Raw genomic sequence first — 539,508 nt, forward strand, 5'->3', positions numbered from 1 at the left:
TTACCTCTGAAGTTCTCTGGAATATATCTTTGTGTGCATAGTTTTAAATGAATCATTTTGTAAGATAGGGTGAACCCTGTTTATCTGTACATCTGGTCTTATTTCAAAAGATTTATCTGCTATTATATATTTTTATATTTTTTCTGTGGCCCTTTTGTAGTTTTCTCTTCATTAACTAGAGTTGTGTTTTCAGTCATGTTGACTAAGTTTTTCTTTTCTAAACAGCTTTCATCTCTACAATATTTTTATTTTTCTCTTCCATTTCTTTCCCGATAACTGCAACCTCTCTTCTCAGCTTCTGCTGTTTTAGGTTGTTTTTTGCCCTTGAAAACTAGCATTTTTTTGAGACTTTTTTTGAACAGAGATCAAGTGGCCTACATTTTCTTAAAACTGAAATTTTTGCCTTTCACTATTTAATTACTGCTGCCCTATATTTTTTCATTTGCCCTCTTATTATGTTTTTTTTTCTGTTTTGTCATGTAGTTTATGTTTGTAGGCCCCATGCTAGTTCCTCTGTGATTATTACCCATCTTAAAATGTAGCTAGCTATTTATGCAAGAATACTGTGAGGAGATGAAAAGCGTTAAGTCAAGGCAGTCAGCAAATTCTATGGGATGTGTGTCTTAAACACTCTCCTAACAAGTCTGCTATTGCCTCGAAAAAATAGCAAAGAGATAAGCAAAAGGAGTTGCTGCCCTTGAGCACATTAAAAAAAAATAGTACCTTTCAATGACATTTTTAAAAATAGGTTGAAATGAAGCCTAAAATGAAAAGACTTTGGGGTTGGTCTTCTCATTGTACAATTGAAATGTCAATGTTCAAACTGTGCTGGCTCATCAAACTGTATCACATCCCTTTTACAGTTGTTTGCACCACCCCTCCTTCACCTGATAGCATCACTTCTTTACTATAGAGGGTTAAAAAATGGAGAATAAGAGGGTTTGTTGACCTGTGTCTCTCAGTACCATCTCCCCACTTCTTTTCTTGGCCCACCCATACTCCTAAATCTCATCTGTAATGCAAAGATCCTTATAAAAGATCATTTCAGTAAAAGGACATTTACTATTAGGGAAATAATAGGTTCTGCTCAGCCTCTTCCTCAACTCTCTTTCAGACTACACATTAGAGCGGTGTGCTTATGTATGCAAGTTTTCAGTTATAGCTGATACTTTGTTTTTTTATATGGAATGTCTTTTTCTAGTTTAAATTTTTATAGTTTTTATTGGTGGGTTTTGAGGGAAAGAAATAGAAAAAAATGCTTTTACTTAGTCATTTTTAACCATCACTCTCAGATAATATTTCTTAAACCAAAAATAAATGAAACCCTTGGTTATAGAATTGGGGTAGAATCTGGACATAGGTAAATAACCTAGATATTAGAATGATAATCATTAAATGACAAAATGGAAAGAAGTCAATGCCCATGGGAATTACCAGAACAAAGAAGTTTTTAAAATGCAGCATATTCAGGTTACAGCATTTTTTTAATCTGAGGAATGATGTGGTGGAAAAAACAATCTTCAAAAACAGTAAATGTAATTTATACTCTTGATTTAGCTTTTTAAACAGCAGATAGATCTCCAGTAATATTCTGAAGGGGTCTTGGACTTGCCGCACAAAAAGCATGAGGGGTTTCAGCTGCAGTTTCAGATCATTTCCATCAAATAGGAGTGTCAGTTGGCCCATCACAGCTTTAAACCTTGTTTATATCATATTTTCAGGCATCTTATTCTAAAATAGATCAATTTCATCTATGTTGAAGATCCATTGAAGCAAATAAACCTTTTCGTGATAATCACAGCAAGGGTAATAGGGAACTTCTTGGCAGTAACATTTCCACCTTCAGCGTGCTGACCACTCACTTTGATGTTGTGCAGATTGGAGTAAGTTCCATCTGGGGCTTGATGAAAGTTTCATCAGTGTTCCACTATGCTTAGCTTTTAGGTTCTCAAATTCTTAACCTTCCATTGAATTTACATTAAGATAATGCACACTCAGAATTTACTTTGATCCTCTAGTCACACACTCAAAAGATTTTCCATCAATCACATTTTTTCATCTGTTAATTATAGTTGAATATATATGTGCTGTACGTTTTTGCATTATGACTGATTCACTCTGTATTTCAGAATTTTCTCACTGTCAAATGATTAATTCACAACGCATTACAATTATTTACATTGCCTCACCCCTTTCCACTTTTTAATTATCTCAATTCTGTTTGCACCATAACCTATAACTCTCCTTACTAGAATTTTTAACATTGCAATTATTGTTATGTTGTGATTAATAATATTCCCCAAACTCCTCAAAACTAAACAAGATCACTGGAAACATGTAGGCCTACACAAATGACAATGACAGAGGATAAGATGCTTTTTGTTGTCAATACCACACCTGATGGTTTAGGAGAATGTGCACTAGTACACAGATGTCTTGGTCAAGGGTTTGTGAAAATATATCTTTTTGAGCCTTGAAAGACACATTTGGTAATTCTGCTAAGTCACTAGCTGATTTAATAATACTGCTTTTCTGGGTCAGTGATCTCAATTAGGAATATGAGCAACTGGTAGGGGAGTGCGGTGGCTCACGCCTGTAATCCCAGCACTTTGGGAGGCCCAGGCAGGTGGATTCACTTGAGGTCAGGAGTTCGAGACCAGCCTGGCCAACATGGTGAAACCGAATCTCTACTAAAAATGCAAAAATTAGCCAGTCGTCATGGTACGTGCCTGTAATCCTAGCTACTGGGGAAGCTGAAGCAGGAGAATCTCTTGAATCCAGGAGGCAGAGGCTGCAGTGAGCTAAGATCACGCCACTGCACTCCAGCCAGGCTGACAAAGCAAGACTCCATCTCAAAAAAGAAAAAAAAAAAAAGAAAGAAAGAAAAGAAAAGAAACATGAGCAACTATTGCTATGTTCCTGAAAAAGTTAGAATATTTGGCTAAAAATGGAGTCTACTGGCATTACAATAGTTTTATTTGTACCTCAGCTTTCACATAAGGAAAATCTTGACCTCTTACTCTAAGGAGACAGATCTTATTTTAATGACTACCTAACTCCTTCCACATGGTAGCATCCTCTCCTTTAAAAGTTTAGAGATGTGCTGCTTAATACTCTTCAAGTTAGGCAGTAGATTGTTACATTTTTATTTCCATCTGCATAAATGTGAAGGTTACTTATGGAGAAGACCTCAGTATCACTGACATTTAGAGAGAAAGCCTACAGTATTCATTCACTTCCCATTCATTAAACGATTAAGCTAGATGATTTAAAACATACTTCCCCATTTCCCCCTTCTTATCCCGGCATCTTACACAAGGCAAAAAAAGACATAGTCAAATATTTTTATGGTAAGAAAGAGGGCATTACTTGGTATTTGTAGCTATCGTGCAATATAATGACATTAAAATCTTCTAATTCTCCGCTTGGGCTCCAAAATGTTGGCCTCGGAATTAATAAGAATCTATTTATTACCAGCATTTATCCACAAGGTCCTTGGAAATCCCACAGTACTAGCTTCTGATAGGTCCATTACAGCTGTGAAAAATGAAAATGCATGTATCATGACGTTATTTATTCCTTCTCAAATACACACTTTTCCAAATGGAATTCTATGGTTTGGTTTTCTTAGAAGGAAAAGAAATGTGACCTATAGTATGATTGCTGTTATTCGGAATATCATTGAAATGCATTTAACTAGGCATCTACTGTTTGGGGAATTTGCAGTGATTGAGTTTCAGTTCATTACTTTCAGGGCTACGGTGCTATTGTCAGGGCCTCAAAATCAGTGAGATAGCCTCAACCCAGGTCAGGGAGGCTACAATAGCACAAAGGCAATTATGCTGCAAGAAAAATGTTGTCCACTAATCAGCTGGCAATCAATTACTAAGAAGAGAAGATAACCTTCTCCCCACTCCAGCTCTTCAGTATCAATAGTGCCATCGTGTAATGACTTTAGGCTTGCGCAGGTGCATGAAAGGACAGACTCTATAGCACACTGCATCGAAGATTAATGAGTTCTGTCAATTTGCCCAGCAGACATCTGATTCTCCAGCTTTCTGTAGCTACTAGTTTTACACTTGCCTCAGGGTTTTTCCCCCTGAAAAAATTAGCTAGTAATTTAAATACATTCAATAAGCGTACATCCTTATGGCAGGAAAAAAACACCCTAATTTTGCAATGAAGTATGAACTGAAAAGACTCTTCATCTGAATATTAACACAGCAAGTGGTTTATAATGGCAGTATTCTTTTAGTCATACTTTATTTTTAGTTGTCGCAATTAGTGATATACAGGATTCAGAGGCTATATAAACCCCTCAAAGTGGAATCATGTAAATCCAACATCCCTGATATTCTCCATTCCCCTGCTGAAAAGGAAACAACTGTGAGAGCTTCAGTAAGTTACGGAACTGTTTTAAAGCCTCCTGCAATACAAATGGTTTGACGAAGGAGACTTTTAGCCCACTGATTTTCTGGGTAAAAGCCATTGAGACCTTCCCCACACCCCCACCTCGAAGGAGAATGCAGCATTGGCCCAGAGGACTTGGTCACCCAGGCCTATACATTTATGTCAGAACAGGAATTGCCTATAAACTGAAATGAATATCAGGAAATTTGCTGTTGCTCTAAATTGATATTTTATAACCCAACTACTGTAAAATCTCATAATCTTTAAATACACGAGGTCAATGTTCTAAATGGCTATTTTATGATGCTCCCTAAAACCTGCGATTTGTTTCTCGTGAGGACCTAAGTCTTCCTAGTTCATGACTCTCCCTCGATTGCTCTTTCAATGAGTGTATGAATAAAAGGAGAAAAGCCTCTGACTCAGAAACATTATTTGTTCCTTTACCTTCCTACCTCCATTCAATGTCACAATCACCCATCCATGAAATCTTTTTCCAGACTACACTGATTGGATATTAGATTTTGCTAATTAATTCTTTGTATTAATGTCTTCTGATGAAATGTTATCAACCGTTTGCAGTAAAAATAAATAAACAAAGACATTTTTAAAAAGGAAAAAAACTCAGCCCCATTATAACTTGATTTTCATATAAATGGATTTAAGCCTACCTAAATGTTATAGTTATGTTGATCATTGATCCATGTTCAATGGCTGATGCTGTTTAAATTATTATTTTTTAGAGTAAGAAACAATAGATTAGGAAATACTTTTGATCTGGAGAAACTATTCCTAAGAAGATACCACTACCTGTGCTTCCTTGAAAAAATGAAAAGTCTCGTGTTCTCAAGCCACTAATCTTCAAAGTTGGAAACATTTTGAAACCCACATCAGTCACAGATTCTTCATCCAAAAGAAATGAGAGACACATAATTGAAGCCATGACCTCATATGAGTCAGCAAGGACTAATGTCACCTCATCTCCACTATAAAAAGATCTTAGCTGCTTGAATTTTGCTCTGCATAGTTTTACCTACGTCAATATCTGTTTATCCATCCAGGATATGAAAATGAGATTATTTTTCCCAAATATCTATTACCTTTGAATGAAGTCTTTGGCAGGCCTTTCATATGGGTCAACTATAAGAGTGTCCTGCTCAGAGCTGAGAGCTGTTCTGCCTGGAGACATAATTCTGGGAGCCTAACCCTGACGCATAAGAACCCAGGCTGCTATTTGGAGTGCTCCTACAGGTATCAAAGACAGAGCTAATCTCAATCACATTTAATCGCAAATTGAAATATATGCTTATGCATGCATATGTAACCAAGTTCTTAAATACCATTTGACTACTAATTTTGGGTCAAAATTAATGGGGTACTTTAGAAACCAGTATCTAAGATCTATTTGGATGTTCTGGCTAAAAAATAGAACTGTGTGAATTGAATGGATATGCAAGGAAATTAGACAATACTATGCACAATATTAGCACTGTCTTCCAAAAAAAATCTAGGTTCATTAGTCTCTTAATATCACTGTTTTGGGATTGGATAGTATTGTCTGATCCTCAGGTATGTACTAATCATTATCATTAGATTAAAAAAAAAGACAACTCTTATAGAGATAAAAAACCTCTGGATCCCTGCAAACTCAGACTATGGAGGGCAGAAGAAAAACTGAATTTAATTTCAAAATATCTTTAAGGAGGAGGGGGCAGAAACTTAAATAAATATAAGCAGAAGAAAAGGTCATAGGAGAACAGAGTGATTTCCTATCTCTGCTCCATACTAGTCCTGGGTGTGTTTTATCTGGATGGTTTTCAGTCATCAGGCAGAGCACTTCTCAGGCAGGGGCTGCCTTTAACTGGAAAGGGCCTACTATGACAGCCAATGCCAGCCTGTCCCTTTGATGCACATCCTGCAGGTGGCTGCATGATTACATATAGAGGTAAGCCTGGTGTCTACTTAAACATAAAGATATTTCCTGTAGACACCAATCTCAGTTTATTGCAGCCAAGAAAGAGATTTAATTAGCCTGCCATGAAATAAAATGGCTGATAGAAACAAACACCTTGTCTCTGTTTCCCACTCTGTGAAACCAATCACCTCTTCGAAAGCATCTATTCAGAACTTACCTAGTACACATGCTAGGATAAATCCCCAAAGCAGGGCACGTTAAAAATGTAGGCCTCAGAACGATTTTTCAGCCTGTCATCCAATACTCAGAAACATCAGAAATATCAGAAACACCGTCATTAAATACTCCAAATATGAAACCATTTAACTGTAAAATAAAATTTTATATTTAAATTCAAAGAAAAGCCTAAAAGCTTTTTCAACTTTTAAAATAATGATAACTAACAGTGTTCATTGAAGTCAGACACTGTTCCAAGTACTTTACATGTGCTAACGCTTTTAGTCTTCCTGACAACTTTATAAAATAGGTACTATTATTGTCCCCTTTTTACAGATGAGGAAACTAAACTGGAGAAAGGTTTAGTCATTTGGACAAGGTCAAACAGCTGATACATAGCAAACCCAGGGAGTTTCTCTTCGGTCTATGCTTTTTTTTTTTTTTTTTTACCACCACATTATGTGTAGAAGTTTTAAATGATCATCCTACAATAAAAGATAAAAACCAAAGAAATAATTTTTAAATTGTATGAAATAATAGACAATAATGAGCATAGCATATAATTGGGCAATATCGTGATAGAGCTATTTAATCAACCTGACATATCAAAACTCTCGACTTGTAAGTCCAAGGCTGAGTCAATTAAATTTCCTGAACTCACTAGAGTTTCTCTTCAGTGTTCATCTTGGATGTCCATTTTTCATGCAAAGAATTTTTGTGGTGAACTTGTGCTGTGCATCCTGGGATTTCAGCCACATGACATACAGCTATTGGACTTTTTCTGGTAAGAGCATATATGAGAATCAGCCTGGACGGAAGATCATCTTTTTCTCAGAGGACCTACTAAGGACTGCAGAAAGTCCTCAACACCCTCCAGTACTCCCACATTGCCTACATGTTCTCCCTCTAATACCCCAAGCTTGGTAGGCTTTGGATGGAGTATTAAGATACACTAGCAACAGTTTAAGCAACTGCCTTGATGTATCATTTTGGTAATAGGCTCAGCTACACATAACAGAAAATTGGATTTATGGTGGGTAAACCAAATAAAAGTTGTCTTTTTTTTTTTCATACAATAAGAGATCACAAAGTTGACCGTCCAGGGCTGGTGTGGCAGTAGCATGATGTCATCGGTGAAACAGCTTTCTTCTCTCTTCACTACATGTTAGGGATGTGGACCCACTCTGCATAGCCTTAGACACTATGATTTGGACACAGACAGGATGAAGGGAGAAGAGCAAGGTGAAAAGAATGTGCCAGCTGAGCCTGGCTGTTATCTAAGGAACTTCCCTGAGACTCCTGCTCTGAGATTTCTGTTTATATCTCATTGTCCAAAACTGCATCACATTGTCATCCTCAGTCGACAAAAAAGTCTGGGAAATGTGTTTTTTAGCTGGGCATTTTGCCACCAGGAAAAATAATTTCAATTATGACAGCAATAAAGAAGAAAAGAATAGAATTAGGTAGTCAACTCTCAGTCTGCCACATTCACATTAGTCATGGATGGAAGAATCCTCACATTGCTGCATCTCACCCCTACTTAACCAATTCCTCAATTTAGAATCTGTCATCTGCAGCTCAGATATGTAAGAATACTTTTGGTTATAAGTAAAAAAAAAATAATTCAAACTAGCTTACATGTAAAAGGAAATTTAATAAGTTTACATAACTTAATCGTATAGGGTATACTGGCATCAGCTACAGCTAAATCCAGGAGCTTAAACAGTCTCACAGAGCCCTTCTCCTCTACCTCCTCCTTCTCCTCTTCTTCCTCTTAGATAAGCTTTCTCTATGTAGTATAGGAAATGGCTTCTGACCATCTTACCCTATAAACTTAGCTTTCCCAGTGGAAAGATGATTTTGTATAGTACTGAGGTTCCAAAGATAAATAAAATAGTATCCTACATTTAAGAAGTTCATAAGTGCGATGGAAAAGCTTTAATTTTCTTGAATGAATCAAGCTATGTGAAATAAAGTATTATACCCCTATTTACTTTAAGTATTTTTTGAAATTTATCTTTCATCCCTAGTTTGTACTAGTATCCATCACTGTTAGATAAATATCCCTTGAACTCTAAAGTCATAAGACTGGGCATCATGTCCCAGAGTGTATTCCAAAAGCAGAAGTTCTAGCATGCTACCTAAATGTACCATACCTAACAAAGTGTCAGAAATCATGCATGCTACATCTTATTCTTACAGACTGTAAACGTTCATTAGCATGTTAAAGATTCCAGTAGGTCCTAAAGTAAGAACATCTGTATAATTTATATAATCCAGCATTTTCCAAATTGTAGCACACAATAGTTTTGTTGTTGTTGTGGTTGTTATCGTTTTACTTGAGTAGAAGAAACTCAGCCCTACAAAACTAGTCCTTGGATTTATAAGGAAATTTTAAAAGGCAGGAAATAAATGAGAATTATAATTCACATTTTATAATACGTCACACATTATCTGCCACAGTAAAGACAAAATTCCATGTTCATGTCATAATATGCATCATAACTACACCAAAGGTAAACAGTGACCAAAGCAATGAAAATAGGAGAGAAAAGTTCACTTTTGTATGTACTGGGAGACTGAGTTATTTCTTTCGGAAGCAGCTCTATCTTCCAACAGGAATCTAAGTGCATTTTGACAGCAGAATGCTGAATGGTTCATGTTGTTTACTCTACTTAATTACACACTGAAGTACCTGGAAATGAAATACGTCTTTTTATGCGCAACATACCTAATGCAGCAGTGTCTAAGTTGAAACTACATGGTGCTCTTTGTGTCTGGCATGTTGTTCAGTGGCTTTCACATTAATAGGCTCCCTGTGTACTTCAAACTGACAATAACCATAAGCCTCAGCAACATCTAAACTCATCTAGTTTCCCTCCATTGGTACACTTTCTGCTTCCCTACATTCACGCCACTGTGTAAGCCATTTCTGCTTTGCCAATGCCCTATTCTGAAGCTGATGCAATGCCCCCCAACTCAAATCCCACTTCCTCTGTGAAGTCATCCCTGACAATAATATTGGTTAATATTTACTGGGCACTTACCATGTGCCATGCTGTAAGTGCTTTGTACACGTAATTCATTTCATCCTCACATATCTTGAAGTCCAATGGGGTCAATTTGATCATTTTTTTCCATCTTATGTGAGTCCTAGCCATCACATCCTGGTCACTTCCTTTTCTAATTGAAAATTAAAGCACTATTTTAGAAAATTTCCATTGACATGTGTGTTTATTGATAGAACAGGAACTGTTCCCATCCCTTGACCATTTGACACAGCACTAGTTGCAGGTGTTTTGTGGCAGACTGTAAATATAAAAGGTTATATAGAGTGTATTGAACTAAGGCTGCCTCTGCCTCTGTTGAGGGATATGTTAGGTTGTTAAAATCAAGTAAATAGAAGCTTACTGGGACACATGGACATTGAACATCATCGTAATCTAACCACACTCTAAGCTGTCCAAAGTCTGAATCAGATGTTTTATATATATAAAGTCTGTTATATAAAAAGAAAGAGGCAGGAATCCATTCACTGAAACTGATATTGTGCCTTTAAAAAGTATTTGATTTGAGCATTTAAAATGCTGTGCTCCACTGCTGGTTTAATTTTTATAAATGTTCTCTCCCTTATAGATCTTCTCAATAGCCACATCAGAGGAGTGTGAAGCAAGAATAAGCTCCTCATTCAGGCACTCAGTACACTCCTGCTTGATTGGAATGGATATTGTACATAATATGTCCCTACAGATGTTTCCTCCAGTGGGGCACATTGAATTTCATTTAAATGCCAAGGCACAAAATCTAAAACAATGTGACTTTAACAAAAAATCTGATGAGGAATTTGATGAGAAAATGGCAAGAATTCCTGTGGCATTTGGGTAACAATTTCAAGCCTTCATTTTAATAGAATAAACAGGATCATATTTCATTCAAATCTGGCAATGAGATGAGCTTTGGGTATTACATTGATATAAACCAATAAAGAATTTGCAAATTTGAAGCACTAATTAACAGACACAATATTAAATGAAAAAAGTTTGCTCCAGGGGCAAATATATTTTGAAGACTCTAAACTTTTATTAAAAGACATTTTTGAATCACTTCTTTTGTAGTTTATGCTTTTGCTGGTTTTTACAAAATATAGGAGTACTGTGACATTTTCAAACTGACACCTATAATATGGCATCTGATATTCCTTTTTTTCCCACCTTTTTGGAGGCAATACATCAGTGTCACAATGTTTTGAAATGTAGAGAAAAATAAGCCAAAAAATGAACCCCAATATCACAGAAGAGTCAAAATAAGTTTCATTTAAAATATTCTGTCAGTGTTTAGAGTTCAATAAACTGCAGATGTTCAAGTTGACCATAGTAGGTACATCCCAGAACAATTATCAAAGCTATTCCCAGGGTATAACAAATTAGGCCAACTACCTCAAGAGTAGGGTGAGTACTCAGAAAGATAGTCAGAAGGGCAGAAGCACATGGTTCTACTACCTTGTACTGGAAGAGACCTCAAGATTTTACTCGTGTAGTCAGGTGATAATTTCACCGCCACCATCAGCATGCCAATGGCATCTACCCACACATCACATGAATGTCTTTGTGCCTTGCTGTATCCTAGATGTCTCTGGGGTGCTAATATGAGCCTAATTTCCCCTGGAAAAATATGTGAAGGGAGGTAAAGGGATGGGTGTAAGGAGACAACGGTGGATTTAACTTGGGTCTTGCAAGCAGATAATACTTCTTAAATGAATGATCTATTAATTTTTAATTCTATATGAATAAAGTTATTTCATGATAGTTCTAGAGGAAGAACTCTCTGAAGCCTTTGCTTACTGGTCACAAGTGCACTACAGAAAGAGAATTTTCTCTACCTAATTGCAATGCTGCACAGTTGCTTTCTTGAGACTACAATATCTAAGACATATGTATCTAAAGACTCATACTTCAGAAAATGGGAATGTCAGCCAGAATGTTAAAGAATCAAATATACGAGACAAACCTTCACCTGAGATGATGTGATCTGGCTGTGTGTGTGTGTGTGTGTGTGTGTGTGTGTGTGTGTCTTTTGCTGTGTATATTTTTAAGTAGTTATTTTATCCTAAACATGTATTCAGCAGAAGTCAGCTGGTGTTAATATTACCTGCACCAATAATTCTGCAATCTGTGCCTCACTTACAGGTTTTCACAGAGACTTAATTTGTTTGCATTATGTCTAAATACATTTTCCTTCTAAGGAAGGAAAAGGAAGGAGGATTGAGATAGTACAAGGAGGTTTGTATACACTTTATTGTCACAACTACCCCATGAGCAAGATATTACCGCATCTATATCACAAATGAGGAATTTAAGACCCAGAAAGGTTAAGCAACTGGCCTAAGATCACACAACCAACAAATGAAGGAGCCAGCATTTCAAATCAACCCAAGCTTTTTCCCACTATACCAGAGCACTGGTAAAATTGGTTGAAAAGTGAAAGATTTAATCCAATTAGTTAAACCATCAAAAAACTAACTTAAGTCATTTTCACTCAGAAGAAATGTAAGAATGTCTGTGTTTCACAAAAATTGTGAGCCAGCTTTTCAGCAGAAAGCTTAGGAACAAATTTGTACTTGCCCACCCACCCTCTTTGATGCATCATGTTATCAATTAGAACCTTATTCCTAGCTCCATTTCACCTGACCTTTTTTACTATTTTGCCAATTTGTCATATTTTACATACTGTTAGCCATAAGAAACGCTTTCTGGAATAAACATGCTATAAATAAATAAGCAACTAAATACTTTTCTTCTAATGCATTAATCAGTCATTGGGTGGAACTTAAATGGCCGGCCAGTGTTTTGAGTACCATGTTCCCTCCTCCCCCTCAGTTTTTAATTTAAGGGATATTTCATTGGCAGGTCTACATTGTTCTTAACATAAACAAATGAGACTACCCTTTTAAAGGCCAGAATGGAATTCTGCCAGTTGCTGAGTATGTCTATCCCATTATGAATTCCAGAACTGGGGAAATAATCACAGGATGAGTTCGTGAACACACTGGACCCACTGTGAAACAGACCTCAGCTAAAATTCCATTAATCACCTGACCTACATAACCTTCTACTCTAACTGGTAAACTGCAGTGACGTTTGGGGTCTCCTGAAATTAGTGTTGGTTCACAGCCAAAGCCCAGCAGTCACCCAAAACCATGATTATTTCCTTTTTCTCAATTTGCAGTAACCCTGGTAAAAGGACATAGGTCCTCTTGGGGAAGACTAAAAGAAAGGCCAACAGTCTAAATTTTGGGCAGTGTATCCGTGTTCTTCCTCACAGGAATGTGGCCTCCCCCTCATTCAAAGGGTTCTGTTTCTGTAAACTGGCTCAAGTCTGGGAACTGATTGAGGGACTGTGACTCTATGTTTTGATTATTTTGGTTTGATTTCTGTTCACTTGACCTTGAACTCTCCCACTTATACAAGTCAAGTAAGAATTCGGTAGACTGCCACCTATGTCACTGCTAGGGACAACATGATCAACTGGCCAACACCACATACAATTTTCTGCAAGTCAGACTCTTCTGATTACTGCTTTGACTCCAGTGTCCATTATGGTAACCACACCCATTTTGCCTTTGGTTATTAAGTGCCACCACATGGCCCGTGCCACTCTGGGATCCAATGATCCCCATTGCATTTATGTTTCCAATTCAGTGGCAGCAGCTCCCACTATAATTTCTGATTTAAAGAGAAGAGTGACCACAGACTCTCCAAGGGTGCTGGGGCTCCCTTCACACATTTATTTCTCACAGTGGTATGAAAGATATGTCTTCTGGACCCTCCCAGGATAGGTAAGCAGAACTGATGTGATAAATCCCCCTCTAACAGGCCAGAGTGGTACAAGGAAATGTGTGAGTATACAGACCAGACAGCATGGGACAGAGGATGGCATTTTAAAATTAAAACAAACAGAACTCACGGGTAAAGTTTTTAACAATAAAGTGCTTTAATCCTCACTGTACTAATTCTATCAAATCACAGTCACAAACCACAAAACATAAGAACTCAGCTTTTCCTTTTGATAGAATATAGTCTTTCCAAGTTTGGGACATCTCAGTGCCCTTCACACTAATTCTCCCTATCTTCCACAGAGAGTGACACAAGTCCCCCACCACCACCATTTTTTAGCAAGAGTTAAGCACATACAAATATAAATGAGCTACAGCTCACAGATGAAGGGCTTGATTGTCTTTTTAGACACTGGCATGAATCAAAGTGAAAAGGAGAGGAAAGTGTTAAAGTCCAGCATTGATACTATCAACAAATCTTGAAGAAAATGGAATTCTATATTTAAAATGTCATGAACTATGAAATTAATTGAACCAGAATACAAAAATACAAAAAAAACTATAAAATGTTTACCCAAATACCCATTCTAATAGTTTAGCCTTGCTACTTCAGTATACAGAGTAATACAGAGCTGTTTTTTAAAAAATTCAACTTGCAAACCTTCAAATAAAAAAATCATCTGGGAAAATGATTTGCATATTCTACAATTTAAGTGCTAAGACTGCAATGGCTTTGCCTCCTAGGCTACTGCATTTGAAATATAAACATATTTCAACTTAACTTAGTGAATACTGTTTACATCTGCATTCTGATAACATATAAGGCTATTTTCCTTGGAATTTTTTTAAAACATTTGGCTTTACATAATGAAAAAAGGAAACCAAAGAGGTTTTTTTTTCCTTCACTTATAGATAGACTTTAGGTTTATGAATATTAGTGTCTAAGAGTCACTCTATATCACTGAAGAACTAATAGACAAAGGTCAAATTTTGAATATTAAACATTATTTTTTAAATTCCAATTGATATCTACCAATGCATATACCACATTTATTTTAATTACGTATTTATGTTCTGTAATTATGTATTGATGATCCACTAGACCAGTGGTCCCCAAACTTTTTGGCACCAGGGACCTGTTTGGTGGAAGACAATTTTTCCATGGACTTGGACTGGGGGTGAGCAGGCATTAGATTCTCATATGGAGTGCACAACACAGATCCCCCACATGCACGGTTCACAATAGGGTTTGCACTCCTATGAGAATCTAACGCAGCCTCTGATCTGACAGGAGGCAGACCTCAGGCAGTAATGCGAGCAATGGGGAGCAGCTGTAAATACAGATGAAGCTTCATTGGCTTGCCCACTGCTCACCTCCTGCTGTGCAGCCTGGTTCCTAACAAGCCAGGGACCAGTAGCAGTCCATGGCCCAGGGGTTGAGGACCCCTGCACTAGACTGTAAGTTTTTTGAAGGCAGAGATTCTGTCTTACTCAGTTTCTCACATCCCAATGATTAGCACCATCCCTAGTATGAATCTCTACAGCTGGACTGTTTTCCAGCTCAGGACCTCCATGTGAACATTTTTCTTCAGTTCTTACAGTGGGATGGAATGCAATTCAGTGAATTAGAATTTACATTAAAAAACTGGCCACAGTGCAGTCTAGCTAGCAAGCTGGCTGCTCCCTTCTCTGAAACTGCAACCACTGTTAGTATGATGAAAATAATACTTTGTAGTAATCAAATCCTAGAAAATCTCCATTTCCATTTAATATAGAGGCCAGTGCAGTAGTCTGGGAGCACTTCTGGAAATACTGCTACTGCCTCTGAGACCTAAACAGTCAACGCCATCCCCAGCTTCTTACCTTTTTTAAAAAATCCTAGTGCACAAAATTTAGTTATACACTTTAGTTTATGGCACACTATCATCATCTGTCTGTACAAAAAGCCTCTCATTTTATTTCCTTTTCACCCACTATATATATATATATATCACCCATATTAGATATATATGTCCCTAGATACACAAATTTCCTTGAAAAGTAGTGTTGCTTAGTGTAAATAAATTTAAAACAGGTTTATTATACATTAACATCAAGTTATTGTACTAATAATCACATGTTGTTTCTTAATATGTTCACTAAAATTTTTTTTAGTTCTGTTCATTTTGCTGGATATATTTCTGGCTTCTGCATTCCATCATATGTATATACCACAATTTACTTTCCACATTTTTAATACATCCTAATCTTTACTACCTCAAATAATCCTGAAATGAACATATATTTCCACTTGTAGGTTTTTTGTACATGCCTCGTTACACAGAATACTTCCAGATTTCCCTTCAAGATGGCTGCACTAGTTTATATTTCCATCAGCAGTTCATAAAAGTTCTCATTTCTCCACATCCTTGCCAACACTTGATATTATAAACTTTTTAACCCTTGCCAGTTTGATAGATATAAAATGATATATCACGGTTACAGGCTGAACATCATTTCATATAATTAATTGGCTTTTTAAAAATTTCTCCTTCTTGGAAGTGTTGATAATATACTTTATTTTTTCCTTTTGGATCCTATGTTTGTGATAGTCAATTTGTAGGAGTTTATTACATAATCTAGATTTCTCTTTTAGTTTTAGATATTATAAGAACTTTTCTCAATCTGTAATATGCCTTTAATTCAGCTATGGTATTCTTAATTAACAAAAAGATCTTTAGTTTTGATTTTTTCAAACCCATAAGATTTTCCCCTTTGATTTGTCACAGCTTACCACAAAACCATAGACAAAAATGGAACCAAGAGATCAATGGAAAATATGTGCTTGTCTCTCTCTGCACTGGTTCCATTTTTGGCAAATGGTTCCATGGTTTTGTGATATGCTTTCCAATCTGTTAGGGCATACTCCCTGAATTAGTAAGAGTTCTACAGAGAAACAGACCCAATAAGATGTATAGAGATATACATAAAGGGAGATTTACCCTACGAATTGGCCCATGCAGTTATAAAGGCCAAGGAGTCCTACAACATGCCAACTGCAAGATGGAGACACAGGAAAGCTGCTGGTTTAATTAAGTTTGAGTACAAAGGCCTAAGAACCAGGAAAGCTGATGATGTAACTCTCAACTGAAAACAAAGGACCTGAGAATCAAAGGGGGCAATGGTGTGAGTCTCCAGAGTCTCAAGGCCAAGAGATTCTTTGTGCAAGAGCAGAAGATAAATGTCCCACCTCAAGGAGAGGGTCAGTTTGCCCTTCTTCTACTCTTGTTCTATTCAGACTTTCAATGGATTGGGTAATGCCTGCCCACATTGGTGAGGGTGGACCTTCTTTACTCATTCTACCAATTCAAATGGTAATGTCTTCCAGAAACACCCTCATAGACACACCCCAAAATAATGGTTTACCAGCTATCTGGGCATCCCTTAGCTTACTGAAGTTGACACATAAAATTAACCATCATACCCTCCCCAACTTTTCTCTTAGTTTTTAAAATTGTTTAGTTAACTTATTTTTGCCCATATTAATTGTGACTTGTGTCTTATTTTCTAGTTAGAGGTTGCTACACTAAAGGGATGCTACTGATTTTTGTTGCAATGATTGCTGGCATTCTAGTCTTCCTCCCATTCTCAAAACAAAAATGTTTAATATTTTTCCGAGGAACATGACACTTGCTGTATTTTTTCAGTGGATAGACTTTATTAATTTAACAAGTTTTCTTCTATTCTTATTTTTGATAGATTTATTCAGTAAGTATTGAGAACTTCCTGTGTAATACTCACTGTTCTAGGACCTGCAGACACAATAGTGAACAAAACAGACATAAATCTTTGCACTCAAAGATCTTATGGTAAGAGAAACAAACAAACAAACAAATATAATTAAGTCACATAGTAAAATATATTAGATGCTAAAGTAGCACAGTTTCTGGGCCCTTCCCACAAGTCCAATCCCACTTAAAAAAATCACAATATTGAAAAAACCACTATGGCATTGCTGGGAAAGGGAATATTATGTTGAACTTGTTCATGTGGAATAGCAGCATTCGCCTGAGGCAGGATGCCACTGGGTAGGACTATAGAATAAGAAGATAAAAGAGAGAAAACTCTCCTGGGGTTCTGTTCTTGCTTTCCCTCCCATTTTGCTTCTGCCTATCCTCCTTGTTCCCATATGTGCATGACTCAGACTTCTGGTCCAGGTATTCTCAGAGGTTAAGTCAGAGCCAGATAAAAGTCTTGTGCTTGTGAGCCACTGTAAGAAACAGGTGAGAACCTCAAACAAGTGGCTTCTCACTCTTACCCCTCTAAACCCTCAAGGCTGGTAAATTATAATCTATGCATGTCTCTTACTGAAGCTGCTTCTCCCCGGAGTGCAAGGTGTGAAGATCTGATCTAAGGAATTGCTTAGTAGGCTATAGTTTTCTGGTGTCTGGTCTCTTCACCCTACATCACACACACACACACACACACACACACACAAAGACACACACTCATACACACACACACATTGACATCTTTGGGGCTGATCTTAACAAGGGCCTGGCCTTTCTCTATTGGCATTATCTAACAGCATAGCTGGTACTTCCAGATGAAAATTACTGGCAGGCCCAGATAACAAGACAATTAAGGAGCACAGCTATTTCAATGTACCACAACACAGATACAAAGAGAAGGAGAAATATTAGAATAGACAGACCAAGATTTTGAAATTGAAAAAAATTTTAAAATACATAAAGGAAGGTATTAGTAGCACAGAGCAAAAACATTTAAAAGTGGCAAGAAGGGAAGAGCTGACAATTTCAAATAGAGTGTCCAGGAATGGATTCACTAGAAAGGTAACATTTCTCCTTCAAAAGACTCCTAGATTTAGGACTCCTAGATTCGAGTTACAAAATCAAGATACACAAATCAATAGCACTGCTATACACCAACACCAACCAAGTAGAGAATCAAATCAAGAACCTTTTCAAAATAGCTGCAAATAAAATCAAATACCTAGAAATATATCTAAACAAGGAAGTGAAAAATCTTTACAAGGTGAACTACATAACACTGCTGAAAGAAATCACAGATGACAAAAACGGAAACACATCCCATGCTCATGGATTGGCAGAATCAATATTGTGAAGATGGCCATACTGCCCAAAGCAATCTATAATTCAATACAATTCCTATCAAAATACCAATATCATTTTTCACAGAATTAGAAAATACAAACCTAAAATTAACATAGACCCAAAACACAACCCAAATAACCAAAGCGATCCTAAGCAAAAAGATCAAATCTGGAGGCATCACTTTACCTGACTTCAAAATTATACTACAAGGCTATAGCAACCTAAACAGCATGGTACTGGTATAAAAGTAGATACACAGACCAATGGAACAGAATAGAAAACGCAGAAATAAGGCCAAATACAACCAACTGATCTTCAATAAAGCATACAAAAACCTAAAATTGGAGAAGGAACACTTTATTCAATAAACGGTTCTGGGTAAACTGGTCAGCCACATGTAGAAGAATGAAACTGAATCCCTATTTCTCACCACATACTAAAATCAACTTAAGATAGATTGAAGACTTAAATATAAGACCTGAAACATAAACATTCCGGAAGAAAATGTAGGAAAAACTCTCCTGGACATTGGCCTAGGCAAAGAGTTTATAACAAAGACCCCAAAAGCAAATGCAACAACAACAACAAAAACAAATAAATGGGACCTAGTTAAACTAAAAAACTCTGCACAGCAAAAGAAATAATGATCAGAGTAAACAGACAACCCACAGAATGGGGGAAAATATTTACACACTATGCATCTGACAAAGGATTAATGTCCAGAATCTACAAGGAACTCAAACAAATCAGCAAGAAATAAAACAAATAATCCAATTAAAAAGTGGGCAAATGACATGAATAGACATTTCTCAAAAAAAGATATACAAATGGCCAACAAACATGAAAAAAATGTTCAATATCACCAGGGAATCATCAGGGAAATGCAAATTAAAACTGCAATGCGATATCACTTTACCCCAACCAGAGTCGCCATTATTAAAAAGTCAAAAAACAATAATGTTGGTGTGGATGTGTTGAAAAAAGAACACCTACTTATACACTATTGGTAGGAATCTAACTTAGTACAACCTCTATGGAAAACAGCATGGAGATTTCTTAAAGAACAAAAAGTAGATCTATCATTTGATCCAGCAATCCCACTACTCAAAGGAAAAGAAGTTATTATGTCGAAAAGACACCTGCACACATGTTTACTGCAGCAAAATTCACAATTGTAAAGATATGGAACCAACCTAAGTGCCCATCAACTGATGACTGCATAAAGAAAATATGGTATACGTATACCATGAAATACTACTCAGCCATAAACAAGAACAATGTAATGTTTTGCAGCAACTTGGATAGAACTGGAAGCCATTATTCTAAGTGGAGTAACTCAGGAATGAGAAACCAAATACCATATGTTCTCACTTATAAGTGGGAGCTAAGTGGGTACACCAAGGCATACAGAGCAGTATAATGGACATTGGAGATTCAGAAGGGGGCAGCGTGGAAGGGGGGTAAGAGATTAAAAACTACAGATTGGGTACAATGTATACTACTTGGGTGATGGATGCACTAAAATCTCAGACTTCAACCACTATACAATTCATTTAAGTAACCAAAAACCCACTTGTACCCGTAAAGCTAGTGAAATAAAAATGTTAAAAAGACCAGAATAAATGGAGGAAGTTTGCTGCGTGGATATCTGGTCAGAGAGCAAAGCAATCCATGCTGGTGAAAGTCAAGTGCTGAGTGGGAGGAAGACAGGGGAGAAAGTGGTAGAACATGAGGCCCATGAAGCAAGAAGGCAGACCACAGGGGTCTTAGAAGGCCATCGTCCGAACTTGGTTTTATTTTTCTTTAATTTTTTAAATTTTCACTTTTTTTAAAACATAGTAGCTATATATATTTATGGGGTACATGAGATATCTTGATGCTGGCAAACAGTGAATAATAATCCCATCTGGCTAAATTGAGTACCCATCCCCACAGCAAGTATTCGTCATTTTTTTTGTGTTACAAACATTCCAATTGTACTTGCTTTTATTCTCAGGGAGTAAAGAAAGCCATTGGAGTGTTTTGAGCCAAGGAGTAGCATGATCTAACTTATGTTTTAACAGGATGATTCTGTTAAAAATAGAATGTAAAGGAGGTTGATAATGGAAAGTTGATAACAGAAAGACTGTCTAACAGACTACTCCAGGTGAAACGAGGGCAACTCGGGTTGCAGTGGTCACAGTAGAGGCGTTCACAAATGGTCAGATTCTGGATGGAATGGAGGAAAAGACTGGCCATTTACTGAGTTAGGGAACACTAAGAAAGAATCAGGTTTTGGACAAAATACCAGGAACTCATTTCTGGATATGTTAATTCTGAGAATGCTTATAAAACATCCAAATGTAGATGTCAATTATACAGATGGATATAGAAATTTTGTAGTTCAGATGGAACATCTCAGTTAGATATAAACGTTTTGGAAGTGATATGATATTAAAGAACTTAAAAGTTCCTTAATGCGATGAATTAAATGGATAGATTTTTTGAATTTAAACAATCATTTTATTCCTGGGATTAAAAACTACTTGGTCATGACATATTAGTTTTAATATAATGTAATATTCAGTTAGCTAATATTTTATATGGGATATTTGTATCTCTGTCCATGAATGATCTTGGCCTATTAGTCTCTTTCCTTGATCTCTCTTTATCAAGTGTTGGTAACGAGATTTTAGTTACTGCATAAAATGAATCTGGTAGCTTTTCCTCTTTTGCTATATTCTAGAGCAACTTGTATAAGATAGAGTCCAGGCTGTTATGGGCCAAAAAAAGAACTTGGGTTTTATTCTAAATATCTTGTGAAGGCACTGAAGGGTTTTGATTAAAATAATGACAAAATTCAATTTGACTGATGAGATTAATTTGACTATGAGGTGGAGAATAAATTAGAGGGAGCTATTGCAATAATCCAGGTGAGAGATGATGATGCCTTAGACCAGAATGATAGTAGAGATGATGGAAGAAAGTAGATAGATTCACAATATAATTTGGAGAATATGATTGGTGACTGTGTATGTACATTTGAGTTTTTAAAAGAAGAAGTAGGACTGGGCGCAGTGGCTCACGCCTGTAATCCCAGCACTTTGGGAGGCCAAGGTGGGTGGATGACGAGGTCAGGAGTTTGAGACCAGCCTGACCAACATGGTGAAACCCCCTCTCTACTAAAAATACAAAAATTAGCTGAGCATGGAGGCATATGCCTGTAATCCCAGCTACTCGGGAGGCTGAGGCAGGATAATTGCTTGAACCCAGGAGGTGGAGGTTGCAGTGAGCTGAGATCACACCATTGCACTCCAGCCTGGGCAACAGGGTGAGACTCTGTCTCAAAAAAAAAAAAAAAAGAAGAAGAAGAAGTGGCAACTATTGGACTTCTTAAAATCCAAGATAATCACGTGAGAGCACAACAACAGCTGCAGCAGACACATGACATCTTTATCTACCCCTACTGCAACTATAAATTAAATGTACCAATGATATTAAAATTGACATTAACTTAAGTAGGATTGATCACAAATCTCCCAATAATATAGTGTGAGAAGATATGTTTAGGTGCATTTTACGTTATCGCCAAGTGTACATAACAATTTCAAAAAATTCTTGATTGGAATTTTTAAATTAAAAAAATTCTGTTTATTTTTGTCAAGCAGGAAGATCCAGCTATCAATCCCAGATAAGGATTCCCAACCTTTTGAGGATGGCAAAGAGTATAACAATGCCAACCACCAGAAGTAGGAGCCCACAGAACTCAGGCCCACTGCATCACCCACGGGCACAGAGTTACCAAGAAGAACACACAGGCACTGGTTAAAACAAAGCTTTGCTCATGCAAGGAAGAAAGAACATAGCAAGATCAGCATCTATGGGGTGCACTGGTCTACCATGACTAACAGACCCCTCCCAAGGGGGATGTACTGCACACCACCCATCTAATCATGCTGGTGAAGACCTCTTTTTTTTTCCTGGGGCAGAAAAAGGGGTGAGGCAGATATAAGTGCCATATGACACACACACTTATGCACTGCAAAAAATTTCGCTGTGTAACCAGAACATGGAAAGATTTTCTCCCAGTAAGGAAGAAGAGTCTGGAACCAAGCAGCAGCACCACCCCAGCCTCTACATAAGAGGGTATGTTCCAGGCCCAGATAACTGATTGGGCAATCCTGGGGTGGGGCAACAGGTGGCACAATGGCTTATTTCTCATCAATTTTTATAGCAAGTCCCTATTTATTCTAACTTTTCCATTCTCAAGTAGTTTTTTACATGCACATTACAAGGACTACTGATAGGAAATCACAAAACATCACTGAGAAAATGCTATCCTAGTGTGTTGTGTGCTGAATTCAAATTTTCTACCCATCCTTCTTCTCCAACACATGTCATATTGATTAAGAAAAAATACTGATTTTGAAAATAGTAAAAAATAATTGCTATACTGCTTTGTAAAGCATCACAAACAAACCTATCACAGATAGTCAAAGGTAGAAAATGCTCATAAAACCTCACTGAAAACAAATATATCTATAAAAAAAGTTTTTCAACCTTTCAAAAGCAGTAGGTGGGTTATGGAATTCCACCATCTCAAGTAATTTCAGACTCTGTTTGGAGATGAAATTGCTTAAATTTTTACCACTATTGCACATACCCGTAACACATATTTGAACCAGAGCAGACTTTGTATCTGATAAAAGCTTCTCTCAAACTTAAGAGCTTATTGTCACTCATCTTCAGAGGACTATTATTCACTTTTATGAGTTTACATATGCATGTCATATCTTATTTAATAGGCTTTATCAATTTAAGACAATCAACAAAACTTGAATCAAAATGCAGACAAGCCAAAAAGTCTAATATACTACCAGAGACATCATCCATGAAAATGGATTGAAAAGGTCAAAAGGAATTTACTGCAGGCTTTCTTTAAGCACTATGTTTGTTGAGAAAAGCAGTCTATGTATTCATGAGAAAGAATAAGAGGTCTAATTTCCAAGTATATAAAACTAACATAATTCAACTATATGGTTTCTGAAAACATACTGAGAAAAACAGGACCTAGACTTATAAAAGGCAAGATACACTGCTCCTAAAATATAAAAGTCATGCTATCAGAATATGTAACGCAATCAGGCACTGTAATCTCCTGTTTACTGCTATAATTTGGGGGGAAAACAATGTTACTAAGATGACATTTATTTTTCAATTACACTCTTCCCACATTTGAGGCTATTTATGTTTCTCTCACTTTAATGTGGCTGTTTAGGGCAGAGAATCTGATATACTGGAAATAAGATGGATCCCAAAGTTGGAAGACTTGAGTTTGATTCCCAAATCTGACACTTGTTATATTCTAAAATTTAGGCAAGTCACTGAGTCTGTTTTCTTCTCTGTTAATGGGGTAGCCATTATACCTGCTTTCCAAGATTTTAAATGAGAAGAGGTCTGAGAAATGAATGTGCAAACTTTAGAATGCTCTACAAATATTATTATTATTGCATATTATTGAATCCCCCAGCATGAAACACGTTACTCTGAATATTAATAGTATTCAACACTTGCTTATTGAGCGCAACACACTCAATTGAAATGGTGAATTAATCTTATACGGTCAGAATTAGGAAGCTTACTCTTCATGAGACACATTTCAGAAGGTGAGAAAACTCAAATTGTGAAGCAAGCTTAGTTTTCCTTAAGATGTACAGTATGTTTAATGGCCTCGAACTGTCCCTCTGGCATCCAAAAGCTTATTACTTCCCTGATTTAACCCAAACCTCTCTTTTATCCTCATTATCTACTTCTCAATAATCTTTTTCCCTAAAATGTGAACTGTCGGCTAGCCAACCGGGTACACTAAGCTTTGTAAATAGGGAAGAAAGGAGTCATGGATCAATGACACCTCCCTTCCTGCAATTTTCTCAACATTTACCTTTGTGTGTTCATCAATTAATTTCTCATAAATCCTGAGGCCCACCCTGATTGATATTAAAAGCCTGCTTTACGAACAACATTTAAAATATATATTCAGTTATTATATTTAATGAATATTGCTGTAGCCTTCTAAGTTTCCATAATTGTTATGAAAATTCAAGGTTCTACCTGGCCAAATTTGGCCAGTATACTACTAGTACACTGACGACCAGTGTAACTTTTATGCTCCGTTTCTTTTTGTCTGTTTTGTTTTTGTTTTTTGAGACAGAGTTTCGCTCTTGTTGCCCAGGCTGGAGTGCAATGGCGCGATCTCGGCCCACTGCAACCCCTGCCTCCCGGGTTCAACTGATTCTCCTGCCTCAGCCTCCCGAGTAGCTTGGATTACAGGCATGCGCCACCACGCCTGGCTAATTTTGTATTTTTAGTAGAGACAGGGTTTCTCTATGTTGGTCAGGCTGGTCTTGAACTCCTTACCTCAGGTGATCTGCCCACCTTGGCCTCCCAAAGTGCTGGGATTATAGGTGTGAACCACCGCGCCCAGCCGCTCTGTTTCTTTTTTAATTATAAGTTTTGATTTTAAGTCATTCCTTTACTGTTATAGCTGAGCATAAGCTGCTAAAAGTAACCATGCCAGTTCTTGAGTGCTTTGCTACTTAGAAACTTCTTCTGCCAGATATTCTTAAGTCATAACTCTATGTTTGGCCTTCCATAAAGCCCCAGGGTATGAACACAGGTCTGCCAAGCTCTTTGCTACTTTACAGCAAGGGTGAGCTTTGCTCCAGTGTACAAATAAATACTCCTCATTTCCATCTGAAGCTCATCAGATTGGCCTTTATTGTCCATACTTCTATCTGCATTTTGGTCATGACAACCAAACTTTCCCTTGTCTTTCTGTCTTCTTCTGAGCCTTCACCAGAATCGCCCTTACTGCTTCATTCACTGTCACTGCAGTAGTCTCTTTCTAGCCTCGTCCTCCAAACTCTTCCAACCTCTGTCCATATCCCAGTTTCAAGGCCTCTTCCACATTTTCAGATATCTGTATAGCAAGAGCCCCATTCCTCGGTACCAATTTTTTGTCTTCGTCCATTTAGTGTTGCTATTAAATAACAGAATACCTAAGGGTGGGTAATTTATAAAGAAAAGAGGATTAATTAGCTTATGGTTCTTCAGGCTGGGAAATTCAAGGGCATGGCTGAGCTTCCAGCCAGGGCTTTCATGCTGAATCATAAGATGGTGGGGAAAATCAAAGGGCAAGCAGACATGTGCAAAGAGGCAAAATCTGAGGGACATCCTGGCTTTGTAACAACTCACTCTGATCAGATCTAATCCATTCCCTTGAGAACTAATTCAGCCTCACCAGAGTGAGAACTCACTGACTACCGTGAGAACAGCACTAAGCCATTCGTGAGGGATTCCATTAGGTCTCACCTCCCAGCAGCACCACACTGGGGATAAAGTTTCAACATAGGTTTTGGTGGAGACAAACTCAAACCACAGATACCCACACATGCACACACAACCACATTTATAACCACCACTGTGAATAATGCTCCTTACAATTTATGCGGTGCACACCCTGCAAAGCCACATATGGTAATCACCTCTTCCTCATAAGTAAATAAGACTTACCTTGCCATTTAAGGCATTTACGATAATTTCAATAAATAGCTATGATCATTATTATTCATATTATCTATAGTAATGCCTAGCCTATATGTCCTTGATACAAAAAGCTTATAACTGATATTGCCATTCCCAGACAATAATATAACATCACTACAATAAAGTTCTACTGTACCATTATTTCGCACTTTGTAAATGAGAAAAGCAAACAACAGGAGCATAAATGGTTTTCTAAGTACTTTTCAATATTTTGGAATCTGGTAAAATTTCTAGTCAGTTAAAAATGTTTGCACTGGCCAATATATGTCTACCAATGCCACCCAAAATTTTTCTTTATTTTTTTGAGACAGAGTTTCCCTCTGTCACCCAGGCTGGAGTGCAGTGGTGTGATCTCAGCTCACTGCAACCTCTGCCTCTCAGGTTCAAGCGTTTCTCCTTCTTCAGCTTCCTGAGTAGCTGGAATTACAGGCACCTGCCAACCACACCCAGCTGATTTTTGTATTTTTAGTAGAGACGGGGTTTCACCATGTTGGCCAGGCTGGTCTTGAACTCCTGATCTCAAGTTATCCTCCCATCTCAGCCACCCAAAGTGCTGGGATTACAACATAAGCCACTGCGCCCGGCCTCATATTTCCTACATTAATGAAAAACCAGCATATGGCTACAGCAAAGTCTACTTGTGGTTCAAATCTGGACTTAGATTTCCAGGAAAAGCAAGCACGAAAGAAATATTGAGGTGTAATAAAATATATTTAAATTACATTAGGTTCTTCTGTTGAACTGAAATTAAAACTTCCTAAAACTGCTGAAAGAAATCATAGATGACACAAACAAATGGAAACACATACCATGCTCATGGATGGGTAGATTCAATATTGTGAAAATGACCATACTGCCAAAAGCAATCTACAGATTAAACACAATCCCCATTAAAATACCACCATCATTCTTCACAAAATTAGAAAAAGCAAATTCACATGACACCAAAAAAGAACCCGCATAGCCAAAGCAAGACTAAGCAAAAAGAACAAATCTGGAGGCATCACACTACCTGATTTCAAACTATACTATAAGGCCATAGTCATAAAAACAGCATTGTATTGGCATAGAAATAGGCACATAGACCAATGGAACAGAATAGAGAACCCAGAAATAAACCCAAATACAGCCAACTGATCTTTGACAAAGCAAACAAAAACATAAAGTAGGGAAAGGACACCCTATTCAACAAATGGTGCTGGGATAATTGGCTAGCCACATGTACAGGAATGAAACTAGATCCTCATCTCTCACCTTATACAAAAATCAACTCAAGATGATTAAAGACTTAAACCTAAGACCTGAAACTATAAAAGTTCTAGAAGATAACATCAGAAAAATCCTAGACGTTGGCTTAGGCAAGGATTTTATGACCAAGAACCCAAAAGCAAATGTAATAAAAACAAAGATAAATGGCTGGGACCTAATTAAGGAGCTTTTGCATGGCAAAAGGAACAGTCAGCAGAGTAAACAGACAACCCACAGAGTGGGAGAAAATCTTCACAATCTATACATCCGACAAAGGACTAATATCCAGAATCTACAATGAACTCAAACAAATCACTAAGAAAAAAACAATCCCATCAAAAAGTAGGCTAAGGACATGAATAAACAATTCTCAAAAGAAGATATACAAATGGCCAATAATCGTACGAAAAAATGCTCAACATCACTAATGATCAGGGAGATGCAAATAAAAACCACAATGCGATACCACCTTACTCCTGCAAGAATGGCCATAATCAAAAAATCAAAAAACAGTAAATGTTGGCATGGATGCGGTGATCAGGAAACACTTCTATACCACTGGTGGGAATGTAAACTAGTACAGCCACTAGGGAAAACAGTGTGGAGATTCCTTAAAGAACTAAAAGTAGAACTACCATTTGATCCAGTAATCCCACTACTGGGTATCTACCCAGAGGAAAAGAAGCCGTTATCTGAAAAAGACACCTGCACACTCATTTTATAGCAGCACAATTCACAACTGCAAAATCGTGGAACCAATCCAAACGCCCAACAATCGACCAGTGGATAAAGAAACTGTGGTGTGTGTGTGTGTGTGTGTGTGTGTGTAGATAGATAGACACATACATATGATGGAATACTACACAGCCATAAAAAGGAATGAATTAACAGCATTTGCAGTGACCTGGATGAGGTTGGAGCCTATTATTCTAAGTGAAGTAACTCAGGAATGGAAAATCAAGCATCATATGTTCTCACTGATATGTGGGAGCTAAGCTCTGAGGACACAAAGGCACAAGAATGATACAGTGGACTTCAGGGACTTATGGGGAAGAGTGGGAGGTCAGGCGAGGGATAAAAGACTACAAATATGGTGCAATGTGTACTGCTCAGGTGATGGGTGCACCAAAATCTCACAAATCACCACTAAAGAACTTACTCATGTAACCAAATACCACCTGTACCCCAATAACTTATAGAAAATTTTAAAAAATTTAAATAAAACTTCCTTAGTTAAAATTTGCCTATTTGGTGTGGTTTTGTTGATTTGATTTCCTTGTGGGGTAGAGGAGGGTTGTTATGGATTTGGAACAGGTGTCAAGAACCTTTAGTTTTTAAACAGAATGGGTTTATATATCATTATTAATTTGTATATAGAAGGGCTAAAGAAACCTTAGCTTAGCTGTTGAGCTCCAGTCACATGGTCATACACTAGTCTAAAAGTATTTTCGCTCATATTAAATGTAAAAACATCTCGGTCCTTCTTTTGCTCTCTTGGTCTAACACATCTCTCCTTGATAAGCTGGTCTGACCACAGCTGGGCTTTACATTTCTGTAATTAGCACAGCAGAAGCCCAACTAGGGCACAGCTTTTCTTCTTGTATTGTTTGCACACTGGGGGGCAGAATTTTAAATGTCAGGATTCTAAATGCTTCTTCTTGTTATAAAGTGGCCCACTAGCTCCTCAAAACCAGTTTGAAAACCATTCAAGAATCATTGCATTGGGCCCCATATCACACATTAGATAGGTATTCTACCAGCAGGGACCTCCAAAGGGCTTAGCAGTTTTCGTAGGCTAGAAAAATATAAGAATGAAAATAAATGAGCTTTTTAGATTGCCTTGTGGAAAGCTCTGATATAAATTTAGGTGTACTGGCCCCAACCCTTTGATTTCCTTTTTATGTCATTTCATTGAAGGAGAGATGCTTTCTTTTAAATCAGCAAAGAAAGCTGGTGTGTGGGGAAGGCGGAAGGCATTTGGGGTGTGGGGGGAGGGGTAATTGTGACATTTTTTTGAAAGTTTCATAATGCCCTGACACCAATTTTCATACCTACTTACTGACAACTAGATTTCCTAAGTCAGTAAATAAGCTAAGAAGAAAGAGTTTGGCTCTTGTTTTCCTGACAGTTATATAATATGTAGAACCAGTAAAACACCAGGCATTGGTTTTATATCATTAGAAAATTACTGGCTATCCTGACACCTGAAAGTTTTATATAGTCCTAATTACTGGAGTGTAGTGTGGCAGGAAACTAAATCAACCCTTCCATTTTTCTCTCCCTGTGAGGTTCCAACACCTGGACATAAAACTGAGGATTAACTTAAAGGGAAAGAAACCCAATGTTGCTTAGATTATTTGAAAGTCTATGCAACTTGGGCCGGTCGCGGTGGCTCACACCTGTAATCCCAGTACTTTGAGAGGCTGAGATGGGCGGATCACGAGGTCAGGAGATCGAGATCATCCAGGCTAACACAGTGAAACCCCGTCTCTACTAAAAAAATACAAAAATATTAGCTGGGCGCGGGGGCGGGCGCCTGTAGTCCCAGCTACTCAGGGGGCTGAGGCAGGAGAATGGCGTGAACCCTGGAGGCGGAGCTTGCAGTGAGCCGAGATTGTGCCACTGCACTCCAGCCTGGGCGACAGAGCCAGACTCCGTCACAAAAAAAAAAAAAAAAAAAAGCAAAGTCTATGTAACTTGGACACCACACTTTCATCTTCTTCCTTATTTTTTTAAGTTAGATCAAACTCTAGAAACCGTGATGAAAACAGAAGAGTTATTACTGTTCTGGGATCTGTGCAGACCAGCCTTGTCCAAGGCTCTGTGACTCATTAGTATGTAACATGGTATAAAATTGACTGAGCAAAGCTCAGTACAAACCAAACAATAAGACTACAGGTTCATAACATAAAGGGCAAGAATTGGAGTGATGGGGAGAAGGAGGGTGAAGAGTATCAGTATCATGTAGGACTCAGTTTTTCATCCCTAATAGGTAATGCTCCCATCCCCAAATTAAGAACCATCACACTAGATAAAATTTCCCAGACACTCCTCTACTTTTCTTCTACCTAGAAAGGGAAGAACTTGGTGTCACCACCACTAGGACAGTATTGATAGAAAGGAATAATCATATCCAGCAGGAACCATTCTACTAACGAATAGGAATTTCATCCTCACATTTCAGTTGTCTAATTAAGTAACCAAGTGCTCACCTATGCAGCAGTTTTTCATTTTTGGAGAATGAAATGGAGTAGACAGTTTAAGGAGAGAGAAGAGAAATTAAAGAGTAGAGCCTTATACTCACTTGGTTCTACTCCATTCTTAACAGTAATGCCCATCACCCCCTTCATGAATTTCCATAATTTTGATTCAAATCAACATATTATTTGGTCTACAATAGAAAGGACACTGTGGATAGTCACAACACAATTTAGGTATTTGGATTCATTACCTTTCCTTCCTGGCTGTAAAATGTGTATATGTTTATCTATTAATATATGTATGTTTGTGCATGTGTGCGTATACAAAGTGTTCAAAGTGTACATGTGTACCTGTATAAGCATAATATTCAACAGTACAGCTCAGTGCTCTCCATTAGAATTTTTTTCTATGATTGTGAAGATGTTCTATGTCTCTACTGTCCAATATGGTAGCCACTAGCCACATGTGGCTATTGAACACTTGAAGTGTGGCTAGTATGACTGAAAAATTACATTTTTACTTAAGTAAAAATAGTCGCACATGACTAGTGGCTACCATATTGGACAGAGCAGATAGAGATGATCAACATCTTTACTAGATATGACATTAGCATGTATGTGTGTGTGTGTGTGTGTGTGTGTGTGTGTTTTCTGATTGTTCACACATCAGTCTCAAATACATAGAACAGTAGTCCTGGCATATAGTAATTGTCTTAGTCTGTTTGGGCTGCTATAACAAAATACCATAAGCTGAGTGGCTTATGTTTTGGAGGCTGGGAAATTCATTCGGTGTGCCAACCGTTTCAGTGCCTGATGTGGGACCTTTACCCGATTTATAGACGAAGACTTCTCACTTTGTCTTCAAATAGTAGAAGAAGCAAAAGAGCTTCCTTGGGCCCATTTTATGAAGACATTAATCCCATTCATGAGGATTCTGCCCTCATAACCCAACTACTTCCCAAAAGCCCCCACCTCCTAATACCATCACCTTGGGGGTTAGGATTTCCACATGAATTTTGACAAGACCCAGGAATTCAGACCTTTGCATTCCACCTCTGGCCTGTAAAATTCATGTCCTTCTCACATACAAAGTAAACTTATTTCATCCCAATAGCCTCCAAAGTCTTAACTCATTCCAGTATCAACACAAAAGTTTAATGTCCAGAGTCTCATCTAAATGTCATCAAAATCAGATATGGGTGGAACTCAAATTACTAATCATTCTGAAGCAAGTTGCTCTCTAGTTGTGAACCTGTGAAATCAAACATGTTATGTGTCTCCAAAATACAATGGTGGGAAAAGCACAGGATAGACATTCTCAAACCAAAAGGGAGAAATAGGGAAGAAGAAAGTGTTAACAGTTCCCTAGTAAGATCAAGACCTTAACGTTTAACAGTAAGCTTCTTTGACTTGAAGCTTTGTCTTCCACGCCCACTGGGGTAGAGGTTCTACTTCTGCAGTATTGCTGGGCAGAGTATGGGCCCACAAGACTCAAGGAAGCCCTGCCTCCAGGGCTTTGGGCAGCCCTGTCCTCTCTACAGCTCTCACAGGTTGAAGTCTCTTGCCTGTAGCACTCTTGAACTGGAATTGCATGCCAATGGCTCTACCAGTCTGGGGTTACAGGGGTAGCCTTGCTCCCAAAGTTCCACTGAGCATTGCCTTAGTGGAAACTCTCTGTTGTGGTCTCACCCCTTAAGCAGTTCTCTGCCTAAGTCTCATGCCTGAGGCTCCAGGTGACTCAAGCCTTGGAAATCTAGATGGTGGTAGCCAGACACACCCCATGGCTTCCACACTCTGAGAGCAGCAGAGGTGGACCTGAACTGACACTGCCATGATTTATCACCTGTGCCCTCTGGAGAGGCAGCAACCAAGGCCAGTGCTGCACCTAAGCCTACTGGGGCCAAACCTGGAGGAAATGAAAAGCTCCAGCATGGCACAAGAATTTGGAGAGTAGAGCCAAGTGGCAGCCTGAGGCAGCTTGCACTGAAGTCCCCCCAAATGCCTTCAGTCTTTCCTTTGAAATCATTGTGCCCTCAAGGCCTTGGCACTATAGGCCCATTATGGTGTTAATGTTTGTCCCCTCCCAAACTCATGTTAAAATTTAATTGCCATTTTAACAGTATTAAGAAGTGAGATCTTTAAGAGGTGATTAGGCCATGAGGGCTCTGTCTTCATGAATGGATTAATGTCATTATTATGAGAGTGGGTTCATTATCACTGGAGTGAGTTCCTTACAAAGAAATTAATTCAGCCACCTTTCTCTCTTTTTTGCTCTCTGCCCTTCCACCTCCCAGTATGGGATGAGTCAATAAGAAGACCCTCACTAGATGCTGGCACCTTGATCTGGGAGTTTCCAGCCTCTAGAACTGTGAGAAAATAAATTTCTATTCTTTATAAATTACCCAGTCTGAGATATTCTATTACAGCAACACAAAGTGAACTAAGACAGGGCCTGTTATGACAGCAGCACCAGTGATCCATTGTCTTGATGAATACCACCAGACCCATCCATATTAATCTCCTTATCAAATGGTCTCTTGGTCAAACCCTTGTGTTCTTTCCCAAACATACTTTCTCATATTTTACAATATAAACAGGCTGAGAATTGTCAATATCTTGTAGTTCTGCTACCCTTTTGATTAAAATTCTATCTTTAAATCATTTATCTTTTCATATTTTACTATAAGCATTCAAGAGAAACTATTCTGCACCTTCAACACATTGCTTAAAAATTTCTTCAGCCAAGCATCCTATTTCATGACTCACAAGTTCTACCTCCCACAAAACACTAAGGCATGAATACAATTTAGGCAAAGTTCTTGCCACTTTATAACAAAGATCTCCTTTCCTCTGGTTTCCAATAATATATTCCTCACTTCTGTCTGAGATTTCATCACAATGGCCTTTACCATCCATATTTCTATCAACATTCTGTTCATGACCACTTAGACAGTCTTTAAGAAGATTGAGGGTTTTTTCTAGAGCTCTTCACTTCTTCTGAGCCCTTATAAGAATTACCCTTTCTGGTGCATTCGTGACAATGCAGGCTTTTTCTAACATGCAGCTAAAAACTTTTTCAGCCTCTGCCCATTATCCAGTTCCACAGCCACTTCCACATTATAGGTACTTGTCACAGCAGCACCTCACTCTCAGTACTACTTTCTGTTTTAGTCAGTTCAAGCTACTGTAAATAAATAAATAAATAAATACTATAGACTAGGTGGCTTATTGACAAAAGAATTTATTTCTCACAGTTCTGGATGCTGACAAGTCCCAATAAAGTCACAAGCAGATCTGGTGTCTGGTGATGGCCTGCTTTCTCATAGATGCTGCCTTTTCACTGTGTCCTCACATGGTAGAAGGGGCAAGGCAGCTCTCTGGGGCTTTTTTTACAAGGATATAAATCTCACTCATGAGGGCTCTGCCCTCATGATCAAATCACCTCCCAAAGGCCCTACCTTCCAATACCATCACTTTGGGAGCTAGAATTTCAACATATGAATTTATAGAAAACACTAACATTCAGATGATAGCAGTAATATATGATATTATAAAATAATATATCATATGAATGGATGAGTCTTAACTAGCTCATTGTCAGCAAAAAGATATGAATTCATTTAGGAAGCCAGGATTCCAGTGACCTCCAAGGTTATCCTAGAGGATTGCTATTCCATGTAACTATAATTAAAAAGCAGAGGGGAGGTTGTATCCAGGGCTTTTATAGGTCAGACCTCGAAATAGGACACTTCCACTTATGTTCTATTGACTAGATTCAGTCACATGTGCATCTATCATCAAAGAAGTCCAGAAATATAACAGTAGATTCAAAAAAAGAGAAAATAGATGTTGGTCACTAGCTAGTAGTACATTCCACCACAAGTGCTCATATTTTTCTTTCTATACTTCTATATTTTGCAAATCTTCAATAAGAGCATGTATCTCCCCAAAACCAGAGAAAAACAAAGTATGTTTTATTTTTGAAAGGAATACTGAATATCTTTCCATAAGAAGATCACACTAATCATTATTTAAAATTGAAATACACCTTTTAGGTCCTTCAAAATGATTACTCTGGGATCATAAGCTTTACTTACAAAAGATATAGGAAATTAAGGCTGAAAAAGACATTAGACATTATCTTCTCTTTGTCATATAATGCAGTGTTTCTCAACATTTTTTGCATTATTGTCCCCCTAAAGAAAGAACATTTTTAAACCTTTTATTCCTAATCATCCTCCTATAATTTTGGTGACACAGATATGCTGTATATCTATTTTCAACCCCTTTGGGAGCAATATCACAATGAGATAAGAAATATGAGTCCAGAAAAGTTAAATTCACTCTCAAAAGTCACAAAACCAATGAATTCATTAATCAGAAATGATACCCAGTTGTCCTGAGTACCAATCCAGTGATATTTTACTATACTATATGCATGCTAGTATTCCAATTATCCACAATGTATAAAGGAAAAGAAAAAAAAAGCAGTGTCATAATGATGTAGATGCTGGTTGGAGGTGTTTTGTTTGCTTGCTTTTTGGCTTATTTTATTTTTCTTTTAGATTTGTTTTTTCCTGTGTCATAAATAACACAGGCAGAGCTATATCTAGATTTTCAATAACCATCGTTTGTAAAAATGCTATGAAAGAAGAAATGAAAATCAAGCCAAAGTGAAACTCACACTCAGTCATCTATCTAATGATCTGATGACTAATTCAGTTCACAAAATGTTTCCTCTCTCTACACTTTTTTCAGTGACAAAGAATGGTAAGGACCAGAAAGTGTGGCCTTCTCAATACAAATTCAAGACTTGTTTCTTTTTAAAAGTGTCTCAATGTTGCCAGTACCAATGGGATCAAGATGGCTTACTTTTCTAAGGAAATTGCATTGTCACTCTTTCCAACCAAGCACTAGCCAATGGAAAAAAGTAAAATACAACCTCACCTCACAAGCACCTACCTGAAACATGCTCTGTGTTCAGACAAAAGACAAGAGGCCAATGTGTGCTACACTCAAAATGGCTTTCCAGTTCTATGAAAGTAATTTTTAGAGTGACTTTAAAATATTGTATACAGGAAAGATGATAGTACTGCCATATACATTAGAATAATTTAACTAGAACAAAGTTAATGATCCTAATGTTTCATCTGGTTGATAATAATGACATTTTTATCAGATTTTATTATAGAATATTATAACTGTATTTGAGAGTGAGAAGAAACTGCCAAATATCAGAATTATTTAAAGTCTTTTAAAGTACCTCCAGAAATAAGCATAATTCAACGTTTTCTTTTTGTAACTGCTCATTCTTACATGGCAAGAAAAGTTATGTTCTTTCCTTTTAGTAGGACAGGTAAAATTGTCACTTAGAACATCAAGTCATTACATTTGTTTTTTAAAAGTATCATCTCTTAGATTCCATAACTAGTATTCTAAATAATTTTTTACTACCTTTTCAATTAAAAAAATCTGGCTAAAATTACTCTCTGACCTTTACATTAATATTCCTGCCTAATAAAGAGTTTGGGGAATCCTAAAGACTCATCTGGAAATGATAGAATTTCTGTTTTTGTCTTTCTTCCGTGGACACTAATGGCTTTTTGTCAGCCCTCTTCACTCAGTGTATGACACGTGAAGCCATTCCATTTAGTTGTCCATTAACCTCAAGCATAGTGACAAGAACAAAGCAACCCCCTAAAGAAACTGAGCTCAAACACTCATATTAAATTTCCCCAATTCCTTAGCTTATAAGGTGCTGTTTTCAATTGTCAATAATGTTCATGGAGTAAGCGATATCCATTACTAATTAAAACAAGCTGTTTAAACAAACACAAAAGGTCACCAAGCCTGTAGATCAACATATCCATGCTATTGTTTGGTTTCTTGGTGCATTACCATCTGATGATTTATTTCTATCTTCTATTCACCTATTTTTCTAAGTAACAAATATAGAGAATAAACACGCAGAAAGCAACCTTCCACAATAGGTGCCATGAGGCCCAGGGCTCCAATGTTGCACTGGATATTGTTTCCTTAAGATCAGTAATGTGCATCATATCACTGCAAATGAAAGCAAAGAAATTTTCATTTATTTTTTCTGAGTTTGTAGGGATCAAAGGCATAAACCACATGGAAAATGCAGTTTTTATTAGGAAAAGTGACACCTGTGGTTTTCTGCAAGATTTTTAAACAATCTTCTATCTACATGGATGTGCTATTAAGGCACAAATAAAATATAATACCTTGTCTGCCATGCTGAACAATGGCTTATTTTTGAAGTTTTCTTTATTTTTATGCCACTAAGTCCCCTACAAAATATTTTGAAACTATTTGCTCAATCTTTGCTTGAGCTCTGACATTTGAAACTGACTTTTCTTTTACAATTGTATTCCCTGACAGTATATTAATTACATAGAGGGTATAATCTCTGAATTAATATCAAACCAACTGAGTAAGCTAGTATAAAAGTCAGATAGACTTTTTAAGCTATTTAATATTAAGTTGTATAATTCAGTTATTATAATCATTTCCAAATTATCAACAGAAGTGGAAGGTAAGAATAATTTAAATTTACAAAACCCAGCACTAATTCCCAAACCTCACTTTAGTCAACATTATCAACATTGTCCTCCAAAGCTTTTATCCAAAATGCTATAATGCACAATTATGTTGTTAATTTACAGATTTTTAACTCATCTTATTTAATTTTTTTCGGACCCAAACTATAGCAGATGAATTAATTTTTAAGAAAGGAAGAGTGAAAAATAATTTTTGATGCTCATCTACTACATCTCTGAATGATAAACTCTTCACATACATCATCTCATTTAACTCTTATGCTAGTTCTATGAGTCTAGTAATATTGTCCACAATGTACAAATTAGGTTACTAAAGCTCAAAGAGTTTATATAACTTATTCAAGGTCATCCAGCCAGTAAGGAATAGAGTCCACGCCGAGACTACAACTATATAATCAAGCCCAGCAGCCCTAGAAGGGCTAAATTCAATGTGATACTTTTATTTTAGCAAAAAATAAGACATACTGAGCTTGAAAGTTTTAAATAGTGTTTAGTTGCAATACGTAATGGAGTTGCCCTATTCCATTCTGACTCTATGATTACACATATTGTGACTTTGCTTCCAACTTTGCAACATGGTAGTTCTTTGGTGCACGGAAGCACTTCATTAGTTACCATATGGTAAAAACAGTACAGCTGTATAGTAATGTTGACTTGGCTGTTCAACGCAATTTTTTCAGATGTTTGTATCTTGAGTGTTCAAACATTTAGACCTTTGAAAATGTTTTTCTTTGTCATATTCTGAGATTCTGCAAACTTATACCCATCACTTAAACTGTATTCAACCATATTCTCATTTTCACAGCCTGCACAATTAAAAAGCAGGCACATTTTTTGGTACATACAACACTGTGAAAAATAAGCAGCCTCAAAGGCAGAATCTGCAGGACGGTGCACTGAAAATTAAATTTGATACTTTTCCTGCTCATCTAAGTACTTGCCAGTTAAAAAGCTATTGTATCAAGTATAAACTATGCCAAAATGAACAAGTTTTCCCAACTTCTGAACCGGCTTATACATCACCATTTTGTTTTGACAAATTAAGTTTAAAACATTTTGAGTGATTAAAAGAATGAGAAACTGTACTAAATATTTCTATACCTTCAAAACATTTAAGCTTCATAGATATCCAAAATAACTTAAAAATAGAATGTGTGATTTAAGTATAAAGAAATCAAATTACTGAATTAAATGTCCTTAAATAACCTTAGTTTCTAAAGTATAACGCAAAATATATTTTAAATTTTTTTAGATGTTCTGAAACACAAAACATTATAAAAGGAACTGGAAATACTTTTAATAACAAAACAATTTATCTAGGTTACTATGGTCATGCAATTTCTCCATTGTCTTGAACTCCTGGCCTCAAGTGATCCACCCGCTTCAGCTTCCCAAAATGCTGGGATTACAGGCGTGAGCCACTGCGCCGGGCTCTCCATTGTCATTCATTTTTGTTTTCCTTCCCACTTAACTGGATATTAACATCTTCACCAAAGCCTTAAGAAAATTCCAAGGAAATGAAATTCAAATCCACTGATTCATGCTATATCTTTGCTATTCTTGTAAAAGGTTTGATGGGCGACAAGGTTTAAACTGCAGAGTAGAGAGCATTATTTGATGATTTGTAAGACTGAATTTCTTCAGGTAATTCAGGGCTAGCTATAGACCACTTTACCCCTGATACTATTAGAAAGAAAGTAACTCCAGTGTGACATGCTTTGTGAACATTTTTGAGAACATGCTTTGTGACATGTATAATTGTTCATTAAACCCTAAGAAAATAAAAGGACTTCATTACACAACCACCTCTGAATGTCAGTCTTCCTAAAGAACTTCCCAAAGAATATAAGAGGCCTAGTTTAAAATCCCCGCTCTCCTACCTTTTATATGACCTTAGACCATAGAATAATCATTTAACATTTCCAGAACTTAATTTCTTCACACATAAAGTTGAGATAATAATACAGTAATGTATTTCAAGAATTAAATGAGATAACACACTTAAATCATCCAGCCCAGTACCTGGCAATCAAAAGGTATTTAATAAATGCCAAGGATAATTCTAATAATGCAATTATTCTAATAAAATGTGTAAGTCAGTGAACATGATCCAAAGACTTTATTCTTATCCATCTTAATTCCCATAAAAATGGTCTAGGTAAGAAATTCTACCAGATTATACTGCACAGTAGGACAACCCAGAGGAAAAAAATAGGATTCAGATATACTACATTGAAAATTCTAGATTTTTACCACAAGCTTATATGTACACATTCATGGATTCGTGGTCAAGTCAAGGAGAGAATAGGGTAAGAATATTTTCACCCTGTTTTTAATGAAAAATCAAGTGGCCATTTTATTATGCAGAATATCTTCGGTGGCAAGGTTTACAAACTTGGTGGTCAGTTACTAATTTAACAGTACATAATAGATACACATGTGGCTCTGTGAGAGACCACCAAGTCATAAAAAATGTTACATATTAGCACATATTATGAGTAAAGTGATAAAAGTGAGTGATTCCTGTGATTTGCAGAATGGATTAGAAAATATAGTATTAACTAAATATTAAATATAGGTAATTTTAGTGGTGTTAATGAGAAAAAGTTCAACTATATAATATAATAATATAATAATGGAAATTTTATTTCATAGCAGGGAAGGCTGAAGTGAGAAAAAGAAAGAAAATAAAATGAAAAATTTTATGACTGGTTATTTCAAGAGAATAAAAATTTATATGCGTTCTGCAATGCCATTTTCTGTAGCAATATGTAATACCTGACTTTAATAAGACATTGCATTTGATATCAACAAAAATGTACAGCTAATTACTATATACTAAAAATAAGCAGGTATGATTAATGTGGAATTTCACAGTACAAATATTATAAACACAATATGCCATATATACTTACAAAGGGCCCTCAATGATCCTTGCAATCAAATTTCCTCACCATTTCTTATTCATAGTAGTTAGACTCCAAAGGCCATTTTATTTTGAACTTTCCCTATCCCTTTTAGTTCAAGTTGTCAATGGTTCTAATAAATACAATTCTCTGGCTAGGCATGGTGGCTCACATCTGTAATCCTAGCACTTTGGGAGGCCGAGGTGGGAGGATCACTTGAGGCCAGGAGTTCAAGACCAGCTTGGCCAACATGGTGAAACCCTGTCTCTACTTAAAAAGATACAAAAATTAGCTGGGCATGGTGGCACATGCCTGTGATCCCAGGTACTCAGGAGGCTGAGGCAGGAGAATCACTTGAACCTGGGAGGTGGAGGTTGCAGTGACCTGAGATTTCACCACTGCACTCCAGCCTGGGCAAGAGAGTGATACTCTGTCTCAAAAATTTAAAAATAAATAAATAAATAAATACAATTATCTTAAAAACTTTGTAGGTGTTCTACAAATCTTATTAAGGTTCACTCTATTAGACAAAAGCCATACCCACAAATCTTGTTGAAATAAGTCCTTCTGTGCCTTAAGCTTACTGTAATGCTGCTGCAAAAAAGGACCCTAAAAATTCTTAGGGCCTCTGTTGTGTAATAAAACAGTTTTACAAATAATGCCTTTAAAGTCTTTATGGGAACTTTTTTCTGTTAAAGGCACTACCTTAAATCTTTTGGAGGCTTTTACAAATGGTTTTGTAGTCACCTACTTGGGTTCATCTTTAGACTATGGTTTTCCTGACAATATCTGGATATAATATTTTCTCAGAAGCTTTTCTTATTTTTAGCATTATTTGCCATTTGGAGAGCATAAGAATAAGAAATAATGTTACTTTTTGAACCCAGCCCCTTACTATTTAACTGAGCTTCTTTGAATTTATATTGCTTTTCTTGCATTTTACTATAAGTGCAAGAAATGATCAAGTGGCACTTCAACACTCTGCCTGTAAATCTCCTTAGTTAGATCGTCAAGTTTATTAAGCACATTTTCCATTTTCAGTGTTGCCACAAGAGACACTTATAACATTTTTCTTACTTGCTTTAAGCCCTCACCAACAGCTTCCTCAAAGGCTTCCCCTAACAATCCCTTCGAGGCCCTTCAACTTCCACTCACCATTGCTCAGTCCCAAGCAACTGACACATTTTTAGTTTTTCCATTCAGCAAAACCCCACTTCTGGTACCAGAATTTGTATCAGTTACTACAGTTGTACAACAAGTTTCCCTAAGACACAGTGACTTACTACCACAATAATCATTTAGTCTCTCTTACGATTTCTGTACATTATGAATTCAGAAAGGTCTCAGGTGGAAAGTAATCATTTGCAGTCTCTCATGTGACTTCAGTCAGGTGTTCCCTGGGGATTCAGTCATCATATTTTTTATTGAAAAGGAAGGACAACTCAGGAGGTAGAACCAAGAGCCCAGAGGCCGAAGTGAATTATTCCCAGGCTGTAGGACTGGGCATTAATCAAGGGACTGGCAACATGTGCCTAACTAGGCTTCGGGATGCTTTGGAACAGTGACTTTATGTGCCTCTCTTTTTCCTAATTTGTACAGGAGACTCTACAGTGGTTAACCTTGCATGGAACACCATGGTAAGGTGGTTAGATGGGGAATCAGATAACATATTGCTCTTATTTCACATGTCTTCAAAAAAGTACTACACTTGACAAGAATTCGTTGTGGAGCCTTAGTCACATCTGGATCTGATATAGATGACAAGATCCTGGACCTAGAGCTTGAGCTGATGCTGTAAGACAGTAGTCCCCAAACTATTTGGCACCAGGGACCAGTTTCATGAAAGATAATTTTTACACAGATGAAGGAGGGAATGGTTTCAGGATGGTTCAAGTGCATTATATTTATTGTGCACTTTATTTCTATTAATATTCCATTCTTATATAACAAAGTAATTATACAACTCACCATAATGTATAATCAGTGGGAGTCCTGAGCTTGTTTTCCCACAACTAGAGAGTCCCATCTGGGTGATGGGAGACAGTGAAAATCATCAGGCATTAGATTCTCATAAGAAGCAGGCAACCTACATGCCCACATGTGCAGTTCACAATAGGTTTCACACTGCTATGAGAATCTAATGCCACTGCTGATCTGACAGGAGGTGAAGCTCAGGGAGTAATTCAAGTGATGGGGAGTGGCTGTAAATGCAGATGAAGCTTTACTTGCTCACCTGCCACTCACCTCCTGCCATGTGGCCCGGTTCATAACAGGCCACCAACCAGTACCAGTGTGTGGCCCCAGGGTTGGAGACTCCTGCTGTGAGAGACTAGATATTTTTGGAGCCTTGAAAGGGACAGCCGTATTTTGCATCTGGGTGAGATCTGAATTGTCAGGGGCCTGAGAGAAGACTATGATTGCTAACCCCAAAAATCCTTTCCTTCTAGTGTACATGTCCTCATGTATTACCCTCCCACACTGAATTAGGGCTGGCCTATAGGACCAATAGAAAGGATAGAACTGGTGATGTGTGACTTCCAAAGCCAGATCATAATATATAATTCAGCTTCTGCCTTAGCCTCGTGGATCTCTCACTCTAGAGCAGTGGTGTCCAACGTTTTGGCTTCCCTGGACTACACTGGAAGAAAAAGAATTGTCTTGAGCCACACATAAAATACACCAACGACAGCTGATGAGAAAAAAAAAAAAAAAATCACAAAAAAATCTCATAATGTTAATAATGTTTTAAGAAAGTCTACGAATTTGTGTTGGGCTGCATTCAAAGCTGTCCTGGGCCACATGTGTCTCATGAGTCACGGGTTGGACAGGCTTGCTTTAAAAGAAGCCAGTCACCATCTCATGAGGGCATCCAAGCAGCCCTGTGGGGAGGTCCACATGCAGAGAAACTAAGGCTGATGGCCAAATGTCAGCACCAGTGAATAAGCCACCTTGAAATTTTGGACCCCCTGGTTAAATCAAGCCCTCAGAGCAACACAATCCTATAGCCAACATCTGACTGCAGTTGCTTGAGAGATCCCAAATGACTACCCAGCTGAGCCCTTCCCACATTTCCAACTCACAGAAAACACAACAGATAATAAATGACTGTTGTTGTTTTGAGTAACTAAGTTTTGGGACAATTCGTTACACAGTGATAGGAACCTATACAGAAATATAAGATAAATCCAATATTGAAAATAGATAATTACTCGAGTAAAAATATAATAAAGAAAACAGATTATATTTTATAGCAGATAAGGTACACTGAGCAAAATGGAAAATATGACATGAGGAAAGATATTGTGAATGAAGAAAGGAAAATTTATGTGTACTTTGCAATGTATTTTGAGTAATAAGATATAATTTGGGACATTAACAAAACTCTGTATATGAGTTAACTTAAAAAATACATATGATAATTGCATACTAGATGTTAGTAAGTATAGTTAACCTAGAATTTCATAGTACGAACATTATAAATACGTTAAAGTCATACATAGTAACAAAGTGAACAGAATTCATTTTTTTAAATGGGTCTAAAAATGCACAATTCACAAATAGAGACCTTATATAATTTCAGAATGTAAGCTAAGTTAAACTTATTTATAATTTTATTTGGGGGATACGAAGTTATTTTTTATTATTATTAAGGAATCCATTTCTACAACTGTCATGAAGGCCAGACTGAGTTAACAGAGACGAGCTCTAGAGTTAACTACATCCCAGTCTGAATTCTCTGGTTACAATCCCTGTCTTCTCTCATGACCTCACCTGAAAACTCAGACTCAGGAGGCCTCAATCTCTTCCCTTCTATTTTTGGCAAATGACAAAGCCCAATATGTAGGAGGCCTTTTTCGGAGAAGACAAACCCTACACTTTGCTTTATGAGGCAGATAGCAGCCCCAAACCACGGTCAGGTGGGGACTATGCAGGCTTCAATTAACCTTATTTATTATTTTAACAGGATTTAAAATATAACAAAATTTCTTTTAAACAAACCTGTATTTACACAACATCAAAAGTTTGTTTACTTTTATTTTGCCTGCAACAGGCAATATGTATTAACCTATCCAACTTTACATATAAACTAATTGTAATTATTACAATCCATATAATTTAGCATATTTTTTTTTAAAAATTACACCCAAGCAACACCTTTCCATATGGCCAATTAGTACAGTCGTAAAATGCAGCAAATATATGATGCTGTATTGAACATCTGTGTTGGTTATCCTATGGGAATTTTTAATAAAGGACCAAGCAGCATATTGATGTTAATTCTACATTACCGGGACTTTAAATAAAAAACTAAAATAAATAGCATCCATTAAACTGATCATACTGTTGTAACTCAAATTGTGTTTATTATGCTAATGGAACATGAAATTAAGAAAAAGACCTTTATGCCAGTGGAATTAATTAATGAGCTTTATGAAGGCATTGGGATGTAATTTATTTCTAGATAAGTAAGTCTAATTTGCAGTTCCATGGGTCTCTGCAATGCTGATTCTAATAGTTATTCCTGCAGATGTGCTGCTCACAGCATGTCTTTCCATTAGAACTGAACACCTCATTATATAAACTGTACCTAATTAAACATAATACAGTGGTGACTTGTTAAACTGGCCTTTTTAAGTCAGCAGCTGCCTAAGCTAATAATACTGTACACAAGATTTATATCATCTTCCCTAGAATACTGATATTAAAATATACTGCCCAAGGGATTGATAACTAATTTACCAGTATGTAGCAGGTACATTTCTGATTCTGTGATAAGAGATTAAAGACCAGCAGTCCATAAAAATAAAATGAATTCAAGTCCATTTGGAACTTAAGAGTACTCGGGAAACTTTATTAAAACTACATACTTTTAAAAAATCAATAAAATAGTCATGAAAAGAAAGTGAACAATAAAAGTAAAAAATATAAATAAATAAATGTGAAAGATCTGGAAGTCCTTTAGGTATTTTTCCAAAGGCATACAAAATTTTTTCAGACTTGACACGCTGAAATTACATTTGTCACTTATTCTCATATCTGGATTGGATATATACAATCCCTATCTTTATGGCATTTGCTACTAAGGATAAGGTAAATACTTATACTACCAGACTTGCTCTATGCCCCTACTTAGATTAGGTTTTGAACTAATATTCTTAACAAATACTACACTATTCTTTCTTTTTCTAATTTTTGGCTGGTAAGATGAAAATGCAGTAATATAAAGTAAGCCATATACAGCAATATCCACGCTAATTCATGTTCTTCTCCAATTCTACATTCAACTGGTTATACCTATTCATCCTTCAACACTCAATTCGGGCCTCAAGTGCTCTGAAAAGTTGTCCGTGACTCATCCAGTCTGTTTTAGGTGTCTCTTGTTTTATCTCTTAATTACCCAGTGCTTTTATCTGATTATTGCAGAGATAATGCTATAGTGTAGATGTCCAGAATATATGTCCGTCTCCTCACTCTTACTACCAACAGCTTATGAGACAAGGGCTATCTATAATTTATCATTGCAACCCAAGTCCAACTGGAACATTGTGGTGCTTAATAAATATTAGTTGATTGAATGATTCAAACAATCCTCAACTTGTGACTTTGCTGTCAATACCTTCTACATTCAACTCCAACAACTTTCTAGGAAGTTAGTAGGTCGCTTGGTAAATATTTGTGAATTTAATCCACTGATGGGCGTTATTAAAATCAAAGTCTACTTAACTTATGAGTCGAATATTAATTCAACATCAAATTTAGGGATTCCACACTTCATTCAACTTGGTAATTCTAGATTGTCTCTTTCTGGTCCCCAACAGCCATCTCCATTTAAAATACATATTATTTGGGTCTTGAGATAATTTCATTTTAGCAGTCTCAAATATCATCTACTAGAAATTTTGAAAAGTGCCCATATGGCCACTTTGAAACATTTAAACATAGGCATAGTAAGTTTGGATAATTATAAATTGATATTTAGTTGCAGTATATAGTATAAGGCACCATAATCCCTGCTGTTAGCTCCTCCTGAAATATTTGTGAGCTCTGCCACTCTCTTTTCAGGTTATCAAAGGGCATTAAACCAAGGTAAATACATACAGACACATGCGCGCGCGCGCGCGCGCGCACACACACACACACACACACACACACACACACACACACACACAGGCTAGCTGAAGACCTATGGCACACATTAACTGACTAAAAAAGATAAACTAGGCAAACCAGATTTCATTTTGGAGAACACTGGAAAAACAAACATGGTTAGTCACTTAGAAATGAAGCTGAAGTGAAAATATTCACAAAATTGTGTAAGTTCCATGGCAGGCCAAAGTTATTTAGAAGCTAAACATATGAAAGAAGAGAAAAAGCAAAGAAGAAAAGAACAGAAAAGGTGAGGAAAACTTCATCAGTCAAGAAGAATACAGTTGCTCAATTGGAAGTAGATATGCTACATGGAACTACTGAGATTTCCTGCCATTACATCAATTTACACAGGAAAAAGTCTCCTTTTCTTGAGACAACCTAAGTGGACCTCTGTTTTTTTACAGAGAGACAAATTCAAGTGCATTGTTCAAGGGGAGGCATATAAATTACATAATGCATGTAAATTAAGATAATGCTAGCTACTGTAACAAGCTAAGCTCAAAACTTCAATAGCTGTTCTATTAAGTAGCTGTTCTATTAAAAAGTAGTCTCACAGAAACCATTGCTTCCAAACCATTTGCAATGATTGGAATAGAAGTGTTTGTTTCAATAGGGAATGAAGATATTGACTATACCAAGAAAAAGTGATAATTCTATCAAAGACACAGGGGATGGGGAGGATGGTGGGGAGAAGAGAGATTGATTTTTAAGTTCTATTTGTTTTTAAATAAAATTTCCATCTTACAATGACTTGGGAAGGTAGGTTGTGAAATTTGATGAATGTGAAAACTTGACTGAATGCAACTGACACCAGCAGAAAGTAAACTTCATATTCCAGACACTGAAGGAATGCAGTTTAATTGTAGATACTCTTGCTACCAGTTCTTTTCTTCACTGTTCTGTTGATCTGCCTTAGAGAAGAGCTAACAGGGCATAATAAGTGAAGTCAGAGACATGATTTAATCCTGTCTTTATAATTATGTAACTTCTAGCAAGCTTTTTGAATATTTCTGGGCCTCAGTTTCTACATCTGAAAATGAGACAACATCTACCTTTCAACTGTTGTGTAAATTAAGGGGACAATACATATAAAGCTCCTATGACCTGGTAGACTATAGATCTTTACTTTAAAGGGCATTGACTAGTTCAGCTTTGAAATGTAACCTGAGTATGGCACTATTACTTTGATAAAGTGTTACATGTAGATTCCTGGAAGGATCAAAATTGTTCTGCTTTCCAAAATAACTGAGGCCTCAAATTGTGGATATGCCAACTACTCTTAGATTAAAAACACAACTCTTCAAATTGTGACCTCAGCCCTGAGTTATACAGGCACCAAACTAACAGTTTAAATTATTGTCCCAATCTGTCTCTATCCATGATCCATTCAGTAGAATATTAACCCCCATTCTAAATTTTAAAAAGACAAGCATATAGTAATTATAATCCAAACTTACCCTAAGCCTCTCCAAACAGCAGATAACAATGAGGTTATCTGAAGAGCAGCCACTCAAATTTCATGGTCACCCTCGCATAATGCTGAAACTCAGGCTCCGATGAAACTCCTCAAAGTCATCTATGAAGATTGGAATCAACTTTTTCAAAATTCCTGTTAATGATAATATTTTGACCTCCTCCCTTGAATCACAAAAGTTCTAAAATGGTGAAACTTTCCAGAAGGCTTTCAATTTACTTTGCCCAGATTCATCAAAGTAATTACTATCTATGGTACTTATAGCCTTATGAAATGTATTTCTTAATAAGACTTGAAAGTCAACATTACTCCATGATCCATGGGTTTCACAATAGATATTGTGTTAACAGGCATGACAACAACATTAATCTCCTTGTATTATACATCTTCATCAGAGCTCTTGAATGACCAGGTACATTGTCAATGGGCAGTAATATTTTGAGAAAATCTTTCTTTCTGAGCAGTAGGTCTCAACAGTGGGCTTAAAATATTCAGTGAACCGCACTATAAACAGATGTGCTGCCATCTACACTTTGTTATTCCATTTGCAGAGCACAGGCAAAGTAAATTTAGCATAATTTTTAAGGTCCCTAGGACTTTTTGAAAGATATGTTAGCACTGGCTTCAAGTTAAAGTCACCAGATGCATTAGTTCCTAACAAGAATTTCAGCCTGTTCTTTGAAGATTTGAAGCGAGACATTGTTTTCTCCTTTTTAGCTATGACAGTTCCAAATGGTATCTTCTTCTAATATAAGGCTGTTTCATCTCCATTAAAAATCCATTCTTCAGTATATCCACCTTCATCAATTTTCTTAGGTAGATCTTCTGAATAACTTGCAGCTTCTACATTAGCACTTGCTGTTTCACCTTGCACTTTTATGTTGTAGAGATGTTTTCTTTCCTTAAACCTTATAAACCAACCTCTGCTAGCACCAAACTTCTTCTGCAGCTTCTTCACTTCTCTCAGCCATTATAGAATTAAAGAGAGTTGGGGCTTTGCTTTGAATTAGGTCTTGCCTTAAAGGAATGTTGTGGCTAGTTTGATCATCTATCCAGATCACTATAACTTTCTCCATATCAGCAATAAGCTTGTGCCACTTTCCTATCATTTGTGTGTTCACTGGAGTAGCACTTTTAATTTCCTTCAAAAACTTGACTCTTGCATTCACAACTTGGCTATTTGGCACAAGAAATCTAGCTTTCAGCCTATTTTAGCTTTTAATAAGCCTTCCTCACTAAACTTATTTCTAGCTTTTGATTTAAAGCAAGAGATATGCAATTCTTCCTTTCACTTGAACACTGACAGGCCATTGTAGGGTTATTAATTGGTCTAATTTCAATATTGTTGTATCTCAGAAAATATAGAGGCCTGACAAGAGGGAGATACATGGAAAAATGTTTGTCAATGGAGCAGTTAGAACACACGCAACATTTATAAATTAGTTCACCATCTTACATGAGCACAGTTCATGGTGCCCCAAAACAATTACAATAGTAGCAACAAAGATCATTGATCACAGATCACCACCACAGGTTTACCAACAATGAAAAAGTTTGAAATATTATGAGAATTACCAGCATGGAATAAAGAGACACAAAGTGAGAACATGCTGTTGAAGAAATGAGATAGATTTGCTCGATTCAGGATTGCCACAAACTTTCAATTTGTAAAAAGTAAAGCAAAGCAAATAAAATAAGATATGCCTGTACAAAGAAAGAACCTTAAAAGCACCAAAAGAGAAGCGATTCATCATATACAAGTGATCCTCAATAAGATTGTCATCAGATTTCTCATCAGACACTTGAGTGGCCAGAAGGTGGTGGGCCAACATATTCAAAGTGCTAAAGGAAAAAAAAACTGTCAACAAAAATCCCTTATTCAGAAAAATTGTTCTGTAAAAGTAAGGGAGAAATTAAGTAACTCCCAGATAAATAAAACCTGAAAAGAGTTTATTATTACTAAATCTGCCCTGCAAGAAAAGTCCTACAGGGTGAGATGAAAAAACACCAGACAGTAACTCAAAACTATATGAAGGAATAAATATCTTAATAAAGGTAAATACATGTGACATTATAAAAGCTAGTTATATTCTAAAAATGGTTTGTAACTCCACTTCTTATTTTCTACATGATTTAAGACATTATATCTTAAATCTTTAATTTAGAACTTTTTAATTTAAAAAGTTTTACTCTAGAACTTTTTAATTTAAAAAGTTTTACTCTAGAACTTTTTAATTTAAAAAGTTTTACTCTAGAACTTTTTAAAAGTTATTCATCTAGGCCAGACACAGTAGCTCATCCCTATAATCCCAGCACTCTGGGAGGCCAAGGTGGGAGCATTGCTTGAGCCCAGGAGTTCCAGTCCAGCCTAGGCAACATAGTGAGACCTCGTCTCTACAAAAAAATTTTAAAATTAGCCAGATATGGTGGCATGTGCCTGTAGTCCCTGCTACTCAGGAGGCTGAAATGGGGGAATCATTTGAGTCTGAGAGGTCAAACCTGTAGTGAGCAGACATTAAACCATTGTACTCCAGCCTTGGTAACAGAGCAAGACCCTGTCTCAAAAAAAAAAAAATCATCTAAAAACTAGCAATATTTTATAACTTTGGTTTATAACTCCACCCATTGTTTTCAACATAATTCAAGAAAATCATACATTTAAAATAATTATAGCTTATTTGAGGGGCACACAATGTACAAGAATGTAATTTTGTTACATCAAAAACTGAAAGAGGTGCGACAGAGCTATAAAGAAGCAGAGTTTTTGTATGTTAGTGAAGTTAAGCTGGTAGAAATTCAAATTAGAGTATTATAAATTTAGGGAGTTGATTGTAATCCTCATGGTAACTACAAAGAACATAAAGCTATAGATTATACACAAAAGGAAATAGGAAAAGAATTTAAACATTTCACTATATGAAACAACTAAACACAAAGTAATGCAGGAAATTGGAGATAAAAAAGCTATAAAACATATAGAAAACAAATTACAAAATAACAGAAGTAAGTCTCTTATCAGTAATTACTTTAAATATAAATGGATTAAATTCTTCAATCAAAAGACAGAGACAGGCAGAGTGAATTTTAAAAAATGGATACAACTGTCTACAATAAATCCATTTTAGATCCAAAACCACAAAGTAATTGACAGCGAAAGAATGAAAGCATATTCTATGTAAATAGTAACCAAAAAAAAGCAGGATTGCTATATTAAGGTTAGACAAACTAGATATTTAATCAAAGAAGGTCACAAGAGACAAAGAAGAATATTATATATTAATACAAGATTCAATATCACCAAAAACACAATAACCATAAACATTTACATACCAAATGACACACCATTAAAAAGAATAAAGTAAAAACTGACAGGATTGAAGGGAGAAATAAACAGTTCTGCAATAATAGTTGGAGATTTCAATGCCCTACTTTCAATAATAGATAACAACCAGACAGGTGATAAGTAAGGAAAAAGAGGTCTTAACACAATAAACCAACTAGATCTAACAAATAATATAGAACACTCTACCCAACAACAATAGCATACACATTCTTTTCAAGTGCATATGGCAAGTTTTTCAGGATAGACCATATGTTATAACACAAATTAAATCTCAATAGATTTTAAAGGGTAGATACCATAGAATGTATCTCCTTTCAGCACATTGGGATGAAATTTGCTATCAATAACAGAGAAAAGAAGAAAATTAACAAATTTGTGGAAATTTAACAATCCACTCTTAAACAAACAATGGATCAAATAAGTAATCACAAATGAAATTAGAAAATACTTCGAAATAAATGAAAATGAAAACACAACATACCAAAACTTATGGGATATTATGAAATTAGTACAAAGAAAGAAATATGCAGCTATAAATTCTAACATTAAAAAATAAGAAAGTTTAGGAAATGTATACACTAAAAGTCCAGACTCCAAAACTCAGCAACTCAGTTGCAGAGTTGAAATGCATGTAAGAAATCTGCATTTGTACTCCCTAAATCTAAAAAAATTTTAAAAATTAAAACAAAATAAAAATAAAAAACAAGAACAATCTAAAACCAACAGCCTAACTTTACAACTTAAAGAACTGTATAAAGAAGAACAAGCTAAACTCAAAGGTAGTAGAATGAAGGAAAACAGAGATTAGAGTACAGATAAATGAAATAGAAAAAGAGTAAAGAAAATCATTGAAACCAAAAGTCAATTCTTGGAAAAGATCAACAAAATTGACAAATGTTTAATTAGAAGCACTAAGAATAAAAGAGAGAAGACTCCATTTACTGAAATCAGAAATGAAAGTTGAGACATTACTACTGATTCTACAGAAGTTAAAAGAATAAGAGAGTGCTATGAAAATTGTACATCAGTAAATTGGACAATCTATATAAAATGAAAAATTCCTAGAAGGAAAAAAACCTATGAAGCAAACTAAAAAATAAATAGAAAATCTGAAAAGACCTATAACTGGTAAGAAGATTGAATTAGAATCAAAATATTTCAACCCAAACAAACAAAGCAACAACAAAAAACCCCTGGACATGATGGCTTCACTGGTGAATTCTACCAAACGTTTAAAGAAGAACACCAATACTTCCTAAACTTTTCCCCCAATAAATTGATGAAGAAAAAAACATTTTCTAGTTCATTCTATAAGATCAAAATTCTATGAGACCGCTTTATGAGATCTCTGATGTCGATGCCAGACAAAGACACAACAAGAAAAGAAAACTGCAGACCAATATTCCTTATGAACATTGAGCCAAAAATTCTCAACAAAATACTAGCAAACTGAATTCAGCAACATATTTGAAGGATTACAAACTATGAGCAAGTGGTATTTATTCCTGGAGTGCAAGAATGATTCAACTCAATACATCAATCATTTATTCCTGGAGTGCAAGAATGATTCAACTCAATAAATCAATCAGTGTAATACACCATTATAACAGAATGAAGGAAAAAAACATATGATCATCTCAACTGACACAGAAAAAGCATTTAGCAAAATTCAACAATCTTTCATAATAAAAACCCTGAATAAACTAGGAATAGAAACTACCTCAACATAATAGAAGTTATATATTTAAAAGCCCAGAGTAAACATCACACTCAACAGTGAAAGACTGAAAGCTTTTCCTCTAACATCAGGAACAAGACAAGGATGCCCATTTTCCCCATGTCTAAGATAGCTTTGGCTATTCTATCTTATTTTTTTCTTGCTTTATTTTCCAGATGAATAAAGAAAATGTGACACATATGCACAATGGAATACTGTTCAGCCATGAGCAAGAATGACAGTCATTTGCAACAACATGGATGGAACTGAAGATCATTATGTTAAGTGAAATATGCCAGACACAGAAAAGCAAATATCACATGTTCTCAATTATTTTTGGAATCTAAAAACCAAAACAATTAGACTCATGGACACAGAGAGTTGAAAGATGGCTACCAGAGGCTGGAAAGCATAGTGGGGAGCTGGTAGTGGGAGGTGGGGGTGGTTAATGGGTACAAAAATATAGTTAGAAAGAATGAATAAGACCTACTATTTGATAGCACAACAGGGTGACTACAATCAATAATAACTTAGTTGTGCATTATAAAATAACTTAAAGAGTGTAACTGGGTTGTTTATAATTCAAAGGATAAATGCTTGAGAAGATGGATATCCCATTGTCCATAATGTGTTTATTTCACATTGCATGCCTGTGTCAAAACATCTCATGTAGCCCATAATAATATACACCTACCATGTAGCCACAAAAATTAAAAATAAAAAAATTTAAAAATAAAAAAGATCCACATTGGATAGAAAGAAGTAAAATTACCTCTATTTGCACATGACATGATCTTATATGTAGAAAACTCTAAAGATTCCTCACCAAGAAACTGTTAAAACTAATAAGTGAACTTATCAAATTAGCAAGATGTAAAGTCAATGCACAATAATCAGTAGCATTCCTATACATTAATAATTAACAACCTAAAATAATTAAGAAAATTCCGTTTATGATAGCATCAAAAATAATAAAATACTTAGAAATTAACTTAAGGAGAAAGACTTGCATGATAAAAACTATAAAACATTGCTAAAAGAAATTTTAAAATATATAACTGAAAACATATCTCATGTTCAAGGGTTGGAAGAATTAATATTGCTAAGATGTCAATACTACTGATAGATGCAGGAAGCAGATAAGGGAGGGTCCCCAGAGAATCTTCAACCTTCCCCAATATCAGGAGCCCACAACCTGTATCAGTGTGTCCTGGATGTGAGACACGGAGTCAAAGGTTATTATTTTGGAGCTTTGAGATTTAGTAACTGCCCTGCTGGGTTTTGGATTTGCATGGGTCCTGTAGTGCCTTTATTTTGGCCAATTTCTCCCTTTTGAAACAGGAATGTTTACCCAGTGCTTGTACCCCCATGGTATCTTGGAGGTAACTAACCTGTTTTTTTATTTTACAGGCTGGTAAGTGGAAGGGACTTCTCTTGTCTACGATGAGACTTTGGACTCTGGACTTTTGAGTTAACACTGGAATGGGTTAAGATTTTGTGGAATTATTGGGAAGGTATGATTGTATTTTGAAATGTGAGAAGGACATGAGCTTTGAGAGGGGCCAGGAACAAAATGATATAGTTTGGATGTATATCCCTGCCCATATCTCATGTTGAAATATAATCCCCAGTGTCAGAGTTGAAGCTTTGTATTAGTCCGTTTTCACACCACCATAAAGACACTACCTTAGACTGGATGATTTATAAACAAAAGAGGATTAATTGACTCACAGTTCTGCATAGGTGGAGGGGCCTCAGGAAACTTACAATCATGGCAGAAGGCAAAGGGAAGCAAGACATGTCTTACATGATGGCAGGAAGAGCAAGAGCATGGAAGTGCCACACTTTAAACCATCAGCTCTTATGAGAACTCACTAATTATCACGAGAACAGCATTGAGGGAAACTGTTCTCATGATCCAATCACCTCCCACCAGAACCCTCCCTTGACATGTGGGGATTACAATTCCAGATGAGATTTGGGTGGGGACACAGAGGCAAACCATATCAGGCTTGGTGGAAGGTGATTGGATCATGGGGGTGGTTTTCTAATAAATGGTTTAGCATCGTCTTTTTGGTGCTGTCCTCATGATAGTGAGTGAATTCTCATGAGATCTGGTCCTTTAAAAGTGTGTGGCACCTTTCCCTATTCTCTCTTGCTCGCGCTCTGGCCATATGATGTGCCTGCTCCCCCTTCATCTTCCAGCATGATTGCAAGTTTCCTGAGGCCTTTCCAGAAGCTGAACAGATGCCAGCATCATGCTTCCTGTACAGCCTACAGAACTCTGAGCCAATTAAATGTCTTTTCTTTATAAATTACCCAGCCTCAGTAATTTTTAAAAGGCAAGAACAGCCTAAAATACTAACCAAAGTAATCTACAGATTCAATGCAATACCCATCAAAATCTCAATGATGTTTTGCACAAATAGAAAAAAAATTCTAAAATTCATTTGGAATCTAAAGGGATGCAGATTCGCAAAAACAATCTTGAAAAAGAAGAATAAAGCTGGAGAACTCACACTTCATGATTTAAAACTTACTACAAAACTACAGTAATCAAAAGAGTGTAATGCCTTCATAAAGAAAGATTTATAGACCAGTGGAATAGAAGGGAGAACAAAAAAAAAACCCTGCATATATAGTCAGTCATTTTTGACAATGATGCCAAAAACCACTCAATGTGGAAAGAACAGTCTTTTCAGCAAATGGTACTAAGAAAACTCAATATTCACATGCAAATAATAAAATTAGACCCCTACCCAACACCATATGCAAAAATTAACTCAAAATGTGTTAAAGACCTAAGTGTAAAACCTAAAACTGTGAAACTTTTAGAAGAAAAGATAGGGCAAAAGTTTTATGCCATTGGATTTAGCAATGACTTTGAATATGAAAGGCATAGACCACAAAAACAAAAATTGATAAATTGGACTCCATGAAAAGTAAAACGTTTTGTGCATCAGAAAATACTATCAACGATGTAAAAAGGCAACACACAGAATGAGAGAAAATATTTGCAAATCATATATTTGATAAGGGATTAATACCCAAAACATAGAGAGAACTTCTAAAACTCAGTAATAACAAAAACAAACACCTAGATTCAAAAATGGGCAAAGGACTTCAATAGGCACCTCTCCAAAGAACATATACAAATGGCTAAAAATGACATGAGAAAATATGACTAATCATTAAGTAAAGCAAATCAAAACTATGAGACACCACATCACATGCATTAAAGTTTTATATTTGCTACCCACAAAAATAAAATAAACTAACAAGTAAGTGTTGGAGAGAATGTGGAGTAACTGGAACCCTTACACACTGTTGATGGGAATGTAAAATGATTCAGCCATCATAAAAAAAAGACTGGTTTCTTAAAAACTAAAAATAGCGGAGGCTTCAAATGGCTGAATACAAGCATCTCTTATTCACCTCCTCTACTAAAAAGAGCTAAAATAGTGAGTAGATAATTACAGTTCAAATAGATCAGCCAAGAGAGAACACTGGAGTTGAATAGAAAGGTGCCAGGAAATACCTTAAGCAAGGAAGAAAGGAAAATGAGGCAGCCTGCTTGGCCAGGATCAGCTAAGATCCCAGAGAGACTGCAATATTGGGAAAGGGTAAGTGAGAGACCCCTAGTGATCTACATTCCCACCATAGACCTCTGCAATCCTAGCCACAGGAGAGCACCTAGACCCTTGAGGGCCCTGAAACAGACAAGACATAGAGAGCTGTCTGGAGACTACATGACCGCACTGCCTCAGGGAAGGAGCCTGCACTGGTCCCACAGTTTCCTGAGTCCTAAGCAGCAGCCCAATGTGCCATTTTGAGAGCCCAGCTCACAACAGACTGTGCACTGTTCTGGGGCCCAATGGCACCAGAGCTGAGGCATGAGCAAAGTGCAGTCTGCTGCAAGGGCTGAAACACAAGCAAGGCACGGACTGCCGCAACTGGAACTGAGGCATGAGCAAGGCAGAGGCTACTATATGCAAGGCTGAGGCACAAAAGGGGTGCATGTTTCCCACTCACCAGCATAGGATGCCACCACTGAGGGTAGCCTGCCCTCCCCAGTAGCAAGGCCACAGCACAGTCTCTGCTGCCCCCAGCCCAAATATTCTGCTGAGGGTCTGGGAATTGCCTCACTGCTACCAACCATGACAGGTGTCTGCATACACCACAAAGGGGCCTGAATACAAGCCTGCCCCGCCTAGCTCACCCTCACCTGTACCAGATCAGGTAGTCCGGAGGCCTGGAGATTGCCCAGCCCAGTCCAACACTGTTGGCACCTGAGAATTCTTTCCAGGTACCTGAGGTTGGGCCTATCCACCCTGCCACTACCACCATACCTGGCACCTACCTGCACATACAACCTATAGGCCTGGAGACTGGCCTGCCCAACTCATCACCACCACTGCCAAAACCAATGTACACCATTCAGAACCAGAGAGTAACCCCACCACTACTATTGCTATCATCCATGCCACATGCCTTTCTGGAGACCTAAAAACCCTCCCGCCTACCCAGCCTGCCACTGCCACTAACAGCATCTGAGCAAGCCACCTAGAAGCCCAAGAATGGGCCTGCCTGTAGCCACTGATACCAATGCCAGTATATGCTGCCTGGGAGCAAAGAACGGGAACAATCAGTCCACCACTCCCAGCAATGGGGCATGAAGACAGGCCCACCTGGCATTCCACTTCCCATCAAAATTTTACTACAACCTCCAATAATAAGCATAGCCTAAATCACCAAGGAAATTATAGACATCACTAATGCTATTCACAGTTGAAAAAATAATACAGAGAAAATGCTACTGCACACACTCAGAGCCAAAACCAATATACCCTACCCTGCTAACACCATAGACAAATCATTAGGAAAAAGTCTTCCCCTATGAAACCAAATTTAAAAAAATAAAATGGAAGAAGTGACTGTTACACCAAATTCACAGACATCAGTGTAAGGACATGAAAAAACAAAACAACAAAAAATTACACCTCCAGAGGAACACAATAATTATTCAGCAACAGATCTCCATTGAAAAGAAATTTATGAAATTCCAGAAAAAATTCAAAATATTGGTTCTAAAGCTCAGTGAGATATAACAGAATTCTAAAAGACAATACAAACAAATTAGAAAAACAATTCAGGATATGAATTTGTAATTTAACAAAGAGATTTTTTAAAGAAACAGAAATTCTGGATTTAAAGAATTTATTGAATGAAATACAAAATTCATGTAAAAGCTTCAACAATAGATTAGATCAAGCAGAAGAAAGAATGACAAGTCTTTTGAAATAATTCTGATATAAAAATAAATTTAAAAAAGAATAGAAAACAATAAGCAAAGACTTTATGACATATGGGACATTATAAAGCAACCCAATATACAAATTTTTGGTGTCCCAGAATGCAAAGAGAAAATGAAAAAGTTAGAAAACCTATTTAATAAAATAATAGATTAAAACTTCCCAAGTTTAGCAAGAGATATAGACATCCAGATAGAGGAGGCTCAAAGACTCCCAAATAGATACAATGCAAAAAGTTATTCTCCAAAGCATATTATAGTCAAATGATCAAAAGTCAAAAACAAAGAGAAAATTTTAAAATCAGGAAGAGAAAAACATCTAGTCACCTATAAAGGAATCCCCATGAGACTAACAGCAAATTTCTCAGAAGACAAAGAGAGAATGAGATGATATATTCGAAGTGTTGGGTTAAAAAAAAAAGCCAACCAATGATACCATATTCCAGCAAAATTATTCTTCATAAATGGAGGATAAATAAATACAGTCCTTCTCAGACAGGCAAAAGCTGGGGGACTTCATCACCACTAGAACAGCCCTATCATAAATGTGTAAGGGACAAAATGGGTAGAGTAAGATAGTTGAATAGATGGCCCCACTGATTTTTCCCCCCGACGACAGGAATACCAAATTCAAAAACCACCATCATAAGCACCATCATAAGAAACAAAAATTAGGTGAGCACTCGAAGTACCTGGTTTTAACTTCCTCTCACTAAAAGACGTGATGAAAAGGGCAGAAAATACAGTCTTGAAATGCTAATGCCACCCCTCTCCCATCCCCCTACAACAGACACATGGCAAAAAAGAGATCTGTGTGCTTGGGAGAGGGAGAGCTCAGTGACTATGAGACTTTGCATTGAACTCAGTGCTGCTCTGTCACAGTGGAAAGCAAACCATGCTGAAATCAGCTGACACCTGTCCATGCAGAAAGCATTCAGATCAGCCCTAGCCAGAGGGTAATTACCCATTGCAGTAGTTGAAACTTGAGTTCTGGGAAAGCTGAGGGCTCAAGTATTATGGGGTCCTAAATAACCTCGAAAGGCAGTCTAGACCACAAGGACTGCAACTCTCCTACTGGGTTCAGACACAGTGGACCTAGGGGACTTGTGACTTGCTGAGACACCAGCTGGGGAAGTTAAGGGAGTGGTTGTGCCATCACTCCCACAACTCCAGGCAACACACCTCATGGCTCCAAAAGAGATCCCTTCCTTCAGCTCAAGGAGAGGGAAGAGTAAAGAAGCCTTTTGTCTTGCATGTTGGATACCAATATGGCACTGGCCAGAGTTGTAAAGCCCCCATTCCTCACCCTAGCTCCCGGACAGCATTTCTAGACACACCCTGGGCCAGAAGGAAATTCACTACCTAGAAGAGAAGGACCCAGTCCTGACAGGATCCATCATCTTCTGACTTAAGAGCCCTTGAACCCTAAAAACCAGCAATGATATTCAGGTAGTATGTCGTGGGTCTTAGGTGAAACTGTAAGACACACTGGCTTCAGGTGTGACACAGCATATTCTTAACTGTGGTGGCTACAATGAGAGATACCTTCTCCTTGACAAAAGCAAAGAGAAAAGTAAAGAAAGCTTTGTCTTCCACCTTAGGTACCAGCTTGGCCACGATGGGGCAGAGCATTAAGTGGGCTTTTGGGATCCCTGATTTCAGTACTTGGCTCTTAGATGGCATTTGTGGAGCTCCCCTGGGCCAAAGGGGAGTCAACTGCCCTGAAGAATGAGTCCCAGGCCTAGCGGCATTCACCATAAGCTCACTGAAAAGCCTGTGGGCATCAAGTGAACATTGGTGATAGCCTGGCAGTACTCCCCATGGGACCTTGGATGTGATGGCTATGGGGTGAGGCTCCTCTGCCTGCGGAAAGTGGTGGAAAGAGTGGGAAGAATTACATATTATGGTTTGAGAACCAGCTCAAGCACAATAGAATAGAACACCAAGCAGATTTCTAAGATTTTTAACTCCAGTCCCTAGCTCCTAGAAGCATCCCTGGGCCCAACTGGGGCCTGGGGGAACATGCTGCCTTGAAGAGAAGGATGCAAACCTGGCTGGCTTCACCACTTGCTGATTGCAGAGGCCTAGGCCTTGAAGGAACAAGGGTGGTAGACAGGTAGTGGTTACAGTGGGCTTTGAGTGAAATCCATTGCTGTGCTGGTGTCAGGTCTGACCCAGTGCAGTCCCAGTGGTAGTGGCCAAAAGGGTGCTTGTGTCACGTCACCACAAGCCACAGGTGGCTCAGCATGAACAAGGAGACACCATTTGTTTGGGGGAAAGTAAGAAAAGAAAACAAGAGTGGCTGCCTCTTCCTGATAACCCAGAGAATTATTCCAGACTTTATCCAAGACCACCAAGGTGGTACTTCTACAAGTCTGCAAGAACCACAGTGTTACTGGGATTTGGTGCCCCCTAATGCAGACACAACTTAGATCACAACACCCAAATCCTTTCAAATATCTGGAAAGCCTTCCCATGAAGGAAGGGTACAAACAAGTGCATACTGCAAAGACTAAAATAAATACCTACCTCTTCAATGCCGAGACACTGGTGAACATCAGCAAGCATAAACACCATCCAGGAAAACAAGACCTCACCAAACAAACTAAATAAAGAAGCAGAGATCAATCCTGAAGAAACAAAGATATGTGACCTTTCAGACAGATAATTCAAAATATATGTTTTGAGGAAACTCAAAGAAAGTCAAGACAACACAGAGGAGGAATTCAGAAATCTCTCAGATAAATTTAATTAAGGAAATTGAAATAATTAAAAAGAAGCAGACATTCTGGAGCTGAAAAATGCAACTGACACACTGAAGAATGCATCAGATTCTCTTAATAGCAGAAATGATCAAGCAGAAGAAAAAATCAGTGAGCTTGAAGACAGGCTATTTGAAAATACAGTTAGAGGAGACAAAAGGACAAAGAATAAAAAAGAATGAAGCACACCTAAAACACCTAGAAAATAACCTTAAAAGGACAAACCTAAAATGTATTGGCCTTAGGAGACAGAGAAAGACATTGAGCTAGAAAGTTTATCCTCAGGGATAATAACAGAGAACTTCCCAAACCTACAGAAGGATATCAATATTCAAGTAGACAAAGGTTATAGAACACTAAGCAGATTTAACCCAAAGAAGACTACCTCAAGACATTTAATAATCAAACCAGCAAAAACCAAGGATTCTAATACCAGCAAAATAAAAGAACAAATAATATACAAAGGAGTTCTAATGCATCAGGGAGCAGACTTTTCAGTGGAAACCTTACAGGCCAGGAAAGAGTGCTGATGATATTAACCTTATATCTAGAAAAACCTAAAGACTTTCCCAAAAAACAAAAAACACTTCTTAGCTAAGATTTGATAAATGAATTCAGTAAAGTTTCCGGATACAAAGTCGACATACAAAAATCAGTAGCATTTCTATACACCAACAATTAAGTAACCAAGAAAGAAATCGAGAAGACAATCCCATTTACAAGAGTTACCAAAAAAAGTGCCTAGGAATAAGTTTAACCAAGGACGTAAAAGACCTCCACAAGGAAAAGTACAACACACTGATGAAAAAAAGTTGAAGATGACACAAACAAATAGAAAGACATTCCATGCTTATGGATTGGAATAATTAATATTAAAATAACTATATTGCCCAAAGCAATCTATAGATTCAATGTGATCCCTATGAAAATACCAACATCATTGTTTACAGAAATAGAAAAAAAGAAATCCCAAAATCTTTATGGAACCAAAAAAGAGCCAAAATAGCCAAAGCAGTCCTGAGCAAAAAGAACAAAGCTAGAGGCATCACAATTCCTTACTCTATATTACAAGGTTATAGTAACTAAAACAGCACAGTATTGGTATAAAAACAGACACATGGACCAATGGAACAGAATAGAGAATACAGAAATAAGTTCACATATTTACTGTCAACTGGTTTTTCTAAAAAAATGCCAAGAACATACCTGGGAAAAAGACAACTTTTTCAATAAATAGTGCTGGGAAAATTAGATATCCATATCCAAAAGAATGAAACTGGACCCTTATCTCTCATCATATACAAAAATCAACCCAAGATGGATTAAAAACTTAAACATAAAACCCAAAACTATTAAAATACTAGAAGAAAACCTAGGGAAAACACTTCAGGACATTGGTTTAGGCTAAGACTTCAAAAGCACAGACAGCAAAAACAAAAATAGACAAACAGGACTATATATATTAAACTAAAAAGTTTCTGCACAGCAAAGGAAACAATCAACATAGAGAAGAGACAGTCTGTTGAATGGAAGAAAATATTTGTAAACTTATTTCTCTGACAAGGAGCTAATATTCAAAATATACAAGGAACTAAAAGAATTCAACAGTAAATAATAATGATAATCCTGTTAAAAAGTGGGTAAAAGCTGGGCATGGTAGCTTGTGCCTGTAATCCTAGCTACTTGGGAGGCTGAGGCAGAAGAACTGCTTGAGGCTAGGAGTTAAAGACCAGCATGTGCAACAGAGCAAGAACCTGTCTGTAAAGAAAAAAATTAAATTATCTAGGCATGGTGGTGTGCACCTGTAGTCCTAGCTACTCAGGAGGCTGAAGTAGGAAGATCACTTGAACCCAGGAGTTTGAGACTGCAGTGAGCTATGACTGTGCCACTGCACTCCAGCCTGGGCAACACAGCAATATCCTGTCTCAAAAAAAGTGGAGAAAAGACATAAATAGACATTTCTCAAAAGAAGACACACAAATGGCCAACAGACACATGAAAAATTGTTCAACATCACTAATCATCAGAGAAATGCAAATCTAAACCACAATGAGATATCATATTATCCCAATTACAATGGCTACTATTGGGAAAAAAAAATGGGCCGGGCACAGTGGCTCACTCCTGTAATCCCAGCACTTTGGGAGGCCGAGGAGGGTGGATCACCTGAGGTCAGGAGTTCAAGACCAGCCTGGCCAACATGGCGAAACCCCATCTCTACTAAAAATACAAAAATTAGCTGGGCGTGGTGGCATGTGCCTGTAATCCCAGCTACTTCAGAGGCTGAGGCAGGAGAATTGTTTGAACCCAGGAGGCGGGGGTTGCAGTGAGCCGAGATTGCACCACTGCACTCCAGCCTAGGCAACAGGAGTGAAACTCCGTCTCAGAAAAAAAAAAAAAAAAAAAAAGTAGCAGGTGCTGGTGAGGACATGGCGAAAAGGGAACTCTTATACACTGTTGGTAGGAATGTAAATTAGTACAGCAAAGGGGTATGTTGTATGTTTATTGGACTATTCATAATAGCAAATATATAGAACCAACCTAAGTGTTTATCAATGGGTAAAGGATAAAGAAAATGTGGTATATATACATAATGGGATATGACTTGGCCATAACAAAGAATGAAATCATGTCATTTGCAGCAACATGGATAGAACTAAAGATCATTGTGTTAAGTGAAATAAGCTAAACACAAAAAGATAAATTTTGCATGTTCTCACTCATATATGGGAGCTAAAACAGTTTACCTTATGGAAGTAGAAAATGGAATAACTAGCACCAGTAGTCATTCCACTATAGTTAGCAACGATGTATCATATATTTCAAAGTAGCTTGAAGAGAGAACTTGAAATATTCCCAACACAAATAAATGACAAATATTCAAGGTGATGGACACCCTAAATGCCCTGACTTGATCATTACACCTTCTATGCATGCAGCAAAATATCACATGCATCCCATCCATATGTAAAATATCATGTATCAATTTTTAAAAATAAAAATAAAATTACTATATGCTCCAGCAATTTCACTTCTGGATATATACTCAAAAGAATTGAAAGCAAGGTCTCAAAGAGATATCTGTATACCTGTGTTCATAGCAGCATGTTTTACAATAGTAACAACATGGAAGCAACCCAGGTGTCCATCAACAGCTAAATGGATAAGCAAAATGTAGTGTATACATATAGAGTGGAATAATATTTAGCCTTAAAAAGGAAGAAAAATCTAACATATGCTACAACATCCATGAACCTGAGGACATTATGCTAAGTGAAATAAGCCAGTCACGAAAAGATAAATACTGTGTAATTCCACCTACCTGAGACAATTAGTGTAGTCAGTAGTCAAATTTTTAGAGACAGAAAGTAGAATGGTGATTGCCAAGGGCTGAGGGAGAGGGAGCATGGTGAGATGTTGTTTAATGGGTATAGAGTTTCAGTTTTACAAGATGTAAAGAGTTCTGGAGATTGATGATGGTGATGGCTGCTCAACATTATGAATGTAATTAATTCCATTGAACTGTACATGTGAAATGGTTAAGATCATAAATTTTGTTATGTGTATTTAACACAATTTTTGAATTGAAAATAATAAATAAAATCACAACTGAAGATAATAAGTTCTTATTTCAGTGCTTGAAAGTGGATTACTACTATCCTGAATCTATCCATTTCTCTCCAATTACAGTTCTATTGACACCATTTTTGCCTAAGCCAGCCTTATTTCCCATCTGGACTACTGTAACAGCCTCCAACTTGGTGACCTGCAATCTCCTCTGTATTTCTATTTTCTTTTCACCTATCCAATTCCCATGTATTTTTTGAGCTTCAATGAAAATGTCAATATCTCAAAAATAACCTTTCCTGACCACTCCTGTTGTAGATAAATTATGACCCATGTTGGTAGGTAGAATAATGACCTCCCCTACCCAAAATGCTCTAATCCCTGTAAAGTGGATCATGTTCCATTACATGGAAAAGAAGGAAATAAAATTGCAGATGAAAGCAAGGTTGCCAACCAGCTGACCTTAAAATAGAGTATCCTGGACTATCCAGGTGGGTGCAATGTAATCACTCAGTTGTGGAAAAGGGAGCAGAAGAGGATCAGAGTAAATATGAAAATAACTCAGCCCACCATTGTTAACTTTGAAGATGAATGAAGACAGTCACAAGCCAAGGAATGCAGATGACCTCTAAAAGGCGGAATGAACAAGGAAACAGTTTTTCCCCTAGATCCTCCAGACACTTTGATTTTAGCCCAGTGAGCCCCACTTTGGGTTTCTAATGTCCAGAACTGTAAGATAATAAATGTATATTCTTTTAAGCCATAAAGTTTGTGGCAGTTTGTTACAGCAGCACTTGAAAACTAACACATCCCTTTAACATAAATTATCATAGGACAACTTTGGGTGAACTTGTTCAAATTGTGAATTACACTAATTATTTGGTCAATATCTCTAAGCTTACAAAGTGTATTTCCACTCTGTCCTGCTCATAACTGGCTTAGGACATTGCCTGGTACATAGTAGGCTCTCTACAAATATTTGTTGAGTGAATGAACTGTATTGTAGCAAAATATCCTGACCCCATACAACCAAAACAATTGCACTCCAAGAAATGTACAATCCAGCCCAAAAGCTGAAGTTCCTTGGCTAAATGATGTGAACAGAAACACTTCAATTTATAAACATTAAGACAATGCAATAATGAGTGAGAAACATTTAGGAAAGGCAAAGAAGATCCAATATACATATATGTCACCAAAGAATATAATCAAAGCAGAGGAACAGAACAAATACTATAAACTATAACTAAAAAAAATTTAAAAATATTGAAACTATATATTGAAAGAATACAATATGACATCTGAAGATGTCAACTTAGAACAACCTTAGGCATATATTAGTAATTATGAAATATTTTAATTCTATCCATCTCTATGTCCTTTAGAAACATCATTCTTAGGGTGGAAGAAAAGAAATAAATACAAATATAAGTAAAACTGTGTGTGGAGGTGGAGCAAGATGGTGAAATAGAAAGTTCCACTGATTGTCCCCCCAACAAGGACAGTAATTTAACAACTATCTACACAGAAAAAAAAAAAAAAACCTTCATAAGAACTAAAATTCAGGTGAGCCCCTCATAGTCGTGGTTTTAACTTTATATTGCTAAAAGAGGCACTAAAAAAAAAAATAGAAGAACAGTCTTGACTCACCAATGCCACCCCTCCCACCCCCAGCAGTGGCAGCTTGGTGCAGAAAGTGTCTCTGGATGCTGAGGGAGGGAGAACACAGTAATTGTGAGGCATCAAACTCAGTGCTGTCTTGTTAGAGCAGAAAGGAAAACCAGACCAAACTCAGCTGACATCCATCCATGGAGGGAGCACTTAAACCAGCCCAAAACAGTGGGAAATCACTGATCCTAGCAATCCAAACTGGAGTTCTCGCAAACCTGGCCACTACAGGCTAAACTGCTCTGGGTCTCTAAGTTAACCTGAAAGGTAGTCTAGGCCATAAGGACTGCAACTCTTAGGTGAGTCCTAGTGCTAAACTGGGCTCAGAGACAGTATACTGGTTTGTGTGTGTTGGTTGGGGGTGGGGGTGGGTAAGGGAATACAACCTATTAAGACACCAGCTGGAATAGCTAAAGGAGTACTGGCACCACCCCTCACCTAACCCCAGGCTGCACAACTATAGTCTTCAAACAAGACCCCTTCCTTCCACTTGAGGAGAGGAGACAGAAGAGTGGGGAGGACTTTATCTTGCATCTTGGATACCAGCTCAGCCACCACAGGATAGGGCACTGATCAGACTTGTGAGGCCCTCATTCCAGGGCCTAACTCCCAGATGACATTTCTAGACCCATACTGGGCCAGAAGGGAACCTGCTGCCTTGAAGGGAGGGACCCAGTTCTGGCAGCATTCATCACCTGCTGAATAAACTGAAGAAACTATGGGCCCTGAATAACCAGCAGCGATATCCAGGTACTAACATCAAGGGCCTTGGGTGACCCCTCTGAGATGTGCTGGCTTCAGGTGAGACTCAGCACATAACCAGCTGTGGTGGCTATGGGATGAAACTCCTTCTGCTTGAGAAAAGCAGAGCGAAAAACAAAGGAGGCTTTGTCTTGTACTTTATCTACCAGCATGGCCATAGGTGGGTAGAGAACCAAGTGAGTCCTTGAGGTTCCCAATTCCAGGACTTGCATCTTGGATGGCATCCCTGGACCTGCCCTGAGCCAGAGAGGAGCCCACTGCCCTGAAGGGTGAGGCCAGCCAGGCAACATTCACCACAAGCTGACTTAAGAGCCCTTCAAGAGAACATCAGCTATAGTCTGGCAGTACTCCCCAGGGCCTATGGTGGCAGTGGCTACAGGCAGTGGCTACAGGCAGTGGCTACAGGCAGTGGCCACAGGCAGTGTCTTTGGAAAGGGAAGGGAAGGGTGGGAAGAGCTGTGCTTCATGGTTTGAGTGCCAGCTCAGCCACGGTACAATAAAACACCAGGTAAACTAGGGTTTTTTCTCTAGTCCCTAACTCCTAGATAGCACCTCTAGACCTGCTTGGGGCCTGGAGGAACACACCACCATGAAGGGAGGGGCACAGTGTGGCTGGCTTTGGGCCTTCAGGGCCTTCAGTAAACATAGGCAGTAGCCAGGGAGTAGTTACAGCAGGCCTTGAGCAAGATCCATGCTATGCTGGCTTCAGGTCTGACCCAGCACAGTCATAATGGTGGTAGCCAAAGAGGTGTGTGTGTCACTCAACCCCCAGCTGTAGGTGACTCAGCACAGAGAGAGAGAGAGAGAGACTCTGTATGTTTGGGACAAAGCAAAGGAAGAGAACAAGGGTCTCTCCCTGGTAATCCAGAGAATTCTCCCAGATCTTGTCGAAGACCATCAGGGTGTTACCTCTATGAATCTGAAAGAACCATAGTGTTACTGGGCTTGGGGTGCCCCCTAAAGCAGATAAAGCTAGATTACAATACCCAAGACTTCAAATATCTAGAAAGCCTTCCCAAGAAGGACAGCTACAAAAAAGCCCAGACAGTGAAGACTACATAAATACCTAACTCTTCAATGCGCAGACACCAACAAACATCTACTAACATCAACACCATCCAGGACAACATGACCTCACCAAATAAATTAAATAAGCCACCAGAGACCAATCCGGGAGAAACAGACGTATCTGTACTTTCAGAGAGAATTCAAAATAGCTTTATTTAGGAAACTGAAAGAAATTGAAGACAACACAGAGAAGAAATTCAGACTTATATCAGATAAGTTTAACAAAAAAAATGAAATAATTAAAAAGAATAAAGCAGAAATTCTGGAACTGGGAAATGTAATTAACATACTAAAGAGTACATCAGAGTTTCCTAAAAGCAGAATTGATCAAGCAGAAGAAAGATTTAGTGAGCTTGAAGACAGGGTATCTGAAAATACACAGTCAGAGTAAACAAAAGAAAAAACCATTAAAAACAAGGAAGCACACCTACAGGATCTAGAAAATAGCCTCGAAAAGGCAAATCTAAGAGTTATTGGCCCTAAAGTGGAGGTAGAGAAAGAAACACAGGTAGAAAATGTTTTCAAAGGGATAATAACAGAGGACTTCCCAAACCTAAGAAAACAAATCAATATCCAAGTACAAGAAGGTTACAGAACACTAAGCAGATTTAACCCAAGGAAGACTACCTCAAAGCATTTAATAATCAAACTATCAAAAAACAAGGATAAAGAAGGGATCCTAAAAGCAGCAAGAGAAAGAAAACAAATAACATACAATGGAGCTCCAATATGTCTGGCAGCAGACTTTTCAGTGGAAATCTTGCAGGCCAGGAGAGAGTGGCATGACATCTTTAAAGTGCTGAAGGAAAAAACTTTTACCCTAAAATAATATATTTGGTGAAAATAACCTTCACACATGAAAGAGAAATAAAAACTTTCCCAGAAAAACTAAAGCTGAGGGATTTCATCAACCCCAGACCTGTCCTACAAGAAATGCTAAAGGGAGTGCATCAATCAGCAAGAAAGAATGTTAATGAGTTATAGGCAATCACCTGAAGGTACAAAGTTCACAGGTAACAGTAATACACAGAAAAACACAGAATATTATAACACTGTACCTGTGGTGTATAAACTACTCTTATCCTAAGTAGAAAGGCTAAATGATGAATGAATCAAAAATAACAACTACAACTTTTTAAGACATAAACAGTACAATAAGATATAAATAGAAACAACAAAATGTTAAAAAGCATAAGACAAAGTTAAGGCATAGAGTTTTATTAGTTTTCTTTCTGCTTGTTTGTTTATGCAAAGTGTTGAGTTGTTATCAAGTTAAAATAATGGGTTATAAATATTTGCAAGCCTCAAGATAACCTCAAATCAAATAACATACAATGGATACACAAAAAATAAAAAGCAAGAAACTAAATCATATCACCGAAGAAAATTACCTTCACTAAAGGAAGAAAGGAAAAAAGAAGAGAAGACCACAAAACAACCAGAAAACAAATAACAAAATGGCAGGAGTAAGTCCTTACTTATCAATAACAACATTGAATGTAAATGGACTAAACTCTCCAGTCAAAACAATAAACATACTTCACCTATAAAATCACACATAGACTGAAAATAAAGAGATGGAAAAAGATAGTCCATGTCAAGGGAAACCGAAAGAGCAGGAGTCACTATACTTATATCTGACAAAATAGATTTCAAGATAAAAACTATAAAAAGAGAAAAAAGTCATTATATAATGATAAAGGGGTCAATCCAGCAATAGAATGTGACAATTTTAAATATATATGCACCCAACACTGGAGCACCCAAATATATAAAGCAAATATTATTAGAGCTAAAGAGAGAGATAAGCCCCAATACAATAATAGCTGGAGTCTTTAACACCCCACTTTCAACATTGGATAGATCCTCCAGACAGAAAATCAATAAAGAAACATTGGACTTAAATCTGTACTATAGAGCAAATGGATCCAATAGATATTTACAAAACATTTCATCCAACAGCTGCAGAATACACATTCTTTCCCTCAGCACATGGATTATTATAAAGGATGGATTATGTGTTAGGTCACAAAACAAGTCTTAAAACATTCAAAAAATTGAAATAATATCAAGCACCTTCTCTGACCACAGTGAAATAAAACTAGAAATTAATAACATGCAGAATTTTGGAAACTGTACAAATACACGGAAATTAACAATATGCTCCTGAATTACAGTGGGTCAATGAAGAAATTAAGAATAAAGTTGAAAAATGTATTGAAGCAAATGATAATGGAAACACAATGTACCAAAACCTATTGGATACAGTGAAAACATACTAAGAGGGAAGACTGTAGCTATAAGTGCCTCCATTTAAAAAGAGGGTAAAGTTCAAATAAACAATCTAATGACGCATCTTAAAAAACCAGAAAAGCAAGAGGAAAGCAACCACAAAATTAGTAGAATAAAGGAAATAATAAAGATCCGAGCAGAAAAAAATGAAATTGGAATGAAGAAAACAACATAAAAGATCAATGAAATAAAAAATAGCTTTTTTGAAAAGTTAAACAAAATTGATATATCTTCAGCCATACTTAGAAGAAAAGATTGAAGATACAAATAAAATCAGAAATGAAAAAGGAAACATTACCACTGATACTGCAGAAACTCAAAGTATCATTAGTGGCTACCATAAGCAACTATGTGCCAATAAATTGGAAAATCTAGAAGAAATGAACAAATTCCTAGACACATACAACCTACCAAGACTGAACAATGAAGAAACCCAAAACCTGAACAGATCAACATCAAATAATGAGATTGATGCCATAATAAAAAATCTCTCAGTAAAGAAAAGTCCAAGACTTGATGGCTTCACTGCTGGAATTTTACCAAACATTTATAGAAGAACTAATATCAATCCTATTCAAACTATTCCAAAAAATAGAGGAGGGAATAGTTTTAATCTCATTCCATAAGGCCAGTATTACCTTGATACCAAAACCAGAAAAAGACACATCAAAAAGAGAAAACTACAGGCCAATATATCTAAAGAATAGTGATGCAAACATCCTCAACAAAATACTAGCAAACTTAATACATTAGAAAGACCATCATCATGACGAAGTGGGATCCATCCGTGGGATGGTTCAACATATACAAATCAATCAATGTGATACATCATATCAACAAAATGAAGGATAAAAACCATATGATCATTTCAATTGATGCTGAAAAAGCATTTGATAAAACTCAACATCCCTTTATGATGAGAACCCTCAAAAAAATGAGTATGGAAGGAACATACCTCAACATAATAAAAGCCATATATGACAGGCCCACGGTAGTATCATATGGAATGGGGAAAAATTGAAAGCCTTTTTTCTAAGATTTGAAACACGACAAGTATGCCCACTTTCACCAATGTTATTCAACATAATACTGGAAGTCCTAGCTAGAGCAATCAGACAAGAAAAAGATATAAAGGGTATTCAAACTGGAATGGAAGAAGTAAAATTATCCTTGTTTACAGATGATAGAATCCTATATTTGGAAAAACAAGACTCCAGAGAAAAACTATTAGAACATATAAACAAATTTGGTATAGTTGCAGGATACAAAATCAACATACAAAAATCAGTAGCATTGCTATTTGACAACAGTGAACAATCTTAAAAAGAAATAAAAAAGTAATCCCAAATACAATAGCCACAAATAAAATTAAATACCTAGGAATTAACCAAAGAAGTGAAAGGTATCTACAATCAAAAGTATAAAACAGTGATGAAAGAAATTGAAGAGGACACCAAAAATGGAAAAATATTCCATGTTCATAGATTAGAATAATCTATATTTTTAAAATGTCCATACTACCCAAAGCAATCTACAGATTCAGTGTAATCCCTATCAAAATACCAATGATATTCTTCAAAGTAGTAGAAAAAAAATCCTGAAATTTATATGGAACTGCAAAAGATCCAGAATAGCCAAAGCTATCCTTAAGCAAAAAGAACAAAACTGGAAAAATCACATTACCTGACTTCAAATTATACTACAGAGCTATAGTAACAAAAACAGCATGGCACTGGCTAAAGAAAGACATATTGACCAATTGAATAGACTAGAGAACTCAAAAACAAATCCTTACATTTAACAGTAAACTCATTTTAGCAAAGGTGTTAAGAACATAAACTGCAGAAAAGACAGTCTTTTCAATAAATGGTGATGGGAAAACTAGATATCCATATGCAGAAGACCCCTATCTCCTGCCATATACAAAAATCAAATCAAAGTGGATTAAAGACTTAAACCTAAGACCTCAAACTATGAAACTACTACAAGAAAATATCGGGAACCTCTTTAGGACATTGGTTTGGACAAAAATTCTTTGAGCAATACCCAACAAGCACAGGTAACCAAAGCAAAAATGGACAAATGGAATCACATCAGGTTAAAAAGCTTCTGCACAGCTAAGGAAACAACAAAATTACAAGACTTCCCACAGGATGGAGAAAATATTCACAAACTACCCATCTGACAAGAGATTAATAACCAGAATATATAAGGAGCTCAAACAACACTATAGGAAAAAATCTAATAATCCAATCAAGGGTCAAAAGATTTGAATAGACATTTCACAAAGGAAGACATACAAATGGAAAACAGGCACATGAAAAGACACTGAATATCATTAATCATCAGAGAAATGCAAACCAACACTACAATGAAGTATCATCTCACCCCAGTTAAAATGGCTTTTATTTAAAAGTCAGACAATTACAAATGCTGACAAGGATGTACAGCAAAGGGAAGCTTCATACACTGTTAGTGGGAATGTAACTTAGTACAACCACTATGGAAAAGAATTGGGAGGTTCCTCAAAAAAACTAAAAATTGAGCTACCATATGATTCAGCAATCTCACTGCTGGGTATATACCGAAAAGAAAGGAAATCAGTATATCAAAAAGATATCTGCACTTCCATGTTTGCTACAACACTGTTCACAATAGCTAAGATTTGAAAGCAACCTAAGTGTCCATCAGCAAATGAATGGAAAAGAAAATGTAACACATATACACAGTGGAGTACTATTCAGCCTTAAAAACAAATTAGATCCTGTCATTTGCAACAACATGGATGGAACTGGAAATCATTATGTTAAGTGAAATAAGCCAGACACAGAAAAACAAACATTGCTGTTCTCACTTACTTGTGGGATCTAAAAATCAAAACAATTGAACTCATGGACATAGAGGATGGTTACCAGAGGCTGGGAAGGGTAGTGGGAAGCAGGGGGAAGTGGGGAAGTGGGGATGGTAAACGGATACAAAAAGAAAAAAATGAATAAGACCTACTATTTGATAGTACAACAGGGGAATATAGTCAATAATAACTTAATTGCACATTCTTAAATAACTACAAGAGTGTAATTGGACTGTTTGTAACACAAAGCATAAATGTTTGAGGGGATGGATACCCCCATTGTCTATGATGTGTTTATTTCACATTGCATGCCTGTATCGAAACATCTTATGCACCCCATAAATATACATACCTACTATGTACTCACAAAAATTTAAAATAAAAGAAAAACAGAGTAAGAAAAAGCCTTTTAGTTCTGAATTTGAATTGAAATTATCAGTATAAACTCATGAGGCATTTAAATGTTAAAGGTAGATACACATGCATACATTTCCTAGATCAGTCCACTAAAAAGTTCTAGAAACTACCACCAATCCAGAATCAATGAGCAACTCTGGGGCCCAGACTGATGTCACCACATAATTTCCCTTTAAAATAAACCATAACCTTTTAAAGAAATGGCTAATTTCAGGCTAGGGACAATAAATGTACAAGATTGACATGGAATATCTTTACATACCAGATAGCAAGAAAACTGTCAAAGACTATCAGAGTGATATCAAAAACAAAACAAAACTCAGGAGACAACTTAAAAATGGAATCCAACGGTTCCAAGATAGGAAATTTTGAGCTTTAATAATGCTAATATTGCAATGGATTGAAATCCATAAATCATGCTTAAATCCATCCATGAGTTCATAATAATATTTATGAACAAAAATACACATTTTATCATCATCTGGGAATGATAAGAAATTGATTCATTATCTTGAAAACTGAACAAATAAGGGGAAAAGACGAAGAATTTATCCTGTTTTCTCTTTGTGAACTGTACCAATGGGTAACCAAATAGTAGACGAGGGGAAGTATATTTTTGTAAAATTATTACAGCTAATAAATATAAGCAACTTGAAAAAATTAGAATACAACCCTGTATAATAAATTAAGAGATCCAGGTATGAGCATCAATAGCTGTTAACAACAATAGCCAAAAAAGAGCAAAAACCAGATATCATGTCTCCTGATAAAAGAACATACTACCACCTATAATACTGACAAAAGATTAAACCCCAATATCAACCAGTCTCTTGATCCAAATTCCAATTTGCAGGAAATATAAAGGATAGGGTGTCACGTAGACCTGTTTCATAAGTATGTAATCAAGAAACTCTGCCTATGGGAAATTCTCCAAGCCCAGTTATTTGAAAGATGGGAGAGAGAGATAGGGAGGGGGAGAGAGAGAGAGGAAGGGTGAGACAGAGAGGGAGAGGGAGAGAGAGAGAGAGAGAGAGAGAGAGGAGAGGGTGAAAGAGAGGGAGGGGGGAGAGAGAGAGAGGAAAATAGAAGAAGAAGAACAAGAAGAGGAAGAAGAAGAAGGAGAAGGAGAAGAAGAAGGAGAAGCAGGAGTAGGAGAAGGAGGAGAAGGAGAAAGAAGGAGGAGGAGAAGGAGGAGGAGGAAGAGGAGGACGAGGAGGAGGAAGAGGAGGACGAGGAGGGGGAGGAGGAAGAGAAAAAGGGAAGGAGGAGGGGAGGGAGGAGATTTTTTTGATTGATTCAAAAAATCAATCAGAGGAGGAGAAAGAGAAGGAAGGAAGAAGGAAAAAGAAGATGAAGAAGAAGGAGAAAGAGAAGAGGAGGAGGAGAAGGAAAAGGAGAAGAAGGAAGAAGGAAAAAGAAGACGAAGAAAAAGGAGAAAGAGAAAAGAAGGAGGAGGAGAAGGAAAAGAGACAAATTATAAAATTTTAATTGCAGATTAAAAGTGACATAAAAGGCATATGAATTTTTTTAATGGGCAAGACTAAACTATAGTGTTTAAGGATGCACACTTGCGTAATAAACCATAAAGATTTCAAAAGAAGTGATGACTGCAGAAGCCAGGATAATAATTACTTTTGGAAGGAGGATGAGACTGTGATGAGGAGAAGGTATTGGGGTTTCTGTAAATGTTCCAATTTTTTTTGTCCCAGATGGTGGTTACAATAATTTTCACCTTATGATAATTTGCTGATTATGTATTTTGGTGTGGTTTCTTATACCTGCATTTTATTTTACAATAAAAAGATCTAAAAATACTAATGCTGTTTTTAAGAACACAGATAACAGAGAAATACAGAAGCAACTTTTTAATCCCTGAATGGGTTAGGCAGGTATCTTGCAAGACATCAATTATGACCAAAAGCTAGTAAGAAAACTACTTAAAAGAAAAATAAAATTTCTCTGCCTAGGCCTATGACATTATTCTGGAATAAATACCTCAGACTTTGGGAAATATATTGTTGCATACATTTATGTCTAATATCTTGCACTGATCAAAGAATGGGTAGATATATGGGAAGAATAACCCAGCAGGTAGAATGTGAGATTTTTCCAAATAATCATGGTCATTTCGCCTGGTAGATGAAGGAAAGCTCCCTCTTGCAAAGGAAGAAGAGGCAGGCTTCCCATCTGAAAAAGCTAAAAAAAAAAAAAAAAAAAAGGACAAAATAAACCTAAGGCAAGCAGAAGGAAAGAAATAATAATGATAAGAGCAGAAATTAGTTAAGCCAATGAAAAAATAAGGATAATCAATGAAACAAAGAGCTGGTTCTTAGAAAAGATCCAAAAAAATTGACACACTTTTTCAAGACTGATAAAAATTACCAGTACCAATGATTAAACAGGGGATATGACTTACAGATTTTGCAGACATCAAAAGGACAATAAGAAAATACTATGAACAACCCCACACACATCAATGTGGTAATTTACAAAAAGGGACTAATTCCTCAAAACCACAAGCTACAAAATTCACCCAATATAAAACAGACAATTTGAATAGCCCTATAACTATTAAGACAGTTGCATTCATGATTTTAATACTCCCAAAAAGAAATCTCCAGGTCCAAATGGTTTCACTGGAGAATTCCACCAAATACTTAAAGAAAACTAACGTCAATTCTATGCAATATCTTTCATAATATATGAGAGGAGGGTACACTTCTACATTCATTTTGTAAAGCTAGTACTACCCTGATACCAAAACCAAACTAAAACAGCAGAAGAGCAAACAAAGAAACTACAGACCAATATCCTCAAAAATATAGATACAGAAATTCTTAACAAAATATTACCAAATAGAATTTAATAATATGTAAAAAACAATTATACATTATAACAAAGTGGGGTTTATTTCAGGGATGCAAGGCTAGTTCAATATTCAAAAAATCAGTCAGAGTAGACTACTACATTAACAAGCTAAAGAAAAACAGCACATTATTATATCCAATGCAGAAAAAGCATTTAACAAAATCCATTTATGACAAAACCTGTGAGAAAAATAGGAATAGAGGAGAACTTCCTCAACTTTATCCACAAAGAGCATCTACTAAAAAGCATATAGTCTATATTACATTTGATAGTGAGACTGAATGCTTTCCCTCTAAAATCAGGAGCAAGGCAAGGATGTTCATTCTCACCACTCTTATTCAACATAGTACTGAAAGTTCTAGACAGTGTGATAAGGCAAGAAAACAAAATAAAAGGCATACATATCGGAAAGGAAGAAATAAAACTAGCCCTATTTGTACATGACGTGATTGTCTACAGAGAAAATCTCAAGAAATTTACAAAACCTCCCATAACTAACACGTGAGCTCAGAAAGCTGACAGGATACAAGACAAACATACAAAAAAAAATTGTATGTCTATAATGTCTATAATAAATAGTAATAAACATGTGAACACTATAATTAAAGTACAATACCACTTAATTGATCAAAAATGAAATATTTAGGAATAAATCTAACAAAATATGTATAGGACTATATGTTGAAAACTTCAAAACTCTGATAAAATAAACCAAAGAAAATCTAAATAAATGGAGCAATACACCATGTTTATCTATAGGAAAACTCAACAAATTGATATATAGGTTGAACACAGTTCTTATCAAACCCCTAGCAAGATTTTTTGTACATATAGAAAAGAGCTTTCTAAAATTTACATGGAAAGGCAAAGAAATAGAACAGCTAAAACAGTTTTCTAAAAAAAAAAAGAGCAAAGTGAGAAGAATCAATATAACCAATTTCAAGACTTTTATTATATAGCTATAGTAATCAAATTGAATGAACCTGCCTCACTGTTATTCTGATCTTTCCTATTTCAAGAAATGGCAATGATTTCTGATTAAAGTGACTTCTCACTATTACATGTATTTCTAATAGACATTAATAGCACATTACACATATTAGATCCATTAAGTGAAACACACATCAGCAAATTTGTGTGCTGCATGCCTCGAATGGAGCAGACATGATAGCATACTTGATTAAAATACTGGGTAAAAGTGCTTGTATCCAAGAAATCTCTAGTACAGATTTCATTTAGTTTATGTATATATAAATTATATTAACTGCTTTGGTTTCTAAGTGTTTACGTGTGATGCTACAGTGATTTTCAGCAACCGGTACCTCTACTACATTTTTCATGCCACTACAGACTAGATATGTCTTCAAAACATAAATTTAACAGCAGAATTTTATCTAATCTTCTGGCTGCTATCTATAAACCAAACACTTCAATAATGTTTTCTACATTCAAACAAAACTACTACAGTTTTTGCATTGGAAATCTTAAAGACAAAACTAGGCTTTAATTGCATTCTCGCTGATCCTGATTATTTGAAAAGCATACAAAAGTTTACTTATAGTAAATGCTTAAATCTTACATTTATTTGCATTTGTTTTAAGGCCAGAGATTTATTGAAACAATATCAAAAAAACATTTTTAAACTTTAGTAAATACAGTATCTCATTTTATAAAGCAAAATACTCAAAATTTGTGCCAGTTTTCCTGTGGTTTGTAAAATCTGGTGTACAGTATGTTTGGTGAGTAAAGCCAAATCACTGGGACAGAAAATACAGTCCCAAGCTAATACATCACTTTACCATCTAGCATTTATCAAACACCTAGGAGGAAGCAGGAAAACAGTGCTAGGCATGTTTTACATTTTAAGGTAGCAAATACATTGAAACATTCTCTTAAAGTTAGCTATCTTTCTCTGAAATAAACAAATTCTCATTGTAAAAAACAAAAATAGGAAATTTCTTGAAAATGACATGAAAATAAATTGCCAGAGAGGTTTATCTGTGATGATTTTCTGCTTCCTGAATAGGGAAAAGTGGAACATATTCCTACTGTCACAATCCCTTTCAGCTATGTGACTTCAGTCACACAGATATTTAAAAAGCAGAATTTGAAACAGTTAAGCCTTACAACATGAGCCTAAGCCCTGGGCATTCTTACTTCCTGATTTTTTTCATGCCAGGACATTATTTGAAATACATTGTTTGACCTAGTTATAGACATTCTGATGGACAGCACTAAGAGGTTGTCAAGTTTATTAATTCTTTCTCCCTTTTTTCCTATGACATTTTATGTTTATTTCCTTCTGATTTCCAAAAGTCACCTTTTTGCAAGAGACTACAATTTCCTCCGTTAATTGTGTGTGTGTGTGTGTGTGTGTGTGTGTGTGTGTGTGTGTGTGTGTTTTGAGGCAGAGTCTCACTCTGTCACCATGCTGGAGTGCAGTGGCGCGATCTTGGCTCACTGCAACCTCCGCCTCCCAGGTTCAAGTGATTCTCCTGCCTCAGCCTCCCCAGTAGCTGGGATTACAAGCATGCCCCACCATGCCCAGCTAATTTTTTATTTTTAGTAGAGATGGGGTTTCGCCATGTTGGCTAGGATGGTCTCGATCTCTCTACCTCATGATCCACCTGCCTTGGCCTCCCAAAGTGCTGGGATTACAGGCATGAGACACCGCACCAAGCCAATTCTGTATATTTTTAACTAAACTCACAAACTTAATGTACCAAGTAACTTGTAACACTGATCAGCATGTTATGAAGTCACTAGATGTGTACTGAAACCTGTTTCCAACATGAGTTGTCATCTTGTAATAATCAGATAGTTAAACTCAATACATAATCTAATTATCGCACTCATTTTATAAATTCATCTAGCCTAAACTTTGGCTATGAATCACTCTACTTGTCAAGACACACTGATTAAAGTAAAAAGGATATCATATGTGACAAGGAATGTGTCAAAATATAAAACATTCACTGTTTTATATTATCAGGTATGATTCTTCACCGAAATCAGCAAGGCCTGCTTGAATTTAATTCCCCTGAGGGCAAGACCTTTATCTCATTCACCACTCTATCCCCAGCACCTAAAACAGAGTCTGGCACATATCAAGGGTTCATTACATATGCACTAGTTAAATGACTTACTAGTGAATTCATAAATAAATGAAATCCATAATAATTGATACCTGTATCGATAATGCCTCATGTAAATACTTAAAACTTTAATGCATAGAGAGACAGCATAAAATAGCTGTGAGTGTTAAAATTTTTTTAAATACCCAGAGTGAGTGAAAATGTAGAAAAATGAAAGAGGAGCTATCATCTGCTGCTGGTGAAAATGTAAATTAATAAATTTGTGGAGGATAATTTACAATATATGCTGTAAGTTTTACATCCAAAAACTCTATGCTTACAAATTTATCTTAAGAAAATGATCAGATTTGGGCATAAAGATTTATTGACAAAGATAGTAGAATTTTTATAATAATAATAAAATTAAAATGTTCTATACATCCAAAATAATGGAGTGGTTAATTAAATTATAGCATACCCAAAGAATGGAATATTATGCAGCTAGTAAAAATTGTCATTCAGTGAAATTAAAAAGATGTACCATCAATTTTTTAAATTCAAAATGCATATTAATAAAAAAGAGTGGAAAACACATAAAAATACTAAGTAATCTGTTGCTTCTTGGTAGAATTACAAGTGATATGTATTTTCAGTATTTTGTAATTGCTCTTTTCAATATTTTCTAAATTTTCTACAAGGAAAAAATGTTTACTGTTAGGGTAAGATTATTTTAATAAAATTAATTTAAAATCAAAACACAAAGGAAAAAAACTAGTATTAAAACCAGAAAGACCTAGGTTTGAAATTAGGCTTGGGCACAGCTTCCTCAACCCTCTCATCCTGTTTCTTCATGTATGTAACACTGTCTACATTGCAGGGCTTAGCATAGTGCTGTGCACATAGTAGATAATCAATAAATGATGCCCCAAAATAACTACATTCAGTTAATATGAGACATAAGGATTTGTAAATGAAGACTATGAAATATATTTTTGCAAAAATTTCCCTTTTAATACCTTTATCCTTACCAAAAATTTATTTCATTGCCTGTTGCATGGGTCAGTTCAAAAAACAATTAATTACATATGGAAGGATTATATGAAGTTGCAATCACAGCAATTACTAATGTAGTTCACCAATACATTTTTGAGCATATTGCTCAAATGCTTAAAATGTGGTTTTTAAAAAAAATCTATCTAAAACATTTTATAACTGGCTAGCTTTTATGACAATTTAAATTTTTCCATATGGCCAACAGCTGACAGTATTATGCCAGCTTTAATGTTCCTCTCTTTTTTTATATAAATATGCACTTTCAAAAACAGATTTAAATTATTGAGAAGAGAACCATGAATTTTTATAGAGTTCGTGTTGACATAGGGCTTTGTAATACTTAAACTAAACCTTTATGGTATATCGTTTACGTCACTTTTCTCCATTGCACAAATGAAGCTTTAACTCTATGCGATTGTTGAAGAAGTGGGTTTAAAGTCTCTTTAACATGATTGATTCTTCTATAACAAATGTGCTAACAGCCTACATCAATCTGGGCTTTTGACCTTTGAAGATCCAGACTTAGAGTTTGAGTATCTACATTTGGGTCTTAACCCCATAACTTCTAACTTAGTTTTAGCATGAGGATCAAATAAGCTCAAACACAAGCGAGCACTCTGTCAATGGTAAAAGCATATTTATGGTCTCTCGGCCCCAGCTCTGCATGAAATTGTGGTTCTGTACTCATGCGAGCTTGGGAAACTATTTCCATGTTGGAGAACCACAGGTACATTAGCACAAATAACCTGTCATTCTCAAGGTTAGAGAAGCGTTTGCTGGAGAGTGGTAGAAATAGCTCAGAACTGCCTAGAGAATGTTATCAGAATAAACATGCAGTCTCATTCCCCTCCACCTCCCATAACTACCGATCAGATCTGGACTCACCCTTGAGGTGAAGATATATTGTTGAAGTGAGGAAAAGAAACCTGTTTTTCAAAAGTATCTTAAGGGTTTCTGATATATGGTTATGCCATGAGTACCTGATATATGGTTATGCCATGAGTACTAAGGATGATAATTTCTACATTACCATATGGTCTTGACTTTATAATTCCATTATTTTGCATACTGTTTCGAGTAATATCTATTAATGCCCCCACAAAATTTGGAATTGTGATTCTTTCTCAATTCTGTTTTTTCTACCCATTTCTTTCTTCTTCACTTCACTGAGGCTTCTGGGACAAAATACAACCATTATTCACTTTCTGATGTAGTGAGACATATTTTCACCAAAATGACAGACTGGATGTTCAGGTGAGAGTAACTGCAATATCTTGAACATAGTAGGAAATAGATAATAATTTAATATGATTTACTTGATATTTTAAAGTAGCAACTTTACTGAGATATAATTCACACACTCTTTCACCCATTTAAAATATACCATTCAGTGACTTTTGGTATATTCAGAGTTTTGTGATCACCACAATCAATTTTAGCACATTTCAGCATCTCCAAATAAAACACTGTATCCATTAGCTATTACTTTCCATTTCCCCTCAACGTCCACATTTGTGTACACATTTCTGTTTGCAAATATATTTTAAATCCCTGTGGGCATTTGCCTAGGAGTAGGATGATGGGTCATACCGTCACTCTATGTTTAACCTTTTGAGGAACTGTCAGATTGTTTTGACAGCCATTGTGACTACTAATTCCTACTAATAAATATAATTGTTGCAGGAAAATCTATATAAAAATGATAACTAGTATGTAAGTCTCTGAAAATAAAATCCCCTCTAAAGCTGCATGATTTTACATTCCCTCTAGCAAAGTATGAGGATTTCACTTTCCACATTCTCATCAACACTTGCTATTGTCTGTCCTTTTTATTATAGTCATCGGAGTGAGTATAAAGTGGTATCTCATTGTGGTTTTGATTTGCATTTCCCTAATGGCTAAGAACGCTGAGTATCTTTTTGTGTTTTATTGGCCATCTCTATACCATTTTTGGAGAAGTGTCTATTCAGAATCTTTGCCCCATCTTCAGCTGGATTATGTCCTTTTATTATTGAGTTGTAAGAGTACTTTATATATTCCAGATACAAGTCTTCTATCAGATATTTGCTTTTTTTCTCCCATCTGTGTGTTGTCTTTTCACTTTCTTGATGGTATCCTTTAAGCACAAAAGTTTTAAATTTTTAATGAAGTCCAATTTATCTATTTTCCTTTTTGTTGCTTGTGCTTTTGGTGTCATAACTAAGATGTCTTTGCCTAACCCAAGGTCACAAGATTTACTTCTCTGTTTTCTTCTAAGAGTTTATAGTTTTGCTCTTACATTGAGGTCTATGATGCATTCTGAGTTACTGTTTTTCAAAAGTAGGTCCTTTTACTTATAAAGTCATTAAAATACATTGATTTGTGTAAATGTGATCAACAGAGATTATGTCCCATTTCAAGGATTAACAACTGGGAAGAGGAAAAAAAGGCAATCCAAAAACATGCTATGAAACAGTATTTCCAATTTATGGAGTCCCTGAAGGATATATTCTGTATCCTCTATGTCATGAGCATTAAAGCAATCTACTCATTGAGGCTGATTCTTAATATGTGTTTTGGCATGGACTTCTTTGGGTTTTCCTATTTGGGGTCAGCTCAGCTTCTTGAATTTGTTTGTCTTTTGTAGGTTTTTGTAGGTTTGTGGGTTTTGTGGGTTTGTCTTCTGCCAAACTTTAGAAGTGTGCAGCTCTTATTATATATCTTCAAATACTTTTTCAACACCATGCTTTTTCTCCACTCCTTCTGGGACTTAGTTGATATGATTATTAGATCATTTTTTTACAGTTACACAGGTCCCTGAGGCTTTGTTCACTATTTTCTAATCTATTTTTTCTCTGTTATTTAGATAGGATGATTTCTATTGTTGTATTTCCAAGTTTGCTAATTCTTCTCTTTGTCTTTTCCATTTTACTGTTGAGCCCATCCAATGACTTTTTAATTTTATTTATTGTATTTTTCAGTTCTAACATTTACTTTTGGTTCTTCTTTATATATCCTATTTTTCTGCTGATACTTTCCATTTTTTCATTTGTTTCAAGTGTGTTTATAGTTGCTCCCTGAAGCATTTTTATGATGGCTGCTTTAAAATCCCTGTCAGATCATCCCAACATCTATGCCATGTTGGTGGTGTCTTCTGTTTCAAGTTTAGGTTTTCCTGGCTCCTTGGTATGACAAGTGATTTTTACTGTATTCTGGACATCATACTTATTATCATATTAGACTTCGGATCTTTCTTAAATCTTATGTTTTAACAAGTTTCCTCTGACACAACACTACAGGGGAAGGGGATGCTGCCTCATTTCTGCTGAATGGCAGTGGAAGTTCAGATTCCATTCATACCACCATGGAAAGAGAGTGGTTCATGACCTCCGGGAAAAGACGCAAATCCTACTTTCTACTCTCTGACACACCCCGGCAACCAGTGGAAGAGGTACCTCATTACCTCTAGGTGAGGGTGGAAGTCCAGGCTTCCCACTCAGCCTTTGCTGACAAGGGTCGAAATAGGACTACCATTTTTTTCTGTGATGTATGGATAAAGTAGGGCAGCAATTTTCCAAAATGTTTGTTTTGCCAGCATGAGCTTTTCCTGGTTCTTTGGCTAAATAGACAAGACTTTTATTGGAGCTTTTTTTGTTTGTTTGCACTTTTAGCATTTCTATGTTACTGCCCTCTGGGATATATGTGGCAAAAATAAAACTCAGGGAGTTCACTGAGATGTTGTTCCTCAAGTTCCAAGGTCCCTAATTCATCTGTCTTCTCTCCATCCTTCAGACTTTGCTTGTGTTTACTTTATGCATAATGTTCATAATTTGTAATAGCATTTAGCAGAAGGAATAGAGAAGAGTGTGTGTATCTTATCTTTTTCAGAACCAGAATGTAATATATTTGATGTGAATGTTCTCTATATGTTTATTATTTCTCTAAAAATTTTTATGGTCTGATACTATTGTGATTTCACTCATTCAGGGCTCACTTAGAAATGTTTTTCATTATTACTATATCTTTGCATATTTCTCTGAGAAATTTTAATTTTATCATTAAAATTTTCATAATCTCCATAGCACATCCAATTGCATTTTTGCCACAAATCGATGTTTGCCACATATCTATGTGGCATAGATATGTTTGCCACAAATCTATGTGGAAGGTATAACATCCACAGCCACAAAACCCAATTTTAATGAAAGTACAAAGGTAGTATATGATCATTCCACATGGGTGAAGGATAAGATGCTACTCATCATATCTTGCATAGACTTTTTCCAAATGCACACGACCAGAGCTTGATTATTCTCTTAATTTCAGCCTCACCTGAACAGATGTTCCTAGTTGATTTTCTTCTACTTGTGCACTGATAGTCTCATTTATTCTGATTATCATTTTGTGTTTTTATTGAGCATGATCTTCTATTTGCTCATTTTCATTCCCCATTCCTGTTTGAGCACCTCCATCATCTTTCACACAGTTTGCTTTTGATGTCTGAAAAAGCCAATAATACCCACAAATCTGCTGTGGCTCAGATGCTCACTACAAAAGTCTTTTCCTTTTCAGTCCATCTCCTGAAGATATTTTCCTGGCAGGCAATAAAACAACTTTAGAGAAATAATGTCGCATTTACTTCTCTCCACTTAATTTGGTTTTTAATTCTTTCTCATCTTGGGAATTTGTATGGGAGAAAAACTTCATTGTTTTGAGCCTGTCTCATGAACTAAACATAACCTTTGACAACATTTCAGTGATACAATGCTCATTTGGAAATTTTACTAAAAATGTAAAACCTGTTTGGTGCGGCATGCTTTGCTAACCATTGTTACTTTCACATCTGCAATATTTTGAGACAAAGGATTATAAAATCCAAGTAATCTTGTCCCTGGCTGTTCTTTTGGTTAGCAAAGGGGTTTCATAAAACTTAGTAGGAGGTAATATAAATTCACACAAGTAAACTAACACAAACTGATTTGAAGTCTCCATACCACCACTCCTTTTATTTTCTCCAATCACCTGGGAAAGGGTAAAATAACTAAAAAACAAACAGAAACATCAAGCCTTCTACATTGTTTTTTCCTGTTCCTGGCATGAATAGAATTGCTACTGAAATTCTCTTGGCTCTTATGATGTCATGATAGAAATGCCCTCTCACAGATCATTCCCATTTGTCTCCTTCCCTGCCTGCTCTGTAGTTGAAATAATTCTTTTCAAAAATAATTTATAAATTGTTTTGTATGACACCAGTGACATTTATTACAGGCATCAAGTTCAGCAAAAAATAACAAAGTATTTCTACTTAATTCATTTATCAAATGCTAAGGGCTATGGTAAGAATTTAGAGGTTATGTCACTTAGCATCTTACAGTGAGTAGAACAATTTTGTTCCCAGTCAGATGAGTTAACTTGGAAGGCACTGGTCAACAAGAAGTCTGCCAGAAAAGAAAGAATGGTGGCATTGAACAGAGAAGTTCCAGACAGAAGCCAAAGAGGAACCACAGTACAGTTAGTTGATTTGATTTGTTGTCATTCTTTCCTTTAATTTTAGAAAGTGGTTATTTTCCATTATTTCTTTAAAATTGTTTTACTTGGGTTTTTTTTTTTTTGCAAATTGTTATATCACATGGGTAAAACTGATTCTTTGATTAAATCTAACTCTTCAACCTTAATTATTATTTAACTGGTATACCACTATATACACACTAGGATTATATTTGAAAGGTAGGTCGAAGCCATGTGCAATTTTCCTAACTGTACTGCACACCATAAAGTTTTAATGTAATGCAAGTATTTCCCCAAGTACTTTTCTCCACTGGAATTATATCAGAAGAATTTATCATAACAGGATGTGTTTGTAGAACTCAGCATCTCTCTGTAAGACAATGGGATTCCTTTTCCTCCCTCTTTGCCTCTACTCATTTGAGAGCATTTTCAAAACCATAGAAATCAGTCTCTGCTTTAGTTTCATTGATTCCACCCAATGTAAGAAAAAAACAATTGTTTCATAAAACTGGAGCATCACTCTCTTATCAACTTCCACACTTACTATACTTACATCTGTAGCTGTAAAACTGGCCATACCATGTTTTAGATGTAGTGATGCTCAACCTCAAAGGAGAAAATATTCCAAGATCTGTATTAAATGACATCTTAAATTGAACTATTTTAAATTGAACTATCCTAACTCAGGTTCCAACATTAATTTTTAATATATTATGGGTATTGTGGGTTAACTAAAGAAAAAATTATCTGGGCAGAAATGAAGCTCTTCAGTGGTCCTCACAAATGAGAAAGGATTCTGAAACCGATAAGCAGGAATTTCTACATACTGGGATCTTGAGGAATGAGTGAGAGAGATGTCACTTGGAAATGTAACAAAGACCACTAATGAGTGAAGGCTCTTACTAAAGTCACCTGAAGCACCCTGTTCAAAGGGATCACTAGCTGAAGAGATAACATTGTACCATCATGTAAACTGGCCTTTGACTATTACTAAGAATTCTCCACTGTACCAACCCCACACTGGCACCTGCCCTCAAGAGCCTTCTCTTCTTGCAAAGTGGGAAAGTAGGAATTATTCATTCCTCATGCTTAATGCATTCGTATTAATTCTTCACATACTATTCAAACACTTTCATGTTGATAGTACCTTGAGGTTTTTGATGTTTATTTCTGTGCATTTTCTTGTCTCCTGGCCCACATATTCCCTTTTCTTCGTCCATCTGCCTTTATTTCTCCCACCATATCTATCTATATCTTGCAAAGAAAAGGGACTTTAACATTTTCGCTTGCAGTACTCTTTCCCTAGAATCGGTGCCAACAAATTGCAACCATTGACGGGCCCTGGTGTGCTCATACGCTTCTGTACATCACCACTAGAAACAGTAAGAGACGACAAGCAACTGCAGATTGAGCATCTAGTGTGGATATATAGAGCTAACATCCACCACTTGGCAAGCTGTGTTCAGGGAGGCTTACTTAGCTCTCATTCCGGGATTATTATAAAAATAAATCTTTTAACATTTGTTTGGGATTAAAAGTGAGGGAATCTAGACTCACATTTTAAAATGCACATCCTGATGAATAATAAATACACTTAGTAAATATACATTAAGGGAGAATTATATTTTCTGCAGCTTGTTGTGTTTCACTGAAGGCATTCTCCACATAACAATGAATTAACAGAACCCAAATATCAGACCAAGATTGGAGTAGGGCGTGTCTAACTTGTAAATTTCTAAATACGTTAGAAATTTAAAAGAAAAAATGCCTAAAACAAGAGCAGACGAAAATGAAGGAGATGCGAGGTATTTATGAGAGGAAAGAGAGGCCTGAAAGACATTCCAGGGCAACGGATAGGAGGCTGTCTGGGTTGTGCTGGAAAAAGCACCAAGATCAGAGCAAACAATGTGAGTTCCAGTCTTACCTTGGCCACCAATCCTCTGCCTTGGATTCCTCTACTGCAAAAGGGTATTAGAATGCCTGTGAGGATCACAAGACCTCATGGATACAGAATGACATGCAAACTATTTGACTGACACATGTGTTTGACAACCATGAAAGAAGGATAGAGATCCTACAATTTCAGGATCAAGGGAACATCTAAGAAAATGAATCTGTGAGGTTAGCCATAAGCAAATCTGAAAAATTAACTTTCAACCCCTTTAGCTTCTCCCATTTTCCTATATTCATTTCCACTAGTCCTTCCCTTCCAACCCCTCCGTGATGGTCCACTCATGCTGCCCACCTTCCCTCTACTTAGTTTTCCCCTCATCCACACTCCCCTATCCAGCCTTGTCTGTTGGACAACACTATCTCCAGCTGACCACATCCAAGTTTAATTGTCCTCTAATACTCTCTTTTCTCTGGACCCCATTCTCTGTTAATGCAAATCTGATGAACACACGGGCTCAGGAGTTAGCGAATCTAGGGTGAAACCATAACTCTTCGTCAACTATAAAACTTGGCAAAATAAAATAAAATAAAATAACACCCTAAGTGCCTTTGTCTCCTCATCTGTAACCTAACAATAATAATAGCACTGACCTCATCGCACTCGTCTGAGGTTAAATGAGAAAATAAGGGTAAAGCCTCTAGTGCAGTAACTGGCACATAAATAGTCAGTTAGTGTTAGGTATTATTGGGGCTCATATGTTACTGATGGATATCAGTTTAATGCCCCCGCTCCAAAGCAACTCTTGATTTTATCAGTAGCCTTAATATTAAAGGACAGCACAATTGTGTGATTTTTAAATGCCATGACAAGGTGCGGATTCTTGATGGCAGGGGACATGGTGCCCTTGGACCAGGCTACCAAACTTTCAGTGCAGGATGTTCCATCACACTAGACCAGCCCTGCTTGCTGTGGCTGCTATCCTGTAGTGTCTCCTTCATTTACATAACAACAGAAAATGCAGGAACCCGCACCAGAAGACAGACGAGAATATTGGGATATTGTTTACTCTGGGGCCTTGTCAAATGATCTGCTCTTTATCCAGAACTGGGTAAATATAAATATTTTTGCAGAAACAAGTAAACACTGTACTGTGCAGTGATTTCACAAACAACTATTTAATAGTCCATTACCAGCTTTTCCAGGCAAACAATCACCAAACCTCCTTTTTCATGGAAAGGGCTGTCGTCGCCTTGTTTATGGCTTGGTAGGGTGAAGGTGTTGGGAAGGCAGCAGGTACAAAACAGGTGACGCTAAAATTACTTGTCCCTCTTTGAAGCTTTTCAGGTAAGCTGTGTCCAGACTCAAGGACACTGTGTTAAGACTGACTCCTGTGTCGCCCCTGAAAAGCCCTGGGAATTTTAATTGAAATTACTTTTCAGCACTGGCACTCTGCCTTATTTGCAATTTGTATTATGAAGGACAATGCTAAATAACAAGGGTGACTTTTTTTGAAATACGGACTCCAAAACTGTATGTTGGCAACCCTCCCCTCCTCACCTAAGAAATAAACACAAGATTTCTTTTTTCCTTTTTTCACTAAAGGACAGTAAACATCTTTGGTTATCGATATTCAAAAGCCAACTAAAACAGCGTGGCAAGCTGGAGTGGGAGAAGGTCCCCAAAGTAGAAGGCTATTCATGGAAATGGAAACAAGCAGAAGAACAAACAGAAAAATCTCCATGTTTTCATCCTACATTTCAAAGCTGCATTGAAACCGCAGTTCCTCTCGTCACAAGGCATTTCCTAAAAATTCATGAAACTCTTTAAAACAGGAAGTTCACACTTTTACTTTTTCAATATGATTCTTCCCCCTCAGTTCTACTTTAGCTCATTTACTCACTTAACAGAATACTTTTTAAACTAAGAACTGATACTTCCCATAAATATCTTTCCTGCAAAGCACCCCCAACCTCACCCCAGAGCAGCCCTCTCCCTTGCGCGGTTTTCCAAGCGGTGTCCTGCTGCTTTCCTGCGACTTAGGACTGGTTTTCCCTAGAAGGTAATACCAGATGAACAAGATGTAGCATTTCAAAAATGCAACCAAGTGAGGGAATACGTAATGCTTAGCTAATTATGAAATTTGATGGCATCTTAGGGGAAAAATATCAAATCCTGCTATTGAATAGAAGCAATCTCAATAAACCTCCAACTTCTTAATGTATGAACATGGAAACCCTTTGCTCAGGGCCCAGATACGTGCCAGAGATAATACGCCAAGAGAATAATTATTTCCCCGCGATGGGCTACTCTGATTATCTATCCCATTATGAATCAAGCCCTTGAAAATCCAAAGGTAAGCAGCAGTTAAACAGCTATAAACAGTGGTTAATGAGAATTTTGAGGAAATATGATGGGTGACAACACTGTGAAACCCACTGCAGAAATGAGTTCCTAAGTGTGAAAAATATATGGTTTCCTGAACTTCAGACCCTATATGCCCTCTCTCCTTTTCCTTCTCCCACCCTGCGTCCATCCCTCCAGTTTATTTTTCTTTCTCCTTGCTTCCCCTGTCTCTTTTCCTCTTCCCATCTTTGTCTCCTCCACTTTCCTTTTAACTCCACACCTCACCACTTCACTCTCCCAAAGACTTGTCACAATATTCACATGGACGTTTACCGTAAGCATATTTGATTCCTTGTTGGTATTTTTTAAATCAAATTTAACTCTTTCATATCACACTCTTTCTGTGTCCAAAATAAAACCAAGTTAAGATGCTTTATATTTTCCTATGATATCCCTGTTTATTTGAAAGCCATTAGCTACTGATGGGGTGGGGGTACGGGAGACAGAATAAAATTAATGATTCTGACTCTAAAAAAAATACTAAAGCTCTAAAAGCCTCTTTGAATTAGGTTCATTTTGTTCCATCTGCCTGTTTCTCAACTTTTTTTTTAACATTTGTTCATCATAAATTTATTGAGTACTTAATGTTTGCCAGGAAGTTTAAGCATACAAACAATAGGTTGGTGGAAAGATTATAAGGAAAGGGGGAAGGTTTTTATACATTTTTACTTTTTCCTCCAAAATTTATTCCTTATCTTTTCTTTGCAAGAAAACCAGTACAGAAAAAAATCAAAGGGCAAGAACACACACACACACACACACACCACACAAATCATACATACCAAACACATCACACACCAAAAACACACCACACACACCACACACCAAAAACACACCACACACACCACACACAAAAAACACACCACACACACCACACACATCACACACCAAACACACACTATACACACACTGCACGCCACACACACCTCACACACCACACACCATACACCCCATACAGACCCTACACACCATGCACATACGACATACTACACACACCATACACACCACCATACACCACACACACACCATATACACACTGCACACCACACACGCCTCACACACACACCGCACACCCCAAACATACCACACACCCCACACCATACAGACCCCACACACCAAGCGCATACCACATACCAAACACACCACACATCACACTCACACATACACACACCATACACATACACTGCACACCATACACACCTCACATACACCACACACCCGAAACATACCACACACACCACACACCATGTACACCATACACCCACACACACACCAATCACACACCCATACACAGATCACACCACACACACACCACACACACACACACACACACACACACACACACACAAAGCCAAGCATGTATGAACTTCCACTTTCCTCCGTTCCCCAGTTCCTGCCTCTATGTAGACTTCACTCTGAAATTTGACTTCCCTCTAGGCACACTGAAGGGGAAAAATATAGGGCAGAAATAGTACCCAGAGGCCAAATTCTTTCCTTTCCAAATCTAAGAACTTTGAGCAAGATGTTGGTACTCTTGCTCAAAGTACAGATGGTGGTACTCTAAGAGACATGGAGTATATGACCACATGCTCTGCAAGGTAGATGCCATTCTGTCAACTGAGTTTCAGAGGTGGAACACTTGGCTCAGCAGGTACGCAGCAGATCCTAACCCAGCTATCTGACTGGGAGAGCCATGTCCTTGCCATTCTTCTCCATCGCTGCCTTCTGGGCCTTCACAAACTCCAGCTGATTCCTTAACACTCAGGTTACATTTCTTTCCTACTTGAGTGATCCTACCCTTTCTTTCCTCAGAGCCCTGTTTCCATTATAACACTTATTATATTGATGATAAGTATTTCCTTCTCTGTCACCTTAACCACTCACATACGAACTGCTTGAGGGCGCAGTAGCCCTCCTGGCCATGTTTGTAGCTCTCAAGATCCTTCAGATGGTGCCTTACAAAAATTCATTCAATAAATGTTGGTTTCATCTAATTAAATTAACCATGAAAGTACAGTAAAGAATGCTGGGTTTAGAAAAGCTGTTTTATTCTACAAGAATAAGTCGCAAAGCAGTTAGATTATCACAGAAAGAAAAGAGACACAAAGTCCAAATAGCACTTACATTGCCTCAAACTGAGAGATCTTTCAAGAGGAACCTGTAAGAGATGCAAACACAAAGACAAGAGAACCCAGTGGATGGATTTGGGGTTGCAAAGTTGATAAATAAGGCAGAAAACGTGTATTGGTCAAGACTGACAAGACAACTGCTGAAGTCCTCAGAAGAAAAGTAATGAAGAGATGTTCTCTCATCAGGGTCCCCGGCTAACGTCCATCAGTGGGGGTTCTAACATTACACCAGATTCACTGGCCATCTGAAAGCCCCATAATTTCGGACGCAAGTTGCCCTTACACACACTTAGAACTTTTCCAAGCAGTTGTTTTCATTCAGCTTAAGGTGACAGGTGCAGAAGAAAATCCTTACTCTTTTACCCTTAACCGAAGCTCGAGCAGATCTTTAAATCAGTCTCTCTGAATTGAATCACGCATAAATAATAAACATAACCTTCACTCTCAAGTGATATCACGTCTCTTAAGACTTTCAATTTTCTAATACTTCCTTTAACATATTCTTTAAACCGATTTTTTAACGCGATGAACTCTTATCATTGAAATTATGTAACTGTGTCTGAAATTTTTTATCTTAATTGGAAGAAAATATCATTGGTTTTATCTGTAATGATTTTATGTATGCTACTTTAATATTTACCTTAGTTTTCCTACACAGAGGATTGAAAACTCAATTTTATAGGTCTGAAAGTAAGAAAATAGACTTAGTAAGCTAATTTATTTAGAATGGTGGGGAAATGCAGTATTCTGATTAATTCAATGATCTAATTAACTGAGCAACTCTGCTCACCAAAAAATTGAAGGCTGATTCTTAAAAAATTAGTACGATACTCCAACAAGACATAATATACAACTTTATCTGTTTTGATTTCATTGGGGCATTGAGCTCTTACAGAGTCGTTCATTACAAACTTTACAAATTCTTACTATATAGTGTTTCTGAGGTAGAAGTTGTAAAATTCTAGCCATTATCAGTGAACAGAAGGGGCAGAGATGATTTTAACAAACCAAGGTTTCAAATTCTAGACAAAGCTCGGGATAGACAGTTTATTTCAGGAACCTCCTTCCCACCTTCATCAGTGTCTTCATTCCTCATTCTCTTTTCGTCCTCCCATTTCCTGTCCCCATTCCATCCTCCAAATTCCTCTAACCTCCTTTACATTCCAGCTAACAACTGCTGAAGTACTAAGCAATAACTAATATATTAGTTAATAAGCGATGAAAATGAGATAACCATGATTCAAGGAATATCTGTACTCAGTGAAGCTACTTAGACAGGCCCTCCAAACTGAAAGGTTAAATGACTTATCCTTAATACAAAAAAGACTTAAGGGTCTCCTGACCCTCGGCCTTGTAATTCAACTGCCCAACATTTCCTGGCACAAAACTTCAGCCATCCATCCACAGGGTTTTCCTCCTACCTGGTGAAGCCTTCCTTGCATCCACCCTACCCCATGCTACCACCGCCTTCTTCACTTTGGTAAGCTGCCTTTGGAGGCAGGGCTCAAGGAATCACTGCATGGAGAAGTTTTTCCTAGGTTTCCTGGTCTGCCTTAGATACCCCCAGTGTGGCCCTTCAGTGCTCTGTGCACACATTAGAACATTTGCTATTTCATACAATAATTATTTCATACAATAATAAGTGTTTTCCCCCACTAGCTACACTGTAACCTCCTTACCAGACTTATCAGTCTTTATATTTTCAACATCTAGCAAATTGTCTGGTGCTCTCAGCCCATTAAGGTTAAACAAATGAAAGATTGCAATGAAACGAAAGGGGTTTGGGATACCCACATCTCAGTGGGGGTGGGATAAAAAAATACTGAAAATAGTAATTTAAAATGTTGCCAACCCCCACCATTAAAGATACAACTTCATATGTACAGAGCATATAGCACTATAGTGTTTCTGGCTTTTTTTATTTAAAAACACTCTGATATTAGCCTATTAACTTTTCATTTGTTCCTCTCTCACTAAAGCAGAGCACAAAACAATCCCGTTTATTTAGGCTTCCCAATTGTCTGAGACGCAGATAAATAGGCTTACCGCATTTGTGTGTGCTTTTATGCACTTTAATCCATATATTTCCCAGTTTGAACAAGACAATAAATTAATTCCTGTCTGTTTTAAACTAGTTTCTACTTACTCAAAGATGTCACTACATAACTTGGAGTGGAAAATTTGAATAGTGAAAAAGAATTCCTTGGTCCAGAAGTTAGTATACCTGCAAGTTTTAGAGCTCTCTCTGTCTCTGGCTGACTCTGTGGCCTTGGGAAAATTACATAACATTCATGGACCTCGGTTTCCTCATCTATAAAACCATCTATACAACACAGGAGTTGAACCAGGTGATTTTTAAGAGCCCTGTCCATTTTTAAATTCTATTATTATATAAGTCTTTAATTCTAACATAGAGCAGGTAGACTCTGAAAGTACTGGGAATAACGATACTGTACTGTCAAACAAGGAAGATAATCTCCATCACATGCATTTCAATTTAAAATTCACAGCAAAGTCGAATTTGCACACACTATGTCTGAGTGGCCAAGAGTAATAGAACAAGTATGTGAAAGGAGCAGGAAGCAGGCAGAGGGAACCCATGCACTCTGGGAAACAGTACACAGCCTAAATGTATTTTCTCTCACTGATGTATTTTAAATTTGTGACTATGAATATACCACAGTGAACAGCTTGAAGTTCTTTGGAACAAACATCTTCTAAGGTCACTCCTGAAGGAACTGCAATAATAACATTTGGCATATGCAGATAGAGTGCTTTGCAGACTGGAGCATGGAGAATTATGCTCGGCATGTTCCAGAAAAGATGATCCATGATTCAGGTGAAAAAAATGTCAGGTACATTTTTGACAGTGGCAGCAAACCCAAACAGTGTAACCAAACAATCAATATGGACGCCCTCATTAAAATCCCCCAGTAGCTGCGAGTTTGATTTTCAGCAGGGTCTGGACAGGAATAATAGATTTGGTGGCCTGGAGGAACATTAGAGGTTTTAATAAAAGGAACTTAAAATTACCATTGTTGGCCCTGGTTCCAAGGAAGCCCTGGTTGGGTGTCTGTAACAACACAGGATGAACCTAATTCCTCGCCTCTCGGATTCTTGCTATTCAGCTTAAAATGCCATTTTATGTAAGCCTGATAATTTCTCCTCAAAAATAAATTCATAAAAATTGCTTGAAAATTCCTGATCAATGTTTTCAGCTCACATAGATATTAAACCGAATTTCCTAAAGCCTGAAAAGTTAATTATGCATTCAATTAGAGTTTCTTAATAAAGATTAAAACTCTGAAGTCTATTACAAGCCCATATTTAATTCAACTGCCATTTTATCCACGCCATGTAAGTGTAAGTGGTAACAATGAATATAAATTATAATACACGCCATAGAAAGAATGCTATTTGTCCAAGAACGTTACTATAAAGAATTAAATTTTGCTATCAGTTCCATGATCTAGTTAAAATTGGTATTCTTTATTTGGTCTTTCAATGTAGTCCAATTTCCTACTTTGAAAAACAAATTCTGGGGAATAAAGAAAAGAGATTAATTTATCATTAAGACTCTGCTTAATTGAAGTCAATTCCGAACAAACTTGAATTCAATTTCTGCTCATTAAATTGAATGTGCTCTGCGTTCCTCTCTGCATTGCTTTGAGCAAGCAGCTGAGAACAAGGGACTAACATCAAAATTATTAAATTGAGGAGATTTTATTTGGTCTTCACATGCCAGAGCCGCTTTGATGAGGAGCTGTTTTGGCACTGAAAGGAAAGAAGAGCAGCTGGAGGAAAAATCAAATGAAACTAAGCCTTGGAAAATTGAAGAAAACGCAAGCTTAATAATATTTAATAATTAAATTTCCACAAACAATAGCGGCAAATGAAGTAATCTGCAAAGTCTGTGAACTCATTTGCATAATTGATGCCGGTCCCCTGTAAATGAATAATGAAGATAATAAAAGATGTTGCTAAAAATGGGCACAATAACAGCAAATTTCATCAAGCCGCGCTCTCTGATTAATCTGCTCTTGCAAATCAGCACCGAGAGGGGAGCGCGTGATTAACCGCGCCGAGGACTGCAGCAGGCGGCGGCGCTGCCCTTTCTCTGCGTGTCTCTGGGCGCGTCCTGCCCGCTCCCCGCGCCGCCCGCGCTCCTCTCGCCGCAGCTGCCGCTGGGGCTGCCGCGGGCGCCGCTCAGCCGGAGCGCGCCTCCGCCCGGCCCGCCCGCGCCCCGCAGCAGCGCGCTCGCTCCTTAACCACTTCGCCGCTGCCTTTCGTCGGGGCCGCGAGCGGGGCGACGGCCGCCCAGCGCCCCTGGCACCCCTGATCTCCAGCCGGGGCTCCCGGCCCGCGCCTTGGTGGCTGGAGGCCCAGGATGAGCCTCGATGGCGAGAGGCCCAGGATGCGCCACCAGGCCGGGCTCACTTCTTTGACGCCGAATAAACTGACAAAACAATTAGCTGGCCGGCTGGGGAAGGTGGTGGGTGACTCAAATGCCAGTCGGCTGCGTGCCCCCGCGCTTAGATGAGTCTGGGATTCTGGGCAGTTGGGACTTTCTTTTCAGGAAAGGAGGTGAGAGGTGCCGGGGAAGCCCACACGAGCAGCCACTCTTGGAGAAATGGGGAATGGCGCTGTAAAAGCGCAGGCCCTCCTCCTCCTCCTTTCTCCCCATCACACAAAAAGGATGGGCCTTGAAAGGGATGAGTTTATTATGCACTTTTAAATGCCTATTCAGAAAAGAACAGGAGGCAAAAATAAAGATGCTTCCCACCCCACCAATTCCCTTCCCTCGAAGAAAAAAGGAAAGAGAAAGCAACCCACAAAGGTAAGCTGGGTATTTCAGATTTTGTGTCTTTTTTTTTTTTTTTGGAATCAAAATAACATTTTCCAGTTTGCCACTTACATTTTCGAGTGTATTTTTCTCAGGGCTAACTCTAGGGGTAATAAAATCTCTGGAAGCTATTATGCCCATATACGTTTTAAGCAGGAGTTTGTGAAAGCAACTTTGCTGAGTGCAAACTTGAGACGATGAAACTGAAAATACTTTGAAAAACACACTATCCTGTTCCAATGGAAATGCTGCACTTTACCAGCTCTCTAGGACAAAGTTGTCTCAGGAAAATGAAATTGTTGATAAACCATAGTTCCAGACTGTTACTTCACAGCCCTCAGATTGCAATCAATCGTAGCCCGGGCCTAACAGGACTGACTCCAGCTTTTCATTTGTTTATAGTGTGTGCAATGTTTTATGCTTCAAATGCACCATGTCAACTATGCAAAATGATGCATAATTTTTGTTTGCATCCTGGATCCACCTCCACAATGGTTTTTGTTTAAAATAAAGGTCATGATTGTTTCCCATTATTACAGAATGGAAACCGATCCTAGACATCTGTGAAACGTATCTTAAAAATTCCACTACTGAGTTGGGAAAAGCAGAGAGTTCATGTTTACTTCATTGGCGAAGTCCAGTTGAATCTACTTAACTCGACCAGCTTTAATCCAATCTAATAAACCATGAGCTTGTTCCTGTGTCAAAAAAAAAAAAAAAAAAAAAAGCCAATATGCTGCCCTGAGCCTGTGAAAGTTGTCAGAAACAAAATGGAGTCACTTGTGTTAAAAAATTAATTAATTAATTAATTAAAAGAACCCTGACAAATATAGCTGCAGAAGGCTATGAAAAAAAAGGTTCTCATGCATAAATGCCTGATAACAAAAACTATCACAAAAGACCCTGCAAAAACCACAGTCCTTGCTCAAAAATGATTACAACCTTACACAAAAAATACTTCAGCAAGAACATCCGCCCAGTGACTGCCTATCCAACCTTCGACTGGCATCACCCTTGCTATTGTTATGGGTCTTCATAGCCAAGGATAATTATCTCAAAACAATGATATAATCCTCATTTTTCCTTTAAAAGCCTTTGTCTTTCTTTACCTCCCTGCATGCCTGTAGTTTACTATGGCATGTGTATTCCCATTCCAATGCTCTGTTCCCAAATAAATGTAATTTCCTTTTAGACAGCCTCTCTCTGTTAGTTACTTAGGCTGATAGCCCCAAATTCCATCTTTCGCATTGCCATGTCATCAAATAAACCTGTGATTTTCTTGTTTTTGCTAAGCAAATGGCTTGTGTTGTGGTTAGTGTCTCTAGTGTAACAATCACTTTGTGTTTCCCTGACTCTCCTAAGTACAAAGAAATAGGAACCCCCGCACTTTATGTGGGAAAAAAACAGAGACTGAAAAATTAATTAACTGCCCACTCTCACATGGGTCTACCACCATCTTCCAGGTCTTTCTTTCCAGACCTGTGGTCTCTCCCCACCTCCAGCCTCTTATGGAGAGCAAAGGAAGGAAATGGGAACAGGACTCAACAGCAACATTCCAGGAAAATGAATAGAATGTGGGAACGGTTCGAAATGATAAATCCAGGTGATAGAACGAGTTTCAAAGAGCAAGAGCCTGATGGTAATAGGGAAGCCAGGGGAACGGCAGAGGTTGTGCAGAAGACGACTCTGGCAAAATAAGGACTGTGGAGAGAAAGTAAGTGGCTTTTAAGATCTTAAACATGGGGTCAAAATTATACCATGAGAAGAAAGAAAAAGTCCCTGGGAGTGTTTGTAGACAGACCAAAGGACAGAACGTGAAGAAGGGCCTATGAGAGAATTGGTATCCGGAAGATTGTTTATGTGCAACACTTCTGAGGAATAAAGGGTGATAAACTGTCTCGTGAGAATGAACTACTGGAAGGACGGAGAGACACAAGGAATGGCTGCAGTCAAGGTGAAATGTAGGCCGTTGTGAGAGTTTCATCCCAGGGCATGATGAGAATGCCAGGGCCTGATGCGTGTCAACGGTGCTTCATCTGCTCAGAGAGTGTCCTAAAACCAGTCAGACCCTAGATGTAGAAGTATGCCACCCAATGTCACCTAGCAGTTCAATGCCAGGGAGAGAAAATTCAGGCTTTCTTATCCCCCTTCTAGTGCAAGCCCATGGAATATGCCACTTTCCTAGTTAGGATTTGGAATTGGTCATTGGGAAGGGCTCCGAAGAGAAACTCTGAGAATTGTTGATTTCCATTTCAAATCCCCCTAATGCATAAAATAAGAATGTGTTCTGCGGTGTTCCTCAGCTTATTAACTTTTATAAAAGAAAGGAATGATCTTTGTTGTTACTTGAAAACAGCCACATTTGGAAAGGTCTACGCTACCCAAATGTAATAAAAATAAATTTTAGTTCAATTGGTCAGTCTTGAAAGCTAATTGAACAGTCATGCTTTGTTCTAATTATTCCTGGCTACCATTAAAGTGATGGAAAAGTAAGTACGTTTTTATTGCCAACTCCTTGGGTTTTTTTCTCTTTTTTTAATTTGTTTGTTTTGTTTTTAAATAAGACTAACCAGTTTGGGCAAGGACCTAATGCTCTCTCAGCAGGTAAATTTTGCAACAATGTTTCTGAAACCCTGGGTTCTGGGATGCCGTGTGGGTCTTCATCACTTGCAAAAGCTGTACTCATGGAGCCTGAAATCTAGCTGAATTCTGCATGGGTACAAAATATGGTGTTCTGGTTGACTGGATACCATGATTAACTGATGGTGACAACACACATCATAAACCATTGTCTGATTCTTAAAAAATTCAAAGATCGTTAAAGGAGAGTTAGATGCCAGCTCATCTTACACAGAGCATCAGGCAGAAATTGTTGGTAATCTGGCAAATGAAACTACTCATATCCTATGATGTTCGGTTTGTTTATAGACTGAATTTGCACATAATCGAGAGTTATTTCCTCACAAATAATTTATCTCTAATGAATAATGATGTCTTTGTTGTGAGCTCATGGTCCAAATAGCAAGTTTCCCCTAGTCATAATTATCTACAACTATTATGTTTTCCCATTCAATTAAACTTTTCTTACAGAAACGGAAAATTTTATTAAACTACTCAGAAATGATTAAGAAATTAGCATATAAACTAAAGAAGGCAATATTTAAGTAGGATACCCACAAGCCATTTAAAGAATAATTTATGGATATACAGACACTTTAAACGAGTAAAGATTTTCCCCTACTGGTTATTCGTCCTTTTTCGTGGTAATTTTGCCATCTATGCTCCTCCCAAGCTAAAGCACAAATTATTTATCTTCCCCGATTTGTTCAGGATTTCCCAGGATTTATTTACCACCCGCTAAAAGCAAGTGTCAAAACCCCTGTATCTGCCCTGTTATTTACCCTTCCCTCTAACTGGAAAACCATAAAGAAAATGAATCAAAAGAAAAGCTTGCAATTCTAAATTCTACTCTTACTTTTTTCCTATTGAGAGGTGACAGCGTTCTGGCAGCCCTTGCAGCGCTCGCTCGCTCTTGGTGCCTCCTCGGACTCAGTGTCCGCTCTGGCCATGCTCGGGGAACCCTTCAGCCCGCCACTGCGCTGTGGGGGCCCCTCTCTGGTCTGGTTGAGGGCGGAGCCTGCTCCCTCAGCTTGCCCGGAGGTGTGGAGAGAGGCACGGGCGGGAACTGGGGCTGCGCGCCGCGCTTGCAGGCCAGCTAGAGTTCCGGATGGGCGTGGGCTTGGCGGGCCCCGCACTCGGAGCTGCCAACCGGCCGGCCCGGCCCGGCCCGGCCCCGGGCAGTGAGGGGCTTAGCACCGGGGCCAGCAGCTGCGGGGGGTGCGCCAGGTACCCCAGCTGGGCCAATCCACCCGCGCTGCGCTCGATTTTTCGCGGGCCTTAGCTGCCTCCCCGCGGGGCAGGGCTCGCGGCCTGCAGCTCGCCATGCCTGAGCCTCCCCAGCCCCCGGCGCCGTGGGCTCCTGTGCAGCCTGAGCCTCCTGGACGAGCGCCGCCCCCTGCTCCACGGCGCCCGGTCCCATGGACTGCCCAAGGGCTGAGGAGTGCGGGCGCACCGCGGGACTGGCAGGCAGCTCTACCTGGGGCCCCAGTGCCGGATCCACTAGGTGAAGCCAGCTGGGCTCCTGAGTCTAGTGGGGACTTGGAGAACCTTTATGTCTAGCTAAGGGATTGTAAATAGACTAATCAGCACTCCATATCTAGCTCAAGGTTTGTAAACACACCAGTCAGCACCCTGTGTCTAGCTCAGGGTTTGTGGATGCACCAATGGGCACTCTGTATCTAGCTAATCTGGTGGGGACTCGGAAAATCTTTTTGTCTAGTTAAGGGATGGTGAATACACCAATCAGCATGCTGTATCTAGCTCAAGGTTTGAAAATGCACCAATCAGCACTCTGTGTCTAGCTCAGGGTTTGTAAATACACCAATCAGCACTCTGTATCTAGCTAATCTAGTGGGGAGGTGGAGAACTTCTGTGTCTAGCTCAGGGATTGTAAACACACCAATCAGCACCCTGTCAAAACGGACCAATCCGCTCTCTGTAAAACAGACCAATCGGCTCTCTGTAAAATGGACCAATCAGCAGGATGTGGGTGGGGCCAGATAAGAGAATAAAAGCAGGCTGCCCTAGCCAGCAGTGGCAACCTGCTGGGGTTGCTTTCCACTCTGTGAGCGCTTTGTTCTTTGGCTCTTTGCAATAAATCTTGCTGCTGCTGACTCTTTGGGTCCACATTGCCTTTGTGAGTTGTAACACTCACCATGAAGGTTTGCAGCTTCACTCCTGAAGCCAGCAAGACCATGAACCCACCAGAAGGGAAAAAGTCCAAACACATCCCAACACCAGAAGGAACAAACTCCAGACATGCCGCCTTTAAGAACTGTAACACTCACCGTGAGGGTCTGCGGCTTCATTCTTTAAGTCAGTGAGACGAAGAACCCACCAATTCTGGACACGCTACCACACCAGATTTGATTCAATCAATGTGTACTGAGCACCCACCATGTGACAGACAGACACTCAGGAAACGGGTGAATAAATATGGGCACTGCCTTCCAGGAGTTTTCCCCCACCTGGGTACCTACGTGTACACAAATAACGTTTAGGTAATGTAGTAAATGCAATAGCTGAGCCTAAAAGTTCTGGGATGGTGTCATGAGAAGAAAAATGGGAAAATTATGTGGTAGCTTAATTCATAACCTCGTTGTTAATTTTGTGATGATTTTTTTTCCAACCACAAATGCTATAATCCCTCACCTTCAACAGGTGTGAAGAGGCTCCCTTATTAACAGTTCTAGTAGGCTATTGACAATCACATACTTCATTCTAGATTGTCCCACAGAATGACCTTCTCATTGAACATACCTTGTTCAGCATTCTCCTATACAACGTTGATTTCTTAAGTTGCTATATACTGTATATTGGAAATATTTTAGATATATATCTATGTATACCTAAATATCTACATGTTTCACTCTGGGCATTAGATTACAAGTTTCACAGTGGCTTGAGATGCCATTAAGAAACAAATATTAAAATTATCAGGCAATTAGTAATTGGTGGAAATTCTTGGACCTTGTGATTGGCATTATAAACATCACTGTAGCCTGAGAGGATTGTCCAACAAACATATGATCAATAGCTGCAGGAAACTACAGCTGGAGTGTGTTATAACTTTAAGGGATATGAAGAAAATGTAAAAGTGACTGCCACAGTAGAGTGCCACGAACCTTTATCTGCAGAGACAATGCTCTAACAAGCCTGTGTGCCAGACTCTATTACCTTCACCTGTAACAGGAACCCTACTAAAATGGCTTAACCAAATAAGGATTTGTTTTTCTTTTAAGGGGAGGCATGTGAGGGCTAGTTCAGCAGCCCCACAATTCTATCAGAGACCTAATTTTCTCTCTCTTGTTCATCATCCTTACCATGTAGCTTTTTTCCTTATAGTCATAAGATGGATGCTTTACCTCCATGCATTTTTCTGCATTCTAAGCAGAAAGAATAAAGAAGGGGCAAAGGTGTGTGTGATCTGAGTTTGTCCCTTTTTATAGGAAAATAATAGCTTGCCCAGGGCCTCACCTGGTAAGGTTTTGCATACAAATTATTGGGTAAACTACGTCACACAGCCTTAACTGTAAAAGAATCTGGGGAAGTGAGAAATTTTAACTGGGCACGTAGTTGTCCCAGACAAATCCAGGTAAGGAAAAAAGGGGAAACGGATATTGGTAAAGAACCAGTGTTTATTCAGTTTGTGTTTCCAGTTCTTATAAGTATCCCCTGAGACAAACTAGTGTGTACAACTACCTTGTATTTAAATTCCATGTACTACTGTTGTAAAATAAAGATTCTAAATAATTTTCATTGTATCTTCACTTATCATCACTTTCACATATCATCACTTTCCTTGGGTAGAAGGTAATGTTTTTGTAAATGTATTAAGTGGCCTGACCATTTTTGAAGGCTTGTCAATACAGCCAATATTACTGTAACTAAATATACACACACACATATATGTAAGTTTAAACATATATATTTAAACTTTATTCTGGATCTTGATCTCACACTATGCTACATTTTTGGAAGGACTTTGTGTCCATCCTACTGCCAGAAGTTTATTGGCTAATTTAGAATAAATGAATGAATAACATTAAGAAATGGCTTAATACACAAGACGGGTATGAAAGTAGTTAAGTAACTGCAGGATTGTGATGTGGGTCAGCAAAAGAAGTAGAAGAGTAAGGTGGATGATATATTTTTATCGCTGTATATCTGTCTTCTTAAAAAGCATTAAGTACCTGCACATAGCGCAGTTGTCAAAAGAGATGTTTTACTTGAGTGAACTCTTGATTTTATTAATTCTGGTAGCTACTTTTTTTTGTTGTTGTTGAGATGGAGTTTCACTCTTGTTGCCCAGGCTGGATGCAATGGCGCGATCTCAGCTCACTGCAACCTCTGCCTCCCAGGTTCAAGTGATTCTCCTGCCTCCTCGCCCCGAGTAGCTGGGATTACAGTTGCCCGCCACCATGCCTGGCTAGTTTTTTGTATTTTTAGTAGAGATGGGGTTTCACCATGTTGGCCAGGCTGGTCTCAAACTCCAGACCTCAGGTGATTCACCCGCCCTGTTAGCTATTTTTTAAACTATTTTTCCACTTAGCAGTACCTCAACCAGAGTGGAGGTGGAGGAAGATAAAGCCCAAACTTGTAGAAAAGTTGGGCTGAATAAATACTTTTTGACACTAAATATCATTTAACCAGCTCAAACCAGTCAACCTAATTATGTTAGCTCCAGTTAAAGGTTTACTGAGGGAGGAGATTGAAGCTATTTGTAAAGTTAGGTTTATGTTTGTCTGTGGATTTCAATTATCCATGCTGTTTCTAGCCCCTCTTTCCAGTGAATAATCAAGAGTTGGATGAATCGCAAAGTATTGTTTTGGAGTACGACTTGGTTACTATCTGTCAGAAATGATAATTAGCATCAAAAAGCATTTATTCAACCCAACTTTTGTACAAGGCACTGTACTAGCTCGTAGCAGTGGGGCATTTGGAAAAAGCAATGAATGGTATAGCAGCCTCTTACCAGATGCACATTTTCTTAGAAAAGGCAAGTAATGAGTACATAAGCCTATAACCTTCAACATAATGGGAGGAACGAGTACAAGTATTTTTTCCTCAATAATTAGATTCACATTCTTAAGAGTCTGGCTGAAGGCATCAGCAGACATATATCATCTCATCCAGTTATCCTAAAAGGGAAGTCTGAATGTTCAGTTTACACAAATGTGTTGACTTAGGTTTTGCAAATGAGGGACTTTTTTAAACATCTCATGCTATCTTCCACATTAGGCTCTGCTCTCCATCTTCCTTTGATTGCAGTGCAAAGACACTTAGCTCTGCCAATTACTATGTGATTCTAGGCAAGTCACTCAGTCTTTCTGAACTTCCTTCCCTTCCTCCATCTTTAAAATGGGGACGACAAAATCTACTCCACGGGGTTGTTAAGGGGAAGAAGAAAAGTCATTTTAGATATAAAATCATCTGGTAAAATGTAATGTGTTATACTAATATAAGATATTATTGTTTTGTTAATCTGAAAATAATATTGAGGAACCTTTGTCTAGTGTTGACATCATTGAGCATTTGAATGACTTTGAGCTTTGAATAATTTTGTTGAAGTAACACATGGTCTGGTCTCAAAGACCAGTCAGTGATGGCCAGCTCATTGGAAAATCTCTGGTTTTTGAAGTAAAGCCAAGGGAGTACATAATACACTTCTACTTCAAAAACCCTTCCAATGGTAATCCTCCTTTGGAAGTAGTCACAAACTATTTTTCAAGATTGCTGAAATAAATGGTTCTTGGGCTTCAGAAAGAACTGATAGGCAAGTAGACATGGTCGTCCTCTATTTACTTAGTGTAGAGTGCTACTAGTATCTGTTAAATCTATTAGAAGAAACATTTGCTTTTTACATGCATTTGCCCTTTTAAGGAATATAACAAAATTAAGAAGACATTGCTGAAATCGGTGTGTTAGTCTTCACAAATTGCTACCACCCCAAAGCTGGTTATTGTTTTCTCCTTTATAACCTAAGTTTCAGTGTTGCCCAACTCAAGGACTCTCCACTGATGAATATCCCAAGTAATTATTGCCTAGTATTTTGTATTAAATCATGCATTTTCTTTCATTTATTGTTATCACAATAAATCTTCTCAAGTACCCAATTTTTGTATCAAGTATATACAATTTCACAAACATAATTAGATTAAAGGCATTTTTAATTATTATTTCTTTCTAAACTTCTGCTCAATTCTGGTGATTTGTAATGGTAGGTTCATGCTGAATAACATCAGATATTGTGCTAAACTGTTTTTCATACATGCTTCCAAATATTTGTGGGTAGTTTCTACAACAGGTTCTAAGCACAGGGTCTTAGAGAGGAAAAAGTATCCTTAGTATCTCTCCTCAGCTAATGTAGCCAAGTACATTCCACAACTCTCCCAATCAGTATGTTAAGCAGATGTGGTCTTTGTCCACCTAGTAAGTTGCGTTAGACCTTTCAACACACTGCAGTCTTTTTATCACTCAGCTGCCAAGTTCCCTAGGGTAATCATAGACAGCTTGTCAATTTAATTGCAAAGAAACAGGCTTTCTCGTGACCATTCCAATTTTAGCTGCTACTTCAAATTGTACATGATAGTTCTTCCATGCTGTCTGCCCTTTAAAGAGTGTGGACCTCTGCAAGCCTCTTAATGGTGATGGGAAGAAGAGGCAAGGCTGAAATTTTGGCTTACTGATAAAGCCTATAACATGCCTTTTATTAAGTTGCTGCTTTAGGAAAAGAAGCTTTTTCTCAAGCTCTGTATGTTGTCATTACATAGCCAAAGCTAAATTATTTTTTTCTTTTAAATGTTCCACTTTCATGCACATTTTCCTCCTTTCTGGGTGATAGAGGATTCTTAGGCCATCTGGATTCTGAAACATCTGGACACTGAATTTCTGCAGAGAATTGGAAGGAAGAGACAATCAGTGGTACAGGGTGTCTCCAGAGAGATTTAAATCAATGATGATATTTTGGTTGTGTCCCTTTTGGAAAGTTAACACAAAAAGTGAAAGGAAAAAACAACACATTACGTGAACTCAGTGTTCTAGGAATACCAAGAGTACACTGCATAAGAAGGTTGGACTTTTAGATATGAATATAGATCAGTAACTAAATACATGTTTATGTTAGATATCATTCCTAGAATCTCCGCCTATTTTTTCAATTGTTATGGAATTTGGATTTAATTTATTTAGACATACTTTTAATAGTTCTAGATTTCGATGGTGCATCATTTGAACATACTTATTTTACCTTAAACTGAGTATAATTCAGTTCACTTTTATTAAGCATCTATGACTTGAAACTCATAAAACTATCATATTAAAAATGTCATATTCAACTAAATAGAAAGATTAGACACAGATACCACTTGGTAAACCAAGAAGAGTTACTTTCAAAGATGTGCAGAAGAAAATAAGTGCAAAAGGGATAAACCATATTTCCCAGGACAGCTGGAGTTGTGAGCTTCTGGACCCAGAAATCAAAGATCCAAGATGATAACATGAGTGAGAGTGAGACCCAGTGTGTCTTACTGGGACTTTATAGAGTGCTCCCCTACAAGCTGAGCTTCGTGTGTGTGTGTATGTGTTCACACGCGTGCATAAAGACCTACAAAGAGGCTGCTCTGGCAATGTGCAGGGGACCACCTCTTCTAGCCCATCAATCTCAGTAGTATACCATGTATAATATGACTACACAGTTCAGTACAGTCTGGTGAGGCATGAGTACAGTGCTTATTTATCACCCTCAGCCTTTCCCTGCTAATACAGCCTGGTCCAGTCTTCCCTGAACTTAAAGCTGCAGAACCAGAACAAGGGTCGATTGCCCAGATTGCCCAGTGAGCACAGCCCTTAGTCCAGTCTTAAAGCTTCTCCTTTAAGTCCACAAAGGTACTAGACTTACCATGCAGACAGCTGGGAGGAAATGTTTAGATCATGTGATTTTATTTTCTCATGTTATTGAAAAAAATTATTGTTTCCTTTCACTGTATTTTCTCTGTTAAATATTTGAGCTCTTAATTAATAGATTTTCTTTCCTGAAAAAAATTAAAATTGTCACAGAGTACACTTAAAGAGATGTGAGTTTGAAGCAACTAACCTTGGGTACTTTTCATGCGGTTTTCCTGAAGTATGTGAGCTTCTTCTACATATTAAAAAAAAAAATCTTCAGTGAAAGTTGATTTCTAGGAAACCAGAACAGTTCAAAAGATTAAAAAATCCAACAGCAAAATTTTATGTAGCAACTATTTTTTTTTAAATCAGACATACCCACATTTAAATAAAGTAACTGAAATAAGGGACTATAGACTTATTCTCCGGTTTCTGCCAATTCATTGTGTCCTTAATTTCCTCTAACTGCATCTTCACTGAGCACCACAATGAAGTACAATATTAGATGTTCACTTGTATGATATCACTCTTCTATGAAGAGAATGAATAAAAAATGAAGTTCTTAGCTGTGATCTATTTCAGATTAGCCATTTTCATTTATAAAATTGTTTATTTTACTTTGTCAGCTTGAAGGTCAATCTAACTTTAAATTGCATATTGCAGAATTTCAACAAAGATCTGAGACCCATCTCTGCTTTCTTTAAGACTAAAGGTGAAAAGCTGATTCTTAACCGGAATATTAGGCAGAGCTTTATGAAATGGACCAGATCAGATTGATATAAGACTTGCAAAGGCACTTCACTTTGAAACCAAAACATCAGGGCCTAGCCAGGACTACAGATGGCATCAGAATTAGCAAATATTAGCTATGTACATTAACCCAGGGCAAACTATGAGAGCAAGTTCAAGGGAATACTTGCTGCATGCTAAGGAAAGAATAAACAATAACAATCATAATAGATACCATTTTTTCTATACTTACTGTGTAATAGGCACTATTCTAAGCATTTTAAATAGATTATCTGACTATATCTCCACAATAGCTCTTTGAGGTAGGTATATTGTATCATATTTTACAGATGAAGAAGGTGAAGGATCAGGAGGTTAAGAATCTTGGCCAAGATCACACAGCAAGTACATGATGGAGCAAGGATTTAAAGCCAGGCAGAAAGACTCCAAAGTCCATATTCTGAATGATGAGGCTATGTGCATATGCAGTGAGACAGATACTAGGAAAGTCACTACTCAGTATGCTCAAGTATTGACATACATTAAAAAAGAAACAGCCCCTAAGTAGCACACTTGCATCATCACACCTTACTATAATTATGTAGTTCAAACCTGCCCCACTTAATTGTAAATTTCACATAGGTGGAGACCATGTCTGTTTTGTTCAGGACCATAATGCAAGTGCATGGCACATTACTTGTCACACGGTAGCTTTTTGATTAATATTTATTGAAAGTGAGGGACTGTCTATTCCTTACAGTGGCTTTAAATAAGGCCACAGATTCTAGTAAAAAGGACATGGGATTTGGACACGAATAACTTAGGTTCTATCTTAATACTGATACTGCAACGTTCTAGTTCTGTGGTCTTAGCCAAGCCACTAAACCTCTGGAGTCTCTATTGTATCATCTGATCAGTAAACACAATGAAGACCAACACATTCCTTCAAAAAGTTTTGGGTGCCACACAAATTAGCATTGTTATAGGTTCTTCTATTTGATGATAAAATACCTAAAAAGATAAATACAAATGAAGAGGCCAAATCTTTTTTTGTAGATTTGGAGGACAGGAACACAGAATAGGAAGTCACAAATGCTAAATGCTCATTTCATTGAAAAGGCCCTGTGTCCTCAAGCTTAGCCTGAATAGGCCTGGTTGGTTTTCTTGTTACGTGTCTTTCTTGTGCTGAAAGAAACTACAGGCTGAGTATGCCTCTGGGATTAAAGTATTTTTTAACTTATTCAGGTCATCAAGCCTTCTGCCCCTTAACACATTCTGGCTATTTAAAAATTTTAAAATGTACCCCAAATTCTTTGCCTAGAACTTAACTCCCTAAAGGCTTCTTATAATTTTACTAAAGTAGATCTCAACATTCCAACCATGCTTCCTGAAGATACAGCCTCCTCTTAGGTTGGTTTATTTGGGAAGCAGTCTTTTGTCTCTAGTAAGGAAACACATTTTCTTTTTCTGAAAGGACCAAACTCAGAAACTACTGAGAGATAAAATCATAGATGCCCTATTTCATATGGAGTGAACCCAGATTTATCTTTTCCTTGATGGGAATTTTAGTAATACCCACAGAATATATAGCTTTCCTAAATCAGTCAGTTATGAAAAAGAAGTATGTCTGTATTTGGCAGGTAAATTTTAAAACGTTGTTATAATCCCTTCAAAAGTGGAGTTACTTATTAAAATAATTTTATCATTTTAACCCTACCTTACATAATTAGCAGTCCATTCAGCTCTAGTTGAAACCCATAACTTTTAAAATATTTTTTTAAACTGCTCTATAACAAAAATAATGAGGCCAGGCACGGTGGCTCACACCTGTAATCCCAGCACTCTGGGAGGCCAAGGCAGGTAGATCACCTGAGGTCAGGAGTTCAAGACCAGCCTGGCCAACATGGTAAAACCCCATCTCCACTAAAAATACAGAAATTAGCTGGGTGTGGGAGCGGGTGCCAGTAATCCCAGCTACTCAAAAAACTAAGGCAGAAGAATCATTTGAACCCAGGAGGCGGAGGTTGCAGTCAGCCAAGATCGCGCCATTGCACTCCAACCTGCATGACAAGAGTGAAACTCCATCTCAAAAAATAATAATAATAATAATAATGAACAATTATTTGTTCTTAAGTATAATAATAACTGACATTTTTATGATCATAGCATTGTTAAATTATTAAAACAGTTTTTTTGGTTGAAAACACATCTTAAAAGGTAACCTGTCTAGGGATTCTTAACTTGGGGTTCATGCATAACATTTTTAAAGTCTTCAAATTTGGATAAAAACAAAAATTGTGCTTTCATTTTAGTAACTTCTAACTAAAATTTTGCATTTTCTTCCATTATGAATGTTAAGAATCAATCACAATAGTATTAGCAATACCTGTAATTTGTCACCAATAAAAATCACAGACATTTTCAAATTCTATTACAGTTACTACAAATATTTCAAAATATCAGTTTTATCCATCATTATATCAAAATTATGGTGGTTATTAGAGAAACCACTAGAGCATGTTATTTAATGTATTAATAATAAAGAAACACATCTGTTTCTGTATCACAGTGTTTTAACAATTTGCCAACTGCTTTTACATTTAATTAGTTTTCTTCATAATCCTATGTAATGTATATGTTTGTAAACTTTATTCTGGGAGGGACTCCACAAGTTTTTTGGCACCAAAAAACATTATGAACTCCTGTTTTAAAACTTATAGTATGGTATGGACTGAATCATCTCCCCTCAAAAAACAATGTTTATGTTGAAGCCCTAACCCCCAATGTGATTGTTTTGGAGATAGGGCCTTTGAAGAAGAAATCGAGGTTAAATGAGATCATAAGCCCATGAAGCCCTGAATCAATAGGATTAGTGTCCTTACAAGAAGAGAAGCCTGAGACCTCACTCCCTCTCTCTGCCATGTCAGGACACAGGGCAAGGGCCATTGTCTGCAAACCAGGCAGACAGCCCTCACCAGAACCTAACCATGGGCACCCTGATCTTGGACTTCCAGCCTCCAAAACTCTGAGAAATAATTTTCTGTTGTTTAAGCCACCCAGTGTATGGTACTTTGTTATGACAGCCTAAGCTGATGGATATCAAAATAATACTAGCTTTTTTCTTTCTTTCTTTCTTTCTTTCTTTCTTTCTTTCTTTCTTTCTTTCTTTCTTTCTTTTTTTGTTTTTGTTTTTGTCTCTTTTTAAAGACAGGGTTCTGACTATGTTGCTGAGGCTGGAGTGCAGTGGCTGTTCACAGATGCAATCCCACTACGAATCAGTGCAGGAGTTTTCACCTGCACCATTTCCAACCTGAGCCGGTTCACCCCTCCTTGGGCAACCCGGTGGTCCCCTGCTCTCAGGTGGTCACCATATTGATGTCAAACTTAGTGCGGACACCCAATTGGAATAGCACACTACATCCTAGAACTCCTGGGCTCAAGCAATCCTCCCTCCTCAGCCAACTGAATTGCTGGGGCTGCACTTGCTGGCTACCTTTTTCCTTTTTGAAGGCTCTCTTGCTTCTCCCTTTAGTCGTAAATGTGGGTGCTATTGGACAATTCACTCTACTTCTTCAGTATTTAAGACCTGGAACCACTTTGAAGCCCAAAGTCTTGTAAGTTGTTATGTAAATAAATATCATAAAAAGCAACTAACCTATTAGAAAAGAATACAGAACATTTTAAATACAGTTGTCCTTTGTCTGAGACTTAAGTGACAATTGCTGCAACTGCTTTCAGATTCTACTTCTGTCAGCAACATTGTTTTCTTTTACAAGTCCTCTGTGATCCAACTGCTTTATAAGATACTCAACAACTCCAGGTATACACAGTGATTTTGCAGGCCCCTACCCCACAGGGGACACCATGATTTACCCAATTAGGCAGCTGAGTGTCCCGATCGCAGGTGGCTAGTGGTGAAAGGGATTTTTGTGAGGGACCCATATTCCTACATCAACACTTATAACCTACTTCAGGAAGCACACCATACCATTTCTGGTTAACCTTAAAACAATCACATTAAAATAAAGAGGACTGTCAGTAGAGCAATTTTATAAATAGCTAAAATTAAACAGAGCAAGACTGGCGATGCTAATGCATAAGCAAAGAACTGACTTCCTGCATTTCATCGAGAATTCCTGATAGCAAACTGCAGTATGTTTATTATACATTAATTCAACACAGCATTCAAAATGAATTTATGCCCTGGCTGAAGGGTGCTATATTGAAACTAAATATTATTTATTATCTTAATATTAGTAACCATACTAAAAAAAATCATGTTAACAATTCAGTGTTCAAAAAGCTAAGAATACCATAGCTCTACTTACCAACCAACTGCTCTTGCCTTAATTTATGCAAGTGTAGCCTATAGCTAAAAGCTTTGTATATTTGTTTCCCCATGGTATTAGTGCTCAAAAATAGGTCACTCTTTCAAGGGCACCTTATAAACACAGAACTATAATTTATTTGGCAAATTAAAGCTCATATAAAATGTGCACACTGAGGTACAGATTAACATATTTAATTTCAATATTACCTGCAAACCTATTTTTTCCCATACACTGTTCTAATTAGTCATATAAAATCGAGTCTGTGTATTATAAGCAATTATTTTAGTGGAAGTAGAAACTGAATCTGAATTAAATATACTGTAAAAAGATAACATTTTTATGGAAAATAATATATCCATTTGTATCTAGAAAACTGTTCTAGTTAAATAGCGCGAGAATGTTGAGCATTCAAAAACCTGATTGCGGTAAAAGTTGAGATTTTTGTGATTTAATAACAGAATAATACGCAATCATGGTAATATACTAATATTTATATTTTGATGATAGTTCCAGGTTTCCAAATCCCTAGTAACCATTATATTCTCTTTATGCAGTGGTATTTTTCCTATTATGAATATTCACTCCCCCTACAGTTGAACATGCAAATTGTTTGTGAATATTTTATTTAGCAAATGATTCTTTTCCTATTAAACCTGTACTGGGAAGTAAAGTGGTGTAGACAGCAAGCTTGCATAGCATTAGAATAGTTATAAATAGGCATTGATGAAAGATTATGCCCGAAAGTAAATCAAAACTATCACTTTAGTGGCAGGATTGTTAGGCTTTCTGAAAGTTGCCATAAACTGACATAAAGGCTTCACCACTTAAGAAGATTTTTGAAAAGGTCAAAATTAAATTGAAACCACTGGACTGGGGATGATCAACACCTGGGACCATATGGTCCTCATTCTTAGATCTCAGCTCAAATGTATCCTCACCAGATAAACCTGCACTGACCCCGCATTCCCATGTGGTTTCCCTACTCCAGCCCAACCCAGGACTTCTACATCCGCTTGTGTGGTACTTTTACAGGACAAATCAAATTTGTTTATTTCCTCATTCATTATTTTTCCCCACTAGAGTAAACTCCATGAGGGCAGGGATCAGTCAAGCATTGAGCACTGTTCCTGGCACAAGCGGGGAGAGCTCAATTACCATTTTTGAATGAATGAGTGTCTTTGTCTGTTTGGACTGCTATAACAAAATACCATAAATTGGTTGGCTTATAGACAACAGAAGTGTATCTCTCACAGTTCTAGAGGCTGGTAAGTCCCAGATCAAGGTGCTGGCAGACTCAGTGTCTGTTGAAGACCCACTTTCTTTCATATATGGTGCCTTATCACTGTCCTTACATAGTGCAAGAGTCAAACAAGCTCCCTTGGGTTTCATAGGGGCACTAATCCCATTCATGAAATCTCCGCTTTCATGACTAATCACCTCTCAAAGGCCCCACCTCCTAATGCCATCACCTTGAGGGTTAGGATTTCCACATATGAATTTTAGGGGGACACAAAACATTTAGGCTATAGCAATAAGCTACTGTGCATTTTCTTCAAGATGTTTCTAGAGGATTATTTTGTATTTTGTTGTCAAGAAATCTCAGACTTCTTAAGAGATTTTCAAATATTCCCTTTGATTCAGAATTAGCTGTCCATTATATTCACAAAAACATGTCCATCCCTGTTTCATGTACCCTCTCAAGAAGGTAAGAATCTGTCTCACATATTTAAATGCATAGTGTGGGCCAAAGCAGGTACGTTGCTTGAGCCCAGGAATTCGAGACCAGCCTGGGCAACATGGTGAAAATCTGTCTCTACAAAAAATACAAAATATCAGCTAGGCATGGTGGCACACACCTGTAGTCCCAGCTACTTGGGAGGCTGAGGTGGGAGAAGCACCAGAGCCCAGGAGGTCAAGGCTGCAGTGAGCAGAAATCATGCCACAGCAGTCCAGCCTGGAAAATCAGAGTGAGACCCTGTCTAAGTAATAATAATAATAATAACTATTATTATTATTATTATTATTATTATAAATGCATAGTGTATAAGGAAAGCCCATGGATCTTCATGAATGATACACTACTGCTTTTATGGCTATCTCTCATCATCCCAAGTCATTCTTCCTGCAAAATACTGCAAACCTGCAGATATCACTTCTCCTACCTCTCATATACACTGCTCTCCCACACTTCTGGAAAGTTTTTCTAGTTTGGGGCTGTTATAGGCTGAATTGTGCTCCCCAAAAATTTATGTGTTGAAGTCCTCTAACCCTCAGTACCTCACAATGTGACTCTATTTGGAAATAGAGTCTTTGAAAAGGTAATTAAGTTAAAATGAGGTCACTAGTGTGGGCCCTAATGCAATATGACTGGCTCCTTATAAGAAGAGGAGATGAGGACACAGACACATAGAAAGAGAAGACCATGTGAAGACTCAGGGAGAAGGCAGCCATCTGCAAGGCAAAGAGAGGAGCCCCAGAAGAAGCCAACCCTGCTGACCCCTTGACCTCAGTGTTCTACCTGGCAGGATTGTGAGAAAATTACTGTTGTTTAAGCCACAGAGTCTGTGGTACTTTGTTATGGCATCCCTAGAAGACCAACACAGTGGCAGTTATAACTAATAAGTCAACCTGCAAAACACACTAAGTCACCATAGTTGTTTGTCTTAGGCATTGTCAACCTTTGGTCTGTCCAGCCTCCAAAGACCTTCAGAAAAGGTAAGCCCACGAAATCCATTCTAATACCTTATAATGTCAAAAAATTCTTCCTCCTACCCCTCCTAAATCCTAAATCCTCCTACTAAGGAGTCTTTTTCTCTTGGATTCTCGGGGTAGATAGGGAACAGCTTGTCACCACTCATTAACTATGACCTGTTCTAACATTTCAACACAGGACAAACAGGACCAGCCACCTGGTCTTTTCCTTATCACCCATTATTTTACATGCCTGGTTCTATTCTTTTATCCAATTTTAAAAAGGCTTTCACAACTCTCAATATGAGGATTACACCATACTTGGTTTCTATTATCCTCTTCAGCCTTTTGTGTTTCTTTCATATTTTTAAAAATAAAATGACTGTAATATTAACTATTACTCACAGTTCTACCTTGTTTTGATTGAAATCATTGATACCTCATAAGCCCACTTTGCAACTTTGCCATTCATCCTGCTTTTTCCCACATCTTTAACATAAATTTGCAGCAGAAACTTCCATTACACTGTCCTTGAAACACTTTATTATCAAGTTCTTTCCAGAGAAAGGATTTTAATTCATTGCTTTATAGTCTTTTTCTTCTTAGCATTTTGAAAGGCTTCACAGAGTTCAAAATCCTCACATGGCCATTGCTTGATCTGGCCCTACCTTTCTCTTCAACTTCATGCCACATCACCCTCCTCCTGGCACACAAAGTTCTTGCCACACTTACCCGCACTGTGTTCATCAAACACACCCCATCCTGCCCTAGGTAATTTGCTCATGCTACCTCTCTGCCCTCTCTCTCCTTCACTCAACCTCTCTCCTCCCTTTTTCAGGCTAACTCTTCCTATGTATCCTTGAAAGAGCCATGTCCTATGAGAGGCTCACCTTGAGCCTCTTTTACCCTATACCTCCATGAGGTTTTCCTTTATAGCATTTTGTCACAATTGCAATTACACGTTTATTTCTGTATGTGTGTGTTTAACATCTGCGGCATGAAGAGACCTTGAATCCTTGGTCCTTTTGTTCCCTCCATGCTTAATCCCTTGGCAGTTTCATCGGTCTTTGGACTTTAGATATCATCAACATGCTGACAATTCTCAGATGCACATAGCTACTCCAGACTTCTCTCCCAAACTTCAGGTTCATACGTCTAACTGCCTGCTTGACAGTTGACCTCGATATACATATAGAACTATCAAACTTCACATGTCCACCTCTAAACTCCTGACCTTCCCCTGCCAAGCCTGCTCTACCTGCAGCCTTCCCTCATTTCAATTGATGGCACCTCCATTCTTCCAAGTGCTCAGGAAACCAAAAAACCTCAGAGTCCCCCACATGTCTTTCTCTCATACCTTAAACCAATCTCTCAGGAAGTTCTGTTGGCTCTGCCTTCAAAATAAGTTAAAATGTGGCCATTTCTCACTATTTCCCCTGCCCCTTCCTGTTCTAAGCCACCGTCACCCCTCTCCTGGATTACTGCCTTGGTCTCCTGACTGGGCTCCCGGCTACCCCTGCCCTTTGCACTCATCTTGACACAGCAGCTGGGTGTGACTTTTAAAACCTAAGTGAGGTTTTAAAACCCACTTAGGTTGCATCACTCCTCTGCTCAAAATCCTGCAGTGGCTCCCATTTCCCTTTGAGGAAAGAGCAAAAACCTTACAATGGCACACATTACCTGTCCAACCTTACCTCTTCCCTCTGCTCCACCTGCACCAGCCACCTTGCATTTCCTTAAATTGCCAGCCACGCTCATTGCTTGAGACTTTGCACTGGCTGTTTCCTCATCTGAGAATGCTCTTCACCCAGACATCCCCATGATTAAGTCTTCAACTTCTTCAAAGCTTTGCTCAAAAGTCAGCTTCTCAATGAAGCCAACACCAAGTGTTCTATTTATGATAATATTCCATCCAGCAATGCTCCCCATTCCATATCCCCCTCACTCCATTCTACTTATTTTTCTATAGTAATTATCACCTTCTAATGTCCTATATAATTTTTACCTTTTTTACATTATTATTTATTATCTGTACTCCCCACTAGAGTGTCATCTTTATGAGGCCATTGATATATCTGAAGTAGCTGAAATATAACAGACTCCCAGCTATTTGTGAAATGAACATAGAGGAACTTCCTATACAAACTGCAGTTTATAAGAGTTTACAGGGTTCTTTTAAGGATAAATGAAATAGCATATGTGAAAAGGCTTTGTAAGCTAAAGTCTCCTTTGACAAATACCTAAATCTTTATTCTTTCCACAGAAGTTACCAGTATTACCAGTGGTGTATTTTTTCACCTAGCTATGTAAATATACTCATTAAAATATCATATTATTTTATATGAACTTTTTAAAATAGTGAATGGCATAATAATATTAAAAACAAAAACACTCTGTGATATGTAAAGTTCTGTCTATGTGTGAGATTATTATTACTTGGGAGTAGGAATTAAGGGACTCAAAACAGATGACAAATTACACATTTTTGCAGTAACTGTGTACCCTAACTTCAGAATTACCCTGAATATCCCTCTTTGGAGAATGGAGCGCCTTATAAAATTAGAAATAAATGCAATTTCCTTAAGTTTGAGGCAAAGATTGGGAAGATGAAATTAACTTTCCTAAGAGATAGTCTGTTTCGTTTGCCATTCTCCGTGTGTTCTGAAGGATTCTGGTAAGATTTATATTCAATTTCTGAAAAAAAAATGCTGATAGTTATACATTCAGAACATCACAAAACAAGATATTTTCTCAGTCTTCTAGACAGTCAATTCTTGTATCTACTTCTAGATTCTGATGTCAAAGTTGATGTAAATTATAACTCATTGCTACTTGTTTCTAAAACATTTGACTATTTCTAAACTACCTCACTGAATATTTTACCTCTATTTTCTGTGTATGATAACATATAGCACTAACTTCAACATTTTCTTGCATTAATAACATTAGTTGGCTTTTTTGAAATGCTTTTTCCCTGTTGAATGCTGCTTATTACCTTAAAGGTAGATTGTGCCACTTTCTCATTTAAAGACCTTGTACTATTATTGTTTTTGTACTTTTGCCAATTTTTATATAATTTTGAGGTCTCCATCAATATTTTTAAATTAATTATGATTTCTAAACAAGTTAAAATAGGCCTATAATTGGTTCATTGTAGTTTAACCCAATAAATCTAGCAAGTAAAATTGAAGGATTGAGTCAATGAAGCCATACTGGGATATCATTGCCAATTTAGCTATCAAAAGTAATCCATTATGATGTAGTTTATTATAAAGTACATTTTACACATTAATTATTAATCCACAGTGCAAAGCTTTTACCAAAAGCCTGTCCTTGATTGCTTTGTTTTCCCATACTTAAGCAGTTAGATTCCACAGTTTTGTAATCTAAGATTAGTATTCGGCGCCTTGATCAAATTCCCAAAGTTCTGTAATGTCTCCTTTTATTGCCAGTAAATCCAGATGGAAGCCGCTTTTAGTGTGGTTATTAAGTGTGAGTTTATTAATGTTATCTATTAAGCCCACACTACACATTGCTCATATAAGGACTTTCAGAATCACACTTGATAAATGCACCGTGCAAGTCTAAAAGGTTTAAGAACAAAATTAAGACTTTAATATATAAATTAGAACACTGGTGGTGCGCAAAAGCATCTTGGACACGGGGTTCTGACTCATTAATTATATATTAGAGTGGAGCCTCTCATCAGTAAAGTTTCTTAAACTATAAGCACAAGTTTCCAAAATGGACCTTAACTAAAACTCAAGGAAAAGGAGAGAAATTAAGCTAGTCAGAAAAATATTAGTTCCTCACATGGGATTTGGAATGAGGGATGGATGGGGCCCCTGTGTCAGGTGGCAAATTTATATTTGTCCACTGTCAGGAGGCAACTTATGCCAAGCTGCCGGAATTATCTGTTTTTGTCAAGCATTTCTACATGAGACTAACATAAAATTAATATTAGCACATCCTACATAGTTGCCCAGAAAATAACTTTCACAGGGGGAAGCATGTGGTCTCCAACTGTTGATCCTTTCACTATAGACCTGGAAAAAGTCACCTTGTTTACATCTCAAACTTTAACCAACATACTAAGAAAAAAAAATAAAATCAACAGTAGATGGAGTGTTTATTATGTTTTAATGTCCCTAGAATTCTTCTGATATTATTTCGTTGAATCGTTTTACTTTAAAAATCAAGTTCATTTAAAAAGCTAGGAAAGACAGTGGCCATTATTGTTGCAGAGATCCTGGAATGAAGTCCTGACATGTGCACTCACTGGAAAATCAAACTTGTCTAGAACTCCATCTCATGGGTGATGGTACTGGAGATCAGCCCACCCCAACTCTACTGCATTCCTCCTCAGAAAGACTCTGAGCTCAGTGGAGATCAAGGACACCTGTGTCCACCCAGGCAATGTGGGAAAAGGTCAAGGAGGCACAGGGTCAGGCTGACTTCCCCACCTAGGGGCAAGGGCTGGAGGAGAGACTGGTTTTTAGAATAGCATGATATGGAACAACAAGATGGTCCTCTGCCTGCACCCCACCTCCTCGCCAGAGTCCACAGCCAAAGCCACAGATATGAGACACCCATAATAAACAATGAGTGGAATAAAGCCCTGTGTTATTGAAGGCTCTGTAAGAAACAGAGCCCAAGCCAAATGTGTTTTGTGGCCTGGTACCAGGTCTTGACACAGGTGAGAGGAAGGTGTGCATCCACTTTGACAGGGGCTGGGGGCTGCACGGGTGTGCAGCTATGGCAACACCTAAAGTGATGGTGGTGTCACAGTCCCATCCGCAGGTGTAGGAGCCCCATTTGGGAACAGGAAGAGATAATGTCATAACGTTGTCATACAGAAGATTCTTTTCCCTTACCCCTACCCCTACTCAGAGACTTCTTGCAAAAGTCAGAAAGGATTTAGGGCATGGGTGAAAGAGATTAAACCAAAATTTACTCTTTGACTCTTCCTGGGGCCTTATTATACACCCTTGATTGTGTGCCATAGAACATTCGAATTGCATTTCTCTTTCCTCCTCTGAACATGTAGCATTCATTAGCGGCATCTAAAGTAGCAGAGAATTCAACCTGAAATGTGGAATCCAAACAGAATCCCCATACTTAAACCAACACGCTGCTCTGAGAAATGTTCTATGAATGATTGTTGTTCATGACACTACAGCAAGTCATTTGCTTAATGTACGGTCATAATAAAATGTTGGGATGATTGGCTTTTAAATTTACCTCTATTTTTTGCTTCTTATTTTTCTAGTCTTTGTCACTTCTTGAAAGTGCTTAGATAAGGAATCATTAATCTAAAAAGAGTAAAGATTTGTTACTTTACCTGATATTTGTCAGCAGGATTCACCCCCAAATCTACAAGTCAAAATAACTCTGGGCAGCTGTAGGTGACCTCTCTGGCCATCACAAGAGTAAAATGAGGCCCTCTCTTTCTATTGTAAAGGGACTTAAGATAGGACAGTTGAACCAATGCCTCACCATAAAGTGCAAAGGGAGTGACAGGAAGAGTGACAGACAGATTAAAGAGTAAGTAGTGTTTAGCAATTTGGGGTGACAGCACTAAAAATTTTCAGCACCAGGCCTGTTTAGGAATGACAGTATGCAGCTGAGAACAAGGCAGCTTACCCATTATAAAGAGGAATTTGTGTGTGAACTTAGAAACAGCAGTCCTCAAAACTGGAAGAAAAAATGTTTACATGTTATTTAAGTAGCTGCCTATTAAACTTTTATATAGTTTTCAAATTGCCTATTGCCACATTTCATCATTAACCCAATGTTTAAATCATTGCTTTCAGACAGATTTTTGTCTCATTGTTCCTATAGAGATGTCACTAGAAATTGGATTTAGCATCCATTTGTTGTTCTCATTGTCATTTTTCCAACCAATGGACTGTGCTATTAGAGACGCCAGCTTCCTACTAAAAAAAAGCATTAAGGTACTCTTTAGTAAGGTTCTCTGTGCTTACGATAACAAATGACACCAAAACTTGTATTAATCTCACTACGGATAATCACTTATTGAGCACTTACTATGTACTAGAAATCAGGCTAAGTACTTTGTACTCATCATCTGTCTCTAACATGTATAATGGGCACTCAATAAATGTGTGTTGGTGGAAGACAGCAATGAAGAAGGAGGGAGGAAGGGAAGAAAGGAAGAAAGTTTCATTGTCACTTATACTGAGCACTTTCCTATAAGTCATTTTGAGAACTAGTTGAACAGGTAGAAATATTCCTTCCTTCATTGGGATTTATTGAAGCAGGTCCCAAACCAGGCTGAAACATGCCCAAATTACCTTTTGATTTTTGCACTTACTGTCGTCCATCATAAATAACTCTGGTGCCAACAACTTAGATTAATAACTCAGAAGTAAATAAGTAAACAAAACTGAGTTTTCCTCACTACAGAGAAACTCTAAAATGAATCCAGTTATCATAACCTCCTTGGTTCCCCTTTACATTTTTCACCCCAAAGATTTGAAGTCGAGAGGCAACCCCTAAGGTGTAAACAACAAGAGATTATTCATAGATGGTATAAACAGAAGATGAGGGCAAAGGTCCAGGCCAGGACCCAGTTGTCATCTAAAGAGACAGATCATTCCCAAAGCCTGCCCAAACATTCATCACAAACAGGTTTGGGAATGTTTTAAATGGCTGTGAGCCAGGTTTTTGCCTTGTCCATATTCCAAAAAGTTAATCCATCCCAGTGCCATAAACTTTCAAATAACAATAAAAATGATTTGATTATAAGATGGAAGGGGGAAAATAATGACGAGCCTTCCAATGACTCAAACAGAGCCTGAGTCATCGGGGTCAAGGAGAAACTAGACATATTACAGATTGAATTTCAACAAGCTATATGGGATAATTTCATGACTAAAGATGAAGCTGAATTATACTGCCTCCAGCACCAAAGTGTTGTGCATATTTACCGTTCAGGGTTTTTGTTCATTTGTCCTTTTCGTTTTTGTTTTTTGTTTGTTTTTATTTGTCGTTGTTGTTTTTGAGACAGGGTCTCACTAAATCACCCCAACTGGAATGCAGTGGTGTGATCACATCTCACTGCAGCCTTGACCTCCTGGGCTCCAGTTTTTGTTTTTTGTTTTTTCCTATGCTGGTGTTTCACTTAAAAGCACAGAATAACTATGCTCTGTATGCTACAAAATGAAATATATTCCCTTTTATTTCTATTGTTTTTGAGGGATCTGGTGAGGAATGTTGACGTTAACTATTATTGATCATGTTATTATTACTATTAATACCACCTTTAAGCTAGTTCTTACATCCATATATTTTCACCTGCCAAACAGTAAAGGCAAACAGTCATTCCTGTGTTTTTTTGTTTGTTTGTTTCTTGCTTTGCCCTCAACCCAGGCTAGTTCCAAACAAGTTTCCACTCAACTCCTAACCCATAGCCTGAACTTTCATTTGCTGCTCCATTCCTATCCTTTCCAGCTTGATATTGGAAAATAACATATAAGTATCTTAACAGATGCAAAAAAAAGTATTTAGTACTCATTCAAAATTTAATTTTAAAACTCACTAAAATTATGACTAGAAATAACTTTTCTTAACCTGAGAAATGATATCACCCTAGCCTGTAGCAATCATCACATTTAATGACAAAATTATAGAATAGTTTTCATTTAAATTACAAGCAAAACAAGGTGCTCATTATCTTACTATCACTGCTTCTATTCAACATTATACTGAAAGTCTTACAACAATAACAAGGCTTACCCTACAATAATAAGGTAAGAAACTGAAATAAAATATATAAAAATTAGAAAAGACAACATTACCTTTTCTATACAATGTGATTATCTAAACAGTATATTCAGGATAGTCTACAAACTATTGAAACCAATAGGAGTTCGGCAAAATTGCTAAATAAAAGTCACCTGACTAGATTACACATTGAATTCTTACTGTGGACCAGGCATAGTTCTAAGGATTTTCCATATATTTTTGACTAATAATATTAACTAATCTAATACAACAGCCCTTAAAAATGATACAGTTATTATCAGAGTGATACAATTATGTCAGAGAAAACTGAAGCACAGGAAGGTTAAGCAACTTGCTGTTATAGGTTGAATTGTGCTCCTCAAAAAAGACATTTTAAAGGTAACCCCCATTGCCTTATCAAATATCAGGTCTTTGCAGATATAATCAATTTAAGATAAGGTCATTTTAGGGTATGCCCTAGTATAATATGACTGATGTCCTTGTAAAAGAAGGGAAATTTAGGCACAGACACACACAGGAGAACATCATGTGACAACAAAGGCAGAAATTGGAGTTATGCAGCTACAAGCCAAGGGAAACCAAAGATTGCTGGCAATCACCAGAAGCTAGGAAGAAAAAAAGGAGGGGTTTCCTACAGTTTTCAGAGGGAGATGGCCTTGCTGACACCTTAATTTCAGACTTCTAGCATCCAGAACTGTGAGACAATACATTTCTGTTGTTTAAAGTCACCCAGTTTGTGGCACTTTGTTATGACAAATCTAGGAAACTAACAAACTTGTCATGGGTCACACAGCTAGTAAAATGACAGAGCTGGGACATAACATCAGCATACCAAAACCAATACTCTGCACATCAGTTAAAACCAAATTAGAAAATATAGCATAAAAACAGATACTATTCACAATTATATAACTACAAAGTTATATAAACAAATATAATAAATAACATTCAGGATACAGTCCATTCTCATTATTTGTAGTGATTATGTTCCATAAAGTTGCCACACACAGTGAAGTAGCAAATACTGAACTATTGCTCCTAGGGGAAATACAGGATTAGGTTCCTGTGAACCTCTGGCTACAACATTTTTGTCAACCAATCAATACATAAGCTTGTTTTATGTGTGTTTCTGTTTCAAGACTCCTTATTTAATAAATATTGTTGATTCACTAACATTGAAGTCACAGCCAACAGCACTACAGCCCAGGCCTGAACAAAACTTATTTAACACATGTATTTTTCCTGTAAAGCACAACACAACTGCCTAGCATTGAGAAACATAGACAGCAGATCAGCACAATGCTTGAGGGGCATTTTAAATAGCAAAATCACCAATAAAAAACATAAAAGTGTGAAAAACATGGTACTATTAGCCACAAAAAGGACACGTTTTCAGTATGAGAGCAGAAGCAAGAAGGCAGAGCACCACCTTGTTGGAACTCAGCTGAGAACGTACATGTGTGCCAGACACTCAAATATTTCAGCACTCTGCTCATGTCAGTGAATGACCATGAAAGCACAGCAAGTATTGACTTGGAGGTTGCAAATAAGTTTTAGGAAGTAGGCAAATTCACAAATATGGAATCTTTGAATAATGAGGACTAATTGTATTTATGGAGAAAATTACAAAACTTCATGAAAAGACAAAAAAAAAGGAAATCTTAATAAATGGAGATGGCATATGGTCATGAATAGGAAGGCTCAACTTTTAAGATGTCAGTTTTACCACAAATTAATCCCAGCAAAATCCCTAAGAGTATTTTTGCAGAATTTGACAAGCTGATCCTAAAATTCATGGGGAAAAGTAAAGAACCAAGAATCAGTAAAATAACTCTGAAAAACTTATTCTACCAAATATGACAACTTAGAATAAAGCTATATTAATTAAAATAGTGTGATTTTAAAAACAAGGCAAGGAAAATAGGACATGGGAACAGAAGAGGGAGACCAGAAACTGACATAAACCTGTATAAAAATGTTGTGTATGTCTGAGATGGTGTTAAAAATCAATGGATAGGCCAGGCGCGGTGGCTCAAGCCTGTAATCCCAGCACTTTGGGAGGCCGAGGCTGGTGGATCACCTGAGGTCTGGAGTTCAAGACCAGCCTGGCTAACATGGTGAAACCTGTCTCTACCAAAATACTAAAATTAGCCAGGTATGGTGGCGGGTGCCTGTAATCCCAGCTACTTGGGAGGCCGAGGCATGAGAATCACTTGAACCCAGGAGGCGGAAGTTGCAGTGAGCTGAGATTGAGCCACTAAACTCCAGCCTGGGCGACAGAGCAAAACTCCGTCTCAAAAAGGAAAAAAAAAATCAATGGATAAAAATTATTCAGAAAACATGATCAGGAGAACTAAGTTATCCACATAGAAAAAAAGATAGATCCCTATCTCATGTTATGTCAAAAAATAAATCTAGGGAAAACAGTGAGAGACCCAAATGTAAAAAACAAAAACATTTAGAAAAAATAGAGAATATACCTTAAAGATTTCTAGGAAGTAATTAATCTACTTAGTAGAACAGAATAAAGCACAAACCATAAAGGAAAATATGAATAAATTTGACATTACATTTTTTAAACTTCTGTTCAATAAAAGATATTACACAGTGTTAAAATGCAATCCATGGCTAAGATAAAATATTCACAATGCACATTAACAAAAAGTTATTATAAAAACTTCGTATAGAAATTCTACAAATGAATAAGAAAAGGACAAAAACTGATTAGAGAAATAGACGAAGGATATAAACATGTAAAAGATACCAAACAACAATAGTAATCAGATAGATGCAAAAACTCATTAAATTTCATTTTATACTCATTTGGCAAAAATTAGAAAGTCTGATAATCACACATGTTGGTAAAAATGTGAAAGAACAAGAACTTTCAACACTGCTGGTAGAAATTGAATTGGCAGAGACATATTGAAGAGCAATTTGGTAATACCTACTAAACCGAAAGCTGTGTATAACCTTATACTCTGCAATTCTTGGTGTAGCCCCTGAGGAAGCTTTTCCACATGTGCACAAGAAGACATGTACAAGAATGCATACAGCAGCATGATTTGTAACAGCAAAACATCTAGAAATTATTTAAATATCTATCAACAGATTTGATTAATTATGGTCACAGTCACACAATAAAATACCATAAAGGAGCTCAAATGGATAGCTCCAAATAATGATAATAATAAGGTACAGAAAGATGTGTAAGAATTCCCTTTATATAAAGTTTATAAAGTATGTGTGTGTGTGTGTGTGTGTGTGTGTGTCATAACAGTATAAAACTTTCATGGGAATAATAAACAACAAATTTAGGACAGTAGATTTTTCTGGGAGAGGACACAATATTGAAGAGGGCTAGCCAATTAATATACAATTTCTCACTATTTTTAAATCTATAGAAAGTATGGTAACACATTAAGAGTTGGTACAAGAGAGACCAGGTGGGTGTTTGCTATAGTCTCTACAACTTTCTGGTGAATAATTGCAATATTCCATTTAAATAAAAAATGTTAAAGTGTGTTAAAGTCAGAAGGAACTCATCGGTTTAAGTCCTAAATTCAGCACTTGCTGTTAAAATTTAGAGCCTGCCATCAAGTTCTATAAATAAGATAATAGAATGTAAGAATTATACTTAATCCTCTAATTACTCTCAGCTTTAATCAAGCCTTTATTAACATAACGTGTCTAGCTTGGGGTCTTAAAACCTGAGAGGGGATTTAGGGAAGAGTAATCAAAACAATGAAAAATAAGTAGGTGATATAAGGAAAGGCAATGGGAACTGGGATAATTTAGACTAGTGAAAGAATGCAAAGGGTGAATTATGTTGAGGTGAATGCACAGTTTGTTTCTTTTATATTCATGCCTATTCCTCAGTTAAGGCCTTACTAAAACTAGCTGTTCTGGCTGTCTATTGCTGTGTAACAAATCACTCAAAAATATAGTGGCTTAAAATAATATTAAGCATTGATTTTGCTCATGCATCTTTAATTGGGTCAGGACTTCAGCTGGGGACAGCTCTTTGCTGATCCATATGGCATCAGTTGCAACAGCTCAGCTAAGGCTGGAAGATCCACTTTCACAATGATTCTCACATGCTTGCAAAATGGTACTATTGGCTGAAGCTATGCCAGGACTGTGCCCATGATCCTCAGCTCTACTCTTTGTGGGTCTCTCCACAGGTTTCTTGGACTTCCTCCCAGCATGATGTCTGGGTTCCAAAAAGGAACATCCCATGGAGGAAGTGCATGACATTTTTATATCCCATCCTTAGAAGTCACAGAGCAACACTTTTGCCAAACTTATTGGTTAGGGTAGTCACAAATCGCTTCCCACTCACTTTCAAGGGAAGGAGACATACAAGCCAATTCTTAACGGAGGAGTGACATACCTATAGAATAACTTTGGATATGAAGATAGTATTGCATCCATCTTTGTAATAAATACAGTTTGCCACACCAACATCCTTCCTGAAATATTTCTCCAGGTCAATCTGTTATTCTTACTGCTGCCAAAACAGAGATCTGGTCACACCATTCTCTTGCTCTTAACAATAAGGGAGACTGTCCTCTGCATTTCATCCCCCCAAAACCAGATTTATTCTGTGGAACTGCATGCAAGTCTTCATGTAGTCAAAAGGTATATAATACTTCATGGAGTCAACAGGGTATATAATAAAACTTTTTACAGTTTTCTTGAAACATTCATGTCTATGACCAAAACTTAGAAAAGGCTTACCAAAAATATTAATGTTTTTGGATGCATTTCTACTTGAGTTTTATCTGAAATAATGTGACAGCACATTCATATTTCATGTAACCTGGTGTCAAGACCATGTACAGACACATCAGCAACCCAGGTGAATTTGGAGGAATTCACATAACAATATTTCTGCCATCCTCTAGACATTCAAGTGAATGTAACTCATAAATCAAATCAGATTTTAAAATCCTTTTTAACCCAGAGAACTATAAGCTAGGCCTTGGAAAGTTTTTCTTTAAAGTTCTTCCGTTAAGTTACCTAATGTGGAATATTCAGCACGATAGTCAAAAGTGACAATATTTGTCGGTACAAGGATCTGTTAGTTGGCTTCACCATTAGGTTCCCACTTTCTCCCTACTCATCATTAAATAATGGTCTTCTTTTTTCACTAAACATGGAAAATTGACTACCATTTTTCACCAAAACATGTCCTACCCTTTCTGTATTGCTTAACTTGTTAAGCACACTACCAGAATGGATACCAGCAAAAACTGATCAGTATGTGAGATTAGTTTGTCCCAGGTACCAATTTAACTAAGATGGTTCTTGAACTCTACCTTCATTAGGTTGAACCATACTAAATTGCTGATAGTCTACCAATTTTGGCCAAGAAAATATGGATATTTCAAATGGTTCAATTTATAAGTGTTGGTCAGATTGAGAAATTTCCTTGCAAACCCCAAGAATTCAGGGAGTTGATTCAAAGTCAGTCTAGGATGAACTCTAACTGAAGAATCAAACTGGTTTTTTTTTTTATGCATAAGGTTTGATATAAAAGCCCAGAAGGGTGGTACCACTGGCTCAAGTGAGTCAACCAGTTGTTGAGTCCTGTATGTGGACAAACTACCCACAGGAAAAAAGTAAATCCGAAATCCTTGCTTCTTGTTGTTGTTTTTGTTACTGTGTAAATTAGTCAGTACAACTTAAATATGACAGCATGTAAGAAGAGGTTTAATATTATTGGATAAAGACTGGATTTTTTTAATAGACCAAATTTAACTGGAATGGTTAAAGATTTTGTTTCCTACACTGCGAAATGAAATGGAGAAACAAATCCTGATTGCCCCCCAGAAGTTAGAAGTAATGAAAAGAATCCTTAAGCAATTCTTAATAAGTGCTTAATACTATAATCATGATCCATAAAATAGAGATCCACAAAAAATATGACCAAACTGATTGGCAATTATGATTAGTATAGCATAATAATAAGGCTGTGGCAGAGTTTAGGAGGTAACTGCCAATTTCAACTGCTACAAAAAAACCATATGCTAAGAAAATATAAATCAAAGAGATGTATAATTTAAAAACACATTAACTTTATTTGATAATCCTTGGGGATAAACAAAGGATTAGGATGAAGCTTTTGCGAGTGCTTTGGGGGAGTCAAAGTTTACCAGAATGGTTACATGTTTCCAATTAAGTTTTGGAATTTTTTTGTCTTAAAAGACATAAAAAGCCCCAGTTCTACTTAGTGTGCTCCAGGTTGAGTGATGTAACAATTAAATGATAAATATTATGTTGAATCTAATATGCAAAATATATTACTCCAAACTTAAAGTGCAATAAGTAGCTGGTAGTATGGCCTTCTGGATCTGGGAGGAAGATAAACTGTTTTGTACACCCAGCCATCCAATTCCATCCCAACATTCTTTCCTCCAGTCACAACAGTGCTTGGCCAGAGAGAGAAATATGAGGACAAATTCACACCTCTTATTTTTTCACACGTGGCAACAAGAACCTCACGATCACTAACTCATTACATTTGAATCTGTACTGCTCATATTATATATAGTTTTCCCTATGTTATCTTTAAGTAACACATTTAGCAGCATTTCTGAAAGCATGCTCCACACAGGTCCAGCTCCACAAGATGTTAATAAGTTTATTATGATATGAAAGAGTTTCATATCGCTGCTGAGTTAAACATATTTACTGCAGTTCTTATCAAAACTTCTTACAGGCCGGGCGCAGTGGCTCACGCTTCTAATCCCAGCACTTTGGGAGGCCGAGGAGGGTGGATCACCAGAAGTCAGGTGGTAGAGACCAGCCTGGCCAACATGGTGAAACCCTGTCTCTACTAAAAATACAAAAAAAAAAAAAAAAAATTAGCTCAGCTTGGTGGCGGGCACCTGTAATCCCAGCTACTTGGGAGGCTGAGGCAGGAGAATCACTTGAACCCAGGAGACAGAGGTTGCAGTGAGCCAAGATCGTGCCACTGCACTTCATCCTGGGTAACAGAGCGAGACTCCTCTCAAAAAAGAAACACTTTTTACATATAAGCATACATTACAAAACTCCTAGGGTGTATATAGTATGTATCATTTCCTAAAGTTATTTCAATCATGGAAAACATTTTGCAAAAATATCTCAACAAACTAGAACATACATTGTGAAACTCCAATTTAAGGCATTTCTGATAATATTCTCTTGATATTAATGTAAATTATAGGTTTCTTTTTTTATTTTAATTTAAACTCACAGATATCTAACTATAGGTTTCTTAATGATAGCTGTCCTATCCAAGCTTATTATTTATCTCCCTCAGATTTTAATGACTTCTAAATATTTATGAGTTTATTTATTCAATAAACATTTATTAAATGCCTACTATGTTCCAAGCACTAAGTTTAGACTTTGGAGACATGGGAATGAACAATTTTAAAAATGTCTCTTTCCTTATAGAACTTACATTATAGTTAGGGGAGGTACCAATTACACATAAAAAAGTGAGTGCTAATGAACAAAAATAAAAAACAGGATAATGAACTAGACAGTTTCCTGGAGTTGGGAGGAGTGATTACAACATTTTGGAAGGGTTATCAACATGATTTTTCTGATAAAGTAACATTTGAACTAAAGGGGTATTAAATGAATCTTTTCCTTTCCTATTTCTCTCATTCTTTGTATTATTTTTAATCAAAATAATACATGCAGATAGTAAAAAATAAAAATATACCAAAAAGTTTATAATAAAAAAATTACTGCCCCAACTCTCTTCATCTTAGCCCCAATTCCTGAAACAGCCTCTTTTAATAGTTTCTGACTTTTATTATTCTGACCATGACAGAAGACAAAAATAGAAGACATAGTGGCAGTTGGGAGAGCAATAAGATGGAAAGATCCCGGACCCCTCAATGATTTTCAAGCCACTATATCAGCCCTGAAGTTTCTACTTTAATGTGAGAGAGGAATACATCTTTCTTGGGTCTATGTTTTTTGGAGATATCTGTCACTTGTAGCCAAACTCTAATTGATAGAGGATCAGATATCATAACCCCCGGCAATTAAAAGGAAAATATTCCAAGCATCCAAGTCAAATGTATTATTTTTTCTCTATCTACAGTAATTGCTCAAAATCATGCTACATTTTCGTTTGCATCATATTTGAATTGTAACTTTCCTATACAGTTGTTTGTTTCTCCTTTTCTAATTCTCTTTTCTATTTTCTTATAAAGGAAAAAACATGCCTGCTTCACCCTGTCGTTCATGGCGGCAGCTTTTTTTTTTTTCTAGAAACAGAATCGGGCCTTATTTTTGTTATTTTTAATACAGGTATTGTATTGCAGACAGCTCTTAGTCTCGCAGTTCAATATGGCAGATACACAGAAATTAAAGTAGAAACAAAATGAGGGCACACTCACCCCTATCCTCTGGTTGGCACCCTCCAACCCTTAAAAGAACTGTCCTCCCGGTCATCATACCCTTTCCCTGCTACAAAAGACAAAAAATAAAATAAAATAAAATGCCACCCCAAAGAAAAATCTCAGATGCTCTCTCCCTAGCAGTTAGTGGGACGAAGTGAGACACTGTTACCTTGGGTGGGATGGAGAAGCCACTAGGTCCATACCACGGAGGCCACGTGCACCACCACTGGAGCCAAACCCTGTCCATGGCCGTCAAAACTCGCCACCAGGCAAGACCACAGTGTGTTATCCACCAGCAATCCCCGAGGTCCAACGCCACACAAGTCAGGCAGCCCTGAGACAGCAGGAGCCCTGTCCTCTGGGGATGCTGGTTCCAGAGGAGAAGGCCCGAGGACAGTCTCTTCAGAGAGGAGCTCACCAGGGAAAGGCGGTTCCTGAGGAGGCGTGCAAAGGTCAAGGGAGCCACCCTTGCCACCTGTCCCAGGGCTTACTGCTGACTCCACTGTCCTTGGAGTGCTGGAGTCTCTACACCACTCTGCTCGGGACTACTGCTTGAGGGCCGGGCCCAGCACACTTCGCCTCTGCGGTCTTGGGGCCCTCTTCCAAGTCTTTACAAGCAGCGTCTTGAGAGGTAGACAGTTTCCCTTCTTCACTTTTAAAGACCGCAGTCTCTGTCTTGGCATCTACAGTAAGGCTGAGCGTTTCCTTCATGCCTCCATTCATCACTGTCTCAGTTACCTCGTCTGTAATTTCTGCATCCTCCTCTCCATCCGAGCTGGCTTCCATGGCCACATTGCCTGGTGCTTCTGGCTGAGCTGCCAGGGCAGCTGCAATGGGCAGCAGCTTTTAATCCATTATATCTAATCTTTAGAATCAGTTCCTTTCTTCTACTTGAGTCATGCTTCAAGGGGGCTTCAGAAGCTTCTAGCACAACTGCCATGCCACAGTGTCTTTCCTTTGGACTCTTGGTTTAGTGCCACAGTTTCTTTTATGCCCCATTTTTTTTTTCTTTCAGGGATTTTACCTTCATCATTCCAGAGTACACCATAACGTATTTTTCTTTTTTTTTCTTTTTTCTTTTTCTTTTTTTTTTTTTTTTTTTTTTTGAGACGGAGTCTCGCTCTGTCGCCCAGGCTGGAGTGCAGCTACACGATCTCGGCTCACTGCAACCTCTGCCTCCCGGGTTCAAGCGATTCTCCTGCCTCAGCCTCCCGAGTAGGTGGGACTACAGGCGCCCGCCACCATGCCTGCACACGCCACCATGCCTGGCTAATTTTTTATTTTTAGTAGAGACGCGGTTTTGCTATGTTGGCCAGGCTGGTCTCAAACTCCTGACCTCAGGTGATCCGCCCACCTCGGCCTCCCAAAGTGTTGGGATTACAGGTGTGAGCCACCCCGTCCGGCCACCATAACGTATTTTTCTAAGCAAGAGTGCCTGCAAGTAAATGTTCCAAGTCCACGTGCTTGTATATTTGAAAAAGTCTGCTTTTCCTTCATACTTTGGCTGTAATTTTTTCTCAGACCATTGCAGGCTCTGTTGCCTTCAAGATCTCATACATTTGAGATTGCTGAATGTTAGGCTGATCCTTGATCCTTTTGTTTGTAACCTATATTTGCTTTCTAGAAACTTCTCAGACATGCTGTTTATTCTCAGTATCTGAAGTTCCATGATGCTGTCTAGATGTAGGTCTTTTGCACTTGCTGAGCTCGATACCTTGGAGTTGGGGGGGTGGGGGTGGTTCAAAAACAAAAACTTGTATCTTTCTATTCAGCTCTGGAAATGTTTCTTCTACTGTTTAATGATTTTCTTCTTTCTGTCCTGTCTTTCCAGTACACCTATTAGTTAAGGTTAAATCTGGATGGATTCACTGTATTTGACAACTCTGAGCTGAAGCTTCTGGCAGATCAGTTTTTTGCATTGTTGTAGTCCCTGCCTGAGTGTCCTGGGCTGACATCATCTTCTCAATTTAAAAAAAAAAAAAAAAGAAAAAGTCCATCCACAAGCTTATGTTCTCCTTCCATCCTCTAGAAATATGTTGAAATACCTCATCCACAGATGGCATCCCTCTCTTTCTCTTAGTTTATTCCTTTGTATATCCTATATTTTCTTTTCCAACCTTTGTGTTCTATCTGCCATCTTGCCAGAACATTTGAAGTTTACCTTGGGTGACACAGTTGAAATAAAACTGCTGCACCAATTTCTCAGCAGTGCTATTTTTAAATATAAGAATATGTTATACAACTTAAGTAATATCAAAACACACGTTTAAATATCTAAGTATTTTATCATTGTAAAGATAGGATACAAAGAGCAAAATACATGCAAGTTTTCTTTTCTTAAAGAAAGTAATAGAGTACTATTTTTCTTCTGTTATTTTTCACTTTCATATAAAATGCAGCTCCTGAACTCACACAGTTTTAAAAACATTTTTTTTCATTTAAGTGCTATCTTAAAAGCTTCTTTGTACAAAAACTTAAATGATTTTCTGTAGAGATTTTCCGTGTGTCCTTGGACCAATATCTGATTCTTTAAAGACATGTTACCCAATATGATATTAATGTATTATTATTATACAAGTTGTAATAGGAGGATATTGATTTTTTTCTGCCAAAGGAGAGGTAGAAGGGTTATGTGTTGATATGGTTTGGCTGCGACCCCACCCAAATCTCATCTTGAATTGTGGTTCCCATAATCCCCATGTCTCCTGGAAAGGACCTTGTGGGAGGTGATTAGATCATGGGGGCAGTTCCCCCATGCTGTTCTTACGACAGTGAGTGAATGCATCTGATGGTTTTATAAGGGGCTCTTCCCCGCTTCACTCTGCATTTATCTTTCCTGCTGCCATGTGAAGAAGAATGTGTTTGCTTCCCCTTCCACCATGATTGTAAGTTTCCTGAGGCCTCCCCTCAGCCATGCAGAACTGTCAGTTAAACCTCTTTCTTTTATAAATTACCCAGTCTTGGGCAGTTCTTTATAGCAGCATGAGAATGGACTAATACATGTTCCTACACATACTCTTGGCCATAAATAAAGTTCTATAGTAACTTTTCTTCAAATAAGTAGGCTTCTAGTGAACCCAAAAATATGTGAGCAAAACATAAATTTATAAATTTATGACTCTTCTAGTTGTTTATTGATGACTGAAATATATTTATTTAATAAATATTTGTGCTGAGCACTATATTTCACCCGAGATACATAGTAAACAATACATCATATGCTTGAAGAACTATTGGGCCTAATAAAGGGATGCAAATTAGTAAACAGCGAATTTTCAAAAATGTGATCAGTGATCCTGTGGAGTAAATATAAGATGCTATTAAAGCTTATCAAAAGGTGAATTAACCTTGTGGATGAGAAGGGGGGCAATTTAGGTGAGAGATGGCTTCCCAAGTAGGTGACTCCTGAGCTGAGACTCAAAAGATGGGCATGAATTATCCAGGGAAGGAACTGGGGTCCTGGAAGATAAAAGAAACATTCTAGGCAACCAGAATATATGTGTGAAGGCCTGGAGGCAGGACCAGTCATGAACCAAAGTCACAAGCAAAGATGGCAAGAGACAAAACTAGAGAAAGAAGCAAGAGCTAGATTCAAAAGTTACCAGGATACCCTATCAAGGAATGTGGACTTTCTTCTGAAACATAAAGAACTATGCTCAGCATAAGAGCAATTCCTCCATACTCTCTTCAAGCAAGTTCTGTTTTTTTTAATAAACGAGGTAATAATATGACAAACTTTCATTGTGAGTTTATCATGTCCAAGATACTAGACTTAGCAGGTAGGACTTAAAGGCATTTAACTTTAAGAATCAGTGTGAAAATAGGTTAGAATATTTTGAGATGCTGTGTATTCTGATAAGAAAGGAACATACACAGGAGAGAGCTGAGTTATAGAAAACTGAAAAGTTATGCTACAGCCTAATGCTATAGTAGGAATTTGGACTTTAACTAATAAAGATGCTATCCAAATTTTTTGAGCAGGGAAGAGGCATAATTACATGTGTGTTTTACCCAAAGTGTGTATTCCCACTCTTTATTATACTGCATACATCAGGAAGTATATTACTTGGCTTGAAGCAATTTCAGCTTCATTTCTCTTTTGGTTAATTAGGGACCTAGGTTATCTAAATGAGCCACTATGGTTTGTTTTAAATATTGATGTTGGAGACTGCTGCTCAGCATTCTCTTCAAATTCAATCAAACTGAACATTTGTTCAACTTGCCTTCAAGGATCTCATCGTCTAAAGTTAAACCCAAAAGTAGCCCTGTAAGCCCCCAATGTATTTGTCTCTTATCATTCAATGATAGTGAAGTTGAACAGGCACAAAATCTTACGATAATCTCATGGGTTTTTCTGCATTTTCTCCATCCCCTTTGTGGGGCTTCTCATTTAGTGATTCAAGTTAATTTAGAGAGAGTGGTTTAAGTCAACCCATAATCCTTCTTCCATGGAAACTATCAAGAAGTCATTTGTGTTCTGGAAACTAAAAAAAGGTTTCTGTTGCCCTTTCTACCTTCTCAGGAACAAGGGCAGATCCAAGTTGTGTGCATATGCGGTTTATTCATTGAGAAGGAGAAAAATTCTTTAAGAAAAAAGGAATACAAAATTACACATACAAATACCTAGCTTTTCTTCTTGGAAGAACTTGAAAGGGATACTTATAAATAAAGGGCTAAGCTCTATTAGCTTCATGGCAAATACCCCTCTGATGCGTATCCAATATATAAATCTGCAATACACTTTTAAGAGTTATCAACAAAATTTACACCTACATTGGCCATTTTGGATATAAGAAATATGTCAAAAATGTGAAGGTCCTTTAAAGGTTCCTGCTTTTTGTTATAATCAACCCACATTCGCCAAAACCTTGACTGTCACAGGGAGAAACTCTCATCTGAATATTCAATCAACAAGAAAATACTTGTGGATTGCCAACCCCTTTCCCTCACTTGCTTTGAACTATTTTACTAGTCCTAGATTCCAGTCCCCAACACTTAAAATTCACAATGAATCCTTGCTTCATATCTGGCGTTTCAACAAGGTCCACCCAGAGAGTGAGGCCATTTTCAAATGCTGGCAGCCATATAGCTAATAAGGTAGAAGAGATGTGTTCCACCAGTTAGAAAAAAAAAACAGGGAAAAAAGAAGAAGAATAAAGCTGTTTGGGTCAGCGTCCTTAAGTTTGTTCCTGAGGCCAATGTTGCCGGCTGCATTTAGCAGCTTAGTTCCCTGGAAATGAGTGGTACAACTCTGCAGATAAGTCTGTAGACCTCTGGAATACAAGCAAGTAGCTCCTCATTATACAAATAGAAGCAACTCAACTATGCATGCCCTCAAACTGAGCTCAGTGTTCTGCTGCATTTCAAAAATATCCATCTGTTCCAAGAGAAGAAACAGGAAGTTTTGTTAATTATCTCTCACAACCCACTAGTTAGTTTCCAGAAAAATCACTAAAGCCATCTTTCCTGAATAAATTTAACAAGTAAGTTACAAGATGCAATGCAGTAGATAAACCTTACATTACTCCTTTTAAATGAACTGAATCTATCAGTTGGCCAATTTCACACTCACTGCCTCTATTCCCCTTTTCGTGTCCTCAGGATTCAACAGACGTATTTTCTGTACACAACTTTTTTATGTAACAATATTGATTAATAAAGCAATATCACACTAGTTATATGCAAAACACTAGATATTACACAACTGTTTGAGAGATATTTTCAGATGTATTTGCTTTGAGCACAACTTTGCTTCCAGATTCCATTAAAATCTCACAAATGTTCACACTATTAGACAAATTAATAGGAATTTTTTTTCTTGGTTATTAACTAATTTAAATAGGTACCTCTGAAACTTCTTCCCCAGTCCAATTATGTTGTCTTAACAAAGATTCCATGCCAGAGTGCTAAGGATATTAAGGATACACATGCCCAATTGGACTCTTGCCATCATTCTATAAATCATTGCCAATTATGCCAATAAAGCATCCTGAGCAATGATTGATTTCTTAGTTATGCAGTCAGCTGTTCTTCAACACTTTGTTTTCCTTGAAATGTCTCAATCATGGCCCAGTTTCCTGAGACCATGATGGTTTACATTCCTCCAAAAGAGACATTTGTACACATCTGTTGGTAAGTAAAAAAGAGTTTAGAAATTCAGTGAAACCTCATTAATTCCATCTAACTGTTGGGAAAGATAATTCAAGTTTATGAAAATTCTGGATTTTGATTTTATAGAAATGCAAGGTAGGCTTTTTTGTCTACTTTTTATATCTGTAAACAACTCAAATTCATCTAACAAAGAATCACTTTTTGAAGTGCTCAGAGTGTATGGTAAATTTATTAAAATGTAATAAATATTTAGCATTATCATAACAATCTGTTAACTTGGGTCATTTCTTCACTAGCAAATAGAGTCATATCTTTGAAATCTGAATCAATCAGCCCTTTAATTTTTTATTTGCATTAATTACTTGCCAAAATTCAAATATGCTTTTGATAAAATATCCTGGATCAAGGCTGGATATTTGATATTTATTAAGACATCAATCACTAGACACAGCTGGAAAACAAAGTGATAGAATGGAAAGCCCATAGACCTTGAAGCCAAACAGAACGGGATTCAAATCTCAGCTCTACCACTCACTTGCTCTATAGGATTTATCTGTTAATTCAGCCAATAAATATATAATGTACAGGTACTCAGGGCAGCAGATACAGTGATGGTTTCAACACTAAGGTCCCTACTTCCCAAAGGTTAAATCCTCTAGGTAAGGAGAAGAAAATAATCCAATAAAAAAAAAAAGATTTTCAGATAATGTTAAGTCTGTAAAGAGTGAACAGAGTGAGGGTTACAATGGTATATAACATGTTAAAGTGGTTAGAGAAAGTTTGAAGAGCCGGTGATGTCCCATTTGAGATGGAAATAAAACAGAGGGCCAGTTATGCAAAGGCTGGGAGGGGGCAGGGTGTTCAAAGCAAAGAGAACAGTACAGTAGTCCAAAGTTGGAACAAGTTTGGTGTGTTTAAAGAAAAGAAATAGGCCATTGCACTTGCTCTCTCTGAGAGACAAAGATCTTCATATGTGTGGTGGGATTAACAATAGCAGGACCATTATTAGATATTTTATTTGCAAAGTACCTCAGCAGTGCCTAGCACATTTTAGACACTCAAAGAAAGTATATATTAACATGATAATGAATGTTTGGAGTGCTGGTATCCTGTAATCAATCTAATATCTACAAAACCAAAAAATGTTATCTACTCAGAATTATGAATGATTTCTTGACCAAACACGGTAGCTTACGCCTTTAATCCCAGCACTTTGGGAGGCCAAGGAGGGCAGATCACTTGAGGTCAGGAGTACAAGACCAGCCTGGCCAACATAGTGAAACCCTGTCTCTACTAAAAATACAAAAATTTGCCAGGCATGGTGGTGGGCACCTGTAATCCCAGCTACTCTGGAGGCTGAGGCTGGAGAATCGCTTGAACCCAGGAGGCGGAGGTTGCAGTGAGCTGAGATCATGCCTCTTCACTCCACCCTGGGCAACAGAGCAAGACTCTGTCTCAAGAAAAAAAAAAATAGAAGAATAATCATGAATGATTTCCAAATAATGCCAGTAACTATATTCATCTAAAATACCAAAGCTGAGTATTGTTTTATCACCTTTTAGAAGCATACATTCATATTTACTTTTAAACATCTGCAAGTATATCTTTTTGGTCTGCCATGTTCAAAACATTTTAATACAAACCAGCACTGAAAAGTGGTTCACAAACCTTGTGGATATGTGAAAAAAAAATTGATATTGATAAAGGGGCAATGTGTCACCCTGGGTCATTTATAAATATGCATGTTCTCTGCATTATCAATACAAAAATGTTTAAACATATACACTGTGTCCGAATTGTCATAACACTGCAACCCAAATTAAGTGTTCATAATATACTTTCTAAAGTGCCAGTCTAAACCTGTTAATTGTCCTAACCATAATGAAATTCATAAGCAGCCCTCTTAACATTTAACTTTAAATTACCTCTGGGTGATAACTGACTCAGTCATACTACTTCATAATCATTGCCCTAATATTTACTAAGGCCTAAGCTACTTAATTCTTCCTAACAATAAAAATGTCTACACACCAAGAGAGCTACTTTAAACACAATTCAAATCAAACAGACAAAACCTTGGAATTGTAGAAGGGAAAAAAACAAATAAGTTCTAATTCAGTGAGAAATATTACAAATTAAAAGAAGCCATCTTCTTTATTTTAAAAATGCTAGTTGTCCACAGGTAAAATGAAAACTTGCCAAAGTTGATTTTACCTTCTCTCCCTGGGTTCTTTGAGATCCACAGCCACAGAAAAAAATAAATCATCTCACTTTTACTTAAACATCTTTATTCTAAAATCAGAAATTGGAAAAAGAAAACAAATTTGAATAAATAAATAAAGTAGTATTGGATTGTAATATAAAACAGATATCTGTGAGTCCATACTGATGTGAATAAATGATTGAATAAATACATAAATGGGGAAGAAAAAACAAATCTCCCATACAGAAGAATTCCAAATAATTTATGTAGATACTCTGCCTACAAGGGAATGAAGCAAAACTCCCCACTCAGGTGTTAGCTAAGGAAGTGACTTTCTTCTAAACAGCACAGTAAGGAAACAGATAAAAACTTGACCATGGAGAAACCTGACAAACCGCCCCCTCAGCCAGGTGATCAAGTTTGCCATCAATGGTGATAAGGCATGCTGACGATTATGCACCTTGACATGAGATGATGCTCTGAGAAATGATGCTTTCAGAATGGTACTTCTTCTCAAAAACCCATAATCTCCATCTAATAAATGAGAAATACATGTGACAAATTCCAATAGAGGGTCATTCTACAAAATATCTGACCAGTACTCCTCAAAACTGTCAGGAACATTAAAAACAAACAAAGTCTGAGAAACTGTCAAGCCAAGAGGAACCTAAGAAGACATAACAACTAATGTAATATATCCTGGATGAGATTCGGGAACACAAAAAGGAAAAGACATTGAGTAAAAACAAGAGATATGAATGAAGTATGGACTTTAGTTTTAAAAAAGAAACTATGTAAACTTACAAGTCTCCTGAATCCTTTGAAATGAGCCTAAGTGAACCAGGAGTAAAACAGGCTATTTTCATTAATTGATTTTCTTTTTTTCTAGCATAGGTTATTAGTTAACTCAGAATAAAATATTATCAATAACCGAAAGGCAGCATCTGAAGAAAGCATCGAAGTTGTCAACACTATGTCCTCAAGGTGTTTTAAAAGTTTACTGACTTAAATAACAATGGTAATATTTATAAGTAATCTATTTGGAAGTGCAGGGGAAAAAAAAGCTCAGGAATCTCAGCTGCCACCTAGGAATTGCTCTCCTTCTGTGGACCTCTTGCTAATAAGAACCCTTATGGAGAAATAACAATATTAAATATTGGCAGACTTTTATTAGGCACTTACTATGTACCAGGAAAAATTACAAGCCCTTGTACATATCAACTCACTTAAATCTCACATTATCATTATCATCATTATTATTTTTATTCCCATTTTACTAATGAGGAATTTGAGGCACTAAGAGGTTAAGTAACCTGCCCAGTAACCAAACTAGTAAGTGACAGAGCCAGATTGTGAGCTCAGGCAGTCTGGCTCCAGAGCAGGTACATCAGTTTCCTAAATGGGCTCATCCCATCCCCTCCGCTTTCTCTTAAGGATTCCATCTGAGCTGGTGGATGTCTACCTGCCTCCTTTGTCCCATGCTGAATCCTCTCCTTGTCAGCCACCATCACTAACTTTGGGGAAACCTAACAGGATTTCTGAGTATGCAGATCTGTTGCTTGTCTGTAGCAAGTTGGTCATCCAAGAAACAGATTCTGAGATGGAGTTTAGCATGTGTGCTGTTTATGAAGGAGTGTGCAAGGGACCAATGCCTGTGGAAGGGAAAGGTGGAAAGCAGTGGTGCAGGGGAGAAGTCAATCAGTGATGCAGGCCCAAACAACAATCTCAGCCAACTCCAAAGGGGGCTCTGGGTCTGAAATGGCCCTTGGAGTTACCTCCAGATGGGACAAGATGGCCGGGCCTTCATAAACAGGATGATGAATTACCTGATCACGCTACCTAAGACCCACCACAATCAGCATAGAACAAACTCTTCAGTTCCCTCAACAGCCATGCCTATATGCCTATTCTAAAGCATGTGTCATGGGCTCCCAGTGGATAATTTTGCTGAACTTCAGAAGGCCCATTTGGAGTAAGTTATAATCACAGTGATTTCATCTGACAGGTATCTCCCTTTGTACCTAAGTATCAAGCATGGAATTTGAAATTCCACAGTTGGAATTATTTTTTTCTATTTTAAAGTTTTTTTAATCATCAAAACATTTTACTAAATTGCAGATAACCGTCCTAAGAGGAAATTTAAACCATTTTCAGCTAATCTTAGGGGCCTTTAACGGATTGTAGCTGAGAGCAAAGAAGAGAACACTCTGAAAGAGAAATGGGGCACTAAAAGAAGTAAGAGTGTGCCAGAGATAAATACTATCTTCCTTCACAGCTCTGCTGACAGTCAGTTCTGCCCCTGGGTTCTCACAAAGAGGCTACTCTCTTCTCTTTTCAAATTTATCATTTTAGCACCCTCAGGCTTCTAGAAAACAACATAAAGACATTTCATAAAATGTCATATGATTCATAATTGCATTGTGATGCTTAAGATAAAATCTATTTCTCTGAAACTAATTTCTTCCCAATTGGACAATGTTTATTCCCACTTGGGTCTCCTTGATTTCTGTTGCATAATGCCAGGAGGAAAATGCCTAGAGATATCTTTGAGACAAACTTTAGTCCTAGTAGATCATGGGCTTCCACAAATATAACTGAAGATTTAATATGTACCCTTATATTTACAGATGTCAGTGCAAGTTGAAGAAGATGTGAAAATTACTAGAAACCAATTTACAGCAGCTGGAGCAAATTAGGGCTCATTGCAAACTTTAAAAAAAAAAAGGAAGTAATGAAACAACCAGCTCTAGGCAAACCATATGTGCCAGCCCAAATCTTTATTAATGGAAGTATAGCTACATATTAAAGGAAATTTAGTTCCTACAGCAAATCTCAATAGTGATATGCACAGATTGTAATTCTTTATTCTCAAGGTATGTAATCAAAAATATGTACAGTGATCTAGAGGCAGTTTTTATGGTGGCCTTATACAGTACTCACATGTTTGAAAGACCTCCACATTCTTCATTACACTGCCCAAAAATTACTATATTTTTTAAAATTTGGGAAAAGTTTACATTTAATTTGCCTTGGAATTGGAAAATTTAATTACATACAAAGAACATTCAAAGTAGTTGGCACATATATCTTGACTACGACCGAGATTTATAGCAATTACCAAAAAAGTACTAAAGCTTAAAATATTGGTAATAGGTCAAAAACCACATTCTTCTAATGTTAGTAATAACCTATATGGGTTTGCATGTATATGACAAGATGTTGGCTAGAGAATGTGGCATCTCTGAACAAAAATGAAGATCCAAAGGAATTTTCCTGTTCAGAAGGCACCAAAAAATGACCCTTCGAATGAGCAAATCGTGCACAAGCTGTATCTGTGCACAACAGTGGCACAAAAAGATTATACAGCATGTCATAAAAGTCAGCTTGACCCCATCAAGTTTCTGTGAGTTTCATTGTGACTCATAAGCCTTGCTCAACTCCCAGAACTGATCCACTCGTTTCAGACATTCTCCATCCCCAAATACTCACATTTTGCAGAGTTGGTCCAGTGTAAAATAAAAAGTCATGAAACTATCACTGTGGATTAGAATTGAGTCAAGCCCTAACACATCTTGTCCTCATTAATACAATTTCCTTCTGATTCTCAACCCCATGCACATGCCTAATTTTCTCTGGTTAAATGTTTTAGCTCTCTAGTTGGCTGTTCTATATGCAAAAATAAAGACAAATTGATAAATGTCTTTTAAACTTATCCTGCCATTGATTCTACTTACATTTAAAACATTTTATTATCTACAGTTTACTATTATCATATATAAAAATACCATTAAAATAATATTGAAAATAAGTATACATATTATACAATTATCCCTGTTGTTATGAGCTACTATTCTGAGCCTGAGTAAAAATTACATTGTAATTCTTATAATAATACCTGATATTAGTAATAATAGTTCTATGCTTTTTTAAATCTACCATAGTTGAAGTGTACCTGTTGATATTCTTTATTATTACCTGTGATTTAGGGTGAAACATAATCAGAGTTTCCTCTATGATTTGCTTTCTAAAGAGGAATCAGCTGGCCTTTGATTCCTCTGACTGCTGGTGATCAAGGTTGCTCTTAAACACTTGAAGATACTGGCACAAAATCCACCAATCACCAATCATCCATATACGTGTCTCTCTGGAACACTCCATTACCAAGGCAATAAAAAATGATGGTGCTTTTGAGTACAGCATCAGTATTTATATACTGTAGATAGTTTTACAGTTGAACATGTTATTATGTTTATGCTTAGCAGTTATAGCAATGTTCCCTGTTTAGTGATGACATACTATGGGAGAGTGCTCTTATGGTAAACTGACTAGAAATAATTCACACACTATCATCACCATGAGATGGACAGCCTGACACTAAAAATCCTATTAGCTACAACATTAAATTATCCTTTGTAAATTTCTTACTTCAAGATTAAGATACTCCAAGGTCAACTAATTCAAAGATTAGACTGGCTCACAATTATGCTACTCTTTTTTCCTATTTAAAACGTTGAATCTCCATGTGTGGTTTTAATTATTTTGCATTATTAAATGCTCAACATGTACTGTATATAAATTCTGACTGCTGCAGAAGTTTCTACTAAGGAAATTATATGACTAGGTGATTATGTGGTCAGTACACTGATCTCATGGTATACTGACCACATAATCACCTAGTCATATAATTTCATTAGTAGGTCCCTTGCAAAGTTCTCTCAATTTCTGCATTTCTCTCAGTGTGTGTGGTACAGAATTATTTCAACACATGGTATGCACCTATCAGAAGTTTCACTACTCTGTTTTATTAAAAGCATGGAGGGTGTGATTTCCAATCCTTTATAATTTCCGGATTTACTAATTAAATTGCCTCAATCGTGTCAAAGGCACTTTTTATCACGTAGAATATTAAAATCAGCCCTTTTTGGAGAACAAAGTCAATCAGAAAAACTCTAAAAGCATGAAAAAGTGTTTCCTGTGTTCAGATGACTTAAAAGGAGCTCAAAGGAAATTCACCAAATTTAAATAAAAATTCATTATCCTAAAGAAAATAAGCCTGCAAATTAAAGCCAAAGCAGCCAGCACCCTGAAAAGAAGCCTATGGTAAAAGACAGCCCTCCCTACAAGGAACACACTCTTCTACTGTTCTTATTCTCTTTTTGCATGCCCCTAAATCTATATATATGCAGAGTAAGTTATTTATCTGATACGATCAGCAAGTGAGATGCCTTGATTGATGTGTTTGACCAGGAAGACAGGAATTAAACATTTTTAAGCACTTGTTTGTGGCAAGCATGGTCCACTGTATTTCATATCATTTAGTCCTCACAAGCCTGGTCCACTGTATTTCACATCATTCAGTCCTCACAAGCCTGGTCCACTGTATTTCACATCATTCAGTTCTCACAAGCCTGGTGCACTGTATTTCATATCATTCAGTCCTCACAAGCCTGGTCCACTATATTTCATATCATTGAGTCCTCACAAGCATGGTCCACTGTATTTCATATCATTCAGTCCTCAAAAGCCTGGTCCACTGTATTTCATATCATTCAGTCCTCACAATATCCTGCAAGGTAGGTACTGTTATACCCACTTCTCAGATGCAAAGACTGATTGGAGTGACGTTACATAACTTTTCTGAAGTTACTTGGCTAGCCGATAAAAAGCTGTGATTTAAATCAAATTAATTCCAAAGCTCCTATTTTTAATTCACCATGCTGAATATATATATCACAATATATACAAATTACTAGTTTCTGGAGAATTTGAATATGACACAAATAAATTTGGAACATGAGAAACATAATTTATTCTCTTTGAAGATTCAGAAAACATTTTTTGTCATGCCCTAGGGTCATCATTATATACATTAATTATCCTTTCATTATCAACATATCAGAAGTGCCTATTATCAGAGACTTATGATTAATGTAATAACAAAGAATATATCTGTACATGTACATTCTATCTAAAGGAACACGACAAATTTCAGACTTCCTTGACATCTAAGCAACCATTTCATGATTGAACATTAAAGCGTGATTTTTTATTAAGCATGATTTTACAGGGCTGTTTGCACATTGCCCTTCCATGAAGCCTTTAGAACAGAACTTATTCAGTGCATAAGAGCGTGACATGCTCATCTTCATACTTACCCTTTACACTCCAGGGCACACTGGGTCCAAGTCTAACATCCAAATCCCCAAAGAGCTACTACTTTTAATTACTAATTAGGGATGACCTGGAGTAACCCCTACCACCCGCCAAAGGAAGAGATGGTTTCATTTGTTTTTCCAAATTTTCAAACCAAAGATAACCCTAAACAAAGTCACTTACATCACATTACCACTATAGGACCAAACACTGTTTAGCTCCTCTAGGCAGAATTTGGATTTTTAAAGAAATTTTTAATGACTAAATGTTTTCCTGGCTCAAAACATAGATTATCTAATGGTAACTTTTCTATCCTGGACTATGAATTAAGGAGAGATATAGAAGACAATGAGGTGCCCCCTTAGCAACTCATAGCCATCCTAGCTGCTTACTTTACTAGGCTGACCATGATTTTCCCCACCCTAAAAGTGAATCTCAGTGGACACTCTCATCCTATGCCAAATACAAAATTGTAATCATTTCTCTGTTTCAGTCTTTGTATTTCTGCATTGCTATGGAGTGTTAGAATGGGCAAGCTGAAGAAAGGTAAAAATAAATATGTGTGTGTGTGTGTAATCTATGCATATCCAAAGTTTAAATGAATCTAGATCTATTGATGTTTTCTCCATAAGTTCCATTTTAAATGATACAGATACATGCCATAGATAGAAAATCTTCTTCAGATGGCTTAGCTAAGAATATGATGAATAAACCCTTTCTGATTTATAGGAACTTCCTGAAAGATCTCCTGTTTGTTATGTTGCAAAAACTAGGAAATATGCAGCTGTTAATATCAGAGAAGGAGATAGTCTGGGAAAAATCACATGATCAGATTTATTAGTGGTCTAGGAGGTGCAGAGAAAGCAAACAAAATTTAGGTTTTGCATATAACATGAAGCTTAGGATATATTTCAAACTTTCAAGGGCTAGTGATATTTGGGAAAGAAGTGTACAAATTTAGAAAAACAAAAATGGTATATAAGTTTGCTAGAGTTGCCATAACACAGTGCCACAGACTGGGTGGTTTAAACAACAGAAATTTATTTTCTTATAATTCTGGAAGCTAAAAATCTGAGATCAAGGTGTCAGTAGAGTTGGTTTCTTCTGGGGCTCTTCTTGGCTTGCAGATGGCTGCCTTCTCCCTGAGTCTTCACATGGTCTTCCCTCTGTACATGTCTGTGTCTAAATTTCCTCTTCTTCAAAGGACACCAGTCATACTGGATTAGAGCCAACCCTAATGACCTCACTTTAACTCAGTTACCTCTTCCTATCTCCATATAGTCACATTCTGAGATACTGAGGGTTAGGATTTCAACAAAGAAATTTTAAAATAAACTCAGTCCATAACAGAAGGAGGTAGCAAAAGACTGTCTGTGCCCTCAGATGGTTTCTGTTGTGAATGATGCAGTTTGAAGACCCATTGTGGAAGGTAAAATCAAGGCATGAGGTATAGATACCAAAGATGTTGCCATAGTCGCATGGACAAAGACAATATTAAAAGTAGCCTGAGTAGATGGGGCAATCATTTCATCACAAAAGCTTTTAGTAGTAATTACAAGCATTGATATCAATTTTATACATATTTAGAGAAAAGAAAACACACATAATCTATTCAAAATTTGATTCTTATGTTCAAGTATAATTACAGATACTTTCATCCATCCATTTTATTCTATGTTTATTATGAATAGTAAAGCCTACTACATGCCATGCTGTTACCAAAGCCCACATAATAGCCAGTGTTTTGTTTTCTGGTGAATAATAACTATCAAAAGTCAGCCCTTTGGCAAGTCAGTTAAACTAGATTGCCTTTTAATTGTTGGGTTATTTCTTCTAGTTTCTAGAAAGATTGGGAAACATAAATTGTAGTGAGTTTTCAAATGTAACATATGTAGGAAACAATTACACATAAATATGTATACCATCACCCTTTGTAGTCAAAAGTACCATGTCTGGAGTGAACATTTCTCAGGTGCTTTCATGTGTTTGGAATAGTAATTATTAATGGGTGTCATTTTTTCAGTGACAATATTTGGGTTAGCAACAGTTACCATTGAGATCTGAAGGCCTGGCTGGTGCCATGAAATTTACATTCAGATTGTGCCACTTAACGACTCCAAGGATTCATATCTGACTTTTCCCTTAGCTCCAGATTTGAATAGCATTTCTAAGGAAAATAACAAAAAGATGTCTATAGATTAGGCATTTCTCCTTTATCCTTCCTCCAAAAAGAAGTGATAAACAGACAGTCATGACTCAGTGAGGTCCTTCCAGGCTACTAATTGGTTGCCGGCAATTCTGTGTCCTAAGTTTTCAGGTAGTTAAATCCAATTTTCAAAATGTCATCTTCAAACACCAAAGCTTGGTAGGGAAATTGCAAAACCCACAAAGGGAGAAATCACTATAATACAGGTTGTCTCTGTTCATTCTTAATGGACTCCTATTACTCAAATAGACCATGTGACTTGGAAAGTCTTTGTCTGCATGAAATTGCAGAGTGGTTTGAATATAGCACAGATGCCATGGAAAGCAAAAATGGACATTTTTTCAAATTGAAAACATGTAATGGTTGCCAGTACAGAGATAAAAACTTGGCTGATGAAGTATCCCAAATTGACTTGTAAACTCCAGAAAACAAACAACTTTTCATTATACAACTCATTTCTCATCTCCAAGCTTTGGCAGGGAGCATTCTTACTTTGGAGAGCTGGTCTGATGAAGAATGCTTTTACTGCTCCATTTCATGAAAACCATTGTTTGTGTCTCTGAGTTCAATAAAAAGTCAAAATTAGCAAGAGAGCAGGAAGAGTTAACATGCAAGAAGGTTCCAAAGATCCTCTAGAGATTATTAATCAGTCAGAAGACAGCATTGCCTGTTTTTCATAAAATCTTTTTCTTATAAGTGAAGCAAGCCTGGCATTGCCAACAAATGTCAATGCCATACAGAGAGAGTAGATAAATTTAGAGTGAATGATTTTCCAGTTAAATAGGGACCAACGGTGAGTTTATAATAAAACAATTTGCACACAGTTTGGAATATGACAATGGTAATTGTTCTTATGTTGAAAACAAATCTTTTATGATGTGTGCTGTGGCAAAGCAGGGCATGACCTACCTAATATAGCCCTTCCCGCATCTACACAGTACCAGGAAGACCATTCTATATTTGTAATGCTTGCCCAGCTTACCTAAGAGAGTGGCACATTTAAAGGCATGATTATACACAGGAGTTTTGAAACCCTTATTTTGAGCTGGAAATACAGCGTTCAATACCAGACATTTGAAAGCAGTGAAAGAATGGAATGTCCTTTTATCTTCAGCTGGTGGTTGATGTTTCTGTTATCTGGAACTTCTGAAGCTGTTTTAATCATGCTAGAGCACTGACTTTCAACCTGGCTCCACAGTGGAACCACCTGGGGAGCTTTAATAAACTGATATCTGGGACCTACCCCCAGAGATTCTGATTTAAGCGATCTGGGGTGTGGCCAGGCACTGGGATTTTTAAAAGCTCCCCAGGTGATTCTAAAGAGCAGACAAGGTTCAGAAAGACTGTTTTTTCAAAAAGAAGAAAACTATTAGATGACACTTTGTCATTTATAGCTACAAAAGTTAAATCTACCTAAATAGTTCATATCTCATTTTTACTAGCATCACAACAATCAACCAAATCATCACATAAAATGTGGAATAATAGAATATTTTAATTATAAGGGACCCAAGAGATCATTTTAGTCCAGGGATTCTCAACCAGGGGTCTCTGGGCTCCTCAAAGTCCCTTAGGTAGTGTGTGAACCCCCTGAAATTGCAAGTATGTGCATTTTTCTGAGAATAGATTCCAGCACTTTCTAAAAGGAGGGCCTGGCCCCAAAAAGGTCAAAAAACACTTACATGGTCTAAGTTCCTCAATTTGCAGACAAAGAAATGAAAGACCAACATGAAAACAGAAAATAATATATTTCTCACCACCCCCTCCAGGACATCTAATGCCCAAGCCCATTACAGCCGGTATGCTTTTATACAAAACTGATTAAAATTCCCCCAACAAAAATGAAGCCCAAATAGACTGATGTTTTGACTAGATCAAGATTTTGACCAGATAAGTGAAGTTTTCAGAACTGCAGAAATAGTAAGAGTTTTGAAGAAGACTTCCCTAGACTTCCCTGAGAAGAGTTCCACAGAATGAACTTCCTAAGAACTTTCCCCGCAAAACTTACTTATCAGATTAAATATAAAGTCAGGAAATGAGCAAATATTAGCCAAGCCCAAGCAGAGATTATCCAGTGTTCCCAAGGTAGTGCTAGAACCTCAATTCGATTTCTTCAAAGTTTGTATCATGTTTAATTTATATTGTCCCATTACTAGTTGTTATCACCAACCTTAAGAATTACTCTAATATCTTATTTCTCTTCTGATTTTGGCCTATGATAGCAAAATTTCATAGGAGTTCCTCTGGCAAAGTGTAAACAAATACAACAGGATAATCAGGTGTAAGTTAGTAAATTCGGAAAGCTGGAGTCAAGCCTGTGTCCAGTCGATTCCCATAGAAATTATGATATAGTTTTGACTATGATAGAGTAAAATTAGTATGGATTTTAGGAATCAAACTAATTAATTTGCTTTTGTAAAATAGGATTAATTACACCTCCCTCATAGGTTGATGTGTTCATATAAATACCTAATATACCTAATGTAGAGACTTGAAAATAATATTAAATATAATACTAAAATGTGATTGACCTCTTACTGTCTTCTAAGGTTTGTGTTCTTTCTCCTAGATCAAGTAACTTTTCATAACTTTTCTATTCCTCTTTCTCACCTGAGCACTGCTAAGCAAAGATGAGCATTAAAAAAAAATTCTAAATCATGGCAGGCTCTCTTAAATGGTCTTTGAGTTCTTAATTGTTTTTCAGATAGATTTTACATTTATTCACTGAAGCTTTTAAAGTCTGGAGCAGAAAACATTACATTAATGAATAAAAGATGTAGAATAATTTTCTTCCCATGTGCTTTGAATTCTTACCCCAATTACAATACTAGGCCAAAAATTAATATCATGAATTGAAACGAAGAAAGATATATAGAAAAGAGCCAAATCTAAAAAAAGAGGAAGAAGGAGGAAGAGAAGAAAGAAGAAGGAGGAAGAGAAGAAAGAAGAAGGAGGAAGAGAAGAAAGAAGAAGGAGGAGGAGGAGGAGGAGAAGAGGAAGGAAGGAAGGAAGGAAGGGAGGGAGGGAGGGAGGGAGGGAGGGAAAGAGAAAGAAAAAGAAAGCAAGAGAGAGAGAGAAAGAAAGAAAAAGAAAGGAAGGAAGGAAGGGAAAGAGAAAGAAAAAGAAAGAAAGAAAGAGAGAGAAAGAAAGAAAGAAAGAAAAAGAAAGAAAGGAAGGAAGAAAGAAAGAAAGAAAGGAAAGAAAGAAAGAAAAAGAGAAGGAAGAGGAGAAGGAGAGAAGGAAGGAAGGAGGGAGGGAGAAAGAAAGAGAGAGAAAAAATAGGAAGGAAGGAAAGAGAGAGAGGAGTATTTTGACACCTACTGTCACTTCTGGGCTGAGGTTTTAACCGAGACTAGGTGCCATGTATTCACTTACTCATTAAATGTTCTTTGAACACCAAATCAACATGAAGCCAGAATTATGTTAGACTGAGTATGGGGTGAGGTGTCTGATGGATATTTTACAGGGCATCATTTCAGCCTTTTGGAGTTCATTTTATTGTAACATAAAACTACTTGGTAAAAGTGTAAGGATATATAATTTTTATTTAATGAATGATATAAATATTAAATGCTATAATTATTCATAAAAAGAGAAGAGAGAGTTAGAACAACTGGGGAAGGCAGGCATTGAACTAAGACAGAAGTGACTTGAATATTTCAATCTAGAGGATATAAACTTTGGTGCAACTGGAGAAAGCAAGTATTGAACAGATACCTAAAGTACTAGAAGGTGTCACTCTCTGAAGCGTAGTTAAGTCGAGGTTCTAAGCAGGTGGGCTAAAATCCTAGGGTTGAGGCTTGTTCATGGGGCATTAAAGAAACTAATTTCTACCAGATGGTGTTTTGGAGTCCTAACGGATAAGATAGTTAAAAGACTCGAATGTCATGACTATGTGATGTAGCCCTTGGACATTTTCTAAGCTTCATAAGCACAATCAGTGACATAAGGAAGAAATAATTAATAGTAGAAACAAAATTCTTCATTAAGTTCCCTAAGAATCTAAAGAAAAACAAAATGAAGAGCCAAAATAATGGCCCATATTTAGGTTTTCTTCTACTTTTTCATATATGGCCATTTTCCAATAATTTGCAAAAATGCTTCAGAACTTCAAATAAACCTCGGACTACATACATTAGCCTATGTCTCAGTTTGGTTCTCCCAAGCTTGGTATATCAGTACTGCTCAGAATTCAACTGATAAAGACACGTCGTGGACATATTTGTGTCATCTTTTCATTTCTCTATCATTTTTAAAGTGGGAGACCTGGCTGGGTGTGGTAGCTCATGCCTGTAACCCCAGCACTTTGGGAGGCCAAGGTGGGCAGATCATAAGGTCAGGAGTTTGAGACCAGCCTGACCAACGTGGCGAAACCCTGTCTCTACTAAAAGTACAAAAATTAGCCAGGTGTGGTGGTGCACACCTGTAATCCTAGCTACTCAGGAGGCTGAGGAAGGAGAATCACTTGAATCTGAGAGGCAGAGGTTGCAATGAGCTAGATCATGCCATTGCATTCCAGCCTGGGCAATAGAGTGAGACTCCATCTCAAAATAAAAATAAAAATAAAATGGGAGACCTAAAATTGTTTGTCAAAGCACACAATATTTTTTTTCTAATTTTACATTGTTCTTCTTGCCAAAAAAAGAAACTTTTTTTTCACTATACTCTCCATAGTTCTTAGGGAATGACCATACTTTCTTGGTGACTCTTATTCCTGAATTCTCTATATTAACAACTCTCTAGGCCACAGCCATGACTCAGTCAGGCCTCAGAATACGGTTTTGTGCCTAGAATACTTTTAATGGCTCATTTACACTTTAACAGTAAGACTTAACATGAATGATTCCTAGGTTTGCAGAGGAAAAGGGACAAAACATCATTTTTCTCTCAGACTCAAGCTTAGTGTTGGCTGCCAAGGGAAACTGGCCCTACCCAGTTTCCCTTGGAACTCTGTGTAAACAGCTTGAAGCCAGGGGGAATCAACTAATCCTGGCTAGTAAGATCAAGGGTTATGTCCTTACTCTGGGAATGCTAGCCTGCTCTGGTTATAATCTTACATAGATGAGGTGATAGATCCAATATTATTATATGAATGCCTGCTTCTTCCTTGTGGGTGGGAAAAAAAATCAGGGAGGAGGAACAAAAGAATAAAAATAAAATAAAAGCAGGAGTGAATAAGCAGAAACAAAGTCAAATATGAAGAAAAAAGAACAAATGAGAAGACAGGTAAACACAAAATTATAACTAAACTCTAAAAAAAATAAAAAGAATGGTTGAAATGGAAATAATGATGCTCCTAGCAGTGTTGAGCACTGCTACTTTTTTCTCCTACTTAAACCACCATTGACACCTTTGCAAAAGTTGCTATCTTTTCCAAAGTTAAATGTAATTTATCTTAAAGGCACCTTACTGGTTAATACATCTTTACAATAAACACTCTGCAAAGTGTAAAAAAACTGAAGAAATAAATTGAAGTGGCTTTTAGTAGTGGCTGGGGGTACCAGATTGACAGCTTTGGAAATTGATGACTTCTTTTTCTCCCAAGAATAGATACAGCTTGATAAACAGAGGTGTAAGATTCCCCCAACTACTTCTCCAATACACCTTCACCCTGACAAAGTAATGGCTGCAAGGAGGAAAGAGCAAGTCACCTTTTCCAGCCAGTTCTCTGCAGATACTGCTCAGGAACTGCCATTTAGCACCAAGGTGATAGGAGTATTTTCCTTACTACCAGCAACACAGAGACAATTCACTTATTTCACTTGGAACAGTGAACAGTCAAATCAGATAGTGATAACTTTTAACTACCCTGAACTCTGCCGGATTCAACGCACTGAACTTAAACTGAAAGCTAACTTGAGTTTCCCATTTCAATTTCCCACATCCATCTAGTCCCCTAACAGTCCCCAGCACTAAATCAGGTAATGCAGTATAGTGTAGCTATTTTATCTGGCTCTCCCAAAGTTATTTGAAATGAGTACTCTGCCATCCATGAAATCAAATGAATCTCAGGAACATTTCTATTTATGTGGTGTGAGGGGGATCTTTCAAAAGAGAAAGGAAAAGCATAAAAAAGGATGGAATGTTTCCAAGAGAACAAGTAACATGTATTTTCCTTTCCAAAAGAAAAGCAGCAACTATGTATGAAAAATTGAGGTGCATAAGTTAAAGTGCAGTCTTAACATTATTTATTTATGTGCCTAACTTAAGAACCACTAAAGTCGTCTTCATCACATAACCCTAAAATGAACAGAGACCAGTATAACATGACTTTCAGATTTTCTTCAGTAGATGTTAGAAAACATATGCTTTGTTAATCTTATACTTCTCCTAAATAATCATGCACAGCTTTCATTTGTTCCAGGAGTCATTCAAGCATATAAGAGTTCCATTAAGTTGAAACCTCCTGTATCTGGTTATTTTCCTGGAGTTGTAAACCTGCTGCCACCAAGTTGGTAGTTTTCTTATGTTAACAGCAAGAACGGAAAAAAAAAAATGCCAGTTAGAAAAGAGCTGTTCCATCTTCAGTCTCTTCCATTAACTCTCATTAACAGTTTGCATTTTTTTTAAGACAGGGTCTCATTCTGTTGCCCAGGCTGGAGTGCAGTGGTGCAATTACAACCCACTGAAGCCTGGAACTCTTGGACTCAAGCAACTCTCCCACATCAGCCTCCCAAGTAGCTAGGATTGCAGGCACGCCCCATCACACCTGGCTAATTTTTTTTGGTTTTTTGTAGAGATGAGGGACTCGCTATGTTGCCCAGGCTAGTCCCAAACTCCTGGCCTCAAGGAATCCTCCCACCTCAGCTTCCCAAAGCACTGGGTTTATAGGCGCGGGCCACTACATCTGACTGCATTTACTTTTAAAACAATTTTAAACACTTACAATGTTTTCAAGGCAGAAAGCACTCACCCATCAGTCTGCAGTTCTCACTTATTGTTCCCTCAATTATTTTAATTCCTCTTCCTGGCTCTCTTCTCTCCTTGCATCTCAGAGCAAATCTCCAAACTTCTGTGCCTCACGGGCCTTCAACTGGTTTTCCTACACATTTCAAACCTTGTCTTGTCTTCGCTCATCTGTTAATTCATTCATTCCTTTATTCATTCATTTACTTAACAGACATTTACCTAACATTTCCTGAGTCTTCACTTGTCCTACATACATGTGGAATCAAATCCAAGAATAAATATTTTGCAGTGGAAAAAGCAGTAGAACAAAAGTCCTGAACTCTAGTGTCATTGCTATGATTCATCAATTATGCGACCTTCAGCAGGTCACTTTTTTCCTATACATACCTCTAATAATAGGAGTTTGGCTATGTCATGTCTACGATCCTTTATAGCTCTGAAATTCTACAATTTTATCACCACCCCAGTAGCTCAGCGCAAATAAATTCATGCATCTGTGTTAATAACTTTGAGGTACCCATTCCAAAATGTTTACATTTTCAATGGTTGAATTATAAGGGCTCTCCAAAGGGAAGTTAGAAAATCCTAACTGATATTTTTGGCATGTTAGTGGGCTAATGGAGGAGTATTTGAGAAGAGCAAATTTCATTTAGGAGATTAGTCTTGCCTACCAGCGTATTTGCTGTCTACATTTCATCTCCTTTCATTCTCCCCTTTACCCACTTCAAGCAGGCTGTTACTTCCACATATCCATTGAAACTACTGCCACCAAGGTCACCAAGTGACTTCCAGAGTTAAACCCAGTAGTCAATTGGTATTCCTCAACATATTTGTCCTGTCTTCAGTATTTGACATATTTGATCACCTCCTCCTTAATATACTTTCTTCATTTACCATCTGTGACTCACACACTTCTCTACCTACTGGTCACTTCTCAGTTTGCTTTGCTAGTTCTTCCTCTTCACTGCTTCCTCTTCACTTAGTGTTGATGTGCCTCAAGCACTGAGTTTTGGGTCCTATTCTCTATCTGAACTTAATTCCTTAATAATCTTACCCAACTCTTTGGCTTTAAACTCCATCTATGTGCCAAATACTCTCACATTTATGTCTCTAGCCAAGACACTTTCCTAAACTCAAGACCTGCACATCCAGATCACCAGCAGACCCCTAAAAAAAGGACTCATGACATTCTTGCCCAAACCTAATCCAACTAGTTCAGCTGATAGAAGCTCCATATTTTCAGATATTTACCAAAAAAAGAAATATTTGGGGACATCCTTGGTCCCTTTATTTCTCTCATATCCTACATCTAATCCATTAGGACCTTGGCTCTAGGTTAAAAATATATCAGAATTTAATCACTTCTCAAGTCTAATGCCACCCTCCTGCTATGCACCATTACTGTCTCTCCCCTGGATAGCTATAATAGCTTTCTAAGAGGTCTCTCTGTTTCTTCCACCCTTGCTCCCTTAGAATTTGTAATCAACACGGAAGTCAGAGTGGTCTTTTAAAGACACTAACTCAAATCCTCTGATGGACCACCAAAGTCTTCACAATAGCCCATGAGGCCTTACATCATCTGGCCCTCCATACTCTTCTGATTTCATCTCTTACTCTCCACTTTGCTCCCTCTGCTCTAGTCACACAGGCCTCCTTACCTCAAATATGAGAGGCATAGCTTTGGTGCTAGCTCTCCTTCTGCCTGCATACATTTATGTGACTAACTCCCTCACCTTCTTCAAGTTTTTGCTCAGTTCTCATCTTTCCAATGAATCCTATCCTGACCATCCTATTTAATCTGCAAACTGCCCCCCAAGCATTCCTCATCCCTGTGACCCTGATTTACCCTTTTGTCCTATAGCAGTTATCATCTTCAAATGTTCTACATAACTTACCTGTTATATTTATTGCTTATTTTCTGTCTCCTCATCCTAGAATGTAAGCCACAGGAGGGCAGGAATCTTTTTTTCTTTGTTTGTTCATTGATGTCTTCCAAGTACCTGGGAACTGTCCCAGGCACCTTATAAGTGCTTAATATTTCTTAAATGGATTAATAAATCAATAAGCAAATGGATGAATGGGGCATGGTCCTGTAGCTATCAGATTACAACCAACAACATGAGAAGCTACATATGAAATGTGTAAAGCCTCACTTTAATTATCCAATCAATGCCCAATTCTGCTGCTGCTTTTTGATCATTCCTGACGGAGAGATGGTCTTTGGAGTTCATGTCTCTCCATTGTGGAAACCCTTGACCTTTCACCCATCAGAACCTCAAAACAAAACATACCTTGGGTTGGAGAGATATAAACAGCTCTAGACCCATCCTGGGTGATTTACAATAAAGCCTATAAAATAACTACCTCACATTTCTGCTATAAGACATGTAAATGAGAAGAGTAATACCTAACAGTTATTGAGCTCTATGTGCCAGACATTATCCTAAGGTTTCACAAGTATAAATTCATTTCTTCCTTGCAACAACCCCTAACTCCTGACCTCACGTCTCTCTCCTAATTATTGGGTGAGTTCCCTCTGGACAACACTCAGAAAGTAACAAAAAAATGCAATAGGTCAGAAGGGATGACTTGAAACTAAGGAAGTAAACCATAGCCCTTAACATTTCTAAAGAAAAATGTTATCTCTGTCAAACACAGCTGCCATATCTCCATGAAGCCATGTTGAGGAAATATTTATGTTGACACATTGAAGGTCAAATATTCAAGGGTAATTAGATCTCTCCAAGGTGAATTATGGAGATGGCCTAGTTAGAAATAAATATAGACTTTTTGCTGTCCAGCCATAAATCGGTAGTAGCCCGCCAAATGCACTTAAGCACGTTTATAAGTATTTTTGCTCATAGTTTAATTAATTATTTTACATATTTCCTATTACTAGAATTTTACAAAAATGATTAGCTGACAAAAAATTTTACTAGCTTGACCATACTCATCTCAGTATCATTTCAAAGAGCTTTTTATTATCCTACTTTCCCATCTCCATAAACCCAAGAAAGAACTCTTAACTAACATTCTTGAAGTCAACCTCTACCTGCTGCTAATCATGTTCATCTTCTGAAAGTTGAAGACCTTCATTTCCCCAGTTAGCTTCATCAATTCACCCAGCATACATTTATTAAATGCATATTGAAATGCAGGCATAGTTCTAACAACAAAGAAACATAACCCACAGTCTCTCAATCAGAGAACTTAGTGTCTAATAGTAAAGGGGAAACCAATACAGTGAAAAAAGTTTCATATACAAACCTGAATGTCCATAAAAAGGGGACTAGATAAATAAGATATTTATGTTCATGAAATGGAATACTACACAGCACTTAAAATGAATTTAAATGAATAAATTAGATTTAAATGTATCGATATTACTCTTTTATAAAAATTGAGTAAAAAACAAGTTTTCAAAATGCAAATGCAGTATTTACACTGTTTTCTTACAAAATGTCATTTTGTATCACAAATATGTGAATATATAACAAAAAATGAAAAACATAGACTTGAAGGTTAGGCACCAAATTCAAATTAGTTGTTGCCGCAGGGGAGGCAGGAGGCAAGTGGAATTGGAAAGTGTATAAAGTAGACTTCAATTTGATCAGTAGGGAACTAATTATTTATATAAGAAAAATACTTAAAGCCAATTTTTTTAATGGTAAATTGCATCATTTGGGGGTAGTAGTTTACATAGTACTTTCCTATAATTTAACTTTTTTTCCAAATGTCTTACAAATGTATAAATGAGAGAGAGAGAGAGAGGTCACACTCAAAATACTACTCACAATAGAAGGAAGTCCCAAAGGCTACAGGGATTAGGCCAGTTAGGTCGGCAGGTGCCACATGAGCAGCGCAGTAAGAAGGGTGAGAAGTTACACTGGGGAGAGACTAGAAGCTGGGAGCGCTCCTGGAAGCCTCCCTAAGAATACTAGACTTGAGATAAGCATGAAGGATGACTAAAAGCTGCACAGACTGAGATGAGCAAAGAAGGTATTCCAAGAAGGAGAAACAGCCAATACAGAAAAGAATATGGAGCATTTTGCAGAGATGGAGCCTCAAGACACAGTCGAGAGTCTGCATTTTAATTTTGCTATTTACTAGCTTGGTGAATGCGGGAGGGTCACCTGATCTCTCTGAAATTGTTTCTCCAACTTGAACGTGGGGTAATACTATATTCTTGGCTGCATTATTGCACAGGCTAGAGAAAATGTAAACAAAGATACCTAACAAAGAGTAACATAGTAATTGCTCAGAAATTAAGATAATGATTAAGGATTATTAGCTGGGACTAAGACTCAGGTCTCCTGATTTCCTGAGTTAATGATCTTTTCATAACAGCACACTGCTGATTTTGTAATTAGCATTATTCTAATTTCATGTGGCCAAAATTTCACAATAATACACAAAGGGATCTCAGTGGAGTACTGGGCAATTCACTGGATCTGATATGAAAAATACCTCTCTTTTCTCACCCGCTCAACAGCTCCAGACTCCATCTTTTACTCAAGACTGTTAGTTGTTCTGTGAGGCCTAGCATATCTGATTATTTCATATGTCCTATCAATGACCTTGAAACAATCAAAGCTGAAATTTTGGTAAATTGGCTTTCCAATTATTGAGCCAGCTGCTGGCTGAAATTTGGAATACCAAATTTGTCTCACCCAGGAAGTTAAAATAGGAGTGTTACATGTTGAATTAACTGGCTTTCATTTGCTTACAGAAAACATAAGTATGCACAACTTTAGTCACATTGCTGTTATTGATCAAGTATTCACAGAGTTCCTCAATAGACTCTAACATACTTTTAATGTTATTAAATTTGTTAAGAAAATAAGTTTAAATAGCTTTAAAACAGAAAGGGGAAAAAAAAACTTCTGAGACTTAAAATGCCACGTTGTGTGAATAGTACATACTACTCTGAAAGTCCTTACGACTCTTTGGTGAGATCCAATTATCAGTAAAGGAAGGCTGCATCCACATGATTCTCAAACATGACACTTCCTCCAAAGCAGACTGATGGTCCCTTGCCACTCTACTGAGCCAGCTGCAGCATGTTCTAAGCCCAAATTTGGGCAATTAAGTTATTTTTCTCAATGAGGTTTTAGCAACCATTATCACTATCCCAGAAAGTGGTCCTTTCTTAGAGATAAATTGCAATGGAAAACTATGCTTCTCTCTCAGCACGTATTTCCAAATTTCATTGCTCTGCATGAAGGAAAAGAAGCATATGTTGCTTCTCAACATCACTCACTTTAAATAACTGAGAAAGATGGGGTTGTTTCAGCCACAGGAGCAATTGACATGCACCATCCAGAAATCTTTTGTCTGACAGCCTCAGCTAAATACGCCACAAATTTGCATTGATAACACTTTGTTTTTGTGCTCCATACCTCTGCCACTACTACCATTCCCACCGCCACCAACCCTTCCAGGTGATTTCAGGGCTCTTCCATCTACCATCCCTCTTCCATACCTTTTCCTTCTCCCAAAGAACAAAGAAACAACTCGGTGATTTTTATCAAGGTTAATTAATAATATTTACTAAAAGTACAAATTTCAGCACATTGTTTTTGGTTTGCAGTAGGGTTGTCAAAAAAGGAATTTGAAATGAACTAAGACAACATCTCAGCCCTTCAGGAAAAACATGCACAAAACTACAGCCAGGGTTGGTTCTAGTAGTTGGCATTTGGATCTACAGTCTAGTCAAGACATCCAGATAGAAGATAGGCCAGGAATCAGCAATTCCCTTAACACTATGTCCTTCCAAAGCACACTAGAGGACAAAGAGGGGTGGTAAATTGCTTTCCTCTAACTGCTCTAAAGAGAAGTATAACCCATCCCTGAGATTATTGGTGTAGTGTCTCCTATGGTTATACAACCTCCCAACAATTATAGGTAAGAAATAAATGAAGATAGGAAAAGCCTCAACTTTCTTTTCATTTTCTACTTTTGAAAAATTCTAAAATTAAAGGAATCTTTTTCTTTAAGAGAAGTAGAGACCAATAGGCCCAGTACATCTACTGATGCTTTGAAGGTAACATTTTGGTGTTCATCCCCAAAGACAGGCTGGTGTAGAAATCTATTGGACTTCCATTAGCCATCACAGTTTTTCATTTTATTTTTTGATTAACTTTTTCATGCATAGCTGAAAAACACTAAACAGAATGAAAGGCAAGTGACTGTAATTAGACTAGATTGCCCAAGGCCAGAGAAAAAGAGAGGCAAATCCTGTAATTCAGCTCCTAAGTAACATCCTCCACATGATAGAGTTGCATCATACATTTTTAAATCAGGCTTTTAAAGTTTTGCATGCATACATTGAAATGAAAAAGTGTTTCTGTTGGGAAAATATAATTTGCATCAAGGTTTTCATTGCCTCTTAAATACACCTTTCCTCCAAATTTTAAAACATACAGTACCTAGAGATATGTTGAGGCAGGAAGGGAAGGAAAAATATGAAAAGATGAAAAAGGATAATAAAAGTTGCATCTGTGAATACAGTTTTTCAAAAACACTATTCATTAGTACACAGATTAAAATATAAAATGGACTAAGTCATATTCTCTGGGTTGGCAAATAAAAAACTAGGTGTTATATGTTTATTATGTGGAAGACCAAGTGTTATATGTATATTTTGTGGGTTACATACCCATGTTTTAAAAAGCCTGATTTAAACAAAATATGCTTTAATTTTGCAAAGGTTTTCATGTTATCTTTATGGTCAAGATGTAAAAATGTAGACTAAATGGTAGAATAACTGAACGAATGTACCCAAGGCAGATCAGTGTCATCCTGGAGTAAGGTTTTTCATGGGTGACACAGCTCTCCACCTTTATACCATCTGCATATGTAAAATAATAAGCTTAGCTAATTAGTAACAAGTGCACAAAGGGAGAGGAATATCTAAGATGGCAAAATGACTGTATTAAGATTGCTGAAGGACACAAGAGGCTAGAAGTATAGGACCAAACTTACAAAATATAATTTAGTGAGGATAAAAGTATAGGTCTACATTGGGATCAAACGCACAGGCACAAAATTAGAAAAATGATAGATAACCAGAGCTAGGGTCCTTATGAAAAAAAGGCCCAAATATAAAATTAGAGAATACCTATGCTTTGAATCAGGTTAACTCCCTTGTCTCCCTCTGTTTTCTCATCTGAAAACTGGCCATAACAGTATCTGCCTCTCAAGATTGCCAGGCAGTTTAAATGAAATAACCTATGAAACAGTCTTACAGCAGTCCATGTGCACAGAGGTATTCTGAGCCCACACACTGTGTCACATCCAGTCAAGCATTATGATGCCTCCACTGTGCTCAGTGCTGATCAAGTCAATGGAATAAAACCAAAATCAGACCTAGGGGCCTCATTTTTAGAATAACGGAGAAAAGTCAGAAAACATTTATTGAGCATCCACTTACTTGTCTAACGTCAGGCTCTGGGGATACTCAGGTGAAGCCATCGTCTCTGCTCTCAAAGAGTTCTCAATCCAGAATCAAATGATGGGATACTTCATCTAGAAAAAGGTGGCCGTGTGTTGATGGCTCAGTAAGCAAAGTCCATGAGAAATAGTTGTCTGAATCATCCTTACATCACCCACTGCATCTAACCTAATATTTGCTCTTTGAAGCTACTCAGTAAACACTTTTTGAATGAATGAGTGATTTCAGTTTCACCTGGAAATGAGAAAAGTTAGGAAAAAAAATGAGAAATTTTTCTTTAATATTTTGAAATTCTAACTTAAGAGAGAATATATGTATATTTGCAGCTCCAGAAAGCAGAACCGAGGCAAAGGGTTCAGAGGACAGGGAGGCAAATGGATCCTGCTCTTTTATGTTTGTTACTATGTTAAGGACACTGGTTATATTATAAAACTAATCTTTATTTTTGGTTCTTAATGGCCATATTGTTGTTGCTTTGCCTCCGGGCCTATTGACTAGAATCAAGGTGAAAAGAACAATCCTGAGTTTTCTATCCACAGTTGCATGTAGAAGCAAAACCAAAGACTTAACACAAAAGGGAAGTAAAACTGTGAAAAGTCCATTTCCAAAATTAACAAATAGAGAAAGCCTGAAAACCATATACCCCAGGGCTCCATTACATCTTCAAGTAAAACCAGGATCTAACTTTTGGCTCAGAAGTTTCCATCCCAGGCCACTTCAGCCGCAAAACATTTCAATTCTATTATTTAAGGAATGGTTTGAAATATCCCCCAATTCAGCTTAACACCTCCCATAGCACATTTCTGCAGAAAATAAGTGCACTGCCAAATGGCCAGCCCTGCCGCAAACACAGGTAGAGTAGCTGGGCCAACAGGAGAGGTTACATTTGTTTGGCAACTTCCTCTAGGCTATTAGAGCTGAGACCGCAAGAAGCTAAAATGAGAAGTGTCTCGCCACTTTTACAGTGAACTAAACAGAATAATACCGAAGAGCGTGGCTCAGGTTCCAGTACCAAAAGCAAAGCAGGAGCAGTGATGTGCCCACCCCCTGGATGTTCCAGCCCCTCAGCAGGTCACATGCTGAAATGCTTTCTGAGGTCCATGGCTACAACTTGAACCCGTGACCCTCTGAATGAATGCCAGAACCCAGACCAGCATGTCACAAACAGCTACTTCAATCCACCTCCCCAGCTTACGTTTAATTAAGTGAACATGATGAAAAATAAATGAGGTTGTACTTAAGCCTTCAAAGGCCTCCTAACCTTACCTTTCCAGGGGATTTTTGGCTAGTTGGCTCTACTCTCCTGCTACCTCCATTTGCCACAAGCTGTTATATTACATTTAGGCTCAAATCTGCTCAGGCTATAATCCACAATCCATTTTTCATTTAACTTCTAAACGTTAAGAGAAATGGAAACCTCATCAGTAAACATTGTGACAGTTATCTTTTTAACTGTCATTTATATAAACTTAGGCACATCCCATTCTAAATCACGCTCAGATGAATCAGTTGTTCAAATATAAACATATTTAGCAGAATTCTGTCATTTCCTCATATGTATATTCATTTGCGAATGACTCACTTCATACATGTTCATAAACCTGAGAAACTATCTTTTGAGTTATTCACAGATTCAGGTGATGATGCCTGCAGAGTCAAAATCTGACTATGCATGCAGGGCCAGCACTGGGAAAAAAGTAGCCAAAAGTCATAGCTCTGGGATCATTTTAATCTATCTTTGGGTACAAGAAATGTCACAGAGGTTCACCTGAAATGAAATTATCCCTTTCTCTTAGCTTGTTTCGTACCACCTAATCCTCTAACTCTTTATTAAACATTATCTTTCCCATCTGCTCTAGTGAATGTTCAACACCTTGTGGACCAACTCTGGGCTGATTGGTTTTTATGGGCAGCATGAGCTCAGTTTTATGCACATATTTAGGATTATCTCAAGGACAAAGAGGATGAACAATCCATTAACTGTAATAAGCAACTGCACATCTCAAGGTAGCTACAGCATATATTTGATTTCAAAAGAAGAGACTGAATTAAAATATGTCTGTCCAGAAACATCTAACCTCCAACACACAGAAACAGCATTTTCTGTTCTCCATGCTCTGGTAAGCGGTACTACTAGAAATCACATCTCAGTCCCCCTCAATCAGACTTTCCAGCCCTTAAATCTTATTTTAAGATCTGACACTAGAGCAAGAAAAAGATCCTTTTGAAACTACTCTTCCTGATTATCTCTGGGCAAAGCGTGTAGAGCATGTGTGGACAGACACACTTTTTTTTTTTTAAAGGAAAATGCATTGTTATTGCTTTGTGTAGAAAACTTAAATTCTTCACTTTAGAATTACATGTGTTCCCATTGCTTAAATTTGTAAAATATAAATCATGGAAATTTAGCCAAATACACAGTGTTATCTGAGAAAGCCACTCTATATTGCTAGCCTGGTTAATTACAGATATTAGAACCACATTACTATTATTTATTTCAATATTTAATTCAATCTAAAGTAATCCACTAAGACCTCATTTCCCTACTTCCTAATTTAAATGTGAACATTATTGAAAAAGTCTTTGCTTATTTATTTTCATAAGAATTCCTTATAAATGCTTATCTTCTTGCATCTGTTTTATTGATGAGCTCAGTTCATTTTTTTGGCTAACCTTTCAAACAAAGGTACCTTGCTTTTGCCGTTACTATAAAGTTTATGATCCTGTAATAATAACAATTATGAGGACATCTGATCATACTGTATACATTAATGACCAGACATATCTGGCCACCTGTCTTCCCAGCTTACTGATCTCATTGATGAGCAATGTCAGGCTTCCTCCTTGCAACTTGTATCTCAAGATGATTAAAAGCTAGCTTTTTTTTTTTAGCAGTTTGAAGTCTGTTTTTCAGTGAATTGGTAATATCACATACTGCACAAAGAGAGAATGTACCAGTCACCTGCTCAGCTTTATGGCACAGAAAGTGTGAAAAACAGGTACAGGAGTTAACGTACTCAGAGTGACAGCTTTCGAGCTCTTGCATATGCTTCTTTAGTCATTACTTTTTCTAAGGAAAGAATGCTAAAATGCAGAGCTGAGTGTCATCTTCTAATTTCAGTTCAGGCCCTTACTTAATAGGTCAAAGCCAAAGTAAAACCAAAGTGAAGAACAACACAGGGCATTGAACTGGGCACAAGCTATCTTGAAGAATGCACAAGCCAGGGGTGGTGCCCTCTGGGGACAGAAGAGGAGGATTAGAAGTGAGAAGGAGAACTACTTTCACTGGATTCTCTTTTGTTCCAGCTGAACATTTTACTTGATGCCCACATTACTTTAATAACAAGAACAACAACGATAACAACTTAGAGATAACTGAATCGTGTTTGCCCCCTCCCAGTGCTGTAACAACCCACATCCATCCCAAAGGTCTGCCCTAGTGAAATGGTGCAGTGGCAAAGGTTGTGTTCCAGAGTCCCAGACCCTCACTCTTTGCTCCTCGTGCCTCATGGGGATCCCTCTTCACCCCTGTCCTCTCAACTTCAGCCAGTGTCCTCAGGTTTCACCCTGTCTGAGCGAGTTTCCGAGAAACCATCTGATCTAGTGAATATAAATAAATAACAACAGTTTTGCTTCTATACATACACATCAAAAAAAAGTGTCAGATTGAAACAGTCCATTCAAAACCTCATTGTGAGAACACTGAAAACAAATTGGCCTGTATTAAACAATCAGCTGGAGAAGATGACTATGCATGTTTTCTGTTCAGGGGAAGAGGAGTATCTAGGCAGGGAAGTGAAGGACAGCTGAGATCATGGACACAAGGGTTAGCAAGTTTATGGGATCCTGTGCTAGAGACCAGCCCACTGGGTACCAGGTTGAGAGTGACCCAACACATCTCTGGGTGGAGGGCTGACAGAACAATATCCTGGCCCCCAGCCCCTCCTGACATTGCTGGTGTCTGCTCGAACCCTAAGCACAGTGACGCACATAAAACACTGACACTAGATATCTTCAAGGAAATGGTACAGCCATTTCATCAAGCAGGACCCTGGACTAGTGAAAATGTGCTCTGCAAGGTTCTTTGAATGCTTTCCGTGAGGTTGCTCTAACTTTAGACTGATTTTACTACTTTTCTGTGTTCTCAATGCCCTATTTTTGATACTGCTGTGAACCCAAATTTTCTTCTTCTATTCACATATACATGCATTAGAACACAGTAAGACGAAAGATTGCCTACTTTGAGAATTAAAATTTTCACCTTTAGGTGGTTAGTAAGGCCAAACTCATTAATCTTCTATTTGCTGTATTCTGCAGTATAATTACATGGCACCAACCAGTGAAATTGCTGGTGAAAGGCCTATATTATGACTCCAGGGCTATTCTGCATGCCCATGTCATTCTGCAAAAACGGTGGCATCAGAATACTGGCTCCCATTACTAAACAATTCTAGTAAGCATCTACTTTAAGACATCTGTTTTGTGTCCATCTGGGAAATTATTACATTAAGATTAAGTATCATGCTGTTTTGCAAAATGTGAACATACTTAATACCACTGAACTATATACTTAAAAATAGTTAAGATCATAAATTTCATATTATGTATTTTTACCACAATAAAATTTTTTTAAAGATTAAGCATCACTGATTTTCCCCCAAGTTAGAAACATGTTTATTGCTTTTGCTGGATTTAGAGTAATAAATATCTGCTTTATGAAATCTAACACCAGAAAACAGTACAAAGCAATAAATGAAAGTCCTTTTCATAATCTTCCCTGACCAGGATATTCACTCTTAGCCATTTTGCATGTACTTTTGGAGATATCTGTTCTACACAAACCTTAATGAGAGCATATAGCATGCTGCATCAGACTTATTTTGTTTCAAGTGACAAAATCTAACTCAAACTAGCTTGAACATAAAAGATCTCACATAACTAACTCCAGGTGTACATCTAGCTAACTTCAGGCATAGGTTGATCCAGACTCAAATGGTACCACCAGGACTTGGTTTCTATCCATCTCTCACCTGGGCCATTCTCAGACTCCACATGGTAACCTCCAGCAGCTCCAGGCTCACAGCCCTTTGAATTACATTCCAGCAACAAAAGGCAGAGAATCCCTTCCTGCTAATTCTTATACAAGTCTTATGATTTGTATAGACCAAACATGGTTCTAACCAATCAATATGACCAGGAAAATGAAATATTCTGATTGGCCAGGTTTGAGTCTCACGGCACCCGTAGAGCCAGCTGTCAAGTCAACTCCTTTCTAAAAAACTCACTCATAGGGGAAGCCTGCAGAAAATCAGGGACTATTAAAGGAAGGGTGAATGAATGCTGATAAGCAAAAACATCAAGTGTCCCCAATACATTTTCTTCTTTCATCTTTGGCATCAGGGCCAGCTACATAATCTGTGGGGCCCAGTGCAAAAGGAAAATATGGGGCTTCTTGTTCAAAGGCAGTAAAAAAAAAAAAAAAAGATGCTAAGTCTACTAAAATATAAAGCTCTTTCCATCTTTCTGCAGCCTCTTCTTCAACTTACCATGGTATTTTTTTGTTATGTAATGTAAAGAAAAAATCTAAATTTGACTTATTAGCATGAACTTTACCATTCATCATTATGTTGTTTTTAAATCCAAATATGAACCTTTTAATTCATATGTGGAATCACTACAATTACAATTGATATTTTGTAGTTCATGCATGCACATGTATTTCAGTCGTAGCAGAACTCGACTGTTTTCAATTCACTTTCTGATATGTGCATCTTCTACAACGCTTCCTACCTTCAGCTTACTGATGAGTAAAGTAAGATTTAAAGAAAAAGTAATTATATGTTGCCTTTCTTACCCTTTACTTCTTTGTCATCGTTTTCAGCATAAGTGCTTGCCAAATACACAGAAGTACAACAAGTATGAAAGAATATGATAGGGTTTCTTGAACATTCTTGTCTCTTAGAATGTCGTTGTCTTCTTTCTTATTCAAAGCAAGTTCTGGTTGAGTGAACAAAGTGGCCTCTTGGGGCTGTCAGGGACCCCATTTGCTGAATAATAGATGGAACTCCCTTACCTTTTATTCACTTTGGCCTCCCACGCATCGTGGGTCCATGGGAATTCTGTGCCCACGGACATCGAAAATGCTATGTGCAAATGGGGTGGCAAAGAATGGCAGACATGCATATTGCATGTATCTTCTTGGCTCATGCACATGCGCCATTGTCCCATCAGACTAAACTTACAAAACATGACTTTAAAGATAAAATTCTTAAGAATTTCAAGATAGTGACAATCAATCATTAAACCAAGCATGGGGCCCTTCTGAGCACAGGGCTCTTTGCAACTCTGCACAGATCACACACCCATGAAGCTGGCCCTGGGTCTCAATAAACTAAATCAAACTATTTAAATAACCAAAAGTGACTCTAAAGTTCTGCAAAAAGACTGAGATATGGTTAAGGAAACCCACTTCTCAGAAAGAAAGGGCATTCTACATAGAGCAGTGGCAACAGTTATTAAGGTAAAAACAAAAACAAAAACAAAAAACAAAAAAAAAAACAGGAACCATTTCAAGTGTCTGCCCTACATTTTATGACTACTCATTTCAACCTATCACACATGTAAAAATCATTCATTTTTAATGGTTTTATAGTATTCCATTGTCTGCACTACAGTTTAACAGTCCCATATTAACATTTAAGCTCTTTCCAACTTTCTGTAGGACTTTCATGACTATTCTTGAACACTTACTTGATTATTTTCTTAAGATAAATTTCTAAGAGTAGAATTGCTGAGTCAAGATGCATGTTTTAAATTTTTATACTCATTGCCAGACTGCCTTTTAAAATGGCACACTAGTTCACTAGTACTATAACAGTGTATGAGAAAGCCTATTTTTTCCATACTCAGCACTGGATATTACCATTCTTTTTCATCTTTGCCAATCTGAATGATGAAAAATGATATTTCTGCACATTTCTTGAACTATGGATGAGGATGAGCATTCTTTTTATGGTTACTGTTCAAATTCATTTTTAACATTTCTGAACATTCAAATTCTACTGAAGGCCCCTGTCCCATTCTCTATGACAGATGAAAGAAAAAAAATGAATTGAAGCAATATGTTATTATTTCCTACCAAAATGAGTGCTAATAATAACAGCAAACATTTATTACGTGCTTACTATATACCAAGCACTTTATGCACATTTCTCTTTAAAGTCTCACACTCTCATTGAATCAAAAAAAATCTTGAGGATGATTATTATCCCCATCTTACAGAGGAAAAAAACAGCGATTTGGAAAGCTTAACTAACGTATGTGGCAGAGTAAGGACCCAGTGGGAACACAGATCTACCTGAAGCCAAAGTCTGCTATACGACTATGTTTCTAAATTCAATCTGATGTTTTTAATTTTCATATTAAGATGGCAAGCAGTCCTGCATCTGGTTGAATTAGAGCATAAAATAATCCTTAGCCACAGAATGACATTGTCTAATACCTAGCAAACCCTGAGGATATTAACCAAAAGGAAGAATGTTACCCAAACTCTATGTGCCTGGCCAGGAGCTGAAAGCAACTAGGAAAGCTGAGTGTGCATCACTCATCTTGAAGCCTCATAAAAGAAAGGAAATTGTATTTGCAAGTCCAATTTCTGAATGTTTGAGGAAGCCTCGCAGGAACACTGCAGTGAGGAGTTAAAATGAGGGCCCTGAGAGGGGATGTGGATAATATAGTGTGTGGGGCTCTCTACTGCAGGGTATGTAAATACTTTATACACTAATTCAATTACATTTTCAGATTATGCAGGAAGACTGATTTAAGCAACAGTTCACACTGCTGCCCCATCACCCATGCATGCATGCAGGAGAACAGAGTTAAGAGACCTGGGTCGACCTTAACTCTGTATTTCTTGACTTTTATGGGCATAAGTTGGAACTTTAATGTTTTATTAATGTCGAGTTTTTGGAGTTGGTATTCAAAATGTTTCAAGCAAAGATATGACAGATCTCAAATACCTGGAACCTGTTCACATTGGCAGGTAGTAAAAAAAAAGTCCACTATCTTAGACAAATTATTGACCAAAGAACTCAGTGGGATTATTTTGCTTAAATTATTATATAAAGGATTATGATGCCACAAAAAGTGAAAATATTTAACTTGCAATTATTTATATATTGGCATGGATAATGTACATACTTATGAACTTTTGAAAGTCCCTGTTCCAATGTATAATTAAATACGTTCTTAAATTGATCATCTTCAGCAAATGGGCAATAAGGAGCTATGAATAAGATTTGCTCAAAGCACAAAGGAAATGAGCTAATTCTTCCATGTGCCTCAAAAAGTCAAGAAATTATAGTGTCTTCCTTTTTATTTGTATCATGTATTGATTTACGCAAGAAGTCCCTTCCAAAACCTTAAGGCGCTGATTGTATTTATTGTTTTCTAGAAGAAAATTCAAAGATAAGCCAAGGTTGCAATTTTCAGTAATAAAAACTTTTCTGTCAGACTGGTTCTCTTCTATTTTAAAAGGTTTATCCTCTGGAAAATAGTGAGATTTATGTAATAATTTTCTGAGGGAAGAGGGTGGAGTTACATTGAGAGTTTATTTCACCTTTTTTGCATCTGAATAAATAAATGTATTTGGTGACATGTATTTTCCTTGAAAATATTATTTAATGACAGATTCCCTTTTGAAAGGCCAAGGATCAATGTGCTGTAAAAATTTTAATCAGATTGTTAACCATTAATGAGTGTTAACACGTTTTCTCAGTGTTACTTGTGTTTTTGCCAACGTTTATATGACTTGCTTTACCTCTTTCCCAGTTCATTTGCAATTTTCACAGGTTTTATTAGGGAGATTTTTATTTTTCCAGAAACCGAAGATTTTAGGTTACACGTTTCCATATTCATAAATGTCTTGACTATGAAGAATAAAGTGAAAAAAGATTAAAACTGGGCAAAAATACTGCTTATAAAACAGTCATTCAGGAATAATCATATCAACTAAAGCAACTGCTTGTGCAAAGACAAAGGGGGCCAAATCCTGTCCTTGGATGTGCACACACAGCTCCTATTAGCCGTTGAAAACAGCTACGTGAGTGTAGCCAAGGACAGTGTTTAGCCCAATTTGGTCTAATTTATCCAGACCACTGCAGCCATGAAAGATAAAGACAGATTATAAGACATTTTGCATGTCAGTACAGTAGTATGCTTTGTGTTTTTCCAATCCCCAGGGTTTCCTAGATCAGGCCAAATGTCAGTGACTGCATCCGAGAAGTTTGAAAAGTATATAGAGCAAATTTATATACTTTGCAATGCTACTTGCCATAGTTGGCAGCCCTATCTCAGAGGATGCATTCTTTCAGTGTTGGGGTCCAGACTATAGCAAATTAAATTTACCAAAAAGAAACAGCCTTAGTCATGTGCAAACAAAAATAAATGCTAAAACAGAAATAGAAGAACATTTGTTTTAAACAATTTTTTAAGATACCAGTCAAGAGATATTGAACTATGTGTTTTACTCAGAATGGGGCCGTAAGTCATAGGACTGGCTTTGTAAAAGCCAGTGCTTAGAAGATTGGTGAAAGAGTCATCAATTCCCCACCAAATTGGTGCCTCTGTGCACTATACATATCTTGAATATCAAATAACTTATCTTTCTTATACAATATTATAGAAATTATCCAGTAATGGGACCACCATTCCCCTATTTTTTCTTTCACTGACATTTCACAGAGAGAAAGAAAAAAATGATTTGGCAAACTCCTTTGTAAATCCATGTCAAACAGCACACTGCCAAATATGTTCTGTTTATTGAAGTTAATGGATACCCAGGGATATTTGCTCTTGTGGTGGACACTTATTTGACACTTCTTATTCGCTGGCAACTTTTGAATGCTTCTTGTCTGCTTCATGTGTCTGGTAACCCAATCCAGGGCTTCTTACATGAGTAAAACTCCTATTGATGTCAACAAAATACTTGACATGAGTATAAGATGTATCACTAAGGCCATCTCAAAACTTTTGGGGACATGTCAAGAACAGATTAAGGGAGAAAGAGAGATTTATGAGTAATTTGTCAAATTTCACAAAATGTAAGCTGATATTTTATGTAAATGTTATACCATTCTCTAGAGAAAGAAACATTTCAAATTCCATAAATCTGACATGCTGATGGAATGTGTGTGTGTGTGTGTGTGTGTGTGTGTGTGTGTGTGTGTGTGTGTAGGGAAGGGAATACACACATGTGTGCATCACACAGTTATACAGTTATACTATGTGCTTAGACCTGTCAGGTTTAATCTATAGCAGTAGTTCTGCAAACGGCTTAACAAGCTAAAAAAAAAATAAAGAACAAAAATGTTTAAACTTTTGGCCAAAATAAAGCAACTGAATGTGGTTTTAAATTGTCCACACCATGCTTTGCTCTTTTCTGGAGATGACAATGAATTCAACATGCCCATAAAATTCCAGAGAAGGTACAGATTAATAATGATGTTGGCAGCATGATGAGTGGAAAGTTTGGGGAGACTGCAGTAAAAATATCAAGCTATATCCTTCCTTTTTCCCTAAGAGAAGTAACATCCAAGAGCCTACATGGTTCTTTTCTTTCTTTCCCCTTGAATTTGCAAAAGTTGATTGGAAAAGTCTGCTCCTGGTTTTAAGGCTGAAGTTGGTCATCCGGACCATGGATAATTGCAAGATAAAGGTCTGTGATGCACAGCTTGTGAAACAGGAACCAAAATCAATGCAGATGATATACTGGGAACTTCATACTCCAAAGGCACAGGGAGTTAGACAAAGTTTCAGGCAGTAAAGGGTTAACAATCCAAAGTTAAACCAAAGAAGGCTGAGAGTCAAGAAACTGGGTTGTCTGAGAAAGGGTGCTTGCCTCCTCTGAGACATCAGCCACTAGCATCATCCCAAATAATTTGTTCATTCACTGCTTCTGCTTTTTGCTGGGCTTGTGTAGCCCTGGAACTACAGGAAGAAAAGGAATGAAAGGACTCTTCTGCTTGGTACAAGGACAATTGTGCTAACATTATCAGGTCATTTTGATGGTGCCACTCTAGTGAATTGAACAATTCAGCACTCTGAGGCAGTCCCCTAAAGGTCATCATCACGTAGATCTAATTACAGTGGCAATTACATGACAAGGAATATGGACACCTGGAATTTTCTTTCTCCACTCTGCGGCTTGCATATTTTTTCCCAGTTTCTCAATCTGTGCATTGAAGTTAATAATAATTCATGTACTAAAGTATCTTGAGCTTCAGGGGGAAAGTTTGAGAATTATGTAGATAGAAGTGCTATTGTTTATAACAACAACAATAATAGCAATACTAGCTTCCACATATTAAACACAAACCATGTGCTCCATAACATACTAGGTAGTTCACACAATATTTCATATTCATAAAAATTCTAGGAAGTGGGTTTATTATCCAAGTCATACAGATTTTTTTTAATTATGGGTTCAGAGAGAGTAAAAAATTTTCCCCGCTTCATACAAGTAATTCAAGGTATAAGCAGAGTTGTTATATTTGCATAAAAACTGGACTCCAGGTTTGTGCTTATCAGCTCTTGGGTTAATATGGAACCAGGGTCAAATCCTCACCAAGAAGAAGGTTGATTTTTATTTGTATGTCCACCCTTTCTGAAAGTCATCAGAAAGATTCCTGGTTCCACATATATAAATGTGTCTGTTACCTTTTCTCAGTACCCTTGTGATTACAAGTGCTTTCTTCTCCTTGTAACATTAGGTATCATGGATATCTTCGTTTCTGTTTTTGTTTCTCTAAAAAATAAGAAGAAATGGATAAATACTCACAATATGTTTGTATCCACAAATGAAGCTGAATTGAAATTGGTAATAAATGGTCTCTCAAATATTGTTTTCATTTGCTAGTGCTATACCTAATGACTGACAATTTCCTCATCTTTATTCTCAAACAAGCTCAATGGCATTGGTGTTCTGAGCATTGTATGAAAGAAAGACAAGTCCGGATTTTTTTTTTTATTTGACTGGTAAACTGATTTTACAAGATTGGCAATTTGTATTCACATCCTGATATTCTTTGGGAACTCATCAGGGCCTCAGTACACCAAACAAGGTGATAATACAAAAGCAAAGAACTGTTAACTATTTCTTGTATCACCAAATGTTCCCAATATCCTACACAACAAACTGGTACTTTGTGAGTTGAATTTTTAAAGTCATCCTTGAAACTTTTTCTTTAGGCATTTTTTTTCCTTATGCTAAACTTTTTGAAAAAAGAAAACTCACTAATGTTTAATTAGAGTATTTTTCCAACTCTATCTGTCTCTATGACCTACACCCCTGCTGAGTCATATTGGTCAAGGCCATCTCTCCTGTGGAGTATCTCCTTCAGCCCTCCAAGGCTGCTGTGTTAGGCCGTTCTTGCATTGCTATAAAGAAATACCTGAGGCTGAGCAATTTATAAAGACCTTTAATTGGCTCATGGTTCTATAGGGTGTACAGGTGTGGCATGAGCATCTGCTCAGCTTCTGGCCTCAGGAAGCTTACAGTCATGGCAGAAGGTGAAAGGGGAGCAGACACATCGCATGGCAAGAGAAGGAGCAAGAGAGAGAGAGAGAGGAGGGGGCCAGCCTCTTTTAAACAAATGGCTTTTGCATGAACTCGCTCATTACCAAAGGGATGGCCTTGAGCCATTCATTAGGGATCTGCCCCGTGATCCAAACCTCTGCCCCATGATCTGCTCCACCTCCATCCTTAGGGATTACATTTCAACAGGAGATATGGAGGGGCAAACATCCAAACTATATCAGCTGCCTTTCAGGAAAAGAGAAAAATTGGTATCTGAAGCTCTCTGAGCATATGAGAAGAGCATTTGGTTCATACGAGAAGAGATCACCACCCCCATCTCTCCTCTTTTTGCCATTTTACTCCTTTGTCTGCCAAAGTACACAGCAACAAGAAGTTCCAAGAAGACAGGAACCTGGCATGCCTTATCCAACATCCTATTCCTAGTGCACAGAATAGTATCTGAGAACCTGACAGATGCTCATTAAATATGTATTAAATAAATAAAAAGTCATATCTGAATATGGGGGCTATCAAGGAATTTTGATTATCCAAAATGAAAAGTTTTGATTCTCCATTCCTCGGGATCAGAAATCATAAGTGCTTGGTATGATTACAACAGGTTCACACTGCCTCCTCTCTCCTTCCTCAGAGCTAAAAATCTGTCTCTATAATTGTTTCTGGTCACAAAATTATATACGTATATTTTGCACCATTGGGACATTATTATCTGGGCATCTTGGCTACTGAAGACTGATCCTTTCCCCATTCAACATAGTAGGTTTGGGTAGAAGGGTGGAAAGGTTAAAAAACAAATCTAAAACTTCAGTACGTAACAAATGAAAGATATAAGATAAAATTATAGGACACTTTCTGGAAAAAGTTATGCCCAACACTACTGATTAATTTACAATATGACATTATAGTGGTGTCTAATTTGTTATATAACTTTTCCCAATTTAAAATAGGAATGTATTAAATAGAATTTCTAAAATGTCCCATTCTAATCTCCAGACTGTGAATATGACAAAATATCACGCCCATAAATATATTACATCACATGGCAAAAGGAGCTTTGTAGATGTAATTTAGGTTGCTAATCAGTTGGCCCTAAAATTAGAAGATCACCCTGGATTATGCCAGTGGTCCCAATGTAATCATATGAGTCCTAAAAATCTGAGAACATAGTCAAAGGGTGAAATCTAAGAGAATCAAAACCACACTTGCCATGGCTGGTTTGAAGAGGGAGGAGGCCAGGTGAAGAGAAATTTGAGTGGTCTTTAGCAGCTAACAGCAGCCCCCAGTTGACAGCCAGCAAGGACAGAGGGACTTCCATCCTACAACTGCAAGGAACTAAATTTTGCCAACAACCAAACAACCTTAGAATGGAATCTTCCCAGAGCTTCCATATAAGAGGCTAGCTCAGCCAATACCTTGATTTCAGCTTTGTGATACACTGAACATAGAACCCAGTCAAGCCATCCTGGACTTTTGATCTGTAGAAACTGTGAAATAATAAATTTGTGTTGTTTTAAGCCTCTAAGTTTGTGGTAATTTTTACAGCAGCAATGGAAAGCTAATAAAGGGAATGATAGAGTATCTGGCTTCACATCCTTAAAAATAAATATTTATAAAGAGTTTAAACATAAGAATAAATTTTTACTTGCAGGGTATTTTTTTAATGTTCAAACTGGGAAGCATTCTTTATGGTTCTATAATGAATGGAAGGGTGAGAGGGGTGGGGAAGATAATCCGACAGAGGTATATGCTAAAAATTAATATCAAACATTACCCAGGGAAGTTGAGTCACTCAGTCAACCAGCCTTGATTGTTTATCTGTTATCCACAAAACATCAAGCTGAGCAATGGAGATAGAGATTAATCAAATACAGTCCTAGTTATAGACCCTATTCTATAACAGAAAAATAACATGAAATGTGAGAAACGCTATCATTTTTATGGGTAAGTGTGCCACGATAGGATAGAAAGGAACTGAAGATAATTGAAAGGGATAGCTCAATCCATTACCAAGTCTTTTCCATTATTGTTCTTTCATGTCACTAAAACCCACCACTTATTTTTACCTCTATATATCCATATTACCACTCTATGGGATCAGACCAAGGCCATCTTGCCTAGATTTCTGCCACAGCCTTTTAACCCAACTTCCTGCCACCACTCTTACCATCACCAAATTCATTATCGCAGCAACCAGAGTGATATTTCCAGAATATGACTGTGATGATATTACTCCTCTGTATAATATTAACATTTTTCAGTAGTTTCTCATTGCCTTTATACAATTTCCAAACTCTTTAAAAATGGCTCATGTGGCCTTCCATGACCTGGTCCCTGCCTCCTGTCCAGCCCATTTCTTACAATACACACCCTAACCCCTGTGCTCCAATCACACTGAACTCCTTGAAGTTATCTGAACATTCCTGTCCTCTCTCCTTTGAATTTTGGTAGAATTGCTCCTTCTTCCTGGAACTCTCACCCTTGGCCCCACATGACCTAGACTGTTCCTAATCATCCCTCAAGCTTCTGTCTAGAAGTAAGTCCTCTTTGACCCCCACAAGCATAGGAGTGAGTATTTTCCATGTGTAGACTTTACATCATGAATTGTATTTGCCTATTTACTTGTCTTTCTTCTACCCTACATTGTAATATCTGTGCGGGCAGAGACCGTGTTCCACTCCCCTTTGTATCTCAAGAATCGGAGTAGTAGATAATCAGTAAAAATATGCATACTGATAAGTGTGCTGGAAGCCAACAGTTGGAAAATATCAAAAAGTCAGAAGAAGTTGATAGTGTTAAAAGATGAGACAATATTGAAAATTGGAAATGGGCCACTTGGCCTAGTGTTGGCCAATGGGCTATTGGATCTAGCATTAGGAAGTCATCTTGCTTGTAGGGGTCAAAGAGGACTTATTAGTCATCTTAGCAAGACCAGCTTCAGTTGGATAAGAAGTGAGTGGGAGCTGAGGAAACAGACAGTGCTTTTGTAGAGAACAGAAAGCATACTCAAAGCACAACTTTAAAAGGCTTCATAGTTCAGAAAAATGTCTAACACTCCATCTCCTGGCAGAAAGGGCCAAACTTTGGCCCAAAAACTAAGGTTGAGACATAGTTTAAGTGAGGAGTATGTGAAAGCTACAATCAAGGAAACCATAAAACCAAAAATTGAGTATCCAGAAACAGCTCTCTGAAGGCAGGGTGAAAAACCAAGCAATAGAGAACAAAGAATATGAGCTAGAAGAGAAAAGAAAAGGACAGGACATGAGCTCCTAGGTGATTACCTGGAATAGGTGTGGCCTTCTTTTACTAACTCCCAGTGCATGGTGAGCAGGGAGGAAGACGGTAAGTAAAAGAGGGCTGGCTGCACACAAACGGCCAAGGTAGATAAGATGAGAGTTGGGAGGAGGTTAAAGCAATAGGAGATGGGGAAGATTAGATTTGATCATGTCTGTAGGCTGAAGAGAGGGAATCAGAGACAAGAGAAAGAAAAAAATTTACATCTAGGGAGGAGGTCAGAGGAGATAGAATCCAATGAACCCAAAAAGTTAATACTGGGATGAAAGAAAAACCCTCTTACTTTAAGACTGAAGAAGAAATATTAAAAGATGTGTGCTTCTTGGCCAGGCACAGTGGCTCACACCTGTAATCCCAGCACTTTGGGAGGCTGAGGCTGGCAGATCACTTGAGGTCAGGAGTTCAAGACCAGCCTGGCCAACATGGTGAAACCCCGTCTCTACTAAAAATACAAAAATTAACCGGGCATGTTGGCACATGCCTATAATCCCAGCTATTCGGGAGGCTCAGGCAGGAGATTCGCTTGAATCAGGGAGGTGGAGCCAAGATCGCGCCATTGTACTCCAGCCTGGGCAACAAGAGCAAAACTCCATCTCAAAGAAAAAAAAAAACAAAAACAGGTGTGCTTCTGTAGGCGAGTCTGTAGGTGGAAGCGAAGAAAGTCCAAGGAGATAGCTTGGAGCTGCTATAGTCTCTGTAAATTATGAAGTAAGGGTAAAGGCTGAGAGTGAGGGGCATGAGTAGAATGGCATGAGTTTAAAGGTTTCAAACAGCTGCCTCAAGAGGAATTCTAGAGGGAGTCCTTCGGGGACAAGTGAGAGAGGATTGCCAAGCTGCATTGAGAGCCCAGCCAAAGTTACATAATTAAAGAATAATGATTATTTTTCCTGAATCTTAATTTCCATACACATCCAGAAAATGCTGCCCTGCTTGCATATGTTGCTGCTTCCACAAAAGAAGCTAAGTTTGAGAGAAAGAAAATCCAATTGAATTTTTAAAATAATTTCTTTTGTAAAATGGTTTTGCAAGTGTCTGTGGTTAATTTCCAAATACTGGAAAGTCAACAATTTTTGTAAATCACAACCACGTGTGTTTTATGCTTATATGTGTTTCTACCTTTTCACATTTGGTTTAAAAAAAAAAATTACAGGTGGGGGTAAAAACGTCAGCCAACAGGGTTTTGTGGATCACACAGCCCCATGCAATTAAGGCGCCATTGTTAATTTTCAAATTGTCATAATCCATTTGAGAATTTGAGACAATTCAAAAAACAATTATGAGTGAATGAAAAGTGAATTGGGCAATCAACTGAGATGAAATTCAGCCCAGAGAAACAAAACGTCGAGGAAAAAAATCCTAGATTATGGGAAGAATGAAAGGCCCATGGAAGGGACTGATTGTGTGGGGATGGTCTTTAAAGGCCAAAGTTACTTGACAAGAAGGTGGTAGGGGCTTGTTTTACACTGAATGGGATTTAGCTGTTTCCTTAAGTGCAGCAGATTTGGCTTTTTCATTTTTAAGTTGCATAATAAAAATGTTTAAGCCTACCCAGATGCACATAGATATAGCTGTATGTTGTTTACCTAAGACTATCATATAGCAGCAAATAAACAAAACTAGTCCCCACAGACATTATGGAGCAGCTTGCTGCAAAACAGAATTTCAATTGCTTATTCTGATTCTATGAGGGAAGATTAATTTGTGATGCATCTAAATGAATTATTTCACCCTAAATCTAAAACTTGAAATTATCATGCCCCATAATTTTTCATTTTTGAACTTGAAATAATGTAGGTAAGAGGATCATCTTTATCTTCAAACAACCTAAAAACACTCTGGCATACTCTATGGAAGGCCACGCTAATGTGTTCCAAATTAATGTTTAAAAATTTCTGTTCCCTGAAATTTTACATTCCACACAAGCAAATAGGCCCATGGAGAGGAGTCAAATATTATTACATGATGGCTCCTGTCCTTTTAAATTCTTCTTGCTAAACCTCTATTCTCATCTAAGCCATTTCCTCCTCTTCCAATCATCATTCTATGCCTTTTTTAAGGCATCAGCCTTAAAAGATTCATCAGATGCTTTCCTTGATAAGTCACAAACCATCATGATTTTTCTCGTGGTTTAATTCCCTCTGAACTCATTCATTCATTCACTTACTCATTCATGCATCGTTGTGCACCTACCATATGGGACCTCCATAGCATCAAGTTCAGTGTTCTCCATGCAAAGTGCATTTATTCTATGCCTCCTTAGGGTCCTGGACCTATGCTAAGCACAATAAAACTTATAGGAAGAAGTAAGTGTATGCAATGATTTGTTTCTTTCAAAAAGACTTAAAGCAACCAGCTGTCAAAAACAAACTATAGTACAGTAACATGACATACAAAATAAAAGAAAAAAAGTCAAGCAATAAAGGAGAAGAAATTTATATCAAAACTCTCTGCTGAATTTCTAGCAGTTACAATGGAGAAATTAAATGGATCATGAAGCCCTCATTCTCTAGTAAAAGAAATGCTATTTCTTTTAAAAAGATTGTAAGTTGAGCAGGAATAACAAAAACATGGCAATGCTGGTACTGCTAATGCCACAGCCTCAGAATCATTCTTTAAAGAGCATACCAGTGAGCAACTACTAATTCATCAGAGATGCCACTCAAAAAACAAATTCTTCTCATTATCCCTTGTATAAATGAAGTTTTTCCCTCAAGAATTTTGTCATTTGAAAATGACAATAAAGCATGCATACCTGTAAAAATTGGAGAACATTTTACAACTAAACTGTGTGATGCTAGTTAATTATTTCTGATACTTCTTTGTACCCCTGCTAGCAATGAATGTATTCCTTGCCCATGGTGGGCACATAAAAATCATTGCCTACTTAACTTACAATGCAACATGATTTCAGAGACAGAGGACTCTGCTAGTGAGAAATCTTCCTTGCAGAGGAAGAACGGAAACCGAGCCTAAAAAGATGAGTTTTTGTTGAATGAGTGAACTAAGATCTTGAATCAGTTAACTTTTTAGAAGAGGTTGTTTTTAAAATCATAATAACTAAACTTTGAATCTGTACTCTTGCATAGCGACTTCTCCATCTAAGGTGCATTTTCCCAATAATTATTTGTTCATTTTATACTGAACCCTGCTTTCTTCTGCTTTCAGACTTTAATATGTTAAAAATCCACAGCTACCAACTCGGTGTGTTGGCCTTTATAGCCACACAAGAAAGTAGGGGGCAGTTTGTTGATGCCCTCCACTTTGTCTTCTTGAGATCCGCAAGAGTTTTGTGTCATCTAAGGAAGCAGAAGTTCCTTATAAGGTTTACAGTTCAAGGAGCAAAAGACCATTTTAATTGCATCAATAATCCACTCAACAGCACCTACTGGATTTGTCTACTAAATTAGCCTTTGATTTTCATCTCCAAAAAAGAAAAAAAAAATTCATTTTCATTTCCTTCCTGTTGCTGGTAGTTAAAGGTTACAATACGAAAAAGCATATACGCTGTAGACTCCCCCAAATCAGTAAGTACTCAAAATTGTGTGCAAAATATGAATAAAATATTGATTTCATTAAAAATGTTAAGGACTACTTAATTCAAAAACATTTTATATGTTTGCATATTTATTTCTAAATTTGCATATTTGTTTGCATATAACTTGTAAAGATGAATGTTAATTATACTTTAAAATCATTTATAAATTGTAACTAAGAATGTTGTATGAATTTTTAAAACTGCCAAATTCTCAAGTACCACTAATTATAAAGTGTCATGTAAAGTACACTGGAGCAGACTTCATATTGAAAAAATATTGAGAGCTTGACAAATAGAAAAGCAAAATTATTAACTGCGCTTGCTGATTAAATGATACCTCAGGCAAGTGAAACTTAAGTGACACTTCGTGCTTTTCCAAAGCATCCATTTACCGCCACTGAATTATGACAAGAAACTCATGCTCCTAACCAGACAAATATTTTACCTGATGCCTCCACATTATCCCATGTTTAAATGTGAGTTTCTGAGAATTAGTCCACATTTTTGTTGTACATATTCTGAAAATGACAAAGAATAAGTAAATAGGAATCATAATAAGCAGTAAAGCTACTTCAGCAGCACCCTGTGTCAAATGAGGTGAGCTGAGGCGATTTGACTGTGCACTAATTGGATTTGTAAAATGATTCAGAGTAATTTAAAAAGCATTTACACAAGGTCAGATCTGAACTGGTTTCTAAAAAGAACCATAGAGAAGAATGAAATGTCCAAGTAATTACACTGGACATGTAGATCTAACACTGTATCTATTAAATTGGGCATGAAATTGGACTTTTTTTAAGTACAGTAGGTCTTACACTATAAATCTCTAGACAATTTTCTATATTTTTGATAAAATGTTTAATTATACTAAGTACAGATATGTCATAGAAAGGAACTATTGCTCATGTACCATTTTTCCTAAATTAGCAACTACTGTAAGCTAATTTCTTTCTTAAATTTTGTAGAGTTGCAGCATATTGAAAATTGGCTGACTTGGTTTCAGTTTATTCCAATATCTACAGTCTTGCCAATAGAAAGAGACATTGTTATCACTTTCTCCTCCACCAGCACCATACCCCTTGTCTCTCTTAGTTTAGGGTTGATTTGTAAATGTCTTACTATAAAAAATAATTAATGCTAAATTATTCCATGTTGTTATATTATCAGTGTCCTATCTGAATCCATACTAATATAATTAGAGATAAAGTCGACACTGAAATAACAAGTAGCTCTTAAAGTTCCTTGCATGTTAAGTAGCATTTACTGTGCTGGCAGAACAGAATTTAGATCTCAAAAATAATTTGATATTAAAAGACAAAAGTAAACAAATTAGACTGTAAGTTTGTTTTTTCCCCCGGGTATTAATCAGCCCCAGTAAACCTTGTATTGTACTCTTCAAATCTGCATTAATCAGAATTTAGGTTTTGAAAGTCAAAAGGAAAAAAATTGTCTCCCTCTGGTGGGGAATATAACAAGTTTTTCTTTCCTTTTTTTCTTGCAGTCAATTTCAGCTAAGTTTCATGATGCTTTAAAAGAGTACACTTGGATAATCAGTTTATCATCTTTTAAACAGATTTTACTGTCTTTTGACATGATCAACACTCAGAAAATCCAGATTCAAAAGTCATTTTTACTTCTTTTACTTTTTTTTCCTGAATAAAAGGATAAAAGAAGGAAAATAGCCTATGTCAACAAGTAGGAAAGTTCTGTTTTACATGAAATACTCAGCTCTAAATGGACTGGGTGATAAAAATTTTATTTTAGAATCTGTTAGTTTTGAACTTACACCCCTGAATAAGCTGTTTCAGAAAAGAAAAGTCCTGGAAGACCACACCACACCCCCTTCACCCAGATCGTCTGTCAAGAGTTCCCTGGCTTCTCTCCTTTCTCTATAAGGCCAAAACACTTTCCCATAACCTCCATTGTATCACCCATTGCCTTACATTGCCATTCTTGTTTGTGTGTCAATATCTTCCGTAAGACTATGAGCCACTCAAAGAGAGAGATCCTGCCTCATACATCTCCAAGTCACTAGTATTTAGCTTGGTCTTCAGCACAAAGAAGAACTTACCTCTGTGCCAGGCAGTGTGCAAAGCTTTCAACATACAACCATGGAGAAGATACAACTGTTTCCTGCCTTCATGAAACTATAATCTAATGGGAAAAAATGGGTTGATCTGGAGTACATTTTACCATAGAAACAATATATTAAATAGCAACTACTAACCCACAAAAGCCTATACAGTTTATATTTGACGTTGAAATGAATTAAAATTTCCCTTTAGGCAGATTCATCCCTTAAAAGTTCTACAGAGTTATTCTCATTGTGATGTATAGAAAGAATTTTGAAGTACAACTTTGTATGTCTGGAACCATTCAGTTAACAAACATGTACTGAGTATCTACCATGTGTCAGGCACTGCACTAAGCCATGGAAACACATTCTGGTCAGGAATGCCAGGTAATAAATAAGTAAACACATTTTTAAAAGCTGAGTATGCTTGTAATTTGTGCTATGAAGGAAAAAATTAAGGTGACAGAGGATGGAGTATATCAACTGGTGTTCGAGCAGGAAACAGATTTTATACTCAATGAGGTAATTGATGAGAGTTTAATAAAGGGACTTTGTAAAATGTGTGGACACTATTAAGGTAAACGAGTAAGGGAAAGCAAAACACCTTAGAACTAGTAAAAGTGGAAGGTCACTACTACCCGTAGGCCTCAGTAGAGAGGGAAAGGAGCAGTTACCAGAACACAAAGAAAAAACTGTAGCTAAAGGAAAGATCTTCCAACAAGAACTCTGGTTTTCAGGATCAAACACAGCCACCAATGACTTGCAGTCCGGGCGTGGAGGGTCATAAATGCACTGATCTCTCTCTCCTCTGAGAGTACCCTGCCAAGTCTCCCTTTGATCAAACCCAACCAGAAGCCAGAAGACCATGAAGCTTTCTGCTGCTTTCCTTAAAGGTCAGCTTCCTGTCACCGGTAGAAAGAGTCTCTAAAGAGTGGCAAATGGAGAACAGTGATACAGAGAGTTATTAAGTCATCCAATGTTGGAAGAGGTGACATCAGAGCCAAAATCCACATAAAATTTTTTTGTAATGGGGACCAGAGCAAGTAGAGATTTTGAAATGGGAAAAGTCTTGGTGGCCCAACTCTACAACTAACTAGAAACTTAATGTTGTAGCAGTCACTCCCCATTTTCGGCTACATCAGTAAAATGAACAGATTGGACTATGATGACCTCTAAGCTCCCTTTCATCTTGAACCATTTGGAATTCTCTTTGAATTTCATGATTCTACCTCCTCTTAATATCCCCTCCCATGATGCTTCAATAGTATGAGGATACATTGAATGTTTATAAATTAGGGCCTCACTAGATTTTCTGAGAGTTGACAGTCCCACAAGTAAAGAAGAAGGGAAATGAAAAAACCTGCCTAGACTTATCTAACTCACAGAGTTTGCAGCAAATCTTTGGCCTATGTGTGAAAGCATATGAAGAGACCTGGCTCATGACATACCCAAAGCTGACACATCTTCATAGAAAATGGTTTAATTGAAATTATCCCAAGAATATGATTTACTCCTTTTGAAAATTTCACCAGAGTTTTTCTATTTTCAATCAAAACTTTTTACAAACCACATTTTAAAGTTGGCGAAAGAAAGTTCAAATGACATGGATTATCTTTCTCTTGGAACTAATATACATACATCAGGGTTTATTGTGACAGTCACAAGTGAAGTACACTAAATTAAATTATTATTCCCATCTTAACTGACTCACTGGGTAGAAATAAGTTCACGTGCCAATATAGGGGCTGGTTCTGGTCCACATGACTGTACCATTGGGATTTAAATTATCACAGTATTTGTGTACTAACTGGATGAAAAGTGGTAGACTTTTTCTTTTTTTTTTTAACTTTTTTCTTGCTTTCATGGAGACTGGCCTATACATGGAATTCTATGTAATGGGTCAGAATGCAATAGCAGAAGGGGTAGACATTTCTCAATCCAAAAACTATTAATTCATTCTCTTATTCATTCATTCCAAATTGACTTACTAAATGCCAGTCACCAATGTTTGTGTGTTAGATGGTAAAGAAGAGCTAGTATTCATGGAGCTAATCAGTAGGAGCTGCCACCACCAGATGTCACTAACTCCACCCCTCACCAATAATCCTCTGTGAGTATGGAAACACCTTTTTAACCTTAAAAGGTTTCATATTCACCACATTTGTACAAAAATAGGTACGTTTTAGTGTCTGTTAATTAAAAAAATACTTAATGACACATATGACAGCAAATTCAGTAATCCTTTCAATAAACATATTTATTCATCGTAAGAATCTCTACATATATTTGAAAGGAAGTAGTGCATTCATTCAGGAAACACTGTTTTGCCCATTGACAATATATCAGGTGCTTATGGAATTGTGGACCTTTTGCCATGCAGCCTAACCCCTCCCCAGAAATCTACAGACTTCAGGTACAGAGATACTGTGCTGAAGCCTGTGACGACCTAAAACCAGGCTGTGACCTCCACAGTCCCAATGCACTTGCCGTATTATGCCATAAGAATGATACCATGTTCATACAACGTTACTCTGTCAGTTTCTAGCAATGCTATTTTCTTGTCCCCAAAATCTCATAGTTTATATGAAAATAGTTTTCAGATGTTTTAGTTATATCCTCTTTCACATCACACCACCTTTTGCCCCCGACACAACTGCATGTTGGCAGGAGGAAGGCTGAACTCTTCAAAGAAACTCCACCTTCTTACCATAAGGATGATGGTTTTTAGACAAAGGATGTGTTTCGGATTCTCTTGTTACCTAGTATCATCCCTGCCCCCAAAAGACACTTCTCGATCACTCAGCTAAATGGACTCTTATCAGGTCCACCTCACTAATATGACAGATGTGCCATTAAATGTCCAAATCCCAAAACAAAACATAACTTGACCTGATGCTTAGCATGACTCCACCATGCTAAACAATAGGTAACACGTATCAAATAGTTGTATAGCCAATGCGCTGAGAGACAAGAGACAAATTGTCGCTAATTCTGCTGGGGGAAGAGTTCCCAGAAAGTACATTTGACTTGGGCCTTAAAGAGTAAGTACACTTGTTTCTTTTTCTTTTACTTTTTTTAAATTTATTTATTTTTATTATTATACTTTAAATTCTAGGGTACATGTATACTTTTAACACATCGTGGAGATATAAGAGTCATCCAGGGGAAACATTTCTGGGGAAAAATGAGAATAGAAGAGATCTGGAACATAACAAGCAGTCTAGGGACTCGGTTTTTTATTTTAGGCAATAATTACTGGCTTAGGCAGTTTAAGAAGTCAGTGTTGACCATTGCTTGGTAGACAGAGAAGCACACCAGTGAGGGAAAGCAGCATCCCCAAAGAGCAGATAGAAAAAAAAAAAAAAGATAAATGCCACAGTGAAGACAGAACCCAGGCCGAAGTAATCTTTTTCTCCTTCAAACCCTTTGGTACTTTTCATTCTACTCACATGGCACTTATCACAGATTACTTTGCCATCCAGTCCTTTATGTTCTTTTATTTTTTCCTCTAGTGGATTGTAATTGAATTCACACAAGGGGCAGCAATGTGATAGAGTGTAAATAGCAGAGGATTTGTAACCGGACAGTCATGTTCAAATCCTAGCTTCAACACTCCACATATATAACCTCAGACAGGTCTCTCAACCTCTGTTAGTTTTCATTCTTTATAAAATATGGATGATAATGCATATTTATGACAAAATGACAAAACGACTCTTGGGGTTGTTTTTAAGAGTAAGTGAATGAAGTAAGGCATACGAAGTCTAGCATACAGGAGACACACAACAAATATGTTTCTTCCCCAATCTAATCTCCACGTGAGAAAATGATTGTCTTCACATCTTTCACATAGTTGGTGCTCATTATGGGCTGAAGGCAAAGTAGTTGTGTTACAGCATTGCATTCCACATCACCCAGATTATACTGCCTTGAATAATTTGGATTGGTTTGTAGTCTACATGAAGTTTACTCCAAAAATCATTTATGAATCACCTTCAATTACTGGCACTGCTAGTGCCTAGAGCCATAAAGTATGTTCAACAGGGGCCTTGCACTCTGAGTGAGTTATTTCTTTGGTGACTTATCCCTATAGAAAAACTTTTAAGGAAATTAACCAATCATATGCTGAATGGGGTCACTAAACCCGAGTAATACAAGAATATATTTTTAGAGTCAGGTAACTCCTTCATGAGAATGCTTGATAATGCTATGAGGGCTTTAGACAAAAACTAATAACGCAGCTAAAATCAAGACTCTTACCAGAAGAAAATATCTGGGGAGAAAATGTTGCATTCTATGCTCACAAAACTTGTTTGATCTTATTAGTGAATTGGTCCTTTAAGTATGATATGGATGAATAGATTTAAAACTGGTTCAGTGGTATAATAAAATTCCTGTTTACACTTTTGTATAACCTCAGGAGCTGGAAAATCACTACCTCAGGTTGTGATCCAAGATGAGATTATTTAAGGTAGCACCGTGCATGATAGAAGCCTAAAGGAGAGAGGCCCAGTGAGGAACAGCTCAGACAGTGGCCACAAGTCATCTCCCAAGGACAGAATGTCCCACTATCATAGATAGAGCAGTACTAAAGGTGGCAGTACTTGTGGACAAACACAATAATCCAAAGATGCAGAAGAACAGGAAGAGATAAGAAAACTCAAGCATACCTTAGATAATCAAGACTAAGAGGCTGCTTAATTAGAATTGAATTGGAGTGGCTCGAAAATAAATTGTAAGTCGAGTTTAGGGAGAAACCTTCTCCCTAATCACATTGCCATTGTGACTGTGCTCTGTTCTCTCTCCTTTACTCCACTCTCTAGCGTCTTGACCCAATCCCTTATCTCTTTCTATATTTGTAAGGAGAGAATTTTTATCAGGCCCCTCACATTGGCTGGGCACTGTGCCGGGCATTCATACGTGGTATCTATTTCATATTACAATTACCCTAAGAATTAAGTGCTGGTATTAGCCCCATTTTGCAGATAAGGAACTCAAGACTTAGAAAAGTATGGACCTGCCCATATTTATACATAACTAAGTAGAAGAGCTGAAATATGAATTCAGGTCTGTCTGATGACAAATTCTGTGCTTCTTAGACTGTTCAAGTTTAGTATGTTACCCCTCTAACAGGTACTTATATTTTATACATTGATAAGTGTTGTTAAATTTTAAATTTATTATGTACTCTCAAAGAATTTTTAAAAATCATTTTAGACTCAAAGAAATATATTTCTAATGGCAAGATTTCAGCTGAGGTCCAGTGATAACTGGAAGCCAGGAAGATAAAATGAGCAGTAGAAAATCATCCTAGTTGAACTCAAATTATATCCCATAGGTGGCTAATGCAGCCAAGTCATAGGGCTAGATGTGAGTCAGAAAGAAAATGTTTTTGAACTTGCAACAGAGCTTCAAAGTGGTATGGTTGAAGGAGAGTGATAAGGTCGAACAAAAAACTGTCTCCAACTTAACCTCAAGAAATGGAAAAAAAAATGGGAATACACTTCAGAATGGGGATAAGAGCTGGATATACTGGTGCTGAACTTCCCTCCTCCCTAAAATACATTCTATGACTTTACTATTCATGAGTATAAATGTTGTCTAGGCTATTCCCAGTTTAAAAAAAAAAAGCAATTGGCCATATCCTTTTCAGCATTTTAATATTGAGCTATTATAATCTCACATTCCAGTGGCCTTCTAACTGCATGGTTATAGTCTCCTTACACTTACTCTGAAATTGTTTTTCCATTGTTATCTTACATTATAGTCGCATCGTAATGTCATGTTTAAAGGTTCCCCATACACTTGTAATGAAATCGTTTTACAGTTCAGAATGGCATCATATTGGCACTTTAAGCAGGGTATCCATCACCCTGTATTGATAGTTTTCACAACAAAACACCCTATTTTAGTGACTGTGAAAGTAAATAGCTGTTGCCAGTGATCTGTTCTTCCATTTCAAACTTAAATGGTCTCATCTGTTTTATTTTACCTTGCAATTTTCACACCCACTGTGGTATAGGCCAAATTTATACTAGTTGCTTTCAAATGAGGACTGTCATTCCATTGGCTCGTAAATGTTTATATGACAAGCCATTTATCTGTTTTGGTCTGGCCCTTGTGCAATAGATAACTCCTTACAATCTGATAATCAATACACTTTGGCCACTTTATTTGTAAAGCTAATGTAGATAAGTCTTCAGCTAATCAAAATCTAGAGGCAAATTATTTGGTAAACTTTTCAGATCAAACAAACTGAATATCTAAAAGCAATGTGTGCAACTACGAAAATTTTATAGCACACTAACACCAAAGAAAGAATTCTACTTCCAAATGGTCACACATGAAAAATTTGAGTGGTAATTTAAGGCAAAATTTAATGAAAGACAAGAAATTTAAGAAGAGTTAAGTGTTGTGTTATAATTATTACCAAAACCCAGACATTTTTATTTAATTTTTTTAAAACATCATCATCACCTCTTGTTGGTTAAACTTTGAGAGCTTAACAATTTGGTTCAAATCTCCACTTCAGAAATTAAATGTTACCTCACTTACACTTGGAAGTAGGCCAGGATGGGTGCAAGTCTCCTGACAATAGGCTTTATTTTCGAGATCTTTCTATTCTCTGCTACTAAAGGAGCCATTACTGCCTCCACCACAATTCCTCTACAGCTGTTTCGACAGTTCTTCACAGGTCCAGCTAGAAGTTGGAGGAGCAAAAGAGAAAATAAAAGTGATAAATTATTGTAAGAAAAGATTTCTGCTAGCATTTTCAAACTCAAATTTGGCATTCAGCTGGAGCTGGGCGCAAAGCTTCAGATAAGCTTTTATTGTATATAAAACTACTTCTCTTTTTTGGGGAGTTAACACTGATAATGAGGATGATGCAACTAGCAAATCAGTTGCATCCAAGTGTTAAAGACCATAAATCCACTTGTTTTAGCTGTTTTTGCTTGAGCTAATGCTCAAATATATTTTCTGTCAGGAAGCAAGTGGCAATAGCCGCAGCAAAGATATTGGTTCTTGGATAACCCAAGGTGCCCCAAGAAATGATAATAAATTCCTTAAAATCTCCTCCCCAAATTTGAATGCACTTTATTTAAAAGCTAAATATATGTTCTCCACAAGAGACTATGGCATGAGGTGAAAAGCCTAACTAAATATGAAATAGGATTAAGAATCCCTCCACAGTGCCCAGCCCAAATGCTACCATCTCGGTGTGAAGGTCCCCTGACTTTCATTTCAAAATTGCATTTAAAATAAACCAAAGACAAAAATTCTTATTTGAATGACCACACATGAAAAACTTGAGTGCAGTTTTAAAATATAAGCCTAATTATAGGCAGCTGAGTACTGCATGGGAAAAAAAAAATCATATAACCTTGTAGAAGGGCCTAACTATACAATCACAGTGTCTGAATTTCTCTTCCCTCTGGCTCTAAGAGCATTTTAACTGCTTATAATCAGCATCCTCTTCTACTCCTGAAAGTAACTGGTAGTTCCAGACTTTCTTCAGTCCCCACAGAGGCTCAACCCTGCCCCTCTCATTCATAGCCGTTGATACTGCTTCCCTCTTCATCGGGAAAATTGAATTCATTGGTGTGATCCCATCATCCAGCTTTCTATCTCATTGTACCCACCACAACCTACACGTGTATCTATGGCCACACACATTGACACTTTTCTTCCAGTCTCAGAGAAAAAGGTGAGTTTTCCTTTGTTTAAGACCCATCTTCTTCCTCTAGGAGCATCATTTAATCAGGTGAACCTCTCTCACATACATCTTAAGCCAGCCTCTCTGTCTCTCTCTCTCTCTCTCTCTCTCCTACTGTCTCCTTTTCAGCATATAAACATCTTCAAGCTACTCCCATCATTGAAAAAAATTCTCCCTCGATTCCATATCTCCCTTAGCCACATATCTGCCCCGAATCATGGTCTAGCTTCTCTCCCCACCCCACCATATCTCCAGCTAAACTTTTCAAAACATCAGCATCCATCATTTTCATTCACAGCTCCATTGCAGTATCCTCTGTACCTTCCTTTCTACTGGAATTGACCTTATTTCAGTAGTCATCTTTCTGTATTTCACTAGCTACACTGAATTCTGTTAATAATTATCTCCTCCTTAATGAAACTCTAGTATACCTAGACTTCAATTCAACCATCCTTTCCTGATTTTCTCCAATCCACTCACTATTTCTTCTCTCCTTTTGATATCAACTCCTCTTCCTCTACCTACCCCTTCAGTGGTGTTTCTTCACCTTCTAAATGCTATTCCTCCTTTACCCTCATAAAACTTCTTTAATCCTTGTGATTCTAAATACCACATAAAAGTGGATGTGTCCTTTACCTCCAACACTGACTTCTCTCCTGATTTTTCTGTTCATATATATAACTGTCCACTAAACAACTCTACCCAAGTGTCCCGTAGACATCATAAACTTAGCATGTCCAAAGTGGCATTTATCATCTTCTCCCAAACTCATCTCTTCTTGCTATATCCTCTTTCTAAATTAATATCACCTCTATCCCCTGAGACGCTCAAACCAGAAACTTAGGAATCACCCTTGACTGCCTACTTCATTCTCTACATTAACCAAGCATTTCTGACTTAGTCAATTAAAATGTTATCGAATATCATACTCTCTTCTCCATCCCTACTGCTTCTCCCTTAGTGAAAGCCCTGGTAATCAGAAGCTAGTCTCTTTAACAGCCTCTGTATCTGTCTGCCTTTATTTGGTCTTGCTGCCCTCAAACGATCTTCTGCAAAACCACCAGGCTGATATACCTAAAGGCCTAACCATACCATTCCCCTTCTTAGAAACCCTTTAGTTGCTTCTCTCCACAATTTTCCAAGCTCCTTCACGTTTCATACTTTGCCTTAAAGAGCTCTCTCCCCCTACTGATCTCTCCAGCTTCATCTCTCACTTCTCCCCGACTCATGTCGTATGATCTAGAAACACTTCAAAATTTCTCACAAATACCACTCTGCTTCACACATCCATGACTTCACATGGACTCAAGGGAAGATATGTGGGGTCCTTTCTCTAGTTTGACTTTGATCTACAAGTCAAACTGTGTGTATTTGTTGGCCTTTTATGGATTACATACTCAAATTGCCTCAGTTAAAGCAGTTTATTGTAACATAACTGGGGAAATAAGAGACAGGAAATCACACAAAAGCAACACAGAGCCAGACCTAAGGGAGCACTGGAATATCATTCTATATACAACAGTAACTCTAGTAGGGCAGGAGCAGTGGGGAGCACTCCATGGCCACTCACAGTTTCCCCTCCAGAAGTAGCTATTCATGGCTCAATTGTTCTACCATTACGGTAGTCCAACTGTTCATAGTGGTTCTGCTTTACTGGTTTGGGCACAATTGATTTATTTACTATCACCATACTATGGCTTTTCTCTATGCTCTTTTCTAGCTCATGGATGTTTATTGTCTTCTCTCTGTATGTCTTTCTGTTTTACCTCCTACCTGCCTTATAATTTTATGTATGACCAGAATTTAAACTTTCCCTAAGACAGCATCAGATTGGTTGGTCAGACACCATGTGTATAGATATCATAGGTACCTCTTTGAGAAGCATTATCCCCCTTAACCACTTCATAGGCCACTTTTGGTGAAGTGTCCTTGTCCTGAGTGTGAGTTTCATATAGAGAAATTATGAAGATTTTTGAAAAATCTGCTACCAAGAAGACTTTCGATATAAGTGCACTCTGAGATCCCTCAAGAGAAGGTAATATAACCAACAGAAACTTTTTATGCCTTGTAAGTTCACTTTTTAGACAAGATCAGGCACATTCACGGTGGTATGGTCTTAGATGTAAGTTCACTGTTTAAATCCTTACAATTACACCATCATAACACTCACCTTTTACTGAGCAATGGCTAGGTGACAAATACTTTACATACATTATTTTAATTATTATGAAAACACTGGAAGTCAGTCACTATTCACACCTTACTGAAAATCATCAAGGAAAATTAGTGTGTCAAGGTTGCCCAGGTGACCTAATAAGTGATAAAAGAATTCTAACCCAAAACTGCCTGGTTCCAATGCTAATCCTATTCCTTCTGTACCTTTGCTACATCTAGACTATATTTCTTCATCCTCCTGTCTGTAATTTATTACAGAATGCTCTATAATACGAACTACTTTATAGCTTTTCTTATTCTTCAGCCTTGTCTTTGTTCGATACAAGAACAAAGTTGCAGCTTTTGACACATGATGTCCTAGTCTCATTGTGTCTAATATATGTGAGAACTTTTTCTCCAAATTTCTGTCTGTATCATTCTCAGTCAAAAATTGATCAAAGTTTAAAAATTGACAGTATGATGTCCTCATTAGTCCAGCTCTTCTCTCATTGAGAAGATGGCTTCAGTATAGATATAGCCCAGCAGCATTTTTTTCTTTAGTATGTGGCCGTACATTAAATATACGAATATGCTGACATCTAAGTAATTTTAAAGTGAGAAAAATGAATGTGGGGTTTTAACTTTTGTTGACTCAGTAAATAGGCTGGAAGTGTTCATATTTTAAATAAATGTACATAAAATAAAAATGTACATTTCAAAGAAGTAACAAAAATGTGTGCTACGGTGGAAATACAAATATCCTCTTCTTTCTAAGTGGAGTTTTCAAAACTGAAAAGCTTAAGACCATGAACAACTACACACACCCCAGCTTAACTTAGTTCAAATACCACTCAGAGGTGCTGAGTTGAGAGAAATCCTTTGTGAGATCAGGATGTTACACAACTAAATATGACTTTCAACGTTTTATTTCTATCATTCTTTTCAAATTGCATTCACAGCCACAACTGCTCTCTTCTAATAAAGGTGAGAGCAATAGCATTTCTTCTTTTAGAATAGCAATGATATTACCAAAGAAAAATAATCAAAGTTGGCAAATTTATTTTGGAACTCTCAATGGAAACCAATGTTCATTTAACTTGCCCCATAGCTCTCATCCCCCAAATCATCACCCAGGAATAATAGCTTACAAATTTTAACATTAAATAAATGTAAAGCATTAGAACTGATGCAAAGTATTATTTTGACATACTGTAATTTGAAAAGGGTAAATCAATTTAAACCATTTTTGTTTAAAATCAGCTCCTAAGGCTATAAACTCACAGTGGTTGCCAAGTTTCAACCCAAAGTGAATTTTAAGGTCTATGTTATTAACCCTTGAAAAATGAGCTCTATCATGGAAACAATGACAGACCTGGGCACTACCAGGTACAGCTGCTGAAGCTGACAGTCAGTCAAGTAAGAGTAATGCATGGTTTCTTCATATGCAAATCACAGAATATGTGCTTACCTTTAAAGAGCAATGTCAGATTATTGTAAAAGTGTTTAGATATAATAACTTTTTTTAAGAAACCAAATTCATTTATACTGAACTCTCTATGGCTGACATACCATGATAAATCACCTCATTACACAGGAAGCCATAAATATGGCTATTGAGGATAAGTGTGATTGTAAATGAGACTGCTGGAATTCTACTGTGTCTTGCAATGACCCTCAATAAAAAGATGCCTATGGAACATGGTAAGCTTCCCTTGGAAATAGTGCTCCACGCTTACAATGTTATCCAAATAAGTTTTCTGATCCTTGGGGTTTGTTTCTTAAAATAACACTATTAGGGTATATTTTTCATGGCAAAGTCCATGAATTAAACAACAATAAACCTTCTAAACATGTTGCAACACATTAATAAATACAAATTGATGAGTTTATATCCTGGGAAAGGTCACAAAGTAGCCGTCTGGGGTGCTAAGGGTATTCTAAATCTTAATCTATTAGTCATTCCAAGGAGTATGTGTGTATCAGTCCATTTTTATACTGCTATAAAGAACTACCCAAGACTAGGTAATTTATAAAGGAAAGAGCTTTAACTGACTGACAGTTCAGCATGGCTGAGGAGGCCTCAGGAAACATGAGGCCTTCATGGCAGAAGGTGAAGGAGAAGCAAGGTAGCTTCTTCACAAGGTGGCAGGAAGGAAAAGTGCTGAGCAAAGAGGCAAAAGCACCCTATAAAACCATCAAAAACTCACTCACTATCATGAGAACAGCATGGGGAAGATGGCCCCCCATGATTCAATTACCTCCACCTGGTCTCTTCCTTGACACCTGGGGATTAGGGGGATTATGGGAATTACAATTCAAGATGAAATTTGGGTGGGAACACAAAGCCTAACCATATCAATGTGCGTGTATACATGTGTGTGTGTATAATCACAGAGCTGTACACTTAAGATTTGTGCACTTTATTCTATGTAGATTATTTTGCAATTTTTTAAAAAGTTAAAAAGCAAAACAAAACAAAAACATTCCGACATCCCTAAGTCATTTTTTTAAATGACAGCCTACAGCAAGAACTGCTAACCTGAACTTTAAGTATCTCCTCCCAAATTGGAAGCCCATGTCCTATTCTCCAGCCCTTGCCTCCCAAATCCTTTTATATTCTTCATGTGCAAAAATGTCAAGGTAGAACTGTTCCCGGGGCGAATTTACTATTCAAATCTGGAAACATTCAGGCTAAAGTGAGATTTCCAAAAAAGATCGTAATGCCTTTATAGAGAAGTAAGATGAGAAGTTGTCCAGACAGCTGGCAGAAAAAAGGACAGAGAGAAGGAAGATATAAAGTGTTCTGAAATATATACAGAGCTGGAGATCAAAGATCCCTAGTATGTCTACCCTCAGGAGTCCCCACAGGTTTCTTGATCCTCAGTTCATCATTCCCACCGTTATTCATATTCTTATAATCTGTGCCTCTCACATCCAACTCACCTCCCTCTCACCTGCTCAATCACCAGGTATAGGACAAAAGGAACTACAAAGTCCCCAGCTGTGCTGTCTGCCAAAGACAATAGGTGCTGTAACAATAGCTCAGCCTCATGTTTAAAAATCAAAACGTCCATTTGATTTTCAATTTATCTTTAAGTTAGAAACTTTCTGGCTCTTGGTAAAGAAAACCCAAAACATATTCGATATCTGTGTTTATGCAGTACACAGACACCTGAGTATATGGTAAATGTAGTTTTTGTAGCACATGTTGTTCCTTATTTAATTCATTTAGCCTGACAGAGTTCATAAAAATGAATGCAACAATAGTAATATTTCATTTAGGTCCACTGGCATTTCTCATGATGTACATTAAAAAGATATAATACATATTATAAATGTGAGAGCAGCTGTATACACAGACATGCTTTTCACTCCAAGGTACATTAATAGAATGATAAATTCCATGTATTAAATCTATAAGAACCAAAATACTCCGAGTTAAGACATCTGTACAGAATTAGGTGCCAAATGAAATGTCACAATCAAATAAAACTTTATGAGAATCATAGGATTTTTTTTAGAGCTAGAAAGAACGTTTGAAATCACCCAGTAAAACTTGCTCATTGACAGATATCTAACCTCAGTTTTTAAAAAATTAAATGACTTGTATAAGTTCACACAGCAAGTTAATGAAAAAGCCACAGCTAGAATATTCCTTCTCCAGGTACAGTGCTCCTTCTACCACATCATTAGCAGCAATGGCTTGTGAAGAAACAAATGCACAAGGTGTCACTGTAATAACCTCATGTGCTCATTTTAGTGTGTCAACGGATGTTTTTTGTGATGCATGCTCATAATTTCTCACACTTCTGCTAACTTGGTCAATCTTCCCTCTTCTTGAAGACTGGAACTGGAACCAAACTGGATTCTTTAGACCCTAGAGCACATAGTGCAAATCGAATGGACCCTGTGGGCAACTCGGTTGGTGATGGAGTCAAATACTGGTCATTTATATTCTACATGAGTATTCACACAGACTTAGCCAAAAAAACAAGATCAAAATTGTATTTATTTAATATAATACCTTCATCCTAACTAGACCAACCTAATCTGAGAACCGAAATTAAAAAAGAAGTATTACAATTTAAAATGTCTCAACACAGAGCTCAGAACCAAAGCAGACAGAAGCCATGGCAGCAGGGAATGAAAGGGAATAACAATTTTAAGTCCCAGAGCACATTGGGTCCACCAAAAGGGTTTCAAAATCACAAATTTATTTATTTATATGTTTTATTTATTAATTAATTTATTTATTTATTTATTTTGAGACAGAGTCTCGCTCTATCGCCCAGGCTGGAGTACAGTGGTGCGATCTCGGCTCACTGCAAGCTCCGCCTCCCGGGTTCACGCCATTCTCCTGCCTCAGCCTCCCGAGTAGCTGGGACTACAGGCGCCTGCCACCATGCCTGGCTAATTTTTTTTTGTATTTTTTAGTGGAGACGGGGTTTCATCATGTTAGCCAGGATGGTCTCAATCTCCTGACCTCGTGATCCGCCCGCCTCGGCCTCCCAAAGTTCTGGCGTGAGCCACAGTGCCCAGCCCAAAATCACAAATTTAAAAGATCATTAAGACATAGTCTAATTTCTGAAAAGTATATGAAAATTTCAACTGCAATACTTCACTTGATATCTGACATGCGATTACCAAAGACCTAAACTGAAGGCCAGAGAAAACACTAAAACAAACACCCAGCATTGCTGCTGCCCAATTTGGCCTTGAGAAATTATATTTGAGTAACATAAACTTCAGTTTACCCTCCTATGCAGCAGCATAAGTCAGAAACTGTTCCTGTGTCTCAGCTGAAATGTGACATGAAGCTAAGTACGAGGCAGCCGCTCCAGTTTAGACAATACAGTCTTACAACAACTCTTACCACAAGGACAGTGAAATATTGCAATAGTAGCAGGTTGCTAACTAATACAAATGATTGGAAGATTCCGTATAAATGTTTGAATTTAGAAAATTATCAAGGAAGCAAAAAAGACCAAGAAATTAAGGTTAACACAAGCTGTCTTTTGTTCTTTTATAGAAATGTGTGGATGGAAACCATTAACAGCACTGCCTTGGACACTAGTAAAATTCCTGTAGAGTGTTTTATAAAGGTAATGAACTTGTATGTGCCTCACTGAACAGGCCTGCTATTAAATCTTCCCTAAGAAATGGGATGAGATTACTGGGGTGTTTTGTGAGCGGTGTGAGCTTTGCCCGTACATAGCCAGGAATTTTAATCACTGGCCCCAAAATTATGATTTCCCTAAGTAAAATAAAATAGAAACCAATCCAGTACACACTCTACATCATCGATTTTTAATCTGCTTCATTTTAAAGATTTCTCTTGTTAGAAGCACATTTGGGGGAAAGGAGTAAAGTAGAAATCTCAAATGACAAATGTCCAGCCTTGACAACCCAACCACAAACAAATTAAATGTCCATCTCTGTCACAGCTGGCAACCCCAGCCTGGCTTGAGGGAAATCCTCCATGTTGTTTAGAACAAATGTATTGGAGGTTAATCAAAATCTAATGAATCCCTTAGGAAAATACTTCCTTAGTCCACTTCTGTAAGAACTGTACTAGTTTGGAGGAGGTATATACCAGTTGTTTTCTGGGATAACAGTTGTTGTGTAAATAAGAGAACTGGACACCCCCAGGAAAACATTTCAGCTATGTCTATTATCCAAATCTATGTCTTCACTCACCAAAGTGTCAAGGTGATGCATCAGTTGATCTGTCTAACAATACATTTTATTACTGACATGTAGGGAGAGAAAAGACCAGAAGGAGGAAAGTAGTCAGGGCAAAGGGAAGAGGCAATTTTTGACCTCTAAACAAAGGCTGTTTGTAATTATTTGGTCTGATCAACCCCTCCAGTTTATTTTGACTATTCTACAAGTATAAAAAAAAAAAAAAGATGCTGATAAGGGTGAGTTTGGAACATTAATTTAATCAGAGGAAAACAAGGGACATGAAAAGGGCAAGGAAATAAGAAAAAGGCACCAAGAAAGTTATCATCAGCAGTAATCATATTTGTCCTGAATCCTGGTTCTTTTCAGGACTGCTTACAGTCCTGAAAGATGAGCCCTTTCAATAAAAAAAAAAACCTGTAATAACTATATCAGACATTTTTCATGGGCTTCCAAGATGCCAGGCACTTCATACACATTATCTCTAAATCTCATTATTGCCTGGCAAGGAAGGGGTCATTATCCCCATTTTGTAGATGATGAAACTGAATTTCGGAGAGGTTTGAACCTTGCCAAGCACAGAGTCGGTAAGTAGCAAATGAAAATTCCTACCCAGAGCTTAAGCTGTTTTTACCTTACCAAGATCAAATCCTCTTCTTTCTGCCCCTCTCTCTTTCTGGTCTTCTCAATAGTTTTCTCTCTCAGGGAAGTCCTATTGTTTATAGTTACAAATCTAAAGCAAATTAAAAGCTGCCTCATACCAAAAGGCTACTCCAAACCATGTAATCAGCAAGACAGGTAAAATCACTTGGTTCTATTATGTTGCAGATTATATAATTAGTCAAAGCAAAACGGGGCAAAGACATGTGGGAGCAAACAGGTTTAGGGCTACACTTCCCTTATGTATATTCAGCCTTTGCACAAAGACTTACTGTTCCCACCTTTCTTAGCAGATTCGAAAGTGCTGGGTTCCAATGCCATTTTAAGGTTTACAATCCCTGGAAGGGCTCAGATGAAAATGAGGCAGCAACCATATGGTTCCAGTTTCCTCCTCTGCCCCAACAAAGAAGCCTACTACACACCTCTAATTAAAGGATAAACATTAGCACTAGAAATTGTAATTAAAGGATTTATACACACCTAGGATCCTCTTGACAACACACTCATTCATATTACTGTGTAAAAGTTTTATTTACTCCCATGCGAACTTACAATTGTAATGCGGTTTTATGGTCCATCCCAAAGGCATAACTTGAAGGGGCTGGAGACACCTTTGGGAAAAAAACGAAAACAAACTAGAAATCTAACTTTGAATTGAAATGATGACTTTTTTGCTGGGTGTGGTGGCTCACGCCTATAATCCCAGCACTTTGGGAGGCCAAGGTAGTCGGATCACCTGAGGTCAGCAGTTCGAGACCAGCCTAGCCAACGTGGTGAAACCCTGTCTCTACTAAAAATACAAAAAAAAAAAAAAAAAAAAAAAAAAATTAGCCAGGCATGGTGGCACATGCCTGTAATCCCAGCTACTCGGGAGGCTGAGGCAGGAGAATCGCTTGAACCCGGGAGGCGGAGGTTGCAGAGAGGAGATGGCACCACTGCACTCTAGTGGGCGAAAGAGTGAGACTCCATCTCAAAAAAAAAAAAGAAGAAGAAGAAGAAATGATGACTTTTTTAAACGGTTTGAAATATCTCTGAGAACTGTATTAGTAATATTTGCTAGGAGTCATTGTGGTGTCCACATACTAGCTCCCTTGGGGACAACATGATGTCACTTAGTGTCAAAATATTATGGGAGCAAGAGCCTAGGAGTTGGAGTCAGAAATGCAATAGCTTTGAATTCTGGCTTTGATTCTTTCTAGTTGCTTACTTGTGGTATATTATTTAAATTCCTTGAGTCTCAATTTCCTCATAGAGCAAGATCAATATATGTTTCACAGGGTAGTTGTGGGGATTGAATGAGGTAAAGTATATGAAGCCCAACAGAATGCCTTAGCACATATCAGGGTGAAAAGCTGCTCTGTTCTATATTTCTTTCTCTAAATTCTAGTAACAGATTCATTCAACCAGTGTTTCGACAAGTGCTTTTTGTGCTTCTTCAAGGTAGAAAGCACAAATCTAAGATTTTAGGCACTAAAAGGGGTAAGTTATTATCTTCTCTTATTCTTAAAGAACTTACAGATCAGTGGAGGACTTACTGATACATTACTTACACGTATATAGAAATTTTATCTTAGGCACAATGTGGTAAGTAAAACTAATAGCTAATATTTATTTAACTCTTTCATTATGCCATATACTGTGATTTATACCATTTAGTTTAATGCCTATAACCTTAGTGCTATAGGAGATATTAGTAAAGTTCTGTGAAAGCCCAGAGACAAAAATTATTAATACCAAGAAAGGACACTCTGAAGGCTCTTCTAGAGTATTTGTGATATTTAAATCAGGTTTTCAAAGATGAGCAGGATTTTAACAGCCTGAGATATTTAATTGTCTAGGAAGAAAAAGCCAGGCACAGTAGCTCACACCTATAATCTCAACACTTTGGGAGGCTGAGACAGGAGAATTGCTTGAGGCCAGGAGTTTGAGCCAGACTGAGCAACATAGTGAGACCCCTATCATCTCCACAAAAAAAAAAAAAAATTTTTTTTAATTAACCGGGCATGGTATCACATGCCTTGTAATCCTAGTTACTTGGAAGGCTGATAGCTTGAGCTCAAGAGTTGAGGTTACAGTGAGCTATGATAATACCACTGCACTGCAGCCTGCATGACATAGTGAGACCCAGTCTCAAAAAAAAAAAAAAAAAAAGTGAAGGGAACAGAAACAGCAAATGCAAAGATCATGAAAGCGTTCAGTTCAGTATTTCTAGAAAACACAAGTATCCCATAGTAGCCACTGGACTAGAAGATGAAGCTGTAAAGATAGGATAGAGATAAATGGTAGAGAGCACAGAGACCAAGCTAAGGACTAGATCATTTCCCTATGAATTACCCAATCAGATCTATGCTTTAAGAAGACCATGGGAGTGGAAGGAACAGATTAGAAAGAGGAGTAACTGGATATAGAGAGTCCAATTCTGGGCCTGGAAATAAAGGTCCAAAGAGTACATACATTCACTACTATCCCTGCCAATGAGTTAAGGTAAATATAGTTCTTTCCAGTGGCATTGGTCTGTGTAGGGGGGAATAAAAGATTCAACCTGAATTTGTGGCTGTCACTGTCTTCCAGGAAGATTAGACTCCTGACAGCCTGAACTGTGGATTGAAGGGGTCTTCATGTGGGAAATTCAACAGGCTGAGAAAAAGTTGTTAAATAAAATTTAGGAACCAGAGAGAAGATATAAGCCAAGTCTAGGCCTCAGGAAGATTCATATTGGAATTTTTTTTTTACGTATCTGGGCCTTTTGTAGCTACACATCACACTCATAAAAATTCAATCACCAATAATGTATCAACTCCAAAACAATCACTTGATAGCCTTTTTTCTTCTTTTTTGCAGTGGGTGGAACGATAGTTTTTTTATTTTTATTTTTCTGCAGGTGTTTTTTCACATTTAATGCTCCTCAGCCTCTCAAGGAAAGGGTGTTTATCCTCATCCTTGTTTCCTAAGCCCCTACACAGGACATGGGACATAGAGGATGCTGCATAATTTAATAAATGTTTAATTATTTGATCAATTAATTCAAGTCAGAAGGCCATAATAGGCTAAACCAGACTTCAGCTGGTTCTAGTTATGTGGATCAATGTGAGAGCCACTTCTTTAGCATTTTAGACAAAGTGGCTCCATAAGGACCTTAGGTCCATTTCCAGGCCATCCTTGCATTTGTAAAAAGAAGGTTTCCAGAAGAAGGTTGTTTCCACTTCCCCCAAGCTCTATAATATGTATAAGACAGCACAAAATGCAATAGAATTTTTTCCCTAAATAGATATTTATTCTACTCTTCAGAACCTTGTAAGCATGGAGTATTGGCATTTTTGTGAATTGGTCTCCACTGAACAGATAAATGCCTGATATATGCTAATATATATGATTTATGTATCTTTTTAGATAGACAAGCCTATACAAGAAGTCTAGAAGTTACAAACCTTCATTTTCTTCCTTGAGTCTTCTGTCAGTCTGTAATTGAGTCCTCCTTGTCTGGTCTCTGTCTGTCTTCACCTCTTATTTATTCCTGCTCTTTCTGCAGTGTCTCAGCTCTTTCTTGTTGGCCTTTTGACATGGATTTTCAGTCAAATGGTTCCATCCAGTTTTCTCTCCAATGGAGCTGTGTGTGACTTGTACAGCTCCAGGGTAACTGAGAAAATAAAGGAAAATGATCATTCCTCATCCACTGAGAAAATAAAGGAAAATGATCATTCCTCATCCAACTCAAAATTAAGTATGTAAAAGACAAATATTTCTTTTGTCTGATTGCATATTCAAGCAGACTCTATTGATATGCTTACAGAGTTGTTCTGATTTCTTTATTTTTCCAAAGAATCTTTTCTGTCATCCTTGATAGGTATGTGCCAGAACTCCAGAGAGTACAGTTAGAACCCTGGCCCCCCAAAAAAAAGGTGGAGGAGAAAATCCTGTCTTGATACAATACCATAAAGATATAAAGTAGGAAAAATTTTAAAAATTAATTTTCATGACATTGAGATTTTTCATATTTAAAAATTATATATCTATTTAACGAAAACTTCATAATGGCTCTACTATGAAGCTAATTTCAACCAGCTGGGACATAACATGAACAATGCTGACATGCTGCAGTTGAAAACATAAGCCCCAACAAGCCTTAATTTCCATGAAAGAATACATATTATTATGAACATAATCCAGAGGCAAAAAAAGGGCTAGCAAACAGAGAACTTTGGATAAATTATGTTCCATTAAACATGCCATTATTTTTAATGTTGTACTTACCGGACACTTTGTAGACCTTTATTTTCAACAGAGGATGATTACAGAATTATCTTCGTTTTTGAAAGAACAAAACCAGAAAAAATGAAGTTAAACTTCAACTTAAAAGATTAGATCAAGAACAAAATAGTTTCATGGCCAAATTTGAGGGGTCTTGTTTAACATTAAGATGAGGAGAGGCGCTACTCACAGAGAGAAAGGATTTCAGATCTTGCAAACATTTAAATCTTGTATAACACAAGTTGGGGATTAGTCACAAGAAACAACAGAAGGAAAGCAGTTCACTGGATATACCAGTCTTTTGCACAGTTCATCCCCACTAATTAAAACACCTTTCCCACTTGGCAAACTACTATTCAACTCTCAAAACCCAAATCAGTGGTCACCTTCTCTAGGAAGCCTTCCTTACTCCCACCCCAGTTGAAGTTAATCCTGCCCTTCTCTGTATCATTCTCTACTTGTACCTAATTCTATTATTGTGTTTAATTATATTTATTTGTTCATATGTCAGCTTCTCTATTCAAAATATTAATTCCTTGAAAGCAGGCCAATATCTTATTGATCTTTGAAAAAGCAGAGTATCAGAAACATAATAGGCACATTATTCACTTCATGCAACTAAAGAAACAAGGACTAAATGTGCAAAATTGCCAAGCAGTTCTTGAAACATTTTGCACAGCCGAGAAGTCAAACAACATTCAGTCTTCAGCACCTTTGCCCTTCTTTGGCAATTTCTTTCACTCCCTTGATTTCAGCTGTTCTCATTATGATTACCAAATCTGCATTTCCATTCTTGAACTTTTGTCCAGATTCTAGATTCACTTTCACTGCCTGCTGAACATTTCCACATGAAAAGTTCATGAATGCCTCAACTTTCAATATACCCAAAAAGAATTTATTACTCCTCTGTCACAAATTTACCCTTCTTGCTGTGTTCTCTGTATTGGTTCATTGCTTCACCATCATCCCTGTATGACAAGTTAAGCACTTAGAATCAGCTTTTCTCCCTACTTTTGCATCCCCCACCCTATTCTCCTGTTGCCAAATCCTTTCAGTCTGCCTATCAACGGTCTTTTGCTTACCTCTTCTCTTTCCCACTTCTACTGAATTAGTTCAAGTTCTCAATATATTTCTCCTGACCAATGTAATAAGCTGCTAAGAGGCTTCCCGCTTCAAGCCTTTTCAACACAACTCCCATTATGCTGCAAATAACTTTCCTAAAACAACAACATATTTATGTCGGTTTCCTGCTCAAAGACAACACTGATGGCTCTTCACTGGTGCAATTCCTCCTTCTGGCATGCAAAGGCCTCTGAGAGAGCCCCATGATGTCTCCTTTTCCTATGCATCCATCATTTTTTCATACTGCCCCACAGTGCACACTCCATTCACACACCCTCTAGACATACCTCTCTACTCCTCAAACACGCCCTTTGCTGCCCCATCCCCAACAACGTTGTTCTATACTGGTAGAACCCCTCTCACACTTCTTCTCCATTTCCCTATCAATGTCCTATTCATCCTCTAGTCTAGTGGTTCTTAACCTGTACTCCATAGACCCCCAAGGGTCCAGAGGTAAAATTAAGAGATTTGTGATTTAAATGGGAGAAAAATTACATTTCCATTTTCGCTAACTCCTAACTGAACTGTAGTATTTCCTTTTATTGTGAATCTAGGCAACAAACATTGAAAATATTAGAAGTACATAAGACTTTGTCACAAATAGAAATCACAGATATATCCATATCACATTATAGTCATTACAGATATCTTGAATTATTATTTACGCTCATTACTACTTTAAAATTACAATAGTTATTACACCTGCAAATGAAATTTTTTATTTAATGCCTTAATAAAGAAGTGTACTTATTATTATATCACAATTTTTTTTATATTTCAAGAGCTATTTTGATACAATTGGTTTCAATTATAATCCTTTCTCTTTTATTTTATACATTCCAAACATTATTTTGAGAACAGTTTATTAGACACAATAATGGTTAAGGATGCCCGTCTAGGTTTATCCTAAACTCTACCACAAGATGTTTTCCCACGCCTCACCCCTACCCCACACAGTATAAATTAATATCTTCTTCTACCTGATTCCATCAACTAGTTGAAACCCCTCCTGAGGCTCTGAGGAGGACTGCCTTCTGCCTGCCTTCTTTTGTAGTTATTTATTAGTCATTTACTAGGCTTTGAGATCCCAGGGATAGGAACATTTATTTCCTGTTTTTAACTAGCCCATCCTGATTGCATCCATGGTAGGTGATGAACCTGAGTTGCGCTGAACACTTTTTTTTGTTTGTTTTTTTTTGAGACGGAGTCTCGCTCTGTCGCCCAGGCTGGAGTGCAGTGGCGCAATCTCGGCTCACTGCAAGCTCCGTCTCTGGGGTTCACACCATTCTCCTGCCTCAGTCTCCCGAGTAGCTGGGACTAAAGGTGCGTGCCACCACGCCCAGCAAATTTTTTGTATTTTTTAGTAGAGACAGGGTTTCACCATGTTAGCCAGGATGGTCTCGATCTCCTGACCTTGTGATCCATCCACCTCGGCCTCCCAAAGTGCTGGGATTACAGGCGTGAGCCACCGTGCCCGGTTGAACACATTTCTTTTTCAGGGAATGTTTTAGGTTGATGGAAATCAAATCAAGAAAATAGACATGTTGCTAATGTATTCTGGTGGCTGAAGCAAGTTTGTCAACTTGTAACACAAACTGAACTGCTCTGTTCTCCTACCTGATTTCTGTGTCTCAAAACAAGACAGGAAAACAAGGGCAAGGATGAAAAAGGTGACTCTAGAATTCTACCTTTGGTAATCCAGACACACAGCAATGAATAATTTATTTAAATATATATATATCTTTATGTATATGTGACTATGTATACATATACTGCATATCAATGGTTTGGCATGCAGTATATAGTGTATACATTATATGTATACATAATATATTAAATATATATTATTTTATTTATAGTTCCATCACACAAGTAGCAGTTTATACAAGTTGGATTTGAACCTTCACAAGAGAACATGTGGAATACTGACCAATCAAAAACCATTCATGCTTCAGGGTCAAAAAATGTATTTTTGAAACAATGACTTTTATTATTACTTGCTATTGCATAACATAAGGTCTTTGTGTGAGGATATAAAACAGTTCCTTCAATGAAGTTATTTATGTTCATTGATACCCAAATCCATAATCTTAATGGTATGGTTTAAAGAAATAATGTAACATAACACATTCATGGAGCACTCATCTCTGAACAATTAACGGAGATTGATAAAAATCAACACCAGATAAACACCCTTTTGACAATGAGCCTCATTATATGATGCATGGGAGAAACAGAAGTTGTGAATGATAAAGAAGACATAAAAGAAAATGCTGCAAGAGATTCAATTTAATACAAAGATGAATATTACAAATACATGTTTAATTGAATAATCAAATATTTAGTCATTCTTTTATGTTACTCCCACTAAAAAACCTAAGACATAACAAATGGCCCCAAAACCATCTGCTAGGAACATCCATTTGCATGCTAATTTTTTATAATTCATAGTTTGAAGTTATTTGTGCAAGCTTCCTATTCTCCTTCTTTAAATTTTGGCCATTTCTGTGTTCCCTGACTCATTCCTGCTTCTCACAACAGGCAAGGGAATTACCAATATTAGTAGTAGTAATAATAATAATAAACACTCATAAGTTATAATGTTCTGTAGCTTTTAATGTTTTAGCTACTAATATTTCACGTTAATTCTCATAAGAACACTGTAAGGAAAACAGGACAGGTATTATATTAAATATATAGATAAAGGGACTAAAGCTCATGGAAGTTAAGTAATTTGCCCAAGTTCCCACAGCCTGTGAATAATGAATAACACGGTCAAAACATGTATCCAGGCCTAATGAGTCTGAATGCAGTTCTCTTTCTGTTTCCATTCTACCCAAGGAAGAGTTAAAGATCATATAACTTCACTTGGGTGATTTCTGAATCTAATTTCAGCTCTTAACCAATCATTGTGGTTAAAGGAATGATTTACCACAGATATACAGTAGGCACTTGGTTATTTGTTCATTTAATTATGCAACAAATAGTTTTTTTAGCACCTCACATTTGCAAAGCCTATAAAATCGATTGGCAGATCCAATTGCCTGTAAGCACTTAGGGTATTTACATTACAAGGAAACAACTTAGACTGGCATATTTTTAACTTTTCAGGATAGTTTTCAAAGGGGAGTCAACACGGCAACTTATTAGTCATCTGCTTTATTCTTGTACCCATCCTAATTGTTAAGAGGAGGAAGGTAGAGAAGGACACTGTGTAGAAAATGAAAGGCTGTCATAGTGAACACTGTAGTACATCACCTAGATACCACCTCACCCAAGGTCATGCTCCCACCCCAGGAGCAACCTACATCCAATGACTAATCTATGCATGGGTGCAAAGTCCAAGCCTCATTGTGGAGCCAACTGTGCCCCCCTCATGCATAGACCATCCCAGCCCCTGAACCCAAACTGACTGCCCACTCCTGCTTCCTCACTCTGTCATAGACATTATTCTCATGGGACAAGAAAGAAGGTTCTTAAATGGGATTATGGAGCCAAATTGCCAACTGACCAGTTGGTGTTGATCACTTATGGTAGATGGAGCACAAATAGCCCCTGACATGTGTCAGTGGTACTACTGTTAAAGTTGCCACCACTGGAGAACTGAAATTGTAATCCATTGGAAGAAAATGACTGGTAGGTGTAATGTCTCCTGCACTTGAGAAATATGGGAGAGATGGCAAGTGTAAGGATAGTGAAGGCTATTTCTTGGGGCAATCAGTGCTTTTGGAGAAAGATAATGAAAGGCTGAGGGTGATTAATCAGCAATTGAAAGCTAATTATCAAAGTCAGAGCACCTCAATGCAGCATATAAAGAGTCTCATCTCCTTCAGTCAAGGGACAAAAAGCTGAGGATGAGAAACTGAACTTTATAAGTAGCAGAGTTGAATTATTGGTTCCTCCGAGTCACTATGCCAAGGCCAAGATTCTGATTGGGAAGAAATGAGACCCTGAAATATGGAATACCATATCTTTGGAAATCATGAGTCACCAGGTACTCCTGAACTCTCTGGACTTCCAGAAGTAACCCACTCCTCCCTGTAAAAATCTAGCATTTCCCCTGTGCTTGAAGATGATATAGAGGCCCCTATCTTGCAAGACAGCATGGATCCCCTCAGAACATTCCCCCAACCTGTCTCCCTGGTTATTCAACCATTATCTAGTATTAAGTCACAACAAAACATAGTTTATGTTGAGCTGGGCCTGCTGAGCAGACAGAGACAATATCCGCAAAGAGCTGCAGAATCTAGACAACATGTACCAATAGGAGGCAAGAAAGTACATATGGGCTTGGATGCTGAGAGTGCTGGATCAAAGGAGGTAGAACATGAAGTTGGATAAATGAAAAGTTACTTATTTTGAAGCCCTCATTAGGATTATACATCCTGGCAAAGACCCTGGAAATTCATATTAGCACACTACTGAGATGATCCTTTGAAGTTTAGAGAAAACAAAGTCTAGTAAAGAATGCTCCAATTGCCATGGCAGATGGTAGAAGAGGGATCAAAGGGCTTAGAAAAATGGGTATACTAGCATACATATACTAAGTAAGACCAGAAAATCCGCCAGCTAGCTTTGGCCTGCTGCAAGGCCCAGAGGACACTGTTTACCAAAACAATAAGAAATGCATCAGCTACAGGGACACCAGCATCACTGAGAAGCTCAGTGGTGGCTGTCTTCTGTTGGCCAGGGCTGACAGTAATAAATTCCATTATAAAACTGAGCCCCTTGATAGCAGACTGGATAATAAAATCCTAAAATAATGGAGACCAGGTAGAGGAACATAGCCACCAGAAGTAAGGTGAACACTCAAGATTGGAACGGCAGCCTGGAGGGTCTGACTCACAGAGAGCTATGGAGACGATTAATAGAACGTAGCATTCCTAAGGGAAATATAGATGGGATGGCAACAAGGGTACTGCTCAATTCACATAATCAAAAGAAATCAGAGATGGATGATCAGGAGGCTGTGGGCACATAAGAAGGCCAATCCCTTGCCCAGTTTCTGTACCTAAGCCAGTTTTGAGACCCAGAACTGACTGACTGAAGGAGAAGCTGGGTCCCCAGGAGGAAGGCTCTGCAACACCATGGCAAGTACACATGGTAATGATTCCCCAGTTCAAAAGGGACCTATAGCCATTTACTCAGGCAACCATATACTGGGGACAGGGTAATTTCAAATATTTTGAAGACTGTTGGATCCAGCGTCCATGCTGACATTTATACCTAAGAACTCAAAGCATCAGTCACCACCCTCTATTAGAGTGGAGACCCGGTTTGAAAAAAAAAAAAGTCCAGCTCACAGACAGTCCACTGTCTCTCCCAATCCACAGGCTCTCCCAATGGGTACTCCAATTGGAGAAGACTTTTTTGGTAGCTGGCACAACCTTAGCATTAGTTTCTTGGCCAGCCAAGAAAGTAAAACAAAAACAATTACATCTTGAGGAAACTGGAAGATGTTTGTGCCACCCTTAAAGACCTAAAGGACTTAGGGGTGGTGTTGCCACCTAATTTCCATTCAATTTATCAGTCTGGGCCCTGAAAAATCAGGTAGATCCTGAAGGATAACTGTAAACTACCACAAACTCAACCAAGCACTAGCCCTCATTGCATCTACTGTGCCAGGTGCTACAGCAGATTAACAGCCTCTAGTACATGGAGTGCAGCCATTGATCTGGCTTATGCATTCTTTTCCATCTCTATCAGAAATAGTTCTCACAACAGTGTACATGCACAACCTTTCCCAAGAGCTAATTTAACTCTCTTACTCTGTATAATGATGTGGTATAAAGAGACCTGGATCATGCTGCTGTGTTGTAGAGCATCACATTGGTCTGCCATATCAATGATATGTAAATTGGACCAGAATATCGAGAAGTAGCAAGTATGTTGGAAGCTTTAGTAAAACATATAACACTTTGGCTTTCCGTGCTGATATTGCTCCAGCAAACATGGCAAACATTCTTAAAACCCACCCGACATTCTGTAAGAAGTGTGGCAAGCACCAATCCCACAAAGTGATACAGTAGAAGAAGGGCAAGGATTCTCCATATGCCCAGGAAAAGTGGCATTATGACAGGAAGCAGAGTGGCTATGGTGGGCAGACTAAGCTGGTTTTCTACAAAAGGCTAAAAGTACAAAGAAGATTGTGCTGAGGCTTCAGTGTGTTGAGACCAACTGCAGATCTAAGAGAATGCTGGCTATGAAGAGATGCAAGCATTTTGAACTGGGAGGAAATAAGAAGATAAAGGGCCAAGTGATATCCAGTTCTAAGAATCATCTTTTGCTTTATTATGAAGAAAATACAAATTTGATATTATGTTAAAAACAAATGTATCACTCTGATGGGCAGAGGTAAGCCCTACAAAGATTAAAAGGTCTGCAACATCAGTAAAATATTGGGAGAGGGTCCAATGATCTGGGATCATCCTGGGACATCCTCTCAAAATAAAAGAAGAAATTGCATCTCCTGCCTCCCACCACAAAGAAAGAAGTAAAATGTCTGGCAGGCCTCTTGAGTTCTGGAGGAAGCATATTCTACACTTGAGAATATTACTCTAACCTATATACCAGAAAGCATGAAAGGCTGACAATTTTAAAGGCAGCCCAATGCTGGAAAGGGTTCTGCAGCAAGTCCAGGTCATGACACAAACAGTCCTGCCACTTGGGCAATAGAACACAACAGACTCTATGGGCTTACAGGTGCTTGTGATGGGAAAAAACACTGTGTGGAGTTCATAGCAAGCCACGATATGGGAATCACAATTAAGAATTCTAGCATTCAGCCAGGCATGGTGGCTCACATCTGTAATCCCAGCACTTTGGGAGGCCAAGGTGGGCGGATCACGAGGTCAGGAATTCGAGAACAGCCTGACCAACATGGCGAAACCCCGTCTCTACTAAAAATTCAAAAATTAGCTGGGCATGGTGGTGGGCACATGTAACCCCAGCTACTCAGGAGGCTAAGACAGGAGAATCGCTTGAACACAGGAGGCGGAGGTTGCAGTGAGCCAAGATCGTGCCATTGCACTCCAGCCTAGGCAACAGAGCAAGACTCCATCTCAAAAAAAAAAAAAAAAAAAAAAGAATCCTAGCATTTTACCAAGGTGGGTGAATCACAAAGTCAAGAGAGCAAGACCATCCTGGCCAACATGGTGAAACCCCGTCTCTACTAAAAATACAAAAATTAGCTGGGCGTGGTGGCAGGCGCCTGTAGTCCCAGCTACTCGGGAGGCTGAAGCAGGGGAATTGCTTGAACCCAGGAGGCAGAGCTTGCAGTGAGCCAAGATCGTGCCACTGCACTCTATAGCCTGGGCAACAGAGCGAGACTTCGTCTCAAAAAAGAAAAAAAAAAAAAAGAATGCTAGCATTCTAGAGCAAAGGCATACAACCAGCAATGGAAAATTAGGTACCTTCCAAAAAACACAGCTCTTGACATGCTACTGGGCCCTGGTGGAAATGGAGGCATGGTCCACAGAACAGTAAATAACCATGTTGTCAGGACTGTCCACCATGAGCTGGATTCTGTCCAGTCTGAAGACCAGCTGTAGCAGTGGGATACATCCCAGTAATCTTAAAAGTTTTCACCCAGAAAAGAAATCCACCAAAACCCTGAAGGAGTTGTTCCCAGAACTTTTACCAGCAAAGGGATCTGAGCAGCACAAGCAGTAAACTTTAATAGACATTTTAATGTGCTATCCAGATCACCCCTTCGCTTCAGGCCAGACACACTCATTCCCCCAGCTACCATGACTATTACTGATGGACAGCTCACAGCTGATCGTTCCTCGAGATATTGCCCTCAGCTAATGAGAGCCACCTCTTCCAATGTCATGCTCCCTTCCCAGGGCAACTGGCATCAAATGACTGATCAATACAGGGCTACAAAGGCTCACTGCCCTTGGCCCAGGGCCATTTTAGCTCCATAGTTCCTGAGATTCAGCTGAGATATCTGTTGTGACTACAATACAGCTCAAATTTTCTCTCTCAATCATCCTGCATTCTTCATTCCCTTACAGGTGTTGATCCAAGAACATTCCCTAGTAAAATTTCTGCATGCTAATCTCTGAACTTTCTTCCCAGAGAATCTGACCTGTAACAGCTGTACCTAGCGTGGGCAATCTTTCCTTGATATACTCTTTTTACAACGAAAGCTTTTTTTAGATATGGGATCTCACTATGTTGTCCAGACTGAAGTGTAATGGCTATTCACATGTGCAATCATAGCTCACTATGGCCTCAAATTCCTGGGCTCAACTGATTCTCCTGCCTCAGCCTCCCAAATAGCTGGGACTACAGGCACATGTCACCACACCTGGATGCAAAGGCTTTTTATAAACTAAGATTTTAGAACTTTGAAAAACAAAACTCACATGGCTGCCCTAATGTTTAATCCACAATTTCAATTTCCAAGTTCTTTCAAAAACTCATGTTAAAACTAAAAATTCATCTAGACCATATAAATACCTATACTCTATATCTTTGTAGCTATTTATTTAAATAGCTGTTTTATTATGTTGTAAACATATTTTCCCATTCTATGAAATCAACATTATTCTTAAATTTTATATCTTTCTTCTTTCATAAAATGATAAAAATTCATTGCCTACTATTTCATTCAGTTTCTACTGAGAAATAATTATAAATTCTTAAAACTTCACATCATCAATATTATCAATCTGCTGCCTCATACACTTGGTGTAGTAGAACTACTTAACGAGGAATCTAGACGTCTTAGTTTAGCTTTTTTATGTGACTTTGTATTACTCACTTTATTTATTCATTTAACAAATATGGTGCAGTGCTTGGGGTGGGGTGTTTCAGAAATTGCACTTAATTCTGAGCAGAAAGAATAAGGAAGACAGGCAGCCCCAATCCTCATAAAGATTATAACCTAATGGTGAAAGCAGACATTAAACAAGTCATGTTATAAATAATTGTTTGACTAACAATTGCGATATGTGTTCTGAAGAGTAAAGCCACAGTGTCATGAGTGTGTAGAACAGAAGGCCCTAACCTAGCCTAGGATGCCTGAAATTTCTTGAGGAAATGGCATTTAAGTTGAGACATAAAGAACAGATGAAACTTAGCAAGATAAAAAGGGGGAAAGAGATTTATAGACAGAAGGAACTTTATACTTGAAAATTCCATAAAGGGAAGAAGCTTAGTATGTTCGTAGAACTAAAGGAAGGCTACATAACAAGAGAATAGTAGAGACACAGGAGATTGGGAGCAAGCCATATCACACAGGGCCTTGTACATCAGAGGGACAGTTTTGAACTTTATCTTAGGTGCAGTAAGAAGCCATTTCAGAGTTTTAGACACAGATTTCCTTACATCCATAATGGTGATAATACCATCTGTCTGCTTACCTTATCAACTGCTAAGAAGATCAAAAAGATATTGGATGTGAAAAAAAAAATCACAAGAGGGCAGAGCAGGGTGGCTGAACAGAAGCCTTCACCAATCATCCCCCACTCAGGGACACCAAATTTACCAACTATCTACACATAAAAAAGCACCTTCATGAGAACAAAAAGTCACATAAGCAATCACAGCACCTGGTTTTAACTTCATATTGCTGAAGGAGGCACTGAAGAGAGTAGGAAAGACAGTCTTGAATCACTGATGCCACTCCTCCCCATCCCCTGATAGCAGCCATGTGGCACAGAGAATCCATGCATTTGGGACAGGGAGATTGCCCAGTGATTGTGGGACCCTGCATTGAACTCAGTGCTGCCATATCATGGCAGAAAGCAAAACCAGGCTAAACTCAGCTGATGCCCACCAACGGAGGGACCATGTAAACCAACCCTAGCAAGAGAAGAATTGCCCATCCTAGTTGTTGGAAATTGAGTTTTGACAAGCCTCGCTACCACAGGCTAAACTGCTCTGGGGTTCTAAATAAACCTGAAAGGCAGTCTTGGCCACAAGGACTGCAGTTCCTAGGCAACTGCTAGTGTTGTGCTGGGCTCAGAGCCAGTGGATGTTGGGGGCAAGCAACCTAGTGAGACACCAACCAAGGCAGCTAAGGGAGGGCCTGCACCACCCCTCCCACAACCCAAGGCTCTCCAGCTTGCAGTAATAAAAGTAGCTTCTTCCTTCTACTGACAGAGGAGAGGGAGGATTAAAGAGGAGTTTTGCATCCCAGATATCAGCTCAGCCACAGTAGGACAGGGCACAAGGCAGAGTTGCAAGGTCCCCCTTTCAGACCCTAGCTTTCAGACAACATATCTAGACACACTTTGCGCCAGAAGGGAACCCATTGCCTTGAAGGGAAGGACCCAGTCCTGGCAGCATTGTCACCTGCTGACTTCAGAGCCCTTGGGCTCTGAAGAATGAGCAGTAATACCCAGGTCATACACCTTAGATGAGACTCTGAGCTGTACTGGCTTCAGGTGAAACCCAGCACATTCCCAGCTATGGTGGCTATAATGAAAGACTCCTTCTGTTTGACAAAAGCAGACAGAAAAGTAAAGGGAACTTTGTCTTGCACCTTAAGTACCAACTCAGTTATAGTAGGGTAGAGCACCAGGCAGTCTCTTGGAGTCCCTGATACCAGGTGTTGACTCTTGGATGGCATTTTATGTCCTGGGCTAGAGGGGAGCCTATTGACCTGAAGGCAACTCTAGGTCCACCCAGGGCCTGGGGGAACTCGTGGCTCTGAAGGGAATGGTACAAGCCTGTCTGGCTTTTCCACCTGCTGATTGTAGATCCCTAAAGCCTTAAGTAAATATAGGTGATAGCCATGTAATGGTTACAGCAGGCCTTGGGCAAGACCCAATGCTACGCTGGCTTAAGGTCTGACCCAACATAGTCCCAATGGTGGTGGCTACATAATTGCTCATGTCAACCCACCCCAGCTCCAGGTGACTCAGCACAGAGAGAAAGAGAGAGAGAGACACTCTGTTTGGGAGAAAGTAAGAGAAGAGAACAAGAGTCTCTTCCTGGTAATTGAGAGAATTCTTCCAAACCTTATCCAAAACCAAGGCAGTACCTCTATGAATCTGCAAGAACTACAGTATTACTGGCCTTGGGGTGCCCCTAATACAGACATTATATCACAATACCCAAGTCCCTTTGAATACCTGGAAAACCTTCCCAAGAAGGACAGGCACAAACAAGCCCAGACAGTGAAGACTGCAATAAACACAAAATTCTTCAATGCCCAGATACCAATTAACATCCATAAGCACCAAGACTATCAAAGAAAAGTGGCCTGACCAAACAAACTAAATAAAGAACCAAAGACCAACCTGGAGAAACATGTGACTGTTCAGACAAAGAATTCAAAATCTATTTTGAGGAAATTCAAAGAAATTCAAGATGACACAGAAGGAATTCAGATTCTGTCAGATAAATTTAACAAAGAGATTGAAATAACTTCAAAGAATCAAACAGAAATTTTGGAGTTGAAAAATGCAATTGGCATACTGAAAAACACATCAAAGTCTCTTTATAGCAGAATTGGTCAAAGAGAAGAAAGAATTAGTGAGCCTGAACACACACTATTTGAAAATATACAGTTAGAAGAGACAAAAGAAAAAAGAATGAAGCATGCCTTGAAGACCTAGAGAATAGCCTCAAAAGGGTAAATCTAAGAGTTATTGGCCTTAAAGAGGAGATAAAGACACAGATAGGGGTAGAAAGTTTATTCAAAGAAACAACGGGCTGGGCATGGTGGCTCACACCTGTAATCCCAGTACTTTGGGAGGCTGAGGCAGGCAGATCACGTGAGGTCAGGGGTTCAAGACCAACCTGGCCAACATGGTGAAACCCCATCTTTACGAAAAAATACAAAAATTAGCCAGGCGAGATGGTGTGCGCCTGTAATCCCAGTTACTCAGGAGGCTGAGGCATGAGAATCACTTGAACCCAGGAGCTGGAGGTTGCAATGAGATGAGATTGTGCCACTGCACTCCAGCCTGGGAGACAGAATAAGACCCTGTCTCAAAAACAACAACAACAAAAGAAATAATAATGGAGAACTTTCCAAATCTAGGGAAAGATATCAATATGCAAGTACAAGAAAGTTATAGAACACCAAGTAGCTTTAACCCAAATAAGACTACATCAAAGCATTTCATAATCAAACTCCCTAAGGTCAAGGATAAAAATGATAGCCTAAAAGCAGCAAGATAAAAGAAACAAATGACATACAATGGAGCTCCAGTATGTCCGGCAGCAGACTTTTCTGTGGAAACTTTACAGGCCAGAAGAGAGTGGTATAACATACTTAAAGTGCTGAAGGAAAAAAACTTTTACACTAGAATAATATATACAGTGGAACTATCCCTCAAACATGAAGGAGAAATAAAGACTTTCCCAGACAAACAAAAGTTGAAGTATTTCATCAACACCAGACTTGCCCTACAAGAAATGCTAAAGGAAGCTCTTCAACCAGAAAGGAAAGGATATTAATGAGCAACAATATATCATCTGAAGGTACTAAATTCATTGGTCATTGTAAGCACAGAAAAACACAAATAACGTTAACACTGTTAACTGTAGCATGTAAACTACTCATATCTTAAGTAGAAAGACTAAATATGAACCAATCAAAAATAATAACTACAACAACTTTTCAACATGTAGACATTACAATAAGATATAAATAGACACAAGGAAAAGTTAAAAAGCAGGGGGACAGAGTTAGAGTGTAGAGTTTTTATTAGTTTTCGTTTTCCTTGTTTGTTTGTGCAGGCAGTGTTGTCATTAGTTTAAAATAATGGGTTATAAAATAGTATTTGCAATCCTTGTGGTAACCTCAAATCAAAAAACATACAACAGATACACAAAAAATAAAAAACAAAAGATTAAATCATACCACCAGAGAAAATCACCTTCACTGAAAGGAAGACAGGCAGGAAGGAAAGAAGAAAAAGGCCAGAAAACAAATAACAAAATGGCAGGAGTAACTCCTTCTTTCCTTCTTATCAATAATAACATTGAATGTAAATACACTAAACTCTCCAATCAAAAGACATAGAGTAGCTGCATGGATTTTTTGTAAAAATTTACCAAGGAACATTTACCAAGCAAATGGAAAGAAAAAAAAAAAAAAGCAGGGGTTGCAATCCTAGTCTCTGACAAAACAGATTTTAAACCAACAAAGATCAAAATAAATAAAGATGGGCATTCCATAATGGTAAAGGAACCAATTCAACAAGAAGAGCTAACTATCCTAAATATATGTGCACCCAATACAGGAGCACCCAGATTCATAAAACAAGTTCTTAGAGACCTACAAAGAAACTTAGACTCCCACATAATAATAGTGGGAGACTTTAACACCCCACTGTCAATATTAAACAGATCAACATGACAGAAAATTAACAAGGATATTCAGGACTTCAACTCAGCTCTGGATCAAACGGACCTAATAGACATCTACAGAACTCTCCATGCCAAATCAACAGAATGTACATTTTTCTCAGTGCCACATTGCACCTATTCTAAAATCAACCATATAATTGGAAGTAAAACACTCCTCAGCAAATGCAAAAGAACCGAAATCATAACAAACAGTCTCTCAGACAACAGTGCAATCAAATTACAACTCAGGATTAAGAAACTCACTCAAAACCACACAGCTCCATGGAAATTGAACAACCTGCTCTTGAGTGATTCCTAGGTAAATAATGGAATTAAAGCAGAAATCAAAAAGTCCTTTGAAACTAGTGAGAACAAAAAAACAATGTACCAGAATCTCTGGGACCCAGCTAAAGCAGTGTTACAAGAGAAACTTATAGCACTAAATACTCACATCAGAAAGCTAGAAAGATCTCAGATCAACACCATAACATCACATTAGAAGAGCTAAAGAAGCAAAAGCAAACAAATCTAAAAGCTAGCAGAAGACAAGAAATAACTAAGATCAGAGCAGAACTGAAAGAGATAGAGACATGAAAAGCCCTTCAAAAAAATCAGTGAATCCAGGAGCTGGTTTTTTGAAAAAAATAACAAAATAAATAGATTGCTAGCTAGACTAATAAAGAAGAAAAGAGAGAAGAATCAAATAGACACAATAAAAAAAAGATAAAGGAGACATCACCACTGACCCCACAGAAATACAAACTACCATCAGAGAAAACTATAAACACCTCTGTGCAAATAAACTAGAAAATCTAGAAGAAATGGATAAAATCCTGGACACATACACCTGCCCAAGACTAAGCCAGGAAGAAGTTGAATCCCTGAATAGACCAATAACAAGCTCTGAAATTGAGGCAGAAATTAATAGCCTACCAACCAAAAAAATCCCAGGACCAGATGGATTTACAGCCAAATTCTACCAGAGGTACAAAGAGGAGCTGGTACCATTCCTTCTGAAACTATCCCAAACAATTGAAAAGGAGGGACTCCTCCCTAACTCATTTCATGAAGCCACCGTCATCCTGATACCAAAACCTGGCAGAGACAAAACAAAAAAAGAAAGCTTCAGGCCAATATCCCTGGTGAACATTGATGCAGAAATCCTCAATAAAATACTGGCAAACTGAATCCAGCAGCACATCAACAAGCTTATCCACCATGATCAAGTCGACTTCATTCATGGGATGCAAGGCTCGTTCAACATACACAAATCAATAAACATAATCCATCACACAAACAGAATCACTGACAAAAACCACATGACTATCTCAACAGATGCAGAAAAAGCCTTTGATAAAATTTAACATCCTTTCATGTTAAAAACTCTCAATAAACTAAGTATTAATGGAACATATCTCAAAATACTAAGAACCATTTATGACAAACCCACAGCCAATATCATACTGAATGGGCAAAAGCTGGAAGCATTCTTTTTGAAAACCGGCACAGGACAAGGATGCCCCCTCTCAATACTTCTATTCAACATAGTATTGGAAGTTCTGGCCAGGGCAATCAGGCAAGAGAAAGAAATAAAGCGTATTCAAATAGGAAGAGAAGAAGTCAAATTGTCTCTGTTTGCAGACGACCTGATTGACTATTTAGAAAACCCCAGCATCTCAGCCCAATATGCAAAATCACAAGCATTCCTACACACCAACGATAGACAGACAGCCAAATCATGAATGAACTCCCATTCACAATTCCCATTCCCATTCACAATTGATACAAAGAGAATAAAATACCTAGGAATACAGCTAACAAGGGGTGTAAAGGACCTCTTCAAGGAGTACTGACAAACCACTGCTCAAGGAAATAAGAGAGAACACAAACAAATGGAAAAATATTCCATCCTCATTGATAGAAAGAATCAATATCATGAAAATGGCCATACTGCCCAAAGTAATTTATAGATTCAATGCTATTCCCATCAAACTACCATTGACATTATTCACAGAACTAGAAAAAGGTACTTTAAATTTCATATGGAAACAAAAAAGAGCCTGTATAGCCAAGACAATCCTAAGCAGAAAGAACAAAGCTGGAGGCATCATGCTATCTGACTTCAAACTATACTACAAGGCCACAGTAACCAAAACAGCATGGTTCTGGTACCAAAAGAGACATATAGACCAATGGAACAGAACAGATACCTCACATATCTATAACCATCTGATCTTTGACAAACCTGACAAAAACAAGCAACAGGCAAATGATTCCCTATTTAATAAATGGTGTGGGGAAAATGGCTAGCCATATGCAGAAAACTGAAACTGGACCCTTCCTTACATCTTATACAAAAATTAACTCAAGATGGATTAAAAACTTAAATGTAAAACCCAAAACCATAAAAGCCCTAGAAGAAAACCTAGGCAATACCATTCAGGACATAGGCATAAGCAAAGACTTCATGATGAAAACACCAAAAGCAATTACAACAAAAGCCAAAATTGACAAATGAGATCTAATTAAACTAAAGAGCTTCTGCACAGCAAAATAAACTATCATCAGAGTGAATAAGCAACCTACAGAATGGGAGAAAATTTTTGCAATCTACCCATCTGACAAACTCTAATATCCAGAATCTACAAGGAACTTAAACAAATTTACAGGAAAAATACAAACAACCACATCAAAAAGTGGGCAAAGCATATGAACACACACTTCTTGAAAGAAGACATTTATGTAGCCAACAAACATATGAAAAAAAGCTCATCATCACTGATCATTAGAGAAATGCAAATCAAAACCACAATGAGATACCATCTCATGCCAGTCAGAACAGTGATGATTAAAAAGTCAAGAAACAATAGATGCTGGCAAAGCTGTGGAGAAAAAGGAATGCTTTTACACTGTTGGTGGTAATGTAAATTAGTTCAACTATTGTAGATGACAGTGTGGCAATTTCTCAAGGATCTAGAACCAGAAATACCATTTGATCCAGCAACCCCATTACTGGGTATATACCTAAAGGATTATAAATCATTCTACTATAAAGACACATGCACACATATGTTTATTGCAGCACTATTTACAATAACAAAGATGTGGAACCAACCCAAATGCCCAACAATGATAGACTAGATAAAGAAAATGTGATATGTATACACCATGGAATACTATGCAGCCATAAAAAGGAATGAGATCATGTCCTTTGCAGGGACATGGATGAAGCTGGAAGGCATCATTCTCAGCAAACTAACACAGGAATAGAAAACCAAACACTGCATGTTCTCATTCATAAGTGTGAATTGAACAATGAGAACACATGGACACAGGGAGGGGAACAACATGTACCAGGGCCAGTCGGGGAGTGGGGGATGAGGGGAGGGAGAGCATTAGGACAAATAGCTAATACATGTAGGGCTTAAAACCTAGATAATGATTTGACATGTGCAGCAAACCACCATGCCACACGTATACCTGTGTAACAAACCTACACATTCTGCACTTGTATACCAGAACTTAAAGTAAAATAAAAATAATAATAGTAATAAACAAGCCTCCATGATCTGCTGCCTACAAGAAACACACTTCACCTATAAAGACACACATAGACTGAAAGTAGAGATGTAAAAAGATATTCCACGTCAATGGAAACCAAAAAAGAGTAATGGTAGTTATACCCACATCAGACAAAATAGATTTTGGGACAAAAACCATAAGAAGAGACAAAGAATGTCATTATATGATTATTAAGGGGTCAATTCAGCAAGAGGATGTAACAACTATAGGAATACCCAGATATATAAAGCAAGTATTATTAGAGCTAGAGGGAGAGATAGACCCCAATACAATAATTCCTGGAGATGTCAACACCTCAATTTCAGATCTTTCAGACAGAAATCAACAAAGAAATATGGAACTTAATCTGCATTACACACCAAGTGAACCTAGTAGATATTTACAGAACATTTAATCTCATGGCTATAGAATGCACATTCTTCTCAGTAGATGGATTGTTCTCAAGGATAACCATATGCTAGGTCACAGTACAAGTCTTTTGTTTTTGTTTTTGTTTTTGTTTTTGAGACAGAGTCTCGCTCTGTTGCCCAGGCTGGAGTGCAGTGGTGCAATCTCGGCTCACTGCAAGCTCCGCCTCCCGGGTTCACGCCATTCTCCTGCCTCAGCCTCCCGAGTAGCTGGGACTATAGGCGCCTGCCACTACTCCCGGCTAATTTTTGTATTTTTAGTAGAGACGGGGTTTCACCTTGTTAGCTAGGATGGTCACAATCTCCAGACCTCGTGATCTGCCCGCCTCGGCCTCCCAAAGTGCTGGGATTACAAGCGTGAGGCACTGCACCCAGCCCACAGTACAAGTCTTAAAACATTCAAGAAATGAAATAATATCAAATATCTTCTCTTCCCTAACCATAATGGAATAAAACTAGGAATCAATGCCAAGAGGAATTTTGGAAACTATAAAAACACATTGAAATTAAATAATATGCTTCTGAATGACCAGTGGGTCAATAAAGAAATTAAGAAGAAAATTGACAAATTTCTTGAAACAAATGATAATGGAAACACAACATACCAAACCCTATGGGATACAGCAAAAGCAGTACTAAAAAGGAAATTTACAGTCATAAGTGTCTACATCAAAAAAGAAAAGGGTGGGGCAGTGGCACATGTCTGTAATCCCAGCATTTTGGGAGGCCAAGGCAGGCATATTGCTCGAGCTCAGGAGTTCGAGACCAGCCTGAGCAGCATGGTGACACTCTGTCTGTACAAATACAAGACAATTAGCCAAGTACAGAGGTGCACACCTGTAGTCCCAGCTACTCAGGAGACTGAGGTGGGAGGATTGCTTGAAACTGGGAGGTCAAGGCTGCAGTAAAACAAGATCATGCCACTGCACTCCAGCCTGGGCAGCAGAGTAAGAACTTGCCTCAATAAAAATTAAAAATAAAAAAGAAGAAAAACTTCAATAAATAAACTAATGATGTGTTTAAAGAACTAGAAAAGCAAGAATAAACCAAACTCAAAATTAGTAGAAGAAAAGATATAATAAATATTAAAGCAGGAATAAATGAAATTGGAAAAAAGAAAACAATACAAAAAATCAACAAAATAGAAAGTTGGTTTTTGGAAAGATAAAAAATTGACAAACCTTTAGCCAGACTAAGAAAAAAGAGATAAGACCCATATACATAAAATCAGAGATAAAAAAGGAGACATTGCAACCAGTACCACAGAAACTCAAAGGATCATTAATAGCTACTATGACCAACTATATTCCAATAAATTGAAAAATCCAGAATAAACAAATTCCTAGGCACATACAACCTATCAAGATTGAACCATAGGCTGGGTATGGTGGCTCACGCCTCTAATTGCAGCACTTTGGGAGACAAAAGCAGGCAGATTGCTTGAGCCCAGAAGTTTGAGACCAGCCAGAGCAACATGGCAAAACCCCATACAAAAATTAGCCAGGCATTGTGGCGTGTGTTTGTAGTCCCAGCTACTCGGAAGGCTGAGGTGGGAGGACCACCTGTGTCCAGGAGGACAAGGCTACAGGGAGCCGTGATCACATCATTGTACTCCAGCCTGGGCAACAGGGTGAGATCCTATCTCAAAAAAAACAAAAAGGAAATTTTTTAAAAAGATTGAACAATGAAGAAATCCAAAACCTGAACAAACCAATAACAAGAAACAAGATGAAAGTCATAATAAAAGGTCTCTCAGCAAAGAAAAGTCTGGGACCCAATGGCTTCACTCTTGAATTCCACCAAGCCTTTAAAGAACTAATACCAACCCCACTCAAATTATTCCAAAACAATAGCGGAGAGGATACTTCCAAACTCATTCTACAAAGCCAGTATTACCTTGATATCAAAATGAGACAAAGACACATGAAAAAAAGAAAACTACAGGACAATTTCCCTAATGAATATTGATCCAAAAATCCTCAACAAAATACTAGCAAAGTAAATGCAACAGCACATTAAAAAGATCATTCACTATGACCAAGTGGGATTTATCCCTGGGATGCAAGGATGGTCCAACATATGCAAATCAATCAATGTGATACATCAATCATATCAACAGAATGGAGGACAAAAACCATGTGATCATCTCAATTGATGCTGAAAAAGAAATTTGGATATTTTAACAATATTGATTCTCCCAATCCATGAACATGGAATATTGTTCCATTTTTATGTCCTCTTTAATTTCTTTCATCAATATTTTATAGTTTCATTGTAGAGATCTTTCACTTCTTTAATTAAGTTCATTCCTAGGTATTTTATTGTATTTGTTGCTATTATAAATGAGATTAGCTTTGTGATTTTTCAGATTGTTCACTGTTCGCAGATGGAAATGCCACTGATTTTGTATCCTGCAACTTTACTTAATTTGTCAGTTCTAACAGTTTTTCTGTGGAGTCTTTAGGTTTTTCCAAATATAAGATCATATGATCTGCAAACAAGAAAAATTTGACTTCTTTCTTTCCAATTTTGATGCCCTTAATTTCTTTCTCTTATCTTAGTGTTCTATCTAGGACTTCCAGTACTATGTTGAGTAACAGTGATGACAGTGGTCATCCTTGTCATGTTCTAGATCTTAGAGAAAAGGCTTTCAGTTTTTTCCCCATTTGGTATGGTGCTAGCTTTGGATGTGTCAAATATGGCTTTTAATATGTTGAGGTATGTTGCTTCTATACCCATATTGTTAAAATATCCATGCTACCTAAAGCAATCTACAGATTCAGTGCAACCCCTATCAAAATATCAATGACATTCTTTAACAAAATAGAAAAAGCAATCCTAAAATTTATGTGGAACCACAGAAGACCCAGAATAGCCAAAGCTATCCTAAGCAAAAAGAAAAAAAACTGGGAATCACGTTACCTGACTTCAAATTACACTACAGAGCTATGGTAACTAAAACAGCATGGTACTGGCATAAAAAGTGACACATAGAGCAAGAGAACAGAATAAAGAACCAAAAGTAAATCCACACATCTACAGTGAACTCATTTTTGAAAAAGTTTCCAGGAACGTACACTAGGGATAGGATATTCTCTTCAATAAATACTGCTGGGAAAACTGAATATCCATATGCAGAAGAATGAAACTTGACCTCTATCTCTCATCATATATAAAAATCAAATCTAAATTGATTAAAGACATAAATCTGAGACCTCAAACTATGAAACTACTACAAGAAAACACTGGGGAGGCCAGCAGCAGTGGTTCACGCCTGTAACCCCAGCAATTTGGGAGGCCAAGGTGGGCAGATCACCTAAGGTCAGTAAGGAGTTCGAGACCCACCTGGCCAACATGGTGAAACCTCATCTCTACTAAAAATACAAAAATTAGCCAGGCGTGGTGGGGATGCCTGTAATCCCAGCTACTCAGGAGGCTGAAGCAGGGGAATCGCTTGAATCCAGGAGGTGGAGGTTGCAATGAGCCGAGATCGAGCCATTGCACTCCAGCCTGGGTGACAGAGCAAGACTCCATCTCAAAGAAAAAAAAAAAGAAAAGAAAAGAAAAAGAAAATGTTAGAGAAACTCTCTAGGACATTACAGTGGGCAAAGATTTCTTTACCCCACAAGCACAGGCAACCAAAGCAAAAATGAACAAATGGGATCACACCAAGTTAGAATGCTTCTGCACAACAAAGGCAACAATCAGCAAAGTGAAAAGACAACCCACAGAATGGGAAAAAATATTTGCAAACTACTCATCTGACAAGGGATTAATAACCAGAGTATGTAAGGAGCTCATACAACTCTATAAGAAAAAAATTTCATAATTCAATTAAAAAATTGGCACAGGATATGAATAGGCATTTCTCAAAAGAAGACATAAAAATGGCAAACAGGTTTGTGAAAAGGTGATCAATGTCATTGATCATCAGAGAAATGCAAATCAAAACTACAATGAGATAACATTTCACCTCAGTTAAAATTGTATAGATTCAAAAGTCAAGCAATAATGAATGCTGGCAAGGATATGAAAAAAAGAGAACCCCTGTACACTATTGTTGGGAATGTAAATTAATACAACCACTATAACAAACAGTTTGGAGGTTCCTCAGAAAACTGAAAATAAGCTACCTTATAATCCAGCAGTACCACTGCTAGGTATATACCCAAAAGAAAGAAAATCAGTATATCAAAAAGATATCTGCACTCCCACATTTACTGCAGCACTATTCACAACAGCCAAGATTTAGAAGCAACCTAATTGTCCATCAATAAATAAGTGGACAAAGAAAACATGATATATATACACAATGGAATACTATTCAGCCATGAAAAAGAATGAGATCCTGTCATTTGCAACAACATGGATAGAACTGAAGATCATTATGTTAAGTGAAATAAGCACTTAAGTGGAGATGGTTAATGGGTACAAAAATAGAAAGAATTAATAAGAACTAGTATTTGATAGCACAATAGGATGACTGTTGTCAATAAAATTTAATTATACATTTTAAAATAACTAAAAAAGTCTAATTGGATTGTTGTTAACACAAAGGATAAATGCTTAAGGTGATGGATAACTCGTTTACTCTGATGTGATTATAACACATTGCATGCCTGTATCAAAATGTCTCATGTACCTTATAAATATATATACCTACTATGTATCCACGAAAATCAAAAATTATAAAAGATAATAGATGTAAATATACTTTATAAAATATGAGGTACTCTACAACAAAAGGCCTTATTATTGTCAACTGTGTCATGTTGTTAATTAGATTGTCAGTTTCACCACCCAAGCAAAACAGTAAATGCATAATTCATATTTTGACCAAATAAATAAATAAAACAAGCTCATTATGACATCTTTAAAATACATTCTCCGAACTCCAACTGCAATTGCAAGTTCTCTAATTTTAAAATCAGGTGCTCCTTCAAGCTGATTAAAACACAATAAAATATATCTAAGTATTTTAGCCACACCCTTGCATTATGTATGCTTTACATACAATGTCATGTTATGTCATTCCATTGTATCATAATTTGGGGACAAAAGCTGTAAAGTATATCTATATAAAATCAGTTCATCTTCTTCACACAAATGACCATTTTCAGAAGGATTCCATTTTTTTCATAATTAAGAAACAGAAAACTCTAAGATACTTTTGACACATACAAAAGTAATACAAACAATAGAGGGAACACTAAAATTAGGCAGCCTATGGTCTATCAACCAAAAAAGGAGCATGGAGCAACTTAAATAATAATAGTAATAATAATGTCAACTCTTTACTGAGCATATATCATGAGCCAGACATTTGTGTTAAATGGTTTGCTTGTATTACCTCTCTGATTCTTCACAACCATCCTATCAGGAAGGTATTTAATTATCAGCCCAATTTTATAAATAATGAAGTCCCCAAAAAAGGAGTTAAGTAAGTTGCCAGGGTCATGAAGCTGATAAGTAACAAAGGAATTATTAGAATTCAAGTCTGCCAGACTGCAGAGCCCATGGACTCACTTACACTTACTTGGTTGCCACCATTTATTGTAAGAAACACCATCTCCAGGTACCAACCCTAAATACACATGACTTAATCTAGATATGCATAGTTTATTTGTCACCAAATTAATATTATATGTGGAAAAATCTCATTTTCTTTCAAGTTCCGTTGACTCAGTTATTCAGAATACATATAGATAGGTCATTTATAACCACTTAACTCTCTCTAGGTTAAGTGTATAGAACTACTATTCTAGAATCTAGCAGGAAGTTTTTAAAGCTAAAAATGTATAAATTCTTCTAATGGGGAAAAATGGTATTTGAGTATTTTTCATGTGACAGATGCTTCACATACTTTATCTCACTTAATTCTCAAACACAGTAAAGTAGGTATTAATACCTCAATTTGCTTATGATTAAGCTGAAGTCCAAGCCCAGGATCACACTATAAGAGGCAGAACGATCATTTGAACCCACACCCTAAATAGGCTCCAAAACCCACTCCCTAACTAGGCCACCCTGCTTAAACTAAGAGTGAAATGTGGGAAAATAGACAAATACAGCAAGATTATATGTGCTTGACATATGCTAATACCAATGCAATGTACAACACAGACAAGAGAAACACAGATAGTAGAATTTCAAGATCAATGGAAAAGATGGATACCTTTCTTGGTGCTTCTTTCTTAGCCCTTCAAAAAATACCTCACAATACTAAACTAGGGGCAAAGGGGCCTCGTAAAACCAGTGAAAAGGGTTCTTTGTTCTTCAGTTGCTCGTGCAATGGTATGAGTCACTATTTCCTTTTGAAATGCAGGAAATATCCCCATCTTGTGGGATTTTAGGGTATTGCTGTAACAGACCACTTTGACCATATTACATTTTTGCAACCATAGGCTTTATTGCTTAATAGAAAAGTCCATTATATATATGTTCTAGTTGTTTCAAAGCCAGATAACAAACGATTTACATTATACAAATGTGGAGATGTTCCATCACATTTGCATTTCTGAAAAAGAAGAGAATTTCATCCTACCGCACCCCTATATGCAACATATTTCTTAAGGACAAGAACCTATGCATGAACCAGGTAGTGTTGGTTAATACTGAGTGTCAACTTGATTGGATTGAAGGATGCAAAGTACCAATCCTGGGTGTGTCTGTGAGGGTATTGCCAAAGGAGATTAACATTTGAGTCAGTGAGCTGGGAAAGGCAGACCCACCCTTAATCTGGGTGGGCACAATCTAATAAGCTGCCAGCAAATATAAAGCAGGCAGAAAAATGTGAAAAGGCAAGATTGTCCTAGCTTCCCAGTCTACATCTTTCTCCCGTGCTGGATGCTTCCTGCCCTTGAACATCAGACTCCAAGTTCTTCAGATTTGGAACTCGGACTGGTTTCATTGCTCCTCAGCTTGCAGATGGCTTATTGTGGGATTGTAGAACCTTGTGATTATGTGAGTTAACACTACTTAATAAACTCCCCTTTATATATATATATATATATATATATATATATATATATATATATATATGAATTTATAATAGGACAGTAGATAAGACTATAAGGAGACTATAAGGAGATAAGATATAAGGATATATATATATCCATATATATATCCATATCCATATATATATTTATATATTTTTATCCTATTAGTTCTGTCCCTCTAGAGGACCCTGACCAATACAGGTTTTGGTACCAGCAGTGGTTCTAGAGGAACAGAATATTAAGGATGGAGTTCTTTAGATGGTTTTGGGGTTTCTGGAGTTGGCTGCTTAATATGATTACACCCAAAAACACTAAGGACTCTGCTTCTAATGGAGAACACTGATAGCCCTTGGAATGAACTGTTCAGAGAGTTATGCAAAATAAATGCATTTGACACTCCTGATTCACTGCTTGTGAGAGGAAAGGAGTTTAGTGACTCTATACATAATACCTTTGACCATATGTGGAGAACCAAGGAACATAATGAAGCTGGTTTGTTATTCCTAAGTTCACTGGATAAAGTGATTAAAGAAAATTATGAACTCAGAGATTCAGGGATTCTAACCCCCAACTTCAGAAGCAGATACTGAGCCTCAAATCTTCTAAGATTGTCCTGAGTCAGAGTCTTATCTCCTGTAGAGAAAGAGCTGAAATTGTGGAAAATCAGACACAAGCTCTTATCATGTGAGTGGCTGACCTGCAATGAAAGGTGCATGCACGGCCTCACCAGGTGTCTACTGTTAAAGTAAGGGTATTGATTGGAAAAGAATGGGACCCTGCTACTTAGAATGGGGATATGTGGGAGGACCCTGATGAAGCTGGGGACACTGAGCTTGTAAACTCTGATGAACCTTTCTTGCTAGAAGAAACAGCTTCCTCATCCCCAGTAGTGGCAAAATCCCCTCCTCAATCCATGCTGCCTTCAGCCTTTCCACCTTTGTTTGAGGAGATAAACTCTCTTCTGCCTGAGGCAATAGTGATGGCCTCCCCTGAGGCAGTTGCCAGTCAAGATAATGTTGATTCTCCTCAGAAGCCACCCCCAATACTCCTATTTGCTTCTAGACCTATAACTAGACTAAAGTCCTGGCAGGCCCCTAGAGGTGAGGTTGAGAGTGTGACCCATGAGGAGGTGCGCTACACTCAAAAAGAACTGCTTGGTTTTTCTAATTTATATAAATAGAAATCTGGAGAGCAGGCATGGGAATGGATATTAAAGGTGTGGGATAGTGGTAAAAGGAACATAGAGTAGGATCAGGCTGAATGTATTGATTTGGGCCCACTAAGTAGGGATTCTGCATTTAATGTTGCAGCTCAGGGAGTTAAAAAAAAAGTTCTAATAGCTTATTTGCTTGGTTAGCTGAAATATGGATTAAAAGATGGCCCACTAGCCAGGCGCGGTGGCTCAGGCCTGTAATCCCAGCACTTTGGGAGGCCAAGGTGGGCTGATCACGAGGTCAGGAGATCGAGACCATCCTGGCTAACGTGGTGAAACCGTGTCTCTACTAAAAATACAAAAAGTTAGCCAGGCGTGGTGGTGGGCGCCTGTAGTCCCAGCTACTCTGGAGGCTGAGGCAGGAGAATGGCATGAACCTGGGAGGCAGAGCTTGCAGTGAGCCGAGATGGTGCCCCGGCACTCTAGCCTGGGCAACAGAGTGAGACTCTTTCTCAAAAAAAAAAAAATGGCCCACTGTGAGCAAGCTGGAAATGCCTGATCTCCCATGGGTTAATGTAGAAGAAGGGATTCAAAGGCTTAGGGAGATTGGGATGGTGGAGTGGATTAGTCACTTTAGACCTACTCATCCCAGATGGGAAGGTCCAGAAGATATATCCTTGACCAATGCTTTGTGAAATAGATCTGTGAGGGCAGCACCTACATTTTTTAAAGCTGTGTAATTGCTTTTCTCTGTATGTCAGATCTAACAGTGGGAACCACAGTCACTCAACTACAAAATTTAAATACAATGGGAATAATTGGATCCCGAGGTGGCAGGGGCCAAGTGGCAGTACTCAATCATCAAAGGCAAGGTGAGCATAGCTACCATAATGGACAGCAGAGGCAAAGCAGCAATCAGAATAGTCTGAATCATGTAGAGCTCTGGCATTGGCTAATTAATCATGGTGTTCCTAGAAGTGAAATTGACAGGAAGCCTACTGCATTCCTACTTAATTTATATAAGCAGAAAATCTCCAGGTTGAATGGGCAAAAGACTAATTTGAATTATAAAAAGAGAGAGTCATGGCCCCTTAATCCATTTCCAGACTTGAGCCAGTTTACAGACCCAGAGCCCCTTGAATGAAAGGGAGGCTGGGTCCCCTTAAGGAAGGACCCCACTACACTAATGACAATTTATGCTGTTAATCTTTCTCCCATCCTTCCCCAAGGAGACCTCTGGCCTTTTACCAGGGTAACTGTGCATTGGGGAAAGGGAAATTATCAGACATTTCTGAGACTACTGGACACTGGCTCTGAGCTGACGTTGATTCGATGAGACCCAAAACGTCATTGTGGTCCTCCAGTTAAAGTAGGGGCTTATGGAGGTCAGGTAATTAATGGAGTTTTAGCTCAGGTCTGACTTACAATGGGTCCAGTGGGTCCCCAGACTCATCCTATAGTCATTTCTCCAGTGCCAGAATGCATAATTGGCAGAGACATACTTAGCAGATGATGGCAGAACCCCCACGTTGGCTTCCTGACTGATAGAGTGAGGGCTGTCATGGTGGGAATGGCCAAATGAAAGCCATTAGAGCTTCCTCTACCTAGAAAAAGTAAATCAAAAACAATATTGCATCCCTGGAGAGAAGGCGGAGATTCGTGCCACCATCGAGGACTTGAAAGACACAGGGGTGATGATTCCCACCACATCCCCATTCAACTCTCCTATTTGGCCTGTGCAGAAGATAGATGGATCTTGGAGAATGACAGTGGATTATTGCAAGCTTAACCAAGCAGTGACTTCAATTGCAGCTGCTGTACCAAATGTGGTTTCATTGCTTGAGCAAATTAACATATCTCCTGGTACCTGGTATGCAGCCAACTTGGCAAATGCATTTTTCTCCATTCCTAGAAGCAATTTGCCTTCAGCTAGCAAGGCCAGCAATATACCTTTACTGTCCTACCTCAGAGGTATATCAACTCTCTGGCTTTGTGTCATAATCTTATTCAGAGAGGTCTTGATCGCTTTTCACTTCCACAAGATATCCGCACTGGTCCATTACATTGATGACATTATGCTGATAGGATCCAGTGAGCAACAACTAGCAAACACACTGGACTTATTGGTGAGACATTTGCATGCCAGAGGACGGGAAATACATCTAACTAAAATTCAGGGAACTTCTACCTCAGTAAAATTTCTAGGGGTCCACTGGTGTGGGGCCTGTCGAGATATTCCTTCTAAGGTAAAGGATAAGTTGCTGCATTTGGTCCCCGCTATAACCAAGTAAGAAGTATAACGCCTAGTGAGCCTATTTGGATTTTGGAAGGAACACATTCCTTATTGGGGTGTGTTACTCTGGCCCGTTTATCAAGTGACCCGAAAAGCTGCCAGTTTTAAGTGGGGTCCAAAACAGGAGAAGGCTCTGCAATGGGTCCAGGCTGCTGTGCAAGCTGCTCTGCCACTTGGGCCATGTGACCCAGCAGATCCAATGGTGCTTGAGGTGTCAGTGGCAGATAGGAATGCTGTTTGGAGCCTCTGGCAGACCCCCATAAATAAAACACAACAGATGCCTCTAAGATTTTGGAGCAAGGCCCTGCCATCTTCTGCAGATAACCACTCTCTTTTTGAGAGACAGCTCTTGGCCTGTTATTGGGCTTTGATGAAAACTGAACGTTTGACTATGGGTCATCAAGTCGCCATGTGAGCTGAACTGCCTATCATCAACTGGGTGCTATCTGACCCATCTAGCCATAAAGTGGGTTGTGCACAGCAGCATTCCATCATCAGATGGAAATGGTACATGTGTGACTAGGCTCGAGCAGGTCCTGAAGGCACAAGTAAGTCACATGAGGAAGTGGCTCAAATGCCCATGGTCTCCACTCCTGCCACCTGCCTTCTCTCCCCTAACCTGCATTGATGGCCTCATGGGGAGTTCCCTATGATCAGTTGACAGAGGAAGAGAAGACTAGGGCCTGGTTCACAGATTGTTCTGCACGATATGCAGTCACCACCCAATACAGCACTACAACCCCTTTCTAGGACATCCTTGAAAAACAGCGTGAAAGGAAAGCTTCCCAGTGGGCAGAACTTTGAGCAGTGCATCTGCTTGTGCACTTTGCATGGAAGGAGAAATGGCCAGATGTGCAATTATATACTGATTGATGGGCTGTAGCCAATGGTTTGGCTGAATGGTCAGGGACTTGGAAGCAGCATGATTGGAAAATTGGTGACAAATAAATTTGGGGAAGAGGTAGGTGGATGGACCTCTCTGAGTGTTCAAAAACTGTGAAGATATTTGAATCCCACGTGACTGCTCACCAACCGGTGACTACAGCAGAAGAGGATTTTAATAATCAAGTGGCTAGGATGACCCATTCTGTGGACACAACTCAGCCACTTTCCCCAGCCACCCCGTCATCACCCAATGGGCCCATGAAATAAGTGGCCACAGTGGCAGGGATGGAAGTTAGACACGGGCTCAGCAACATGGACTTCCACTTACCAAGGCTGACCAGGCTACGGCCACTGCTGAATGCCCAATTTGCCAGCAGCAGAGACCAACACTAAGCCTTCGATATGGCACCATTCCTAGGGAGATCAGCCAGCTACCTGGTGGCAGGTTGATTATACTGGGCCTCTTTCATCATGGAAAGGGCTGAGGTTTGTCCTCAGTGGAATAGACACTCCAGATATGGGTTTGCCTATCCTACACACAATGCTTCTGCCAAGACTACCATCTATAAACTCATGCAATGCCTTACCCACCATCATGGTATTCCACACAGCATTGCCTCTGACCAAGGCACTCACTTTACAGCTAAAGAAGTGGGGCAGTGGGCTCACGCTCATGGGATTCATTGGTCTTACCATGTTCCCCATCATCCTGAAGCAGGTGGATTGACAGAACTGTCGAATGGCCTTTTGAAGTCACAATTACAATGCCAAATAGGTGACAATACTTTGCAAGGCTGGGACAAAGTTCTCCAGAAGGCCATGTATCTTCCGAATCAGCATCCAATATATGGTACTATTTCTCCCATAGCCAGATTCACAGGTCCAGGAATCAAGGGGTGGAAGTGGAAGTGGCACCACTCACCATCACCCCTAGTGATCCACTAGCAAAATTTTTGCTTCCTGTTCCTGTGACATTACGTTCTGCTGACCTAAAGATCTTAGTGTCACCAGGAGACACAACAACGATTCCATTTCCATTGAACTGGAAGTTAAGATTGCCACCTGGACACTTTGTACTCTACCTTTAAGTCAACAGGCTTAGAAGGGAGTTACAGTGTTGGCTGAGATGATTGACCCCAACTATCAAGATGAAATCAGTCTACTTGATAGTTGGGGTCCACCATGGAGGTAAGGAAGAGTATGCATGGAATATAGGAGATCCATCAGGGCATCTCTTAGCATTACTATGCCCTGTGATTAAGGTCAACGGGAAACTACAACAGCCCAATCCAGGCAGTACAACAAATGACCCAGACCCTTCAGGAATGAAGATTTGGGTCACTCCACCAGGAACAAAACCACAACCTGCTGAGGTGCTTGCTGAAGGCAAAGGGAATACAGAATGGGTAGTAGAAGAAGTTAGTCATCAACACCAGCTACAACCATGTGACCAGCTGCAGAAACGAGGACTGTAATTGTCATGAGTATTTCCATGTTTGTGCATGTATACACTTGTACTAAGAAAATATCTTCATTTTATTTCCTTTTTGCTTTATCATGTGACATAAGATTTATTGACTTCATATCAGCATTTAAGTATTGTTAACTTTATGAATAGCATTTGGGTTGGGAATTAGTGTGTTTCCAGTTGTACAAAGGATAGTTGTATTATGTTAGGTGTAATTATGACCTTATTATTGTCTTTATTTGAATGTTATGTATGATCTCAGGAGATGTGCATGGGTTCAAGATGACAAAAGGTGGACTTGTGATGGTTAATACCGAGGGTCAACTTGACTGGATTGAAGGATGCAAAGTATTGATCCTGGGTGTGTCTGTGAGGGTATTGCCAAAGGAGATTAACATTTGAGTCAGTGAGCTGGGGAAGGCAGATCCACCCTTAATTGGGTGGGCACCATCTAATCAGCTGCCAGCAAATATAAAGCAGGCAGCAAAATGTGAAAAGGCAAGACTGGCCTAGCCTCCCTGCCTACATCTTTCTCCTGTGCTGGATGCTTCCTGCCCTCGAACATCAGACTCCAAGTTCTTCAGCTTTGGGACTGGTTTCATTGCTCATCCGCTTGCAGATGGCCTATTGTGGGATTGTGGGACCTTGTGATCATGTGAGTTAATACTATTTAATAAATTCCCCTTCATATATATATGTATATACATATACACATACATATGTATATGTATATACACACGTATATATGTACGTGTATACACACATGTGCATATATATGTGTATATACATACATACACACACACGTGTGTGAATATATACATATGTGTGTGTATATATATACATATGCGTGTGTGTGTATGTGTATATATATATATATTATATATATATATATATAGAGAGAGAGAGAGAGAGAGAGAGAGAGAGAGAGAGAGAGAGAGAGTCTGTCCCTTTAGAGAACCCTGACCAATGCAGAGGTCTTATCCATCTGCAGCACCTAGCACAGCACCTGACACATAGTAGATGCTACATTTAATGAACCAGTTAAAAAGCTTTAATAATATAAATTTGCATTGAATCATATATCCAAGTAATAAGTGGTTGAGCATGGCAGAACAGTATTTTATCAACTCCAAAATTTAAAGAATCTTTAAAACATTTTGTATCCAGCTAACTTGAATTTTAAATTTTAAAAAACACTAAAGTAATCATTTGTAGTAGATAAGTAATTATTCCTTTTGTGTAAAAGAAGGAATAGATAGAGAAAATACTCAACACTTTCTGTTGAAATTATTCTCATGAAATGAATCCAAGTGAGGATATTCCTTCCTGCTGCTTCCTTAACAGAAATTTCAATAAAAAGCTCTTACTAACATTCAGGAACCCCTATAATTTCAGCATCTAGTTATGTTGGTGGTGGCCTAGGTAGCCTGGACAATATTTCAGCTTCTCACTAACTGTCCATCACGCCACCATCAGATGACAGGTGCATGTCTTCTCAAAGTACTGCCACCCCTTTATACCAGCTCTTTGCCATTTTTGTTAAGCATGCAAACAATTGTTAAATTACTACATTATATTGGCATCATATTCTCAGCAAGTTATTTGGGGGCCCAAGTGGTATTTTGTGCTACCGTATATATTTCAGCAACATGTGATTTTCCTGTTTTAGTGACTGCATAATATTTTAAAAAGGTATCACTGAAGAGATCACTATGATATTATGATAGAAAAGTTTTCTTGGCCAAAGGAGAAAAATCACTGCAAATTGAATTCAATGTGTTTTGAGAACAAAACAAAAAGTAATTATGACAATAAGGGCATTTTATATTGAAGTTATACTGGAAGTACAGTTTCACAAACTAAAAATCCTATGTCGGGCTGGGCATGGTGGCTCATGCCTGTAATCCCAGCACTTTGGGAGGCTGAGGCAGGCAGATCACCTGAGGTCAGGAGTTCGAGACCAGCCTGGCCAACAAGGCGAAACCCCGTCTCTACTAAAAATACAAAAAAAAAAAAAAAATCAGCTGGGTGTGGTCATGGGCACGTAGTCCCAGCTACTCAGGAAGCTGAGGCAGAAGAATCACTTGAGCTGGGGAGGAGGAGGTTGCAGTGAGCCGAGATAGTGCCACTGCACTCCAGCCTGGGCGGCAGAGTGAAACTCCGTCTCAAAAATTAAAAATTAAAATAAAATAAAAATTTAAAATCCTATGTCAAATGTTAACCCTACAGCCTGGGCAATATGGGAAAATGCTGTCTCTAATAAAAATACAAAAAACTAGTGGGTGTGGTGGCACTCTCCTGAGGTCCCAGCTATTCGGGAGGCTGAGGTAGACACCTGGGGAAGTACAGACTGCAGTGAGCTGTGATTACACTGCTAAACCCCAGCATGGGTGACAGAGTGTGAGCCTATCTAAAAAAAAAAAAAAAAAAAAAAAAAAAAGTTAACCCTAAATATGCATGTCCTTCAAATTAATTGTTAAGTGATCTATTAAGTAATGTCAAGCTATTAGTTTTATGCTGTTAATGTCCAGGCATGAGGCATCTTGAAAGTTAAATGATGCTTTAGATCATAATTCCATTAATATGTAATAGCATTAAAATCATGGACACAAAAATGCAAGAACAGAAGTTATCATGGCCTATGCCCTACTTAACAGAACTACTAATAAATAATATTTATTTCTCTTATTCTATTATGTACACTATACAGCGTAGTACATATATGAATATAAAATATACATATTGATTTAACAATAAGTGCACAACTTGAAAATATGCTGGAAATTGATTTAGGTTGTTCTTTTTTAAAACTTTAGTATAAAATGCTTTTAAAAGACTGAAGAACTTATTGCAACACAAGAACGCTTATTGAAACATGCATTTTTAACACCAGGGCAGAGCAGACAGCCTCGATTAGGAAAGCTAGAGGATATTTCATTTGATTGCTCCAAAAGATGAAAAGGCAAGAAAGAAAAAGGATGAAACAATTTCAGATGCTTTCAATGCATTTATCAAATCAGAATGAACTGCTTTTGACTGTTGATGTAATAAGTCAGAAGGCATTCACTAAACCAAAACGCAAGAACTTCTTTTCCACTGTGACTAATTCAACTTAATGAATTATTTTTAAAAAAACCCTACATATATGAGATACAAGAAGAAAAGGGAAGATGATAGAAAGGCAAGTAACAGCTAGTACATTTTATGAGAAGACAATAGCCACAATTTTGAACCGATTAAAGTTAGAATTTCTCTCTGACCTTGAATTTGACAAAACTCAATATAAAGGCCAAACTTATAAAAGAACTTCAATTATAAGACGTTATCTAAAGAGCACTTAAACTGGTTTTCAAGATGAAATACTAACTGAAGTTTGTATTTATTTCGTAAACAACCATGTTAACCTTGCTATTTGCACTGCCAATGACAACTTCCAAAGACTATAGAATCCCTATGCTATAAATCTTTACTAGATAAGCAGCTCATTCCTTGTTTGTCAAAGTGTGGTAGGAAGTTGCACCAGGAAAATAATACAGAAATGAATCAAATGCAATACTGTATATTACAAAAACAAAATATATTATAGTACATGTCATATACTTGGTAATAATCCTTTATCCCCTAGAAATAAAATTGATATCACAGTAACCAACACTTATACATCTGAGAATGGTCTTAAGAGCTAATAAAAGATAATATAGTATTAATAATCCCTTGCATGTGTTCATTGTTTTTTAGTTCACAAACCTATCTTGCCAGGGTTCTGTCAGTTGAACTTGCCCTGTGAGACAAGTAGAGCATCTGAGATTTAGAGAGGTGACCTGATTTGCCCAAGGTCATATGACTAAGAAGAGGCAAACTTAGAACTCAAGCACAGTGTAGGTTTTCCTGGACAACTGAACTATTTCTCTGAAGATATTGCTTCTCTTCAGGGATAGGAGATATTCAAAAAGAGGATATTGCAATGACAACACTCATAAAATTATAATTGATCTGCTTACAAATAAACAGAAAGCCACAATTCTTTCAGCATTTAATATTTTTTCAAATGATCTTCCACAGATTTAAGGTTTTAATCAAGCAATATTAAATAGAATTTCTAATACAGTAGAAGTCTTTTTATCAAATGCCATCAGGGCCACTATTAGGTTGTTAATGGAAGAGGTCAAAGTATATAACCCTTAAAATATAATAAATACTGTATTTTATTTTGCTTGAAAACATTAACGTACATTTATTCACTAATTTTTTTTCTTTTTAAGACAGAGTCTCACTCTGTCACCCAGGCTGGAGTGCAGTGGGGCGATCTCAGCTCACTGCGGCCTCTGCCTTCCTGCCTCCTGGGTTTAAGTGATTCTTCTGCCTCAGCTTCCTGAGTAGCTGCGATTACTAGCGTGTGCAACCAAACCCGGATAATTTTTGTATTTTTGGCAGAGATGGGGTTTCACTATGTTGGCCAAGCTGGCCTCGAGCTCCTGGCCTCAAGCAATCCACCTGATTGCTCAGCCTCCCAAAGTGCTAAGTTACAGGTGTGAGCCACCACACCCAGCCTATTCACTAATATTTTTAATGTAGAGACAAATACTTGTGTTTGAGAATGCACCCAGTAACTCTTATCTTAAATGTCTGTCTTATAACAACCTACCCATAATTAATCATATACATTTTCCAGTTTCAATTTACTCAATTTGAAACTAGAACTTAATTAACTGAGGAGAAGCTGCCCAATCTCAAAGTATCTCCCCTAAGAAAACATATTAACAAAAAAGATAAAGATAAATTTTACAGTAAAGAAACCCAGCAGATACCAAGTAATAACATCACCAGTAATAAGATATATCAATACCATAAGCCCCTTGATATGATACACTACGAATGGCAGAATATCACTTCTGCAGTATTCTTGCCCAAAGTGCATAGCCTCATTTCAATTATGAGAAAACATTACACAAGCCGAAATTGAGGGACATTCTGTAAGATTACTGATCAATTCTTTTTAAAGTATCAAGATCACGAAAAACAAAAATTGAGCAACAATGACAAAATAAAGAAGATAAAGAAGAAATAGCCACTAAATAATGCATTCGGGGATCCTGGATTGGACCCCGAAACAGAAAAAAGAAATTAGCGGAAAACCTCATGACATTTGAATAAGGTTTGTTATTTAGCAGTATTGCAGCCATGTTAATTTTCTGGTTTTGTTAATTGTACTGTGGTTACATGAGATTAACACATTGGAGGAAGCTGGCTAAGGGACATACAAGAACTCTGTATGCTATTTTTTAATAAATTTTCTTTAAGTATAAAATTAGTTCAAAATAAAAAGGTAAAACAACTAACAAACAAAAACTCTTGCAAAGCAATCAGATTTTAAACCAGTAATATCACCAAAATCCCAATAGGAAAAAAAGCTTATTTCCAGCAGGAATAAGCAAGTCATAAAAGAAGAAAACAAATGGCCAATAGCAAACACATAGAAAGAAGGTTCCAACTCAGTAATTAACCAAAGAAATGCAAATATAAACGATGAGATATTTGCATTTGCATTCCTTCAATGAAGTATTTGCATTTCCTCATTTTGTTTTACGAATACTATTCAGTGAGTGTAGATATAGGGAGAAAGGCATGCAAAACCACTCAGGTGGGAGTGTAAATTGATATAAACTTATTTGGGGGAAATTTTTAAAATTTAAATGTGTATATCCTTGGGAATAGCATTTCCCCTTCTAAGAATTCATTTTGAAAACATAAATCAGTCAAGAATAAAATGGACGTTCATTACAATGGTATTCATAATCATGAAAATTCTTAAACAACCTAAATATTTATCAGTAGGAAAAGGTTAATTATGATATACCCACATAATGAAATATTATACAATAATTTTAAAATAGTGTATAGATTAATATTCATTGACATAAATAGATATATATGATTATTATGTATAATATAGTTACAAAAGAACATTTATAATAAATAACAATTATAGTACAAATTATAGTATAAAATATAGTACCTATAAATACATAGAAAAATGTGGAAAAATATGTGTATGTATGTGTGTATATTTTTTCCTGATTTATTTTTATTTTCTTTTTTCCAATTTGTCTGTTTCTAATTTTCTACAATTAATATGTATTACTTCTGCAACACGACTTTTTAAATTAATGCCCCACCCAAATTTTATTCACTTCTCAGGGACCTCAGATTGTGCGAAGGTCACTATCTCCATTTGACCAAAAATTGAAAAACCATCTATGGCATATTACTGCACTTTCAGGAATTGTCACTAGGTGGTACACTGTTTCTCTAGCAGATGTTCACGACCTTTTAATTTAAGTTAGCCATATGTACGTACTGCTGTGACTCTACAGACAATAACTTAGTTCAATAGTTTTTTTCATGTAAAAATTATTTCACCTTCCCCCACATCACTAACAACATAGCCAATTGCTCCATTGCCTAACTATAGGCACTCAAGAAATGTTTGTTGGGCAAATAAGGCATAACTAAAAATAGAAGCCGGGTGCAGTGGCTCATGCCTGTAATCTCAGCAATTTGAGATACCAAAGCAGGTGGATCGCTTGAACTCAGGAGTTCGAGACCAGCCTGGGCAATATGGCGAAATCCCATCTCTACAAAACAAATTTAAAAATCAGCCGGGCGTGGTGGTACACATCTGTAGTCCCACCTACTCTGGAGGCTGAGGTGGGAAGATCACTTGTGGCCAGGAAGTTGAGGCTGCAGTGAGCTGGGACTGCACCACTGCACTCCAGCCTGGGTGACACAGCAAGACCGTGTCTCAAAAATAAAATAAAAATAGAAATGGCTAAAGCATAAAATCTTGAGCAGCTTCTTCAATTATTTTGTGAACTTTCTAAATGAAGTTAAATAGGTTTTATGGTTGCCTTTTTTATACAATGCTCTGCATTGTGAATCTACAAAAAAAAATGGAATCAACATTTATTGAGCATACTTGAATCCCTTTTCTTACAAAGCATCTTTGAAGGAATGACATTCCAAGGAATATGATTTGGAAAATCTTGTCCTCAATGCTTTTCCATCTTGTTTAATGTAATCACCTTAGTGTCAACCCATCTGAAGTTCCAGTCTTCTTTACTCTTCATTATGGACTTCATCTTTGCTGCATTCATATTCCCCAGGACTATCAAGTCCCATGTTGGCACTAGCTATTATGTTGCTAGCCAGGTGCTGAAGTCTGTCAAATGCAGACTCTCTGCACTTAAAGCACTTCTCTCTGAGTAGAGCCAGTTTCACCACAGGTGTTGATTAAATAGATCCTGTTCCTATTCACACCTGATTCCAGTCTGAACTAAACTCAGTTCAAAGCCAAGAACATGCCTACTCTCCAGCCTCTAGTTCATATGAGACATTAAAATCTCATTTCCCTGCAATGCTTGTGAAATAGAGCTGAGTGACTTACTATGCACTCATTAAGTCAAACTTTGAAAATGTCTCCATTATCTAAAGAAAATAAAAAGTCAACCAGATACGTAGACATAGTCGTATTACACTGAGAAATGGTCTAAAGAAGCAACAATTGTTATCTATTATCCAGGTATCTGTTTGTCTCTTCCACGTGACTGTGAGCCCCTTGGGAATAAGAACCATGTAGAGTTCACCTCAGCTCCCCCAGTAACTAGCATGGTATCTGGAACATTGCAGACTTTAATAAATGTTTAAAGAATAAATAAATTACCAAAGGAGTGAATGAGTACAGTAATATGTTTATTAGTAAATACTAGAAGGAATTAGTTCTAATAAATTACATTTTAAAGAAGTTCTAATAATATCACATTTAAAAATCCTGTATTAATATATGTTCTAATAATATCATAGTTCTTATAATATCTAGTTCTAAAAATAGAATGAGATAGTTCTATTAGTTCTAATAATATCACATTTTAAAACCCTGTATTAATATATGTTAACATCAAAATTGCTTTCTTATTCAATTATTCTTTCAAAAAACAGTAAAGTACACACTGTATTTCAGACACTGTGCTAAGGATATAAAGATGGATTAGAAATAATTTTGTCTTCAAGAAGTATAGTATAGTGAATAACTTACATGTATTTAATGTTTCTTCGTGTATTTTCATACTTGATACTCAGAATAATTCAATGATACTGATGTCTTTCCCATCTACATTTAATTTTTTTTGTTTGTTTTTTGTTTTTTGTTTTGTTTTGTTTTGTTTTGTTTGAGATAAGGTCTCACTCTGTCGCCCAGGCTGGAGTGCAGTGATGTGATCACAGCTTACTGCAGCCTCGAATTCCTAGGCTCAAGCAATCCCCCCATCTCACTCTCTCAAGTAGCTGGGACTACAGGAGTACATCACCACACCCAGCTAATGTTTTTATTTTTTGTAGAGACGAAGCTTCTCCATGTTGCCCAGGCTGGTGTCAAACTCCTGGGCTCAAGTGATTCTCCTGCCTGGGCCTCCCAAAGTGCTGAGATTACAAGTATGGGCTGGGCGCCGTGGCTGATGCCTATAATCCCAGCACTTTGGGAGGCTGAGGTGGGCGGATCACCTGAGGTCAGGAGTTCGAGACCAGCCTGGCCAACATGGTGAAACCCCATCTCTACTAAAAATTCAAAAATTAGCCAGGCGTGGTGGCAGGCTCCTGTAATCCTAGCTACTCAGGAGGCTGAGGCAGGAAAATCGCTTGAACCTGGGAGGCGGAGGTTGCAGTGAACCAACATCGCGCCATTGCACTCCAGCCTAGGGGACAAGAGCAAGACTTCATCTCAGAAAAAAAAACACACAAAAAAAACAAGTATGACTCACCATCCCCGGCCTACTTTAAAACATTTTTTAAGTAATATGTAGATACAAAGGAATTCGTATAAAATTGGTGTAGGTATAAAGTATAACACGCTCCTGTGTAGATGTCCTCAACTTAAGGACAAGGACCTTTAAGTCCTCTGTGTCCCATTTCATTTCCCCTAAGAAATACTTCCCTGAATTTTCTCTTTATCCTTCCCTCATTTTTATTTACATTTAACCATGTTTGTTTTGCTAAGCAATATATTATGTGCTTTTGCATATTTTTGTACTTTTTTCAAATGGAAACATACTGGAAACTTACTCTTTCTGCTCAACATTATAGTTTTGGCTTGTATAGTCTTAATCCACATGGATTTGGTTTTTTATATATAGTGTGAGATAAGGTTGCAATTTTAGTTTTTAAATTCACACAACCACACAACCAATTGTTCCAGTGCCACTTATTAAAAATGTCATCTTTTCCTAAACAATTTGCAGTGTCATCTCAGTCATGAATAAAATTTCCGTTTTTGTATTGGTCTGTTTCTGGGCTCTCTTTTCTCCTTTGTTGGTCAATTTGTACAGTTCTGCACCTTATTCCAGACTGTCTGAAGAAATAGAGCTTTATAATAAATTCTTAATTTTTGATAAGCAAGTTATTCTACTCTGTACTGCTTCTTTAGAAATGTCTTATTTACTCTTAATCATTTGTACTTGATATAAATTTTAAAATCAGTTTGTCATATCTCCTTTATACATATAATTGAATGGAACATCAAAGTGGCTCATAATGAACCATGATGAAGACAAAGTTTGAACCCATGCCTTCTAACTCCCAAATCCAAGACTCCTTTTTTCTTTTATTTTTTTTTTTTTTTTTTTTTTTGAGACAAGTTCTCACTTTGTCACCCAGGCTGGAGTGCAGTGGTACAATCATAGCTCACTGTATCTTCAACATCCTCAGCTCAAGCAATTTTCCCTCAGACTCCCCAGTAGCTGGGATTTCAGATACACACCACTGCGCCCAGCTAATTTTTTGTATTTTTTATAGAGACAGAGTCTCACTTTGTTCCCAGACTGTTCTCAAACTCCTGGCTTCAAGCAATCCTGCCGCTTTGGCCTCCCAAAGTGCTTGGATTACAGGCGTGAGCCACCATGCCCAGCCTCCAAGACTCCTTCTATGTAGCACTCAGCATTTCAGGGTTTTAATACTCTTTAATATCCCCACCAAAAGATAAGCTCATACAGCTACTTCGGAGTATTCTGCAACTAATTTATCAGAAGATCCACCAAAATGTAATGTTCTTTAAGGGATTCCATGGGACTATGCTGAAGTTCTTTAATGGATAATTATTGCAAGGCTGCTAGATGTTTGTTCAACATCCAATTATTCTCCCATTGTTCCTCAGTGATACAACCTTCATTTTATTGGGGCATGAGGGCAAAGTTGCCCAGCTAATAAATACTAAATTTCCCAGCCACCTTTGTAGATAGAGGTATCCATGTCTCACTGTTCTGCCCAAGGAGACATAAGCAGCTGTTTGGAGGCAGGAAAAAGGAAAATTCCTCAAAGAGGGAGGGGCAGACTCAGCTGACAGGCCCTTTGTGCCCTTTGAGTCCTTTGTGCCCTTTGTTCTTTCTCCTTCGTGCATCCTAAACTGCACACATAATGGCAAGTGTTGCAGCAGCCACTTGCATTTGACCACAAGGGGAAGGCCAAGAGAAATTACAAAGATCTGAGGGATATGCTCTCCTTGAGCCTCTGTACCATCCTTGTATACCATTCTTTCAGACTTTTCATTTTATTTAAGAAAAATAAACCTCTATTTGACTCAAGACACCGCCATTTGGGTTTTCTATTACAAACAGCCAAATTTAATATCTACTGATAAAGAATCAAATAGCACCTTTGCTCTAAAATTATATCTGCTTACAGTTATCTCTTCCATGGTATATAGTACAGAACTTTTACAGCTCCAACCCAGCCATTAAGTCAAAGTTCTTTTCCAGGGTACAAAGTGAGCTCCACCTACGGTACTACTCATGTTCATGCTCGAATGGGTTGGGCATCTGTTACAGTGAAAATATATGCCCCTTGGCCAGGTGCGGTGACTCATGCTTGTAATCCCAGCACTTTGGGAGGCCAAGGCGGGTGGATCATTTGAGGTCAGGAGTTCAAGAATATATGACCCATGTAAACTGGCACTCTTACCCACTTCAACTTCCCTCATGCTGGCGTTTGACGTATATGACTCTAATAAGTACATATTAACACTTCAAGTCCTTTTTAAAAGATTAAGGCCAGGTGCAGTGGCTCATTCCTCTAATCCTAGCACTTTAGGAGGCTGAGGAAGGTGGATCACTCGAGACCAGCCAGGCCAACATGGCAAAACTTCGTCTCTACTAAAAATACAAAAAATTAGCCGGGCACGGAGGCGGGCGCCTGTAATCCCAGCTATTCAGGAGGCTGAGGCACAAGAATCACTTGAACCTGGGAGGCAAAGGTTGCAGTGAGCCGAGATCACACCACTGCACTCAGCCTGGGTGACAGAGCAAGACTCTGTCTAAGAAAAAAAAATAGTAATAATAATTAACTCTTAGAAGAAGGCAGGATGGTAGAAGTGTTTAGCCCAACTTCCCTTGCAATGTATGCAAGCATGGATGTTTGACATTCTACAGACACCGAACATCTGGCAAGACATCATGCTAAAGGTTGTAAGGGGTTCAGAGATGAAGACATAGTCCCTAGTTTGAAAGAGTTTATAATCTAGTAAAGAAAACAGGCTAACTTGATGATTCCACCTTCTGAGGCTGAGACTCAAATTCTTGGAATAAGAGATTGAGGGCCAAGGTCAATGGGAACCTGCACATTTCTACCATCTACCATGGGCCCAGAAAAAAAGAATTGTGGCAATATTGTATTTATCTCAGATGCCACAGAGCATCTGTTTTTTAAATTTTATGTATAGGATCTCTGTCCTTTTTTAATTCCTATTTGCCTTATTTTACATAACATGTACTGCCATTAAATCTGGAAGTCCCAACTGCTTTTGAAAAATTAAAAATATATATATAAACTAATTTATAGGTTGAGGTGGGAGGATTGCTTGAACCCAAAATTCTCAAGCAGCAGTGAGCTATGATCACACCACTGCACTCCAGCCTGGGCAACAGAGCAAGACCCTGTCTCAAAATAAATAAAATGTCATAAACTATGAGATATAGTGAGAAGATTATTAAAATAAATCATAAATATTGGTTCTAAGACTCATTGGCTATGTTATCTTTGGCAAGTGGTTTAAACTCTCTAACACCATGTGTTCCCCCACAACCTGAGGCTATACCCATTTACCATGCAGAGTGCTTGTGAGGTTCAAATGATAAAAGTGTATGTGATTTGACAAAAAAAAATTCATTGCATGCCTACCATGAACAAGCACTCTTCTAGTCACAGTGAACAGAAGACACTCTGCACTCATGCACCTATAATATAGTAGGTGATAAAGACACGTAATATCAATAGTGAAAGTGCTAAGAAGAAAAATAAAGTATGTAATTATCATTACTGTTAAAGATAGGGAATTAGAGAGGATGTAAAGAAAAATTAAAAGTCTCCAGGGTTAATTTAACTTTCCGTTTAGCATAATGAGTTTAGGATTCTCTGAGACATTTTACTTTATGAGCAGAAGGTTCCTTTTGTGATAGGCTTGCCGGGAAGGAGTATCATTTGAACAGAGTCCTGAATGAACAGGGAGATGGACAACATAGATATCTGGAGAAAGGCTATTTAAGCAAAGAGAAAAAGAGGCAAAGGCCTAGAGACTGGAGCATGTTTGACCATTCAAGTACCCAGCAGATATTCAGGACATGATAGTTCCTTTGCAGCAGTGATATTTCCAGCTGCCCATTCTGCAACAAAGTTGTACCACCCCTTCATCTCCTTCAGTCTGAACTCTGGACCATACCACAAGCTATCTCTTTCTTTGAAATTCTCACACTACCAGCACTCTCACTCTCTTCTTCTCTTTTAGGTTAAGCTAAATGCTTAAAGTGTCCTCTTTTTGAAAGTTAACATATACTGAGAGCCAGATATGTGTTGAGCATTTTACTAAACAGTTTGAGTATTTTAACTTATTTGATCCTCACAAAAATCCTAGATAGTTATTATTGTGTTCCAAATGTGGAAACAGATTAAAAAGTTGAATATGGTCAAGTTCACCCAGCTAAGTTGAAACTTCAACCGAAGACATCTTGTATTTATGTCCATCAGATTAGCCACTATCCTATGCTACTTTCTTGTCAACTAAAGATACTGCAGACCTATTGATGAACAAGTTTGGAATAATCTCTGTTAAGGAAAAATCAATTGTCCTAAAGGAGTGATTTGCAATTCCAGCCTTCTAGAACTCTGGAGTGCTCATAGTCATTCATTCATTCAACATTTATTAAGCACCAGTTATGTGCAAGGACTGTGCAAGATTCTGGGGATAGAGCATGCAGCTAAAAAAGGCCCCTGTCCCAATGAGTCAAAGGTATATCAAAACTCTGTAAGTGAAATTTGTTTGCTATACTTTAAGAGTGGGGGAAGGTATATAAATAGAATAAAATAATTATAATAAACTGTTACCACCAGGGTATCTCAATTGCAAAGATAAGTTGAAAATCACCTCTCTAAAGAAGAGAGAGAGTCTAAAGGAATCTGCCTGTGTCATCATCAAGTCCCATTTGCTATATCCCAAAGGAGTCTCTTTATACTAGATTTTCAAGTATCCCATCATAAGAGTTAAAAGTCATTAGGTCCAAATGTGTTCTTTATTGTTTGAGGGTTTTCATCTATGTGTATTTTTACTACCTGGGGTTTGAAAAGCTGCAAACTAAATTTCATAAACCATAAAAACTTATAATGCTATTAACTTGGGATGAGCTTAATCTTTCATTTCCTATCTCCTTCAACCTTACTGGAGTTTCACCTTTCATCATTCCTGTATGCATACTGGGTTCTGTGCACCTATGTGGGTGAGGTGCTAATAAGCAACAAGACTGTATTGATCCTGTTCATATGCTCTACAGTATCCTGTTTCTCACCTACAGAGTGCTGGCTGGCAAACCCAAGGAGCACTCAGAATAACACACTCTGTTAGGCAACAATGAGTTTTATGAAGTTGAAATGGTCCCTACTGACTCGGGGGGATAAAATCCCAGCTAACACAATCAGCACTGTGGAATCAAATTTTCAGTGATGATAGAAATATTCTATATCTGTGTTGTCCAATACAGTAGGCACTAGCAACGGCAATAGAGCATTGGAAATGTGGCTAATGTAACCAAGAAAGTAAATTTTTAATTTCATTTAATCTTGATGAATTTAAATTTTAAAACTCACCTTTGGCTGATAGCTACTATATTGATAGTAGCAGCCACATAAGAGAAAGACTTCTCATTATTTTAAAATATTCTTTTTTTTTTTTTGAGACGGAGTCTCCCTCTGTCACCCAGGCTGGAGTGCAGTGGTGTGATCTCGGCTCACTGCAACCTCCACCTCCCAGGTTCAAGCAATTCTTCTGCCTCAGCCTCCCGAGCAGCTGGGATTACAGGCACGCGCCACCACGCCTGGCTAATTTTTGTATTTTTAGTAGAGATGGGGTTTCACCATGTTGGCCAGGCTGGCCTTGAATTCCTGACCTTGTGATTTTCCCGCCTTGGTCTCCCAAAGTGCTGGGATTATAGGCATGAGCCACCACGCCCGGCCATTTTTAAATATTCTTAATGGCATTAAAGCTGCTACAATTCTTTTTTGTTGATTTTTCTTTTTTCTTTTATTTTTAACTGAAAATAATAATTGTATAGATTCATAATATACACTGTTATATTCTGATTTATGGTTATATTGTGGAGTGATTAAATCAAGCTAATTAACAAGTCTCACCTCACATACTTATTTTTTGCAATGAAAATATTTAAAATCTACTTTTACAGAAAATTTCAAATATACCATGCTAAAATTCTTAAACTGACTTTTTCATAAAACAATAATTTTATAATTCTATTTTAGGGCTTCTACTGCTAATAAAAAGTGGCAATGATTGATTTATTGCAAAATGACATTTTCTTATTAAACAACAATTGCATATTTTATGGCTTATCTCACTAATGCCACAGAGCTAAATGCCTTGCTTTAAAGTGTTTATATTTACTAGTGCAAGATTTGAGGACATGTAAATTTTAGTATTCAATATAAGGTTTCACCTGAAAGGCAGAGAAAAGCATTTCAGTCCATTGGCAGATGAAGGAATATACAAATCCATTAGTATATACATAGAATAGAATATTATTCATCCTTTAAAAAGAAGGAAATTCTGATACATGCTGCATCCTGGATGTACTTTGAAGACATTTTTTAAGTGAAATAAGCCAGTCACAAAAGGACAAATGCCATATGATTCCACTTATATGAGGTACCTATAGTAGTCAAATTCATAGAGACATAAAGTAGAATGGTGATTGCCAGGGGCTGAGGAGAGGGGAGATGGGCAGTCACGTTTAATGGGTACAGAGCTTCAGTTAGGGAAGATGAAAAGGTCCTGAAGATGGATGATGTGGATAGTTGCACAACAATGTGAATGTACTTTATACCAAAGAACTGTACACTTAAAAATGGTTAAAATGGTAAATTTCACGTTGTATGTATTTGACCACAATAAAAAAATTCAATAATTCTTTTAAAAAAAAAGCATTTCTTAAGATGAGCTCTTACAGAGTGAATCAGACATTGCAATATAGTCAACCCTCAGTCTGCCCAAAGCTCCTGAAGAAAAAGAATAGATCAGATTCAACAAATTACAGACAATCCAAGATCCCTAATAACAGCCAAACACTTTTAAAGCATCAGGTCTCCTGAGAATTCACTCACTATCATGAGAAAAACATGGGAGAAACCACCCCCATGATCCAGTCATCTTCCACCAGTTCCCTCCCTCAACATGTGGGGATTACAATTCAAGATGAGATTTGGGTGGGGACACAGAGCCAAACCATATTATTCCACACTTACCCTCTCCCAAATCTCATGTTCTTTTCACTTTTCAAAACCAATCATACCTTCCCAACAGTCCCCTAAAGTCTTAACTCATTCCAGCATTAACTCAAAAGTCCAAGTCCAAAGTTTCATCTAAGACAAGGCAAGTCACTTTCACGGATGAGCTTGTAAAATCAAAAACAACTTAGTTACTTCCAAGATAAAATGGGGATACAGGCATTCGGTCAATGTTCCCATTCCAAATGAGAGAAATTGGCCAAAAGGGCCACAGGCCCCATGCATATCTGAAACCCAGCAGAGCAGTCATTAAATATTAAAGTTCTGAAATGATATCCTTTGACTCCATGTCTCACACCCAGGGCACACTGATGCAAGGAGTGGGCTCCCAGGGCCATAGGCAGCTCAGTCCCTGTGGTTCTGCAGTGTACAGCCCCACAACTGCTTTCACAAGCTGGCATTGAAAGCCTGCAGCTTTTCCAGGTGCATAGTGCAAGCTGTCAGTTGATCTATGATTCTGGGGTCTGAAGGGCAGTGACCCTCTTTTCATAGCTCCACTAGGCAGTGCCCCAGTGGGGACTCTGTGTGGGGACTCCAACCCCACATTTTCCCTCGCATTGCCCTAATAGAGGTTCTCCATGAGGGCTCCACCCCTGCAGCAGACTTCTGCCAGGACATCAAGGCACTTCCATACATCCCCTGAAATATAGCTAGAGGTTCCCAACCCTAAACTCTTATCTTCTGCGCACTCACAGGCCCAACACCACCTGGAAGCCACAAAGGCTTGGGTCTTGCACCCTCTGAAGCAACAGCCTGAGCTGTACCTTGGGCCCTTTTATCCACAGCTGGAGCTGGAACTGCTGGGACACATGACACCATGTCCCAAGGTTGCACAGAGCAGTAGGGTCTTGGTCCTGGTGCAAAAAAACTATTTTTCCTTCCCAGGCCTCCAGGCCTGTGATGAGAGGGTCTGCTGTGAAGATCTCTGAAATACCCTGGAGACATTTTTCCCATTGTCTTGGCTATTAACATTGGCTCCTGGTTACTTATTCAAATTTCTGCAGCTGGCTTGAATTTCTCCCCAGAAAATGGATTTTTCTTTTCTACCACATGGTCAGGCTGAAAATTTTCCAAACTTTTATGTTCTGCTTCCCTTTTTGACATAAGTTCCAATTTCAGACCATCTCTTTGTGAACACATATGACTGAACACTTTCAGAAAAAGCCAGATGACACCTTGAATGCTTTGCTGCTTAGAAACTTATTCTGCCAGATACCCTAAATCATCTCTCTTAAGTTCAAAGTTCCACAGATCTCTAGGGCTAGAGCAAAATGTTGCCAGTCCTTTGCTAAAGAATAGCAAGGGTGACCTTTACTCCAGTTCCCAGTAAGTTCCTCTTTCCCATCTGAGACCACCTCAGCCTAGACTTCATTGTTAATATCACTATGAGCATTTTGGTCAAAACCATTCAACAAGTCTCTAGGAAATTCCAAACTTTCCCACATCTTCCTACCTTCTTCTGAACCCTCCAAACTGTTCCAACCTCTGCCCATTACTAAGTTCAAAGTTGCTTCCATATTTATAGCAGTGCCCCACTCCCAGTACCAATTTTCTGTATTTGTCTGTTTCCACCCTGCTATAAATAACTACCCAACACTGGGTGGTTTATTAAAAAAAAAAAAAAAAAAAAAAGGTTTAACTGACTCAAAGTTCCACATGGCTGGGAGGCCTCAGGAAACTTACAATCATGGCAGAAGGAGGAGAAGTAAGTACCTTCTTGCAAGGCAGCAGGAGAGAGAGAGAGAGTGAGGGAGGGGGGCTGCCAAAAACTTTTAAAGCATCAGATCTCATGAGAACTCACACACTATCATGAGAACAGCATGTGGGGGAAACCACCGCCATAATCCAATCACTTCCAACAGGTCCCCCCCACAACATGTGGAGATTGCATTTCAAGATGACATTTGGGTGGAGACATAGAGCCAAATCATATAAGGTTCTTAACCAGGCTAAGCTGGCTGAAATGATAGAAATAGAATTCAGAACATGGATAGAAATAAAGACCATCGAGCTTCAGGAGAATGGCAGAACCCAATCCAAGGAAACTAAGAATCATAATAAAAGGATACAGGAGCTAAATAGCCAGTATACAAAAGTACCTAACTGATCTAATAGAGCTGGGAAAACACACCACAAGAATTTCACAATGTAATCACAAGTATTATCAGCAGAATAGACCAAGCTGAGGAATCTCAGAACCGGAAGACTGACTCTCTGAAATAAGACAGTCAGACAATAAGAAAAAATAATAAAAAGGAATGAACAAAACCTCCAAGAAATATAGGATTATGTAAAGAGGCCAAATCTATGAATTACTGGCATCCCTGAAAGGGATGAGGAGAAAACAAACAACTTGGAAAGCATATTTTAAGATATTGCTCATGAAAACTTCCCCTACTTTGCTAGAGAGGCCAACGGTCAAATACAGAGAACTCCTGCAAGATTCTACACAAGAAGATCATCCCCAAGACACGTAATCATCCCATTTTCCAAGGCCAAAATGAAAGAAAGAATATTAAAGGCAGGTAGAGAGAAAGGGCAAGTCATCTACAAAGGGAACCCCACCAGGCTAACAGCAGCCCTTTTAGCAGAAACTCTATAAGCCAGAAGAGATTGGGGGCCTATATTCAACATTCTTGAAGGAAAAAAAAATCTTCCACCAAGAATTTTGTATCCAGCCAAACTAACTTTCCTAAGCAAAGAAGTGAGATCCTTTTCAGGTAACCAAATGTTGATGAAATTCATTGCCACCAGACCCTCCTTACCAGAAATCTTGAAAGGAGCACTAAATATGGAAAGGAAAGACCATTACCAGCCAATACAAAAACACACTTAAGTAAATGGACCAGTACTGTAAAGCAACCACAAAAACAAGTCAGCATAATAACCAACTAACAACACAATGACAGGATCAAAGTCATACATATCAATATTAACCTTGAATGTAAATGGGCCAAGTACTGCCGTTTAAAAGGCAGAGTGGAAAGCTGGATTTAAAAAAAAAAAAAAAAAAAAAAAAGCAAGACCCAATGGTAGGCTGTTTTCAAGAGACTCACCTCACATGCAATGACACTGGAAATAAAGGGATAGAGGAAAATCTACTAAGCAAATGGAAATCAGAAAAAAGCAGGAATTGCATTCCTAATCTCAGACAAAAACCAGCATAGATCAAAAAAGACAAAGAAGGGTATTACATAATGGTAAAGGGTTCAATTCAACAAGAAGACCTACCTATCCTAAATATATATGCACCCAACACGGAAGCATCCATATTCACAACCTGAACTCAGCACTGGGCCAAATGGATCTGATAGATATCTACAGAACTCTCCACCCCAAAACAACAGAGTATACATTTTTATCATTGCCACATAGCACTTACTCTAAAACTGACCACACAATAAAACATAAAACAATCATCAGGTAACACAAAAGAACTGAAACCATACCAAACACACTCTCGGACCACAGGACAATAAAGATAGAAGTCCAGACTAACAAAGAACATTCTAAACCATGCAATTAAGGAAAATTAAACAACCTGCTCCTGAATAATTTTTGCATAAATAATGAAATTAAGATAGAAATCAAGAAGATCTTTGAAAATAATGAGAACAAAGATACAACATACCAGAATCTCTGGGACACAGCTAAGGCAGTTAGTGTTAAGAGGTAAATTTATAGCACCAAACGCCCACATCAGAAAGTTACAAAGATCTCAAATTAACAACCTAATATCACAACTGAAAGAACTAGAGAAGCAAGAGCAAACCAACCCCAATGCTAGCCGAAGACAAGAAATAACCAAAATCAGGCTGACCTGAAGGAAATTGAGACCTGAAAAACCATTCAAATATTAATAAACCCAGGAGTTGGTTTTTTTAAAACAAATAAAATACATAGTCTGCTAGGTAGACTAATAAAGAACAAAAGAGAGAAGATACAAATAAACACAACTAGAAACAACAAAGGGGATATTACCACTGACCCCACAGAAATAAAAATAACCATCAGAAACTACTATGAACACCTCTATGCACACAAACTAGAAAATCTAGAAGACATAGATAAACTCCTGGACACATACCCCTCTCAAGACTGAACCAGGAAGATATTGATCCCCTGAACAGACCAGTAATGAGCTCCAAAACTGAATCAGTAATAAATAGCCTACCAACCTAAGAAAGTCGAGGACCAGATGGATTCACAGCCAAATTCTAACAGATGTAAAAGAAAAGCTGGTACCATTTCTACTGAAATTATTCCAAAAAACTGAGGAGGAGGGGGCCCTCCCCAACTCATTCTATGACACCAGCATCATTCTGATACCAGAACCTGGCAGAGACAAAACGAAAAAAGGGAACTTCAAGCCAATATCCTTGATGAAGATTGACACAAAAATTTTCAACAAAATACTTGCAAACTGAATTCAGCAGCACATCAAAAAGCTAATCTACCATGATCAAGTAGGCTTCATCCCTAATATGCAAGTTTGGTTCAACATAGTCAAATCAGTAAATGTAACACATCACATAAATAGAACTAAAGACAAAAACCACATGATTATCTCAATAAAGGCAGAAAAGGCTTTCAATAAAATTCAGCATTCCTTCATGTTAAAAACTCTCAATAGGCCAGGCAGAGAGGCTCACGCCTGTGATCCCAGCATTTTGGGAGGCCAAAGAGGGGTGATCACTTGAGGTCAGGAGTTTAAGACCAGCCTGGCCAACAGGGTGAACCCCCATCTCTACTAGAATACAAAAATTAGCTGGGTATGGTGGCACAAGCTCATAATCCCAGTTACTCGGGAGGCTGAGGCACAAGAATCACTTGAACCTGGGAGGCAGATGTTGCAGTGAGCCAAGATCACACCACTGCACTCCAGCCAGGATGACAGAGTGAGAAAAAAAAAAACCCACCTCAATAAATAATTTGAAAAGGTACTGAAGGAACATACCTCAAAAGAGTAAAAGCCATATATAGCATACCCACAGCCAACATCATACTAAATGGGGAAATGCTGGAAGCATTCCCCTTAAAAACTGGCACAAGACAAGGATGCCCTCTCTCACCACTCCTATTCAACATAGCATTGGAAGTCCTGGCCACAGTGATCAGGAACCAGAAAGAAATAAAAGGAATCCATATAGGAAGAGAGGAAGTCAAATTATCCCTGTTTACAGATGACATGACTCTATATCTAGAAAACTCCATAGTCTCAGCCCAAAAGTTCCTTCAGCTGATAAACTCCAGCAAAGTATCAGGATACAAAATCCACATATAAAAATCACTAGCATTCCTATACACCAAGAACAGCCAAGCTGAGAGCCAAATCAGGAACACAATCCCATTCACAATTGCCACAAGAGAATAAAATACCTATGAATACAGCTAACCAGAAACCAGGAAGTTGAAAAATTTCTACAATGAGAATTACAAAACACTGCTCAAAGAAGTCAGAGATGACACAAACAAACGGAAAAACATTCCATGTTCATGAATAGAAAGAATTGATATCATTAAAATGGCCATACTACCCAAAGCAATTTACAGATTCAGTGCTATTCCTATCAAACTACCAATGACATTGTTCACAGAACTAAAAAAAAAAAAAAAAAAAAAAAAAAAAAACTATTTTAAAATTTACATGGAATAACAAAAGAGCACAAATAGCCAAGGCAATCCTAAGCAAAAAGAATAAAAGTGAAGACATCACATTACCCAATCTCAAATTATACTACAGGGCTACGGTAACAAAAACAGCATGGTTCTGGTACAAAAACAGGCACATAGACCAACGGAACAGAATAGAGAGCTCAGAAATAATGCTGCAAACCTACAACCATCTGATCTTCTTCAAAGTTGACTAAAACAAGCAATGGGAAAAGTGCTCCCTATTCAATAAATGGTGTTGGGATAACTGGCTACCCATATTTGGAAGATTGAAACTGGATCCCTTGCACCATATACAAAAATCAACTCAAGATGGATTAAAGACTTAAATATAAAACCCAAAACTGTAAAAACCGTGGAAGACAACCTAGGCAATACCATTCTGGACATAGGAATGGCAAGATTTCATGATGAAGACACCAAAGTTAATCACAACAAAAGCAAAAATTGACAAATGGGATCTAACTAAACTTAAGAGCTTCTGTGCAGCAAATGAACTATCAACAGAGTAAATAGACATCTTACAGAATGAGAGAAAATATTTGCAAAAGCCTAATATCGAGCATCTGTAAGGAACTTAAACAAATTACAAGAAAAAAAAATTCCATTAAAAAGTGGGCAAAGGGTGTGAACACTTTCCAAAAGAAGACATAGGCAGGGCACAGTGACTCACGCCTGTAATCCCAGCAATTTGGGAGGCCCAGGTGGGCGGATAATTTGAGGTCAGGAGTTCCAGACCAGCCTGGCCAACATGGTGAAACCACATCTCTACTAAAAATACAAAAATTAGCCGGGCGTGGTGGCACATGCCTGTAGTCCCAGCTACTTGGGAGGTGAAGGCAGGAGAATCGCCTAAGTCTGGGAGGTGGAGATTGCAGTGAGCCGAGGTCATGCCACTGCACTGCAGCCTAAGTGACAGAGTAAAACTCTATCTTAAAAAACGAAAAAAGACATATATGTGGCCAACAAACATGAAAAGAAGCTCAATATCACTGATCATTAGAGAAATGTAAATCAAAACCACCAGTTTTGATTGGTGAGATACCATCTCATACCAGTCAGAATGGCTATTAAAAAGTAAAAAATAACAGATGCTAGGGAGGTTGCAGAGAAAAGGGAACACTTACACACTGTTGGTGGGAGTGTAAATCAGTTCTACCATTGTGGAAAGCAGTGTGGGAATTCCTCAAAGAGCTAAAAACAGAACTACCCTGAGACCCAGCAATCCCACTATTGGGTATATACCCAAAGAATACAAATCATTCTACCGTAAACACACATGTATGCATATGTTCATTGCAACTTCACAATAGCAAAGACATAGAAATCAACCTAAATGCCCATCAATGACAGATTGAAAAAAGAATATGTGGTACATACATACCATGGAATACTATGCAGCCATAAGAAAGAATGAGATTATGTCTTTTGTGGGGATATAGATGGAGCCAGAGGTCATTATCCTTAGCAAACTAACACAGGAACAGAAAACCAAATAACACACGTTCTCACTTATAAGTGGAAGCTAAATGATAAGAACTCATGAACACAAAGAGGATAACAACAGACACTAGGGCCTACTTGAGGCTCAAGGGTGGGAGGAGGGAGAGGGTCAGAAAAAAATACCTATTGAGCACCAGGCTTAGTACCTCAATAATGAAATAATTTGTAAAACAAACTCCAGTGACATTGAGTTTGCCTATATAACAAACCTACACATGTACCCCAAACCTAAAATAAAAATTTAAACATTTAAAAATAAAAATAAAAGGACTGCATTTCCCAGTCTCCTTTGCAGCTATGTATGCCATGTGACTCAGATCTAGCTAAAGAATACAAGCAGAAGTAAAATATGCCTGCCAGGGGACACTAGGCAATGTCTGGAGTCATTTTTCATTGTCACAACTGGGGACAGGGAGGTGACATTCCTGGCACCTATCGAGTAGAGGCCAGGGATGCTTCTAAACATCCTATAATGCACAGGACATCTCCCCACAACAAAGAATTGTCTGGTCCAAAATAACAATAGTCTGATGGTCAGAAGTCCTGACTTAAAAGGGAAAGACACATCCATCCCCTTCTTTTTCCCTTCTGTCAGGTTGGAATTGGGACATAGGAGTGATCCATATTGGGCCACAGAGAGAGAAGCAACATCCTGGAGATGACAGAGCAAAACAGCAGGCTGGTGCCTCATAACTTCACAGTGCAGAGTCACCCTATCATCTCAGGCTTTAAATGAGAGTGAAATAAACTTCTATCTTGTCTAATCTACTCGTATTTTGAGTCTCTATTTTATGCACCTGAAGCTATATCCTAACCAACAGAGAAGCTAAACTTGACTGAGAGTCCTTTCAGGTGGACTGCCAAAAAAGAACAGATTTGAAAATCACGGGGGACAGAAATCCCTTCTTTACTATTTAGCCTCCATTTCCCCGTGTATCTAGTAGCAGAACTTCCTTTACGGAAATCCTCCCAGCCTTCTTCCCTGCCATGTTGTTTGGATGGGAATGACTCCGATATCCACCCCCACAGTGGACCGTGATTGACTTAAGCAAAACCTCAACTCCTTGGCCATGGTAATTGAGTCTGAGAAAGACTTTCACTGTTCCACTGGATCTTTCAGATGAAGATGTGGGACTTGGAAACGCTGCAGCCATCTTGTCTCATTAGGGAAGCAGCCCAGTGATAAAGTTGGCATCACAAAGGAAGAAAGAGTTGAAAGATGATGAGAAACCCATCATTTGATCCCCCAGATCAAACTGCATCTATGATAAGCCCTACCTCTGGCTCTTTCAAATACATGAGCCAATAAATGTTTTACTTACACAAATTTTTTTTTTTTTTTGAGATGAAGTCTCCTTCTGTCTCCCAGGCTGGAGTGCAGTGGCGCGATCTTGTCTCACTGCAACCTCTGCCTCCCGGGTTCAAGCGATTCTCCCACCTCAGTCTCCCGAGAAGCTGGGATTACAGGTGCGCACCACCACACCTGGCTAATTTTTGTATTTTTAGTAGAAACGGGTTTTCACCATGTTGGTCAGGCTGGTCGCAATCTCCTGACCTCGTAGTTACACAAATTTTTGTTAGGTATTCTGTCACTTGCAACTGAAAGAATCCTAACAGGTACAGAGAGTTTTACGGTTTGAAAAAAAAAATCTGACAGGAGAAGGAACTGACAGGAGAAGTTTCACTTTTAGGACCTTTTTATTTCTCTCAAGGATTAGGACATCATCTGCAAGGTTCCTGTGGCAAGAAAACAATGAGAACAGAAGTTCTGCCATTGTCTGATATACATGTGCTAGGGGAAGTGGATGTGAAGAGATTTGAACCGTTCATATTTCTTAGTATAATATATATCCCTTAGACTTTAGAAGTAGCATTACTGCTCTCACACGATATTCCAGCTTCTCATCACCATACCTAACTTATCCGATATTCAAATAATCAAGCTGGAGGGGGATTCTACTTTTCCTTCATGTTGTTTTTCTCAGCAATTAGTTTAGTGAAGGCCAGAGATGTCTAGCAATTATTATGATTATATTCAATTGCTCAGTTTTCTTAGGAATCCATCATAAACTATCAGTTCTAGATACACAGAAATTTGTATTAATGTTTCTTAAACTTCCACTTCACTTGCCTGTTTCTTATTCCTGGGTTTCATGTTCCTATCTTTCCTAAGCATTGCCCCAGACTCTAGTTTGTGCTGAACTAGATATCAGCTTCAAAGGAATTCTCAGAGACAACACATGCTTTCGAGACTCAAAGCAATATTACTCTGATAGAATGTCAGAAAGGAGCTATGGCAGATGATGTTGGCAATGTTTTCAGGCTAGAGGTCTTCTTTATCATTCAAATCAGATGCCAAATACATTTGTCTCAATGATAATTATGAGTTTTCGCTATTTTTGTCCTGTATTTTATAAGTAATATTCAGCCTCTGTGGTTGTTCTTGATCTTATATTTTATTGATCTTGTGTTATAGTATATATTTTTTTGAGACAGAGTCTCGCTCTGTCGCCCAGGCTGGAGTGCAGTGGTGCAATCTCGGCTCACTGCAACCTCTGCCTCTCGGGTTCAAGCAATTCTCCTGCCTCAGCCTCCTGAGGAGCTGGGACTACAGGTGCCCACCATCACGCCCAGCTAATTTTTGTATTTTTAGTACAGACGGGGTTTCACCATATTGGCCAGGCTGGTCTCGAACTCCTGAGCTTGTGATCTGCACACCTCAGCCTCCCAAAGTGCTGGGATTACAGCTGTGAGCCACCATGCCTGGCCGATACTCCAGATTTTAATGTGTGAAGACCATGTTACCCCAGATCTAACCTACATGCAGTTTCATAGCTGTGTGACCTAGGAAAAGATATCTAACCTCTCTGTGCCCTAATTTCCTCCTCTTTAAAATGAAAAGAAATGCGAATTATGGTATTGCATATTCTGATAATTGCCATATTTCAGTTCAAAGTGTAATGCCTCAAACATCAACAACTCTGAAGTATTAGCAATCCACTACACAAATGATTGCTTGCAAAAAAAAAAAAAAGAAGAAGAAAAAGGAAGGAAGGAAAGAAGGAAGGAAGGAAGGATTGATTCAATGCTATTCAATGCTAAGACTTGAGGCCAGAGCTGCAAATGGATAAACCTTACACATTTCACACATCAGATATTCTATGAAACTAGCTACTACATTGTCCATAAGCAATTTGAGTGAAGATTTCTGACCTAGCAGAGCATCTACCTTGAGATATTTGTTGAACTACACTAACTCTTGCCTCAGGGCCTTTGGACGCAATGTTCCATTTACTTTGAATATTCTAGCACCTCTTGTTGCCTTCCTATTACCCATATATCCCATAAGACCTGAAATATTTCCTACAATTTCCCATGGCAATGAAAGGATCAGCTGTCAGTCTAGATACCACTTTTTGTGGAAAGTCTTCTCTAACCACCACGCCACCCAATCCAACCATTCCACAGTTCCCTATTCTTCCCAGTTACAGCCATTACCAATCTGGATTTAAATTTTCTATTTACTATTTACTTACACAAGAGTATAAGTTCCGTAAGGACATATCTGCTGTGTGCAGATATGAAGTGCTCAATAAACACTTGTTGAAAGAAGGGAGGGAGAGAAACATAGATGGATAGTTGGATAGTAGGAAGGATTAATAGACAGGTATGGTTAGTCTCTTCATGTTGTCCTTTACAAATCTGAAAGCTGACAGACCCACCCATGATTGCAAGGCATTTTTAGTTTTTCAAAGTATTTCACATCCATTATTTTATAATACCTTTCTGAGTAAATAAAGAAACAAGAGAAGATCTCACTTTTAAAATATGAGTATAAAGACTGTTAAAAGATTAGAAAATGCAGAGAGTTTAAAGTGACATAAGAAAACCTAACTGGAGGGGAAATCTGTTACTGAAAACTAACTCTGTACTCTTTCTGTTCATCTACACTACTCTCAAGCTGATATTGGCAATGTTTTCAGGCAAAGTCTTCTTAATCACTCAAATCAGATGATGAATAAGTTCATCTCAATGATAAATGTTTTAGCTGCCTTGTTGTCCTGTATTTTATAGGTACTACTCCACCTCTGTGGTTGAAGATCAAGGGCTCAAGTACTGAGAAAGGCCACCAAGAAACCCAAGCAGTGTGACTCTTAATACAAAACAAGAAATTAATCTACTGCTAGCTTAAAATCTTCAAACGTTTGCATTAGTAAGAATAAAGATACACTCAACTATGTTAAAAAAAAGTTAATTGAATATGACCCACCTGCAAACTAATATGATTGTATGTACTGTGCACAATGGCCATGTGTTTTGCATATTGTTGTTTTCAAGGGAACTATGATTGCAATTTTGATTAATTGGACTAGTTCTTGAATTTAGGATCAAACTGAAAGCTGTATAATTTCTTAGGCCCGTTTAATGTCCTTTACATACTTTATTGGAGGTCTTGAAAATCATTTTTAAAAACTGAAATTCGTTTTTGTCCTAATCCCCTAGAGATTGATGCAGTGAAATTTATCATGCCATGATGATTAAAAATGCTGAAATGACTCATGATATAATTAGAGATTTTTTTAATCCAAGTCAAGCCTATGAACTACATCTAAAACTGGTTCACTTTAAAGTATCCCAAACAAATTTAGCGGCTTATACAAAGACATAGTAGGAGAGAACAAGGAATACTATGAGACCTGCAGGAAAACCAATATGGCTAAAACACATGTAACAAAATGAAGAAACTTTTACTCTTTTGGCAACTAGTACAAGAATTCCTCTAAGAATATAACACCATATTTTAAGGAAATATTTTAATAAGCTACATGGGATGAGAGACAAGATCTTAAGGGACATAGTCAAGCTAAAAATGATGGTAACTAAACAAGAATGGAATATGCAAATAGAAGAACACTTTGTTTTGGTGAGCCCTTTGATGGAGTTAGATAAAGCCAAATTGCTCAGTACAATAAAGAAATGAATGTAAAGAACTTGGAGTGAGGGTACGGGCTGGATCCAAAAAGGCTATATGCCTTGGGAGGAAGATAAAGACCAAAACAGTCCTTGGAGTGCCACAGCTAAGAAAAAATTTTGGGGAAAAAAATCTCAAATGGTTATTACTATACCAAGTATAATAAAATATCTCCCTCATCTCCCCATAAATTCCTTGTTTCTCACTAAGACTTTTATAAATGTGGGTTTGGGAAAGATAATATGATGATATGCAAGAGTTCTATGTCTACGAGGGTGTAATATTTTTAAAAATAATGGATAGGGAACAGCTGGCATCTGAGCTTACATACCGTGTATGAGGAAAGTGAGAAGGGATGAGTCTGGAGGAATGAGCAGGACAATTTTATGAGGGGCTATGAGAGCAATCTTAAAAATTGCGCACCTTGTCCTAGGGCAAATAGGAAACAGTTAAAAAGATTTAAGGAGGGGAAAAACATCATCAGGTTTATAATTTTAAAGTAATATTCTGGCCAGGCGCAGTGGCTCATGCCTTTGGGGAGCCAAGGCGGGTGGATCATCTGAGGTCAGGAGTTCAAGACCAGCCTGGCCAACATGGTGAAACCCTTTCTCTACTAATAATAAAAAGATTATCTGGGCTTGGTGGTGCATGCCTACAATCCCAGCCACTCGGGAGGCTGAGGCAGGAGAATCTATTGAACCTGGGAGGCAGAAGTTGCAGTGAGCCAAGATTGCAGCCATTGCACTCCAGCCTGGGTGACAAGAGCAAAACTCCATCTCAAAAACAAATAAATAAAATAAAAATTAAAAAAATAAAAGAATATTCTGGCAGCAATCCAGAGAATGGGTTGGAGGAAGCAATGTTAGAGGCAAAAGGAAAGTTTGCAGCAATCCAGGTAAGAAATGTTAATAGCCGGAACTGGTAAAACAGCAATAGAGATGGAGAGAAATAGACAAACTAGACATATTTAAAAGTTATAACAAATGAGCCTTAGTAATTGATTGGATGTGGAAAACAGACTGACCAATCTTCCTCTTATTTTCAGAACTGAGGGGATTCTACAATGTGGCAGTTCCAGTTTAAAAGTGGAGACAGCTCTGAACAAACCATGACAGTTTGCATGGAACGGAGGGGTTCCACATGCTAAAACCAGAAAAGTCCTGAGAAAACTGGGACCCAGTTTCTGGCTTAGGAATGAAGTAATCAGTCTATGAGACAGGGAAGGCAGCAACAGGAACAGATTCAGGTGGGAAGAGGATGCTGAGTTTCGTTGTTGAACGTGTTCAGTTTCAGGAGCCAATAGGACTCCAAGAATAAATATCCAAAAGAATTATCAAATTCTTTTCAGAATTTGATAATCAAGAGGGAAAGTTAGATCTAAAATATAGTTTTGAAAGTTATCAGCACTTGAGGCTATGTATGCGAATGAACAAGATTGTCCAGGGATAATTTATACAGATATTAGGGAGGGAAAGAGAGGGACAGCAAGGAAAGGGGAGGGGAGGGGAGGGGAGAGAAGGGGACTGAGAACAGAATTCTGGTAAATATCAATACTTACAAGATATGCAAAGGTGACTGAAATGGAGCAGCTAAAATGGCAAGATAAAAACCAAGAGTACATTGTCTGGAAGTCAGGGCAAGACAATATTTGAAGAAGGAGGCGAGGTCAGTGTCAAGTGCTACAGACAAACTAGGTAAGACAGAGGCTGAAAATTATCCTTTGGATTTAAGAGCAAGAAAATCATTATTGATCTTAGTGAAAGCAGTTTCAGAGAAATAGTAGGAGAAGCAAGACTGAGGAATGAATGGCAGATAAGAAAGCAAAGATAGGGAGATAAGGATAAAGATACCTCTTTTTGAAAGTTTCAAAGGAGGTGAGATATAAGGAGAGTAGAAGGAGAGATGTAGCATTGAGGGAAAGTTTTTTATAATAATTATCTTAGCACAGGATCTCTAGGAGCCTGAAGTAGGACTAAACACTGTTCTTTTTCTGTGAGATTCAAGCCCAGGGAAGTGAGGGTGAGGAAAAGGGGAAAATTGGACAAGATGAGATGCAAAGCTGTGTTGAAGCACTGATTGCCACTTCACAATGAGCCATGAAGAAACAGAACAGGTTGCTCATCACGTGTATTTGCAGGCCTTTTTGAGGGACTGTGAGAAGAAATTTCACCTCAGAGTAGTGCGTGGAGAGGAGATGAATTGAGAGTTTACCTTATGCTTTCCTACTCTGGAATCTCACTGGTCAAGGCTCATCTCATAGTTTGTTTTGCTTTTCTAATTCCTTGAGGTGAATCATTAGGTGGTTTGTGTGAAATCATTCTGTTTTAATGTAACCATGTTTTAATTTTTCCTCTTAGTACTGCTTTCCATATGTCCATAGATTTGGTATGCTGTGTTTCTGTTTTCATTTGTTTCCAAAAATGTTTTCACTTCCATCTTAATTTTTTCATTTGCCCATTGGTTGTTCAGGGCATGTTGTTTAATTTCCATGTATTTATAGTTTCCTATGTTCTTGTTGATTTCTAGTTTTATTGTATTATGCTCAGTAAATATACTTGATATGACCTCAATTTTTAAAAATTTGTTGAGACTTGTTTCATGGCCTACCATATGATCTATGTTGAAGAATATTCCATGTGCTGTTGTGAAGAATGTGTATTCTGGTCAGCTGCAGTGGCTCGTGTCTGTGATCCCAACACTTTGGGAAGCTGAAATGAGAGGCTTGCTTGTGCCCAGGAGTTTGAGACCAGCCTGGGTAACATGAGGAGACCCCATCTCTAATCTCTACAGAATTCTTTAATCAGCTAGGCATGGTGGTCTACACCTGTAACCCTACCTACTCAGGAGGCTGAGGCAGGAGGATAGCTTGAGCCCAGGAGGTCAAGGTTGCAGTGAGCTGTTATTGCATCACTACACTCCAGCCTGGGTGAGTGACAGAGTGAAATCCTGTCTAAAAAAAAAAAAAAAGAATGTGCAGCTGTTGGATAAAATGTTGTTCTGTAACTGCTTGTTAGGTCCATTTGATTTACAGTACAGTTTAAATCCAATATTTCTCCATTGATTTTCTGTCTAGATGATCTACCCAACACTGAGAACGGGGTGTTGAAGTTTCCAACTATTATTGTACTACAGTCTATCTCCTCCTTTAACTAAAATAATATTTGGTTTATAGTCTGGGTCCTCTTGTGTTGAGTGCATGTATATTTACAATTGTTATGTCCTCTTGCAAATTTGATCTTTTTATCATTATTTAATGATCTTCATCTCTTTTTACAGTTTCAACTTAAAGTCTATCTTATCTAAGTACAGCTGCTCCTGCTTAGTTTGGTTTCCATTTGTGTAAAATATCTTTTGCCATCCCTTCAGTCTTTTTCTTTTCTTTCTTTCTTTCTTTTTCTTTCTCTCTTTGTTCCTTCCTTTTTTTCTTTCTTTCCCTTTCTTCTTTTCTTTCTTTCCCTTCTTTCTTCCTTTCTTTCTCTTATTATTTTTTCTTTCTTTCTTTTTTGAGATAGGGTCTTGCTCTGTGGCCCAGGCTGGAGGGCAGTGGTGCAATCACAGCTCACTGCAGCCTCTACCTCCCCAAGCTCAGGCAATCCTTTCACCTCAGCCTCCCAAGCAGCTGGGACTACAGGTGTGCACCACCACACCCAGCTAATTTTTTTATTTTTTTGTAGAGATAGGGTTTTGTAGTGTTGCCCAGGCTGGTCTCAAACTCCTGGGCCCAAACGATTTGCCCACCTCATCCCTTTGCTTTATATGTGTGTCTTTACAGGTGAAGTGAATTTCTTGTAGGCAGTAAATAGTTAAGTCATTTTTTAAATCTGTTCAGCCATGCTATATCTTTTAATTGGGGGATTTAATCTATTTTCACTCAAGGTTATTATTGATAAGTAAGGACTTACTCCTGTCATTTGGTTATTTGGGGGTTGTTTTGTAGATCTTTCATTCCTTTCTTCCTCTCTTATTGTTTATCTTTGTGGCTTGGTGGTTTTCTATAGTGATAAGGTTTGATACCTTTCTTTTTCTCATTTGTGTACCTGCTCTACTAGTGAGTTTACATTTTTGTGTGTTTTAATGATGGTAGTTATTATCCTTTTCCTTCTAAATGTAGGACTCCCTTAAGTATTTATTGTAAGGCTGTTGTAGTTTTTGCTTGTCTAAGAACATTATTTCTCCTTCATTTTTGAAGAATAGCTTTGCTGGCATTCTTTTTTCTTTCAGCACTTTGAATATGTTATCCCATTCGCACGTAGCCTATTAGTTTTATTCTAAGAAAACTGCTGTTAGTCTAACGGAAATTTCCTTATATATGACTTGACACTTTTGTCTTCACTTTGTGTTTGACTTTTGACAGTTTGAGTATTCTGTGCCTTGGCAAGGACCTTTATGGGGTTGAATCTATTTGGTACATTTTGAGCTTTGCAGATCTGGATGTCTATATATCTGACAATACTCGGGAAGTTTTTAGCTATTATTTCATTAAATATGTTTTTCTATGCTTCTTACCATTTCCTCCCTTCTGGAACTGCCATGATGTGAACATCTGTTTGCTTATTGGTGTCCAGTAAGTACCAAGGCTTTCTTCTTCATTGTTTTTACTTCTTTTTTTTCTTTTTGTCTGACTGGTTTATTTCAAAAGAGCTTTCCTCAAATTCAGAGAATTTTTCTTCTGTTTGATCTAGTCTATGATGAAGCTCGTGGTTGTATTTGTTATTTCATTCATTGAATTCTTTAGCTCCATGATTTGTTTGATTCTTTTTTATGATCTCTACTTCTTTGTTGGACTTCTCATTCTGATCATGAATTATCTTCCTGATTTTGTTGGATTGTCTATCTGTATTCTCTTTCAGTTTCCTTAGGATCATTATTTTAAATTATTTTGCAGGCATTTCATAGTTTTCATTTTCTTGAAATCTATGAAATTACTAGAGAATTAGTGTGTTCCTTTGGAGGTGTCATGTTTTCTTATGTTTTCATATATTATATGTCCCAATGTTAATATGTTCATCTGGAGGAACAGTCACCTCTTCCAATTTTATGGAGCAGCTTTCATAGGAAAAGATTTTTTCCTGTAGATGTGTCCAGTAATGTCGGTTGTATAGACTCAGGTGTTTTGGCTTTGGTTCTGGATGGTTGTGGTAGTATAGTCTCCATGTGATTGCTTCAGCTGTAATCAACAGCAGGAATGCCTACAAGTGCTTTAGTGGCCTAGATTCTGGGTGTTTGTGGAGGTAGTGGTGTGGCTTTGCTTGGGGCAGGGCTGCTGAGAGGGCCAGTTATCAGGCCCTAGGGTGGCACATGCTGGATACAGTGGCTCTGCCAGTTGCAGGGGCAATGATGGCAGTGGCAGCAGTGACTAAGGTGTATCAATCCCTAGTCACCAGCGAGTACACATGTACATGATGGCTTGGGCACTTGTGGGGGCAGGGTCACCAGTGGCAGCAGGTGCTGTGCCAGCTGGTCCTCAGTCATAGGGGAGCATGTATGGTGCATGGTGGCTCCACGACTGGGAAGGCAAGGTCACTAGTGGCAATCGGCACCAGGTGGGCTGGTCCTATGTCCTTGGAGGAACCACTTATATACCACTTCAGCATGTATCTCAGTTTTACCTATCTATGCCATGCCTGTCTATTGTTTGGGGTACTGCTGCAACAATTGACTTAGTGCAGACATAATCTTATTCTATCTTCCTTTATGCCATGCTACACACTTCTCACTTGTTACCCTAGCATTTCTTTATTGATTTCAAGGAACAAATGCTACAGTACCCTACATGCCACTTATATGTGCATTCCCTATAAGTGACAGGGGTTACCACATGGGGTGAATCTTTGACATTGTTTTCCATCCACCAACTCCATACTTTCAGTGCTAGGTACCAAAGGACATTTTCATAGTTATACACCTCTACCCCTGCATCTTCTGTTACATTGCCAGGTAGACTGTTAAAGTAGGCACATTAATAATGCTGGAAGCCACTCCCCGACTGAGATAGTTCGCTATACACTGTAATGACCACAAACTACATAAATATATCCAACTAAATTATTTGCCAGTTCAACTTCCTCTTAGCCAGATCCCCAAAACACCCCCAGTGTCACCAAACTCAAGGGTAAATATAAAGGAAGAGAAGTATGTTAGTCAGGGTTCTCCAGAGAAGCCCGTGTGTGTGTGTGTGTGTGTGTGTGTGTGTGTGTGTGTGTGTGTAGAAAAAGAGCGTGAGAGATTGTAAGTATTTATGTAATGATGGAGGTCATGTGATTATGTGTCATGTGATTATGGAGGCTATAAAGTCCCAACGTCTGCTTTCTGCAAGCTGGTGTTTCAAAAAAAAGACAACAATGTAGTTCCAATTCAAGTCTGAAGCCTGAGAACCATAAGCACTTACAGGGTAAGTTCCACTTTGAGGGCAGGGGAACACTGATGTCCCAGCTCAAGCAGTCAGAGAGAGAGAATTCTCCCTTGCTCTACCTTTTATAAGCCCTCAATGGATTGGATGATGCCCACTTCTATTGGGGAGGGCCAGCTGCTTTACTCAGTCCACCAGTTTAAATGCTAAATACTCTGGAAACACATGCACAGGCACACCTAGAAATAATACTTAACCAGATGATGTGGTTTGGCTCTGTGTCCCCACCCAAATCTCATCTTGTGGCTCTCATAATTCCCACGTGTTGTGGGAGGGACCTGGTGGGAGATGGTTGAATCATGGGAGCAGGTCTTTCCGTGCTGTTCTTATATAGTGCATGGGTCTCATGAGATCTGATGGTTTTTAAAATTGGAGTTTTCCTGCACAAGTTCTCTTCTCTTGTCTGCCACCATGTGAGATGTGCCTTTCACTTTCCACCATGATTGTGAGGCCTCCCCAGATATCTAGAACTGTAAGTCCAATAAACCTCCTCTTTCTTTTGTAAATTGCCCAGTCTCGGGTAGTCTTTATCAGCAGTGTGAAAATGGACTAATACACTAGATATCTGGCCATCCCATGGCCCAGTCAAGTTGACACATAAAATTAACCCTCACAAGTCCACTTTCTTGTCAACTTGACATCCATGCACATTTCCTTAAACCATACTTAATTGCCAAATAAAGATAATTTAAAAGGCATAGCTCCACCTAACATGATAAAACTATCCTATATATAACTAAAACCTCACTGACCCTTCCCCAGGAGTGGAGTTAAAGCCCTTGAATAATTTGAGTAATGTTTATTCTTCTCTTTGACATCTCATAACTTAAATACTATGATGAAATATTAACAATATTTAGGTACTATTAAATAAAGCCAATACATCCTAGTTATAAATATGTGTGTATGTATAAATATGTATTAAACATATACTTTTTCTTTTTCTCTTAATACCTTGTCATATAACAAAATAAACAGGAAATGCTTATGACAATTACAGTCTTCCTTTCTGTAACTAATTACATGGTCATAGGTTTTTTGTTCTTTTTTTTTTTTTGAGACGGAGTCTCACTCTGTCACCCAGGCTGGAGTGCAGTGATGCGTCTCGGCTCACTGCAAGCTCTGCCTCCCGGGTCCATGCCATTCTCCTGTCTCAGTCTCCCCAGTAGCTGGGACTACAGGAGCACGCCGCCACGCCCGGCTAATTTTTTGTATTTTCAGTAGAGATGGGGTTTCACCGTGTTAGCCAGGATGGTCTTGATTTCCTGACCTCGTGATCCACCCACGTTGGCCTCCCAAAGTGCTGGGATTACAGGCGTGAGCCACCGCACCCGGCTGGTCATAGGTATTTTTAACTACCTTTTTCTGCTACTGTCTGCCTTTAGAAAAAATCTTCGCTGGTCATGGTTGTTTACCTGGTGGTAAGGAACTCAGTGTTACACTGCTAGCAGATTGGACATTCAGCAGTTGCCATAACCAGATCAGCCTTGGTGAGTTGAAGTGCATGTTGCTGGGCCCATGCATACGCTCCATCCCTGCCACCATGGTGAATTTATCCATGAATCCACTGGACAATGGCAGGGTTATCTGGGGAAAGAGACTGACTAGTATCCACAGAATGGGTCATTCTATCCATTTGATTATCAGAATCCTCTTTTGCTAGTGTTAAAGAACCCAAACTTTCATTCCTGAAGGGTCTGGGCCATTAGTAGTTCAGTTAAATTAGGTTGTTATAGTTTTTCATTGACCTTAATCATAGGGCATGGTAATACTACAATATTCCCTAAGGGATCTCCTGTGTTCCACACATAGTCTTCCTTACCTCTTTTGGGGAGTAGTAGTCAAAGTTCTCCCTTGGTTAGTTAGGATCAATCACCCTGGCCAGCACAGTAACTGCCTTCTTTGCCTGTTGATTCAGAGGCATGAGAAGTGTCAGTGTGGCCAGGTGACATTCTTAACTTCCAGGTCAATTGGATCATTGTTGTGCCTCTTCTGGGAGCATGCCTCTCTTTGGAACTAGAACCCCTAGGCCAACAGAGCCTAAGGTCATAGAAACAGGAGGCAAAATGTTGCTAGTGTGTCATTAGGGATAATAGTATGTGATCTTATTCCCATTTCCACCCTTTGCTTCTGGGACCCACAAATCTTGGCTAAGGGAAAAAGAGCACTATATATTGGGTATTGATTCAGAGAATATACATCCTCCTATACAGCCTTGTAAAGAAACTTGTCTCAGTTCTGCAAGGTACTGCCATTAGCTGGTTCTCTGAGTGTCCAAAAGACCATTCCATTGTTCTGTCAAGCTAAATGCTTTAGGATGGTGGAAAACATGGTAAGATCAGTGAACTGCATGAGCATAGGACCATTGCAATACTTCATTTGTTGTGAAGTGAATTCCTTGATTAAAAACAATGCAGTATGAAATACCATGACAACAGATAAGGCATTTTGTGAATCCACAGATAGTAATTTGACAGAAGCATTGCATGCAGAGAAGGCAAATCTGTATCCAGTCAGAGTCTATTCCAATAAGAACAAAATGCTGCTCTTTTATGCTGGAAGTGGTCCAATGTCATTAACCTGCCACCAGGTAGCTAACTGATCACTCCAGGAATTGTTGCCATATCAAGTATTCAGTGTTCATGTATGCTGCTAGCAGATTGGACATTCAGCAGTGGCCACAACCAGGTCACCCTTGGTGAGCTGAAATTCATGTTGCTGAGCCCATGCATACCCTCCATCCTTGCCACCATAGTCAATTTATCCATGAGTCCATTGGACAACAGCAGGGGTGGCTAGGGAAAAAGACTTACTGGTATCCACAAAATGGGTCATTGTGTCCATTTGGTTATTAAAATCCTCTTTTGCCTAGGTCACCCTTTGGTGAGCATTCACATAAGACACAAATATCTTCATGTTGTTTGCACAATGTTGAGATGACTATCTACAAACTCTTCCCTAAAATTTTCTTGCCACCAATTTTCCAATCATGTTCCTCACATCTCCCTGATCATCCAGCCAAACCATTGACCACAGCCTATAAATCAGCATATAATCACACATCGGGCCACTTCTTCTAAGTGAATTTGGAAGTTCATTTGGTGCACTGCTTGATGTTCTTCCCAGTGGGAGGATTTCCCTTCACTATCCATCACGGATATCTCAGGGAAGGGTTGTAGTGCTGCAGCTGTCCACTTCCAGGTAGTGCCTGCATATTATGCAGAACCATATATAAACAAGGCCTAATTATTTTCTTCTTCTGTCAGTTAATAATAGGGTACTACTCCCTGCAAGGTCATAGGTGCAGGCTGAAAGAGAGAAAGGAGTGTGACAGGAGTAGGAACCGTGGGCATTTAGGCCACTCTCAGGTAACTTACTTGTGCCTTTAGGGCCTGCTCAGGCCTAATCAATATATACCAGTTCCATTTAATAATGAAATGTTGCTGTGCGTGCCTTACTTTATGGCTTGGTGGGTGAGATAACAACCAGTTTTTGATGGACAGCTCAGATCACATGGTAGTTCGATAACTTGGCCTGTAGTTAAGCATTTAATCTCTACTAAGGCCAGATAGCAGACCAAAAGTGATTTCTCAAAAGAAAAGTAGTTATCTGAGAATGATGGCAGGGCCTTGTTCCAAAATCCTAAAGTACTGAGCTGCAATTTATCTATAATGGTCTTCCAAAGACTTCAAACAACATCCCTATCTTCCACCAACACTTCAAACACATTGGATCTGCTGGATCATATGGCACAAGTGCCAGAGAAACTTGCAAAATAGCCTGGACCTATTGCAGAATCTCGTCTTGTTCTGGGCCCCACTCAAAACTTGCAGCTTTCCAGCTCACCCAGTAAATGGGCTGGAATAACACCTGAATGAGAAATATGTTGCCTCCAAAATACAAAGAGTCCCACTAGAGGGGGAGGTGCCACATACTTTTAAACAACCAGATTGCACAAGAACTCACTATTGTGATAACAGAACCAAGACGGAGATGGTGTTAAACCATGAACCATGAGAAACCGCCCCCATGATCCAATCACCTCCTACCAGGCGCCACCTCCAGCATTGAAGATTATAATTCTACCTGAAATTAGGATGGTGAAACAGATCCATATCATATCACTCTCCCTTTCCAATCAATGCTCTGACTTTAACAACAGACACTCTACAAGGCTGGGAGTTCAAATTGTCTTGTAATTCAGCCAGTCACAGGATGAGGTTCTGGGTTTGATTTTCAATAATCTCAGCCCTGACAATACAGGAGATAAGGCTCTCCTTTGGGGCACACATGGAAGTTTTCAGGTCATTTATGCAGTACTTGAGCTGGTAATTCAAATGTCTGACCTCATCCTTTTCTTTAGCCAATTTGTCTAGTAACATTAGAAGCAATCAGCCAATCTCATTATACTCATTAGTTTGCCAAAAATATTCAAAAGTAGCACATGCACAGTCACCCAAACTCTTGCATTTTATAAGTAGTTGATTAGGAGTATCCAATAGTAATATTTTATGTATCTTTATTGCTAGACCTTGTTATGAACTATCAGTTCTCTCTTTACTTCTGGAAATAAAGTTATTAGCACCTTTAAATCTAATCAGATTAGACAGCCAATTCCAGAAACCATCAAACTAATTTACAAAATCCATTTTTAAAATTCTGTTTCTCTAAAAACACTCTCAATACCAAAATCTGTATTAGTTAGGGATCTCAAAAGGAGCAGAACCAACAGGACATACACAGACATATATATAGGAATACATAGAGACAAGTACCCCAAATATTCATATATATGTATGTATATATACAGAGAGAGAGAGAGAAGGAGAAAGAAAGAAAGAAAGAAAGAAAGAAAGAAAGAAAGAAAGAAAGAAAGAAAGAAAGAAAGAAAGAAAGAAAGAAGAAAAATAAAGTTGGAAAGGAGTTATGAAGAGTTGGTTTGGTTCACACAATTATGGAGCCTGAGAAGTCTCAAGATCTGCAGTTGACAAGATGGAGACCCAGGAAAATTGACTGTGTAGTTCCAGTCCAAAACCCAGTAGGCTTGAGATCCATGAAGAGCCAGTTCTTTAGTTTGATTCTGAAGGCAGGAAAAGACAGATGTTCCAGTCCAAGAAGTCATATACCGAAGTTTCCTCGCACTTGAGGGAAGGTCAGACTTTTTTGTTCTATTCAGGACTTCAACTGATTAAATGAGGACCACTCACATTAGGAAAAGCAATCTGCTTTACTCAGGCTACTAAGTCAAATGTTAATATCATCCACAAACCAGGCCAGTCACAGTGGCTCACACCTGTAATCACAATACTAATACTTTGGGAGGCCAAGGCAGGAGGATTGCTTGAGGCCAGGAGTTTGATACCAATCTGGGAAACATAGTGAGACCCCATCACTAAAACAAAAATTAAAATTAAAAATTAAAAATGTCAAAAACATCCTCATAGACGTATCTAGAATAATGTCTGACAAAATATCTGGGCATCCCATGGCCCAGTCAAATTGACACATAAAATTAATCATCAATGGAAGTCAAACCAGAATGACCTAGTGATCTTAACAAATTGCAGTTATCTTACTTTTTCAAATATCATTTATACAATATGACCATATGAGCATACTAAAAGGCCCATACAAGTGAGAAGCCCAGTTTATTCATCAGTTTCAAAGCACTGGTAAGTGACCTAGATAGTGAACTTATATAAACGCATATCCCCAAAACACACTGTCAAAAGAAAGCACCACCAACACCACCAGACAGCACTTTTTCATGTAAAGTGGTTTTGTCCAGTATTCCCAATTCTTGTGATAGTTCATCCCAGGAATCATTACTCTGGCCACAGAGCTTAGGACTGCCATACCCATGTGGATCATGGGAATGGATATTTGACTATTCAACTGTTCTTCATTTTGTATAATCCATCAAAGCAATACCCTCCATTCCACTTGAAATAAATAGCACCTCTTGAGGTTTTGGACAATACTATATTACTTATCTTTATCAGAAAAAATAACAACAAAAGATACCTTCATTGTCCCTCGAGATTGTAAATGGTTGAATAATTTTCTGCTACACTATGAGGTACATTCCAGTCCTTTAAACTGTTTAGTTAAGCCTGATTTTATTCTTAAAGCAAAATAATTCATTATTTTATATCTTTCTTTTTCAAAAAACAAGCTTATACTATTTCCACAGGATCAGTTACCAGAGTACTTGAAGTTTTGGTTCCCAAGATGCAAAGTCCTATATGAATCAGTACCAAGTACAGCACTGAACTAGGAAAGTCTTACTTTCTGAGGGTTTCCAAGGGTCCTAACTAAACTCATGGAGAAAGTTGGGAAAGGGATATGTTTTTTTATTTATGTACCTACAGGAGAACTAGAGAGAGATTTGTTTCCCTTGTTTTTTTTTTGTTGTTGTTGTTGTTGTTGTTGTTTGTGTGTTTGTTTTGGTTTGGTTTGGTTTTTTTGAGACAGAGTCTCGCTCTGTTACCCAGGCTGGAGTATAGTGGCGCAATCTCGGCTGACTACAGCCTCCACCTCCCAGGCTCAAGTGATTCTCCTGCCTCAGCCTCCCCAGTAGCTGGGATTACAGACATGCACCATCACGCCAAGCTAATTTTTGTATTTTCAGTAGAGATGGGTTTTCACCATGTTGGCCAGGCTGGTCTTGAACTCCTGACCTCAGGTAATCCACCTGCCTCGGCCTCCCAAAGTGCTGGGATTACAGGCATGAGCCACCACACCCAGCCAATTTTTTTTTCCTTTCAAATTCCACTGGATTGGCCGAGGGCGGTGGCTTACACCTGTAATCCCAACACTTTGGGAAGCCAAGGTAGGCGGATTGCTTGAGTTGAGGGGTTCTAGACCAGCCCAGACAACATGACAAAACCCCTTCTCTACAAAAAAAATTATCCAGGTGTAGTGGTGTGTGCCTGTAGTCCCAGCTACACAAGAGGCTGAGGTGTGAAGATCACCTGAGCCCAGGAGGCAGAGGTTGCAGTGAGCCTTGATCATACCACTTTGCTCTAGCCTGGACAACAGATTAAGACTCTGTCTCAGAAAAAAGAAAGAAAAAAAAATCCACCTGATGGAGATGTTGATGACCTAGTTGTCCCAGGAGCTCTGTAAGAAAAGTCAAAAACTCTGAATTGCAAAAAAACAAACAAATAAACAAAACTCTGAATTGCTTTCTAGCCCTCATATTCCCACTAGCAAGTGTGATCTAGAAAAAAATAAAAAAGGATTACAAGATAAAATCTCTTGAGATTCCAATCCAAGACACAAAATAATCTCTCTTTTAATCCTCTGCAATCTGTATAATAAAACCTTCTCCCTTTGTCAACAATGTTTTCATCCCAGAGGAAAGCACTACCTAGGACACTGAAATATTGTCATCCTCTTCTCCCCTTTATGCTCCAGAATCTTAAGAAAAAAAAAGATTACAAATTGAATGTGTATGGAATGCAAAAAGAAGGGTGGAAGTGTAATATAATAAAGGTAGTATGTTAGACTCACATAGAGGCACCAAAAAAGGAACTTTTATTTTTTGATGAAAAACTCTCAAAACTAGATTCCAGTCTTTTTTTCCCTTTCTCTAAACTCTTCTAATTGGCTTGCCAAATTAACCAGTGTTCTCCATTTCCTCTCTAAAATATAAGACTTAAGTCCAAGTACACTGAATAGTTTATATCATATTGATCCTGGTTAGTAGGCTATATTCCACTACATCCCCATAATTCTCTTTCCATTGGCTAGGTTGTATGCTTATCAATAATTACTTTTAGGTACATTTTCACTATTCTAATTGCTTTTTTGAGTTAAAAATTTTGTAAACTGATGAAGTATGTGTGAGAAAAGAAAGTTGTGTTTATAAAATTTAAGCTAAATGCTTTGGTAAAGTCTAGATAAAAGCAGTGGCTTAAAAATTGCTGTCAAAGTAAGTGTAGGTGAGACAAGCATAAAAGAATGGGAAAAAGCATTAAAAATCTCAGTAGATATTATATTAAGATGGAAGACAGAGTCTCACTGCTGCACAGGCTGGAATGCAGTGGCCCAACCTCGGCTTACTGCAACCTCCGCCTCACTGGTTCAAGTTTTTCTCATGCCTCAGCCTCCTGAGTAGCTAGGATAACAAGTGTGCACCACTACGCCCAGCTAATTTTTTGTGTTTTTAATAGAGACAGGGGTTTCACTATGTTGGCCAGGCTGGTCTCGAACTCCTGGCCTCAAGTGATCCACCTTCCTCAGCCTCCCAAAGTCCTGGAATTACAGGCGTGAGCCACTGCGCCTGGCCGGCTTTACAAATATCTTTAAAGTTTTGTTCAGCTTTCAAGAGACCAAAACTAAAATTGTAGGCAATGCATTATGGTTATGGTTGAACCAAAAAAGACAACTTAGAACATCAATAACTGTATCTACATTAAAAAAATTAAACAAGGCCTTAACCCAACTTCAAAATAGTGCCGTATGCATGTACACTTTCAGGTGTTAATCTAAAATAAAATGTTAATGTAACATTTGGAATGATTCCTCACTTTGACTTTTTAAACCGTCTGATAACAATTCTCAAGAGCCTTTTACTACACACCATTTACATGCTCACCTTCCAAATGTTATGTTCATTAATTTCTCGATGCCTATTCAATGAACTCTAAACTTTGTGGTCTAGCAAATCTACACATTTTTACCTAACTCCATGTTCTATTTTTATTTTTTATTCATATACCTTATCTTTAGTCCAATTAGACTTATTATTCTCTGAGCACATGCTTTAATTTTAAGCTCATGTTATACTATTTAGGAAAGGAAAGAAGGAAGGAGGGAAGGAAGGAAGGAAGGAAGGAAGGAAGGAAGGAAGGAAGGAAGGAAGGATGGAAAGAAGGAAGGAAGGAAGGGACGGACCTGGGTGCACCTTTGGAGAATAGGATGAGGAGGCTCCAGTTACAGGTTGAGGCAGTAGCAATGTCATCCCATCATGGGTGGGATAGTTGTAAAGTGAATTAGGAGAAACTAAAGGACTCTGGGGTGGGAAGGAAAAGACAGGACCCTCTATTAGTTGACCATCAGTTGAGTCCCAACCAAGAGGTTCTAGAACAACCAATGGACTATGTGATTTCAAAACAATTTCCAAAATAATAAATCTTGAAGACTTGAATCTCTTCACTTCTCACATTCCTGATTTAAGAGGGAATAATTAATTTGATTATTTTTCCACTTTTGGCATTACTTTTCTGCCCCTAATTTTATTTTTTTATCAATTTTATACTGTTTTCCTAAAAATCGACAGTGTCCCAAAGGAGTTGTAAGCTTATGTCCATGCAAGAAAACTGCACAGGGACATTTATAGCAGCTTTATTCATAATTGCCCACACTTGGAAGCAACCAAGAAGTTCTCCAATAGGTGAATGGATAAATGAACTGTGGTACCTCCAGACAATGAAATAATATTCAGTGCTAAAAAGAAATGAGACATTAAGTCATGAAAAGACATGGAGGAAATTTAAATGCATATTACTAAGTGAAAGAAACAAATCTGAAAAGTTATATGCTGTTTGATTACAACTATGTGACATTCTGGAAAGGGCAAAACTATGGAGACAGTAAAAATATCAGTAGTTGCCAAGGGTTGGGGGGAGGGAAAGAGGAATAAGCAAAACACAGGATTTTTAAGACAGTGAAATATTCTATATGATACTATAATAGTGGATACATGTCATTACACATTTGTTCAAACTTACAGAATGTACAACACCAAGAGTGAACCCCAATGTAAACTATGAACTTGGGGTGATAATGACATGTCAAGGCAGGTCTGTCAGTTGTAAGAAATGTACCATGCTGTGGGAGATATGGATAACGGGTGAGGCTGTGCATGAGGGAGCAGAGGGTACATGGGAAATTTCCATATCTTACTCTCAGTTTTGCTTGAACCTAAAACTGCTTTTTTTAAAAGTCTTTTTTTTAAATGACAGTGTTATAAAAATTTCTAAGCTAGAAAAGACCTTGAGTGATTATCTTCCATCTCCCTATTTTAGACAGCATCACAATAACATCATCCTAGGCAGATGAACAGCTATTATTTTTAAAACCTCCAGAAGAGAAGATTCTACAACCTCCCAACATTAACAACTCTCACTGTCAGGAAATTCTTCCATCTATAATCTAAATCTTTCATGCTGCTGTTCAAATCAGTTTTCACTCTGCAGAGCTGAGTTGATATTGAGAACAGCTGGTCTTCAGTATCTATGTAGAAATTCTTCATTTGCTACCACTGTAATACAATATATATAGAATATATATATTTTCTGTGTAGCTTTTAGTTCTTAGCTTACATCCTTGTCCAAGCTGATTAACCCCAGCTCCCCAACCTACACAAAGAGTTCATTTGTACCCTTATCTGTACTCCCACATCACTTTGCAAGTATCTCTACTTTATCACAATTTAGTGGAATTGTAGGTAGGTGTGACTATCTCCCCACACCTCCTTCTATCTTATTCATGTGCCTATCTCTGTAACTGATATGTAATAGGCTCTCAATAAATGACTGTCAAATGAATGAATGAATGAATGAATGAATGAATGAAACTGCTCCCAGATAAACCATTTTCTTCTAACTATTCAGCTATGGATGTGGGTATCCTCTGTCAGGTAAGTTTCTCTTGATAACAAGTAACAACAACCAACTCTACTAGTTTTGAAAAAAACAGAGAATGTACTGGAAGAATACTAGAATAGCTTACAGGATCAAAGGAAAACTTGGATCAGAAAGGGTAGGAACTAGGGTGTTTCCTCTGCAGGAGGTTGTGGGGCTTCTTTCCAGCGTATTACAATGTGTCTCAGCTACCAACAACTTTCAAATTATACTCCTTCTCTTCTTGCAACACTTCCAGTACACATAAGAGATAAACTGATTGGCCCAGCTTAGGTCAGGTGACAGACCTGAATCAATTAGTCATGGTTCAGGGAATAAAGATCGCTAATGTAGACACAGCTATCAGGGCAAAGGTCAGCAGAGGACATGTCTGTGCATGATGGCAGCTCCTCAGAAAAGGGGAACCCTGCACTGTAGAGCCACCTCGAGAGATGACTACTGCAAACAATCACTGAGCCCTTGAGCCCATTGTCATTGGTGAGTTTTGAGAGGATGTCACAGAGCTAAATAAACAAGGTAATTAAACTTTTTTCCCTTTTTTTTTTTTCTTTTTTTGGTTTGGTTATTTCTCTTCAGGCCCTCTGGTACCAAAATTAAAGAAGATAAAAACCTATCTTACTTAGTTGAAATGTAAATTTCCTTGGAACTAGAGATCAGTACTTGAGCTAGTGATAAATACTATCACAAGATTTACAGCACACAGAAAAATCTTTCAGAAATTCAGTACATTTTATATGTCATTGAATTAGTAGCAGACACACGCCTGAGCTACTGAATCGCAAAGAGCAAAAAGGTAGAGGTGTTGCATAGCCTAATACCCTGCCAATTGGCTCAGCATGCCTGCGGCATCCTGTCCTTAAGTTCCTCATGAGTACACATGCCAAGAAGACACTAAAAAGAGAGGAGGAACAATTGGTCAGCTATGTAATAATAATACTTTGCAATGATTTAGAAGTTTTCAGTTTAAGTCAAATTATTTCTATATTCTAAGTCAAATTATTTCATATCTCTTGTCAGATTTTGTAATTGAGTTAAACACCTACGATAGATTAAAACAGCCACAAAAGAAATTCTTTGCAGCTCTTTCCATGAAGAGGAGGAGTCAATTTCCCCACCCCTTGAATCTGAGCTGATAGAGACTTGGTTTGACTGAATGAAAGAAAATGACTTTGTGTGAATTCCAAGCCTAGGCCTTGAGAGACCTCCGAACAAGCAAATAAAAAATAAAAAAAAAGAAACCATGTGGAGACACTTACATTTGAAGGCGTTTGTTGCATTGAAGTAGATAACCTATACATCACCCAAACGCAATGGCCCATTGCCTTTTATTTAGTTTGGCACAAATCTATAATCGTCTTTCGAAAAACTTTTGTTTGGCATCTCTATATATCTCTTTCTATTCATCTATCTGTCTGTGAATCCCCCAAGTTTATAGGCAAAGCAAGCTTGGTTTCCTAACATTTTGGAAAAAAATGTACACTTAGAATTTGGCTAATCCAGAAATGCTATTCTCCAGGTTAAGACATTCAGGCAGTCTATAAAATCTTCCTAAATGTAAGATGATTTTCAAAGTTCTTGCTATTTTTTTTGCATCATTTACTGAGAGAATTAAACTTATGTTTTATGTGTTTCCACTTCTGTTCTCCTGTGTGAGTTACCTGAAAGTTAACAGGGTACTTGTAATCTATGGGCCATCTCCGTGGATGTGGAGATTTGGCTCTGCTTCACTTCGTCTTCTCTGACTTCCTGATTTGAAGATCTGTCACAGGCCCCTGCTGTGAGATCTTCTTTATTCTGTTTTCCTTTTATCTTTGCCCAGAGACTTTCAAGAATTCTTCTTTGTTCCTCCCATTTCCATAGTTACTTTGGTATTTGAATATCTTCCTATGTCTCATCCTGCTAGAGTTTATGGATGCTTGGTTTGAATTTAGGATGAGAGCTGAGATACTTAATAATTAGCACAGAAGCCAGCCTAGAAATTCCCACAACTGGCTGTATCATACACCCCTCTGTACTCATTATTTTTACTATGGTTTTGGTAATATTACGCTTCACAAAAACTAAACAAGCCACAGTTTCTTGACTAAAGGAAATCATATTCATCTTATATGACTCCCCCTTTTAATTTACTTTTAATCTAATACTGTTATTGTTCTTATGTCAGTTTCCAGTTCTGATTTTCTTTTCTCCCATGATAATTATTTGGTTTTCTATACCTCATTATTTGATTCCCCTTTCCCTAAATCTAGCATCTCTTTTTACTCTGAAAAAGGATTGTGATCATTCTGATAAACAGTAGGCAAAAAATCCTAAACCCTTTGGAATAAGAGTTAAAACATATTATTTTAAGAGATGTCTTCAGTCTGTACAATTTCTCCAGGCACCAGCACACCATAGAACCAGCTGCCTCTATTCACATTCACTACCTGCCACTCTAAAAGAAACAATGATGCCCTGGAATGAAAGGAGGGAGGGGCTTCATGAGAAAATTGGGACACTATTGATGAAAAACATCAAAAAGAAATTCTTCTAATTCACTTTAAATGGAGTTTACATTGGAAAAAAATAAAGACAGTGGAGCATTTGATCCCATGCATCAAAAAGCACTTACTGAGCACCTTGGTAATACAGGTTATATCTGCATGCCTCAATTTCTAGCATGCTTACATAAATTACCTCATATGTGAGCTAAGTAGGCAGATAATCAATGAGTTATTGTCTGTGAAACACTTTAACTGAATATACAATGTAAACATTAAGAAAAAATTTCTATTTTACACATAAGCAAATGGGGTCTCAAAGAAGTGGAGAGACCTGCCTAATCTGACAGGCCAGGTGTCCTGACTACCATAAAGCTTTGCATCACACTGCTTTCCTGTGAGTCTCCTCTGTGCAAAGCAGAGGGATATGTTGAAACCTCTGATTTGAAAGGGTTTACAAATCAGTTATAGACAAATGACATACACATAAAAGAATAACATGATGATAATAGTGAAGATGGTGATGATAGTTGACACTTTTATGGTACTTACCCTGTGCTAGGCATTGTTATACATGAAGTGACCCATTTAAATCTCTTAGCAATCTTTCAAAATAGGCATCATGAGATAATTAAGGCACAGAGAGATTTAGTTACTTGCCTGAAGTTACCGGGATAGTGTGTGGTAGGATTGAAATCATTTGAAGTCAGCTGCCTGGCTCCAGGGACTATGTTTGACTACTATACTCTACTGCCTTTCTATAAAACAGTATATGGAATACATTCTATATTCATGATCTAATTAGTGTGTTAGAATGTCAGGGAGATTTATATTGGGAAAAAAAAAGACAAGCATTTGTCTCACCAAAAAACTAGTATAGAACAGAAATTTGGGGAAAGATTTATTTAACCAGAAGAAGCTAAGGAAATATGAAATGTAGAAAAGAAAAAGAAAATCTCTGCTCAGTGTTTTCAGGAACTACTCATGGAACCAGTGTGACTAAAAGAGAGGATTTGTGTGGTGGCATAATGGATATTAAGACTGGTGTGTTAAGTGTGAATGAATTGTGACTTGTCTGCAATGAAAAGCTAAGTCTAGACTCAGTAATAAATAATGGGAAACCCCAAAGGCTCAAGTCCTCAAAAATTTGTTTTCCTGTGATAAACATATTAGGGAGAGGAAGGCATAAAACTGAGGAGAGCAGTTAAGCAATGATTGCACTGGTCCCTGTGGCATGAGGTCACAGGGGGCTTAGGCTAGAGTGACGTGGACAGGGAAGGGAAGGATAGCGAGGATATAACCGACATTACTCACTGAAGATTAACAGGACCTGGCGACTGACAGGATGAGGAAAACAAGGGATTTCCAAGGTGACTCGAAGCTTCCAAGCTTTCATGAATAAGAAACTAACAATGCCATTTATAGAAACCAGGAGGTCCAGAAGGGAGCTGATATGGAGACATTCAGATTTGAACATACAAAATTTAGGGTGACAAGATATCATCTAAGTTGAAAGGCTGAGAGTTAACAAATATTTATTGAACCCCTACATTGTGTTAAGACAACGTACTAGAGCCTGGGGATACTGCTGTGACAAGACAAGGCCCCTCCCCTCATGAAGCTTGGAGTCAGGCAACTAGAGGATTATGTAGATTAGAAGAAAGCCAATCTGCTAGACTTGGTGGCTAGAACCAGAATGATGGTCTATATTCTCTCTCTCTCTCTCTCTGTTTCAGTGGGGTTCTTTTTAAATTTAACCTTCTAAGAGATTCAGTTATTTATATTCAATCTCTCACCCCATTGAATGAATTACTATGCACAGTTGTTTTTCTTCACAGAGAATTAAAATAAAAAGTGCTTATTTAGGAAACCTAAAGAGACAGGGAGGTATTCCAAGTCAAGCGCTTGCTTGAGTTTGCTAACAATAGGAATTATCAAGCTCCCAGTCAAGAGACAGCATCAAAAAGAAGAAAAAAAAAACTGCACAACAACTTATTTGCTGATGGAGAAACCTCTGCTCCTCATATGCACATGCATCCCCTAGGCTGATGACAACTATTTGCAGCTTATGCTTGTCCCTGTCATTGGGCCTGGAGCTTAGTTTCAGAGTTAGAGGAACCAGGGCCTCCACTGTTTTTAGTGTATAGGTGCCCAAGGGCTAGATATGGCCTACAGGCCTATTCTATGTGGCCTATATAAGATTCTTACTTTGAGACAATACTTAAATTTCAGGTTTGGAATTCAGAGGTTACCCATAAAACTCAAGATATCCGGCTGCTCTTGAAAAATCAGAATGTATGTCAACATTTGGTCTGTTTTTCTGCTGACTATATTCGGCTGGAGTTAAGTTAGAACTGCTCCCATGTAGACACAGTCCGTACCCCTCATACAAAAAATACTTGGTATACCTCACTCCTTATGTTCTCTGTATGGCTCCCATAGTATTTGAACTCGTAACCTCTCAAATGTGTAGTTCTCTAGGGAAGTTCAGCAAACGTGCTTGCCTGGCAAGAGATAGTAGACCAAAAAACTATAGCTGCATCCAACATATTAAGAGGAATAAAAAAATGAAGGCAGTCTCCAATAACAAATAGGGGGCTCTTTCAGAAGAAAGATGCTTTGGTCATTAGCAAATGACACTTTGGGCATGTAATTTATATTTTCTGAAACTCAACTGCCTGATTTGTAAATTGAAACTAATAGGGATCTAGCAATCCCGCTACTGGTTATGTACCCAAAGGAAAGGAAATCAGTATATTGAAGGGATAGCTGCACTTCCATGTTCATTGCAGTATTATTTATAATAGTTAAGATAGGGAATAAGCCTAAGAAACATCTGTATTCCCATGTTCACTGAAGCATTATTTATAATAACTAAGAGAATCAGTCTAAGTGTCCATCAACAGATGAATATACCAAAAAACTGTGGTACATATACACAATGTAATCCTATTCACCCTTTTAAAAGAAGGAAATCCTGTCATTTGCCACAACATGGATAAATAAACCTGGAGGACATTAAGTGAAATAAGCCAGGCAATCAGAGACAAATAGCATAAGATCTCATATGTAGAATGTAAAAAAGTTGAACTCATAGAAGTAGACAGTATAATGGTGGTTACCAAAGGCTGGGGGTGGGGAGTAGGGGGGAAGATGTTGGTCAAAGGATATAAAATTTCAGTTAGACAGCAGGAATAAGTTCAAAAGATCTATTGTACAATATGATGACTATAGTTAATAACAAGGTATTGTATTCTTGAAAATTGCTTAGAGGGTAGCTTTTAAGTGTTCCTACCACACACGCACAAAAAATGTGTGATGTAATGCATATGTTAATTAGCTTGATTTAGTCATTTCACAAAATATACATATTTCAAAATGATGTTGTACATAATAAATACATAGTTTTTATTTGTCAATTAAAACGTTTTTAAAAGAAACTAACAGGATTCCACCCCCGCCCCCAAAAATTGCTGATGCCATTAAATGAGATCATGCTACATGAAATCCGTAGTACAGTGCCTGGCATTTATGATTGCTAAGTAAATAAAAATAATTGTTATAATTGTAGGCATTCTTTTCAGAGACAATCACAAACTTCAGGTGCAAATGCAAGCTGGTTTTAATTTTTTGTTGTTTGTTTGTTTTTGTTTGTTTGTTTGTTTTTGAGACTAAGTCTCACTCTGTCTCCCAGGCTGGAGGCAGTGGCGCAATCTCGGCTCACTGCAGCCTCTGCTTCCCAGGCTCAAGCAATTCTCTGCCTCAGCCTCCTGAGTAGCTAGGATTACAGGTGCCCACCACCATACCCGGCTAATTTTTGTATTTTTAGTAGAGACAGGGTTTCACCATCTTGTCCAGGCTGGTCTTGAACTCCTGACCTCATGATCTGCCCACATTGACCTCTCAAAGTGCTGGGATTACAGGCGTGAGCCACTGGCTGCAAGCTGGTTTTTCTGTGTACTTCACTTATGCGTGTCTATTGAACACCTACTATAGCTCCATGCAAGGCATTGGAAACACGTATAGAACAGACGTACTTCATGTCCTTGACATGAAGAATTGAAAAGGTTAGAGAAAAGTGTATTAATAGGAGAAAAGAGTTTCTGAAGTGGACAGTACCATCTAAGAAGAAAAATTGGAAGTAAAAGGCTGGGAAGAGGCAAAGAAAATTCAAGACCAGAGTCAAGAAAAGAGTATAAGCCGGGCCCACTGGCTCATGCCTGTAATCTCAACACTTTGAGAGGCAGAGACGGGTGGATCACCTGAGGTCAGGCGTTCAAGAACCAGCCTGGCCAACATGGTGAAACTCCATCTCTACAAAAACACAAAAATTAGCCACGCATGATGGTGGGTGCCTGTAATCCCAGATACTCAGGAGACTGAGGCAAGAGAATCACTTGAACCCGGGAGGCGGAGCTTGTAGTGAGCCGAGATCACACCATTGCACTCCAGCCTGGGTGACAGAGCAAGACTCCATCTTGGAAAAAAAAAAAAGAAAAAGAAAGAAAAAAGTGTATATAAAGATACCACAAAAGGATGAAAGGCAAAGAATAAGTCTCTTCCTATGTTGAATTTGGATACAATATTTCATCCTCCACAGAATAATGAGCATCCACAGATAATGACTCTGTAACAAGTAACCCTTACACAGTACTTACTACACACCAAGCAGTATTCCAGCTATTAATACTTTATACATATTAGTTCATATACTTTGCAGAACAACTTTTAAGATAGCTTCTTTTATTTCGCTTTTACAAATGTATAAAAACTGGCTCACGGAAGTCAATAATTTGCCCAAAGTTATTCAACTAACAAATTGGTAGAGATAAGCTTTAAAACTGGGAATTCTGGCTCCACGGTCAATGTTTTTAAGCTTTCTGATATGTTTAAGGTAATCTGCAATTAGATCCTGGAAAAAAAGGTATTTTCATGGCTGACACCCTTCCAAAAAATGTAGTCTAACATGCTCAACCCAGCATGCTGTTTTCCTAGAATATGTATACAAGTAGACTAATGGAATCTGTCCTTCCATGTTTTCTGATCAAACTTTTGCTTTGCTGTCAGAAAAGACTAAAATCAAATCATGGTTTTGAAGTGCTGAGGAGGAAATAAACAGACATTGGGGCATGCCCAGGAGCAAGCACACTATTTCTCCTTTCCAGTGAGTGCTGAAATTCTGAGAAAGAGAGCTGAATTTGGAAAGTGAATGACTGACCATATCAATAATGTTTAAGTCGGGCATGGTGGCAGGTGCCTGTAGTCCCAGCTACTCGGGAGGCTGAGATGGGAAGATTGTGTGAGCCCAGAAGTTTGATTGAGTCCAGCCTGGGCAACACAGGGAGTCTCCATCTCTAAAATAATAAAATAGTTATAATAATATGTAAAAAAAATAATGTGGTAGAATGGGATTTGGATTGTTGTCCCTCCCAGGGTGGGAACACTTCACTGAGTCAGAGAAGCAGGAGATTCCCAATGTCTTGCCAAACTATCTGAGTACTTGGCAGAGTTCAATTAAACACCAAAAAAAAAAAATCACAAATACAGAAAATGAAGTCAATAATGATACTAAAAAATTTTTTATGGGAGTACTTATTCTGTGTCAGGTGCAATTCCAAGTGCTTTCCAGGCAGTATCTCATTTAACTTTATAACTCTGTGAGAGAGATAGTATTTTCATTTCATAAATGAAGAAACCAAGGCACAAAGGTCATACAGCTAATAAACACTTTGCAGAATTTGAACTCAAGTAGCCTGGCTTAGAGCCCATTGTTAACCACGGCAATGTATTACATTCAGGTAAACATGTAATCTTGATTTCTAAATATCTTTTGGCTAGGTTGATATTTTTATACAACTTAGAACATTTCTCAGGCCTTATTAAGGCCTGAATCAAAAAACCCATGATCTTAACTGCAGAGGGGTTGATCTCCCTATTAACATTTATCTCCTATTAACTCGGGCCAGGCCTAAACTTTCAGGGTGATATATAATTTTAGGTTGGGTATAGCTACAGGTATAAATGTTGATGCTAATTCCTAGGCTGATTGAGAAAGACATAATATGAAATTTGAGTTGGTTACAGATGTGTCTTCACGTTTATTTAGATTCATTAAGTAGTGGTTTTCTTTCCATGTTGTGTAAATTTTGTTATTTTAAATGGCACAATAAGATAGTAAGTCCATTAAATACTTTTTTCTACCTACCAGAACAAAATTTGAATAGAATCTTCAACGTGAAAAACTAAAATCTCTTCACTAAAGTCATATAACGGTTCACCACTAGGTGGAGCAACTAAATTTTAAATTTTTTTTGTTCACAGCAAACCTTTAAGCTTGTTTTTAATTTAGTCCTGATTTTAGGTCACTTATTTAACTGCTCCCTTTTCTTATTCTTTATCAGGTGTTTAGAAGCATATTATAATCTCTAATACAGAAAATGTAATAAAAACAATGCTACTATTAGTGCATTGAATGCTTGTAAACAAAGTTTTCTGAGACAAAAGGAACCTAAAAAAGATTGACCATAGGCAATGGAATTAAAGCAAAATAAAAAATTTTAACTTAAATGAATTTTAACATGTTTAACAATGATATTCACTGTTTTCCTATCTGCAATCCACTATCCCACAATGTTACCCATCCAGGTAAACCAAGCAAAAAGACCTCTTACCTACCAAAACAAGTATTACACAATTTGTGAATATATAGCCTCGTGCATATATGATTCCGTGCATGCACCAAACAATACAAGTCCTGGCTGAAAGACTCAGGATGATGTTTAATAGTGTGACACAAGAAACACAACAGTTTAGGCTTAGTGATTCCTGTGCAATTCAGAGAGTTTTTATAGACCACGTGTATTATTCTCTTTCACTAAAACCAAAGCAATCATTCATTCATTTAATAAGTATTTATTGAGAGACTTCTATGTGCTGAGCCTCATAATCTCCAGTCACTTTCATCACAGAGAGAAAAGATATTGTCTCAGAATTAGTTCAAGGCTGATCATGCCCTGAAATTTGCAGCCTTGCATAGGTCTGCTGTGGACCAACAAGGAGGAAGGATAGCTAGAATTAATAACTGCTGAAGCTTGTGAAAATCAGGATGATGAAAGAAAAGAATCTAAACTGAACAAGGACAGAGATGTTTCCTTTATCCTCTATTGACTAAAGTTGGCACCAGTTGCTGTACTTAGAACATTAGAAATCAACATGAGAACTACACAGAATATTATTTAAAATTTATTCTGGGCATCACTTGCTACTTGCAAGTTATATACTCGTATTTCAGGCCAAGCCATTTTCATGTTTTTGTCACTATTATAAAGACTTAAATTAAATACGACTTTGTATAACATTAAAATTATTTGTCTAGGCCGGGTGCAGTAGCTCACGCCTGTAATCCCAGTACTTTGGGAGGCCAAGGCGGGTGGATCACGAGGTCAGGAGATCGAGACCATCCTAGCTAACACGGTGAAACTCCGTCTCTACTAAAAATACAAAAACAAAATTAGCCGGGCGTGGTGGCGGGCACGCCTGTAGTCCCAGCTACTCGGGAGGTTGAGGCAGGAGAATGGCGTGAACCCGGAAGGCGGAGCTTGCAGTGAGCAGAGATCGCGCCACTGCACTCCAGCCTGGGCGACAGAGTGAGACTCCCTCTCAAAAAAAAAAAAAAAAAAAAAAAAAAAAAAAAAAAAAAAAAAAAAAAATTATTTGTCTAGACTGATAATTGGGGTCAAGATTTTGTTAATCATAAGGACCGGGTCAGATAAGCATCACTTTAAAAAAAAAAAAAATGATTCCTCATTAAAGCTTTTTCCTGCCTGAATAGGACAGCCACATTAATGCTCAAAAACTTTACTAATTAGGCTTTTTGGTTATGCACTCACAGACTATGCAATTTTATCTTATTTATTTTTAAAAATTAATTATTATTTTTTTTCTTTCAAGAGAGAGGGTCTGTCTGTCACCCAGTCAGGAGTGCAGGGGCACAATCTTAGCTCACTGCAGACTCCAACTCCTGGCCTCAAGTGATCCTTCTACCTCAGTCTCCTGAGTAGCTGTAACTACAGGTGCATGCCACCACACTCGGCTGAATTTTTATCTTATTTAGAGTTCGAAGGAGTTGATTGTCTGTTTTCCAAGTCCTTAGGAGATCTGAAATAGCAAATGAGAAAGAGGATAACAATAACAGACATTTATTGAGCACCTATTATTTTCAGGGCATTGCTTTAAGCATTTTATTTCACTTAATCTTCCTGGCAACCTTATGACGTAGGTACTACTATTATCTGCCACTTCATACATGAGAAAACTGAAGAGCAGAAAGGTTAAGTAACTTGCCCACAGTTACGTGGCTTTTATATGGCAGATCTGAGATTTCCACCCAAACAGCCTGGCTCCAGACTCACTATGAAAACCACTACCTATACTATGAAGAAAGACTGTTAACTGGCAGACTCATAGACAGCAGCAAGAAATGACCATTACTAACCTGACAGCAAGGAAGAGATGAAACATGAAGAACAGCTAAAGGAATTCAAAGTGCACAGCAACCTAGGGTCATTTTAAACACCAGTAAACTGCTCTTTAAATACATGTTTTTCCAGATTTTCCAGGACAATTCAGATTTTACATATTTCTATAACCCCTACAAGGACACTCAAAAATTTCCCACTGTTTTTCTGTTTTCAACTCGGAAAATATAGTTACTACTCAAAGCTTACTTGGCATGTAGGACAGTCTAGCAATGATTACAATGCAGCTCAGATACTATGAGAGTCTATGTGTGAATCCAACTGTATCCTGGTAGGAAACATCATGGACTCCTAAGTTCTCTGAGAGTCATTTGTGTGCCCCCTCCTCCCCAAACTAGGGACCCTGAGATAATAGCCCCGCTTTATCCTAATGAGAGGCTGGAGTCTAAAGAGTACATGCAGATAGATAGCCTCCACTAAGGGGAAGGCTTACAGAGAAGATACCATAAATCTTTTTAAGATGGCAGGGCATGTGCCCCACCCGACCAGGAGAACTAGAGTTACTGGATTTGTGGGTATGCATAGCATACTAAGGAGTCAGTCCTTACAGACAGTAATGTGGCTTAGACCCGATCATATGTCTCAGATGAGGAAAGGTAAAAGCTGTGAAAACACAGCCCCACTCCTATGAGACAAGCAGAAGCAAGAGAACATTGGTATGCTACTATCTGGATCCACTGGGATCGACATCCTGAGCCAACTTTTCAGGGTGAGTCCCCCTTTCTCCTAAAACAGAAAAAGAACTAGAGAGCCTTTGGGGAGCTCTATAAACTCTCTAGAGAAAGACAAATATTTCAATATACAAATGATGCCAAGAGAATGGGTTGGGTACATGCATGGGTCCAGGTTTTATGATCCCTAAAGCTAACGTAATTTAGGAATACATTTTTTAAGAAAACACAAAATGATGAATACAAAAAATTAGGTTCAAAAATGAAAACTCATAGACAAGGAGAAATCACAACAAATTACAAGTCTTGAAAAACTGACAGATACCACAAACATCCAGAAAAATAACATAATATTTTACTAATTAATTTCAAAACATAATCTGTAATGCTTTTTCCACATTTTAGGACCGTTATCAAATTTGGAAAATATTGAGCTTTTATCATAAATCAGCTGTAAGATTTCAGGAAAATTCAAGTTTTCTTGGCAAGGACTAAAGTAAAGAATTCTTTGAATTCACAACACTCTAATCGTATTGCTGGGGTCTTAGAAGCAGCCCAGACAGGTGGTGAGCCTAAAAACTTAAGCTTCAATAACTTCAAGATAAACCCACTTCTCTATGAGCAGACAATTTCCAATGCAGATTTGAGAACCAGTAGAAAGCTCAGTAGTGAATATTTCTGTGTGGGCAATAGAAGCTAGCTGTCTACTGGAAGACTTCCACAGGTAGCCATTTGGAGACTTTGGGAATCACTTCATGTTTCAACAAAGTAAGCCACACAGCATCAGCAGCAACTCAGAGGCTTTATCTGGGTGTATAAATCTCTGCATCTGCAAAGTAAAAGTGGAATTGCATGAATTTGGACAATGTCAGTCAGTAGTGAGAGTGACCTGAGATGCTACAGAGTACTACCCAAAGGGAAAGCATACACTCAAATGCAGAAGATGGGAAGAGTGCATCATCAATGGTGGTTTTCAAAAATCACTACTTTACTTCATTTAGAAAAGACCTAGAAATATAGTGTTGTAATTGATGGTATTTAGGGGCTCTCCACCTGACAACAATGTTTAGGCTTTGAAATCAAGTAGACTTAGATTTCATCACCCAGTTTCAAAATTTATTAACTCATGCTTGTCTTGTTTCATCTGTACCCTCAAACCACACACAATCCCCTTCACCTCCAGGCAATTTTAAAACAAACTCTAGACATCATTTACTGCTCAATCATAAGTATTCTAGACTGTATCTCGAAAAGAAAGGACTCTAGAAAATATTAACCATAATATCACTATCACACTTTTGAAATTAATACTAATTCTATAACATCAAGAAATGTGCAATTATATGCTTTCTTCTAGTGATGCAAAAACTGAAAAAAAAACCCACAAAAATCCTCCAATAAACTGACGAGTGAAAAATATTATATTTAAATCTTAGTTTTGATGAGTATGTGACCACAGCAAATTCAAATAATCCTTCTGGACCTTGATTTACCCCTCAAAAATTAATAAATTGCCTGACCCACGTAGTTCTAATTCTCTCATAATTGTTTGCAAATAGCAGGTTACTTAACTTTTCTAAGCTTTCATATCTCAATATAAAATGAGAATAATAACTACCTTATAAAGTTGCTATGAATATTAAAGAAGATAAAACATGTGAAGTGCCTGGCATAAAAGTAGCACTCAAAAAAAAATTAGTTATCTTTTCTTTTGAATCCCAAACTTAACTTGAAACAATACTGCTACATGTAGTTGCATATAATCCATGCTCTGATTTTCTCCCTCATATATTTATGAGAACCTGGCAAAGTAAACAGCTCAGTTTGTGTGTAATCCAAGGATCAGAGAGATTTATTGACTTGCCCAAAGTGCACAGCTGTTGAATGGCTGAACAGAATTTGCATAGAAAGCTCCTTACTCCCCCTGTTCTTCTGAACCTGTGATATCCAAAGAAATTTAATGTGTGCTTAGAATATTCTGTTCAGAGACAGGGAGATATATAATCATCTTAAGAAAAAAATTCATTTAGGTTATCTTTAAAATTTTTTTGAAACTTGGAGAAAGTGAAACTACCTTAAGAATTATTTCTTGGGTGTTCAGTATGCCAGAAGTTGCAGTTTTACTTTCTCTCCCCAAAAAAGCCATGTAAAGGTTTTTTTAAAATTAACCATATTGAAGCTAAAATGTCCAATTTTTTATGTAAAGTTTAACCTTTTAAAGCCAAGTGTTTATTGACCTTCAATAAATAATCACATTTAAAATCTGTCCATGAGAGTTTGCGATAATTTTTAAATACTAAACAAAAAGGGCCATATTTCTCATAAAATGAAATTAGAAAATATTACCTAGCACTGTAGCTTGGCCAAATGCTAACTGCAATCGGTGTTCCTATTGTAACTTGGGTTGCAGGTGGTGTGATACTCTCCAAGCTTTCTTGATTTGGTGTATTCAGAAAGCCAAAGTCACGAAGTGGCTGTGGCTTCCCAGCAGCAGGTTCTCCAGTAGGAGCACACGCTCTTCAGACTCTGGCATTCATTTCCTTAACTCACTCACTTTAAGGCCTTCTGGGTGAATGCTAGGCCTTTCTCAGCTACAAAATCTATTTTTAAAACTTTTTTTATCTCAATGGTTTTGTATTTTTTTTCCTTTGTATGAATCTCACATTTCCTCTTAAGACTGTTTCTAGGTATTTTATGTGGTTTGTTGCTACGTGGGTGAAATTCTCTTCCTTGTATTTGTTGATATATAAGTAAATTTTCATGAGCCTAGGGTTTAATGTTCCCTGTGAGACCTGTATGAGAAGATAGAAGTGATGCCCCCAAACATCTCTGGTCATGGGTAACAATTAACCGGAATGGCTGGGATTCAAAATGACTTTAGACAATTAGAGAAATGTTCAAAACAAAGGATATAGTATTGAGTGGTGGCAGGTATGACAGAAAACAACAACAACACAAATTATCAAAAAGAAAAGAATAATTAGCCGACCATGAGTGAGCATGAGGCACTGCCCTTTTTTCTGACCGATAAAATTGAAATCTGGTGTATAAGGACAATCAAACAAACTTCCTTGTGTTTTCAGTGCCAGTGAAACCTCTAACATGACACCCTCTAACTCTGACAACCACTACTTGAAGAGAAATATAGAGATCTTAGAACCTAAGTGATATGAACACTGTAAAAAATGAGTATAAGGGTTTTTTTTTATTTAAAAAAAAGATGAGAAGATGGACTTACACAAAGGATAAAGGAAATGTCCTTTAGTGCCCAACATTGTCCATATACACTGACAGAAAAACAAGATGAAACAGCTTTAACCCACAACATGAAGTCATGCCGTCAAGGTCAGTGTTTTCAGACAGCAGGTTTATTAATCATTAAAACAAACTGACACATGAGGTTGTCAAATTTTCTGTTCTGGAAGTGTTATTAATTTTTTAATGTGCTACTGGATTCTAAGAATACACACAACTTAAGTGATCTCAGGCTGTTTTTAAAGATCCTAGTGGCTAAGCTATTCACAGCTAAGAAAGTAAATCAGTCCCCTCAGTCCTGAATGCAAACAAAAGGACTTTATAGTGACTGGGAAAAATCAGAACCTTTTTTTACAGTACTTAGTGGAAGAGGGACACAGGATGTTTACACCCAGCAACCTTCCAGGCCTAGTCTCTGGTGCCTGCTGTGCTTCATAAAGGATAGATAAGAAGCAACTTGGAAATAAGGTAGGATCTTGTAGGATCAAATACAAACGTATCTCTTAACTAGCCCAAAGAATAAGCAAGGAGGAGACTTTCAGCAGCTGAGAAATAAACCTTTAGGATTTTCAAATGGATGCTGGAGGGATAAATTAACTTAAAGAGATTTTTGGATCAAAGGACTTGCATTAAGATTAGTGTAATCTCTTAAAGAAAATATTAACAATGGGTTAGGAAAGACAACAGCAGTGCCAAGGACTATAACAGAGCCTAAAGAATTATTCTTTGCTCCATTAAAAAAAAAGAGTAGATCTTTTTTTTTAATGGTATATTCAGCATTGAGATGTTGCCCCTTGAACTGCCTGGGGTCAGTACTGAAAAGTGAAACCAGATCACAAATGGCCTTGTGTGCCATGCAAATGAATTGGACTTTATCTGGCAGGTAATGAGGAACTATCTTCGAAGTGGCAAAATCTGATTTGCATTTTGAATTTATTTTCAATGGTAACGTGAAAGATGGTCTACAGAAGGCTTGAGACTAGAGACAGGGAAGCCTTTTAGGAGGCATTTTAAAAGCCCAGAAGAGATGATAAACCTCTAAGGGAAGGCCTTATGGCAATGGCAATGGCAATAAGGCTTATGAGAAAAAAACTAATCTGAGCAAGAGATGTTTGAAAAGTAGGTTCAACAACACGACTATGTGTCTAATTAGATGAGAAACATAGACATGAGGACCATTCTGAGTTTTCTGGCTTGATTAGACAGGTGATTCATAGTACCATTAACTTAAGTAGATAATGTAGAAGTAAAAGCAGATTTCGGGAAAACAATAATAATGAGTTTAGTTGAAGATATATGCATAGGGTCTGATCCAGAAATACTCAATGGTTCTTTAGAAACATTATGTTGTTAGGACAAAGAGTTGAGCAATATAGACATACATGTGTAGGTGATAACCTAATTAATAGGAGTTGATGAGTTGCCCCATGTGTGGAATACCCATTGCTAATCACTTCCCAACTCAATACACCTGAGTCCTACATCATAGTCTATTGATAAGTGTGGCAATATAGTCATTTTAAAGGGATGTGTCCTCAACATTCTCACCTTCCAGTGTAAAGAAACATATTAAGTGACAGAATCCCTGAGAATGGCAATACTTAAGACACTACTGTGTAAACTTGAGTGTATAAGAACCCCTAGTGAACTTGTTAAAGGGCAGGACGAGGTGGCTCATGCCTGTAATCCCAGCACTTCAGGAGGCTAAGGCATGAGGATCTCTTGAGGTCAGAAGTTCAAGACCAGCCTGGGCAGTATAGTGAGATCTCCATCTCTACAAGGGGTTAAAAAAAGAAGATGCTTATGCCCATCCCCAAACACTAATTCAGTGGTCTGAGTGGGGCTCAGGAACCTGTATGTTGAAAAAGTAACTCCAGTTATTTCTTATAAACACAGAAGTTTGTGAAGTTCCTTGGAAGATCTAATTAAAAAGAAAAAATACAGTAGTCAGAATTTTGCATATGTGAATTTTGCCTTTAAAATGACCATGTGTTTAACTTGTGTCAGGTTATTTCTTTTGGTTTTAAAGTTCATGATATTAGTCAAAATCTATCAATTATTTTTCCTGGAAAAGTTTATAACAAGTAAATCTGTCTGCCTTGAGTCATACAGCATATTTCCCTTTCCCTAGACTTAACAAAGAAGAAAATAATCTAAAGTTAAAATAAAACAAGTGGTGAAGAGCAACTGGTTTATGAAATTTGAAAGTGACTAATTTAAATTTTTTTTTTTTTTTTTTGAGACTGAGTCTTGCTCTGTCGCCCAGGCTGGAGTGCAGTGGCGCGATCTCGGCTCACTGGAAGCTCCGCCTCCCGGGTTCACGCCATTCTCCTGCCTCCGCCTCCTGAGTAGCTGGGACTACAGGCGGCCGCCACCGCGCCCGGCTAATTTTTTTTGTATTTTTAGTAGAGACGGGATTTCACCGTGGTCTCTATCTCCTGACCTCCTGACCCACCCGCCTCGGCCTCCCAAAGTGCTGGGATTACAGGCGTGAGCCAACGCGCCCAGCCGAAAGTGACTAATTTAAAATTTTAGAGTCATTATGCTTAATGGACAGGGTTCTAGACTGAAATTCAGAAAACCTGCATTAGTACTAACCTTGAGCTAGTGTTCTGACATTTCTAGGCCCTCATTTTCCCATTTATCTCAAGAGAGTCTTGAGCTGGAAATTTTTCTTAAGATTCTGGATAATATTGCATGTTAGATTGAGCCAAATGAAAATGATATTTAGCCATTTTTGACCTACAAAAAAATGGCAATTTCATATGGTTCAACATATCTAGGATGGAGCTGACCTATTCGGCGTGATCAGCCTGGGGCTCTATATCTTTCTACCTCACAATTGGCTTGTCTCATTTTTCTCCAACTACGATAGTCTTCCTCCATGGCCATAAACAGACCACACTCACTTTCCATCCTTCTGGCTCCGAAACTTGAAAGGACAATAACCCTCTTTACCTCTAAATTGAAAAATCCTCCAGAAGGACTAAAATTGAAATAGCTTGGAGTAGTATTATGGGCTTGAAATGGATCATTTTCATACTCCAGTGACCAGAAGGGTAGAATAGTATGAATGGCAGCATTTGGTCCCCTAAAGAAGGTATGGTGCTGACCAGACAAACCTACAGATAGCCTCTACATCTCTGTATGTCTCTGGGTGGTAGTAATTTAAAATATACTTTACTCATAGAAAGGAAGCATTGTGACTAGACTAAACTAAACCAGAAGGAAGAAGATTTGGATTCAAAATCTTTGTGACTTGGAAAGTCATTTTCCTCTTTTAAATCTATTTTCTCATCTGAAAAATGTATTATAAATACCTCAAAAGGCTACTATAGTATTATATAAAATCATGTGTATGAAACTTCTTTGGAATTTGTAAAGTACTACAGAAGTTAAGGAATCTTTCACTCAGTAAGCATCTATTGAGTGCCTACTGTGGGGCTGTAGACTTTATTAGGATTTGGAAATACAGAGATAATATACAATGATGAATACAATATGATATTTTTGCCCTCTGTAACATCATATAGGATCTGGATAACATCTAGTGTAAAAATAAGCTCAGTGCATCTGAATTTTTTTAATCCTTAAAATAAACCAAATACTTAAGAATTGATTAAGAAGGTATACTTGTTTAACAAATGCCAGGATAGTCTATATATAATAGAATAGAGACATTTCTCAAAATCTGAGCATAAAATCGAATCTCTAAAGCAAATCTTTCACTCATTTTACCTCTATCCTTTTCACAAGACTATATTTTATTCTGCTCACCTCCTCAACAAATTATTTCTTCCTAAGATTAACACTGATGGCCCCTGTCAGGCTTCTTTCCTCAAAAGTGATCCTGTGGCTAATTCTCTACGGAATGTTTCTCATCCTTCTATACACACGTAACCCTGAATACAGCAATTCTTACCACAAGTCTCCCTCCCATGCTATCTCATCTTAATTTCCCAAACAAGCCAATTTTGAACCTCATTCATGTTCGTTTTTATTATTATATCTTTTCTTATCTTTGCACAATTCCCTTATTAAATTACGTGGTCCTACCTGAGCTAATGCTTTGGGAAGGCGTTAATAAAACTGAGACTTGCCTACTATGAAATGATCTTGTAGTTCCCCAGCCATTCTGAGTCTAAAATTATCCCTTATCATTTGTGTCAGTCAAACTGATTTCTCTGATAGTGGTTTACATTTCTGTCATCCTGACCCATATTTGCAAATATGACATTTTAAAATTTTTAACAAGATTAAACAACAAATTATAAGAGACTTTCAGGAACTTCTTGCAAAAAAAAATACTTGCTTGCCTAGGCATACTAGTTTACATGCCAATTACACATTTATTCCGTCTAAACTCGTTACATTGTAGTAAGTTCCTGTCTCTGCCAGAACTGTATAAAATTCCCAGACCTGACCGGGCGCGGTGGCTCACGCTTGTAATCCCAGCACTTTGGGAGGCCGAGGCGGGCGGATCACGAGGGTGAAACCCCGTCTCTACTAAAAGTACAAAAAATTAGCCGGGCGTGGTGGCGGGCGCCTGTGGTCCCAGCTATACGGAGAGGCTGAGGCAGGAGAACGGCGTGAACCAGTGAGGCGGAGCTCGCAGTGAGCCGAGATCGCGCCACTGCACTCCGACCTGGGCGACTGAGCCAGACTCCGTCTCAAGAAAAAAAGAAAAAAATTAATTAAAAAAAAAATTCCCAGACCTGAGGCTAGCTTAGTGGTCGTAATGCCGTCACTTATTGCTGGTATTTTTACCTATTGCTTACAGTTTTGTCATGGGTTCCTAACCCACTCCTATTCAAATTCTTTGCCTGGATTTGTTTGTTCATTTTTTTCTTCAGCAACTATTTGCTGAAGGTCTACTATAAGCCAGGTCCTAGTCTTGGCTGGGTGAGTACAAAATTAATAAGGCACAGTCTTTGCCCTCAAGGCCCTACAAAGCAGTAGAGGAGATGGAGAACTAAAAAGATAATTGCAATACAGGAGATGCAATAGATTATGGAAAGTATAGTTTTTGTCTGCCTTCTAGTTCCTTCAGGAAATAATTCCCCTACTCAACTGGTCTGAAAGGCCAATCATACTAGTTCAGGGATGGGCATGCACCTGTCCCAGGCCAATCCAAGGACCCAGAACTTTTCAGCTAAAGGTATAAGGGAGGAGTATCCTGTTATTGCTTTAGGATCACAAGCTCCAAGTACGGAGCCTGAAGCATGCAGATGTTGTCACTATTCATGTGAAGTGCCAAATGAGAAGTTGCTGGTGGCACTTTTCCCACCACGTGGAGAGATTCTATTCAGAAGAGACAGAAGCTAGCATGCTAGGAGAAGCAGAGGCAAGTAAGACTTGAAAGACAGAAAGAGCCTTACTGATCTTTGGGTCTGGTATGCTGAAGCTACCACTTCCCGGGACTTATCAATTTTGTGTGGAGGTAGGTAGTCCTGGGGTGGTATGGTCCACAATCATCAGGGATCCAGGTTCTTTCTGTCTTTCCACTCTGCCATCCTTAGCACTGAATTCTATCCCATGTAGCAACTTCATTTCTGAGATAAAGCTTGTCTCAGTCTACTCAGGTTGCTATAAGAAAATATCATAAACTGGGTGCTCCCAAACAAAAAATAATTAATTTCTCATAGTTCTGGATGCTGGGAAGTTCAAGATCAGGGTGCCAGTAGGTTCAGTGTCTGGTGAAGGCCAATTTTCTGGTTCATAAATGGCCCCCTCTCACTATGTTCTCACATGGTAGATGATATGATGGTTCTCTCTTGGGCTTCTTATAAGGGCACTAATCTTATTCATGAGGGGACTATTCTCATGACCTAATCACCTCCCAAAGGCCCCACCTTCTACTGCCGTCACCTTGAGGGGTAGAATTTCAACATTGGAATTTGTCAGGGAGGGGAACAAAATTCAGGCCATAGCAGGGCTGGACCATGTTCTGGAGTCCCTATCATCCCTTAATATCTCCCAGACAGAGTTCAGTGTCAGTTGTCATTTATCCTCAAGCTTACAATGTTGTTTTTCTTATATCCTGCACTTCACTCATATACGTAAGCCACTTACCTTATAGAGACTTTCCAAGTATGGTCTCTGATGAAAAGAAGGGGGACCTCTATTTAAATGTACCTTTGTGAGGTCAAGTAAGAAGTCTAACCTCTCCTTTCTTGTAAAGCTTTTGAAAAAAATAAAAGTAAACTCACTTTTTTTGGCAATGTTCTCAACTCCATGGTCATAGGAAAATAGTATATTTACCTGTTGTGAAGAATATGAGGTATATCCTAAGTAACTTCTTCCTAGAAATAGATGTGCTTCTAATGTTTTCTAACAGTGCTCTTCTTTTTAAGAGAAGATTTAAGGTCATCCAAATGATGAGATGATCATTCTCTCTCTCTCACACACACATTCGTGAATGCTTTATAGAATGGGAGAAAAAAGGCTCAGAACTACAGATTCATTCACATAATGTGAAGCCTCTTTAAGTATGCTCATGAATGTGTCACACATTTGAATTTCATCTTTTATGTGTAGCAACAGCAGATGTTGAAAGTATAACCCCAACGCGGATAGACATTATGGTAAAGCTTTGAATGGGATAGGGAGTAGAGACTTATTGTCATCACTAAACATGCAAATGATTTCACCATTCATGTGAAGTGCTAAATGAGATTAATTTGTTGGTCAACTGGGGCCCTGTATGAACTTAGTATGTATCAGTAGTCTCTTGGGAAAGGATGTTCCACCTTATGATTAGAAAGAGAAGACTGAGGTTAGGTTTAGGGGATTAGGAATTGTGGGTGGGAAGAGAGAATGATCTGTCTCTGAGATCATGGCTCACTCCTCTGGTAATTCAGGAGTGAGCTTCAAACAAAGGCAATCTAAGGCTAACAGTGAATTACAAATCAGTTGTATTGCCAGAGAGGTAGTCTCTGCTATGAGATTTGTAGTGAATAGAAAAACAGAAGGAATCTAGACTAGTGTAGCTGCTAGCTCCAAATGACTGGAAAACAAGAAAACCAGCCATGAAAAAAAAAAATGCTGTAGAGAACTTACTGAAGAATTTGATGTTGTCAACAGTAAGCAGGTACCAGCAGCAGAAAATAGTGCAATTGATTTTGTAGGAATAGCTCATTCAAACATCCTAAGTGATTTGGGAGAATATTTAGTTCGTTATGAGCCTATGAAATATATTGTGGCAGTAGAAAAAATAAGGGATGGATGTAAGAAGCATTAATAAAGTAATAAACAGATAAGACTTGCAATCGACAATGGGTGAGGTAAAAAAAGAGTAGAGAGATAGGAGTCAAAAATCACTTAATTATTTTGGGTCTGGATAACTAGAAGAATGAAGATACTTTTCACAGAAATAAGGAAACTTGAAAGGGAAGACTTGTTTAAAGGTGATGTGTTCGGCTCTAAATAATTTGAGTTTGAGGTGAAAGTGAAATGTGTAAGTGGAAATATTCAGACTATTCAATGTGAGGTTGAAGATAACAGGAGAGGTCTAGGATATAATTCTAAATTTGGGAGTTAGTGGAAGCTGGAAGAGTAAATGAGATCACTGAGGGAGGTGCTGAAATTCAAAGATGTGTGAGGCTGTCTTTTCCTTTGTTTTTACTTATTAATCTTAAATATGTAGATGGAAGATATACAATTATTGCCTTGAACTGGTGATCATTTATTGCCTACAATTGAGACACAATGCACCCAGGGATACTTGGTTAGAATTTGAGTTTCAGAATTAGATTAGTTCAATTAAGAAATTTAAATATACAGAGTGAGAATATTTGAATAACAGAAAGCTGCTCCTAACTTTGTCATAGTGTTATAAACTAAATCTATTGTGAGGTACATTAAATTTTAAGAGTGCCAGCCAATACTGAAAGAATATGCAGTCTTCACATGACATTTTTTTTCCTTAAATCTACTCACAGTATGTTTTTTAAAGAAGAATTTCAAGATCATTTCTGAATTTTCTGGTTTTTAGTTTTAAGTTAGACAAATGAGTTATGTCTTTTCACATATAGTGTTAAATGATCTAGGTACATTGTGTAATACAAAATACCTATGCAAATGCTTAATTGTATAAAGAACATTATGCAAATGTTTAACTGAATAAGGAATAAGATGTCATTATTAATAATGACTTGTGAATGTAATTAGAAATGAGTAATTAGGAAAACACCACAGTAATAAAGGGTGTATTTCAAAAGTAGTGCACTGGAGATATAAAAATATGCCTTTTATATGTCCTTTACATGCCAGTAGAACATACATGTGATGTTCCTACCTAAACACATGATTTGAAGTGAAAAGGTAGGGATAAAAGGGTCATAATGATCTCCTAACTCCTTTGAGTAGTTTTAATATAAAATACTATATTCACTTTGGAAAAGTTTTTAGAAAAAAATGTTTGATGTAACGATTTTTATATATAAAATAGATATATTCTATCTATTACACAGATTTGAATAGACTGGGGATCAAGCAAAATATAATCCTATTTTGTTAATTTTGTTCTGCCTCAACCTATTAATCAATGGATTTCAGAGTTCATAGTTGCATAAGTGAGTGTTGGCATTGAGAGAACATAGACTCTAGAGCCAGGCAATTTTGAGTTCTGGTTCTGCCTCCTGCATCTGTGAAGCCATGGGCAGTTCACTTAACCCTGCTAAGTCTCGGTTTCCTCACCTATAAAAGATAAGTACTAATAGTACTTACTTCATAGGGTCGTTGGGAGGATAAACTATAAAGCATTTAGAACAGTATTTGGCATAAATGTTTACTATATTATTATTGACATAAGAAATGTATTTGACCCATGTAAACACACACACACATGCAACATATACAAGTTATCTTTTGTCATATGTAATGGTTAGGCCAAATAAGCATTCTGATCAAGGCAAATAGGTTGACAGAATCATTACTTTGGTCTCAGGCAGTTGAACTTAGAGCTGGTATAGGCTCCTCTGGAAAGAGGTAAAATTGAATGTGTTTTATTTAACTTCTAAATTCTACTGTTGTTTCATTCTCCTTATCTCTTTGTTCTTTACTGTTTTACTGTTTGTGGTCTCATTAAACAGATACCAATACAGGGAAACAGAAATATACAAAGTAATGTAATAGGTAAAAATAATAACAGTAGAATTGTAGGGGCAATTTGACCTAAAGCTAGAGCTCAAATCTTAATACCCTTGACTGCCTGCCTGAAATGAAAATAAAAATTTTTCTGTACTTTGGCTTATCATGTTTTATTTTCTGTACCTTGGCTGATTCACAAGACAATTCAAATTAAGAAACAAATAGGACTCTAACTCACTCCCTTGATATTTAAGAAAATTGCATTTGGATTACATGTAAACAAATTGACAATTGCTGGACAGAGATTTGAAGTCATCCAATTAATCTAATACATACTTATATCTGCAAATTACTTCTCTTATTTTCAATTGCTAAATGTAAAACTCAGCTATTCTATTTTCAAAGTTGATAGTGGAGAGCTCTCTGTATCCATGAATTTCCTATCTTTGAATTCAACCAACATCAGATTGAAAACATTTAAAAAATGGATGGTTGCATATGTACTGAACAAGTACAGACATTTTTACTTGTCATTATTCCCTAAACATTATAGTATAACAATTATTTACACAGCATTTACATTTTATTAGGTATTCTAAGTAATCTAGAGATAATTTAAAATATACAGGGTAGGGTATATGCGAATACTATGCCATTTTACACAAGGGATTTGAGCATCTGTGGATTTGGATACGAGGGGGTGGTCCTGAAAACAATCACTCATGGACAACTGTATATAGATTTGACAAAAGGGAGAATTTTAAGAATGTAACTGATAAGGAAGATATGGATTATTGAGGGAGGATATTAAAGTTAGAATTGTTTTGGGGGGATGAGTTAGGTTCAAAACACACAAGAATTACAGATTTCAGAAGTATATAGAGATACAGAGATAGAGAAAAAAAATCCAAACCATAAAAAGAGTGGATGCTGTAGCTTGTGGAATATTACCCTTATTCACCAATCTGTTCAAAGTAATTTCTAACCCCATGGGATAGAGAAGGAAGTAAGTAGAGGAGAGCAGGAGAAAAAAATAATGGTATGCTGAAAAACATAGTTTGCCAATTGTAGATGTAACTATGATTTGTTTACAAGTTATATCTCTCCAAAAGACCAGGTCAATATCACACCAAGTGTAGAGGGAATGAATATACAGAAAATCTTCACCATTACACCTCAAATCTCTGCCAGGAATGTCCTGACTTTCATCCATTAATACTGCCTTAGGCAAAGGATGCCCCATCAACACTGCATACCGAACAAATCAAATCTAACACTTTGAGTAAGCTTTTTATTTTCATAAAAGCCTTTATAGCTTCTGGCCTCATTTACCTTTCAAATAAAAACAAATGAGTTGAGTTTATCATTATAACTAAGAAATTTAAATTCTTTCAGCATTTAAGTAATAGGAGAAGGCCCAAATTGAGATCAACTTTTAGCATGGTACCTACGGTAAGTAAAACAGGTACTAATGAAAAGTGATTAATTCAGAGCTGCCACAACTAAAATGTTAGTCTACATCATGAATCAGTTCGAAGATAAAAATGCATTTGAAGGTTAATGGTTTTAGAAAGATAGTTCAAAAGTGAAAAAACTGAGTTAATGTAAAATGTCTTAAATAACAGGCTACAAAAAATTATTTGCTTTATTATTATTCTATTACTATACTACTCACATAATGCCAAACCAAGAGGTTGAAATATAAGAAAATCTGGCTAATCAACAGTTATTTTAAACAAACATAAGTGAATTTTAACATTGTACAGTTATACCCACATGATTTCTACATGGTGAGTTTTGACATATTAGTCATAGCCTAAATAATATCTTTAAAAATAACTGACTTGAAATAAGAATAAGGATTTACTTTCCCTTATTTTGATAAACCTCTGTGTCCATTTTCCTTTATCTTTATTCATATATTGATATATATATTATAAATAGTGAATTTCAAATTTAAACATGGTTTGATCAGTATCAAAGATTATAGTACAGTTGATTAATGTAACATATTTTATTAACTCAGTACAAAAAATATTTTTGGAATGTTGACCTCGTCAAGATGGCATGCATTTTTTAGGCAAATAATTACTCCAAATACAGAGTCTATCAGCTGAGAAAACAGTGAAAAAATGATGTTAATAATATAGGTAAGATATATTTATGAAGAATTTATGGTAAGACAAATATAACCCAGAATAATTCTAAAAGCAAGTCCTATTCTTTTGGGTAAAAGCCCTTATAATATATTTATACCTACAATAGGTGATATAGTATCATTATATCTACAATACTTCAGATTTAATACAAACTCAACTTATAAGGTTGATCATTTTCATTGTTTTAATATAGTTGATAGTTCTTAGCTTTCCATTCTTAGCTCATAAGAAAATAGGAAGTATCTTTCTCTGAAGCAAGTGAACTCATGAGAAAAGTCTTGAATACTTCTCTGTAGCCCCAATTTCAAGTCACAGATTAAGTGTCCACATTGTTTGCAACTAAGTCACAGCTAAATTGCTTCAGAAATGTTTAGCAGATTGCTTTATAGCAGAATAACACAGTTTGAACCATAGTTTCTTGAATACATCTTGCTGGGAGCTTATTTCATTCAAATGGTGAAGGCAGCTGAAGTATGATATTTGAATCAGCCACATTTTGCTCTAATAAAGGAGAATTTTAGGATGCTCTAGTTGTGATAGGCAACAAAGTAAAGCAATTGAAATGTGGATCTTATATTTTATACAATTCAGACTGCTTGCATATGTGTGTGTGGTGATAAGGTACTTTAAAAATAAAATTTCATTTGGCAAGAGGCTTACAGTTAAACTGTAAAAGCAATACACAGATCATGTGAATTACCAGCATACAAAAATAAATATGCAAATGACTGTAATACTCTTCCAAAATAGCATCTTTAATAGGAAACCCTTCATAAGAATCTTTATAAAGTGACATATTTTAAAATCGCTTTTATATTTTATAAGTACCTATAACTAGCAGTTCTTATTTTTAATTAGAAAATACACATATTTTCAGCCACACTTGAATAAGTGGTATGTATGCACATAAAGAATGGTTACATATATACATTTCTATTATACATTTTAAAAATCATCAAACAAGTTCTTATCAAGCACTTTCTACTCATATTAAACTTTATATATTACTGGATGCTGTGGAGATTACAGAAGTAATATATATTGTTTTCACTCAAGAAGCTCAAAATCTACATGGGAAACACAGGAGTGAATATAATTGGATCCTAATGTGTGTATGCAGGTATAACCCCAGTAAATTTTAGATACTCCATAGATTTTGTCAAATGAGTGAATGAATTGTAAAAGCTAAACTGAGTTTTTGTTTTTGTTTTTTAGATGATTCTCAGTCTGTCTTCCAGGCTGGAGTGCAGTGGTGTGATCTCGGCTCCCTGCAACCTCTGCCTCCCAGGTTCAAGTGATTCTCCTGGCTCAGCCGCCTGAGTAGCTGGGACTACAGGTGCGTGCCACCATGCCGGCTAATTTTTTTTTTTTTTTTTTTTTTTTTTTTTGTATTTTTAGTAGAGACAGGGTTTCACCATGTTGGCCAGGCTGGTCTCAAACTCCTGACTTCAGGTGATCTTCCTGCTTCGCCATCCTAAAGTGCTGGTATTACAGGTGTGAGTCACCCCTCCTGGCCAAGCTAAAATGTTTTTAATCACTCACTTTAGATAGTTTAAATATTTCAAAAAATTCTATCAATGGAAAGTTTGAGAAGAGGGCCTATTTAAATATCTGACTTGGAATGTATATTCTAGTTAAATATTGCCATGTATATCTATTATTCTGTCCCCCCTTCCCCCAACCAAACCAACCAACCAACCATTTCATTATGCTCACAAATTCTATGGTTTGGGAGTTTGTACAGGACATAGTGGGGATTGTCTCTTTCCATGATGTCTAGGGCCTCAAATAGGATGCTTCCAACAGCTGGAAGCAACTTGAACTGGTGGGGACTGGAAGGGCTGAGAATGGAAGATCTCTTACCAAGAGGGAAATAGGTCTTTACCCTCCTGTCTGGTGACTGGGCTGGGATGATTTAAAGGCTAGGTTCAGCTAGGACTATCAACCACAACACCTATATATATGGCTTCTCCATGAAGCTTTGACTTCTTACAGAACAGTGGCTGGGTTCTGAGAAGGTTCAAGCTAGGAGGGAGTTTTCTAAGAATTTATGGTCTTTTTTTTTTATAACTGATATATATAATACATTTGCTCTGAAGCTCACATTTTAAAGCCTGAGAAGTAGAATGCTTTACCAACGGCAAAAATCACTGACTAAAATACCTATGAAGTGGATATTGTGAATTGTCCATCAAAATCCACCCTGTCCCTGTTCTGTAGGAAGAGTTGTAGCAAGGTCCATAACTACACAGTTAGAGATGACATTTCTCAGCCTCATTTGAAGCTAGGTGTGGCCATGTGACTACATTCCCAGAATGGAATATGAACAGAAATGTGTAATTTTGAGCCTGGGTCTCAAGACATTGGATATATGATCCTCCATGCTCCTTTTTCTTTCGCATGAGGTAGATCATGGAGTTCCTTGACCCATCTTCAACCATGCAGCTGAGAATAATGCCATGGTGAATGATAAGTTAGAAAGTGCACAGCAACAAGATAGAAAAAACCTGGGTTCCTGGTACAGTCTTTGTGTGTGAGAAATAAGCAAATTTCAGTGTTCTTTAAGCCATAGTGTTTTGGGTCCTCTTTGATAGAAAAGTTTAGCTTTACTCTAATTCAGATAGTACATACACATGATTGAATGATAGCTGGATGCTGAAGAAATGATGGTAGGGAAAGCAAGCTCCCTGTTGTCCATCTCCCCCAACCAAACCCTTTAAAATGTTTGGTATGGTCAATATTTTTGTATCTATTGACTTTTATTGCTATTTTAAGTTGCAGAAGATGTTTCTGATGAAGGAAGCACTAGTAGTAAAATGGTCATGTTTATTATGTAAATTTTTTCATACTTATATTCCTTTTCCATTTTGACATGGCCAGCCAAATTTTCCCACACATAGCACCAACATTTCACTTGAAAGGCCAAGAAGCTTGTACTTCAGCCCACAGATCTTCAGAAGCTTGTATTTTGGCACCACAGATCTTAAACTCTGGAAGCACAGAGAACACGTTCCCATATTTACAAGTAGAAAAATATTACTATTCCAGAATCATCAGAGGCAGCCTTATAGATTAGAGCAGCAGCTCTCAAGGTGTGGTCTGAGGACCCCTAAGAAACCTTTTCAGAAGGTCTCTAAGGTTAAACCTATTTTCATAATAATATTTAGATGTCGACAGTCGGGGGCGGAGGCTCACGCCTGTAATCCCAGCACTTTGGAAGGCTGAGGCAGGCATAACACCTGAGGTAGGCAGATCATCTGAGGTCAGTTCAAGACCAGCCTGGCCAACATGGTGAAACCCCGTCTCTACTAAAAATACAAAAACTAGCTGGACGCGGTGGCACAGGCATCCAAGGAAAACTGTTTTCCTCATTACAGCCAGAGTGACTTGTTTAAAATGAAAAATTTATTTCCATTACTGCTATGATAAACATCAAAATCTTTTTTAAATTTTATTTTTTGAGAGAAGGTCTTGCTGTGTTGCCACACAGCAAGCTACTCGGGAGGCTGAAGCAGGAGAATCACTTGAACCCGGGAGGTGGAGGTTGCAGTGAGCCGAGATTGCACCACTGCACTCCAGCCTGGGCGACAGAGCGAGACTCTGTCTCAAAAAAAATAAATAAAAATTAAGATATCACTTGCCTTTTTCACTTGTATTCTCCCATAGGGGTAGGGTGGAATTTTTCAGAGGTTGTGTGACATAGAATGAGGCCATCACTCTGATGGCTAATGAAATGTGAGCTGGTATATTCCGGTTTTTTAAATTCTTCAGTTTTAACTTCAAATACAGTGAACATCACAATATATAGCCCACATAAAAACTCTTTAGGGTCTTCAGTAATTTTCAAAGAGTATAAAGAGATCCTTAGTGTCTTTGTTTGGGCTACTGTAACAAACCATACAGAATGGCTTACGAGTAAAACAAATTTATTTCAGACAGTTCCGGATCTAGAAGTCTGAGATCAGGGTGCAGCATGGTCAGGTTCTGGTGAGGGCCCTCTTCCAGGTTGTAGACTGCTGACTTCTCATTGCATCTGCACATGGCAGAAAGAGAGCAAGAGAGCTCTCTGGAGAGTCTTTTATAAGGGCACTAATCTCATCCATGGGGTCTTCACCCTCATGACCTAATTACTTCCCAAAGGCCCCCACCTCCTAATATTATCACATTGGAGGTTAGGATTTCAATATATGAATTTGTAGAGGACAATATTCAATATATAACACTGAGGGTAAGAATAAAAAGTTCAACTTCTCAATAGTGATTAAAGCACACTTTCTTTTCATTACTTCAAATACATACAACTCAAGCAGTTAGCATTCATTCAGTTGATTAGGTCCCAAGTTAGAAAAAATGGTATTTTCTGGTACCCCTTTCAAAAGAACAGTTTATATTTTGAAGAAATGTCCAAATAATCTTATTTGGGATAACAGCTGAGAATCAGAAAAACCTGAGTATGATCAAACTGTAGCAGGGAAAGGAGCAGGATTTGCTTGTTAATGTATTGAGGGTGAAAAAAGAGCAAAAGACCCAACATTGGGGTGAAAGGCATCAGATCCTGTCATGTGATCCCTCTTAAATGTTTGGTACAAAGTTAATGAATTCATGAAATGCTTGAAGACAGAGGGTTTTGGTAGTTAAAAGTTACGGGCTGGGCTTCTGATCCCTATCAATATAGGCATAGTCAAAGAACAAAGGTGATAGAGGAGTGTTGTGGGAATACATGTGGAGGAAGAGAGAAGGAGGACAATATTTGTGAATAACCTTTCAGGGTCCAAAAATTGGACTAGGTGAAAAGAGGCTCTTGACTTTAGAGGCTATGAAACTGGGCCTTCAAGGCAAGCTTACCTAATTTTCTGAGGGCCATGGAGTCCCTAGCTAACAACCTAAATTTCTGTAATACATACAGAATTGCACATACATATACACACACAAATATCTGCTACGTAAGAGATACTATACTAGGCTATCTAAGACACATGGGCCTTTTCTAGCGACTTAAAGTTTAGTGTGAGAGCAAGACTGTATCCAATGATACAAAAAATTGCCCTAACAGATATATGAACAAAGTACTACGGGAAGGTTCATATGAGATCTAATATGTACTCATTGTTTATAATTTGTACATTTGCTGGTGTCAGGATCCTTTGGGAACAATAAGCAGAACGGGTAGAGATGGAGTCATTGGAAGAAGAGATAACACCAGTTAAACTGTGTTGCTGGTCCTAGTTACTTGTGTCCTGTAGGCAGAACTGTGGTGTGATGCTTTCTCTGATGGTTATCTCCTTGGCTTAATAGCCTAGTTATGGCTGTTTGCTTAAACACACATACGCACACGCACACACAAGCTTAAGCAGGAAGGGAAATTTATGAGGAGAATACAAGGAACCCAAGAACAAAGAATAGAGTAGCTGGACTTCCTGGAAGACTGGAGTCAGCTACTATTAAGACATTGAGAACCAAACCTGCTATATTTCCTCTGTCATCCTGGGACCACATATTCTCTCACCTCTGCTTCTTTTTGAACATGACTAGATTCTCCTATCTATTAAATCTATTGGCTTCTCTCCATTTCTACTGCCATGACCCGACTTTAAAGTACTACCCACCCTTTTTTTGCCTGGAAAACTAAAATGGTCCCCTAATTTTTCTCCCCAAATCGACTCTTGGCCATTTCAAAACTGTTTTCCTCATTACAGCCAGAGTAACTTGTTTAAAGTGAAAAATTTATTCAGTGGTATTTCCATTACTGCTATGATAAACATCAAAATCTTTTTTAAATTTTATTTTTTGAGAAAGGGTCTTGCTGTGTTGACAAGACAGGTCTCTAACTCCAAGCCTCAAACGATCCTCCTCCCTTAGCCTCCTGAGTTGCTGGGATTACAGGAACAAGCCACCCTGCCTGGCTTTCAAAATCTTAAAACATAGAACTGGATTACTATTCACCCACATTCAGTACCCTTCATTGTGGTACCGCTGTCTGTGCCCCCTTGTTGTTCTCAGGCATGGCAAATGTTTGGCTGATGAAAAGAGAAAAAAATGTGAGCCTACACTTTAAGAACCATGCTTTACCACTTTTCCTTCCGCCATGACAATGACAATTTTAGATTGCTCAGTCAGCCTCAGTCCAGAGTGAAGATGTCATGGAGCAGAGCCATGTTAAGCATGTAGGATGGGAGGTAAATAAACCTTCCTGTAGACCACTGGCAAGCTTTTGGAGTATTTTGTTACTCAGCATAACCTAGCCTATCCTGATACATATGGTCTACACACTCTTACTTATTCCATCTCTTTGCTATAGCCTACTTAGCCTTAGAGTAATTACAATAAAGTTTCCCCCTCCCACATTATAACTATTTATCTATGTTATTCTCTCTCCCTGGAAGGCTCTTTACACCTTTTCCCCCTCAGTTAACATTTACACACTTATGAGAACTCAGCTTAAGTGTGAAGTACTTAGGAAAAGATTGTCTGCCCTATGTTTAAAGTACTATGAATTTACCTTATCATTATACCTGTTTTACCAAACTACAAGTTCCATGACAAAAGCGACCAGGTATGCTTTGGTAACCATTATATTCCCAGTGACAGGAAGAATTAAATTCTTTTCTCGTTCCAAAGAGAAGTTTTTCTGCATTGTTGTGCACATGGCAGAAAATGGCTATCCAATCCATAGAACAACACCTTGCCACTCTAGACTGCCAATTGATCAGCATTCCAATGATCTGTTTCCAAAGTCTTAGAGGGAAAATCTGATTGGCTAAACCTGGATATGGTCTATCAGTGATCTAATCATAGTTTACTGGAAGAGCTATGTTAAGCAGAGTCAACATGGCTTCAGAGATATCTCTGTGTATAGGAGGAATTTTCAGTCAAGTGGATGTGGACTGAGCTGACATTCTAAAAAGCAGCTACTGTAGTCACTATAGTTGACTACTCTTCTGTGTTCTTAATCAAGAACCCTGTGCTCAAAATTATCTTCAGAGCGCATACAAGAGAATGATTTCTACAAGGGGGTTTCTTAAGGAAGAAGAGGGTGGTGACCAAGTAATTCTTACTCTGACCTCTGGAGTTTTGCCTTTCCTTAGGCACTCTTACTTTGATTACCACTGCTACTTCATTCTAATCTTTTGGAAGTAGGGGTGGGCTTTTTCTTCTAACATGGAAAACAACAACAACGAAAGGAAAACAAAACAAAACAAAACTCTTGTATTGATTCTCCATCATACTGTAGGGACACGTTTGAATTGAACAGTTTACAAATATTAAGGACAAGCAAAAGGGAAATAAACAACGGAAGGCAATAAAAATGTGACTCACAAAATAAAGATTTCTGGCCCTTTCCCTGGACATATGGTTCCTGTCTCATTTCACTTGAAATTTAAGGAAAAAGAGGGCCCATATTATCTGAATATCTGTTTCAAAAGCACAGAAAATGAAAAAAAAAAAAAGTTGTTAGCTTTTCTAGAATTTTTCCTGTAACATCCCATCTTTAAGAAAAAAAGATAACACTTTCTATTTATTTCTAGATTTTTGGTCATTTCTACTTCTTAAAGACCTTTAAAATATTTATGAAAAATTTAAAAAGGTACCAGCATAACTAGTGATACAATCCAGATATTTTTAAGGACTTTGCCCTCTTAAATGGACACTAAAAAAACTCTTCTTTTTTTTTTATTGTTAATGTAAATTACTTCTGAACTATATTTAAGATTCTCTAAACACATTTGTAAATAGGGGCCCAATACAACCCATCTGAATCAACCTGATATGTTTCCATTAAAACTTTTTCAAGTGTGCTTCAGTCTGATAAGTATGATCCATGTCCTATTACGTTTTTTTCCCCCTGAACAGAGAATGTGACCTGGGTAGTAAATTTTAGCTTAAATGAAACTAATTTGCTGTTTAAATCATCACATATTTTAGATTATCAAGTAGTTTTAATATTGTTGGCCTCCCTTTTGTACTACTTTCCCTAGCACAGCTAATCTCAGAAATAATTCCTTAACTTTAAAAACTTTGTATATTTGTTGCTTAAATTTACATGTGAAATGTAAAATTAATATTCCTTATCAACAGTGGTGTGCACCTATAGTCCCAGCTGTTTTGAAGGATGAGTCAGGAGGATCCCTTGTGCCCAGGAATTTGAGGTTGCAGTGAGCTATGATCATGCCACTGCAGTCAAGCCTGGGCAAAAGAGCGAGACTGTCTCAAAAAAATTTTTTTTAATTATTAACACTTTTAACATTAGAAGTGTGTAACATTTAAAGTCTTTTTCTACGGTAAAAATTTAATGCTTTCAGTTTAATATCAATTTAAAGTTATTATAGTGGCATGGTGAAGGTTAAAACAAGCATGGATGGCAATTAGGAGACTTAGGTAATAGTCCCCATCTCTGCCACTAAGTAATACTGCTGTCTTGCTTCTAATTAGCTAAGGAAACTATTAATTTTTTTTCCTACCTACAATAGGAGTTAAGCTAGATATTTCAAGTCACTTCTAGTTCTAAAATTACATGATGCTGAAATGTGAACATTTATATCTAAATTAATTTTTACAAAGACTGCTCATTGACTGTATTTCTAAGCCCTTGCACAGTTAACTCTTAGTTCCACCATTATTAATCACCTTCTATGTGCATGTCAGCCATCTCAAATCCATTCTGCAGTAAGCCTTGACAAAAATAAATTTGTACGCCAGGCACGGTGGCTCACACCTGTAATCCCAGCACTCTGGGAGGCCGAGGCAGGAGGGTCACGAGGTCAAAAGATCGATACCAACCTGGCCAACATGGTGAAACCCGTCTCTACTAAAAATACAAAAGTTAGCCAGGAGTGTTGGCATGCGCCTGTGGTCCCAGCTACTCAGGAGGCTGGGGCAGGAGAATCACTTGAACCTGGGAGGCGGAGGTTGCAGTGAGCTGAGATGGCACCACTGCACTCCAGCCTGGTGACACAGCGAGACTCTGTCTCAAAAATAAATAAATAAATAAATCTGTGTGCATTCAATGCCCCTGAATTGTACACTTATGGTTATAATAAATTTGATTATGCATTTTACCATAATAAAACATTATACACACACACACACAAATGCATGCAGTGCTCCCCTAACACTGTATCTATTACTTAAAATGGCATTATTGTTGTTCGGACATAAGTTGGCTTCCCCAAAGAATTCTCCAGTCACCCCAAGGATAAGTACCTTTTTTTTTTTTTTTTTGAGGCAGTGTCTCACTCTTACTGCAACCTCTACCTCCTGGGTTCAAGCAATTCCCCTGCCTCAGCCTCCCGAGTAGCTGGGATTACAGGCGCACACCACCACGCCCAGCTAGTTTTTGTATTCTTAGTAGAGACAGTTTCACCAAGTTGGCCAGGCTGGTCTCGAACTCCCGACCTCAGATGATCGGCCAGCCTTGGCCTTCCAAAGTGCTGGGATTAAAGGCGTGAACCACTGCGCCTGGCCGGATAAGAACTCCTAATCCTTTCTGTAACTCCAAAGCCTAGGAAACCATCTGGCTTTTAGTTACCAGTAAAGGTAATCATATCCCGGCCTTTCCAAGTGTTCTTTCATGTATTTAATTATCATCTTCAACCAAGGCAATATACTAGACACATAAATAGTTGTAAGACTTGTGAAGTACACACCAGAAAAATTCTTTATCACACATATGATAAGTTAGAGTTCAGAAACTGTGGCCACAGAACTCCAGATCTTCAATACATGTTTGCTGAATTGATGTATGAGACTTGAGAAGGCAAAAGGATAGACGTTAAGTCCTGGCATCAGGCCAACAGAGTTACATGGAGCGTGTGAGAAGTACATAATGTTACACTTCCTAAGAAATATGTCAACGAATGCCCTTTCTAAGTAGCAACGTACCTAAATAACCCTTACCACTCTCTCCAGGTAGTTTTAACAAAGGTATTGTACCGCAGCTTCAAAAAATCAAAAGTTACGCGTTTACCTATCCATTCACTGCTCAGACAAAACAAAAACAAAAGCTACCTGTAGGAGACTTCGAAATTCCTTAATACCATAGTGTCATTAAAAACAAACACCTAGATTTACTTTACTTAGCTATATTTTACTAAGTAGTCAGGTTAGCTTTAATGCTTACCACGCCAAGGAAAGGTGGCTTTTTTCCTTTCCCGAGGGTAATCCCGTCCCACCTCCCCCTCCCTTAAATAAAGTTAAAACAACCCAAAAAAACCCAGCTAATTCTCAGCTCTGTACAGTTCTCCAGTACAAGCAACAGTAGTTCAACCTCAAGAAAAAGACATCTTAAAGGCCGTACATTAAAAGTTGCCAGGGATCCAGCCGCTTACATTTCATGAAAAGTACAGACCATACCCGTTTAGCTAGCTGTGCACCTTAACTGGTCGAGAAGGCGCGCTGGGGGCTGGGTTTGAGGGTGAGCAAAAGGCAAGATTATTAGTTTGGGTTGACGTGGGGGTCAAGGGGAGAGCAGAGGAATAATCTGTAAGATCTGAGTCCCGAAGCTCTTTGGGTTATGGAGGTTAGAAAAGGGCCTGTTAAAGTTAGGCCCAAGTTTCGGCAAGGTGGAACTGGGAAAAAAAAAAAAGAAAGAAAAAAAAAACGAAACCCGAAAAAACAACAGCGAGCAGGCTCCCGAGTTCTAGCGTTCACAGTGAAGCCGTTAAACGCAGCAGGAAAGTAGGCGTGTGTTTTCTTCCTCTTCCCGCCTCCCCAGAGACTCGAGCCCAGTCCTTTCCCCTCATTTTCACCCCAGCCGAGTCCAATGGCTGCCCTCGCCGCGGAGTCGGGTCGGAAGACGCCCCGCCCCCTCGCCGCGTTCGCCCTAGGGAACCCCTCCGCCCCACCTTCCCTGCCCGATGAGGGGCAGTGGCTGCCGCCGTCACGTGTGCTGGCAGCCGCCAAGTGAGGCCGCTTTTGCGACGCGGTGACAGCCAAATGGTGCGACAGGAGGAGCTGCAGCCGCGGCCGCAGCGCCCGCACGGAGAGGCTTGAGGCGGCTCCTGGCGTCGCCCAGAGGGAGCGACTAGACGAACAGTCCGGTGAGGGCGGCGAGAGGAAGCCCGCTACGAGTGCCCTAGCTCCCCGCCGCTCTCGATGAACCGGACGGAATAAGCCGCGCCTCCAGCAGGGGCTGCGCCTCCATGAATCCCTAGTTGTTTTTTTTTTTTTCTTTCTCTCCCCTCTCCTCACCCCCACCCCGAGCCCCGTCCCGCCTTCTCCCTTCGCCAGAGGCGGCCGCGTCCAGGTGCGGAGTCCATACCGGAGCGCAATGGCGTCCAACCCCGAACGGGGGGAGATTCTGCTCACGGAACTGCAGGTAAGGGCCGCGGCCCTGGTGAGAGGCGCTGGCGGAGGAGACAGGGAGAGAGCCCCGCGCGGCGTCGGGGACCGAGGAAAGCCCTGCGGCCGCCGCGCCCCTAGCCCGCTAAGTGCGGAAACTCCGGGATGTCACTCGGGAAATGCTTCCCTCGGGGAACCGCTTCCCTGGGGAGCCGGACCCTCTCCCCCGCCAAAGCCCTGGCCTGCCACCGCTTTGGTTTGATTCTGCCTACCAGAGGGGACCCCATCTCTGCAGCCCTGCTGCAGCGGGAGCCTGCTCTCGCCTGGTCCCCGGAGAGGCCGGCCCGTCGCCCCCTCCCTCGGTGTCAGAGCTACCCGCGAACGCCCCTGTTGCCCCCTCCCTTCGCGCGGCCGGGCCCCGCCCCGCCTTTCCTCCGTACACCGCTCCTTAAACTCCTTTGAATGACTCCCAAGCTGTTTTCTTGTCCCTCCCCCTCCCCTCAGACTCCGCACAAAGAGCGCCCCCATAACTTCCAGCCCCTAGACAAGTTTTTTTAAAAAACGAGTCTCACCAAATGTTTGCTTCACTTCAGCAGCCCTCTTCAGGTGACAGAGTTTCTTTCCTCTATTTTGAGGGTTATCTTTTTCTTTTCTTTTCCTTTCTTTTTTTTTTTTTAACCGAGTGATAAATACAGGGTGCCTTTCTCTGCTACCCCTGCCCAGATCCGGGAGCTCAGATGCTGATGCTTTTCAGACTTTCATTTTCCCTCTCATTTGAGCACCAGAGAAAGAGCTAATAAGTTGTTTACTAATGAGAAAGCAGTCGACTAAGGGAAAACATTGGGCACCACATGTCTGCAAAAGATGAGAGCAAAGTAGATCGCTTAGTTAAGTCATGTCGAGTAGCAATGTTATTTCCCATTTCCAGATAAATATTTGATAATGTAGGCACGATTTTCTTTAGATCTCTATGGTGTACATGGGGACTTAAGCTACCCTGTCGGGTTTTTCATTACTTGGGAGTGTTCCAGAGATGTTTGTTTTTTGACTTAAAAGTTATTTTGCTTTATTTTAATATAGTTATCTTTTAGCTACTCAAAGATTGTAGATGGGAATTAGGAGAAAAAAATAGCATGCCTGCATTTCTTTTTGTGTGTTGGACAGTTAATTTTTTTTAAAAAAAAGACTAAATCAAGAAATTCTGAAGAGTTGATGTCAAAATTAAGTATTGCAACTGCATCTAAATTTCTTGTTTAAATATACTTTTTAAGAAATCTCTTTATAAGTTTGGTTTCTTGTGCAGTCAGACGTAAGCTTGAAAACTTTGGTATAATGGTTGATATTTCCTCCACAAAAATAGAGACTTTAACAATGTATATCAATGCAGTGTTGCACATTTAGAATCCTTTGGTAATGCAAAGCTGAATTTCATATAATTGAAAATGTTGCTATGTAGTATTTTAATTACAGTTAGCCTTTTATAAGCAGATCTTACAGCATACCACATTTGCTAAATGAATGGAATTTACTATTTTATTAATAGTAAATAATTTACATGAGCTTTTAAAATGAAGATGATGTGAGGCAAGTCAGAAATACTTTACATTGCCTGGTCTTGAACCATGAAAAACATACTTTGGTTTTGATTGAGAAAGATGATAGGGTCACTTTTCTTTTGAATTGAGCAGTGTTAGAGTTACAATATATTTGGCATTGGTACTTGTATGTTATAGAAAGTTGGCATAAAAGACACCTACTTTGGCACTGGAACTGAAAATATATTTTCATGTGTATTAATAACATTTAGGATCTTTTAATTAATAAGATCAATTTTGATAATAACAAGGAAGCAAGCAAAGAAGGAAGAAATTTTAAATATGATGACCTAGAAATACGACCAAAATAGAGGAATACCTAAAGTTAAGCTTCTAGATAAACTGAAATATAACCCCTTCCAGAAAAAGAATAGTTTTTATTAAGTGTTACCTTATAGGTTGTCATATATCCAAGTCATTTTCTTGGTTTATTTGACTCCCAGTTTTGATAAAAGTTATTGCATTTAAACTTTATCGTGTTTATTAAAATGTTTGCGACTATTACTTATATCAACACTTAAAGATAAATAGTCATAAAGTTTGCTTCTCCAAATATTTCCATCTATTCAGACTTTTTATTTCATTGGGTCCTGAAACTTAGTGTACAGCAACCAAGTATTTATTAAACTTTTGTTTCAAGATTCACTTTTTTAAAAAGCTTCTAAATTGTTTGAATTTAGACTGAAATACTGTTTAATATGAAGTTCTTAATTCTTCTCTGCCATACAGATTTTAAGTATTTAAGAAGTTTTGTAGCCAGTTTTAAGATGTATTTAATGGTTAAAACTGTTACTTTGCTATGTATCCTGTCTCAGGAATACTTGTTTACTCTGAAAGTTACATATTACAACCTGGCTTTAATAAAATTGATATTTATTTAGAAATATATCCAGCTTTTCATTATTTTTTCAAATTGTAGAATTTGAAATACTCCACTGCTTGAGCTGGAATTGGCTTTTGGTCATGGAAAGGCAAAGTAAGAAAATCTGAAACTACAGTATTCTGTCTTGTTAATTACTGTAATAGCATGGAGTAATGTTTTTAAGTATTGTTAGTAATTCAGGAGGCTTATTCAACAAGGAAGCATTAATAAACTATGTAAACTTTGGTGGCTAGAGGTTTCAAGGTATAAGGAAGAATATTTACTGTAGTAAAAATAAAAATCGGCTGTTTAAAATGGCCAATTTCTAATTTTTATCTCATAACTAATTTGTTGTGTTGTATTCTCTTTTTTTATTTGAAGTATAGCAGAAAACAGACATTTTTGCAATGCCAAAGAAACTAAAGTCTATTTCCAAGAAACCTGGATTAATGAAAACTGTAAAGAATCTCAGAATGAAAGTGTTGGCTACAATGGTAATTTTGTAGAATGCAGACCAAATATTGAGCAGTGTACTAACAAAGCTACCTTGTTGATTATTGGAGATTCATTTTCTTCATCAAAATGCCCAATAAAGTGTTGGTCTGGGAATCTTAAATTCCATTCTCAGCAGATTTTATTTAGATAGAGGTAACTTGCTCAAGTGGAAAGTTGAGATAGTTACCCTTAAATTACAGGGGTTAATTTCACCAAACAGTTATGTAGTATCTACCAAAGCTATATTGGAGGATATAAAGATGACAAGATAGGTTTTTGCTTTCCAGAAGAGAGTATAGATAATTGTACTAGAAGATAATTATAAGAGACTACAAATAACATTTTAAAAATTATTTGCTATATATCAGACATTGTACTTAGTGTCCTATACACCTTATTTGATCTTCACAACAATCCAATAAGGTAGGTGTTATTTCCATGTTGTGGATCAGGAAACAAGTTCAAGAATGTTAAGGAAATTGCTCATGGTTACATTGTGTGTCTGAGTTTGAACCCAGGTCTGTATGTTTCCCACTACACTATTCTTTTTTTTTTTTCTGGAGACGGAGTCTCGCACTGTCACCCAGGCTAGAGTGCAGTGGTGTGATCTCTGCTCACTGCAATCTCCACCTCCCAGGTTCAAGCGATTCTCCTGCCTCAGCCTCCCAAGTAGCTGGGATTACAGGCACCTGCCACCACACCCGGCTAATTTTTTGTATTTTTAGTAGAGACGGGGTTTCATTATGTTGGCCAGGCTGGTCTTGAACTCCTGACCTCGTGATTCGCTTGCCTCGGCCTCCCAAAGTGCTGGGATTACAGGTGTGAGCCACCATGCCCGGCGCCACTACACCATTATTTAAATTGCCACAGTTCTGGGGAACTATAAATGTTTTGCATCTAATGTTATAGTTGTATGAACTTTCTACAAATTGGCCAAAAACGTAATTAACCAACATTAACTTTACACTACTTGTTAGCTCCGTCTGTAACAAGGAAAAATGATTTCTACATTCCACTTGGTAGTCTATAATTTAGCAGTGTTTTATTATTGTAGATACAGTCTAATATTTCACAAAGAATAATAGTACAAATAATCTTTTTACAGGGTTTCTTCATTAAGAATTACTGTTTCTAATGAAAGGTGTCACATGCTTGCCCAAAACTTCCCAAAAGATTTAACATTACTCTGTAGACTGTGCTTTGCTTTAAAATTTTATACTCACATGTAACCTAGCTCTGTGTTTGACACTTAGTAGGTGCGCAATACATTGATGAGAATGCTCCATTTGTCACGTAGGAGGAGGGATGTCTAGGTTATTTTAAGAGAAGTTCATTATAATCTTTGACATATGAAATTACGTAGTTTTCTTTAATTTACATTTCTAATCCCTTCTCCCAAAAATATTCTCTTTAAAAGTACAAAAGGGATTTCTATAGTAGTTACATCATTCTTCCATATAGCACACTGGTAGTTTACTCATTTAATGGAAAATGAGAAGACGGCATCTAATTTTGCAGTGACACTGGAAAGTGGAAGGTCTGAGTTGGGAGGATTAAAATTTTAGGGTGGTTTGGGGGTTGGTGGTATGAGAAGGTAAACAGGGTAGTTAAGACAGACTTTACATTGTTTTCAAATTAGAAATGTAATGCACATGTATTACAGAAAATCCAGAAAATGTGGAAAAGCACAAAAGAAAATAAAAGTTGCTCATAGTTCTGTCACTTAGAGACTGACAGACTTTTTCCACCTAAAAGTCCCATGGCTGTAGAGTCCATTTTTTCTTTTTTTTCTTTATCTCATTTTACTTACTAGAATTTTGAAGAAAAATGAAGCTCAGAGAATTTTAAGATAGAAATCACAGTAGGTTAAAAACTTTTTTCTTGCCACTGGTTCTAGATGAGTGGATCTAATTAGCTTTTATTGCCTTTTTTAATCTCAAAATATTTCAATTATGAGTCACGGCTTTATTAAGAAGAAAAGTGCAGGCTGGGCATAGTGGCTCACACCTGTAATTCCAGTGCTTTGGGAGGCTGAGACAGGCGGATCACCTGAGGTCAGGAGTTCGAGACTAGCCTGGCCAACTTGGTGAAACCCTGTCTCTACTAAAAATACAAAAATTAGCCAGGTGTGGTGATGTGTGCCTGTAATCCCAACTACTTGGGAGGCTGAGGCACAAGAATTGCTTGAACTCAGGAGGCGGAGGTTGCAGTGAGCTGAGATCACGCAACTGCACTCCAGCCTTGGTGACAGAGTGAGAACCTGTCTCAAAGAAAAGTGCAGTAGTATGGATTTAGTAATAGACAGTAATGAAGTATAGCAACAATTTCTTTGAATAATATAGCAATACAGTGTGTTTTTCCGGCTTAGGTTTGATTGTTGCTGCTCTTATAGACTACCACAATGTTTGTAATTTGCAGCGCATACTTTGCTGAATTAAACATACTAAATAACTTTCCAAATATTTCTTGACTACCAAGATAAAAGTCTGTGTTAAAACTAGTGTTACTAAATGATGGCTCTAAAATGGATTTTTTTGTCATCTCTCATTAGTGTAATAGAGATTAGGTCTAGTATCATGCAATTCCTACCATTCACATAGTGTTGAAATAGGGACAAGTAGGGGCACCTTTTAGACATCATCTCTTTATCCCAGAGCTTAGCATCTGATTCCTTGGGCTCTCTTATTTCTGCTTTTTGAATTTGGCAATGGTAAATTTTCATGCCATTCATCAGAAGCATGTTTACTTTTAAACAAATAAAGTAGTAGTTTGTAAACATCACCTAAAATAATGTTACTTTCATACCATAAATGGTATTTGAATAAAACAGTTAATTCTACATTATTCCCTCATAAAATATACTGTGCTGATAATTGTCAAATGTCTATATTATTTCAAAAGCCAATTTTACTCTACAGTATATGACATTTAATATGATCAACTTTTGATATACAGCAGAGTTCAAACTTGACAGCAAAGTTGAAAACTAGTTAAAAGCTTTAAAAAGATTTAAAATTTAGAGTGGGAAAAATATACTAATGAAAAAGTAATTCCTTAATGAAACAGAAATAGAGAATCTTTATCTTGATGCATGTCTAGCTTGTCTTAATTTTATCTGATGAAATCTTGTTTGAAACTAGCTCTATTATCATACTTGGTTTTTTTTTGCAATCACAAAAATGAAATTTGTGTAACATTATATACATAAATATTGCCTGTAAAAAATGAAGATCAAGAAAGCATGGGACAGTGTACTTGATGACAGTAAACACCTTAAATGTGAAGGTAGTGTTGAAGTGCCTCATAAAGATGAGTGGATATACAAGACTTACATAATATTGTTAGGATTTATCTCTTTTAGAAATTTGTCAGTGACTTATCAAATTGGTGAAAGTTTTACTGCCCTGGCTCATAAGTACCTTAATTTAATGGAATGTAGTTATGACAAAATTTGGAATTTATTTTTGATTATAGAAGACATACCACACAATACATGTGCTGAGAGTTTTTTATTTATTTTATTTTTATTTTTATTTTTGAGACAGGATCTCGTTCTGTCACCCAGCTTGAAGTGCAGTGACGTGATCTCGGCTCACTGCAGCCTCTGCCTCCTGGGCTCAAGTGATTCGCCCATCTCAGCCTCCCAAGTAGCTGGTACTATAGGTGTGAGCCATCATGCATGGTTGATTTTTATATTTTTTTGGAGAGACGGGGTTTTGCCATGTTGCCCGGGTTGGTTTTGAACTGCTGGACTCAAGCAGTCCACCTGCCTTGGCCTCCCAAAGTGCTAGGATTACAGATGTGAGCGTCTGTGCCTGGCCTGAGTATCATATATTTTACACATTAATCATACTGTTTTCCCTTCCCTGTAGTTGCTACCTTAGGGATTCTTTAAGGAGGTGTTTGTTCTCCATTTCAGAATTTTCATTGAACAAATTTTATGCAACTTTTGGATTTTTAAAAAATTTGTTAAACATCAGGCACACTGCATTGGATTAATCACCTATCTGTCTGTCAATCATTTTAATAAGTACTCATGGACCACCACTCCCCCTCTCTCAAAACAAGCTAGGAACTTTAACCTACGTATAGTTTTCCTCTATTCTATCCGTCTATTTCCACCTTCTTGTCATCTAGGTCATCATTTTTGAGTCCTGTGTTCATTCTCTTCCTTATATAGTAGTCCCTCCTTATCCACGGTTTCAGTTACCCATGGTCAACTGTGGTCCAAAAATAGGTGAGTACAGTATAGTACTATAAGATATTTATAAGTACTAAGATACTTTGAGAGAAACCACACTCATAACTGTAATTACAGTATAGTTATAATTGTTCTATTTTATTATTAGTTATTGTTAATTGCTTACTGTGCCTAATTTATAAATTAAACTTTAGCATAAGTATGTATGTTAAAGGAAAAGTGTAAATAGAGTTTAGTACTGTTCGTGGTTTTAGGCATTTACTGAAGGTCTCTCGGTGGATAAAAGGAGACTACTGTGTATAGTTTAGTTGGACATATAAATCTAAACATCTTTTAGTTGTTTGTATAGAATTGTGAATATAATCTTTTTGAACTTGATTTTTCACCTGTTATAAATAAGATTTATCCACATTTTTGCATGTTGCTATAGTCATTATTTAAATTGCTATATAATATTTCATTGAGTAAAATATTCATTAACTCTACTTTGGTGGATATTTGGATATTTATCCACTCTCCCTTGTTGGGCAGTTATTTTCCATTTTTTGTTTTGTTTTGTTTGTAATTATAAGCAAAGATCCTATGGACAGTCTGCATGTTTCCTACTGTGCATGTGCCACAGTTCCTATTATATACCTAGAGGTAGCATTGCTGCCTCACAGGGTAGGTGAATGTTCAACTTAAGAGATGATGCAGAACTTTCAATATGGTTGCACCAATTTATATTCATATTAGCAATATATGAAATAAAAGATCCTTTGGTTATCCATCCTCTCCAACACTTGATATTCTCTTTTTAAGTTTTACAAATCATAAGGGTGTAAAATGTTGCCTTATTGTGGTCTTGATGCGCATTTTCCTGGTTATCACTGATGTAGAACACTTCTTTTTATGTTTGTCGGCCTTTTTACGTGGCTTCTTCAGTGAAATTCCTATTTATGTCTCTTGCCTATTTTTGTTTTTCTTACTAGTTTATAAGAGTTCTTTATATTGCTTATGTTAATCCTCTGTGTACATTGTGAATGTCTTCTTTCAGTTCCTAACTTTTTCGCTTTCTTTTATGGAGTTGTGTGGGAGGGACAGTTTTAAATGCCTCTACCTTCTTTGGCAAATATTTGGAATAATTTACATCGTTATCATCAACAGGCTTGTATTTAATATCTATTGTACATTTGGTATAGAAAGGGTAAAGTTATATTAATAGTTTATGGCCTGGGGATTTGTAAACTATCCAAATGAACAGCCATAGGAAGTTGTATAAAATATTGTATTGCTTCACACATGCTAGGCACCCAAATGCTAGGTTGATTTAGTTAATGAGTAAATTCAGAAGCAAAGAAATAGCAAAAATTATACATACACTTCATCAGTTGCTTATTTTCCAATTCCATACCTCTCTGTTGCAAACTACTTATTATTAGTCATTAATAATATTTTATTCTTTTGTTTAAAGGGCAGTATATTCCGTAAGATTATGTGAGTCAGTTATTTAGGTATTTTCATAGCTTGCCATTAAAATGCTGGAGTTGATCAGATTTAATACTGGATATAAAGCAAAATATTAATCTTCTGAACAGTTTACTAGTTCAGAAGTTTACAAACTCGGAATCCTAAATACAGTTTTTGTCATTGCTGTGCATCTTTTGATAAAAAAAATTCTTAAGTCAAATTTGTCCATTGTTTATCATACAGTAAGTCCTCACTTAATGTCATTGACGGGTTCTTGGAAACTGACTTTAAGCAAAATAACTTATAATGAAACCAGTTTCTTTTTTCTCATCAGTGTTCTAAGGAAATGATATTATAAACAATGAAACATTAGCCAGAAGTGGTGATGCACACCTGTAGTCCCAGCTACTTTGGAGGTGGAGGTGAGAGAATGACTTGAGCCCAAGAGTTAAGGCTGCAGTGAGCTGGAATCGTGTCATTGCACTCTAACCTGGGCAGCATAGTGAGACCCTGTCTCAAAAAAAGAAAGAAAAGAAATGATATTGAGCGAAACAGCATTATTAAAGGACCTGAAGCACATTGTTTTTCTTAAAGTCTCAGTTCCAAGAACCTATCAGCAGTGTTAAGTGAGGACTTACTGTAATTGCTTTTCATGCCCTTTTAAATAAATTATTCCCTATCCTGGGTTTAAAAGATAGCTACCCAAGTTTGCTCCTAAGAATCTTGCAGTTTTATTTTTTAGATTTAAGTCAGTTTATCTGGATTTGTTGTTTTTTAATAGACTTCATATTTTAAAGCAGTTTTAGGTCCACAGCAAAATCGAGAGGAAGGTCTAGAGATTTCTCAAATAACTGCGTCCCTACATATGTACATATGCATTATCGACATCCTCCACAAGAGTACATTTGTTGCAGTTGATGAACCTATATTGACACATCATCATCATCCAGAGCCCAGAGTGCACACATCTTGGTGTTGTGCATTCTATGGGTTTGTACAAATGTATAATGACATGTATCCAGCATTATAGTATACAGAATAGTGTCCCTGCACTAAGCTTATTCTCTGTGTTCTACCTATTCATCCTTCCCTCTCCTCCATCCCCTGGCAACCACTGATCTTTTTACAGTTTCCATAGTTGTGCGTTTGGGAAAATCTCATGCGGTTGGAATCATACAGTGTGTAGCCATTTTACATGGGTTTCTTTCACTTAGAAATAAGCATTTAATTTTCCTCCATGTCTTTTCATAGCTTGATAGCTTATTTCTTTTTAGTACTGAATAATATCCCATTGTCTGTATGTACCTTAGTTTATTCATTCACCTACTGAAGGACATCTTGGTTGCTTCTGTTTTGGCAGTTATGAATAAAATGCTATAGACATCCTATGCAAGTTTTTGTGTGGATGCAACTTTTCAACTCCTTTGGTTAAATACCAGGGTGTCCAATTGTATGGTAAGAATATATTTAGATTTGTAAGAAACTCCCAAACTGCCCTCCAGAGTGCCCGAACTATTTTGTATTCCTACCAACAATAAGAGTTTTTGTTGTTCCACACCATCTCCAGTATTTGGTGTTGTCAGTTTTCTGGATTTTGGTCATTCTAATAAGTGTATCATGGTATCTCATTTCTGTTTATTTAATAGCATTGATTTTTGAATATGGAGATAGGTCTGAGTTATTTTAATGTTTAAAAACATTTTGAAGGCCAAGGCGGGCAGATCATGAGGTCAGGAGATCGAGAGATCACAGTGAAACCCCGTCTGTACTAAAAATACAAAAAATTAGCCGGGCGTGGTGGCGGGCGCCTGTAGTCCCAGCTATTCTGGAGGCTGAGGCAGGAGAATGGCGTGAACCCGGGAGGCAGAGCTTGCAGTGAGCCGAGATTGCGCCACTGCACTCCAGCCTGGGCGACAGAGCGAGACTCCATCTCAAAAAAAAAAAAATTTTGAAATGTCTGTCAGACGTCTTTATAATGCAAATTTAAAATAGAGCACTTTTCAGCTTTTAGGATAGAAACATCTACACATAGCTTTATTAGCCTAACTCTAACTTGCAAAAATTAATCAAATATGATTAATTAAAATTAATTAAAATTAATCATTTGATTAATCAAATTTGATAAATTCTTGCCAGTTAGAGTTACATCATGCTAGGTTATGTATTGAACTATACCTGAACTTATCCTTACCTAGCTCAGTAATACCTCACTTTTTCCTTATTATATCAATTTGTGGTTCTTTTGTTTTTTTATCTCCTGAAGCTTTGGGTTAGTAAAGGTCATCCTTGTCTTAACTCTTATTGACACCCATCCCATTCCCCAGTTGTGGCTCAAACTTTTTATGTTGTTTTCTGTCATCCAACCTACTCCTGCTCTTTTGTTCTCAGCATATCACTCATCTCTATGTAGTGATACGTGCTGTTCAACCACGTGAGTTTCCTCAAGTTTTCTTGTCTTTACTTTCAGATTTCTTGGAATGTTAGCCATCCTTTTTATTTCTACTGAATTTTAAGGAAAAATTGCTTCTTCTTGGTAAGGTTATACTTTCCTGGGCTTTTGCTTCCTCTGGAATATCATGTTTTACTCTTTTGCAGGGTGGGGCTTTGCATTATCCACTGGCTCTTGGCTTAAAAATAAGTTAACGTCTCTCATGTTTTTATTATACTCTTTAATACTGTTGTACCCTCAAATTTCTTTCTTTTTTAAAGAAATTTCTTAGATGCCTTGTCTACCGTTTATTTAGCTTACTCATATATGACTTCTGTCTCAGTTATTCTGTTGAAGTGGTTTTCTTAAAGGTATCATGACATTCTGTTGCTTCTAGTCTTTAGACGCAATTGATACTGCTCCAGCTTCCTGAAACTATTGTTAATTAAGCTTTGAGGACCCTGCACTATATTGGTTACTTTTCTTTCATCATACCTGCCTCTGTTTGTTACTACTGCTTTTGTTTGGTAACTCCTTTTCTACCTTAAATGTTCCACCTATTTGTAGCCTATTTTCCCATTAATTTATCCTTCAGATTAACCACCGGAATCTGATTAACCGCCAAAACCTTGTTTAGTAACAGTTGCAGAAAATAGAAACCCACTTAAATTAGCTTAAGCAGAAATTGGATTTTTTGAAAAGCTATGGGGTTGTATCACTTAAGGGTAAGATGTATAGCCAGATCCCATGAGTACTAAACAGGAAACTGGATGTTTTCTTTCTAGGGCTACATGTTCTCTTTTCTTTAAGTATGTGTACTGCTTTATGTCTCTGTATACTGGTTCTCTTTGCTCTCCTTGCCTGTGGTCTCCAAGTTGCACTCCTAACTTCTAAATTTACATTAACTACAAGTTCATTGCACATAGACCACAGCTGACTGACTGAGTTGCTATATGTCACAATTCTAAATTCTTAGATGAGAAAATCTGAGTGGCCTTAGTCAGTGGAACATGTGTCCCTGATCCAGCTAACTATGGCAGTGGAGGGATGAGATTCTCTAGTATCAATATGGCTTCAAGAAACCTCTTGTGAGGTTGGGACAGACTATTTTCTGAAAAGGGATTCTAGGTTGAGAATTCTAGGGATTCTCCTGCTTAAATGTTTCAGTTACTTTCCATCGATTATAGAATAAAATATATTTATACTTTTCATCATCTGACCCCCATTTTTTCTGATTTTTCTCCCTATTTATCTTACACTCTGGAATATTAAAACTATTTACATTTCTTTGAACCACACTCCCTATCTTTGCATATGCTGATTCTGGTTTTAAGAATACTAATATTGCTTGTCTGTCTGAACAGCATTTGACAAATTGGACAATCCTTAAAATTCTGATAAGAAAATCATATTCATTGACTATATGAATATATTTATATCTAATAAAAGTTTTACTTAAGATATATTTTTGATTAATAAATTTAGGGAATTGGTCATGAAGCATTTTGATACATTTGCAAATTAGTCTCTGATTTTACAGCTCCTGTTATTGAATAATATATCACTTAATATGGTAATTGTTACATGTCTCTACTACTTTCAAGACAGGAACTAGGTCTTACTCCTCTTTATGTCGCTAGCAACTGACATATAGGTTATGCTTAATAAATGCTTGAATAAATAAATGAACAGATTTTAAAAAACATTATATGACCAATCTGCCAGACCTGACTTCTCTAAATTTCCAAAAGCTATTCTTCCCCTGGCTGCTAGAAATCTGCTAGTTACTTTTATTTGACTGTTGCTTCAGTCTCTTCAGTTGTTTCTTCTACTTCTGTATCTTGAGTTCATTCATTACTTTGCCATTGTTTAAGTGTGGGCCTTCATTATCATTTGGATGATTATAATATCTTGATATTTTACCTCCACCTCTTTTGCCTTGTTCTGCTGTTATTTAAACTATGTACAATTGCTAGATTCAGAATTTGTCCTTAGCATTCAGTGACTCCTTAATGCCTGTGGGATATAGTCCTAATTCCTTAGCTAGGCAATCCAAGCTGTCATTGTTGTAGCCCCAAAATGCTTTTCATTCTTAAGTCTTACTCATGTAAGCAGCTTATTTTTTCAGGCATACTATGATTAGTGATTTTTCCTCACCTGTATTTTTACTACATTCTGTCAGCTGGAATACTTCAAGGCCAAATTCAAATTTTGCATATTTATTTTTTTCCTTATTTTCCCCTACTCATGTTCAGTCTCTCCTCAAAACTTAAGAATATTTTCTATCTCATGACATTTATTATATATTGCATTGTACTGTAGTTGTTTGTATCCTACTTCATTTTCTCTTCTAGGCTTAATGCTTAAAATCTTTGAAGGAAAGGACTATATTTTTAATCTTCATCATTTACCCCTTTAGCCCTTTAGTCCTGAAGAAAGTAGCTTGCACATAGCAGTGTTGAGACTCAGAAAACAATACTCTACAATGAAGGTCTTAGAAGTAGTCTCAGAAACAAAAGGACTGTTTTATTTTTTAACCTTTTTTTGTCCTCTTGTCTCTCAGTTTTATTTTTCCTCCAAGGCTAGCCATATAAACTAGAATCCATCTTTTTAAAAGTGGGTCATAGGAACCAGAACCACCACCCCCCTTTTCTTTCTTCCCCAGCAGAAGCAAGCTTTATTTAGCACTGACCTTGACAGAGATTCACTCAAGGACCCCCCTGTACAATGAACGATGACTCATGCATAAACAATGTCCTCAACAAGTTTTACAGTAAACAAGAAAATATTCTTTATGGTTGTTTTTCAAAGCAATCTTTGATAAAAGCTAGCACATTAATGTTAGCACTTGGTGAAGTCAATTCTGGAAGGACCTAGACTTCGCCAAGTGCTTTGTTATATAATCTTTTAGAGGCATCAAAGACAGTATTAATAGGCGCTTACATTGCTTAACTTTTAAAAAATTTTTGAAAATAATCCATGTGTACATATGCACGGATAAATCAAAAGATACTGAAATGTATAAAATTAGAAGTAAAGACCACTTCCTTAGTACTTTCTCTTCAATTAGTCCTACTCCCCAGAAGTAGTCACATTGCCCTTTATTATTTCTGGAATTGACATTATAATTTTAAATTTTTGATTTATCAACTTTAGACCATATGCATTAACCTAGTGATTTATAGGTGACTTACAAAAGACATTTAACCAACTTCTGTTTTCCCTTCTTCATTTCCTAAATGTGTTAGTTACATTATTATTTTTAGTTTTTTTCTGGTAGTTTCCTTTACGACTATGTTTTGATTTGTAGAGCCATAGCATCTATTAACTCTGCACAAAAATGAGAGTTTCAGTACACTTCCACTTCTCACTTCCCTTGCACGGACTTTATTTATTGCATTGTATTGTTTTTACATTGACAAGGTTTATATTTCTATTATATTCTTTCCTTCCTTCCTTCTTTCCTGTTTCTCTCTTTCTTTTTCTCCCTGACCCCTCTTCTGCATAGTTCCTACAACATCTTTCTTAAACACTTTATGAACATAGTTGGATCACCTGGACTGTTTTCTATGTCTTTAAACTTACCTTCGTATTTCCTATTTCTTTAAATTTTCTCTGTTTTGGGAGATTGCCTTTATTTTTCTTTCGGCTCACTAACTTCAGATGTATATATTTCATTGTGCAGCCCATTCACTGCCTTTTTGCAAATGTATTTTTAATTATATAAGTATCTTGTTTTTTTTGCGTATAGGCTAGAATTATTTAATGTAATTTTAATTTTTTCCCCTTTTTTAAAAATTTCCAACTTTCAAGTTCTGGGGTGCGTGTGCAAGATGTGCAGGTTTGTTACATAGGTAAACATGTGCCATGGTGGTTTGCTGCGCAGATCATCCCATCACCTGGGTATTAAGCCCAGCATCCATTAGCTATTCTTCCTGATGCTCTCCCTGCTGTCATCCCCCACCCTCCAGTAGGCCCCATTGTGTGGTGTTTCCCTCGATGAGTCCATGTGTTCTCATCATTCAGCTCCCACTTAGAAGTGAGAACACAATGGTATTTGGTTTTTTGTTCTTGCTTTAGTTTGCTGAGAATAATGGCTTACAGCTCCATCCATGTCCCTGCAAAGGACATGATATTGTTCCTTTTATTTTTTTTTTAATTTTTTTATTTTTTATTTTTGAGATGGAGTCTCGCTCTGTAGTCGAGGCTAGAATGCAGTGGCGCAATCTTTGCTCACTGCAACCTCTGCCTCCTGGGTTCAAGTGATTCTCCTGCCTCAGCTTCCCGAGTAGCTAGGATTACAGGTATGCGCCACCACACCCAGCTAATTTTTGTATTTTTAGTAGAGACAGGGTTTCACTGTTTTGGCCAGGCTGGTCTTGAACTCCCAACCTCAGGTGATCCACCCACCTTGGCCTCCCAAAGTGCTGGAATTACAGGCATGAGCCACCGTGCCTGGCTAATCTCATTCCTTTTCATGGCTGCATAGTATTCCATAGTGTATATGTACTACATTATCTAGTCTGCCATTGATGGGCATTTAGGTGGATTCCATGTCTTTGCTATTGTGAATAGTGCTGCAGTGAACATACACATACATGTATCTTTGTAATAGAACCATTTATATTCCTTAGGGTATATACCCAGTAATGGGATTTCTGGTTGAATGATATTTCTGCCTCTAGGTCTTTGAGGAATTGCCACACTGTCTTCCACAATGCAGAACCCGTTTTAAAAAGTCAGTCATAAAGCCTAAGAATATTATTCTAACTTTTCCTTCTTCCTTTTTTTTGTGTAACACCAGTCATAAAAAAATTACCTGACCTACTTCGTTTGACCATAGTTCATAAGATCCCTATTTTAGAATCCTTCTCCATACCCAAAAGTAAGGAGTACATACTCAGAGAGGCACACAAACACAGAAGAATGAGACAGGTCTTGCATGGTTTCCCCACTCAGTCTATTAACATTAGATCATTCCCTTTTTGTCCAATCACGTTACGGCTGTCCATACTTTGTTGAACCTAAGCGTAAAAAAGGACAGCTTCCCCTGTATTTTTGGTTCTTCATTCTGAAGGCTTTCATGTCACGTAAAACTATGATCAAATAAATTTGTATGCCTTTTCTTCTATTTATCTGCCTCTTTTCAGTAGTTCTCAACAAACCTTCAGAGGGCAAAGGAAGTATTCACTTCTGTCTGACAGTGGCTGCTGATTAATGTTTGTTGAGTAAATAACAGTCTAATGTCTGAAAATCTTCCAATTTTAATTTGTTACTTAAATTTTTTCTGCTTTTATTTTGGTATTTATGAGGGAGCAGAACTGCAGTATATCATTTTTCCCTTGGTAGGTACATAATTTTATCACCTTAAGTCATATAATAATTGAATTCCCACATCTCAGACTGAGATTTTTTTTACCGGCAGAAGGAGCTGTCACCAGTCACAACAGAAGTAGATAATAATAGTAATGTTTATTATTAAAAACAAATGATAATGAATACATATTGATGTTACTTAATCGTTAAAACAACTCAGTTGAGGCCGGGTGCAGTGGCTCATGCCTGTAATCCCAGTACTTTGGGAGGCTGAGGCGGGTGGATCACCTGAGGTCAGGAGTTTGAGACCAGCCTGCCCAACATGGTGAAACCCTGTCTCTACTAAAAATACAAAAATTAGCCTGGCATGGAGGCAGGTGCCTATAATCCCAGCTACTCGGGATTGTATTTTCTTTACAGCTTGAGAGCTATACTTTTATTAAGCCCTTCTACTAGAGTTAGCCTTATCTTTTAAGGAAGTTAAAATAATTGTATACAGTTCCTTTTTTTGAGTTTTGTTTTTCTGGTTGCTCAATATGAGACTTGCTCAAGGCCAGCTCTATTGTCAGTGCCTATAAAACGAAACAAAACAAAAAACAGCAAAGCATTAAGTATTCTGACTTTATTTTGTCTAGCCTTGTGACTTCTTAAAAGAGCTCCAGTTTACTCTTCACAGTTAGATCCCATAAAGTAAAATGCCCAGCTATTGGGTATGGTGTGGTAATGTATAATAATATAATTTGATTTATTTTGGGATTACTGTAACTGGTTTTTGTTTTATTGTTTTCAATAAATCCGAGTTTCCATCTTTGAGAAGCATCTATTTCATTTATTGATGACTTTAGATTTCTAGTTAGCTACTATATCAGAAGTACTTATTTGACTGAATTATGAAAAGTCAAAGTTTAAATTACATTTGGATAGCAATAGAAGAGATGGCTCAAAGTCACACACAATTTCTAAGTGACTTGTGCAACAGTCATTGTAGGACTTTAGAGGAGGGAGTGGTCATTTGTTTTGTTTTGTTTTTTGTTTTTTTGAGACAGAGTCTCACTCTGTAGCCCAAGCTGGAATGCAGTGGCGCAATCCGGGCTCACTGCAACCTCCGCCTCCTGGGCTCAAGTGATTCTCCTGCCTCAGCCTCCCGAGTAGCTGGGAATACAGGCATGTGCCACCAAGCCCAGCTAATTTTTTGTATTTCAGTAGAGATAGGGTTTCACCATGTTGTCCAAGGTGGTCTCGAACTCTTGAGCCCAGGTTATCTGCTGTCCTTGGCCTCCCAAAGTGCTGGGATTACAGGCATGAGCAACCGTGCCCAGGTTGGGCACAGTTTTTATTTTAAGATAAGCTTAAAATGGGATAGTTGGAATTTTCTAAGAGGAAAAGATGTTCAAGGAGGGTAGGATAATAGGAACCAAATGCATGCAAGCAGAAAAATTAAAGAAAATTTTCTATTTTTCATTCAGAAGACTGCTCCAAATTATGTCCTTTTTATTTTTTCATACTTTGACAGGCAAATTATGTAATAACTAAAGTTGGCCTTGATATATTTGCTGGTTCTAAACTTTGGTCAGCAGCTTGAGAAGGAAGGCATTGTGTTATTTTTATTCTTTGAGATCAACAGTAAAAAAAGATGTAAAGAATGTAAACAAAGAATTGTTTTATTTTATCCCATATTCTTTTTTACTTGGAATAATGCAGATTTCACTACTTGAAAAAGTTTTTTAGTCAATTATGTGTTTTCTTTCTAGTATGATGAAAGATAATTTAAGTCAAGGAGCTATAGAGAAAAGTAAATGAAAACTTTCAACTGCACAGGTTTCATGAGATATTCTAGTTTCAGTTGAAAACTATTTTTCTGTGTGATAGTTTCACCTTTGGGAGAATTAGATTTAATTTGCAACATTGTGTTTGAAGTATTTCATATTCTGTTCCTTGCTTAAAGAGGTAAATTTCTTTATTGTTGTGGTCAGGGAAGTCTTTAGCTAATGATGCAGTGATATTTTGTGTAAACTTTTAATGAATTAAAATATACTAAAGTCCCTGTTAAAGTGTCTGCTTATGAGAGAGCATTTCCCTGATGATCTTATTATATAAAAGTAGCAGTACTTGTGATCCTACCTTCCCGCACTCCTTGTCCCTTTTCTCCTTCCTTGGTTTATTCTGTAGGTTCAATAAAATGCAGTAGTTATTTATGTAAATGATACTTAATGTGCGCTAAATAAATATCCTTGCCTAACCTTCATTCATGCTGAGCAACCAAAGTTTTTTTTTAATGTATAGTGAGAGATCCTTTTAAACTGGTGGTGATGGTTTTGTTTTATGTTAATTCTCTGGTAAATTTTCATATGTTACAATAAAGTCTAAAACGTGCAGATAGTTTTATGATGTAAAGCACGATCTTATTAATAGATTTTAATTACTATTAAACAACTTCCGTATATCAGACATGTGCTGGTTTTATTTTATAATCTTAAGAGATATTGGCTTATTTTTGTTATTTATATATTTTTAAAGTGAGGCTTAGAGAGGTAAAGTTACTTGCCTATGTTACAAAGCAAGTTAGCCCAACTGGCATTTGAAACTAGGTCTGTCTAAATCCAGGCTAATGATCTTTTCTGTGAGTATTTTGTATTTTAATATTTCAAATAATTATAGGGGTTTATTGATATATTTTGTAATAAGCATTTTCCTCTCATCACAGAATATGACTTGGTTTATAGAATGACATTTTACTATAGAGTTCTAGGAACAACATAATGTGGTAAAAAGCAAAGGCTACTTAGTCTATAGTTCCATGAAGTATTGAGATGGGAATATATCAGTTTAGCTTAATCTCATTTTACAGGTTAGAAAAATGAGACCCAGAGAGGTTTAAGTGATTTACTATCATTAAGTAGAGGAATTGATTCTAGAACCAAGATATCCTAACTCTAGTAGAAGATAATTTTTGATGAATATCCTTGATATTAGTAAAGGGAGGCTAATCCTGTATATAGAAAAAGAATAAGAGACTTAAAAAGGCTTTTTTTTTCAGCATCCTTATTTAAAGAGATATAATTGACATACAGTAAATTTCACACATTTAAAATATGCAATTTGATAAGCTTGACATGCTGATAACAACTGTGAAACTGTCAGTGCAAACAATATAATGAACATATTTACCACTCCAAAAGTTTCTTTGTGTCTCTTTCTAATCTCCTCCTGTCATTATTCCCTTTCTCCCAGTCCCTACTTTCTGTCACTATAGATGAATTTGCCTTTTGTGGAGTTTTTATACAAAAAGAATTATACAGTATGTACTTTGGAGGTGGGGGGCATGGCATCTTTCACTCAAATCATGATTTTGATATTTCACCATGCTGCAGTATGTATCGGTAGTTCAATCATTTTTGTTGTTGAGTAGTATTTCATTATATGGATATATAATACCATAATTTATCTTTACCTGTTGATGGATATTTGGGTTATCACCAGGTTTGAGATATTACAAATAAAGATGTTTTGAACATTTGTGTAGAAGTTTTAGTGGACTTACACTTTCATTATTCTTGTGTAAATTGCCTAAGAGAAAAATGGCTAAAACATATAGCAGGTGCATGTTTTGAGTTTTTAAAAAGCTACCAAATGATTTTCCAAAGTAGCTGTATCATTTTACTTTTCCACTAGTAGTGTTTAAGAGTTCTGGTTGTTAACCAGGTGCGGTGTTTTGCACATGTGGTTCCAGCCACTTGGGAAGCTGAGGCAGGATGATGAATTGAGCCTGGGAGGTCAAGGTTGTAGTGAGAGGTGATTGCCCCTGCACACTCCAGCCCAGGCAACAGCAAGACCCTGTCTCAAAAAAAAAAAAAAAAAAAAAAGAGTTCCAGTTGCTCTACATTCTTACCAATACTTGGTACAGTTAATAGTTTTAATTTTAGCTATTCTAGTAGATTTATAGCGACATCATACTGGTTTTAATTTGCATATTTGCATTTATTGAATGATGTTGAACCATCTTTTCATGATCGTATCTGCTATCTGTATATCCTCTTTGGTGAAGTATCTATTCAAATCTTTTGTCTATTTTTAAAAATTGAGTTATTTTCTTATTGAATGTTGAGAGTCTTTATATATTCTGAATTTAATACCTTTATCAGATGTGTGAGTTGCAAATATTTTCAATTCTGTAGCTTATCTTTTCTTTTCTTTTCTTTTTTTTTTTAAACAGTATCTTTCCAGGAGCAGAAGTTCTTAATTCTGATGGATCCAGTTTATCAACATTTTTCTTTTGCACACTGTGTTTTTGGTTTGGTATCCAAGATAAAGCTATTCTCCTGTTTTCTTCTAGAATTTTAGTTTTAGGTTTTACATTTAGTTTTATGATCCATTGTGAGGTAATTTTTGTTTATGGTGCCAGGTGTTGATCAAAGTTCATATTTTTCATATGGACATATTTGTTTCAGCAACATTTATTTAAAAAATATATTCTTGGCTGGGCACGGTGGTGCACACCTGTAATCCCAGCACTCTGGGAGGCCGAGGCAGGCAGATCACGAGGTCAGGAGATCGAGACCATCCTGCTAACACAGTGAAACCCCGTCTCTACTAAAAATACAAAAAAAAAAAATTAGCCGGTTGTGGTGGCAGGCATTGTAGTCCCAGCTACTTGAGAGGCTGAGGCAGGAGAATGGCGTGAACCTGGGAGGCAGAGCTTGCAGTGAGCCGAGATTGTGCCCCTGCACTCCAGCCTGGGTGACAGAGTGAGACTCGGTCTGCAAAAATATATATATATATATTCTTTCTCCACTGAATTGCCTTTATATCTTTGTCAGAAAATCAGTTGTTCATATATGTGTGCGACAATTTCTGCTCTCTCCTGATCCATTGCTATATTTATTATTATTTTTTTTTGCCAGTCCCATGCTGTATTTATTAATTTTTTGCCAGTCCCATGCTGTTTTGATTATTGGTGCTTTTTTATAAGTCTCGGAATCTGGGAGTATTAGTCTTCCAAATTTACTCTCCTTTTTCAAATTTGTTTTGACTATCTAGGTTCTTTATATTTCCATATAATTTTTAAAACCGGCTTGCCAATTTCTAGAAAAAGTCTATACGGATTTTTGAATGGGGTTGCACTGAATCTTAGATTAAGAGGAGAACTGACTTCCAAACAATATTAAGTTGTCTGTTCTATGATAAACAAAGTATGTCTTTCCATTTCTTTAGATTTCCTCTAATTTCTTTCAGCAGTATTTTGTAGTATTCAGTGTATGGGTCTTTTACATCTTTTGTTAGATATGTCTGTAAGTACTGCATGTTTTTATGCCATTTTAAATGGTATTTTAAAAATTTCTTTTTCTGATCATTCCTAGTATATAGAAGTACAATTGATTTTTCCATATGGATCTTGTGTCCTGCAACTTTGCTGAATTCATTTAGTAATTCTGGTAGCTTTTTTGTAGTTTCTATAGTGTTTTTATTTAATGATAATGCTGTCTTTGCATAAAAAGTTTTACTTCTTTGTAATCTGGAGTGCCTTTTATTTCTTTTTCTTGCTTGGTTGCACTGGCTATGACCTCCAGTACAATGTAGAATAGAAGTGGTAAGAGTAGCCATCCTTATTTTGTTCCTGATATTAGGGAGAAAGCATGCAGCCTTACATAATTCATGTAAGATTAGTTGTATGAGTTTTGTATTTGCCCTTTAATTACATTGGGGATGTTTGCTGCTTTTCCTGCTTAATGTTTTTATGAGGAAAGAATGTTGGATTTTTATCTAATTATTTTTTGTTTCTATTGAGACAATAATGGTTTTCCTTCTTTTTTTAGCATCATTGCACAGTTTTTGATATGTTTTCATTTTCATTCAGTTCAGAATATGTGCTGATTTCTTTTTGACCCATAGGTTAATGAGCAGTACTTCAGTTTCCAATTTGTGGACATTTGTCCAGATATCTTCCTTTTATTCCTTTCTAATTCATTCCATTTTGGTCAAAGAACACCTCATTTTTTTCTCATCTCCAGTCTCATTGTCTTTATGTTTGGTCAGATGTTTTGGGAACCATTGTTTTATATATCTTGTCTGTTTTTGGTTTTGTTTTGTTTCAGCTGGGAGGGTAAATCTGCCCATGGCTACTTAATGTTGGTCAGAAGTAGCAGTCTCCTCTCATACACTTTTTTTTTTAATTAGGAAATATTTCAAACATGTACCAAAAGGCTGAGAATAACTTATGTCTCTTTTCCTTGAGTAAATGTTCTGCAAAATTTACATTGTATTTTTTTAAAAATAAACGTTTTATAGATGTAAGCCCTACTTTTTTTGACATTCTTCATCTTACTGCCTACTACGTTTCCTTGCTGTACAGAGGAAAATGTGGCAGATGAAGTCTTACATTCATTATATTCTTTTACAAGTTTTTTTAAATTTAATTCTTTTCCATATTTATTCAAGGAGATGCATGTTAATAGATTGGTTTTAGCGACAGTGTAGTGTCTCATTGCATTGCATATATTATAAATCTGTTTTTTTGTATAGATGATTATATGAATTGCTTATGATTTTTCTCATCACAAACAATGGTATGACAAACCTTTTGCATTTTATATACATGATTATAGCTTATATGCATCTAGAAATGGAATTGCTGGTTCTGAGCAAACGAATATCTTCAAGTTAGCCATATGTTGATTGCCAAGTTGTTTTCCATATTATAGTTCCTTTTCCTTACAGATTATATTTTAATCTTTTTCCAGTCATTTTGGTAAGAAAAGATACCTCATTATCTTAATTGTATCTTCCTGATTGTAACAGGATTGGTATATTTTCATTTGCTTATTTTCCATTCTGGATCCATTTTCTATGAATTACCTGGTCATATTTTTCTAACCAGAATATTGAGAGAAAGCAACTCAAATGACATTTTACATTTCTTTATCTCAGAGCACTCTTAGATAATGGTGAAAGTAATCCATATGTAACTTATATTCAAATTAATATGGTTCTTGGGTCTATAGTTGTTCTAGTATTTTTCTTTCCATGCATTTTTATTTGTTTTGTGTATTTGAAGGAAACCCAGTCTATTGGACAGTATTAGTAGTATATGGGAACAAGACTGCTGTTTGGTTTTATTCAGTAGCATCACTAACACTAATGCAGATTGTTAACCTAGAGAAAAAATGTTGAAATTATTCATTATTAAGGCTTTCCTTAATACATAAATACCTGGTGATATTGTGTAGATCTGCAGTGGTGGCCTACCTGTTAAACTCGAATATGGTTTTGCAGTTGAACCTGTTAAACCTGTAGATCTTGTATTGTGTGAACAGAAATAAGGAAACTAGTTATGGGTATTAACTGGTTCTCTATAGGTTTTTGTTGTCTAACCCTTGCTCATAATGAAATAAGTCATTTTATAAACTTTATTCCATTTAGTAGTAAAGTATAAGATATTTCAAAGTCTTGTGACTATTTGTGTTTCTTCGGGGTACTGCTTATATCCATGGAAAAAAAATGTTTCTTTGTTTTGGAATATATGACTTGATGATACAATAAGTCATACTTCAACATTACTAATCCTAAATTGTGATTAAAATGTAGTTTAGTTTTATTATATTCAACATAATGTAGTGCCTCATTGATGAGAAATGAAGTGTATTTCGCAAATAAATTAATCTTAGGCCTTCAAACACATAAAACTTTTTTTTTTTTTTTTTTTTTTAAAGTAGAGATGGGGTTTCACCATATTGGCCAGGATGATCTTGAACTCCTGATCTCAGGTAATCTACCTGTCTCGGCCTCCCACAGTGCTGGCATTGCAGGCGTGAGCCACCATGCCCGGCCCCTAAAACACTGATTTTTAACATTGTTTTTGGAGATTACATTTATGTAATATATGTCACATTTTGCTGCCTGATTTACAGAATATAGGCAGATAATTTTACTTGTTCTTTAGGCAAGTAGCAGTCTTTATTTCTGTATCTAATGGCCTTTGTGGTTAGTATGATTCTTTTTTTTTTCTTTTCTCCCAGTTGTATTTTGACATTGAGCAGCTGTCTTTCCATTCATTCAGCAAGTATTCACTGAGCTCCTGCTATATTCAAAGCATTATTCTGGGGCCTGTTTATATAATAATAATCAATTTTTTTTTTTTGAGACAGAGTTTTGTTCTGCCACCCAGGATGGAGTACAGTGGCGTGATCTTGGCTCACTGCAACCTCCGCTTCCCGGGTACAAGTGATTCTCCTGCCTCAGCCTCCCGAGTAGCTGGGATTACAGGTGCACACCATCATACACCGCTAATTTTTAATTTTTTTAGTAGAGATGGGGTTTCACCATGTTGGCCAGGCTGGTTTCAAATTCCTGACCTCTAGTAATCCACCTGCCTTAGCCTCCCAAACTGCTGGGATTACAGTGAGCCACTGCACCCGGCCCATCAAAATATTTAAGAGTAATCAAATACACTTTCTTCTCTCATGAACCTTAAAATATGGCAGGGGAAGATAGACATTAAGTGATGAAGCAAAGATACTGAGACTCTCTGGGGCGAGAGGATCACACGTTGAGAACTGCTGAATTGGGATAATGAAGGGAAGGAAGCATACAATCCCAAATCACCATTAAACCAAAAGTTGTTTACAGGATTCAAAATGGACATAATAGAAACTTAGGGTTAAAATTAGAGCCATATTAGGAACATATAGATCATTCTAAAAATGTCACTGAGTAAAAATATACAGGTTAAGAAAATTAGTTGTACTTGGCTAGATGTAAACATATCACTTGAACAAAAGAACAGCATACATGTTATTATTTATTCAAATTGTGTATTACTCCCTCTTTTTACAAGAACCTTAAAAAAAATTATGCTGGGTCTCCAGTTGAACAGTGCCACTTCTCAATTACACATTCTCTTTCTCCATACACATAGCCTTGACTTTGAGAATGTATCAGAGACCTTGCAAAGGGAATGGAAAGTGGGTATGTGGTGTTTGGCATCTGATTGGATGTGGAGGGCAAGAGAAGGGACAGGTAAAAAAATGATCCTTAGGATTGGAGGTGGGTGATTGTGGATTTTGGCATCATCAAAAGAAATAGGGAGACTAGGAATACAGATGAAACATTTGTTTTGAGTCATGCTGAATTTGAAATCAATAGACTACCTCAAGTGGTGATGTGTAAACAGACAGTTAGAAATGTAAAACCGGTCCTGGGATTCAAGGTGGAGATGCACTTTGGGAAGTCATCGGATAATATTTGAATCATGATATTATATAAATTAGAATATATTAAGTGCCATATTAGTATAGAACATAGGAATGATAAGTTTAAAGAAGAGATTAATTGAAGGAATCTTCCTGGAAGTGAGTTATGATTAAGATCTGTTAGAAAAGAGAAAAATTTTCCAGGCCTATTTTTTCTCCTATTTTATACTTAATATATTGAGGAGAAATTTTGCATAAGAACTACTTTTATTATTTCTTTACATTCTATGGTATTTTTACATGTAAAAGCTATCATAATAATTATTTGAAATTAATGTAGCTGAACTTAACCACTATTTTAGAAAAGACACAATTGAAACACACAATTTAAGGATTTGCCATGAATCTTGTCACAAACCAGTTTTCTAAAGCTCAGCATCACTGATCATTACAGAAATGCAAATCAAAACCACAGTGAGATACCATCTAAGACTAGCCAGAATGGCTATTACTAAAAAGTCAAAAAGTCACAGATGCTGTCGAGGTGGAGAAAAAGGAATGCTTATACACTGTTGGTGGAAATGTAAATTAGTTCAACCATTGTGGAAGACGGTGTGGCAATTCTTCAAAGACCTAAAGACAGAAATACCATTCAACTAGCAATTTCATTATTTTGTATATACCCGAAGGAATATAAATCATTCTATTATAAAGACACATTCACGCATATGTTCATTGCAGCACTGTTCACAATAGCAAAGACATGGAATCAACCTAAATGCCCACCAATAATAGACTGGATACAGGAAAGGTGGTACATACACATCATGGAATACTATGCAGCCATAAGAAAGAATGAGATTATGTCTTCTGTGGGGACATGGATGGAACTGAAGCCCTTAGCAAACTAACACAGGAACAGAAAACGAAATACTACATGTTCTGTCTTATAAGTGGGAGCTAAATGATGAGAACACGTGGGCACATAGAGGGGAACAACAGACACTGGAGCCTTTTGGAGGGTGGGGAGTGACAGGAGGGAGAGGATTAGGAAAAATAACTAATGAGTACTAGGCTTAATTACCTGGGTGATGAAATAATCTGTACAATAAACCGCCATGACATGTTTACCTATGTAACAAACCTGCACTTGTACCCTTGAATTTAAAATTAAAAGAGAGAAGTGGAAAAAAAAAAGAACTTAAGGTTTTCTTATTCCACTTCCCGCCATTAATATACCACCTTTGCGTAATCAGTCTGGACAGTTTTGGTTTTGAAACATGTTTCTATGTTGGAAGTGTAAGAACCTCAGATTTGGTACATGCTGTCAATTGGAGTAGATATGATTTTTAATTATTTTTTATTGAGATGTCATTTCTACCAATAGTAATCCTGGTAGTATTGATTAAATGTGAAATAAGATTGGGATGAAAAAATTGACTTCATATTAATGAGGTGTTTGAATTGTAGCCATTAAATCATAGTTATTTAAGTTCTCAATTTGGATATATAATGCATTTTAATAAAATGTATATGTATTTGGAATGTTTGTAGAATGCTTATAAAGAAAGTTTACAATTGTAGGTAGAAATGTGATCATTTATATTGTTCAATAAGTAGAGAGGTGAAATCTCTGGAAGTTTCAAAGCTGGAGGGATAAAATGATGCTTGGGGAATGGCAGTCAAAATTTCAGGAGGAAGGAACTGTATTTTATGTAATTTTCTTATATTGTCCTCTACAGTTCTAATATAAACATATATGATTGGATCATAAATTATACTTAGTATGTGTATGTGAGTGTATGTATACATGTATATATATTGAACTGGCAAGAGAAATAGAAACATTATTTTTAATGTGGGAAAATTATTTTTAACTTACTTTTTTCCCTCTAAGCCTTCATAATCTAGTGCTAAGGTGAATAAACTTTAGTGATACATTATTGGTTTAAAAAATTATTTTTGTTTTACATATGATATTTTAGGAATATATTATGGGCTTAAAAGTCACAACTGTTTTCCAATATGATCTGAATACATTTTTAAAGCAAGTTATATTAAATATGTTTCTGTAAACTGAGAGCTAAGCCACCAACTTATGGAAAGAGTAGCTTGCTCTTTATATCACCACTGACTAGAATAGGATGGCGCATATAATAGGTATTTAATTAATTTTTGCTAAATGAGATAATTTTTTAGGAAAAAAACCTGTATTCTAAGTATAGGATAGATGATGTATCAAAATACCTATATGCCAAAAACTGAATTGTAATTTATATCTGATCAGACTGTTTTAGGCCACTGGTACCCCTTCCCAGGTTTGCTTTTATACTACCTATGGTGGAATATGACTTCTGTAGGAGGAGTGTACTTTCAATTATGATTTTGCATACTACTAAAATTTCTTCAAGACAGTGAAGCATACTGTATTCTGAATTATTAAGAATGTAATGATGTATGTGATTCTTTCAGACAGAAAATACTCAGGGTGTGTTATAAATTATTAAAAACATTAACAATATACCATAAAATGTAAAGTATTTTAAATTAAGGTTGTAAATGAGAATCCATTTAAGACACTAACTTGTGAAGATTCCAGTTGACTATTACTTAAATGATACATTTGTGCCATCTTAGTAGTTTCGTTTATTTTATTTTATGTTTTTATTATACTTTAAGTTCTAGGGTACATGTGCACAACGTGCAGGTTTGTTACATATGTATACATGTGCCATGTTGGTGTGCTGCACCCATTAACTCATCATTTACATTAGGTATTTCTCCTAATACTATCCCTCCCACCTACCCCCACCCCACAACAGGCCCAGTGTGTGATGTTCCCCACCCTGTGTCCAAGTGTTCTCATTGTTCAGTTCCCACCTATGAGTGAGAACATGCAATGTTTGGTTTTCTGTCCTTGCGATAGTTTGCTCAGAATGATGGTTTCCAGCTTCATCCATGTCCCTACAAAGGAAGTGAACTCATCCTTTTTTATGGCTGTATAGTATTCCATGGTGTATATGTGCCACACTTTCTTAATCCAGTCTATTGTTGATGGACATTTGGGTTAGTTCCAAGTCTTTGCTATTGTGAATAGTGCTGCAATAAACATACATGTGCATATGTCTTTATAGTAGCATGATTTATAATCCTTTGGGTATATACCCAGTTAATGGGATTGCTGGGTCAAATGGTATTTCTAGTTCTAGATCCTTGAGGAATTGCCACTCTTCTCTTCCACAATGGTTGAACTAGTTTACACTCCCACCAACAGTGTAAAAGTGTTCCTATTTCTCCACATCCTCTCCAGCATCTGTTGTTTCCCTACTTTTTAATGATCACCAGTCTAACTGGTGTGAGATGGTATCTCATTGTGGTTTTGATTTGCATTTCTCTGCTGGCCAGTGATGATGAGCTTTTTTTCATGTGTCCGTTGCCTGCATAAATGTCTTCTTTTGAGAAGTGTCCGTTCATATCCTTTGCCCACTTTTTGATGGGGTTGTTTGATTTTTTTCTTGTAAATTTGTTTAAGTTCTTTGTAGATTCTGGATATTAGCCCTTTGTCGGATGAATAGATTGCAAAAATTTTCTCCCATTCTGTAGGTTGCCTGTTCACTCTGATGGTAGTTTCTTTTGCTATGCAGAAGCTCTTCAGTTTAATTAGATCCCATTTGTCTATTTTGGCTTTTGTTGCCATTGCTTTTGGTGTTTTAGTCATGAAGTCCTTGCCCATGCCTATGTCCTGAATGGTATTGCCTAGGTTTTCTTCTAGGGTTTTTATGGTTGTAGGTCGTCTAACATTTAAGTCTTTAATCCATCTTGAATTAATATTTGTACAAGGTGTAAGGAAGGGATCCAGTTTCAGCTTTCTACATATGGCTAGCCAGTTTTCCCAGCACCACTTATTAAATAGGGAATCCTTTCTCCATTTCTTGTTTCTGTCTGGTTTGTCAAAGATCAGATGGTTGTAGATGGGTGGTATTATTTCTGAGGCCTCTGTTCTGTTCCATTTGTCTATATCTCTGTTTTGGTACCAGTACCGTGCTGTTTTGGTTACTGTAGCCTTGTAGTATAGTTTAAATTCAGGTAGCATGATGCCTCCAGCTTTGTTCTTTTTGCTTAGGATTGTCTTGGCAATGCGGGCTCTTTTTTGGTTCCGTATGAACTTTAAAGTAGTTTTTTCCAATTCTGTGAAGAAAGGCATTGGTAGTTTGATGTGGATGGCATTGAATCTATAAATTACCATGGGCAGTGTGGCCATTTTCACGATATTGATTCTTCCTATCCATGAGCATGGAACGTTCTTCCATTTGTTTGTGTCCTCTTTTATTTTGTTGAGCAGTGGTTTGTAGTTCTCCTTGAAGAGGTCCTTCACATCCCTTGTAAGTTGGATTCCTAGGTATTTTATTCTCTTTGAAGCAATTGTGAATGGGAGTGATTTGGTTCTGTATTTGTCTGTTCTTGGTGTATAGGAATGCTTGTGATTTTTGCACATTGATTTTGTATCCTGAGACTGCTAAAGTTACTTATCAGGTTAAGGAGATTTGGGGCTGAGACGATGGGGTTTTCTAAATATACAATCTTGTCATCTGCAAACAGGGACAATTTGACTTCCTCTTTTCCTAATTGAATACCCTTTCTTTCTTTCTCCTGCCTGATTGCCCTGGCCAGAACTTCCAATGCTGTGTTGAACAGGAGTGGTGAGAGAGGGCATCCCTGTCTTGTGCCAGTTTTCAAAGGGAATTCTTTCAGTTTTTGCCCATTCAGTATGATATTGGCTGTGGGTTTGTCATAAATAGCTCTTATTATTTTGAGATACGTCCCATCAATACCTAGTTTATTGACTGTTTTTAGTATGAAGCGCTGTTGAATTTTGTCAAAGGCCTTTTCTGCATCTATTGAGATAATCATGTGGCTTTTGTCTTTGGTTCTGTTGATATGCTGGATTACATTTATTGATTTGCATATGTTGAACAAGCCTTGCATCCCAGGGATGAAGCCAAGTTGATCTTGGTGGATAAGCTTTTTGATGTGCTGCTCAGTTCGGTTTGCCAGTATTTTGTTGAGGATTTTTGCATTGATGTTCATCAGGGATATTGGTTTAAAATTATCTTTTTTTGTTGTATCTCTGCCAGGCTTTGCTATAATGCTGGCCTCATAAAATGAGTTAGGGAGGGTTCCCTCTTTTTCTATTGATTGGAATAGTTTCAGAAGGAATGGTACCAGCTCTTCTTTGTACCTGTGGTAAAATTTGGCTGTGAATCCATCTGGTCCTGGACTTTTTTTGGTTGGTAGACTATTAATCATTTCCTCAATTTCAGAGTCTGTTATTGGTCTATTCAGGGATTCAACTTCTTCCTGGTTTAGTCTTGGGAGGGTGTATGTGTCCAGGAATTTATCCATTTCTTCTAGAATTTCTAGTTCATTTGCCTAGAGGTGTTTATAGTATTCTCTGATGGTAGTTTGTATTTCTGTGGGATCGGTGGTGATACCTGTATTTCTGTGGAATTGGTGATGATATCCCCTTTATCATTTTTTATTGTGTCTGTTTGATTCTTCTCTCTTTTCTTTATTAGTCTTGCTAGCGGTCCATCAATTTTGTTGATCTTTTCCAAAAACCAGCTCCTGGATTCATTGATTTTTTGAAGGGTTCTTTGTTTCTCTGTCTCTTTCAGTTCTGCTCTGATCTTAGTTATTTCTTGCTTTCTGCTAGCTTTTGAATGTGTTTGCTCTTGCTTCTCTAGTTCTTTTAATTGTGATGTTAGGGTGTTGATTTTAGATCTTTCCCACTTTCTCTTATGGGCATTTAGTGCTATAAATTTCTCTTTACACACTGCTTTAAATGTGTCCCAGAGATGCTGGTCCACTGTCTTTGTTCTCATTGGTTTCAAATAACTTGTTTATTTCTACCTTAATTTTTGTTATTTACCCAGTAGTCATTCAGGAGCAGGTTGTTCACTTTCCATGTAGTTGTGTGGTTTTGAGTGAGTTTCTTAATCCTGAGTTCTAATCTGATTGCACTGTGGTCTGAAAGACAGTTCGTTATGATTTCTTTTCTTTTACATTTGCTGAGGAGTGCTTTACTTCCAACTATGTGGTCAATTTTGGAATAAGTGCGATGTGGTGCTGAGAAGAATGTATATTCTGTTGATTTGGGGTGGAGAGTTCTGTAGATGTCTATTAGGTCTGCTTGGTGCAGAGCTGAGTTCAAGTCCTGGATATCCTTGTTAACTTTCTGTCTCGTTGATCTGTCTAATGTTGACACTGGGGTGTTAAAGTCTCCCATTATTATTGTGTGGGAGTCTAAGTCTCTTTGTAGGTCTCTAAGGACTTGCTTTATGAATCTGGGTGCTCCTGTATTGGGTGCATATATATTTAAGATAGTTAGCTCTTTTTGTTGAATTGATCCCTTTACTATTATGTAATGGCCTTCTTTGTCTCTTTTGATCTTTGTTGGTTTAAAGTCTGTTTTATCAGAGACGAGGACTGCAACCCCTGCTTTTTTTTTGTTTTCCATTTGCTGGGTAGATCTTCCTCCATCCCTTTATTTTGAGCCTATGTGTGTCTCTGTACATGAGATGGGTCTCCTGAATACAGCACACTGATGGGTCTTGACTGTTTATCCAGTTTGCCAGTCTGTGTCTTTTAATTGGGGCATTTAGCCCATTTACATTTAAGGTTAATATTGTTATGTGTGAATTTGATCCTGTCATTATGATGTTAGCTGGTCATTTTGCTCATTAGTTGATGCAGTTTCTTCCTATCATCGATGGTCTTTACAATTTGGCATGTTTTTGCAGTGGCTGGTACCAGTTGTTCCTTTCCATGTTTAGTGCTTCCTTCAGGAGCTCTTGTTAGGCAGGCCTGGTGGTGACAGAATCTCTCAGCATTTGCTTGTCTGTAAAGTATTTTATTTCTCCTTCACTTATGAAGCTTAGTTTGGCTGGATATGAAATTCTGGGTTGAAAATTCTTTTCTTTAAGAATGTTGAATATTGGCCCCCACTCTCTTCTGGCTTGTAGAGTTTCTGCCAAGAGATCAGCTGTTAGTCTGATGGGCTTCCCTTTGTGGGTAACCTGACCTTTCTCTCTGGCTGCCCTTAACATTTTTTCCTTCATTTCAACCTTGGTGAATCTGACAATTATGTATCTTGGAGTTGCTCTTCTCGAGGAGTATCTTTGTGGCATTCTCTGTATTTCCTGAATTTGAGTGTTGGCCTGCCTTGCTAGGTTGGGGAAGTTCTCCTGGATAATATCCTGCAGAGTGTTTTCCAACTTGGTTCCATTCTCCCCATCACTTTCAGGTACACCAATCAGACGTAGATTTGGTCTTTTCACATAGTCTCATATTTCTTGGAGGCTTTGTTCGTTTCTTTTTATTCTTTTTTCTCTAAACTTCTCTTGTTTCATTTCATTCATTTGATCTTCAATCACTGATATCCTTTCTTCTGCTTGATCGAATCGGCTACTGAAGCTTGTGCATGCGTCACGTAGTTCTCATGCCATGGTTTACAGCTCCATCAGGTCATTTAAGGTCTTCTCCATGCTATTTATTCTAGTCAGCCATTCTTCTAATCTGTTTTCAAGGTTTTTAGCTTCCTTGCGATGGGTTCGAACATCCTCCTTTAGCTCGGAGAAGTTTGTTATTACCGATCTTCCGAAGCCTACTTCTGTCAACTCGTCAAAGTCATTCTCCATCCATCTTTGTTCTCTTGTTGGCAAGGAGCTGCGATCCTTTAGAGGAGAAGAGGCACTCTGGTTTTTAGAATTTTCAGCTTTTCTGCTCTGGTTTCTCCCCATCTTTGTGGTTTTATCTACCTTTGGTCTTTGATGATGGTGACCTACAGATGAGGTTTTGGTATGGATGTCCTTTTTGTTGATGTTGATGCTGTTCCTTTCTGTTTGTTAGTTTTCCTTCTAACAGTCAGGAGCCTCAGCTGCAGGTCTGTTGGAGTTTGCTGGAGGTCCACTCCAGACCCTGTTTGCCTGGGTATCACCATCGGAGGCTGCAGAACAGCAAATATTGCAGAACAGCAAATGTTGCTGCCTGATCCTTCCTCTGGAAGCTTTGTCTCAGAGGGGCACCCACCTCTATGAGGTGTCCGTTGGGCCCTACTAGGAGGTGTCTCCCAGTTAGGCTACTCGGGGGTCAGGGACCCACTTGAGGAGGCAGTCTGTCCGTTCTCAGATCTCAAACTCCGTCCTGGGAGAACCACTGCTCTCCAAAGCTTTCAGACAGGGACATTTAAGTCTGCAGAAGTTTCTGCTGCCTTTGTTCAGCTATTCCCTGCCCCCAGAGGTGGGGTCTACAGAGGCAGGCAGGCCTCGTTCAGTAGTTTTGTTTTGATGTATTAAGATTAGTGGAGACCAACTTTACAATGAGAAAAATGAATGAGATAAAAGAAGCTTATGTATTAGGTTGAGTATAAATTTAAATATATCCTAATATTTCTCATATATTGAAATATACCAAGTAACATGGCATTTGAACTGAAAATTTCTTAACATCTTTTCAAGGAAATGTGCTCTCAGAATAAAACAATTTTAAAAGATTGAGAGGTCTTTGCCTTTACCTGACAGAGGACTATCCTATATTTAATAACCTTCAGGGAATTCTGCAGCCTTTCACAATTACTTCCCCAGTAATGAAATCCAGTATTTACTTTTGGATAGCTTTCCCCCTTTAGTTTTTGTATCATTTCTTCCCTGTTTATTATAAGATATTATAGACATACTGAAGGTACACAGAGAGTAATAAAAACACTGTTGTATTGACCAGCCATCAAATAAATAAATAAATAAACATTACCAGTTTTGTTGAATGAAACCTTCTGGATACCTCTCTCTTTCTTACCCTCCCCATTCCTAAACCCCCACCTACTATGCTAAATGTGATATTTATCATTTCCACATCAGAAATTATTTCTTACAAACCCTCATGGTAATTTAAGAATATTTTTTCTTGTGTCGTTAGCATATACGAAGACCAGTATGAGGACAATGGAAAGGTTGCACTTGTTTTCCTAAATCACATTTGTGTCAAATTGCCAGTGGAATATTTTATTGCTCACTAATTTTTAACTTGTTTCAACAAAGTCATTTGGATCTTTTATTGTTTCTATTTGCAAATATCTTTTATTTATCTTCTACTTAACTAGTTTTATTTCCTCAGGGATGTGGTTTTATATTGTCCATATAGTTTCATTTTTCCTTTCTCTACCTTCCAGCTCGGAGTAACTAACAACTTGCTTTTATTTCTTCAGTCTAATGAGTAAAACAAAACATTTAATGAGAAGCCCAAATCTGATTCCCTCCCTTGTTCTGTCTCTTCCTATCTGTCCATCCATTCATCCATCTATTTATATTAGTTTTGTTGTTGTTTTGTTGTATACTTAAAAACAACAAAGACATCTCTGGGCTTTTATTTTGTAAGTTTTTCCTCTTACTATATATTTCTTTATTTAAGCCAAATACTTCATATCATTATGCTTGAAATAGATATGCTACTGTGTTTTCTATTGTGTCTGTGCTTATTTAAAAAATAACACTCTAGCACACTGGGAGTTTTTGTGATAGATCTATTCTAAATTAATCGTATACATAAAACAATTTAGTTTCATCTTTTCAACATTCTTATGTTTCATCTTTTCAACATTCTTATTCTTACTGTCCATTGGCCACTTTTTGGCTATATTTAGTAATAATGATGATAATGTTATCTCTCTTGATAATTGCATAAGTGATAAGTAACAGATACTGTGACTAAGATATATATAAATTTAATCATTTTAATAATTCTTTGAGGTAAGAAAAATCTGAGATTATTGAGTGTGTAGTGTGCCAAAATTCACACAAGTAGTAAGTGATAGAGCTGGGATTTTGAACTAGGAGTCAAAATGTTTTTTGTTGTTGTTGTTGTTGTTGTTTTTAAGACAAGGTCTCACTCTGTTGCTCAGGGTGGAGTGCAGTGGCACCAATCACGGCTTACTGCAGCCTCAACCTCTGGGGTTCAGCTGATCCTCTCACCTCAGCCTCCCGAGTAGCTGGGACTATAGGTGCACGCTAATTTTTGCAATTTTTGTAGAGACGAGGTTTCACCATGTTGCCCAGGCTGGTCTTGAACTCCTGGGCTCAAGCAATCCTCCTGCCTTGCCTCCCAAAGCCTTAGGATTACAGGTGTGAGCCACCGCGCCTGACCAAAACTTGTTCTTAATTGTTCTGATATACTCGTAGGCTTCATGATTTCTTAAGAGTTGTTTAGATTTCTGTTGCACTGAGTCTCTGCCTCTATTGGAGTCACTTCCCAACCTGTCCGTCTCCATGTCTGTTTGTCTCTATTGTTGTCTTCAGAACCAGAATTTCTGCATATTTCCAAAATGCTCCTAGGAGGTAATACAGCCCCATTGAGAAGTTCTGGCTAGGGGTAAGGACTTTTAACTCACATTTAGAGATGGAAGAAAAATATAATGTATAAGTAGCCCTTTTCAAAAAATGTTTCGTGACCCTTTTTTTTATTATTTCAACAGATTTTGGGGGGAACAGGTGGTGTTTGGTTACATGGATAAGTTATTTAGTGGTGATTTCTGAGATTTTGGTGCACCCATCACCAGAGCAGTGTACACTGTACCCAGTGTATGTCTTCTGTCCCTCACCCCACTCCCACCTTTCCCTCTGGTGTTCCCAAAGTCCATTGTATCATTCTTACGCCTTTGCATCTCATAGCTTAGCTCCCACTTATGAGTGAGAACATATGATGTTTGATTTTCCATTCCTGAGTTACTTCACTTAGAATAGTTGTCTCCGATTCTATCCAGGCTGCTTGCAAATGCCATTATTTTGTTCCTTTTTATGGCTTAGTATCATATACACACACACACCATATTTTCTTTGTCCACTTGTTAATTGATGGGCATTTGGGCTGGTTCTGTATTTTTGTAATTGCAAATTGTGCTGCTATAGACATGTGTGCAAGTGTCTTTTTCATATAATGACTTTTTTTTTCGTCTGGGTAGATACCCAGTAGTGGGATTGCTGGATCAAATGGTAGACCTACTTTTAGTTCTTTAAGGAATCTCCACACTGTTTTCCGTAGTGGTTGTACTAGTTTACATTCCCACCAGCAGTGTAGAAGTGTTCCCTTTTCACCATATCCATACCAACATCTATTTTTTTTTATTTTTAAAATTATGGCCATTCTTGAAGGAATGGCCTTGTGTAAGGTGGTATCGCATTGTGTTTTTGACCCTTTGTTCTTAAGGGTCTCAGTTAAATTATATTGGTTAGTAATAGGTATACGGAACTAATTATCATTATTTCTTATATTGTTAGAACTGTGGACACAGTGGGGGGCTTGCCTGTTTTATCTACTGGGAATTCCAGGGATGGGAGAAGGTTCAGAATGAAAAAAGTGTGAGTACAAATAGAATCTAGACCTTAAGAAAGGTTTTTCTGATTATTGGGAGGTCTGCTTAATATGATTTTTGAAGTTACTTAAATTTTTAACATGGTTGATTTTGTATAAAGGAGGTATTATGGTAAGTTAATTAATTAAGGTCTTATTGGATGCCCTTTTGTGAATATAGTGTATTTTTCTAAAAAGTCTTTTTTGCATAGTAGGCTCACAAGAAATAGCTGATAGCTAGAAGGTAACTGGTTGACAAGAGGGTGCATCTACATAGGCTTTGAATTTAGGGTGCTTGGATAAACCTCAGGAATCTGTGAACCTCATGAAACCTCCTACCACTCTATGTGAGTGTGTGTGTGTGTGTTGCACACATGGAATTTTCTGAGGTCAGTTGCTTTCATCAGGATCCCATACAAATCTACATTTGTAATCTGCATCCCTATTCCTCATCCCAACTCCATATACATGCAACAGATTAAGGAACAGTACTAGACGAAAGTTGATAGAATTGATCAGTGGCATGGTGATCAGATGCTCTAGAGTCATTGGTAGGCTCTAGTACTTGTCTCATGATAATGAGCCCTCTTGTTTAAAGTACTCATAAAGTAAAATTATTTCTGTTTCAAGCACATAAGATTATAAGAATGTGGAATGTGCAGATAAGACAGGGAAATTAGTCTGTTAAGTAATCATTAAGAGGACAATTATTAATAAAGTTCAGATTTTACTCACTGTATAATATTCTTTTATGCTTGAATATGTATGCGACCTAATGGAAAGGAACAATGACTTGTGACTGAAAGCCCTTTCCATATTATAAACATGAGGTCTGTCTTTATTTCTGATTCTACCTGTTTATGTTTCCCAATACATATGTTTTCTTTTTGCCTAAAACGTTTTCTATAACTAGACCTTTGGAGGCAGGGAGGGGTGGAGATTGGATTTGGATATGAGGGATTGCTATTTCTCCCATAAAATGTAAAAAATTGCCTTAAAAATATCACTTTGAGAGGCTAAGGCAGGAGAATCGCTTGAGCCAGGAGTTCAAGACCAGCCTGGGCAACGTAGCACAGTGAGACCCCATCTCTACAAAAAAATTTAAAGAAATAGCCAACCACAGTGGCACGTGCCTATATAGTTCCAGTTACTCAGGAAGCTGAGGTGGGAGGATCACTTGATCTTGAGGGGTTGAGACTGCAGTGAGACATGATTGTGCCACTGCGCTCTAGCTTGGGTGACAGTGCAAGACCCTGTCTCAAAATAAAAAAAAAAAAAAGAAACGAAAAAAATTATTGATTGACTGTGATGTGCTGGGGACATAGTAGTGAGCAAGAAAGATTCTGCCTCTGCACTTAGAAAGCCTGTCTTATCATCAGTCAGGGAAGACAAATAAATAAAGGTGTGATGAGGGATATGATAGGAAATGTAAGTGGAATGTACTGTGGGTCACCTGGCAGGAGCATCTAACCAATATAGGTGAGATCAAGGATCGCTTTCCACCTCGACCTGAAGGATAAGGAGTTAGCCAGAGGAAAACTGTTCAGACTGTTCATTCAAACATGGTTCTTTGAATATTTGAAGCCAGGTATCTTTTTTTTTTTCTTTTGAGACAGAGTCTGGCTCTGTCGCCCAGGCTGGAGTGCAGTGGCTCAACCTCGGCTCACTGCAGCCTCCACCTCCCGGGTTCAAGCGATTCTCCTGCCTCAGCCTCATGAGTAGCTGGGATAACAAGTGCCTGTCACCATGCCCAGCTAATTTTATATTTTCAGTAGAGACGGGGTTTCACCACCTTGGTCAGGCCGGTCTCAAACTCCTGACCTCAGGTGATCCACCCACCTCGGCCTCCTAAAGTGCTGGGATTACAGGTGTAAGCCACCGTGCCCTGCCCCCCCCCCTTTTATTTATTTGTTTATTTTGAGACAGTCTTGCTCTGTCACCCAGGCTGGAGTACAGTGGCGCGGTCTCGGCTCACTGCAACCTCACCATCCCAGGTTCAAGCAATTCTTGTGCTTCAGCCTCCCAAGTAGCTGGGATTACAGGCATGTGCCACCACACCCAGCTAATTCTTGTATTTTTTAGTAGAGGTGAGGTTTCACTATGTTGGCCAGACTGGTCTTGAACTCCTGGTGTCAAGTAATCCAGCTGCCTTGGCCTCCCAAAGTGTAAATCCAGGTATCCTTTTTATGTTTTCATTTCAATGTACTTTTGCCTCATTTCAGGTGGCATAATATTTTTAGTTATCAAAATTCTATTTTAAGCAGTATTGGTGGAGTTTTAAAATCTAAAAGGCATGTATTTGTCCATTCATTTTAAAACACAGGATACTGAGCATATACACCCCCTTCTTATATAATATTTTGCCTTCTCATCTATTTTTTCTCTTTTGGTTCTCATAATAATATTGAGACGTAGGCATTTTTTCAATTTTAGAGATAAGGAGATACTCAAGTCACTTTAAGTTAGAGATGAGATTTTAGAGATAAGGAGATAGAGATTTAGAGATTTGAGAGAGAAGGAGATACTCAAGTCACTTGCTTTAAGTTAGGTAACTATTTAGTTAAGTTAGATAACTATTTAGTTAAGGAAAGCTCAAATCACTTGCTTTAAGTTAGATAACTATTTACTTAAGGAAAGCTCAACTCACTTGCTTTAAGTTAAATAACTATTAAGTGTTAGGACAAGGCCAGAACCCAGGTGTTTTGATTCCTAGTCTAATGTATTACACATTGTTTCTTATAATTAAATAGTTTCTTGATAGTTTATATTCATTAGTTCCACAGTATGATTTGTCTCCTAGGCCTTGAATCTTGTGTATCAGGTTAATTATCCTTATATTAAATAGTTGCAGGTGTTTCTGTATTTTGAATTCTTGGTGCAAATGTCTCTTGTTACATACTGCTCGTTTTCAAGTATCATCTTGTTATGCTACCTATTTTTTTGATTCATTACTTCTGATTTACTTTTTCCTGGTAAAACTAATAATGGATCTCATTAAATTTATGTATAACATTGAAGAAAGTGGCATTAAACAGTGTTCCAAGGGATTACTCTTTTTTTTTTTTTTGAGACGGAGTCTTGCTCTGTCACCCAGGCTGAAGTGCAGTGGCATGATCTCTGCTCCCTGCAACCTCTGCCTCCCAGGTTCAAGCAATTCTCCTGCCCCAGCCTCCTGAGTAGCTGGGATTACAGGTGCATGCCACCATGCCCGGCTAATTTTTGTATTTTTTAAGTAGAGACAGGGTTTCACCATGTTGGCCAGGTGGGTCTTGAACTCCTGACCTTGTGATCTGCCTGCCTTGGCCTCCCAAAGTGTTGGGATTACAGGTGTGAGCCACTGTGCCCGCCCCCACCCCTTGGTTTTTTTTTTTTTTTTTTTTCCTTCTTTTTCTTTGAGACAGTCTTGCTCTGTCACCCAGGCTGGAGTACGGTGGCACAATCTCGGCTCACTGCAGCCTCCCCATCCCAGGTTCAAGCAATTCTTGTGCTTCAGCCTCCCAAGTAGCTGGGATTACAGGCATGTGCCTGTAAGTAGTTACTTTTTATTGCTTAGTAGCATGCTGTTTTGTGAATATGCCACAATATGTTTATCCTTTTCCCCATGTACCCGTTGAAGAACATTGGGTTATTTCCAGCTTTTGGGTTAATACAAATGAAGTTACTCTGGGCATTTTTATACAGTTTTGTTTTCCTTTCTTTAGGGTAAATATCCAAGAGTGTAATTGCTAGGTCATGTTAAGTGTTACTGTTTAGATATATACAGTATTTAAATATATATGTTTAAATTTATAAGACAATGCCAAACTGTTTTTCAGAGTGGCTATACCACCTTACATTCCATACAGCAATGTATGAGAGATCCAGTTGGTGCTGTATTTTCACAAGAATCTTTGTATTATCAGTATTTCTTTAGCCATTTAAATAGGTGTTTATTAGACATCTATTATTGTGGTTTTAACTTGCAGTTCCCTAATAGCTAATGATGTTGGCAATCTTTTTATGTGCTTGTTTGCCGTTATATATCCTCTTTGGTGAAGTATCTGTTCAAGCCTATTTTCTAAATTGGTTGTTTCATTACTGTTGAGTATAGTTATTTATATATTCCACATATGAATCTCCTGTTACATATGTGATTTGCAAATATTTTCTTCTATTATGGTATGCACTTAGCACCTTTTGAAGAGCAAAAGTTTTACATTTTGATAAGTCCAATTGATCTTTTTTGTTTGTTTGCTTATTTTATGGATCATGCTATTGGTGTCCTACGAACTCTTCACTTAACCCCAGGTTATGATTTTCTCCTACATTTTTTTCTAAAAGATAAAGGGGAAAACACAGATTTTCTCATGGTTTTTACACTTAGATCTATGACTCATTTGAGCATACCAATTCTATACATATTTTGTTAGGTTTTTATCTATGTTTTAATTTTTTAGACAGATTGTAACTGGTATTGTGTTTTTAACTTTGTTGTCTACACAGTCATTGTTAGTATATAGAAGAATGATTATTTTTGTATATGGCTCTTGTATTCTGTGATTTTGCGAACTCACTTATTGTAGATGTTTTCTAGTACATTCCTTGGGATTTTCTATATACATGACCCTGTTATCTGCTAATAGGGGGAGTTTTATTTCCCAGTTTATATGCTTTTTATTAACTTACTGTAGTGGATAGAATGTCTGATATTGCATTGAATAAGAGTGCTGAGAGCAGACATCCTTGTCCTAATGCCGATCTTGGGGAAAAGCATTTAGTTTTTCACCGTTACATATGATGTTAGCTGTAAATTTTTTTGTAGATACTCTTTGTCAAGTTGAAGTTCTTTTCTAGTTTGCTTGGAGTTTTTGCCATGTATAGCTCTTGAATTTTGTCACATAATTTTTCTGCATAAGTTGGCGTGATCATGTGATTTTTTAAATCTTTATTCTCTTGATATATGGTGGATTATATTGATGGATTTTTGCATATTGAACCAGTCCTATATACTTGGAGTAAACCCTACTGTGTTGTATTGTATAATTCTTTTTCTTCGGTACTATATTCAATTTGAGTATATTTTGTTGAGGATTATTACATCTAAATTCATGAGAGAAATTAGTTTTTGTGTGTATTTCTTCTGTCAGGGTAACACCAACCTCATAAGAGCAATTGGGAAGTATTTCCTCTGATTTTCTGGAGAATATTGTATAATATAGGACTGTGCAGATTATGTATTTCATATTGGGTGAGTTTTGGTGGTTTTTTTTTGAAGAATTGGTTCATTTCATCTAAGTTATTGATTCATACTCTGTATGCTTATGTTTCTTCACATTTCTTTAGGTTTTATGATGCAGGCTGTGGTCTATCATGGTGAGCATTTTGTGGGTGCTTGCAAAGAATATGTATTCTGTTCTTGTTAGGTGGAACATTTCTATAAATGTTGCTTAAGTTCCCTTTTTGATGGTAGTGTTCTTTCTATTCTTCCTGGTTTTCTATTACTACTTCTATCTGTCTGAGAAAGGGATGTTGAAGTCCCCAACTATAATTGTCTATTTTTCAATTTCTCCTTATCAGTTTTTGCTTCCTGTGTTTTGAAGCTGTGTTGTTTCCAGAATTGTATTGTTAATGTCATCTTGGTGGATAGACTTTTTTATCATTTTTAATGACGCTCTTTTTTTTTTTCATTTTCTTTTCTTTGAAGTCTGCTTTTTCCTGGTATTAATATGGTTACTTTTTTTATTAATGTTTATATGGTATATTCTTTCCTATCCTTTTTAGCCTACCTGTGTCATGATACATTGAAACAGCATTCCTTTAGGTAACATATGGGTTTTTGTTTTTGTTTTTTAAGAGATGGGGTCTCACTGTATTGCCCAGTCTGGTCTTAAACTCCTGAGCTCAAGCAGTCCTTCCACCTTGGCCTCCCAAAATGCTGGGATTACAGGCAGGAGCCACTGCACCCGGCCCAAGGCCACATTTTTTTAATCCACTGTACCAACCTGTGTTTTAAATTTTTGTGTGTAGACCATTTGTATTTAAAGTGATTATTGGTATGTGAGGGCTTAAGTTTGCTATTTTATTGTTTTCTGTTCATTCCCATTTCCCTTTTCTTGACCTGTGGGCTACATGTGTATTTTTTTAGAATTCCATTTTGATTTCTTACAGTGTTTCTCCGTATATCACTCTTTTTTTGTTTTGTAGTTCCTTTGGGTATTATAATATGCATGTGTAATTTATCAGATTATTAGTATTGACATTCTCCACATAGGTGAAGTGTACAAATCTTCCATTTTAATCTACACTTTTTTCTTCCAATTTGATAATACTAACCGGACCACCTACTCTTGCCAGATGGGAAGTCCAGATCCCCACTCAGCACCCTCTAACAGCAAGGTAGGAAGCATCTGAGATGCCTGGCTGCGGTAGGGTTGGTATTTCAAAAAGATTTCTGTCTTACTGGGCTGCCCTGTTTTGCAGTTATTTGGCTAAAGAGAGCAGGTTTTTCTTGGGGCTTTTTTTTTTTTTTTTTTATTCTTTGGTTTTGGGTTACAGACTTCTGGCACAATCTGGAGAAGTCTATTAAAGGAAAACCCAGAGAATTCATATCTTGTCTTCCTCAAGACCTGAAGTTCCTAACTGGTCTGTTTTTTTCCTTCTACCTTCTCTGCTGTATTAAGTCCAGGGTGTTTAGTTGAATTTATGTGGGCTGGAGTGAAGAGATATAAGCCTACTCAATCTTGTTGAGAACCAGAAATTTGACAGTTAATTTTTGTTTTGGTTCTTCAAGCAGGCACATGTTTCTTTTTCTCCTTTTGGATAACTCAGTCATCTCTCAGGTCTCAATAAATACTACTTTTCTGGAGAAGGAAAATAAATACTACTTTTCTTGATATTTTAACCTAAATTACAAGCAGGTTTTTCATTCTTTGCTGTTATCAAAATTTTTAATTGTGGTTTGCTTATCTAATGTCTTTCTTCTCACTAGACATACACTCCTGAGTGTAAGGGTTATTTTGTTTTTGTTTTTTTAATGGACTTTATTCTTGAACAGGTTTAGATTTACAGAAAAATAGATAACCATATAACTACTGTACTTTCGTTGATAAAGTTGTTTCCCATGGGGGCATGGGTTAACAGTTCTGATCCTGCTATACGTTTTACTGGAATTGAATGATTCAGTAAATGGATGGTAGATGGTAGGAGCCAGGTTTCTCACTGTTGGAGTTGGGATTTACAGATAATCAACGGGAGGAGGCTAGAGTGATCTGTGTTTTGATAGATTCAAGTTGGAGACGTCATTATGAACTCATATTTAGCTTAATATAGATCATGTCTTTTTCCCCCCACAAGTCTATAGCCAATGTCCAGTGATGTTATTAACATCCCCATCTTTTTTTTTTTTTTTTTTTAGATGGAGTTTCGCTCTTGTGCCCAGGCTGGAGTGCAATGACACGATCTCGGCTCACCACAATCTCTGCCTCCTGGGTTCAAGCGATTCTCCTGCCTCAGCCTCCTGAGTAGCTGGGATTACAGGCATGTGCCACCATGCCCGGCTAATTTTGTATTTTTAGTAGAGATGGGGTTTCTCCATGTTGGCCAGGCTGGTCTTGAACTCCTGACCTCAGGTGATCTGCCCGCCTCGTCCTCCCAAAGTGTTGGGATTACAGGCATGAGCCACTGCGCCCAGCCAACATTTCCGTCTTTTAAATTAAATTGTTACAGTTGTTATCCAGTAGGAGTCCACAGAAAGTAATCGATAATAATTGTATTTGAAAAGACTGCTTAGAGCTATCATCATTTCTTGCCTAGATTAGTACAATAGCCTCTTTATTATGTGTCTATTGCAGCATAGCAAGCTCATCTCAAGATTCTTCGGGTATACTAGGTGTTTCTTTTCCTGGTCTCAACTGGGCTCACTTATGCAGCTGTATTCAGCTGGTGGCTAAGCTGGACTGGAATGCCTACTGTGGCTTCACTCACATGTCTGGTGCCTCAGCTGGAAAGCTTTTGTTCTCATACACATGGCCTCTTTCCACATGGTTTCTCTCGTCTTCCATGTTGTCTCTCTTTCAAGCAGGATAGTTTGGACTTCTTTATATAGCAGTTGGTTTCTAAGAGCAAAAACAAGCTATGAGCTCTCTTGAAGCCTGTACTTGGAACTCCTGCACATCAGTAGAATGTCACTTTAGTCAGAGTCCCTCAGAAGACTACCCTCAGAGTCCATGTGGAAGGGTGTGAATGCAAAGAGGCAGGATTCACTTGAGGCCATTTTGTAACAATGCACCATAGCTTCGCAACATGTTGCCCTGCCTCCCTTGAAATCTATTATTTCTTAACACAGGTCAGACTATATCATTTCTTTGCTGAAACCCTGCCCTGAGTTTCCATTTCATTCAAAGTAAAAACCAAAGTCTTCTTTGGGAGGCCAAGGCGGGCGGATCACGAGATCAGGAGAGCGAGACCATCCGGTTTACACAGTGAAACCCCGTCTCTACTAAAAATACAAAAAAATTAGCCGGGTGTGGTGGTGGGCGCCTGTAGTCCCAGCTACTCCGGAGGCTGAGGCAGGAGAATGACGTAAACCCGGGAGGCGGAGCTTGCAGTGAGCGGAGATTGTGCCACTGCACTCCAGCCTGGGCGACAGAACGAGACTCCGTCTCAAAAAAAAAAAAACACCAGTCTTTATATGGCCTACAGGGCCCTATATGATCTTGCCTTAACCAAATAGGGATTTATTTTCCATCTGAAACAAGAAGTAGAAAGGTAGCCAGTCTAGGGCTTGTGTAGCAGTTCAGTAAGGCCATCAGGGACCCAGAAACAAGAAGTAGAAAGGTAGCCAGTCTAGGGCTTGTATAGCAGTGCCCAGTAAGGCCATCAGGGACCCAGGCTCTCTCTCTTTCTGCTCTGCCATCCTTAGTGTATTGGGTTTTGTCCTGTTTGTTCCTCGTTACAAGATGACTGCTGTACTTTCAAGCCTTGGGTCTGCATTCTTGGCAAATAGAAAAGGAGAAGTAAAAGCTTTCATCAAAATCCTGGATTTAGTTCTCTTTGATGAAACTTGGTAATGTGGTTACTTCTGGCTGCAGGAGAGCCTGGTGAAATGAGAATTTTAGCTGTAGACATTGTTTCATCTAACAAAATGGGAGGTTTTCTTTTTTATTATTGTTTTTTAAGTGAGGATAATAGGAGGATGCTATTATGTAGGCACCCAGCACTATCTGCTTCAGTACCAACTATGTGCCAGAAACTGTACTGTTGCTATGAAAGCATATTTTTTCAGTGGGCATGGCCGTTATGAGACTTAAAAATAATATGGTCAGGCAGTTATAATAATTCCATTTCACAGATGAGGAAATCGAAGCTTTAGCATGATTGCAGTATCAGAATTTATACATGGTCATTCTGATGCCAAATGCTTCATTATTTCCATAACACAACATTCTAACTGAGCCTTCTGTTCAAAACAAACAAACAAAAAACACAATATGGCCTACATTTGTGTGAAGCCTTTGCTGCTCTTTCAAATTATATTTGGTTTTCATGTCTGTCTTCTTTAATAAATTGAATACCAGAAAGAAAGAAGGATCAGGTCATTTTTATCTTTATATTTCATTACCTAGAACTCAATGCATGTTTTGAATAAAGTTTTTTTTTAAACCTTGTATGATAGGGAAACCGAAAGATAGATAAGCAAACAGGTACAGATAAGTAGGATAATACGCTTGAATTGGATAGCCAGTACACTGGGCTTGTGTTTGAACTGGTTTCTTGCTTTCTAGTTGAGAGCACTTTCCTTTTGAGGCACAGAATGTTGGATTAGGATGAAATTAGAGAAGAAGAAATGTGTTCTGCTAATATCCCTGGCTTAAGGCAGGTAATATCTATTAATGCAAATCAATCTGGTCAAGATGTAGTTCAAATATAGATAAACGGGTATTTCAGAGGGCCCCTGGAAGAAGATGGTATGGAGTAAATAAAAACGCAATTTACCAGGAGTCAGAAGGACTAGTAAGCTGAACCCAGCCAGGTCTCTGACAGCTGGTTGCTTAGCTGCTTTAAGCATGCTTTCCCCAAGACTAAAATCAAGAAAGTTAGACTAAATGGTTTTTGAAATTCCTTCTAGCTAACATAGTATATGAATCATTGTATCCAGTGAGTTTTTATGGGTACTCTAACATTTCTTGGCATCTATCAGGTCAGACTGTTTTATATTTCTGAAATGTAGAGAGAGTAACAGCTTTTTCACTACTCTGGGAACTGGGCCAGTGAGGAGTAAACATCCTCTCCTGTCTCTCCCTAAATGAAGTACTTGGTCACGAGTGACAGTCCATTTTCATTTTGTTCTTTGAATCTGGTCTTGTTCTTATTTCAGTGTTTTTCTTAACTTTACTGTGAGTTTGTTGAAGTATATTAAATTGAAAATGTCAGTTTATGTTTGAGTCTAAAAATAAGAATTTCATTATTGTACAAAGTAAAAGTCATTGTATTTACCAAATACATATTATCACATTTGTGTATTTGAAATACTTGACTGGCACATGAGGTAATTTAATTACAATGTACTGTGTAGTCTGTAGTTTGGTCCCTTGTAGTAGAATTGTGTTGAATGAAAGTGGCAAGGTTAAGTAGCAGATATAATGTAGTATAAGATATGATTATAAGCTTTTACATTTTCCACAATTGAAATAAAGTTAATATTACTTTTGGTTCTTTTGGTTTCTTTTAAATAATGTCTTTTCCTTATTAGGCAAGGTTAAAAAAAGAAGTGGAGAAAATTTTATTGTCAAAAAAATAGAGAAAACATGGAAAACTTTGAAAAATAAAATGGAAATCCCTCTTAATTTATCTTTCCCTCTATTTTTAAAGTTCTTATTTTTAACATAACTTGAAATAAAAGTGTGTTTACACAGCAGTATATCAGCTGCATATACTGCTGTTAACTAATCAAGGGCACAAATAAGGGAAACCTTTCTTTATTCGCTAGCTGACTTGAAATTCTTTTGTTATGACACTTAGGTAGCATCTTGAACTTTCTCTTTTCTAAAGTTGGTTTAAAGCCCTGATATTTGTAAGCTTTATAAGGGAGTCTGTCTGTGCCCAATACAGTGCATTGAACATATTATTAATTTTAAAATTATTGAATTGACCATTCTATATAACAAAAATTTCTAATTATTATCTTAGGTTAGATTTCTTGAGTTTTATAATTCTATGTCAAAGAGAAACACTATTTTTAAATTTCTTGTTTTATATTCCCAACTTTTTAAATGAAGTCTTGTAAGTGGATAAATAAAATATAGTATATATACACAATGGAATATTATTCAGTCATAAATAATGAAATCTTGTCATTTCAGACAACGTGAATGTACCTAGAGGACACTAAGCCAGGCACAGAAAGACAAATACCACATGATCTCATTCATAGGTGGAATCTAAAAGGTTGTTCTCATAGAGGTAGAGAGTAGAATGGTAGTTATGAGAGGACGAGAGGGGAGCAGGGAAAAACGGGTAGGGAAGGATGGGTTAATGGGTACAAAAAAGTTGGGAATATGTAACAAGAAACATAAAAATAGTTATTCTCTTTGATAGACATTTAGGTTGATTCCATATCTTGGCTATTGTGAATAATGCTGTAATAAACATAGGAGTGCAGATATCTGTAAAACATACTGATTTCATTTTCTTTGGATATATATACCCAGTAGTGGGATTTATCGGATCATGTGGTAGTTCTGTTTAAAATTTTTTGAGTAGCCTTCATGCTGTTTTCCATAATGGCTATACATTCCCACCAGCAGTGTATAAGGGTTCCCTTTTATCCATACCCTCATCAACACCTGCTATCTTTTGATTTTTTGAGAGTACCTATTCTAACTAGAGTGATGTGATATCTCATTATAGTTTTGACTTGCATTTTTTGATGATTAGTGATGTTGAACATTTTTTCATACACCTGTGGGTTGTTTGTATGTTCTTTTTTTGGAGAAATGTCTATGTAGGCCTTTTGCCCATTTTTTGATCAGGTTATTTGTTTGTTATTGAGTGTTTGAGTTCTTTATATTTGGGTATTAACCCTTTATCAGTTGTGTAGTTTGTAAATGTGTTCTCCCAGTCTATGACTGGCATCCTTGCTCTGTTGATTGTTACCTTTACTATGCAGAAGATTTTTAGTTTGATACAATTCCATTTGTCTATACAGGTTAAATATCCTGTATCTGAAATGCTTACAACCAGAGTGTTTTGGATTTGGGATTTTTTCAGGTTCTGGAATATTTGCATTATACTTAGTGGTTGAGCATTCCAAATCAAATTTTGAAAATTCAAAACGTTCCAATAAGCATTTAGTTCGAGTATCATGTTGGCAATCAAAAGGTTTCATAGTGGCTCACGCCTATAATCCCAACAATTTGGGGGGGTCAAGGCAGGAGGATCACTTGATGCCATCAGTTCAAGACCAGCCTGGGCAATGTAGCAAGACCCTGTCTTTACAAAAGATAAAAATTAGCTAGGCATAGTGGAGCCCACCTGTAGTCTTAGCTACTTGGGAGGCTAAGGTGGGAGGATCACTTGAGCTCAATGTTTCAAGGTTGCTAATGAGCAATGATTGTACCACTGCACTCCAGCCTGGGTAACAGAGTGAGACCCTATCTTTAAAAAAAAAAAAAAAAAATTTGGAGCGTTTTAGAGTTTTGGATTTAGAATGCTCAAACTGTTTTTGCTTTTGTTGCCCATGCTTTTCAGGTTTTGTCCAAAATATTCTTGCCTAGACCAGTGACATGGAGCTTTCCCCTATATTTCCTCCATATTTTCTTCTTGTGATTTTGTAGTTTGGGGTCTTACATTTAAGTCTTTAATCCATTTTGAGTTGAGTTTTGTCTGTGGTGAGAGATAAGAATCTAATTTCATTCTCTCATGTGGATATCCAGTTTTCCCAACACCACTTGTTGCCCTTTTCCCATTGAGTGTACTTGGCCCCTTTGTCAAGAATTAATAAACTGTAGATAGATGATTTATTTCTGGACTGTCTTCTGTTCCATTGATTTGTGTGTCTTTTTTATACCAGTAGCATGCTATTTTGATTACTATAGCTATGTAATGTGTTTTGAAGTCAAGTAGTATGATGCCTCCAGCTTTGTTCTTTTTGCTTTAGATTACTTTGGCTATTTATGTTCTCTTGTTGTCTTTCTTTATGGTTAGGTGATTTTCTCTAGTAATGTGTTTTGATGGTTTCCCTGTTATTTTTGGTGTATTTCTTATAGGTTTTTGCTTTGCAGTTACCATGAAGCTTATGAAAAAAATCTTAAAATGAGATATTTGAAACTGATAGCAACCCAACTTTGATTGTAAAGATAGGAAAAGAAAGAAAAAGCAAACTCTACTTTTAACTCCATTTTCTCCCACATTTGTAATTTTTGATGTCCCATTTTACATCTTATATTACCCATCTCTTGGCAAATTAAAATAGTTATTATTTAATAGTTTTGTCTTTTAGCCTTCATATTAAAGATACAAGTGCTTTATGTATCACATTTATAGTATTATAGTATTCCATCTTCCAGTATACTTACTAGTGAGTTTTATACCTTTAAGATGTTTTCTTGTTACACATTAGAGTCTCTTTCTTCATTTAAAGAACTGTTTTTAGCATTTTTTGTTTGCTTGTATGTTCGAGACAGGGTCTCACTCTGTCCTTCAGGCTAGAGGGCGGTGGTGCGATCATGGCTCACTGCAGTCTTGATCTCATGGACTTGAATGATCCTCCCACCCCAGCCTCCCAAGTATCTGGGACTACAGCCACACGCCACCACACCCAGCTGATTTTTTAATTTTCATTTTTAGTAGAGTCAAAGTCTTGGTATGCCACCCAAGGCCTTGAGCTCCTGAGCTCAAGCAGTCCTTCCACCTTGGCCACCCAAAGGGCTGAGATTACAGATGTGAACCATTGTTCCTGGCCTATTTTTTTTTAACATTTCTTGTAAGACATATCTGATGATGATAAATTCTCTTAGTTTTCATTTGTCTGGCAAAGTCTTTATCTCTGCTTTATTTCTAAAGGATAGCTGTGCTGGGTACAGTATTCTTGGTTGACAGCCCACCCCCCCCCCCCCCACCCCCAATCTTTTTTTTTCTTTAACAATTTGAATATATCATCTCACTCATCCTGACTTATAAGGTTTCTGCTGAGAAGTCTATTGCTAGACAGATTGGGACTTCCTTATATGTTATTTGCTGCTTTTGTTGCTTTCAAAATATTTTTGTCTTTGATCTTTGAGAATTTGATTATGGTATTTCTTGGGGTACACTTATTTGGGCTGTATCTGATTGGTAACCTTTGACCTTTCTGTACCTGGATAATTTGTATCTTTCTCTAGTTTTGGGAAGTTTTGTGTTATTATCTCTTTGAATAAGCTTTCTTCCCATTTGTCATTCTCAATTCCCTCTTGAAGCCCAGTAACCCAAATATTTGCTCTTTTGATACTGTTGCATTGTTCTGTAAACTTCTTCATTCCCTTTTACCCTTTTTTTAATTGTTTCTCCTCCAGCTATGTGTTTTCAAATAGCTTGTCTTCAAGCTCAGATTTTTGTATCTGATAGATTCTGCTGTTGATATTCTCTACTGCATTCATTTTGTTCATCGTATTTTTCAGCTCCAGGATTTCAGTTTGTTTAATCTCTCATGTTTCTCTGATAAATTCCTGGATTCTTCCCCTGTGTTTTATTGAAGTTCATTGAGTTTCCTTAAAACAGCTCTTTTGAATTCTCTGAGACATCACACATCTCCATCACTTTAGGGTTGTTTCCTGGTGCCTTATTTTGTTTGTTGCATGAAATTATGGTTCCTGAATGCTTTCTTAAAATTTTTTTTTTTTGAGACAGAGTCTCACTCACTCTGTTGCCCAGGCTGGAGTGCAGTGGAATGATCTCGGCTCTCTGCAGCCTCTGCCTCTCAGGTTCAAGCAGTTCTCCAACCTTAGCCTCCTGAGTAGCTGAGATTACAGGCATGTACTTCCACTCCTGGCTAATTTTTATATTTTTTAGTAGAGACAGGGTTTTACCATGTTAGACAGACTGGTCTCAAACTCCTGACCTTAGGTAATCCACCCACCTTAGCCTCCCAGTTGTTGGCGTGAGCCACTGTGCCCGACCCCTGAATATTCTTCATGCCTTTGGCCTGCCCTGACATCTGAACATTGAGGGATTAGCTGTTTATTCCCCATTCAAAGCCTGGTGGTGGTTTGTTCCTGTTCTTCCAGAAATTCTAAGCAGGGCGATTATTGTGTTCTTTGAGCCCTTGGCCACTATCACTGTTTCAGCACTAGATGGCACCGTAAGCCCAGGTTTGCAGTGAATTCACAGTTGGTTTGTGTTCTGGCCCAGATTGACTAGGGGAGAGACTGGAGTGTCTCTCTGGGTGTGTGAGTTTCCACTGGGGCCAGGACACGTTAGGCACTGTGTCACTCTGCTCAGTGCTTGGGCCTCACCATGGCATGCTCCAAAGCAACATTGTGTACCTGTTCCCCTCTCATTCTTTCAAGCATCAGTGTCTCCACACTGTGCTGCCTGGGGTTGAGGGAAGGGGTGGAGCAGGCAGTATTGTGGCCAGGACGGCCACCGTAATGCTAGCTCACACCTGAAAACCATAGCTGCCAAGACAAGCACAGCACAGGGATATGCCCAAGACCCATGGAACTATAGCCTGCCTGCTGCTGAGGTTTATTTGTGGCTCAAGTCCACTGCAGACAGACAGTAGTGATGTACCCCTGAGTCTATTCCACTGAGGCCATGTCTCTCTGCCTGACACTGAAATGAGTTCAGAGGCACGGTCTTTGGGTGCCAGCCTGGGATCAGTGGGCCATCAGATTTTGCCCAGTGTGGAGTCTTACCATGGCAGACTTGTCACTGAGTCAAGATCAAAGTACTGCTTTTGTATCCCTCTTTTTCCCCCAGTAGATGGAGGCACTCTCCAAGCTGTGCTGCCTAGGGTTGGAAGAAGAATAATGGGGTCCCAGTCCTGCCACCAGGACTACTACATCCCCGGGGCACCAATCAGGCCCATACCACTGTAGCCTTCCTGCTGCTGAAGTTCACTCATGGCTTGAGGCTACTGTAGATGCCAGAACACAAGTCTGTCATACTGAGGCCACAGGTTTCCACATAGTATCGGGATGGGTCCTTGTCTGCCTAGCTTGGTCTGGGGTTAAGGGGCATGGGGTTCTGCCTGGTGTTGGGTTTCACCACGGCAGACCCAGTGCTGAGCTACAAGTCAAAAGTCCTGCACTCACTTCCCTCTCCTTACCCCAAGTGGGCTGTGTCTCTCTCTGTGCTGTGCTTATAGTTGGGGGAGAGGTGATTCAGGCATTGTACCTCTGTCTTTCCTACCCTCTTCAGTTGATCTTTTCTTAGTAATGCTAAAACCAGATATGGTCATCTCTGATCTGGTTCCTTGGCTCTTGCGAAGTTACTTTCATGCATAGATCATGTTCAAATTTATGTTTCTGTGGGGAGTCAATCGCTGGAGAGTCTTATTCAGCCATCTTGACTCTGCCTCTTCTCCAAATTCTCTTTATCAGATAGAGGGAAGCATGAGTTCCTCAGCAGTGGCAGGTTTTCCTTAATTGTAAAGGAAGAATATTAAATAACATAATGGACAAGTCATTAAAAAACAAACAAACAAAAAAAAACCAAACTAATCTGCCAAGCATAAGCCCTGCCCTCAAATTGCTCATAGTCTTTGAAGAGTGGTCAGATAAAAAAAAGGGGTAATTGTTTCAATAAGGTACACAATATCAGAGCACACAGGAGAGGCATTCAACTAAATTCTAAAGAAAGGCTTTGGACAGGAAATTGTTTCCCAGCAAGAGTTGTTCTTGATCTTTGAAACAAAGTAAAAGTTAACAGGGTCAAGAAGATACTTGAAAGAGATAACTGCAGGAGAAAGGAGAGATGGTGCATACCAAAGGTGAAGCATGCTTAGTGGCTGAGCCAAGAGAGATGATTTCTTGAAGTAAAGTTTTATAATTTGATATGATTGGAGTTTAAGGAACAAAGTGGAAAGAAATGGGAGTTGAGGTAGGCAGTAAACGAAAGTGTTAGGTATTTCTTCTGGCCTATGAGAAATAAGGAATAATTTCCTGAGATATTAAGAGTACCATGAACAAGGAAATTTTGCAGACCTCTGGCTTTGGACATAATATTAAAGAACAAATCTGCGAAAGCAGTTCATAAAGTGTTTTCTGATAAATGTGTAAGGATTGAAACAAAAATATTTGGAGGAATGGAACTAGCTTAAACTATTTTTTATCTAAGCATTTTTTGCCTCAGTCCACTTTACCTGAAACTAGACAATATGAATTTGGGATTTTATTCTTTGACAATAGACATGTGCTAGTGTTGTTGACAACTTGCCAAGGATAGACACTTAAACTTTGGAAACCAAATGGATCGTAGGACTTATATTCCATTATAAATAGTGAAAAATCTAGACAGCATTTTGGCTCAGGTAGAAGATCATTGTTTATCTGTATAGTGACAGATCAGAAATACAACTTCTAACAGGTGTAGATTACCTGTTTTAGGAATTCTTAACCTAGGATCCGTGGAACCTGGTAAGTATACATAACAACATGAAATTTTCTTTGTACTATTTTTTGTTGGCGTTTCAAAGGAATTCTTAGCTAGAAACAGGCTGGGCACGTGTTTCATGCCTGTAAACCCAGCACTTTGGGACGTCAAGGTGGGAGGATCACTTAGGCCAAGAGTTTGAGATCAGCCTGGACAACATGGCAAAATCCCATCTCTACCAGAAAAAAAAAGAGATTTATAGAAATCAACTACTTCATATTTTGCATAATATACCTGCAGGCACAAGGTAAATTGATATGAAAACCAAGACGAGATCCCGTATCACCCATAAGCTCACCCTTTTCACTATTTTGCATGATACATAATTTTTAGAAATTAAGAATGAATGTAGAAAGTACTTGCATCAACTTATTTATATGGGTGTGAGGAATTCTCAAAAAATTAAAGAAAATCTTTGCATTAATTAGGTCTGTGATTCAAAGGTACAAAAAGGCTGCACAGTGTGTCTTTTTCTTTTCCATGTCCTTCATAAACTCAAATCTCCTCCCTAGAGGTAACCATTATCTTTGGTTTCTTGTGTTTCAGAATTTAAACATTTTAAATCCAATGGTATTATAGTAATGGACTTTGAAACAGTAAATGATATAGAAATAGCTAGAACATAACTTTAGTTGTTGTAAATATAGATTAGCTGTGCTTAACTGATTGGATTTTCATTTTAAGGTGACTGTACTGTGTATTGTCTTAGCTTCCATCAATAGAACACAATTTAGAGGTGTTCTCAAGTAATGATGCTTTTGTACTGAGTCAACCAAATTACCAATTGGAGTACTTAGCCTTGAAGTATACAGTTGGCCATTCATATCTGTGGATTCAACATCTGCAGATTCAACCAATTGCAGATTGAAAGTATTAGGGGAAAAAAAAAATAAAAAATAATACAAATAATACAGCATAGCAACTATTTACATACCACTTGTATTGTGTATTATAAATAACTAGAGATTAAAGTATGGGGTGTGTATTTAGATTATATGCAAATACCACACCGTTTTATATAAGTGACTTGGTCATCTTTAGATTGTGGTATATGTGGGATCCTGGAACCAACCTCCCACACATACCAAAGAACAACTGTATAAATGGAGTTCTGAATATAGTTTTCCCAAGCCCTAGTACATTTAATTCATTAACTAAAAAGTGGTCATAAAGGTATCTATTTTGCCAATATTCATTTATTTTTAAGAAGTTTCTTACAGAAGATAAAATGATTCACCTATTGAATTTTTTTATTTGTATAAATTTAAGGGATACAAGTGCAGTTTAGTTACATAAATATATTATGTAGTGATGAAGTCTGGGCTTTTAGTGTTTACCTATAGAATTTAATAATACTTTTTATTTATTAAGTGACTGCAGTGACCCAGTACTTGTATTTAGAACTTCATTTACAATATTTGTGAATTATCACAGTATCTCTAAAAGGTGGCTACTATTATTATTTAGATTTTGTAGACTATTAAAACTGAGTATTTGAAAAGTTAAGTAACTTGCTCAAGGTTCACAGTGTAGGGGTTGGGATCTAACCTGGGTTCCTAAGATACCAAAATCCGCTATCTTTACACAGCCTTTGTGTGTAGATGTGTTCACTTTATTTTAATATAAATGTATTTGTCAAGTAATGCTACTTAGTAGCCAGTGAGTTCTTGAATTTATGATTTTGTATGGTTATAATAAAAGTCAGTAAGTAGTTGGTCTATTGCTTATTAAGGAGATAATTAAATATAGTTAAATGTAATGTAATCAAGAAAGACTCTCTTAGGCTGAAAACACTGCATATTTACTGAGCAGCCAACTCTCCTAAACTCCCACATTTGTATGTTTATTTTTTCTGTAGGGGGATTCCCGAAGTCTTCCGTTTTCTGAGAATGTGAGTGCTGTTCAAAAATTAGACTTTTCAGATACAATGGTGCAGCAGAAATTGGATGATATCAAGGATCGAATTAAGAGAGAAATAAGGAAAGAACTGAAAATCAAAGAAGGAGCTGAAAATCTGAGGAAAGTCACAACAGATAAAAAAAGTTTGGCTTATGTAGACAACATTTTGAAAAAATCAAATAAAAAATTAGAAGAACTACATCACAAGCTGCAGGAATTAAATGCACATATTGTTGTATCAGATCCAGAAGATATTACAGGTATAGTAGTGCTTTATTTGATGTTTATATGGTATATTAATAAAAAAAATGTATCTTTTTAGAAAATAGTAAGTTTGGGGACATGAATAGTTTTTAGCTTTTCTGAAAGTAGAGAGACTTTTTCTCTTTTGGTTAAGGTCTTATTTATATTCTGTTTAGAAGGGCAGGAGTTGATAGGTATGGAAATTGAAATGTTTACTTAGAATTTAATAACCCTAATGTATTCTCTCTTACTCTCTATCAGTAGGACGTTACTTAGAGTGAGTCTCCAGTATTAATGTTTTGTATTGAGTCAATCACATGCTTTTACGTGATTCATCCTGTAATCAACAGCACAAGTTTGCCAGCTGACTTAAAGTTAAAACTGTGTTCTTTGAACAAGAGATAGTTTTATTATTTGCAAATGTAATTAGTCAAACCTATGGCCTTCATTCTTTGTGCTCTAAGCAACTGAATTAACAAGTAAACTACTAGGCATAGTGTTCAAAAAAGAAAAACATAATAGAAAAAACTGTTACACATTACTTTTATTTTCTTTATAGAAAATAAGAGGAAAATATAACCTATGATTTCAATATAAAAACATAATTTTTAAACAATAGAATTAATAAATATTTATGTTGGAATTTTTTTAATGGTACAGAAAATAAAGATTGAAAACCCACCTCTTTCTTTCTTAGACCGTCTCCTTAAAGGTAACATTACTTTTTGTTGTATATCCTTCCAGATAAAAAATTCTATATTTGTGCCAATATTCACCCATCAGTATGTATAGTCTTTCTATAACTTTTCATACAAAAACTTACGTTTAAGTTTAAGCCAAGGCCTCAAGACATTATCAATCTCTGTAACTGTCAATTTTTTTATTTGCAAAGAAAAAGAGTGTGAGAGTGTATAGAGTAATACACCTATAGCATGGTAGAAAATTTAGAAGAACGTGTGTGATTAGCTAATAAATAATAGATGTAAGTAATTTTAATTTTGATTAAGAAAATACATAAATTTGGCTAAGAACCTTAAATTTTTACCATCTCAAAAGTTGCAGAAAACACTACTGATATTTAGTGTTCTTGTTAAAACTTGTTTTTCGACATCACTTTCAACATCTGGGATTTAGGGCTTTTATTAGGAGGCTCTCTGTGTAGAGATTTCAACCTTGTAAGAATAATCGAAACTTTAAAATGAAAGAAATAATAGGAAATCCACCTTCTAATTTTAGATTGAAATAATCCCAAAGATGCAAATTAGTTTTTTCAGAATCACCAATCTAGTTAAAAAGAACGCTTCAGCTCTTCATCTAGTATTCTTACACACTCTATAATTATGTTATAAATGGAAATAATGTATTATGAAAATGCTGTTTTTTGGTAATATTATATAAACTTAGAAATAGCCTGTTCCATGGAACTCTGCCAAACTCTACATTTTTTTTTTTGCCTGTTACATCTTTAGGAGCGGTCTAAAATAAGAAACAGCACTGGAGCTGTTTATTTAGAGAAATTTTCCTCCTCACAGAATACTGATAACTACCTTGTGATTCGCTGGGATATAGAAGAGTTTTATCATCACGAGGAGCCCATTTGGTTTCCCCATTCGTTTTATAAAAGTTAACTTTATTGTGGCTGGGTGCAGTGGCTCGTGCCTATAATCCTAGCACTTTGGGAGGCCAAGGCAGGCGGATCACTTGAGGCCAGGAGTTCAAGACTAACCTGGCCAACATGGTGAAAACCTGTCTCTACTAAAAATACGAAAATTAGTCGACGTGGTGGCGTGTGCCTGTAGTTCCAGCTACTCGGAAGGCTGAGGCATGAAAATTGCTTAAACCCAGGAAGCAGAGGTTGTGTTGAGCCAAGATCGTGCCACTGCCCTCCAGCCTGGGCAACAGAGAGCGATTCTGTCTCAAAAATAAAAGGTTTATTGAAGTATAAATTACGTATGACAAAATGCACGTATTTTAAGTACATGATTTAATGATTTTTAACAATTGTGTGTGTGCACCCAGCTAACCATCTCTACAATCGATCTAGAACATTTTCATCACTTCAGTGCTTCTCGTATATTCCTTCCCAGCTAACCCATGATCCCCAACCCTGGCCATAGGAACCCGCTGATCCATCTTCTATCACTTTAGATTGAATTTGTCTTTCCTACTGTTTTATATAAAGAAATTACCTCCTTTAAGTCCTATCAAATTCCTGATCACCCTTAAAAAACAATTTTTAGGTATTACCATAAAACCTTCCATGACATTCTCTGCTTTATCTTCTCTGTGCTACTTTGTCCATTCATTGTTGCATTGTAATGTATTTCTGTACATGTTATATCACTAAACTGTCTCCTCCTTGAAGGGAGGGACATGTGTTCACTCATCTATTTTCAAGGCTTATTACAGAAACTGAAACATAGTAGATGCTTACTTGGGAATATTATATCTCAAAATAGAAAAACACCCAGCAAATCGCATCTTATATTAGTCTTTAGAATTAGTATCAAAGCCTAATTATTATGACACTTGAAACATTAAATAACTTAGAAAACAAAGACTTAAAAGTTTTATGATAAAGCCAGAAACTTTTTATACTGACCATTTTTAATACTGACATTTCAGATAATTGGAGGGCAGATGATATATGAAATATAACTTTATACTGTGACTTCTTAATACTTCAGTTTGTTTAGAATAAACTTGATAAGTTCGTCAAATTTTTATTTTATTAAAAAAATTCTGTTTGCAAATGGCATATTTACACAACTTGGTAATAAGTCATTTTCTCTTTTTTCCATTTTACTAACTTAACAATCTAAAAGCAACAACCACAACATAGAGGATTAAAATTAATGTCATTAATTTTAGGTCAGTTTGCCATAAAATTTTAGATGTTTTACCTTGCACACTAAGGTAATCCCATGAATTTATTTTAGATTAGGTCTGGCAAGAAGATTTCAAGGACATTGTGCTTTGCTTTCAGTTCTGAAAGGTATGAGTGGATTTATAACAGAAGTGTTTGACTAATTCCTGTTGTCTTGTGGGTACATAAGCTTAGTAAGCAGAACAAATGACTGAAGGAAAGAGGGACAAAATTTAAGTCTGCATTGTGTAAATCATTACTGTCTAAGTGGTTAGGGGACTTCTGTTTTTTTCTTTGTTTTTGAGACTGCGTCTCCCTCTGTCACCAGGCTGGAGTGCAGTGGTGCCATCTCAGCTCACTGCAACCTCCGCCTGCCGGGTTCAAGTGATTCTCCTGCCTCAGCCTCCCGAGTAGCTGGCACTACAGGCTCCATGCCACCACAGCCAGCTGATTTTTGTATTTTTAGTAGAGGCAGGGTTTCATCACATTGGCCAGGATGGTCTTGATCTCTTTACTTTGTTGATCCGCCCACCTCGGCTTCCCAAAGTGCTGGGATTACAGGCATGAGCCATCCTGCCCGGCTAGGGACTTGTTCTTAATTCACCTCTGTAATAATAATCTCTGAATCTTCAGTTTCTTGTTTGTAAAATAAGGATTTTTATCAGATGAACTTTTAAACTATAAAACTCTGAAATATTCCTTATTGTAATGTCAAGGTCTGATTGTTTGAGAAAGTTATTTGTAAAATAAATGTATTCATTTATTCTTAAGAGTAGTAGGAAATGAATTTTTTATTTTCTCATCATGCCCATGATACTCTGAGCTTCTTGTTCATCTTCTAAATACTTTAAAGATGATCATATGATTTTTGCCCATAAGAGTATCCCCATAGGAGCAGAAAAAGCATTTAAGAAAATTCAACATTTTTTCGTGATAAAAATTCTATGAACAAATTAGGTATAGAAGAAATGTTTCTCAACACAAGAAGGTCTATATATGACAGGCCCACAACTAACATTGTACTTAATGGTGAAAAGCCGAAAGCTTTTCTTTTAAGATCAGGAACAAGATCAGGATGCTCACTCTCAACACTTCTTTTCAGCATAGTACTGTTAAGCCCTAGCTAGAGCACTTAGGCAAGAAAAAGAAATAAAAGATATACAGATAGGAAAGGAAGAAGTGAAATTGTCTGTTTGTGAACAACACAATCTTACATATATGTATAAAATTCTAAAGACTCCACCATAAAGCTGTTAGGACTAATAAAGGAATTCAGTCAAGTTGCAAGATACAAAATCAGCATACAAAAGTCAGTATCATTTCTATATACTAACTATATAATATCTGAATAAAATTAAGAAAACAATCTCATTAATAGCATAAAACATACGTAGTAAATTTAACCAAGAATTGAAAGAGCTCTATATAGAAAACGATGAAAGAAATTGAAGATGGTACAAATAAATGGAAAAATCTCCTGTGTTCATGAATTGGAAGACTTAATATTGTTAAAATGTCCATACTACCCAATGTGATCTACAGATTCAAGGTAATTCGTATCAAAATCCCAACATCATTCTTCACAGAAATAGAAAAAGAAATCCTAAAATTTATATGGAATCAGAAAAGACCCTACACCATCTTGAGCAAAAAGAACAAAACTAGAAGCATCACACTACCAAATTCCAAAATATTACAAAGCTATAGTAATCTAAACAGCATCATAATGACATAAAAATAGACTCATTAACCAATGGAATAGAAAAGAGAGCCCAGAAATAAACCCACGCAATTCAAATCAATTGATTTTTGACAAAGCTGCCAAGAACACACGGTGGGGACTGGACAGTCTTCAATAAATGGTGTTGGGAAAACTGGATATCGACATGCAGAAGAAGGAAGATGAACCTTTATCTTACCCTTATACGTAATACCTTTATACCTTATACCTTTAAACCTTATACCTTTATACCTTATACCTTTATCTTACCTTATACGTTTATAAGACTTAAATGTCAGTCCTGAAACTATAAAACTGCTAGAAGAAAATATAGAGGGAAAGCTCTATGACATTGGTCTAGGCAGTGATTTCTTGGATAAAAGCAGAGGCAAAAGCAAAAATAGATAGATGGGTTTGCATCAAATTGGAAACTTCTGCACAGCAAAGGAAACAATTAGCAGAGTGAAGAGACAACCCAAAGAATGGGAGAAAATATTTATAAATTATATATTGGATAAGGGGTCAGTAAGGAACTCAAACTACTGAATTCAAGGAAAAGAAATAATCTTATTTAAAAAATGGGCAAAGGACCTGAGTAGACATTTATCAAAAGAAGGCATATAAATGGCCGACAGATAATATGAAAAAAATGATCAGTATCTCTAGCCATCAGAGAAATGCAAATTAAAACCACGATGAGATACCACCTCATGTGTATTAGATTGGCTATTATCAAAAAAATGGAAGGTAAGTGATGGCAAGGATATGGAGAAAAGGGAAGCCTTGTGCATTGTTGGTGGTATTGTAACATTAGTATGGCCACTTTGGAAGACAGTGTGGAGGTTCCTGAGAAAACTAAAAATAGGATTATTTTACAATCCAGCAATTCCTCTTCTGGGTATATATTCAAAGAAATTTAAATCAGCATGTTGAAGAGATGTCTGCACTCCTATGTTCATTCCAGCATTATATAGCCAAGATATCCAAACAACTGAAGTGCCCATCAACAGACAAATGGATTTTTAAAACATGGTATATAAACACAGTGCAATACTATTCAGCCTTAAAGATGTAGGAAATTCTGCCATTTGCAACATGGATGAACCTAGAGGACCTTATGCTAAATGAAATAAACCAGACACAGAAAGACAAATAGCTAATGATCTCACTTATGTGTGGAATCTTAAAAAGACAAATTCATTGACGTAGAAGAGAATGCTGATTACCAGAGGCTTGAACTGGGGAGGGGGAGGATGGGTAAATGGGAAAGAGGAAGTTGTTGGTCACAGGTTAAAAAGTTTTAGTTAGACAGGAGGAATAAGTTCTGTTGATCTATTACACAGCATGGTGACTATAGTTAATAGCAATGTATTGTATATTTCAAAATAGCTAAAAGAAAGGTTGTTAAATCCCACTGCGAAGAAATAAATATTTGAGGTGATAGATACCTTAGCCTAATTTGATCATTCTACAATGTATAAATGTAATGAAACATCACATTATACCCCATAAATATATAATTTGTTTGATTAGAAATAAAAATAGTTTAATGGGGTACTGTTGTCATTCTATGTGGAAATTACAGTGATGGTTAGCTGAGGCTAAATGTACCTTATGAAAAAAGATTACTGATCTCTAAAATGGAGTAGTAATCTAAGCCTTAGTTGGAACCTGACACTCGTTTGAGAAAGATCCGGTTTCCTGAATCTTGGTTTCTTTAAGTATGTCATCACTGAAGAAGACTATAAGAACATTTTTTAATATTTTATTAAGTATAGATAATAATTTGGGTAGTGTATAGTCTCTGTTTTCATTTTATTTCCTTTTCTTGTACCATTCTTATATTTTCAAACCCCACCAAACTTAGATTGGTTTTTACTTATTAATTTGGTGAATATTTTCTTCAATATTTGAAATATTCAGAAGGGAATTACTAATTTAGTAATATAATATACCTAATAATATTGGGATTTTGTGGGGTTAATCTTAGCAAATTCTTCTAAATTCCTAAAATATATCTGTATTGAGGGAACTTTGTTCATGACTAAAGAACAGTTTGTGGTCTTGGATGAATAGAAATGAAGATTTAATTTTCTTTTTTACTATTGCCCTGCCCACTTAAATAGTGTGATCATTAGTAAGTTGCTCTTTTGCACTCCTGGATTTGTTTCCTTGTCTTTAAAATCATGAGATTAAATGTATAGATTCCCTAATACTTGAATTCTTTTTATGATATATTTTCCAAAAAAGTTAATGTGTAGTAAAATTGTATATATATTTTTAGTATACCTTTCCATGAATTTTAAGATGAATTCATCTAACTGCCACCACATTCAGAAAAAGGAATAGTTCCAATGCCCTATACATCTCCCTCATGTTCTTTCTTCGTAGTCACACCCTTCTTCACCTCTATATTCCCTGACAACCACTGACCTGTTCTGTCACTATAGTTCTCTTTTGAAGAATGCCATGTACATAGAATTATAAAGTATATAAGTTTTTGAGAATTTTTTCCCTCCGCATATTGCCTTTGAAATTCCTTCAAGTTGTTGTGTGTATCAGTAGTTCATTTTTTTATTCCTGAGTAATAGTTGATTGTATAAATGTACTATAATTTATCCATTCACAAAGAACGTTAGGGTGGTTTTCCAATTTTTGGCAATTATCAGTAAAGCTCCTATAAATATTCACGTACAGATTTTTGTGTGAATAAAGTTTTCAGTTCACTTTGGTAAATACTGAAGAGTAGGGTTGCTGAGTCATGTGGTAACATATGTTTAACATTATAAGAAGATGGCTGGGCACAGTGGCTCATGTCTAAAATCTCAGCACTTTGGGAGGTGGAGGTGGGGGGATCGTTTGAGCTCAGGAGTTTGAGACCAGCCTGAGCAACATAGTGAAACTTCATCTCCACAAAAAATTTAAAAATTAGCCAAGTATGGTGGTGTGCACCTGTAATCCCAGCTACTTGGGAGGCTGAGGTGGGAGTATTACTTGAGCCTGAGAGTTTGAGGCTACATTGAGCCATGATCATGCCACTCCAGCCTGGGCAGCAGAGCAAGACCTGGTCTTTAAAAAGAAGGAAATAAACTGCCAAATATATTCTAGAGTAGTGATATTTTTCATTCCCACTATCAGTGAATGAGAATTCTAGTTGTTCCACATTCTCTCCAGCACTTGGTATTGTTAATATATTTTATTAACCAGTCTAACAAGTATGTAGTAGTTAATATACATTATTGTCATAGAGGAAATAAAAATAGAGCAGCACCATCTTAAGGAGAATTTACAAAAGAACAGTGCATGCCCTAGGTACAGAGTTATGTACAGAATGAAGAAGTCTTCTCTACTAGGAGATGATAGGTGCAGTTTTCAAACATTAAGATATTTCAGATAGAGGCAGTTCTGCAATTTTTATACCTAGGTTGCTTGTTTTACCTTAAAAATTATTCTAACTCAATCACGTGAACCCAGGAGGTGGAAGTTGCAGTGAGCCGAGATCGAGCCATTGCACTCCAGCCCGGCGACAGTGCGAGACTCCGTCTCAAAAAAAAAAAAAAAAAAATTATTCTAACTCACAGTGTTAACCCTGCCTATTTCTGTAACATATTAAGAAAGCTTAAACCAGAGGTGGTATTAGTTATAAAATATTTACCAAAATTAGTTCAGTTGGTGATATATGACAAGGGCTATCGCAAGTATATAAAATAACCAATTAAGCCTCCTTTAATTATTCAGCATTCATTACAACCTGAGTAGGTTCCAGAGGGCTGTAAAAGGTAAAGTATCTTTCTTTAAGAAAGTTGGACTTTAGGAGAAGTATAAAGTTAACATAATGGTAACACATGGCAAGATTCTGGAGCAGTTTATTTTTAAAATAGTAACTTAGAGACTTATAGGAAGAAGTATGTTAAGAATATAGATAAATAGTAAGCTAGTGATTTTGTATATTAACCTTATTAATTTAGATTTGGCTAAGTTTATTTCAGCTATTAGTATAGTTCCTCTTTAATTGTTTAATGCAGTAAACAGTGTTTCTTAAGCAGATATCCTGGCTATTCAAGTACCACTTTATGAATTTTGGACATAGAGAGCCAGCTTGCTATAAAATAAAGACCAAAGGTTATATCATCTGAGATGTCATTCAGCTGCACTATTAAATGGTTGTGTGGTGTATACCACCTGGAACCTGTCGAGACCTTGGTTTTCTCATTTGTAGAATGAGAGGGACAGACAATATGTACCCTATCTAGGGTGTTTTGTGAACATGGTATTTTGATAGCTTGAGAAAAAGCATGAGGTATCCAAGGCCATCTAAGTTTGAACATGAAACCCCATTTGGATGTAAAATAAAGTCTGAGGAGGCTTTCCTGGGTCTGAGAAGTAAAGACTCAAGAATTAAACCATATTCCTAATCTCCAACACAATCAAGGAATCAGGGTAAGGCTAGACCTTAAGTAGTCAGAAGTCCTCTAAGAAGGATCGGGATTGCTCCTGTGTTCTAGAACTCTGTTTCATCTTGTAAGCCAACTGCTGAGTTGTGGTTTTAGAGAAAATACTAAAAGCACCAGAAACAGCAATCTATTTATTGCTCTACACGTTTTGGGGGAAGCTAACAAATTCAGTATTTACTCCTTATTCTGGCCTTGGGAAATCTTATCCCTAAGGAAATTTTAATCATATCCTATTTTCTGGTGACTTCCAAAGTTGTATCTCCAGCTAGGCTGTGTTTTCTGGGCTTCATCTGATAGTTTATAGCCACCCTTTTGGATATTACCTGGATGTCCTGTTGGCTTTGCCTCTTATCATGTCTAAAATTGAACTCTTCTTTTCTTGGACAGCTATCTCTAAATTTTTCTCTGTGTTTTCTGCCCCGTTAGTGCATGACCCCAGTAATCTATAAGTAAAACCTGACTTTTTAAAACCTTTTTTCCCCACCTTCAACCTTCATTGTAAGTTTGTAAGTCGCCAAGCCTTATAGATTCTACCTCTGATAATAGGTCTCAAATCTGTATCTCTTCTTCATCTTTATTGCCACAGCGTACAAGTTCAGTATTTCTTTAATTCAACGTAAACACTGCTGCCAGCATTTTTTTAAATCTAGAATTCAGATTCAGTGCTGTTAGTTTCTTGATTTAAACTTTTCAATGGATCTTCATTTGCTACAGAATACAGTACAAATTTGTAGCATGGTAGAGATGCCTTTCAAATGGTCTGGCATCTGCCTCTATTATTTCAACTTTTTCTGCTACTAATCCCAGCTCTAATTTTTTTCCCCTATCCCTATGTTTTCTTTTTTTACCTCTCTTTTTACCTCTCTATACTTAGGCACGTGTGTGTGTGTAGATTAGCAGAATCTAGGTGATGGGTATATAGGTGCTCAGTGTAAAATTCAACTTTGCAGTATGTTTGAAAATGTTCATATATACACACATACACTCTGGTATGTGTAGACACACATACATACAGGTACATACAAGGTGTCCCTTTTATATATACATACATTATATATTTACACATACACACACACACACACACACACACACCTGACTCTAACCTCTTTGAGAAGAGGAATTCTGCCACTTGTACACAGGGTTGTCCTTTGCATGATGCTTGGCTGTATATGATATAACTAGTTCCCTGTATTAAGTTCCCTCTGTCCAAAATAACTTGTATAGTTTGTTTGTCAACTAGATTCTTGAATGGCAAATCACCTTTCTATATTATGTAATAAACTTAGAATACTTACATGCTATTGTTGGCCATGTTCTATTTATATCATTTTAGCTTCAATTCCACAAATTAGATCTAAACATTCTATACAGTCATTGTTGGTTTATAATTACCCACATGCTGATCATTTTCTTTGTTCACTATTTCTTCATGCTTCTCAGACCTACCTTCTAGAGTGATCTTTTCTTGTACTTCCTAAAGTACAGTAGATACTTTAGAAAGACGATTTCCCCTTTATATACAATTCTAAGTTGACATCTATTTTCTTTCAGCACTTAGAAACTGTTATTTCGTGGTTGTCTGGATTCTACTCTTGTTGAGGAAACAGCTGCCAGTCTCATGGTTGAAGCCATGTAGATCATCTAGTTTCTTTTAAGATATCCTTTGTCTTCAGTGTTCTGGACTTGGAGTATAATGGCGTAGATTTCGTTTCATTTGATTTGCTTGGGATTTGTTGGGTTTCTTAAATCTGAAATGTATGTATTTCATCAATTATGGGAAATTGTTAGCCTCTGTCCCTTTGAATGTTGTACCTCCTGTTTTCCTTCTACGTAGTTTTTTGGGAACTTTAGATGCATATTAATTTCTTCAAATCTATCTCCATTTCTTGAATAGTTTCTTCACCTGTATCAAACTTACTCTTTATCAAATATTGTGTTTCTAATTTTGTTATTACATTTTTTTAATGCTAGAGCTTCTATTTTGTTAATCCTGGTAATTTTGGATAGTCTTTGTCCCAGTTGATACCCCTTGCATTTAGCTTTACATATTTAACATACTTATTTCACAATCTGTATAGGATAAATACAGTAAGTAAAATCTTTACAAGGCTAGTCCTCTAATTTTTTTCTCATTCATGGTGAATTTTTTTCTGATTGAGCTTTGTGATTTGTAATTGTGCTGGAACTGTCAGTATTAAAATTTCGTGGAATGCAGATTTGCTATATTTTTAAAAAATTTGCCAGTTTTTTCTTTATTTTGTTCCACATAATTGAACACCTACACATTTAGAATTGATGCATATTTCTGGTGAATTGAACCTTCTATTAAAATGAAATGACTTACCTGTAATCTTTCTGTCTTGAAGTATTTTTTGCCTTAAAGTATCTTTTGTCTGTTATTAATATAGGTTGTGGGTTGAGGTTAGTGATTGTGTGGAATACCTTTCTTCCATTTCCTTACTTTCAGCTTTTCTGTATCATGTTTTAAATATGTTTCTTAAAATAGCATATAGTTGGATTTATTTTATTCATTTGTTTTTACCTTGTCTAATAATCTCTTTTACCTGGATCATTTAGCCTATTTAAATGATTACTATTACATTTGGGTTTATATTTAGTATCTTATTTTGTGCCTTTAATGTTTCTTTTTCTTTCTTGTCATTTTTAGACTATTTTTTAAGAATCAATTATTAAAAGTTCGATTGTTTTGGAAATTGATTCATTTAGATAGTACATCATGCATACTTATCAAAGGCAGTAGTCTAATTGCTATTTTTATCTCTCAGACAATTCGAACTCCTTAGAATGCTTTTATTTGCCTACACCCTAGCTTATATTTTACTGTCTTACTAGGCTGGTGCAAAAGTAATTGCAGTTTTTGCCGTTGTAATTATATTTTTTAAAAAGCACTTCATGACTTTTTTATTTGTTTATATAGTGGTCCTTTAAAATCACTGAAATCTAAGCCACTTTATCTGTTCTTCGTTATTTCTTTTTTGACCTACCAATTAGAATCACTTTTCTTCTTCCCAGAGTACATCCTTTCGCATTTTTAAATTTTTAATAAGTCTGTGAAAAACTCTTTCATCTTTGTCTGATAATGTTTTTATTTTGTCTTCATTGTTGAAAGATATTTTCGTTGGATATATACAATCTTTATTAGTCTATTCTCGCACTGCTGTAAAGAAATACCCGAGACTGGGTAATTTATAAAGAAAAGAGCTTTAATTGGCTTATGGTTCCACAGGCTGTACAGGAAACATGATGCTGGCATCTGCTTGGCTTCTGGGGAGGCCTCAGAAAACTTTCAGTCATGGTGGAAGGCGAAAGAGAAGCAAACCCGTCTTACATGGTTGGAGCAGGAGCGAGAGAGAGAGTGGGAGGGGCTACACACTTTTAAACAACCAGATCTCACTATTGTGAGAACAGCACCAAGGGGATGGTACTAAACCGCTCATTAAAGACCCACACCCATGATCCAGTCACCTCCCGCCAGGCCTCATGTTCAACACTGGGGAACTTAGTTTGACATGAGATTGGGGCAGGGACACAGATCCAAACCATATCGCAATTTAAGGAGGCAGTTGTGTCTTTTAACATAAAGTAGCTGTCATTTCACCTTCTTCCAGCTTTCAGTGTTGTTGCTGAAAACTGCCATAAATTTAACTGTAATTCCTTTGAAGGTACCCTTTTCTGACTGCTGTGAAGACTGTCTTTGATGTTCTGAAGTTTTACCATGATGTGTCCAAGTGTGGACTTTTTTCCCCTATATGTTTATGCTTGGGGTTGATTGGGTATCTTGAATCTATGGATTGGCATTTTTATTAGTTCTTAAAAGATGATAGTCATTATCTCTTTATGTATTGTCTTCAAATCACTATTTTCTTCCGAAACACCGTAAGATATATTGGAGCTTATTTTTTTTTCTCTGTGTCTTTTTATGTCGCATTTTTCCTCTCTTTCTCTTTTTAAAAAACTTAGCTATTTTTCAGTATTAATCTGCTATTTTTCTGTGTCTGGTCTGCTATTAAACTCAGTCTAAGAACAAATCTTAGCACTCAAGATGCTTATAGTCGCAGAGGAAAAACAGATGTGAAAACAGATCATTATAATACAGTGTAGTACACATTTCAGTGGAGGGACGAAAGTATACTTTGAAGACATGTTAGACTAGAGAATGGTTAGGGAAGGTTTTCTGGAGAAAGTAATGCCTAAACTAACAATAGTATTGAAGAAAACAATCGCATTTTATTAGAAAGGTTTTGAACACAGAATTTGACAAGGAAAAATAGTAGTGGAGAATTAGCTTGGAGCTAGATAGCACAAGACCTTTAATGCCTAACCGTGAAGTTGGGACTGTATTTGGTAGATGTGGCTATTAAAAATATTTTGGTGGAGGAATTAGTCTTGTCTGCGTTCCATCTTAAAGCACAACAATTTATATTGGCTAAATGTATGTAAAGATGCAACTTTATGGGCTTAACTCTAGTGCATTGTCTACTGTAACCCAGACATGCCTAAAATCTCTTTGATCTAAAATGTAAACATTAAAGCAAGTTTATTGAATTTGTATAACATACATTTTGAATTGTATAATAATGTTTAGAAGGTTAGAAGCAAGCATAATTTCTTATAATACCCCCGAAAATACTTTTTCAGTAATATTAGCAATATATGCAGCAAATGGAAATTTGTTTTTTGTTGTAATCATGGGGTTTAGTTTCTTTAGCCAGCAAAGTATGTATTTAAGAGTAGATTCACCTCTTTTTGTAATGTAAAGGCAGTTGTTAGAGTAGAAAAATAATTACCATTTTACAGAGTTTTTAAAAAATTTTTTGAATGGTGAGAGTATTAATGGGGAGTAGGGAGTTCTAGTTTTCCTTGTTTTGAAATATGTTTCACTATGAGAAAGAGTTTAAGAAATATACTGGCAACTGTATGTTTTATAATGCTCAAATTTAACGTACAAGGAAGAAAATTGGAGAGAAGAAAAGCAGTGTGTAGGAAGGCAGGTTAAAGAGGAAAATAGATGAAATGCAAGGATGACAGCAGTGTTTCTCTGATTTCTAATTGGGGAAAAAAAGTGAACTTTATAAAGTTTACTTTATATAAGACATTTAAGGTTAAATTTCTGCATAGGTGTACACTTTTGTGACCTTTGCAATAAATTCTCTAAGTTTCAGATTTTTTTATTTGTAAAATGAAGTTACATTGCAAACCTTTATGACTTCTTGTGAAGATTAAATGAGCAGAAATACTGGCTACTTAGCTGAGCCCTGACTTGTAATATTATTGAGCCCTTATTACATTTTAAGCATCGACCTGAGCACTATATAGGCTTTATTTTTACAGTAACCGTCAATTTGTGGCTAAGGAAACTGTAGCACAGAGATGTTAAGTAAGTATATAATCAAGACCATACCAATGAGTAGCAACCACAGGATTTTAACCCAGGCATTCTGACCTCAGAGCCCTGGTTCTTAACCATTTTCTTATTTCTTATATTCCTGTAATTGTTATTAAAACTGAGGACATACTTTTCCTTAAGAACAGTGTTATGTAGTATTTTTACAAATTCACAAACTATCAGATCAATTGGTATATCTTTTTTTTTTTTTTTGAGATGGAGTCTCGCTCTGTCACCAGGCTGGAGTTCAGTGGCGCAATCTCCGCTCACAGCAACCTCCACCTCCTGGGTTCAAGCAATTCTCCTGCTCAGCCTCCCTAGTATCTGGGACTACAGACGTGTGCCACCACACCCAGCTAATTTTTGTATTTTTAGTAGAGACGGGGTTTCACCATGTTGGCCAGGATGGTCTTGATCTCCACCTGCCTCGGCCTCCCAAAGTGCTGGGATTACAGGTGTAAGCCACCATGCCCGGCCGGATATTTCAATATCTTAGTACAACCTGCTGTAATGTTTAAGAATCTATTATATAGTATCTCTAACAAATTGTAATCTTTTTGTATAAGTGCTTCCAGAGATGAGACTTTATTGCATTTTAAGACAAGCCATTTTATTGTTAGATAACCCAAAACATAAGGAATTTATGTTGCGACAAAATTTTTGCCCTACCTACCTTTTTACTCATTGGTTCTAATTCTCTGTCTTGTGGGGAAATAGTAAGTGGACAGCTTTCATAGACAAATATTTAAATGTTTAGACAGGAATCATTTATCCTTCTCATCCTAGGCTAAATACACCATCAACTGTTTTACAGACAACACATTTTCATACTCTTCTCAACTAGGGGCCTTCTATTCTGAATGCATTCCAGTTCTGTAAAAAATGTGCTTACTATAAGCTATCTTTATATACCAAATTCTGTGTAATTTACACTTCTTACAAGATTCTGATATCATTTATCCAAAAAGAGAAAAGAAAGAAAATTAAAATGTTCCCAGATCTGAACTGTTCAGTCATTGTTATAATGCGTAGTTCAATTATGGACTTAACGGAGATACACTTTCTACAGTGGGTACTGCTGGTTAATATTTATTGCATATTTACTATGTACCACACCTGTTTCTAAGCTCTGTACACATAATTTATTTAATCTTCACTATAATCCTGTGAGGTACATGATGTTTTCACTATTTAACACATGAAGAAAATAAGGCACAGAGCTGTGAAGTACCTTACCCTGTATTACATGGTTTGTACTGAATCTCAGTACCAAAACTGAGACTCAAACCTGGGCAGCCTCAACCACTATACTAGATATATACTAAGTTGCTCTTTTGTGATTTGATTTGAAAACTTACCTACATTTTATATCAGTTTTTTGGAGCAGCCCATTTGTAATTTGGGGAATTCAGTTAGAATAGAAACCTTTCCTGAATTGAACTCAGTTAATTGTGTGGCTTTGCCTGTTTCCTGATATGTAAAGTATGGATAATATCTGTCTCAAAAGGTTATTTTAAGGATTTATATGCACACATACATGTGTTTGCGCAGATATCATTAACTAAAGCACTATTATTTTACATCCTAGCCTAGTATCTCTATTATTTATTTATTTATCTATTTATTTTAGAAACAGTGTCTGACTTGGTTGCCCAGGCTGGTCTCAAACTCCTGGCCTTAAGTGATTCTGCTGCCTCAGCCTTAATATCTATATTTTTAGATTAATTAACAAATTATAATTGCATGTGTTGAATTAGTGAATTTTTTAAAGGGAATATAAAACAATATGAAATACATTCATTAAAATGGTTAGTCACACCATCTTATATTGTAGAGGAGTGAAGGGAACATTGAAGCACAAAGGTAAAGTAACTTGCAGTTTAGGCAGTTTTCCAGTCATGACCAAGTTACTTATCACCTGAACCAGGGTAGTACCCTAGTCTTTAGCTTTTATAGAAGTAAAGGGACCTGGTGTGGATAAAAATACAAAACACTAAACTTAAAATATGAAGAATTTTAGATTCAAGGTAAGTGTTCCAACAGGCTGGGCGTGGTGGCTCACACCTGTAATCCCAGCACTTTGGGAGGCTGAGGTAGGTGGATCATGAGGTCAGAAGTTCAAGACTAGCCTGGCCAAGATGGTGAAACCCCGTCTCTACTAAAAATACAAAAAATTAGCCGGGCGTGGTGGCAGGCGCCTGTAACACTAGCTACTCGGGAGGCTGAGGCAGAGAATTGCTTGAACCCAGGAGGCGGAGGTTGCAGTGAGCCGAAATCACACCACTGCACTACAACCTGGGCGACAGAGTGAGACTATCTCAAAAAAAAAAAAAAAAAAAAAAAAAGAAGTGTTTCAATAATAATGGATTATCCGGAATAACTAGATGGTTCTTTCTGAAGTTTTATTTATTTATTTTTGCAAAATGAAAATTATTTACTTGGAAAATGATAATTTTCAAAATCTGCAGGCATTGATTTATAAATGATTTATGTATTAATAGTTCCCATTTTTATTTTACTCTAGGACAAATTTATTTCCATGAAATTCATCTTTAAATGGCACATGTTTTGAATTTTTAGGGACTTTACTAACACAGATTTTGAAAATATTCCCATTCCTAAAATCATAGAAACCTATAAAACAACATATTATGCTTTTTTTTTAACTTTTATTTTAAGTTTAAGGGTACCTGTGAAGATTTGTTATATAAGTAAACTTGTGTCTTGGGGTTTTATTATACAGATTATTTTGTCACCCAGGTATTAAGCCTAGTACTCCATAGTTGTTTTTCATGTTCCTCTCCCTCCTCCCACCCTCCACACTCCAATAGGCCCCCAGTGACTGTTGTTCTCCTCTATGTGTCCATGTGTTCCCATCATTTAGCTCCCACTTATAAGAAAGAACATGTGGTATTTGGTTTTGTGTTCCTGCATTAGTTTGCTAAGGATAATAGCCTCCAGCTCCATCCATGTTCCTGCAGAGGACATGATCTCTCTTTTTTTAATGGCTGCATAATATTCCATGGTGTGTGTGTGTGTGTATCACATTTTCTTTATTCAGTCTGTCATTGCTGGGCATTTAGGTTGATTCCATGTCTTTGCTATTGTGAATAGTACTACAATGAATATACACATGTATGTGTCTTTATGACAGAACGATTTATATTGCTTTGGGTATATACCCAGTAATGGGATTGCTGGGTCGAACGGTATTTCTGTCTTTTGGTCTTTGCGGAATCTCCACACTGTCTTCCACAATGGTTGAACTAATTTACACTCCCACCAACAGTGTATAAGCATTGCTTTTTCCCTGCATTCTCGCTAGCCTCTGTTATTTTTTGACTTTTTAATAATAGCCATTCTGAGCCAGGTGCAGTGGCTTACGCCTGTAATCCCAGCACTTTGGGAGGCCAAGGCGGGCAGATCACGAGGTCAGGAGTTCGAGAGCAGCCTGACCAACATGGTGAAACTCCGCCTGTACTAAAAATACAAAAATTAGCCAGGCATGGTGGCGTATGCCTGTAATCCCAGCTATTCAGGAGGCTGAGGCAGGAGAATCGCTTGAACCTGGGAGGCAGAGGTTGCAGTGAGCCAAGATGGCGCCACTGCACTCCAGGCTGGGTGACAGAGCAAGACTCTGTCTCAGAAAGAAAAGCCATTCTGACTGGTGTCAGATAGTATCTCATTGTGATTATGATTTGCATTTCTCTAATGACCAGTGATGTTGAGCTTTTTTTAATGTGCATGTTGGCCACATGTATGTCTTTTCAAAAGTATCTGTTCATGTCCTTTGCCCACTTTTCAGTGGGGTTATTTTTTCCTTGTTAAGTTCATCATGGATGCTGATATTAGACCTTTGTCAGATGTGTAGTTTGTGCACATATTTTACTCCCATTCTGTAGGTTGTCTGTTTACTCTGTTGATAGTTTCTTTTGCTATGTAGAACCTCTTTAATTTAATTAGATCCCATTTGTCAATTTTTACTTTTGTTGCAATTGCTTCAGAGAATATTAGGAACACCTCTGTGCATATAAACTAGAAAATCTAGAAGAAATGGATGAATTCCTGGACACATACAACCTCCCAAGACTGAGCCAGGAAGAAATAGAACCCCTGAACTGACCAAAAACAAGCTCCAAAATTGAATAGCCTACCAACCAAAAAAGCCCAGAACCAGAGGGGTTCATAGCCAAATTCTACCAGATGTGCAAAAATAGTGTTGGAGAAACCACGGACAATCATCTAACTGAGTTTCAGACTTAATATAATCACTTTTATATTTTAAGTGGAATCTACCCTGGGAAGTAGTCTTGCAACTCAGATACGTGTTTTTTTTTTTTTTGCATGAATTGGTTGAATTCATGGATTATCTATAAGTATAAGGAGATTTCATTTAGGCTCATCTCAAAGTTTGAAAAATGCTGTTTATTTGAAAAATATTAACTTCCAATTTTAAGCAGCAATTCATTCTAATAAGTAATTTTAACAATATTTTATTTACAGATTGCCCAAGGACTCCAGATACTCCAAATAATGACCCTCGTTGTTCTACTAGCAACAATAGATTGAAGGCCTTACAAAAACAATTGGATATAGAACTTAAAGTAAAACAAGGTGCAGAGAATATGATACAGATGTATTCAAATGGATCTTCAAAGGTAAGTGTAGTTAATAAATGTAACTATATAGTCAGTCATTATTTGCAGATTCCATAGTTATAAATTTACCTATTCAATAAAATTTATTAGTAACTCCAACATCAGTACTGGTGGCATGGCACTTTGGCAGTCATTTGTGTACATGCATGGAGCAGGGGAAATTTGAATTATATGACATGCTTGTTTCCAGCTGAGTTCGAACAAGGTGATTTTGCCTTCTTAAGCTATGGTACACTAAAAAGTATCCTTTTTCAGATATATTTAGTGCTGTTTTTTTTCACATTTTTGTGCTTTTAATTGGTAATTTCACTGTTTAAACACTATATTGTGACATCTGAAATCATTTTGACCTCAGAATTTGAAAGAATGGATAAAAGAATTTGGAAACATGTTTTTCTTTGTTGTTGTTTTTTTTGTTTTTTTAGGTAACATTTTAAAAATTGTTTATTCCTACCAAGACCCAGTTAATAAAAAATTTTACCTTATGGGTAAAGGATACACAGGAGCTTTCCATATCTGCAACTTTTCCGTAAATCTAAAATTATTTAAAAAGAAATTATCTAAAAGAATTTAGTCTGTAATGAATTTTCCACATTATAGACCACTCTCCCAAGTGTTTGGGAGAGGGCCAATGAAAAGATGGGACATTTTGGCGTCATCAATAATTGCTTGGCCTAGACCTGTGCATTCTTGGAGATCTGGTATGGGCATATAACTCCTAACTGAAAATCAGTGTTATGGGGAGCAATTCTTAGTAATAAGAACATGTCCTTGTTGTTAGGTATAATGCAGCAAAAAAAATGTTGTGAGCCGCTGAACCAGATTATCCTCAAGGTTCTCTTCAGCCTAAGGTTCTATAGTTTTAATAATTTCCAGAAATTCTGAGAAAGATATAAAGTTATAAAATGTACCTTTGTACTTTCAACTCATGTATTTTAAATATTTTTATCTCTGGAAATCAATTTTTTTATTTTAGTAGATATTTTTTAAATAATTTCTTAATAAAAGTTCTTACATATTTCTTTTTTTGTTTCAGTTTAGAAAGAATTTGAAATCAGAGGGAAATATTTTTTTTCTTAATCATGCATCCTAACTACTCACCCCAAATGAAATTTGAGACTAGGCCTGGTGGCTCACACCTGTATACCTAGAACTCTGGGAGGCTGAGGCAGGAGGATTCCTTGAGGCCAGGAGTTCGAAACCAGCCTGGTCAATATAGCAAGACCCTGTCTCTTTAAAAAAAAAAAAAAAAAAAAAAGACATTAGGGAAGTTACCAAAAAGAGAGAAATGTGTACTGTCTATAAATGTTTTAAGGTTAATTATGAACATTAGATTTTATGTTATATTTCAAAAGAATTTTTTGTTACTTTTAGAGAAATGTATTTGTTCCTATTTACTTATGATGTGATATTTGATAGGATATTATTTCACTAACTTTGAACATTTGTTATTGGATGATAGAGTTATTTTTTGTGCTGTTATTTTTAGCACTGACATTTAGTTTTGGGGATTTTATATTTTTATAAAATGTTATTTTGACCTTTTTTTTAAGTAAATACTTTGTTCCTGGAACTGCGATTTTAGCACATTATACTGAGCATTTTTAAATTAAATTAACCCAGCTACTGCCCTGTAGAGTAAAGTTTTTAAATCTGGGGTGGATGGATTAGTTTGAGGGGTTTATGAACCCTTTGAAGTTATAGGAAAAGCAAGTGTGTATGTTGATAGTTGTATGGATGAAAGGGCTGTAGGTTACACCTTATTCTCAAAGTGGTCTTTAATCCACAAAAGATTACGAACCACTGCTCTAAGTTGAACAGAGTTATGGACATATTAAAAGTAAAACAAATAGATAACCTAAAACAACCACAGATCCAAAGTGAACAAGGCTGTGAGCATCCTGTTAAAACAAATATGTCAATTTTGCATAGCTTTTTATTTTTAATTAGATTTATTAATTTGAGGAAGACTCAAATGGAGGTCGAAAGCCTATTTGCAACTACTATTGCCTCTGAGATAGGCCTGCCAGTTATTTCTGTCTAGATTCCACCTTAACTGTTTTTATTTTTCATCTTTAAACTTCTCAGAGGGTCAGAGTACATCGTTTTAGATTAGGGAAAATTATAAATTGAAATTATGTGGAATATTAATTTATTCATTAAGGATTTTGTTAAAAGTTTGATAGCCATTATGCTCGGCTCTGGGGTGTAAGTGTAATAAAGATGGTGCCTTATTACATAGCAGGTACTCAATATATAATATCCTGCTTTTAAGAGACCCACTATCTTAAAAGGAGATATATCACATGTAAATAGTTAAAGTGTGTAATAGTGATTTGTTTGACTGACTTTGGAAGCACAATGGAGAATAATCATTTAACTGCCAATAAAATCTTTTAAGTTTTAGTACGATATTTGAAAAATGATTTGGCATTTAATAAAAAATTACTTTTTAGGGATGGTGTTGTGGGTGAATGCAGTATATACACAGTAAGGAACTGTGGAATAGCCTGGCTTGTTCTGAGGAATGAAAGTGATTTGGTGTGGCTATAGTACAAGTTCTTAGTGTATTTCTTACCTGACATATCTGAGGGTAGGTAGAATGTACTTCTGATAGTAAGAGTTGTCAACTCTAGTAGTCATTTTCAATTAAAAGCCATAGGGAAACAAATCTGAATCTCCAGAAAGACATTCATTTTGTTTGGGAAAAGTTCTCCAGGTGATTCCAGTAGGGCTTCTTTCCCTTCCCCACCAGTGGAGTTTTAAGTGGGTGAGGCATATTGAGAGGTATAACATAACTGAAAGACAAGCCAGGTTATATGGTATTTGCACAGAATTAAGCAGTTGTGATTACCTTAAAAGATAGATGGAGCTGCTGAAAGCAGGGAGCTCCTTTTCGCAGGGAAAAGACACAATGAGATTTCAAGTTTAGAAAGTTCACATCCATCCGGCCACATGTGGTGACTCACGCCTGTAATCCCAGCACTTTGGAAGGCCGAGGCAGGTGGATCAGCTGAGGTCGGGAGTTAGAGACCAGCCTGACCAACATGGAGAAATCCTGTCTCTACTAAAAATACAAAATTAGCTGGGCATGGTGGTGCATGCCTGTAATCCCAGCTACTTGGGAGACTGAGGCAAGAGAATCACTTGAACCTGGGAGGCAGAGGTTGTGGTGAGCCAAGATCGTGCCATTGCACTCCAGCCTGGGCAACAAAAGCAAAACTCCATCTCAAAAAAAAAAAAAAAAAAAGAAAGTTCACATCCATCCTCCTCAGACTTAAAGAATTAAAGAAGGTCATTTATGCAAGCAGTAAGTTTAAGTAGTTTTTTGCAGTAGTCCAGGTTAAATAGCTTCCTTTCTCTTGTAACAGCAGTGAAAACAGTGAAGATAAGAGTCATACTTTTGGTATCTTGGATATGAGGAAGGAGGCAGAGTCAAAGATTATTCTTAGATCGGTTATGTGGATAGACTGATGAATTATGGTGCCCTTTATAATGATAGAGAATTCATGAGGGGGAGCAAATTTAGGGACAGGGATGATTAATTCAGTTTGGCAGTAAAAATTGCCAACAGAACTCTGCTTATTGGATTCTACATGATTAAATTATTACCCTTGTGCATGTTGTAATCAGAGCTGTCCTTTTTAAATTTTTCAGATATTTTCACCCTCCTGCTTCAAAACCCTCCAATGGTTTTCCCTCATACTTAGGACAAAATCCAAAATTCTTATTCTGACTCTGGAAATCTATAGCTTCTGATCTCATCTTCTAAAACACCTTCCTCTCTCATTACACTCTAGCTACTCTAGCTTCTTTTCTATCCCTTAAACATAGCAAGCACACTCTTACCTCAGGGCTTTTGCACTTGCTATATCTTTGCCTAGGTATCTATTCTCCCAAGTACTTTTGTGGCTTTCTCATTCATTAAGTCATCTACTTGGATGCTACCACCTCAGCAAGCTCTTCACTACTATCCTAAGATAAATAGCAACCTCTGTCTCTTCTTAACCCTTCATTGCATTACCACCACCTTAAATTACAATTTATGTGATCAATTTATCATCAGTTTTCAGCATTAGAATATAAATTTCATGCAGGCAGAGACATTATCTTGGTTATCACCCTATCTTCAATACCTGAAACAATACTCCATTGAAATAGTTTGCTACAAATACTCAATAAGTATCTGTTAAAACAATGGATACCGCTTCGCTGCCCATTTGTGGCCGTTTATCTTCCTCTGGCCCATAATTTACACATTGTTCTTTTTCTTATTTCATACCTGTGTGTACTATAATTATTTTCATATTATCCCTTTTATGACTAACTATTTTTATTGTCAGCACAAGGATCTGAGGAATGGGATGCAGTTATTTTACCCCGTTACATAAGTAGTATAGCTTGCCATTTCTTTATTTGGTAGTGTGGCTTTAAGCAGCATCATTGGTTGTGTTTGTTTTTGTTTTGTCCTTTGGAATGATCTCTGGGGGCTTGATAAGACATGTTAAAGACATGCCTCCTGTTTTTTGTTGTTATTGTTGTTTTGTTTTGTTTTGTTTTGTTTTTGAGACAGAGTCTCGCTCTGTCGCCTAGGCTCAAGTGCAGTGGCGCAATTGGCTCACTGCAACCTCTGCCTCCCAAATTCAAGCGATTCTTCTGCCTCAGCCTGCCTCCTGTGTAGCTGGAATTAAAGGTGCACACCACTATGCCTGGCTACTTTTTTTGTATTGCTAGTAGAGATGGGGTTTCGCCATGTTGGCCAGGCTGGTCTTGAGCTCCTGACCTCAAGTGATCCGCCCGCCTGGCCCTCCCAAAGTGCTAGGATTACAGGCGTGAGCTACCGTGCCCAGCCTTGTCTCCTGTTTATAGAATCACTTGAACCCAGGAGTTTTTGAGACTTCATCTCAAAAAAAAAAAAAAAGACATGTCTCCTGTTTATATATTCAGGCAGTAAACCAAGGTATTAATTAAAATTTGGGGTTCTTACTAGCATCTTGCATCGGTTTTAAGTGTTTCCCAAGCCTCCACATATGGATATACCAGACTGTCCATCCAGGTCCCTCCAACCGCCAATCCTCCAGTATTGCCTGTTTAAGCTTTGAGATCTAATTGATATAGAAAAAAGTTGCACATATTTAGTTATACATTTCAATTAATTTGTATGTTTCTATACATATGTATGCATGTGTGATACCACCACGACAATCAAGTTACTTCCAAAAGTACCCTTGAGTTCTTTAGTGGAAGTGGTTAAGTTGTTGTTGTAGTGGAAGTGGTGTTGTTGTTGTTGTTGTCGTCGTCGTCGTTATAAAAGCACTTAACATGAGAAATTCTCCAGTCTTGACATATTCCAGACTTATTTATTATAATGACTCGGGAAACCTTTCTGGATTCCCTTAACTAAAATTGATTCCACTTTTTTGTTTGTTTGTTTTTGGAGACAGGGTCTCACTCTGTCGCCCAGGTTGTCACCCAGGCTGGAGTGCAGTGGTGTAATCTTGGCTCACTCACTGCAGCCTCCACCTCCCAGGTTCAAGTGATTCTCGTGCCTCAGCCTCCTGAGTAGCTGGGATTACAGGTGGGCACCACCATGCCTGGGTAATTTTTTGTATTTTTGGTAGAGGCAGGGTTTCACCGTGTTGGCTGGGCTGGTCTCGAACTCCTGACCTTAGATGATCCCCCAGCCTTGGCCTCCCAAAGTGCTGGGATTACAGGCATGAGCCACCATCCCTGGCCTGATTCCACATTTCTTTGGAATTTTCTTCAGCTACTTTTAACTTCCTAGTGCATATAATAATCATCTATATGTCTTCTAGCAAATTATAAGCTTCATAGGATAACATTCTGATTGATTAATATTTGTGTTTTCACTGGGTCTGGCATGTAATTTATGGCTTACTTCCTATATGTTACTTTAACATAAATACATGATGAAAAAAATAAGAATGACTGGCCTATTTATTACCTAGATGGTACTAATAAGAACAATGATTGGCTTATTTGAAAGTTTTCTGTGTGATGTAATGTGTTGTAATGTCCCACTATAGCTTGCAAAACAGTGTTATTTTTTTGTAAAATAAAAAACATAATTTGAAAGTCGTATAATTTTTTAGTTATTCTTATAATTGTAAAATATTTATTCCAAATACAATTACCAGCATTATAGAGTGCCAATTACTAATAGTTCATTACTTTAGTGTGTTAGGTTGAGCCATATAAAATTGCTGTTTTTTTAGTTCAAAATCAGACACTGGCATTTTCATGTAGTTCTACCTAAGGTATGTAAAAACTTTCCCAAAATTTGTATTAACATAAAAGTCAGATTTCTCCAATATGTAAACCAGTCCGTGTACTCCAGCCTTATCTCTTCCCTTGTACATATTATGTGCTTAATAAAAATTCCATTGAATGCCTGAAAACATAAAACTGATATGTAATAACTGTATATTGCCTGTGATAGATAATATCCAAAATCCATTTTAAAAGTTTCATCATACTTTGACATCCTGCAGATCCTCCAGAAATTTCTGTGGGAAAATTCACCTATTTTTAAAATAAAATACAAGTGCTGTTTCTTGCATGTTGAATTGAAATAGTGAAGAAAGGAGTATTTCCAAAGAAGTAAAATGATGGAACTACTTCATTTTGCATGACAATAAAATAATAAAAGAAGTAGCTTAATTGAAGAGAGTAATATTATATGGTTTACTTAATATTTATACATTTACATTAGAACTTCATTGGAATAAGACACTTAATCATTATTTTTATTGTCCTAAAAGAGAACATTTTAATGCCAATTATGTGCTAGGCAAGATAATTTTAGTTTAATGCTTACAAAAGTTTTATATTTAAGAGAATGGTATCACAATTTACATAGTTTATGCAAGAAACCTAAGGTTTTCAGAAAATAGGTAAATTGTCCAAGTTTATATATAATAAGATTTGGGCTCAAATCTGACTGCAAAATACATTTGTCCCATTAAATTATGAGCTTTGGAATACTTTTACTCTAGTCTGATCTCAAAGAAATTCATTCATGCCTTGCATTACAACAGGGATACATTCTGAAAAAATCATCAGTGGGTGATTTCATCATTGTGCGGGTATCATAGAGTGTACTTACACAAACCTAGATGGTACTAGGCTACATGGTATAGCCTATTGCACCTAGGCTGTAGTAACAGCATGTAACTATACTGAATACTGTAGGCAATTGTAACACAATGGTAAGTACTTGCATATCTAAATATATCTAAACATAGGTATATGTAGTCCGTTGTTGACCTAAATGTCATTATGCAGCAGTCTGGCCAGAAGCTATTTGCTAAATGACTGACTTTGGGAATACAAAAGAAATAAAAGAAAAATTTATAAATTTCATAAATATGCAATTATTTTTTCCTCCATGGTATATTAACCTGAGTTTGGTATTCAGCAGGGTATATTTCAGCTCACTTTTATTCCCCTTATCTCCAATCTCTTTCTTCTTTATTCAGTGTCATATAGTGTGTGTTTGATTTATTGAAATAATACTGCCGTCATCAAGCGTGTCTCTTGGGTTCTAAGAGACATGAATCTCCAGGAGAATACAGGTTGATTGTGTGCTATTTTATCCAAATTAGTACTGATTGCCTTAGTGATTAAAAATAGAGATGCTTAAATAATATGCAAAGCTTCTCCTTTCTTATGAATAAGTGCTTTCTAACTTGATGCTTAATCAATTTGTGTGTGTATGTATGGATGGATACCAGTCTTTAACAATTAATGCAACTCTAAAAACAGGAAATGGCATTAACTTCTGATATTTCTTTTTAAAATTTCTTAGTTTTCTACAGTTGCTGTAACAAATTATCACAAATTTAGTGGCATAAAACAACAGAAATTTATTATAATTTTGTAGTTATTTTGTCTGAAGTGAATCTTAGCTTAAATCAAGGTGTTGGCAGGACTGCATTCCCTTCTGGAGGATGTAGGGCAGAATGTTTCCCTGTTTTTTCCAGCTGCTGGAGGCTACTCACACTTCTTGGCTCCTGACTCTCTTCCTTTGTCTTCTAAGCTAGCAATAGCAGGTCCAGTTTTTCTCACATCCCATCACTCTGACCTCTTCTTCCTCTCTTTTCTACACTTAAGGACCCTTGTGATTACATTGGGCCTATCTGGAAATCAAGGACAATCTCTGTATTTTAAGGTCAAATGATTAACAACCTTAATTCCATTTGCTACCTTAAATCTCCCTTGCCATGTAACGTAACTTACCAACAAGATTCTGAGGCTTAAGACATTGACATCTTCGAGTAGGTCATTATTTGGCATATAATTCCTTCTGTCACTCACATTCAGTGTTACTGGAACTAAGCAGAGGTATGCTCTTGCATTGATTCATTTGTGTTGCTGTAAAGGAATATCTGAGGCTGAGTAATTTATAAAGAAAAAGGTTTATTTTTGGCTCACAGTACTGCAGACTGTACAAGAAGGATGGTGCTGGCATGTGCTTCTGTTGAGGGCCTCAGGAAGCTTACAGTCGTGATGGAAGATGAACGGCAGCCAGCTTGTCATCTGGTGAGAGGGAGCAAGAGAGAGAGGAGGAAGTGCCAGGCTCTTTTGAACAAACAGCTCAACAACCAGCGTGAACTCATAGAATGAGAACTTACTCATACTGTGAGGGTGGCACCAAACAATTCATGAGGGATCTGTCCCCGTGACCTAAATACCTTCCAGTAGGCCTCGCTTCAGACACTGAGGAATTACATTTCAAAATGAGATTTAGAGGGACAAACATCCAAACCATATCAGGCATTAACATTATTTCACTTAATTCAGAGCTTTTTTTTGAAATCTTAAGATATAACAGAAGTGTTCTCCAGCTTTATTAAGAAGGTCTCATTTTTTGACATTAAAGTGTTTCTAGGGACCTTTCTCATTGTCACCAGGGTTGACAAATGCTGTTTTCTACCTTTCTTAGCATAATTAATTGGAACACAATTGCTATCTGTGATTAGGTTTTTAGTTTAGGTTTAATCATGGAGGCATTTATTTCATACTATGTTTCTGAGTCTTAGAGTTATTGATCATAGTAAAGGAAAATTCTTTATGTTTTGTGTAAAGCAAAAATAAGAAAATTACAAATGTGAATTTGGATTTTGATTTTCTAAAAGATAGTAATAAGATTCAAACCTACAGTATCTGTTAGCAGATAAATGGATTGTGCGATGTATATATATATGTATATACACAATGAAATATTGTTCAGCCTTAAAAAAGGGAATACTGCCATATATGACAACATGGGTGAGCCCAGAGGACATTATGCAAAGTGAAATAAGCCAGACACAGGAAGAAAAATACTGTATGATCTCACTTACCTGTGGAATCCAAAAAAAGCTGAATAAATAGAAACAGAGAGTAGAATACAGTTACCAGCAATAGGGAGGAAGAAGAAATGGGGAGAAGTTGGTCAAAAGGTACATACTTAGAGTTAGGTAGGATGAATAAGTCCAGAGGTCTAATACATAGCGTGAACTATAGTTAATATTATATACTGAAAATATGCTAAGAGAGTAAATTTTAGGTACACATAAACATACACATGAAAAGGGGTAACTGTAGAAGGTGATGGGTCAGTAAATTTGTTTGCCTGTAATAATCATTTCACTATATGTATGCATACCAAAACATCATGTACACTGCAAGTATATACAATAAAAAATAAATTTTAAAAATACACAGCCATAATAAGATTTCCTTTTCTCCCAAATTGTCTTAACTAATGGAGTTGTTTTTCACAATTATCACCCTGTAAGTTTGATGGCTCTTTTTTAGTAAATGTATCTATAAGATATACTATAGCGCCAACAGCATTCTTTTAACTCTGTTTTTCACTTGCTGATATATCACTTGATCTGTTTAGAAGATAGGAAAATGTTTCATTTTTCCCTTTATTTGCTTAATTTTTCAAACTTATTTTTTTAATAGGATCGGAAACTCCATGGTACAGCTCAGCAACTGCTCCAGGACAGCAAGACAAAAATAGAAGTCATACGAATGCAGATTCTTCAGGCAGTCCAGACTAATGAATTGGCTTTTGATAATGGTGATGGAATAAATTGTCCTCCTTCTTATGAGCATAATGGTGCTAAATAATCTTATGCAGGAACAGGGCAGTGGTTCAAAGTTAAGAGGGAGGAAGCATTACTATTACTTTTTTTTTTTTTTCTTTTTTTTTTTGAGACGGAGTCTCGCTCTGTCGCCCAGGCTGGAGTGCAGTGGCGGGATCTCGGCTCACTGCAAGCTCCGCCTCCCGGGTTCACGCCATTCTCCTGCCTCAGCCTCCCAAGTAGCTGGGACTACAGGCGTCCGCCACTACGCCCGGCTAATTTTTTGTATTTTTAGTAGAGACGGGGTTTCACCGTTTTAGCCGGGATGGTCTCGATCTCCTGACCTCGTGATCCGCCCGCCTCGGCCCCCCAAAGTGCTGGGATTACAGGCGTGAGCCACCGCGCCCGGCCCTTTTTTTTTTTTTTAATCTTGAGTTTTAGACTCTTCACTTGGATAGATGCTTTTAGATATTTGGCCCTTATGTTTCAAGAAGATATTGATCTAGAATGTATCTCTTCATTTAAATAGATTATCAAGTACTTACAATCAGTCTTCATTTAAAAAAAAATCTGTTACCTGTTTAAGAGTATGGCTTTGTTTTCTTTTGTTTTTTTGTTTTGTTTTATTTATTTTTTAATTCCAGAAGAAATCTTTAAAGCTAGTTGCTAAGAGTAGGAGTAGAAACTTTCGGTCTCCCCATGTTACAATATTTGGATATCTTTCAGCTCTAAAATCTTTTTTTCAGATTTGTAATTTAGATGTGTAATGACAAAAATGAAAGGCTCTGAATTTCAATATCATATCAAATATTTTTATTTCAGTGTTTATTGATGTAAGGACTAAGTTATTGTAATGTTATAGGAATTCATTTCTTTTCATGATTTTAATCACTGCAAATTGGAAAGTCAGATAAATGGTGCAATTAAAATTTTTTTTTCCTTTCTAGCAAAACCTGTGATAAGTCCTCTTGAACTTCGGATGGAAGAATTAAGGCATCATTTTAGGATAGAGTTTGCAGTAGCAGAAGGTGCAAAGAATGTAATGAAATTACTTGGCTCAGGAAAAGTAACAGACAGAAAAGCACTTTCAGAAGTAATTTTAAATAAAAATTTTTATTTGGTTTAATAAATACATTATTCAAAGTATGTGATTATTTAAATGACAACAATTGTCTTTTCCCTGTGCAAGGCTCAAGCAAGATTTAATGAATCAAGTCAGAAGTTGGACCTTTTAAAGTATTCATTAGAGCAAAGATTAAACGAAGTCCCCAAGAATCATCCCAAAAGCAGGATTATTATTGAAGAACTTTCACTTGTTGCTGCATCACCAACACTAAGTCCACGTCAAAGTATGATATCTACGCAAAATCAATATAGTACACTATCCAAACCAGCAGCACTAACAGGTATGTAGTGTATAGCCATTGTTTTTTGTGTGTATTTTTGTCTATAACTGGTTCTGATTTAATAATTGAAAGAAAAACCTGTGCATAGATTTTTAAAATTATGATAAGATACACATAGAATAAAATTTGTTGTATTAACCATTTTAATTTTATTCAATTTGGAAGCATTTGCTATATTCACAATATTGTGTGACCATCACCACTACCTAGTTTCAAAGCATTTTCATCACCCCAAAAGGAAACGCATACCTGTTAAGCAGTCACTCCCCATTCCCCCTTCCTCCCAGCTGCTAGCAACTACTAATTGTCTGTCTCTACAGATTTGTCTATTCTAGATTTGTCATATGATAGAAATTATATAATTTGTGACCTTTTTTGCCTGGCTTCTTTTACTTAGCATATTGTTGTCAAGGTTCATTCATGTTGTAGTATGTATGAGTACTTCACTCACTTTTAATGTCTGAATAGTATTCCACTTGTGGGAATATTCTAAAATTCAAAACTTTTTGTGCACCCAACATGATGCTCAAAGGAAATTCTCATTGGAGCATTTTGGATTTGGGATTTCAGATTTCCAGATTAGGGATGCTTAACCAGTAAGTATAATATAATATAAACATTCCAAAATCTGAGATACTTCTGGTCCCAAGGATTTCAGATAAGGAATACTCAACCTATACTATATTTGATTGACCTATTTGTCAGAGCATATGAGTTCTTTTTACCTTTTGACTGTTGTGAGTAGACTGCTATGAACATTTACGTGCAGGTTTTTGCTTGAACATCTGTTTTCAATTTGGGGGTATATTCCTAGGAATATAATTGCTAGGTCATATGGTAGCTATATCTAAGATTTTGAGGAACTGTCAAACTGTTCTTCTCAGCATTTACATTATTTTATACTTCTAACAGTAATGTATAAAGTGGGTTTCAGTATCTCCAGATCCTCACCAACAGTTAATATTTTTTTTCATTCTTCTTTGATCGTGTTCTAATAGGTCCATTATTGGAAGTATGGTAATATATCTAACTATGTCTGTAGAACTGTCTGTATTTCTCCCTTCAGTTATGTAAATTTTTGTTTCCTATATTGTGGGCTGTTTTGCTAGGTTCATGTATGTTTACAATTTTTATATCTTCTAGACGGATTGACTCCTTTACCTTTACCTTAACTCCTTTATAATGTCCTTCTTTGTCTCCTATAACAATATTTAATTTAAAATCTGTTTTGTCTGATTTTATAACAGCTACCCCTACTTTGTTTTGGTTTTGTCTTTGGGTTCAAATGAGTCTCTTTTAGATTATATATTATTGTATTCTGTTTTATAAGATCCATTCTGTCAGTCTTTTTTTTTTTTAATTCATTTTTATTGAGACAGAGTCTCACTCTCATTGCAGCCTCCCACTCCCAGGTTCAAGCAATTCTTGTGCCTCAGCCTCCCGAGTAGCTGGGATTACAGGCATGTGCTACTGCACCTGGCTAGTTTTTGTATCTTTAGTAGAGACAGGGTTTCACCATGATGGCCATACTGGTGTCAAACTCCTGGCCTCAAGTGATCTGCATGTGCCACTGCACCTGGCTAATTTCTGTATTTTTAGTAGAGACAGGGTTTTACCATGATGGCCACACTGGTTTCAAACTCCTGGCCTCAAGTGATCTGCCTGCCTTGGGCTCCCAGAGTGCTGTGATTACTGGTGTGTGCCTCCACATCTGACCAGTGTTTGCTGTTTATTTAATAGTTTAAGACAGTTATCCAGATGAGGTTGCATGCACCTGTAGTCCCAGCTACTTGGGAGGCAGAGGCAGGAGAATTGCATGAGCCCAGGAGTTTGAGGCTACAGTGAGTCATGATTCCACCACTGCACTCCAGCCTGGGTGACACAGCAAGACTCCGCCTCTAAGAAAGAAAGAAAGAGAGAGAAACATTTAAAGTAATTACAGACAGGATGTAATAATCCTGGTGGTAACTACTGAGAGGTAGGTTAAATTTAATAGGTTTGTAGCACAGTCCCCCCACAAAACTGCCATCACTTCATAAGCAAGCAGCAAATTTAGAGTTTCCAAGGCTACATGCACTCCTGACCAACTGTCTACAGATTCCAGGATTTCTACTAGCATCTCAGCTCAGTAATTTGCAGGAACAAATCATAGAACTCAGGGAAGCACTATACTTAGGATTACGTTTTTATTATAAAGGATACAAATTAGGACCTTCATGGCTCACTGCAGCGAAAAGAAAATAAACATAAAGGGGGAGATCTGAGAGGATCTCAAACACAAACCTTATGTGTCCTTAGGATATATCACCCTCCTAACACATCAATGTCTGTCACCAACCAGGAAGTTCACTTGAGCATTGGGTGTGCAGAATTTTCATTGGGGCTTTGTTAACATAGGTGTGATTGAGTGAATCATTGGCCACATGATTGAATTCAATCTCCAGCCTTGTGCCCCTCCCTAGGTCAGGAGGTCAGACTGATAATGTGGCTCAAAGCCTCAACCTCCTGAAGATATGATCATTCTTTCTGGCATGGCCAGCCCCCATCCTGAAACTGTCTAGAGGCCCACCATGAGTCACCTTACCAGGTGTGGTCTAAGGTATCCACTATGAATAACAAAGGCACGCCTATCACTGGGGGAAATTCCAAAGGTTTAGACTTAGAGGCTGTCTTCCAGAAACCAGGGACAAAAACCAGCCAAATTATATACAACAAAAGGGCTTATTTCTGTCATTTTGCGGGTTTTTTTTTTTATGCAAGTGTTTATCTTTTTTTCTCTGAGTTCTAGTACTACCTTCTTTTGGTTTTGATTGAATTTTTCTACTCTGTTTTTATTTACTTATTTTTGAGACAGGATCTCTCTTTGTTGCCCAGGCTGGAGTACAGTGGTATGATCATAGCTCACTGTAACCTCAAACATCTGGGCTCAAGCAATCCTCCTGCCTCAACCTCCTGAGTAGCTAGGAGTACGGGAACGTGCCACCACACCTAGCTAATTTTTAGTTTTTTGCTAGCAATGGCGTCTCACTGTGTTGCTCAGGCTTGTCTCAAACTCCCGGCCTCAAGTCATCTTCCCACCTCAGACTTCCAAAGTGTTGGGATTATAGGCGTGAGCCACTATGCCCAGCCTCTATTCTTACTTTTCTTATTCCCTTCTTGCTCCCTTTTATGAGATAGATAGATATATATATTCTCCCACCTCAGCCTCCCTAGTAGCTGGGAGTACAGGTGCACACCACCACGCTCAGCTTATTTTATTTTTTTTGTAGAGATGGGGTTTCTCTGTGTTGCCCAGGCTGGTCTTCAACTCCTGGGCTCGAGCAATCTGTCCACCTTGGCCTCCCAAAGTGCTAGGATTACAGGCATGAGCTACTTATGCCTGGTCTTTCACTAAATCTTGAACTCCTCGCAACCACTCACCTCACTTCCTCCGTAGTTTTGCCTTTTCCACAATGGTCATACAGTTGGAATCTTAACAGTATGTAGCCTTTTCACATTGGTTTCTTTCACTTAGTAATATGCATTTAAGTTTCCTCTATGTCTTTCCATGCTTTGATAGCTCATTTTTGGTTTTGTGCTGAATAATACTCTATTGTGTGGATGTACCATAATTTATTTATTCATTCATTTACCGAAGGACTTCTTGGTTGCTTCCAGGTTTTGGCAGTTATGTATCAAGCTGTTATAAACATCCATGTGCGGGTTTATTATTTTCTTAGTGATTACCCCAATGATTATAACTAATGTCCTAAATTTATTATAATCTTATCTTTAGTAGCCTACAAAAAACTCTTTGACTGTGCCCTTGTTATATTGTCACAAACTCTCTTTATGCACCATATACCCATTAACATAGGCTATAAATATTGTTTTATGCATTAGTCTTTTAAATCATAAAGGAAACAAAAAGAAGAGTTACTTAAAATACAGAAATATTGGCTTCTGGCCAGGCGCAGTGGCTCACGCCTGTAATCTCAGCACTTTGGGAGGCCGAGGCGGGTGGATCACGAGGTCAGAAGATCGAGACCATCCTGGCTAACATGGTGAAACCTCATCTCTACTAAAAATACAAAAAAAAATTAGCCGGGCGTGGTGGCAGGCCCCTGTAGTCCCAGCTACTCAGGAGGCTGAGGCAGGAGAATGGCGTGAACCTGGGAGGCGGAGCTGGCAGCGAGCCGAGATCGTGCCACTGCACTCCAGCCTGGGTGACAGAGCGAGACTCCGTCTCAAAAAAAAAAAAAAAATACTGGCTTCTATATTTACTTATGTAGTTAATTTTACCTGCGTTTGTCTTCCTTTTTTCCTTTCTCTCTCCCTCCCTCCCCCTCCCCCTACCCCCTCCCCCTTGCCCTCCCTGACACTGCCCCCACCCCGCCCCACCCGTCACTTCTCCCATCCTTCATTTCAATCTAAAAGGCTTCTTTAGCATTTCTTATGGGCGGGTCTCCTAGTGTCTACCTCCCTTAGCTTTTGTTATCTAGGAATCTCTTTCTTTTCTTTTTTTGAATGATAGTTTGGTATATATATAGAATTCTTGGCTGGCAATTTTGTTTTTTTCCAGCACTTAAAAAAATGTCCAACTAGGCACAGTGGCTCACACCTATAATCCCAGCACTTAAGGAGGCCGAGACGGGTGGATCACTTGAGGTCAGGAGTTTGAGACCAGCCTGGCCAGCATGGTGAAACCCCATCTATACTAAGAATACAGAAATTAGCCAGGCATGATGGCGCATGCCTGTAATCCCAGTAACTCAGGAGGCTGGGGCAGGAGAATCGTTTGAACGCGGGAGGCGGAGGTTGCAGTGAGCCAAGATCATGCCACTGCACTCCAGCCTGGGTGACAGAGTAAGACTCTGTCTTAAGAAAAAAAAAAAAAGTCCTCCTGCTTCCTCCAGGCCTTTATGTTTTGTGATGAGAAATCCACTGTTAATGTTACTGAGGATCCCTTGTAAGTGATGAATTATTTTTGTCTTGTTGCTTTCAAGCTTTTCTTTGTTTTTTCACAGTTTAATTATAATGTGTCTTAGAGTGGATCTTTTTGAATTTATTCTACTTAGATTCTTTGAGCTTGATGTGTAGGTTCTTGTCTTTCATCAGATTTGGGAAGTTTCCAATCATTTCTTCAAATGTTCTTTCTTCTCCCTCTGAGACTTTGATTTTTGCCTACATTGGTGTGCTTTATGGTATTTCTCTTAGACTCTGATTTTCTTCATTATTTTTTCTTTCTGCTCTTAAGACTAGACAAGTGCAATTGATCTACCTTCAAATTGGCTCACTTTTTCTTCTGCCTGCTCAAATCTTGTATTGAACCTCTCTAGCAAATTTTTTCATTTTTGTTATACTTTTCAATTCCAGAATTTCTGTTTGGTTCTTTTTTATAATTTTTAAATCCATATTGATGTTCTCTATTTGTAGACACATCACTTTTCTTGTTTCCCCTAGATATTTGTCCATGGTTTCTTTTAGATTTTTGAGCATCTTAATTTAGTAAGTCCAACATGTCTTGACTTCCCCAGGGTCAGTTTCTGTTAATTTCTTTTTTCTGTGAACTGACCGTATTCTGTTACTGTGCTTGCTTCATAATTCAAGTACTTCATTTCCTTAGTATACTTACTCACAAATCAGATTTTACTCTTTCCAAAGATTTCATTTTTCTGCTATATGTTGAATGTAGTTGTTTGCCTAGTAACTTTTATAATCTATTTTGTAGAGACTATTCTTTCTCATGTATTACCCCTGAGGTGTCTATTTCATTAATATATTGTACACCAAAATAAAATTCTAAGCCACCCAACTAAATGAATGGACCCCCTCCTCTCAGCCAATGGCATTCTAAAGTAAACCTGAAACACTAGTTCAGGTCGTGCTGGGAATGGGTGGTTTGGACATGCCTCATTATGCCTTCCTCCCTTTGGAATTCAGGTACTGCAGACCAGCATTAACATCAAAACAGAGACCTTAAGACTGACTGAACAGACTCTTTCAGTAGATAAGAAACATTTACAGTCTCTTCTTTCTGAAGCCTGCTATCTGGAGGTTTCATCTACAAAATGAGAACCTGGGTCTCCACAACCCCTTATCTTAACAGCACTCTTACAATACTCCCTTGTATTGATTCCAGGTCTTTAGATAAACTCTTTCTACCAGTTGCCAATCAGAAGATCTCTGAATCCACCCGTGACCTGAAAATCCCTACTTCGAGTTGTCCATCTTTTCTGGACCCAACTAATGTACCTTTTACATGTATTGATAGATGGCTTATGTCTCCCTAAAATGTACAAAACCAAGCTGTAACCCAACCACCTTGGGCACGTGTTGTCAGGACCTCCTGAGGCTGTGTCACGTATATCCTTAATCTTGGCAAAATAAACTTCTAAATTGAGACCTGTCTCAGATACTTTTTGGTTTACTATATAGTCATCTGGTGTTTCAACAGACATTTCCTTTAATTCCTGAAGAAGAAAAGATTGCCTAGTCTTTGCAGCTGGGCCCTGTGCTTGAGCACTCACCCAGACACTTTACAACTCTGCATTTGCTTTGTGCAGAGCTTGAGAGTCAACCATAGGTTAGAGCTTAGGGTGTTCTCAGATCTCTTCCGAGGATGCCTCTTGCTTGCACCTAGCCTTCTAGTTTCCCAATAATATGTAGAAGCATTGCAAAGTCTTTTATTCTCCAAAGCATTTCCTCTGCTAGCTTTTCCTCCCAGTTTCTTTGGCTTTTCTATTGTTTACCCCAACTGATCCTCTTTTTCCTTAGTTTGCAGAGACTGGTTCATTTGCCTTCCATTGTTTTTGACAGATGCCCTCCACTTAGCTGTTTCTCTGCCTTCAAAGATTTTCTTTTTTTTTTTTCGAGACAGAGTCTCGCTCTGTTGCCCAGGCTGGAGTGCAGTGGCGTGATCTCCGCTCACTGCAAGCTCCGCCTCCTGGATTCACACCATTCTCCTGCCTCAGCCTCCAGAGTAGCTGGGACTACAGGCGCCCAACACCATGCCTAGCTAATTTTTTGTATTTTTAGTAGAGACGGGGGTGGGGGCGGTTTCACCATGTTAGCCAGGATGGTCTCGATCTCCTGACCTTGTGATCCGCCCGCCTTGGTCTCCCAGAATGCTGGGATTACAGGCATGAGCCGCCGCGCCCAGCCAAAGATTTTCTAGTTACGTGAAATAATGGCAAGCTGTTGGTGTTAGTATTTTAGGGAGCCCTCAGACAGGTCAAAGCAGGTGACCACAATTATTTGAGAAAAAGATCTTCTCTGCTCCCTCCTTACAGCAGGCTGCCATCTTCAATACTGCCCCCAAGGTATTGGGAGTGAAGGGAGGGATGAGGCAAAGGTAAGTGAAAACTCCACAGAGCTCTCCGGAGTGTCCCTTGCTTTTTGGATTTTGATTAAACATTTGCTTATTTGTAGTAAACCTTTGAATGTTTTCCAGAGTTCTGATAAACTCAGTTCTGAAAGTTTCTGTCAGTTTCTTTTTCTGTTTCTGTGAAGAGACTGTCTTTGTACTTTTTTTTTTTTAGGATTCATTACATATATCTTTTTAAAAAACAATTTCACAAGGCCAGATTTATTAAAGGAATATACTTTATTCTGCAATTATGTCCATCCTAGATACTAGATACTATGTGATCTGATCTGTACCACATGAGGACCTTCTTACTCCATCATTTTCTCTGACATCACCTACAAAGGCTTCTTTTTTATGGACCATGTGAATATGACATATTTTTGTTACACAGACTTTCCAGAATCCTTTAATTTTCTTATAAATATTAATGCCAACAAACCTTAAAATTTTTGAGGTTATGAAAGTGTTCTTCAATATTGCATAGCATACTATCACATTCCGGTTGTTAAAGAGTATCATTAATCAGTTTTATTCTGTGTTAAACTTATACATCAAAACATGAAGGACAAATTTACAGTTAAACTTCGCTGTTGCCACTAATTAGGATCAGTCTAAATGTGCAGTTCACAAATTGAGTGCTTAAATCTGAGGCAACCTGGGATACCAAAGTGAATTCACAGGGCCACATCAGGATTTTGTTTTTGAGGGATGCACAGCATTATCTGTACTTCATGTAGTCACCATTCAGACTACTAGCTCAAGGTAGTTACAGTTTCAGGGTTAGGTGGAGCTACATTCCTTTCAGTGATGTTGTGTATTTATGAAGCTGGGTTTTCCTCAATTGCTGTGATTTTGGTTTTTTTAAAGTGCTGTGTGAAATCAGTGTGGAATAGGAAATCAGTGTGGTAGTTTCCAAACTGATTCCAAAGCTTTAGAGTTATACAGTGCCCAAAAAGAAGTAATCTTGCTTAAGAATGAAATGAAAATACTTTTTCTTTTAGTTATATGTATTTTTTTTCAAATAGCTATTAATTTGTTAGGAAAGCAATCATATCCTATGTTTGGACCTAACTGTTTAATCAACAAAACTATAAGGTATATCTTTTGGCCTAGGGACACAGTTAAAAAATAGTTTAATAAAACATTAGGGCACCATGAACTGAGAAAGCTTGGGAACCTCTGATCTAATTCTTTCATATTGATAACTATTTATCTTTCCAGTCATATCTGTGTAACTCCTATCATGAATATTCTGTCATAAACTGGTTTGTGCCCAGTGCCTCCCCTACCTTGCTTAAATGTCTTTGCCTTAGTATTCATCTTCTTATATGTATTTTTAAATCAAAACTGGAATATAGACCTGTAAAGAGCAAAGACCTTGTCATCTACCTACATATAATCCTAGCCTCCAGCACAGGATATTTGATACATTCAACAAGTACTTGGTAAATAGTATCTGACAATTAGGCAGGGACTATACTGCAGGCAAGGACTGTACTTATTGTCTGCTAAGTTTCACCACCTTTTGGCTCAATGCTGAACACATTGTTGATACTCAAGCATTTCTGAATGATCCATTGATTAAAATAAGGTTGTCAAATATTTTGAATAACAATATTTCTAGAAAAGTAATAAAATCACATTTTAGAAACTCAGCTGATAATGACTGGAAATTTTTTTCCTTTTCTATTCTAGTCTCCTGTTCCCTCCTTTCAGTTCCTTCTTCCCCTGTTCCTCATTCCATTACTGAACTTTACTCAAAGTTATATAAGTCACCAACCTAAAAAGAAGTATCTTACAATTCTTAAGACATTTTTAAAAAATTCTTTAAGCTCCTACTGGACCATAAACTAAATTTTAAGTAACTAGGGAGAGAAATACTACTGACATTAATAGAAGACTACACATGACGAAAAGATGAACATGGATGAATAGTAAGAGCATTTGCTGTTCTGAATTTTTCACTGCATGCTATTATTTGTGGTTCGTCTCATACTCCAGTTTCTTTTGTGGTTGTATGATTATACTACTGAAATTTGCCAGTTTGTTGCTACTTTGAATAAGGTATAATTGTTTTTTTGTTGTTTTTTCTCCATGTTTTGAGAAATTTACTAGTTTTTTATAAGAGGATATTTCTGCAGAATTAAAAAAAGTTGCCTAATCATACCATGATGAAATACTGAATTAGTGAAATAGGTATAAAATAGTTTTCCAGACAGTTGAAAGAAAATTTTTAAAGCATTTACTTGTTCTAATGCAATTCATAGTTATTACTTCTGAATACCAACATTTACTTCTTGGATTTGCTTGTTTTAAAAATTTCATATTGTGCTTTATGAATGTAGTTTTAAGCTATTTCTAATGTGTTTATATGCAATTGTGTCACCTCATAAAGAAACTTCTAGATGTTTAATAAAGAACTCCCTCTAGATTTTTTTCCTAAATGAAAGCAGGTGTTGAGCATTGTCATGTTCTGATGTATTGAAATTGCTAAAATATTTAATAAGCTACCATAGTTTGAAGTAGTAGCCAGATGTTTTCAGTTTCCCCAGGATGCATTTTACAGTTGAGCATTTACAGTGGAAGTTAGCTAAATTTGCCAGTTTAACAACAACAAAACAAATAAGAAACACAAATTTTTTAACTCAAAATGATATAATTAATGTGTTATCACTGTACAGTAAGATAAGATTTCCACAGTCTAGCAAAACATTATTGACACTCCACCTCCCAACGTTAATAGCCTTATTGAGGTATAGTTTACATACCATAGAATTCACTCATTTTAAACATACACAGTATGATTTTTTTAGTAAATGTATATGCCTATTTCACCATCATCAGTAATCCAGTTTTTAGGGCAGTTTTATTGGAGGAATAATTGACATACAAAAACTATACATATGTTAAGTGTATGGTCTTGCTTTCATTGTTTTGCATGAGAGATCTCCTGCCATCTTAATCTTTGTTCCTCTCTACGTAACATGTTTTTTTCTGGCTACTTTTAGTGTTTCTTGTTCACGACTTGTTTTGAGAAATTGGATTATGGTGTGCTTTAGTATGGCTTGCTTCTGTTTCTTTGTTTAGTGTTCTTTGAACTTCTTGGATACTTCTTGAGTTTATACTTTTCATCAAATGTGGAGAATTCATGGCCTTTTTTTTTTCTAATACATTTTGTGTCTCCGATTCTTTCTGCTCTCTCTTAATGAGGAATTTCAGTTACACATATATGGCCACTTGAAGTTAAACTCACAGTTAATATATGCACTGTTCTTTGTTTATTCTCAAGTCTTTCTTTAGTGTCTTCTATTTTTGATAATTTCTTTGCTGTGTCTTCAAGGACACTAATCTTTTCTTTTGCAATGTTTAATCTGCCTGCAGTCCCATCCAGTGTATTTTTTTTTTAATCTCAGATATTGCCATTTTTTAATCACTAGAAATTTGGTTTAAGTCTTTTTCATTTCTTCCATGTGTCTGTGCCACATTTTCAGTAGATTGACTGTTTTGATGTCCTTGCCTTCTAACCCTAACATTTATGTCAGTTAAGCCACTAAGCTTGTAATAATTTGTAACGCAACCATAGAAAGCAAATACACCTGGTAATCTTTGAGTAGATGCAGACATTGTGAATTTTACCTTGCTGGATGCTGAATATTTTTGTATTTCTATAAATGTTCTTGAGCTTTGTTCTAGGACACAGTTACTTGGAAACAATATGACCCTTTTGGGTACTGCTTTTAAGATTTGTTATGTGAAACAAGCATCATTTAGTTTAGGGGTAATTATTCTCTACTGCTGGGGCAAGACTCTTCTGGATATTTTCTTCAGTGCCTCATGAATTGAGATTTTCAAGCCTGGCTGGTGGTAACAAACACTATTCCTACCTATATGCACTGAGTATTGTTCTTTCTAACTTTTTCAGTGGGTTCTTTCCCCTGCCTCAGATATTTTCTTCATAGGCAGGTGCTGATTAGTACTTTGATGAATACTTGAAAACCCTCTGACCATCTCAGGAGTTCTTTCTATGAACAGCTTTAACTGCCTTGTGAACTCTAGCTGCTTTGGTTTCCTTGTACTCTTATTTCTGTCTCTTCAACTTGGCTCCGCCTGAGTTTCCCCCTCCCTGCACTGTGTCCTAGAAACCCTTAAGACAGTAAGCTGGAGCAATCTTAGGGCTTATCTCATTTGTTTCCCATCTCTCAGGGATCACTATTCGTCTTTAACCTTTTTCATATATTTTGTCTGATTTTCTTTTTTTGGTAGTTTGAATTGGGAAGCTTTGTTTGTTACTACTTGGATAGAAATATATAAGTACTTCAGTGTTATTAAAAACAATTTAAAACTTTAAGTAAAATTAAGTAGTTATTTAAATTAATGGGACAACTTTTACCAGAAATATTCCTCCTAAAATGTTATTCATTGTACAGTATCTAAAATGTTAATACGGAAGCATTATTTAAATTCTAGTATACTGTGTCTAGCCCAAATAATGACAAAGCCATATATCCAGAGGACCTAACTCATAGTTCTTTATTTTCATTTTGAACACCTTTAGTATTTATTTGCCTAAATAAATTGAAGTTATTTTATGTTTAATTACAACCCATGATTTTTTGGCTAATTAAACTAACAGAATGGAAAGATAATGTCATTTTACATCAAATAGAACACATTTATTTAGTTATACAAAAACCCTGTAAAGTTCTTTTCTGTGTTAACTACGTAACTATTAAACATAGTTGGTATTCACATAGTGAGACTTCCTTATTTCCAATTTTTATGTGCCATTTTAGTGGCATATTATTTAGCTTTATGTTTCTCCTCCCATACCTCTACCAACATAGTTTATGTAACTTGTTTTCTTTTATGCCCTCTATACAGACAACTTTTGGGAGATGCTGTTCCTTTTTTTTTTTTTTTTTTTTTTGGAGAGAGAGTCTTGGTGGAATGCAGTGGTGCAATCTTGGCTCACTGCAACCTCTGCCTCTTGGGTTCAAGCAATTCTTGTGCCCCAGCCTCCCGGATAGCTGGGACTACAGGCGCACACCGCCTCGCCCAGCTAATTTTTTGTATTTTTAGTATACAGGGTCTTGCCATGTTGCCCAGGCTGGTCTCAAACTCCTAAATTCAGGCAATCCACCCAAAGTGCTAGGATTACAGGCGAGAGAGCTACTGTGCCCAGCCAGGAGGTGCTGTTCTTTTCTATAAAATTTCTTATAGTTGTCTAAAGAATTTGTAATGGTTTCTCTAATTAAAATAGGAAAGATGATAGCTACCTCATAGATCCTCTGGGAGAAGAGTTTTTGTTACCAGATTTTTTTTTTCTTTTTTTGAATAGGTAAGAGATTTAGATTAAGGATTCCATAGATTAAGGGTTGATGTTCTTATCTGATATTTATGTTTGCCAACAGGTACTTTGGAAGTTCGTCTTATGGGCTGCCAAGATATCCTAGAGAATGTCCCTGGACGGTCAAAAGCAACATCAGTTGCACTGCCTGGTTGGAGTCCAAGTGAAACCAGATCATCTTTCATGAGCAGAACGAGTAAAAGTAAAAGCGGAAGTAGTCGAAATCTTCTAAAAACCGATGACTTGTCCAGTTCAGTAACCAGATTTTTAAAAATCATGTAACAAACTAAAGTGCTTATACAAGGGATTTATGAAGTGTTCAAGTTGGACAAAACACTTTAAAATTATGGTTTTTATAATTTAATTAAAAAATATTAAAACCTGTGATGTCAGGAAACAAAAAGGCAACAAATTCTGTTTTGTTGAAGATACATTAGAAAACTTAATGACAAATGACATTAGTTCTTTTGGAAGAATGAAATATTGAGCATCACTCTTATGCCAAACTGAAGGTATACAGAAGCTATGAGACTGGTCCTTCTTGTAGAATCGTATCTTGATTCTTTTATTTTTCTTTATTTTTTGAGACAGTGTTTTGCTCTGTTGCCCAGGCTGGGTGCAGTGGTGCAATCAGGTCTCAACCTGCTGGGTTTAAGTGATCCTCCTACCTCAGCATCCTAAGTAGCTGGGACTATAGGCATATGCCACCATGCCTGGCTAATTTTTTTTTCTAGAGGCAGGGTCTCACTATGTTGCCCAGGATGGTCTCGAACTCAGGGGCTCTAGCTGTCCTTCCACCTCAGCCTCCCAAAGTGCTGGGATTATAGGTGTGAGCCACCATCTCCAGCCTTGATTCTTTTAATGGTTTAGTGACACTTTAATAGTAACATTGAAATTTTGGTAATCTAACTGCTGATCCAGACGTGTTTACTGAGATAGTAGCCTGGTAGTCCACTGAGATGGGGGATGGTAGGGGTTGGTTTGAGGAGAGTAAAATGCAAGAGGTTTGGAAAGCACTGGGGAGAAATTCTGAAGTATAAGCATAAACTATATGTAGATGTATAACTGGGGGGAAAAGCATGTGACAGTTCAGCCTACCGTAGAATACAAAAGTGAATTTGCCTGTGCTTTCATGTGTATAGAGAGAGGCTTTAAGAAAAATAAGAAAATAAGGAATTGTTTAAGGAAACAAGCTCTATAAATATAAGATATAGAAAGAAAAACTGATTGATATTCACACAAACAGTGTGGCAAACAACTACTATTTATCTGTTCTTTCAGTCACATGCCAATGTAAACAAAAGAGATAGCAGTCACTATTTGTGTTTTTGTCAAACAATTTGGGAGTGTCTAGTAGGAGTATATGTATCTGTAAAACTAGCCATTTAAGATTCAAAAGTTTTAATATTGATTATGAAAAACTTTATTTTCAAAGGGTCTTAAGACTTTTATTGCTAATCAAACAGCAGTACTTCTGTTTTTTATAAAGGTTTAAAGTTTTTAAGCAAGTTTGTAAATTTTAATTACAGATGATGTCTGTGCTGTTTTGAAGCTCGATAATACTGTGGTTGGCCAAACTAGCTGGAAACCCATTTCCAATCAGTCATGGGACCAGAAGTTTACACTGGAACTGGACAGGGTAAGAGGACTAACATTTTACTTGAATTTTAATTATAATTCATTTTAAATGTGAGTTATATTTTTTAGAAGGCTTCAACAAGTTGTATTCTTAACAAGAATAAAAATAGAACTTAGATTTTTTTTTTACATTTCTTATTCAATGAGTTATGCATAAATCTACCTTAATATAGAGATGAATATCAGATTGCTGTAGGATCTTTCATTTGTGTAGTAATTTGAAAATGTTTCATTCATAGCAAACTTAAAGATCAGTAAGGTGTAATATTGAAGCATATTGGTGATCTTAATGCGCTAACAGCTAAGGCGATTCTTCTGGCTCACCATGTGTAGGTTATCTTACTCGAGCTATATTTGAAATGAGCTATTAGGCTTGGTCACCCAGCCTTCTGTGTGTTTGTGTCTTTCAAGAATAATTTGAATAGCTAGAATTCAGTCTGTGGCCATAGAACCCATCAGAAGTTAACCTGGTCCACAGTAGATTTAAATCCATAGTGGTAACTTTTAGATTCAAGTCCATTCATTGGGTTGTGAGAGGAAAATATTAAAACGTAATCGTAATTTTATCTAAAAACTAAGAAAGATACTAAACTTTTTTATTATTTGGTATTTAGGTTGATGGTATATATGTTATTCTAAAAATTAATTATGTTAAAGCAGATTTACAATGCTTAACTATGTGTGCTCTCAAAATGTTTTGGTGATTACTGTTCTAAGCCTCTACTTTTAAAACTGGGAAAGCATTCAATTTTAATTCTTTCCCAGTTTTAAAAGTAGAGGATAGAACAGTAATCACCAAAACATTTTTAAAGCATTCAATGTTTTGCAGTCTCTAAAGTGGAGGTAGGAATGTAATACTCACAGAACTGTTAGGATGAAAAACCAAGAGTAGTATATGTAAAATACCTTGCATTGCCGGTACATTTAAGCCATTCAGGGATATTCTTTCTTTTAACCTGGGGTTTGAAGTATGGCTATGAATTTGAATATTATGAAAGGGGATTTGAGAATGGAGAACTACCTGGTTGAATGTCATTTCCTTTCATTTCGAGCCTATTTAAGGTAATTACTGAGTAATATCAAAATGAAACTTAAAGAATTGTTATTAGAGGGAAAATGACTAGCTAGGAGATTTTTCTTATAACAAGGTTATTGTTAATAAAGTTTTATATTGAAAAGAGAAATTACAAGTAATTTAGAATCTTGCCATTATTTTGTAGTTGAGGAAACCAAGATCCAGGTTAGTTACATACCAGTAAATTTCAGGACTGGTACTAGACCTTCAGTGTCTTAACTTTTAAATGGATGCTCTTTTTCTCTCTGGTGATTTGAATGAGATAGAAAGATAACAGTAGCACAGAGGAGGAAACAGCAGAAGATGAAGAGTGCCTGGAAGAGATAATATGGTTTTAAATTACCTAAACTACAAGCTTAGAACAATAAAAGACTGTGATAACTGTTATTTGTTCTTTCCCTGCCATTGTAATCTTCACCTGAAAATGTTTTTCGCCTCAATGGCATCAGGCATTTTTCCCACTTTGGAATAATGCTCCTTTTAAAATTTGGAAGACATTGTGCATGTTAAGCAGGTCCTCTAGGTTCTTGAGAGGCATCTTTCTTATCCCTAATTTGATTATAAACTTTTCCTTGGCAGAAACCACATTCCCTATTAAAATAGGTCCTTCTGTTTACATAGTATATTTTACATTTTCATGTGCTTTCTATTCTTTTATCCTTTGTATTTATAGACTATAAAAAATGTTTATAAAAACATAGATGGAAACATTTCAAGCGGCCTTAGTAAAAAAGAGAAGAAAAAATTTATAGAAAATGTTGCTTTAAACTGACATGTTTGTTTCCAGCATTTTGCCTCATATGTCAACTTTGTCTTCTATGGCATTCGGGAACTAAGTCGTCTGTACTGTTTCATTTCAAGATAAAAAATTCATGGTTCTTTTTAGAGTTGTAGGATAATTCTAGAAATGATCTAGATCTAGAATGATCTAGAAAAATTCAAATTATGTTCTGTGGAGCTTCAGTGTTCTGCAGAATTGTCTCAGGACGCAACACAGTCTTTTGTGTTGTTTTGGGATTTTATGTAAAATATCATTTGGATTTTGCTATTAGAAAAAACGTTTTTAAATTGTTGGTATAATTTAGCTCCATTTTACAAACTAAGGAAATTATGGCCCTCAGGCTAAGTAACTAGCGTAGGGTATAATCCAGGATTTTTTTTTTTTCTTCTTTCTTGAGATGGAGTTTCGCTCTTGTTGCCCAGGCTGGAGTGCAATGGCACAATCTCGGCTCATCGCAACCTCTGCCTCCCAGGTTCGAGTGATTCTCCTGCCTTAGCCTCCTAAGTAGCTGGGATTACAGGCATGTACCACCACGCCTGTCTAATTTTGTATTTTTAGTAGAGATGGGGGTTCTCCATGTTGGTCAGGCTGGTCTTGAACTCCCAACCTCAGGTAATCCACCCACCTCGGCCTCCCAAAGTGCTGGGATTACACTCCTGAACCACCGTGCCTGGCCTAATCCAGGATTCTTAATGAAGTCTACTTACTACCAGCTCTGTGTTCTTTCTATTCTGTCGGGTTACTCTTTTATATTTTCTTGTAGCTATGCAATTTTTCATTTTTCCTGAATTCCCTCAGCCTTCCTGTTATAAAAAGCTTAATGAAGCTCCCATGAGAGATTGAAATAAATGACAAAATGTTACACTAAGACCTGTTAACTCTTTCCCTTGCACCTTTCCTTTAGAATAACGTTACTAACATAGTAGTAGAAGTTCTTTATCAATATTAGAAACAGAGAAGAGCCCTGTCCTTAGAACCAAAGCTTAGAACAATTTTAGCAGATTTCAGTGTTGTTAAGAGCAGAACTATAGAAAATGTCGACCGATCACTGGGAAAGGAGGGAAAGAGAGTATAGAAGCAGTTAGGACAAGTAAAAAGGTGGTAGGATTCATGGATTGGGACTAACAGTGGGATTGTCATATCAGTGGATGTTGAAGTATTAGAGAGAGTGAACTAGAATATTAGGAGATAATGTTCAGAGAGAAAGATGCAGACAGTTGAGATTGTGGAAGGATTATAGTTACTGGTATGACAGTATGATGACAGGAGTGAAACGGCAAGGTAAGGCAAGTCACAAGATTATAAGAAGTTAGCCGTGTGCAGTAGCTTATGCTTGTAATCCCAGCACTTTGGGGAGGCCGAGGCGGGCGGATCTCCTGAGTTCAGGAGTTCAAGACCATCCTGACCAACATAGTGAAACCCTATCTCTATTAAAAATACAAAAATTAGCTGGGTGCAGTGGCAGACGCCTGTAATCCCAGCTACTTGGGCGGCTGAGGCTGAGACTCTGCTTAAACCCCGGAGGCAGAGGTTGCAGTGAGCTGAGATCACGCCACTGCACTCCAGCCTGGGCGACAGAGCAAGACTCTATCTCATAATAATAATAATAATAATAATAATAATAACAACAACAAAATAAGATTATAAGAACCCAAGGGACTTTTCATTTATTGGTTTCTAATTTTCAGAAATTTTTGACTCACACTACATGAAAGAAGATTGGAATTTAACTTTTAAACCACCGCACTCCTATTCTCATTCTCCCAAATAATTATGTTAAATCAGTAATCTAGTGTTTATTATAACTATAAAGATTGTCCATAGATGAACCAAGTTCTGTATGGTGATTATATTTCCTTTTTAATACCTTTTCCTCCCTTAGGGCCACTAAATACCTCTTTGTTTTGTTTTGCTTAGTTTTCTGCATACCTATTATTTATCCCCAAAAGCTCCAGAAGGACTCTGAAACAACTCTATGTAAGCAGGTATGCTTGGTTATGTATTAGTCCGCATTTCTTCCCCATTAGAAGCATCCTTTCTGGGGCCTTACATCTTTCTGCTCCAATTTATATAGCTGCTACACAGCTTTCATCTTGAGACTTTGTTTTACTATCATCTTGAGAACTCTCTTCTACATTGGATCACTTGAGTCTTGGATCACTCCATCTTCTTGCTTTACCTCCTCATGCTGGTGAATCATATCCTTCATTTTCATGCTGAGAAAAGGGTGAATGAAATAAAGTTTTAGAGATGATATATGTCTGAAAATATGTATATTCTACTATCATACTTGGAGTATAGAATTCTTTTAGGTTGGTGCAAAAGTAATAGCGGTTTTGCCATTACTTTTGATTGCAAAAACTGTGATAACTTTTGTACCAACCTAATAGGTTGGAAATTACTTTCATTAATTTTGAGTTGTGTAATTATTATTTAGCCTCAGTATTACAGTCGAGAATTCTGTGTCTCCCTTGATTTTTAATATTTAATCATGATCTGTTAGATCTGCTAGATCTCTAAAAACTTTTAAGATTTTATCTTTTTTTCCCCGGGATTCTGAAATTTCACAGTAGTGTATCTTACTTGGGTATCTTTCATTCTTTTTGGTGGATATTGTGTGGCACTTTCAGTTTGAAAGCTTATTTGTTTCAGATCCAATAAATTTCCTTGAGTTATTTATTTGATAATTTTCTCATGTCCATTTTTAGTGTTTTCTCTTGGTAGTTAAACCTCTTAGATTGATCCTGTGATTTTCTTTTGTCTATGGTTTCTGTCTTTTTGTTCTACTTTCTAGGAAATTTTTACAACTGAAAAATTTACATTTGATGTCATATTTTTAATTTTTAGAAGTTCATTTTTGTTGTTTAGTTTTTGAAAAACAACACCCTGTTTTTCTCTCATGGAGATAATACCATCTCTTAAAACTGAGAATATCAGTTTTAAATTTTCTTCTTGAATTGTCTCTACTACTTCTGAGGTCTCTTTTAAGATGTCTGCTTATCATATTGTATATTTGGGCAAATGTGTGGCCATCCATGGCTTTCTTAAGAATGAGACACTAAAGTAACCAATTTAAAGCTGTGTGTGGGCCAGGTGTGGTGGCTCATGCCTGTAAACCCAGCACTTCGGCAGGCCGAAGTGGGCAGATCACTTGGTCAGGTGTTTGAGACCAGCCTGACCAACATGATGAAACCCTGTCTCTACTGAAAATCCAAAAGTTAGCCGGGCATGGTGGTGGGTACTTGTAATCCCAGCTAACCTAGGAGGCTGAGGCATGCGAATTGCTTAAACCCAGAAGGCAGAGGTTGCAGTGAGCTGAGATTGCACCACTGCACTGAGCAACAGAGTGAAACTCTGTCTCAAAAAAAAAAAAAAAGCTGTGTGTGTGGAGTTGCCCAGGTTTTGAACTAGTTGAGAGAAACAAAGAAATGACTAATGGAAAATAAAATATCCATATTACTGAAAAAATAAGCTGTTTTTTGAGAGTATGGCTGGGTATGCAGCAAGAGTGGGGTTATGTCCAGTCTCTTGGATCACTGTAGGCCCCGATCTGTGTAAAATTTAAAGCAGGGAGGAAAAGAGCAAACTACTTCCATTGAACAGCCTGGCTTTCAACAGAAAAGAAGGAATGGGCTATGTTCCTCATGTCCAGTTTGTCTTCCAGAGTCTCCTATCAGATAACAGATTCTGAGGTTTGAATAAGAGTATTGAGGTAAAGACCTATCCAGATATTTAGGGAAAATGGGGAAATTATTTCTCATAGCAACCATGGCAGTGAGAAAGATGCTTTCTCCCTAGAAAAGGATAAAAATGCATGCAGCCACCATACCTGGTCACAGATTTTTTAATGGGGAGTAAAGCACTATAATATAGCAGAACAAGAGTAGGAATACAAAGATACTTTTAATTTTTTACATGTTATAAACTGTCTGACACTGGGAGTATTGTTTCATCTGAGATACTGTTTTTTAACTTGTAACAAAGCTGTAACACTTATCTTTTTTACCCCTCCTTTGCTGCTTCCAGATTCCACCGCTGTTAAAAATAACATGTCGGCCGGGTGCGTTGGCTCACGCCTGTAATCCCAGCACTTTGGGAGGCCGAGGCGGGCGGATCACCTGAGGTCGGGAGTTCAAGACCAGCCTGACCAATATGGAGAAACCCCGTCTCTACTAAAAATACAAAATTAGCTGGACATAGTGGCGCATGCCTGTAACCCAGCTACTCGGGAGGCTGAGGCAATAGAATCGCTTGAACCTGGGAGGCAGAGGTTGCAGTGAGCCAAGATCGTGCCACTGGACTCCAGCCTAGGCAACAGAGTGAGACTCCGTCTCAAAAAATAAATAAATAAATAAATAAATAACATGTCATGTATTCCTCTGGGGCTATATGACTTCTTTGAGACTATGAGCTGTATAGTTGACCCTTGAGCAACGCAGGGGCTAGGGAGCACAAGCCTACATTTCCAACCCATGTACTCGAAAATCCACATAACACTTTTGACTCCCCCAGAACTTAAATACTAATAGTCTACTGTGGACCAGAAGCCTTATTGATAACATAGACAGTCTATTTTGCAAAAAATACAAGGTTTTTGTGCCTGCCGTCTTAGCTGCAGCAGCAGCTTCAGAAATTTCCTTTTCTTCTTTTACAGTGGTTCTTATTCTGGATTCATTTATATTGAAATGGCAGAAGCTACAACTGCAAACCTCAATATATAGGATACATATCAAGCAGTTCAACTTGTTCTTGTAATGTCATGATTTTTCTCCCCTTCTTGGGAGCGCTTCCAGCATCACTAGTGGTACTTTGTAAGGGTTCCATAATATTATTCAAGGTTTATGGTATTGCATTAAATACCATGAAAAATATGCAAGAACTGAGGCAGATCACTTTTACTGCCATATGCAATTTACTAGAGAGATGAACTGCTCAGGCAGAAATAATTAGATTTACATAGTGTTTTAAATGGATACTGTTGACACTTGAGCTCACCATAAGAGCATTAGGAGGTGGCTACAAAATTATAGTAGTACAGTACTACAGTTAATTTTATGCAGTTATGATTTAATATTGCATCTTGATGTTTGTTTATATTTCTCTTGACTATAAATGGTGCCATGTATGGTCTGTAAGTGTTTGTGTGTAAGTTTGATAAATTCTAACCTTTTCTAATAGATTTGTGTATTTTATGGTAGTGAATGATAAAATAGACTAGTATCTACATATATGCATTCATGACATATCTTTGTTGTAATGTTTTTGATATTTCTATGCTATGTGATTCATCTGCAGATTTTTCAAACTGTTGCACATTTCCAAAAAAGATTCCAGTATATTTATTGAAAAAAAATCCACGTATAAGTCGACCTGTACATTTCAAACTTGTATTGTTCATAGGTCAGCAGTATAGAATTGCCTACTTTTTTTTCTTTTTTGTTTCTGTTATTTCTTGAACATCAGGTACTCTCTGATATTCATTAAGGATGACTTTTATTCTTCCTTCCAACATTTGCCATCATTATGAGGGATTTAAAATATCTGCATACAGTTGTCCCTTGGTATCCATGGGGAACGATTTCAGGACTCCCTCTCCCTGTACCAAAATCCATGGATGCTCAAGTCCTTTATATAAAATGGTGTATTTGCATATAACCCACACACATCCTCCTGTATACTTTAAATCATCTCTACAGTAATTATAATACCCAGTGCAATGTAAATGCTATATAAATTATTATACTGTATTGTTTAGGGAATATTGACAAGAAAAAAAAGTCTACATATTCAGTACAAATACAACTATCCTTTTATTCCCCAAATATTTTCAGTCGTGGTTGGTTTAATCCACAGATAAGGAACCCACAGATACAGAGGGTGGACTGTATATGTAAACAACCCATATAATATACCACTATTTAAACTTCTTTGAACTCCTGAACTCTGGTATACCTTTACTCCTTTGTCATTTTAAATGAACTGTGCTACACAAATTGAAATCTTAAATTCGATATACCTGTTGGGCACGGTGGCTCACGCCTGTAATCCCAGCACTTTGGGAGGCTGAGGCAGGCAGATCACCTGAGGTTGGGAGTTCAAGACCAGCCTGACGAACATGGAGAAACCCCATGTCTACTAAAAATACAGAATTAGCCAGGCATGGTGGCACATGCCTGTAGTCCCAGCTACTTGGGAGGCTTAGGCAGGAGAATCACTTGAACCCGAGAGGCGGAGGTTGCGGTGAGCCGAGATCATGCCATTGCACTCCAGCCTGGGCAACAAGAGCGAAATTCTGTCTCAAAAAAAAAAAAAAAAAATCAATATGCCAGCCTTTCACCAGTTCTCTTGTTGTCCTGAATGATAAACTACAGAAAGCACCTAGAATAATTAGCCAAGTTTGGGGCACAAGCCTGTAGTCCTAGCTACTGGGGAGACTGAGGCAAGATTACTTGAGCCCAGGAGTTGAATACAGCAGTGAGCTGAGACCATGCCACTGCATTCCAGGCTGGGCAACAGAGTGAAACCCTTTCATTAATTAGCTAACTAATTAATGCACCTAGGATAATACCTTGTACATAATGGTATTCAGTAAACGATAGCTCTTGTTATTGTTTTTCTTCTAGCTGTTTTTTTTATTATCACAAAGCTAGATATTTGATCAAATATTTCCATTTCCTTGATTCTTCAGGATATTTTCATGCTATCAGCCCCTTCCAAACTTAATTTTCTTCTCTATTTACCCTAAAACCAATGTTACTCTGAAGCATTTCTTTACTGATACTGCCACAGCATCCTTTGACCTTATCTTTATACCTACCTGCTGTGGAAACTCCCAATAGCAAATAATTTCTATTCTGCTTCTCTACTCTATATCCTGAATGTTGCTTCTCTGCTCTATATCCTGAATGATCACATTTACTACTGCAAATTTTAGTTTTCAATCTTAGCTAGGCTTGTAAAAGTTATCCCACATTTTACATTTTTATTTCATTACCAGCAACTTTTCTTTTGCCTGTCTCTTCAAGTTTTCTACCCCACGTCAGACTCCTTTGCTTTTGTTTTATAGATTAGATTTAAGACCATCAGACCTCAGCTTTCTCCTATCACCTGCTAATTTTTTTGTATCTTCCTCCTTGGTTTCAGAGAACGAAGTCTCTCTCTTTCCTGTTTACAGTCTATGATCATTCAAGTTGCCCTCTAGTTTCCATTCTTTCTAGTCTCCTATAGCCTTGTTTCATAAGTTAGCCCTATTAGCACCTATATTTTTAACCACTTCTTTCTTCTGATATCTTATTCTTGTTGGATATACTCACATTCCTCCCATTAAAAATTTTTATTTTGCTTCGTCCTAGCTCTATTGATAGGTCTTTCTTTCACAGACAAGATTCTTGAAAAATAAGTTGTGTTCAGAATCTGTTCTTCCTCACCCTCCCATATGTTAAACTGAAGTTTCTACTGCCATTATAGGTTCTGAACAAAAAACCTTATGTATAGTGTCTAATTTAATCCTCACAATAATCTTATGATATACATACAATTATTTCTATTTTAGAGAGTACTGAGGTTCCAGGAGTTTCAGTTAGTTTTCTCAGGCCACACAGCTAGAAAGTGGTGGAGCCAGTAATCAACACAAGCATCTCTCACCAAAGTCAAGTCTGTCTGAAGCCACGGCTTTTGTTCTTCATTAGAGTTAGCAAACTTGTCTCTATTTCTAGTCTATCCTTTTGGCAGTGTAGATTTTCTTCATTGCATATCACAATAATAATAAAAGGCGACATATTGAGATTGACTTATGTACTGGAGTTGTATTAACTCCTTTAATTCTCACACAGCGCTGCAAGGTTGATACCATTAACACATATTTTACAGGTGAGCAATCTGAGACCCAGCAAAGTTAAATAACTTGCTCACGGTCACAGAACTACTAAGTGGTGTGGGATTAAGATTTAACCTATTTGTTCTACAAACATTTATTGAGTGTGCATGCATACGCAAGGCAGTTTGATCCCAGTGCTTTTCTTTTTAGCAACTATACAGGTTGAATATCCTTTATCTGAAATACTTGGGACCAGAAGTATTTTAGATTCCAAATTTTTTTTCAGATCTTAGAATCTTTGCATTTAAAAATGCAAACTGATTGAGCATCTGAAAAATTTGAAATCCCAAATCCTCCAATGAGCATTGCCTTTCATTGTCATATTTGTGCTCAGAAAGTTTCAGATTTTGTAGCTTTTCAGGTTAGGGATACTCAGCCTGTACTGCCTGATGTGATCCAATCCCTACCCCTCCTTACACCGAAACCCTTTAGTACCAGCCTGTAACTTCAAGTTAAAGACCAAATTCTACTCCAAGTCATGCTAAGCTCCTCATGACTTATCTCTGCCCATGTTTTCATTCTTATTTCTCACAGCATTTCTACTTATATTCTAGGCTTTAACTATATGAAACTGTTTCCTATCCCTATGATGTACTATATACTTCCTTACCTTTGTATGTTTTTTCCCCTCTGATGACTTTGTCCTCTCCTTTAATCTTTAGATATAGCTCTCAAAACCCAATTTGAGCAATTATGATATTTTTTGATCTTCCTACTACCTTTCCCTTACAAAAAAATTGGTCAGCTCTCTGTTTTGTGTCATTGTGCATATTGTATATGCCACTGTATTGCCAGTATTGATTTACATTTCTGTCTCCCAGAATTTCCGTCTTCCAAAGCAAAACTGTGAACTATTTGAGAGCAGGACCATATGTTACTTATCTTTGTATCTCTATCACAGAAGACACTTAGTATACATATTCACTAAGTATTAATGGGATGAATGAAAATAATTAAAACTGAAAAGGAGGTTTGCTCAACCTTTTTTTTTTTTTTTGCTGCAGCATACCCAAAGAATACAACACACTCTAGTCAATACAGTGATTCCCAAATAGATACAGGTCAGAATCTGAGAAGGGAGGGCAGGTATAAATTTGAAAATGTCAGGGCCAGGCACAGTGGCTCACGCCTGTAATCCCAGCACTTTGAGAGGCTGAGGCGGGCGGATCACCTGAGGTCAGGAGTTCAAGACCAGCCTGGCCAACATGGTGAAACCCCATCTCTACTAAAAATCCAAAAATCAGCCATGTGTGGTGGCAAGCGCCTGTAATCCTAGCTACTCAGGAGGCTGAGGCAGGAGAATCACTTGAACCTGGGAGGCGGAGGTTGCGGTGAGCTGAGGTTGCACCATTGCACTCCAGCCTGGGCAACAAGAGCAAAACTCTATCTTAAAAAAAAAAAAAAGAAAGAAAATGTCTTCCAGGTGCAGTGGCTCATGCCTATAATCCCAGCACTTTGGGAGGCTCAGGTGGGCGGATCACGAGGTCAAGAGATCAAGACCATCCTTGCCAACATGGTGAAACCCTGTCTCTACTAAATATACAAAAATTAGCTGGATGTGGTGGTGCACACCTGTAGTCCCAGCTACTCAGGAGGCTGAGGCAGGAGAATCTCTTGAATCTGGGAGGCAGAAGTTGCAGTGAGCGGAGATTGCGCCACTGCGCTCCAGCCTGGCGACAGAGACTCCGTCTCAAAAAAAAAAAAAAAAGAGAGAGAATGTCTTCCTTACCTACTCTCATCTCGCTCCACACAACTGAATCTGATTTAATTATCTGTGCCTCACTTGTTATTAGGAAATCACTGCTCTACAACATAGTGTAGACATTTTAGCTTTTTCTTACCTCTCTGATCTGTAAATTAATACTCAAGGCCTCCATTTAGCACTGTGAGAAATGTAATAGAGACCAGGCACAGTGGTTCATGCCTGTAATCCCAGCACTTTGGGAGGCTGACATGGGAGAATGGTTTGAGACTAGCCTGGGCAACACAGCAAGACTTCATCTCTATTCTATAAATAAATGCACACAAAAAAGAAAACAATTTTTAAAATTAGTGAAATTTTAAGAAGAATTTTTAAAAAGAAATGCCAAAGAATGCAAAAGCACCAGAGGTATTCCTTCCATAAAGGACCCTAAGGCCTGGTAGGTTAAAAATAAATTGTTTGAGACAAAATAAAAAACTATTAAATTGTATTTCAGAAGCTTAGGGGAATAATAATTCTACCAACATGAGCTTGCATACAAAATTTTAAAATACATGAGGATATAGCCACCATGACCAAGCAGAAGCAGATAATGGGATTATTAAATATATAATATAAAATATTTTAAAGTTTGTGTTTAAATATTTAAATGATTATAGTATTTAAAGAATAGAAGAGTTTGAAAACATGAGCAAAGGATAGGTGATGAGCCAAAAAGACTAAGCAGAGTTTTAAAATAAATAAATAAAATGAAATTTTAGATGTCTGAAATTTGCTTCAAATAATTATGGGGGAAACGTGGAGATGAAACATTATTGACCATTATTGATAAATTGTTGGTGCTGATGACAAAGAGAACCAAGTAGAACTAAAAAATAGGAAATATAACTTCTGAAATGGAAAACTAAGAGGATATGTTAAAGAAAAGAAGAGAGAGTTAGTGGCCTGAAAGTGCTAAAGAAGTTGCCCAGAATACAACACAAAAAGATTAAGAGATGAAAAATATGAAAGAAAGATTAAGAGACATGAAGGATAAACTAAGAATGACTAACACACGGAGTGGAGTTCCAGAAGGAAGGATTAGAAGGAATGGGGCAGAGGCCACATCTGAAGGAATAATAGCCAGTAACTTCCAGAATGATGACAACCATGAGTCCTCAGATTTGAGAACATAAGTTCCTACAAGGATACATAAAAAGATAGCTGCGTTCAAAAAACCTTGGGGAAAAAATGTGGGCTGGATTTAAAGGATGCCTTTGTAGAAGAGATGGATGTTTAACTTGCCCTTGATGAGGAGAATTTGGACTGGTATGGGGGAAAGAATAGTAGGAAAATCTTATGTAACAATATAGGTTTGAGTTGGAGAATAAGATATAAGATTAGAAATAGAAGCTATATATGTAAAGACATGGAGGCAGAAAAGTATACAATAGGTTTGGAATAATTAGGAGTCTTTGGAACTTTTTATATGATGTGGATTGACATAGGAAGCAGTTGTGCATAGTTGATAGAGCATAGCAGTTTCTATCATAGTTGTTTTTGTCTTTCCTATAAAGGGAGCAGAGGCAGTAACCCACATCTATAGCAGGCCGACTTTTCCTGCCAAGATCATGGCCTTAATAGTCTCCATTATCTCTGTCTCCTACTGTTGTCTCTGTATTTCTCATCCTCCCATATGATCCCAAAGTTTCCCTCTTTTTGTCACATTTGTTCCAGCTGGAGAATCACTCTCATTGGACTGCTGAACTGAAAACATATATTATTGTTTCTTGAGGTGGTGGTTTTCTGTTTTTCCCCAGTGGATTCCATTGTCCTTCCTTCCCTGTCCTACCCTGTTTTTGGGCTGATGACTACAAAGTTCACTTGAATTACTTGGCTCTGACTTACAATGAGAGACACTGTTAAGAGATCCAAGAGCTAGGAGGAAAGGAAAGTCGCAGTGTGTATTTCCCTTTCTCCTTCCTTGCCTTGCCTTGCTTTTCACAACAGCATTCATCTATGGCCACCAACTCCTGTCGGGTAGTTCCTTTTTTAAGATTTAGTCTAAATCAGATTCTGGCAATGATTTAAGTTCCTCTTGCCCCTTCAGGCTAAGAGTGATAATGGATTTCTACTGTTGCTTGTCCTCAGATTCTTTTCATTCCTTGTTGGTTTAACTTTAATCACATCTCCATAAGTAGCCAATTTAAAAAACTCTCTTTAGTTAAACTCTTTCAGTGTACTATCTGCATGCTGCTAGGACCCTCACTGATAAATTTCCAAAGCCTATGTTGTCCTCAGAGGCACATTGAAGACCAATATCATCGCTCGTGTACACGTTTGCAGAAATCTCATCTTTCCTCAGCTCTTGAATTTTCCAGGTATTGAGTTTATTCTGTTTTTTAGTGGCAACAGAAAGCTTTTTTGACCTTTCTTTTCTTTTTGGCGGTGGAGCCTGGTTCTCATTTTCTTCTTTTGCCCTTTTCATTTCAGCAGTGGAGCCCAGCTCTCCACTTCTATCAAAGTTTCCAGACTTTCTCAATTCAGTGTCCTCAGTGTCCTTGTAATGTTTCTGCAGTGTGTCCCTAGACCTAAAGAAATACCCAACAGTTCCATTTATTAAGAAGTGCTTACTAGTTAGTATTTTAAGTCTTAAAACAGGAGTTTTTGAAAAATACAAATACTGAGAGAAAACGTAATATTTTTATTCCATTAGTACATGATTACAATTAACTAATGGGACATGTCTGCCTGTTGTACACTATATAACTTCCCACATCTTGGGATCATAAGGATAACTGCACTCTCATGTCTTCTTCCACAGTGATTCTTCATAGGAAGTTGCTTTTTATTGTTGAAAACCCACCTTAGCAAAGATGGGTTTATGACATCACCAGAAGGAATATGGAATATTCTAATGTTGAAACTATGAACTACCTTTCGCTAGTAGTTCTCACAGTGTCCCATAGATGTCGCTGTGTTCCCTATGAAAAGTGAAAATACTCTCTGGCACCCCAGGGCTCCTCAGTGAACACTTCGAGAACCTCAGCATTCTTTGTGCTAATTCTTTTATGATAGATGTGTACTGTTCTTTTTTCAATTGCAATACATGTTTTAATTTGTTGCTTTCTACCACACATAAGGCTGATGCAGTGTCTCTTACCTTTTTTGTTTACTTTCAGATCTTAGACTTCAGATAAGACATGCAGATTCTTTAAGTCTACCAAGCAGTTTTCTCTTTGATTCTAGATTCAATTCATAATAAGACAAACTGAAACACAAGTTGGGACAGTACCTATCTCAACTTGTACTGCTCAGCTTTTTTTGGTGGTAGTTTTACTCCGTCTAGAATATCGTTGCTCCTAGAGTTTGAAATTATCTAACAGCATGCCCTTGCCTTGTGTAACTGACCTGCTTCATCTAGAAAATTGCCGGCGTACCAGCAATCACACTTGCATTTTAAATTCTAAACATTGGGCCAGGCACAGTGGCTCACGACTGTAATCTCAGCACTTTGGGGGAGCCAAGACGGGTGGATCACCTGAGGTCAGGAGTTCGAGACCAGCCTAGCCAACATGGCAAAACCCCATCTCTATTAAAAATACAAAAATTAGCCATGTGTGGTGGTGGGTGCCTGTAATCTCAGCTACTCAGGAGGCTGAGGCAGGAGAATCACTTGAACCTGGGAGGCAGAGGTTGCAGTGAGCTGAGATTGCACCATTGCACTCCAGCCTGGGCAATAAGAGTGAAACCCCATCTCAAAAAACAAAAAATAATAAAAAATAAATGGTAAACATTAGTGACATCTTCTTATGCAGAAGCTTCAGTCTATCTGTATGGTACCTTGTTTTTCAGATACCATGTGACTGTTTTACTTATTCAAACCATGCTGGATGTTAGGATTTAAAGTGGGATTGAACACAAGTGGTGGAGTACTAACATAAAATATCTCTAGATCACAGCCCCACCCTCCCACTTATGTTGTGAAGAAAGTAACGCTCACTGGGAACAGTGCAAAGTAACAAAAAATGAAGAGCTTTATATGTAAAATGTTAGAAACAGATAATCGGTGCCGTGAAGAAAAGTCAGCACGGAGACAAAGGATCTCTCAGCAAGGCAATCTTTACTTTCTGCAGAAAGCGTGCCCCTCGCAAATGGAACAATCGCGAGAGCACACCTGAACAAAGGAAAAGCAGACATATATATCCCTTATGCATTTGGGTTGTCCTTACTGCTGTGTCCTGCATCCATTGGCTGGAGCTGGACCTCACAGTCTTAAACTGATTACTGATTTGCTAATAACCTAAAACTTTCCTAAATAGGTAAATGCAAAGGAGAACAAAGAGGAAGAGGAAGTTGCTTATGAAAGGTTTAAGGAAGCAACAACATTTCCAAATAAGGAAGGGGCATAAGCTGTGAGCTAAGACTTGCCTGGGCCTGTCCAGACATGCTTGAGTAAGCCAAAGCAACTAACTGGGCTAAAGCGTAAGAACTGATAGTTGATAGGAGGCTTTAGAGTAAGGAGCTATTATTCCTAGTGTCTTTTATTTTATTTTTAAATCAAGATGAGCTTTGAAGAGGAACTTTTCTACTTTCTACATAAAACTTTAATGTAGAGTATAGAATTCTAGGAAAGCTAGCTTAAGGTCTGTGAGGTGACTTATCCCAAATCTCAGATCTGTAACATACTTTATAAATTTTAATTTTTTTTTTTTTTTGAGACAGGGTCTCGCTCTGTTGCCCAGGCTGGAGTGTAGTGGCATGATCTTGGCTCACTGCAACCTCCACCTCCTGGGTTTAAGTGATTCTCATGCCTTAGCCTCCCAAGTAGCTGGGACCACAGGTGCGTGCACCACGCCCGGCTAACTTTTGTATTTTTAGTAGAAATGGGGTTTCACCATGTTGGCCGTTGCTAGTCTCGAACTCCTGACCTCAAGTGATTCACCCACGTCAACGTCCCAAAGTGCTGGGATTACAGGCATGAGCCACCTTGCCCAGCCTATAATGTACTTTAGTTTGAAGCATGGAATGAAGAGACAGAGGAAAGAGAAATTAGTCAATATGTTAGTTTTACCAGACTGGCTGGAATAAATAGCAAATGAGGTGATTGGACCTTCTCTTATTCACAATAAGACAAAATCTTACCATTTTAGCCAGTGTAAAAGTGTAATAAGAACTTTTAACAAGTATTAATTCTGTCTCTAGCGTATGTGCATCTTGCATCTTCCTGATGCATAACAAGTCTTCCTTGTAACAGTGGAAGAAAGCAGGAGAAAGTAGACCTCTCTTCCTCCAATCTAAAAAAATGGAGTCTAAATTACCAATCCTGACATGATTCTTCCTCCAGTTTATTTCACAAAATAACTGCTTCCAAAATACTTAACACTTTTAACTTCAATAGAATATTATAGCCTTAGTACCCCATCCCTTCTATATGCCATTTGCTAGTCTTAATTATATTCTCCTCATACTTCTTTCATGACAGTTCTCTCCCATATTAATTATGAGTCAGAGAGAAGAAATGAGGTGGAAGGCCCTGAGATCACATTCTCACTGCCATAGACGTATTTTTCTAATTCTTTTCCTGTTTGACTGTGAAACCCTCTGGCACATTGTATTTTGATTCTTTTCATGTTGCATTTTTTATAAGTGTTTTTCGTGTTCATTAACATCAACTAGATATATAATTTAAGGTCAATAGATTTTTTTTTACTGTTTATACCAAAACGTTACATAATGAAATGCATAAGTTTATAAATTGAAATTTGTTATATAAAATAAGTAATTTATTGCTTTGTAGAGCCTTAAAAGGAGAAACATTTATCTCTTTTTGTGGATGGTGTACAGAAGCCTGAAAAACAAAATAATAGAAAAGTCCAGTACTTTATGATTAAAATGTATATACGTTAAAACATATAGGTAGAGGTCAGTATATGGTTTGGCCACAGCTTAGGAACTATGTTCTACAGGTGCATTTAAACACTGGTTATTAAAACCTTAAATATATTTCGCCACATAAGCATTATTTTCAGTGTCTACTGTGTATTCTCTCATACGGCTTTGGTATAATTAACTTGTCCCTGGTTTTTGAACATTCAAATTCTTGCTAATTTGCTTTTTAAATTATGTTTTATTGTTATAATAAATGAATATCTTTCTGTATAAAGCTTGGTCTGAATTTCCCCTTTCTTCCTTTCGTACGCAGAATGGGTCTTGCTACCCAGTGGTATTCTTTTGAAAATTAAATGACCTAATATTCTTAAAGTGCTTATTAGCACAATATGTGGCACATTGTGAGTACAGAATAAATGCTATTTGCAGAACTTTTTCTGGCTTAGCAATGAGACAAATAAATACAAAGGTTTCAAATGAGTTATTTGAAGCAAGCATTGGGGTAGTAACATAGCACATGATGGCAAATAGAGGAGGGAAATCTGAAAGATTGAAGCTCTAAGAGAAGGAGTTTCGGTGGTTATTCATCTGTATTGGTTGTTCCCAGTTGTGTATTCTTTAAGTATACTTTAGGAATACCTTAGCTGGAAAATGTCACAATGTAAGTTTTGTTTCTTTGAATTAAAATGTGTAAGTTTGATAAAGTACTATACAGTTGAGAAATGTTACAAACCTCTTTAAAACAGTGTGACCTTTGTGTGTGTAATTTTTGTTTATTGTATTTGTATTTCATATTTTTTGTGATATTTTATTCAAGTGTGTGTCCAATGATGTCTTTTCTGTTTTCTTTATTATTTTTTTTAATTATCCTAGTCACGTGAACTGGAAATTTCAGTTTATTGGCGTGATTGGCGGTCTCTGTGTGCTGTAAAATTTCTGAGGTTAGAAGATTTTTTAGACAACCAACGGCATGGCATGTGTCTCTATTTGGAACCACAGGGTACTTTATTTGCAGAGGTAATAAATGTATTTTATTAAATGTGCATAACTACAATTGAAATTACATATGTAGGCAGCATAATATAGAAGTAGAAAGAGTGTTAGGCTGAAAGACAGATGACTTGAGTTCTTGGCTGAGCTATGCCACTGAATAGGTATGTGACTTTGAGACAAATCAATTATTCTTCCTATGTCTGTTTTCTCATGTAGAAAATGAGGGGCTGGACTAAACTGTAACTAAGATTCTCTTAAGCTTTAAAATTTTATAAATTTAGTAGATTTCATGAACCATGCTATTTTCATGTCAACTTGAATTTTCTTCACTGCAGGTTACCTTTTTTAATCCAGTTATTGAAAGAAGACCAAAACTTCAAAGACAAAAGAAAATTTTTTCAAAGCAACAAGGTAATTACTAACAATCAAATGCATAGCATTTTGATATTTTCTTAAACAATCTAATTACCATTTAAAAAGTAATAGCCATCTGTGTGGGTTTTTTTGTTGTTGTTTATTCATTTATTTCTAACTTCTTATTAAGGAATATTTTAAATGTATCCATAAGTGGAGAGACTAGTGAAATGTACAGTCACCCGGCTTCAACAATAATCAACTCATGGCCAATTTTATTTTATCCATATGCCATCCTCTCACTACTTTCTCAAATTTGAAGCAAACCCAGACATCATATTGATGTATTCATAATTATTATAATTTATATCTAAAAGATAAGATTTATTTTTAAAACCTTACTACTAGACTTAAAGAGAAAAAAACAATTTCTTACCTATTTATTTTTAAAACTACGTATGCTATTTTGCATTAGCCTTTACTAGCAAATAGTAAAAAACTAGTTTTTTTAAGTGACAAATTTTGTTTGTTCTTCGTAGATTATAAACTAATGGATAAGAATTTTTAAATTATGACTTTTGGTTATACATAAAGAAATTACTTGCTGTTTTTGTTTTTTTCAACATCTACAGGCAAAACATTTCTCAGAGCTCCTCAAATGAATATTAATATTGCCACTTGGGGAAGGCTAGTAAGAAGAGCTATTCCTACAGTAAATCATTCTGGCACCTTCAGCCCTCAAGCTCCTGTGCCTACTACAGTGCCAGTGGTTGATGTACGCATCCCTCAACTAGCACCTCCAGCTAGGTATGTGTCTGAGATTTTAAGCATCTCTTATACAAAGTTATTGGGACATTCTTACGTACTGATTATAGCAGGTGTACTGAGTCTTGCTTTTTTCCCAAGTAGTATTTTGAAAGTAGTGTTCTGTTTACTTAAAAAGTAAATTGTTTGCTTTAATTTTAAAGCTGTTTAAAATACAGACTTTCTATTACTGTTTTGGTGAGTTACTTTATCTTCTATAAGTGATTCTACAGTAACCAAATTGGACTTTGATCTTGAGCCTGAACCTCCTCCAGCCCCACCACGAGCTTCTTCTCTTGGAGAAATAGATGAATCTTCTGAATTAAGAGTTTTGGATATACCAGGACAGGCAAGCCATTTTAAACCTTGCATAATTCCTCTTCACTGAATGAATTAGCAATAAAAGCATCATAGTGAATAAGGCGTGTCTTTCCATTTAAAATTGCCACTGAACTGTGAATTTATGGTTTTTTGTTTGTTTTTTGTTTTTGTTTTTGTTTTTTGAGACAGAGTTTCACTCTTGTTACCCAGGCTGGAGTGCAATGGCATGATCTCGGCTCACTGCAACCTCCGCCTCCCGGATTCAAGCGATTCTCCTGCAAGCCATTCTCCTATCTCAGCCTCCTGAATAACTGGGGTTACAGGCACATGCCACCATGCCTGGCTAATTTTTGTATTTTCAGTAGAGATGGGATTTCATTATATTGGTCAGGCTGGTCTTAAACTCCTGACCTCGGGTGATCAGCCCGCCTCGGCCTTCCAAAGTGCTGGGATTACAGGCATGAGCCACTGCACCCAGCCGAATTTATGTTTCTTATGGTCTAGTCTCAGCTAAATTAGACTGAGTTGGTAGGAGACAACCAACTTCTTAATGTTGGCATGAAATTGTCATTAGCCTCTGGATGCTCATGGTCCAGAAGAGATAGAATAGGCTGCTTAAACTAGAGGTAATATAGGAGTGTGGTTGATACTACATGACATACTGCCTGAAATACTATTCTTCTTCTAACTTGATTAACATACATAATAATGTGTTAGTTTTTCATTGTTTTGGTTTTGTTTTGTTTTGAGACGGAGTTTTGCTCTTGTTGCCCAGGCTGGAGTGCAATGGCATGATCTTGGCTCACTGCAACCTCCGCCTCCTGGGTTCAAGTGATTCCACTGCCTCAGCCTCCCTAGTAGCTGGGATTACAGGCATGCACCACCACGCCCACTAGTTTTGTATTTTTAGTAGAGATAGGGTTTCTCCATGTTGGTCAGGCTGCTCTTGAACTCCTGATCTCAGGTGAGCCGCCCGCCTCGGCCTACCAAAGTGCTGGGATTACAGGCATGAGCCACCGTGCTCAGCCCAGTTTTTCATATTTTTTAGATAAGTTTAATATAAAAGCGATGGCTCCAGCTACTCGGGAGGCTGAGGTAGGAGGATTGCTTGTGGCTGGGAATTCAAGACCTCTCTAGGCAACATAGTGAGACCCACCTCTAAAAAAAGAAAAAAAAATTTTTTTAAAGAATGAGTATCTGAATTTTACTTTTCACTCCAACATTTATATTGACTTTTGAAATGTTTTTCCTTAATTTTATCATTATCAAATAAGTTGTTTTCTGGGTATTTCTATGGATTCACGTGTATTTAATATTTTACAGGATTCAGAGACTGTTTTTGATATTCAGAATGACAGAAATAGTATACTTCCAAAATCTCAATCTGAATACAAGCCTGATACTCCTCAGTCAGGCCTAGAATATAGTGGTATTCAAGAACTTGAGGACAGAAGGTAAAGAATATATACCAAATTTTGCGACTACATGTTTGGTACCATACTTTATTGTCTTATTATTAATTGAAATTTCTCTTTTCAGATCTCAGCAAAGGTTTCAGTTTAATCTACAAGATTTCAGGTGTTGTGCTGTCTTGGGAAGAGGACATTTTGGAAAGGTAATCTTTTTGGAATTTTTTGGAATATCTACAACATTAATAACTCAAGTGGAAAATAATTATTTTAATTTTATTTCAGGTGCTTTTAGCTGAATATAAAAACACAAATGAGATGTTTGCTATAAAAGCCTTAAAGAAAGGAGATATTGTGGCTCGAGATGAAGTAGACAGGTTAGTTTTTAAAAATGAAATTGTTTATTTTTCTGAATTTGTAAGTTAAGAGAAATGATATATGTATTACAACAGCAAAACTTTATGATTTTACAGTAATATGTGAAGAAATTAAATATAATGTATCTATATTTGACATAAGGTAGACATTAGTTTTTCTTTTTTGCCCCTTTTTACCCTTCTTGTGACAATTAACTGGTTAATGGATACCAAAAAAAGATAGTGAAATGTTTGAACTAATTTTGTTAAGTTTTTTATATATGGAAATATTAAAGTGTTTATATGGAATAGAAACTGTTATTCATCTGTGGTTTTGTGGGGCTATATTTCATTCTGTCTTAATGGAAATGACAAAGTCATTTACAAATAATCTACAGTTAATGGAATGGTTTAAAGTATTTTACAAAGCAGAATATGTTATCTTATTTTTTTCCTTTTATTTTTTTTAAAAACATGTTTTTTGACCCTAACGTCTGGGTCTAATAAAGTAAGTTGTGGTATCTTATACAATTGTTTTTTTATTTTTTGTTTATTTATTTATTTATTTTTTGAGACAGAGTCTCACTGTCTTCCAGGCTGGAGTGCAGTGGTGCCATCTCGGCTCACTGCAACCTCCACCTCCTGGGTTCAAGCAATTCTCCTGCCTCAGTCTCCTGAGTAGCTGGGACTACAGACGCATGCCACCACGTCCAGCTTTTTTTTGTATTTTTAGTAGAAATGGGGTTTCACCATGTTAGCCAGGATGGTCTCGATCTCCTGACCTCATGATCCGCCAGCCTTGGCCTCCCAAAGTGCTGGGATTACAGGTGTGAGCCACCGTGCCCGGCCCCACAATTATTAAAATGCAAGGATTTGGTGGGGGTTAAGATTGTAATTCACTTAGAGAATATACTTTAAAAAATGACTATCTTAATACAGAATAATTAAATATGGACATTATTGTATAAAAATGGCATATTTATCACAGAAAGAGGCTTTCAATGGACATTTTTCTTACACCACTGTAGGAGGCATATGTTAATATTAATGGTAGACAGCTCTGTACAATGAAGAGAGCCCTGGACTATGACTGAGAAGGCTGACTTTTCTCGTCCTCATTGCTCCTCCTTAGTAAGGATTGACCCTAGGGCATTTCACTGAACATCTTTAAGCCCCAGTTAACTCATATATTTAAAAATATATTTGTTTTGGTAATACTTGCCTTAATGAGTTGTCTTGCTATGTAGATATGCCAAATTGCAACTTTTAATGTTTTTTTCCACCATATGGGTAGTTCTTAGAATAAGGACAGGCCTCAAAAGGTTGAGATTTATTTTTTTATGTTATATAAACTTTTCCTTTTGGATTTTCCTATTTATTTTTCACCTCTGTTTCTTTTTCACTGTTTCTCATACACCTCAATCACATCAAAATAAATGCTTTCTTGATATCTAATACTAAAGAGCTTGCTGGATATTTATAAAATATTCTGAGTACCATATTACATGTTTAGAATTATTTTTATGTTATACAAGCAGATAATTAAAGCAAGTCTTTGATCCCACCAAAGCAAGTCTTTGATTCTAAGTCTGTTTATAATTGGAATAATAGAAGGGTCAAATGTTTTCCTTTCCTGAAGGAATATTTGCTTTTCTCCAGATTCTTAAATGGTAAATTCATTTATTTTCTAAAATAATAGGAAACTGTTTACTACTTCTATTAATCTTGATTTACGTGGGCTTCTGCTACCTTGTTACGTCTTTGTGCTGAATCTTTGTAGGAAAATGCTTTCTAATGAAATCTATAGAAAGTTTGGATCACAGGATGATGCTGTAGCCAGAATCTAGGCCATTACCTCTACTGAAAATTAATCCAGTCTTGTGTAGAGACAGGGTCTCACTGTGTCACCCACACTGGAGTGCAGTAGCATGATCCTAGTTCACTGCAGCCTTGAATTCCTGGGCTCAAGCCATCCTCCTGCCTCAGCTTCCCATTGGGACCACAGGTGCATACAACTGATCCATCTACATTTCTTTCCCCCATAGTGTCAGGGTCTTGGTATGTTGTCCAGGCTGGTCTCAAACTCCTGGCTTCAAGCGATCCTCCTTGGCCTCCCGAAGTGTTGTGATTATAGGTGTAAGCCACCACACCCAGTCTTAACTTAAATCTCCACTTTTCAGTAACATGAAAATTTAAAAATCTCAAGTAGAACTGGTATAAAAAGAGAGAAAAGAAAAATCCAAGAGTGAGAAATAAAACACACTTTTAGAGAAATTTGAGGAATGAAGGTAAGAAAAAGGAGTACTTTTAAATTTCTAGCATACCTGAAAGAAGGCAAGAAAAAAATTTATAAGTTTTTTTTTAAGACTAGCTTTTTTTTTTTGAGACGGAGTTTTGCTCTTGTTGACCAAACTGGAGTGCAATGGCATGAATTTGGCTCACTGCAACCTCTCCCTTTCAGGTTCAAGTGATTCTTTTGCCTCAGCCTCCCTAGTAGCTGGGATTACAGGCTTGCACCACCATGCCCTGCTAATTTTTTGTATTTTTAGTAGAAATGGGGTTTCACCATGTTAGCCAGGCTGGTCTCAAACTCCTGAGCTCAGGTGATCTGCCCGCCTCAGCCTCCCAAGGTGCTGGGGTTACAGGCATGAGCCACCACACCCGGCCAAGACTAGCATATTTTTAAAAGTAATGTATTTCATTACTTGCAAGTATAAATAGTAAATAACTCAAGCTAAACTTATTATAACTGAGCAGAATTTTAAATATTTACTTTCCACTTCCTAGCTCATCTTTTTAAGCCATAGAGTTTGGTGTTATTGTTTATTTTTTAATAGCTGTTCCTAGTATACTTTATCTATATATTTTTTGAGACAGAGTCTCACTCTATTGTCCAGGCTGGAGTGCAGTGGAGTGATCTCGGCTCACTACAACCTCCGCCTCCCGGGTTCAAGCGATTCTCCTTCCTTAGCCTCCCAAGTAGCCAGGATTACAGGTGTGCACCACCATGCCCAGTTCATTTTTGTATTTTTAGTACAGACAGGGTTTCACCATGTTGACCAGGCTGGTCTCAAACTCCTGACCTCAGGTGATCCACCCGCCTCAGCCTCCCAAAGTGCTGGGATTACAGGCATGAGCCACTGTGCCTGGCCTACTTTATGATTCTTAATGACAGTTCTCATAGTCTAAATTTTCTTTCTATAGTCTGTATTATATTATTTTACTTTGAAATTACCTTTTTTAATAAATCATAGAAAATTTCAAATCAACCTCTTTTTAAGTGAACACAAATTATGGATTCTAAAATAAAGTGTTAGATAATTTATGAACAAAGATCATATTCTGTGTACCTACCATTAGTAAAACACTCTAAGTCCCATTTGCCCTTCAGTTGCTGAGTAAGGATATTATGTTTATGTTACTGCAATGCCTCCTCACTCAGCTTCCTTTTCTTACCAATTTATATTTCAACACAACAGAATAGGGTTGGAAGTATATTTTTGTGTTTGTAGAAGAAAGCACAGCTAACCAGCTTATGTAGGATTCAATTCTAAGACCTTGGTTTTATTAATGATGTTTTCCCCTGACTAAAATAACTATTTATATAAGTTTTCAGGTTTCTAACTTATCTGAAAATGTAATGAACTTTGAAGGAAGTACACGAAACATGTTAGGATAGAACTAGTAACTTAGAGAAACGAGACATTAATACATTATGTAATAAAGGTGGCTAGATAGAGTTGAGGTTAAAATAAGCAATACAAACAATAGCAGTTCTTAGGAGGAAATCAGTGTACTGGTGTACTACTACACCATAGTACATATAGTGTACTACTCCCCAGGTGTGCAACTCTTCTAGTCTTCCCTATTTTATTAAACAGCAATACCAGTTGTTCAAGCCAGAACACAGTCATTCTTGGTGCTCTTTTCCCCTTACCTACAACACTCAAACTATTAGCAAGTCTGGTCAACTTCACCTCTAGGATATATCCCAAACCATACAAAGCATAAAACCAATAGTAAATCTCTATTGTATTTACTCTTAAATTTTCATTCCACATCTATAATCTGATGAAATATCAACTGACATTTGTGTTGCACTTTCACTTTGACCCCTTTATTTGATTCCTGTCATCATGATCAGAAGTATTTAGAGCAAGATTTAGGTAGAGTCTTATAAAAGAGGTTGGATTTTTGCTGGGTTTTGGTAGACAGAAGTTATTTGGGAATAAGGAGAGAAGAGTGATGACAATTTAGAGGGAAATGTTCTGGACAGGATGAATAAGGCTTAAAGTTTTAAATAAAGTTGGATTGTTGCATGGACTTTTAGGGACAATACACAGTTTAGATAATGTGGGACAAGTTGAAGATTCGTATGTAATAGCTTTTTTGTGTGCTATAAAATGCATAAAATTAAAATTATTTTGACAATTTGGATCTATAAAAGAGCCTTGCTCCTTTATCTCGCTGTCCTAAGACATCTGTGCAGATACCTCATCATTATTGTAATTCAGATAATTCCTGTGAATGGCATTGAAATCATTTCAAGGGGTAGTCCAGTCAATGGGTCTCAAATGTTTTATACCACTTATATGTTCCACCCAGTTCTAACCTAACACCTGTTCAGTTGAGAACAGTTGTTTCATTCATAAATTCACCCATAATGAATTAGTGAGTCACCCATAAATAAAAACTATGGACAGGGGCTGGTATGGTGGTTCATACCTGTAATCTCAGTACTTTGGGAGGCCAAGGCAGGAGGATTGCTTGAGACCAGAAGTTCAAGACAAGCCTGGGCAACATAGTGAGACCCTGTTCCTATCAAAAAAATAAAAGCCAGGCATGGTAGTATGTTCCTGTAGTACCAGCTACTCAGGAAGCTGAGGCAGGAGGTTCACTTGAGCCTAGGAGTTCAAGGTTACAGGGAGCCATGATGATATCACTGCACTCCAGCTCCTGAAAGACAGAGCAAGATCCTGTCTCAAAAAAACACACAACTATAGACAATGAAGAGAACATATTTGTCATCTACTTAAGCCCAAAACATCTTTGTTTTGTCTTATTTCATCTGATTATTTTATCTACATTTAGCCAAAATTCAGATTGGCTTAATAAAGCAGATGTTTTAGAATACATCTTACTGATCTTGTCTAAAGCAATTTTTAGTACATTATTTTCTAGTAAATTTAAATGATGACAAAAATAAAAACTGTTAACTTTTTAATCTTCTATGAGTTTATTTATAATAGTGCCTTAATCTGTAGTAACATTTAGAAAGTTTGTCAGGTATCCTCTTTATTTTCTAGTCTTTTAAATTAAAATTTTATGCAGCATATCTGTACTGTTCAACTTCATATCAATTTTATATGATAAAAAATTGAATACTATAGCTTGTGAATTATAGATACTGTCTTTGAAATTACCTTCACCACAAACTTTTAAATTTTTCAAAGTACGCTTTAAATTGCTAAATTCTCTGACCAATTCCTGAAGAATTTTCATATTTCACCCTTAATTAAGCCTTTTAAAAAATCAACTGTAACCACTAACCATGTATGTGCTATAGACTATCAATGTGAATGCTATAATCTTTTAAAGTTTCTATTAATATATTTCAACTGAAGTTATTTATTTTAGGTAGGTCAGTTTTCATAGCACATATAGCAAAACTAAGACACATGTTAGGATTTTTAAGTTATAGTTAAAATTTTGCTTATTTTTAAGTTTAGTAATTTATAAAGAATGTTATTTCCAACTAGAATTATTTTTAATCTGCTTATTTTAAAATATTTTCTTTTACAGCCTGATGTGTGAAAAAAGAATTTTTGAAACTGTGAATAGTGTAAGGCATCCCTTTTTGGTGAACCTTTTTGCATGTTTCCAAACCAAAGAGCATGTTTGCTTTGTAATGGAATATGCTGCCGGTGGGGACCTAATGATGCACATTCATACTGATGTCTTTTCTGAACCAAGAGCTGTGTGAGTATGCTTTAGACATTTGTCTGAGTTTTTCCATGACTGATTTCATTCTGGGAAGGAAAAGAGATTCTTTGAATTTTAGATTTTTTTTCCTAACAGAAAATAGATCTCTGCAAGAAATACTAGAACTCCTTACTTACTTTTTTGCCATATACTTTTTGTATGTATTCTGTTGTCTGTGTTGAAAATGTCATGGATTGCCCAAAACCACAATTGATACTTTAGATAAGCAATTTAGATTCATTTTAGTAAAATTTCTTTTTTTGCTATTAGATTTTCTCACTAGAGAATGCCATCCAGAATTACAGCTTTAAAGACAGATTATACTCAAAATGCACTGTTAAGTTTTTGAAAAGAAAGTACAGAAGAGTCTGTATCATATATTTATATAAAATATTTGTATTTGCCTTTCTAAAGCATAATTTAAAAGAATATCAACTATTTGCGTCCTTGTGCGTAAAATATCTCTGAACAAATGTAAAAGAAACTGGTATGTGTGTTGCCTCCAGACAAAGAGATAAAAAGCAGACTTTTCATTGTAAACTCTTTTTGTAGTTTTTGAATTCAAGGTTTGGCTTATTCAAATAAATAAGAATAATAGTAAACACTTGAAATTATATATGCATGTGTGTATATTTTCCCTGTTAGTATCTTAATTTTGTAGCTGTTAAATGGTGGAGCTAGGATTTGAACCTAGGAAAGTGATATTAATACCTACACCCTGCATGCTGGTGTTTACCAAATTTGTGTTTCCAGCCCCGTCCTCTTACCTAAACTTCCAACTCTAATAATATTCAGTGGTCAGCTAGTTTTCCATTTGTGTGGCTAAATATCTTATTTAACAACTTAAACTGAACTGATTTTTTCCATTTTTCTACCTACCTCATCTACTACTCCCCAGGCCTGCTACTCTTAGTCTTCCCTATTTTATTAAACAGCAATACCAGGTTCAAGCCAGAACACAAAAAGTCATTCTTGATGCTCTTTTTCCTTTAACTTCAACACTCAAACTATTAGCAAGTCCAGTCAACTCCACCTGTAGAATATATCCCAAGTCATAGGAAGCATAAACCCAGTAGTAAATCTCTATTGTATTTACTCTTTAGTTTTCATTCCACATCTATAATCTGATGAAATAGCAACTGACATTTGTGTTGTACTTTCTCTTTGATTCCTCCATTTGATTCTTGTCATAACCATTAGAGGTATTTAGAGCAGAGAATTGTAATACTGTCATAACCATCAAGTTTCAGATGAGGGACATAGGGGTTAATTCTAATGGGTACTGAAGCATTTTAAAAGGAGGGAAAAGCCAGAAAGTAGTAGAAGGCTACGAATAATTCATTCCCTCAATATTTAAGGCAGAGCATTACAATTATGCCTAACCTTATGCTGCCATGGGAATTTGTTTGGTTTTATTTTTTATGCTTGTTTTTGTTTTTAAAATAATACATAAATGTAGTTTGCCTTAAGAAACTGTTATTTTTGCTGAGAATATAAATTATATACAAATAAAACCATAAAGTCCAGTGAAAATACAAGAATACAATGCTGCATTACAGAACTCCAAATCTGAAAGTACCTCCCTTTATCATTCAGTTCTCAGATCAAAGGTCATTTCTTTAAAGGTAATTTTCTGAGTTCCCTAGCTAAAATATCACATCACTAACCAATTCAGTTCACTCTATTTTCTGTATTATCTTTTTCATATCATTTTATTTCTACATGAAATCATCTGATTTATTTTTAAAATTTTTATTGTCTATCTTATTTCACTTAAAAGAGAGGAGCAAGAACCATATCTGTCCTGTTTATTAGTGAAACACCTAAAAGAATACCTGGAACATATTAGGCAATCAGTGAATTTTTATTGATTGAAACCATAGAATCAAAATAGCTTGATTTCTAGCTTTGTTGTTTCATAGTCTAACTTTAGACAAATTATGTTTTCTGAGCTTCATTATCTGCTCTGTAAAATATCTTAAGGCTTGATTGAAGATTAAATAAGCTAATAAATGAAAATAACTGACACAATACCGGACAAACAGGAGCATTCAATAAAATATGTATTTTAGATGGTATACGCAATTAATCAAGGCAGTCTGTTTACAAAGAAAGAAATCAGCGGGGAGCGGTGGCTCCATGCCTATAATCCCAGCACTTTGGGAGGCAGAGGCAGGCAGATCACTTAAGCTCAGGAGTTCTAGACCAGCCTGGCCAACATGGTGAAACCCTGTCTATACTAAAAATACAAAAATTAGCTGGGCATGGTGGCAGGCGCCTGTAATCCCAGCTATTTGGGAAGCTGAGGCAGGAGAACCACTTGAACCCCAGAGGCAGAGGTTGCAGTGAGCCAAGATCACGTCACTGCACTCCACCCTGGGCGACAGAGTGAGACCCCCCCAAATTAAAAAAAAGAGAGAAATCAAGGTATTTTTATAATTGTTACAGTATTGTTTTGCCACAAAAATAAGTTTGCTAAGAAAATTATGTTTAACTATCTTAAGCAATTTTGTTTGTTTGTTTGTTTTGAGACAGAGTCTTGCTCCGTCTCCCAGGCTGGAGTGCAGTGGCACCGTCTTGGCTCACTACAACCTCTGCCACACAGGTTCAAGAGATTATCCTGCCTCAGCCTCCCAAATAGCTGGGACTACAGGCGCGTGCCACCATGCCTGGCTAATTTTTGTATTTTTAGTAGAGACGGGGTTTCACTCTATTGGCCAGGCTGGTCTCAAACTCCTGACCTCAGGTGATCTGCCTGCCTCAGCTTCCCAGAGTGCTGGGATTACAGGCATGAGCCACCACACCTGGCCATCTTAAGCAATTTTAAGCTCACGTTTATTTTAATAAACTTCAGTAGATCCTTAAAACTTCTGGTAAGTTGTTTAATTTTTAATGTATAATTAAGTAAGTATTTCTAAGTAGTTGCATTTTATTTTTGTTTTTTATTTCTGTGTTGGGAAGTCTAAGCCCTGATGAAACTGCCTGGTGGACCCTGACCACCACCCCTGCAGCACAAGCCCCGCGTTTAAAAATTATAGACCCGTGCTCACTTCAGCAGCACATACACTAAAATTGGAACCTTATAGAGAAGATTAGCATGACCCCTGTGCGAGGATGACACACAAATTCGTGAAGCATTCCATATTTTTCTGAAATTGAGGCAGTAATTAATAGCCTACCAACCAAAAAAAGCCCAGGACCAGATGGATTCACAGCCAAATTCTACCACAGGTACAAAGAGGAGCTGGTACCATTCCTTCTGAAACTATTCCAAACAATAGAAAAAGAGGGGCTCCTCTCTAACTCACTTTATGAGGCCAGCATCATCCTGATACCAAAACCTGGCAGAGACACCACAAAAAAAGAAAATTTCAGGCCAATATCCCTGATGAACATCGATGCAAAAATCTTCAGTAAAACACTGGCAAACCAAATCCAGCAGCACATCAAAAAGCTTATCCACCACGATCAAGTCGGCTTCATCCCTGGGATGCAAGGCTGGTTCAACACACACAAATCAATAAACGTAATCCATCACATAAACAGAACCAATGACAAAAACTACATGATTATCTCAATAGATGCAAAAAAGGCCTTCGACAGGCGGAGGTGGCAGTGAGCGGAGATCACGCCACTGCACTCCAGCCTGGCGACAGAGCAAGACTCTGTCTCAAAAAAAAAAAAAAAAAGGCCGGGTGAGGTGGCTCATGCCTGTAATCCCAGCACTTTAGGAGGCCGAGGTGGTTGGAGCACCAGGTCAGGATATCGAGACCAGCCTGGCCAACATGGTGAAACCCCATCTCTACTAAAAACACAAAAAAATTAGCTGGGTGTGGCGGTGTAGGCCTGTAGTCTCGGCTGCTCAGGAGGCAGGAGGCAGGAGAATCGCTTGAACCCTGGAGGCAGAGGTTGCAGTAAGCCGAGATCGCGCCACAGCACTCCAGTCTGGGCGACAAAGCGAGACTCCGTCTCAAAAAAAAAAAAAAGAAAAGAAAAGGCCTTCGATAAAATTCAACACTGCTTCATGCTAAAAACTCAATAAACTAGGTGTTGATGGGACGTATCTCAAAATAATAAGAGCTATTTATGACAAACCCACAGCCAATATTCAACATAGTATTGGAAGTTCTGGCCAGGGCAATCAGGCAAGAGAAAGAAAGAAAGTTTATTAAAATAGGAAGAAAGGAAGTCAAATTGTCTCTGTTTGGAGATGACATGATTATATATTTAGAAAACCCCATCATCTCAGCGCAAAATCTCCTTAAGCTGATAAGCAACTTCAGCAAAGTCTCAGGATACAAATCAATGTGCAAAAATCACAAGCATAATACACTGATAATAGAGAACTGAATCATGAATTAACTCCCATTCACAGTTGCTACAAAGAGAATAAAATACCTAGGAATACAGCTTACAAGGGATGTGAAGGACCTCTTCAAGGAGAACTACAAATCACTGCCCAAGGAAATAAGAGAGGACACAAACAAATGGAAAAACATTCCATGCTCATGGATAGGAAGAATCAATATCTTGAAAATGGCCATACTGCCCAAAGTAATTTATAGATTCAATGCTATCCCCATTAAGCTACCATTGACTTTCTTCACAGAATTAGAAAAAACTGCTTTAGGCTGGGTGTGGTGGCTCACGCCTGTAATCCCAGCACTTTGGGAGGTTGAGGCGGGTGGGTCATTTGAGGTCAGGAGTTTGAGACTAGCCTGGCCAACATGGTGAAACCCCGTCTCTACTAAAAATACAAAAATTAGATAGGCATGGTGGTACACGCCTGTAATCCCAGCTACTCGGGAGACTGAGTCAGGAGAATTGCTTGAACCTGGGAGGTGGAGGTTGCAGTAAGCAAAGACTGTGCCACTGCACTCCAGCCTGGGCAACAGAGTGAGACTCCTTCTCAAAAAAAAAAAAAAAAGAAAAAGAAGAAACTACTTTAAATTTCACATGGAACCAAAAGAGCCCGTATAGCCAAGACAACGCTAAGCAAAAAGAGCAAATTTGGAGGCATCACGCTACCTGATTTCAAACTATACTACAAGACTGCAGCAACCAAAACACCATGGTACTGGTACCAAAACATGTATATAGACCAATGGAACAGAACAGAGGCCTCAGAAATAATGCCACACATCTACAACCATCTCATCTTTTGAGAAACCTGACAAAAACAAGTAATGGGGAAAGAATTCCCTATTTAATAAATGGTGTTGGGAAAACTGGCTAGCCATATGCGGGGAACTGAAACTGAACCCCTTCCTTACACCTTATATAAAAGTTAACTCAAGATGGATTAAAGACTTGAACATAAGACTCAAAACCATAAAAACCCTAGAAGAAAACCTAGGCAGTACCATTCAGGACACAGGCATGGGCAAAGACTTCATGACTAAAACACCAAAAGCAGTGGCAACCAAAGCCAAAATTAACAAATGGGATCTGATTAAAGAGCTTCTGCACAGCAAAAGAAACTGTCGTCAGAGTGAACAGGCAACCTACAGAATGGGAGAAGATTTTTGCAATCTGTCCATCTGACAAAGGGCTAATATCCAGAATCTACAAGGAACTGAAACAAATTTACAAGAAAAAAAACAGCCCCATCAAAAAGTAGGTGAAGGATATGAACAGACACTTCTCAAGACATTTATCCAAAAAACATATGAAAAAAAGCTCATCATCACTGGTCATTAGAGAAATGCAAATCAAAACTACAATGAGATACCATCTCACGCCAGTTAGAATGGCGATCATTAAAAAGTCAGGAAACAACAGATGCTGGAGAGGATATGGAGAAATAGGAATGTTTTTACACTGTTGGTGGGAGTGTAAATTAGTTCAGCCATTGTGGAAGACAGTGTGGTGATTCCTCAAGGATCTAGAACTAGAAATATTATTTGACCCAGCCATCCCATTACTGGGTATATACCCAAAGGATTATAAATTCTGTAAAGACACATGCACACGTATGTTTATTGGAGCACTGTTCACAATAGCAAAGACTTGGAACCAACCCAAAGGCCCATCAATGATAGACTGCATAAAGAAAATGTGGCACATATACACCATGAAATACTATACAGCCATAAAAAATGATGAGTTCATGTCCTTTGCAGGACATGGATGAAGCTGGAAACCATCATTCTTAGCAAACAAACACAGAAACAGAAAACCAAACACTGAATGTTCTCATAAGTGGGAGTTGAACAATGAGAACACCTGGACACAGGGAGGGGAACATCACACACCGGGGGTCGGGGGCTAGGGGAGGGATAGCATTAGGAGAAATACCTAATGTAGATGACGGGTTGATGGGTGCAGCAAATCACCATGACACGTGAATACCTATGTAACAAACCTGTACATTCTGCACATGTATCCCAGAACTTAAAAGTATAATTTAAAAGTAAATAAATCAAACAAATCTTTTCAGAAACCTATATATATATATATATATATATATATATATATATATATATATATATATATATAAATAGAAAAAAATAAAAATGCGAGGCACCATGGCTCATGCCTGTAATCCCAGCACTTTGGGAGGCCGAGGCGGGCAGATCACCTGAGGTCGGAAGTTCGAGACCAGCCTGACCACATGGAGAAACCCCGTCTCCACTAAAAATACAAAATTAGCTGGGCGTGGTGGCACATGCCTATAATCCCAGCTACTCAGGAGGCTGAGGCAAGAAAATCACTTGAACTGGGGAGGTGGGGGTTGCGGTGAGCTGAGATTGTGCAATTGCACTCCAGCTTGGGCAACAAGAGCAAAACTCCATCTCAAAAAAAAAATAAATAAAATAAATAAATAAAAATTATTGACCCATTTTTAATAAAAATAGGTAAATATAAAACATAGCTATATTATCTACATGTGAATGTAAATATATTCTGAAAGTTTGGAATAACATTAAAGTGACAAGAATTGTTATCTGTATGAACGGCAGTGGAATGAGGTGAGATGGAGATAGATGGATTAAATAGTGTACTTTGGAGAAGCATATTACGTTTTATAGAGAAAATATTCATGTTATTACTTTTATAATTAAAAACTAATTATCCTAAGGGTCTGTTCATAGGCTATTCTACACTGAAGACATTTGCATTTTTAAATCTATTCATTTATTTCCTCCTTGTTCAATAAGCCTATCATGTATATTAGGCATTATGCTAATGCATTTAGGATAAAAATTGAAAAAGTCAAACATGGTCCTGCGCCTCAAGAATTATTCTCTCTCGACCCAGGTTTTTTGAGATCCAAACCTGCATACCCAGCTTTTACATATCATCACCTGCCCCACAGACAAAGTCAACCTGTCAAATGCCAAACTTAGTTTTGTCACACAACCTTGGCTACCTCTATGTTTCTTTATCTGTTCATTCTAAGATGGAAACCTTGAAAGTTACCTTTAGTTCTTCCCACTTCCTTATCCTGTAATGGGATACCACCTTCTGTCATGCTAATTTTTAAGTTTTTGTGAATCTGTCTCTCTGTTGCCACTACAGTGGATGTTCTCATGATCTTTTCATCTATAATATGATAAAAGCCTTATCTGTTCTTTTTTCCTCTGGATCTCTACCTACTTCTCCATCCTTCGCATTGCTACCAGAAAACTTTAACATAAATGCCATCATTCTCCTCTGATTAAAATGGTTTGATTCTCTGTCACTAAGAGAAAAAATTTCAGTATCCATAATATGACATTCAAGGTCCTTCGCCCAGGATATCTTTTCAGCCTAATCTCCTACTTCGTCCCCAGATACACCCATCCTTTACTTCAGCCACACCAAACTTACTTGTTATCAAACATGTTACGCCTTTTGCACCTCTATTTCTTTTTTCTCTCAGGTAAGTACTTTATTATTCCCCTACAAAACTTCTGCCTGTCACACTGTCCTTTGTCCTTATGTTATATTGTAATTCCTCCTGCAGAACCAGATCAAATGTCCCCTCTGAGGTTCTCAGTGACTCCACTAGGCAAAGTTAATGGCTTCCATTGTCAAGACTGTACTTTTCTCATTTTTAAATTTTACCCCTAATATCTAGCACAATGTGATACATAGTAGGGACTAAATAAATATTTGTGAAATAAATTAATGATAGGTCTGCTTTGAAGTATAAACATATAAGCTGGGATTCAAGAGCAATAAAATTTATTAAACTCCTGTTGATTTAATTCTTCAAACAGATTTTATGCTGCTTGTGTAGTTCTTGGGTTGCAGTATTTACATGAACACAAAATTGTTTATAGGTAAGTTAATTTTTAATTTTTTCTAATGGCTTGCTTTGGTATGATTTAGAATTAAAGATAGTATTTTGTTTTTCTTAAACATTTTATGTTTAACCAGTTTCTTAGTTTTCTCCTTCACCTGTAAGTCAAACCCCAATGTTGAAAGACGTGGTTAGCACTATGATTATATGATGAACTTTTTGTTTCCTAATCCATAGCACATTTTCTAATTAAAATAGTCAAATTATGAGTTGGTCTATGATAGTGCATTTCTCAACAATATTCATCCTAGTGAATATTTTGCATTCAAACGACTCATTGCAGAAAACCTCTATAGACCAATACTACTAAAAACGTGTCCATGATGAGACAAGTAGCTTGTGTTAGAGTGTAAAACATCACACTGCTTCCCTCATTAAGAAGCCTTATTGTCAACTGAACTAAATAGTGTATTGGTGATGTAGCTGATCTCTGTAATTCGTGGCCCAGCAGCTAGTTTGTGAACCACACCTTGACTAACACTCACTGCCCAGGACCAAGCAGATTATGAGAAGGCTAGTCAGAATTAGAAGACTATAAACATTGGATTATTTAAGCTTTTTTTTTTTTTTTTTGAGACGGAGTTTCGCTCTTGTCACCCAAGCTGGAGTGCAATGCACAATCTCGGCTCATGGCAACCTCTGCCTCCTGGGTTCAAGCGATTCTCCTGCCTCAGCCTCCTGAGTACATGGAATTACAGGTGCCCGCCACCATGCCCAGCTAATTTTTGTATTTTTAGTATAGATGGAGTTTCACCATGTTGGCCAGGCTGGTCTTAAAACTCCTGACCTCAGGTGACTACCCGCCTCGGCCTCCCAAAGTGCTGGGATTACAGTTGTGAGCCACCGTGCCCAGCCGGTAAGGTTCTAATGATGTTTTCATGATAAGATTGTTTTACCTAATGGATAAAATGTTTCCTGGGCACAGTGGCTCATGCCTGTAACCCCAGCATTTGGGGAGGCCAAGGTGGGAGGATTGCTTCAGTCTAGGAGTTTGAGACCCGCCTGGGCAACATAGTGATATTCTGTCTCTACAAAAAAATAACAAAAATCAGCCAGGAGTGATGACATCTGCCTGTATCCCAGCTACTCAGGAGGCTGAGGTGGGGGAATTCCTTGAGCCTGGGAGGTCAAGGCTGCAGTGAGCCGTGATTATGCCACTGCACTCCACTTAGACAACAGAGTGAGTACCTTGTCTCACAAAAATAAAAAATAAATTGAAAAAAATGGATAAAATATTGTCAGTTTGCCTAATTTGTAAACAATTAGTATGGATGGATAGCTTTCTCTTATTCTTTCAGAAGATGAAACCTGCCCTCTGATGCCTTATTAATACTGTTAACTTTACAATTCTTTCTTATGGATGGTATATAAGCAAACTTTAAAACTGGATTAAGTTGGCCAGGTGCAGTGGCTCATACCTGTAATCCCAGCACTTTTGGAGGCCGAGGCAGGTGGATCACCTGAGGTCAGGAGTTCAAGACCAGCCTGGCCAACATGGTGAAAACCCATCTCTACTGCAAATAAAAAAAAATTAGCCAGGCTTGGTGGTGGGCACCTGTAGTCCCAGCTACTTGGGAGGCTGAGGCACGAGAATTGCTTGAACCTGGAAAGTGGATGTTGCAGTGAGCCAAGATCACACCAGTGCTCTCCAGCCTGGGTGACAGAGTGAGACTCTGTCTTAAAAAAAAAAAAAAAAAAAAAAAAAGGCTGGGTGTGGTGGCTTACGCCTGTAATTCCAGCACTTTGGAAGGCTGAGGCCAGCGGATCACGAGGTCAGAAGTTCAAGACCAGCCTGGCCAAAATAGTGAAACCGCCTCTCTAATAAAAATACAAAAGTTAGCCGGGTGTAGTGGCACGCGACTGTAGTCCCAGCTACTCGGGAGGCTGAGGCAGGAGAATCGCTTGTACCCGGGAGGCAGAGGTTGCAGTGAGCTGAGACCACGCCATTGCACTCCAGCCTGGGTGACAAAGTGAGACTCTGTCTCAAAAAAAAAAAAAAAAAGGATTAAATTAGATTATCACAAATAACAAATTAAATACATTTTTCCTTTTTTATGTAACAGGAGAAGAATTTCTCATGAGCTACCTTATATAGAGTAATAAACTTACCAAAAGGAAGAAAACTGAATGTTTGTGTTATAGTATTTAAATCTCAAATCATAACTTGGAAATCCCATTTTTAATAAAGAGAAAACACAGTTCCAATTGCAATTATTTTTTTAACTGTATAACCTACTGATTTCTTTGATTTTTTTTTTTCATGCTGTATCTTTTTATCCTGAACAGAGATTTGAAATTGGATAACTTATTGCTAGATACAGAGGGCTTTGTGAAAATTGCTGATTTTGGTCTTTGCAAAGAAGGTAATCGAATGTTTTTAAGTTTCTTTTCTGATTCAGAATTACTGTTTCTTTGTGCATCAGTAGTTTTCAAGTTTGTCTATGGAAAACAAACTGTACTTTTAACTTTATTCTTCATTAAGACATTGTAGATACAATGAAAACATTGCTTATATAACCTAATTATCACATTAAGAATTTGTTCTCTGAATACAAATAAGGTTAGATGTATAGAAATCATAGTAAGCTTCTCTGTGTGATTAATAATTTTGTCACTACTTTAAGGAAGTATTGATTAAGCACCAAAATCGTTTATTCTGGTGAGACTGTACACAGTGAATTTCATAGGCCTGATAATTTCCTTCCAGCTTCTTAAAGTTGAAACATTTAAAAATAGAAAATAAATAGAGATAGGTATCTCATGTATGTTTTTTGTATATTCAAAAGTAAATAAGTAAATTGGGGAAATTTGAATCAGAGGTAACATAAGAAAGGATAAAGATCATGGGCTTAGGCACTAAACAGTTCTAGGTTTGAATCGTGGCTTTGCCACTATTTGCTGTTTGTCTTTGGAAAACTTAGTTTTAACCTCTTTGAGTCTTATTTCCCCAATTATAAAAAAATGGACATAGTTCTTTCTGTTTACTAGTTACTAACATTCTCTATCTCCCTCTGCACTGGTGGCTTCTGTTTGCTATTTAGCTTTGTTTCCATAGTGCATAACACAGTGCATGGTACATCTTAAGTATTCAGTAAGTGTTTGATTAATAAGTAGTTGGATGAATAAATGAATGAACTCTGTAGATATATGCCCATCACATACCCACTGACCTAATTGCTGAATCAAGTAAGTTTTTTCTTGACTGGGCTTCTTTTTATTGGACACTGTTCCTCTAAATGCTTTTGTTTCTCAGCATCTCTCCTTAGCCGGCTGCTCTTCACTGCAATTTTTTGACTAGCAGCTATATCCTAATGACTCCCAAATCTATTATTTCCTTTCCTATGGATTCCAAAGATATATATTCAACTGTCTACTAGACAGCTCTGCCTGAATAGTGAAGAGACACCTCAAACACTACCCAAACAAAAATCATTTATTTTCCGCCGGTAGTCTGGGTGTTGGTATCACAATCCCCTCAGCCTTCAATCTGAAAGTAAGGAATTATCTTGCGTTCTATCCTGTTCTCTACTTCCCGTATGTAGTTATTCACAAAATTCTACTGCCACTTAACCTCCTGAATATTTCTGAAATCTATCATTTCCAGTCAGCTCCTTTCACCCATTATCTTGTTTTGACAAGACAGGTATAATAATCTCCTAATTGTTCCTATTTCTAGTCTTTTTCTATCCCAAATCAACCTGCCATGTAATTGCTGAATTGCTTAAGGAGTCCATATAAATACAGATCGGACCATGGCACATACCTGCTGAAAACTCTTCAGTGGCTAGGATAAGGTGACATACAGTGCCGTTACTGATCTGCCTGCCTTCCTCTCTGGCCACATCTCTTGCTGCTCTCTGTTTAGTACTTTTTGCTGCAGCAACAATGAACTGCTTATAGTCTGTGTCCCTCTAGCACTGTCACCCATCCCAACTCTATTTGCTGACTAACATCTGCTCATCCTTGTCATTCAACTCAAGTGTAACCTCTACAGGCAAGTTACCAGAGATTCCCTTTTACTACCCCAACTCCCAAGTCTGCTTTAGGAGCCCTTCTTCACTATTCTACCTTATCTTGCTCTTCCCTTGTTGTTATAAAATTATCAATAAATATCCATTTCCCTCCAGTCTCCTGTAAGCCCCTTAAAGACTGTGTCTTACTCTCGTTTTTATGTTCCCGCTACTTGACACAGGTGCCTAGAACATAAAAGGTGCAGAAAATATGTGTGTTGAATAACCAGACTTATTAATGCATTATCATAAAAACATGTTTAGTAGATTATATAGCTAACAACTTTTGAGTGCTTACCGTGTGCCAAGAATTTTGCTTCATATGCATATCTCCTGTAATTTATAACAATCGTATGAAGGTAGATAGTTTTTTTGGAGGAAATATTTTATTTTTTATTTTATTTTTATTTATATAAATTTATAGGGTAGAAGTGCAATTTTGTTACATGCATAAATTGCATAGTGGTGAAATCAAGGCTTTTAGGATATTCGTCACCCAAATAACATACATTGTACCTATTAAGTAATTTCTCATCATCCACCCCCCTTCCACCTCCTCACCCTTCTGAGTCTTCCTTGTCTTATCATTCCACACTGGTAGATGGTATTATTAACTCTCATATACAGATGAAGAAACCTAGAATTTGATGTTAGACAACTTTCCCAACCTCCCACAGTTAACAAATGACAGAACTGGAACTTAAACCAGGTATTTATTAATCTAGAGCCTGATATTAACCACTTCCATGGAGTTTTACCAGTCTACAAGAAACATAAGTTATATTTCTTCATTAATTAACTTTTTCCTAGTTTTCTCCAAGTTACTAAAAGGCTGGTGCAGAACTTACATAGATATTAATACTATATCACTGTTTTTTTAAATAATATTTTATTGAAGAAAATAAAAATCATTATGATAGTGTTAAAGAAATTTTGCCAAAAAAAAATTTCTCCACTCCAGTGTGCTAATGTATCTAATTGTGCCCTTCAGGTCTTGGTTCATAGACACACATTCATTTCTATTTTATAGTCACTATATATGCATACCTAATTATTCTTAATTTAGGATTGAGAGCTTTTCTTTAAAATTCTTAAAAAGATGACACTTATGACAAGTTTTTAACACTTTGGAATACATAGAGATAATATCTTCAATATGTAGACTATATATTTGATTAACATATTAATAAATTATGAGGAACATATATTTAAAAACTAGTTAGCCAAAATGTTAATACAGGCTGAGTATCCCTTATCCAAAATGCTTAGAATGAGAAATGTTTTGAATTTCAGATTTATTTGGATTTTGGAATATTTGCATATATAAATAATGACATATCTTGAGGCCAAGACCCAAGTCTAAACACAAAATTTATATATGTTTCATATATACCTTATACATAGCCTGAAGGTAAATTTATATAATATTTTTAATAATTTTGTGCATGAAACTAATCTTAAGTACTTGCGGAATTCTCTATGGCATCATGTTGGTGCCCAAAAAGTTTCAGATTTTGAAGCATTTTAGATTTTGGATTTTTGGATTAGGGATGTTCAACCTGTACTCTCCCTTCCCTCCCCTTCCCTTCCCTTCCCTTCCCTTCCCTCCCCTCTTCTCCCCTCCCCTCCCGTCCCCTCCTCTCTCTCTCTCTATATATAATATATATTGAGATATATATATGTTTTTTGTTTGTTTGTTTTTTGAGACAGAGTTTTGCTCTTGTCACCCAGGCTGGAGTGCAATGACACAATCTCAGCTCACTGCAGCCTCCGTCTCCCAAGTTCAAGCAGTTCTCCTGCCTCAACCTCCCGAGTAGCTGAGATTACAGGCGGGAGCCACCATGCCCGGCTAATTTTTGTTTTTGTTTTTTTTGTAGAGACGGGTTTCATCATGTTGGCCAGGCTGGTCTTGAACTCCTGACCTCAGGTGATCCACCCGCCTCGGCCTCCCAAAGTGCCGTGATTACAAGCATGAGCCACTGCACACGGCCCTATCTCTCTGTATTATATGACACATTTGGTCAGCTTCTGATTATCCAAGGGTTTGCTTTTTGGTATTTTTGAAACTTATTTTTTTTAGAATGTTGATTTTATAATGAAGTAAATAAACTTATTTAAGATTGAATTGGAAAGATAATGGAACTTCACAATCAGTTCATTTTGTTATAATTTCTTAGCTCCCTTGTAATGACAAGAAGAAAAAGTAACTGAAAAGAAACATGGATATCTTATTTCTATTTACCCATTAATTAGACAGTATAGTTGCTATTGCAGTTTTTGCTATACCAGTCCTTACTGTTTTCTTGAAATGTCTTAGATATGTCTGAATTTGTTCACCATGCACAAATGTGCAACTTTAATTTTGCCTCCCAAAGATAGCTTTGATTTTTTTTTTATGCTAGATTTGTTTTCTTTGCTAACAAATGTTTACATTTTATCTTTTCCAGGAATGGGATATGGAGATAGAACAAGCACATTTTGTGGCACTCCTGAATTTCTTGCCCCAGAAGTATTAACAGAAACTTCTTATACAAGGGCTGTAGATTGGTGGGGCCTTGGCGTGCTTATATATGAAATGCTTGTTGGTGAGGTAAGCAGTGTGAAATAGGTAAGAGAACAGAGGAAGGATGATTGAAATAATAAAGCATGTCATTTATAAAACCACCTAATACTGTCTTCAGTATGAGTGGAATTTAAGTTTTATAAATATTTATAGTATACTAGTAGTCAGCTATCTTTCTGTAATACCTTCAATAAAGATTTTTATGTGGTTTGTGGAATGCACTATCAGTGCTTTGAAAATAGTTCCTTGTATTTCAGTATTGTACTTTTATTATGTTTTCTGATTTTAAGACATAGTCATTTTATAGGGAATGGAATAACAGAAAGACTAATAAAAGGAATGTACTCTGTACCTGTAAAGAAAAGCCCACTATAGATTGGTCAGAAATAAATGTTACCTTCGACTTCCTCCAGACTTCCGTCTGAGCAACACACTCTGCATCCTTGCTTCACCGGGAAACTACTGAAGTTCCTGGGGAAGCAAAGTAGAATTTCGTAAGAACAAAATGGATGGAGAGAGGAGAAAACCTATGGTAGCTGTGAAGGCCCTGATGCCATGTATGTCAAATTGATATCATCCGATGGCCATGAATTTATTGTAAAAACAGAACGTACATTAACATCAGCACGATAAAAGCCATGTTGAGTGGCCCAGGTCAATTTGCTGAGAATGAAACCAATGAGGTCAATTTGAGAGAGATACCTTCACATGTGCTATCAAAAGTATTCGCTACACCAACAGCTCCACCGAGATTCCTGAATTCCCAGTTGCACCTGAAGTTGCTATAGAACTGCTGATGGCTGTGAACTTCCTAGATTGTTAAATAAAATATAATTTTAAAAAAATGAAAGAAGTGTTACCTTAAAAAATGGTAGAGTTGAAAAAATTCGCATTTTTTCCTACTGTTTTCTGTAGATTAACTTAAATTTCTGAGGATAATTGAGTTGTACATAGAAATTATTACTATTAGGAAACAGTGAGTTATGTTAAGGCAATAATAGGAGACTAATAATTTATTATGTTATAAATTGTTAGAAATGTTGAATTGGGATGAAATTGGGAAAGAGTAAATCTTTTAATAAGTAATTGAAGATTACTTGAAGGGACTTGAACTGGAGATGCAAGAAAAATTATTTTAAGGGATTGGTTCATTATTCTGCAGTTTCCCCATGCCAGCAACCTCCCTTGTACACTTGTAAGTTTGAAGAAGTTAGTGCTGAATGAACAAATTATCAAATTGAATATCAGAAATTTCTAAAGTTTTGTTCTATGCTTGTCATTTATTGGCACTTACCCCAAACAAATGGTTTTAGTTTCGCCGGATGGATAACCCCTTTTGGTATGTCAATTTGAAGTGGATTCCTTGGAAAAGGAGGAGAAGTATGGCTAATTAAAATTTATCATGTGCTAAGCACTGTACTGTATGCCTTAAATATTAGTTCATTTAATTTTGCAACAGCCTTTAATAAGCTCAGTACTGATCTTCTGCCCATTTTCGGAGGTGTAAATAGAGACACAAAGAGATTAATGACTTGCTTAAAGTCACACAGCTCTCATATGGTGGAGCTGGAATTTTAACCTTGTCACTCTGGCTCCAGAGCATATCTAAAGCATTATGCTTTGCTGCTCCAGGACAGGATCTTCAATTCATCCAGCCTTGTTTCTGTTCTTAAGACTAGTGGTCCAGATCTGAATTTTTCACCTCTATTTAGAAAAGCTGTTGTGCAGTGTTTAGGTTGGAAAGATTTATTTTAGCTCCAGTCCACAGTGGCTTTTACTTTCTGAGAGTGCCAGAAGTTCTCATAAAATAGTTAATCTGCTGTAAGCTCTGGCATACTTGAACTCCTCCCCACCCCCTTCCTTTATTTTAACAGTAACATTTTGGAGGGTTTTTTTGGTTTTGTTTCATGTAGTATTCAAGTAAGTATGAGATTTATGAGATTCAATTATGTGCTTGCTTAAAATTTACTCTCCATATTAGAGATGACATGTGCAAAATATGAGTTTATTACAAAATACTGTAGAATTAATCCAGTTGAATCTACTCCCTCCTATTATAAAGCCACTGGAGGGTTTGGCAGAAAACAAGGAAGCTCCTGTTTCATGTTTTTTAAAAGAGCTAATTGATTGAGCTCTTAATTACCTAGAAGATAAAAGACAGTGGATCTGGCTATTTCTTCACAGTTGTTTCTTGCAATTTCTCTTTAGTATCTCCACAAGAGGGTAGCTGGGAAAAGAACTAAACTTAAAACTCATCAGTCTACTTCATAATTTTATAGCATTAGTGAAATGCTAGTGATAACTCCTTTTTAACTATGATGAAAGTAAGGTGTGGCTAAAGTTTATGTCAGATTTCTCTATTATTACAAATAATTGTAAACTCACCGGATATATTATACATGTTCAGATTTGTATACTTCTACTAGTTTTGATTACTGGAAAGACTCCAGGAATAAACAAACATCGCAAGTCCCCTTTTTCCTGTCTCAGATGGGAGTGAAGATACCAGAGAGATTGAACAGAATGCTGGACATGGTTTTAGATACTGTCAGTGTTGACATCTGAACAGACTATTGGTTTCCTTTAAATGTGCTGAAAACACATTTGTTAGCTTTCAGTTGTTAGCCCTGTTTGCTTACAATCTATTTGCAGAAAAAAGATACTACATATTTTAACAAATGTATAGATATTTCTTTGCTGTTCAGACTTGTAGAATGAGTTTTCAAGTAAAAATTGTTCAAGCAGAAGACCAAAGTGCTGTCTTTGTATTATCCATTGAAATTCCCATTGAGAATCCTAGTAAAATAAAATTTTCTTCTGACTTACTGTTTCAGTCCCCAGAAGAAATTAGATTGTCCATGTAGTACATTTGATTTATGTATTTTGAGTGTACTACATTGTCCCACGTAGTATATTTTATTTATGTATTTTGAGTGAGTGAATGAACAAACTAAGGTTTTGGTAACTGTAAGCTTTGAAATTTTCTTAGCTGTGAGCAAGATTAGAAGCTCAGCCTTAAGAAGTTGGATTCTGAATTTATTTTCACAGATTCTTAAAGATTGCTCACTTTCCCTGGATATTGCTTTCTGCTTATTATTCTTTAAAACTTAATTGGAAGCAAGCAGCCAAATCAAATCTAACGAGGCTAAGTAAGCCTATATTTCTTCAATAGCCAGTGAGAAAATAAGGTTCAAGATACTAATTCATTTCAGTGATTTTAAGGAATTAAATGATATTTAGACATTTGTTTCCTGATTTAAAAAATGACTGAGTGATTTTTAAGCCATCTGAAATTCTGAGGCAGGCAGTCACATTTGATAGACACGTTTTTAGCATAGTTGAAAGTTTCTCTCTTTGTGAATCAAATTGTCATACTGAATATAATGTAACTACTTTTTTATGTCTCAGGGTCATTATGAAAAATGATTTTAATACTGAGCTTATGGAAATGCCCTAAAACTTTTTGTGTTTAGAACATTAAAAATGCCTGGCAATGTGTGCTTTTTGGGTTCCTTTCAGTCTAATTTTGTTGGCAGCTGCTTCTTAATACAGTCATTATGCTTGCTAATCCATGATTGTGTTTTACCACCATTAATTTACTGTTGACTTTAAAATCCAAAGCACATTTATATCTGATGTATTTCCGCAGATTGCCTTCCTTTATTATAACATTTATTACCATATTAACCTTATCCATTTTCTTCTGTTTTTCCACAAGATTGAGGTTCTTCAGGATTTATCTATTATCTAAATATTCCCTACTGTCTGTTAGACACTAAAAATTGACTGTCTGGCCAAATAGGTGATTGAGTGAATGAAATAAAATGGAATGGAGTGGAATGAAATTAAATGAAAAGTCATATCATATATGAGATAGACAAGTTTTTTATAAGGGTCTATAAAATTTAAAGATTTCAGAAAGAGTATATGGTGTATTCCCTCTGTAATAGATACATATCTGTTGTCACTTCTTATAGTTCTTTTGTTGTTGTTTTGGTAGGCATGGGTTTATTGTTGTTGTTGTTGTTGTTGTTGTTTTGTCTGTTTTTTCTTTTTCACTGCCTGGATCTTGGTTGTACTTTGAATGGGTGATAAGATTTTACTGCCTTAAAACTTGCTTTAACTTACTCAAAGGTATTTCTTCTAGTCTCCCTTTCCTGGTGATGATGAAGAGGAAGTTTTTGACAGTATTGTAAATGATGAAGTAAGGTATCCAAGGTTCTTATCTACAGAAGCCATTTCTATAATGAGAAGGGTAAGAATTAAAATAAGGATAAGAATTTTTTAAAGACTACTTTAATTTTTTATACTAAAGAAAATTTCCCAGTAGAACTTTAAAAGCTGTTTTTCAGTTCATAAATGTTGCATGGCTTAGACAAAAAAAGACAAAATATATCTAAGTTTTTTAAAGTAATAATCCTTATCAGTGAATTTTATTCTATTGGTTTTATTTTAACTTTTTTATTTTACATTATGCTAGCTGTTAAGAAGAAATCCTGAACGGCGCCTTGGGGCTAGCGAGAAAGATGCAGAGGATGTAAAAAAGCACCCATTTTTCCGGGTAAGTGTGACTATTTAAAATTTTTTATGAAACTAGAGCGATTAGATTTAACAAACTAAACTAGTCATTTTTTATTTTATGATCCAGCTAATTGATTGGAGCGCTCTGATGGACAAAAAAGTAAAGCCACCATTTATACCTACCATAAGAGGACGAGAAGATGTTAGTAATTTTGATGATGAATTTACCTCAGAAGCACCTATTCTGACTCCACCTCGAGAACCAAGGATACTTTCGGAAGAGGAGCAGGAAATGTTCAGAGATTTTGACTACATTGCTGATTGGTGTTAAGTTGCTAGACACTGCGAAACCAAGCTGACTCACAAGAAGACCTCTTAAAAATAGCAACCCTTCATTTGCTCTCTGTGCCACCAATAGCTTCTGAGTTTTTTGTTGTTGTTGTTTTTATTGAAACACGTGAAGATTTGTTTAAAAGTACCATTCTAATACTTCTTCAAAAGTGGCTCCTCATTGTACTTCAGCGTAAATATGAGCACTGGAAACAGTTTCATGGAGTTTAAGTTGAGTGAACATCGGCCATGAAAATCCATCACGAATACTTTTGGATCAATAGTCTATTTTTAAAAAGAAAGAAAAAAACCACTTTTTTATAGTCCCTAGCTTTGCCATATGCCCGCCTTAAGTGGAAGGAAAGTTAATCACTTAACTATGTTTTATAAAAAGAAAAAAGGGCTTGGAATGCTATTACTGTTCACACAAAGTATGATTCTGTTTGAATAAGGCAAATGCTCCTTTTTTTAAAAAAAAAGACATTACTGTAATATCAAAAACCGTGGCAGTTTGTATACAACTCGGGGCTTGATTTTTTTTAAAAAAACAGAATGAATTGATGTCTTATTTTATAAATGTTCTATATTTATTAGGAGAAAACTTTATATTGCCTTTTTTATCAATCATGTAACAGGCTTATAGCTTTCCAACAGAGCTGCTTGCCAAACAATTTTTTTTGTTTATTAAACAGTGCTGAAACAAACAGGATCAGCATTTACTTAAGATGTTAAGAATGAGGACTTTTAATCAGCCGAACCAAGATATTGTTACCTGTATGCATTCCCAAAGTCTAGATGCTCAGTATGTTCAGTCATATCTTTCAGAATCAGTGAACCGATTACCCTTTTTTTGGTATTCACTCTACATCTGCCAACCTAGTTCACCTTGGTTTTGTGTCTGCTGTAGAAGGGAACCATAACTTGGTTAAACCGTAGGGATTATCATTGTATACATGCTGTGAACATGTATATGTGCAAGTTTTAATGTATTCTATGTTGTAGGCTTATTATTTAATTTTACCACTTCATCACTTTTGTACAGTGGCCAAGCAGACACCTCAAACTCCAGCATTTACATTAAGTGCATTTGTACATTTTAGGCCACTGGATCCAGATTTTATATTGGCAGTTATTGAGGGCAAAAGCAATATATTGTAACAGAATGTATAAATATTTTTGATAAAACAGTCTATATTTTATTAAAAAATGAATTATAACACTAAAGCTGTACCTCAAAAGTCTCAAAAATAATTTGATGAAATATTTTATACAACTCTTCAAAGGATCCGTCTGTGGCTTTTTATACTCTTTTAGGGTTGTCTTTTTACAAACCATGACTTTCCACTTGCCTGTAGTTTTTTGTTTGTTTTGGTTTGGTTTGATTTTATATTTTTTTCTCCTAATCTATGACTTTATTGTTTTTTCTTAGTTTAGTAATAGCATCTTTGATCCTGTGCTTAGCATGTTAGGGTCATTATACCTCAGGAATAGCAAGCTGTTAAGTAACCATACTGAATTAACTATTTAATTACAGTGAGCTCATCTCTTAAAAATTGTTCAGGTGTAAATCTTATGAGAAACATGAAAAAGCACACTGATTTATGGAGAGTTGAGCTAAAAACATTTATAAATATTTGCTGGGATGTTTTAGCATCTTTTCATTGTACTCTGAGAACAATTAAAATTGTCCAGAGATCATTTATATTACCTTCCAAATTGTTTATTACCCAAGATCCTTTGGGAGAAAATCTTATAGAATGGGGGAACAATATGTGGTTTAAAGTTATTTTAAAATGCCAGTTAATTTCCTCGGCAAAGGACAATAGAGGAACTTAGCTTAATTGTCTGGCTTTAATTTAAACTGTGTTAATACAACATTAAAATAAAACACTAAATACTTTTGAGGTACAGTCTGCTCACTTTTTTGGTTCTCAAATAGCAAAGAAAGTAATGTCTAAAATAGGCTCTTAGCATTAAAAACTGACAGCATTTCGTAACTACACAGTGTACAGAATTTTTTTTTAATTGAAGTCAATCACTAAAAAAATTAGAAGGCAGGGTCTATTTACACAATTAAGCTGAAGAAAGCACTAATTTTTTGTAGTTTAAAATATATATATATTTTAGTCAGATTTAAAATTTTAAGCTTTATAGAGTGTAAATATATTTTGCTATTACTGTATGTGTATGTGACTGCTCAAGCACTTTGTAAAGAAATTAGGATATTTTAGAATGGTACACTATGCATTCAAATGAAATGTGCCTTTCACTATGTCATTCTAAGAAAACAAGTGTTTTTTGCAGTCATAAATTATCACAAATGCACAAATTAAAGTCTATATAGATTGAAATTTGTAACTTTGGTTTTAAGTATTCTTTCCTTTTAGAAACTTCCTAATGATTAAAATATACTTTAACTTTTCTGTGTTCAAAATCTCAAAGACTAATTAACTTTAATAAACATTCTTGCAAGTACTTTTTGTCCTAGTGAAGGCTTAAAACCATGAACATTCAGAGCAAACTGTCCACTTCATTGGGAATAATGGGAAAAGTTTGTATTCTGCTCCTGTAAGGTCAGTAGCATCTTTTATTTGAAGCATATTTATGGACTGCTTACTGTGTATAGATACTGAGAATAGGAAGTTTTTTTTTTTAAAGCAACAAAATGTTGATGAATGAAGAACAGCCTGTTTTAATTAAGATGCAAGCACCAGTATTGTATGTACTTTTCTCTTGTTTGAGGTTAGCTTATTTTAATTTAGGACCTGGCTTCTCAAAAAGGCAAATGAATAAAACAGAATACTAGTATTTTATAGTAATCTTACTTAAAAATTACAAATGGAATATTTTAGAAATATAAAATGATCCATGCTCTCCCTGTAACACAAATTGAGGACATAATGGAAATTGCAATCATATATTGACTTGGTAAATCTGCTGTACAGATTCAAGTCTAACAAGATTTTTGCAAGTACTGCCAGTATTCCCAAAGCCACTGAAGGAGTAAGTATGAAAAATCCAAAGAAGCAAATACTAATCCACAGATCATAACCTTAATTTAAATTTAGAATTCTTATTTACCTTCCAGCCATCTTTTGAGGTCTAGGGTTTTTCTGAGATACTGGCTTTATACATTAGTATGATGGGTAGAGGCTTTAAAGTTATTAAAAATAATATGTATACATATACATATAAAATTAGTGGAAGACCGTCAATAAGATACGTAATTTGAGGTATTGATGATCTCAATAAAGGTAAGAGTGGTCTCTGGCAACCCTTCACCCCAAAACAAGCAAACAAACTTGAGCAGAGTCTGGACAAGTTAGGGCTTCAGCACCTAAGAGTTAGAGTGGGAGTGCTCAAGCACAAAAGTAGGAATATTGAGAGAACTGGAAGCTGAGTCTACAGAGTATGGCAGAGTAGCAGGAAGTTGGAAAAGATAGGAGTCACAATGGCAAGGAGCAGGTTTTGAAAATGCAGGCACCCAAGAGAAGTGGGGTTACCAAGGATAGATTTCTCTAGCAACACAATTTTGAGGATAGCAAACCTTGCAATAGCATCAGGACTTATCTTCTGTGCTTAAATCCTGTAGACGAGTTCATATTTTAGTTTGCATGTCACTCTTTCCCTGACAGTGGAAGGAAATATTCTCTGGATGGAAGCTTCTCCAGGTTGGGACTATCAGATTCCACAGATTAAGATCAAGTAATTCACTGTCAGAAATCCCTAACCACATGCGAGAGACAGCAAGTTACCTTGAATAAGAACCAACAGAAATATTAAATTTAGATATCCCTGTCAGAGATTTCGTACATTAGAATTATCAGCCAGGCACAATGACTCATGCCTGTAATTCCAACACTTTGGGAGGCCAAGGCAGGAGGATTGCTTGAGGTTAGGAGTTTGAGACTAGCCTGGGTAACACAGCGGGACTGCCTCTCTACAAAAAAAAAAAAAAAAAAAAAAAAAAACATATAAAAATTAGTCAGGTATGGTGGTGTGCACCTGTAGTCCCAGCTACTTTGGAGGCTGAAGTCAGAGGATTGCTTGAGCCCAGGAGGTCAAGGCTACAGTGAGCTGTTATGCCACTGCATTGTATTTAGCCTGGGTGACAGAGCAAGTCCCCAACTTAAAAAAAAAAGAATTACCAGATACAAGTTATAGAATAGCTATATATAAAGTATATATACATATATATACCTAAAGCTATCAGTATAAACATGTAAAATGAACATTTTAACAAACATTTTTAAAATCCAAAAATGAAAAATGTAATTGTTCTAATATGAAATTCAGTGGAAAGATTAAACAGCAGATTAGACAGTTGAAGAAAACTGAAGATTGGAAACTGAAAAGTCAATCCCAAATGAAGATGGGAAATATAAAAGGGAGATTAAGAGATACGGAAGATGGAATGGAGACTCGAGGAAAGAATGAGAGGCAATATTTAAAGACATAATGGCTGCAAGTTTCTCGGAGATGAAAAATATCCAAGCAGTACAATATTTCCCAAACAGGATAAATATAAATGTATGCGTAGAACCATTGTGAAATGGCAAATCACCAAAGACAGCATTTTGAAACTATCCAGAGAAAAGGGACTAAATGTCTATAAAGGAAAGACACCAGCTCACCTCTCAATTGCAACAATGCACGTAGTGGAATATTACCTTCAGAGTGTTGGGGAAAAAAAGGTTAACCTAGAATTACATAAAAATAAAATAATTTTCGTAAGAATTAGGGCATATAATATGTTTTAAAAGGGGAATGCTTGCTGCTTTAATGGACGTTCTGAATAATGTGCTTGAAGTAAAAAAATGATCCCAGAAGGGTAACACAAGATAAAAAAAGGTTTGTGATAAGTAAAATGGCAAACACCTAGGTAAATCTAAATAAACCAAAGAGATAAAAGAAGGAATTACTGGATTTTGAATTTTTTTGTTTTTTCTAAGCACAAATTCTAGATAGCAGTAGCAGGAAAGTCAGGATAGTGAACACCAGAGCTACAGTATTGTGTAGTCTTTTTATTGTTGGAATGTTAAGGTATTGATTAACTTTAGATTTTAGGTTCACTGTGAAATGCCAAGGCTATTCACTATAGTGACTATAAATTCTAAACCAAAAGACAAGATGGTAGAAATTAATCCAAAGCACAATTAATGTAAATGGAGCAAACTCACTAGCTAAAAGCAGGATTTATAAGATTAGATTTTAAAAAGAAATCTGGTGGTATGATGTTTGCAAAAAGATACATCTGAAATAGAAGTATATGGAGAAGCTGAAAGTAAAAATATGAGGAAAAATATGTGATGCAAAATCCACTCAAGCTAAAGCTCTGGTAGCTTCACCTAATATCAAAGTAGATTTTAGACACACCATGAAAACCTAAATGTCAACAAGAGGAGAGAGAGTTTCTGTTTCATATCCACCTGTACACATAGCCTGAAGGTAACTTTATAAAATATTTTAAATAATTTTCTATATGAAACAAACTTTGTGTACATTGAACCTTCAGAAGGCAAAGGTGTCATTGTCACAGCCACTCTTGTAGACAGTTTGTGGTTGTTTAACATCATTGTCGTTCCTGACTTTGAATTTATGCGCTGTCAATAAGCAATCATTGTTTTGTGTTCATTTACACATAAATACTTAACAGTAAAAAATTCAACATACCATCAATACAGTGAAAAAACGTGTTCAGGATAACCATGCGGCACAAGTAGCATCACCAGAATACCTGGATCATCTGTTAACAGCAACAACAAACAATGGCAGGCTTTCAGTCTCCATTTTCGATGCTGGCTTTTTTTTCTTGAGACAGGGTCACCCAGGCTGGAGTGCAATGGTGCAATTAGAGCTCACTGCAGCCTTGACTTGCCAGGCTCAAGTGATTCTTCCACCTCAGCCTCCTGAGTAGCTGCGACTACAGACGTGCCACAACTGGTCTTGAACTCCTGGGCTCAAGTGATCCTCCCACCTTAACCTCCCAAAGTGCTGAGATTGCAGGTGTGAGCCACTGTGCCAAGCCCTGTGTATTCATTAAAAGGTTACGGCGGGCAGGGCACAGTGGCTGAAACCTGTAATCCCAGCACTTTGGGAGGCTGAGGCGGGCAGATCACCTGAGGTCAGGAGTTCGAGACCAGCCTGATCAATATGGAGAAACCCTGTCTCTACTAAAAATAAAAAATTGGCCAGGCATGGTGACGCATGCCTTTAATCCTAGCTACTCAGGAGACTGAAGCAGGAGAATCACTTGAACCTGGGAGGCGGAGGTTGCAATGAGCCGAGATTATGCTGTTGGCACTCCAGCCTGGGCAACAAGAGCGAAACTCCACCTGCACAAAAAAAGGTTAGTGTGGCCAGGCACGGTGGCTCATGCCTGTAATCCCAACACTTTGGGAGGCCAAGGCGGGTGGATGGCTTGAGGTCAGGAGTTCAAGACTAGCCTGACCAACATGGCGAAACCTTGTTTCTACTAAAAAAATTAGCTGGGCACGGTGGTGTATGCCTGTAATCCCAGCTACTGGGGAGGCTGAGGCAGGAGAATCACTTGAACCTGGGAGGCAGAGGTTGTAAAGAGCTGAGATCATACCACTGCACTCTAGTCTGGGTGACAAAGCGAGACTTCATCTCAAAAAAAGGTTACTGTACATTGTTTTTGTTTTGTTTTGTTTTGTTTTGTTTTTCAGTTGAAAAGAAACATCAAAAGCAGTTGAGAGGCCAGGAAGCAGGAAGTGAGTTCTCTAGGGATGAGGAGACAATCTGCTGGATGGCTTCAAATGGTTTTTCTAGTGGCATTTGTCTCATAACAATGGTTGTCTTAGAAGTCTCTCTTTGATTTTATAAACATTTTATTTCCCAATTCATTTTATGAAATCAGTATCTAGATAAAATAGATAAGAAAAGTACATTACTAGCAAATTTAATTTGGTATTGATGCAAAATAATAAAGTATTATCAAATCAGGTTCAGTGATGTTTGAAAAAGACATCAAATTGGGTTTATCCCAGGAATGCAAGGATGGCTTAAAATGATAAAGTCTGTACTTGCCATACTAACAGATTGAAGGAGAAAAAGTAAGGAAAAGCTAATCTCATATTTGATTTTAAAAAAAAAGGGTGGGGGGGGTTGAATTTCTTTAGCCTGATAAATTTTTTTTATATTTTTTAAAACCAAAAAACTAAAACCAATGACATTTCATATGAGGAAACATTGGAAGCATCCCCTTTAAAATTGGGAATAGGACTAGGATACCTGTCATTACTACTTTTCAATATTGTACTTTGCTACTCTATGTGGCATAAGGATTCAAAGGGGGGAATAAACTGGCTACTATTTGCAGATGATATGATTGCCTACCTAGAAAACTCAAAAGACTGCAATTTGCTAGCAATAATGGTTTAACCAAGATACTGGATTTAAGGTGAAGACAAAAAAGTTGATGGTATGTTGATAACACTGTCAAACAATTAGAGGGCATAATATTCAAAAAACAACTTTTACAATGGTAACAAACTGAGTTACTTAAAAATAAATACAACAAAAGACATACAAGACCTGTAAGAAAAACCTTACTGGGAGACATTAAAGAAGACCTAAGTAAACATAGACATACCCATTTTATGATGTGATGTCAGTTTTCCTCAAATTGGTCTGTAGATTCTGTGTAACCCCAATCAGAATCCCAATACTTTTTGGGGAACTTTACAAGCTCACTTTAAAGTTCACATAGAAGAGCAAAGGATTAAGAATAGGAAATTCCTAAAGAAGAAAGGAGAATTTGCCCTACTAGATACCAAGACTTAAAAAGATATGGCAATTATTGTAGTAATTCTATTATGTAACTGTATTAATTAGATAAAATTATGTAGCTATAAATATCAACATATAAGACTTAAAAGGTGTAGTATTGGTGCATATTAGAAATAGGACAAAACAGTCAAGGAGCAGGCCCACATGAATCTGGAATTTTAACATGTAGAAGAGACATAATCAGTGGAGGAAGAAGTAAGTGTTATATAAATAGAGTTAGGAAAATTATTCATGTGGAAATGTAAAAAGAAATTGAATTCCCGTGTCACACCATACATAAACATCTCAGATTAAACAGGAAGTGTCAAAATCATTGAGGATATGTTACAAGAAAGCACTAAAATGCAAGAAAGACTGGTATATCCAACTATAATAAAATTAGGAACTTCTGTTTATTAAAAGACATCATAAAGTTAAAAGATAAGGCACAAACTGGGCTGGACACGGTGGTTCACGCCTGTAATCCCAGCACTTTGGGAGGCTGAGGTGGGTGGATCACGAGGTCAGGTGTTCAAGACCAGCCTGGCCAAGACGGTGAAACCCTGTCTCTACTGAAAATAGAAAAATTAGCTGGGCATGGTGGCACACGCCTGTAATCTCAGCTACTTGGGAGGCTGAGGCAGAGAATTGCTTGAACCTGGGAGGCGGAGGTTGCAGTGAGCCAAGATCGTGCCACTGCACTCCAGACTGGGCAACAGAGCAAGACTCATCTCAAAAAAAAAAAAAAAAAAAAAAAAACACCTAGAACCAGAAATACCATTTGACCCAGCAATACCATTACTGGGTATATATCCAAAGGGATATAAATAATTCTGTTATAAAAATACATGAACGTGTATGTTCATTGCAGCACTATTCAAAATAGCACAGACATGGAATCAACCCAAATGCCCATCAATGATAGACTGGACAAAGAAAATGTACATATATACATGAAATTTTGTGTAGCCATAAAAAGGAATGAGATCATGCCTTTTGCAGGGACATGGATGGAGCTGAAAGCCATCATCCTCAGCAAACCGAACACCACGTTTTCACTCATAGGTGAGAGCTGAACAGTGAGAACACATGGACACAGGGAGGGGAACACACTGGGGCCTGTCAGTAGGAGGTGGAGGTGCTGGAGGAGGGAGAGGATCAGAAAAAAATAGTTAATACATGCTGGGCTTAATACTTAGGTAATGGGTTGATAGGTGTGGCAAACCACCATGGCACAAGTTTACCTATTTAACAAACCTGCACATCCTGCACATGAACCCCAGGACTTAAAAAAAAAAAATGCCCAACCACAACAGTAATCAGAGAACTACAAATCAAGACCACACTGAGATACAATTTCGCACCCATTCAAATTGGCAAAATTTAAAATTTTGGTATCAAGTGATGGAGTCCAACAATGAGTTCCCTTGAAATTGCTGTGGAGAGTGTAAAGAAGTAACTACTTTGGAAAAACAATTTGGTACTATAAAGTTTGAACATATGCATACTTTGGTACCCAGCATTTGACTTGTATTAAAAAGAAACTGTTATACATGTTCACCAAGTGTCATGAACAAGAATGTTCATAGCACTGTTTGTAGTAGCAAAAACTGGGAACAACCTAAATTCCCATCAGTGGGAGATAATGGCTTAATAAAATATGACATATTTACACCATGAAATATAGATCAATGAAAATTAACTGCAGCTATAGGGAACAATAGAAAAGAACAAAATATGTGAAAAAAGCTAATCACAGAAAACTACATACAACATGATATTCTTTTTCAAAGTCTATTACCAAACAAATATAATAAAACTTTGTTAAGTAAGGGAATGTTAAACAAAAGACAGTGGTTATTTGATGGGAAGGCAGAAGAATGAGATCCGGCGAAGTGCATTGTTGGATTAAAGTTATTGGTAGTAGGTGAAGCCTCAAGTTTGGTGATTTCATTGGTCTTCCCTTTTTCAGCTTTCATTCCCAAACTCGTCCTTGTAATCACTCTCTTCCATATATCTCAGCTCCCTGCTCCACTCTTATTTCTTTGTACAACTCTGTTGAAACCTCAAGCCCAACCTCTTTTATTTATTTATTGAGATGGAGTCTCGCTTTTGTCGCCTAGGTTCGAGCGCAGTGGGGTGATCTTGGCTCACTGCAACCTCCGCCTCCCGGGTTCAAGTGATTCTCCTGCCTCAGCCTCCCAAGTAACTGGGATTACAGGCGCCTGCCACTATGCCTAGCCAATTTTTGTATTTTTATTAGAGATGGGGTTTCACCATGTTGACCAGCCTGGTCTTGAACTCCTGACCTCAGGTGCTGTGCCCACCTCAGCCTCCCAAAGTGCTGGGATTACAGGCTTGAGCCACTGTGCCCAGCCCAACCTCTTTTAAATCCATCTTTGCATCCAAACAACCATGCTAACTCTTCTCACTATTTTGAACTAAGTATTTACTAAACTTCCCTGTGTAGTTGCTCTCAAACTTCAGCGCGTATTAGAATCACTCAGAGGACTTGTTAAAACACATGAGCCTCACCCCTAATTTCTGATTTGGTAGATGAGGCCTAAGAATTTACATTTCTGGTACATTTCCAGGAGATGCTGATGCCTCTGGTTAGTCGTAAAACAAGTCTCCATAAATTAAAAGGACTAAAGTTTTTGTTATTGTTGTTGTTTGTTTGTTTTTTGAGACGGAGTCTCACTCTGTTGCCCAGGCTGGAGTGCAGTGGCGCAATCTCGGCTCACTGCAACCTCCGCCTCCCAGGTTCAAGCGATTCTTCTGTCTCAGCCTCCCGAGTAGCTGGGGCTACAGGCGCACGCCACCACACCCGGCTAATTTTTGTATTTTTATTAGAGATTGGGTTTCACCATATTTGCCAGGCTGGTCTCACACTCCCGACCTCAGGTGATCCGCCCACCTTGGCCTCCCAAAGTGTTGGGATTACAGGCATGAGCCACGTGCCTGGCCCCTAAAGTGTTTTTTAAAATCATTTTGATATTCATATCTAAAATTCAAACCGTTTCGTATGTTCATGTGGAAACTGTATACTTATAGTACCTGCCTTTGTTGCTAAATTAATAAAAATGGCAAGAATGTGGATTTCAGCATATTGATTATTAAAAGTCATAAGGAAGCAAGGCTATTCCATATATTCCGTATATTAAGGAAATACCGTATATTTTCCTTAATACCGTATATTAAGGAAAAGTCCATTTCCAGGAAATACATAAGCTTTTTCTTATTACCTATACATATATATAATCTGCTTTATAAATATAGTCACATCTTATGCTTGCTCAAATCAGCAAGACAGTTAAAATTATAGAAATAGTAATCAGGCCGGATGTGGTGGCTCATGCCTGCAATCCCAGCACTTTGGGAGGCCGAGGCAGGCAGATCATTTGAGGTCAGGAGTTGGAGACCAGGCTGGCCAACATGGCAAAACCGCCTTATTTTTAAAAATACAAAAATTAGCCGGGGATGGTGGTGCGCACCTGTTATCCCAGCTACTCAAGAGGCTGAGGCAGGAGAATGGCTTGAACCCGGGAGGCGGAGGTTGAAGTGAGCCGAAATCGCGCCACTGCACTCCAGCCTGGGTGACAGAATGAGACTCGGTCAAATAAATAAATAAATAAATAAACAAATAAATATAGTAATCAGCTCTAAAATAACACCTTGTGATGCTGTTGTCAATACCAATACCAATACCAAAAGAGATCACACAAAAAATATACAGTAACGCTTCCTTAATTCAACATCATTTGGAGTAGTTCACCTTGTGTGAATTTGCATATAACTAAAGTTTTAGTCTTATGCAATAAAACTCATTTAGAAATTAAGTAAAGCAAAAAATTCATATAATTGTAGTTCTTGAAATTCTTTAACTTACCCATAAAATGCAGTCTACTTTGACTTCTTAGTAGAAAGTTTGAAATTTAAAAACTCATTCTCACAATGTGTTACCAACAATAGGCATGCATTTGCCATTATTTCCAACCATAAATTCAATATATTTTTTTGTAACTTTAAGTGGTAGAATCATTTAGCACAGTGAATGTACACACTACAAAAGACATGAAAAAATTGAGAGCAGCTGAGGGACAGTAAACTCAGCTCCCTTGTCATGTTCATTCTGAAAGGTAAGATTTGTTAAGAGATGTTTAGTACGTAAGAGGCTAGACTGGTTGTACCATTTAAATTATTTTTCTTTCTCTCTTGTGTGCATACGCATGACAAGTAGCTGTAGTTGCGTTTGTGTAAATTAAATATCTGCTTGGTATTGTCAAGATTATGTAATTTTTTGGAGTAATCTGCAAAACACCCCTCCTCCCTTTAAGTAATCAGCACTGTGTCTCTCCCAGGTGTGAACATATGTAACCAGAGAGCCAGAAAACCAGGATATCGAGATCACCTTGGCACCAGGCTTTCCTAATGCACTTTTTTCTTTCTTTCTTTCTTTTTTTTTTTTGTTTTGAGATGGAGTCTTACTCTGTCACCCAGGCTAGAGTGCAGTGGCGTGATCTCAGCTTACTGCAACCTCTGCCTCCCAGGCTCAAGTGATTCTCCTGCCTCAGCCTCCCGAGTAGCTGTGATTACAAGCGCCCACAACCACACCCAGCTAATTTTTGTATTTTTAGTAGAGACGGGGGTTTCACCATGTTGGCCAGGCTGGTCTCAAACTCCTTACCTCAAGTGATCCACCCACCTTGGCCTCCCAAAGTGCTGGGATTACAGACATGAGCCTCTGTGCCCGGCCTCCTAATGCACTTCAAGTGTTCCTACTCTTGCTGACTTTTTAGACTTTGCCTATTTTTGCCTTTCTACTAATATCTACTTTACTCATTGCTTCTCATCCCATATTAATCAGGTCACTGAACTGAAGTCACTGCCTGCTTGTAGTATTAATGAATTTTTCACCCTTTAGAAGTAAATATAAATAGTGGCCAGATGCAGTGGGCAGGCCTGTAATCCCAGCACTTTGGCAGGCCAAGGCAGGAGGATTGCTTGAGCTCAGGAGTTTGAGACCAGCCTGGACAACATAGCAAGACCTCGACTCTATTAAAAAATAAGAAATGCTGGGTGTGGTGGCTCACACATATAATCCCAGCACTTTGGGAGGCTGAGGTGGGTGGCTCACCTGAGGTCAGGAGTTCAAGACCAGCCTGGCCAACATAATGAAACCCTGTCTCTACTAAAAATACAAAAATTAGCTGGGCTTGGAGGCATGTGCCTGTAATCCCAGCTACTCGGGAGGCTGAGGCAGAGAATTGCTTGAACCTGGGAGGCGGAGGTTGCAGTGAACCAAGATCGTGCCACTGCACTCCAGCCTGGGCAACAGAGCGAGACTCCTCTGTCTCAAAAAAAAAAAATTAGCTGGGCATGGTGGTGTGCACTTGTAGGCCCAGCTACTCAGAGGCTGAGATGGGAAGATCACTTGAGCCCAGGAGGTCAAGGCTGCAGTAAGCAAGTTTTCACCACTGCGCTCCAGCCTGGGCAACAGAGGGAGACCGTGTCTCAAAAAAAAAAAAAAAAAAAGCAATTAAATACTAATATCTTATAATTAAGTAGTCTCATGTATATCATCTCATTTAATCCTCAAGAGTACTCCTGTGAAATGAGTAGAGTGCAGTTGTCCTGGCTCACATGGCTGCTAAATGGCAGAGCCAAGACCAATCTCTTGCCTGGTGCTCTTTCTGCTACACTGCAAACCTTTTTAAAAATTGACTTTAAATTAGACCAGTCAACTTCCAAAAACATCAGATGAAAATAGATAAAAATTACAACTTTTTTTCAGGAATACTACATCGGTGGTATGGCATACTTCTTATTGCATCACATAAGTAGATATGTAATGTCAAATGTCTGTTATTTAAGTTCAATCACGTGGTTAAGGTGGATCACCAGAACTCTCTTTGTAAAGATATATTTTTCCTTTGTAACTAGTAAGCAATTTGAGATAATACTTGAGATTATTTATTCTATTTCCCAAAAACCTTCCTTTCAGTGGTTTTATCCTTCCAATTATCTTCATCTGAATAAATCATTACATTGGGAGTTGCAAAATAATTTTCTAACTCTAGTATTCCTTCTGTATTGATTAGCAGCCATTCTTAGCTTGTTCTCTCTTAAGCTTTTGCCTTTTCTCCCCTCAGTTTTTCTTTGCTTTTGTGGTTGGTATTGTTGTGTATTACTGTGAATGCATGGATTTTTAAATGTATTATACTTTTTTCTTGGATGCTTAGATGATCCCAAACTTTGACCCCATTGGTCTTTGAGTACCGCCTTGCTTTCTTAAACTACAAGATGTTCCAGGTGCACTTTATACAGTTCCAAGCAAACCTGGAGTTTTGTGAATTCAGTGAAGACTTCTTGGAGGTCTTGGTATTTAGACTGGCACTTGAATAGAACCTTTGTAATTTCCTGAATGATCATGGAGTCTGAAAGCTCCTAAATCCCTTGGAATTTTCTGGGTGATGGGAGCATCTTTTGTCCTAATAAGATGATTCTTGGCAGGCTGCTGAATAGCCTCAGATGAGGGCAGGCTGCCTAGGGAACCAACCATGTGATTTGAGGGGTTAGTCCCACCTCCCCACCAACGTCCAGAGGTGCTGAAAGTTGATACCAACAGCCAGTGATGTAATCCATCTTGCCTCCATAATGAAGCCTCCATAAAATCCCAAAAGGAGAGGCTTCAGAGAGCTTGCAGGCAGCTGAGCATGTGGAGATTCCAGGAGGGAGGTGTGCCTGGAGAGGCCATCAGTGCCCTTCCCACATATTTGATCTATGCATCTATGTGTCTGTTCAACTGTATCTTTTGTAATATCCTTTATAATAAGCTGTTAAATGTGTTTCTGAGTCACATGAGCTGCCCTAGCTCAATAATGGAACCCAAAGAGGGGCTGGTGAGAGCCCCAACTTTTTGCCAAAGATATAGGTGACAACCTACTACTTGCAATTGGTGTCTGAAGTTGGGGGGGAGTTCTTGTGGGAATGAACCCCTAACCTGTGGGATCTGATGCATGTATCTCCAGGTAAACAGTGGCAGAATTGAATTATAGGACACGAAGCTGGTGTCTCCAGGAGAATTGCTAAGTTTGTGTGGGGAAATACCCCCACATTAGCGTCAGAAAAGTTGTTTAGTGGTGTGTGGGTAGAGGGAAAAAGAGGTTTTTTCCTCTCAGAGTTCCTCCTCTTTGACCAAGTGCTAGCTTGAGCCTCCTGAAATGCCAGTTTAAATATTGCCCCAGAAATGCCAGTGAGGATTACGAATAGAAGTTTATGCTTATGAAAGATGCTGGGGCCTCTGTGGCCTAGAGATCAGCTGAATGGGGCTCTTGTAGTGATGCCTTACAATCTTGAGATTCTGATGAAGGGTGTGTGTGTGTGTGTGTGTGTGTGTGTGTGTGTGTGTGTATCTGGGAAGGGAAGAATGAAGAGGTGTTCAGGGGATCAGAAGATCTTTCAATAGCTCCACGAGTGGCAGATGAGATTAAAACTCCAGCAACAGGAAAAGTCAGGGCCACTGACAATTGGAAATATTGGCATGAGGCACAGAGGCCTCTTGGCTGGATTAGGACCATATGGGTAATAGGCTGACCCCCTCAGCTGTTCATCTTGATAATTAAAGTAAATCTTGCACCTGTGAAACAAAATTAGCTCAGAAACCAAACACAACCATTGGTAAAGTACATTTGTTGCTTTGAACACAAATGCTTACTATCAAGAGGCATCTAGTTTAAGCAGCATTTAAGTTTGGAGGAAAGGCTAAACAATTTCTGGCTATTAACTCTTTGTCACCTGGGCTGATTTAAAGGTAATTCAAAAACTCTCAAAAGGTCTCAATAAGCCAGATAGAAGTTTTGCCTTTAAGTATTCTCTTTAGTAACTGAATGGAATTCTATTTGAAGGGTACAACTAAAGTTGGTCCTCAGGCAACCTCCTGTGAGGTGAGCTTCAATGGTATGGTTCAGTGGAAAGAACACCAGATTGAGTGACTGAAACCTCAGTCCGTCTCATCTCTGCTGCTACTAAGAGAACTTGCGCAGATCTTCTCACTTCTCTACACTGCTCTGATATACCAAATGGGGAGATTGGACCACAGCACTGAAGCTAAGATTTCATGAAACGTATAATCAAATCCTTGAACTCTCAGAGTAATAGCAGAGGTTATCAATGAAAGTGGCTTCCAGTGAATGTTTCAAATACCCAAATGGAAGGAACCAAATTCATGAATACTTCAACTGTTTAAAAATGCTAACATGTGGCTAACATGAGCAAGGTGGCTCAAGTCTGTAATCCCAGCACTTTGGGAGGCCAAGGCGGGCGCATCACCTGAGGTCAGGAGTTCGAGACCAGCCCGACCAACATGGTGAAACCCCGTCTCTACCAAAAATACAAAAATTAGCTGGCTGTGGTGGCATGCACCTGTAATCCCAGCTACTCAGGAGGCTGAGGCAGGAGAATGGCTTGAACCTCGGAGGCGGAGGTTGCAGTAAGCCGAGATCGTGCTACTGCCTCCAGCCTGGCTGACAAGAGACTCCGTCTCAAAAAAAAAAAAATGCTAACATGCACAAAGTGGATCCACGTTATCTTCATAGAAACTATGTTGCATAGCTCAGTAATATTACTTACTTGTAAAATGTAGGCCCCAGAAGAAGCTGGCTTCAAGATCTAAGTATGCTCATCTCTCAATAAGGTGGGTGTTCACTTTTATATAGGATTTTTCGCAACTCAAGAGATCAGTCACGTTGAATCACTAATTTACAATGTATTGTTTTCAAAGTATGTCAAATTCTTTTCACTCTAAGTAGGGCCTGGCCATAATTTTCAAAATGTCTACGTATTAGTAATTTTGCCACAATAAGTAAGATTTAGTTGTGAATGAACACTCCACATCTTCAGTGAATTTTAGTAGAAAATCATCCAACTAAAACCTCCATAAAGATGGAACAGTCTTCAAAGAAATAGACAAATAAGGACTAGGGCCTGCTCAGGTGAAGAACGCTTGAGGGGCCTGAGCCCCAAACAGAATTGCTGCGGAGCCCTGCGCTTCTTTGCTGAAAGCGAAAATATTCCAGTAGTCAGATTTAATGACTTCCCAAAAGGGTTATTAACAACGGATCCAATTCCAACCACTTCTACCCCTTTTGAGAACACTCAAGCATGTGAAGCCAGGGATGGAAGGAAAAAACAGGTCACAGTGCTACTAGTTACCCTTCGAATAGACATTTTTCTTTATTTCAGTATCTGGAATTAAGCTGATTTAACCATACGGGTGGCTTACGGAGGATTTATAACTAGCATTTTAATTCCTTTAGTTTCAAGAAATGCCTACAATGCAAGCCTCATTCTCAAAACAAACAAAAAAACAATCCAAACATACCCTCTGACTCCAGATTAATCTTCAAAATCAATTCTCCTGATCCAAACTTTACAAATGTATAGACAGCAAAAAAACAAAACAAAACAAAACAAAAAAGACCATGTTGTTGACACAAGTAGTAAGGGCTAGATTTTTCTTTTCCCTTTATCTGAATTTTTCTAGCTACCTAATAAATGCATCTTTTTAACCAGAAAATCGAACAGACTAAACAAGTCATATTAAATCTTAATCAGTTATGCTGAAAAAAATGTGGGCCAGGCACGGTAGCTCATGCCTGTAATTCCAGTGTTTTGGGAGGCTTAAGTGGGAGGATTACTTGAGGCCAGGAGTTTCAGACCAGCCTGAGCAACATACTGAGACATGTCTCTACAAAAAAAGAAAAAATTAGCTGGGTATGGTGTCCTGAACCTGTAGTTTTAGCTACTTGGGAAGCTGAGGAGGATCAGTTCACCCCGAGTTTGAGGTTACAGTGAGGTATGATCATGCCACTGCACTCCAGCTTGGCTGACAAAGTGAGAATCTTTCTCTTAAAATAAGCACAGCAAGAAGCTGAAATGAAAAAAAAAAAAAAAAAAGTACTGGGAGGCTGAGGCAGGAGAATCACTTGAACCCGAGAGGCAGAGGTTGCAGTGAGCCAAGATCCTGTCACTGCACTCCTGCCTGGGCTACAGAGTGAAACCCCGTCTCAAAAAAAAAAAGAAAAGAAAAGAAAAGAAAAAAGCCACCAAAATACTCGTTATTTCCGGGTGACTTATGTATTTTCCTAATTTTCTGTAATCTGTAGGTACTGACCTTTACTAAGTGCAAAAATAACCTTTGATAACTGCAGTGGTCACTGAATGGGGAACTTTGTGGCTAGTCACTAGAACCTGGGGAACACTAGAAAGCACCCCTGCTCCTTAGTCCGTATGTGGAGATGTGTGATGCTAGAGATCAAAGATGCCGTCCAGAAGGGAGATAGACTGAAGCTTCCTTCTTCCTAGGTCTCACGCTGGGTGGGACAGGTTCTCCCTGACTGGATTATTTTTCCGGTGTTCTCCCCTAGCTCTGAGCAATACTGGGTGAGTGTCCTATGTTTTGTTCAAGGGAAAAATACCACTTGTCTTCATGGTGCCAATACTTATCCCTGCTCCATGGTCAGCAGAATGGCAGTGGAGGTCTGCTCTTGGGAAAGTCCCTCTATGAACCAGTCTGACCCTGCCCACCAGGCCACAACAGGAGATTGTCTTTCTAGTCTAGTGCTAACCTCTTTTCAGATGTTTCAGAACTGTGACACCTGTTTCCAGAGCAGTGAACAGTGGTGATGTCTAGTATGAATTCAAGTCCCCTGTAAAAACTACCTGATCAAAGAGCAAAATGTTGCTGGTCTTCTCTTATAGTGAGTAGAAGTCAAATGACCCTAAATCATTGTTCCTTAAAGAGTCATAGGCAAAACATCTAACACATCACAATCACGTAAAGGATGCTAGTTAAAAACAACTACTGGACAATCCCAGGCCCAGTAATCTTCATTTAAAGTGCTCTTTAGGCCAGATGGGGGCTCACGCCTCTAATCCCAGCACTGTGGGAGGCCAAGGCAGGTGGATCACTTGAGGTCAGGAGTTCTAAACCAGCCTGGCCAACATGGCGAAACCCTGTCTCTACTAAAAATACAAAAAAAATTAGCTGGGCCTAGTAGTGGGCACCTGTAATCCTAGCTACTCAGGAGGCTGAGGCAGGAGAATCGCTTGAACCCTGGAGGTGGGGCAGAGGTTGCAGTGAGCTGAGATTGTGCCACTGGACTCCAGCCTAGGCAACAGAGCAAGACTCTGTATCAAAAAATAATAGATAATAAATAAATGAAATGCTCTTTAGTCTATGAGTACACCAGTAAGCCTAACAAAGAAGAAAAAAGAACCAGGGATATGCAGATTCTATAACATAAGATTTTAACACCCAAAAATTAAAATCTGTTGTTCTACTGCTGCTTTTATCAGCATCATATTCTCTGCTCAATAAGCTCACTAAGAAAATCACATACTTAGAACATTTTAATGTCTCTCAAGCTGGTGCCTTTCAAGGCCCAAGCTCATCACTTCTTGTTTAATAATATACATAATAAATCTCACATACACATCCTTTCAAACTGGAAACTATGATGTTGATGTTAACAATGGTTCTCAAAAGCTTTTGCTCTTTCCATAAATTTATTAAAATAAAAAACTATGTATATATAAGTAATGGAAATAAAGTCTATCAGCTTTATTAGCTGCAATGATTTGCATTATTTGTAATTATGTATCATAAGTTACATGTAACATATAACAAAAACTTGAGTTTTGAAAAATGTTTTATTCAAGAATTACATAATTTCAAATATCTTCCAAAATACAGTTTCCTAGATTGCTACAAAAGAAATTTGATAAGAAATTTAAATCATTAAATATGTTTCACTAGTATATACATACAGAATGCCAAGCAATAGTATTCAGCCCTGGAATGCGTACCATGTCTTTTGTTTTTCCTCATGAAAGGCTCAACCCAGCATTTTGTATAGGCTATGTACAACAGGCAAAGTTTTGTATTCAAGAATTTGACGTTAGCTGCCTCAATTTATAGCTGTGGTAGTTTGTCCACTGGGGTGTCAAATTTGAAGTCTGTAGGAAACAGATCTGGGGCTCGAGGATAGATCAGTCTATAGGACTGTCTGATTGTAACATCAGCAACACCAGCAATATCTCCAATTTCTAAAAGACAAAAATCGAAACATTAACCATCATTTCCATCCTACCTCCTTTCCACTACCTGCATTGTAATTTGTGAGATATGATAGTATAAAGTGCCAAACTTAAAAACAAAACCAGAAGTGATTTCTAAAAACTGATAATAGAAATACATACTAAAAGGTAGAAAGCGGGAGCTAGGCCGGGCGCAGTGGCTCATGCCTGTAATCCCAGCACTTTGGGAGGCCGAGGCGGGTGGATCACCAGGTCAGGAGATCGAGACCATCCTGGCCAACATGGTGAAACCCCATCTCTACTAAAAATACAAAAAATTAGCCAGGCGTGGTGGCATGCGCCTGTAGTCCCAGCTACTCAGGAGGCTGAGGCAGGAGAATCGCTTGAACCCAGGAGGAGGAGGTTGCAGTGAGCCGAGATCGCACCACTGCACTCCAGCCTGGCGAGAGAGCAAGATTCCATCTCTAAATAAATTAATAAATGATGTTTAAAAATCCATTTTAATAAAGCATTCATAATACTTAACCAAATACTGTCTCAAAAAAAAAGTGGGAGCTAAAGTCAGTAACAAGCAACAATAAAAATGATTACTAGTACTTACTACCTTACAGGGTTGTCAATGTTTTAAAGGGTTTAACTAACATAAAATATATGAATAGTGTTCAGGTCTTAGTATTAGGAGTGTTATCATCTTATACTGGGTATTGTATTTACAACTGACTCCTCCTTTTTCTTTATAAATCTTTCTGAGGATCACAAAAGTACTCCACAAATATGTTCTTGTAAAGAAATTCACTTTATATTTCTGTGTTTGAAAGCTCCCATGCAAAATCTCCCCTAGCTAACTTCTGTTAAGGGGTCCTTATTAAAAACAAAATGTGATACTATAAATATTGTTCTACAATCTTTTTTTCTACTTAATACATCAGAGATCAAACAGCTACTTATTATAGCATACGGAGATGTTTTTCACTGATACAAGCACATACTTAAATATTTTGAGCTCAAACGAACATTGTACAGAATCCTAACAGATCCACTTTTACCCTTTAAAGTCGCTGTCCCTTTTTTCCTTTCAAAGTCATTAAAAGAAATACTAAAGGACTGCCACTACAATGTTTGGTTAAGTATTATGAATGCTTTATTAAAATGGATTTTTAAGCATCATTTATTTATTTATTTAGAGATGGAATCTTGCTCTGTCACCCAGGCTGGAGTGCAATGGCAAGATCTCGGCTCACTACAACCTCTGCCTCCCCGGTTCAAGCAATTCTCCTGCCTCAGCCTCCTGAGTAGCTGAGGCACCTGCCACCATGCCCAGCTAATTTTTGTATTTTTAGCAGAGGCAGGGTTTCACCATGCTGCCCAGGCTGGTCTCAAACTCCTCACCTAAGGTGATCCACCTGCCTCAGCCTCCCAAAATGCTGGGATTACAGTCATGAGCCACCACGCCTGGCCTAAACACCTTTTAATACAAATTCATTTTACTACCTTTTCAGTTGATTCAAATCAGTGAGGTTTTAGTGATTTTCACTGTGAATGCCTGCCATCATTGTACAATTAGCTAATTTTAAATTTCCGTATCTCACACTGCATTACATTATTCTACATCTAAATACCAATAAATGCCAACTATTTGAATGTCAACTGCCTGCTGTGCAGGGAAGAGAAAGACCTTACATTTGAAGAAGACTTTACATATAAAGCCAAAAAGCAGAAAGCAACAAGATTAATGTTTTCATGTTGTTCATTAGAATAAACTTTACAACTAGGAATGTACCTCAAGGACAAACTGCCTAGCTGCAACTTCTCAATTTTACTAAAAGACTCAAAATTTCCTTAAAACGTGAGTGAAGGCCAAAGGGAATGGATAATGGCTCCTTCAAATAACTAATGATTGGCTTTCTTTCTCTAATTATTCCTATCATTTATTACTTTTTTCAACATATAGCCTAAGCTGAAGGCTGTTGTGAATAAAGTATTACAAAGTTATTGAGGCCAGTAATTCACTTTCTGTTTTTGTTTTTTTTTTTTTTTTTTGAGACAGTCCTGTCTCCCAGACTGGAGTACAGTGGTGCAATCTAGGCTCACCGCAACCTCTGCCTCCCAAGTTCAAGAGATTCTTGTCTCTTAGCCTCCCGAGTAGCTGGGACTACAGGTGTGCACCACCATGCTGGGCTGATTTTTGTATTTTTAGTAGAGATGGGGTTTTGCCATGTTGGCCAGGCTGGTCTTGAACTGCTGGCCTCAAGCAATCCACTCACCTTGGCCTCCCAAAGTGCTGGGATTACACAGGTGAGCCACCGCGACCTGCCACCAACTTTTCTTTTTTTTGAAAAAGAGCCTCACTCCATCAACCCAGGCTGGAGGGCAGTGGCATGATCTCAGCTCACTACAACCTCTGCCTCCTAGGTTCAAGTGATTCTCCTACTTCAGCCTCCCTACTAAATGGGATTCAGATATGTGCCACCACACCCGACTAATTTTTTTGTGTTTTTAGTAGAGACAGGGTTTTGCCATGTTGGCCAGGAGGCTGGTCACCGCACCTAGTTTATGAATTTCTTTACATGCATTTGTTCATGAATAACTTCTGTAATCCTCAAAGACTTAGAAAGGAGTAGTCACTTCTAACTTTAAAAGGGAGTTAGTGGGCCATGTGTGGTGGCTTGTGCCTATAATCCCAGCACACTGGGAGGTGGAGGCAGGCGAATCACATGAGGCCAGGAGTTCGAGACAAGCCTGCCCAACATGGTGAAACCCCATCTCTACTAAAAATACAAATATTAGCTGGGCGTGGTGGCACGTGGCTGTAGTCCCAGTTACTCAGGAAGCTGAGGCATGAGAATAGCTTGTCCGGGAGGTGGAGGTTGCAGTAAGCTGAGATTGTGCCACTGTACCTCCAGCCTGCGCAACAGAGGGAGACTGTTTCAAAAACAAAAAAAAAAAAAAAAAACAAAAAAAAAAAAGGAAAAGAAATTCACTTAATACTTCTGGTGAAAGTTTTCCTACAACACTAAATTTAAACATAGCTTTAGAAGGCTGAATTACTTACATCTACTTATTTCAGAATTTGTATTAAGAAACTGTAAAATACTGTGCAAAATGGGAAAAAACCAACCTTCACAGAATGTTAAAGGCTGATGGCCAACACGTATTTTACAGTGTGTCTATCTGTAGAATCCCATGCCAAGCAGTGAGAAACAAAGCATGGCCTCCCTGACCCCTAAGATTTAAAAAGGTAAGTTTGGAAAGGAAAAGAGTATTCAAAATGATCAGGAGGAATATATTCAGGGAGAAAAAAGAACTTGTAAGAATAAAAGATGTACAAACTAAAATAATTCAAATGGGAAAAAAATTAGGTTTGTTCACAGGGTTATGTCTCTGAACATTTTTTTTATGAGCTGCTTAAAAAGCAAAACATATTTTCTTAACATTTTGACGTTGAGGAATGATGTCTTAAACGTGGGTTTTTTTTTTTTTTTGAGATGGAGTCTTGCTCTGTTGCCCAGGCTGGAGTGCAATGGCACAATCTCAGCTTGCTGTAACCTCCACCTCCCAGGTTCAAGCAATTCTCCTGCCTCAGCCTCCTGAATAGCTGGGATTACAAGCCCCACCACCACACCCAGCTAATTTTTGTATTTTTAGTAGAGATGGGGTTTCACCATGTTGATCAGGCTGGTCTCGAACTCCTGACCTTAGGTGATCCTCCCGCCTCGGCCTTCCAAAGTGCTGAGATTATAGGTGTGAGCCCCCGCGCCTGGTCAAATGTGGGTTTCTTGCTATTTACCCGGTTCAGACTTAAAATGGAAAAACAATCACATGCTGCAAATTTCAGTTTACTGCCACACTTCCTGATGACGAACCCTACCTTTTTGGGTCCTCTTTTCAGCTGATGCCTGTGAGGCCATGTAAATAGCTGCCGCTGCCACAGAGATGGGGCTCCTCCCAGGAACCAAGTCCAGTTCCACAGCTTTACGGGCTATATGTGTAGCTGCCATCTGTACTTGTTTAGGAAGACAAAGGTTGGAACAGAACCTGGACATGAAGTCCCCAGTTGTAATCAAATCCACACTGGTTTCTAGCGCTTTCAAAATAAGTTTAAAACACCGACCAATTTCTTTCTTAGAAATTCGTGATACGGCACATATTTCTAAAAGAAAAAAAATTAAATAAATCAATTCACTTAAGCCATATAGTTCATCTTAAAATCTACCATTTCTAATTATAAACATAATATACATTCTAATTGTAAAACATTCAATCATACCTTAAAGATGAAACCCTAATCATCTCAGTGATACTTCCCACAGAGTTAACTGCAAATTTCTCAGTTAACTTTAATGTTCATCACACCTTTTTTTTTGAGATGAAGTCTCACTCTGTCGCCCAGACTAAGGGTAGTGGCATGATCTCAGCTCACTGCAACCTCCACCTCCTAGGCTCAAGTGATTCTCCTGCCTCAGCCTCCCGAGTAGCTGGGACTACAGGCGTGCACCACCACACCTGGCTAACTTTTGTATTTTTAGTAGAGATGGGGTTTCACCATGTTGGCCAGGCCTGTCTAGAACTCCTGACCTCAGGTGATCCTCCTACCTCGGCCTCCCAAAGTGCTGAGATTACAGGCATGAGCCACTGCGCCTGGCCTAATGTTCTTCACTCTTTCAATTTAGAGTTTTTTTGTTTTTTGAGATGAAATTTCACTCTGTCGTCCAGACTGGAGTGCAGTGACACCATCTTGGCTCACTGCAACCTCTGCCCCCTGGGTTCAAGCGATTCTCCTGCCACCCGAGTAGTTGGGATTACAGGCGCCTGCCACCACACCCGGCTAATTTTTTGTATTTTTAGTAGAGATGGGGTTTCACCATCTTGGCCAGGCTGGTCTTGAACTCCTGACCTCGTGATCTACCTGCCTCGGCCTCACAAAGTGCTGAGATTACCGGTGTGAGCCATCGTGCCTGGCTAAATTTAGGTCTTAATCTTTCAAAATATTAACTGCTCTAAGGATTAATTCATACAACTAAATTTCTTTAAATGAAAAATTCTTTGATGTTTATGTATTAATCTGTTGTAAGCAGTGTTACCAAGGAATTGAAAGAAAATACTCAAGCTAAAGGATGCCTCTTAGGCAACACAATGTCATGTGTGCATGAAATCCCTGCGATTATGGGCTGTAGCTCAATGAGATAAAATATCTGACCCTGCTATTCCCAGATGCAACCACCACACACTTTCAGAAGAAATTTAACAAAAGTTGTTTTAGTTATAAAAACAACAAAAAAGATGATGATAAAGGCCATCACCTCTTCACTTTTACGTAAGAAAACATAAAAAATAAATACTCACTGGATGAATAAAGGGTTAAGTATAGTCTTCAGCTAAACTGAGCTTTGGTAGTGGAAGTCAGTGAGCAACACTGAACAAATTATCACATATTCACATGTAACTGCAAACTAAATGAAAAATACCAGTTCTTAACTGAAGTGTAAAAGTGCAAACAATACACCTCAAGAGAAAAAACTTAACTGATAACTTTTTTTTTTTTTTTTTTGAGATGAAGTCTCACTCTGTCGCCCAGGCTGGAGTGTAGTGGCGTGATCTCGGCTCACTGCAACCTCTGCCTCCCGGTTTCAAGCGATTCTTCTGCCTCAGCCTCCTGAGTAGCTGGGACTACAGGCGCGCACCACCACGCCTGGCTAATTTTTGTATTTTTAGTAGAGACGGGGTTTCACCATATTGGCCAGGCTGGTCTTGAACTCCTGGCCTCATGACCCAACCACCTCGGCCTCCCAAAGTTCTGGGATTACAGGTGTGAGACACCATACCTGGCCTTCACTGATACTTTCTAAAGCTTGACTCCCTCATCTACAGAGACCAGTGCTAGAAATGGAAACTGTTTCCATGTAAACCAAATGTATAAACGGCCTACTTTGGTTTACGATTATAGGCCTTCTGAAAGCCCACAAAGCAACAGTCCATCAAAAGATCTCACTAGAAAAGAACATAGTGGGCTTACGTGGACTAAAATGAGTCTACATGGGAAAACAGCCTAAAAGAACATGCTATGAATTTGCTGTCAAGGAATGAAATAAGTAGGCATTGGCAAATGATGCTCAAGTGGATTACTGTAGTCACAATAAAGATGACTTAGCTTCTAAGTGTCAAAGCTGCCTGACATTGGTCTGTTTCTTTAATATGATGTAGAAAATGTTATTTTAGGATGGGCACAGTGCCTCACGCCTGTTAATTCTAGCACTTTGGGAGGCCAAAGTGGGCAGATCACCTGAGGTCAGAAGTTTGAGACCAGCCTGGCCAACATGGCGAAACCCTGTCTCTACTAAAAATACAAAAGTTAACCAGGTGTGGTGGCACATGCCTGTAATCCCAGCTACTCAGGAGGCTGAGGCAGGAGTATAGCTTGAACCTGGGAGGCAGAGGTTGCAGTGAGTCAAGATTGCGCCACTGCACTCTGGCCTGGGCGACAAAGTGAGACCCTATCTCAAACAAACAAACAAACAAACACAAAAAAACAAAGCTAAAAACTTACCTTTAAATGTCCTAGGAACCCCTTCTTGTCTACAGGCAATATAGAGACAAGCAGAAGCTATAGCATCATTAGCTCTTCCCTTCAGGCTCTTCTGTTCATATACTTGCTTGAATAAATTATTTGTTCGATCCTTCAAAGCAGAGAAACTAAGTTTAACTCTACGTCATTTAATTAGCTGCAATATCAAAATTTCATGTGTTCATTAAATTATGCAAAGTCAATGCCAGAATGGCTTAAAGGAGGTAGACAAGAACTTACAACTATATTTCGAGGTAGATTGATTCTGTCTGCCATGGTAGTGATTTCTTTGAATGCATTCATCATTGCCCGATCAGAACTGCTCATTGTTCTCCGATTCTGGTACTTAGAATTGCCAAATTCGTCAAAACTTGCAGCTCCTGTGCCCTATAAAACAGTTTTATAACTATGAAAAAATTTTTTGGAAAGCATGAAAAATGGACAATTTCTATGAAAATATAGCTTACAAGATCTGATTCTACATAGACCAGAAATCTGAATTGTGCATCCTGCTCATCTATACTAAATGAACATGTAATTCTAACAACTGTTCAAGAACATAGAAAATAGGAAGCTTAAAGTGTATAAATAGAAATATGATACAAACACCTGACAAAACAATGGAAAAAGAAACAGTCTAATTTCACTTAGAAATATGATAAAAAATATTAAATACTAGAAAACAGAATCCAACAGCATATTAAAAGGTAGTATATCATGACCAACTAGAGATTGTTCCACAAGATATTAGAGAATCAAATAATGTAAAACATTATATTAATAGATGTAAGAAGAAAAATCATGATCATCTCCAAAGACGCTAAAAAGGCAAATGAACAAAATCAAAATTCGTCTTTGATAAAAACTCATAGGACGCTACAAATGAGTACTTCTTTACATTAGAAAACCACTCTCCTCTGCCCAAAGAAAGTACTATGATTAATGGAGAAACATTACCAGCATTATCACCAAAATCACAAGACAAAGGTACCTCCTACTGCTACCATTTTGTAACACTGATTGGAAAAACTAGCCAATAGTATTAAGCAAGAGAAAAACCGGAAGTACAAAATTGGAAAGGATGTGATAAACTATTTGCAGATAGTACCTTTATACACCTGGAATATGCAAGAAAATCACTAAAAAACAGCTGCTATAAATAATTCATTAAAGCAGCAAGGTCAAGATAAATAGAAATCAATACCCTTCATAAGTACAATCAACCAACTTAAAAGACAAGGAAAGCAAATTTTTCAATTAAAACAACAACAAAAATCTTGAAATAAACTTGAGAAACATGTGAGACGTTCATGAAGAAAACTTTCAAACATCTCCTGAAGGACACATAAGATACCTAAGGAAATGGAAAGGCATTATGAATTTTTGAATACAAGATTTATTATGAAGAAGCCAATTTTCCCTGTGTCAATTTGCAAATGAATCTGACCAAAACCCCAGTGAGAATATTAAATATTAAAAAACAGGCCAGGCGCAGTGGCCCATGCCTGTAATCCTGGCACTTTAGGAGGCTGAGGCAGGCGGATCACCTGAGGTCGGGAGTGTGAGACCAGCCTGATGATCACGGAGAAACCCTACCTCTACTAAAAGTACAAAATTAGCCAGGCGTGGTGGCACATGCCTGCAATCCCAGCTGCTTGGGAGGCTGAGGCGGGAGAATCGCTTGAACCTGGGAGGCGGAGGTTGCAGTGAGCAGAGATCGTGCCATTGCACTCCAGCCTGGGTGACAAGCGCGAAACTCTGTCTCAAACAAAACAAAACAAAACAGGCCGAGTGTGATGGCACACGCCTGTGGTCTCAGCTACTCAGGAGGCTGAGGCAGGAGGGTTACCTAAGCCTGGGAGTTTGAGGCTGCAGTTAGCTATGATTACATCACTTCACTCTAGACTGGGTGACAGAAAGAGACCCTGTCTCAAAAGAAGAAAACCAAAAAACCCCACAGGAAACAGAATCCAACAGGGTATTAAAAGGCAGTAATATCAACCAAGTGGAGACTGTTCCACAAATATATTAAAGAATCTAATAACATAAAACATCATATTAATAGAGCTGAAGAGGAAAATCATTTAATCAACTCCAAAGGTACAAAAAATGCAAGTGAACAAACCTAAATTTTTTTAAAAAATGAAACAAACTTAACCTTTAAATGGAAAAGACTAGCGAAGAAAATGCTGAAAAAGAGCAATGAGGGAAAACTAGTGCTACTAAATACTAAAACAGTGTTGTATGGCATTTGACTAACTGGACCAGGACAGGAAAAGATAGAAAGTTGAGAAATATGCCCAAGTACACATAGAAATTTATTATGTGATAAATCTAGCAGCTTAAAAATATTTCTATCTTGCCCAGGGATGGTGGATCACACCTGTAATTCCAGCACCTTGGGAGGCCGAGGTGGGTGGATCACTTGAGCCCAAGAATTGGGACAAGCCTGGGCAACATGGCGAAACTTTGTCTCTACAAAAAATACAAAAATTAGCCATGTGTCGTGGCCCACACCTGTGGTCCCAGTTACTTGGGAGGCTGAAGTGGAAGGATCGCTTCAGCCTGGGAGGTGGAGGTTGCAGTGAGACGAGATCAAGCTACTGCTGCACTCCCACCTTAGCGACAGTGTTAGAACGTCTCAAAAACAAAACAGACTATACAGGGTTCGGCATGGTAAACTCATGCCTGTAATCCCAGCACTTTGGGTGCCTGAGGCGGGAGGACTGCTGAAGACCAGGAGTTCAAGACCTGCCTGGACAAGAGTGTCACTCTGTTGCCCAGGCTGGAGTGCAGTCGCGCGATCTCAGCTCACTGCAACCTCCGCCTCCCGGGTTCAAGCAATTATTTGCCTCAGGCTCCTGAGTAGCTGGGATTACAGGTGCCCACCATCATATCATGCCCAGCTACTTTTTGTATTTTTAGTAGAGACGGGGTTTCGCCATCTTGGCCAGGCTGGTCTTGAACTCCTGATCTCCACCCACCTCGGCCTCCCAAAGTGCTGGGATTACAGGCATGAGCCACTGTGCCCAGCCAGACAGATTTTAAACAAGACTTTTTTGGAAAAAAAAAAAAAAGAGACTATGCAATAGTATACATGAAGTTATAAAATGGTGTATACTTCCTTGATTAGCCCTCAGTAATACCGTCACTATTACTTCCAACTCGGATAACAGAGTGAGAATCAGGCTGCCAAGAAAACTATACTATTGCCTTACACAATGATAGCAGCTACCACTGACTGAGCACACAGTATACAATACATGTTATATAAATACTTTACATACATTCTCATGAAACCCTCAAAAACTCTATAAGTACTCTTATTCTCATTTTACAGATAAGGAATGTAAAGTTAGGTAAGTCATAAATTCACTAATATCAGAAAAGAGGTTACACTAACCTCCCATTTATCTTAAGTGGTATAGAGAGAAAAGAGAAGACATTCTTTTCTTTTTTTTTGAGACAGAGTCTCACTCTGTTGCCCAGGCTGGAGTTCAGTGGCGCGATCTTGGCTCACTGCAACCTCCGCCTCCTGGGTTCAAGCAATTCTTCTGCCTCAGCCTCGCGAGTAAGCTGGGACTACAGGTGCCCGCCACCAAGCCTGGCTAATTTTTCTATTTTCCTTTTTTTTTGTAGTAGAGATGGGGTTTCACCATATTTGCCAGGCTGGTCCCGAACTCCTGACCTTGTGATCCGCCTGCCTTGGCCTCCCAAAGTGCTGGGATCACAGGTGTGAGCCATGATGCCCAGCTGAGAAGACATTCTTGATATTCAAAGAACATATCAATATTAACTCATGAAGGCCACACTACACTCATTTTTTGTGTGTACAGAAAATGTCATTTATGAAAAAAGGCCTGATATAAAGGCTTTATAATTTTGATTTAATGGTCTTCCCCACTTTAAGATGGAATACACACACAAGTTAGCCATCATTCACAATGATATTACTGGCAAATCTTATTAGACAGGTCAAGATTCCCCACTGGTGCAGTGACTGATACTTTTGCAAAGTTCCCAAACTCTCAGGTCTATGGTCACTCTGCAATTGGTATTTCCTGCCAAATGGACTTATTACCTTGCCAATCATGGTAGACAAATCTCCATCACTCAGAAGAGGATTCTGAGAATCTCCAACTCGAGATGGATCTTTTGTTGCTTTGTCATTGCTGAAAGTTCGCCATTCAGATCCCACATCAATAACCCGGTCACCTAAGAATATAAGCACATATCTGAATCATTTTGTCAAGATAGGGTTTACTTAACTACACTGTCCAATGCCCAACTAAGCCATTTTATTCCCAGGAAATCTCAACATGGACATCTAGGACCAAGCTTAAATATCACATTTCAGACATTTGTCCTAAAGCATTCCTTTAACTATTGTGCCAATCTAACAATAATCCTCTTGAAACATTATGCTATGATATTCTAACTCTTGGAAGAAAAAGTATTAGTCAAAAGTAGCAAAGTACAGCTATTCATATGTGATGCAAAGGTAAACCAATGTAATAATGATTAAGAACCAGATTTTGCACAAAATTTGCAATAGGCATGGGAAAAAAAGAGAAAACATTTTTTAGAATGGTATTAATGCAAATAATTTCATATTAAAATGTCACTAAGTTTGCGTGGGAAATGCTTCGCAGAAAATAAGCCTAAGCTTCTGTTTCAAAGTAACAATCTGATGAAAAACATACCTGGCCAAATAATTTATACAGAATAAACCTCAAGCCTAGAATCCGTGAGAAGAAAGCCTGGTAGGCAAACTTTTCTCTTTAAGCAAAGAGGCAGCATCTAAATATATCATGTCCAATAAAAGCAGACACAAGTAAACCTTATTATTACTGTTTTGGTGAGAAAGCTCAATGTCTGGCAATACCTTCAGAGTAGACAAAAGTTAACACTGAATACTTAACACATACTACTCACTGTGCCCTTTTGTAAATGTTCTCACTTAATCTTCACAGCCTTATAAAGGTAGGTACCAATTTTATTGCCACTTTACAAATAAGATTAACTAGCCTAAGATCACATAGCTAGAACTGAAACGCACATCAGAGTTTGTTCTACACTCCAATTGTAAAACATGACCTTTTTCAGTGAAGTGTGATGAAGCTGAAAGTAGGAAGGAACCAGACCATTTCATCTTTGTGTATACACAGCAAACAGAAAGAAACAAACGGCAGAAACCAGTTACTGTAGCAATTAGAAGTTACGGTACTAGCAGTCAATTAATATAATAGTCAGGGGTGTGAACTCTGCCCTTTGCTGCTTAGCCTTGGAATATTACTTCATTTCTATGTCTTTATTACCTCAGCTCTAAAATTCTCTTTAACCTCATATTTTAAAGATTATAAAGACTAAGCTATTATAATACCCATGTACAGTGCATGTAAAGTGCTTAAAAAGTAGTACTAAGTGCTCAATATTCACTATTTACTGCTATGAAAATTAGAAAGATAGCAAATATTCTGAGTTTCTCCTTTTTTGTGGGGATGATAAGGGAGACGCATCAGTTTAAAACATTAATCTCCAGCCGGGTGTGGTGGCTCAGGCCTGTAATCCCAGCACTTTGGGAGGCCGAGGCAGGCGGATCACCTGAGGTCAGGAGTTTGAGACCAGCCTGACCAAGATGGAGAAACCCCGTCTCTACTAAAAATACAAAATTAGTTGGTCATGGTGGCACATGCCTGTAATCCCAGCACTTTGCGAGGTCCAGGCGGGCTGTCACCTGGTTGGGAATTTGAGATCAGCCTGACCAACATGGAGAAACCCTGTCTCTACTAAAAATACAAAATAGCTGGGCGTGGTGGCACATGCCTGTAATCCCAGCTACTCAGGAGGCTAAGGCAGGAGAACTGCTTGAACCTGGGAGGTGGAGGCTGTGGTGAACTGAGATCGCAACAAGAGGGTAACAAGAGTGAAACTCCATCTCAAAAAAAAAACAAAACAAAACAAACAAACAAACAAAAATTAATCTCCATAGAAGACTTTAAAAGCTTCCAAGTGCTCCGCTAAGTATTTGATCAGGAGGACAGCAAAGAACAGAGAAAACGGAAGGAATTCCACCTAGACTATGCTAACTTTTTAATTTTTTATATAAAAATTAATTTAAATGCTCATAAACAACCAGAGTATAGTGATCATATAATCTTAGTGATAGATTTAAAAAAAGGCTGGGCATGGTGGTTCACACCTGTAATCTTAGCACTTTGGGAGGCTTAAGCAGGAAAATCACATGAGCCCAGGAGTTCAAGACCAGCCTGGGCAACATGGTGAAACCCTGTCTCTACAAAAAAATACAAAAACAAATTAGCTGGGCGTGGTGGCATGTGCCTGTAGGGAGGCTGAGGTGGGAGGATCACCTGAGCCCAGGAGGTTGAGGCTGCAGGGAGCCATGATTACACCACTGCACTCCAGCCTAGGTGAGGGAGACCCTGTCTAAAGTAAGCAAATGCTCAAGAGAATGATTCATTTCTGAAGCCTCTGACAAAATTTTTCTTTTTTCTTTTCCTTTTTTTCAGACAGGGTCTCACTCTGTTGCCCAGGTTTGAGTACAGTGGTGCAATTTTGGCTCACTGCAGCTTTTGCCTCTGGGGCTCAAGCAATACTTCCACCTTAGCCTCCTGAGCAGCTACAGATATGCACCACCACTGCCTGCCTGGCTAATTTTTGTATTTCTTGTAGAGATGGGGTTTTGCCATGTTGCCCAGGCTAGTCGTGAACCCCTAGGCTCAAGTGATCCACTCACCTCGGCCTCCCCAAGTGCTGGGATTACAGGGGTGGGCCACCATGCACAACAGAAAAACTTTTCTTTAAACAACTGAATCACCAAGGTAAAAGCGGATTATCAGTTGGACTACCATGTGTCCACATTACAAAGGGATTGAGATTAGAGGCAGAGTTCCCATGTGCCATCCCTGTATGCAAGGAGAACACGCAAGGAAGGCAGAAGCAGGACAGTAAGTTAGAAGGCAATTTTAATACATCACACATTGAGCAGGTGGCCCGAAACAAGGAGAAAAGCGTTAGATGGATGGCATTACAAGGATTTATCTGTTTCCTCTTCCTCATAATAAACATCACTAAACTTAGGAAGCAGTTTGAATTATGCAGATTTTAAAAAGATACTTAAAAGTATCATAAATTGTCATTGTGCACTGAAACCTTACCAAACCACTGTGCAGTGAGTACTATTCACCAACAAGCCCATGTCTCAAAGAGATCACACTAAAGAGATCAATTTTTCTTCCTTTTTACAAAATATTTGCTCACTAAAAGATACGTTAGAAAAAAATTACCTGCATTCCCAATACCCAATGACCACTATATTTTCATATATGCTCTGTGTTTTTCGTTCATATGTATGCACCTACGTTTTCCTAAAATTTAGATACTGTGCCTGTTTCATGACAAGCTCTTTTCATTAAATTTATCATAAACACCAGCATGGTATTTTTAGACAGAATTTAGTCCCTTTAATAGCATCCACCAATTAAAGTGATACCATGGTGTTCCCATGCACTTATGTCCAAAGACAGAAAAGACAATCTAACTTTCCTATTTGGCAAAATAAAAACACAAACATGCATAGAACAAAAATAACCGTGGCCTTCAAACCCAGAGTTACTAAATTTTAAGCTAAAAAAAATCAACAAATGTCATCAATAACTTGCAATATTTTTATTAACATACATGAATGTATCAAGAGAATGGCATAAATGAAAAGGCAGGAAGGTATGCCCACATCTTTTAAGTCTCTCTAGAAATCTAAAGATAAACCATTAGTTAGCTAAGATGCTTCATTTCATAGCATTTTCTGAAATACCTTACCATGAGATTCATTTGCTGCCTGCTTTATACTGTTTTTATAAAGACAAGATGGATTTTTTATTTTTTTTAAATGGATTATTTTAAGGTAGTATAGTATAAATAGAAAGCGCAACACTGGGTGGTGATGTAATTTTTCCACATACGTAGGAATGATCTAAATGACTCGTTCAAGAATCTGTGGTTTGTGCTAAGAACCATTCCCTCTTTTTATATTTAACTACTCAAAAGAGCATTCACAAGGAATGAAGTTTCCAAAACAACTCATTTAGCATACCATGCAACTACAACTAGTCCAGCAGATTAAGTGCATGAGTAACAAGAAACAGGGCAAGTCCATTCAGAAAAAATTAGAACACATAAAGAATTTTCATTTGAAGAAAATCTAAATGGAGTAGTATTTTTAAAAGTTGCTCTGGAAGAAAGCTGCGAGACAAAACTTTTTCAAGGGCTAAGTGGTACAAGGCAGCCATGCCTGGGTATAATCTATAGTCAACTTTTGAAAAGGAAGCAGCCAGCCAATTAGCAAATACACAAAACTTCACATATCCTTTAGTGTTCTAGAAACAGAGACACATATGAATTTCCACTAGTTTCCTTCTTAACCACACACTGTAGTCTATGTGAAGATTTATAGTATCAAAGAAAACTTACACTACTATAATATATATGCACGACTCCTCCCTCCACCTAGAGTGTGACCTTTAACACTTTTAATCAAGTTCCCCATCCAAAAGAGTAAACGCACCCAATATGTGTATTTATGTATTTCACACATTAGCTCTCAATCCATATATTAGAGTGGTGTCTAAAGAGTATTAACTGAAACATCTTACCATATTCTGAAGAGAATACGAATTCCATCTCTATTTTTCAAGAAGAAACCGAGAGTAATTGTCAAAAGTCACTTGCACCAGTTTCAAGTGGTTTAGTCACTTTGGCACCTATCTTACAATCTGGCAATTCCACTCTTAAGTACAGTTGGCCTGCTGTATCTGTGTATTCTTTTTTTTTTTTTGAGACGGAGTCTCGCTCTGTCGCCCAGGCTAGAGTGCAGTGGCTCAATCTCGGCTCACTGCAAGCTCCGCCTCCTGGGTTCATGCCATTCTACTGCCTCAGCCTCCCGAGTAGCTGGGACTACAGGCGCCCACCACAATGCCTGACTAATTTTTTTGTACTTTTTTTAGTGCAGACAGGGTTTCAGCGTGTTAACCAGGATGGTCTCGATCTCCTGACCTCGTGATCCGCCCACCTCTGCCTCCCAAAGTGCTGGGATTACAGGCGTGAGCCACCGCGCCCGGCCTGTATCTGTGTATTCTGCATCCGCGGATTCAACCAACCAGATTGAAAACATTTGGAGAAAAAATACGCCTGTACTGAACATGTACAGACATTTTTTTCTTGCTATTATTCCCTGAGCACAATATAAACAACTATTTACACAGCATTTACACTACGTAAGTAATCTAAAGATGATGATTTAAAGTATATGGGAGGATGTGCATGGGCAAATACTACGTCATATTGTATCAGAGACTAGAGCATCTGCAAATTTTGGTATGCAAGGGAGGTCCTGGAACCAGTCCCCCACAGATACTGAGGGATGGAGTGAGTGTATTTACCCATTAGAAACAACCCATCAACAGAAAAATGTGTACAATGGAATATTCTTCAGTAAATAAACTACTGATATATGCAACAACAAATATATCTCAAAACTTTTTGAAATTTTTTGAAATTATTTCAAGCCAAAAATGTCAGTCACAAAAAAGTTCATACTATATGATTTCATTCACATGAAGTTGAAAAAAACGGGAAAATAATCTATGAGAACAGAAATCAGTTCAGTGGCTATTGCTGGGTGGGAGTGATTGGCAAGTGGCATAAAATGACTTCTTTTTTTTTCCCCCGAGACGGAGTCTCACTCTTTTGCCCAGGCTAGTGTGCAGTGGCACGATTTCAACTCACTGCAACCTCTGCCTCTGAGGTTCAAGTAATTCTCCTGCCTCAGCTTCCAAGTAGCTGGGATTACAGGCGCCTGCCACCACGTCTGACTAATTTTTGTATTTTTAGTAGACGGGGTTTCACCAGGTTTGCCAGGCTCATGTCGAATTCCCGACCTTGTGATCCGTCCGCCTCGGCCTCCCCAAGTGCTGGGATTACAGGCACAAGCCACTGTGCCCAGCCAAAATGACTTTTTTTTTTTTCTTGAGATGGAGTTTCGCCCTGTCACCCAGGCTGGAGTGCAGTGGCACAATCTCGGCTCACTGCAAGCTCCACCTCCCTGGTTCACGCCCTTCTCCTGCCTCAGCCTCCCGAGTAGCTGGGACTACAGGCGCCCACCACCACGCCTGGCTAATTTTTGTATTTTCAGTAGAGACAGGGTTTCACTGTGTTAACCAGGATGGTCTCGATCTCCTGACCTTGTGATCCACCCGCCTTGGCCTCCCAAAGTGCTGGGATTACAGGCGTGAGCCACCGCGCCAGGCTGCCAAAATGACTTCTAAGGTGAGAGAAACGGTCTTTGTATCTTGATTAAGGTGTGGGTTACACCAGTAAGTGCACTGTCAAAATTCAAACTATGTTTTATTGTAAGCAATTACAGCTCAATAAATTAAAAATTAAAAACTCATTCCCACTAATATACTACTGATTTTGAATTAAATGACACCAAACCTATATATTATTTTGGGAATCACAGGACAATTCTTATCTTCTTCAACAAGGGAATACTCTTTCCTCAAGGTCTTCTTTCAGATTTCAAAGTATGATGTATGCCACACTTAAGACTAGACCTAGATTTTTTTATGTTAAAAATCTCATTTTCTAACTACTAATTGCTATATTTTATATGCTTAAATTCAGTCACTTTTAATAGACTATTAATTTTTTAAATTTGACTATTCTAGAGAACCCCATCAGTGGCAAAAAACATATTCCATTTCCAATGCTTAACTTTCATTTATATTTTATATCTAAAGCACTAGTCAAAACTTTCAAAACAGTGCTCTTGATTTTAAACTGAAACATTTCAACATTATGCATACAACTGAAACAGTCTATTAAAGCATTATTCTACTCTAAGTATCTTAAATAGGAGTAAGTGTTGAGTTTATTAAATGTCTGTCTTCCTACCAGACCACTGTGTTTCTTACACAGTCTTTTTTTTTTTTTTTTTTTTTTTGAGATGGAGTCTCGCTCAGTCACCCAGGCTGGAGCGCAATGGTGCAATCTTGGCTCACTGCAACCTCTGCCTCCTAGGTTCAAGCGATTCTCCTGCCTTGGCCTCCTGAGTAGCTGGGACTACAGGCGTGTGCCACCACGCCTGGCTAATTTTTGTATTTTTAGTAGAGACGGGGTTTCATTATGTTGCCCAGGCTGCTCTCGAACTCCTGGCCTCATGTTATCCGCAAACATTGGCCTCCCAAAGTGCTGGGATTACAGGTGTGAGCCACTGCACCCAGCCCATATTGTCTTCTTATGTTGTAAAAAGCTAATCACAGTTGTTTGAGAGCTATTATACTTTAATACTTACATGTTAGGATAAATCAAGTTATACTGGAGTAACAATTTTAAAAGCTCAGTGGCTTAAAATGAAGGTTTATTTCTTATTCACATTACATGTCTATAAAGAGATAACTTTATGGAAGCTTCTTACACCATCCTTATTCAAGGTGACAGGATCTTTATCACCTGAGATATTGCCAGTTACCATGGATGGGGGAAGGGAAATGTGGGAAGTTATACACAGACTTAATAATGGCTTCTGACCAAAAGTGACAGTAACATTTCCACTCACATGCCACTGGCCAAAGTCAGTCAAGTGGTCATGCTTCAAAGGGGAGAAATACAATTACATCATATACCCTCAAGGAGAACCAAAAACGTTAAGGGAATAGTCATTAGTGCTGTTCCAAGTGACAATTAACAAAGATAATTTGGCACTGTATTTTGGAGATTTATGTATAAAGTCGTATAAAAGACTGCTCTTTTTATTTATTATTATTCTTTTTGAGATGGAGTTTCACTCTTGTTGGCCAGGGTGGAATGCAATGGGGTAATCTCAGCTCACGGCAACCTCCGCCTTGCAGGTTCAAGCAATTCTCCTAATTCAGCCTCCCGAGTAGCTGGGATTACAGGCATCCACCACCACGCCCAGCTAATTTTTTGTATTTTTAGTAGAGACAGGGTTTCACCACGTTGGCCAGGCTGGTCTCGAACTCCTGACCTCAGGTAGTCCACCCACCTCAGCCTCCCAAAGTGCTGGGAATACAGGCATGAGCAATTGCGTCCAGCCCAGAAGATTGTTCTATGGCTTCCTTTTTGTACCAAATGACAAACTGAAGAATTAGGGATAATTTCATTGTATTTCAGCAATTGTCACAGAGAAGTAATCTGTCAATATGATTTTAGGTCCTTTGAAAGTAACCTTTTTAGGCCGGGTGCGGTGGCTCACGCCTGTAATCCTAGCACTTTGGGAGGCCAAGGTGGGCGGATCACCTGAGGTCAAGAGTTTGAGACAAGCCTGACCAACATAGTGAAACCCGGTCTCTACTAAAAATACGAAATTAGATGGGCGTGGTGCTGCATGCCTGCAACCCCAGGTACTTGGGAGGCTGAGGAGGAGAACTGCTTGAACCTGGGAGGTGCAGATTGCAGTAAGCCGAGATCATGCCATTGTACTCCAGCCTGGGCAACAAGAGTGAAACTCCATCTCAATAAAAAAAAAAAAAAAAAAAAAAAAAAAGAAAGTAACCTTTTTACTGGTTGGTTGCAAGTCTCTATTAATATAATTTTTTAAATATTAAAAGGATGCAATCCCCAGTGCTATGCACAATTCTTGATTTGTAGCCCTGAGCTCTTCTGCTAGGAATGTAAAGTTTTATTCTCTTTTATCTTATTCACCTGGATCTTCAAGTAGTACCACAATGGGTACCTTGTCTTACTAACTTAACAGATATCTTGTCTTCTTGCACACTGTGGGTGTATCTCAGGTTTGTTCTCTGCTTTACTGATTTAGTTTTTTAGAGTGTTAAGTCTGCTAATTACCACCTAAAAACCAGTTTTATTGTGTTTGTCTCCTTGTGCTGTGTTACTTTTTTCTGACATTTAATAGAAATCTTCCATAATATTTCAATAATAGACCCTTTAGCGCACTGATCACATTGGTTTCTGTAACTTTCTCTGAGTAATTAAACTATATTAGGGGCACAGTTTTCTGCTAAGTCCATAGGATCCCTGTTTCTCTTTATTACAGTTTTATATTCATAAGCCTCATATTGATTTTTAAGTTTATTCATCCTATAATAAAGAATTGTCAATCCAATCCAGATAATCTTCCAACATCACTAACACCAGTACTCTCAGTCTTTATGGGCATTAGCACAGTCCCCAGCAGACTAATAGATGACCCAAACAAGAGAAACTTCCCACAGGATTCCATTAAGTTTTTTTTTTTTTTTTTTTTTTTTTGAGACAGAGTCTCGCTGTGTCGCCCAGGCTGGAGGGCAGTGGCACTATCTCGACTCACTGCAACCTCCACCTCCCAAGTTCAAGTGATTCTCCTTTCTCAGCCTTCTAAGTAGCTGGGATAACAGGCGCGCACCACCACGCCAGGCTAATGCCCAGCTAATTTTTGTATTTTTAGTAGAGACGAGGTTTCAACATGTTGGTCAGGCTGGTCTCAAACTCCTGACCTCGTGATCTGCCTGCCTCGGCCTCCCAAATTGCTGGGATTATGGGTGTGAGCCACCACGCCTGGCCAGGATTCCAGAAGTTTTTAAGGAAGGACATACAGGTAGGGTTGCTATAATTAAATAAAAAATAGTAGTGACTTAAACAAGATAGAAGTTTCTCATGTTAACAGTCCATACTTAACAGTCCTAGGCTAGTATGACCCAAGCTCCTTCTATCTTTTTGATAAGTTATCCTTACTATGGCTTGCATTTTGTAGCACGGGACAGCTGTTGGTAATTTCCTTTATCATGTCTGCATTCTAGCCATCGGGAAGGAAAAAAAGTAAGGATACATCTTTTCTTATGACATAAACTAGAGTTGTACACATCTCTTCTAATACTTACAAACCCACTGGTCAGAACTTAACCACATGGCGTACCTAGCTACAAGGGAAACTGGGAAATAGGGTCTAGGTGAGCAGCCACATACATGCCCATGTAAAACTCAGGGACTCTTACTAATGAAAGAATGGGGAAATGGATGTTGGCAAATAACCAGCAGTCTCAGCTGTAAGAAATAATAGGATGGGGGAGAGGAGAAGTGAGAAAGAATGTCCAGAAAAATCAGGGTACTCTGCCTCATATTCTGAAGGGAATCGCAAACAAAGACAAATTAAACAGACATTTATCCTCTTTACTATGCAAGCAACTGGAAATCCAACCAAAGGTATTTCATAGCGCAATGTGAAAACCAGAAGGGCTTATCGTGCAGGGGAAATTGCAACACACCAAAAGCAGCCAGGAAGTAAATACTGAGGAGGGTCTGATTTTCTAGCCTGACCTAGACTCTTAAGAGTGTTTTTGCTTCTTATTTCTTATTGCAATTTAATAAAGGAATTTAAAATTTTGTTTTATTTTTTGGAGGTGGGGTCTTGATCTGTCACCCAGGCTAGAGTGCAGTGACACAATCATATCACTGCAGCCTCAAACTCCTGGGCTCAAACAATTCTCCCTAGCTACTTGGGGGAACTAATTCCCCCAAGTAGCTAGGACTATAGGCTTGCGCCACCACACACAGCTAATTAAATTTTTTTTTTTTTTTTTTTTTTTTTTTTACAGACACCGTCTCACTACATTGCCTAGGCTGGTCTTGAACTCCTGGCCCCAAGTGATCCTCCCGCCTCAGCCTCCTGAGTTATCAGGATTACGGCACAAGCCCCTGGCTCCTCAGAAAGGAATTTTTAAAAACAGGAACATGAAGAGGAATTTCCCAGAATTTCAATTCTTTCTGCTGTCTTCCTGGAAACTAATCTTAATCACTGTGGCATACAACCTGTAGTAGAGAATTCAGAAGTAGAAGTCTCAGAATAAACCCAAATTACTTGTCTTCACAGGCTCATTTAGTTTACAAACTACGTATGTTGTTAAATGTGCTGGTAAGTCTAAAAGTTCAAGAATCTGAACGTATTATTATTCAACGTGGACAAACTCTAAACATCAAATATTTTTACATTTAAAGTAAAAAAAAAAAATCCAAGGTACTTTGGAAAACTATTTTAAGTCAACATGCTGTAAACAGTCTAATGTTGATGATGAAATGTATCATTAGCTTCCACACTTTCTGTGGTCATATAATCCTTTCTACCATTCCTTCTCATGACATGTCAAATAATCCTAATTTTTAGTCTAGGGTCACTATACATTCTTACTGAAATTTTGCATTAGACAATTTTGAAGAGAATGCTGACCAAGAGATACTTTATAAAGAAATACTATTAATAATACAGCAAGTCTCTAAATCACCAGTCTCTAAATCACAGTTTATGTTGCCATAAATTGAGTAGGAACTCAACATGAATTATCTCCTAGAAACAAAGCATATCACAGTTTATTTCCCAGACCAGCCCATAAAAGCCTACTTTGCCCCTGATGTTTAGACCGTAAAGAAAACTGTTCAAGGTGATAGTGGAAAATAGTGAGGAAAATACATTGTAAGCTCCATCCCTGGATATCTTATTACATTTCAATTTTCCTCAAATACAAGTAGGTCGATAGGAGCAGCAGCATCTAAGATGAGGAGCTGATGCACTGGTTGAAGGTGTATCCTAAATTTGGCCACAATAAATTTGGCCACTCACTCACTACTACTGTTTAGGCTTCTATCCTATGGCATAGGTTTCTTTTTCTCTTTACTTGGAATCATTTTCTCTCCATAAATCCTTACTCATTCTTAAAAACTATGCTTCACTCGAAATTCAACAGTACTATCTTCAGGATGTCACCATACTCGGAAGATCTGTAATGTAGCTTTTACCGCGGATACTGTATTAAGTTACCCTACTCTCTTTCATACACTATCCAAAGAGTTGCTCCAGGGTTTGCTTACAGCATTCTCATCTTTCTATCACTCTCAGTGACCAACCAGCACAGTGCTTAACTGAGACATATGGTAAAAAAAGGTTTTTAAGTCCCATAGACCTGGATTTATGTGGCTCTGTCACTCAGAAGATGGGAATCTTGAGCTAGTTACCTAAGCACTCTGAGTCTCAGTTTCCCCTTCTGTAAAATGGAAACAAACCAGCTCAAAGGGCAGTCTGCTACTCAAGCAGTTAATGAGTAATTTTTTGATGTTTAAGAGAAAAACTGCACCCAAATTAAAAGCTGTATTAGGCAAGAAGGCTGTGTCTAACGGCTTACAAGGGATGCCAAAGAAATAACTTGTAAGTGAATACAAATACGTTTATTTTAAAAACTTAACTTGGCCATATTAAATGAAACCTGATTTTTTCCTTTAGGAAACACTGTTAATGCTAACTGAAAGAGGGTAACCCAATAATCTTTAACATACTATAATTGGAGCATTAAATATACCAGACCCACAGCAATCACTCAAAGATATGTTGCAACTGACATGCTATGAAATGTGGCATCTCACACTTAGAATCACCCTCTTTTTCTACAAGGTTAAAAAAAAACAAGGGGGAAGCCGAACACAGTGCTCATGCCTGTTCTAGCACTGTGGAGTCTGGAGCAGGAGGATTGCTTGAGCCCAGGAGTTCGAGATCAGCCTGGGCAACACAGGGAGATGCTGTCTCTACAAATATTAATAATTTTTTAAAAAATTAGCTGAGGGTGGTGGTTTGAGCCCGTGGCGACAGCTACTTGGGAAACTGAGGCAGGAGGCTACCTGAGCCTGAGAGGTCAAGGTTGCGGTGAGCCATAATCATGCCACTAGCCTGGGCAACAGAGCGAGACCCTGTCTCAAAAAAAAGCACTTGTATCTCCACAATATGTATCAGTGAAATCTTATACTAAAATTACACTATATATTTTATACATTATTTCATCTGACTCAGCAATTCTGAGATGTATCTGTCTTTCATGGGTGAGGAAAAAAGATTTTACAGATGAAACAAATTAAGCTTGAACAAAGTATGTAACTATAGTTACACAGCTTACTAATTAGTAAAGCCAACCCTCAATTCTAGAGACACTGACTTCTAGCTATACTAGGAGCAATGGAGACACACAATTATAAAATATATGCCCCAAAGGAGTTTGCAGTGTAGGTGTGAAGACATGGAAAATATGAAGATAAAAAATCTAAACGTACAGAAAATCCAAAAGAATGTGGTAAATTATAAAGTAGTACAGATTTGTGTTCCTCAATATGTTACCAATGTATGACCTACATTAGAATTTCTGGGAATGGAGCCTAGAATCTTTTTAAGCACATTCCCCAGCTGACTCTTAATGCCCATTTATATATTCATATTTCAGATTCGCTGGTATAAACAATATGCAGAATGAGTTTAGTAGAAGGGAGAGGTCAAATGGACTCATTTCTCTCTTTCAAATATACCTAAGCTATTTTCCAGTATTTTCCTTACGTTGCTTTTACATACAATCAAATAATTTAGATTTAAATGGTACACAAAAAAGTGGCTTTAACTAGAAATACTACTACTAGTTTCAAACAACTCCTCATTGTGAAATAATTTATAAAGTCATGATAGACCAATTTTATGTTTTAATAGCAATTATGGCAGGTTACTAAGCTAATACTTTACTGATTATAAAAATCAATTTATGGGCAATGTACAAGGTCAAATTCATGAACTGATTATCTAAATACAATAATACTGCCACCTAGTGTTCAACTTTTAAAACGACATAATCATACAATTGGAATTTGGGAAAAAACCCCCACAAAAGAGTGCTGTTAGAACAAACAGTTTCGGCCGGACACAGTGGCTCATGCCTGTAATCCCAGCATTCTGGGAAGCCGAGGCACGTGTATCACTTGAGGTAAGGAGTTTGAGAACAGCCTGGCCTATATGGCGAAACCCTATCTCTACTAAAAATACAAAAATTAGTTGGGCATGGTGGTGGTCACCTGTAATCCCACTACTCAGAAGGCTGAGGAAGGAGAATCACTGGAACCCGGGAGGCAGAGGTTGCAGTGAGCCAAGATAAAGCCACTGCACTCCTGCCTGGGCGACAGAGCGAGACTCGGTCTCAAAAACAAAACAAACAAACAAGCAAAGACAACTAACAGTTTCACAGTAGGAACAACAAAACTTTAAGAATTGGCCCAGGTTGGGCGTGGACATTTTGGGAGGCCAAGGCGGGTAGACTGCTTAAGGCCAGACGTTCAAGACCAGCATGGGCAACACAGCTAAACCTCGTCTCTACAAAAAAATACAAAAATTAGCCAGGTGTGGTGCTGTGTGCCTGTAGTCCCAGCTACTCAGGAGGCTAAGGTGAGAGGATCGCTTGAACGAACCAGGGAGGTGGAAGTTGCAGTGAGTCGAGATGATTTCAGTGCACTCCAGCCTGGGGAACAGGGTGAGACCCTGTCTCAAAAATAAAAAAATAAAAAATTGGTTGTTTTAGAGTCACTACCAGTATCTCAAGGATCACTGATGAAATGGGCAGCTAATACCAAATCATAACACTTCATATGTTTCAAATAAAAATCTTGTAATTCAAATAAAAGAGAACCAATTAAACAACTATCACATGTTGAATAGCATTAACTATAGCTACAAAAATTGGAAACAAGTTTTAAGAGACACTAAATAATACATAGCTATTTAAATACTGGGGAAAAGCATTATCAAAGGACAGTAAATGTGTGACAATTTGTATTTTCCAAAGATGGCAACAATATCTCCCATCCACATGTTCTTCTGCAATGTGACCTCGTCAGTATCAAGTTTAGGTACAGCCTATTTCCCCATTCCCTTCAACTCAGGTGGGTCCTATCATGGCTCTGACGAATACAATACTGAAGTGATCCTGTGCCAGTTCTAGGCATAACCCTTACCTACCCATGTCTAGCTTCCACTTTCTCAGAACACTTGCTCTTGAGGTATTTCTCTTAGAAGCCAACTACCACGTAGTATAAAATATGACTACTGTAAGACAACTATGGAGAAGCCCTGGAGGATGACAGATCCATGTGCGGAGGTCAAGGAGCACGGAGGAACCAGAAATGCAAGTGAAGAAGTTATCATAGAAGCAGATCTTACAGGCCCAGCCGGTGCCAACTGCCCAGATAAATCCTTCCCAAATTACTGACTCATAAAATCATGAGCAAGATAAAATGGTTGTTGTAAGCCACTAAGTTTTGAGGTAGTTTGTAATGTAACTGTAAATGAAACAAAAATTGGTTCCTGAAGTATTATGTTGCTTTAAGAAAAATAAACACTTGCCTCTTGTTTTCAGATTGGTGGTGGGTGGGCCTCAAGAAGAAGGAGGTTTGACAGACAATGAGATAAATGTTATTAGAGGCAGGAAAAAAGGTATAAAGTATAAGATATAAGCTTATAAGATAAATATACTTTTGGTATTATGAATTATTTCATTAAAAAAGGTGATAGTGGCCAGGTATGGTGGCTCGTGCCTGTAATCCCAGCACTTTGGGAAGCCGAGGTGGGCAGACCACCTGAGGTTAGGAGTTCGATACCAGCCCAGCCGACATGGTGAAACCCCGTCTCTACTAAAAATACAAAAAATTAGCCAGGTGCGGTGGTGGGTGCCTGTAGTCCCAGCTACTCAGGCAGGAGGCTGAGGCACGAGAATCGCTTGTACCTGGGAGGTGGAGGTTGCAGTGAGCCGAGATAGCACCACTGCACTCCAGACTGGGCAACAGAGTGAGATTCCATCTTAAAAAAAAAAAAAAAAGTAATAGTAATGGGCTCTCTTAGTTGCTAACACAGATGAGAGGGTGACATATGGCTCTGATTATGCAAGTTGGGCCGTATCTATGCTTAAGTTTGCTATTAAGAGGAATTAGTGACAATGGGTTGTCCTAATTTTCAAGCACAAATTAAACGTTAATTAAATATAAGACTGTCCAGCTGGGCGCAGTGCCTCACACCTGTAATCCCAGCACTTTGGGAGGTCGAGGCGGGTGGATCACCTGAGGTCAGGAGTTTGAGACCAGCCTGGGCAACATGGTGAAACCCCGTCTCTACTAAAAATACAAAAAAATTAGCCGGGCGGGGTGGCATGTGCCTGTAAATCCCTGCTACTCCGGAGGCTGAAGCAGGAGAATTGCCTGAACCCGGGAGGTGGAGGTTGTAGTGAGCAGAGATTGTGCCACTGCACTCCAGCCTGGGCGACAGAGCAAGACTCCTCCATCTCAAAAAAATAAAAAAGAAAAAGAAAAAGAAAAGAAAAATGGGACTGTCCAAAAACAATTCTGAAAATGTTTACTGAATTAATATGGTTTAATCTAAAAAGTTTCAGACAATGTAAAAAATTTTATGGCAAGCATAATCAATCATGTATACCAAGATAATTTATTAGGAAACACTTGATGTCTGGATTCAAATTCCCATGAAAAACAGTAATTTAAATAAGAAAAAAGTCACAAATGTTGTCCCTTAGTGGGTTGTAGAATATTTGCCCACCTTGATTTCTTCCCCATTTTCTTAGTGTAAGAGGTAAAGGCTGAACTGAGCTGGCAATGAAGAGCAGATGCCTTTAAACCAGCGAGCTGATGCAAATTCAATTACATATACAGTCACATGTTGCATAACATTTTGGCTTAGAATGGACTATATACACAATGGTGGTCCCTTAAGATTATAATACTGTCTTTTCATTGTACCTTTTCTATGTTTCGATATATAAATACTGGAGGCACTGACTCCAGAGAGCTGAACACATTCACATATATGGCAGGGTCTGTATGCACCCTGACAACTCACAGAACAATGGGATGAAAGGATACTTTCTCCCACTTTTCATAGGTAAACTGGATAAGTTAATGTACCTGAGTACCTACAAAAATGTAGTAAGTGGGGCCTGGCGCAGTGGCTCACACCTGTAATCCCAGTACTTTGGGAGGCCGAGGCTGGGGGTATCTCTTTGAAGCTAGGAGTTTGAGACCAGCCCGGCCAACATGGGGAAACCCCGTCTTTCCTAAAATAACAAAAATTAGCTGGGAGTGGCAGTGCATACTTTTAACCCCAGCTACTCGAGTGGCTGAGGCATGAGAATCACTTGAACCTGGGAGGTGGAGGTTACAGTAAGCCGAGATCATGCCACTGCACTCCGGCCTGGGTGACAGAGCGAGATGCTGTCTCAAAAAAAAAAAAAAAAAAAGAACTAGTAAGTGAAGGTACAATTGGTCAGACATGCCCCACAAAGCCTACATTGAACAGGATGTTAAAAACACCACATACTAGAATATGAGTTTGGCCAGAAGCTCCAAAAGCCAGAATAAATACATGCTAGGTATGTATTTAAAAAAAAAAAAAAAAAAAAGATACATACTTACCTCTGAGTTAAAACTGCCTACAGTACTCAGTACAATACCACTGTACAGGTTTGTAGCCCAGAAGCAATAGGCTATACTATGTAGCCTAGGTGTGTTGTAGACTATACCATCTAGGTTTTATTAAGTACCATCTATGATGTTCATATGATGAAATCACCTAACGATGCATTTCTCAGAACATACCCTCATCAAGTGACATATGATTTTAATGCAATCTAAATGTACTATTGATATATGACATTAATATATACAGGTGTTTATGTCATATATTGATTTATATTCATGCAGTGTCATGTTCAATTTAGGTATTTCCAACTTAATTTGCTTGATGATAGTCTCAGCAAAACAGAACTTTGCTCCTAGACTCTTCTACACCTGCCCTTGTTTGGTAATGGAATGGATTCTTCGCTTACAAGATATATTACACATTTAACCACAAATATCTATGAATGAGCCTACCGTATATTTTAAAATAAGTGTTGGTTATATTTTATGTTAGAAGAATCAGTATCAAAAAGAAATACTGTCATATATTATAGAAAGTAAGTTTTATTGGATATGTTTTTCAGATCTCAAGATTTAACATGGTGTTTGATACTAGTAAGTCAATAAAAGCAAAAACAAAATTAACTTCCTTTGGTTTGATATAGCAGAAAAGTACAAGCAAAAATTAGGAATTCCAAGCACAAGAAAGCATACAAGTCTTGTGAATTGTATCTTCCTTTTTCAGTTGATTAATCTCCACTGTCTTGCTGGTTAAAGTGGAAGTGAGGCTGGTGGGAAGGCTGAAAATATAATGGGATACTTTTACATTATTTAAAAATGGGCCAGGTGCCATAGCTCACGCCTGTAAACTCAGAACGCTGGGAGGTCGAGGCAGGTGGAACACTTGAGGCCAGGAGTTTAAAACTAGCCTGGACAACGTGGTGAAACCCTGTCTCTACTAAAAATACAAAAATTAGGTGGGTGTGGTGGTGCATGCCTGTAATCCCAGGTACTCAGTAGGCTGAAGTACAAGAATCGCTTGAACCCCGGAGGCAGAGGCTGCAGTGAGCGGAGATCGTGCCACTGCACTCCAGCCTGGGGGACAGAGGGAGACTCTCACTCCAAAAAAAAAAAAAAAAAAAAAAAAAAACGCTACAGAGGTTAGGAGAGCTAAGAAGCTGAAATTATCTTCAATCTCATGTATGTCTGTCTCACTCGTACACATTATCAGTTTGATCTTAACACTGTGGAAGAACTGGAAGGCTCTCATTTAACTGAAGGGTTAAGCAAACATTTTCTGTAAAGGGTGACATAGTAAGTATTTTAGGTTTTGTGGGTCAAGAGGCAAAATTCAGGATATTAAGTAGGTACTTACATGTCTACTAATGAGGAAAATAAAATTCTCTTTTGGGGATCACATTTCACTTAATTGGAGTTCAAAGTTAATGTTCTCTATCAAAATCAATGACAAATGTTCATGTGTCAATGATGTTGTGTTAACAAGATTTTATGTATTTCACTTTCTTTTCGCATAGACAAGTAATGCCAAATACCGATATTAATCCACAAGTGTATGATTTTAATTGAGCATATTTATTGCTTGGAAGGCATTCATAGAATTGTATTACATTCTTCTCCTGATAATGGCCTTTTAACATACTGTTACACTGCAGATTAGTCACTACCAACTGAAGGTTAGATGGAACCCCCTTAACTGTACAGTGAAAACAAATTTTGAAATATGAAAATTTCCTTTGCATTTGCATTCAAGTCTGAAAAACACTGCTGAAAATATAGCTTGAGCCTGGAAAATATATCTGCTGCAAATCTATGTGGTAATGAACATCCTATTTTAACTTCTGACACCACTGGAAGTATATAAAGTATATAAAAGCAATTTGACATTACTTATGATTCAAATGTTAACTTGTGAAATTGACTTTACTGCACTTTATGTTTCACAGAAAAGCAGTATTTTGCCTTGTAACTCTATGATGAATTCATTAAGACATATTAGCAAGTTTGCAGCAAAAGCTAATTTTCAAAACCATCCAGTGTTCAACAGCAGTAGCCGAAGGCAGTACTGATTCAGAAAAATCTTACTCTTGGCCCCGAGTTCAGAAAAATCACAACAAAACTTTGCTACTGCTAAGTCACCAGATTAGTGTGTCATTAAGACAAGTCACCCTAACAGTATTTTGTTAGAAATATTCAGCTTCTATTTCTAACAAAATGTCACAAAACTGGCTGAGCATGATAGCTCACACCTATAATCCCAGCACTTTGGGAGATCAAGGCAAAAAGATCACTTGAGGCCAGGGTTCAAGACTAGTCTGGGCAACGCTGTGAGACCCTATCTGTACCAAAAAAAAAAAATTAGCCAGGGTCCTGCTTGAGCCCAGGAGTTGAGGCTGAAGTGAGTCATGATCGCACCACTGCACTCCAGCCTGAGAAACAGAGTGAGACTCTGTCTCAAAAAAAAAGTCACAGAACTGATATTGATAGTTACGTGCACAAGAGTGAATGAAGTTCATTGTTCACAATTACTGGTTAAATAACACAAGGTAGATTAAAGTCTTCTCTAACAAAGTACTGCTGATGAATAATGTAATAGGCTTTTTAAACACCTTACGTTTTCAATCTTGGCAAATCTGTTCCACTAAGTCTTCTGCTCCACATATTTTTACCCTTATCAGTTATAATAAATCTTAGCAGATTCCACCTCAGGTTATACTGAATTAACACTTTTGCAACTGCTTTGAAGCTATTTTCTCCTATAGCTGTTCCATGTAGACTACTCACTGGAGCTAGTTCTTCTGTCAAGCTCAGCACTGACTTTTTTTTTTTTTTTTTTTTTTGAGACAGAGTCTCACTCTGTCACTTAGGCTGGAGTGCAGTGGTGCAATCTCGGCTCACTGCAAACTCCGCCTCCCAGGTTCAAACAATTCTCTGCCTCAGCCTCCCGAGTAAGCTGGGATTACAGATGCCCACCACCACGCCCGGCTAATTTTTGTATTTTTAGTAGAGATGGAGTTTCACCATCTTGGCCAGGCTGGTTTTGAACTCCTGAACTCATGATCCATCCGCCTCAGCCTCCGAAAGTGCTGGGATTACAGGCGTAAGCCGCTGCACCTCGCCCAACACTGACTTCTTGAATAAACAACTGCAAAGCAGCAATAACATTGATCTAGTCATCAAGAGCCAAGGAAAAATATACCTGAGCTAATTTGCCTTAACTTTTAATTGACTACTGATGTTGCTCCACTGTCCTCAACTCTTCAAGCAACTGTTCTTGGTGAGATGCTAACAGTCTTAAATAAATTTATTTTCTCTGCATACATTTCTTCAGCTGTTGCAATCAAATATGAATTAACCTATCATTGGTAAATGGCTTTCCTTGCTTGGCCAAGAAATAAGCCACTTAGAAACTTTAGTTGCAGCCTCAGTTTCATTCTTTTATTTTTGTGAAAAAATTCTGTTGTGTTAAGATATTCTATTTTACATTATTTTCTGACCATTGTTTTCCTGAGTTAGAAATATTCTGATGAGTGCTCAGTATGGTAATGTCCACGCTTACTGTATTCTTTTAACACAGCTACAGTATCATTGTGTAATAAACACAATGTTTTGCCATCTAATTCAGTGACAAAATAATCCATACTCCACCATGCCTTAAAAGCATGACATTCAAAGTTAACTTTTCTTGTTTTGGTGTGATGGATATGTAATGGTAATAAAAACAAATAAATAAAATAGTGCAGTATGGCAACATATGTGGCGATCAACATGTTGCTGTTATAACTGCATCACTGCAATTAGTATGCTGAGCAGCAGAAAAAAAGTGATGAGAGCTGCACATGTGGTTTCTGTTGAAGCTACTAAGCTCTGCTGTTGTAATGTGAAAAGAGTCATATACACTATGTAAACAAGTGAGTGTTGCTATATTCCATTAAAACTTTATAGATACCAGGCCAGGTATGGTGGCTTACACCTGTAATCCCAGCACTTTGGGAGGCTGAGGCTGGTGGATCACCTGAGGTCAGGAGTTCAAGACCAGCCTGGCCAACATGCTGAAACCCTGTCTCTACTAAAAATACAACAAGTTAGCCAGGTGTAGTAGTGGGCCCCTGTAATCCCAGCTATTCGGGAGGCTGAGGCAGGAGAATCACTTGAAACTGGAAGGCAGAGGTTGCAGTGAGCTGGGATCGCACCACGGCACTCCAGCCTGGGCAACAAAAGGGCAACAAGAGCGAAACTCTGTATCAAAAAAAAAACTTTGGCCAGGCGCAGTGGCTCACGCCTGTAATCCCAGCACTTTGGGAGGCCAAGGCGATCGTATCACCTGAGGTCAGGAGTTCGAGACCAGCCTGACCAATGTGGAGAAACACCGTCTCTACTAAAAAAAATACAAAATTAGCTGGGCATGGTGGCACATGCCTGTAATCCCAGCTACTTGGGAGGCTGAGGCAGGAGAATCACTTGAACCCGGGAGGCGGAGGTTGTGGTGAACCGAGATCACGCCATTGCACTCCAGCCTGGGCAACAAGAGCAAAACTCCGTCTCAAAAAACAAACGAAGAAAAACTTTATAGATACTGAAATTTGTATTTTCACATGTCCTAAAATATTATTTTTGATTTTTTTTAACCATTTAAAAATGTAAAAGCCAGAATTAACAAATAGGCCATATATAGGTTGTACTTTGACGACCCCAGATTAAAATTTTATTATTATGAAAGGCAATACAAGATAGAAATCTGCCTCCCACGCAGACAATGGAGCCAGTCTTCTAGACTACCTAAACGTCAGTTTCCTTATCTGTAAAATGAAGATAATGGTAGTACTCACCTCACAGGTTTGTTGTGAGGATAAACTGAGTGAATATGTAAATCATTTAGAATAGTGCCTAGTATATAGTAAACATATTAGCTATTAATATTCCTTACTCAGCAGAATACGGTTGCAAATGATTCTCAATTCCTATTAGCAACTCTATACTTTAAAACTCCCACTATAGGTCTGAGGCAAGCAGCCTTCTTGGACCAAGTAAGTCAAGTCCACAGTATGCCACTACTAATGCTTCTGTTATACTGCCCACAATCCTTCTAGAATTTTCATTCTTAAGTAATTCAAACTGCTAAATATTACCCCTATTCTCAGATGCTACAACTCCACCACAAGAATAATTTTTGAACAGACTATCTGTAGTCTAAAGTTCTGCTGCATATCTAGATTAGTGTGCAAGTAGGAACAAGGTGAAACTTTAAGTGTTATTTTTGGCAATAATTTTATACAAGATATTCATCAATAGATGACTGTATAAAAGTTATAATAAATCTTCTTTTTGACTAAAAGGCTTTAAGTGGGACTCAAAAATCATGTTTATCTACTTCCCAATGTATAAAAAAGCCACAAAAGTTTGATTACATGTATTCATTATTTAATATGCATGAGTGTCAGCCCATCTCTCCAGTCCTCTACCAAATATTTCAGACTAAGGACTTATGAAATTACTGGGGCCTTTTCGTTTCTTCTGGATTAGCTCCCACCCCACATTATAAAAATATACATTTGGATATACAATAAAATATATCTCTGAATAAGTTTACTCGTTTCTGTTTCCTAATTGTTTTTTTGCAATAAATTATTTGTTGGGGAAGAAAGTCAAAAATGTGTTCATTAAATGATAGTTTGGAAACTATGCAAAAGTGAAGGACCCTAAACATTATTATTATTATTATTTTTTTTTTGAGACGGAGTCTTGCTCTGTTGCTCGGGCTAGAGTGCAGTGGCACGATCTCGGCTCACTGCAACCTCCGCCTCCTGGGTTCAAGCCATTCTCCTACCTCAGCCTCCTGGGCAGTTGGGATTACAGGTGCCCACCACTACGCCCGGCTAGTTTTTGTATTTTCAGTAGAGATGGGGTTTCTTCATGTTGGTCAGGCTGGTCTCGAACTCCTGACCTCAGGTGATCCTCCCACCTTGGCCTCCCGAAGTGCTGGAATTACAGGCGTGAGCCACCATGCTTGGCCTCCTGAACAGTAATTTAAATTAAAACCATAATAACAACTCACCTACAACCAAGCCACATTCAGGACAGATCATATCACCGGCTCTGTAGTCCTCCACTAAAATCGCATCTGGATGGTTTGGACATGTGACTCTTGGAAGAGCATCCAAACTAAAAGAAAAAAGTTGTATTTTTACATCTTCCCAACCAACATGTATCAAATTAATCTTCTGGGATGGGGGATGGGGAAGACAAAGATTGTGAACGTTTTTTCATACATACAACTGTAACACATATAAGCTAGATTTTCAAAGTAAACATCCCAGTTAGGTTATTTTAAATTCCAGCTAGTAACTGGCAAGTAGTTTCCACTGGAATTCTTATTTTATTGTGGAAGGCTTTCAAAACATAAATAGAAAATAATTGTTTCTTCTCTCAATATGTATGCCAGTAAGACTTTTAGAAATGTTGATTAGTATAGTAATGACTAGTTACCGTAATAACCTGCAGCATTTACATTACCATCCAGTTTGTGCTCTTTGCCACTTATTTCTCTAGTCAGAGAACAATTTCTCTCTGTATTTTTCTACTTGTTAACTACTTTAGTAACAGATTTAAATAGTACACTGAACCCAGTAAGTATAGAAATGAGGGATGGTAGAAGTTGCTCTGCTGAACTTAAGACTTGATGATTTCCTTTAGTCCAGAATTGAGTTATTGAATTTATCATTCAAGAAATTGTTTCAAAAGCTACTTGTTATCTGTGATATTAATAATTAGCTCAATTTATTTTGAACAACAAAGCAGTTTGCAGAAGACACATTCATCTTTTTTTGACACATTAATCTTAAATGATCTGACAGAATCAGCTGTAAAAGCAACAAAGATTTGATCATTATTTCAGGGGGTATGACCTCACAATCATAAATTCTTGGTATCACTGCAAATAAGGCCCTTTTAAAAACCATCTGAAATACAATAAATGGTTAGGTTATGGACATCAGATACACGTAAAAGACAAAATCAACTGTTCTTATAGTATGTAAATAGTATTTGTGGTTTGGGGTAAAGTTTCTCATGCTAGCAAATACAATTCAGAATGTTAACTCTCAACTCAGAAGGTGATATCTACGGGAAAACTGATAAAATAATCCATATTCCCCCCTAAACTTATCTAGTCAGCTTAACTAGAATATGTCTTGAATCTTCTCATTGGGAACACGGGGGGATGAGTATTACTTCATATTTGTGTTTATTCCATAAATTCCTCTAAGGAAAGTATTTTAATAAATTATGACAAATAAAATTAAACAGTTGATATAAATTATGAAAAACCATGTTGAAATAAAGGAAAATGTTAGCAGAGTAACAGTAATTACAAATTAGTAAAAGAGGAGGCCATGTGCAACACGTGCTAAGAACTAATATCTCTGCAGTATTAAAAAGTAGATAGAAAACTATAGTTTGTGTAATGATACAGAAACATCTCAAAGATATGAAGAGTGAAGAATAAGGTAGAAAACCTATACAAAGCTGAAAAGTATGAACTAACCATACACCATAACATGGATGAACCTCAAAATACTAACAGAATCTAGACAGCAGAATACATATGCCATTTATGACAACTTTAAAGCAGGCCAAATGAATTGATGGAGTTAGAAATCAGGATGTGGTTTTCTCAAAGGAGGGGGAATGACTGAGGACAGAGACTTTGCTAGTGTCTTAGCTAGTGCTAGTGGTATCTGATTTCCTTACCTGGGTAGGAGCTATATGTATGTGCTCACTTTGTAACTGAGCTGCCCACTTTTAAAATGTGCTAACTTCATTAAAAAAAGGTAAAAGCAAGGTAGTGAATGGAGTTTAAATTAGGTCACTTTCGTGGGGGAAGAGAGGTTAGAACTATTCCTATACATTTGTTAAAGCATAAACACTAGGAAAACACCAAGAGACTAGTAATTATGGCTGATCCAGGGAGACTTAGATGGCTGGGAGCTAGGAAAGGAGGAAGACTACTTTTCATGGTTTTAGTCTATTGCAATTTTGCTTTTGGACCATTTGTATGTGTTACCTATCAAAATAAAAGTATGCTAAATTAGTAAACTTAATCAAATTACCCACAATACAGAAGAGGAACCATACAAATGGGGTGGTGAAGGTGGTAACAGAGAGAAACAATAGGGAGGAATAGAGAAACCACCACCACTGACATTAAAACGATTCGAGACTACTCAAGTACCAGATAATCCCAAACCCCATTTTATAGCTATCATTTATTGGGCATGGACTGTATTACTTGTGTTATACATTTATTATTGTCAATCTCCACAACAATCCTGCAAGAAAGGCACTATTTCACATTTAAAAAATTATGCTCAGAGAATGATTTGCCTGAAGTCATGGAACTAATAAGTGGCGGAGCTTACATTTGAACTCAGAACATTTGTACTCCTCTGTGAGGACACCAGCCAGTTTCATGGCCTAGTGACAATACACCTTCCTGAGGGAAAAACATGCAAAAGGTAGAAATATTATATTTAGGCTGGGCGCAGTGGCTCATGCCTGTTACCACAGCACTTTGGTAGGCCAAAGCCGGAGGACTGCTTGGACCCAGGAGTTCAGGACCAGCCTGGGCAATGTAACTAGGCCTTGTCTCCACAAAAATAAAAATTAATAAAATTTAAAAATAAAAAAATTAGCCAGGCACGTGGTGTGTACCTATGGTCCCAGCTACTCAGAAGGCTGAGGTGGGAGGATCACTTGAACTGGGGAGGTCATGGCTGCAGTGAGCCATGATCGTGCCACCTACACTTCAGCCCAGGCCTGTTCCATAAAATAAAAAATACTGCATTTAACTTTCTTTGTTGTCACTGATAGAAAAACTTGAGCAATAACTGCTATGATACATAAATTGCACATATCTAGAAAAAAATTTCAGACTTAAAAAGCCATGATAGAATTAAAAAAAAAAAAAGCCATGGTAGAATTTTAAGTCGTATTTGAGTGATCTGGGGAGCCCAAGTTTTCCATTTACCTACAAGGAGGCCTTACCCGACAGAACAACACCCAGATAGAATGACTGAGCATCCAATCCAAGAATCAGAATCAGTAAACAAGAGTGTCACTGGCTTTATGAGTTCTGTTCAAACAGTATATTAGCTAAAGCTGCCTCCCACCCCAAATTCCTTTTCTAATCATAAAATGTAAGTCTTGGCAGTTACCAGAAAAGGCTATTTTGTAAAAATGGCTTTCACTGTGAAATTAACCAATTCCACAGATGATAGCAGGGTCAGAAAAATAGTGCCAGAGTTCCAGAAGCTGTAGAATTAATTTGATACTTTCAACACAGGATTAGTTAACCAAAGGCCAGGTGTGGATAACAGGAAACAGGTTGTCTTAGACTCTACACTCTAACACGACTCTTGGAAAAGTCAACATTGGCATGACTCAGTTTACACTTATGCAAAAATACTAATATCTACCTCACAGTGGTAATGAGAGACATAATTAGGGTCTGCAAGCATTTTTCAGGTCACAAGATTAAAGGCTGTTTCTGAGGGTACTGCATGCATTTCCTGTAGATATGAGTACACTGCATTCTTAAATATATACTAAAAAGCGACCTCCCAGCACATATAACTAATTTTCTTTGGCAAGATTTTCTTCAGAAGTACACAGGCAACGATATTTGTAAACAAATCCTTTAGCAGGGAACTAATCAACTCTTCCGATGGCTCTAGCTTCCACTTCCGAGGCCCGCTGTGATGGTAACCAACCAGGTTCCATCTGGCTTACCAATGCTGACGTTCCCAACTTCCTAGCTGTCAGATCGATAGGAACCTGAAACTAACTGTTTCCCGTTCCTTTGAAAAGGAGAAATTACGGACCCTCGGGTTGTTTGGGCCGTAGATGAAAAAAACAAGCGGGGGGGGGGGCGCGGGGGAGGAGAGGAGGGAGGGTGGGAAGAAGAGAAAATAAAGGGAGATTGAAATATTGGGAAAAGATACGAGGGCAAGGACTGGGGACACAGTAGCCCACCAGGACCCACATAGGGTGATATCTACATAAGACTCCAGGGCAATAACGTCAACAGCTCGGTAACCCCTGCGACACCCTGACAGTCCTGCCGTCTGGAAGTGCCTTTGTCCCGGCCCGTCGGCCAGTCCCGCCGCTTCTCTCCCATACCCCTAGGCGCTCAGCCCTACGAGGCTGCCCGGAGGCCGCCTAAAAGCCGGCGGCGCTCGCGCCCGCCCCTCAGCTCGCCGGGCTCGGCGGGACATACTAACCGGCTGGTAGACGCCATCTTCACGGCGACTGCGGTGCCCGCAACAAGACACAACAGACACACCGAAAGCAGGAAGCGAATGTGGCGAAGAGACGCGCAGAGATGAGTTTTTATAGACGACTCACCCACGCAGTCGTAGCAGAGCAGGGCTACGGGTCGGGAGAAGGGCCAAGAACAGTGAGATCCCATACGTCACGTGCTTTGCGATTTCTTACGTTCTTACTCCGTTTCTGTAATTTGCTATGTTGCTAAGCGAGTCAACGTAACTACCTAGGAAAAGTCTCATGGGAACCCTGCAAAGGGGCTACAACAGAGCTACTCTCAATCTGACAGTTAAAACACAAAGAAAACCCTGGCTTCGTAGTGGTGCCAAAGCCTGCATCCCTAATAGTTTAACCACCCCTTCCTCTCCCACCTTCTCACGGCTACCTTCTCACGGCCACCACCTACCCCGCCCCCAGCCCCCCACCCCGCGTCAGGCACTCCCATTTGAGCCAGTTCTTACGTGCCCCAAGGGTGATTCTTTCTAAGAAATTTGAAATAAAAGGAGAAACTCACTTAGGTCATCCAGAACAGGTGTCTGTTCAGGATCTGTCATCAGCTAGCATGTTGTCTTCTTAGGCACGTCCTTTATACAGGTCATGTAAGTTTATATAGGTTATGGTATCTTGCCTTGCATACCCTTTTAGAATTGGCAGAAGATGAAACAAAACTACGTGAAACCAATGTGTACACAAGAGGCACGACGATATGGGCCATGCTCTGATCATTTTTTTTTCACGGCCTTTGTAACGTTGGCTGATAGCTACATATAGAAAACTTGCGAGAACATCTAGATATTGCAAAATATCCCTAGATTTATTAATTAGCCAAACTAACGTCAAAATTGTAATACCACTATTACTAACAACAATAACAGTTACCGGTGGAGAGTATTCACGTTCTTGGCGTTTTGAACAAAGAACTGGACACAACGCACAAACTAAGGAAAGAATGAAGGAATAAAGGCAGAGATTTATTGAAAACGAAAAGGTAATACCAGCTCAAGACTCCTTTTGCAGAATTTTCGGGGGTTTAAATACCCTCTAGAGGTTTCCCATTGGTTACATGGTGTACACCCTATGTAAATGAAGTAGTGGCTCCACAATCAGTCTGATTGGTTGTGGAAAGCAACCAATCAGAGGCTAAAGTGAAGTTACAAAGTTACACTCCTATGCAAGCGTCTGATTGGTTGCAGAAAGCAACGAATCAGAGATACTTTCAATTTCACATCTGCCACACGGCTAAAGTGTGTGTGTGTGTGTGTGTGTGTGTGTGTGTGGTTGTGTAGTGGGGAGGGGGTTGCAAAGGGAGTAACGTCTGGTTCTTTTGTTACTTAGGTGTGGAAAGTTGGGGTTTTCCTTTTTTTTTTTTTTTTTTGAGACGGAGTCTTGCTCTGTCGCCCAGGCTGGAGTGCAGTGGCGCGATCTGGGCTCACTGCAAGCTCCGCCTGCCAGGTTCACGCCATTCTCCTGCCTCAGCCTCCCGAGTAGCTGGGACTACAGGAGCCTGCCACCACGCCCGGCTAATTTTGTTTTTGTATTTTTAGTAGAGACGGGGTTTCACCCTGTTAGCCAGGATGGTCTTGATCTCCTGACCTCGTCATCCGCCCGCCTTGGCCTCCCAAAGTGCTGGGATTACAGGCGTGAGCCACCGCGCCCGGCCGGGGTTTTCCATTTGATTTAGTTCTAGGAAATCAGTGTGAATCTGCCTTAGGTTCCCTGCCTTCAGACAGTATTCTCCTGCGGCAACACTTTGCTGACAACTATTCTTGAAAATACGGGGATTGGTATTTTCATGGTGGTTTTCATGGGGCTGAGAACTTAGAAGATAATGACTGCTTCCTTCATCTGGGGATGGGATTTAAATGTAATGGAGCACTCACTGTTTTCTTGAGAAGGTGGGAGATACTAGCTTCCTTAGAAAGAAAAAGGGGTGCGAGAGGCAGGATTTTAGGAACTCAAATCTAGGTGGGAACCGGGGAGCATGATTTCTTTTTTCTTTCCCAATCCCAATCTTCTATTTTGTAATTCTGTAATTTTAAAAACTTGACTGTACTCTTGTGGGGGTTTTTTCCTCCCTCAATATTTTTGTCAAGTGCAACCAGGAAAGGGCTTGGGGGTGCTGCACCTCAGTCCAGTAGAGGTTTCATAGTAAAGCATCTTAACTTGGAGGAAGAGGAGGAATAAGACAACTGTGCATCTCTTAAGGATCCAGAACATGGACCTGCACCTAGTGGATTCATGGTAGGCATTCAATAATGTTTGTTGAAGGAAGAAATTGAAACCCTAGAAAAGGGAGGCAGCACTACTGGTTAAATTAACTCCTGCCCCACCTGGAGAGTCTCTTGTCTGTCATAAACTTGTAAGAATTTCTTTTGTATTAAAATAGAAGGCACCTTAGGTAAGCCATTCGTTTTCTTTTGTTAGTACAGCACTGGAAATTTACAAAGCATTTTAATCAACATAATCCCATTTAATATTTATTATTGATCTTGAGGTTAAAATACACACACACACACACACACACACACACACACACAGAGCTGGGGTTTTATCACTTGGGAACCAATAACCTAACTAGCATTCACCAAAACTTCTGGTTTGTATAATAATTGTTACTTAAATTAATTATGTAAATTAAAATGATTTAAAGCAATGGTTTAAATTAATTCATCTTTTTACTTAGAAAGTTATTCGAAAAGTTTATATCACTACTGTGAAATCTCAAGTTGATGTGCTATAGTTCATTTTAAGTATAAAATGTTTTACATGACTAATAAATGATTTAAAAATGCTTGTGACCCACCTGGCATCGTGAATCACGCCTGTAATCCCAGCACGTTGGGAGGCCGAGGCAGGTGGATCACCTGAGGTCAGGAGTTCAAGACCAGCCTGGCCAACATGGTGAAACCCTGTCTCTCCCAAAAATACAGAAATTAGCCAGGTGTGTTGACACACACCTGTAGTCCCAGCTACTTGGGAGGCTGAGGCAGGAGAATCGCTTGAACCCAGGAGGTGGAGGTTGCAGTGAACCAAGATTGCACCACTGCACTCCAGCCTGGGTGTCAGAGCGAGACTCCATCTAAAAAAAAAAAAAAATGCTTGTGACCTAGCTAGATTTCTTTTTTAAAAATCAACTTTATTGAGATATAATTACATATAGTAAAATTCACCTGTTTAAAATTTAATGATTTTTGGCAACTGAGTTGTACAACCATCCCCGCAATCCTGTTTTAGCACATTTCCATCATCCCAATACGATCTTTTATGCCCATTTACATTATATGCCTATCCCATTTCCAGCCCCATGACCCTCTAATCTACTCTCTGTCTCTATGGATTTGCCTTTCTTGGGCTTTTCATATAAATGGAATCATATGATACGTCGTCTTTTGTGTCTGGATTATTTTACCTGTCATAATGTTTTAGAGGGTCATTAGATTTACCTCATGGTTTCACTTTTGAAAACATTTTTAAGTGTCTGCATGGTGATGTTGGAGAAGATGGCAATTCCCCAACTTAAGCAAGGCTTCAGAAATATTTGTTTGGAAATTAAAAGACATATCCTCTTGGACTAGGAAGAACAGAGGATTTGATGGAATGTATGAACAGACCAGATCCTACTAGACTCTTTTGGAGATGGAAAAAGATGCCTAGGATATTAGACAAGCCTCATGTGCCTGGTGGCTATAAGACCATATGTATTGTTCCTAAAAATGTGAAGGTTTTTTAAATTTCTCAGATTTTAAAATTATGTTTGAGAATGTTCAAACACAAAAATGGGACAGAATAATGGGAATAATATTATAAATCCCCATCATACCCATCATCCTGATTACACAGTTATCAAGATGTTGACACATTTGTTTCATGTATCCTTCTCTTTACTTCTCCGTTTGCTGAATTATTTTAAAACAAAGTTTATCTATTACCTGAACCCATATATACATTTATGTACATCTCTTAGAAATACGGACTTTTAAACCTTTTTTACATAGCAATATAATACTTACCAAGTCACCAGTGATATCTTAACACACCAAGTTTTCAGCTGGAGGTGGTCCTGGGCCTGCTTCTTGGTTTGGTTTCACCAAGCAAAAGAGTAAGTCCCTGCTGAAGCCGAGGCAGTGCAATGGGGTCTGGAAGCCAAATTTCACCCTTCCAATATGAGAACTATCCCTCACCCCTACTTGCCCCTCCACAGTATTATGAGGGTACCTGCATTGCAGTGCATAGAGGCGAAGGGACTGGGAGGCTGGTGGAGCATCATAGAAATTGGAGAGCAATGCAGATTGCTCATCATTTGGAAGTTGGCTTTATTATGTCTGCATCTAAGTTTTTCTTTTTCTTTTTTTCTGAGTGGAATAGATCTCTAACATGCAGGTTTTGCAGTACAGGTGTCCAAGGTTGTATTCTTAAAAATAGGACAGCTACACTTTTCTATTTTTAAGAATAATACATTCCTCACACACCTAATGCTGTGTAGTAGAAGCTTGGTGGGAGGGAGCCAGAGAGTGAAAAAAAGAGGGTCCCTGGAGAAGCTACAAGAAATAGTTGAGTTATTTGAAGTAGGCTCCATCCAGGTCTTTATGCATCAGGCCTCTGCCAGGCACTTCACATTTTATCTTAGCTACTTCTTGGTTATCTTGTCAGGCAAGTATTATTATTATTTTGCTTCTAAAGGCTTAGAGAGGTCAAGTAGGTAAATTTCCCAGGGTCACACAATAAGTTAGTGATGTAGGTAGAATTCACAGCCAGAAACGACTGATTCTAAAGTTTTCCTGCTTATGGCTGCCCATGGTGGCTCACTCCTGTAGTCCCAGCACTTTGGGAGGCCAAGGAGGGAGGATCATTTCAGCCCAGGAGTTTAAGACCAGCCTGGCTAACATAAAGAAACCCCATCTCTACAAAAAATATAAAAATTAGCCCGGTGTGGTGGCACGTCCCTGTAGTCCTAGCTACTTGGGAGGCTGAGGTGGGAGGATCACCTGAGTTCAAGGAAGTTGAGGCTGCAGTGAGCTGAGATCATGCCACTGCACTCCAGCCTGGGCACAAAGTGAAACTCTGTCTAAATAAAATAAAATAAAATAGGCTGGGCACAGTGGCTCACGCCTGTAATCCCAGCACTTTGGGAGGCCAAGGTGGGCGGATCACAAGGTCAGGAGTTTGAGACCAGCCTGGCTAATATGGTGAAACCTCATCTCTACTAAAAGTACAAACATTAGCCGGGTGTGGTGGTGGGCACCTGTAGTCCCAGCTACTAGGAAGGCTGAGGGAGGAGAATCACTTGAACTCAGGAGGCAGAGATTTCAGTGAGCTGAGATCGCACCACTGCACTCCAGCCTGGGTGACAGAGCAAGACTCTGTCTCAAAATAAATAAATAAAATAAAATAAAATTTTCCTGTTTCTATGCATGCATACCATGTAACTGTGATTGCAAGACTATATTTTAAGGCCCAAATTACTGTGCTGTGGAAAATACAGATTATATTTGTAGAAGTATTTACCATCTTTTTGATTTTTAAATAAGGGCTATAAAATTGTATTTAAATTTAGGTAGAAGTAGTAATCAAAATTAATAATCGTGATATTAAGAATAGTAGCAATCATTCATATAGTATTTATTTATGTGCCAGGTACTATTTTAAGGCTTTGCATATATTAACTCATTCAGTCTTTCCAACAACTTTGTAAGTTGAGTACCATTATTGTTCCCACTTCACAGATGGAGAAAGTGAGGTACAGAATGGTTAAGGAACTAGCCTGAGTTACATAGCTAGTAAATGGCAGAGCTGGGATTGCAGCCCTGACAAATTGGCACCAGAATCCATGTAGTATATCTCCTAATAGCAATACAATGTGCGGAAATATAGATACACCGATTTTAAGATCAAGAAATAGATTCCACAAGAAGTGTAACTGCAGCAATCATGTGGACTTGATTTTATGGGGCAGCTGTGATCCAAAATATTCTAGGCAGTTGTCTGCACAAGGACACTTGTGTTTGTCGGATCATGTGCTCCCTAAACTGAAATGTGCTTGGCTCATATCCCATTGCTAAATGTACTTGCATGTGTGATCCTGAATTTAACTGTTGTATTTGTTTCTTTACAGATTTATTTGAAACTCTGGTGTGGTGGTTAATACTAAGTGTCAACTTGATTGGATTGAAGCATGCCAAACTATTGATCCTGGGTGTGTCTGTGAGAGTGTCACCAAAGGAGATTAACATTTAAGTCAGGGGGCTGGGGAAGACAGACCCACCCTTAATCTGGTGGTCACAATCTAGTCAGCTGCCAGCTGCTATAAAGCAGGCAGAAAATCCTGAAAAGGCGAGACTGGCCTAGCCTCCCAGCCTCCATCTTTCTCCTGTGCTGGGTGCTTCCTGCTGTCAAACATCAGACTCCAAGTTCTTCAGTTTTGAGCTTTGGATTGGCTCTCCTTGCTCCTCAAGCTTGCAGTCAGCCTATTGTGGGACCTTCTGATCGTCTAAGTTAATACTTAATAAAATCCTGTATATACACATATAGTTAGTGTGTGTGTGTATATATATATATGTGTGTATATATGTGTATATATATGTGTATATATGTGTGTGTGTGTATATATATATATGTATATATACGTATATATAGTTAGTTCTGTCCCTCTAGGGAACTCTGACTAATACAGATTTTAGTACCAGGAATGGTTCTAGAGGAACAGAATATTAAGGATGGAGTTCTTTCGTTGGTTTTTGGGTTTCTGGAGTTGGCTGCTTAATATGATTACACCCAAAATTGCTAAGGACTCTACTTCTAATAGTGTGGAGAACACTGATAGTACTTGGTGTGAACTGTTTAGAGAAATGCATTTGGCACTCGGATTCACTGCTCATGAGAGGCAAGAAGTTTAGTGACTCTATACATAATACCTTTGACCATATGTGGAGAACCAAGGAACATTATGAAGCTGGTTGGTTGCTCCTAAGTTCAGTGGACAAAGTGATGAAAGAAAATGATGAACTTAGGAATTCTGTCTCCTGGCTTCAGAAGCAGATATTGAGCCTCAAATCTGCTAAGATTGTCCTGAGTGAGAGTCTTGTTTTTTTTGAGACAGAGTCTTGCTCTGTCGCCTAGGCTGGAGTGCACTGGTGCAATCTCAGCTCACTGCAACCTCTGCTTCCGGGTTCAAGCGGTTCTCCTGCCTCAGCCTCCTGAGTAGCTGGGATTATAGGCATGCGCCACCATGCCCGGCTAATTTTTGTATTTTTAGTAGAGATGGGGTTTCACCATGTTGGTCAAGCTGGTCTTGAACTCCTGACCTTGTGATCCGCCTGCCTCAGCCTCCCAAAGTGCTAGGATTACAGGTGTGAGCCACCATGCCCCGCCTGAGTAAGAGTCTTATGTCCTGTAAAGAAAGAGTTGAAATTGTGGAAAAACAGACACAAGCTCTTATGTGAGTGACTGACATGCAATGAAAGGTGCATGCACAGCCTCACCAGGTGTCTACTGTTAAAGTGAGATTGATTGGAAAATAATGGGACCCTGCAACTTGGAATGGGGACATGTGGGAGGACCCTGATGAAGCTGGGGACACTGAGTTTGTAAACTCTGATGAACCTTGTTTGCCAGAAGAATCAGCTTTTCCATCTCCAGTAGTGGCAACATCCCCTCCCTGACACATGCTGCCATCAGCCTTTGCACCTTTGTCTGAGTAGATGAACCCTGTGCTGCCTGATGTTACAGTGATGGCCTCTCCTGAGACAGTTGCCAGGCAAAAAAAAATGTTGATTCTCCTCAGGAGCCACCCCCAACACCCCTGTTTGCTTCTAGACCTATAATTAGACTAAAGTCCTAGTGAGCCCCTAGAGGTGAGGTTCAGAGTGTGAACTATGAGGTGGTGTGCTATACTCAAAAAGAACTGCTTGAGTTTTCTAATTTATATAAACAGAAATCTGGAGAACAGGCATGGGAATGAATATTAAGGGTATGGGATAATGGTGGAAGAAACATAGAGTTGGATCAGGCTGAATTTATTGATTTGGGCCCACTAAATAGGGACTCTACATTTAATGTTGCAGCTCAGGGAGTTTAAAAAGGTTCTAATAGTTTATTTGCTTGGTTAGCTGAAAGATGGATTAAAAGATGGCCCACTGTGAATGAGCTGGAAATGCCTGATCTCCCTTGGTTTAATGTAGAGGAAGGGATCCCAAGGCTTAGGGAGATTGGGATGGTGGAGTGGACTAGTCACTTTAGACCCACTCATCCCAGCTGGGAGGGTCCAGAAGATGTACCCTTAGACCAACTCTTTGCGAAATAGATTTGTGAGGGCAGCACCTGCATCTTTGAAGAGCCCTGTAATTGCTCTTCTCTGTATGTCAGATCTAACAGTGGAAACTGCAGGCACCCAACTGAAAATTTAAATACAATGGGAATAATTGGATCCTGAGGTGGTAGGGACCAAGTGGTGGCACTCAACCGTCAAAGGCAAGGTGGGTGTAGCTACTCTAATGGGCAGCAGAGACAAAGCAGCAATAAGAATAGTCTGACTCATGAAGAGCTCTGGCATTGGCTAATTAATCACGGTGTTCCTAGAAGTGAAATTGTTAGGAAGCCTACTGCATTCCTACTTAATTTATGTAAGCAGAAAACTTTCAGGTCGAATGGACTGAAGACTAATTTGAATTATAAAAACAGAGAATGACAGCACCTCAATCAATTTCCAGACTTGAGCCAGTTCACAGACCCAGAACCCCTTGAAGGAAGGGGAGTCCGGGTCCTCTTGAGGAAGGACCCCACTACATTACCGACAACTTATGCAGTGAATTTTTCTCCCACCCTTCCCCAAGGAGACCTCCAGCCTTTTACCAGGGTAATTGTGCACTGGGGAAAGGGAAATGATCAGACATTTCGGGGACTACTGGACACTGGCTCCAAGAGCTGACATTGATTCCAGAGGACCCAAAACATCATATGTGGTTCTCCAGTTAAAGTAGGGACTTCTAGGGGTCAGTTAATTAATGGAGTTTTAGCTCATGTCTGACTTACAGTGGGTCCCTGGACTCATCCTGTGGTCATTTCCCCTGTGCCATAATGGATAATTGGCATAGACAGACTTAGCAGCTAGCAGAACCTCTGCACTGGCTCCCTGACTGGTAGGGTGAGGGCTATTATGTTGGGAAAGGCCAAATAGAAGCCATTAGAGCTGCCTCTACCTAGAAAAATAGTAAATCAAAAACAATACCACATCCCTGGAGGGGCTGCAGAGATTAGTACCACCATCAAGGACTTGAAAGGTGCAGGGGTGGTGATTCCCACCACATCCCCATTCAACTCTTGCATTTGGGCTGTGCAGAAGACGGATGGATCTTGGAGAATGACAGTGGATTATCATTAAGTTTAACCAAGCACTGACTCCAATTGCAGCTGCTGTACCAGATGTGGTTTCATTGCTTGAGCAAATTAACATATCTCCTGGTACCTGGTATGAGCCATTAACTTGGCAAATGCCTTTTTCTCCATTCCTGTCCAAAAGGTTCACCAGAAGCAATTTGCCTTCAGCTGGCAAGGCCAGCAGTATACCTTTACTGTCCTACCTCAGGGGCATATCGACTCTCCAGCTTTGTGTCAGAATCTTATTCGAAGAGACCTTGATCGGTTTTTGCTTCTGTAATATATCACACTAGTCCGTTATGTTGATGGCATTATGCTGATTGGATCCAAGGAGCAAGAAGTCACTGGACTTACTGGTGAGACATTTGCATGCCAGAAGATGGGAAATAAATCTGACTAAAATTCAGGGATCTTCTACCTTAGTAAAATTTCTAGAGGTCCAGTGGTGTGGGGCCTGGCGAAATATTCCTTCTAAGTTGAAGGGTAAGTTACTGCATTTGGCCCCTCCTACAACCAAGAAGGAGGCACAACACCTAGTGGGCCTATCCAGATTTTGGAGGCAACACATTCCATATTTGGGTGTGTTACTCTGACCCATTTATTGAGTGATCCGAAAGGCTGCCAGTTTTGAGTGGGGTTCAGAACAGGAGAAGGCTCGGCAACAGGTCCAGGCTGCTGTGAAAGCTGCACTGCCACTTGGGCCATATGACTCACCAGATCCAATGGTGCTTGAGGTGTCAGTGGCAGATAGGGATGCTGTGTGGAGTCTTTTGCAAGCCCCCATAGGTGAATCACAGTAAAGGCCTCTAGGATTTTGGAACAGGGCCCTGCCATCTTCTGCAGATAATTACTCTCCTTTTGAGAGACAGCTCTTGTCTTGTTACTGGGCTTTAGTGGAAACTGATTGACTATGGCTCATGAAGTCACCATGCATCCTAAACTGCCTATCATGAACTGGGTGCTTTCTGGCCCATCTAGTTATAAAGTGAGTCGTGTACAGCAGCATTCCATCATCAAATGGAAGTGGCATATATGTGGTCAGGCTTGAGCAGGTCCTGAAGGCACAAATAAGTTACATGAGAAAGTGGCTCAAATGCCCATGGTCTCCACTCCTGCCACCCTGCCTTCTCTTCTCCAGCCTGCACCGATGGCCTCATGGGGAGTTCCCTATGATCAGTTGACAGAGGAAGAGAAGACTAGGGCCTGGTTCACAGATGGTTCTGCATGATATGCAGGCACCACCTGAAAGTGGACAGCTGCAGCACTACAGCCCCTTTCTAGGACATCCCTAAAGGACAGCGGTGAAGCCAAATCTTCCCAGTGGGCAGCACTTCAAGCAGTGCATCTGGTTGCGCACTTTGCCTGGAAGTAGAAATGGCCAGATGTGCAATTATACACTGATTAATGGGCTGTAGCCAATGGTTTGGCTGGATGGTCAGGGACTTGGAAGAAGCATGATTGGAAAATTGGTGACAAAGAAATTTGGGGAAGAGGTATGTTGATGGGCCTCTCTGAGTGGTGAAAAACTGTGAAGACATTTGCATACCATGTGAGTGCTCACCAATGGATGATTTCAGCAGAGGAGGATTTTAATAATCAAGTGGATAACCCCTTCTGTGGATGCCACTCAGCCTCTTTCCCCCAGCCACCCCTGTCATCGCCCAATGGGCCCATGAACAAAGTGGCCATGGGGGCAGGAATGGAGGTTACGGATGGGCTCAACAAAATGGACTTCCACTCACGAAGGCTGACTTGACTACAGCTACTGCTGAATGCCCAATTTGCCACCAGCAGAGACCAACACTGAGCCCTTGATATGGCACCATTCCTTGGGGTGATCAGCCAGCCACCTGGTGGCAGGTTGATTATATTGGACCTCTTCCATCATGGAAAGGGCAGAGGTTTGTCCTCACTAGAATAGACACTTACTCCAGATATGGGTTTGTCTATCCTGCACGCAATGCTTCTGCCAAGACTAACACCCGTGGACTCACAGAGTGCCTTATCCACTGTCGTGATATTCCACACAGCATTGCCTCTGACCAAGGCACTCACTTTATGGCTAAAGAAGTGCAGTAGTGGGCTTATGCTCACGGAATTCACTGGCCTTACCTTGTTCCCCATCATCCTGAAGCAGCTGGATTGACAGAATGGTGGAATGACCTTTTGAAGTCACAATTACGATGCCAACTAGGTGACAAAACTTTGCAGGCCTGGGGCAAAGTTCTCCAGAAGGCCGTGTGTGCTCTGAATCAGTATCCAATGTATGGTACTGTTTTTCCCATACCCAGGATTCATGCGTCCAGGAATCAAGGGGAGGAAGTGGAAGTGGCACCACTCACCATCACCCCTAGTGATCCACTAGCAACATTTTTGCTTCCTGTTCCTGCGACATTACTTTCTGCTGGCCTAGAGGTCTTAGTTCCAGAGGGAGGTACGCTGCCACCAGGAGACACAACACTGATTTCATTAAATTGGAAGTTAAGATTGCCACCTGGACACTTTGGGCTCCTGCTACCTTTAAGTCAACAGGCTAAGAAGGAAGTTACAGTGTTGGCTGCGGTGATTGATCCAGACTATCAAGATTAAATCAATATACTACTCCATAATGGAGGTAAGGAAGAGTATGCATGGAATACAGGAGATCCATTAGGGTGTCTCTTAGTATTACCATGCCCTGTGATAAAGGTCAATGGGAAACTACAACAGTTCAATCCAGGCAGGACTACAAATGGCCCAGACCCCTCAGGGATGAAGGTTTGGGTCACTCCACTAGGAAAGAAACCACAGCCTGCTGAGGTGCTTGCTGAAGGCAAAGAAAATATCAAATGGGTAGTAGAAGAATGTAGTCATCAAGACCAGCTACTACCACATGACCAGCTGCAGCAACGAGGAATATAGCTCTCATGAATATTTCTCCCTTCTTTTGTTAAAAAACATGTTTGTGCGTGTATACACTTCACTAAGAAAATATCCTCATTTTATTTCCTTTTCCTTTATCTTGTGACATAAGATTTATTGACTTCATGGCAGCATTTAAGTATCGTTAACTTTATGTAAGAGTATTTGGATTGGGGATTGGTGCATTTCCGGTTGTACAAAGGATAGTTGTATTATGTTAGGGGTAATTATGACCTTATTATTGTCTTTATTTGAAGATTATGTATGATCTCAAGAGATGCATATGGGTTCAAGTTGACAAGGGGTGGACTTGTGATGGTTAATACTGAGTGTCAACTTGGTTGGATTGAAGGATGCAAAGTATTGTTCCTGGGTGTGTCTGTGAGGGTGTCGCCAGAGATTAACATTTAAGTCAGGGGGCTGGGGAAGACAGACCTACCCTTAATCTGGTGGGCACAATCTAGTCAGCTGCCAGTGAACATAATGCAGGCAGAAAAACCTGAAAAGGTGAGACTGGCCTAGGCTCCCAGCCTCCATCTTTCTCCCATGCTGGATGTTTCCTGCTCAAACATCAGACTCCAAGTTCTTCAGTTTTGAGACTCGGACTGACTCTCCTTGCTCCTTAAGCTTGCAGACAGCCTATTGTGGGACCTTCTGATCATGTAAGTTAATACTTAATAAACTCCCCTTTATATATATATATATATATATAATATATATATTATATATTATATATATATTATATATATTATATATAATATATGTATTAAATATATATAATATATGTATAATATATAATATATATATTATATATATATTACATATATTATACATATAATATATATATATAATATTTATATATATATGTATGTATGTATCCTGTCTCCTATTAGTTCTGTCCCTCTAGGGAACCCTGACTAATACATCTGGTTTCCCAATATTGGTGGATTGTCTTCCAGGTGAGAATAAATCTAACTTTTCATTGGGAAAAGCCAGCAGTTTCTCCAAGTGCTGGGAGGTAGAATATAGTCTTAAAACATTAATAATCTATAAATAGAAAATATTAACTGTTGTCTCCTCACAGATTTGGGGAGGAATATTGCTAGAAATTAATTCACTTCTTAATTCAATTTTCAGTGAGCAGTGGTTTTCTTTTAGACCTAAACTGCTCTTATAAAAACAGCAAAACTCATAAGTGGAGAGGGAGGCCAGGGGATGGGGATGATAAAAGAAAATAAGAAAAAAACAAAACAAAACAACCCTAAAGGTTTCACATTAATAGCTTGTGACTTTTAAAATTAATATCTTTTTCCAAAAAGATATGATTTTGCATTAAGTATACGACTTCAAAACTTTTGCCACACTATTTAGTGTTGTTTTATCATACATCCTGTAGTTAATATTTTCCACGAAATAACAACTTTCTCATTTCAGTTCTCCAGCCTCAGCCTCCCCAGTAGCTGGGATTACAGGCGCCTGCCACCATGTCCAGCAAATTTTTGTATTTTTAGTAGAGACAGGGTTTCACAATATTGGCTAGGGTAGTCTGGAACTCCTGACCTCAAGTGATCCAGCTGCCTCGGCCTCCCAAAGTGCTGGGATTACAGGCATGAGCCACCGCGCCCAGGCTCAAGTACGCTTATTTTAGTCTAGATAAGGTTTGCCTTTTGCCTTTAAAGTCCTATTAATCAAGTGCCCTGATGAGCTACTGGGGGAAAATGAGAAGGTAGAGTATGTTCATATTCATGTGACCTGTTACTTTCTTAAAGAATGAATTTTCGTATTACGTTTTTATTGCTTCCGTGAATATCACGTGCTAAAAGCCTTATTGTGTAAAATGAGTACCTCTTTGCAGATTATATAATATTATTTGAATCTTAAAACTCTGAAAGTACTAATTATAAAGTGTGGTCATGTGATGAGAAAATAAAACTGCTTCTCTTATTACTGTATTGCATTGCTC

At 37.7% G+C, this 539,508-nt stretch overlaps 2 protein-coding genes, 5 long non-coding RNA genes and 4 pseudogenes across 14 annotated transcripts, besides 13 other annotated features; 8 read left to right on the forward strand and 3 right to left on the reverse strand.

Moving 5' to 3' along the window:
• Positions 35,073-35,172: an enhancer, noted in NCBI's record as "active region_1289". NCBI's record gives its function as "activates an Ori minimal core promoter by ATAC-STARR-seq in GM12878 lymphoblastoid cells {active_cell/tissue: GM12878}" and the evidence as "EXISTENCE:reporter gene assay evidence [ECO:0000049][PMID:35858748]".
• Positions 94,860-96,572: an enhancer, noted in NCBI's record as "VISTA enhancer hs327". NCBI's record gives its function as "enhancer in: hindbrain (rhombencephalon)[8/10]" and the evidence as "EXISTENCE:transgenic organism evidence [ECO:0001131][PMID:17130149]".
• On the forward strand, positions 96,635-103,509 carry LOC105378839 (uncharacterized). The gene is made up of 2 exons (XR_947573.2): positions 96,635-97,130; positions 98,600-103,509. It is a non-coding gene; the product is annotated as an uncharacterized LOC105378839 (long non-coding RNA).
• On the reverse strand, positions 111,575-111,861 carry RN7SL583P (RNA, 7SL, cytoplasmic 583, pseudogene; annotated as a pseudogene).
• PKN2-AS1 (PKN2 antisense RNA 1) lies at positions 171,260-318,951 on the reverse strand. Its single transcript, NR_110682.1, has 4 exons — positions 318,911-318,951; positions 203,734-203,942; positions 190,651-190,795; positions 171,260-174,406 (listed from the first exon to the last, which is right to left on the reverse strand). It is a non-coding gene; the product is annotated as a PKN2 antisense RNA 1 (long non-coding RNA).
• RPL36AP10 (ribosomal protein L36a pseudogene 10) lies at positions 211,592-212,035 on the forward strand (annotated as a pseudogene).
• LOC105378838 (uncharacterized) lies at positions 249,034-264,921 on the forward strand. Its single transcript, XR_947572.4, has 3 exons — positions 249,034-249,114; positions 262,911-263,049; positions 264,854-264,921. It is a non-coding gene; the product is annotated as an uncharacterized LOC105378838 (long non-coding RNA).
• Positions 281,053-281,347: an enhancer, noted in NCBI's record as "tiled region #5313; HepG2 Activating DNase unmatched - State 8:EnhW". NCBI's record gives its function as "activates a minimal TATA promoter and a strong SV40 promoter by Sharpr-MPRA in HepG2 cells {active_cell/tissue: HepG2}" and the evidence as "EXISTENCE:reporter gene assay evidence [ECO:0000049][PMID:27701403]".
• Positions 317,855-318,184: an enhancer, noted in NCBI's record as "active region_1290". NCBI's record gives its function as "activates an Ori minimal core promoter by ATAC-STARR-seq in GM12878 lymphoblastoid cells {active_cell/tissue: GM12878}" and the evidence as "EXISTENCE:reporter gene assay evidence [ECO:0000049][PMID:35858748]".
• PKN2 (protein kinase N2) lies at positions 318,020-470,002 on the forward strand. 7 transcript variants are annotated; one of them, XM_047425224.1, is made up of 23 exons: positions 318,020-318,375; positions 325,471-325,527; positions 374,735-375,035; positions 393,969-394,123; positions 404,099-404,216; positions 405,168-405,313; positions 405,410-405,626; positions 418,386-418,571; positions 419,851-419,960; positions 438,138-438,281; positions 438,593-438,668; positions 439,244-439,418; positions 439,638-439,764; positions 441,060-441,190; positions 441,276-441,351; positions 441,431-441,522; positions 447,304-447,480; positions 455,688-455,750; positions 458,057-458,133; positions 462,228-462,370; positions 466,491-466,598; positions 466,824-466,904; positions 466,992-470,002. In XM_047425224.1, the coding sequence occupies exons 3-23, from the start codon at positions 374,804-374,806 to the stop codon at positions 467,193-467,195; spliced, it is 2,838 nt and encodes a 945-aa protein (XP_047281180.1). In that variant the 5' UTR covers positions 318,020-318,375; positions 325,471-325,527; positions 374,735-374,803; the 3' UTR covers positions 467,196-470,002. The 7 variants fall into 7 exon arrangements, with proteins under 7 accessions (XP_047281180.1, NP_006247.1, NP_001307638.1 ...); NM_006256.4 differs by lacking the exon at positions 325,471-325,527; NM_001320709.2 differs by lacking the exon at positions 325,471-325,527 and having other exon boundaries at positions 418,386-418,523.
• Positions 318,215-318,294: an enhancer, noted in NCBI's record as "active region_1291". NCBI's record gives its function as "activates an Ori minimal core promoter by ATAC-STARR-seq in GM12878 lymphoblastoid cells {active_cell/tissue: GM12878}" and the evidence as "EXISTENCE:reporter gene assay evidence [ECO:0000049][PMID:35858748]".
• LOC124904213 (uncharacterized) lies at positions 375,595-378,654 on the forward strand. The gene is made up of 2 exons (XR_007066210.1): positions 375,595-375,730; positions 376,488-378,654. It is a non-coding gene; the product is annotated as an uncharacterized LOC124904213 (long non-coding RNA).
• Positions 407,293-407,587: an enhancer, noted in NCBI's record as "tiled region #874; K562 Activating DNase unmatched - State 15:Elon". NCBI's record gives its function as "activates a minimal TATA promoter and a strong SV40 promoter by Sharpr-MPRA in K562 cells {active_cell/tissue: K562}" and the evidence as "EXISTENCE:reporter gene assay evidence [ECO:0000049][PMID:27701403]".
• Positions 407,729-408,326: an enhancer, noted in NCBI's record as "OCT4-NANOG-H3K27ac-H3K4me1 hESC enhancer chr1:89239665-89240262 (GRCh37/hg19 assembly coordinates)". NCBI's record gives its function as "activates a minimal SCP1, AML or CMV promoter by ChIP-STARR-seq in primed H9 embryonic stem cells {active_cell/tissue: H9 hESC(primed)}" and the evidence as "EXISTENCE:reporter gene assay evidence [ECO:0000049][PMID:30033119]".
• Positions 407,729-409,006: a biological region, named in NCBI's record as "MED14-independent group 3 enhancer GRCh37_chr1:89239743-89240942".
• Positions 407,807-409,006: an enhancer, noted in NCBI's record as "MED14-independent group 3 enhancer chr1:89239743-89240942 (GRCh37/hg19 assembly coordinates)". NCBI's record gives its function as "activates an origin of replication core promoter dependent on BRD2, BRD4, P300/CBP and CDK7 cofactors, and independent of MED14, by STARR-seq in HCT116 cells {active_cell/tissue: HCT116}" and the evidence as "EXISTENCE:reporter gene assay evidence [ECO:0000049][PMID:35650434]".
• Positions 408,327-408,922: an enhancer, noted in NCBI's record as "OCT4-NANOG-H3K27ac-H3K4me1 hESC enhancer chr1:89240263-89240858 (GRCh37/hg19 assembly coordinates)". NCBI's record gives its function as "activates a minimal SCP1, AML or CMV promoter by ChIP-STARR-seq in primed H9 embryonic stem cells {active_cell/tissue: H9 hESC(primed)}" and the evidence as "EXISTENCE:reporter gene assay evidence [ECO:0000049][PMID:30033119]".
• LOC124904214 (uncharacterized) lies at positions 423,382-437,538 on the forward strand. Its single transcript, XR_007066211.1, has 2 exons — positions 423,382-423,800; positions 425,842-437,538. It is a non-coding gene; the product is annotated as an uncharacterized LOC124904214 (long non-coding RNA).
• Positions 435,462-436,661: an enhancer, noted in NCBI's record as "BRD4-independent group 4 enhancer chr1:89267398-89268597 (GRCh37/hg19 assembly coordinates)". NCBI's record gives its function as "activates an origin of replication core promoter dependent on BRD2, P300/CBP, MED14 and CDK7 cofactors, and independent of BRD4, by STARR-seq in HCT116 cells {active_cell/tissue: HCT116}" and the evidence as "EXISTENCE:reporter gene assay evidence [ECO:0000049][PMID:35650434]".
• Positions 435,770-435,879: an enhancer, noted in NCBI's record as "active region_1292". NCBI's record gives its function as "activates an Ori minimal core promoter by ATAC-STARR-seq in GM12878 lymphoblastoid cells {active_cell/tissue: GM12878}" and the evidence as "EXISTENCE:reporter gene assay evidence [ECO:0000049][PMID:35858748]".
• On the forward strand, positions 450,526-450,632 carry RNU6-125P (RNA, U6 small nuclear 125, pseudogene; annotated as a pseudogene).
• ELOCP19 (elongin C pseudogene 19) lies at positions 462,766-463,190 on the forward strand (annotated as a pseudogene).
• Positions 470,003-486,379: 16,377 nt separating the features above from the next.
• On the reverse strand, positions 486,380-525,314 carry GTF2B (general transcription factor IIB). 2 transcript variants are annotated; one of them, NM_001514.6, is made up of 7 exons: positions 525,230-525,314; positions 521,008-521,114; positions 497,728-497,861; positions 493,887-494,033; positions 493,629-493,758; positions 490,953-491,234; positions 486,380-487,093 (listed from the first exon to the last, which is right to left on the reverse strand). In NM_001514.6, exons 1-7 carry the CDS (start codon positions 525,244-525,246, stop codon positions 486,960-486,962), a joined length of 951 nt encoding a protein of 316 aa, NP_001505.1. In that variant the 5' UTR covers positions 525,247-525,314; the 3' UTR covers positions 486,380-486,959. The 2 variants fall into 2 exon arrangements, 1 of the variants encoding a protein (NP_001505.1); XR_007059241.1 differs by lacking the exon at positions 486,380-487,093 and adding an exon at positions 492,428-492,534 and having other exon boundaries at positions 491,163-491,234.
• Positions 525,490-525,599: an enhancer, noted in NCBI's record as "active region_1293". NCBI's record gives its function as "activates an Ori minimal core promoter by ATAC-STARR-seq in GM12878 lymphoblastoid cells {active_cell/tissue: GM12878}" and the evidence as "EXISTENCE:reporter gene assay evidence [ECO:0000049][PMID:35858748]".

Source organism: Homo sapiens, chromosome 1, assembly GCF_000001405.40.
Source record: "Homo sapiens chromosome 1, GRCh38.p14 Primary Assembly".
NCBI lineage: Eukaryota > Metazoa > Chordata > Mammalia > Primates > Hominidae > Homo > Homo sapiens.

What these genes read in the sequence shown, in the direction of transcription:
- PKN2 (NM_006256.4), top strand. Translation starts at nt 318,328, where the DNA reads ATGGCGTCCAACCCCGAACGGGGGGAGATTCTGCTCACGGAACTGCAG. An exon ending in CAAACCAGCAGCACTAACAG is followed by an intron (nt 405,627 to 418,385) that starts GTATGTAGTGTA and finishes GTTTGCCAACAG; the next exon opens with GTACTTTGGAAGTTCGTCTT. An exon ending in CAAGAACTTGAGGACAGAAG is followed by an intron (nt 441,191 to 441,275) that starts GTAAAGAATATA and finishes TTCTCTTTTCAG; the next exon opens with ATCTCAGCAAAGGTTTCAGT.
- GTF2B (NM_001514.6), bottom strand. An exon ending in ATCTACCTCGAAATATAGTT is followed by an intron (nt 493,759 to 493,886) that starts GTAAGTTCTTGT and finishes TCTGCTTTGAAG; the next exon opens with GATCGAACAAATAATTTATT. An exon ending in TGAAAAGAGGACCCAAAAAG is followed by an intron (nt 487,094 to 490,952) that starts GTAGGGTTCGTC and finishes TTTGTCTTTTAG; the next exon opens with AAATTGGAGATATTGCTGGT.